Source organism: Gopherus evgoodei, chromosome 2, assembly GCF_007399415.2.
Source record: "Gopherus evgoodei ecotype Sinaloan lineage chromosome 2, rGopEvg1_v1.p, whole genome shotgun sequence".
In the NCBI taxonomy this organism is placed as follows: domain Eukaryota; kingdom Metazoa; phylum Chordata; order Testudines; family Testudinidae; genus Gopherus; species Gopherus evgoodei.
Window position 1 is genome coordinate 186,521,143 of NC_044323.1, and position 576,716 is coordinate 187,097,858.

The 576,716-nt window shown below is 41.9% G+C and overlaps 1 protein-coding gene, 2 long non-coding RNA genes and 1 other non-coding gene across 7 annotated transcripts; 2 read left to right on the top strand and 2 right to left on the bottom strand.

Moving 5' to 3' along the window:
• Positions 1–21,932: 21,932 nt before the first annotated feature.
• On the top strand, positions 21,933–383,160 carry LOC115646562. 4 transcript variants are annotated; one of them, XR_003999063.1, is made up of 9 exons: positions 21,933–22,109; positions 22,223–22,467; positions 26,066–26,344; positions 140,570–140,649; positions 145,199–145,309; positions 226,580–226,709; positions 327,430–327,615; positions 327,858–327,944; positions 382,841–383,160. It is a non-coding gene; the product is annotated as an uncharacterized LOC115646562 (long non-coding RNA). The 4 variants fall into 4 exon arrangements; XR_003999061.1 differs by having other exon boundaries at positions 21,933–22,467; XR_003999064.1 differs by lacking the exons at positions 21,933–22,109; positions 22,223–22,467 and adding an exon at positions 23,500–23,795.
• LOC115647299 lies at positions 198,672–198,773 on the bottom strand. Its single transcript, XR_003999259.1, has one exon. It is a non-coding gene; the product is annotated as a U6 spliceosomal RNA (small nuclear RNA).
• Positions 383,161–449,228: 66,068 nt separating the features above from the next.
• PRL (prolactin) lies at positions 449,229–462,932 on the bottom strand. Its single transcript, XM_030552530.1, has 5 exons — positions 462,896–462,932; positions 458,744–458,925; positions 456,441–456,548; positions 454,694–454,873; positions 449,229–449,420 (listed from the first exon to the last, which is right to left on the bottom strand). Exons 1-5 carry the CDS (start codon positions 462,930–462,932, stop codon positions 449,229–449,231), a joined length of 699 nt encoding a protein of 232 aa, XP_030408390.1.
• Positions 462,933–508,610: 45,678 nt separating this feature from the next.
• LOC115646564 lies at positions 508,611–519,713 on the top strand. Its single transcript, XR_003999065.1, has 3 exons — positions 508,611–508,675; positions 512,505–512,561; positions 519,657–519,713. It is a non-coding gene; the product is annotated as an uncharacterized LOC115646564 (long non-coding RNA).
• The last annotated feature ends 57,003 nt before the right edge of the window (positions 519,714–576,716 follow it).

A 576,716-nucleotide genomic window follows, 5' to 3' on the forward strand; every position in this document is an offset into this window, starting at 1 on the left:
GAGCAGCGCGCTGAATTGCTGCCACTGACGGCGGGCTCAGTCCGTGTGCCCTTAGGGCGGCAGGCGCGTTTCCGTGGTGAGGGCAATTCGGCAGCAGCTTCTATGTTTAGCTGTCTTGGGCGGCTTCAGCTAAACATAGAAGCTGCTGCTGAATTGCCGCTGCCGCGGAAATGCGCCTGCTGCCCTAAGGGCACACGGACTGCACCGCGGGTCGGCGCGCTGCTTGGGGGGGCAAAAACTGTAGAGCTCGCTCTGCTGCTGACTGCAGCCGCTAATTACCATCCCCCTTCTAAAAATAATTCCATGCAAATAAACAACAACAAAATCACAAACTAACACAGACAAGTAATACAACATGCAAATAGAAACTTTGAGGATGGAGGTAATAGTTCTGGATATCTATCAATAACTACTATTTCTGAACCTCAACTGCTCTCTGATCGATATGTTCACTTACTGTTCTCAGAATAGTAACATAAAAACATCTGTGTAAAATATCTTTAAAACATTTTCATTAAAATATACAAAAAACACAGCAAACAAGATGGAATCCAGTGCACATACCAAATTAGAAAAAGACAATATCAGGACACTAATGTTTAGTTTTCAGCTTTTGATTATGGTTGTACATTGTGCATTTTCACAGCTACAGACTGAAATTCCTGGAGATTGCATATCTCATAGCAATATGTGCCTCAGTTTATCATGTGGGTTTAAGCTTTATTCAGCTGAGTTATTGCATGGAAACAATCATTTGTAACAAAACAAATGAGTGACAAAATTGACAAAAAAAGTTGGGTGAGGTGATACCTTTTATCGGACCAACTTCTGTTGGCAAAAGAGACAAGCTTGTACACTATTTTAGTTTTCTTTACAATTCTTGTTCTGAACATAAGGATGAATTTCTTAGCTCCTGTTACTGCTATGTACAAATATTAATATACTTAATCCTGATCCAGAGATATTCCTGCTGATAAAAATGTGAGGTAATATATTCAATGACTAGCAAAATATTTGTGCTGAACTATGATTGTATGAAGGCATTAGTAGTGACACAATAGTTAAAGCTGATCTTAAAGCAGGGAGTTAATCTGTTTGGTGTGTATTAAAAACACAGTGTATCCTCCCAAAAATTACAGTACTTAGTCTTTCAGTAGAAAATGAATTTTCTGAAAATTTACAAGTAAAACTTATGTAGACATACAAATTAATTAAAAGTGTGTCCTTTAAGAAATTTAGCAACCACTGCCAATTTTTTTTTCCTTCCAAAATGTCAGTAACCTCCCATATAGTTAAAACACCGAGGACAGGAGGAACAGGGAACTCCAGCTGTTTTGTGCTGCTCTGGCAAAGCAAAGCCAACTCAAAATGCAGTTAACTAGCCTATAAGCTTTGGCTGCTTTATGATATTCATAAGTGAGGTAAAGTGGTAGTGAATCTGACCATAAAAGTTAAAACAAATATAGATAGGTAGATTTAAGATTGATGCTTCATATTTTCAAATCATATGAAATATCAATGCACATTGCACAGCACCATCAGTGGGCATTGCGCCACACCATCACTTTTCCAGGGTTCTGGAGGAGGGTGTTGGAACAGTTGGCTCTGAAGTAGGGCTTTCTGTTTCTACTTCTCACTGGGGCCAGGAGAAGGTAGGATGAGTTGGGGTACACATTGATTTTTAAGTATCTGTTGAAGGTGGAAGGAAAAACCTTATGGAGTGCGTGATTGACAGAATTGTAGGTGATAAGAAGGTGGCAACGAATAAAAGACTTTTTACTGTAATTTATTTCAGTGCTTTCAAAGTGCAGGGTTGGTGGGGTGTGTCCTGATGCAACCTTAAGAGTCACCAAACAAAGTTTTTGTTTCTTTTTTAGATATTTATAATCAAAGTAAAAATATAAATCTGAATATTCAGAAGAATCAAAATATAAACATTGTTAATACTGGTCTCAGGGCTCTAAATTACATATATTACAAGTGAGTTATCATTTGGAATAATGTCAAAAATGGAATTGGAGTATTCACCAAAGAAGGAAGGATTTATGCACTCAACAAAAATATTTAGAGCCTGATTCTCCACTGCCTTGGAGCTTTTGTCAAAATTTTATATGGGTATAAATTATATAATTGACAATGGGGGGGAAAACGATGAAAATAAATCCTTTATTGTCAGTTGGGTGGCTTAGGAGACTTGTAATAGGATGATGGTTTCCACTCCAGGTTACTGAGCTAAATCCAGGTTACAAGTAGCCAAAAGTCATTAACATCTGATGGTGGGTGAATGACCTAGGAACTGAATTGGAGGCATCAGGCAGAATGCATCTCTGAACTTCCTGAAATGCAAAGGAGTGAATTTGGTAGTGTGCCCTTTTATGGGTTGCAGCTATCTAAACCTTGTGTGTCAGCCTCAATCTGCAGGCATAGTGGAGGGGAGGGAGGCATGGCCTCACCTATTACCGATCCCATTTGTGGCACTTTGCAAATGGGGATGGAGCAGTGTCTGCATTCCACTGAGCACAAGAAATGCAATTCTACCTTGCCCTTACCTGGGCTGCATAAAGGAAGCAAGGCTCCTAGTGCTCCTCACCCCTTTCACTGTATAGTCATTAAGGACCAGGAAGAATAAGGCCTTTTCTGATGATGTGGTGGTAAACTTCAAGCAGCAGATGTCCAGAATGGATGTGGGTACTTATTGCATCAAGATATAACAAAACTAATGAAACAAATAGCACATTACCTTCAGTTATGGAAACCACAGACTTTCTCTCAGATCCTTAACCTCATAAAATTGGAATTTCAGCCATCTTTTCTTAAGAAGTATCTGTGTTCTCACTGGCCGGCCATTATTGAACTCAGATTTTCCTAAATTATACTCCCGGTAGCTGACCTTTTGAATCTGGAGAGAGAACTAGCTGCTGTCCTAAGGTAGTTATTTTGCCTCACTCTGACCTTCACCTGGTAAATATTTACCTCTTTTTACTATTAAAATTATTTCTCCTGGCTTTGTCTCTCATCACTGAGGAATTCACAGTCTCATAGACTCATAGGTCAGAAGGGACCAATCTGATCATCTAGTCTGACCTCCTGCACAAGGCAGGCCACAGAACCCCACCCAGCCAATTTTATAACAACCCCTATCCCAGGACCGAGTTATTGAAATCCTCAAAAATGGTTTGAAGACCTCAAGCTGCAGAGAAACCACCAGCAAGCGACCCGTGCCCCACGCTGCAGGGGAAGGCGAAAAACCTCCAGGGCACCTGCCAATCCGCCCTGGAGGAAAATTCCTTCCCGACCCCAAATATGGCGATCAGCTAAACCCTGAGCATGTGGGCAAGAGTCACCAGCCAGCACCCAAGAAGGAATTCTCTGCAGCAACTCAGTACCCATCGCATCCAACATCTCCCCGCAGACCATTGAGCAGACCTGTCTGGTGGTAATTCAAGATCAATTGCCCAAATTAACGATCCTATCATAACATCCCCTCCATATACTTATCAAGCTTTGTCTTAAAGCCAGGAAAGTCTTTTGCCCCTACTACTTCCCTTGGAAGGCTATTCCAGAACTTCACTCCCCTAACGGTCAGAAACCTTCGTCTAATTTCAAGTCTAAACTTCCTAATATCCAGTTTATACCCATTCGTCCTCGTGTCTACATTAGTACTAAACTTAAATAATTCCTCTCCCTCCCTAACGTTAACCCCCTTGATATATTTATATAGAGCGAGCATATCCCCCCTCAGCCTTCTTTTGGCCAGGCTAAACAAGCCAAGCTCTTTGAGTCTCCTTTCATAAGGCAGTTTTTCCATTCCTCGGATCATCCTTGTAGCCCGTCTCTGAACCTGTTCCAGTTTGAATTCATCCTTCTTGAACATGGGACACCAGAACTGCACACAGTATTCCAGATGGGGTCTCACCAACGCCTTATATAACGGTACTAACACATCCTTATCCTTGCAGGAAATACCCCACCTGATGCATCCCAAAATCGCATTTGCTTTTTTAACAGCCGTATCACATTGGCGACTCATAGTCATCCTGCTATCAACCAGTACCCCAAGGTCCTTCTCCTCCTCCGTCGCTTCCAACTGATGCACCCCCAACGTATATCCAAAATTCTTATTATTAATTCCTAAATGCATGACCTTGCACTTTTCACTATTGTATTTCATCCTATTTCTATTACTCCAGTTTACAAGGTGGTTCAGATCTTCCTGAATAGTATCCCTGTCCTTCTCCGTGTTAGCAATACCCCCCAGCTTCGTGTCATCCGCAAACTTTATTAGCACATTACCGCTCTTTGTGCCAAGGTCAGTAATAAAAAGGTTAAATAAGATCGGTCCCAAAACCGATCCTTGAGGGACTCCACTGGTGACCTCCTTCCAGCCTGACAGTTCACCTTTCAATACGACCCTCTGGAGTCTCCCCTTTAACCAGCTCCTTATCCACCTTGCAACTTTCATATTCACTCCCATCTTTTCCAATTTAACTAACAGCTCCCCGTGCGGAACCGTGTCGAACGCCTTACTGAAATCTAGGTAAATTATATCTACCGCATTTCCTTTATCTAAGTAATCCGTCACCTTCTCAAAGAAGGAGATCAGATTGGTTTGGCACGATCTACCTTTAGTAAATCCGTGTTGCAATTCGTCACAATTACCATTGACCTCTATGTCCTTAACTACTTTCTCCCTTAAAATTTTTTCCAAGACCTTACATACTACAGACGTCAAGCTAACAGGCCTATAATTACCCGGATCACTCTTATTCCCTTTCTTAAAAATAGGAACTACATTAGCAATCCTCCAGTTATAGGGCACAACCCCCGAGTTTATCGATTGCTTAAAAATTCTCGCTAACGGGCTCGCAATTTCACGCGCCAGTTCCTTTAATATCCTCGGATGGAGATTGTCCGGGCCCTCCGACTTCGTCCCATCGAGCTGTTCAAGTACGGCCTCTACCTCAGTTGCGGTAATATCCACTTCCACATCCACATTCCCGTTTATCATCCCTCCATCATCGCAAGGTTCCTCACTAGTCTTATTAAAAACTGAGGCAAAGTACTTGTTTAGATGTTGGGCCATGCCTAGGTTATCCTTAACCTCCATTCCATCCTCAGTGTATAGCGGCCCCACTTCTTCTTTCTTTGTTTTCTTCTTATTTATGTGGCTGTAGAACCTTTTAGTATTGGTTTTGATTCCCTTTGCAAGTTCCAGTTCAATGTGGCTTTTAGCCTTCCTCACTTTATCCCTACATGTCCTGACCTCAGCAAGATAGCTTTCCTTACTGATCCTGCCTTCCTTCTACTCCCTGTAAGCTTTCTGCTTTTGTCTAATCCCCTCTCTGAGTTGCTTGCTCATCCAGTTTGGCCTACAACTCCTGCCCATGGTTTTTTTTCCCCTTTCTCGGGATGCAGGCTTCCGACAGTCTCCGCAGCTGTGACTTAAAGTAATTCCAGGCCTCCTCCACATTTAAATCCACTAATTCCTCCGTCCAATCCACTTCCCTAACTAATTTCCTTAACTCTTCAAAATTAGCCCTCGAGAAGTCAAAAACCCTAATCCCAGATCTACATTTGTTTATCCTTCCATCTAGTTTGAACTGAATCAGCTCATGATCACTCGAACCAAGGTTGTCCCCTACCACCATTTCTTCTATGAGGTCCTCACTGCTCACCAACACCAAATCTAAAATGGCATCCCCTCTTGTAGGTGCTTCAACTACTTGATGAAGAAATCCATCCGCTATCACATCCAGGAAAATCTGACCCCTATTATTCTTGCAAGTACTCGTCCTCCAGTCTATATCCGGGAAGTTGAAGTCCCCCATAATCACACAATTCCCCTTTGTGTTTACTTCATTAAAGACATTAAAGAGGTCTCTATCCATATCCCAGTCCGATCCCGGCGGTCTGTAGCACACCCCAAGCACTATCTCAGGGGAAGCTCTAGTTGCTTTTTTACCCAGTGTGATTTTTGCCCAGACAGACTCTGTCTTATCCATTCCATCGCTTCTTATTTCGCTACATTTAATTTCATCATTGATGTACAAGGCTACTCCACCACCTTTGCCTTTCTTCCTGTCTTTTCTAAACAGCACATAGACTTCAATACCCGTGCTCCAGTCATGAGTACTATTCCACCAGGTTTCGGTAATCCCTATAATATATAAAATATATGCAAGAAGAATCATTGCTGGATGTGTAGGAAATTTAAAAAAAATACCTAAATAGCAACCAGAGGAAATACTAAGGGTTTTACTACTGTTTAATGTTGTCATCTTTTGCACAATTAGCTTAACTTTATAAGAAAACGAGTATCCACATATTCTCTAACACACAGTGAAAATATTTATTATCTGTGCTACTTCTGTTTTATATTGGAATCTAATATAATACAATTGCTGATTGACAGACCAAATTAACATCTTGGTTTCTGCTGGTCTAGAAATCTTGAAATTTGGTATACTCATTTATAATGGCTACAGAAAACAAGACCAAATTTGAAAGTTGACCTTTCAGGCAGTGGTTATTGAAAGATAATCAATTTATTTAGCAAAGTTTCAACCCCTTACCTATTAAGGATAAGAATTTTCAAAAATTGTATTAATCTGTTCTAGGATCCATTTTTGTTGAGCACAAAGCATCACACTTGGAGAAAAGGAGGTCACTGGAGTTCTAGTTATTGGATTTTTGTCAAGAACATTTCCATAAAAATATTTATCAGGCAGGTAAACCTTTAAATTTGAATGTTACTTGCTCTTGTTCCCAACTCCTCCTACCTTCTCCTGGCTCCAGTGAGCAATAGAAACTGAAAACCCTGACATTGGAAACATTTATTCATTTGCTTATCTTTACTCCTTTGAAGTCAGTAGAACTACTTATGTGCATAAAGCTACTTGCATGTGTATTTGCAGGGTTGGATTCTAAAAGTGTATGTATTTGGTCATGGGTAACTGCATATTGTACTAGGACTTATTCAGTTATGACTGATATCAATCTTTAGTCTTGCTCTACTGACGTAAGTCAGAATCTTTCAGTTACTTCAGTGGGAGTTAGACTAAGCCCTTGGTACAAAGAAAATGACTAAATCCCATATGCTATCCATGTAGCATTTCCACAATTTCTAAAGGGGTAGAAGCAATATGTTCTTGTGATTATTAATATAACTTGTCTTAGTTTTACTGCATTTAAAGGTACACTGAAATGAATTCAATTTTTAGCAAAGTAGGATTATTACTTGTATTCTGATAGTGCCAAGAGGCCCCAGTCAGAATTGGGGCCCCTTTGTACTGGGTGCTGTATAAACACATATTAAGACACTCCTAAATTACAACTATACATGTAAATAAAAATAAAGACATTCATAAGAAGCTGAACATCTGTATTTTTATGACTAAGGGACAGATGATTATGATAAAAGCATCCTGTATTGATCACAGGCATCCCTTCTGACAAAAATAATAAAACTAAATAATGTCACAACATTTAAAGTCAGTCACTGATGTAATCTGAGAACACCAGAGGTGCTGACACCAATAATCATATAAGCCCAAAGGGTTGACTGCTATCAACTACTATATAATACAGGTTATAAACCAGACAACTAGTTCATCCTTTATATCTCTCTCTATATAGCTCTACATCTTTGCTAGAGCTGGATTTACCAGACTTGGTACATTGCAATTGTAATAAAAATGCCAGGATGAGAAACTTCTATATTTACAATGGCGTTGATCTTCCTTGAGATGCGTGTAATACCGCATCACATCTATTTTCACAAAGAAAAGCGGGTCCCTTTTTATTGTTTGGTTTTACGATCACAGATACATGTTATTAATTCTTGCAAATTTGACTTTTCTTCATATGAAAATAAGGGTCTTAGCAGCAATTCAATATTCATATAGGCCCAGAATCTAAAAAGCAGCATCATGGCTCAGTTGCCAGATCTGTTGCTGGGAAGATGCATTGGGTAGAGGGAGAGGAATCCGCATTTGCAGTCTGCAGAGTGACTGCAGAATAGCTCCACTGAGACTCCTCCAGCTTAATGTCTGGAGTAGGCTCTAGAGTGTGTAACGTGGCCCTTATGGGCTGCTGCTGCACAGAGTTGTGTAATCCCTGTATGCCCATCCAGTTGTTCCCAGTTCCAGTGAATGGGGAGGCTCCCTGGAGGTAGGGGATGGATTTAGATAAATGGAATAGTTCTATCTAAGGATTCATTCCACTTAATACAGTGATATCTGAGAGACTAACCAGCTAACTTTTATTAAATATGAGGGCTTTAAAATTGAAAACCTTATTCAGGTCTTCTCCCTGTCTTAAGTAAGTACTTCAAAGACTGACAAATCAGAAATGTACTCAGATTCTCAGCTGTGTTCATTATGTGCTGTACACATATGAGGGAATTGAGGCATCTGCAAAGGATGTGTTTGTGGCTCATCAGAACTGGAGGGTGGGGTCTACTGGCCTGGTCCCAGGAATGAAGGTGGCTGTGGCTGCAGTCATAAAAAGTTCTTACACCAGCTGCGGATCACTGAAGTGAATAGCACTCAGGACCTTTTGCCTGGCACTGTTCCCTACATGTCTTCGACACTGGGGAATGCCAGAGAATAAGGATTGTGTAGATCTCTACACTATTTGGGATTCCTTTATGCTGGGGGAATCCCCAACTCTCTGGTTAAGCCAGATTTATGGCTTGTTTGTGCTACTCTCAAAGGGGTGACATTGGGGCTAGGATTCTGGACCAGTACTTTGTGGATATGTTAGGGGTGATCTCTTAAAATAAGATGTTATCATAGTAATGTTAGTCCCTTGTACAAGTTTCATGTGGCAATCTCTTATGCTACTGGGCTTCTAGACTTGGATAAACCTATAAAAAATCACCCCATGCTCATTATTAAATTCTTTAAGGATAGCCTAAGTCATTTTGATGTGTTTTGTATTGTGCTAATGATTATAAAGAGACAAGGTAGGCAAGATAATATTTTATTGGGCCAACTTCTGTTGGTGAGAGAGAGAAGCTTTTGAGATACACAGAGCTCTTCTTCAGCTTATCTCTCTCACCAACTGAAGTTGCTCCAATACAAGATATTACCTCACCCACTTAGTCTTTGTAATATCCTGGGACCAACACAGCTACAACACTGCATACAATTAATGATCATAATTATGTCTGAAGTGAACTGAAACAAATTCACAATTGGGAGAAAACAACTGTCCTTCTCTGCCTATTTTTTTAAATAAAACAATCTTGTTTTAACTCCCAATAGCTCTTTCAGTCATCACAATGAATGCTTTCCCTACATCAGATCAGCAACTGAAATTCACTGTATGCATACATAAATTATAATTCCCAGACAAATTCAAATAAAGGGTCTGATGCAACAATATATGTATAGGAATACATTGATGAATCAACCCCCCTACAGAAGTTTGTCTGGGAATGATTATGTATATGTTTAATTACCAATTTCTACAGTATCTACTAGATGGTCCCTAGTATACTGGATGAAATAGTTAAAATAATTGAAATAGAATTGAATTTATGGCACTGAGTTTACAACTAGATTGCCAAAAGGAAGAAAATAGAAAACAAAAAGGAAAACAAAAAAGAATGGGCGAAAAACGGGGGTCAGCATGGTCTAAGGTGACAAGGGGACTCTGGCAGGCATATTCATGGAGAAGGTTGGATTAACTGAGTTCCAGACCTTTCCCCTGGCCTAATCAAGTGGACCTTGGAATAAAGAGCATACACAATTTAGCTAATCTCATTTGACTTCAGAGAAGATATGGAAAAAGTCATTTGCTCAAGAATTGATTGCAAATCCTTTTCCTCTATATTTTTGAGGCCGTGAAAAACCTCTAGGTGGGTTAAAAGAATGCTGATCTATAAAGCTTGTGTTGCTCTTGGAATAACACTGTTTTTTTTTAATATGAAAGTTTCCAGTACTCGCGTTTCCAAAATAAACAGACCATAAATTTGCTGAGTATGTGTCTCCAGATAAGAACATATTCAAGCCAAAACAGCTCTTTCATTTTCAGACTCATCTGTCTTGATCATTACATCTGCAGGAGTAGATTGAACCTAATGATTTAACTCATGCTTCCAAACAAAAAAAATATTGTTAATTGCAGAAGCATCTTCCGTAAAAGGAAGAAGCTGCTGGTAGGAAGCAGGGAATGGAAAGCAGTGAACTGCTTGGTCAGCAAAAGCAAAGGACATCTAGAGAGCTAAGATAGTGTGAGTTGGCAGTTAAAGGAGAACAACCATTGCCCATCTCCTACTATAAGAGAACTATGGGGAGAAAGATTCAATTGCCTAGTCTAGGAAAAACAATGGGACCTTAATATTTGAGTGTAAATAGGCCTGGGGACAGAAACAACTTGTAAGAATAGCCTCTGTAGGAAGCCTGATTAGGAGACAGGGCTTCCCTGATTAAGGGGCCTATAACGGCACAGGAGCCAGCAAGGAGAGTTGAAAATGGGAATTTGAGTAGGAGTTTGTAGGAGAGCTTAGGGGAGGGACTGTGTGGTGTTCTGGTTCTATTTTGGTGTGTGTTTGTTTATTTTCTCTGACTGGAGGTTAGGCAGGAAGGCTATGACAGATGCAGAGGCGGCAGTGGAAGTGACCCAAGGAATGGAAGAGACAATTAAGATGATTGGATGTGGAAGCTGCAACATGTAAATTTCCTGGAGTGGGTACCCAAAAAGGCCTTGTTCGTATGAAGTGATGCCTGATGGAGCTGATGAAAGAGAAGATCTGAGATTTGGAGATGCAAGTGGTAAGTATGGTTGAGTTTCAATGGGGATTTGAACTGATGATGGAGGGAAGGCAAGAGGAGGCTGAAGGGAGAACTCAAGCCTCGCAGAGGCAGGGACTGGAGAATGGTGAAGATAGACTGCTGGGTGAGGAAAGTGGCCAGTGGAGGCATGTGACTGTGAGAACCAGGCAGAGGAAAAGGTCAGGTAATGAAGGAGAAACAGAGTTCAGGAACAGGTTTGCTGAGCTGGAAAATGAAGGTCACAACAGGCAATGAAAGAAGGTGGTAGGGCAAAGAAGAAGAGAAGAGCAGCTAGTCCTAAAAGAAGAGGGCAAGGGTCAATGGAATAGCCAGAGTTTGGAGTCGGGGGGGCAGGGGCTGTGAGGGGGCTGCAGCAGTCAGGGAGGGCAGGTAGCTGGGGGTTTGTGAGGGAGTGCAGGAGTCATGGCTGGGAGTGTGTGAGGGGGTGCAGGAGTCATGGTTGTGGGTGTGTGAGGGGGATGTAGGAGTCAGGAAGGGCAGGGGGCTCAGGGTGGGAGTGGGGATGTGTGTGGGGGGGTGAAAGAGCCAGGGCATGGAGTGTGGGGGGTGGGGTATGTGGGGGGGTGCAGGAGTCAAGACAGGGGCTGGGTTGTGGGGGTGTTCCCAGCCCCCTGCCCTGAGCAGCTTGCAGCAGGAGGATGAGGGGGTAGGGGGAGTGCGGAGGCCCCAGTTTTGCTCCGCCCTGCCCCGATTCCACCCACTTCCTCAAGGCCCCAACCCCACCTCTTCTCTGCCTCCTCCCCGAGCGTGCTGCAGCCCCTCTCCTTCCCCTCCCTCCCGGAGCAACCTGAGCTCTGGCAAACAGCTGTTTGGTGGCAGGGGAAGCACTGGGAGGGCGGGGGAGGGCCGGGAACATGGCATGCTCCGGACAGGAGGCAGGGAACAGGCTGCTGGTGTGCTTGGCTGCTGGTGGGTGCGGAGCCTGCAGCAGGAGCCCCAGGAGCTGGCAGGACCAAGCTTCTGACCCTGCAGCTGCCCAGTCCTGGGCCCCTCTGTTGTTGGGGGACCTCATGCCAGGGCACCCCGTGTTTTACTGTAAATCTGCCTCTGCCAAAAGTGAAACAGAGTTGGACCTTGCAAGGGAAATTAAAACCAATAGTAAAATGTTCTGTAGCCATGTAAATAAAAAGGAAACAAGGAAAGAAGTGAAACCACTAAACACTGAGGATTGGGTGGAGATTAAAGATAATCTAGGCCTGGCCCCAAACCTAAACAAATGCTTTACCTCGGTTTTTAATAAGGGTAATGAGGTGCGTAGGGGTAGTGACATGGTGGCTAATGGAAATGAGGATATGGAAATAGAAATGACCACATCCGAGGAAGTCAAATTCAAACATTTGACCTGGATTAAATGGGGAGCCCGAATAATCTCCAAGAATATTAAAGTAACTGGAACATAAAATTGCAACTCCAATAACAAGGATTTTTAATAAATTTGTTAATTTGGGGGCCATACCCTATGAGTGAAGGATTGCAAATATACTACCTGTTTTTAAAAAAAAGTAATCCGGGAAATTACAGTCCTGTTAGTTTAACCTCAATTGTATGCAAGGTTTTAGAATAAATTCTGAAAGAGAAAATAGTTAGACATGGAGGGAAATGGTAACTGGGATAAAATATAACATGGTTTTACAAAAGAGAGATTGTGCTAGACCAAACTGATCTCTTTCTTTCAGAAGATAATTGATGTTTTAGACAAAGGAAATCAAGTAGATTTAAAATACCTGCATTTGATACAGTTCCACTGTGAAATTATTAAACTGGAGAAGATAGGGGTTAATATGAAAATTGAAAAGTGAATAATGAACTAGTTAAAAGGGAAACTACAAAAGGTAATACTGAAAGGTGAACTGTGAGGCTGGTGGGAGGTTACTAGTGCAGTTCCACAAGGATCGGCTTTGGGACCAATCTTACTTAACGTTTCAAGGTCATTAATAAAATTAAGAAGTGGGATTGCAGATGGCACAAAGTTGGGAGGATTGGAGTATCGTACAAGAAGATCTGGATGACCTTGAAAACTGGAGTGATGGAAATGGGATGAAATGTAATGGGAAAGTTCAAGGTCATGCACTTAGGGACTAACAACAAGATTTTTTGGTATAAGATGGGGACTTGACAATTGGTAGTGACAGAGGAGGAGAAATACCTGGGTTTGATGGTTGATCACAGGATAATTATGAACTGCCAATGATGGTGCATCTGTGAAAAAAGTTAATGTGATCCTAGCATGCATCAGTTGAGGTAGAGACAAGGAAGTGTTAGTACCATTATACAATGCATGGGTGAGATGTCATCTGGAACACTGCGCAATTCTGGTCTCCCATGTTTAAGAAAGATGCATTCAAACTGGAACAGGTGCAATGAAGGGCTATTAAGATTATCAGAGGAATGGAAAACCTACCTTATGAGAGGAGAGTCAAAGAGATTGGCTTGTTTAGCCTAACTAAACGAAGACTGAGGGGAGATATGATTGCTCTCTATAAATACATCAGAGGGATAAATATCAGGGAGGGAGAGGAATTATTTAAGCTTAGTACCAATGTGGAAACAAGAACAAATGGATATAAACTGGCCATCAACAAGTTTAGGCTTGAAATTAGACAAAGGTTTCTAACCATCAGGGGAGTGAAGCTCTGGAACGGCCTTCCAAGGGGAATTGAGGGGGAGGGAGGAGAAACCTAACTGGCTTCAAGACTGAACTAGGTAAGTTTATGGAGGGGATGGCATGATGAGACTGCCTACAATGGCATGTAGCTAATCTGTGATTGCTAGTAGCAAATATCCCCAATGACCTGTGATGGGACATTAGATGGGAAAGGCTCTGAGTTAGTTCAGAGAATTCTTTCCTAGTGTCTGGCTCTTGGATCTTGCCAAAATGCTCAGGGTCCAACTGACCACCATATTTGGGGTCGGGAAGGAATTTTCCCACAGGTCAGATGGGCTGAGCGTGAGATCCTGTTGTGTGTGTGTGTTTGTTTTTCCCCTGCCTTCCTCTGCAGGATGAGGCTTTGGTCACTTGCAGGTTTGAACTAATATAAATGGTAGATTCTGTGTAACTTAAAGTCTTTAAATCATGATTTGAGGATTTCAGAACCTCAGCCAGAGGTTATCGACCTATTACAGGAGGGGTGGATGAGGTCTGTGACCTGTCATATGCAGCAGGTCAGACTAGATGATCATGATGGTCCCTTCTGGTCTTAAAAGTCTAGGCGTTTATGAGCTTTTCTGGCCAGTGCAGAACACAAGCCCTGATTCCAACCCCTGGTTATAGAGGGTGCTTTGGAGATGAGCCAAGTGCAGGTAAATCTAATTTATCAGACAAAGGTACAATATAAACTAGTGGTTGGAAGTTAAGTCAGAAAAATTCAAACTAGAAATAAGGTACACATTTTAACATTGAGGGTGATGAGCCATTGAATCAAACTTTCAAGGGAAGTGGTTGATCCTACATCTCTTGATGACTTCTGATCAAGATTTGATGTATTCCTGGAAGATATGTTTTGGACACGCATAAGCTATTGGGTCCAATACAGGAATAAATGGATAAATTTATATGGCCTATGTTATACTAGAGGTCAGACTAAGTGATCTAATGGCCTTTCTGGCATTAAAATTTATAAATCTCTGGCTAGAGTGTACTACTCTGGAGTTGTTCTCTGCTTCCCAGATCCCATAAGGGCCCTGGAAAGCAGAATATGAGTTAGAGCAGCCCCCAAGGCTAAAAGACTTAAACAATAACTTCTTTGTACAGTAGGTGATGAAGATTCTAAAACTAAATCAAAGGAAATAAATGTTAGGTGAGTGCAGCCATCTGACCCCATTATTTAGGAGCTCAGAGATGACAGTATTGCACCTTCCTCCAAACCAGACTAAACCATCTATGCCTGTCATTGGAAAACGGTTTTATTTGAAAGTGGAGGATAAAGTTCTATTCAGACCCCTCTTACAGCAACTATGAAATCAAGGTCTAAATATAGAGGAAAAGCGAAAGAAAGGGCCACATTGGATGAGAGTTAGTCAAGTGAGAATATGAGGTGGAAGAGGAAGGCATGGAGATCCAGCACAGCAAGGTGGAACGTACATCTGGGGTGGGTTTTATGTTTCAGTGAAATATGGCAGCAGCAGGAAACCTTAAGTTTTGCAAATACATACGTTTATAGAGTTGAAGGTCAGAAGGGACCATTAGAATGTCTAGTCTGACCTCCTGTATATCACAGGCCATTAAATTTCACCCAGTTACATCTGAACTGAGCCCAATAAGTTGCATTTGACTAAAACATATGTACTAGAAAGTACTGATTTGAAACTATCAAGAAGTGGAGAACCTACCACATCACTTGGTAATTTGTTCCAGGGCTAATCACCCTCATTGCTCCAAATGTGTGCCTAATTTCTAATTTGAATTTGTTTGGCTTCTGCTTCCAGTCATTGGTTCTTGTTATGGTTTTCTCACCAAGATTACAGAGCACTTTAGTATTTTCTCCCTGCAAAGATACTTATACACTGTAATGAAATCACATCTTAATCTTCTTTATGTAAGGTAAACAGATTGAGCTCTTTAAGTTTCTTGCTACAAGGCACTTTCTCCAGTCTTGGAATCATTTTGGTGGCTCTTTTCTGCACACTCTCAAATTTTTCTGTATCCTTTTTAAAATGTGAATAATGGAGCTGTATGCAGTATTCCATTATTGATCTCATCAATGCTATATACAGAAATAAAATCACAACCCTACTCCTAATTAGTATTAGAATAGTATCCCTGAAAATATCATGGCAAACCCGGTGGCTGAACTTTGTGACTTTGTCCTCACTGACAACTATTTCACATTTGGGGATAATATATACCTTCAAATCAGCGGCACTGCTATGGGTACCCGCATGGCCCCATAGTATACCAACATTTTTATGGTTGACTTAGAACAACGCTTCCTTAGCTTTCGTCCCCTAACACCCCTACTCTACTTGTGCTACATTGATGACATCTTCATCATCTGGACCCATGGAAAAGAAGCTTTAGAAGAATTCCACCGTGATTTTAACAATTTCCATCCCGCCGTAAGCCTCATCCTAGATCAATCTACACAAACGGTCCATTTCCTAGACACTACTGTGATGATGGTCACATAAACACTACCCTATATTGGAAACCTGCTGACCGCTATACTTACCTACATGCCTCCAGCTTCCATCCAGGACACACCACATGATCCATTGTCTACAGCCAAGCTCTAAGATACAATCGAATTTGCTCCAATCCCTCAGACAGAGACAAACACCTACAAGATCTCTACCAAGCATTCTTAAAACTACAATACCCACCTGTTGAAGTGAAAAACAGATTGACAGAGCCAGAGGAGTACTCAGAAGTCACCTACTACAGGACAGGCCCAACAAAGAAAATAATAGAACGCCACTAGCCATCACCTTCAGCTAGGGTGACGAGACAACAAATGTGAAAAATCGGGAAGGGGGTGGGGGGTAATAGGAGCCTATATAAGAAAAAGACCCAAAAATCAGGACTGTCCCTATAAAATTGGGATATCTGGTCACCCTACCGTCAGCCTCCAACTAAAACCTCTCCAGCACATCATCAAAGATCTACAACCTATCCTGAAAGATGATCCCTCACTCTTACAGATCTTGGGAGATAGGCCAGTCCTTGCTTACAGATAGTCCCCCAACCTGAAGCAAATACTCACCAGCAACCACACACCACAGAACAAAAACACTAACCCAGGAACCTATCCTTGCAGCAAAGCCCGAAGCCAACTCTGTCCACGTATCTATTCAAGTGACACCATCATAAAACCTAATCACATCAGCCACATCATTAGGGACTTGTTCACCTGCACATCTGCCAACATGATAGATGCCATCATGTGCCAGGAATGCCCCTCTGCCATATATATTGGCCAAACTGGACAGTCTCTATGCAAAAGAATAAGTGGACACAAATCTGACATCAGGAATTGTTACATGCAAAAACCAGTGGGAGAACACTTCAACCTCTCTAACCACTCAGTGACAGACTTGAAGGTGGCAATTTTACAATAAAAAAACTTCGAAAACAGACTTCAAAGAGAGACTGCTGAACTTGAATATGCAAATTAGATACAATTAACTTAGGTTTGAACAGAGACTGGGAATGGTTGACCCATTACACTAACTGCATCTATTTCCCCATGTTAAGTATCCTCACACCTTCTATGGGTCATCTCGATTATCACTTCAAAACAATTTTTTTTTCTCCTGCTGATGATAGCTTACCTCAATAGATTGGCTTCTTACAGTTGATATGGCTACTTCCACATTTTCATGTTCTCCGTATGTATAAATATCTTCTTGCTGTTTATTCCAGTCTATGCATCCGATGAAGTGGGCTGTAGCCCACAAAAGCTTATGCTCAAATAAATTTGTTAGTCTCTAAGGTGCCACAAGTACTCTTGTTCTTTTTGTGCATACAGACTAACATGGCTGCTACTCTGAAACCTACTCCTAATTATTACTCCTCTGCTAATTCAAGGATTGCATTAGTCCTTTTTGCCACAGCATCCTGATGGGAGCTCATATTCAGTTGCTTGTCCACTGTGGCCCCTAAATCATTTTCAGATACACTCCTCCATTCTGTAGGTATGGCCTGCATTCTTTGCTCCTAGATGTGTAACTGTGCACTTCTGTATTAAGAAACGTTTTAATGGTCCCAGGTTACCAAACAATCTTGATCATTCTATGTGACTGCAATGTCCTCATAAATATTTACCACTCAGCCAATCTTTTTGTCATCTGTAAATTTGATCAGCGGTGATTTTATATTTACATCCAGATCACTGATTAAAAAAATGTTGCATAACGTCAGGTCTAGTATCAATCTCCGTGGAAGTCCACTAGCAACCTCCCATTTGATGATGATTCCCCACTGACAACTACTATTTGACATCTGCCAGTTCTTAATCCATTTAACATGGATTCCATTGATATTGCATAGTGCCATTTTTTAAAAATCAGAATGTCAAGTGCTATTAAGTCAAATGCTTTACAAAGATCTATTACATCTATACATGTTTGGTTGATAAAGGTAACAATCTCAGTAAAGAACAATTAGGTTTGTTAGACAAACCTATTATCTGTAAAGCCATGTTGACTGGTGTTAATTATATTCAATATTATCATCATCATCAAGGCATATGTCAGAGGGACATAGCTTCTTTGCTGCTGGAATTTCACCCAGATTGAGATTGATCTCTAGTTACAGCCTTAATACAGACTGGCTGGATGTTCAATCTATGTCCAAAAGTGGAGAATTTATTGCCATTACAGCTTTTGGCAATTATGTTATCACTGATCATGTAGTGGCATTCTCGGTAACCAAGTTTTGTAATTGATTATATTCCTATCCTTTAATTCTTTATCAATTGAATCCCATATCAGGTTTTCTGTTTCACCTGAGACTGTTGTCAATATAACTCGTCAATTGTTACTTGGATCATCCTGCTTTCCCTTTTTTGAATATTGGTACATTATCACCTCTATTCTAGTCTTCTGGAATTTCCTTGCTGTTCCAAGATTTATTAAAATTAACACCAGTGGGTCAGAGAGCTCCTCAGCCACCTCTTTTAGGATTCTTGGGTATAGGTTATCTGGGTCTGGTGATTTAAAAATGTTTATCCCTTGTAACATTGTAACATCCTCCTGTTACTAGTGGATTGGAAAGTATTTCACAAGCCTAATATAATGTGACACCATCATCCTGCTTCTTTCCAAATACAGAACAGAAGTATTTATTAAACATTTCTTCCTTTTCTGCATCGACAATTTTACCATCTCCATCTAGTAATAGACATACACAATTGCTAGGATTTCTTTTGTCCCTAGTATACTTTAAAAACACCCATTATCCTTAGTCTGTATTTTTCCCTGCAGTCTTTTGCTTCCCTTTTCAATTTTCTGTACTTTGTAACTTCCAGGGTATATCTATTTCTATCTGTTTCCCCCTTTCTCTGCTTGTTATATGTTGCTTCTCCCACACCCATCCCCGATTGCTGCCTTAATTTTGCCACTTTAACCAGGATGGACTTTAGCCAAAGTTGTCATCTTTCTTGATTGTGAATTATGGATTTTTGGCCATCTAATAAACTCTTAATCCCCAATTTTCATTCTTTTTTTTGCCTATTTTTCCCCCTCACAGTTAGTTTAATTCATAATCTCCCTCAGCTTTGGGAAATTAGGCACAGACCCTCAAAGGAGGTAAGCACCTAAATACCTTTGAGGATATTGGCCATAGCCTTTTTGAGAGAGAGAGAGAGAGAGAGAGAGAGAGAGAGAGAGAGTGTGTGTGTGTGTGTGTGTGTGTGTGTGTGTAAATAAATAAAATTAAATAAAATCTGGTTGGGACTGTTTTTTATTTTCTTTTATTAAATGTAACCAGGTCATGATCACTGGTCCCTATGCAACCATCAACTTCCAGTCCAATGATTAATTCATCTTTATCCATCACAATGAAGTCCAAAATAGTTACCCTTGTGTTGAGTGCAATACTTTTTGTTAAAAAAATTATCTATAATTTTTGGAAACTCTAACTATTCTCTGAATGAGATGTGTGGCATATGTCTCTCAAATTGAAGTCCCCCCATGCATGACAGGAACAGTTTTTTGTTAAGGATTTGTAGGACATGGAAATATCTATAGGGTGGCTACTGTACCATTTATGGGCACTGCAAGATTCCTTGTTGCCACAATACATCTGGCTACTGCTAACAAACTGTTGGTGGGGTTGTTGCAACTTCAATCCAGATTGCAGTCAGCACAGGGAGCAGGTGTGAAGCTGGGATTCCAGCTACTAATTCAGATATCGGAGACAGAGTATGAGTCCCAATGCACATGTTCTCTGCAGAGTTTCTTTCTACTGCCTCTGCTCTTCCAGCACCAGCAGTAATGCGAAATAGGAGTTTCTCAGCTGGGGAGATGTTTTGAAGTAGGAGGTAAGGGGGGGAGCAAGACAAGGTTTCTGAACCTTATAGTGTCATAGAGTGGTTGCCAAGGGTGGCAAAAATATAAACAAATTTACTAAATAACCTCACTTATCTCTATTTCTCCTCAAAAATGCATTTCTTCCTTTGCCTTCCTACACATTTTACTGTTATTACTAATATATCTGTAGGGTGGGGGGCACAGGTGATACTGCTAACCCAGACCCCAGGCAATGGGGGCAAGTCACAGTTAGTGCTTCTTTTTGGGCATACATTGCAAAAAAATGGGGCTGCAGGTGTTTCACACTTCTAAAAATCACTCGCAAGTTGTTTTGGATCAGGTACCTAAAAACTGAAGAATCTGAAATTAGTGGTTACTTTTGAAAATGTGGCTGTTGGCCTTTTCCCAGAACAGAGTGATATGGAAGACATGCTGGCAGGATAAGGACCATAAAAAAGGTCTATTATTTCTGTCTATTCTCACCACGAGATTCCAGTCCATATATTCTACTGGGTTATGGAACAGGATTAAGCGAGAATTTATAATTGTGATTAAGGCAGCAGTGTGCACGAGGAGGAATGTATATGTGACAGGTAGGGAGAAAGTAGGGATGTATTGAGGGCATAAATTAAAAAGGGAAGGGGTGGAGGAGAGACTGAGGGATGTGGATGGGGAGAAAATAAATAAGAGAAGGGTGGATGGAGAGATGATGAGAGAACAAAACCCAGAATTAGAAAAAGAGGAATAAGTGAGGAAAAGAGGAAACAATTATTATACACTACAGGAGAATAAGTTTAAGAATATGAGAGAAATAAAAAATGATGTGTGTGGTGGGGGGAAGGGATGACAAAGGAAAGAAAAAGCAGAGTTAACACAACACAGACCTGGTGGGTACTTAATATAAAACTGCTTTAATGCCAGAATGTTAGATTGGGTAGCAATAAAAAGTAAAATATAGGATGGGATAAAAAAGAGAGACTGGGAAGGGGGGCAGTGCACAGAGTATAGTTTAGAGGTCCCAAATGTGGTGCCTGCAGGCACCATGGCGCCCGCTGGGGCATTTATGTGTGCCCGCCTAGTGTCCAGCAGAGGAGAGAAGCCGGGGCCCCATGCCTGCTGGGAACAGAGAACTTGGGGGCTGCAGGTGCTGGTGTTCTCTGTCCTCTCAGCTTCTCTCTGGATTCATCTATTATGTAATATTAAATATGATTTTCATATTTAATGTACAAATACAAAATAAGCCTTGACAAATTGTTGTTGCTTGTCACACTCTTCTGAAACATGAATGTGCTGCTGGCCACAAAAAGGTTGGGGACCATGGTAGTTTATCTAATGCAGCAAAATGCCCACAGCAGGTGGCAGGCCCCAGGAATGAGTGTGAGCAGGGTCTAGTTGAAACAGGAGAGATTTTGAGCCAGGGTGGAGGACCATTTGGGAAGAGAAGGGTTCAGAGCTGTGTGCAGGCTGGATAGAAGAAAGGATTTTGTTGGTGTGGGAAAGAGGATGGATCCTAGAAGGAGGGGAATGGTTTTGAGCTGATGGAGGGGAAGGAAGTCTGAGCCTGGTAGGTTCAGGTAGCAGTGAATAGGTGTGAGCCTAGAACTGGTAGGTGAGAGGGACAAACAATAGAGGATATTGCTGGGTAAGGACAATAAGGCCCTACAGGGTCTTGGAAATAAATATTAGCTCCTAATGGGTCACAGAGAGCTACTGTTTTTTTCTCTCTCCTGCACTTATTTTAAGAGTAGTGTGCAGGGGGGTTCTTTCCCCTCCACTTTCCCTTTGACTCCCCCTCTCTGTTTCGGTTCACTTTGAACAACGGTCTCTCCTTGTGGGCCCGGGGAGGGGTAGCGGGGGGGAGGCGGGAGCCTCCTACCTGCAGCCCCATCATATATTTTGGACCCCGCCAGGAGTAATTAAAACCCGAACGTGTCGAGCTCCGGACCTGACAGCCCGGCAGCGGGGTGCTGCTGAAAGCGAAGCTCCTTGCGTGGAAGAGAGGAGGAGGGCGAGCCCAGCGCTGCCGTTTCATGCTCGGGGTGGCCGCTTCCCTTGCTGATGGCTGGGCCGTGCCTGTGGTGGGGACTGGAGGGCGGGATCCCAGAGCTCAACAACAAGGCGCGGCCAGAGCCTCTCCTCTCACACGTGCACACAAAGGGACCCGGAGCAGCCGCCACCGCCGCAGCTTCTTCCCATCGGACTAATAACTCCTCTCCCCCTCCCCCTGTCATCCTCCTCCAAAACAAAACCGCGCGCAGCACACACACAAACCGTGTAGGGGAGTCAGCAGCACCTCGCTTAGGCGTAGGGCTGGTTCCTGCAACTTCTAGCCCCGTCTCAGATGTGAGTCAGAGTGAGGTGCCCTTTCGGGGGGGTGGGAGTGTGGCATTTGCTTATTAGCGAGGGGTGCAGTGGTTGCAGCTCAGGGCTGATTTGATTTCTTCCCCCCCCCCAAGGCACTCCCTTTGAATGGGGCTGGAAAGTTGCGAAGCGGGCTGGGCGGCATGAGAAAGTTTAAACGCTAAGCGAGGAGAGATCCTTTGTTCTGCTAGGGGGGACCTTTGGAGAGGGTGGCTGAGCCAGACACGTCCAGGTCAGAAGCGATCGACAGCAATTAGCCTTTCCCGTCAAACGCCTCCCTCCACCCAAAGGAGCCAGGCGCTGGGAGGAGGAAAGCGGAAGGTGTATCAATCACACCAAGGTGAGTTGCGATTTACTCTGCTTTCCTTTTGTCTTGTTGCGAAGCTAACACGCCGTCCATCCTACTGCACCCGGTTTCCTTTCCAAGACAGTGAAACTTAATCAGAAAGTTAGTCGTCATGGGCAAGCAACCTTGTGCGCTATCTGCTCTATCGCAGATGAAACGGAGAGAGAACGAGAGCAGGTCCTAGAGCCAGAAATGACCTTTCTTTTCCCTGGGGTGGAAGGGGCTGTCTAATTTTCCTGGCTAAATCGTCGGCATCAAGGAGCAAGTGAAAGGGGTTAAAGCTCTAAGCGTGGTGTGATTTATCTGTGCAGATAATGAATGGGATGGGCCCGGGGCAGGGCTTCTGGAAATCCCCCGTCTTCCTGGCTGAAGAGTAGATTTGGGGCTCTTATCTGTTGTTACCTTTTCCTCCTCTTCTGGTTTTATTTGGAGAGGGGCTGAGTAGATGGTCTAGTGGCTGGGGGACAGGTGAAGGAGCAGTGTGGTTTGTGTACTTTTGTGTGTATGTGTGTGGTTTGCCAGGGGATGCTGCTGGCCCCATCTCTTTGCGCAACAGGTAGAGATGCCAAAGACTGGAAATATCTTTTGTTGTTGGTCTTGTGGCCCGGATTAAGGATCCGACGGCTGGATGTCTCCACAAGTGAAAGGGACAAAGTCTTGCCAAATCCACTAGTGTGCGTGCGTGTGCCCCTGTAAATGGACCCTTCCCCCTCCGTTTTTATATTTTCCTTGAATCTACATTTGTCCTACAGACTGTAGAAGATCAAACTGACCGAAACCAGATACCAAGGGGATTGGTCTCAGTGATTGTCAAAGGAATCCAAACAAAGAGGTGCATCTACCGGAAATAATTATTTGAGAGATGTTTCTCTCTCTGTCTCTGCCCCCTGGATTGAAATGGTTTATCTGGGAGGCTCAGTTAGCAGGAAGTTTGGACTTGGAGTCTGCTAGAGATGGGAATGACTAACAATTGCAGTGTTAATTGAATGGAGGAAGAAGAAGAGGGGAAGGGCAGTGTTGGACCTGAGTTGCTCCTTTGGATACGCAAGGACTGGGGGAGGGAAAAGGGGGGGAGAGGCAGAGAGGAACCTGCTGCCGCTTGCTGGCTCTTTGTCTGCTCAGGGAACTTGAACAAAAGGAGAAACTCGGATGAACTCTCCATCTCTCTCTTCTTCTGGGTTATCTAATCTTCGGGAACTTTATCCAGAGAGAATTACCCAACTTCCTTCAAGCTCTCTCATTAGTTACAAAACAAACGGCCCCACCGTGGCCTCATGAGGAATTCCCTCGATTTCGTTTTCAGAGTTTAAAGAAGAGAGAAGGTGAGTTTTTGTCCTATGGTTTATTTGTTCTTTTCTCCCCTCCCCCGTTTCAGGCTTCAGAGTGAGTTGAAAACGTGAAGTGAGGGTGCTCTAGAGGGAAGTCACAGGCTAGAAGAATCTTTTTTTCTTTCTTTTGTACTTGTAACAGCGCATGGAAGTATTGTTTTATGACGGCAACTCAGCTATTCTGTATCTGCTTACGTAAAATAGATTGGTGGACGCTAGTCAGTCCTGCCTCGGTTCAGGCTTTCTTTAGGATATAGAGAACTTTAGGAGTCTGGGTGTATTTTTTCCTGGGAGGAGGAAGGATCCCGAACAGGAAAACTTCCCAGGATTATGGGAATAATCGGGACGAAAAATGTTCAGAAATGCTGGCAGCAAAATCTGTCGGGGTGAAGGGGGGAGCGAGGGGCATTTTAGTGGTAAGGGGAGAGCCCAGCAACGGGAGGGTGGGGGATGTGTAGTGCATTTGTGGAAATGTGGGTGAGATGCTGGGAAGTGCCCGGTATTTAGACACTGCTGGTCTGGGATTTACTCTACCTTCCCATGAAAGGTGTGCAGGAGGGCCTCGGTGCAACCACATACAACCAGTTTGCGGAGCGGAGTAGAGACTAGGAAGGGGAATTTTGTTCAGTTTACTATGGTGAATTTAGGATGGCCAGACCAGACTGGTCCCAAGTGAAATTCCCTTCACCCCCACATTTTTTTTTATCCAATGGCCTCAAAACAAAACAGAAAACCAAACCTTAATGGTTATTTATTGTAGTGTTTTAGCATTTGTGCTTTCTATTAAATACTCTGCAACTTTGGAAAACGTATTCTGTCTTCCTCGTATTTCTTCTTCATTTTTTTCTGTATATCTTAGCTACTGTGTTTTCCCATTTCCGCTCACTTTTTCTACATCGTGTAATAACTGCTCCTTCTCTTCCCTTCATCCCACTCCGCCACTGCCCCCCCCTTTTTTCCCCTGTGCTGTTCTTTTTCTACTCTGGGCATCCCTCTCCCCACCCCCACTACCTCTCTGTCCTTCTTTTTACTTCCCCTTGCCAATGTTCCTGTACTTTTCCAGTCTCCAGCTATGGTCACACATTCTTCTCTCTCCCTTCACTTGCCTGCCTCACGTACCAAAAATCCCTCCTCACGTGCGGCGGTCTCTCCCAAACCAGGCACAAGAGCGGGCGCACACATCCACTCAAAGGTGCAGGCTCCTTCCCTACTCCTCCCCCACCCTCCACATAACTTTCTCTTTCACTCTGACACATATGTAGGCTCCCTCTTTACATACACAGGACTCATTACACAAACTCCCCCACACACATAGACTTCCCCCCACCAAGCCTCCTCTCCCCTACACTGGTGCAGTCTCCCATCTTCCTCTCTATAGGCATGCCTCATCCTCTCCACAAAGGGTTTCACTATTTCTCCCCCTCCCTCTGCTATATAGAAGTTCTCTCTCTCTCTCTCTCTCTCTCTCTCCTTCCTGCCCATCCATCCCTGGCAGTACAAAAATAGGTTCCCTTACACCCCCACAATCAATACACACAACCCTCATCTTCACAAGCATTCCCCTCCCCTATAAAATTTCCCATTGCTGCTACCACTGAAGGAGCCACACCAGAGGCAGGAGTAGTGGGAACACTAGTGTAGACAAGCTGCTGCTTTTAACTGCCAGCACCTTGTCTACACTAGCACTCCCACTGGTGGAGATGCAATACTGGGAAATCTTAGCAGGGAAAGGCTACTGTGGACAAGGCTGTAGGTTCTTCCCTGGCCCGCCCCCTGCCCCAGTTTTGCAAGTGTTTCTGAGCATGTGCACTCCCTTACTTGTCACACTCTCCCAGATACTTTCTTACTTCCCATATCTTCCTAACTTCAGGCTTTTGAAATATTTTTGAGACCTTTTGAAGATCCTCTATGTCACTTTTCCCCTTAATGCTTTAGGGTTTTCTAAGATGTAAGAGTACTCATTGTGTAAAGAAATACCTATGCCTGTTTCAGAGGGTATTGAAAGTACTAAATAATAATATCCAACTGGATTCTTTTTTAGTATTCCAACATGATGAAGTTTTCCAAGTTTAAACAATCAGCAAATTTAAATTTAGAATATGAACAAATTGTCTGTTAAATAAAACAGCTGAAGTTATTCAAACGTTAGACCGTAACTTTTTGATATTTATACTTGAGCCTGGAATGGTTCTGCAGAATTACTATATAGTATTATTGCTCATGTGTTTGTAACTAACACTCAGTCATTAATTTTATCTGAATAGGTAAAGTGTGATTGTCAGAGAAGCTTGATGGCTGCCAAAACACCTTACAGCAATAGGTGCCATATTGCATTTGCTCTTCAAATGGTGGAATACAGCTGTGGATGCTTTAGTTGGGAGTAACAGAGTACAAACTAAAGACATCAAACATCGTCATTTGGATTTATACATCTATTAACAAACTGATGGTAGTGGCTCTTGAAGAAATCAGAAAATATGGAAGGTGCTGTTGAAAATGGTCTGGAGGTTGCTTTGACAATGATATTCTACAATTAAAATAAGGTATGTTTGTTCTCTTGTCATTGCAAAAAATATATTTTTATCCATTGAAATATTAAGATTATGTTTTCATTGCAGACAAACTTGTATTCTTTCCATTTTCTTTTATAGCTATCAATACCATTATGTGGTGTAACTGAGAGGAAGGTCTCTAATTTTGCATGCAACATACATTTCATGAATTTAGACAGAATACAGTAAGTTATTTATTTATGGACTGATTTTTTTCAGAGGTATTGAATACCCACAAATCCCTTCGAAGTCAGTGGGAATTAGAAATGCTGGGAATCCCTAAAATCAATCCACTAACTTTTAAGAAAAGAAAGATTAAGAACTGTATAAACACATCATTACTGTAGGAAATGTACCAATGCTGTTTAAAGGGTCAATCCTGCATTGAATTCAGTCTAAAATCAGTGTGTTCTCTTTAAAATATATCAATTAAAAATACCACCCTCAAAAGAAACATTTTTACAGAAGTTAGGATCAATAGAATTTTTCATTAACAAAAATAAAATGAAAAGTTCTTTTCTTTTATTTATTTTTTTAGTTTGGATTTAAACATTCTTGTTCTACTATATTTATTTATTTGCAATTCAGATCTTATAGCATTGTGGGAGTTGATGAGATCTGGGCAGTTGAACCTGACCCCATTTTCTTTTCATCGTTCAAACTGAGAGACAAGCAAAAATAAAGGTTTATGGAGAAAAAGTAAACTATTAAACATGGAATAACATCATGAATCGAAGATGTTAATGACATAGTTGGGGAACTCTATGCTCTCTAAATGAATTATGAAGTTTGGAAAGAGAATCATGCGTTTTCAGTGGAAAAAGACATGATATCAGTTTGATACCTGTTTTGTATGGAATGTATTTGCAGTATAGTATGAACAATATTAAAATAGTTGCTTTAGTTGTATCCGTTCCCTCTCTGGCCTATACAAGATGTAAGGCAGACAAGTGTACATCATTTTAAGAAAAGTGTTGAGCTGGTTGGCCTAGTTTAGAGCAAAATTAGAAATCTGTACAAATAATCATTGTTATCCTTTCCAGCTATGAAGAGAGACTTATAGTCTTCATGCTGATGGTAGGTGTTTTTTTGGTAAAGTAATATGGATATACTTTTTTATTTCTGTTGCTTATTGAGGCTATGATCTTGCAAACTACTGAATGTCCTTAATTTAGTTCTAGATTTTTACCCTTAAAATTTGTTTTCTGTGGACATTTTTTCTGCAACTTGGGACATCTTAAATCAGCAGTATGGAAGTCTTTGTCTTCAAGTCTCACCACAAAGAAAGTACTGAGCTGTTTGTAAAAAGATCTGTGCTGCGTGAAACTTTTGCCATTTAGCGTCAACTCACAGCAAAAGCTCAATCATTAAGTTATAAAATTTTTAAAAAACTTATTTTAAATGAAGATAAATTCTCTTCCTCATCAGTTGCTTACCCCTTACCTATCTACAGCTCTTTGCCTTTGTTCAAAGTTAATTTTGCTAGTTTTTCTAATAAATGGAAAATGTGATTTATTTTTTACATCTATTTTTGAAATCTGTTAATTTGATAACTGGAGCAAAATTTATATAAATCTTTAAGAAGGGATGACTACTGTGCTTTACAGTTATTTGAGTCTTTGGTATTATTCAGGTTTCTTGCTGTCATGGTTTTCAGGACTTACAAAACAAATTACTATATTTTTTTTGTAATACTTTGATTTGCATTTGCATTACATTTCTTTTGTTAATATCTTAAGGACTGAAATAAGATTTAAGGATAAAAAAATACAATTTATGTTGTCTCATATTACTTTGGACCACTTCCAGGAAAAATGAAAAGCAGGATTCAAAGAGAGAGAAGGAAAAAAAATACAATGGTTAGAGAATGCTTTTGAGTTACTTTATTAAGTGAAATAAGGTCTCACATTACAACTGAATAAAGTCTGGGAGAAAACTTTATGCTATAATGTTGTCTTCAGATCCACCTCAGGTCTCATTATTCAGTGAGAACAGGTTGAATAATGAGAACATCGTAAGAAAAGCTTTTGACCCCACAAGCTTTGGTTGTAAGAAATACTTTTTCTATATTCTTTTTATTTCTTATTGACGTGAAAATGACCATGGGAATGACACAGAGCAACAGTTAGAGGTGGAAGTTAGAGAAGAGAATATAACAAGTATGCAAAGTGATTTCACAGTCTGTCATGGATGGTTAAATTGTAATATTGAGCTTGATCCCTGGGAAGAAAGGAAGGAAGAAACAGAGATTGTTGTAACTTATGTTCTGTAGGTACTTAAAGGTGTGGTGCAGTTGGATGTTATGGTGAATAGTGGCCATGCAGAGGAAGGGGAGAGATTGCCCTCTTCTGTAGGAAAAACCTGCAGATTGGGGCTGCACGGAAAGGAAAACTCAGTGAGGTTCTGCTCCCTTCCCCTTCATTTCACTTCCTCCTTGAGCCGTTCTCCCTATCCCCCAAAAGAATGAGTTCTCCAATTCTTGCAGAAGAAAGGACCTGAGTTCTGCACAAATTCTCAGTGACTATTTGTCAGAAGGCCCTGTACCTTGTGCTAGCTCTGTGGGGCCTTTCTCATTTTCAGCAGCACAGCTTCAGTGGACTAAAGGTGCATGAGCCTCCTTCACTAGTAGCTGCCCCCAACATAGCATTTGGGAAACAGTGAGAGTTTCCATGTTTAGGCTGAGGGCAACTTAATGCAACTTTGAGATTGAGATTCCTGGCCTTAAGGAGGGGTCTTTAGTAGCCCAGAGACTGGGTATTTAGGGAAGATAGTGCCTCTGAGGTGGTTGACCCCATATTTTACACTAGGAAGGTGGGGAGAAAGATGTATGGAAGGGCTCCTCTGCATGCAGATGCACAGAATGTAGTCTGGTTTATTGTCTCTAATTGTACAGATTTTTACATTTAACTTTGGTGCTAAAAAAAAAAGGCATCAATCCATTCTTTTTGTCTCTTATTTTGCTCAGTGCTGATTCATATTGACATCTGTTATAGTTCATAATTAACTAAAATACAGTATTCTCTTCTTCCATTCAGAATCACCTCACTGGTTTATCAATATATCTAGCATTCTTAAACTGAATTATTAGAATTTCATAGGATCAGTATAAATACTGGGCCTTGATCTTTGTGAAAAATTTATATTGACTTCATAAAGAGGATGGTTTGTGGCCCAGTAAATGCTGAACAGTGTTAGAAGGGAAGAGTTACTGTACCTGAATTATGTAGCCATGTTTTTTTAAAAAAGTAATACCTCTATATTAGAGCTCTGGCTCAGAAATATTGAGGGGCAGCATATTGCACAAGCAAAGCTTAGGCACCAGCATGCAAGTCACTTGCTTTAAAATGGTAAGTTATAGGTCAGGATGGAGGTGAATAGTTATTGGAATACATTTATTTTCATCTTGCTCAATTTTTCATCTCAATTGTATTTATTTTTATATAACTGGGTGGTGTTTCCAACCCACCAGCAGACTCTATTCTGATCTTTTGTACTTAAATGGACGTAATTTGAAATTTGCTGCGGACCTGTGAAGCCTGAGCTGTATGCTATTGTGCTTGGTATCTTTCCCTTTTGTTTGATTAAAATGCATAGACATGTTTAGGTTTCTAGGGGGGACTGAGAACTCTGCCTTTTAACAAGGAATCAGATATAGCCACAGAGGGAGGAACTTCCCCTGTATGGTTACAATGAGGCCGCAAGTGCAGATTCTACGTGTACAACTGTAAACATTGTAGAGCACGTTGCTAGGAAAATACCGTATTTACTTACTGTACAGAAATAGAACACTTCAATAATTTGCCTTAAATCAGGATGATCTTGTTGAAGGTCTCACATGCAACTTTTCAAAATAGGTGAAATTATATATAATTACAGTAAATATTTACATGTTGTGTGTATTTCATATGATTCAAAATGTTGTCATCTCTTCTATTCATTTTATTGTCTGTCTTACAACATTATGTAATATTTGTAAAGATCTTGGTAGATGAAAGCACTATACAAGTGCTGAATGGTAGCATGATAGTAATATTATTGTTTTGGATATAAACATGGGTATTTTCCATTGTGGAAATAATGAATCAGCACTTTAGTATACCTAAGCAACTAGACACAAGAGTGTGAATTTTGCTAAATATCTTTACACCTAAATGCAGTGTTGGAAACTAAGCCATGTGCTACAGTCATGCAAGCTATTTATTTAGCTAGAAGCACACTTCTGAATATCTAATTCGGGTTATGTTAAATGTCTCCAAATAAAAGATATTGTTAATATTGGTAATATATTTAACATGCAAAAAATATTCAAACTATCAACCAAGCAGAAATGAAGAATTTTTTTTTAACTCTTAATTTCTTTCTGTTCTGCAAAGTTGCCTTAGTCATCACAAGTATAAAACTTGTAGCAGTCATAGATAGGTAATGCTGGTTATAAGATGGCACTTGAAGAGTTGATCTTCTATGGCTGTGTGCTCACACTTTTTCGCTGTATCTTCCTTTTTCTGTAGGAAGCATTCATTTAGCCTTTGAAGGATTAAAACAAGAAGCACGGAGGAATGCCTAGTGCCAATACAAAAATATAATTTTTTTAAAAATAGATTTTTGGGTAAGTTTTCAGAAGTGACAGTGACTTAGAGAGATAAAGTGGACCAACTTTTGTTGGTGAGAGAGACAAGCTTTTGAGCTGATACAGAGCTGAAGAAGATCTGTGTAAACTCAAAAGATTCTTTCTCACAAACAGAACTTGGTCTAATAGAAGATATTACCTCTCTTGTGTCTCTAATATCCTGGGACTAACATGGTTACAACAACACTTCATATTAGTTACTTAGTCTCCTGAGTCCCATTTTCTAAAGTGACTTGGTCTCATAGGTGCTTTGAATGAAATTTTACCCACAGAGACTTAAAATACCCCATGTTGTAGGAAAAATGTTTAAACTTGTAGTTTAACTAGTATGCCAAGGGTGGAAAAATAGTACCAATGTATCTATACACAGACAGGGAAACTGAAGCCCTCAGTTTTATTGGATCTCTTGTGACCCACCTTTCTTGACCTTTGATTGCAAAGGGATGGAGAAGATAACTCAAGAGGTTCTCTTTAACTTTATCTCTGAGTATTTTATTAAAGATCTAAACAGGAAGCTACTCAATATTACTGCTAGTGTATTAATAATTTATGAAAATATGCTGTCTGACAAGCACTGATATGTTCAGTGCTGCAAAGACAAGCCATCCTGAGTAGATTTATAGTATGTGAATTGCTTAGTTTTGGTAGAGCTCTATTTGCATAATTTTAAGTGAACTTGTTTGAGTTTTCAAACCCATTAGTTCGTGGGACACTGTTTTTTTTTTGCCATCCTACAAGCTGAGCACTTCTGTTATCTTGTGGGACTTCTTTTGGGGGAAAAGATATGGCTGATATGAAAGTAGGCATACTTATACCTCTGTGATCATTCAGGTGGATGTTTAAATGCAAATACCAAGAGGTGGGGTCATATAACTTTCTAAATATATTAATTCTAGTTCAGGCCACAGCTATTCTTGATGTCGCTGGAAACCACACTCTCTTTATGGGAGAACCTGCTGTCTCATGGACATTATGCTCCATTCAGTCACTCAAGGATATATCCTGCTATACATCCAGGTCTCTCAGTTCAACCTTCTGGGATGAAAATCCCCTATAGAGGTCCTCCCTCCAACCATCTTCTGTCACTTGATTAAAAAATAAATTAGGGTTTCTTTTTGACAAGGCATATAACAAAATTCATATCCTCCTTCAATATCTCAGACGTACAAAGTGTATTGGCTGGTCCTGGATTTTCCTTTTCTTCTTCTGGGTTATTTCCACTTTAGGAAGTGTCCAGATACTGGGGGAGTTTTTCCTTCTTGCTGTTCTACCTATAGGTAGGGGGGGGAAAAAAGAAAAAGAATTTAGTTCATTTAAGTGCTACTTCTGTGTAGTTTAAACAAGAGCACTTTAAACAAGTTTCTTTAGTTAACTGTGAAATCTCGAGAGATGCAGAGTGAATACTATGATATTGGAATGGGGAGAGAATTAAGCCTGTTTGCAATAAATTGTGTATCTCAAAATTGTGCCATGAGAGTGCTTCAAATGGGAAAAGTTAGTGAAGTTCTTAAATAGCCATGATATGGGGTATAGCTATTTTGGGGATCAGTGGGATTGATCCCCATATAGTGAATGAGAAAACTGTCATACAATTCTCTGAAAAAGGGAAAGTTCTTTTTCTTTTTTTTTTTAAAGCACTGTATGTTCTGAATGAAATTTGTTCTCTGAAATAACTCTGCTATCCTCAGCGAGGTTACACATGGGATAAAATTAGCCTCCTCTGTTTAATTTTGCAATACTATGTAGTGTAAGAAGGCCTTTAGATGAATGATAACATTTCTCCTTCAGAAAATTCAATAATTTAATACTTTGGATATGTGCCACTGTTGGGCTTATAATCAATTTTTCCACTGTAAACAAGTACTAGCTTTAACACAGTGAAATTTGCTAAATTCATACATGCTGTAGGCAAGGATTTGTGTGGTCATTCACTGAGCAATTTTCAGAATTTGCTAATCTACTTTTGGTCAGAGTCCCTGGGTCAGAACGTACATATTCCCAATAACACAATTGATGATAGATTCAGAATAACTAAATTAAGAGATGTTGAAACATCACTGCTTATTGTGTGTTTGGCTTCAATCTAAAGAGTCTGCAAAAGTGTAGTAAAAGAGATTTTGTGTGTGTGAAGTTCATAAGTTTGAAAATGGGGCCTGATAAATAATTCATATCCTCACTGATGCAAACTAAATTTGCAAAGAAAAAAATTAGACATGTTTTTCTGGTGATTAGCACTTTGCATGACAACACAATTTGGCACTATAATATAGACAGTAGCTCCCTTCATTAGAAGCTCAGCACTCAGAACTGGGAGTGATGGTCAGAAATGAGGTGCTTTGAGAGATCCATGTTTGGAGAATTTTGAGCGTTCCTGCTTGGCTGTACTTGATATTCTCAATATCTCACTTTGTTGATCACTGAAATTCATTAAGATCACAAAACAGCTAGTGAAATACACTCATTTCTAAATTAAAAGTATGCTTCTTATCATGTAGGTGTGCTGCAGCTTCATGAAACACGTGTGATTTTTATGGTCAGTCTTAATTCTAATCCATGCATTCTAGAGGTTATCAGTTTAAAGCTTCTCTTCTGTGCATGTTTAAAGATTATGTTCACATCTACTTAGTTTATCTGGATGAACTGACATTTCTTTCGTACATTCTTTTTATCAATATCAAAACCTGATATTAGAATACTGTCATTCAACTTTATATGTACCGGATGCATGAGAATTATTTTTGGTCTGTTCACTATCTGATTGTACAGCAAAAAACTTTTGTTGAAATCAAAATGAAGCTTTCGAACATTAGAATCTCTTGGTTTTGGTCATCCGAGTGAAATTTAGGAAGTTCTGAAATATATAAATTTTCTGTATGCATTTCATTATTATGTAAACCCTGTGACCATCAGGTACTGTACATTATGTTGTATGTGATGGATTGATCACATTGCTTTTTAAAGGTATAAAATGTTTCAATGAAAACAAAACCAGTGAAAATTTAAACCAGCTATCTTTATAACAAGCTGCAGTACCAACTCAAATTATAATCCTATGCAATTTTTCATGCACATGCTACTTGAGATAATTTTTAAAAGTTTTGAATTTATAATTCAAAGTTGATCAGTTAAACTGACTTTAAAATTATCTGCACATGTTGTTTTAGACACTTTTTCCCTTTAAAAAAAAAAAGTTTTTGTGGTTTAGGGCAATTCAGCATAGCTGCCAGAAATGGAAGGAGATTTCATCTGTTCTGGAATAGTCCAATTTCTTGAGGAAACACCAGAGTTGGAGAACTAATACTATATGTCACTGCAAAGCTGGAATTTTCAGTTTTACATTGGTGTGTGGTATGACTTTTACTTCTAGTTCTAGCAGACTGCAAGACACCAGATATCCATGTCATTCTGATTACCATCTTTCTTGAAATTCCAACATTTTATCAGCAGTATCTCAAGAAGAGCTATAGCAGAAATTGAAGCACTATACCTTCTTCTGAAAACATGAGATGTAAGTGTTTGGATGATGAAGACAGTGATAACTTGTCTCGCAGTTTGGAATATACTGGCTGTTGGTGTAGCAATGCAGTTGCATGTCATTTTCACCTGCAACATTTAAAGTCCAAAATTATTTTAGAGCTAGTAATGCTTAAAAAGGCTAACAGATATGTGAACAGAAAGGAGAAAAGGTTGACTTATTATGGGGTATCTCCTGTTTGTTTGTTTGTTTTTGTTTGTTTCTAATTTCCTATGTTTTGTCTTTCTACTACTTTCAAAATGTAAACGTAATTGTGACCTTGCCTCACACTGTGTGTCTATGAGGCTGCCCACAGTTCCCTTGTGAACATCAGACATAAGTTATAGCTGGAAACAGTTGGTGATTCTACCTTCCAAAGGACTATGGTCACTTTGGTTTTTATGGTGGTCAGAGACCAGGTCTTGTGCACACTTTCTTTTCATGGCAGCAGATCAAGTTTTCCCAATAATGTGTTCATATAGGAAATGTAATATATTAAAACCAACAAAAACAAAACACTTCTTTCCTGCCCCTCATAATAACAATTTGTGTTTAGTTCTTGTTCACACAGCTATTGGATCCAGTCGCAATATAAATACAATATAAATGCCTAAACATTCAGGATTAACTAGAAATTCTCTATTAATTTTTTCCATTCAAATACCTCCTTTAAAATTCATGTTAACTCACCTAATTCGTAAGAGCTTTTCCACACTCAGAAATTAAAACCAGTAACTGCAATGTTCCATTCAATTTCGTTTGGTCAAAGAGTTCAAACTTAGGTGGCTATATTTCGCTATACAGTGCCAAACACCTGTAATTGCCATTGACTTCACTAGTGACATGGGTCCTCAGCGCCTTTGGAAAAATAGGCTACTTAAGTGCTTAAAGTTAGGCATCGATGCAGGGTCATTTTAATCATTGATACTAATCATGATTTAAATCAGCAAACTAGACCCTTGATTTAAATAATCAATTCTAATCATATTTAGCATTTGTACTTTTTAGTTATTTTTCCTAAAGAAAGGTTGAGTGTCACTGTTTGGTAATCATTTAAACTATGTTGATTTGCAGCTAAATATAGTGTGTACACTAAATATCTTTTTGATAACCAGGAGCATACATTACTTCTATATGCATTTATTTAAGTGATTAAATAGCTTAATTTACATATATTTAAAGTCTTTAATTTTTACTTATACTTTTAAAAATGGTGCATTTCTTACGTACTAGATTATGGAGTTTTTTTACTTGTGACTTGTGTAAAGCTCTAATTGAATTCAAATCTCCATCCAAATTAAATACAACAAAGACAGCATTTTTATTAGTAACATAAAACTACCTTAAGTGTGCTGGATATAGAAGGAAAAATAAGTTTTACATTTAAAGTTTGCCATGGATCCACAGGTTCTGTGCTACACCTCAGCTTTTAAACAGTCTTTTGGAGGAACCCTTTCAGTGTGCCAGACCCCCAAAGGGTCTCACCCTTCCTTCAGGGTAGGCCATGCAGCTTCACAGCCTCTTAGACAGAGCCTTTGAGCTTCAGAGTCCAGCAGGTCCAAATGAGCTAGACCAGGGGTCGGCAACCTTTCAGAAGTGGTGTGCCGAGTCTTCATTTATTCACTCTGATTTAAGGTTTCGCGTGCCGGTAATACATTTTAATGTTTTTTAGAAGGTCTCTCTCTACAAGTCTATATATTATATAACTAAACTATTGTTGTATTGTAAAATAAACAAGGTTTTCAAAATGTTTAAGAAGCTTCATTTAAAATGTTGATCTTATGCTACCGGCCCGCTCAGCCTGCTGCTGGTCTGGGGTTCTGTTCACCTAGGCCGGCAGTGGGCTGAGTGGGGCCTGTGGCCGGGACCCCAGCTGGGAAGGGTCTGGCAGACAGAACCCCAGACCACGCTCAGCCCACTGCTGCTCAGGGGTTCCATCTGCTGGCTCCTGCCAGCCGGGATCCCGGCTGCCGGACCCGCTCAGCCCACTGCCTGTCTGGGGTCCCAGCCCTGCCCATATACAGTGGGTACCTACTGGCCCATTCTCTTCCTCTCTCTGCACTGAGCTGAGGGTGGGAGTGGACCGAACACAGGGATTGGGGTGAAGGGTCTGGCCAGGAGCTAAAATGAGGGAGGGGGCTCAGGGTTGGAGCAGGAGGTTTGGGTGTAAGGGCACTTACCTGGGCAGCTCCCATTTGGTGTGAGGGGTGCAGGTGGGAATGTGAGTAAGGGTACAGGAGTTCCCATTTGGTGCTCAGGGTAGGGGTGGGGATGTGCGGGGTGCATGGGATGTGGGGGGGCTGGGGATGTGGGGGTGCAGGTGTCAGGGTAGGGGGACTGGGTATATGTGGGGGTGCCAGAGTCAGGGTTGGGGTCATGGGTGGGGGGTGAAGGAGTCAACAGAGGGCTGGGTGGTACAGGGCTCAGGGCAGGGGCCTGAGGTGTGTGTGGCGGGGTGCAGGGCTCAGGGCAGAGGACTGGGTGTGTGTGTGTGGGGCGGTCAGGGCAGAAGGCTGCCCCCCCAGAATCCCCAACCCTCCCCCGCTCCTTGTCCCGACTACCTCCTCCTGGGACCACACCCCCTATCTAAGCCTCCCTGCCCGTTGTTCCCTGATTGCCCCCCTAGGACCCTACTCCCTACCTGTCCCCTGACTACCCCAACCCTTACCCACACCCTCGCACCCAGATAGAACCCCCTGGACTCTCATGTCCCATCCAACTGCTCCCTGCCCCCTGACAGGACCGCCCCCGAACTCTGGACCCATCCAACCCCTCCTGCTCCCTGCCTGCCCCAACCCCTCTCCACACCCCTGCCTACTGACAGCCCCCCCAGAACTCCTGACTCATCCAGCCTCCCCAGTTCCTTCTCTCCTGACCACACCCTCCAGAGACCCCCCACCCTAACTGCCCCCTCGACCCTCCTTGCTCCCTCTCCACCCCCCCACCCCCTAACAGACCCTGGGACTCCCATGCCCATTCCAATCCCCACCTCGCTCCCAGCCTCCCCCCTCCAGAGACGCCCACCCCTAACCACCCCCCTGGGATCCCACTCCCCCATCCAACCCACCCTGCTCCCTGTCCCCTGACTGCACCCACCCCTTACCCAACCCCCGGCCCTCTTACCATGAGACTCCCCGCTCATCTGGAGCCCTGCCTCCACGTGCGCGCACACGCAGCTCTGCTGCGCCCCTCTGCACTGCGCGCGTGGCAGCAGGGCTCCGGATGAGCGGGGAGCGTCTCCATCCCCACGGAGCCAAACGCTGCCCCACGGAAGCACACAGCTTCAGCCCCCAGAGCACTGCACGCGCGGCGGCAGGGCTCCAGGGGAAGGCGGAGGAGGGGCCGGCAGCTTGCTGCGCTCAGCCGGATGCTCCGGCTGGGGAGCGGAGACCCTGCAGCTTGCCGCGTCGGCAGGATTTTTAATGACACGCGGAGTCCCAGCAGGTAGTCGCATGCCATTAAAAACGGCTTGCGTGCCATCTTTGGCACGCGTGCAATAGGTTGCCAACCCCTGAGCTAGACTCTGGGTCAGGGTGTATTGGATTTAAATCATGATTTAAATCACTAGTCAGGAAGACTCGATTTAATCATGGATTTCTACATAAAAGTGCATTCTTTGTTGTTTGTTATAACCTTAATACATATTCTTGACAACTCAGAGAGAGATGTAAGTTTCATTTTTAAAAGGTACATATTACACATTTTTAAAGTGATTTATTTTGAAAACTTTTCAGATTAGTTTTACAGCTATATCAGAAAACGAATGATTGTTTGGTTATTACATTTACCAAAGGTAATTGAAGCAGATATTTATGAAGTTATTGGGAGGTGAACTATCTCCAGTTCAATAAGTTAATCATTAATATTTGGAGGATTTTCTTGCCATGCTGTATTAGGAGGAGAACATCACCAGACAGACATTTTATTTAACTAAAACAACAATGTTATGTATCCTGGATTTTTTTTAACAGCAAACAGAATATTTTAACAAAACAAGCATATGAATTTTTGAATTTAGTTAAACATTCAAGTGTTTTACAATCAGGTTTGTTTTTGTTAAAATTGGTTTTAACTAAATTAGTTAAATGAAATTTTTTTTTAAATAAACAAAAATTAAACCTACTATGTCAGCCAGGTTGACATGAGAAACTTAAAATATTGGCTTCTGCAGCTAACTCAGTTGTGTTCACCTTCATTTTCTTGTTTGTTCATAATCTGGAAAAGAAAAACAAGCTTTCCTGCTTTTTTTCAGATCCCAAATGATTTCTCAATTTTGGAATGAATTAGTCCAAAGGAAGAAAATATTCTTTCTATACTGGCAGAAGAAGCTATTGCTGCTAAAAGTGAGATTATTGCTTCAACAGTCTCTGAGTCCAAGTGCTTAAGTGACTTCCATCAGTTCACTGATGTGACTTTCTTTAAAACATCATCATCAAACATATTTCTTGAATGGTTCACCCTTAGGTCTGAAGTTTACTATAGTTGGCATTATGGAGGGATGATTGCTGGATGTCCATGTCATAGCCAACTCCTCTTCTTCAGCAGTTAAGGTTTGACCCTGGTACCGAGTATTGAGAATATTTTCAAGAAAATGAGCTGTCCCATTTGGTTTTTTTAATGCTTGTAGTTTAACTCTGTCATTGCATATTTCTCTTTTTAAGATCTCACTCAGTTCCTTCTACATTTCAACAGCGTTGTCTGTTACAGCTACCCTCCTATTCCATTTTGTTTCTTACAGCTAGTCCCTATACTCCATTTTGTTTTTGTTCTCCTCCTGTGGCCGCCCTTCCCTGGCTGTTAAGTTGTTTTACCAGGGCCACTGCCCTTCTCAAAGGGAGGGCCCCTTAAGTTGTTTAACAAGAGCCATTGCCCTTCTCAAAGGGATGGCCACTTGTGCTGCGTGCTAAATGGGACCACTGCCCTGTTCAAAGGGTTAGTCCTGTTATCACCTCGTTGAACCTGGGCTCAGTGTAGGGCAGGCAATGTCCAGAGCTGCAAGACCTATTGTGTTTTTAAGATCCTGGGCATGAGTCAGAGGCCTCATGTGCTTTTGAGTCACCTATTGCACAGGACTCTGACCAGACATGTTTCTGTGCTCACCTGCAGTTTTTCCCTGTGCTTCCTCCCCTGTGACAGAGGGAGCCTATCAGGATTACTGGCGGGAAACTGCCTGAGTTTGCCTTTAAAAACAGACATTTTTGAAACAAACATCGGAAAGGTTCCTGCATTCCTGCCTGGTCTGATCAGCCAGGGGTTTTGGGGGGTCCTTTCTCCGCTCTCATTTTATTTTTGAGTGTACCCCCGGTTTTTTACCCCCCCCCGAAGAACGAATTGCTTCCTGAGAGATCTCCTGATTATTGAGACTGTACCGAGCCCTCCTTGCTTCTTCTGATGTTGCTGCTCCTTCTGCCTTTGCTGCTGCCTTGGGGACTGGTAAGAATCCCTCTGTGAAACTTTCCCTACTTTTATTTTATTATTTTAGCTGCTGGCTCTGTTTCCCCAGCACACAGACTCAAGCTAAACCTTGGTCTGTGTCTTAAAACCTCTCTTAAACTCCGTGGCACTTTGCTGCTAAAAATAAGTTTGTGCCGCTGCTAAGCTCTGCTCCTGTGGGCTTTGCCTCGGGACTCCCTGCTTTCAGCTGTATCCATTGCTGCAGCCACCATCCCTTGGCTTCCTTGGGAGCTGGATCCTGGGCACATACCACTCTGCCCTCTGTGACTTCCCCATAGCATAAGGTGCACCAAAGGTTTTGTTTTTTTAGTTTAATAAGTCATAGTTTGTTAAGATAGTAGAGCTTGTAAGTTCACCTGCCTTGTTATAGTTTACTGTTTTGTTGCTCCGTATAGTTGCTTCTTATAGTTTTGCTTAGAATTGTGATACTTGTTGTTTTGCCTAGTCGCTGGTTAAGATAGATAAGGTTTTTGCTGCTTAAATTCATCTTCCCGCTGTCCCGATCTCTCCCTGAACTTTCCCGTGTCTGTTTTTCCCCCGCTCCAATCTCCCCCTCTGTGTACTTCTCCGTGTCTCCCTGTTATAACCCTTTGCTGCTTTTTCCCCTGCATCTGCACTCCCTCCGAACTTCCCAACTCCTTGCTGCTCCCCCCCCCCCCGCGTCTGCATCACCATCTGAACTTCCCAGACCCCTTGCTGCTTCTCCCCCTGTGAAACTTCCCAAACCCTTTGCCGCTTTTTTCTTTTGTTTTTGGTGTCCGCTTGTTGCTTAAACCTCTCTCTAGCCCTTCTTTACACTTTTCTGCTGCCCCTCCCCTACCGAAGATCACCATCACACTGCTCCGTTGTCCTTACCCTGCAGGGCTTCAGAGTCTCTCGCTGCTTCCAGCTGCACTCTCCTCTCATCAGTTGCCACTAATCATTCACTCCCCTCCCCCCTCCTGTTCCTTGACCCAGCCTTTAGGTACACTCTTGCAGATTATCTGCTATCCTAGCCTCACAAATTAAGTCATTACTTTTCTTTTATACCGTTACATTGCATAATTTCACTTATCATCCATATTGTATTATTGCACTGTGATTCACATTTTACTTGTAATTATAATACCCCATTGGTTGCTTCCACTTTTCTGATATACTTTGTATTTGCATTGATACCATTGTGTTACATTGTGTATAAGGCCACTAACCACTTAATACATTCTGTCTAAGATTGTTGACCATTTTATATAGAAGCTACCATTTTATTTTGCATTTCTTTTGATACGCTTATTGACTATACTGTATCCCATTGTGCTGAACCCCACTTACTGTACCCCACTGTTAGAACTCCCTACACGGTTCAATAAGAAGAACCCCCCCCATCGTTGTCTATTGTAAACACCCTATACACCCCATCCCATCGTATTTCAGTGTTAAATTCCCACCACTTCCTTTTTCCTTTAATAAAGAAATTAATTGGCACCCCACCTGTGTGGTAATTGCTCCTCAAGATCCCATATACCTGCAGGCAGGGACAAGCATCACAATAAAACAGCTATTTCCCTGCTTTTTGTTCAAGGCTACAGAAATGGGCTTCAGGCTACTCGGCATGTGTTCAACATTTTCTTAAGCCCAATGTTGAGAACTTTGGCTGTGACAGTGCCATCTATTTTTTCACAATTCTGTTCACAAACTGTCATCAGAATAGGCCAGTTCTTGATATAGTGCTCAAAAGAGTCCACTACTGAGTTCCATCGCATGTCTTGTGGGAAGAGTTAGCTTGGTTCCTCCCACTTTTTTCAGAGCAGCTGCTGCAAAGTGGTTGTTATGGAAGTATTTTGTAATTTCAACATTAGCCTTTATTTCTGGGAAAATTGAAGTCTTTGGCTAGGAGGTGCATCAAATGAGCACTGCAACCATATGTTATTAGCTTGGGACTCTCTTCTAAATAATTTCTTCTCATCTTGGATACATTTGCAGCATTATCTGTGACCAAGCTGCATACTAGACATTTTAATTATTTTTCACAGTTTGTTATAGCTTTCACTGCTACTTCTTGTAAGTATTCTGCATATGCATTTCCTGATGTATCAGTTGTTTCTGTAAGGAAGACAATCCCTTCTTTTGTTGTCAAACAAGCACATGCAATGTCCACAATGATCCTGTTGTTCCAACCATCAAGAGTCAGGTTAACAATTTCACCCTCTATACCTTTTGCACACTGCTCAATTTCTCTTCCACGCACTTTATCCAGGAATTTGCCTGTGACATCTGCTCTGTCGGTTGGACTGTATCTTGGTCTTAATGACTGAACCACATTAATGAAATGTAGGTTAATAATATAATAATAATAATAATAATGGGTTCTGAATCATACGGAAAGGAGAGTTTGTTGCATAAACAACCCAGGTAATTTTTTCATCAATTACCTTTTCTTGTAATCTGCTGGTTCTTATCACAAACTTATCTAAGGTTGTTTCTGGATGATAGAGGGATTTTTTATTTTATTTTTATTTTTATTTTTGCTACAGGTGATATACTGTGGCACAGTGACATACATGATGTACCATAGAGTAACAACTATATTTTTTGCTCAAACGTGAGAATTCAAGAGTAGTCCAGAAGGAAGACGTATGAAATAAAAAAGTTTACTGACCTGAAGATCCTGCATGTTCAGACGTTGCTTTCATCATCTTGAATGCAGCTTCCTCCTGAGAAGGATCACTTCTCATTTATGATGTTTCACTCGGGTAACCAGGCCTTGCATTTCTTTGTTGCACTGTTTGCGTTTTCCACGCATGCCTGTTTTACCCACAGATAGAGGAACTTAACTGAAATATTCCCAAACTGGGTATCTTTTATGGCCTGCTGCCATTATAGGTCTTCCCTTCTAGTGAGAGAATGGTATGGTAGATCTCAAATCAATGAAGACTATACTCAGAAAGACCTCAAGACTTCTGGGATATACTACTCAGACAGTTTCCCTTTTGTTTCTACTGCCTGTCCCTCCCTTTTCACATTTATCTCCAGACTTCTTTTCCTTGTCCAGATCTAGTCCACCTCCAACAATCTTCTATTCATTGAACTTTTTGAAACTTTGCATTTTTAGAGAGAGGTTAGGGATTGACTCTATGTACACAAATTTGCAGAGGGACAGTAGGGTTGAGGTCTGTGGTTTCTCACCCCATATATTATATTATTTATTTAAAAAACACATTTTTGCTGTTAAAAATCATATCTCTGGGGAGAGAAATTCAGTTTTAGAACTGTGAAACTAAGCATCTCTGATGGTATCTTCTAGATCATGTACTGAGTCCCATTGGGTAGATAGAAAGATTAACCTAAATCTATACAGAAGCCCCTGGAAACCCATAAGATTGGGTCCCTAATCCATGAACTATTGGAACTCATTTACAAAACTTTTCTTAAACGTTACATGAATATTTTGTCTCATACTATAGACTTAGAATTTATAATCCCTATTCCGTGATGATATCTTTGAGCTATAATGTATCTTAATTAAAATGATCTTTTAGATAAGATTTTTTTCCTCAAAAAGCATTATATCAAAAAAATCCAATTTAAATAAAAAAATCAAATTTTTTTTAAATTGTTGATTTGTATCCACCCTGCTCTGGGTAGAGACTTTTACATTCCCTAGTCAGTATTTGCAGTGACACCCCAAACAGCAGAGTGAATTGATTAGTCAACTAGAACTCAGCATTGGAAGACCTTAGGTTAGCACAGATAAACAAAAGCTAAAGCATAGACCATTCTGGTCAAACCACAGTTCAACAGTAGTGAACTCAATTTTTCTGGCTGTCTCCCTCTGACTTTCTTTCTGAGGCCTCGTCTACACTACAGCGGAAATTCAGTCTAACTACGCAATTTGAGTTACATGAATAGCGTAATTCAAATCGACGTATCTTAGATCTACTTACTGTTGTTTCCACACTACATGATGTCAACAGGAGACACTCTCCCGTCTACTCCCCCCTACTCTTCTCGATCCAGTAGAGTACAGGAGTTGATGGGAGAGCGATCTGCGGTTGATTTAACGGGTCTTCACTAGGCCTGCTGAACTGACCACCGATGCATTGATCGCTGCTCGTTGATCCCCTGGTAAGTGTAGACGAGCCCTGAGTCAGTTCCCGGATGAGAGAGCCAGCTTCTTCCAGAGTTCAGACTTGTTCTCTGCTGGACACCTCTGTCCTTTGTTCTCCAGGCTAGGCCCATGTTGAGTTCACAATCCCCTTGGCTGGTGTGTCCAGCTGTTGAGCATTGATTCCTGAGTCATTGGAACTTGCATTGTCTCTATGGACTCTTTGTTGATCTGGGTCAGTTTCAGCCAGTTCCTTAATGACTCTATTTATTCCAGACAGGGTGGTGACATGCCTGTGTCTCTGAGTCTGCCCTGAGAGGAAGTAATCCTTTTCCTCTGACTGGGTAGCAATGCAAAGAATAAGGGAAAACTGAGGCAGACATAGAACTCATGAAAATACTGCAGAAAATTCCCACTTTGTCTCAAAACTAACAAAGGAAAGTATTGTCAATAGTTAATGAATTGAACTGATTGTTTCTGGTTGCTATGTATTTCAAGATTTTAGAGCTATTAGATTTCATTTTTATTTATAGGTTGAAAGAGGAAACAAGATTTCCTGCTTTACCAAATCCCATCTGGTTTCTTAACTTTGAATTACGATACAGTGATTTGAATAAACTGAAATGAACAAAATATTTTCTTTGCACTGCAGAAGAGGCTACTGGTTTAGCACTTCAACAAACTGTGGTTCCACATGCTTAGCCAGTGTCTGCCACCAGCTCTTTGTGTTTTGTTGTCATGTTTCTCAGTCATGGTGTTTTAATATATTTTTATTTAATTTAAATGATTTGAATAGATTATAGTAAGCTTAGGTTTTAACATAGGTTGGTTGTCATTTCAAATTTAATTTTAAATAGGTTTACTTTTAAAAATCTGTATTTAAAAAAACAAATGTAACTAAAAATATGTTGTGTTTTTTGTTTATTTTTTTAAAATCATGGATTATCTACCTTGCACCAAATATTGAAAATGATCATCTTAAGTTACAAGTGTCATGGAGTAAAGACTTTCTTCCACTGTGTTTTGTATAGCACCCAGTGCACTATCAGTGCTTAATAAATTTCTTCCATTTTGCCTCAGAGAACGCTGATAAGTGTTCTGTTTTGACCCTGTCAAATGAGTCAACTTCTCCAGAAAACCCACAAACCAACACCTGAATAAGTATATTGCCTATTTTTCTCAGAAAAGACTCTCCTATCCTGCAAAAAATATAGTAGAAAGGGATAGTCATTGTATTTAGTCGTGATCAGGGACATATGGAAAGAATACTGTCATAATCAACTGTTAAATATTTAATCTCAGTTCCTAGGTACATGACTAATTCTTCACTGCCACCCCTCTCCAAACATCAACAACAAAAAAATAAGGCACATCGGAAGCATAGCTGTGACAAGTTTTATGAAATTAGTTAAGTTTTGCACCTGGTATTTATAGCCAAATTAAAAAAAAATAATTTCCTGTGGTGGTTTTGATGGAGTTCTGGACCCCATCCAATGGCACAAATAGAATTTTCATAAAGAGAGGGCCCAGAGCTCTCCACCTGTCACTTCCCCCCAATCCAGTCCTGAGCACTCTCACACTCCCTTTTGCACCCAGACCCATAACCCCATCCCACCCCCCACACCCAGCTCCATACACCCTCTCCTCCTGCTGCCCCGCCCCCAGTTCTGACTCAGAGAGACTGTCAGGCTGAAGAGCACCATCGCCACCAGGGACCAGGCCATTCTGGGAGCCCCAGTTACCATCCTCTTCCTGTGTCTCCACTTCTCCAGGAAGCACAAGAAGCCCTAAACCAATCCTCTTGGGGACTGGAGCTTTCTGGTGCCCCATGTTCTGCTTTTCCCCAGGGTAGCGCTGTCAATTTTGGGGGTACATATTCCTGGAGGTTTCATCACAGGACATAATCTTTAATTAAAGATTAATCTTTAATTTCTGGAGGGTTGCCAACCTACCCTGGGGGCTGGGGTGCCTGGTGCCCATGGGTGCCAGAAGGACTGTGAAAGGTATGGAAGCCAGGCAGGCAACTGGGGTCACAATGCCACTCAAATTTGGCCTAGCCATGCCTCCATGATGCCAATAGGGAAGGGGCTCCACTTTTATGTCACCCAGCTTTGATATGGTCCAAAGGGGGTGGGGACTGGGCCCCCTACATGCCCCCAAGTTGCACCCCTGTCCCATCATATTTAATAGTGCACTGTGTGGTATTTTGAGTACTCAGAGGAGAGGTTCTGATGTGTGTAGTGTTAAGTGTTATGGATTACAGACAGTATGGGTAGTGCATGTGTCTGAGACATGGGTAGTACATGTGTCAGATGATACAAAGCAAAAACAGAAGCATTCATGGACTCATTTCAGAACATTTTACAGAAAGCTAGGAATTAGTGTCTAACTGCTCAGTTCCTCAACGCTGCAATGCAGCTCATTTGGAATAATCCCTGCTTTGCATTCCGGAGCAAAGGACACTATAGCCAAGAAGAGGAATATGGGGGAAGAGGCCACTTGCTGATGGAAGTGGCCAACTTCCCCTCCAAGTGATTAAGCAGCCACCAGTCAACATGTAGAGATGAAAGCCTGTACCTTCTGTGCAAAGTTTGTGGGTGTAATGGATCATAGTTGTGTAAAGAAGATCTGATGGAAGCTAATCCAAATATCTGATATACATTTTTAAAGAGAAAAGATGATGGCATCTGGACATATGGGCACTGAGTTGTCTGTGTGATCAGGGAATAACTAGAAGGATCATATGACTGAGTACTCTGATGTGTTGCTTTCACATAGCAAAAATGGTTTATCAGATGTAACTGGTAAACTAATGGAGGCTGCTGGGTACCTGGTGTGGGTACAACTGTGGGGCAGGAGAGAGTCTGAGAGGGGTGCAGAGGATCATTGATGGGGATGAGAGAAGGGGGTAGAATAATGGCATCCTCTGGGTGTAGTGGTGGATAAGGAGAGTCCAGGGAGGGAGACAACAAGTTGGGGAGGTATATTGCTGATCTGGGGAAGGTGAGAACCCCAGGAGGCAGTGAGATGGGGAGAGGGAGTCAAGACAATAATAGGAAATGTATGGTAGTAATAGTAATTTGCCTTTCTTAGGGGCTAGGAGCGAGGGTAAGTGGAGTCTCCTGAGCAGCCAGAGAGAGGCTTGCATTTTTGTGTGAAATGAAAGGCTGACTTTTCAGACTGAAATTATCTCTCACAAATAGCCGCGAGAGGAGTGTTTTAAAAAAAAAAAATCAAGGGACAGACTAAAAAACATGGTTTGATTTTAAAATCTCATGATTTGTGGGGCCAGTCTCATGATTTTTGATCTCTTGAGGCTGGCAATATTGAGCAGGGTGTCTGATGCTTGTACATGCCTACTCTGTAACCCTGTCCAAGGTGGATTGATTTAAATCAAAGTTCATTAAATCACCAATTTTAATCAAGAGTTAAATCAGAAAACAGGAAATCCTGATTTAAATAGTCAATTTTAATCATGTTTTGCTTTTTAGTTATTTTTCTCCTTGGTTGTTAACCATTAAAACTTGTTGCTTTGCAACTAAATATAGCCTTTACACTAATTTGCTGCTTTTAAAAACATTTTTTTTTGCTAACAAGGAGTATATTTATACACATTTTAAGCAATTATACAGTTTAATTTATAGTTAGATCTTTAATTTTTACTTTTTTTAATTAGAAATTGATGAATCATGCATTTCTTATTTACTAGATGAGGATTTTTTTTAAACTTGTGATTTATGTCAAGCTCTCTTTGGATGAAAATTAAATTAAAATGCACAAAAATAGTATTTAATTTTTTGTATTATATAATCCTACCTTAAAGGTGCTGGATACATAAGAAAAAAAGTTTATCAAATATGTTTTTGTATTTAAAACTAACTGATTTACTAAACAAATGAAGTAGTATCTGTATTTACTGTATTGAATGGATTGGTTCTGGTCACCATGTCTGAAGAATTTTAGAACTAGTTCATCTCATCCTCATACCTAGTTTTCATTCATAGATTGGGAAAGGGAAAAAAAATATTTGTTTTTTCATCTCCCAACTGGTTTCTTAATTTGAATGAACTAGTAATTGAACTAAACTCATTGAATATGCTGAAGAAAATATTCTCTCTGCACTTGCATAAGAGACCACTGATGTCAAAAACTGGTTTAGCACTTCAATAAACTCTAGTTCCAGGTGTTTCAAACCACTGACATCACTGGTTACTTTCTTTAAAACTTGGCATCAAACAAGTACTGCTTAATATTTTTTTTTAAATTTAATTTAAATGATTTTAAGAGATGTTTGTCTTAACATAGGCGTTCAATTTCAAATTTAATTTTAAATACATTTACTTAAACCCCCCGTATTTAATTAAATAACAATTTAAATAAAACTACTTTTTTGAAATTTTTTTTATCCACCCTGCTGTTCATATAGGCAAGAGCACTCTTTTTTCTGAATATAGATATTGGGGTAACTGTGTGGTGAATGGGACAAAGTAGTTACTTGTCAGGAAACATGCTGGAAGTAGTTCTGCTTTCAAGAGCTACATGGGTATTTTGTGCATCTCTGTATTGAATTAGGCTCTCTGTCTCTAAATAAAGTTTCAGTGTTCTCATTTACAGTTATCATATCTATTATGCACTTAAAATATTTGATGTATCTGTTTCACTGAAGTCTGATCTAATACCTTTCCTTTTTGATCTTAAAAAAACAGCACATTGAGAACATTGATGTGAGGAGTTGGGTGTCTGAACTTCCTCACTGGTGTCTAGCTCTCCACTTTCAGTTTATCAGTAATTATGGACCTGGCAGAGGAAGTAGGTGGATAAGCCTAACAGCTAATTATTTAGTTTTTCTTAAATAAATAAATAAAAACGGTATGGATAATGGCTGCTGTTAAAATTATTACCAAAAGTGTACGCTGCAGACCTTGCATAGGGAAAACTTCTCTATGCTCCATTATTTTGTGAAACTTAAAATCAATGAAAGTTTTTTGCAAGGCAGTTTTACCGAGTAAGAGGTCTTTACGGGAGTAAAACCCTGAAATTCACGTAAGAAGGAAACAGTACAAAAATGCCAGGCAAATGACTATGTTTACTGAAAATGATGTTCTGTTTAATGCTTCACATCTCTGAATCTCTCTCTTTAGGAGAACTTGCACAGTGTAGAAAGCCAGCTATATTTAAGTGAAACTCTGTCCCTAAATTATGTCTGGTTCTTCTGCCAGGTTAATGCTAATTAGTTTAATACACCACTCATAAAAGATGTTATAGTTGAGTCAATGAGTAGGTAACAAATTGGGCACCGACTTGCAATGAAGAAATATTATGTCTATTAAAAACCCACATTCAACCTAGGAGGTCAGTATACAACCATGATTTTTGTTACTATTCAGGTAATACAAAAGAAAACATTGAAAAAGTTAGCTTGCAAACAAGGTAAAGCTTTCAAGAGAGTATACTGTACTAAGCGAAAAACCAAGCAGGAATATTTGGTTTAAACTGGAATCAAGGCTGAAAATACCTATAACCGCTTTAAGTTTTAAAAACCTTATTAGAACATGTGTTACCTTAACACAAAACCATGCCCACAGCATAAAAAAATCAGGGAATATAGAATTAAGGTTAAATTTAACAGACAGCCAAACATTTGGAAGTATATACACTCAAAATTAAAGTAGCTAAGCAACCACAACCATCTCTGCCTCTGGAGAAACATTAAATAGTGGCTATATTGGAAAGCAAGTCTTGATCATAACTATGGCATGGTTATTGCCACTCTGTAATCTTAGTTAAAACTACTACTATAGTGCTATAGTACTATAGCTCTACAGTAGAGTAGAGGTCCCCAAACTGTGGGGCATGGAGGAATGTTTGGGGGGATGCAGCTGGGGCCTGGGCTAGCCCCCACGTGGGGCAGAGAGGGAATGCCACCCAGCTCCGCTTCTGGCCCCAGCCCTGTACCCAGGGCCCTGGCTGCCAGCCCCAGCCCCAGCCTCAGCCTTCTTACTCCTGTCCATGTCTCCCTCCCCCTCCCGCACTTCTCCGAGCCACAGCCCCACTCTAGGCCTCAGTTGCGGGGGAGGCACAGACGAGGTAAGGGGGAGGTGCAACCTTGAAAAGTTTGGGGACTACTGCATTAGAGGATGAACATTCTAGAGAACTAATGTAGACATGAGTTTGTTGTGATACTGCTTTTTATCTTACTAGTTCAAATGCTATACTTGAATATTAACAATATCCCATGAAAATGACATGCAGCAGGACAAGCAAATTAATAGTCAGTAGCTTGACATCTTAATTATCCACTGAACTCTTTGCTATCTGCCAGTATCTGAATGGTAACAAACATTCATTAATCGTCTGAGATTTCTAGAGTAAATGTAACCTGTTTTCTCCTGTGACATTTAAAAGTAGAATAATTCTGAAGTGAATTGAGGATGTGTTTGCAATAGTTTTGCTTGACAAAACAACATTTATTTACAAATGTTCTGGTTGTAGACACTTAGAGCATAAACAATATAAGAACAATTACAAAAATTTTAACTGAATTACATTCATAATGTAGTCTCCCTTGCCCTAACCACATCGTAGTACCTACCTTTGCACACTTCTACACCATTTCAACTCTCTCTCTTCTTGAAGCTTGAAGGCAGGAGGGACTATTATGGTCACCTAGTCTGACCTCCTGTATATCCTAGGCCATAGAAACTTCTTCAGAATACTTCCTAGAACATATCTTTTAGAAAAACATCCAATTTTGATTTAAAAATTGTCAGTGATGGAGAATCTACCATTACCATGGGTAAATTGTTCCAATGGTTCGTTCTCTGTCACTGTTAAAAATGTATGCCTTATTTGCAGTCTGAATTTGTTTAGCTTCAACTTCCAGCCATTGGACTGTGTTCTACTTCTCCGTTAGATTTTAAGAGCCAATTATAAAGTATTTGTTCCCCCTGTAGGTACTTATAGACTGTAATCAAGTCACCGCTTGACCTTCTCTTTGTTTTAGCTAATGGATTGATCTCCTTGAGTCTATCACTATAAGGCATTTTTTCGAATCCTTTTAATCATTCTTGTGTCTCTTCTCTGCACTGTCTCCAATTTATCAATATCCTTCTTGAAATCGTGGGCAACAAAATTGGACACGGTATCCAGCAGTGGTAAAATAACCTCTCACTCCTACTTGAGATTCCCCTGTTTATCCATCCCCAGGATCACATTAGCTCTTTTGGCCACACTGTCGCGCTGGGAGCTCATGTTCAACTGATCATCCACCACAACCCCCAATATTTTTCAGAGTCACTCCTTCCCCAAGATAACGTCCCTTATCCTGCAAGTATTCTTTGTTCTTAGATGCTTACGTTTAGCTATTTTAGACATACATTGTTTGTTAGGTAGACTGGGTGCAAGCAACCTAGATCCCTTTGAATCAGTGACCTGTCCCCCACATTATTTACTGCTCCCCCAGATTTTGTGTCATCTGCAAACTTTATCAGTGATGATTTTAGGTTTTCTTTCAGGTCATTGATAAAGATGTTAAATAGCATAGGACCAAGAATTGATCCCTGCAGGATCCCATTGGAAACAGACCCGCTTGATAACAATTCCCAGTTTAGTTACATTTTGAGACCTATCAGTTAGCCAGTTTTTAATCCATTTAATGTGTGCTATGTTAATTTTATATCGTTCTATTTTTTTAATCAAAATGTCATGTGGTACAAATTTAAGAGCCTTACAGAAGTCTATTATGACAATACTATTACCTTTATCAATCAAACTTGTAATCTGATAAAAAAAAATCATATTAATTTGATAGGCTCTGTCTTCCGTTAACCCACGTTGATTTGCAATAATTACAGTACCCGTTAGTTCTTCATTAATCGAGTCCTAATATACCCACTCCTTTATCTTGCAGTGTGAGACTGACAAGCTTATAATTATCCAGGTAATCCAATTTACCTATTTTAAAAATTGGCACATTAGCTTTCTTCCAATCTTCTGGAACTTCCTCAGTGCTCTAATACTTACTGAAAATCAATGGCCTAGCGAGCTCCTGGGCAGCTCTTGTAAAACTCTTGGATGCAACTTAGCAACTAAGCAACTAAGATCTGCTGATTTTAAAAATGTCTAACTTCAGTACACTTAAATTAATTAATATCAACTTCCCCTTTCTCCATTCATTATACAGTATTATTTTTAATTTGTAAAGATGCTCTAAACTAGGTTATTTTTTAAAAAAAACAGTACAACCTTCTTTCTCTGTTTTTGAGCACCTAGTAAGGTGTTCTTAAATGATCCCAATTATCATTCACTTTTTCTGATTAATTCTTTTCACAACTGCGTTGGCTCATAATTGTTTTCAGGTTTATGAAATTGGCCCTATTAAAGTACCAAGTATATATAATTCTGGTTGGGACTTTATTTTGCTTGCACATTAAAAAATGTGATGAAGTCATGATCACCTGTGCCTAAGCTACTGTTAAATTTTAGTTCTGTGATCAATTCTTCTTTGTCTTTTAGGACAACGTCTAATATAGAATTCCCCAGTGTTAATTCCAACATTTTTTGAATTCAGAAACTGTGATCGGTTAGGTTTAGGAATTCCAAAAATGTTTTTAGTTCTGGCAGCATGAGACCTCCATCATATGTCACTCAAATGGACATCCCCTATGAGTGTGCAACTTTTTTTCCTATACGTCAAAAGGTGTGTAAGAAAGCTGTCGTCCTCTTTCCTCGTGTGATTAGGTGGTCTGTAGCTGACACCAACTAGTACCCCATGTTGTGATTTATCTGTTAGGATATTGATTCCTAAGCATTCAAGATCATTGTCTTCAGTGTTAGCAGTGACTTGGAAACATGCAATGCCATTTTTGACATACAGTGCCACTCTCCTGCCCTTTTGCCTTCTTCATTCTTCCTAAATAGGTTATAACCTTTTATTTTAACATTCCAGAATCATCCCACCAGGTTTCAGTAATACTTAGCTAGATTTAATAAATATGTAAGTAAATGAGCAATTCCAATTCCTCTTGTTTATTACCTAGGCTCCTAGTCTTGAAGGACAAGAGACTCTTGACTTCGAAGAAGAGTGGAAAAGTCAGTTCAAGAATCAAGAGCCTTCAGTTGAAATATCCTGCTGAAAGCTGCCTTGCATTTAAATCAATGGTCTGTTAGTTCAAAATCCTAAGCTGATTTCAGATATCTCTATCACCACAAGCAGAAAGGAGGTTTCCCAGGTCATCAAATCTTTGCAAAATATACCAGCTAAATAGATAGGATGCCACATTCTGCATCAGTTGAAGTTTGTGAGTCATCTTCAGGTGCAGTTACATATAGAGCATGTATTACAGTAACCTAACCTCAAGCTGACCAATGTAAATGTAATGAGGTGAGCCTCCAAAAGAAGGAAAGATTGCAACCTTCTTGTCAAGAGTGAATGAGGAAAAAGCATGCTTTGTCATTGCTGCTACCTGGATTTCAAAGGCAGCTAGGGAAACCAATAAGCTCCAATCCTTTCTTCCAACTCCAGGATTTCAAAACTGAGAAGTGAGAGCCTTGCAAAAGATTAACCCAGGAAGGCACCAGAGTCCGACAATACTACTTGGAGAGATGCTAGAATCTTGCTTCCTTGAAGGGCACATACAAACATAAAGGGCCCACCAGCCTATTCTGTACATCTGTTACATACTAATGGAAGCTGGCAAGGTCAGTGATTGCTTCTCTTGTTTGAGAATTCAGGTCCTAGAAAGTTTAGGCCATACGTTAACTTATCTTGACACCTGCTCCATATTGTAGTTCTTGCATTACCACAAATGCATTTGTGGATCTTTACAGTGTGTCTCAAAATAACTTGGGATTTAGTTAAATATTTACAGTAGTGAGGCAGCTATAATCATTAAAAAAAAAAAAAATCACCGCTGCAATCGTCACTGTAACAGCCCAAGTATCTAACAACTGTTGGGGAAGTTTATTTTAAGGCTTAACAATATTGACTATGTCCTCATTTAATGAGACACTTGCTAGTCAGTCTCTCTCTCTCTCTCTCTCTAGTGTAGTGGCTCCATGAATTGAACTCCCGTTGGTTCAAATGGGTTTTTCTGTTCATAGAAGGGCTGCAGAATAGCTCTCAGTTAGGATATGTTTTATTTACTTGAGTTCTGTTTGCTATTTAGCTTTTTATTCATTTGCAATTATAGTTGGTTACCAAAATAATTGAAAAACCATAGAACAAATGAGCAGTGTCTTTCTGAATTTGCTTGTCCCCTGGGACTGATGATGATCTTCTTCCAGAGACTTTTTTTTTAAATTTTACCTAAAAATTCAGATATAGTAACATAATTTTATTAAGATCAAAGTGCTCTACACTGTTTTAATGTAATTTTGAAAGTGTATAAAGGACTGGTTTTAGGATTCTGAAATTCCTAACAGACGTTCAGTCATGTTTTCAACAGTTTAGCTTAAAGAATAAAGGAATTATATGTCTGTAAACCTTTTTCTTTCTGTTTGTATAATTAATTACTTTCATTTAAATAGGACAGAGGTTTAAAGTTCCGAATGGGGTAGATAAGCAGGAAAAAGGGCAGACAAAGATACATATTTGGTGCATGCAGAGTGTGGTAATTCACTTATTGATAACGCTTTAACGTTGCCAGTGAAGACGTGCGCTTAGTGTGTGAACACAGTAACTTTGCAATGGTCATATTTTAATTGTCCTGTGTTCACTTCTTCTTAAATTTTTAATAAAGCAGGCTTGAGGAAGTGAAGGATTACAGTACTTTTGTTCTTAGAGAGAAGTGTGCAATAGACAGCTTGAGTGTGCATGTGTGTAAATATGGGATCTGGTACCTGCCTCTGTTTTACTTTGATTTAGGAGAAAGCAATGCAAGAGGCTATTGCTGGTGATTTGAATAATGCTCTGTGTCAAATCCAGCAGATCACCATATGAGCAGCTTTCATGCGGCCAAACATGAGGTGTTTTCGAGTGATATAGCATATACTTGAGTTCTGGAAATAAAAACATGACTGGTTTAAACTTTAGCTACATAAGCAGTATCTATTACGGATTACATTGAAATAAAATAAACTTAGTTATGTTTACATGGCATTTTAAAAGTATGTATTGTATAATACATTTTCTGTTTGATTTTCATCCTTTGAGAAACTAGTGTTGAAGTTTGTCATATTGTAGTAGAAGCTCACTAATTTTCATGTCGCTAATGTGCAGTCCCACAAAAGCACTGTTGGTCTTTCCCATTTCTCAGCAAAGATTATTAGCAGAAAACTAGTGAAGTTTCCCATTATTAAGTTGTCATTTTATTTTATATAAATATACTACAGTGCATTGACTAAGAAGTAAATATAACAACTTAAATTTGTTAACATAAATGAACGACGTGTATTTTCTAATCCACTGTCCATGACTTCTTAAAATCTTGTTTGTTTAATAATTGGTAAAAAATTATCTGCCATGTGGTGTTCAATATGATCTCAACACTGCAGTATGCAGATACCTGTTTTTTCATAATATGTATTGTTTATTTACAGTGAACGGCAAAGTTAGGCTTGTTCATAATAAAATATATTGGGTATCAGAGCTCATCCAAAGAGGTTTTTCATTCATTCGTGTGGTGGGTTTTTTTTATTATTCATCCATCTGGGGAGGGCTGGGGAGCAGAACCTGTCTGATGGTGGAGCAAAGCATGTCTCCTGATAGCTCTTGACATGGTTTGTTAGTCAGTGGTGTAGGAAGCTTGGAAAAACCTTTCCATTTGGTGCTTGACATTTTAAAATAATAGTTTAGCTATATTTGTTTTACTGTTTTTCTTTGACAATGTTGAAATAGAAGAATTGATCATGGCTTCATGCTACTTCTCAGCCCTAATGCTCAGCTCCCAGCATAACTTGTGTACTCCAAGACTAATATCTCCATGTTGCAGGCCTTTGTAAAGGCAATGGATGTGTTCAGAATTTTCATTGGAGAGCGTGATGGATTGCATTGCAGCAAGCTACTCTTTCCTCTGTAGAAGTGATCCTGTAAAGGAGAGGGTTTCTGAGAATTTGACAGCTCTTGATAGCTGTATAGAAACTCTGCATATTAGACCACTGGAGTGGTGCTGAAAGTGAAAGGAAAATCTTGAGCAATGTATGAAAGGTTCTTAGCACTGGTAGGTAGGATCAACTGTTTGAAGAACAAGAGCCAATCCAACAATGTGAGATTGCTGGAGTGGGATTCTGAAAAAATACTAGCCTTCATAGTGAACTTATTACTTCTTAAGTGAATATTAAAATGTTGAAAATCATCGATGTTCTATTGTTAATAGTCTTTTAGAATCCAAGGATTTTGTGCCCATATATTGAAACGTTGTGCTTACTAAGAGAGACAGTTGGAAGAATAACATTTTCTAGTCTGAATCCTATGAGGATGTCAACTGAACTTAAGAAATTCTTTATTACAGGAGTTGTGACTTCAGTTCTCTACCCAGTTAAGCTGAAAGTCCAGGGCAGGAAATTGCTTTTTAGAAATGTGATCCAGCGGTGTACTTCCGAAAAAGCTTAAACCATAAGTCTCTCTATGGCTCTGATAATGATGGCATGGTTACCTGACTGGTACTCTATTCAAGTTTTATATTACATGTATCACTATGGTATCTTAGTAAGTATTGTTACTTGCAACACTAGCCAGTGGTTTTTGGACTCGTATATTGCACAGAGCTAACCATCGCCCAGCTGGAGCCCGAACCTGCACTCCAACCACCTGCCCCAGGCTCAGCCCGGAGCCCCCTCCCACACTCTGAACTCTTTGGCCCTAGCCCCATGTCCCAGCCTGGTGAAAGTGAGTGAGGGTGTGGGAGAGCGAACGATGGAGGGAGGGGGGCTGGAGTGAGAAAGGTAGGGCTTGGAGAAGAGTTGGGGAAGGGGCAGGACATGGGGCAGGGCAAGGGTGTTTGGGTTTGTGCATTAGACAGTTAGTAATCCTAATTCAGGATAGTGCACACTGAAGCACATAAACTCATAGACTTTCAGGTCAGAAGGGACTGTCATGATCATCTAGTTTAATGCTTAAGCACTGCCCTGGATAGGGATGCTTTGTTGAATTGGGACCTCAAATATAGTGCTGAATCAAGCCTAACACATTAATATGTCCTTTGCCCAAGGAATTAAACAATGAACATGGAGATTATACAAACAGCCTCATGTAGATTCTGATACCCTCTCTACTTCCTAGAATGGAGTAGACAAGTAGCATAGAGAGAAATGTGCACACACACAAGATGGTTTATAGTAATTTTAGACTCATTGGTCTTCACAGTATGTTGCTGGTTCTGCTGTGATTCAGTATGAAATTTTTAGATGAATATTTTTGTAAAATTAAAATGTTTAACAAATTGAGTATGTGTCAAATCAGAGGACTACTCCTGAAGGTCTTCTTCCTAACATTACCTCTGGCAGTGATAGCCAAAATGCTGCACACAGATGTAATAAAAGTGCATGAGGTTCTATAAAGGAATACACTATTGCTCTCATCTCCAGTATGAAGTTGCAGCCTGGGATGACTACAGGTTCTATCTTAATTAGAGCAGCGTATCTGCTGCGGCCTGTAATTTCTTTATGGGAGACTCTTTCTCTGTATTAAAAATGACAATGAGTGCATTTATACTTATTAGATATGGTCTTTGGACTCCTGGCAAAGTGTCAATGTAGCCCTTGGTTGGTTGGATGATCCTGTTTACAATGAAATTTCCTGGCATTTTTTACACATGTGGTTGGCTCCAGCAGAAGAATGTGTTTTTGTGTGGTCTTCAAATAGAATTTCTGTAGGAGTATCTATTGTAATCAATATCTAAACATATATGACTTACCAAAAATAAGTGCTTAATTTGTTAAAATGAAGAAAGCGCTGTAAACATATCGGATATATATAAAAAAAATCAAAATTAGGTTGCATTTTTTTTGTTTTTTGTTTCTTTTGAGGAAGAATAAAAATTATTTGTAAAGTCTTGGCCAGAGTACTTTATTACTGATATTACAGTTAATCATGAAACAGATCACGGTACTTATTTTTATTCCAAATTTAAGTAAATGTTTTTCTCAGTTATCTTGATTTACATTACAAACTCTAATCACACTATTCTAAAATCAGTGACATTTTATGCAGTCTATCTTACAATGTAAAAATTGTGTGCGACTATAAAGGTATTTTAAAAAAATACATTTGCAAATAACTGTAATTACTGTGTGAGGCAGAATTCACATTATTATTACACTCTCTGAATGTGTGAACCTGCAAGTACTTACGGTTAATTACGGAGCTTGACATTTCTAGGCCTAAATAAGAATGATATCTGGTTATGAATCATATCTTGCCATGCTGAAATGCCAAATCTATGTTTTATTACACTGAAGTTTAAGTCTACTAGAGTGGTAGTTTTTATCAGTGTCAGTATATTTGCTGCCATCAAACTGCTGATACAGCATTTGTTTAACACAAATGGACCTTTGCACCTTTTTCAAGTGCCTTAAATCTAGAAAAATTTATTTCTTATCAAAAGGTTAATCCTGACAAATCACTGTAAATTATTTCTTGTGTCTGATCCAGGTATCATGAAATGAATTCTCTGCTGTATGTGTATATATTCGAAAATAGCTGTACATTTTCAAAAGGAATAGCAACATTTTAAGCACCAGGATTCTTGAATAAAATAGTTCTGTGGATGCACTTGCAGCATTCTTTTGTTGGGTGAAACCTTCAGTAGCAAAGTTACAAGTGAAGCAATGAGCTTCACTTCTGCAGCCCAGTATTTTGTGTGGCCTTGATTCAGCAAAACCACATGCTTAAATCCCATTGAAGTTATAGTTAACGATGTGTCTTGGTGAATCTGGGCCTTAGCTTTTTCATTAGGAAATCATTCTCTTACTGTCCTGAGTGCTTCATTTTCTGCATTTTCAGGGTTGCTTCATTTTTATTAAAGACACCATGATGGTGTGTAACCTCCACCAGTCCAATAACTCCAGTTTAAGGAGCTTGTAAGTGCTGTGAGCTCTGCCAGCTCAATAGCTCAGGTTTAAGGAGTTTATAAGCTTAATTTAATTTCTCCCCCTCCTTTTTTTAAAAAAACAAAAACAAAAGAAACCCTAGGAAATCTAAATGCAGAAAGCTGTTGATACAACATTAAATGCATAGCTACAATCACAGTGTTGGGTAATGCACCTAGTTAAGGTTGTCACAGCATAATTATGTGGCTTCATTACTGTAGGCTATTCTATTTTTATTTCAGTAGGTAGACTAAAATATGATTTGTTAAATGTATATAAAAGCATATATGATGTTCAGTGAGGCAATATTAACTTTTGAAATTCTTGACTTTGTAATTTTAGCTGCACAGTCTTAATATGGAATGATTGATTTTTTTGTATGTGTGCATTTAATAGGGCACGTGCGCACACACGCACAGAGCAATATCAGTCTTTAAGCTGCTGCATAATCCATGAGAGACGAAGCAGATAATCTGTACATCTGGCTTGGTCACTGGTTTAGGACTGGAACTTGTATTTTTCATATTTGCATCATGAAAATATCCCTTCTTCCAGAAAATAAAAACAAACAAAATAGTATTTGTGTAGTATTTCTTTTTTATTTATGAGTTTTAAAAGTGAGAGACAAACAAACATACTATATGGGAGAAATGCAGATGCTCACCATAAGAGAGCTTACTTTAAAGCAAAGAAAAATGTAAGAAATTTTAGAACTTTTTTAATGCCTCTTTTTTTTTAAGCTTTATTTTAACTCTTTATAGTTTAAAGCACCAGAATTTTCAGAGTGTTTTGTTTAGACTTTAAAAAGTCAAAATTTGTAGGTAATTAACTTGTAGCCTTACCCCTGGTCTACACTGGGGGTGGGGAGGGGAGGGATCGATCTGATGAATAATGTAGTTGAAGTCGACGTACTTAGACCTACTCACGTGGTGTCTTTGCTGTGGTGAGTCGCCTGCTGCCTGCGCCTCTCGTGGTGGAGTACAGGAGTGCACAGGAGAGTGCTCGGGGGTTGATTTATCGCATCTAGACTAGACGCGATAAATCAACCCACGATGGATCAATCGTTGCCCGCCGATCTGATGGGTAGTGTAGACATACCCTTAGTTGAAACCGACAAGAGTCCCAGCCTCTTTCAGCATGCAAGAGTTGTTATCTGTTTTTCTTTCCAAGGAAACAGACATTGATTTAGAAAAATTGGAGGTCTGGGGGCTTTTTATAAACCCTGGTTATTTAAAAAAAAATATCCAAAACAGCCCTTTTTGGTGACGAGAAACTTTGAAAAATTTGCTCTTCTTTCTTCCTCTGACCAATCCAGTTCATGTCTTCTCTCTTCCTCTTTACAACATCCTTCCTTTTTCCTGATTGCTAGTTTCCTATTTTCAACCTCCAACTGTATGTACCCAATTCCACACATTCTTCCTTATCACCAAATTCCTATTCCCTTATCTAAAAAAGACCCTTCGCCTTATCCTTTGAGGGGGACTTTTTTGTCTGTCTCTAGACAGCTGTTCCATTCCAGTACCCTCCTTTCAGACTTCGTTTTATTGTTATAGTCACCCCAAAATTCATTGCCTCCCTCTTAACAGTGGTAAACACTAGAAGAAAGTTGAATAGAGAATTAGAATTTGTGAAGAGAAATTTGAGTGTAACTTAATAAAGAAAACGGAGGTTTAATGTAATTACCTAAATGGATGAGGTTTTTTGCTAACAGTTGTTTCAAAGTTAACACAATGGTCATGTAACCCCTTAAAACATCTTTTAGAAAGCATTATAACTATTAGCTATTAAAGAAATGTCCACAAATGGATAAAAATATCCACCTCTTAAGATACTTAATGGAAGGTAATAAGTATTTTCTTTTATTTTTAGATATATATTTTTTCAAATGGCTCACTTTCAGATGATGCAAGGAAGCATGAAATTAAAGGAAATATTCTATGTTTAGGATTCAGTGCAGGAAGGGTGTTGAGTAGATTGTATGATAGTCTGGACTTAGAAAACTATGTGACAATTCATTTGTTAGTGCAAACACCACAGTTTATTAGTTCTTGTTCACACATGGAGTTAATCAGAGATTATTCAATGTGTAGACAAGCCCTTAGTTTTGGTTATCCATTTCTGGTAAGGTGGTTTTTGTCCCCCCTCCCACCCCCAGAGAAATGCTTCAAAGCTATTAGTCTTATTTTTTCCCCCAGCAGATCAATTTTTGTCTATAAGAACATATAGATCATTGTCAACATTTGTTTGGGGATTTAGAAATAGAGTGTGGTCAGAGCTTGAATAAATTCCTAGTATAGCATGATGCAGTGAAATTTGATATTTTTAAACAGTTGTGATCAACTTATTTCAGACAGAAGTATCATTTTTATTTTGCCTATTGTTTCCACGTGGTAGAACTGTTGTTTTTCTCTAATTATTTTCAGTTTGGTTACTTTGTGCATTCGTGTATTTTAGTTTCACTTTTTTCCTTCACACAGTCATTCTTATCCTCTGTGTGTGTCTTTCAGGGCAAGTGAAACTACTTTTTTTTTTTTAATTTTACTGTACTTCAGGTCTGCTGTATCCTTTTTTAATAAATAATGCTTTTGCAATGGATTAGATATAGAGATAAGGCTGCCATTTTGTTGTTGCTGCTGTTGTACATATACATCTTCACTGTGCTACCTTAGCAGTGTGGTATGACTTGTAGATTGTGTTATCCTTCAAGTATGGTAAAGGTACATTGGTGGGCTCTGGCTCCGTAATGGATGCTGCAGTTGTGTAGTTTGCAGAAGCTCCTTGAGTTTCCCTGTGTGCAGTTGCAGAGATTGCTCCATGTTCTGATGGAGCACTTCTCTCTTGGGTGCTGATGCCCACACTAAACCCTAAATATATGCCTGAGGGTACGTCTTCACTACCCGCCGTATCGGCGGGTAGCAATCGATTGCTCGGGGATTGATATATCACGTCTCATCTAGACGCGATATCGATCCCTGAATGCGCTTATATCGATTCCGTAACTCCACCAACCTGAACGGAGTTGCGGAATCGACAGGGGGAGCCGCGGACATCGATCCCGCGCCGTAAGGACGGTGAGTAATTCGATCTTAGATACTTCGACTTCAGCTACATTATTCACGTAGCTGAAGTTGCGTATCTAAGATCGATTTTTCCCCCATAGTGTAGACCAGCCCTTAGTATGATGGATTATGTCTCTGAAGGAGCCATTATGTTGTATTGTTTCAACAATTTGAGTAATGAATGCAGAATCTGTGGACAAAAGGTTGCCTAACTAGGCCTTTGACAAAACAGACCACAATGGCTGCATTGTTAGGACAGTAATATGCATATGAAAGAATCCTTAAATAAGCTTTTCCATTAGCCCTTAGTCTGTTGTGTCACTGATTCATGTAATGAGGAATCCCTAGATAGTCATTAACATGTGTTGTCTCATAAACATATCTTGCATAGCTTTTACTATTTCAGTGAAATGACTGTAATACAACTGAATCCAGTGTACATTTAAAAACAAGTGCTTACTCAGTAGAAAAGACCTAAAATCTATACAGTGAGAGCAAAATATTCATTGTAAAATTATAAATACTCAAAATTAGCCCCTTTTCTTCTTAGTTTTTGGAGATCCAGCAAAGTTCTTACATCAGAGGAGCACCAAAGGCCAGATTTTACACGGTGTGGAGCACCTGCAATTCTCACTTGCTTCAGTTGGATTTGCGGGTATTCAGCATTTCTGCAAATCAAGTTCTACATATCTCTTTAGTATCTGTATGTTAGAAAAGCAGCATAAACTGTTGCATTTAAATTTTTGTTAAGTTTTGAACTGCTTTTATGCTTAGTTTTTCTGTGGTAATATTGGTGTTTGAATTGTTATATGTATAGTCCAAGAAACGGGGCAAGAATTACTTACTGAAAAGGATATTATTCCAGTTTTGGAATCTGAGTTGAGAAGGAGATAATTGTCAAGCGTGAAATACTTCATATTGCTATCAGATGCAAATTCAAATGGAGGACCACCCTAGTGTTTTACCATCTCCGTTTTATGCAGCTTGGACAGCAGCTTTATTCAGCTGTTCCTTCTATACATAAAAATATTCATTGTATGGTGCGAGTGGCCACCCATTTTGTTTCTCATTAATTTTATATAGTCTGCATAGGGCCCTGTCTGTAATGCAAGTAAATAACACACTATTAACTGGATAATTCTTCCTTTTTTTATTCAAGATGCAACATATCACTATGTTATGATAGACACAAAAATGAGAATTTCCTGACATCTCCATTTTTCTTGACTTTTCCCTGTCCTGGTAATGCTCTGTATTTTCTTCTGCAAGGGGTAGGTCAGTGGGTCTCTGATAATAAGTAATAAAGAGAGTCTCCCGAGATGCAGATGAGCAGCACTGGACCTCTGCAGCAAGAACAGTTTCCCAACTGGGCTTACCTTTAGAAAGAGGGAGGGGATTGCCCTGTTGGGGTAAGGTGAGAAGAGGCATTATGCAGCTCTTAAATTATTCTGCCCTTGCTGTGCTTCAGTCCTTGAGAGGATGGGGCCCACTGGGTGAATGGAGCAATTAAGTCTATATTATTTCAGCCACTTTCACAAGTCTCAAGTACTTTTCCAAAACACATCAAAGTTTTTAGGACCTACCAGTACTTAGTTCAAACCAAAGTATTCTGGAACTCCACAGGAGAGGAAGGCAACTCCCTTCTCTTTCAAGTACTACAATGGCCACCATTCACCCAGTGGGGTCCATCCTCTCAAGAGTTGAAGCACAGCAAGAGCAGAATAATTTAAGAGCTGCATAATGCCTCTTCTCACCTTATCAATGTCTGGGTTAAGGTCATATGCAAAACACATGAAGTGCAAATTTGAAAAAATAAAAGAAACATTTCTAGGTTTCTTTTTCAGTCATAGTAAAAGTTAGATGTTACTTATAACAATAACAGACAAGGAATTTTCAGACCAAAGAAAATCACACCATGGTAACTTTAACATTAAGGTGGTGGGGTAAAAGTTGCAAAAGCAGTAGGTGTACACATTTAGGCCCCAGTCTTGCAAGGAGGACCACCCAGGCAGAGCTCCTTGAAGGCGTGTGGTCTTAGTAACTAATGTTACTAATGTTAGTCTTCTGCTCCATGGTATGTTTAGGCAGCAAATGTTTTCCTAGTCACTGTCATTCTCCTGTTTTGTGAATATCAAACATAACTATATCATATTTTTGTACCATTCTTAATAGTCTGAATAAATGACACAATCTGTGAAAACTGTATGGTCAGTTTTGTTTCCATGAGTAACATATTATTGGTAATGGGGTAAATAGATGTCTGCTTGTGAAAATATAGCACTCGATGAACTTGAAAAGATCTTTCTCATGTCTCTCTTCTCTAATTCTGTGATGGTGAGTGGCTGAAGTGCAAATCAGTCCATTAAAAATATCAAATGTAATTTTGGAAGAAATATTTTAAAACTATACATGTATAGAAATGGCACCCTCTGAGCTGCTGTAAGGGTGACACATTAATTGTCACACATATAAGGGACTAGATTCCATTCACAGCTCAGGATTTCACCACTCATTATTTGTTAATTTGATCACTGAGCAGAGGGAACAGATATGCTATTCTCACTTCATTTTAAAGGATGATCTCATCTAACACAAAAATCATATCTTGTACTGTAATTTTCTGAAAACTATTAATTCCTTAATATTACTTATAAAAAGGTACATTCATTTGTCTTCTGGTAATTCCACATGCTATTATTTTTACAACAGTGTTTTATGATAAATATTTATTTTATTTTAGGATGTATTGAAATGCAGACAGTTAAACTGGTGGTTCTTATAGAGTTCCTAATAAATAATCTCTTGTCTAAATTTTTCCTTTGTCCTTTCAGTTTATTTGATTTTAGCTATGTAGGTAATCCGCTTACTGCTGCTGTAACAATGTTGTGGCAAGTACTTTTCCCCTCAGTATTTATACTGGCTCCACTCATTACCCTACCAGTAGTTATTGCTATGTGCTGTCTTCCGTCTTTGTCCTATTTTTTTATTTACTCTTTGTGCTCTAAATTTGAATAGATGCACATGAGTGTTTATTGCTTTTTAGCAGAGAAACTTCACTCCTGCCCATGATGATGACCCTTACTCATTGTTTGAATTATGAAAGGGAAATAGTGTCATGCAGGGAGCAAAAACGAACCATTCTTTCCTGTGACCATTCTGTTGAAATCTACACTAATGACAGCTTGGGCATTTATTATTCTAGTGCTAGAAGCCACAGTCATGGACCAGGATGCCATTGTCCTAGGTCGGGGTGGGTAAACTTCTTGGCCTGAAGGCCACATCGGACTTGCACAACTGTATGAATGGCCGGGTAGGGAAGGCTGTGCCTCCCCAAACAGCCTGGTCTCCTCTCCCAATACACCCCCGCCCTCTGACTGGCCCCCTCAGAACCTCCAACCCACCCTGCTCCTTGTCCCCTGATCACCCCCTCCCGTGATCCCGGCCCCCATCCAACTCCCTTGCTCCCTGTCCCCTGACTGCCCCGACCCCTATCCACACCCAGGCCCCTGACAGCCCCCCCGGGACGCCCATCCCCTATCTAACCGCCCTCTGCTCCTAATCCCCTGACCACCTCTTCCCAGGACCCCCCACCCCAACTGCCCTCCGGGATCCCGCCCCCTTATCCAAACCCCCTGCTCCCTGTCCCCTGACTGACCTCCCAATCCCTATCCACATCCCCACCCCCTGACAGGCCCCCCCGGGACTCCCACTCCCAACCCTCCCTATTCCCCATCCCCTGACTGCCCCCCCAGAACCTCTGCTCCGTCCAACTGCCCCCCTGCTCCCTTACCCCCCCCCACTCTCTGCCCCCTTACCAGCAGCGGGAGCTTGGAGCCGCGACACCTAGCTAGAGCCAGCTGCACTCTCCAAGCTGCCTAGCGGGAGCCGTGGGCCAGATCGTGGCGTGGCTGTGCGGGAGGGGGGTAGCGGGGGAGGGGCTGGGGGCTAGGCTCCCCAGCCATGAGCTATGGGGCTGGGCAGCAGGGGTGGCTCCAGGCACCAGCGCAGCAAGCACGTGCCTGGGGCAGCAAGCTGCGGGGGGCAGCCTGCTGGTCGCTGTGAGGGCAGCAGTCAAGAAGCCTTCGGCGGTATTTCTGCGGGAGGTCTGCTGGTCCCACGGCTTTGATGGCAATTCGGCGGCGGGTATGCTGAAGGCGCTGGACTGGCAGATCACCTGCAGAACCGCCGCCGAATCCGCGTGGCCGCGGACCTCCCGCAGAAACACCGCTGAAGGCTGCCTGACTGCCGTGCTTGGGGCGGCAGAAAACAGAGAGCTGCCCCTGCTGGGCAGAATGGTCCTGCAGGCTGGATGTGGCCTGTGGGCTGTAGTTTGCCCATATCTGTCCTAGGTGTTATACAAACAGGAATAAAAGATAGATTGTAAGTTCTTTGGGGCAGGGACTAAGTATGACAAGACACAATACATGGTGGAAATACAAAGACAAAATTAGACAATTGAGTATACCACGGTATGTTTATAAATATCACATGGATTTAAATCATTACAGCAAAATAAAACAAGAATATGAAACTGTATCCGCACTTGTGACATCACTCACAGTGCTGCTTTTCCAACTACAATTCCAAAGTGTTTTTAGTTTATTGCAGTAAGTTCTTCTCTGATAATGTGCTAAACCAGAGTTAGATTTTTTTCCGTATAAAAATATTTGAACCACAGATCTTTTCAATTCTTTACATTAGTTTATTTTCCCACATCCCTCAGCCTAAGAAAATCCATCAAGATTTTTGATTGTTTGTCAGTAGTAACTGATCTTTGAGAGAATGGCATACAATACAGTCTTTGCTATTCTTGAAGGTATTGAAAAACTGCATCTGAAATAAAATCAATACTTGATGCAGTAGGTTATTTACATCTGAAAATATTGAAAGGCAAGGCAATTTGTCAGTTACAGAAAGTGGGACAAAATACAATCGTGGTATTTGACAAAAATCTTTAATTGTGAATTAAGTAGAAGAGGGTAATTTCTGTATAGTGCTTGTTTGATTTATATTTGTAAACACTTATACTTAGCATTCATTTCTTACCTTCTTAAAGTTAAAGACAATGCCCTGGTTTGTAGATGCTTAATATTGTGTGTTAACAAGTACAGAAGATTGTGTCTCCATGGGCCCGATTGTGGTTAAATCTCACATGGCTGGTGAGGCATGTAAGGGGAATAAAAACATGTGAGCATGTATACATATCCTCTCTGGACCTTACCCCTTGGTAGAAAGGAGGAACTGGGGCTGTGACTACACTACTATTCCCCTTCCTTCCTGAATGGGTGAGCTGTGAGGGTTGAGGAGTAGATGAAGCCTTGACTGGTTAATGCATCTGTCAAAAAAGTTGATGTGGTGGGGTGAGAAATCTGTGTCTGTTGAAGGACTGTTACAGATTACTAAGGGCATGGCTACACTTGCAGATGTAGAGCGCTTTGAGTTAACCAGCCTTTGTAGAGTGCAGTAGGGAAAGTGCTGCAGTCTGTCCACATTGTCCACTGACAGCTGCAAGCGCACTGGTGTGGCCCCATTTGCAGCACTTGCAGTGGCATTGGGAGTGGTGCATTATGGGCGGCTATCCAACAGAGCACCTCTTCTCATTTTGGTGCTGTGGCTTGGGGGAAGGGGCAGGGGCTGCAGGGCATTCTGGGTCCTGTCCCAACGTCCCATGATGCATTGCTTTGCATCTCAGCAATCCCTGTGGTTCTGTCCACATTTGGCGCCATTTTTCAACATTTTTTGTACTGTGCGCCCTGTCTTCCCTTTCGGTCTGCGGGAATGGAGGCTGAACTGCTGCAGAATGTGCTGATGACTCTCGCCAGCACGTCACGTTTGGCAGTTGAGTTACTCCTTAAGATCCAAACTGACAGTGAGGACTCCGACGATGATATTGACTTGAGTAACGCATATGACATGAGATTGCTTGTGGCATTCATGAACATGCTTGCCACTGTGGAACGCTGCTTTTGGGCTCAGGAAACAAGCACTAAGTGGTGGGATCACATCCTTCAGGTCTGGGATGACGAGTAGTGGCTGCAGAACTTTTGGATGAGAAAAGCCACTTTCATGGGACTGTGTGAGGAGCTCGCCCCCATCCTGCGGTGCAACAACACGAGATTGAGAGCGGGTGAGAAGCGGGTTGCTATTGAAATCTGGAAGCTCGCAACTCCAGACAGCTACCGATCGGTCACTGACCAGTTTGGAGTGCGAAAGTTGACCCTTGGAATTGTGTTGATGCAAGTTTTCAGGGCCATTAATTGCATCCTGCTCAGAAGAACCGTGACTCTGGGTAATGTACATGACATTGTGGCTGCCTTTGCACAGATGGGTGTCCCTAACTGTAGAAGAATGATAAATGGGACGCATATTCCATTTCTGGCCCTGCCCACCTGGCCACAGAGTACATTAATCGGAAGGGGTATTTCTCTATGGTTCTCCAGGCGCTTGTGGATCACTGTGGGCGTTTAATTGACCTTAACACCGGGTGGCCTGGAAAGGTGCATGACGCACACGTCTTTTGGAACACTGACCTGTTCAGGAAGCTGCAAGCCGGGACTTTTTTCTCAGATGAGAAGATCACCGTAGGGGAAATCGAAATGCCCATTGTGATCCTGGGAGACCCCACTTACCCTTTAATGCTGTGACTCATGTGAAACCCTACACAGAGAGCCTTGACAGCAGCAAGGAGCGGTTCAACAACAAGGAGCTGGCGCAGAATGACTGTAGAGTGTGCTTTTGGCTGTTTAAAGGGCTGCTGGCACTCTCTGTAAGGGAAGCTGGACCTGGCCAATGATGACATCTCCATGGTTATATCCGCGTGCTGTACTCGCATGAAGGGAAGGATAAAAGACGCTCTCAGGCATGGAACTCTGAGGTTCAACACCTGGAGGCTGAATTTGAACAGCCAGAGAGCAGAGCTATTAGAGGGGCCCAGTGTGGGGCTGTAAGAATTAGGGATGCCTTGAGGGAGCAATTTGAGGCTGAAAGCCACCAGTAATGTCTGGTGCCCTGCATGGGATTGAAGTGCAGTGGTTCCAATGTTAGTAGGAATCTGTGTTTGCTACGCTGACTTACTTTAGCCCAGGAAAGCAACAGGCATGGCATCTTTTACTTTAGGCAATAATAAGGAATGTTTTCAAAGCCAAAAATCCATTTATTGAAAAGAAACACAACTGCTTGGGAAACAGAAAGGGCAGGGGGATGTGGTAGGGAATGGTACAATCACAGATTTGCATATGTCCTGTTATCATACTCAGCCTTCCTGTCTGGAGTGCTGTGCAATGAGTGCTGCACTTCAGGATGGCTATGCTGATGGGGTGATGAGGGTTGAGTGCAGTGGGTAAGGGTCCTAGTTTTCAGGGCTGGGTGGTGAAGCTACAAGTGTTGGAGGCAGCTGGTGGCGATAAGAACCTGGATATTGGGGAGAGTGGATTGGAGATGACATGGGGGCACAAGGGAAAGAGTTTTGGGACAAGGACTGCGGGGTGTGTGTGTGTGTCACAGTAGTGCTCCACCTGTGTGGCTACAAGCTCCTGGATAGAGTCCACTTGGCGCTCCATGATGCTTATCAGCTGATCTGTGCTTTGCTGCCGGAGCTCTGTGCTTGTGTGCCGGCACTCCTCATTCTGCTGGCGGATCCTCTTTTCAGTCTCCTTCCACTTCTGCGCTTTTAGATTCTCGTTAAGGGACTACTGCATTACTTCATGCAGCATGTCTTCTTTGCTTCTGTGTGGCCTCTTCCTAATTTTTTGCAGTCTTTCGGCCGGTGATAACATGGACGGCTGAGATCTCAAGGCAAAATGCAACACTTAACAGAGGCAGCACTGTTCATACCAGACAGAGCAATGATTCCCCCATACTTAAGTGCAAGCACAGTCTACACAATAGCATAATTTGCCTGGCCCAAAGCGAGCACACATAACCCACGGGAGCCCCAAAATGGTGAGTAAGCACAGGGTCAAGGGGAACTGATTGTTTCACGGCCGTACTGTCCTCTGGGTTTCTGTGCGTTGGGGACAGCCAACAGCTTCAGGGGGGCCCTACACTGAACACTGTCCCCACATTTTCCATGGGAGTTCGTCCTGGAAGATATCTCGCTGCTGAGGGTGACCTGGGAAGCAAGGGAGGGTCTTCTGCCGCAATGTGGGTTCTGCTTTGGCCCATACGCAGCTTGCCTGCGTGCAGCAATGGTTCCCACGCCCCTCACGGCGCAATGGTGCGGACATGTTAGCCTAACTGGGACAAGGACCGCAGTGGCTCTCCCAAGAAACCTGCACAAGCGCATTGGCCAACTCCTTGATGAGACATTTGAAGAGATCACTGAGGCCGATTACTGTGATATGAGAGAGCACATCAAGACCCTATTCTGCATCTAGGCACGCATGCAGCCCTAGCTCTCCTCGCCCCAAGAACCTGCACCGAATAACTTCCTTCCCAAAATAAAAGCCGCTTACCAGGAACATCTTCTGGTGTTTGTCCTTTCCCAAGCACCAGCCACCGCAACTGGCTACCTTTCTCCTGGCTTGAGAACAGCTCCTGGCTGCATGCATCTAGGGATTCTGGGGTGTCTTCCTCCTCTTCAGCACCCTCGCTCCCGCTTTCTTCCTCCTCTTTCTCCTCCTGTCTTGTTGAACTGGGCTCTGAAGTGTCCCTGGTGGTACTCGGAGTAGAGGTGGGGTCACGCCCAAGTATCACATCCAGCTCTATGTAGAAATGGCAGGTCTCGGGGGCACCACCAGAGCGGCGGTGTGCTTTGCAGGCTTTGCGGTAGGCATTCCACAGCTCCTTCACTTTAACCCTGCACTGCAGTGCGTCCCAGTCATGGCCCCTTTCCATCATGTCCCTTGATATCTGCCTGAAGGTATCGTAATTCCTATGGCTGGAGCGCAGCTGGGACTGGACAGCTTCCTCCTTGCAAACACTGATGAGGTCCAGCACCTCACCATTGCTCCATACTGGGGATTGCCTGGCATGTGGACACATGGTGACCTGGAAGGATGCGCTGAGAGCATTCCATGCCTGGCTGAGCAAACAAGAAGGGGATGTTCAAAATTCCCAGAGAATTTAAAGGGCGGGTCTGACGGTTGGTCACCTGAGGGCAGGGCAGTAGAGTTCAAAGTGATGACCAGAGTGGCTAGAACAGGCATTGTGGGACACTTCTGGAGGCCGATCAGAGCGCATTAACAGACCAGGGCGTCTACACTGGCACTGCAGCGCTCCAGCAGGGGTGCATCAAACGTTATTCCACTCGCTGAGGTGGATTACCAGGAGCGCTTTAGCCATGGAGTTCGGGTACTCTGCGTGCCTTGCCAGTGTGGACGCATGAGTTAGAGCGCACGGGGTTGCTTCAATGCACGCTAACTCACAAGTGTAGCCATGCCCTTACTCCCTGGTGCAAGGTGGGACTCATGGAAGGAATTGTGGGACCTCTTTACACAAGTCATTGATCAAAGGCTCAATCTGGCTTTATAGCTTTCTTTAGAAAATGGATATACAAATTTGATAATGGCATGGAGAAAAGTGTGATAATGACAGAGGACTGTTTAGATTTGAAGTTTGTAGTATATTCACTGTTTTTTTCTACTTGAGATAATTTATACCAGTTCTTTTACACTTTTTATTATTATCTTAAAATAGTGCTTGCTACGTGGTATTGGAACATAGAAAAAAGCATGGTCCCCGCCACAAAACACTTGTGTTATTTACTTCTTCCTTCAAATGTTTCACCACTTCTATTAGTGTTGAAGAAGGGAAAGTAGGAATTTAGGACCAACTTCTGATTTTCAGATCTGAATCTGTTTTCTAGAGTCTGTCACAGTTCAGGGTACAAAGTTTCCCTATGTACTCTGGTAAGGGTACCCACTCTACATTCCCAGTTCCTCTGCTGTCACTTCTCTTGGGCAGAGACCTACATCTCACCCTCCTGACTGGGGTTTTTCCAGGCTTCACAGTTCTCTGCCTGCACTGTGAGTTCCCCAGCAAATCAGACTGCCTCAGCAGGCCTGCTTTGCGTTCTTCTCAGAGCCTATGAGCAGCAAAATTGCTCACAGTTATAAGTTACCGCACAGCTCTATCTGAGCAAGCATGTTTATTGTTAAGGTGAAATCCTTACAGAGAAAACATTTAAACAATAGAAGAACCTATACACATACTAATATGCTTACCAGCACCCCCATTCCATTAAGGACTCTGGCAGGTGATTGATCCTTCAAACCCCACCAAGGGTTTTGTCCCTGGTTACAAGTTTGTAACAGCTGCTAGATCAGAACAAGCACGTCCGTGAAGCTGTGAATCCCTCCTTTATACAGTCTGGGCCTTTGATCTTGGGACCCTGGAACCAGATATTCAGCAGGCATTCATCCTCGCCTGTTACCAGATTTGCCCTTTACTTTGTAATTCTATTACTGTACTGCTTGTGTCACTTGTGTTTTCATATGGAGCTCTACTTCTCCCTTCTGCAAGTCCCCTCCCAGTGGAGCTATCTTACAGCACCTGTGTTCCCTAGGGCTGGGTTCCCCAGTCCCAGAACCAGATGAACACCCACCCACCCACACATACATTGACAGAGCAAGTCTGAGTGGACCGGGTCAATCAGCACTATCAAATTGACCCCTTATATGTCTCTGGACTCACTGGGCTGGAGGAAGCAGCACTTTCAAGCTGACTCTCCTTATATGCCCCTGGGCTCCATGGACTGGGTCAAGCAGCACTTTCAAGCTGTTACCCTTGTGTGTCCCAGATTTAGCACGTCTCTATCCCCACTCTCACAACACAATTGTACTGGCAGTAACCTGCTTGATGAGCCAACCCCACAGTATTCTGGGCACTGCAGGGATCTTTAGCTTAGGTAAAAGAAGCGTTGCTGTAGAGTGAATGGGGGAAGCTAAAACCACAAAAGAGTAAAGTTCAGCGAGAGAGAGAGAAGCAACCAACTTAACTATAAAAGTTATTTATTGAATAATAGTGATAACTACACAAGGAGGGCTACCAACATAACATACATTATTAAAGGTTAATACCTAAGGTAGAAAGGACAACAGAGAGAGAGAGAAAGAGGGGGGATCTCACTCACTCCATGAGGCTTGAACTGGTCGGGGTTCCCAGGTGGTGATGGTAGCAGAGGGTCCTGAATGCTAGAGACAGGGAGAGCCCCCAGCATGATCAGTCAGGAGAAAATGGAGTTCCAGTGGAACTGATGCATAGTTTGGATCTAAGCATCAGAACCCTGACTAGAGGGTGTGTGGGGATTTTTGTAGAGAAAATACAATAGTTCACGGGAGAACACTAGATTTGTTTATAGGTAAGCTGATGACTCAAGGGTTTTCTTTAGACTAGACAATAGGAGCTAATCGCTCTTGGCTATGGGTGGTGGTTTCTTCCAGGGAGCTCACAATGCAACTAGGCTGCTTCACTATTTGGATATCCGTTAAGGATTCATTACTAGAATTGGTCTGATAATTGCTGAGCTGGGTGTGTGCAGACATTGGTTCATTAGCACCTGGAGTAGAGATTCCCATGATGCAGTGCTTCCCTGCTTTTTCTGGTCCCAGAATTCAGTGTGGTTCTCTGTTCTCCATTCTGTATGTAAATTGAGATGTCTTCCTGTCCCATCTTTCATGCAGATGAGGCTAGGAGAGTTGTCTCTGCTCGCCATTCTGTATGCTAATGGAGATGTCTTAATCTTGTCACCTTTGTCAGGAGGGGTCTAGGTGTGTCTTCCAATGCTCTCTGCAAGTTTTTTTCTCTGATGGGTTTTGGTTTAAGCAAAGGCTGGGAGGGGGGTGTCTTTCATGAGTCAGGCTGGATACTGCACCCTGGTTCCCCAAGAACACAGAGGTGTCTGGTATCACACCTCAGTTCGGGTACTCTGCTTTAAAGGGCTGGGTGGTGTGGGGGAAGCGGAAGGTGGGGGTGGGGGGAAATTTGCATTCACCTCTCCCTAGAAATCCTCTTCCCAAAAGTTCGTTCTTGTCTGCCACATTGTTCAATCTAGTCCTTTGATCATCCCAGCCCACAATAATACATAACCTTTGGATTTAATGCAATGGACTCTGTAGATACTTAAACTTACTTCAGTAAGGTCTCCCAAAGGTATTGCAGATAATTGCCATATCTCTCTTAATCTTTGACTCTAGCCTATTACTAGCTCCTATGGCTTATGAACATTTTTGGTTCATGTATGTTTGATGTTTCTTTTTTCTGGGCCTTCTTACCCATTAGAATATTGCCTCTTTTCAGGAAAGCACTAAAAATATTTTAATTTTAAATAGAGAAAAAATATTCAACCGGAAGTCCTAACACGTTTGAACATTTTTAGCCTGGATATAAATAAATGTAAGTAGTGTTATGAATACAATACCTGAAGACACAAACTTGTTTCATTTTCACTATGGTGTGTAAATATTTCTAACCAGTAATAAGACAACAAAACTAGTAGATGTTTTTAATGGAAATACATATTTATGTTTCTCATATTAACACTGTGAAACAGCAAACAGAATGTTTTCTACTCAACTGTGTTACAGTCTAAGAAAACAGTGAGGACAGTCAGTAACTTTATGTAATACAGTTATGAAATTCACCACTGTAGTTTTTTTAAAAAAGTAGATAATTGAGAGTGAAATTTAGATGTGTTGCTTATGTTTGACTGTTAAGTCATAAAAAGAACAGGAGTACTTGTGGCACCTTAGAGACTAACAAATTTATTTCAGCAGGAGCTCATGCTGAAATAAATAAATTTGTTAGTCTCTAAGGTGCCACAAGTACTCCTGTTCTTTTTGCGGATACAGACTAACACGGCTGCTACTCTGAAACCTGTTAAGTCATAGTGACTCATTTTAATTTCTCCATTGCTTTGGTGGTTCAAGAGCTTTTAGGTTTAATTTTACTGTATTTTCATCCTTTTTCTCCAAAGAATCTCTTCTTTCTAGTTGGTAATGGTTGCTTACTCATTTAATATTATTTCAACTTAAAGACTTTCTAAAAAGTTGTGACATTCTTCTGTGTATTTCAAATGCCTTTTAAAAATAAGCATATATCCTGAATTTTATTAAAACTTCCTCTGTGATTCCCACCTTATTTCTGCTCTTCAGTTTAGTTTTGCTTTTACAGATCTAGTATTCTTCATGCAAAATAAAACAACTGCTGCTTATTGAAATGCTATTGTATACTAGTGGACAGAGAGAGATGATCATGCTTTTTACTTTCTGCCCCACGAAGTTTATCAGGGATATTGTACAGAGTTTTAAAAAAACCAATCTTTTAAGCTACTATGTGTAAATGACACAGGGGACTTAGGAGTTATGTGCATTTACAACTTTATCTTGGTTTTGCTGTCTTGCTTTCCCCAGGATTTCATAACAGAGTATTTTGAATGTTGTTGCTATAGTAAATTTTTGCTGTAAGCAAATCAGAAATGATTAATTGTTACAGACTTTGTCACAGCATAAGTGCAGAAAATACTGAGACCACATTTAATGCAGTGAATTGTGATCAGTTGGCATTCACTTAGTGAATGTAATACAATTTGCTTTTTTTAAATAAAACTGCTCTAAAATCCACAATATCAGTTTGTTAAACCAGATTGGATCATATTGACAGCAGAGAGAAAAGGCAAGATCAGACCATTTCATACAGTGACTTCACATCTACCAGAACAGATAGAAGTAAAATTTAAAAAAGATGATGAACAAGGAATGTACAATTGACGGACACATGAAATGTGTGCACTCATAAAATTGAGAAAAATAAGATTTAATATTCCTTCCCTCCAAGCAAATACAGTAAAGATGATGCTTATAGCCAAAAAGGCTATATTCTTTTCTTCATAAATGAATAATTTATATCAGTCAGCCACCTTTCATCCATACCGTGCTGTTTGTGAGACTATCGTTAAGAACCATGCTAACTGGTTGGCAGTTTCTCTTGTCTTTATTTTATTTTAACAATATTAGTTCACAAAATACAAAACTTCAGCATAAGCAAACATTTAAACTCTGTAACAAAATGCTTGCACTGCCCCATATCAGCTAAGAAGTGAAGAGCTTTTACATGTGCATGAGTGTTTGTTTTTTTGAATAGGGTTCTTTATGCAGTATATGAGAGGTAAATTTAAAATGAAGCTATGTAAATAATATACAAGCACAAAAATGGAGCACTTTAATGGTTTAAGAATTTGCCTTTTATGTATTGTACTCTGACCTTTCCAATATATATCGGTACGTATTGTGGTTCTAAGTGTAAATACATATAAGAGAGATCCTGGCAAATGCTGATTCTCCATCGTGCTCTTGCGGCTTGTCGTGAGATCCAAGATTTTCCTGATTTTATGGAAGGCAGAAGCCAATAGCCTTTCATATGTTCCCAGAAGAGATTCTGTAGTGCAAACTTGCTATGGCTCTGATTGTGCAAACACTTACATGCATGCTTAACATTGCCAGGGGCATGCATAGGAATAAAAAATTGATGGCTTTTGAAGATGCACATTGTGTCCCCACCCTAACCTTGGGGCAGGAGGAGTCCTCTGCCCTCCTGCTGATTATTGGGCAGGCCCATGCCCCTGCTTGCCCCCACTTGTGCACGCCCCTGACTTTGACTGTGAGTATTAATTTCAGTGGGACTATTCAAGGTAGTAAAGTTAAGTACCTATGTAAGTGTATGCAGAATCAAGGCATATGCAGAGCATTGCTGGCGCTTGTACAACTGTTTACTAGCTTCTCCACAGAAACAGCATATTGTGAGTGTGTGCACAGCTGTTTCTTGTGCACTCCAGCCTTACTGGTACAGTGTCATGCATTTCTCAGACAGTCCAATGTTACTGCAGAAAAGTTTCTCAGGTCTTGGATGGAATTTAGAGAGACAGACCGGACCCTGCCATTCCCCCCCACCCCCCGACTCCCGTGCACAGAATTCCCTTTCTTCCTTTACTGGTAATGAGAGTGCACAGAATTCCTTAAGTGGTAATGAGAGCAATAAAACTATGTCATCTAGGAACATATAGCATGCTTTACCAAAATTTAGTATATATTTTTATAACACTTCATTGTGTAGTCTCTTTTGTATGTTTAAATTTTTAAATACTGTGACTAAAAATATACAATTGAAAAACTGAGCAGTGGTTTTCTGTTATCTAAAATTACTACTTTTTTGCCATGGCAAAGCAGTGATTATTTTTTCCCACTTTGTTTCTATAAGAAACAACTAGTTTTAATCATGACTGTCAATTGTAGTAAATACATGGGGCCATATTTGTGTAACACAGAGATCAAGAGAAGTCAAAAGCCCACTGAATGGGATGCTACATCAACAGGATGGAACAAAGGCACTGCTTAAGTGATAAACATAAAAAATGTGAGAAGAGAAGTTTAATTAGATATGACTTTATGATTACTATGGTCTTAAATCTGATCCTTCTTCATGAAATGCAAACAATGTATAAACAAGACACCAACTTCATATTTATTTTGGAAAGGTAAAGGGGGTAGAAATGTAGTTATATGAAACACAGCATTTATTTCCAGTGCTGACTAGTTGCAAAATATTGGATCTTTCAAACTCATGTTATTATGATTACCGCCTTACTTTCCCTGCCACTCACAAATGAATTTGACATTATTTTATCGTCTGTATCTCAAAAACAAGAGCTAGAAACCAGAGCTTTACTACTTTTGAAAGTCTGAAATCCAAGCTTTCAGATGTTCTAAAATGTTGTTCTGTTTCTAGTATTTTTGTGAGAGATTACATGCTAAAGTGACTGAAGTCAGGTGGAAGTGGAGGAGTGCAGAAATGAAAAAAACAAGGTGCGACATGAATTGAAGGTGCTAAATCATTGAGCTAGAAGTGCTTCACTGTCTGATACAAATGCTTGCAGGACCAATAAATTTATCTAAATCATGGATTGAGGGGGAAATTTAGTCCTTAGGGAGGGTTTACTGGGGTCTTATAAAATTATATATAATATATCACCTGGTATAATGGGGATCTTTTCTCACAGTGAGCAGGGCTGGATAGGATTTCTGCTAGATTTTCTGCTAGATCTGGAAGGAATAGTTCAAGAGTGACATAAGTTGTTGACTCCTCCTCCCATAGAGCCTGAGCACACCCTGTCTCCATGATGGTCCCATTTCTTGCTAGGCCTCTCAGTGAGGGGACAAAGTTTTGATCTGAACATAGTCACTTGGATGGCAACAGTACCAGACATGCTCAACATTCTTTTAGGTATGGCAACATTTTAGTATGTTTATTTCTGACCCATTGCATTTTGAGTTTTGGATTAAGTTCCAGTGTAAACACTTGAGCAATCTGGATTACTTATAAATTCTGCATTAATTTCCCATCTAATGTCTCCCTTTTCAATGTGTTTCCTGAGCAAAGCCAACCAATCTAAACCTACTTTGTTATTTTATCATTTATAAGCAAGACCTCATGACCATTTGCAGCAAGCTTGTCTGCAACAAGTCCTCCTGGAGTCATTGACACTCCAGAGTAGCAAGCTGGAATTTTTGTGATAGTTCTGCTTGATTTATTTGTAAATGGAGCTATTGCTGTTAATAAAACTATTAGAGCAGCCCCTGTGACATTTATTTTTAAATTAAAATTAATCTTTTTTTTATGCTGGTCCTGTATTTTCAGTGTGCTGCAGTCTTTCATCTTGACAACAGATAGTGTATTACTGTATTATAGAAGCTGTTAGGATAAAGCTGGAGGTTTTGGCAGCTCAGGAGAAGGCAGTTGTGGTTTTTGCTAGTTGAAAAGTGTCAATAACCTTAGTCCCAGATTTGGACCTTAGCGTCCAAAATATGGGGGTTAGCATGAAAACCTCCAAGCTTAGTCACCAGCTTGGACCTGGTACTTGCTGCCACCACCCAAAAAATTAGTGTTTTGGGGCACTCTGGTCCCCCTGAAAAACCTTCCCTGGGGACCCCAAGACCCAAATCCCTGGAGTCTCACAACAAAGGGAAATAATCCTTTCCCTTCCCCCCGCCAGGTGCTCCTGGAGAGATACACAGACACAAGCTCTGTGAATCCAAACAGAGGGACTCCCCCTCTCCGTTCCCGGTCCTGGAAACAAAAAGGACTTTCCTATTCCCCCAGAGGGAATGCAAAATCAGGCTAGCCAATTTAACACACACCGATCTCCCCTGATTTCTTCCTCCCACCAATTCCCTGGTGAGTACAGACTCAATTTCCCTGAAGTAAAGAAAAACTCCAACAGGTCTTAAAAGAAAGCTTTATATAAAAAAGAAAGAAAAAATACAAATGGTCTCTCTGTATTAAGATGATACAATACAGGGTCAATTGCTTAAAAGAATATTGAATAAACAGCCTTATTCAAAGAGAATACAAATCAAAGCACTCCAGCACTTATATTCATGCAAATACCAAAGAAAAGAAACCATATAACTTACTATCTGATCTCTTTGTCCTTACACTTAGAAACAAAAGATTAGAAAACAGAACTACTTCTCCAAAGCTCAGAGAAAACAGGCAGCCAGAAAACAAAGACCTCAGACACACAATTCCCTCCACCCAAAGTTGAAAAAATCCGGTTTCCTGATTGGTCCTCTGGTCAGGTGCTCCAGGTGAAAGAGACATTAACCCTTAGCTATCTGTTTATGACACGCCCCCCAAATTGCAGACAGTGGGGAAGCTCACTGGCGGCGATTTCCTTCTAGAACTTGAAAATAAACAGATTAATACAACACATGCACCTTTACATATACTACTAAGTATATAACTAACAGACTTTTACATTTTAAGAACACTTTTTAACTACTGGATTCTGGGAAACTCTCACGGGAGAGTGCATCAGCAACTTTGTTAGAAGCTCCTGTGATGTGTTGAATTTCAAAATCAAAATCTTGGAGAGCTAAACTCCAACGAAGAAGTTTCTTGTTGTTCCCCTTGGCAGTATGAAGCCACTTTAGTGCAGCATGGTCAGTTTGTAGTTGGAACCGCCGTCCCCAAACATATGGGCGTAGTTTTTCCAGGGCGTACACAATGGCATAGCATTCCTTTTCACTGACTGACCAGTGACTTTCCCTCTCAGACAGTTTCTTGCTGAGAAACACGACAGGATGGAAGTTGTGATCTGTTGCTTCCTGCATGAGCACTGCTCCTATACCACGCTCAGATGCATCTGTGGTTACTAGGAATGGCTTGTCAAAGTTCGGGGCCCTGAGCACAGGGTCAGACATGAGCGTTGCCTTAAGCTGGATAAAGGCTTTTTGACACTCATCAGTCCACTTAACGGCATTTGGCTGGGTCTTTTTGGTTAGGTCGGTCAATGGGGCAGCGATTTGGCTGTAGTGTGGTACAAATCGCCTGTAGTATCCGGCCAAGCCTAAGAAGGATTGGACCTGTTTCTTTGACCTTGGGACAGGCCACTTTTGGATAGCATCCACCTTGGCCTGTAGGGGGTTTATGGTTCCTCGACCCACCTGGTGCCCCAGGTAAGTCACTCTGTTTTGGCCTATTTGACACTTTTTGGCCTTAACAGTTAGTCCTGCCTGCCTGATGCGCTCAAAGACCTTTTTCAGGTGTAGTAGGTGTTCGGGCCAGGAGTCTGAAAAAATGGCCACATCATCGAGGTAGGCAACTGCAAATTCTCCCAGTCCAGCTAGTAGACCATCTACCAGCCTCTGGAAGGTGGCGGGTGCATTTTGAAGGCCGAAAGGAAGGACATTGAATTCATACACCCCCGCATGGGTGACGAATGCTGACCTCTCCTTGGCAGGTTCATCTAGCGGTACTTGCCAGTACCCCTTGGTTAAGTCTATTGTAGAGATGAACTGGGCACGTCCCAACTTCTCCAATAGCTCATCAGTGCGTGGCATTGGATAGTTGTCCGGACGAGTTACTGCATTTAGCTTACGGTAGTCCACGCAAAAGCGTATTTCCCCATCTGGTTTGGGTACCAGAACCACTGGAGATGCCCATGCACTGGTAGATGAGCGGATTATACCCATCTGTAGCATGTTCTGGATCTCCCGTTCTATAGCAGCTTGGGCATGAGGAGACACCCGGTAGGGTGGGGTTCTGATTGGGTGAGCATTACCTGTATCAATGGAGTGGTATGCCCGTTCAGTCCGTCCTGGGGTGGCTGAGAACAATGGGGCGAAGCTAGTGCACAGCTCCTTGATTTGTTGCCGCTGCAGACGTTCCAGGGTGGTTGAGAGGTTCACCTCTTCCACGCCACCGTCTTTTTTCCCGTCGTAGTAGACACCGGCAGGCCACTCAGCCTCATCTCCCTGGACTGTAAACTGACAAACCTGTAAGTCTCTGGAATAGAAAGGCTTGAGAGAATTAACATGGTACACTTTAGGCTTTAGTGAGGAATTGGGAAATGCTATGAGGTAGTTTACAGCTCCCAGGCGCTCTTGGACCGTGAATGGCCCTTCCCATGATGCTTCCATCTTATGGGCCTGTTGCGCCTTCAAGACCATAACCTGGTCTCCTACCCTGAAAGAACGTTCTCTGGCATGTCTGTCATACCAGGCCTTTTGCTCTTCCTGAGCATTCTTTAGGTTCTCTCTAGCAAGGGCTAAAGAGTGTCGGAGGGTGCTTTGTAGGTTGCTTACAAAGTCCAGAATGTTAGTTCCGGGAGAAGGCGTAAACCCCTCCCATTGCTGCTTCACCAACTGTAATGGCCCCTTAACCTCGTGACCATACACAAGTTCAAACGGTGAAAACCCTAAACTGGGATGTGGTACAGCCCTGTAGGCAAACAGCAACTGCTGCAACACTAGGTCCCAATTATTGGAGAATTCATTGATGAATTTTCGTATCATGGCCCCCAAAGTTCCATTGAACCTTTCCACCAGGCCATTGGTTTGATGGTGGTACGGGGTGGCAACCAAGTGATTCACCCCATGAGTTTCCCACAGTTTTTCCATGGTTCCTGCCAGGAAATTAGACCCTGAATCTGTAAGGATGTCAGAGGGCCAACCTACTCTGGCAAAGGTGTCTGTTAGGGCCAGGCACACAATGTTAGCTCTGGTGTTGCCTAGAGCTACTGTTTCTGGCCATCGGGTAGCAAAGTCCACTAAAGTCAGTACGTACTGCTTTCCTCTGGGCGTCTTTTTTGGGAAAGGGCCCAGAATATCCACAGCTACTCGCTGAAATGGGACCTTAATTATGGGGAGTGGCTGGAGAGGGGCCTTGACCTGGTCTTGAGGCTTACCCACTCTTTGGCATACCTCACAAGACCGGACATACTTGGCAACATCCTTGCCCATCCCCTCCCAGTGGAAGGACTTCCCCAACCGGTCCTTGGTTCTGTTCACCCCAGCATGGCCACTGGGATGATCATGGGCTAAGCTTAAGAGCTTCCCCCGGTACTTAGTTGGAACCACCAACTGTTTTTGCGGCTGCCATTCTTCCCGGTGTCCACCAGAAAGAATTTCCTTGTATAAAAGTCCTTGGTCTATAACAAACCGGGATCGATTAGAAGAGCTGAGAGGCGGTGGGGTGCTTCGTGCCGCCGCCCAAGCTTTCTGAAGGCTGCCATCCGCTTCCTGCTCAGCCTGGAACTGTTCCCTTGAGGCTGGGGTCACCAGTTCTTCCTCAGACTGTGGACTTGGGCTTGGTCCCTCTGGAAGCGATGTAAGTGATGGGGTTGTTTCCGTTGCTGGTGAACCACTCTCCGCTGGTGCACCTGAGGGTATTTCAGGCTCTGGCTGAGCCTTTTGGGTATGGCTGTCTTTTGCTTCGGCCAGTTCTGGCTCGCTGGCGCCCTCTGGCGTTGAGGTTGAAGATGTGGTTGCACTTGCTGGTGCTGGTTGCTGTTCCAGTTCCGGGCCTGGGACTGGAGATGCTGTGGCTGTTTCAGTGGTAGGCATGGAATCCGGGTCCACTACCTCTGTCTGGGTCTCTGGTAACACAGACGGGGCCTCTGTGGACGGCTCAGGAACAGGAATGGGTCTGGAAGCTTGCCTGGTTTGGCTACGTGTAACCATTCCCACTCTCTTGGCCCGCCTCACCTGGTTGGCCAAGTCTTCCCCCAGTAGCATGGGGATAGGATAATTGTCATAGACTGCAAAAGTCCACACTCCTGACCAGCCTTTGTACTGGACAGGCAGTTGAGCTGTAGGCAAGTCTACAGCTTGTGACATGAAGGGGTAAATTGTAACTTTGGCCTTTGGGTTGATGAATTTGGGGTCTACGAAGGATTGGTGGATAGCTGACACTTGTGCCCCCGTGTCTCTCCACGCAGTAACCTTCTTTCCGCCCACTCTCAAATTTTCCCTTCGCTCCAAGGGTATTTGAGAGGCATCCGGGCCTGGGGATCTTTGGTGTGATGGTGGTGTAATGAATTGCACTCGCATGGTGTTCTTGGGACAGTTGGCCTTGATATGTCCCAGTTCATTACACTTAAAGCATCTTCCATCTGATGGGTCACTGGGCCGAGGTGAGTTACTGGAGACTGGTGAGGTTGAAGGGTAGGGTATCTGTGGCTTTACTTGGGTGGTATGTGGGGTCTTTGGCTGTCCTCGGTTGTAGGGTTTATGGTCTGTGTGCCCCCTGTGGTAATCGTTCCCCTTGACAGTAGCTTTCTTGCTTTCTGCCAGTTCCATCCATTTGGCTCCAATCTCCCCCGCCTCAGCGATATCTTTGGGATTTCCATCTTGTATGTACCGTGTGATGTCTTCAGGAACACCATCCAAGAACTGCTCCATTTGTATGAGGAGGTACAGTTCTTCCAAGGTTTGAATGTTTCCTGTTATCCAGGCCTCATAGTTTTTTGCAATGTAGTAGGCGTGTTTGGGAAATGACACCTCTGGTTTCCACTTTTGGGTTCTGAAGCGCCGACGGGCATGATCTGGGGTTATCCCCATTCTGTATCTGGCCTTGGTTTGAAAAAGTTTATAGTCATTCATTTGCTGCTTAGGCATTTCAGCTGCCACCTCTGCTAAAGGTCCACTGAGTTGTGGCCTTAATTCTACCATGTACTGGTCTTCGGGGATGCTGTACCCAAGACAGGCTCTTTCAAAATTTTCCAAGAAGGCCTCGGTGTCATCACCTGCCTTGTAGGTGGGAAATTTTCTGTGCTGTGGAGCAATAATTGGCGCCGGGTTGTTAGGGTTGGCTGGCACATGCAGCCCAGCTTTTGCCAACTCCAGTTCATGTTTTCTCTGTTTTTCCTTCTCTTCATTCTCTTTTTGGTGTTTTTCCATTTCTTTTTGGTGTTTTTCCATGTCTCGGCGGTGGGCCAACTCTTCTTCTGCTTGTTTCCTTCGGTAGGCCACCTCTTCTTCTTCTAGTTTTCTTTTGTGTGCTGCCTCTTGGGCTGCCTGTTCTCTTTGGAAGGCTGCCAGTTTGATGCTTTCTTCCTTTTCTTTTATCTCCATCTCTTTTTGTTTTATTTCCAGTTGTCGCCTGTGTTCAGCTTCTCTGAATTGGTCTTCGGCCTCAATTTTTGCCTTGGTAGACATGGTTCCTGTTTTCTTGTGTTGGGGTGCCCTCCGGTGTTTCTCTTCTGAACTGCAGGCTCTCTGTTGCCTCCTGAAGTCTGCCTAGCAACAGTGCCTTTAGCTAATCTTCAATGTTAAGTAAACCTGAAAAACCACTTTATTTGCATTTATATAGTGCTGGGATGACTCTCAATGGGAGTGCTATTGTGTGACAAAAGACTCTTAATAGTCTGGTAATGGCTTCTTGCTTAACATGCAAGCCACAAACTGCCAGAGAGAGCAGAAAAAAAAAATTCTCTCTGGGTCCCTTTTAAAACCAACTGTTTCTCTCTGCTAAAAAGCCCTTAGCAGAGAAAAGAAAAATATAATATTCCTACTGGCTTCTGGATTCTGTCTAGATCCCACCCACTGCCACCATGTCAATAACCTTAGTCCCAGATTTGGACCTTAGCGTCCAAAATATGGGGGTTAGCATGAAAACCTCCAAGCTTAGTCACCAGCTTGGACCTGGTACTTGCTGCCACCACCCAAAGAATTAGAGTGTTTTGGGGCACTCTGGTCCCACTGAAAAACCTTCCCTGGGGACCCCAAGACCCAAATCCCTGGAGTCTCACAACAAAGGGAAATAATCCTTTCCCTTCCCCCCCCCAGGTGCTCTTGGAGAGATACACAGACACAAGCTCTGTGAATCCAAACAGAGGGACTCCCCCTCTCCGTTCCCGGTCCTGGAAACAAAAAGGACTTTCCTATTCCCCCAGAGGGAATGCAAAATCAGGCTAGCCAATTCAACACACACCGATCTCCCCTGATTTCTTCCTCCCACCAATTCCCTGGTGAGTACAGACTCAATTTCCCTGAAGTAAAGAAAAACTCCAACAGGTCTTAAAAGAAAGCTTTATATAAAAAAGAAAGAAAAAATACAAATGGTCTCTCTGTATTAAGATGATACAATACAGGGTCAATTGCTTAAAAGAATATTGAATAAACAGCCTTATTCAAAGAGAATACAAATCAAAGCACTCCAGCACTTATATTCATGCAAATACCAAAGAAAAGAAACCATATAACTTACTATCTGATCTCTTTGTCCTTACACTTAGAAACAAAAGATTAGAAAACAGAACTACTTCTCCAAAGCTCAGAGAAAGCAGGCAGCCAGAAAACAAAGACCTCAGACACACAATTCCCTCCACCCAAAGTTGAAAAAATCCGGTTTCCTGATTGGTCCTCTGGTCAGGTGCTCCAGGTGAAAGAGACATTAACCCTTAGCAATCTGTTTATGACAAAAGCCTTGCAAGGCAATTTAGGATTGTGATGAATTTTGGTGATTGAGATGAATGAAGCAATTGAGATCTCTTAGGATGGTGGTTTCGGGCTGTCTGCAATCTCGGAAAGAGATCGCTGTATCAGTTTACAGTTACTTCTGACTTTAAGGGTCATCTTCACAATCAGGAGGGCTTGCACTATGAAGGGCCAATTTTTTTGCAAAAGTAAAGAGGTAGAACTCAGGTGTATACGCTAATGCCAAAGACGTTTAATTATTAAGAGCAAAAGCAACTCAATTGAATGAAACCTCAGACTGAATCCATAATTTAACCAATCAAAAATGATATCAATGGAAGACTTGTATTGAACCAGAAGGGACGAGCTCTGTAGGATCTGCATAAAGAATTAAATAGGATTGATCCATCTAACAAGAAAATTAGGGCTATGACCATTCTGCATATTAATATACAACATTGTCAATATAAAGCTTGTATTTTCTGTACTTTGTGAGGAAAATACCATTCATGAATTTTCAGTGTTGTCATACCTGCATGTGTCTGTCCATGCTTGAGATGCTAAGTGAAGGAGCTTGCTCCTTCTATGCTAAAAGAAATTCTTCATTCTTTTTGTCTTCAACTGTTCACTAATGTCCTTTTGGATCAGAGCTATTTAGCTGCCTACACGCTTGTCCAGGTGCTTGTCAGCTCTCCAGTTGGAAAATGTTAGTAGAATTTGAGAATTAAGAATAACCTGGGTGGAGGTTTGAACACATCTGCTTTACTGGAGTTCTGAAAGTTGGTTATATGTCTTTGCAAGTTGTGCTGCTACTGTTTTGTCCACTCTTGTCCAGATAAACCACCCTTTAGAAAAGCATGTCCTGAATTTAGCCTATCATTCCTTACTCTCCTGCTGCACACATGGCTACCTGCTTACCAGAATCTGCAGCAGAAGCAGCATCAAGATAAAGCTTCAAAACTCCTCCTTGGAACAATAGAGGCGTTCCAGAGAGTGAAACACCTCCCCAGCACCTTGCAAGCCTCAGTTGCTCCTCAGTATTTACTGGGATCCAGAAAATGCCCCTCCAGGGCTCCCATTGCACTCTAACTCAATGCAGGGGTCTGGGAAGTGAAGTCTTGGATCGTTTTGAGTTTCTCCTGTCTCCCAGTAGTGATCTCAGGAAAAGATGGCACTCGCATGGTCTCAGATTTAGGCTCTGAGCTCTTTGGGGAAGGGATTGTCTCTTCTTTTATTATATTTATGTACAGCACCTACCACCATGAAAGCTTGATCTGAGTTGGGGCCTCCAAGTGCTACTGTAATAGAGATACAAAGAAAATACCCACTAACAATAATGATGACTCTACTGCTTTTTGTTACCAGCCTGCCCGTCAGCTTTATTTAGAACAATGCTGGTGCCTGAGAATGGAAGAGCAATTGATCATCCACAGAGCAGTGAACTTGACTACAGTGCTGTCACATGCCAAAGTAAAACTGAAGAAGATAGTAAAAACAATTATTTCTCTAACTTGCTTCAGTTTTAGTAATCATGGATGTTTACAAGTAATTGATGTGATTTTCCCCCTCTTCCCATGGATGGTGTTGTTAATAAACATTTTATTCACTTTAAATATATTTCTTACAAAATATCAAAATCCATTAGCACTAATGGCATACAAACATTCAAGTTTTCTTTAAAAAAAAGTTAAAAATCGGTTTTGGGGTTTTTTTTTTTGTTTTTTTTTTGTAGTAAGCAAAAACTTGGTCTAAAACTCGGGGAAAAACACTGTTTAGTCCAGTTTAGCCAAAGGAAGCTAGAGTGATTTCTTTCAGATATTTGTAAAAACATCGTCTTGGGAACTTGTGCCAAATTTCAGCCTGGCCGGAATTGTTTTCACGATGCTATAAATTCCTGAAGTATGTAGAGATTTATAATGGAAACACTGGTGCAATAGCAACCTTAGCGTCAAAAATGCCATGTTGATTTTTGGGGTTCTGCTCTAAAGAAGGAACTTTCAAGCTTTTATTATTATAACATGTCATTTCCTACAGCTTTAAAAATGAATACGGCTCTGTTTGGTCTGCAGTCAGAAGTACAGTAACTCCATTCTATATGCAGTTATGCCAAATGTGTTCAGATTCCCAGTTTCTCAGTTAATTTAATGTTTTATTGAAACAATTTTGTTGTTTTTATGGAAAGCTGGGCAGAAATTTATTTTAGATTTAAGCACCAATAGTTGATAAATAAGTTACTGGAACATTCTGGCAAATGGTAATATGCATTAACGTTTCTTTAATTTTCTATTTAGATGGACAAACGCTAGGTTTAGCTAGAGAAGAGGGGTACAGGGCCTGTCTGTATTTGGTTGACATAATTAAAGAAGGTGGCAATGGATGCCTCTGACACTGTGCAGAGACAATGTGCCATGCATCAGGCATCCTGAAATACAAAGAGGATGACAGCCATTCTTTACATGGAATTGGACGGGCTAGTTATGGGCAATGATCTCCAACACCCACCTGTCCAGTGTCATGGCAGACCACACCTGATAGAATGGGGCACGGTGGCCTTTTAAGGTGGGTCTGAAGAGCCTCATGACAATCCTGTCAAATCTGTTGACATGTCTGGAGTGGGGTGTACTCGTCCCCTTCACCATCTGTCTTCAGGGATCTTTCTCATGCGGGCCTATTACAAAGAGAAGTGACCTTGTTGTTTATGTAGAACAGAATAAGTTCCAACAGAGTTGATATGAAGAGACTTCTCCTTCCAGTATTTCCTTATTCCAAAGAAGAAACTAGGTTCTTCATTCTATACTTGACCTGAGAAGACTCAACAAATATGTACATTATCTCAGATTCAGGATGGTAATGCTTGCTTCCATTATTTTATCTTTGAAACCTCATGACTGGTTTGTGGCTCTTGATTTGCAGCATGAATATTTTCATAGAGCCATCCATCTGGCACACAGGAAGTATATAAATTCACAGTAGGGTCCAACTAGGGTGATCAGATGTCCCGATTTTATAGGGACAGTCCCAATTTTGGGTCCTTTGCTTATATAGGCTCCTATTACCTCCCAACCCGTCCCGATTTTTCACACTTGCTGTCTGGTCACTCTAGGTCCAACCATCACCAGTACAGGCTTCTGTCCTTTCAACTCTCCACAGCACTGAAAGTATTTACCAAATCCCTGGCAGGGATGGTAGTGCATAGTGTATTTAAGGAGACAGGAAATTCATCTCTCTCAGACCTGGATGACTGATCCAGGCAGATCCCAACAGGGGACTGCAACAGCTTTAGACTATGTCCGTTCCCTGTTCTGTCAGGTAGGACTCCTTGTGAATGATGAAAATCATTGCTCACACCTCACAGATAACAGAGTTCATAGGGACTCTGATAGATACCTGATGAACAAGAACCTGGCTCCCAGATGACAGGATCCAGTCTCTTCAATTGTTGGCAAATGACCTCAGATCAGATTCCACAATGTTGTGAATGTGCCTGGGACTCTTGTTGGTCACAAGGCCTCCGATATACCTTTCCACTCACTCCCCTGATCCCAAGGATAATGTCCAAGATCAGATGGGAGAAGGCTGCAGTCATCCTGATAGCTCCTTACTGGCAGAGGTAGTTTTGCCTGTCAGATCTACTGCAGCCTCTGCCTTTGAATGCCAAGATGCATTCCACCAAGGCAGAGTTAGAATCTTCCAACTGAGTTAGAATCTGCTTCAGGAGTTTGCCAGCATCTGAGATCTGCAAGGCTGAAAAGTGGAGTAACCCACTGATTTTTGTTAAACATTATGCCCTTGACAGGGCAGCCAGATCAGATACTAATTTCAGGAGAGTAGTATTGCAATCACTATTTGATGGAGACAGCTGACACGCTTCACTTCCAACTTTCAGGAATGAGTCTGCTTGCCAGCAACTACAGTGGGATCCATATTGACACAGGGTGCGTCTACACTACGGAATTATTCCGATTTTACATAAACCGGTTTTATAAAACAGATTGTATAAAGTCGAGTGCACGCGGCCACACTAAGCACATTAATTCGGCGGTGTGCGTCCGTGGTCTGAGGCTAGCACTGTGGGTAGCTATTCCGTAGCTATCCCATAGCTCCCGCAGTCTCCCCCGCCCCTTAGTATTCTGGGCTGAGAGCCCAGTGGCTGATGGGGCAAAAGTCATTGTCGTGGGTGGTTCTGGGTAAATGTCGTCAGTCATTCCTTCCTCCGGGAAAGCAACGGCAGACAGTCATTTCACGCCCTTTTTCCCTGGATTGCCCTGGCAGACGCCATAGCACGGCAACCATAGAGCCCGTTCAGCTTTTTTTTTTTTTTTTTTTTTACAGTCACTGTCTGTGTACTGGATGCCGCGGACAGACATACTCCAGTGCTACACAGCAGCATTCATTTGCTTTTGCATGATAGCAGAGACGGTTATCAGTCGTTCTGTACCGTCTGCTGCCAGTGTAAATTGGCAATGAGATGACGGTTATCTGTCCTTCTGTACTGACTGCTGCTATCATGGGTGCCCCTGGATGAGATCGGCCGGGGGCGCAAAGGCAAAACTGGGAATGACTCCCCGAGTCAATCCCTCCTTTATGGTTTCTAAAAATAGAGTCAGTCCTGCCTAGAATACGGGGCAAGTGTACTAGAGAACCAGTGTATCAGAGAGCACAGCTGCTCTGTGTCAGATCCTGCAGAAATGATGAGCTACATGCCATTCACGGGGGGTGCCCCTGCAACAACCCCACCTATTGCTTCCCTCCTCCCCCAGCCTTCCTGGGCTACCATGGCAGTGTCCCCCCCATTTGTGTCATGTAGTTATAAAGAATGCAGGAATAAGAAACAGTGACTTGTTAGTGAGATAAAATGAGGGGGAGGCAGCCTCCCGGTGCTATGACAGTCCAGGCAGGACATTAAGCGGTGCGGGGGAGAGAAGCCCAGCATCCCACTGCTATGACAGTCCAGGCAGGACAGAATCTTTTCTTTACACAGGAAAGGGAGGAGGCTGATGGAGCTCAACCCCCAGTTGCTATGATGAGGACGATTACCAGCTGTTCTGTACCATCTACTGGGAATGACCGAGAATCATTCCTATTTTCACTCAGGCTCCCCCGGCCAGCCTCACCTCAAGCCAGCCAGGAGCACTCACGGGTTGATAACAAGGACGGCTACCAGTCCTACTGCACCGTCTGCCACCGAGCAGGGAAGAGGAGTGGATACTGCTCTTCATTGCTGCAGCATCGCATCTACCAGCAGCATTCAGTAGACATAGGGTAACATTGAAAGAAGTCAAGAAACGATTTATTTCCCTTTTCTTTCACGTGGGGGCGGGGGGAGAGTAATTTGACGAGCTATTCCCTGAACCACGCTGGACAATGTGTTTGAACTACAGGCATGGGAGCTCAGCCAAGAATGCAAATACTTTTCGGAGACTGCTGGGGACTGTGGGATAGCTGGAGTCCTCAGTACCGCCTCCCTCCCTCCATGAGCATCTATTTGAGTTGCTGGCTTCCCGTTACGCTTGTCACGCAGCGCTGTGTAGCCTGTAGATTTTTGTTTCAAAAGCTTTGGCATTTCGTCTTCTGTAACGGAGCTGTGATAGAACAGATTTGTCTCCCCATACAGCGATCAGATCCAGTATCTCCCGTACGGTCCATGCTGGAGCTCTTTTTGGATTTGGGACTGCATTGCCACCCGTGCTGATCAGAGCTCCACGCTGGGCAAACAGGAAATGAAAATCAAAATTTCGCGGGGCTTTTCCTGTTTACCTGGCCACTGCATCTGAGTTCAGATTGCTGTCCAGAGCAGTCACAGTGGTACACTGTGGGATACCGCCCAGAGGCCAATACAATCGATTTGTGGCCACACTAACCCTAATCCGATATGGTAATACCAATTTTAGCGCTACTCCTCTCGTCGGGGAGGAGTACAGAAACCGATTTAAAGAGCCCTTTATATCGATATAAAGAGCCTCGTAGTGTGGACGGGTACAGTGTTAAATCGGTTTAACGCTGCTAAAATCGGTTTAAACGCGTAGTGTAGATAGACCAGGCCACATACTCGAAGAAGAAAGAGCAGTTATTTACCCTCCATAATAGCTATGGTTCTTCAAGATATTGTAGTCAATGTGAATCCAGTGACCTGTCCTCCATCCCTGCTTTCGGAGCCCTAAGCTAATGCAAGTTTTGCCTTGCAAGTGAACTGAGATAGGGTTGTGGTTGCCCCACTCTGTATGCCCTTGTGCAGGAGCATGAGGAAGCACAGGGTGCATGCATGGCTGCAATGGATGCTGCCACTCAAAAAATTTCTGGTCTTGTGTGTGAGGCACATACGTGCCTACAGTGAGGATCCATGCTGACTACAACATCTTGAAGAACCACAGTTACTATAGGGAAGTAACTGTTCTTTACAGACATTTAAATTCAGAGTCTAGAGATTTCCCCTTAACCGCTCCAAATATATCAAGTTTATGGGACTCTGGAGTAGTTAAAATGTCTCCTAGGAAAAATATTGGCACTTAAGGGTATGCTGTCTCAAGTGCTATTGAACAATATGTAGAGTTCAATATATGGGACAAGGCGTGCTATTTAGTGTACATCTTTATAGTGATTGAACCTTTACTCTGAGCCTCTTGTTTATTCTGTCCTGCCTTTGAATTTAAACATATTGTAATTCAAATTTGAACTTTTGTTTGTGAGGCTGCCTTTGAAAGCCTCTAATTTTAACAAATAATAGTGAAAGTGATTAGGAGACAATTGCAGACTTGGAGCAGAAAAGCCTCATTGTGATTGTTTACTTTATGATGTAATCCAGTTATAATTTTTGTGTATATATTAATGTACATTAGCTTCAGACTATGTCCTATGCTTCTGACTAATGTTGGAAGAGAGAAAAATGCTAAGCTATGGTATTCACCTGATTTGTTATACTCTGACTTTATGAATAAATGTGTCCATCATAAATTCAAAAGTATAGTTTTGGTTTATATATTCTTTTACTAAAACAGAACAATAACTGGCTAAGTAAATATTCTTTCCCAGCTTGGCAAAGGACTCTCAGTCTTCCTAAGACTTTAAGGCTTGGTGGTAAATAAGCTTTCATCTCAGACACTGCCATCTTTGGAGACCACCTTGGTGGAAGCAGCTTCTTAATGGAACTCCCATCACTTCCTGAACTGTAATTGAGCTGCTCGTGGTGGGAAACCTGAAATACCTTTCTGACAGGAAGCTAAATACAAACTGTGGTGGATTAGTGGATTGTGCCAAAATGGAATTGTTTTGTTTCTTTTGTGAATGACTATAAAGACTATAGCTTTGACACACTCCAGTGAAATGCAGTGTTGAATGGAAACCATGTAGTGTGTATTGTCATTAGCTATCGATGAAACGTTGATAGCCTTATTTTACAGACCATTAATACATATTGACCAAACATGCAACTATCATTTCCCAAGTTTTTCTTCACACCTAAAGTTGCAGATAATAGTGTCCTCCCCCCCTCACTCCCCAATTTCTTTAGTTATTGGCTGAATGCCTTGCTATTCTGCTTTGTAAAGAAACTGCATTCTTCATATAAGAAATCATAGCCTTTTCAAAGTAATGCACTATCTGTCATATTTGCAGACCACAAAGTAAAATGGTTAACAGGGATTCTGAGTAGATAGTAGGGACTGTAAGATTCATAATTTTGGTAAGTGAATTTATAGAGCATTATGCTAATCTGATCTCACAATGGAAATTTCTGCTCTACAAATCTATTTAAACAGACAGTGTTTTCTTAAAGGTTTTAAGAGCTCCCTGGGTCCTCCAGTTTATTCACACAGGGCTTCCAGAGTGGGTAAACATAAACTTTAATGGTTTTGTAGTCTCTGGGGAATGGCTGGCGTAGAACGTCATCAAAACACGTACTGCTAATAGCATGGCAAAATACTTGATTATGGCTCCTTTCATTCAGAACGTAGAAGAAAGTGTCAAAATGAATTTTACCTGAGGCTATAATTACAATTTAGACAGTTCAGTTCATGGATAGAGGTAATGGTATTTATTACAAATTCTCCCTATGAATTAGGGGTGTGTGTATGTGTCAGTGTTCTGTGGTAAATACCTATGGTGAAAGAAAAAGGCAGAACTGAAACAACTTTTTATCCTGAATTTTTGTTTTTAATATGCTAGTTAAAGATAATTTATCTGTAGAATCTGCAAACATATTTCATCTGTCACCCTTGTATGCCTTTCATGGCAGAGTGTTGAAATAGGATGAAAAAATTACTTTGAAGGCTTAAAGTTCACATTCTGACATCTGAGAGCAATTAATTTCTTAATACCAAAAAATCAAGCTTGTGGCATTTAATTAATTTTGATAATGGTACATTCTTGCTCTAAATCATTTTATTGATTGTTGTTAAACTAAAGGTCTGACAGAAGTTGAGAAACAGACCAGTCAGGCCCTATGTAAGTTTTTCCCATTGATCTTCTGTAGCTACTCTGGCAAAGTAAGCGCAGAATCCATAGCCTGTCCATAGACGCTAACATTTTCAAACAAAATGTATGCAAGCTATAAATTTTTTTGCTCACAGGACTTAGGGGAAAACTCCAAAGTATAGGTTCTAAATTTCTGGGATCAACTTCTTCCCTTTGTTCTGAAAACATGTAATGTTGCTAGGGTATGCTAATAGAAGCGTCTCTTTAGGGGAATTGTATCTAGTGCTATAGTGATGGGTTCCTAGAATCTGAACATTAAATATAATAAATAAGCTGTGCATAAAGTTGTCCATAGTGAACCCTGCACTTCACCAGTCCTAGGTTTGGCAGTTTTGATTACTGTTTCTTATTTTCTCTTGCACTCTCTTGTTGCTGTAATTCCTTTTCTTCAGTTATTGTGAGGAGGGCAGTGTTAACTGTATTGGTTATTGTCATCCTGAGTGACAGTAGCTGCATTATCCTAGAGAAACACAGCTCTCTTTGAGTTATGACTGGGAAGGTATTGTGATAGGGTGTCTACCCCACTCAGAGCAGGTTGTTAGATTAATTAACTTTATATGTTGCACCTGGGAGGAGAGCCAGGGCTTAATAAAGTCTAATGAGAGGTGAAGTTCAGCTGGTAAGGACCAGGTTTGTCCTGAATAAAGGGATGAAGCTGAGAACAGAAAGTGAAGTAGTCTGCAGTCACTCCCAGGGAGAATGGGAGTTTTGTTTGGCAAGGAATCAAAGTGGGGAAGTACTCTACAGGTACTGCCTGGAAGGAGGTTGTTTGGGACAGTAAACGTGGGTAGGGGCAGAAAATAAAGGAAACAGAAAGGAGTCCAGGGAAATAGTGATGGGGTCTGGGAGCAAGCAGACTGTAGTTGCTGGATATAGGGTCCCTGAGCGGGAATTCAGAATAGTGGGTGGGGTGGGGTTCTTCTACCAGCTGCTGGGAACGTGACACAGGACTTGTCCCTGGGCTGGAAGACTCTCTGGAGTGGCATGAGGACAGCTGATCCAGTGGGACTTTGATACACCAGAATGGGAGGACTGTACAGTGTCCTGTCTGAAGGGCTGAGTTGTGAAGTGGAGCACCCTGAGTCCCAGAGAGAGTGGGGTCACAGTGCAAGGAAGGGGGTGTTAGATCTGAATGAAAGCTAATCTCCAGACACAGCTATAAGGCTGTGAATGAACTCTGACCTTGCATGAATCTGGGAAAATGGTGGTGTGTATGGAGCGCTCATGTGATGTGTTCTTGATAGTTCTTCTTACTAAAAATGTGGATTGCTGTATTATGCACAAGCTGGAATTTGTTACCTCTGCATTCAGCTTCAGGTACAGTGATTTACAATAGTCCAAACAGCATCTATGGCCATTGCCAGAGCCTCTCCCAAGGCATAGTTTCCTGAAAAGCTAGATGTAGAAGGAATTACTCACCACTGTTGCTGTCTGGGTGTTCAGGCTTAGTAATAGGAGGAGAGATAGTTCAGTGATTTGAGTATTGGCCTGCTAAACCCAGGGTTGTGAGTTCAGTCCTTGAGGGGGCCACTTAAGGATCTGGGGCAAAATCAATACTCGGTCCTGCTAGTGAAGGTAGGGGGCTGGACTCAATGACCTTTCAAGGTCCCTTCCAGTTCTATGAGAGAGGTATATCTTCATATAATGACTCCAATAGGGCACCAAAGTTTCATGTTAACTTGTTGAATGACGTGCAGGTGGCTTAGATGGAGGTTGGTCACTGGGCTAGCTTCTCTGAATGTTGCCTCCTTTTCTATCACCATCACCTCAATCTTATGCTAGCTTCTCTCCCTGTATATGAGATCTCTTGTTGTGTTATTGACATCTTTGTGATGGGTTGGTTGTGTTTGCTGTGAAGGGGAGTTAAAACTGGGGGTTGTCAGGATATTGTTGGCAGTGGAAATGTGACTTCAAGCAACCTTATCCCAGTGTGTAAGAATTAGGGTGACCAGACAGCAAGTTTGAAAAATCAAGACATGGGTAGGAGGTAATAGGAGTCTATATAAGAAAAAGACTCTAAAATCGGGACATCTGGTTACCTTAGTAAGAATATGAGGGTGGGACAAAACAGGAAAGACTTCTGCCCCTCACTGGCTGCCCCTCAAAATGGTGGTTGGGTAGTGGAGTGCTTGGTTTTCTCTCCAAGGTGTTGAGTCTGTGTGTTTGGGGACCCCCCCCCCCCCACCGTCCCATCTTTCTGATCAGCCTCTGGCTAGCAGGTGTTTGGTAAATTTTTCAAACCTTGATTTCATCCACTTTCTACTCTGGTCATGCTTATTTTTAGGACTGTTGTATAGTGTTCTGTGATATTTATTCTTTTAAAGACTAATTTTCTTGAGGCTGTGACTGATTCTTAGTAGCTGAGATGGCTACAGTTCTGGTAGGGAACTTCATAGGCAGGAGGACAGTTATGTTGGCAAGGCCTGCAGGAACTGAAGCTTCAATTAACAGAGGCTCTTATTTGGTAGTGCTGTGGATTTGGAAGTGTCACCCACAGCCAGATGCATAAACAGCATTTTCAAAAAGGAGTCTTCAAACCAGGGCTTTCAGGTTTTCAGCACTTTTTTTTTTTTACACTTTTTTTTTTTTAAATAAAAGGGCATGGATCAAATTTAATCTCTCTCCTGAAATTGGCTCATTGCTCAAGGAGTTTTCATGATGTTTATAATCGGAGTTGTACAGACAGCCAATAAGGCAGTATCCCATCTGCTTGAGACCTGTAAGCCACAGAATTTAAGCTGCTTAATGTGCTTTCCTTGATGGGTAAAACAACATGCTCTTGGTAATGCTGCTACAAGTATGCAATGTGACATTATTTAAATGCACAAAAAAAGAAAATTCTTCCTGTTGATGGATATCTCTGACAGTTTAGGTAGCAAAAACACTATCTGCTTTGTAATACTTTGTATCACTGAACTTACTATTTTTGTTTTTAATAATAGGAGGGGGAACAGCCTACAAATTTTAAATGTCCATAGAATATCTTGTGCCAGTGATACTGAATAAAGTGTTTCAAGTATTCAAGTTTCTGCCATGTAGAGTAGGCCTAGATATGACAGGTCCATTGTACCATTCAGCCAGCCATAGCAATGTCAGTCTGCTTCAAGGTATTAATTCCAGGCAGACCTCCAACTGTATATTATATTTCAAAATTAAACAACTATGTTAAGGTGGAGATAAGGTTGGGATTGTGTATCAGTAACTTGAAGGTGAAAAAACATTTCAGGCATGTTGTAATTATCCCCAAACCAAACATTATAAATCCAGGACATTCAAAATTAATTTTATGCTTACTTAAAAAGAAATTCAAAGTGTGTTATGATTGTATATGTAACTGTTTATTTGTTTCCGATATCTTTACTCGCTGTCACTTGAATCTACTTGGTTAAATAAATGTTCACTTGTTTTCACTATAAACGTACTCCACCTGACACACAGCACTAAGGTAATTGGTAAGCAGGGTTGTACTGCTTCTTTGGAAGCAATGGATCTCTAAATATCTGTAGAGAGCGAGATAGTGCAGCCTATGTTGGCTAGAGGGAAATGCTTATGTTGCCTATGGGTGGAGTTGAGGAGCTGATCTGCAGACAAGGCTTCCACATGTTAAGGGCAGGTGGTAGCAAGGTGCCTCACAACCCTAGGTACCTCTGGCAGGGTCACAGAAGTGGTGATGGCAGTTCAGCAGGTGGCACACTATGACTCTCAAAAGCATTGATTGAAAGTCCCAGCATGGTGCTAGGGTGGGGTAAATGCTGTACCACTTCAGTTGCATTCATTCTCATATACAAAACTGAGGTCCTGAAAGTTTAAAAATGATATCCTGTGAAACTATTGTCATAAAAGATCCTGTAAAACTGTTTGCAGCAATAGGTGTGTTGGCCCCCAGTGTTCTGGCCAGGTTTACTATGTTCTGACTACCTACAACTTCTCTACTGTTTCAGCTAGATACTATATTCTTCTCACTTTCTGTCCTAAGCCGTTCTGTGGTATTGCGATACATTATTAAATAGCTACTGTGTTCCATCACAAAATTTGCTGCATTTTGGTGATGGGTGAAATTTTTCCTTGTGTGTACTTTGTAAAATGTTTTGAGATTCTTTATGACGAAAAGCATTACATAAATGTGAAATAATGCTGTATGTATCTGTGCTACATCTTATTTTGCATGGGTGCCGAGAGTGCTGCTATGAGGATGCTGGGGGTAACCCTATAAAAGTTCTAAAATGTTCACTAAGAGCTGCTGCCTTCTAAATATGTATTTACATGACAAGAATTTTTTTAGGCTATAACTGCTGCTTATTTAGGGACATTAATAAAGCTTATTTTTTGACTGTATAGATGTCAAGAGTTTGAAGGAGCTGTTACGGGCTGCTGCGTCAATGAGGAATTAGGGATTTCTTAAACCTCAGGATTATGCTATTGCTGTGCATGCATACTGTCTGCATTCTAAAATTCATTTTAAATTCTAATTAAGAGGAGCTTTACTTTTAATTGCTTTGCTTCTGGTCCCTTTCACCAGCATATGTTATGATTCCACTATTGTCAATGCAATGTTAAGAGTATCTGCTATGTTTGGCAATGCTGAATGGGTTAACACAATTTTAAGTGTTTCTTTTATTATAGTTTTGGAAAACCTTTTGAAGGGGGGTGTGTGTGTGTGGTTTGTTTTTGGTTTTAAACTATGCTTTAGTTGGCATGACTGCAGCTTTGAGAAGCTTTTAGTTATACGTGGCTGGTGCCTTCTTTTATCTGACATCTCAAAACTCATGAATGATGTTTCCTGGTTTTAAATTTTATAATAGGAAGAGAGTACATGGCAGCCACAACGTTCCTATTTCTAAGAGTGCCTGAAGCAGGAAAAATGGTGTATTAGTGACACGCCTCAGGAGGGAGAAATTGGCTATCTGGAGAAAGGAATTAGTAAAGGTCATTGTTCAACATGCCTCAGCATTGTGTATCTTTTTTTAGCATAGCTTTGACACTGCATATAAAAGGATTAAATTAATAGGATCTTCACATTGCATGTTTGTATCATCTTGTCAAACATACACATTCACTGTTACTACATAGTGATATTTAAGTCTTCAAAATATTTGACTGGACTTCAGTAAGTCTTTTGTTTTTAGGAAACGATTCTGTAATTGGCTTATGAGTTGTCACTATTAAATAATGAAATCATGAAAGAGATATTCTGAATATACTGGACATTTTGTACAATGATATGCTAAGAGCATATTCAAGGCTAAATTCTGTTCTCTAGTTAGAAACCCCAGTGAAGTCCATACAGTAACTGTGAGAACGGATGTTTAGTGCAAAGAGCATTTAATCTTGTAATTCACGTTTTTATCTTTGGCTCACCTCAATTAGAGGGGTAATTCTAGATTTTTATTTATTTATTTATTTATTTATTTAAATTGGTGTAAGATCTTCTTAATGTTTGTCTGGGGTCTGCCGTCTACCTCCTTTCAAACTGTCATGGCTAGAAACAGTTTGAGTAAAACTGTCAGTTAGCTATGTGATCATTTGACTTTTATCTTTTCCTTTCTTTTTAGAGGCACTGATGATTAGTTTCCAGAAACAGGTTGTACAGCTTTCCAAATACATTGTGATTTAGTCAATGTACTTAAATCCTGGCACCATGCTGACAATTTTTAGTTGTCGGTTGTGTGGTGATTTTTGTCTGCTAAATCAGAGTTAAAAACATGTAGCTCATCTCTTTTGTGACCTATACCACATTTGAAACCTTATCTTTATAAGAGAAAAGAATGATTTACAGCAACTCTTACTAATTTACCTCCACCTTCAACCTTCTTTTTTTTTCTTATTGAAAATGTGGGCTAGCAGGGAAAAAAACTGTCAGCAGCATTACTGCTAATTAGGCTGGAAATAGACTTTACTTTGAAGAATTTGCAACCCAGTGGAGTGAAAAGTGGAACCTTTAGAAATAAACTAACACTTTGAAAAATTCTTTTCATGTTTTCTTCCTTTTAAGCTCATTGACACATGTCCTGCAAATTCATCACAACTTCATTTAATTTACATAACTTGCTAATTTTGTCACTCTGGGTGTCAGCCTGTGTGTAGGCAATGCTCCTAAAATATGCATGGAAATAGACCAAAAAGGTCTATATTTTTGTCTTTAACACAGATTACATAATTGCCAAGGGAAGATGCCCCAAAAAAGGAGTATATTGGCACTACTGAAAAGCTTGCCACAGCAGAAACATTGATATGTGGTCCCCAAAGTAGAATTTATCCACTAGATCTACACAGTAGAATTATTGACTTTTCCTGTTTGGTGGGTTTTTTGTGTTTGTGGTGTTTTGTTTTGTTTTTTCTCCCCCCCCCCTTCTTGCACTAAACTATTTTTTTATGTATAGCATATATAACTAGGATCTCTCTCCAAAGTTCCATAATTTTAAAACATGCTTACTTCATTTTTCTCCTCCAAAGAGTTTCTCTCTCATTTGAGTTGAAATAGCTTTATTTCTTAATGTATTTTTTCTTATTTGCAAGAAAAGAAAGAAAACAATAAATATACTGCAATGAATAAATCATTATAGCATCAGGACATAAGAATGTGAGCACTTGGCATCCAAATTTGAAAATTTGGATGCCTAACTTTAGGCACCAAAATCTGTATTTAGGGACTTTAAATAAGCTGTCTGAGTTTCAAAGGTGGAGTCAGAAATAGCTCAGTTGATTTAGATTTGAGCTGCAGGATTTTATTCTCTCTGAAAATCCAGGTACTTATTAGGTTCTTAAGTTTGAAAACTTTAGCAATAAATATGTTTAGAATCTTGCAAAGATAATGAATTAGATGCATTTCTAGTGTTCCGTTATATTTCTTCTGAGACTAATCCTCAGTGAATGAGATGTAACTCAGCTGCTACTTAAATTCTAACTTCTGAATCAATGGGTATGACAAACAATTTCTATGAATTTTCTACAAGTTGCGGTTACTACCAAACCTCTTAACTAAGTCCTTGAGAGAAAATTATTTTCTTAGGATTTGCATTTACTTTAGTATATTCTAAGCTTTATAACCAAGGTGGAAATAATTGTCATAAGCCCATTACTTGCTGTTTCTGTATTAAAGGGAATAGTAGACTCCTCTGAGATGAGCATACCTCTCGGGGCATATGCAATAGTGGGAGATCTATGGGATGGAGGGAACAAAGAGCACTTTCACCATAAAGAGAGAGCATTGGTCAGACAAGATTGATATGTCATTTGTGGCTCTCAGATGGTTTTGGAGTATGCAGTTGGGGAGTGGCAAGTGGGTGGAATATGGTTATAATATGTGGGTGTGGGAAATAAGACTGGTGGGGGAAAGGGAGAGGAGGAACCATGTGATAGCTGGGCATGTTATAATTTCTGCCCTAGCCTTATGGCTTTCATTTGTGACGATCTCCACTCTTGCTGCCTTTCCCCTGGAACTCCCTTCCTGCCTCCTAAATGACATCTGAAGATGCACCCAGGAGCTGCTTTTAACTTGCTTGGTATGTCATGTACTAGGCCTTATATACCCTAGTAAGGATTTGCTGGTATAGCTATACTGGCATTTGACCAAGGGCGGCTGTAGCTTTTTTGCCACCCCAAGCACGGCAGTCAGGCGCGCCGTCAAAGGCTGCCTGTGGGAGGTCCACCAGGTGCTGCAGCTTTGGCATACTTGCCACTGAATTGCCGCTGAATCCGCAGGACCGGCGGACCTCCCGCAGGCGAGCCACCGAAGGCTGCCTGACTGCCGCCCTCTCAGGGACTGGCAGGGCGCCTGCTGCGGCTTGGCGCCCCAGGCACATGCTTGAAGTGCTGGTGCCTGGAGCTGCTGCTGCATTTGACAGTTGCTACTTGCTCAGTAACCCATCAGATCGGGTTAATACTGAGCTGACTGTAATTTAGGGTTAGTAGCTGCTTGATGGTAAAGATTTATCTGGATTTATAACTGGACCTGGGATGCTGCTGCCTGACCAGACTGCCATCGGCTGCAGCAATTCACCAGACTGAGCTAACAAAGCAATATGATTGGTGTATTTGAGGTCTTAAAGCAAAATGATCAGATTGGTGCCACCACCATCTGCCTCCTCAAGCTTATCTCATCAATGCTGATATTGAACAATGATGGTGACAGGATGTAGTATTGCCAAACTCTCGTGGAAACTGGAAACCGTGCTGTTTATCTACCCTGAACTCCAACACTGCTTTCCACTCCATTATAGACCTCCATTTATCAATAACAATATCTTCCTAGGAACCATGAGTAACAACATTGGTTTCTACAGGATTGCTTGATGCAATGAATCAAAGGCCTGAAAGAAGTCTTTTTAAAAGTTACTCATAGCTTATTAAATTCAGTGATCTTCTCGGAAGGCTGTGTCAAGGTAAATATCTGGCTGATGATGGAACAACTTAGTCTGAAGCTGCACTAAGTATCCTGGCCTTTCCCACAGAGCATATCAGAAGCGTACGGGAAGCATCATAGTACTGGAGGATGTTTAAAAGATGTGGATGCTTATATAGCAGCAGCTGCTGCCATGTTCTGGGCCATGCAGTAGCTTCTGAGATGTCGTGACATAAAGTTTTCTACAAAGCTGCAGATCTATGGAAGCATGGTTATACCAGCTTTCTTGTACACCACTGAAATGTGGGCACTGAGGAAGGTTGAAGAGCAGCAGACTGATGTTTGATTCTCATCATCTTCATCAGTTGCCCCTTATTTAGTAGCAGAATAAGATCAGCAATGAGGATTTAGCTAGTTGAGTCCAGCAACTGCATCCACTAGCATTGGTTCAGTTTTGGTGTCTTTCTTGCTACAGCCATATTATTAGGGTTGACAAACTAATTATGAAGTATATTCACCAAAGAATGTTGCTAACCGGCCAGCGGTCACATGGTGTCCAAAAGCTTTTGGAGACATAAAATTGCCAGTGATGGACATAGACTGAATATCCAGCCAAACTGTCTGAAGGCCCTAGCTTAGAGATCAATCTGGATGGTGCTCAATCTGCAAAGAGGCTATGTCCCTTTGGGATTTGTCTTTTTGAGAGTGATATACTAGTATAGCTACACTGGCAAACACGTCTAATGAAGACGCAGCTTATGCTGGCAAAAAAGTCCATCTGTTGGTATAGCTTATCAGTTCTTCAAATGGACTAAGCTGTACCTTGAGAAGGACTTCTGTCTGTGGAACAGTGTCCATTCTAAGGCTTTTGCAACGTAGCCGTCACTTGAAGGGGTTCAGACTCTTCCCACACACTTAACTAACAAAGCTATGCTGGCAAAACTTTTAAGTGTAGACCAGGCCCTAGTCTGCTTCTGTTGTTGTCGTCCCCCCCCCCCCCGCCGCCTCTTGTGTGAATTTGCCATATTTACATGAGTGGCGTCTGAGAGACAGGCTAAAATATGGTAGGCCTGAAGAATCAGAGGAGATGGTTGTTGTGACAGTCTACTATTATAGTCACTACTTTTACAAGACTGATAAATCCTGTATAGAGTATGCCTTGTATCATTTGAAAACTCATAATCTGCTGAATATTATCCCATTAAGTGTTTAGCAACACTATATGTGAAGTTGAGATTCTATTGTATGATTCTTACTGAAATGTGTTGTAATTCAGGGTAACTAGTTTGTCAGAGACAAAGACACACTGACATTGCATCACAGGAACATTTTAATCCTGATGTCCATGAGGAGGTAGCCAAACTTACTGACCTGCTGAGCCACATATGACAATCGTCAGAAGTTTGAGAGCTGGGGTGCACCTGCCATGGATCAGGGGTTCAGCCCCACAGAGGAGCCCGATTCCTGCTTCAGCCCCAGACCACCCCGCCGCCCCCACTGGGCTGAAGCCAGAAGCAATGTGTGAGGGGGACGTGTGGGGTCACATGCCCTCCCCCAGATTTTTGTCAGGGTTTGCTGGCTCACTCAGTAACATGGTGAGCCATGCTGGGCCCTTTCCCTGCATGGCAGCTGCTGGAGCCAGAAATCTGGGAGCTGAGGCTGTGGGGAGAGGCAGCAGCAGACAGCTGGGAGAACAGCTGCCTTTGCTGCTGACTCCATTCTACCTTCCTGCATCTCCCAGCTGTTAGCTCCACATGGAGACAGCAGCAAACATCTGGGCACTGCTGGGAGGGGCTGCTGAGGGCAAAGGGAGAGTGTGACGGGGGGGTATGACTCGGGGTGAGGGAGCAAACCTTTTAAATTTGTGCTCCCCACTCTCAGCATTCACCAGTTATCTCTGGCAGAAGCCCCCCCTGCTGCAGAGCAGAAGCCCCGAGTTCTCTCCCCCCAGTGTAGGGTGGAGGGCTCCGAGAGCTGCACTTTAATAGTAAATGAGCCACATGTGGCTCAGCCACCCCTGGACTATGTGTTGCCTGCACCCTGGTGAGGGGTAATCCTCAAAGAGAAGAGGGTGGTATAAGAGAGAAAAATACATAGTAGGCCCCATTTCACCTCTACTCCTCCTCCTGTTTCTCTGCTCATGACAACAATCAAAGAACTAAGGGGTAGTGGTCCTAGGCTGGAAGGAGACCCAGCATATAGGTGTTGAGAATTTCATGGTGAGACCAAATCTTTGCTTTTAAGTTCACTTTGCGTGGTAAGTGAGGTATTAGTTTGGATATTACTTTTATTTTCTTTATGCATAAATCAGGACTGGTTACAAATCACTTAAAATCCTTTTTTTTCTGTAGTTATAAACTTTACCTTATCTTAACCAGTGTGTGTTTGGATTGAAGCATGTGTGAAAACTCCATTTGGGATAAGGTTGGTGCGTTATAATTTTCCTTTGAAGTGATGCACCCACTATGAGCTTGTACTGTCCAGGAGGGTACTGTGCAGTACAAGATGCACATTTCTGGTGGAAAGTCTGGCACTAAGAATTTGCAGGTGTCACCCTGTGTGTAATTCCTGAGTGACTGGTCAGAATGCTCATTTATTTAACTGGGTGTGAATTTACATGCTGAAGGCCGTGTCTGAACGGCAGCAGGAGAGGTGGTTGTTCCCCAGCAAAGCAATATAAGAGGCCTCCCAGAGTGAAATTTTTAAGGAGACACTAACAGTCCAGCTTGTACTCTGGGGAATGTAACAGTGGTAAAGGTGGTGGGAGGGCCTAGCACAGTGGCAGCTGCTAAGTTTGATTAAGAGAGGAAGTGGGAAAGGAACCAGATAGGGAAGAGTTGGAATGTTACAGTGGGAGAAAGAGCCACAAAGATAAGAGAAAGGAGACAGACAGAGATGGCTGCATATTACCCTGACTGGTTCTCCTAAAATGATGACTAAACACTGATTTCAGTAGAAACTGGCACATTTGCTTATCCTAAATGTATATCAGGTGTATGAATTAGGGATTTGCACTGAGAATCCTTGTAGAAAGGAAAAACTACTCTGCTTTCTGTTTAACAAGTCTGTTTGTTCTGCCTGTATTTTTAACTTCCCTCTTAAGTCAAGGACCCATACGACTTTTTTGGCAATAGAGATTTCTGTGTATATGTTGGTTCACAGAACTGTTGAACTGTGGGACTTGGGAGCACTTCTTTTCTAAATCTATTTTTTGCCATTGATAACATCTTATTGGCATGGTGGCCTTCATAAATATGTAGAGGGGTGGTTTTGAATTTTGTGTGGCTTTTTTTTGTTCTCCTTAACTGGCTGTCAGTTATATAAATGAAGGTCACCACGCCAATAAGATATTATCTATAGAATTATGTGAATGTATAATAGAAGACTGATACAGACCTGAACTACTGAGTGTTGTTTTAAAGTCATATTTGTGTATCTGAGTTATGTATTTTATGTTGCTACCATGTTTACTATATATAAGCAAAAATACTCCTTCAATAAGCTATTGTTTCTGTGCCCCAGACGTCGTGTATCATCTGACATACTTGACATGGTCCTGCCCTTTCCAGGAGAAATTTTCGAAAGCAATTGAGAAAAGCCTGAGCAAGGTATCTGATGCTCCTATAGATTTATCCCCCAATATCTACCTACTTTGAAAGTAAAGTACATCAAACGTGCAAAAGAATACATTCACATAGCTTTATCAGCCAAAAGGAACAAAATAATGGCCATCCTGGGTGAGACCAATGGTCCATCTAATCCCAGTATCCTGTTTTTCAGACACTCGCTGGTGCCAGATGCTTCAGAAGTTATGAACAGAATAGGGCAATGATCAGGTGATCCCTCCCCAGTCATCTATGACTGTCAGAAGATGGGACTAGGTTAAGGAACACGAAGAGCATGAGGTGGCATCTGTGACCATCTTGGTTAATACATAGTGATGGCCTATCCCCCCCAGAATGTATCTAATTTTTTTTTTGAACCCAGTTATACTCTTGGCCATCACAACATCCCCAAGAAATGAATTTTTGTTGCTCTTCTCTGTACTTTTTTGAGTTTTTTGTGTTGGGGTTACCTGAACTGCACACAGTATTCAGGGTCTGGGTGTACTGTGAATTAATATGAAGGCATTATTAACAGTAACATTACTAGACCTTGGAATTTCTACAAATCTCTCACCAACCTTTATAAATTAGTGCACTGGAAAAACTGTAGCCAAACTGGTATATTAATGTGCACAGTGTTTTCAGCATGAACTGTCGGCTGTTTGTGCTCCTTCATTGTCTTTTTATGATCTCATAACTTCATTGTAATAACGATAGGAGTTAATGTTTATAATCTTATTATTGGACTTGTGTGATACACTTGATACAAATACATTCAAACAATATATGTAGATGTGGGCAGGGCCGGTGCAACCATTTAGGTGACCTAGGCGGTCGCCTAGTGCGTTGGCATTTGAGGGGCGCCATTTTCTTTGGCGGTGGCCGGATCTGCGGCTGCCCCTGTTGCCACTAGCATTTAGTTAAGCAGCCACAGCGTGCTCGGGGAGGAGGCGGGGCAGGGGTGAGCTGCTTCACTTCTCCCGCCTCCCAGGCTTGCGGCGCCAATCAGCTTAGATGCTGCAAGCCTGGAAGGCGGGAGAAGTGAAGCAGTGACAGCGTGCTCGGGATGCTTGTGCTCGGAGCAGGGGTGAGCTGGGGTGGGGGGAGTGCCTCAGGGTGGGGGTGGGGAGCTGCCGTGGGGGGTGGCACTTCAGGGCGGGAATGTGGGGGGGGAGGGCGCAAGGTGTAAGGCTGGTAGCGCAAAACAAGATGGAAACAAAGTGGAAGGCACGAAACATCCTTGCACCGGCCCTGGATGTGGGCACTGGATGCCTTAGTTAATTGTTGATGAGATGTAAAGCCTATATGATTTCTCCCTTAAATCAAGTCCAGGCATGTAGTGACCAAGTAATTACCTATCTGTTATACTTTTAGGACCTCATTACCAAAATGAGTGCCTTCACAATATTTAATATAATTATACTCCTAATACCCCTCTGAGGAGGAGAAGTACTATTAAGTAGTGAGGCGTGCTCTGGGTCACACAGGAAGTCCTGTGGTGAAGCAGGCATATGAATTTGGCTCTCCTGAGACCCAGGCTAGTACCTTAGTCACTACACCAGCCTTCCACTTGGATTGCGTATCTTAATGGAAGTGCACAAATCGTGCTACAGACACAGGAAAATACAGTTCAGTCTGTGAAGAGAAACAGATAAAAGGTAGCGGACAGGGATGCAACATATGAGCCAAATGATCATGGTGAAAATTGGCATACATCATGTTAGTTCCATTTTATATGAACAATCTTTATCTGTACATCTGCCAGACCACTGATGATACTGTATTGCCAACTCTTGGTTACTTTTATGAGTATTGCAATATTAAGCTCTCTGTGTGGGTGTATGGGCTAAAGCTGCTCACGATTCTAGGAATAGCAGGACTTCACTTATGAATTTTTGGCCTTAACTAAAAATAGCAACATGTCCCATTCCTTTTTAGTGGGGCTGATTTCTGTTTCTCATTCTAGCATTTGGAAACTTCGTAACCAGGAGTTATTACTAAGGGAAGGATGTTGGACTAGTGATTAAGGCACTGGACTGGGACCTCCAGAGATCTGGTTTCATTTCTCAGCTCTGTGTCAGACTTCCTGCATAACCCTGAGCCAGTCACTTAATCTCTATGGTGCTTCGTTCACTTTTATGATGATGATCCTTCCATGCCCCACAAGGATACAGTGAAGACACATTCATCAGTGTTTGTGAGATTCTCACAACAAAGAGAGAAGCCAATCAGTATTAATGATGTGCAAAATGTCCCAACAGTACAAAAAAAAGCAGTCAAAATTCATCTAGTTTCAGGTTCCATTACAATTTTCATATTCAATCCAGGTTATTCAAAATGTTCAGTAAAGATTTTGTGAACTTTTGTATGGCACATAGTTGATATATAACTTTGTTGAAGCCCTGTTTAAAGGATTGATTTGTGTTTTGCTTTGCTTTTTTTTTCTTTAGTGTTATTTGAAAAAATGAACCAAAACACAAGGGGAAGGACTGCGAATCCAAGTGATTTTAAAACTAAATAAAATGTTCACTTAAACCCTCTGAGTGTTTAAGGGCTCTCGTTATTACCATCCTAAGTAAATAAATAGAGGGAGAGAGCAAAGAAGAGAGGGTGATGATTAAAAATAGGAACCCAGAAAAAGCAATGAGCTGAAAAGGGAGTGGGTGGGGAGAGAGGGAGAAGCAAGAATCTGCTGGATTCCCAGGTAAGTGAGCAGATGCTCTAACTTGATTCTTATTACTCCTGGGGAAATTCTGCACCACTGCTCATGTACAGCATTCATATTCCCAGCAGATTTCTTTGCTTCCCTGCAGAAAAATGACTTTCTGATGGGGAAGCAAATGGAGGCCACGAGCAGTCATGTGACCCTCCCCAGCAGCATGTTTCTGGTGCCCAAGGCAGCAGGCAGAGAGATAAATCACTGTGAAGTAGAAGATGGGATTAGGGGAAGACTCGGCTGGGTGGCTGCACCAGGCCCAGCTGCTACTTCCAGCTGGGCTGGGAAGGACAGGACTTCCACTTCCCCTGCATAGCATCCAGGGCCAGGTCAGACCCACCTCCAGATTTCTCCCCAGCTGTAGGAAGCTCTGCAAACTTCCCTCATCCTTGTGCTTCCTGCACCCATTTCTCCTCAGCCACAGGGGAAGGGATTACTGTACAGGGAGCTGCTCCCCCATTCACCCAACTCCCGTGCTTCCTCATACTCAAATCCTCCCGCTGAGCCCCACTCCCCCTGCACGTGGACCACCTCGACAAGCCACCTGAACTGAGATCCCCAGCCTGCTGAGCCCCAAACAGCTGCACCTGGATTCCCACCCCACTGAGTCTGACTCCCCCAGCATCTGCACCCCCACATCCAGCCCCCCTTGCTAAGCCCCAACCACCTTCACAAGGACCTCCCTGCATAGTCCTCTTACCATTGTACCTGGAACCCCCCAACAAGCCTATATGCATCAAGATCTCCCCCCTCGTACACCCAGATTGCCCCACACAGAACCCTCTCAACCCACAATAAGTTCTTCCACACTTGGGTCCTGCCTTGCTGAGCCTGCCTGCCCACACCTGGTGTACCTGGCACAGAGTGGCAGGGCTCTGGGATGTTTCTGGGGCAGGCCCGGTCCTTGCGCTGGGTAAGGGTTGGGTGCAACCTTTCCGCTGGGTCCATATCCTGGGCGGGGAGAGAGGGTGCTGCACAGTGATCTCCCACCTCTGTGCAGCCAGTGCTCTGTGCTCCCCAATACCATGCTGGAGCCCTCTACATTTATTTGACAAATAAAATTTGCAGAAACTTGTAGATCTTATATATATTGTGCGTGGAATTTTAATTTTTTTGGTGCAGAATTTTTAATTTTTTTGACACAGAATTCCCTTTAGGAGTATCCTTTATATTTTTTCTACTTACCTCCCACACAGGGCCGTCCTTAGGCATAGGCAGAATAGGCAGCCGCGTAGGGCCTCACTCTGCCTGGGGGCACCGCTCTGCAGGCAGCCCAGACAGTGTAGAAGCAGGGCTGCTGGGTCCTAGAGAGAGCCGAATGCAGCCCAGTCTGAGGAATGGGATTGGCTGCTGGGGTCTCTGGGAAGGGGAGGGGGTAGGGTTGGGAAAGGAGCTCACCTGTGAGTGTGACTCTTTTCCCCCGGCTGAGGTGAGGTGAGGCAGGCTCTGTGGCTCTGGAACCAGTATCCTTTGTCTCCCATAACATCCATTCTTCTCCCCTCTGCCCCACGGAGCACCCCCTCCTTTCTCCCTCTTCCCCAGGAGCACCCCTCTCTCTCTCCTCCCTCCCCTCCATCAGGGCTGGGTTGGGTGAGGTGCTGGTGGATAGGTGGGAGGGAGGAGGCTGGCTGGCTGCCTGCTGAGGAATGAAAGTGAAAGTAACTCACTTCCTCGGCAGGCAGCCAGAATTGGAATGTCACACAGGGCTTGGCTGGGGTTAGCCAGATGTGTGAAAAATCAGGATAGGGGATTGGGGTAGGGTGAGCAGATATCCCTATTTTATAGGGACAGTCCCAATTTTGGGGTCTTTTTCTTATATAGTCTCCTTTTACCCCCTCACCCCTACCCATCCCTGTCCTGACTTTACACACTTTCTGTCTGGTCACTCGAGGTGGGGGTAACTGGTGCCTATATAAGACAAAGCCCCAAATATCGGGACTGGCCCTATAAAATCAGGACATCTGGATCTATCACCCTAGCTGGGGAGCATCTCTCACCCGGGCTGGCAGCTGCCAGCAATCCATCTGATCCGGGGGGAGCTGCACAGGGCAGGATGAGCTGCTGTGGCTCCGTGGGTGTCCCGTCCCTGAGATCAGATGCTGTGCTAACTTCACCATGGTCTGTTGGGCTGGCGGCGGTGCCCATTGGCGTGTGATTGGACCTGAGGGTTTGCTGCTGCTGTTGGCACTCTGCACCCCAAGAGGTGGATTTTGGGGTCCTGCAGTTTTCCATCTATCTCCTCCTCTATTGCAGCTGTTGGACCAGCAGGCTAGGGGGTGAGCCAAGCATGAAAGCAGTACTGTGTTGCCATTTAGATTGTCATTTAAAACTTTGTTTGCCAAAAATTCTTGCTAACAATCCTGAATCCAATTTCAATATTTTTTTTTTAAAAATCAATATCTTAGCCAAAAACTGAAAATTAAGTTGTTGACAATTATTAGTGACAGGTTTGGTTTGAGGCAGGGAGTGGGTCAGTTTTCATCAGAGAAACAAAAAATGTTGACTGACTTTCCTATAGCCTGTTACTCCTGATAAGAGCCCTCCAACAACTGTAATATGCTCATCTCCTCACTACTGTATAAAGCAGGGTTCGGCAACCTACGGCACACGTGTCAAAGGTGGCAGATGAGCTGATTTTTGATGGTATGCAGCAGCAGGCTGAGCAGCTCAGCCCATCACTGCTCTGGGGTTCTGGCTGCTGCCCTATTGCCAGCTGGGATACCAGCCATCGGCCCCACTCAGCACCTGCTGCTGGCCTGGGGACCCCCAAGGAATCCCAGGCTGGCAGTGGGCTGAGCAGGCCAGTTGAACCACTCAACCTGCTGTCAGCCTGGGGTTCCATTCACTCAGCCGGCAGTGGGTGAGCGGGCTGGTGGCGGGCTGAGCAGGCTGGTGGGGGGTTGAGTGGCTCAGTCTGCTGCCAGTCTGGGGTGCCAGCAGCACTCAGCCTACTGCTACTCTGGGGTTCCAGCTGCCGGCCCCTTGCCAGTCAGGAGCTCAGCCACCAGCCCCACTCTGCCTCCTGCCAGCCTGGGTGAGCAGAATCCTGGGCTGGGGGGGGGTTGGCGGCCGGGATCCTGGCTGGCAGGAGTTGGTGGTCAGAACCCCAGACCAGCAGCAGGCTGAGCAGAGCCTGGGATCCTTGTCTAGGGTTCCAGCTACCAGCTCGCTGCCAGTTTGGGGTTTCATTTACTCAGCTGGCAGTGGCCTGAGCAGGACTGGTGGCCAAGACTCAGATAATAACAATAGTTTATTTATATAATATAGACATAGAGAGAAACCTTCTACAAACATTAAAATGTATCACTGGCACGAGAAACCTTAAATTACAGTGAACTTGGCACACCACTTCTGAAAGGTTGCCGACCCCTGGTATAGAGTGACCATATGTTGTACTAAGATTCTCCTGCATTTTTTTTCCTTGTGAGTCAGTATAACTTTTGCCAGCCCAGAAGTTGGGCAGCCAATGTTTTATGTTTTCACAATGTTTTCTCCAGCTTTCATAAAGTAAATACGTAGTTAATATGAGTTAAAAAGGCCAGGGACACTTCTTTGTGAAGAATCTGTACAGCAGGTCATGCCCATAGATGATCCAGAAAATAAATTTGAGGTTGAATTTTTTAATGTTGTGATGGATAAAGCAGTATCTGCTGTTGATGAAAGGTTTAATACCTTGCAAGTACACCATGAACAGTTTGGATTTTTGTATGACATAACTAAATTCAACAAAATAGGAAAACAAGAGCAACTAATGACAAAGTGCAAGAATCTAGAGAGCCTCCTGAAGCACGGTGATAGTTTTGATTTAAATGGACTTGAACTGTACGAAGAATTGAGTACACTGTCATCAATGTTGCCACATGCAAAATCGGTGATGGACATTGTACAGTTTATTCATACCCGCAAACTTGTTGACAGATATCCTAATGTGTACATTGCCACTCGTATTCTACTGACAATTCCTGTAACAGTAGCATCAAGAGAACGGAGTTTCTCAAAACTAAAGCTCATTAAAAACTATCTCCGCTCTACAATGAGTCAGGAATGCTTAACTGGTCTTGCTGTTCTTGCGATCGAACAAGACACGACTTTGTCTTTGTCATATGATGACATTATTACTGATTTTGCAGCCAAAAAAGCCAGAAAGATTGCTTTTAATTAAAAACAAATCTTTGTTTCAATACCTCTTCATATAAATTTCCAATAAAATGTAGATAAATTAAAAAATATATATTATTTGCATCATTCTGTCATATCAGAATTTTTTCTATAGTGCTGCTTCTTTAGTGCTAGTCCATCAGCATTACAGTGTGCTTAATTAAGTTAAACTGGTTTTAATAACGTGAATGTGGCAAGTTTTCCAATACTGTAAGCTTATGTTTGTGTTGCTAAGAGCAGATCAGGCACATGGGCACCAGTTTAATAATCTCGCCTAGGGCAGCATAAATCTTAAGGCCGGCCCTGCTCCCACACTATTTCTTTCCCCTCTCTGCTACTAATCTGTCTTGTCTTTCTACATTTACCTTCACTGCAGCCCTTACACAGTCATTACCCCTCCCCCCACGCTTTGCTCTTGTGTTGCCCTCCCCTGCTGTGCCTCTCTGCTGAGTTCAGTGTGCTGGCAGTCAAGTGAAATACATGGAAAATTTGGAGCTCTGAAGTGCTGTCTCAGCACTCCAGGGATTAAGATTTTTAGTAAATTTCACTTTGCTGCTTGGAGAGGACAGGTAGTAAGCTCCCAAATCCATGGGATTTATGGAAAGTCTGTGGCCGCTAAATGTATTTATTGTGTTTCTTTCCTTGAGATTGCTGTGCTCTTGACATTTAGGGGCTGAGAACTGCTATAGAGTCAGCAAATATTCTTTTTTTAAATTGTTGCAATAGGTTAGAATTACTTGGATCTGGCAGTGTACTGCCATCTGTTTTGTTTTAGACCTACTTCAGTATTTTCAACACACAAATCTGAAGTCCCCAGATTTCTTTAACCCCTCTCAATCTGATTTCAGGCCTGGGTATGGTAGAGGCTGTGCAAGCATAGGCGTCGACTCCATAGGTGCTCTGGAGATGGAGCACCTATAGGGAAAAAACGGTGAGTGCTCAGCCCCCTATCAGCCTCCCCTTCCTCATTGCTTCCCACCTGCCACGATCAGCTGTATCGCGCGGTGTGCAGGAGGCTTTGGGGGGAGGAGCGAGAGTGCGGTCAGGGGAGGGGATGGAGGTGGGAAGAGGCAGAGTGGGGACTTGGGGGAAGGAGTAGAGTGGGGCGGGGCCAGGAGTCGAGCACCCCCTGGTACATTGGAAAGTTGGCGCCTTGTTAGCTGAGTAATTGCTTCTAGCACTGGCCAACAATCAAGTGTTGACCATAGCAGAAAGGCTGATGTTATGTTTGATCCCGAGGGGAGAACTAACTTAAAAGGTCTTTTTGTGTGCATTATTACAGGGCTCTATTTTGCCATCCTGCCTGCCCATTTTAATTTCATTTGTTTTTTGGATCCATAAACCTATCACTCATTCTAGGTGCTGTGCAATACAGTAAACAAAACTAAGAATAATTCCAAGCTGCCATTGAACACCAACAGACAAATTGTGCATCCAGAATTTCCAAATAACAATTGCACAAGAAAAGAATAATAAATATAATCCCATTATCTTTCAGAGGTCCAGTAAAAAACCTGGGAATCAAGATAAGACAAGATGTGCTTGGAAGGTTAACACATCCAGGCTCTAATGGACTGAGGCAGGAAAACAGCTTCAGAATCAAATGCCTCTCATATGGTAAAGGCTGTACCAACACCTCTGCCACACATCAGCCATCTACTGAGGCTGTTCCAGCTGGATCCCTTCTGCTAATTGTGACACTATATAACATGGGATATTCCAGGGGGAAATTTTGCACACAATATTTTAAAATCTTCATATTTTGTCAAAATAACACTATATATATAGTCACGCCAGTTTCAATTATTTCAGTAATTTATTTCAAAATACCTGTCAGCAAGTATGTCTGTAAAAATACAGACACACAAAAATCCCTCAGGAGTAGAGAGTTAAGGAAATCCCTATGACAACCCATTTCCAGTTCTCTGACCCCCTTCTTCCCCAGAGCCCAGGGATCCAGAGGGAGAAACAGCCTGATGCTGGGTTCCAGGCTTGGATGGACTTTCTTGAATGCCACCTCTTTCCTTCAGGGCATGCTGAGAACTGCTGCTGCCAGGAACCTTCTAGCTCCCTACCCTTGCTCCATGCAGTGTCTTCTATTTGGGAGATGGACTCTGCTGGGTCCAACGGCCCATAGTGGCAGCCAGCAGCTCTGCAGCCTTTTTTTGGGGGGGGGGGGTGGCGGGGGGGGGGGGAGAAGGAAATTCTGCACACACAACATTAATTTCTGCACAAATTCTGCATTGCGCAGTGGTGCAGAGTTTCTTCAGGAGTAATGGTGATAGTCGGTGGTCTCCTAGAGACCAAGGTCCCAAGTCATGTAGAACTTTATTGATCAAAACCTACACTTTTTAACTTCCAAGTGGTGTTCAGTAGACAAGCAGTATAAGTCAATGTGTATGTGAAACTGGTAGGGGTACTAGCCCTGCATCTTAAATTGCCTCAACATAACTATGTTGGTGATGCAGCTGTTCAACTTTCCTGCTGCCTGGATGAGACTAGGGTTGGATTAGAGTCAGCTGGGCGAATCTCTTTTTGGATCAGACCAAAGGTGATACTGGTTGTCTGATGGGGAATAACCCAAGGAGATAGCTGTCACTGACCAGGAGAGAGTGCCTATTTTTTCTTCAATGCCTATTGAAGTTTGCAGTCGAGGAGTCCTAGTAGTTTCTTTGCCACATCTTGATAATCTGGTGGCTGAGAATGCTTTTTTTCAAACACTGTGTGCCAAGGAGGTTGCAGCCTTTTTGCTTATATGCTTTTTTTTTTTTCCTTTGTATTTCAATGCACTGGGGCTACCTGTGAAGTTCCTTCAATCTTCAAACTTCAGCTAGTGAAGAATCTTCTGTCTACTTACAGGTGTTTCATAGATGGAATATATTAGTTTTTCTTCTCAGACTCCTGTGGGTTTTTTTTCCTGGGGTGCAATTGAAGATATTTTTAAAATCTGTAGAAGTCATTAGAAGCTTGGGTTCTGTGTATCTCGGACTACTTTTTTTTTTGTATCTAGCCACTCATTTGGGACATGGTAGGGAAAAGAACGTTCTCTGTGCAGAAACTCCTACTCTGGAATTCTTTCTCCTCTGTTGGAGACAGCCTAAAATAGTTGACTTCCATGGCATGTTACAAAGCCCATTTCCTGTGCAGGGAGCTTTGAGGGGTGGGAATGTTAGTTATATTGATTCAACTGATGTACAGATGTTTGTTTTTTGTAGTAATTTTTATGTATGTGCCTTAAGGCCACAGGAGGCACATTTTTGTACATTGAAGTAATATAGCAGTGGAAATGAATATTCTCAAATGTCTTTGATTAACTGATTATCAAATAGTGTAGTATTTTAGAAAATGTCAGATCCCAAATGGAATCCCTAAAATGAGGTATACTTTGCAGGATTGTATAACCCACTAACCCACAGCAATGTTAGACCCTAATTAATCCCATTTTTTTATATTGTTAATTTAAAGCATTACAAAAAAATACATTAACCAGACAGATGAGACAGGAAATTGCAAGAGTCTTGTATTATTCACATATTTGTTGGGTGGGCCTGATTGATACAGATCTATATTAGAAATGTTTCAAGTAGCTCTGCATTAATGATGGGCAAACTTGTCCTTTATCTGAGGGCCTGTCAAACTGATCAAATAAGCAGCAAAGAGTGACGAAGTGGGTATTCACCCACGAAAGCTCATGCTCCAATACCTCTGTTAGTCTATAAGGTGCCACAGGACTCTGCTGCTTTTACAGATCTAGACTAACACAGTTACCCCTCTGATACTTGATCAGATAAGGACACCTACATGTATTTGTTTATTGATAGAGGCAAGTTGTTATCCCTTCCAAAACTGGGGTATCCTATACTAACTCCCACCAGTTAGAGTTCAGACTTTTGTCACACTATCTGCATCAGGTTGCCTTGAATAAAGATTAGATTAGTGGTTTGATGTTCATCCTAAACTTTCAGACTTGTATGCCAGTTCAACAGAAGATTGGGCAATTAAAATTACTCAAATCTCCTATTTCATTCCTACATCACGAGACTAAAGCTTTTTTAAAGCATGAAGTAGGCAAATCACTGTTCCGTCATCTTCAGTCAGGGCGGCCCACAACAGTTTGGCACCTGAAGCGGGGACCTCAAGTGACATCCCCATGCCCACTTGCTTGGGCCAAAACTTTGAAAGGTCTCAATTCTGTCATCTTCCAGTTCTTCTTCTTCTTCTCGTGGTACTGCTCTGCTACCTACCCCAATAAAGGAGAACTAACAACTTAAAATTTCTTGTTCAAAAATGTTAAGTAACACTTAACTTTCAAATGCCTGAACAGCAAATATAACTTTCCTTGTCTGCATAGTGAACACTGCCATTTTTATCTGTTTGAATAATCAAAGTGGTGCTTTCCCTGCCTTCTTGGTTGCAAAGATTTGAACTGCTTCCTGCTGACGGTCCACAGTCTGGGCCAGCTCATGCTCTATTGAGATGGTTGCAAGGCTGACCAGCCTCTCCTGTGTCATTATGGAGTATAGATGTGTTAACTTCAGCTTGGAGAAGCTGCGTTCTCCACTGGCAACTGTTACAGGAAGTGTTAAAAGTATGCACAGAGCAACAGAGGCATTTGGAAAGAGGATGGTCATCTTATTTGTGCACATATATTCCAGAACAGCCTTTGGAGTTGAACTGAAAGCCCTTTCAAAATACATTTCAACAGGATCATCACCTAAATCACTCGCATCAAGATCATGCATGTCATCATGTGTCAACACTGTCTCTAGTGCCCTACGTTGCTGGTGTAGGCTTTCCTCAGGTATAGTGAGGAGTTTTGGAATATCATACAACATCCCAGATATACTGCTGTGTTCCTTGAGCTGCATGAAACATTCAGCTGACTATTGCACAGTTGAGCACCTGGCTAAAGAATTCAATTTTGAATTGTTGTTTGGGGTCTTTTATGGGATTATCCCATGCCTCATAATCAAAATGTCATCTTCTTCGGTGACTCTTGTATTCTTGAATGGGTGGGGGAAATAGCTTCAGTGTGAAGTTCCTCTGTCAACTTCTTCTGTGCACTCTTCAGAATGTTTTGAAATTCCTCATCTGACCGGTAAGACTGTAGATATGACTTTGCTTTGTCCAGTTGTTTCATTGTTCCAGATATATCAAGGTCAAAATCTTGGAGTCTCTTGCTTACAACATTTATTTCAAACAGTATGTCATGCCACAACACTAAGCCACACAGAAATTTGAAGTTATGTATGTTTCTGGTGATTCCATTTCCCTCTGGCACTACTTTCCTACGAACAGTTCCTGTCATGCCATTATGGAGGATAATGCTAACTGTGAATCATCCATCTTCCCAATTTGGTGTTTGATAGGCTTTATCACCTCCACTTGACTTTCCCATCATGTGGCACTCAGTGGTTACAATGTCAGAGGATGTTCCCAGATGTTGCTTCAAAATTTGCCATCAATGAGTTGATGCAGAGAAAAATACTTAGATGCTTTGAATTACATTTAAAAAATTGCTGCATAGGACAAAAAAAGTGCAAAGTGATGCTGCATCACTGACCACCAAGTTCAATGAATGAGAACTGCATAGGACAAAAAAAGCTCAAGGGTTTAACTCTTGAATCTGTGTCTGCACTCATCTGTTCTTTCCTCTCATGTTTGCACCATTATCGTAGCCCCAACCTCAAGTATCAGCTATCGCAATTCCCATATCTTCCAGCTTTTTAAGAAGCACATTTGTCATACCAGCTCCTGTAGTATCATCAATGTCAATAAATTCTAGAAAATACTTGAACAGTCACCATTGCAGGGACATTTTCAATAGTTTGTTTTTAAAAAATGCACCATTAAAGTCATCTGTTCCATATGGCTGATGTCAGGTGTGCAGTCCAGAATAATGGAGTAATATCTTGTTGACTTCAGTTCTGCCACAATCTTCTGTTTGACTTTTCTTGCCAGTAACTGCATGATCTCATTTTGTATTGTTTTTCCAAGGTAGTGGTGTGTACCTTTCTTGAGTGGTGTGTACCTTTCTTAAATGCTCCTGGAGTACAGCATCAAACTCAGCCATCAGCTCCCCAATTTTAAGGAAGTTTCAATTGTTTGGCACGTACAGCTGATCTGAAGTGCCACACAGTGCTAGGTTTTGGGTAGCAAGCATTCTCACAATGTCAGTGAGCCTTTTCAGAACATTTTGTCAGTAAAGAGACTCTGATGCAATCTTCTCATGATGCTGATCAGCTCTGGTGGCCTTTACCTTAGTCTCATCTCAAGCTCTTTTCACCTATGGAATGTTCTCTGGTGATTTGCTGCTTTCTCATGGCATGCCAGATTTCTAGCAGATTCTTCCAGTTCTTTTGTTCCTGTAGAACCCAGTGTGGCTGGAACATTAGACTGGAAGAGTTTGCAACAAAAACAGTATGCAGCATTCTGGGTTTTTGAGTACATAAACCATGGCCTCTCCACTTTGTCACCATTGGGGATTTCACACCAGTAATGTGTTGGATGGAAACTTCTATTTTCATTTGCCTTTGGGGAACATGAAGTTTTTCACTTGCTGTGGCCCATGCAGTTCAACGAAGTCCCTCAGTCTACTGCTCAAGTGGGTCCACAGTCCTGGAACATCTAGACTTAAGGAACTAAACTCAGCAGCAGCTGTTTCTTGTGCCTCCATCACTGTCTTTTCTGATCTACACTTTTCCTCAGCAATGTGCATGGTTACATCCATTTGAGATGGAGATATGGATGCTGCAGTACCTGCCAGGTCACCTGCACTCTGACTAACTGGAAGATCAGGTATCTTCTTACCACTCACATCCTCTCTGGAGCTGGAAGGCTCACCATGAACATTTGTGTCTGTGTATCTCAGGAGAGCTCCTTCCTGCTTAGATAGAAAAGCTTCCTTTGCTTGCTTTCTTTTTTCTGAATGCTGTCCCTGAGGGGCGTTTTTTCTTCTTTCACTCATGACTGCTGCTCTGTGCCAGCTATAATGGCTCTCAACACTCAGTTGAAGGAGACAAATAAGCAGGGTGGTAGCAGGGCCTGAATGAGAGAAGATATCAGCACCTTAAGGGCCTAACTGACTCCTACTACCTCAGCTGACTGCCTCTTCTCAAGCAGGTTCAGGGAAGCAGCAGGAAACAGGAAGCTCCCTGAGAAGCTGGTGTTAATCAGTCCAGGCTCTTGGGGGTGCTAGAGAGGTTCCTCCTCTACCCCACAGCAGTTCCTGCTGCTTTCTGTTGTTCTCTCTCGCCTTTTCTCCTGTCTGCCTGTTTTGTCTTTTGTGCCCTTCCTCCTCCAGCACAGCACTCCACCATCTCTGTGCATCTAGAGCAGAGAGAATACATGTGCAACAGCAGCAGACACAATTTTCTACACTCTGGGTCCTAGTGGCTCCCCTCCCACAGTCTGGCACCTAGGCGGCCATCTCAGTTTGCCTCATGGTAAGGCCAGTCCTGTGCTTTGTTTCAGAATCAATAGACTAACATGACTAAGCAACTATTTCTTCCTACCAAAAACTGAACTGACGTACTAAATAAAATGTATGGAAAAACTGGATTTTCTTAAGGTGGGGGGAAAACACGAAATGAACATGCTACCAAACTAGAATTTGCTTTATTTACACAAACCAAAACCATAATTTTTGTTTGTGGTGCGCACAACAATAGAAGTGAAGTACTGAGTAATTCCTTCGGATATTGCAGTAATAATCAAATTCACTAGATCAGTAGAAGAAACAATTGGCAAAGAGACTGCCTGCACATTTTTGTTTCTATTTGTTTTATAGCATTTTGAGAAGAATAAGGTTAGGTTTGCATTTATGGACACATTTTCCTCCAGCTCAGTGGAGGGGACAGGTAGATCAGAAATCAGAATCCCCTGATCATTTCCCTATGCCCCCCCGCACCCTGCCTTCCCCAACATGCGGGAAAACAAGGGCTGAGGATTCATTCTATGCTGCTCTGTGGCTATGGAGTAGCTCAATTCCTTTCTGCAGTCCTTAGTGTGGGGGAGGAGGGAAGGTGGAAAGTGAGGGAGGGGAAAGATTAGTCAGGCAGATTGAGGACAGAATATTTGAAGTTGGTGTGGAAGGTGAGAAAAGAAGGATTTGCTCCACTATCGATGCACTTTGTGTATATCTTCCTTGTAGGCCTGTCTTTTTCTTTGAGCAGATAGAACTTTTTTTTCCAAACATTAGCTTTTTCTGATGAGTAATTGATGTCGTCTTTATTTTTTTGTATATTTTTATGGCTAAGCTCTGCCCACTGAAACCAGTGGAAATCAGGCATTTGTCTGACAAAGAATTCAGCTCTTGGTCTCCCACAGTAGGTTGCTAATCGTATACTGGAGAAACGTATACCTATAAAGCCAAATTTTTCAAAAGCAGTATCTATTCTTATGTGCTCAGATTTGCTTCCTGTTCTTGTGTGAGTAGTCTTTGCTTGCCGAGAATGTGGATTTGTAGATGCAAATTGTGTACTCACGGAAGTGCACAAAATTAAGCATTCAAATATCTGTAGGAGCAGTAACTTGGGGGTACAAATTTGGATGCACAAATCTGGATAGCTTGAAGGCATTTTGAAAATTTGGCTCAAATATGCGTCATAAATGTCTCCATACACATCTCTTGGGAAAGAGAAGATTATGTGAACTTCCCCTTCCCTCCTTACATTTCATTTTTTCAGTAACTGAAAGAAATCCAAGTTCTCATGGCTTTAAAATGGACCAAGTCCAGGGGGATCAGTGCTCTCTTTTCATTATTAATCTAAAGAGCTACATACTTTACAACATATAACTGCTGTTAAGAGGAAAGAGGGGGTGGGGGTGCCCACTTTAGGAAAAAAAGGCCCTTTTCTTGCTGAGATGCCTGTGATGCTAAGCATCTCTTTAACAATGATTTCATGGTGAATTTGGAGTGGGATAGTGTAAAGTCAGGCAAGCCCACACTGTTCTCATGGACCAAGTGACTAAATGTAGGAGGGAAAAGAGGAGGCTGGCTGCAACCCCAGTTATGATCTGGCTCTGTAGCAGAATCAGTCTGCTAAACTCATTGCATTTTTATGCAATTTAGTCTGAGAGAAAGGAGATCACTGAACCTTGACCCATCTGTGAGATTGGAATAATAACTAGAGAGACTTAGAGCTACCAGCATTTGAGTCACACAGCATTTAAATTAAAATAAATATTTAGTGTGTGTTTTTTCTTTAGGATCATCTCATGCAAGATTTATTAAATGCCAGTGTTTAACTCAAGTGCAAATGTAGCTTTAATTAGAAAGGATATTTTTACTTAATGCTGCACAGCATCTTTAAATGGTATTTGTAACTGAGAGTTATGAGCAGCTATGTCTAATGATCTGGATCAGACATTCCCAAACTGTGATCCATGGATCACTTGTGGTCTGTGGTGAGTTGGCTGGCCACGTAGTGGTGGCTATCATTCTTGTTTCCAGCCAATAAATTGCATTAAAAGAAGCTAAAACACCATTACTTTTCTAATGTTACTCTTCCAAGTAAGCTAGTGCTATATTTGTCAGCGCTATTATGTATTTGTGAATGGGAGTGGGGAGTGATCCAGGGTGGAGTGGTGGTCCATATGATATTGCATTAATGATGAGGCCCTAACTATGAAAAGTTTAAGAACCTCTGACCCAGATAAGTCAAATGACGACCTGTTTTTTAAATTTGTATTACAAATTGACCAGTTTGAAAATATTTTGGTATTTGTCCTACACTTAATACACAAGACCTGCTGCAGGAATGATTACATTAACATACATGTATCTTGATTAGATTCACATCATCTTTAGGCCCAATCCCAACAGTAGTACCTCTGTGATTTGTTTTAGAAATAAAATTTATGATGATTTTCTAAGGGTGCAGCAGATATCTGGGTATTCTGGTTTTCTTTTTTAAAAAATCCATGTGCGGAGAGGGGAATATGGGTGGATAGACTACTTATTTGTGGATCCAAGATGGGATAATTTTTTTCTTTCAGTCTCACAAGGTAATGAAATAGAAAACAGTCCACAAAACACAAAGATCCAGCCAACTTCTGTTTTCATGTAGGTTTCTTTAGAAATTCCAAAGAGACAGCACTCACCTTTTAAAGAGCTGTGTGCATTTCATCCATATTCATTTTGTTTGGTGTTTTCTGAATTCTTTGTATTATGTTGTCAGTCTCTAAAGCTGGAGGATTTTTCTCCTGCAATAGAATCCTAGAAATGTAGGGCTCGAAGGGACCTTGAGAGGTCATCAAGTCCAGCTACCTGCATTGTGGCAGGACCAAGTAAACTTAGGCTATCCCTGAGAGGTTTGTCCAGCTCATTTCTAAAAGCTTCAATGATGGGGACTCCATGACTTCCTATTCCAGAGTTTAGAAATATCTAACCTGAATCTCCCTTGCTGCAGATTAAGCCCATTACTTCTTGTCCTCCCTTCAGTGGACATGGAGAATCAATTGATCATCAGCCTCTTTATAACAGCCTTACACATATTGGAAGACTATCAGGTTTCCCTATCAGTCTTCTTTTCTCTAGACTAAACAGACCCGGTTTTTTAAAACCTTTTATCATTTTTGTTGCTCTCCTCGGACTCTTTCCAATTTGTTCACATCTTTCCTAAAGTGTGGTGCCCACAGTTGGACACCTTTCTCCAGCTGGAGTCTCCCCAGTGCTGAACAGAGCAGGACCATTACCTCTCATGTCTTACATACAACACTCCTCCTAATAAACCCCAGAATCTTATTAGCCTTTTTTGCAGTTGCAGCATGTTGACAACTCATATCCCATTTGTGGTGCCCTATAACTCCCAGATCCTTTTCAGCAGTACTATCACCTAGACAGTTATTCCCCACTTTGTAGTTGTGCATTTTATTTTTCTGTCCTAAGTGAAGTACTGTGCACTTGGCTTCACTGAATTTCATCTTGTTGACTTCAGACCAAGCCTCCAATTTATCAAGATCATTTTGAATTCTAGTCCTGCCCTCCAAAGTGCTTGAAACTCCTCTCAACTTAGTGTCCCTGCAAACTTTATAAGCACACTTTCTACTCTATTAACCAAGTGTTAATGAAAATATTGAATAGTATTGGACTCAGGACTGACCCCTGCACAATCCCACTAGATAGGCCCTCCCAATTTGACAGCAAACCATTGGTAACTTTATGTTTTGAGTGTGATCTTTCATCCAGTTGTGCACCCACTTAACAGTACGTTCATATAGACCACACTTCCCTAGTTTGCTTATGAAACTGTGGTATGGAACTGCATCAGAAGCCTTACTAAACCCAAGGTACATCATGTCTACTGCTTCTCCTTTATCCACTAGATCACTAATCCTATCAAAGAAGGAAATTAAGTTGGTTTGGCATGATTTTTTTTTCTTGATAAATCTGTGCTGGCTATTCCTTATAACCTTGTTGTTTTCCAGATGCTTGCAGATTGTTTAATAAATTGCTCCAGTATCTTTCCAAAGGTATGCAAGTTAAGCTGACTGGTCTATAATTCCCCAGGTCCTCCTTGTTCCCTCTTTTTAGAGATAGATACTATGTTTGCCTTTCTCCAGTTTTCTGGGACCTCTTCTGTCCTCCAGAAGTTCTCAAAGATTGCTTTGACTGGTTCCTTAAGTACCCTTGGATGAATTTCATCAGGTACTGCTGACTTGAATATCTCTAATTTATCTGAATATTCTTTAACTTGTTTTTTTCCTATTTTGCCTAGTGTTTCTTCCCCCCTGGTTGTTAATATTGTGTTGAGTATCTGGTTCTACTTTTTAGTGTAGACAAGCAAAATAGGCATTAAGCACCTCAGCTTTCTTGATGTCATCAATTATTAGCTCTCCTTCCTTGCTAAGTAAAGGACCTACACTAGGAGCAAGAGAGAGACAAAGGTAAGTGTATTTAAAGAACATCTTACTGCCTTTTGTTTCTTGCAAGGTGTAACAAGTTTTGTGCCTTCGCCTTTCTGATTTTGTCCCTACATACATGTGCTGTTTTGTACTCCTCCTTATCCATTTGACACGGTTTTTACTTTTTGTAGCATTCTCCTTTGATTTTCACATTATTAAAGAGCTCCTGATGGAGCCATACTGGCCTCTTACTATTCTTCCTTTTTCCTTTGAATCAGAATAGTTGACAGTTATGCCTTTAATATTGTCTCCTTGAAGAACTGTCAGCTCCCCTGAACTCCTTTTTCCCGTTGGCTTTTCTCCCGATGGGACCTTATCTACCAGTTCCGTTTTAGTCTTCTTTTTTTTTTTTGTGAAGTTCATTATCCTTATTCTGCTGCTCTCACTCCTTCCTTTCCTTAGAATCATGAAATCTGTCATTGCATGACTATCACCCAAATTGCCTGGAGTGTGAAAGGTTAACTCGCTTCTGTTAGCTGAGAAGAATGAAGACTCTTTCAAATTGTGAAGCTGATTATTTTTATTCTGATTTACAAGGATGTTTTATGAAACAAAGGTATTTTCTAGGATAGCAGCTGGTTTCAGCCTTCAGGTTCTGTCTAAGTGTTTTCACTCTCATCTGCTTACAAGCAGCTGGAAGGGTATGTAACCTGGGTGCTTATTTAAGATGCTGATGTGCCTTCTATGGAGCACACAGAACTGGTTTCACTGAAAGGAATATATTAAGATTGTCAGTGATTCTTTTCAATAGGTTGAGCCTACACCAATTCCTTTTGTTGAGAAAATGCTTTATCCTGAAAGTCTCTCTGATCTTCTGTACAACAGAAAATACTGTGTTCTGCCATTACCAGAATGGCTTTGTAAATGGGGGTTTGGTGTGGGTTTTTGTTTTTGTTTCCCCCCCCCCCAGACTACATTAATTCCAAGTGTATGTGCTGACAAAAAGAAAAACGTTCATTGGAAAATTATTTTTGTTACACTAATTTATAAATAGAGGAATCCCTTTTGAGTTGTCAAAACCTTACTGGAGTCGTTGTCCCACTTTTGTGATGTGCATAATATAATTTTTCCACCTGGGTAGACAGGAGCTAGCAACTGAATACATCAATAACAGGAGAAACAAAATTCAATTTCAAGCCACACCATAAAATATTTTCAGTAACATGAGACTTTATAAGGTGTAACGTTCAGTTGACTTATTATTTAAAGGAATATATATAATTGGGTAAGACTGTCTATTTTCTCTTAGTTGCCCACACTGAGGAGGAAAGATGCAGAAGGGCTGAGGTTAGAACTTCTAGGCACAGGCAAGCAAATTTGAGGTTCAGCTGTGAAAAATGGACCTTTTCGGCTGTAAGTTTCCCCATTCCTGTGCATTTCAACAGTTTCTGGTTATAACAAGGAGAAACTCTGTCTCTAGGATTGGTATCATTTATAAATGTTGGCACTTTGCTTCATGGTTAAAATATATTTATTCAAGATATTTCCTTTAGGAATAATTCCGAGTGGAAAGGAGTCAGAGGGTGGGATATTGTGTGTCTAACATTGGTTTTAGTAAGAGCCATTGTCAAGGTGGTAAGAACAGCAACAGAGGGGGAAAAAATGGTAGCATTCACCTGATGTTTTGAGGATGCACATCACATTAGGTGTTACTGGAGGAAAAAAATGCAAATAACAAATGTTGTATGCAACAATGTTTTGTGTATATAAAAATGTATTAATTCCCTTTTCCACAAATGAGGCTAAAATGCATGGAATTTTAAATATGTAAAGGTATGATTATGATTACAATTTATTTGCAATAATTAGCATGTCTGCAGCGATGTTGCATATTTATAATTTTTAAAAATATTTTCTGAATAAACCTAGTGTCTGTGTGGGCTTTATTATTCATTCCTATGGATAACTGATGTGGAGCTGCCTGCTGAGCGAAGTGTTAATTCAGGATGCAAAAATCCTTAACTGTGTATCTTGAATTTCGCCAGAAGTTTAAATGTACCCTACAGAGGTTTGCTCACATGGACGATATATATTGAAACCTCAACTGAGCCTCAAGGACATGATCTCTCATGTTTTATTAGAGGCCGGTTAACACTGCACTATTGTGTGCTAGCCCTTCGAGGCAAATGTTCTGTTAACTATCATCAGTGGGTTTTCAGGTGTGGATTGTGATGGTATTAACTGCTAGGGTCGCGATGCTGTGGTACACACCCTTTATTTGCAATTTTATATATTCAGCCTATTTCATTTCAGTAATCACAGTGCCACAACCAATTTTTCGTCACTTCAGTTCTCAAGTAACAGTGGTCCTGGAGCATATTTTTGTTCTTGCTTGCTAAGTGGGTTTACACACAGTTCAATTCCTCCTTTTTGGCTGCATTCTGCCATTATATCTTCTAGACGCTAGACATGGATCTGCTCAGGCTCCTCACAGCGACAGACACCTGCTGCTTTTAAATTTGTGTGTGAATTTATTGCAAGATGTAGTGCTGGCAAGTGGCCTTTCTCAACAGGCTGCTATTCTTGTGACATGTAGAGGACAAACACAGCACATGCCTGTAGTATATAAAATCCTTTAATCTAGGACCTGGGTGCCTTAAAGGAATTTTTGCATGTGTCCCATGAGCAGAATTTCTCATTATCCTGAGATTTAATCTGGATCCAGATGAGGGTCGGAAGAGGAGAGGCTTCTAAGAAGGTCTGAAGCTATGGTGCTCCTCACCTAAGGTCATCCATCTTTTGCTTTCTTGAAACTTTTAAGTCCTCCTTATTTGGGTCATTGTATCAATGATGGTTTAGCTTCCTATTTTTGTTCATATTTGTGTCACAGATTGCAGGCTACAGTTGGACCATTTGACCCTGTATATGATTATTTATTGAAGTTTTTATTTTTTGTATAGTGCCAGACACCTTTTGGCACTTTACATAAATAAAGTAAAAGTTGCCATCAGCTAAGAGATGGTGGGTAGTTCAATTAAGATTGTGGATTTGAGTGCAGGTCAGTGCTCAACCTCCACTTATACCTGTCTCTAGTTTGTAGGAATTCCATGCCCTAGTCTGACCATTATCTCAGCAGCACCATGTCTGCTCTGCAAACAGCACTCTAATTCTTATTTTCAAGAATGCCAAATTAACTTAAAAATTGTGTTGTTAATAATTTAAAAACATTCTAAAAGGTTGACATTTTTATCATGTTAGCGTGCCTTTGAATTCATTTATTTTTAAAACTTTCTCTTAAATGCTCCCTAAAATTATTACAATAAAACGTCTTATAAGTAGGGGCAACTAAGTCTGAACTTTTTTTGAATTTCTTACAAGCTTCAAGTTGCATTAATAAAATACTTATTTGTCAATAAAATGGAATTAAACAGCCTTCTAACTATCAATACAAAACAAATTATATCTTTTGAGACCTTTCATCCTGAAGGATCCCAAAGTACTTTGCAAACTAGATAGTACCACTGAAATATTGTCACTGCCAGGACTGAAAATGTGTATAGTTGAAGGGGAGCATATTTTTGGCGAAGGATGAAGAAGCAAACACCTGATAAGTAAAGTACTTTAGGGATCTCTAACATTGTTACAGACCAAGTTTCACACATGGCCTCACAAGAATGACCAGTTGAATTCATCATACCAAGATTTGAATCTGTAGTTTCAGGAATTCGAGGGACAGGTCTACATTACAGCTGGGATCGAAGCTCTGAGATCAATCCATCGGCAGTCGATTTAGCGAGTCTAGTAAAGACCCTCCAAATCGACTGCAGATTGCTCTCCGGTCAATCCCTGTACTCTACCCCTGATGAGAAGAGTAAGGTAAGTTAATGGGAGATTTTCCCCCATCAGCCCCCCGCAGTGTAGACCCCGTGGTAATTCAACCTAAGGTACATCAACTCCAGCTACGTTATTCACATAGCTGGAGTTGCGTAGCGTAGGTCGATTTACCATGTTAGTATAGACATAGCCTCAGTATTTTGCACCCTAATGCGTAGTCCATTCAGTCAGTATACCTTGGGCATAAACCTATCTCTCCCTATATACACCATGCTGTTTGGGTTGCTTTGATTATGTAATTCCCGGAAGTTGCTGGCTGGAAAGCTGCTACATCGGCCAGTAGTCACTATCTCTTTTTAAGAAGTACTGTTTCTGGAAGTGGCATCAAAAAATAGGGTAATGCCTGCTGCTGTTCTGAAAAGTGACACTAACAAAATTTCTGCCTGTTTCTGAAAAAGGGTCTTCTACATGGCCCTGCAATAAATCTTGTTCTTATCCTGTTCAATCAATGAACATTACCAGACTCTTCAAAACTTAATTAAAATCTTAGCATACTGTTTAGATTATGGCAATGTTATATTTCACTAGACAAATATTATTATATAATGGTTACATTTGGACTTTGTCATCTTTATTTTCCCCAGTAGCATCCTACGGTGGCCTTTAAAAGAAGGTATCCTGTTAGAGTCTCTGTGGGTGGTCAGAAAACAGAAGACTGAGTTACAAAGGCTCTTGTTTGTTTTGGGTGAAGGCTTCAAAGGCTCACAGACTTCCTTACAGGATGATGCAGTCAGGAAATACAATAGGAGGTGAGAGGGGAAGAATTTGCTGAAGCTGTTTTATATAAAATGGAACTTACAGATGCTATCCTCCTTGTGTTTGAGCTGCAAGCTAATATGGTCACGGATTTTTCTTTGGTCTAGGTGTCTTTGATGTTTGCATCAATTGCCCTCAATAAAGATTCCAGGGTTTTTGTACACATTCACTTTGGAAGTGTAAAATACAATGATGCATTCATAAGTCAAACTGTAAATAGTGTATCAAAGCTGAGTGATTTAATGTACATATTTGAGGTGCTTGATGCTGGGACACATTCCAGTCCATATGTTCTGCAGATTCCTATTAGTAAAACTCTCCAGCTGCAGTTTGTGACAAAAGTGTGGGTTAGGGCTTTAAGCTGTAGCTTTTTTTTTTTTTTTTGTACAATTTAAGGAATTACCTCATCAGGTCCTTCCAGTTCTCAGAATTACTCACTCATGTAGCTTGCCCAGGATGCTCTGTCTGTAGAGCTTGTGATTTTGGTGTACATCGTCTGTTAGTCATTTTATTACATAAAGTTAAGATACATTTCTTAAAGTTAATCATTTTCATTTGGTACTGCACTTCTACAGACAACTTTAGGAACATAGGTCTTCATATTAAAAACTATTCAGAAAGGAATAGCAAATATAATAATGCCACTATATAAAGGCATGGTGCACCCACACCTTGAATACTGTGTCTAAGTCTGGTAGCCCCAGCTCAACAAGAATATAGTGGAACTGGAACAAGGTCAGAGGAGGACAACAAATATGATCGAGTGTATGGATTGGCTTCTATACGAGAAGAGACTAAAAGGATTAGGGCTGCTCAGTTTAGAAAAGAGACTATTAAGGGGGAATATGATAGAGGTTTATAAATTCTTGAATGGTGTAGAGCAAGTGAATAGAGAAGTGTTGTTTGTTTACTCTTTCACATAATGCAAAACCGAGGGGTCACCCAATGAAAATAATAGGCAGAGGTTTAGAGCAGGTTTCACACAATTACTCTATGGAACTCATTGCCATAGGATGTTGTGATTGCCAAAAGTATAACTGGGTTTAAAAAAAACTAGATATTTTCTTGGAGGACAAGACTATCACTGGATATAATCCAAGATGGCTAAGGAGCAACCCCACGCTTCGGGGTGATCCTAAACCTATGACTGCCAGAAGCTGGGAGGGCAAGATGGATAGATCTCTCCAAATGACTCCATTCTGTACACTTCCCCGTGAGGCTCTGGTACTGAAATTAGACAAAGGTTTCTCACAATCAGAGGAGTGTAGCTCTGCAACAGCCTTCCAAGGGACTAGTGGGGGGCAAAAAACCCAACTGGCTTCAAGACTGAGCTTGATAAGTTTATGGAAGAGACTGCCTACAATGGCATGTGGCCCAGCTGCAGCTACTAATAGCAAACATTCCCATTGATGGGGACACTAGATGGAGAGGGCTCTGAGAATTCTTTCCCAGGTGTCTGGCTACTGAGTTTAACCAATATGCTCAGGGTCTGATTGATCACCATATTAGGGGTCGGGAGGGAATTTTCCCGAGTCAGATTAGCAGAGACCTTGGGATTGTTTCACCTTCTGCATCATGAGGCATGGTCACTTGCAGGTTTACACTAGAGTAAATGGTTGATTCTCTGTAACTTGAACTCTTTAAATTTATGATTTGAGGACTTCAGTAACTCAATCAGATGTTATGGGTCTATCACAGGAGTGGATGGGTAAGGTTCTGTGGCCTGCAATGTGCAGGTCAGACTAGATGATCATGATGGTCCTGCTGGTCTTAAAGTCTGTAAGCCCTAAGCAAAACTATGGATCCCTGGTTCTCAGGCCCAGCTCCACCATAGCCTGCACCCTCATGTCCCTTCTCCCCCCTCTACCCCAATCTTCCCTGCCCTAAGCAGAGTTCTGGTGCAGGAGAGAATCATTTAGTTTTCATAGTCTCATCACAAGGATTAACTTCATCACCATGTGTGCTAAAAAATGTAAAAAAAAAAAATATGAAAGCTTAGTTTGAGGAGCACAAGATGGCATCATTCAGGAAACGTAGCCTTGCCCAGCTGCTGTGAATTGTCCCTGTTCAGTCCAACTGTATTTTCAAAGTGAAGAAATGGTCTTTATGAAATTATTTAAACCATAAGAAATTTTCTGGTATATACTTGTGCTTGTAATAATGAAATGAAGGACATTGCCTGCAAATGACTTATTTTTTTTTAACCCTCTTATGCCTGGATTCAAAGCTATACTATATGACCCACTAATATAACACAGCAAGATCTCCAGACTCAGGTTCAGAGAATTCATTCTACAAAATAGAAGCCAACCTCTGTAAAGTTTATATTTTTCCTGTATGCCTCAAGAGCAACCTCAGCTGTGAGGTGAAGAGACCACCTTTCATGGAGAGAGAATGGACAAAATCAGTCATTCCTGGACCCCTGCTAAGCAAACATTGCAAATAAAGCCAAGATCTAGCTGCTGGGCTCAGTTTATGAAATAACAAAAGGAACAACTTGAAATCATCTAATATATTTCTCTTGGGACCTTATTTGCATGAGTTTTCCTAGAAGTGAATGATCTGAGCTAGAGCTACAAAAGCACCTAAATCGCACCAGTTTATATGTAGAATGGCTTGAAACTGAAACATACAACCAAGCCCTCATCAAAAGAAAATGGCAAAGCCTTATATGAAGAGAGTTTTTCATGGCCTATTAAGTTCATTTAAAATAATTATATCTTTATTACACATCTGTCAAACCCACAAAGCAAAGATTTCAGAGCTAAAGTTGAAAATCTGGACTCAAGCTCTGGGCCAAATTCATCCCTGATGTAAGCCTATTAAAGAGAGAAGTTAAGTTTGGAATTAATTTGGGGTTTTCTGCTTAATGCAATCCAGTTCTCTCCTGCCCTGTACCTTGCATAGTCATTTATGTATTTGCAAAGTTAGTACAAAGTCACTAGCAGCAAGTCACTATTAAATCAGAATTCCCCATTCATTTAAACCTGTGATAGAATTTTATACTCACTTTTCACATGTGTAAATAACTACACAAGGTATAAGGGAGCAGAGAATCAGGACTACTGAAGTGCCATACTTGAGTTTTGCACAATTTGTTTTTAAAAAGGTACATTTAAAAATGGGTACGCTGAAAAGGTACATTTAAAAATGGTAAATCTGAAACAAAGCAGTGGTGAATCACGCACTGTATGTATGAAAGATCACTCAATAGCCTGAATCACATGAATTTATAAGAGCAAGTTAAAGCATGAGTCACTAACGATACTCAGTCTAAACTGTGGCTCTTCTAGTTTTTATGGACTTAAGTCAAAGACTTCAAAAACTATTTTTGAATTTGTATAGATTAATTTCCATAGGTATCTTTCATTAGTATTTAAAAAAGAAAAATCCTCAAAGAGTGCTCCAACATAACTAACCTCTTAAAAACTCCTTAGATAAATATTTACTTGATGATTCAGGTTAATGTCTTTTGGCAAAGTATGTAGAGACTTTTAAAGCTTGCATTATTAACTAGATCACGTTTGTATGTATTCAGGGGCTTTTCAATAAAGTATTTATTTGACCCATCAGTCTGATTAGTAATATAAAAATGCACACCCACAAAAATGTACACCCACTTATTTTTAGATTATATTCAAATGTGTAGTTCTGTTTCTTTCATCACTGAACATCACTGCCACTTTTCAGACCTTAATGTCTTTTCAATTCATTGTTTCTCTAACTTAGGATCTGTCCTTTTGATACCTAATTAAATGCAAAAATTGAAGGGAGTGTGTTGAAAGGGGGATTTGAGCACAGAGAACTTCTGAAGTCATGAAACTTCTAGTTCCTGCCCTTCTAACAACTTTTAAAATGCTTACATTTTAAGAAAAAGAATGAGATTCACTACTGAATTATAAATACAATTGTAAGTTTCGCATTAGAGCACAGTACAGCTAAATTAGAGCCCCCTTGGGGGAAAAAAAAAAAGTTTCCTAAGGGAAGCTCTGACAAACCTTTAACTGTACCAGCATGAATAGGGCACTACTAAAACTGTAGAATCCATACCAGTCTCAAAATAGATGGATTTGGGTAATCCATGATCTTTAGTGTCAAAATGATGCCACAAATAGCAATTAAACTAATTCCATTTAGATCTAACATTGAATTAAATGTATTTTCATTTCAGAAGGATAACAATGATAAGCATTCTCCCTCTGCCATTTTAGTACTCATTTATTGAACCCTTTTAGCTCAACCAGAATATGGGGGAGGTCATTTGACTGGGATGGTTATTTCTGTTGCCAGCTCACTCTCCCTCTCTCCACATACCTATAAAGGACATGTTGCCCTAAATGAGGTTAATTATTTCTGCATAGTTGCTCTCAGCACTGTGTTCCCAAAGAAAGACTCAACTTTGAGAGATTCTGGCCAGTATCACAGCTAAACCTGACTGGAGAGGCATAACGGATAGAGCACTGGACTGGAATTCAGCTGGTTAATATCACTCCCTCACACAAAGAAATCCATATGCAATAGTGGGGAAATCCTGTTCAGTCTCTGTGGGTTCCCCTTTTGCTATTCTGCTGTACGAATAGGGGGAGGTTTTCATAGAGAAGGCCAACGGTTACATACTTCCTTTGTTGCAATGGACAGGGTGCACAGGGACAGAGGTTCTGTAGCTACACAGATATTTTTATTCACCCCTACAACTAAATTGCTTGTAAGGGCTGTCTTATAAATATCTTTTTTAAAATCTGAGAGAAAAGTAGTATTGTACACATTAGATGGGCATTTTTACATGCATCTCCATTATCATCAGAAAAAGACAAATGGTGCAGTATCTGCTTCAATATTTCTCTTGTGCAAAATAAATTTACATGAAGTTTTTCCAAAAAAACTAATTCCCTCAGAGTGAACAAATACCCAAAAGAGGGACCCAACAATAAACCAACACAGGTACTTAGTCTTCAGAGACTATTATAAAACAAACTAGTAAAATTATCCCTTTTCTCCATAGCTATTACCTAGAGATGGGCACTTTGCATGTTAAAAAATAGTTAGTTTTAAAAGAAGAAAAATAAATGGACTTCATTAGAGTTGACAGAGTGGCACCCTTTGGAACAAAGTACTTTACGACGACAGATTTTATCTGCACAAATCTAACAAAAAAAATATTTTGTGCAGAACTGATCAAATGTGAAGATTACTAAATTTTCCCTGGAGCCAAGGCTACAGCCATTTCTGGCTTGGCAAAAAAGGACCTGAAACTCAAGCAAGTCCCTCACCAAATTCTTCAGATTCCTGACACTGTATTCCCAATTCTGAAAGGTCACAATGGTCATCTCTACTTCTTCCCCTTGCTGTCATGAAGACAATCACTTCCACACATGCCAAAGGCAGTATGCGAGCCGGTTTTCAGTGGCACTCACACTGCTGGCTGCGTTCACGTTTTTTGATAAGACTTTGTATGGAACATATCAGGAATGGTATAAATAGCAGGTCCATGGCCAAAAGCAGCTGATCACTTTGAAAATACCTCACAATTAAGGCCCATATACCCATGCTGGGCTATTTGTGCAGGTAGGTGGGTTTTGGTCAGGCTGAGTTTAGGACACATGAGTTTAAACAGCCTGGTTCACTATGGGATTGCATTTAGGAGGAAGGGCAAATGGTCATGTGTTAATAAACTAGTGACTTTCATCCGCAATGGCAGCAACACAATAGAAACTGACTCAAATGAAGCTATGTTGAGATCAACGCTGAAACAAGCCTAGCCAGCATCTCACAAATTAAGAAGTTGTACATGGACATGGAGCATAATCTGTCCCAGCATGACTGTAACAACTAGTACTATGACAAATTTGTCTTGGATATGGGCTACTTAAAATGTAGGTATTTCCTTCTAAATCCTTTCTTCTATTTCAATTCTAAAAATCTTTTACATATTTTATCCTGCCAATATTCTTTAAAAGGAACACTGGCAAAAATTTGACCTTCAGCCCCAATACCATGGACTGCAATTCCTGATGTGCCTGAATTCCACAAAATGTCAGATGCAACCAAGTCTTACCACCTACATGACAAATCGCAGGAGTTATTAATCTCATTGAGAATGACCTTCACATTTTTAAAAGAAGTCCTCCACCTTGATACAGCTGCAAATGGAAAACAACAGATAGGGAAAGAAATATTATTTGCAAGCTTCCAAACAAGTACTGCAAACAAGTGAAAATAAATAAGATGTCAAATATTAATTTTTTAAACAGATGCATGTGTCCTTTTGACCTACCACTCACAAAAATAAGGCTTCAAGTATCAGTACAGAATACGGAAATAAATATTTTGATTAGAAAAATCTGTTTTTATAGTCTGTTATCATTAAGATTAAATGCACTTTAAATGTGTTTAATATAAAGTAAATGGCTTGAATTGTAAGAACATAAGTATGTTAATAGACTGAAGGTAATTAATTGTAAGTATATTTGATGCTAAAATCATGGTAAACTTGAATATGGGCCTAAGATTACATGCAAGAGTTTAACTATTGTTTAAAATGTAGTATTTTGTAGGATGCATCTTAGTAATAAATGATTAATTTATTTTTGCAATTTAAAAGGCCTAGCTTAGCTGTTCATCAGAAACATGAATACATTTGTTTCAGGAATGCTGTTTCTAAAATTTTAGAAATGCAACAATATACTGTATATAACTATAAGCTGGCGTGGAACTTTTATTCTTATTACATTAAAGGCCTTTAAATTGCCAGAGCACCATAAAGTGCGTTTCATGCAAATGAGACTCAAGCCCTATATTCTTTAGAGACATATTGTGGGTTTTTTTTTGTTTTTTTGTTTTTTTTTAAGTAATAAGATATTATGCACCTTAAACTACCACATTCTCGAGTGTCGCTGATTTCTGCTAGTATAATGGGTATCGGCTATTTGTAACGTTCTTATTTATGAATGTGTTACACCAAAGTTCATTTAATAACTGGCAGAATGACCCAAGTCTGAAAGCCTGACAGAAATTAAAGGCATTTGATTTCCTGCACTGATTTGATCCTGTTTTCTACATAATAGAAATCAAGTTGGGTTTTATTTCTGCTGTGACATCCACTATCAGAGCAGAAGTTCCACGACAAAAGAATTGCTACGGTGAAGCATGTACCCCTGCCTTTAGCGAAAAACTTACATATTATTTTCTTTAAAATCAAATCTGTTTTCATGTGCAGTATTCCAGAAAAAAAGAAAAATTTAAAAAACCCTCAGAGAATATAACAATCAGACCTTCCCAAATGCAACTGTAATTTACCTCTGTCTGATCTTTCATATTATTTCTTTGATCAAAGACCATGTTATTCTTAGTAAGTTACAGAATTTTTGAAGAGCTAACTTAAGAGTCAGTGCTGCATTGTGCTGAGCTTTGGGAAGCTGATGTGAGGACATGTAAAACAATCTCCAGTTACATTTAAGAGAACCCCAGGTCCTCTTGAAATGGAAAATGGGTAACTATTCCCCAAAAAATTAACTGTACTTGACTTTTCCTATATAATTAGATTACTGAAACGCAAACCAGCCAATTTAGCCTGACTTGCACTAAAATTTTGGGAAATTTAAGTAGCAAAGTGACAACAACTGTCAAAGCTGAATACATTTAAAATATGTTTCCTAGAATGGTCTGCTTCCATCAGAATCTGCTTTGGCCAAGGACAGGACTGAGGCGCAGGAACATAGTGTGGATAAAAAGAGCTTTTTTTTTAAAATCAGCTTTTTGCTTAAAATGGATTTTTTATTTTTTAAAATAAACCTATTTAAAAATCAAATTTGAAATTGTAACAACCTGTATTAAGCCCTAACCTACTATAATCTATTACATTTTTATTTTAATTTAAATGATTTTAAACAGTATAGGTTTACTATCAAGTTTTAAAGAAAGTGAAACCACTAAGCTGGTAGAAGTCACTGGCTAAGCACCTGGAACTAGAGTTTGTTGAAGTGCTAAACTAGCTTTCACTAGCGTTAGCCTCTTCTGCAGGTACAGAGAAAATATATTCATTTCAGTTTATTTAACTAGTTTAGTTCAATGATTAGTTTATTCAAAGTTAAGAAACCACTTTGGAGTTGAAAAAGAGCTTGTTTACCTCTTCCGGTCTATGAATAAAAATGAGGATGAGAGGTACTAGTTCTTAAAAATTTAAAGGACATGGTGACCTATAAACTATCAGTTCAATTCACTAAATTGTTTAATTAATAAGTTAGTTATCAAAACATGTTTTGCATATAAAACTATGAGAGAGTGGGTCAGACCAATGGTCCATCTAGCCCAGTACCCTGTCTTCCAACAGTGCCAAGTAGCCACCCACCCACACACACATATAAACAAACTTACAATGCAAAGGCTCAGGCCTGTATAATTTTTACCTTAGCCAGACTATGCCATAGGCTTTAAAATGCTTGACATGAGTGGGTGACGTAGGAATAACCTTATGGCAGTAAGGTCACAAGGTCGCCTGTTGGCACATTGTTTTACAGTAATGTTATGGAAAACTAGATAGCAATAAACTGAAATTTATTGTCCAAGACCACAAGACACCTGACAGTGACATCATGGAATGTCCTTCCTGACCACAGAGTACATGTTGTGCATAGATGCTAATGAGAACCCAAGGAACTAAGAAACAACCTATGAAAAAGGGGGCAACCCAATATTCGTACCCTGTGGAAGTACAAATAAGAAAAAGAGGGTTGAAACCCTCATGCATATGTGTTGGGTGAGGTGAGAAGAACAAAATATAAAAGAGGTTCCCTGGTTGGGTAAAAGTCAAGACCTGCAAGACCCCACAGGAAACCCCAGCAGGAACCATCCCTCTACTGATGATCATCTGAGAGATCCATCAGAATCTAGAATATCTTCTGAAGGTGTGAATAAGGCTACAGTTAGTCATTGCATGGGTTTTTATAGGATTTCTGTACGAATGGGTAATTGTAATATTACTTACTGTTTTAATAAAACTTGTAATACAGAAAAAGTTTGTACTTGGGATTATGTCTGTGGTCACTATCCTTGGACTTCATGTGTTCTTGGAGTCTCCAAATTTGGAACAAGCACCAGAGGTGATTTTTCACGCTGTTTAGCTTGAAACTGTAGCAAGATAACAAGCTGCTGGCTGCCAGTGCCTGGACAAGCCGCTGGCCCACCAAGCGCCAGGCTGGTCCCTCGAGTTGCCAGCCCTTCCTGACCCTGAAGGCTGCCCCTGCCAGGGCTGAGCCGCTAGCACCCCAAGTGCCAGCTTCTTCCACCCCTGAAGGCCCCCTTCCCTGCCAAGCTGTCAGCCCCAGAGCGCCTGGCCAAGCCTACTCACTCCCCCGGCCGCTGGCTCTCCCTGTTCCAAGGAGGAGGGTCGTGGTGAGCAGTGGGGACCTTCGGGGAGGAAGGGGATAGAGTGGAGGAGGAGGTGGGGGTCTCAGAAGGGGTGGGGCCACCACAACCCAGGTGTCCTGAGTCGGGTTGGCAGCAGTGCCAGGGGAAGGCTAAGCCTTCCCTGGTGTGTTATGCCCACTGCCCATAATGCCTGTTAAGAATAGTTACAACTCTAAACGTTCTTGTTTTGGTCAGAGGGAGTTAAAACCTCAACCTTAAATGAAAATATTCTTAAGAGTGCTGGTATCAGAGGTGTTATTGTAAACTTTATAAAAGAGAGTCAGATATTTGTGAGTGGATTTCATATGCTTCATTTCTTACTAATACAGAAATAAAATTGAGAGCAATGCAGCTACATCCCTGAGATTGTACATGGAATGATGCTTTGCTTTCTCTGTTTAGGGTGAGACTGACAACTGAGGTAGCTGTATTACAGTGACAGAACACTCCTCCATGTGTTACAGATTGCTAGGAAATTGGATTGGACCTCCTGTGAGAAATTGTCTCTCACCTTAGTCCAGGATAATTCTGTGATATACATAAGGGGGGGAAATGTGTGATATGGGTTTTATTTAAAATAAAATGTGTAGTGGTGTTCATAAAATCAGTCTCCCAAGTATATTATGCAGTAGTACCTTTTCAGTGCCCTAGGAAGCATGATTTGCCCACCAGGTTTAAGGAGACATGCTAGCAAATATGGAAGAGGATTGCATTGCATTGAATCTGCAAGATTAATTTAATAGCTTACTGTATGCTTACTCTGTCTAGTAATCAAGGAGATGTATCTAACATTAACACAGTAGAATCTGAGTAGTTTTACCAATTTAATACTTAATACTTGATTTTTCTGTTGTGTTGTCACTTTTTTCTGAGTTGCAGAAGCTTGTCTTATTTGTGTGATAATATTATAGCCAGAATATAAATCTGGAGAACGTTGTGTCCAAAATTCAAAAATATTGTTTATACGAAGACAGTTTAGGAAGATAGAGCTTTCCAACTGAAATTAAAAATAGAACAAAGCTTTGAGAAAAACCATATGTTTCACATTCAGAATAAACAAGTCATTCTTTCTGTAAAATATAACCATTTGCAAACCATTCTTCCTTTTCCTATGAGAACTGTAAAGCTGCTTTTTCTGCTTTCAGTGTAAATGAACAAGAACAAGCATCTCTGTGGATATAGCATAGGAGACAGATCTTTAAACTTAAATGGCTTTTATTTTTATTCCATTTCATAGCAGACATATCTGGTGAATCATTGCTGGTTTCTGCTTTAATTATTATTTATCATTATGATTTGTTTTTCATTTGTTTTGCCCTGATATTTCTATCCAAAATGAAGTCATCCTGATCTCATTAATACACCACAATTCTGTCTGAATTTGTGGAATAAAACATTTAATTAGCTATACAACACAGAGCCATCCCAAAAGAATAATTTCAGTGGAAACATATGAACCAGTTTTAGAAAATCTTTATTTTTCTGTATCAGTTTATTGGTGTCCTATTGAAAGTTAGTTTTGTGGTTTTGCATAATTTGACATGCCTATGTTTCTCTTTTAAATATACAGGGAATTGGCCATATCTCTTTCTTTTGCCCGGTTGCTGAAGCATTGTCACAGGACAGCAAGGATTGATGAATATTCTTCAGGTAGGAAACTGGCTATATGCTTTTTAGTGTGGTGGTTCATTAATTTTTCCCACAACTTTGTCTTCCATATTCCAATAGTAGTTGTATTTATGTTACAGCAACAAAATGCCAGTGAAAATATCAAAAAGTTCCAACTCTTGCTCTTTACATATGTCTCTATTTAAATCTGTGAGAATTTTTTAAAAAATGTGGTGACTCTGACAACATATGATACAGCAAATTAATAACTGAAGGATTTACCAGTTAGTCTGTTTTATCTTCTTTTGTTAGCCCACCTGTCCAAATGGAATCTAGTTGCTTCAGGATCTGCTGCAGAAAGCTCTGCTTTGCTGACCCAGTCTGGGTGTGCACAGAAATGTAGTGGAATTTGTCCCTTTACTGAATATTTTTCCAGTTCTTTCTTATAGGATGTTGGGGTCATAAACACCAGTCCTTCAGCTGAAAGATCAAGATAAGTGGCTGTATTTTTTTTGAAAATGCTAGTGCAGCTGCATGGATGAACTGACTTGGGGGCACTACAGTTTATTTAGTGCCTCCCTCTCTGCAGGGACGGCTCCAGGCACCAGTGAAGGAAGCAGGTACTTGGGGTGGCCAATGGAAAGGGGCGGCACATCCGGGTCTTCGGCAGCAAGTCCCTCAGTCCCTCTCCTCCTCTTTGAGCTGCCGCTGAAGTGCCGCCGAAGAGGAAGAGAGGGAGTGAAGGACCCGCTGCCGAATTGCTGCAGAAGAATGAAGCGGCATGATTGAACTGCCGCCGAAGTGCTGCTGATCGGCTTTCTCTCTCTCTTTTTTTTTTTTTTTTTCCTGCTTCACTGCTTGTGGCGGCAAAAAAACTGGAGCTGGCCCTGCCTCTCTGGACACACAATCCTATCACCTCAGAAAGAAACTGTATGGTTTTGGCCACTGTTGTCATGTGTGGATTTCTGAAGGTGTTGAACAATTCACTGTCATCTGAGATCTCTTAAGTGTGACTAATGTTCGCATACAAGAAACGTATTCTTCTAAAGACATTTATGTCTATAAAAGGTTTGCTTAAGAGTATTCCTATATATTCATGATGTTTCTTTGCACAGAATAGCAAAAGGCAGATATGCCTTTGAAACCTTAAAGTTGATCTGGAGAAGCAGAAACCTGGCCTTCCAAAGTCAGCTTTGAATATTTAGCACCATTGTAAAATCTGTCTTAATATATGGTGCTGAATTTGGAGACTTATCAAGACCTTACTATCTAAAGTTCAAGGTTTTATAAACAAAAGCCGTAGAAAAATTCTGAACATTAGATAGCCAGAAAAATATCTGAAATGAATTGCTCTGGAGGAGGATGAAACAAACTGATAGGACAGGAAATTATGGAACAAAAGTGGGTGGGTAGGATGCACATGGAAGAAATAACCAAACAGCCTAACAAGACACATGTTGGACTGGAATCCCCAGGCCAAGAGATGACAGGATAGACTAAGGACAACTTGGAAATACACAGCAGAAGCAGAACTGAGAGCTATCAAATTGACATGGGAAGAAGCCAAGACTGCAGCAAGAGACTGCCAAAGATAGAAGGCAGTGGTGAAAGCCCTATATTTTGTATGGAAGAAAGAGGCATAAATTAGCCTCTCTGCATGAATAAATGTATTTAAACCCAATTCTGTCACATGCACAAATGCTCTTATGTTGTTTAATCATAAGATTATCAGTAATACATGTTTGTGTAGAATGCTGGATGCAAATGGAGCTTTGTGATTGGTTGTCATACCTGTGCAATAGTGCCTATTCAGTGTATAAAGGGGACAATTTTTGCCTCCTATTTATTGCTGAACTATATTTCAGATTAGCCAGGAGAAACTCTAGACCTTGAACTTCAGTGTGATTTTTGGTGCTGCTTGGGTGGTTAAAGTAACTCAGCTTTTGGCCTTGTTGCTATAAATACCTCTAGAGGATATAATTACCAAAACATGCACTGCCTGTTGGGTCTCATTGCTTATGAGCATGATCCAGCACAAACCCCAGAAGGCCACAGAAGCTGGCACCTTAGAAGGCTAACCTACTCAGCAGAAAGGATAACTTGTTGCTCATATTCCAAAACAAATGTTTTAAAACTCAGCATTGTGGTAGCAGGGAGTTGCAGAGCTAGCCTAGGGCAAGGAGACTAAGCATTCAAACGAATGAGTTTCCTTGCTCCCACACTTCATGACTCCCAGCAGTCTCACAGCCTGCCGAAATTACTTCCATCTCAGACAAGTGTAGGGTGTTGGACAGGCATTGGGCTTGGCCTACCAGACAGGTTTAAAATAAACAAAACTTTCTAGAAGTGAAATGAGAGTCATGGGCATCCTTGACTCACTGACTGCTAGAATTCAGCAGAGAGGATGAGCCAGTCTAATCTTCTCCCGATTATCCCTCCCTTTTTTCCATGTACAGGGATAGTTTTGGGGCTGCATGGCCCTTCCTATTCTGTTTAACACAGCTCCTTTCTGGAGCTCTTTCAGAGAGAGCATGATACTATTGGGCTGCAATGCAGCTCTTTTAAAATTCTTCCTTGGCTGACAGACTGTGAGTGTGGTCGGAGCGCCAGCGCTGGGAGAGAGCTCTCCCAGCGCTGCACGTAAACCACATCCCTTACGGGTGTAGCTTGCAGTGCTGGGAGCTGTGCCCCCAGCGCTGCGGCACTGATTACACTGAGGCTTTACAGCGCTGTATCTTGCAGCGCTCAGGGTGTGTTTTTTCACACCCCTGAGCACGAAAGTTGCTGCGCTGTAAAGTGCCAGTGTAGCCAAGCCCTAAGAGTCCTCAACTCCCAGCCACCACATTGTACCATAGGCCTTATTGCCAGCAAAAGGGCCTATCTATGTGTAGCACTAAAGCCCTGTTTTTTCTCTCTCTAACTTTTTATCTTAATTTTTTTCTTCTAATGCATAACAATGAGGTTCACAAAAATGTTGGGTAGGTGAAAGATTTAAAAAAAAAAAACTTTTACAAATCCCATCCACTGAATGAGTACACATGTAACATGTTGAAGGTACAGCAGCCAATGGGAACCCTTCACATGTCTAGTAGACTAGATTGGCTGCTGCATCAGAAGAGTAGACTGATTTAAGGGTAAATCAGTATTAATCTTAACCATCATGCCAGAAATAGCCAAGATGAAAAAGGCTATTATCATTCTTGTGGATGAGCCTCTTTAATATTGCAAGATTCGACTCTGAGAAATTAGGTGTTAACTATTTGGATAGATTCTCTAACTAGAATAGGGAGCCAGATTTGCCAAAAAGCAGAGCTGGCTGGTGGCAGAGGGAAATAATTCAGTGTCGTGTTGATCCTACAAGGTTGGCAAAGACCATTTGGGCAACGGAACTGAGATAGCTGGATAATGGAGGTGTTGGGCCTCTAATCTGATCCTGAACACCGAGCCCAGTTATTGCTTGTAGCACTTCATTTTGAGCACATCTATCCTTGTTTGCCATTATCCCTGCCTACACGCTGATCAGAAAACTTTAAGGCAGTTCTTATTCTTATTCAGCTCTTCAAAGCTCTGGGCCTTCTCTAGGCTAAGCTGGTGAAGTGAGTCATCATAGGTGGGTTGAGAGTGGGATGTGACATTCACGGAAGTCCTTCCTCTTTGAAAAAATGATTTGAAGTTTGACTTTTCTGATGGCTCATATGGGAGCTCATAGTACATTGCAGGACTCTCAGTTAGAGAAGTTTTGGGTCACTTGCTCCTTAAGTGTGCTGAGGCAAGATAGCTTGTTCCTCTGCCTTCTATCTCTTTGGAAATCAGGACATTGCTGTTAAAATATGTCTGCACTAGAATGAGGGGATGGGATTGGATCTTTAGTAGAGTACAAGAGGGTGAAAAGCCTGAATAAAAAGTCCTTGACCCTATTAGGATCGTGCATGTGTGGTTTGTTTGTTTGAGGTTTTTTGTTTGTTTGTTTGAGTCAGCCACCAGAAGAGGAGGAAAAGTTCTGCTGTTCCATTCTGCTGAGCAGGAATGGATGATCGAGGGATGGTATATGTTGTGCAGGGGCATGCACATGAATTAAAATTTCACTGCTTTTGGAGGGGCATATTCTGTGCCCCCGCCATGACTCTGGGGCCCGAGGAGCTCGTTCTCCTCACTGCATCCCTGGGGTTGGAGGAGCTGTCAGCTCCTGCCAGGGCTGGAGGAGTTTTGTGCCCCTGCTTGCTCCCCCTTTGTGCACACTCCTGATGATGCAAATGTTTGGCACTAGAGAAAGTGAGTTGGCCAGTTTGATTAGGCTACAGTGAAACAAGACTTATCCCCTATCATGGATGTATGTATATGAATGTAAAGAGCTGGATTGGTTCTTGCCAGAGATTTAATAAAATTAGAAAAACAGAACAAATTTTCTGTGGCAGGATATAACTAGACTGCAAACTTTGGCAGGATTTTAACATTTTAATACTGTTTGAAACTCTGACAATATTTATATTCAGCTGTGAATCTGAAGTTGGAATAAATGAGAAGTAAAAAATTTTTTATATTCTTCCTGATGCTAATGTGAGGTAACATTAAGTTTTTTTTGTTTGTTCAGTATAGGTTCAAAGCAAGAAATTTGAGAATCTAGAGGAGCCAAACAAAGATAAATAGTGAGCTGATTTTCCAAACTGGCATTGACATACTAGGATTTGGAAGAAGTACGCTTGTAAGCTTCCTTTATTATTATAACCTCTTGAACAGAATAATTCAGTCCAAATAGGTATAAATGCTTTCCAATGGAGAAGTTTATGACCCTAGTTTCTGACTGAAATGCTCACAGTGTAAAAAATGTGGTGTGAAGGAGCTAAATGGAGAAGACGCTGGTGGGCTAAAGCTTGGTGTAGATCAGGAACTTTGAGTTAGAAATGTTGTATGTTTGGGAGCTTCTGTCCTTTGCAAATACTTACTAGTAGATTCAAGTGGCTAAATTCACTTTGGAAACTGGTTTTCAAGTAGGACTTTAACAGAAGCCTCTCAGATCTTTAATAGAGGGATGCTAAGGAAAAATAAAATTCTAGTAGATCCCTAAGAGTTACATGATGCCTTTCTATAGACCGTACCCTTCTGAAGCTAATAGAGCAGCACAACACATACAATGTATGCTGAAGATGTTTATAATAAGATATCTGTTCTAGAGAAAGATGAACAAGATCAGAGTATAGAAGAACTGGCCCAAATGCCTCAACTGCAGCTCATGTAAAGATCCCCTTCTTCCTCAGTATGATCCTGCAGTAGGTGCCTGGTAATCTCCCATAGCGTTAGAGCAAACAGTTGTTATTTGTTGGCAGCTGGGCAACAAGCAAGGATTTTTTTAATGAAGGGGGTAGGTATCATGTGGATCTGGCTAGAGGGCCTGCCTGAGGGCTGAGAGTTCAGAGAAATGGAGCCACCATTCTCTTTCTCTGTATGCACCTCAACTGCCTAGCCACATGTCTTTTCTCAGTCCAGAGCTTCAGCCTGTGTCAGTCAATGTAGCTCCTTTTTACACCAGGTGTGGTTCCTGCTTTTGCTTTCTACTCCTGCAAGTAAAAAGTGATCTTATTTTACCATTCATGTTTCATGTGGTGATGAATTTTGAATTATGTTGAGGTAAACTAAATTATAGCTAGAATATGTAACAATAGCTGTAGTTAAGGTTTCTTAAGTGTTTGCATTTTATTTTTTTTCCATTTGCTTGTAACTTTTTGAAACTTTTATCTTATAATTTAAGTTTTCCAGGCCTGGCCTCTGCTCTTAAATTATAAGATAAAAGTTTCAAAAAGTTACAAGCAAATGGAAAAAAAATAAAATGCAAACATTTTCCAGGCCTGGCCTCTGCTGAGAGTGATTTTTTGGAAAGTATTGAGTGAATAGGGTTTAGGCCTTTCTTTCTTTCTTTCTTTCTTTCTTTCTTTCTTTCTTTCTTTCTTTCTTTCTTTCTTTCTTTCTTTCTTTCTTTCTTTCTTTCTTTCTTTCTTAATATGAGAAGAGGGGGAATATAATTCTCTCATTATTTAAAAAAAAAAAAATCTTCTGACATATGAACCACCCAGGTGCTATATTGTCTGAGGGAATAAAGGTGAAATTTGGCAGAAGTGTCTTTTGGTATCTTAATGAACAATTGGGAACATTCTAGTGCTATTGTCTTAATACATCTCAACTTTATCTCTGGCCCCTTGTTCATATGTGTTATGCTACAGTGCATTTATCCTATCACATGCTGTTATTTTTCCATTATCCACAAATCATTCAGTACATGTGTTGGATGGTGTGCAGTGAATGATGCAGGGCTATTGGGGATCCATTTTTCATTGGCTGCTTCTACCATAGCAAAATTTTAACTTACAGAAATTCTGTATTGGAGCATCTCCACCGGTATAGTATGTAATGTAAGCAGAGTGCAGACATTTTTACCTGAAGCCCACGGCACAGCAGAGCCCAAAGGCAAGAAATAAGATCTACTAACAGAGCTGGTTGTTTTTCCTAAAATGTTTTAAATTATTCCCCCCCAATTCCATTGTAAAGTCCCATCCTTCCAGCTTGGGGAGGATTGAAGGAATTTCCTTTAGAGGCTGCCATAATCCTTCTTTTGATCAATTTGAAGTACTGCTCCTTCCTCCAGGGCCTGAGAGCATTGTGTCAAAGGCACTCCAACCACCTGTAGCCTGGGAGAATGAGACAGAGGCTGAGAATTGAACCCAGGTCTATATATCAGTGCAGAATACTCGCCTCTAAGCAAATGGCACAGCATTCCTTATTTTTAATTTCCCTTTAGCCTTATTTTTGCTTTCTGCTTGTGTATCTCCTTCTTGCACATCTCTTTGTCATACCCTGTCATTATTTGTTTGATCCCCTTTTCTCTTTCCACCTTCAATGAGATGACCTTTGAATTACTTTGAGGATGACTCATCATGTGCCAGGAACAGAGAATTGCCATTAAAGTTAATAGTGCTTCCCGGGGACCACATTTGTAGTAATAAGACTTGCAACTAGGCATATGCAATTTTAATTTGGAATACAATATTTTAATTGTCTGAAGAGATGACTGTTAAAATATAGTATGGCAAATTTAAATTCACTTGTGAACTGCTGCAGATTTTCTTTCCCAAAAAAATGGCCCTTGGAAAGGCCTATTTTCTTTAATGGTGAGTCGCTGCTACTGGGTCAGCAGTTTAGTCAAATTGTTTTTGGCAGTGCTGAAGGTGGCTCTGAGTTACATGTCTTCTAGACAGTCCAAGTCATCTTCTGTCTGCTTTGGCAGATACTGCTGGTAATTGTCTGAAGCACAGATAAGTTAATGTGTTGAACGCTGCAGCAGTTGGTTCCTGGAATTCTTCAGTTCGTAACTTATACCGAAGTACCTAAAGAAAGGGATCTTTCTGGCCTGAAAGCCTGTGTTATAAATTGCTGCTTGTTCCAGTTGAAAGTATTTCATTATCTATCTTGTGTAGAGTTTCCTGGGGATTAATTATGGTACAAAGACTCTTGCAGCCCGACCTCAGATGATAGGTGATGTGGAAGGGCTGGCTGCATTTTTAAGTAGTCACAAAGAGCCTTGAGCTTCAGGAACCCATTCTAGGAGAGCAGGCAGGGGAAGGGTCCTTCATTTCATGTCTTGCCCAGAAGACCTCATGCTACCAGTGCTTAATAATAATGGTGGCATGTGATTTTTTTTTTCCTCCAGGTTTAGACATGTGGGAGGTGGGGTGGAGGAGACTTGCCATCTAAACCTCTTCACCTGGAAAATTTATCCACACATGTCTAATACACCTTAACGGAAAAAGCAGGAAAAATGCACTATTGTTAAAGGCATGTAGTCGGTTTGAAAAATCACACTTCTCTGAAATTTGTTACCTAGTATTATTACAAGAAACACTTAGGATCATGGGCAGCTGGTGACCTGGCCGTTGCGGGAGGCTAGACCCCGGCCCCTCCCCCTTGTGCCCATGGCCTGCCCCTCCAGATCTGCTCCCCTTCTGCACCTCCCCCCTGCAGGAGACCAGAGCACCCCCACCGCGGCTCCCAATGCCAGGTGCCCAGCCATGCAGAGCCCTCTGAGAACCACAGAGGGGGCCTGGCCTGGGGGTAGAGTGTGGGCGGGACTACGCTAGACTGTTTGGGAAGGCAAAGCCTACCCTTACCTAAGATACCTGCCACTAGGGTGACCAGACAGCAAGTGTGAAAAAGCAGGACTGGGGGTGGGGGATAATAGGAGCCTATATAAGAGAGAGACCCAAAAATTGGGACTGTCCCTATAAAATTGGGACATCTAGTCACCCTACCTGCCACTCATGCTTAGGATGCTATAACTGAAAGAGATTAGGAACTTTTTCTCTATTGTTTGTTCTGTGAATTTGATAGCACTCTGTGGGTAAAATCAGTTAAGCCTTATTTCTACAGACACTTACACATGTGCTGAACTTTAAGCACATGACTAATCCCATTGAAGCCAAAACTATGAAACAAAGTTACAGAAACTAATAGCACTGCTGTTGTGTATAAAGTTCAATGTGAGCATGTTTGTAGGACTGGGGACCTAGTCATTTCCCCTTGTCCTCTGTGTGTTTTTCACATAGCAGCAGGATAGAGACACTCATTCTGAAAATAGGAAAATGTGATTGTAAATCCACAAAAATAGGTGGGGTGGAGTCGGAATAATGAGCAGGGGCAGGTTTAGAACCTGAAATTACTTTCAGCTTTTTTCAGTTGTCAAGATTTCAGGTTGACTGCCCCATTAACAAGTTTAGTTTTCATAAAAATATCCAGTTTAGTGGCATATAGTCACTGAACCCATTCTGGATCAGAAAAGTCACAAGTATACCATTAAAATAGAACTTTTGGTCCAAATGGTTCTAAGATAACACTCTTTAGTAATTACAGTACAGGACCATGGTAATCTTGCTGATTCGAGACTGTACAAAACTTCTGATCTCTAACCACTCCATTGACTATACAATACAGTTTGATGCAGTTTTTTTAAATCTAGTACAAAAATAATTAACATTGTTTTTCTAAATGTTTAAATTTTTCCAGGGCTAGTGTAGATACTGTTACCCTTGTATGGATCCCTCTAATACAGAGTAGTGTGCTTTGAAGGCAGAGTCACATTCTACTGTGTTCCCTCTCCTTTTGGTATATTATAGGTTGGAGAAATCAGTCAAGGAAATGCTAACTGAACTGCATTTCTAGGTATACAAAAGAAATGTACTGACACGCATTCAGGAATGCCAAACTACAATTATGTTGAACTATAACCAATAAACATCTCTAACTAAAACCATAAGCTAGGTTTGTCTATGCTCTGTGTCTGTCTTGAGAATTGAACAAGTTGTTCCTTTGAAGTCTCTGCAATCAGCCTTGCAGCCTGACTTGCTATTCACTCCCTTAGAGGAACAACTGAGCCAAGTGGTTAAGCTAAACTTGGAATCTTTTTGTGCACGCATTGGATGAGGATCTAACTTCAGATCCACCGCAAGCAAGCCTGCCACCCAGAATTTCTTAGCTGACTCCCCTTCTCAGGGAAAATTCAAGAATCTGCATTCTGTGAGCTTCCTTGGCAACTGGCATGTGGCCCACATAAAATTGCCTGGCACGGGCCTAATATATCTGACTTGCACCAGTATTTTTATTAGGCCTGTCAATTAATCACAGTTAATGCCTGCAATTAACTGAGAGCAGAATTAACACATTTAACATGTTAGTCCCATACCTCTGGGTGGGGAGGGAGGCTGAACCTGCAGCTCCGCAGGCAGACGGGAGGGGGACAGATTGAAGCACAGAGCCCAGAGCTCCATGGGTGACAGGTAGGGTTGCCAACCCTCCAGGATTGGGCTGGACTCTCTAGGAATTAAAGATTAATGTTTAATTAAAGATTTTGTCTCCTGAAGAAACCTCCAGGAATACATCCAACCAAAACTGGCAACCCCAGTGGCTGGAGGAGCCGGGGCGGAGAGGACTGGAGCCTTGAGCCACCCAGGGCTAAAGATAGAGGGAGTAACAATTTTTTTTTTAAGTCCAAATGGGTTCCCCTGCACATAAAGTTTGAGAAACACGGCCATAGAGAACAGGGACCTGGCAAGGTCAGCCTCCCTGCACTAGTCTCTCCTCCCCTGCTGCATCCTCCCTTGCAAACAAGGGCTCACTCAGCTGAAGGGAGTTATGTTAAAATAATAATTCTACATTTGTAAATTCAACTTTCATGATATAGATTGCACTACAGTACTTCTATGAGATAAACAGAAGAAATAGTATTTTTCAATTTATCTTTACAGTGCAAATATTTGTAATCAAAATAATATAAAGTGAGCACTGTGTATTCTGTGGTGTAATTGAAATAAATATATTTGAAAATATAGAAAACATCAAAAATATTTAAATAAATGGTATTATGTTTAACAGTGAGATTAAAATAACAATCACAATGAATTTTTTTAATCCCTTGACAGCCTTAATTTTTATTTCTACTCTTACAGAAAGGCTTGCTTGTCCTAATACATACAAATAATTCACAATAAGATCAGCTTTTGTTGGTTCTTGTTGCAATGCTTGCTGTTGTGAATGCTATAGGAACATAAGAATCAAGGCTAGGGTTGCCAGTGCTGTATTTCAGAAACAAGTGACTGTTTTCTTAGTACCCTGGCCCCACTCCTCCTCCCTGATATTTATTTATTTATTTTATTAATAGGTAGTACTCGCCTGCATTCAGCAGGGGTATTACTTCCTGCTTTTTGCAGCACTAAGCAACTCCCAATCTTCTTGTACAGAGATTTAAAAAAATAAGGGATTTCTGGCAACCATACAATCAATATATTGGTAGTTTTGTGTAAATCAAAGTTGGCAGAATCTCTTTGGAGAGGCCAGAGTCTCCTTTTTTGTACTGTGTCACTAGAGTCCATGTTTGAACTGAGAATCATATCTCTGCCTTTCAGTATCTGAGTACACAATTCTTAAAATATAACGTAGGTCAAGATTTTCAAAGATACGCCCCGAAGTCCATCTTGGGCACCAAACTAAGTGGCCTGACTTTCTTTCAGAAGTGCAAAGCACCCAGCAGCTCCCACTGGAATTTTGAAAATCTTCACCTCATGGTCTAAATTTTGCTCTCGGAGCATGTGTGCGTGCATGCACTTGTGCACTCAAACAGCATTAAAGTTTAAACCTAGTCATTTTGTTAGCTGAAAAATGACCTCCCATTTTTTAAGATACCTTAGCAATAGGCACTCAGAGCAAATTTTATCACCTTAGTTTTATTATTGCAGTTATGCATAATTATTGCAGGTCTATATGTAGCAATTTTTACATTACATGTCACAGAACTAGTCAAGCGATCCCTCTTGGCCACTCGCCAAACCAATGGATCCTATGTGGTTTAAGCCTCTGGGGTCTGAACAGGGTCCAGGTATGGCAGCATACACTCGGGGAGCAGACCCTCTGTCCAGCAGCACTCCCTCAGAGCTGAGACCATGTGGTCAAACTGTACAGCACTTGAGACCAGTGCTGGCCCCTCAGACTTCTCCCATATCTTAAGCACGCCCTCTCCCAGAACTCCAGCCGTGTGGGTGCTTTGGGTCCACAAGTTCAGGGCCGGCCTTAGGATTTATGGTGCCCTAGGCGAGATTATTAAACTGGTGCCCCTGTGCCTGATCTGCTCTTAGCAACACAAACATAAGCTTACAGTATTGGAAAACTTGCCACATTCACGTTATTAAAACCAGTTTAACTTAATTAAGCACACTGTAATGCTGATGGACTAGCACTAAAGAAGCAGCACTATAGAAAAAATTCTGATATGACAGAATGATGCAAATAATATATTTTTTTTAATTTATCAAAATTTTATTGGAAATTTATATGAAGAGGTATTGAAACAAAGATTTGTTTTTAATTAAAAGCAATCTTTCTGGCTTTTTTGGCTGCAAAATCAGTAATAATGTCATCGTATGACAAAGACAAAGTTGTGTCTTGTTCGATTGCAAGAACAGCAAGACCAGTTAAGCATTCCTGACTCATTGTAGAGCGGAGATAGTTTTTAATGAGCTTTAGTTTTGAGAAACTCCGTTCTCCTGATGCTCCTGTTACAGGAATTGTCAGTAGAATACGAGTGGCAATGCACACATTTATATGTCAACAAGTTTGCGGGTATGAATAAACTGTACAATGTCCTTCACCGATTTTGCATGTGGCAACATTCTTGACAGTGTACTCAATTCTTCATACAGTTCAAGTCCATTTAAATCAAAACCATCACTGTGCTTCAGAAGGCTCTCTAGGTTCTTGTACTTTGTCATTAGTTGCTCTTGTTTTCCTATTTTGTTGAATTTAGTTATGTCATACAAAAATCCAAACTGTTCATGGTGTACTTGCAAGGTATTAAACCTTTCATCAACAGCAGATACTGCTTTATCCATCACAACATTAAAAAATTCAACCTCAAATTTCTTTTCTGGATCGTCTATGAGCTCATCTGCTCCTTCATATTCCATTTGTCGTTTTTTCCTTGAAACTTGTCACATTCGCACATGGAAATTTTGGTTCTACACCGAGTGCCTGTGCAAGCTCTCTTGCTGTAACCTGTGCTTCTTTGAATCCATGTTCTCTGTATTTGTGTTGTTTAGTAACATAAGTGTTGAATCAAGCTGCATCATTGGACTCTGCATTATTTTGCTTACACTTGAGATTTTAACAAGAATGTCATACCAGATTACGACAGATGTTAGAAACTTGAAGCTGGATATTTCAGAGGCCAATAACTGTGCTTCACTTTTAGCTTTTGGATCTCTGGCTTCTTCCGAAATAGCAACCAATGCTTCATAAATGTCCTCAGATTGATATCTCAACGTTTTTACACTTTCTACTCTGCTTTCTCAGCGTGTCTCAGATAGAGGCTTAACGGTAATACCATTGACATGTGCTTTGAATATTTGCCATCGTTGAGTGGAAGCTGACAAGAGCACGTAAATGCGTTGTAGCAAACCAAAAAAAGATATAGCTTCTACAGAAGACTTGGCCATATCACACAATATCAAATTAAGGCTGTGGCATGCACATGGAACAAAAAAGGCTCGTGGATTTTCTCTCAGCAATCTAGCTTGCACACCAGAAATGCATCCTTTCATATTGGTGCCATTATCATAGGCTTGTCCTCGAATGTTCATTATGGACAATCTCATTTGTTTTAGTTCATCAAGGAGAGTTTGAAGAAGTCCAAAACCTATAGTGTCTTGTACTTCTAAAAATGTGATAAACAATTCCTTAACTGTAATCTGTGCTGAATCACTAATGTCGACAAATCTCACTATTAATGACATCTGTTCTTGATGACTTGTGTCCGGAGTGCAATCTAGAATTACGGCAAAATATTTTGCCAAAGTAACCAGTGAAACAATTTTGTGTCTCACTTTATTACTCATTAGCATGATCAGTTCATTTTGAATTCTTGGTCCCAAATAGTGGTCATGTATTTCATTTTCAGTTACTCTTCGGAGATGTTCACTCATCACTGTGTCAAATTTTCCCAGCAGTTGTACAAGGCCCCAAAAATTTCCACTTTGGGGCTGGAATAATTTCTGAACGCTTCCTCTAAAAGCAAGGTTGGTTGTTGATAGATATTCAACAATAGATAATAGACGTTCAAGAACACGACGCCAATGCTGCTTTTCTGACTCCAGCAATCTTTGATTTTGGGCATCAAGAGTTGTCTGATTTTTTTAACCTTACACTCAGCTCACACCATTTGTGCATACTTTCAATGTGGTATTGTGCCTTTTCATGTTGTGGTAATATGTGACTAAGATTTTTCCAATCATTAATACCCATGGTTGCTATCTTAAAATTGCAACTATTGAAAAACTTGCATGGGAAACAAAATACAGCATCCTTGCATTTAGAGTACACAAGCCACCATCTGTTGACAATTTCACCATTAGAAAGTCTTTTGTAGTAATTGTTCTTTGTGAATTTCCTACCTCTAATGTCTTTAGGATATACAAGACCTTTTATTCTCACAGGGCCTTTCTCAAGTATAATGGCACGGTATTCGTTGTTTAAAGATTGCGGCCATGTGCCAATGTCGTCTATATCCCATGCTAGTACAGTTTCAACTGTTTTAATTTCTTGTTTTGTGTCTGCATCTGTTTCAAATGATTGTTCTGTGTGTTCTTGCGTTTCTTGAGCTTCATCTGCATAAAAATTTTCTTGGGAAGTTACATGATGATCTTGATCAACTTCGTTGTTTTCATGATGTACAAACTAAGTATAGAACCCTTCTGTGCTTCTACAGCTAATCCTATTTCATTTTTCCGTTTTCTTTTTTGTGACCCAGAAGGTTGTTTTCGATAGGACATCATTTATAAGGGTGTTTTTTAAAGAAATAACTGTTTAAATTATTGTTATTATCAGAAATATTATTTAAAATAGCTAATATAGGATAGCCGTGAGCCTGTGAACTTGAGCTAGTGCGAAGACAGACACAATAGAGTTGGAAACCCATGTCATTTTTACAAAGCCACTTTTTAGTTTTAAATGTATAATGGGCATCAGTCTTAACGTTAGTTACAACTCTATATCAACTTTACACTGTAAATAGATCAATGGCATTATCCAGTTTAATAAGCTGGGTTTCCAAACAGTGGGAAAATATAACCCTAGTTTTACTCCTAGGTAAAGCACAAAGTGACCAAAATGAAGTCAGCACAGAATCATCTCATCTAGATTAAGGTAGCACAGAAATGTTACAGAAGTCCTGTTGTGCCTTATTTTTGTTTGGAAAGACATTAGCAATAGCAGCACATTCACATTATAAAATACATGATCAATCACTGCCTCTAAAGTTCCATCAAAAACTGACATTTTCATAGCTCTAGCATGATCTGCTGTACAGATTCTTCACAAAGAAGTGTCCCTGGCCTTTTTAACTCATATTAACTATGTATTTACTTTATGAAAGTTGGAGAAAACATTGTGAAAACGTAAAACATTGGCTGCCCAACTTCTGGGCTGGCAAAATTATACTGACTCACAGGGAAAAAAAAAAAAGCAGGAGAATCTTAGTACAACATATGGTCACTCTATACCAGGGGTCAGCAACCTTTCAGAAGTGGTGTGCCAAGTTCACTGTAATTTAAGGTTTCTCGTGCCAGTAATATATTTTAATGTTTGTAGAAGGTTTCTCTCTATGTCTATATTATATAAATAAACTATTGTTATTATCTGAGGTCTTGGCCACCGGTCCTGCTCAGGCCACTGCCAGCTGAGTAAATGAAAGCCCAAACCGGCAGCGGGCTAAGCGGGGCTGGTGGCTGGAACCCTAGATAAGGATCCCAGGCCCTGCTCAGCCCGCTGCTGGTCTGGGGTTCTGACCACCAACTCCTGCCAGCCAGGATCCCGGCCACCAACCCCCCCTCAGCCCGCTACCAGCCTGGGATTCTGCTCACCCAGGCTGCCAGGAGGCAGAGTGGGGCTGGTGGCTGAGCTCCTGACTGGAAAGGGGCTGGCAGCCGGAACCCCGGAGTAGCAGTAGGCTGAGTGCTGCTGGCACCCCAGACTGGCAGCAGACTGAGCCACTCAACCCCCCACCAGCCCTGCTCAGCCCACCACCAGCTCACTCAGCCTGCTGCCAGCTGAGTGAATGGAACCCCAGGCTGACAGCAGGTTGAGTGGTTCAGCTGGCCTGCTCAGCCCACTGCCAGCCTGGGGTTCCTTGGGGGTCCCCAGGCCAGCAGCAGGTGCTGAGTGGGGCCGATGGCTGGTATCCCAGCTGGCAATAGGGCAGCAGCCGGAACCCCAGAGCAGTGATGGGCTGAGCTGCTCAGCCTGCTGATGCATACCATCAAAAATCAGCTCCCCTGCCACCTTTGACACGTGTGCCGTAGATTGCCGACCCCTGCTTTATACACTAGTAAGGAGATGAGCATATTACAGTTGTTGGAGGGCTCTTATCAGGAGTAACAGGATATAGGAAAGTCAGTCAACTTTTTTTGTTTCTCTGATGAAATCTGGCCCACTCCCTGCCTCAAACCAAACCTGTCACTAATAATTGTCAACAACTTAATTTTCTGTTTTTGGCTAAGATATTGATTTAAAAAAATATTGAAATTGGATTCAGGATTGTTAGCAAGAATTTTTGGCAAACAAAGTTGTTAAATGACAATCTAAATGGCAACACAGTACTGCTTTCATGCTTGGCTCACCCCCCAGCCTGCTGGTCCAACAGCTGCAGTAGAGGAGGAGATAGGTAGAAAACTGCAGGACCCCAAAATCCACCTCTTGGGGTGCAGAGTGGCAACAGCAGCAGCAAACCCTCAGGTCCAATCACACGCCAATGGGCACCACCACCAGCCTTACGGACCATGGTGAAGTTAGCACAGCATCTGATCTCAGGGACGGGACACCCACGGAGCCACAGCAGGTCATCCTGCCCTGTGCAGCTCCCCCCGGATGAGATGGATTGCTGGCAGCTGCCAGCCCAGGGGAGAGGCGCTCCCCAGCTAGGGTGGCCAGATCCAGATGTCCTGATTTTATAGGGCCAGTCCCGATATTTGAGGCTTTGTCTTATATAGGCACCAATTACCCCCTAGAGTGACCAGACAGAAAGTGTGAAAAATCAGGACAGGGATGGGTAGGGGTGAGGGGGTAAAAGGAGACTATATAAGAAAAAGACCCCAAAATTGGGACTGTCCCTATAAAATAGGGATATCTGCTCACCCTACCCCAATCCCCTATCCTGATTTTTCACACATCTGGCTAACCCCAACCAAGCCCTGTGTGACATTTCAATCCTGGCTGCCTGCCGAGGATGTGAGTTACTTTCACTTTCATTCCTCAGCAGGCAGCCAGCCAGCCCTCCCCCCACCTATCCCCCAGCACCTCACCCAACCCAGCCCTGATGGAGGGGAGGGAGGAGAGAGAGAGGGGTGCTCCTGGGGAGGAGGGAGAAAGGAGGGGGTGCTCCGTGGGGTGGGGGGGAGAAGAATGGATGTTATGGGGGACAACAAAGGATTCTGGTTCCAGAGCCACAGAGCCTGCCTCACCTCACCTCAGCCGGGGGGAAAGAGTCACACTCACAGGTGAGCTCCTTTCCCAACCCCTACCTCTTCCCCTTCCCAGAGACCCCAGCAGCCAATCCCATTCCTCAGACTGGGCTGCATTCGGCTCTCTCTAGGACACAGCAGCCCTGCTTCTACACTGTCTGGGCTGCCTGCAGAGTGAGGCGCTACGTGGCTGCCTATTCTGTCTATGCCTAAGGACGGCTCTGCACAGGTTAATCGTTCAAGAGCATGAGATAGGTGTAGCATGTAAAATACAGGTAGACTTGGCACAGGATTCTAAATCACCATTGTTCTTTACCCAATAAATAAAGCACAGAGTGCAGCTCAGGTAGAAAACAACCACCCTTCTCAAGGCTGTGCCCCTCACTCTAGCTCTCTCTTCCCTTGGTAGCCCTTGAGGGGACAAGCGGAGTTCAAGTGTGGAGGATTCCCTCTGCCTCATCAGATTCCTGCCACAGCTACTGTCTGCTTGAGCTCGTAGAAGTGGCTGAAGGTCCCAAACAGAGTAGCTCCTTCCAGTCTCCTTTGCCAGGTGACTCTCTGTTAAACTCCTCAACAGATCAGACCCCTACTAGGTAACTTAATGGGGAGATGACCTCTCCCCCAACAAACCAGTTTTCCTAAGCGGGAGCTAGCATATTGTATAGGATGTTTTGTATTTGTAAAGAGGACTGTCCTGATTTAATGACATTGTTTTCAGCCCTTTATCACTACTGCTTGAAATCTCAGTCCAACATGGAGGTAAAGAGACAACAGAGATGGCAACTAGTTCTCACATTCAGATTGGAGTTTGCAGTCTGATAAAGATACATACAGAGTTCATGATCTTAAACAGCATTCATAAGTTGTACAGAGTCTCCAAGTTTCCATATTTGGGCTTATAGTTTTGGATAACAAAAAAAGAGCACAAGTATTCTGCCATTCAGAATGGACTTTTATGCTAGGACAATTCAATAAACAAAGATCTTTCTGTCTTGGTATATTTCAGAACTGAAGAGTCACCCTTTAGCTTTGTAGGTCAAGTTTAAATTACGATTGCTCTTTTCCACTCAGTTCCTAGTAGACTTCTCCTGGTTGTTTTTATTATTGGAAGTCTCGGATTTTAGGTTTTTTGATGATGACTGCATTAGAAATGCACAGATAGATTAAACCCATGAAATATATATTACAAAATCTATTTAAACTCTCTCTCCTTTTCTGCATCCATCACCCCTATCTTACCTGTATATTATATTTGTCAATAAAAGCAACACCAAGCAGAAAACCAAACTCCCACAGACTAAACTTATCGCTGACTGAAAGCCATTGCTGTTTTGTTCAGGAAAAAATTAGAATGCCACATTTTGTGTGTCCAGATAATTATGTGAACCTATCATGGAACCAAATGACCTTTTCCCCTCTAGATAAGTAAGAATAGTCATAGTCATCCTATTTTCTCCACAACAAAAACACATCAGCTTTTAACCCCCCCATGTCACCTCTTACTGATGAGCATTACTAAGAAAATGGTGACCCAAAAATGGCATATTAATTGGGTCAATTACCAAATCCTAATTATTGCTGAAAAGGCTTGGAAATGAGTTAGCATTATTGCATTATATTACTATGTCAGTAAGGGTGGTCCTTTCCTTTGTTGTTGGAATCAGGGCAGGGGAAACCAGCATTGCAGGTGCCGGTGTGATATTTCTGGACTTCAGTTACAGTTACTGACAGATTTTTGTGGTTTATAGAATGACTCCTATCCCAATCCAAAATTAAACATTAAAGGGTAATTATGCTGGTATAGATCCCTATAGCTGAGACAGTTTCAAATTCTTTTTATGAATTACTATGTATTTTTGTTGCAAACAGAGAAACTGACAGTGTACCCCATAAGGCTTTATGATATAGCTGGAATAGAGTTTTGCTACATATGCCATGTAACATATCTATGTAAAAGTTATGATCTACTGGTTGTGTTCATCTTAGTTGTATGCAGGCACCATTTGTGTGTTCAAAGTTATGAACATTGGCTGTATAATTGCTTGATTTCTAGGTAGCCTTAGGGTATGGCTACACTTGCACTTCAAAGTGCTGCCGCGGCAGCGCTTTGAAGTTCTGAGTGTGGTCGCAGCGCCAGCGCTGGGAGAGAGCTCTCCCAGCGCTGCACGTAAACCACATCCTCTACGGGTGTAGCTTGCAGCGCTGGGCACTGATTACACTGAGGCTTTACAGCGCTGTATCTTGCAGCACTCAGGGGAGTGTTTTTTTCACACCCCTGAGCGCGAAAGTTGCAGCACTGTAAAGCTCCAGTGTAGCCATGGCCTTAGTTAGAACATTTGGTCACTTCTTGGAAAAGAAATGTGCTCAGGGCTTGTCTACATCACAAAGTTGCAGCGCTGGTGAGGGGGTTACAGCGCTGCAACTTAGGAGGTGTACACATCTGCAGGGCATCACCAGCGCTGCAACTCCCTGTTTGCAGCGCTGGCCGTACTCCCGTTTTGTCTCGGGTGTAGAGGATCCAGCGCTGGTGATCCAGCGCTGGTAATCAAGTGTAGACACTTACCAGTGCTTTTCTTGACCTCCGTGGAATAAGCAGGTATCCCAGCATACCTGAGGAAGCCTCTCTGGTAATCAAGCAGGTCTCCTTCCCCGCGGTTTGCTCCGGTGTTCTCCGAATCCCCCCCCAAGCGGGTCTCCTTCCCAGCGGTTTGCAGGGGGGTTCGGGGAACGCGAGAGCAAACCGCGGGGAAGGAGATCTGCTTGCTCGGGGGTTCGGGGAACGCGAGAGCAAACCGCGGGGAAGGAGACCTGCTTGCTCGGGGGTTCGGGGAACGCGAGAGCAAACCGCGAGGAAGGAGACCTGCTTGCTCGGGGGTTCGGGGAACGCGAGAGCAAACCGCGAGGAAGGAGATCTGCTTGCTCGGGGGTTCGGGGAACACTGGAGCAAAACCGGGGAAGGAGACCTGCTTTCCCGCGGTTTGCTCTCGCGTTCCCCGAACCCCCCTTGAAGCCGCCCAACAGCGCTGCAGTGTGGCCACATCTAACACCACTTGCAGCGCTGGTTGCTGTAAGTGTGGCCACTCTGCAGTGCTGGCCCTATACAGCTGTACTAATACAGCTGTAACAACCAGCGCTACAAAATTGTAGATGTAGACATACCCTCAGTCAAGAAGCATTTAACAGACAAAAAAGCTTGGAAGACACCAATCCACATAAGAAGTCTACCTGAGGACATTCAAGGTAGCATGTGGGTAATGACTGCTGCCTGCAAGTCCTGAGTCATGCATGGGCATGTGACTTGCCTATGTGATTCCGAATCTACATTTTGTGACTGGATTCTACACAGAGTGAGGAGGGGATCTCCACCCACAAGAAAGTCTATTTAAACCCCTGGGAGACCCCTCCATGGTGGTCTTCAGCTGGCTAAAGAAGAAGCCTCTTCCTCCCTCTCCCCTGCCCCCGTCCCAGGATACTTAAAGGAAACTAGAACAAAGGACAGTAACTACAGGGGGTGTGAGTGATTGCAGGACCCAGGCTAAAAGGAGATTAGCCTGTAAAAGATGCATTCTGGAACTGGTGAGGATCTTATCTGTATTTAGTTTGATTAGACATAGATTTGTGCATTTTATTTTATTTTGCTTGGTAACTTACTTTGTTCTGTCTGTTACTATTTGGAACCACTTAGATCCTATTTTCTGTATTTAATAAAATCACTTTTTACTTATTAATTAACTCAGAGTATGTATTAATACCTGGGGGAGCAAACAACTGTGCATATTTCTCTATCAGTGAAACTATCAGAGGGCGAACAATTTGAGTTTACCCTGCATAAGCTTTATACAGGATAAAACGGATTTATTTGAGTTTAGACCCCATTGGGAGTTGGGCATCTGGGTGCTAAAGAGAAGCACACTTCCGTGAGCTGTTTTCAGGTAAACTTGCAGCTTTGGGGCAGGTAATTCAGACTCTGGATCTTTGTTGAAGTAGACAAGTGTCTGGCTCAGCAAGACAGGGTGCTGAAGTCCTGAGCTGGCAGAGAAAACAGGGATAGAAGTAGACTAGGTGCATCGGTTGGCAGCTCCCGGGGGGATTCTGTGATCTAACCAGTCACAGAAACATCTGCATATTGTGAAGAAGCAGAGGGATAGAAGTAGACTAGGCGCATCGGTTGGCAGCTCCCAGGGGGGATTCTGTGATCTAACCAGTCACAGAAACATCTGCATATTGTGAAGAAACAGAGGAAGATTAGTTTATCTGAGAAGATCCAGCAGGGCACTATCACAAAAACGAAAAAGGAAAAAACATACTGTTACATATGACTGCCTTGATATGGACTGATCAGGAAAGCGGAGGCCACAGTGCGCGCACCAGTACTGATTAGTGTTGTGCTTCACTGATATGGGGAGTGACCTGAATTGGAAAACATTTGGATTTTCCATGAAAAATAATATCCAGTCTTTTAAAATGAGTAGAAAGAGGCTGTACTGTATAGACTGGAATCTGATGCAGAGGTGAGCTAGCTACAAGGCAGAACCAGGAAAATCTATAGTTACGGACAGGCTCATGTTTGCTTTCCAAAGAAAGCAAAGCCAAGTGGGAGTGTTTGTTTTGTCTCTGGGGATTTGCACTGCCATTGTTGGATGGAAGGGGGGATGCCTACTCACCTCACAGTGGTAGTTCTGTATAATGGCAGTCCCACGTTTCCATTGCATTCAGTGCAAAGAGAACAAATATGATAGTTCTGTCATGAGAAGGTATCTGTGAGTAAGAAATTTCAGTGTGAGATAGGATGTGGAATTCAGTCTTGCTGGATGGACCACCCTGGGATAGACAGATTGCAGACAGTTGAGACAGTGTTAGTGGCAATGCTGACTCTCCGCTCTGTTTGTAAATTCAGATATGCCTGAGATTAGGCCTGTTTCAAGCTGTTTCTTTCATGGCCATACCCATTCCTCTGATCCCAATCATTAAGAGATTAGGTTTCTTGAAATATCAGCATTGTCGCCCCCGGGCTGAAGCAAACCACTTAGCCTACAGATACAGGAATGCTTGAATAGCTTTTCAGTGCTAAAGAAGTGCTGAGTTTCTAAGATGTACAATTTATACTGCAGAACAGTCTTTCACCTGCAGAGTGCTGGTAAATGCTTTTTTGTACTATGGTCAAGGGCATGCACTGATAAGTTGGTAAAAAAGGAACCTTGACAGTGTTGTGTTTTTTTTTTTCCAGTCAGTGAATACAATACAATTAGGAATATGCATCACAGAATTATAATGCAGATTTCTCAGGCTTTCAGCAATGAACTGGTTTGTTCATTCTTTTGGCAGGGCTGAAGATTGAGGCATTTCTATTTTTTCATCTAGGCTTTTGTTGTTGTTGTTGTTTATTATGGCTTACACTTTTTGCAGTGAGAATACTGTTGTTTCCCATTTCTAAGGTTGCTGTCACTCACCAGATGAGACAAGGAGCAGATCCTGAAGAAACCTGAATGTGATTTGAATACAAAGAACACTTGTCCAATGCTTACTGCGCCAGGATAAATTAAAAATACCTGATGCATTAGGGATAGGGGGGAGAGGAGGGGAAGAGGAGGAGGGAAAGGGAGATCTCTTGTAGGGTGTGATTTGATGATGTCGACACTGCACCTTTCTGAAAGAGCAGCAAAGGATCCTGTGGCACCTTATAGACTAACAGACGTTTTGGAGCATGAGCTTTTGTGGGTGAATACCCACTTCCTCAGATGCATGCATCTGAGGAAGTGGGAATTCACCCACGAAAGCTCATGCTCCAAAACGTCTATTGGTCTATAAGGTGCCACAGGATCCTTTGCTGCTTTTACAGATCCAGACTAACACGGCTACCCCTCTGATACTTTCTGAAAGGAGTACTTGTGTAAGTAACACACACACACTGGCACCCACGAGGTGAGGTTAGTGATGTAGTAAATGGGGTTGGGCCAATGGTCTGGGTAGAAATGGAAACAAGCTGGACCATCTGCTTTTGTTCACTGGACCCAAAGATTGCTAATTTAGTTTTGCAAGCTTTGTGGCCCAATTCCTGGACCACGGGAGAGGATTGGCATGCCAGACATTTCTTCATGCAGTTGGTCTAGGGCTCCTTGCTAATGAAGCTTGGTTTAGATTCACCACCTTTTATGGCCAAAAGAGAACATTTTTGCATCCAAGCAACAAATATTCATAACTAATCCTTCCTGTAGGCCAACAAAATTTGTGCAACTGATTTCTGTCACATAGAAACAATGTGTAGTAATTTTTTTCAAATTGTACAGTCTGTTTGCTAATGTATGTCTGGTTACACTTGTGTGGGGGTGGGGATTGTAATATCTTGCTGATTTTTAATGAAGAACAGTAATATGAACAAATGCTTGTAATGCTTGTCTTTTTTGTAGATCTTGCTCATGAGCAAAATTGTAACGTACTCTGAATGGGAATACACACACCTACTTGTTTTATCTTCAGGATCTATACTAATCTAAAAGAGAACCTAAGAATATTCTTTGCTCTGAGGAAATTATAACCTAACCCAGGGTATATCTGTCTCTTTTGAATCTCATTTCAATGCTTCTGGGGGTTCCTATGTAAATAAAGATAGAAAGTGTGCAAAGATAATTATCCTTTTTTTTTCTGGTGTTTTTATTTTCACCTTTTTATTTTTACTTTTTCTGGGAGTGGTGAGTAAAAATTGTAGGCCTGAGCTCTTCTCCTTTTACACGTATTTGAATTTGAAGCAACTCTATTAGTTTCATTGTAATTATCCCAGATTTGAAAGTTTGCAACTGATGGCATGTCTGCACACATGAGCACTTACTCCACTGCAAACTGGTGTATAATTCTACAACGGGGACCCTGTTGCTGCAAACTAAAAGTTCATTAGTGCACTTCAATGTCCTGCAATTTCAAACAGCTGAATGTCAAAGCTTGCTGTAGAACCTTAAGTGTACATTAGCAGGATCCCCACAGACAGACAGCGTGTGGAGTGCTGTAGATTTATTTACATGCCAGCTTGCTGCTCAGTAAGTGCTCATGTAAATTGTGGCCCATAGTCTTGCAAAATTATGGTGAAGATTAAAGAGAAAAGGATTAGATAAATTTACCTTCTGCTAAAATATCTCAAACTTTCAATACTTGAGAATTTACTGTTGAAAAAATTTCCTTTTCAGCTGTAGATCCTCCAGCATAATTTAGTTTAGTAAGTTTTAAGGCAGCTGTGATTGCCTTCCTTTCCCTGTAGATGTTCACTTTTTCTTTACAGGAGAGTTATAATTGGACTGGCTGAAGCAGTTGGTCTAGACATTGTTAGTTTAATTCAAGGGAAATCTGAACGCTGATCTTTCAGTTTAACCATAGACATATGCATGTATGTATTTGATAGAAGCATTTATAAGGTGCTCTCATGTGGTATCCTGTATATAACCAAATAAGAAAACGATTGGTTTTGCAGAGAGATTGCTCCAAACACAATTATCTAAAATTCCAGCTCCATAAATAGTTTGCTTCCTGCTGTTCTTGGAGGCCACTCAGCAGCTGAACCGAGCACTGTATGAACCAGATCAAAGTAGCTTACATTTTTGCACTTTAAAAAACACTATTTAATTTTACAAGTAGACTGAAAGTTAAGCAGGCACTAGAACTAATTATTTCCAAACCTTATAGTCTAATCTGAATCCTTAAATCAAGGAATAATTTTTCAGTTCTCTGAACCATCTCATAAATTAGGAGGATATGCCTTTGCACATTATTATTAGGGGCCATTGATTTGAGTTGTCTCTGGACTCGATTGTAATAAGGACTTGGTCACTCTTCAAATGTTTACGTTGCATGTGTGTGCATGCACATGGAAAAAAATCACAAAACAAACCAAGCTAACTTGGGGAAAAAATGAGGATAAAATTTAGTAAATGTGGTGTTAACATTACTGCCATGCTTACTTAAGATTATGTATTGGTGTATGTGTATAATACAATGGCCTGAATATCATGCCAATGTAAATTAAGAATCAGCAGGAGAGTTACTCCTAATTTGCCGTACTGTAATTGAAATCTGACTGTGTGTGTGTGTGTGTTAGGGTTGCCAACTTTCTAATCACACAAAACTGAACACCCTTGCCCCGCCTCTTGTTCAAGGCCTTACTCCCCACTCACTCCATCCCCCCTCCTTCCGTTGCCTGCTCTCCCCTACTTTCACTCGCTTTAATTGGGCTGGGGCAGAGGGTTGGGGTACAGGAGAGGGTGAAGGCTCTGGCTTGGTGTGCAGGCTCTGGGCTGGGCCAGAAATGAGGGGTTCAGAGTGCGAGAGGGGTCTCTGAGATGGAAGTGAGGGGTTTGGAGTGCAGGAGCAGAATCAGGGCTGGGGCAGGGGGTTGGGGTGTGGGCAGGGGTGCGGGGTCTGGAGCGGGGCAGATGAGGGGTTTGGGATATGGGAGGGGGCTCAGGGTTAGGGTGCAGGCTGTGGGAGGGAGTTAAGGCGTGGGAGGGGATGAGGGGTGGAGGCTCACCTCAGCCCTGCTGCACTGCCGACTGGGAGCTGCCTAAGGCAGGCTCCTAGTGGCTCCCAGAAGCAGCTGGCTTGTCTGGCTCCTAGGGGCAAGGGCAGCCAGATGGTTCTGCATGGTGGGTGCCCACAAGCTCTGCCCCCGCTGCTTCCATTGTCCGCGGTTCCTGTCGAATGAGAGCTATGGAGCCGGCGCTGGGGGGTGGTGGGCAGTACGTGCAGCTTCCCTGACTGTCCCTATGCTTAGGGGCCACAGAGACTTGCCAGCTGCTTCCAGGAGCCAGGGCAGGCAGGGAGCCTGCCTTAGCCACGCTGTACCGCTGACTGGACTTATACCAGCCTGGTCAGCTCTGTGTGTGTATTGACAATATATAAAATAATGCACTTCAGAAGAATTTGCATGCCTCTGGTACTTTGCTAGTAACACCCAAATAATTTGAAACTACATTGGCCTTAATAACTTCTCCATAGAGTATTGATTGTTCAAGTGTATAATGGATACTTTCAACTGGAACATTAAAGTATATATCATGATTAAAACACAGACCGGTAGAATGAGCCAAATTTGGCAGAAGTGCCTGAGATAAATGGCTGCTATAGCTATTGGTATAAACTTAGCACTAGCCAAAATTATTTTCAAGGGCCCTAATTACATCTCGTTTAATTTAAGATGTAAAATGCAGGATTCTTTTTTATATATACATTTAATTTATGGTTAATCTACTGATTGCAGTATCTTTCCAGTAGGAACAATGTAGTTAGGGCAGGATAATTGGAAACTTCCTCTTAGATTTTGCAGCCATGCTGTCCACAATTATATGTTTAAATATACATGCTGCACTACAAATATACCTATAAGTGTTAGTGGTTCTACATAAAAAGTTTTATTTAGGAGCTATTTTATAGAATCTACATTAACACTACAATAACTCACTCATTTTAAATGTGTAAACGAGCAATCACAGCTTAATATTTTTCTGCACAAATTTTTTAGTATTTTTTCTGAAATACAAACAATTTTTAAGTAGCTTGTTACTAGAAATGCTATATAGTAGGGTCAGGAATGTGTAAGGAGGGAGATTTGAGCTACTCAAATGCTTTTGAAGGTAATCTGCAACAAGCAAAATAAGGAAAAGAAACTTTGTGAACAATGCACACCTTGGGTCTGATTCTCCATTGTCTTGCATCTTATACAGTAAGTTATACCTGTGCAAAGTGAACGCAGAGCAGGTATAACATTCTACCAAATCAAAATGCAAGGTGCAGTAGAGGATATAGCCATTTATAAAAAGCACACAAGAGTAGAGTTTGAAAAATTAGACACTATATCAATCAGCAGGCTCAAATTATATAGATCCCAGCGCTTTTAGAAAATTTAGCTAATGATTTTACCATACCACTGACCACTATATCTAAAAAGTTGTGGAATACTAGGCACTACGAGATGATTGTGCTGAAAAAAGCAAATCCGGTCCTAATTTTAACAAAAATCTGACCGTTTTCTTTTTCTCACTTTGAATCAGTAATATTAAAAGACAAAAAATCTTGTCTGAATATAGATAACAGAATGATGAGCAATAAACAGCATAGATGTTATAAGGACCACATCATGCCAGACAAACTGGTTTGCCATTTTGATGGAATTGCAAAATAGCTGAATGGAATTCAGTCAATGTAATAACTTGATTTTTGTAAAGTATTTGATATTTTGTCTCATGAAATCTCATTCATATTGGTTTGTATATGAGAACTGGCACATTGAGTTAAATTTGAAAACTGGCATTGGGAGCAGCAACAAAAGTAATAGATAAGAGCAGCCTATTGAGGTAGGGAAAAGTGTCAGTGGATTATTGTTAAGCTTGGTCTTATGATTTATTAGTGTAGAAAAGAGATTACCCATTTATTTGTGTTCAAATAAATATTTTCCGTGTAATTATCTGTTTTCATCTGTACCCTGTAGTAAATACATCAGATTGACAATATCAAGAGTTTAAATCTGCTGAGAATGAACATGAGATTTTTCATAAAACTAGAGATTTTTTTCCTCATCTTTTAGATCAAACCAGATGAGCATTGCAAAGAAATTGTTTCCACACTGAATTTCATGCATTCCAGTTGCAAAGTCTGGCAAACTATTGAAAGACTGAGCAGAGAATCTGGTCTGAGCAAAAGGAAATACATAGTTACAGTAAATTCCAATGCATTCCAGCTGGTGGCCAATGGCAGAGCTCCTAACGGAGACAAAGTTTTCAGCCATGCTGTTAAAAGGGTGGATGCTGAGAGATTGCAGGCTCTGGGTGTAGACTTGAACCTGATGGCTACTTTCGCTGATCAAGAGCTCAACCTGGCTATGTATCAACTGCAACTCTGTGTTTAGATAACATGGCTATACATCAGCAAGGGTCCTGGTCTGGTTAACATTCACAATGAGTTTCTCAGACAAATCACCAAAAGCTAGCTGCTTTGATTTCTGAATTGTTTTATCCAAGACTGCACCATCCCAAAAGCTTGATGCTGAGCAAATGTGGTAGCTGTCCTAAGCTAGGAAACCACTGATAGACCCAAACAGCTACCAAATGATTGCTGTGCCAACTTGAAGGCTTGCTTGTATTCAGGGAAGAATTAGGGTGACGGGCCAATGGGAGCACTGTGGGGGGGAGGGGTGGCGGTGCCTGCAGGCAAGAGCAGTATGTGGAGCCTCCTCTCTCCCTTTCTGCCCCCCCCGCCAGGACCTGGACCTGCTGGTTGCTTTCGGGGTGCGCACAGCGTGGTGCCAGGACATGCAGGTAGCCTGCCTTAGCCCTGCTGTACTGCTCACCAGGAGCCTCCCAACGTAAGTCCACAGCCCAACCCCCTTACCCAGCCCTGAGCCCCCCACAAATCTGGAGCAATCTCCTCCACCTCAAACCCCTCATCCCCAACCCCACCCCAGAGCCTGCACCCCCAGCCCAGAGCTCTCACCCCCTCTGCACACCAATCCTCTGCCCCTGTCCAGAGCCCCCTCCCACACCATGAACCTCTCATCCCCGGCCCTGCACCCCAACCTCCTATGTCAACCCGTAGCCCACACCCACACTCCAAATTCCTCACCCCCAGACTGGAGACCCCTCCTGCACTCCAAATGCCTCATCCCTGGCCTAACCCCCAGAGTCAGCGCCTCCACCCAAAGCCCTCACCCCCTCCCACAGCCTAACCCCCTGCCTCAACCTGTAGCCCCCTCCCGCACTGCCAATCCCTTGGCTCTATCTCCCAGCCTGGAGGCCGCACCCCTAACTGGAACCTGCATCCCCTTCTGCACCCCAACTCCCTGCCCCAGCTTGGAGCCCACTCCCACACCTGAACCCCTCATTTCTGGCCCCATTCTGGAGCCCACACCCCTGCCCTAGCCCAGTGAAAGGGAGTGAGGGTCAGGGAGAGAGCAAGACACAAAGGGAAGGGGAATGTAGTGGATTGGGGCGGGGCCTTGGGGGAAGAGGCGGGGCTAGGGTGTTCAGTTTTGTGCGACTAGAACGCTGGCAACCCTGGGAAGAATCCCACTCCTGTGGGCTTGGGTGTGACATCATGACTAATTCTTCAACACCCCTTTCCTATGGCAGCCGCTGCACGCTTGGATGAGGGCACTGCTGGCCCTTTACCATACATTAGTGCCACCAGTGAGCCGAAAATCGCATCCTTATAGAGTGGAAGCATTAATGGGGAAAGAGTCTAATGCACTAAATAAATTCAGGAGCCTGCCCTGCACCCACCTCCTTTTTCACTTGGATCAGGCTCAACGAGCTACTCTCTGGCATGACCAGATTTGTCACAGCCATGTATTGGTGTGGTCTGGCATTGCAGATGTTAACTCACGGAACAGTGCCCAACCCAACATTTGGAGGGCTGTCTACAGTGCCTAGTACAGAGGCTGTTCTCTGGTTATAGAACCTGGGCTTTGAGCTCAGATATCTGCATATGAGAGAAAGGCTGGGATAAATCACAGTGTTCCTCACTCCACTCTGTAGGGATTATATTCTGATGGCTAAAGTGGGGATTTGTGGAGGGGAGTAGCTGCATCAGCCATTCCACTTGTCCCACGTAAGGGGGAGTGGAGGAGGAATATAGCAGCCATGGAAACTAAGGTAGCCTCTGGGGAGGATTTCTTTTACACCTCAGATGTTGAATTAAACTCTTTAGTGCTTTGAGGCCTGATCCTGCACCATTAAAATGAGAGCTTTAATTTGATTTCAGTAGAGGCAGGATTAAGCTCTTGAGGAGAGTTTGGCCTGTTTTGTGGGTATAAATTAGTTGAAAATATTATGCTTTGTCTTTAAACTCATCTGTTTGTTTTACTGCTAAGCCTAAGTTTTACTAATGGAAAGCCAGATCAGCATTGGAAGAGTGAACTTTATTTCATTTGCTTTCATGCATCATGAGCAAAACCATCAGCTAAATTCTGATACAAGTGATCTACTCTCAAAGATCTTTTTGTTACTGCAGAGTCTGGCAGGTACCACTTCGAGTATTACCAACCTCAAATATTCAAAATCCTAAAACAGGCCCCCCAAAATCATGATTGATTTAAAAACCACAAGATTTTAAAAAGTAATAAATGTGAGGTCTTTTTATTTGCCTTTTTATGTTTGAGATTTTGGGACTTACTTTTTCCATGTTTTCTCCACAGCCATGAGAGCTAAAACTTAATTTTTTAAATAAAAGCTGAGAGTCTAATGTAAGCATATTACATGACTCCTAGAAGTGGGACTTTAAGAAAAACACTAAATAACATGAGACTCATAATAAAATCAAGAGAGTTGGCAACATTGCTCCATGACTGATTTAATGGGGAGACATTTCTTTCTTAATGTGGCATTAAAAATGGAAGCTGACCAGATCAGATACTGAACATAGGCTTTTATTTTTTTGCTGTTTGTAGTAACTCTTGGAGATCTGGAGCATTGGAGGTTTGTTCCATTTTGGGAAAAGTTTTTTGGGAATGTCGGGGCCAGTGATGATGGAGAATGGAATTAGAATCATTTGTCCAAGTGACTGCAACTCTCTTAAATCCTTGATTTAAAACCAAAGAATTCCTAAAAGTAGCCTGTCCCAGCAGCAATGAAGGGGGGGGAGGGGCAGCAACAGCCACCTCAGGCTGTCACTGGCCTTTTCTTCGTCTGATACACAAATCCAGAGCAAATCCACTTCAACCAAAAGTTGTACTAGTACTAAAGCATATTAAGGCCATAGGGCTGTGAAGATTACTGCATAAGTCAATATGAGAATCTCATGAGAGCTCAGGCATCCCTGTCAATTCAGACCCTTCTTGAACATAAGGAAGGCTGATGCCTAATTTGTGGGAAAAGTGAGACATTGCCCCAACTCTTGACCTCTGCAGGAATGATATTCCCTGTTAATGCTATCCCCTCCGAAATAAATGTAATACTTGCTACTGGGACCAGCCTCCTGAAGTTGCAAGTCCATGAATTTAACATAATTCAAGTGCATCACAAAATGAAGATTATTGTCCAATAGGCTGAGTCCATGCAATGCAAATCTGTACAAAATTTAGATGTATTCTCACCTTGGCTGTTAAACTGTGACTCCCTGACCTGACAGCACACAACCCTGTGCAGGCAGTGACAATAAATTGACACTGTATAGCCAATAATCTAAAGGAGAGGGGAAATTGGGATTTTGAAGTGATGGGTGGAGCTGGAAGAGACCATCTTCTGCCCTGTACCACCTTTTATGGGCATCTGGCCAGTCTTGGTGCCTGTCAGAAGCTCTGGGATGGACCAGAGCTGCAACTCTGTTAAGTGACCAGCAGAAGCCATGCTGCTGCTTTAGAGCTATGATCTCCCTGCAGGCTCCCACCTGCCAATCTGGAGCCAGTTGTGATGGTCATCTCCCCTTATGGTGCTAGATCTGGAGTTTGGTTAAGGTCTGTGTGTGTGTTTCATGCAAAGGTTGAGAGGTTATGAACTGTGTGTGTAGAAAATCCTTAATATTTCTCCTTCCACTGAGTTAGCCAGACCTGCCCTCTGTATGTGTATTGTCATCTTTCTCCTGTGCACTTGTTCAGAATGGGATGGAAGGTGCTTTTTCATAACATTTTACTTTCAAATAACTTAAAGCTAAGTAACCTGAACTGTTTAGATGACATTCTGTTAGCTTTTTGCTTCAAGTGTAAATGTTGCAGAATGATTGCCTCCCTATAAAGACCATTTTAAAGCCGTTTAGTCTCCTCTTCCCAGTAAAAAAGTATTCCACTCACCTACAATGCATCATCCAGTCCCACACTCCAAAGAAAATGCTCAAATGCTCCTTAGTGTTGGGATTGTGTGCTGGGGTATGTGTGTGGAGAGTGACACTGAGTACTGGCAGGGCTATGAAGAATGATGAGCACTGTCATCCATTGCACTCTGTGGTCAGTTCCAGGTAAGGTTCAAATTGGAGCCGTATTACTTTTAGTCATGGAGTCTCCTCATGTAGTTTTTTTTCCTCTCAATTCCCTCCTATCATGGGTTTTTAACCATAGAAGAGGGTGATATGGCCCAAGATCTAACATTGTTTCCAAACAAGCTGTGTTTAGCTAAATATATTTAAATGCACCAATAATAAATTACAAAACAACTCCCCCCAACATAATGTTATCTGTATTGCCCAGTAGTGTGCAGGGCAGTGATTCCCAAACTTTTTTGCTCCGGCCCACCCGGGAGCGGGGCTACAGTAGGAGCTGGAGCCAGAGCCATAGCTGGAAGTGGGGCCATGGTCGGGGCCGGGGTCAGGAGTGGAGCTGGTGGCAGAGCAGGGCTGGGTAGGACTCCCTCCCTTCCCCTGTAGGGGTGGCCCAGACTGTGCTGAGTGCCCTCCCCAGACTGTTTCTCCATGCCCCCCTTGGGGGGGGGTACCCCACAGTTTAGTGACCACTGGTTTAGGCATATGGTAAAAACACAGTCCCTGACCAAAAGTTTCACATTCTAATTGTCAGATGCAGGAGTTCGCTGAATGACTTACTGAACTGTTTTTTGGTGGTATGCTATGATTTTGCTGCATGTTTCCTCATTCAAGATTATTATTGGATTTTTTGGAACTTAAAAAATATTTGTTATTGCCTGCATGTTTCAGTGGGGCATATTTAGAAAAGATTAATACTGGTGCAGGGATACAGGAAGAAGCAGCTGTTGTTTTGCTTGTTCCCATTTTAGTGATGAATCTATAAAGCGCAACCTGCTGTGACACTGGAATATTCTGTGGGAGGTCATTTTTGTATTTTGTTATGGGCTCATCTTGATTTATCTTGCTCTGCATCCGGTGATGTTATAGCTTCTTACTTAGAGATACCAAACAGGGTTTTCTAGAAAAAGAGCAGATAAGTGTTTTTACTTTGTTAATTTCTTTTTGGAGCTATTCTGTAATCTAGTAAAATTTTCAATATTTTGATGTAATATTTTAATAATATTAAAATGTTTTGTGGTTAAAAATGAGAACCATTTCAAAATTCCATATAAATAGTAGAACACTAATTGGTCAGAATATTTTTTTTATATATATATGAGGGTCTTGTGGTACTCTGTCTCAAATTTCGACAGCTGCCTGTGCTGAAGACGGCTTGTTGATATTAATGATCTTCTGGAATATGGAATGTAAACAGAGTGATTAGCAATAAAAATATTCTAACTGCATAATATCAAAAATAGCCAATGTCCAATGATATTAATATGAAAAGGTTTCTATGCAGAAGCCTTTGTGGTAATGTTACTGCGTGCCGGTGCTTTACTGTGATGTTTCTATATTTTGTGTGACTTATTTAACCCATGTTGGTGCTGAGATTTTAATTGACAAGTCTGCAACAGTGAAAGGCTACTCCTTTAATCTACTGCAGCGGTTACCCTTCATCTCTTGTTTCTGCTTAATATCACACTTTGCTGATCCTGTCCCATTTCCTCTGCATCTGATATTGCCTTACACAAAACAGAGCAAAGTGGCCTCAGCTTCAGCTATCAGGGTTGCTAGAGGGTTATGAATAATAATAATAATTAAAAAGAGAGAGAGAAAGGGAAGTTCTGGATCTGAACTACGCTGAGGGTGATCAGATATAGGTTTGGTTGGGAATTTTTCTAATTTTTATTTTTCCCTCTTGAAAACACAAATTTGTCAAAACTGAAATCTTTTCTGGAAAATGTTTCTGTTTTGACAAAGTTCTGCAAAACACAGGTAGGGTTTGATGGAACTGTGGCAAGGGTTCTCAGTGTCTCAGTTTCAGGTTCTAGAGCAGGGAGCACCAGTGAATCTTGCCTTTCACTGCTTCTAGGCTTCCCACTCTTTGTCTGGAGACTCCTCAGGCAACTTCTGGAGTCAGGGCAGCCAGCTGCTCTCTTCCTTTTTGGAAAATCAAACCGAAATATATAGATATTTTGGAAACTTTTCTTCTTTGCAGGAAGTTCTGAAATAAAAGCTTCCATTTTGAAGTGGCCAGTTTTGATCAGCACTACTCAGATATAGTGTTGATGGGGCTGGTCTAGAGTTCAGATTCAGTTTTCAGGTTTTGGCTACCTATCTTTGTTTGTCTTGGACAGAATAACTGTGTATAACAGCATGGTTAGCCTGGTTCTTGATATCACGTTTCCTTCTGTGCATTATTAGTTTGCTTCAGTGGTGCCCAACCTTATTACAAGAGGGCCACATAAACCTAAGGACAACCGTGTGTGGGCCAAACAAATTCTACATATTTTAAAGTCACCTGTATTGATTTATATTTTAAGTTCAGCTTCTTTCGTACATATTTAGGTTGTTTCTATGTACAGTATTGTCTACTTGTGTAAGCTAAAATGATGTAAACCTGATGACAAAATGCTCATATATCAGCCGTTATTATATTGTGTTGAAGCAGGCTGTGGGCCTTATGAAACATTCTGGTGGGCTGTCTGTCAGTGGTGCAGCCTGGTCATGTTGAGTCATGTTGTGTTATTGCAATGTGACTCAATATCTCATTGTGAGCATGCAGTGCCTTTGGAGTTCACTAGTTGCTCTGTAAACGTGTAGGATTTAAGAAAAATGGTTAAAGGCCATAACTGTCCTGCACATTTTGGGGAATCCTGAAAATGCAAGCACTCTGGTTTTAGTATTTATTTACAGGGTGCTGATTATTTTTTGAAGGCTTGAAAATGGCTTTCCTACACATGTTCTCTTCCTCCCATTTACTGTCCTTTTGAAAATAATCTTAAATGGAACTGATATTAGGGACAAGGGAACAGCTTTGACTCAGAGGTCTGAGCCAGCCCTTTTCACATTCCGTGACTTGAACCTGAACAGACTTGAGGTTTTAAAATGCTTTTTTCATTTCTCTTGTGCATTTTTGGCATTTTCTAGTTCCTACTGGAAGTAGAAGTACTAAATGTTTTGATCTCAGTCTGTTCTCTCAAGATTTCCAACCCAATTTTTCAGACAATTAGGTTTGCACAGTTGTACAAACTCTCGGGTGTTCATCTAAAATAAATGTTGTAAACTTTGAGATTCTTTGATGTTTTTTAGAAGAAATACCTAAATAGGTCACAAAAGCCAAACAACTTATTATACCTAAAGTACAAAGAGCATTTCATATTCACCGATAAAACACAAATATTGCTCAGTGACCAACAGAAGCAAAATGGTAGGAAGTATTTACTAACCAGTCAAAATAACATCCAACAAATGAAGCATATCTGTTTTAGTTTTAGGTGAAGATGAGAGAGCAAAGGCATAATTCCATAATGTAGAGTCTTTGGACTAATGCAGCAGGGATTTATACTTCCGGTGCAAGATTTATTACTTAAATTTTTGTTTTTTTGTTTTTATAGGTGCATTTTGTTAGTACTTTCCTAAACCTATCTGACCAGTCTTCAAAGTATGGGGTAGAACCTTGAACAAATGTTAGATTTATTATAAAATCATCCTCTCCACTTTTCTAATCACATTCAGAATTTTTCATACGTTTGGTCCCTCTGGCACTGAATAGTATAGGTAAGACATGCTGCAACATTTACTTGCAGCAGCTATGTCAGTTCAGCCTGCTTATTGCATATATCTGTTCCTTTCGTCTGTAGAAGCTCATTAATCCATCAGCATGACAGTCCTCCCAATGAGGTTGTGCCAAATGTTACAGTAGCACTCCAGCATAGTTTAGAAATCTGCATGCTGTTTATTTTTCCAGAGATTAAATAGGATCACTTTCCTATTATCTAGTATTTATGCCCTAGGGCAGTCAAAATGGACTTCCACTAATATTTTTTTCTTTAAGGAAAATAAGTGCAGTAATTAAGGGACATTGAATATGTTGCTGAAACTTTTTATATATTGTATGAACCACTAGTCTGTAATGCTTAAATATAAACCAGAAGAGTAACGGTGGGTAGGATGGGCTGAACAGGGATGAGTGGGGGAGAAGCTCGGTATAGGACTCAGTGACATTTAAGGCTGAGCATTGGAGCTGTTGGAGAGTTATTGCTGCTTATGACTGTTTGGCCTGGCTGCATATCAGAGCCATTAACCTCTGAATAACATAGCCCTAAAGAGAATGTACTCTTTTAGAAAACTCCTCATTAATTAAATTTATGGAAGGGAAAAAAGCTTAGGCCTTGGAGCATGGGCTTCTACAGGTCCTGAAGATGCATAAAAATAGCCAGGAATGTTGGGCTTCATGCAGAAACTAAACACTCTAGCTTTCCCTGTTGGGAGTTTCAGAGGCTTGCAACACTGGGGATGGAATTTGCTCAGTGCTGGCCTTTGCATCCAACTCTCCAATGTGGGGCTAAGTCTGAATGCCTTCAACTCCAGTTAATTGTGTCTTTCCAGCATAATGACGACTCCGTTTGTCTGTAGACTTTTCTGCAATAAGTGGAAGTGTTTTAAAAAAGCGTATGCTTACCTGCGAACTTAAATCTCATACACTGTACATTTTTGCTAGCATACATTCAGAAAATGACACATGCAGAGCTTTTAATTTTTTATAAGCGAAGTCTTGATTTGAGAACATCAGTGTAAATGTTTACACTTGGTTGGTGGTTTTTCAGACAGCAGGGTATGAAATACAGGGGAAAATATTACCTGTCGCTGCAGCGTGTAATTCTGAAAACTACCTGCCTCATTAACCTAGGGACTTTCCCAACAGTAAGCAGCAATTTGGCTCAAGTCCCTTCAGCATCAACATTTTGCCATCACCTCCTTTCCCACATTTACAGAGCTATGGAAGACTTTGCCTGAGAAGTACAGTACAATGAAATGTACAAAGGATACAATGAAAAAATCACTAATCTTTAATATTGTGGCTCTGATTCTGCAAATTAATGAACGTTTTGCCTGCACAAAGTCTGAAGGATTAGGCCTTGTCTGAGTTACATTTAAAAAAAAATCATTTTCTTTGTTTCCTTCACTCTCTCCTAGTTTCTGTTTTTCCTCTCTCTATCCTTTATCTGCTCTGTTTTCTTCTTCCTTTATTTTCTCATGCTGAAGTTTTCCTGTTATCTTCATTAACATAGATTTTCATAATCAGCTTCCTGTTCTGTACTGTATTGAATTCCAGTTTTGTCTCTTGTGAGCCCTCTTTCTCCTCTGTTTTTTCTCCCTGCTTCTGTTCTCTTTAAGTTTATTCTTCGTTTCTTCCTCTCCCTCCCAGCCAGAATGTCTGAAATGACTACATTTGGAATTTCAAAGCGCTGCCCCGGCAGCGCTTTGAAGTGTGAGTGTAGTCAGAGCGGCAGCGCTGGGAGAGAGCTCTCCCAGCACTGCATGTAAACCACATCCCTTACGGGTGTAGCGTGCAGCGCTGGGAACCGCGCTCCCAGCGCTGCTGCCCTGATTACACTGACGCTTTACAGCGCTGTATCTTGCAGCGCTCAGGGGGGTGTTTTTTCACACCCCAGTTGCAGCGCTGTAAAGTGTAATGAGGAACTTCAGGTTCTTGATAGAGAGGGAATGATTAAGGATATAGACTTTGTATTTTGACTTCTAACTCCAGTGAATACAATTACAGGTAACCCCTCTTTTTAATGTATGCTATAAATGCACAAAATCCTAGGCTCCAAGGAATATCTACACACAGGCGAATCAATATATTAGAGCAGTGTAATTTGCACTATAATTATTATTGTATTATTTCCAGTGTAGACCCCTGCTTTTGAAGGTTTATAACCGTACTATTAAAATTCATTGCAGACTGAAATTTGGCACACAAGGTATGAGAGCCCAGAGCAAATTTTTAGTTTTTGTTTACAATATTTTTTAAGCTAAAGGAATTTAATAAAAACCATTAGGCTGGTGATGATAAATACTTTTATGTGTTACTACAATACAAAAAATACTTAATTTATTTTAAAATTCTGCATGGTGTTAGTCCATAATGGCTTCAGGTATTCTGGAACAGAACAGTGAACATAACACTTACTTTATTAAGGAAAAACACTTAGGTGATCACACATTCTCAATATCTCCTAAAATCTGATTTTAGTAGGATCTTTAGCACGCTACTGTACCATAATGGAATAAAGTGAAAACAAACAAACTCATTAAGCTTCACCACCACTAAGTGTGACCATTGAAAAGATGTTGGATGTTTTCAAAACAAGAATGGGCTTTTAAACAATTAAAATAAAATAACCAAAATGCTCTGCATGTGTCATTTTCTGAATGTATATTCATAAAGATGTATGGTAAATATCAGATTTAAATTGCAGTTATTTGCAGATAAAGAAACTTTAAAAAAACGCTTCTACTTATATACTGAATATTTCCGGCCACTGGGTATGGGACATAGAACTATTCAGCCCAGCCTAGTCCAGTAGTGACTTAATGTGGTACCATAGGATGGCAGTTGGATGACCTATATGTATAGTAGTAATATATACAATCAGTTGATTCCATTACTTATTTGACCTTCAGACTCCTTGTCTTATAATTAAGAGGCAATTTCCCTGATTCACCAGTTTGGTGACTTGCATGACAGGCTGGTCAGACAAGCAAATACACATTCCTTTGTCTAGGTAAGACTGTGCTTATATATCGTTTGCTGAACACATTTTAGGAACATAATTCTGCCACATACTTATAAATCTTTGTAAATACTCTATACAGACATCATGCAAGAATTTGAATGATCAGTAAGTTATTAGTTTTCTGATGATATATGATGATATGCCATCTTTTGGGAATAATCCTTGAGGGGGTCATTTAGGGATTTGGGGATTGGTCCTGCTTTGAGCAGGGGGTTGGACTAGATGATCTCCTGAGGTCCCTTCCAACCCTAATAATCTATGATTCTGTGATTTCATGACAACAGTGTGTTAGGTGTAGTGAGTATGTCAGGTCTCACAAAAGTTGCTGAGTAGTGAAACACCAGTGGGTCTCTGTGTTGCAGAGGGACATATCAAACTGGCAGACTGTGTGCCTCCTACAAATGACTACTTCCACAACAAAGTGGAATAAAAGATTTCGACAGGGTTGTCTCTAGGTCTGCTTGAGTCAGTCAACAGAGATAGAAAGAATGAAAAGAGAAGAATTTTCATAGAGTTATCACTTGGAGCGAAGAAGGAATTTTAGGCCATGGCTACACTGGCACTTTACAGCGCTGTAACTTTCTCACTCAGGGGTGTGAAAAAACACCCCCCTGAGCGCTGCAAGATACAGCGCTGTAAAGCCTCAGTGTAATCAGTGCTGCAGCTACACCCGTAAGGCTGGCGCTCTGACTACACTCACAGTTCAAAGCGCTGCCGCGGCAGCGCTCCTGCAACACTGCCGCGGCAGCGCTTTGAAATTTCAAGTGTAGCTATACCCTTACTCTGTAGGAGTCCATGGAGAGTGGATAGTGTTTCTAGGTCTGCAGCACTCAGCCATTAAGCTTCGTGAAGACTTGCTCTGTCACCAAGCACTCCTTCTCATAGGTCTCTACTACATCTGATCTGGATAGGCAGACCAGGACTTTCATTGGGAATGTATATTATCACATTCTGGTGCAAAAGTGCCAGAATTTAGGCATGTTATTGAACCTGCAGTGTAGTGGCGAGTTTCTGATTTTGTCATATTTAAGTGAGGATTTGTCACCCATTGTGTGATAGCTGCCATTCAGGGAGTAATTATGAGTAAACAGCTGGATACATTTCCTTCCTTTACTTCTGAATTTTTATATCACAAGATGTGCTCAAATGGCACAGTTAGAATTAGAAAATCATTGAGTGGAAGGAAGAGAAGATTAATTGGTGCTTTTAAAAAGACTTTAAACAAGTTGTGTAAGAATGGGAATTAAAGTCTTTCCTGTTCACGAATGGCTTTTGTTTTATAGCAGGTGTTCAAGGTATAATGCAGAACTTGTACTGTAGTATGAGCCAGGCCCATCTTCCTCCTCTGACATAAAAATGCTAGTGAAATTCTAAACATTATCTTTGCCGGCACGATGGTGTCTTTGGTGTATGGGCATATATGTGTATCTGAGAGAGCAAGCTCTTGCTGACAGGAGATCCTATTTTTACATGTAACTTGAATTAAATTATTTCAAATGCAGACCATGCGGAATAAATATTTACAGGAGCTGGTTTAGATCATTATAAACAGTAAAATTGAAATCTTCCTCTAGTAGAGTGGAACATATTAAAATAAAAAATTGAATATGACTCCTCATGCTATCGTATGTCAAAGACAACTCCTGCCCTTCTGGCTCAGGCTTCCTGCCTTTTTTGAGAGGTTCTTCAGGAAATGACAAAGAGGACAAGAGGGATCTTTGACAATGAATTACATTCTTATTGTGCAGTTGAAATATAGCTATTTAGAACTTCCTTGCTTGAGACCTCATATTTTATGTCATAGAAAGTTAAATGCAAGCAAAGAAACTTGCTACATTTTACCAGAACTGCCAAGCAAATGCTGTAACATCATGTGTTAAACCAAACAACCAACGCTGTAACTTTCTTTGCCCAGTCCAGTGTACACAGGAAGAAGAAGAGGCCTATGAGAATGATAGAATTGTAGGGCTGGAAGGGAGTTTGAAAGGTCATCAAGTCCAGCTCCCTGCACTGAGGCAGGATGAAGGGAACCCAGACCATCCCTGACCTGCGTTTGTCCAGTCTATTCTTAAAAACCTCCAGTGATGGGGATTCTACAACCTTCCTTGGAAGCCTATTCCAGAACCTAAATACCCTCATAGTTAGAATAGGAATCCAATGGCATCTAGAGGTGCTTAAAGATTACCATACATATGTAGCCCTTGCAGACCACAGCCGTAGATGATGTCAAGAAAACATTTTGTGTCATCAAACTTCACAAGATCCTTTAGCTCTGATGTATGGGAGGGTTTATTTGTGGGTGTACAAAACCAGAAAAACCCCTGACTCTGGAGGTGTGGTCTTGGAGTGGGAAGTTTAGAATATGGAAGACTTTGCCAAGAAGTTTAATGCATAAGCTACATCATCATCTGTACATTTTGCGGTGTTTCTCTGGCTTTTGAGGGCTTTAGGGTTAAGAGTTCAAGAAGATATTGCTCTTTTTGCAGGAAGTTGTTCTGCCTAGTGTACTTATAAATTCCAAGGCCAGAGAGGTCCAGTGTGATCACTAAGTCCGACCACCTGTATAACAGGCCATAGAACTTCCCCAGAATAAATCCTAGAGCATATATTTTAGAAAAACATCCAGTCTTGATTTAACAATTGTCAATGATGAAGAATTTACTATGATTCTTGGTAAATTGTTCCAATAGTTAATTACTGACAGTTAAAAATATATGCCTCATTTCCATTCTGAATTTGTCCACCTCCAACTTCCAGCCATTGGATTGTGTTGTATCTTTTTCTGCTGTATTGAAGAGCCCATAATTAAATATTTCATCTCCGTGTAGATTCTTGTAGACTGTAATAGCTTAATGGCCATTTTAGGTATTGACCCAGTTACTCTAGATCTTTTCCTAGTTCTGGTCTGACTAATCTATAGTCCTGACTAATTTCACTGTAAGTGCACATTATGCACTTTTCCAACAGGCCAGATTGAGAAGAGCTGCAAGTTTTGGGAATCCGAGAAAGTGTAGTTAGGAGAAAGATGTTGAGGGGAAAAACTTGCAGAACCTGCTTAGTCTTGCACGAAACCGTCTTGGCTGCTGAGGGTGTGAGCTTGGCCCCCACGGTGTTCAGGTATTTGGAATGATGAAGAGGTTGCCATTCTGTCTCCATTTTGGAAAAAGAGTGTATGTTTCTTTATGGATTGATGGGGAGGAGCTCTAGTGACTTCAAAAATTTAGTCAGTATTAAAGGTTATATGGTTTATAGGCTTATAATTGGTTGTCACCAACAAAAATGATTACTTTTCAGTAAGAAGTCTGTCTTTCAGTGTTAGGCCAAGAAATGACAATTGCAATTAAGTTTAGATTGTTTTGGGGGTGATAACCATTATCTACTGGATATCTTTGAACTGATGATTTGTAACAGCTCCAACAGGTGGTGGGTAAGGAGACATAATTTAGAGGTTAAACAACAAGATTGGGAGGAGATCTGGAGTCTGATTATGGGTCTGCATTTGGACTTGCTTATTTGGACATTTATGGACATTCTCCTTCTCTGGAAGTTGGCAAGAAGGTAGGGGAAAATACACCCATTCTCCCTTTTTTTCTAAGGCCCAAGCTTTGTCCAGTTCCATATTAGAACTGAAAATACAATTTTCTTGAAGTGATATTAATACTTAAAGATAGTGCTATGTACTCTCAGCCTTAAAGTGTTTTTCTTTTTTCTGGGTGTGGACATAATTATACTTCCTACATAATGGGTACTGTGAAGCCTCATTCACTAATCTTTCTAAGACACTATAAAAGTACAAATAATTATATATTCATGAGAAAAATAATTTTCTATTGGGTTCAGAACCTCTGCAAAGTTTAGTCCAAAGTGCTTTTTGAATAGTATTCTGACCACTGAAAGTGTTTTTCTTTTTGAATTAAGATAGTGGTCATAGTGGCCATTATTAAGTAAAATTTTGGCAGGATTTCATATGACTTATAATGGCATTGATTATACTAGCTGCTCTCAGATTGAAGCAATTCATCCTTTTTTGCCTGTGTGTTGAATTTTCCTTACACTGCTTCAGTTTCCATGTCTGTTTCTCTTCCTTTTCTTAATTTGTCTTGGTTTTGGATTTTTAGACATTCACAATGGCAACACCCAGTGTAGTCACTTGATTGTGCCAAAAAAAATCAAACAAGACAAAACTCAAAAAGATGTTCTCTTCAGTCTTCTAATCCAGTCTGGACTCTCTAGTTCTTCCCAACCAGCAAATGGAGAGGCGTTTACTGGTCTTTTGCTGATGACATGGGTCCATGTATAATATAGCCATCTCTTAGCCTTAATTTAAATATGTGAAAAGTAGAGCCCAGGAAAGCAAATAGACTTGCATCATATTTCAATGAACAATTAAAATATTTCAGAAAGCATGAATTTTATGTTAGATAGTACACTTTTTAGGAAAGTACACTGGGCTGGTGCAAAAAACTTGGAGAAAGAAAATTAATTTTCTATGGGAAAAAAACACAAAAAAACCCCTCCCTTCTTCAGTCTTCTGTACCAGTCTAGACCCTTGGAATCTCCCAAAAGCAGTTTACTTTGATAAATACTATAGGTGGGGGCTAGCACCTGACAGCTTTCACCTTTCTAAGACTGCATATCTAAAGATACGCATATGTGTTCCATAATATTTCAAAAAGATGTTTGGTGATGCCTAGGGAATAGACTTGCAAATCTTCAAGAATGATGTTTCTTGCCTCTCTCTTTCTCTCCCCCTTCTCCCCCACCCCCAAGAAGAAATGTGTAGCGTGAGCTTTGAGGAAGTTGGAATTTCCTTTCCTGCAGAACTAGGTGTTTGTAATGAGCTATAACGCAAATGTCTGGACTGGTATAGAAGATTTTGAAGAAAGGAAAAAATAACCGGTTCCTTTTTTGGTAGTAAACTGTATCTTAAAATTATCAAATGACACTTTTTTGGTAATGGTTTAGGCGACCTTGCTCTCTAGGACATATTGTAAAGGCAGGGAAGAAGACGTATGTGATTATATCTAGTAAACAGCAGAAGACAGGGCACCATGCTTCAGCTCTCAGCGATACAATGCAAGTAAAATGAGCTGTTCGTGACTAAATGACATAGGGATTCAGTATTGGCCAGTAAAGCCTACGTTCACATCACACAGTCCATCTTTTAAGTCTGTTTTATTAGCTTTATATTGTCCCCTGCACTTTTTGAGCCACATTAATTATACGGAGTGCATACCATGGTCAGAATGTTTATATGTGAATTTGCACAAGCAAGAGAACATGAATATCTCACAAGGAACTTTGAAGCCAGGGCCTCAAAGTTTGTTGTGGCCAGCTTGGGTAATTTTATTCCTCTCCCCCCCTCCTCCGTAAAATTTGCTAAATCCAAGAATGAGAATAGACAGGGCTGGTGCTACCATTTAGGCAGCCTAGGCAATCGCCTAGGGCGCCAGAATAATTGGTGGGCGTCATTTTGCCGGAGGGGGCGGCAGGCAGCTCCGGTGGAGCTGCCGCAATGGTGCCTGCGGATGGTCAGCTCCTCGCGCGACTCCGGTGGACCTCCCACAGGCACGACTACGGCAGCTCCACCGGAGCCGCGGAGCACCGGACCCTCTGCAGGCACCACTGCGGCAGCTCCACCGGAGCTGCGGGACTAACGCGTGGGGTGCCGAAATTGCTGGCTGCCTAGGGCGCTCAAACCCCTAGCGCCGGTCCTGAGAATAGAACATTAGTTTGAGAGTTGTCAGTATGGCTTAAAGCCAGCATGTTGAACTCTTTGCTGCTGGCCAAGATCTCAACAGCATGTTGTTAGTTCTATTAGTTCTATTTCATGGTGCAGCATCCAGCGAGCCTGCTATTACTGTAATGTCTAAAGGCTGAAAAAGGAGAATGTGTTTAGGCTTTTTTTGAAAAACTCTTGAGAATGGGTTTGTGGGGCAGCAGAAGGCTCGTGGAAATGTCACGATGATGTGAACTTTTTTCCTTTGCCCTGTCTAAAATCTTCCTTTGAAAATCTACTGCTACTGATAGTAATAAGTTCAGCTGTCAGAAAAGCTCAGTAACATCCCTGCAGCAATGATTTTTTTTGCTGCTGCAGCAGAATGCTAAGGCCACAATCTTTGTGAATAATATAAGGACAGATGGAGAAGAATATGACAACTACAGATGTGTAAGTTCCTTGACCTTTGCTCCCCACTCCTCTCAGGCCAGCTGCAAAAGCTTGGTGTCTCTGACTGAATGGCCACTACTTTAATGCTCTGATTGACCTGTTCACACTGCACCTGACTAGGATTATGTATCACGTAAGTAAGTGATAGGCCTTAAAAAGGCTTTTACCAAAAAAATCAGAGGAGATGGTGGTGAAGGAAGCAGCTAAGTGCTTAATTTACAGACAGTTTAAAGTATCTAGATGGAAATAACAATTGTGTTCATTTGTTCAATAATAACAAAAGCCTTGACCTAGTGTTGACCTGTTGTGCTTCTTTCCCTTGTTTCTGTATTCCATAGCCAAGCAAGACATGATCTGAAGCTCTGTGCTGCTTACAGGTTTGCAGGAAACAGTGACATGTAGTTCCAGCCATTCTCCCCCGCTTTCCACTTATTGTTTCAGGATTTGTCAGAGAATGTGTTGAGATGAAAGGCTGCATATTGAACGGAAGAAGTTGTGTGTGGTGTTTGTTTTTTTCTTTTCTTTCTTTAAAGAAGTAGGTAGGGAGGAAACACACAGCTTAGGGTTAACACTCTCCTGGTGTTTACTCATAAATATAAAATGATGTAAGAACACCAGACACACATGGCACTTTCTGATTGGTTGCTGATGATGTCACGTACATGTCACTCTGGCCAGTAAATTTGCGGCTCTGTTTTCCTTATTTGTATGTATAAATTCCGTTTCACAATAGCACCCTTTCCAGGGGATTATTGCACTTTTCAGGTGGTGGAAATCGTTTAGGCCTTCACTTGAGCCTGGCAATAACCTGCTGTGTCATATATAAATGTACACGTGTGCAAAAACACTTGGATGGTAGCAACTGACCTCTCCCTGCATTAAATGCTAATATAATAGGTGGGAGTTCTGAGCCTTTCAGCCTCACAGGGCATCACTACAGGCCTTGAGAATGGGAGGCTGGGTGGAGAAGACTAACTGGATTAGAAAAATGCGGTTTTGTAGAAATGGTCTAGTTCCACCTTAAATTCAGGCTAGAGCATGAGCTCTGTAATGTTTTCCACCCAGTGCAGGCACATTAGCTGTGTGGTTACAGTAACCGTCTAACAACATACACTGGTGTGCATGTCTACTCCCTTCATTTGAAACCTTGCAGTATTCCTAACAGTGGGATGTGGAGCTCCTCTGAGGAAAGCTAGATTGTCCACTGACATTTGGATTAGTTTTGGACCTCCGAGTCTGGGATGGATTGGAGCTTTCCCCCTTAATCCTTTCACTCTTATCTAGCAAGAATGTTGTTTTATCACTGAAAATTAGGAACTTGTATGGAAATTGTATGGAAAAAGCTATATTTTAAGTAGATAAAAATTGCCTTTATGAGCAAAGAACATTGGTAGAAGGTGGTTGGAACATTTTTCTTCCATTTCTGTTAAACAAAACTATAATCAGTTATCAGTTAACTAGAGACACTTATTAAACAAGGATTCAGGAGTCCCTTTTGTACTTTCAGTGGGGTGCATTCTCCAAGGGACTGCAGAGTCACTGCTCTGATCAGTTATGTGATTTAGGAATATTTTGATTGCTATCATTTCATCAATTTATTGGGATTAGAAAAATTCCAAGAAATCAGGTGAGTTTATGTTGTTTAGAAATGTGTCTATATTTTGGTCTTATCTACTCAGGCATCTCTCAATTTCAGATAATCTGTAGTCCATAGAATGAGCAATTTGCTGGGTCAAAAGAAAAAAGCTTCACATTCAGCATTATAAAATGGTAATGGGCTCAAAGGAGATATTTTGTGTTCCAGGTTAGATCCATGCCTCTGACAGGCTGCAATTATGTGCGAGCTGAAACCAGAACTGATCTAAACATGCATAAGAATTTCAGATACAGCTTTCTTCAGGTGGTGACTTGGACAAGGTTAGCTACCTAAATCAATATTATTGCTTATTCTGTCCGTGAGGGAAGGCACTGCTCTGCTGTGCCCTCTCTGCTGCTTTTTCCTCCCCCTCCTCCTCCTGCTTGGTCTTGTGAAAGCTGTTTGAGACTGAGCGAGAAAGGCTATCACTCACTAACAGGATACTTAATCCCACGCAGGTGCAGTTTTGAGTAACTATACAGGGCCTCAAGGTCATGTTGGCTGCAAAGTCGGACAGACCCAAGCTTTTGCAGATGGCCTGAGTGGGAGGAGCGAGATTCAATAATGTTTTCCATCTGTAGCTTCCATGTTCTTCTTTCCCATTCCTTCTCCTCCTCCTCTTTCTTTTCATCCTTTCACAAAGCTTTAATACAGCACCACAGCAACTTTGGAAATAGAAGTAAATATTACTTTAAATCCAAGCACTTAAGAGTTGTTTATACTTTTCATATAAAAATGTAGTTGGCTGAAAGGAAATCATAGACAGGTAGGCAAATTTTCTTTCATTTACGTTGGTGGTCTAAATTTGAAGCCAGTTCTTTTATTTGCTTCCTCCCTCTATGGTCTGATTTAAGCCTGCTTATAAAAAATAACAAAAGCAGGATGTTGCCACTAGCCGCTTCTCTGCTCCAAACAGAGCACTTCATCCTCCTAAAGTGTAGTATGCCAGACCCCTCTGTCTCATTCAAGTCCAAACAGGAGTAGTCCAGTCCCTTCACTAAAAGCATAATTTTCACAATTTCAGATGTCATTTTATTTTTGTTTGTTGTTCTGTCAATAGTGATGTTGCCGTTTTGGAATTATTTTGCCAAGGAATCTACAGGCTTTTAAGTTGCCATGTCCCCTTTTCCCCCTTAAACAAAGTGGGGAAAAATCCTTGTAAGAATTGTATATTGTAGAAAGAACTGCTTAAGACAAGGAGAAATTATGAAGTATTGAGCTGCGATTAGAGTGAATCTGAGCAATGGAGCCCCTTTATTTAGTGGTTAATATCATTAACCAAGAAAGCTGTATTATGTTGGGGGGGGGGGGAACATTTCTATCCTCGCATTACTAATAAGAGTTACTTGTGGGTTTGCTGGCTGGAAGCATGGAATTCCACAATTGTAGTCTGAACATGAGTACAGTCCTATATGTGTGATACAACACTTTGTGGTAAACAGTTATATATGGCATAACATGAGTCATTCTTATGAACTAAGAATACACGTTATATCTCAATTTGTCTTTGACTGAAGTCATGCTTAGGAGTGAAGTGCTTAAATATAGCTTGATTCCTCCCTTCATGGTCTGTACAACAGGCCAGATGCTGCCTGCACATCAAAGTCTGAGAAGAATTCAGAAAATTTTCTTTATAGTAGTTAGGACTTTTTTTTTAGAAAAAAAAATTACAACAAAAAACCCTCAGAAAATTACTCCAGATTATAATTGACAGATTATAGCTAGATTCTTCCTCACAGTAAAGGGGAAAAATAAATTGTGAGACAGGGCACAGTGGTTGTCATTTGTGCAGTTCTGTGTGGGATTGGGAAGAGGTACTCTGCTTGCCAATTTTCTTCTCTCACCATATGAAGAATATCAGAAGAGTGTAAATAAAGGGAATCATGATTTTTTTGTTTTGTTTTAAAAGGAAAATAAATCAGCATTTTCCACTTCAATAGGGCTTTGGCCAGCAATCTTGGGAATCATGTAAAATTTAATGGAGAAATTCTAATTAGCCCAGCCGCAAGGAAAGTAGTCATTCTGCTGTCTAAATTGCAAGTTTGGTATCCTTTGTGAATGAAAACATTAAAGATAAGCTGGCTGGAGAGCAGCTGCTCTCACATTCATGTGCATGTGTGCGCACAGAGCAACCCTTGAGTTTCCTGTATCAATGCCCTGCCGTAGTACCACAGTGAGAAAGAAAGGGACAAGCCTTATGAGATTCTGGGCACTGTCTTGTTTGTCTTCACTAGCACTTAGTGCCTCATAAGGTTTGGCTTCTGGTGACCAATATTAAGCAGGAAAAAACTAGTCATTCATTGGACTTACTCCAGTATTGGGCTTTGCTTTTCACAATCATAATTGTGTCTGTCCTCAGTTAAATTAAAGAAAAACATATGTGATCAGGAGTGTGAAAGAGGGACCCTAACCTGGGACTTGGGAGACCTAGGTTCAATTCCCAGCTCAAAGACAAATTTCCTGTATGACACTGGGAATGCTTTTTCGTCTCTCAGTTCTGCATCTGTCAAATGGGGTTAATAGTAGTACTTCCCTAACAGGAGTGTTGTGAAGTGGTCAAATATTACAATTATTGAGGTATACAGATACTTAAGAGATCTAAATAGATAGATAAAAGGAAAAGGCCAGGATATGAATTATTGTCATAAAAATAATGTATAATATTTCTCAACAATTGAATTTACGTAATGATCCCACATTACGTATACTGATTCATAATTGTAAAGATGTAAATGGAAACTGCTCCCTTATTTTTCCAGCTACTGTCCTGAGGGGAAGTTCCCTTCAGTAACGTAGAGAACAAGCTCTATTTGCAGAATATTTATAGGATATCAATTTATTTCTTTTTCCTGCTTTAAAGCATTTGCATTTGAATTCAGCACAGTGAAATAATTGAATCTGAATTCCTTCCTATTTGAAAATGTTAGGAATAAAAAAAGGAGAAAAATATTCTGTTGATGTTCTTCATTCTTTCAGAGCTGCAGCCAGCAGCTTCTTTCCATCTTGATCACCTTTCAAGAGAAAGTTGTAGACTAAATAACCAAGAACTTTCCAAAATGAAGCCAGATTACAGTGAGGATTTTTTTAACTCTGTACTGCAAACCAATTTGCCTCTTCTTTGAATCGCTTGTCCCTGTGATAAGAACATTGTTGTACAGCTTCTCTGAATTTTTATGTAAGCTCATTCCATGATCAACGCTGGGGAATGGGCTTTGGTTCTGCCAGTCAATCCTGTCCCATTTCTTATTTTTTTAAAAACTATCTATTAACGGATTTAGGCCAGGCATGGTTCTTATGTCCTAAGCCATTTTGGCCTGACCCAGTATGGCCGTTCTTATTTTATCATTTATCTTATTTAGGAGCAGGGTCTGGGAATTTTTTTTCCCTCCAGCAGTACCAGATTTTAAAAAATAATAAGAAAAAAAAGGTTTCTTGATGGTATACTCCAGTAGAAATTGTGGGCCGGTTAGGCAAGAAACAAAATAAAATAAAGGAAACTATACATGTTTTTGTTTCTATGTATATAGTTTCTTTTATTCCATTTTGTTTCTTTCCTAACCTGTCACCAGTAAAAATTGCGGGGTGTGTGTGTGTGTGTGTGTGTGTGTGTGTTTATATTTTATTTATCTTAAAAGAAAGCAGAAAGAAAAGAAAACATTGCAAATCTAATTGGACTGCTTTACCTTAAATGCTCGCTTCATTATACCCCAGGCCTTTTGTGCTTGTTCTCTTATTCAGATTCATGCTGCAACTTTACAAGAAGTTTCTCCACATTTCTTGCTTCTTTAAGCACAGGTTTAGCTAACAATTCAGATACTTCTGGAGACTCTTGTTTTTTGCAATTCCCTTCCCATCAATTTACTGCAGTGCCAAGTTATTTGCAGACATCCTAGCATGTCCCACTTTATTCATTTCTTCCACATTCAGCTGTACTCAGATTCACAGTGAGATGAAAATACCAAACTGCAGTCAATTTTTGGCAGTGAATCTTATTATTTAAAGTATTCCCATATTTCCGGTAGAGAGTCCACTTGCTGATTACGTTTCTAAATTGTGGGCAACCCATTCCATAATACCTGATTTGGAGAAACTTGCTGTAATTACACAGTTATGTAGAAAAATAAACATGTTCCAGCCGTATTAGCCTTCAGTTATGTATTAGCCTTCAGCTGCAACACAAGAAGTCTTTCCAAGGCTTTGCAATGAAATAACATCCTGAATTCAAGAGCTGCTTAGTCACAGTCAGGATGCATTGTGGTGTGCTACAGTTAGATAATTAAAATCAAAATACCCATGGTACAGAACAGGACCAGTATATTATCTAAGATTCATTTGTACTTAAACATTATAGTTCTTGGAAGATTGGGTTCCAACAGAGTTGGCGTGGCATAGCTTTGGAAGCCTGTGATAGTCACTTATATTTTCCTGTGAATCTTTGATAATGAAAGTTGTCTGTATTGCTAGATCTTGGCTTAAAAAACAAAACAGAAAAAACAAACCCTGTCCATCCCAAACCATTGGTTGCTATGTTTTTAGCTGCCAGAAAGCAATCCATGCTTGAACCCTTTTTTTATTTTTTTAATTTATTTTTTTTACATGAGATGTTTCTCTTCCAAGATGAAGGAATAAATATGATAGACTATAACAGATTTTTGAATCTTCAACCATAATATTTTGGGGGATGTGATAGAATAACAGAGAGAATTAATTACGCAGGGTTTTTTTCCCTAACACCTGGAGCTCATGCTGTTGCTGCTTCTGCTGGCTAGCTGTTGTTTTTCATAAATCACCCTGTATGGCGGTGGGGGTGGGGAGGGGAATACATTGAAATATGGAAAAAAGTAGTCATGGCTAGGATGGAAGGAAAACAATATCTGAATATTTCACTACCACCCAATAAGCATGGAATCTCCAGGAATTTCCATTTTCCTTGGCTTGTTTCCTTGGCTTTCAGCTTGGAAAAGAAACTTGCCTAGATGGCTGTATTTAAAATAATTTCAGCTTGGATATTTTAAAAAAGTAATAAAGAACTAAACAAGAAATGTCTCCAGTCTCGTGGCTTATGGTTCCATCTGAGGTCTCAATGAAGGCTTTTCATCCACACAAAGGACTTCTACAAATCTGGCCATTCAGACAGATCTGTGTTAGGGATATTTTCTTTCAACTGTATTTTAATTATGCCAGCTCTGATATGACATTTGGTTTGCACAAGTAACTTTACAAGTTTTGTAGGCCTATTGTTTCTAGCATGCTATTAAACAGTGACAGGGGGATTGGGAGGGGAGGGAAGAGTCATAACTCCCACATAAATAGATGCCTCTTCAGCAAAATTCAGTACATGTACAATAACATTTCAGTACCATTTCATGTAATTTTCCCAAATGACACAGGCCACACAGTTTCTGAGAATATTTCAGGAACGCTGTAAGCCCTCTTCTTCAGCCTTTACTTGCAAATGTTATTCAGAGCGAGTAATCTTATATATTATTCAAGAGATGTAAGGGTTGCAGAATCAGACACATAGAAAGTAGAGACTGGACTTGTTACCACATTTTTAAAATTTCCCCCTCTTAAGTTTGCAGTGCTTGTTATTTTTTAACTTTTGTGTCTTAGTGGTGGTGTTGCTAAAACATTATTTACTCAAACTTGCCTGGGTGATGGTTCTTGTTTTCAAATTTCTTTTAAGGTGGATAAAAGTAGACTTCAGAGACTGCCATGGTTTCCTCAGGGGACCCTGTGTTTTTGTTACCGCAAGCCTTATTTTGAGAGAAAATGCACTTAAAAACCAAAACAAACAAACAAAAAAACAAAAACCCCAACCAAAACAAATAGCAACCAAACGTTCTTTCCAAAATTTGTTTGTTTGGTTTAAACCCCACCCCACACCACCCCCCGGCTGAAATGTAGACATAAGATCTTGAGTTGCCAGGTGCACTGAACTGTACTTGGGAGAATATCAGCATAAATTCAGTAAATAACTTCTGTTTGTGAATCAAGATTCAATTTGGCATGAGTATAGAAAATGGCACCTGAATTGTTTTAACAGTGGAGCATGAACCTTTGTTTTTTAATTTGTTATGCCTGAAAGTAAGTAGAGGAATATTATGATTAGTCACTCCCTGCTGTTATAATAAACACCTGTTTTCATCATAGCATTCATTCTAAGCAGTGGGAGTAGTTTGTCTACTAAAACTGTTCTCTTGCTCATACCCTATCAATGAATGATGTAGCTCCATCTTGTGTATAGGTAGCACCCTTCCTTTCCACTGCGTGGGGTTGAGTTGAGAAAAGAATGCCCTATGCTTCACCTCCAAATTCCTGGGTAGGGATTATGCTGTGATCATGTCTACTGAGTCAGAAAAACAAATTTCTCTTGTTCCATTATGCATGGAGGACTGAGTCCCCGATGACTACATTTTGGATTGAACTGCAATCTTTTGTCAAACTGTAAAATTCTTCACATTGGTGTAAAACAGAGCTTTCCCCTGTTTCTTTGGCTTTGTTGTTTGAGGCTAGATATTTCATGAAGTCATCTTTGAAGAAAAGGATGACAAAGGGAGAGTTAGCTACGATAAATTCCTTTTCATGAAGTCATGGTCAGGATTAAAGTAAATCTTGGGCTTTAGATATTATGAAACACAGTCAAAGCAATTTCACTGTGTGTGGGTGTTGTTTTTTTTTTGTTTTTTTGTTTTGGTTCTGGTAAATTATGTATTGCACCAGAATTTATTTTTTTTTAAATTATACATGCTTCAGCTGTACGTGTTCCTACTTTTTCACACATGCAGCATCACGCTGTAGAGAGAATGAAACAGTGGCAGGCACAGCAGGTTGGTATCGATCTAGCCACCAGGAGAAAATCAGTAACAGCTTGTTTTCTACATAAATTTTGGGTATTGGGGTGGGAGGAGCAGGGAAAGTTAGTTGGGAAACACCTAGCTGAGCACAATGTAATATGAAACCGTTTTGGTTATTTGTCGGGGGGGAAGAGAGAAAAGTATAAGTATTTGAACAGCTAGTTAGGTGAACAATTTTCTGGCTTTTTATAAAGCTATAAATGGTAGATATTAATGGTACTAGTAATCCCTACATCATGTTACTCAACAGCAATCCTTCCGTATGCTTACAGTGTAGTGTTGTAGTTCAAAGAGCATCAAGGTTGGCTTTTGTGGGGAAGAAGAATGGTGACTGTAAGATGATTGGTGGGGCTTATTAGCAATTAAAAATCTGACAAATACCCAAAAGGCCAAGTTCAAGTACATGAAGGACCCATGGCACATCACCCTGAAAAATCCGCTTCTGCATTCATGGGTTTCAGTCATTTTCTTTGTTGTGGAATTAGGTTATGAGGGAGGAGAAAATGCAGACTGACCCTCCCAGAGAGTTTCAAGGTGTGTCTATCAGGAAGGAAATAAGAATCATTGTCCTCATGTGTTCATTATGGATTTGGTCCAAAGCCCTTGGAGATCAGAGGGAGACTTTCCATTGATTTCAGTGGACTTTGGACCAGCTCTACATTACATCTAATTACTTACTTAAAAAGTAGCAAGGATGAATCATAGAAGATTAGGATTGAAAGAGACCTCAGGAGATCATCTAGTCCAATCCCCAGCTTAAAGAACCTCTAAGGATGGAGATTCCACCACGTCTCTAGGTAACCCATTCCAGTGTTTCACCACCCTCCTAGTGAAATAGTGTTTCCTAATATCCAAGATAGACCTCTCTGTGATGGTACCTCCCATAGGACTTTATGGAAATATGTTTAGAATGTGTTCTATGCTACATGTGCCATATAACATGTATCTGTAAAGGTTATGATCTACTGACTCTATTAATCCTATTTCTATTCATGTATCATTTTTGTATTCAAAGTTATGAATATTGGCTGTGTACTGGCTTGATTTCTAAATAACCTTAATAGAGCATTTGGTTAGTTCCTGGAGAAAGGAATGTTGACGTTAAGTACCTAATCAAGAAACACTTAAAGGACAATGAATCTTGGAATGCTCCAATTCACATAAGAAGTCTACTTGAGGATGTTCAAGGTAGCATGTGACCCATGGCTGCTACCTGATAAGAAACTGTGAGTCATGCATGGACATGTGACTTGCCCAGGTGACTCCTAAACTCCATCGTGGAGCTGGACTTTGCATAGGAGTGAGGAGGGGGTCTCCATCCACAAGAGAGTCTATTTTAACCCCTGTGAGACTCCTCCATTTTGTCTTCAGCTGGCTAAAGAGAGAGCCTCTCCAGACCCCAGGAGACCGGAAAGAAGCTGGAACAAAGGACAGTGACTGCAAGGGGTGTGAGTAATTGCTGAACCCAGGCTAAAAAGAGATTAGTCTGTAAAAGGGAGCATTCTGGAACTGGTGAGGATCTTATCTGTATTCAGTTTGATTAGACATAGATTTGCGTGTTTTATTTTATTTTGCTTGGTGACTTACTTTGTTCTATCTGTTACTACTTGGAACCACTTAAATCCTACTTTCTGTATTTAATAAAATCACTTATTAATTAACCCAGAGTATGTATTAATACCTGGGGGGAGGCAAACAGCTGTGCATATCTCTGTGTTATAGAGGGCGAACAATTTATGAGTTTACTCTGTATAAGCCTTATACAGGGGAAAATGAATTTATGGGGTTTAGCCCCATTGGGAGTTGGGTACGAACACTTTTGTTAGCTGCTTTCAGGTAAGCCTGCAGCTTTGAGGCAAGTAATTCAGACCCTGGGTCTTTGTTGGAGCAAATGGGCATGTCTGGCTCAGCAAGACAGGGTTCTGGGGTCCCGAGCTGGCAGGGAAAGCAGGAGCAGAGGTAGTCTTGGCACATCGGGGACAGCTCCCACGGAGGGTTCTGTGATCCAACCCGACACACTCCCCCACTGCAATTTGAGACCATTGCTTCTAGTTCTGTCATCTGCCACCACTGAGAACGGCCAAGCTCCATCCTCTTTGGACCCCCCCCCTTCAGTTAGTTGAAGGCTGCTCACTCTTCTCTTCTTCAGACTAAACAAGCCCAGTTCCCTAAGCCGCTCCTCATAAGTCATGTGCCCTAGCCCCCTGATCATTTTCATTGCCCTCTGCTGGACTCTCTCCAATTTGTCCACATCCTTTCTCTAGCGGGGGGCCCAAAACTGGAGGCAGTACTCCAGATGTGGCCTCACCAGTGCCAAATAGAGGGGAATAGTCACTTCCCTTGACCTGTTGGCAGTGTTCCTACTAATGCAGCCCAATATGCCGTTAATCTTCTTGGCTACAAAGGTACACTGCTAACTCATATTCAGCTTCTCATCCACTATAATCCTCAGGTCCTTTTCTGCAGAACTGCTGCTTAGCCAGTTGGCCCCCAGCCTGTAGTGGTGCATGGGATTCTTCCATCCTAAGTGCAGGACTGTGCACTTGTCCTTGTTGAACTTCATCAGATTTATTTTGGCCCAATCCTCCAGTTTGTCCAGCTCACTCTGGACCCTATCACTACCCTCCAGCATATCTACCTCTACCCCCAGCTTAGTATCATCTGCGAACCTGCTGAGGGTGCAATCCATCTCTATCATCCAGATCATTAATAAAGATGTTGAACAAAACTGGCCTAAGGACTGACCCATGGGGCACTCCACTTGATACTGGCTGCCAACTAGACATCGAGCAGTTGATCACTACCCATTGAGCCCAACAATCTAGGCAGCTTTCTCTCCACTCCATACTTTTTCAACTTGCTGGCAAGAATATTGTGGGAAACTATCAAAAGCTTTGCTAAAGTCAAGATATGTCACGTCCACTGCTTTTCTCATATCCACAGAGCCAGTTATCTCATCATAGAAGGCAATAATCAAAATAAGTTAACTTCACTGACATTTTCTGGTCAGGTTAAAAATTTTTCTTCATTCCTAGATTGGTACTGAATCACTGAAGAACGCTCATTCTGAATACCTCTGTTTTTTACTAGAGAACACACAGGCACAAATGACTCAAATAGGAATAAAAAGAGAATACAAATAGAAAATGAGAAGCCTCTAAATGTTTGAATTGTACGATCATGAGAGAAGCAAAATAACATCTACAGAAAATGAAAATATAAACCTCTTTTTAAATGAGATTTCACCTTTTTTTCTGGGGATTTGTTTGGAGTTGGAACCACTTACTGTAAGACGTGGGCAGGGATTCCACTTTTTTTCCGTTAAGGGTGAAGATGGTTGTGTTTGACTCAGTCTGTCTGCATCTTTCATATGCATAAAAAAGAGCAGTCCTTTGCTGTGTTCTGAACTGAGAGAGAGAAGGAACCTCTCTTACCTCTCACATGGAGTTGGTCAGACTCTTGCTACAATTATGTACACAGGAAGGACATTTGGGATTAAATTCACCCTTATGTGCCACAGGGGCTGAACCCTTTTAGGGCTCAAAATAAGGCTTAGATGGGATTTACATTGTGCATAGGTCATTTCTAGCCCTCTGCACCAGGATTTCCAGATGTCCGGTTTTCAACCGTAATGTCTGGTCGAAAAGAGTATCTGTCAGTGTCTGGTCAGCACAGATGACAAGACATTAAAAATCTGGTTAACTGCAGTAACCGGCCTACACCATTGGGAGATGGGGGTGGGAAAGAGCAGCAGCTGTGGCTGGAGCCACATGGAGGAAGTACTCTCTGTTCAGCTGCTGATGCCTGACAGAACAGTGGGTAGCTTCTGGACTGGGCTCTAAGAGGTAGGTGCCACCTCATTGGGGGCATCATATCTACCCCTCCTTCTGCCCCGCTGTGCCCTAATTGCCCTGGCCTCTCGTTATGGAGACCAGCCCCTTGCTCTGGGGACCAACCCCCTCCTCCACCCTGCTGTGCCCCCATTGGGCAGGCAGGTATAGTGCCCATCAGCTCTTCCCAACCTGGCTCTGCAGGAAGCAGGTGAGTCCTGGGCAGGGGTGAAAGTAAGGCGTTATGGGCTGGTACAGTGTACCGGTAAAAAGTAGCCGCCAGTACCGGCCTGTACTGCTGACTTTAAAGTGCTGCTGCAGTGGCAGCACTTCAACATCACTGCTCCTTTTGCCCCCCCCCCCCCGCCCGGCCACCAATGGGGGCGGGCACAAAAGAAGTAGCTGTCCTAGGGCTGTGATTTAAAAGGGTGGCGGCAGTGGACAGAGCCCTGGGCCCTTTAAATTGGCGCTGGGGCCCTGGGCAACATGGGCCAGGCAGTACAGATGGGCTGGTTGGGAGACCCTGACCCCAGCGCCACCCCTTCTGCCCAAGGCCCTGCCCCTTCTGCAGTGGGGAGGGGGAGACAGCGCTGGCCCCATATGGGTAAGAGATCAATTTTACTTTCACCTCTGGTCCTGGGAGAGGGAGGATCGGAAAGTGAGCAATGGAGGAAGGGGAGAGAGGAGTGAGCAGAGACAGGGCTTCAGGGGAAGAGTTGGGGCATGGGTGGAGCCTTGAGGGAAGAGGTGGGTCAGGGGTGTTTGGTTTTCAGCAGTTAGAAAGTTGGCAACCCTACTCTGCACAAGAGAAATTCACTCTTAATGCGTTAAATCTAAGGGTTTGCCTACACTGGCACTTTAAATACTTCAAGTTTCTCACTCGGGGTGTGAAAAAACACCTCCCTGAGCGCAGCAAGTTTGGCACTTTACAGCGCTGAGTGTAAACAGTGCACCAGCACTGGGAGCTGCGCCCCTCGTGTAGGTGATTTTTTTTAGCTCATTGGGAGAGCTGTCTGCCATGACCGTGCTTCACGAATTTACATGTCATCCTTGCACAGGGGCCATGCTAATCTTCTCTGTATCATTCCAGTTTTCGTATATGTGCTGCCGAAGCGAACACAAGGCACGTTAAAGAACTGCTGTGAGAAAGTTGCAGCGCTGTAAAGTGCCAGTGTGGACAACGCCTTAGTGTTACACAAATATAGTAGGAATTTCTCAGGATGTAATCCTGATGTTTTAGTCTCCCTTGTTTATAGCTGCACCTCCACTGCAGCAATAAATGGAATATTATACTAAACAGAAAAGTGAATGTTTTTAATAGGTCAAATAAAAGCTAAAATTAGCATTTGTATTAAATATAGCCCCTTAGTGAAAAAATTCACTGAATACAATGAGTTTGAGGCTCAATATATTACAATAGAAACTATAATAAAAATATTTCCTATGTCAAATACATGATGTGGCCACGTTATGGCTGCAGCTTGAATCTCAGCTTCTAAATTTTCTGTATTGTTCCATCTCTGCTTTTTCCTCTCTTTCCTGGTTTCATCTAAACCCATATATTTCCTCACTTTTCTATACCTCTTAATTCTTCAGTCCCTCCTTTAGAGTTTATATTAAGCTTGTCAATAAGCATGTTAAGATACATTTTGTATGCAAGGTACTGTATAAAATATGAGTGTATTGAACAGGATCATTCCTGTCAACTTTTCAAAAGAGAAGTGTGAGGATGAGAGACAGTTGTCAAAGGCTTTGGGACTGTGCAGGGGTAGTAAGAAAGACTTTTCTTCTTCTTCTTTATTCTACTGCTAACCGTTTCAATCTGGAAAATATTTAATGAGAATTTTCACAAGAAATTTGTCCCATTTTAGATGAAAAATGTGGACATTCAAAATGTAAGTATGGACAAAAAGTTTGTGAAAATTTCAACCAGCTCTTCTTGTGTGCAACAGTCAGAGCAGCAGCATTGCTCTGAGCGATGAAGCGGAAATAGAATTTTTTCTTTCATTTGCAGAGCATCAGAACACTATCATACTTAGAATGAAATATACACCAATCTGATCAGTTTAATTCCTGCTTCCAATACATGGGGCCGCCTTGAACATAAGAATCTTGCAAACTTCGCTTTGCACCTGCAGCCACAGTAGTGTAGGTCTTCACTAATCCCCCTCTCCCCCACACCCGCAAAAGTGTTTTTACTGTGGGATAAATAATATGTTAACTATGCTGCTTTAAAAACATAGTGGAGACAAGGGACTTTAGTTTTACTATGAGGTAAACTAAGTAAGGTTAACCGCAGGCAGGGGCTATAGTATTGATCTTGCCAAACTATCTCGCGGTAAATGCTACATGTGCTTGGTCTCCATTTAGGATTTTAGAGTGAAATAACTATTGTGCATTTGTTATCTTGAGATTAGCCCCCTGCACCCCCGTCGCCCCCCTCCCCCCCCCCCCAAAAAAAATCCAACCCCCTCCCCACCTTTTGTGTCAGTAAAGACCAAAGCCAGGGAATTAACTGCTTGCTACTGGAGAGAGTACATTTTTCATGCTATGCATTCAGCTGGCAGAAACTTGGAATTTTCATTCCATGGGAAGTGACTAGATTTTAAAATTTCCTTTTCCCCAAATTGGAATGAAAAGTTGAAATTTCCTGCATAACAAACATTCTGAAAAAAATAATTTTGGAAATACAGAGATGACCTTTTCAAACTATTTCTTTCTGATAAGGTTGAAATGCTTCATTTTGACGTACATATCATCATCTATATAGCACATATGTTGAAACATTTTGACAATGATGTATAATAAATGATAGTCAAAATGAAGCATTTTGATTTTTTGTGTAAAAAAAAATTGACAATCTATCATTTCTCTTAAAACATTTTGATTGAGTCAAATCAGCTTTTTCTGACAGAAAACTGTTCTGCTGCAAGATATCTGACCAGCTCTATTTTGTATAATGTAGTGTTTTTGGTAGTGGAAGTGTCCCACCACTAAACAAAGATTCTTCCTTCCCTCGTACTTATCCAGGACCAATGTCAACCTTTCCTCCCTATAAGCAGGGAGCCTACACTGCAGTTTATAGCCATCAATGTTCTCTATCTCTAGTGTGTGCATTCAAAAGCAGTTTTAACCCCCCCACACCCATGTCCTCTTTCATTTCTAGATGTCACAAAGCTACTTCTAGATAAGCAAGCATCCTAAATTACAATCGCTTGCTTGGTACCTCAAAGTGCCTAATGAAATTTAGGTCAAAAACAGGACTTTGTATAGAAAATGGAAATTTTGGGGAAAAAAATAGTTCAAAGCCTGCACCCAGTGTACAATTGTAACTTCCTATATGATAACAGGCCCTTAAGAAGGTCCTCATTAGAACTGGTGGATTCAAGTCCTATAAATTCAGAGCTTGGATTTTTTTTTTAAAAGTCTCCATGTCATTTCAAATGATTGTGTCTCACCATTTCAGTGCCACAGCATGGCTTTCGTTTCAGTAAAAAAGACTAATAGATTACAATATTCAGGATTCTGAACTTGTTTCACTGAGCAAGGCAGTGAGAATTACAATGTGATCTCTTAACACAATCATGCAGAAGGTGGCTCTATATGTGGAAGTGGTGTTAAATGTCAGAATAAAAGCCAATGGTTTTTACTTTGGTTTTATCACCCATCAGCAGCTATTCAAATGCAGTCTATGTAATTAGACCCAAAGGAGAGATGTCCCAGGTCGTCATGAAGGTAGTTTTAGCAATATATGTGGATGCTAATAGCACATAAGGGAAGAGAAAGTACAGTGTTTCATTAAGGTTCATTAGATCAGCTTTAAGTAATGACTTTCATAATTTCACCAGCATTTTATCATGAGCTGGGATGTTTTGTCGTGTCCTTACATTGTCATTCCTTATATCAACACCCGAGGTGATGAAGTAGGAGTTGCTGATTTGCAAACGTCTTGTGTATTTAAAAGACTCTTCCTAGAGTTTGCATTTCAGTGTCTGTGGGTTTTTTCGTTCTTGCTGCAAGCCAAAGCTGGAGCACTAAAAGTATCTGAATAAGAAGTCGCAGTTTAATATTCATAGGTAGTAATTTGGAGTTGATGAGATGTTATTAAAGAAAAATATTGCTAGATGTCCTATGGTAACAAATTAGCAAAGTATGATGATAATGAATACTCCCCACTAGTTCCCGTTTTGAGATCTGGGGTTTCCTGGTGCCTCAATAATTGTAGACTCCAATTCTCTGGTGTCCTTGTTAAATTTGATTTTACGCACTCAAGTATGTGCTGTTGCTTCCATACCAAGGGTTCCTTTCCCTTACTTCACATACTACAGGTGCTTAAAGGCTGAGCCCACGTTTGTCAGGTGAAGGTTTAGCAGCTTATGGGTAAATAATAAAGAAGCCTTTGTCTAGATTTTTATCTTGGCCAACAGATGGTGAGAAATGAAGGCTAATGCTTGGGTGGTCTTTGTCAGATGCTGCAGTGAGCTTGTGTTCGCATTTAGGGGAAAGGACAACAACCTGAGGGGAGAGAAGAAATCCTAAGAGTTTAACTAAGTGCCTAATCACTCAGTCTGGCCATGTGAGAGGCCCACCAGTGTTTGAGAAGTCCCACAAGGAACTTTTTGGTATTGTTTATCTTAGGAGCAGATAACAGTAATGAAATCTGGAATACCTTATTCAATGTGTAGAAATCCCATGATGCATTAGTAAAGGCCTGATGGAAATCAACCCTCAGCACTCTTTATGCTGCTATATATTTATTTGTTTTTAACAATCCAGGTGTATAGTGGGATGCTGAGACACAGCATTCCACTGATATGGAACAGTTTATAAAAAAATGCATTAAATGAGCTGGTCTGAAGTGATTTCATAGCTTGTTTTTAGATAAGCGCTCATTAATGGAAGGACGGGTGTTGTGCGTGGGGGGGTGGGGAGGTTTGCTTGAAGTTGGGTTAAGATGAGGTTATCTGCTTTTGCTTCAAGCTTGGCAGAGTTGGCAGAAAAGTTTACTAAACCCTGTGAACCCCTACAAGCCTAGCCCTGAAAATATGCACAAGTCCTTGAAAGATCTGAGCCTTCCACTTCCAACTCCTTAACATGCGTTACCCCAGTTCTTTCCAACACAAGCTGGGAGGTTTCTAAATATCTAGCTTAACGCCTCCTCCCTATTGCTCTCCCTTCACTTTCATTCGAACCATTCCATGTGTTGCTTTGTGCTGCATGGAAATAGGAATAAGGTTTTCTCTTGTTTTTTTAACCAAATGCAAGTTTAGTTTTAAATCATCCTAGCCTGATACAAACCTCATAATAATTGGGCCCAGTCTGGCACTTTTTACTCCAGGCAAAAGTTCTATTAAAGTCTTTGGGAATTTTGCTTAAGGATTTAGTGAAGACTGCAGAATTTGGATGGGTTTCAGTTCTTCAGGTTTAACAAAAAAAGTGATGTGAGAAGAGGACTAAAATAATTTCCGCCCCCCTTCTTTTCCCCATATCTGGGCTAAGAGTCCCCTGCTACTTCTACCCTTTTGCTGTCTCATGTTTGATGACAAAACCTGAAAGAAGAGGTGCATTTCTTCTCCTCTTCTTCTTTAAGAATACCCTTGGCCGCTTCAGACAGGGCTATATAACAAGCTGAACCAATATTCTTTCAAAGGGAAAAGTTAAGATAGCTGGGCTATCAGGTAGAACTGGTTATGTGCAAGTGATATGATGAAAGTACCAGACAGGTTGATTCTCTGTCTTTACAACGTGAATAAAATACTTCAGGAATAATAATAATAATAATAATTATAATAATATAATAAAAAAGTGGCTTGGAAAAAAATGTGGTGGTTAATATGGATGGATTAGCCAATATCAGTATATTTGTATAATGTTGATGTGACTTCACTGATGCGTGCAAAATAGTGTATTGCTTTAAACAAACTGACCTGCCACTGCTGAGAGATGTTAATTGTAGGGGTGGCATTGATGTCTCAGCTTGGATTTGGATTTGGGCAGGTAAGATTCTCTTTTATAAATAAGTACTGTGTTCCCCGGAAAAGTAGTGTCCAAGAGAAAATGTTGTCCACAGAGCTCCGGGATCTTAATAGTAGAAATATAAAACTTTAGTGTTTGATGGAAGAGAACTGAAGAGAAACATATTGCTTGTAAGTAGAGTGAGATATTCATGAATGCCAACTTAGCACACACCTTCCTAACTATGAGGATGTGCTTTAGGCAGGGCAGTAGTTTTGTATTCAAAAGAAATACGTTTTACTTTTCTATCCCTGATACAAGGAAGTGAGGCTATCATTTAGGAACAGATATGGAAGCTCTTCCTTAGCAGATGGACAGTCATTTCAGACCTGTGTGTCACGTTATGGGCAAGTTTAATGATTGCAAGAAATGCTACGTAAGTGCTTTATTCTTTTAACTACTGCTTTTTCTTGCTTGCTAATCTGTAGTATCCAGACATCTTTGTTACAAAAACTTCTTAAATTATGGTGGGGAGCTGCAATGCTGGTTTCTGCTATACTTTTCTTCCATATGGGATGAAGTATAGGATTCAGCATCTGTGTGGGAAACTTCTCTTAAACCAGGCTTGACTTAGGTTCTGTCTACACTTTGAGCTAGGGGTGTGATTCCCAGCTCTAGGACACATTACCCCACTAGCTTTCATTGAGCTAGTGCTCTACAAATACAGTGTAGCCTGAGTGATGGGAGAGGCCAGCCACCCTGAGTGCATGCCTATCAGAGACACTGGCTATGTACTGGGGGGCTACCCCCTCCTGCTGCTCATGCTGTTGTGACCACATTCGATTTTTAACGCACTAGCTCTGGTTGCTAGCATAGGATGTCTCTTCAAGCGGGGACTCACTCCCAGCTTGACATGTAGACATACCCTGAGATGTGAATCTGCTATGCTTGTCCGACAGTTTGGATTTATGCTGCTTGGTTGGGGGGCAGGACACTACTTGCAGTTTAACTGAAGTTTGTGCTATGAAGGGATTATTAAATTCATATACACTGCCATTTACTGTATTCTAGCCTGAGTCTTGCTTCAGAAGAGTTGAAGTGTGTAGACTGAATGATATGGCGTGTACATCTTTGTACTGTAGTAGCAGTGCACTACTAAACATTTCTTGTACTGGATGTGACAACTAGCATTTTTCGATATCTGTTTGACCACAGTGTTTCCCACATTACTAGTGGTTTTGTGATTTACTACTTTTCAATTTGTTTAATTGCTTGCAGTCTATGTGGGAAACTGAGAAGCACAAAGCTTTTTTCCAGTGAGAATTTTGCTTTTAAATTTCAATTTCAAAACATAAGCTACATTTGGGTCTGTCTTAAAATTTTATGGAGAAATTTTCAAAAGCTGTCTTTAAAATCATTCTTCTCAAGTTCATTAAATACAAAATGGGTATTTAATATCTACCTATGTAATTTACATATGGAAATTCAGTTTGTGTGTGCAAACAAATTGAGTGGAAAAAATGGACATACAAAAAAATTGTGCCGTCAAGTTGAGGTCCCTTCGAAAAATGTGACACTAGGTGACAGATTTTTTTATGTTAAATGATTACTATATTTCATACAGATTAAAGTGAGAATAACGCACCATCACTTGAATATTCCAAAGCAATGTATCCAAAAAGAAATAGATTCCAAATCTTTCAAGTTCATTAGAAAGAAATCACAAAGCTGAGTCAATTTATTTGTGTAGGGGTTCCTGGGATACACACAGATATGATGGGCACAGAGTTTAACAATCAGGTGTGATTAATAATGATATAGGGGCATCTCCTGTGTAGGTCTTATACCAGTGTCCAAGTTTATGGCTTCTTAAAAATGATTTAGACCATCCATCAATGTGGGGAACTGTACCTTTAAGAGGCTCATGTTATGTAACTGAGGCAGTTAGAACTGTAACACTGGATGAAGCAGATCTTTGTCAAGCACCTTGTCTCTAAGTGATTATTGAACATCACAATCCATCTATCTTAATGTTTTACTTTTCCTTGGTAGCATATAGAAGGCAATGTTTTATACACAGATAATGGAAAAAAGTTTTTCATGGTAAATGATATGATTATTCTGCTTCTGCTGAATACAGTCTAGACCAGGGGTCGGCAACCTATGGCACATGAGCCAACTTTGAGTGGCACGCAGCTGCCTGCTGCGGTCCCGGCCCCCAGCCCCACTCAGCCCCCCCCCCCCGCCCACTGCTCTCCCCTGCGGGGGCAGAAGCTTGGTTCTGTGGCAGCCAAGCTTCCCCCTCTCCTGCTTCTTCCCCCAGCTTTCTTGTCTTGCCCCCTCTCCTTCCCTGCGCCAATCAGCTGATGGCCCTAGCAAGGGGGAAGGGGAAGAGCGGCAGCCTGCACACAGCTCATAGAGGACGCAGAGAGAGGTAGGGAGGGGGCATTGGGGAAGGGGGTGGAACAGGGCATATCTCTTCCAGCCCCCTGACCCGAGTGGCTCAGGGCAGGGGGTGGAAGCACCCCTACGAGCCAAGCACCCCAGCCCTCTGCACTGACCCCCCCGCACTCAGCATTCTGCCCTGCACCCCCTATACGCCTCAGCCCTGACCCCTCACATACACACAGCCTTCTGCACTGCAACCCCCATACCCCCAGCCCTCTGCCCTGACCCTTGAACCCCCCCCACACCCAGCCTTCTGCCCTGCACCCTCCACACCCCAGCACACACCCAACCTTCTGCCCTGCATCCCCACAGCCCCATCCCTCTGTCCTGACCCTCCCCCACACTCAGCCTTCTGCCCTGAGGCCCCCCCCACGCCCAGCCCTCTGCCCTGACCCTTGGACCCCCCCCCCAGTCTTCTGCCCTACACCCCCCCCCACACACCCCAGCCCTCTGCCCTGATCCCTGAACTGCCTCCATCCCAGCCTTCTGCCCTGAACCCCCTCCCCCAGCTCTCTGCCCTGACCCCTGAAACTCCCCCCTCACCCCCAGGTCTGGGGTCGTGGTCACAGGCCCTGCTCAGCCCGCTGCCGGCCTAGGTGAACAGAACTCCAGGCTGGCAGCGAGCTGAGCGGACTGACGGCGTAAGATCAGCATTTTAATTTAATTTTAAATGACACTTCTTACACATTTTGAAAACCTTGTTTACTTTGCATACAATAGTTTAGTTATATAAAATAGACTTATAGAAAGAGACCTAAAAACGTTAAAATGTATTACCGGCACACGAAACGTTAAATTAGAGTGAATAAATGAAGACTCGGCACACCACTTCTGAAAGGTTGCCGACCCCTGGTCCACTAAGTGACAGACCTTTATTTGCGAAAACAAGGAAGTCTGAATGGAAGATTTTTTTTAAAAAACATTTAAGGTTAAGTCAGAATAGTGAGAGTTCTTTTCATCAAAAAGAGTTCTTATATGCCAAACTGGACTGGAGAATTTAGACTGTCAGATAGAAATACCTCCGAAGAGAAAGTGGTACCACACACAACCACTGTGACAATACAAGGCTTACATTTACTAACTGATTTTGTGAGGGGGGAGGAGGAGGGTAAAAGATGAACACTGAATCCAAGAATAAAACCCGGTCAAAAGGCCACATCAGTCCAGCTTGGCAGGCTGGCATAGTGGCTTCTGTAATTATGCTGGTGCCTTGTATATATGTGTCTTTTCCACTGAGTTTAAAAAGGGCTATCCTCTAACTATCGGGTCTTCCACCAGACAAACCACTTTTGTACTCATTGTTTTTTTCCTGTGGAGTCCTTGATGAGTCTTTGCTCTGTGCTTGTGTTTGCTGACTCCACTAATGCTCTTGGCACTGCTGTCTTGTCTCTGTCTGCTCAGTGAGATCACAGCAGACTTCTGAGGACACACACTATCTGGAACAACTCACACAGTAACTACACTTCTGTATGGCTAGATTAGCATTCATGCTTACTGATTAAGTTTTTCAGCTTTGGTTCGTAATGGTTCCTTGACTGAAATTACCAGAGCTCATACTGAGAGCATATTTGATTTTAGGTAGAAACTGGTTTGAATGGTGTATTGTTCTTTGCATCACCTCTGGCCAGAACTGAATCTCCTCTCCTCTTCACTTCCAAACACCTCCTCCATATCTTTAATTTGATAACATTCAAAAGAAAGAAAGAAATCTGGAATAACAGTGTGGCAATACAGGCAAGGCAATTAAAAAAGGATGAATAAACTATGGACAACTCAAAATGAGGCTTTAAGTTTAGTATTAAAATTCTACAAAATAAATTTTAGGTCTAGTTCTCTTTTTCTCTCTGACTAATATGAATGTACAGGTTTAATTTTCCAACTTACAGTAGGGTGACCAGATGTCCCCATAAAATTGGGACTGTCCCGATATTTAAACCTTTGTCCTGCATCCTGATCAATGTACAATCGGGACACCATTTGTCCCGATATTAAGGTAAGGATGCGAGTGGGAGGGAGATGCTGACCCCATGGGTGCTCCGGGACTGGAGAACTCATGGGGAAAAATTGCAGCCAAGCTCCCCCCTCCTTGTCTCCTTCTCCCCCCAATGCGCTGTGTCCCCACTCATTCCCCTCCCTTCCAGTGCTTCCTGCTGCCTAACAGCTGTTTAGCGGCGCTTAGCACTTTCCAGGAGTGAGGGTTAAGGAGCGGGGATGCAGCGCGCTCAGGGGAGGAGGTGGTGGAGAAGAGGCAGGGCAGAGGCGGGGACTTGGGGGAAGGGGTGGAGTGGGGCGGGGCGAGGGTAGTGCAGGGGCAGGAAGAGACGGTGGGTGGGCGAGGACCTACCCAGCAGAGGGGAAGTTGGTCCATAGGGGTGAGTGGCGGGTGGGAATGTGAGTGTGTGAAGAGGCAAGTGGCAGGCTGGTGAGCGAGCGGGTGGGGAGGCGAACGGTGGGTAGGGGACTGAAGGGGGACACAGCAAGCCAATGGCAGCCGGGGGATGAGGAAGGGCACAGTGGAGGGGGAAGCAACGAGGAGGGGGGGTGACCTGGGGCAGAGTGGGGGCGGAGCCTGGGAGGAGCGGGGCTGGATTGTGTGTGGGACTGATGGCATCCCAATGTGTCCCGATATTTTAGTTTGGTGATCTGGTCAGCCTAATTTATAGAGAAAATTATAATTTCCTCCACCAATATTTTAAACTCACTAACAAAGGCAACATCCTCTTTGATTTGCAATGGATAACTTGGTTGCATATCCTGCAGTTGTTTCTTGTGTGGAATGTTCATTGATGGTAGCAGGAGTTCCATGCATGGAATGGGTGCAGAATATGTAGACGAGAGTTGCACTGTAGATTGGAGAGTTTTATTCTAATAGAAAAATTGGCTGGCTAGAAAAATGCATGTCAGCAAATATTTCTTCATATCTTGCTTACAGCCTCTCCAATGTTTTTGTTAATAGAAGTTTGTCTTTTAATCTTTAAAAGCTAAGGAACCTTTTAAACTAGACATCATCTAGAAAACCAACAAGCCAACAGGTTTTTTTCCCAGGTATTTCTATGTGAGTCGAGACTCTGTGTTTTTGTGAAACAGTGATCTCTGCATCTTTTGGAATCTAATCCGTGCCAGGATTTCAGTTTGTGGTTTAATCTAGTCATTTCATCCCACTGTACTTTCCACCCCCCATCCTGTTCTATGTTTTGTTTCACACATATGCTATTTTTCCTCTTTTCCGAGCCCAAAATTAACCAGCAAATAAAAAACCCCATGCTTAAATTCTGGTTACCAGATTTTCTCTGTTTGGATGCAAACCTAATGTGTTGGACCTGTGGTTTAGCTTCTGCTATTCAACTCTGCTTTATGACATTGATATTTACAGTGTAAATTCTATAACAATTAACATTCTTTCAGACTGAGAATAGCACTAATGGAGAGCCTGTCTGTGATCTCAGAGAACAGGAGCAATGGTGTGGGAATAGGGGTGGGAGGGCTTAACATGGGATTGAACATCTTAAATTAGAAGAAAAAGTGAGTAGAAATAACAGAACAATAAATATAAGCCTTCAGAAGGAATTAGAACATGAATGGTCTATTTTTGCCATCAGATCTGTACTTTAGGTACAAATAAATTCCATCTATTTTAACGTCAGTTTTTGGACATTTGGATTTGTCTCTCAAATCCAAAATTTATATAGATATCTAGTTAGATTACGTGAAACCCTGACTGTTCAAAAGTTTCAGATGTTCCTAGGAAGAGTTGAAGTAATATGGGGTTTAGTTGTACTTTTAGTTTTTGCTGGTTGTTTTTCTGCTTATCTTCTGACTCAGCAAAACTCTGCTTCTCCTACATAGTTACTTCAGGCCTCCAGTCATCGACAAAAAACCCCATCATAGGTGGATCTGCTCCATAGTGGCATCTACAGGCCAAGTGTGGTGCTGTATGCACTCCCTGCCTTTGTCCATTGTTATGGCCACGTAGTAGGAGCAGCACGCTGTGTGCCGTAAACTCTGTTAGTCTAATACTTCTGAGGGCCAAAAAATTAAAGAAGAATGTATTGTGTGTTAAAAATGAAAATAAAGCAAAAATCGGAGCATTTTGGTTAGAATGAAGACAAAGTGTAGTGAGAAAAATATTTACAGCTATTGCTAAGTGGTGTGAGCATGATGGGAGAAGATTAAAAACAAAGAAGAAAAGGTTTTGGTATTTGAAAAATGATCAGTACACCTGTTCTACCTATGGTAACTTTATATTTTTCTTGTGAGAGTGTAAACAAGAAGCTCCTTTTAAAATTTAAGTTGTCATATTTTTGTCTTGTGTGTTCATGTGCAAATATTTTTCCATTTTGCACGGATACATATTTTCTTGTCTTGTTATGTGTAATGATAATGAGAAATGAGAAAACAGCTTCATAGGTGATAAAGGACATTACAAATGTCATGCTGTGAGTTAACTGTAAACTAAATTGTGTTCAAATCATCAGCCTTGGGGACTGTTCTCCTGCTGTTTTATCCTTACTTCTTCCTTTATCTGTTTTCTGATAGGCTTTGCAGTCTAGTCCCTGCCAAGAAAACATACAGCATTGGAAGAAAAACAGGAGTTGATTTATTGTTTATTTAACAAGTTTGAAAAAAAAAAGATGGTTTCAAAGTGGATAGCTGGTGTCATTCTATATACTCTGACTTCTGAGCTCCTTTTTAAAATATTACAAAAAACCTCCTTCATAAATATTAGTATGCTTAGTGAAATACCATAAATTGGTATTGTTGAAATTAATTGATGTGATCTAGTGTGATCTCCTGTATAGCACAGGGCACAGAACTTCCTCAGAATAATTCCTGTTTGAGCTAAGACATACCTCTGAAAAATAAATCCATTCTTGATTTAAAAATTTCCAATGATTAAGGCTACATTTTGGTCATGGGTATTTTTAGTAAAAGTCATGGACAGGTCATGGGCAGTAAACAAAAATTCATGGCCCATGACCTGTCCATAACCTGTACTATATACCCCTAACTAAAATTTGGGCCAGGGGCTGCCGGTAATCTGAGGGGAGGGGTGGTGGGATGGTGGGGTGCCACAGATGCTGGAGGGGGCAGTGGTGGCGTGCGGCCCAGGACCCAGGCTGGGGGGAAGTGAGGGGTGGCGGCACATGGCCTGGGACCCCCGCTGGAGCTGGAGGGGAAGGGTTGGTGGGGCTGGCTGTCTCCCTACCCGGCTCTGTATGTCCCTGCAGCCCCTAGGGAGAGGGAAGGCCAGGGCTCCCCTTGCTGCCCCCACCATGAGCTCCTGCTCCACAGCTCACATTGGCTGGGAACTGCAGACAATGGAAGCTGTAGGGGGTGGTGCCTGCGAGCATGGGCAGTGTGCAAAGACTTTTGGCCCCTAGGAACTGCAGGGACATGTCGGCTGCATCCGGGGAGCCCCCCAAGATATGGGCCACTCCGCACTCCAACCCCCTGCCGCACCTCTGAGCCCCCTCCTGCACTCAAACTGCCTCAGTAGTGGCTGGTGCTGCTGGCCCGGGGACTGCCTGGCAGTCCCTGAACCAGTTGCACCAGCCACTGCAGAAGTCACGGAAGTCACAGAAAGTCATGGAATCCGTGACCTCCATAACAGACACACAGTCTTACCCATGATGGATTCTTATTGATGTTCTCTGTCAAATTGGCTTCAGTGGAACGTTATAGGCAACAATGAATTTGGCCCACTCTTCTCAATCAGACTGTGTCTTCTTAAGATGGAGCTATTTTAATGATTCAAACATAATTACATTTAGAAAAGAGGATATTTGAAAACAGGCCAAAGTGAATAAGTTCACTTTCCCTCCTCTATATGGTCATGTTTAAAATGACCAATTATTTAGCCCAATTCTGAGAAGCTACTGCTGATGGTTGTTTTTTTTTCCTATTCAAGACCATACCTAAAGCCAAGAGAGTTTTGTAAAGAAACATTTCACATTTGAGTGTTGGCACAAAGGTGCCAATGTTTAGATATGTTCCCTATCCCTATCGCCCCACCCCATGGGTCGATTAAGCAAAAAATTGGACTAGGTGGAAGCTATTGCCATTTAGAAAACAATGTGAAGCCTCTACTGGAGTGTGAAAAACTGGTGCCATGGATTTGCCTCATTTTTAAAGTGGTTTCCTTTCTTGGTGCATGTAACCTTACTTGAGGAGAAAAGATGCAGAATATAAATAGAATGGGATTTGTCTTTTCATAATTTATTTAGTCTCCTTTGTGACATTTTGTATTTAAAATGTATTTTAAAAAATAAACATGTAAATTAGAAACAAAGCTGCTCTTTGGCTAGCTTGAAGCAAAATTTTCTCCTGCCTGCCTTAATTACAGAGTCACAGATTAACTAGTACTGTGCTAGATGTAGGCAAAGCCAAAGAAGTAGTAATCTTGAGACAGGTTTTCTAGTTAGATATGCAGTGGGGGATCTCGGAGTGCGGGGACCGCCATGCTTGTTGTAATATTGAATTTCTCTTTTGCTGATAGTGGTTCCTATGTTATTTATCTTCTGCATGGCTGCTGGACACTGAAAATATAAGATGTACCTAAAAAGACTTATGAAGGAAGACCTGCGTAGTTGTTATTCACTGGCAAACGGAGAGAGGGTTGTGTAAACAAAACTGAATGCAGCTTTTAATTTGGGAGGAATAAGTCAATTTCAATTCTAAGACCCCTATTTGAAATATTTTATGCCCTGCAACATATGAACTTGTCACATAAAGAGGTACAAAAAGGGTTTGGTAATGCAAATCTGTTTGGTAAATTAAATGAAATATGTATTCCATGCAAATTTTTTCTCAGTTAATTTTCTGAGAGTCGGGTGTGTTGAGACTGTGGTAAAAGAAACTGAAAGAATTGGTATATATCAAAAAAAGGATGAAGTAAAAAGAAAATAAGTCACTCTTTTTTTTATTTTGAATTAATTCTACTGCAGAACTAATTAATGCAAAGTTTCTGTGTCTTAACGGGTCGGCTGTGTAAATCAGGGCTCCAACCAGCAATTAAGTGGCAGATAACCCAAGATATGCTTTGTGTGTATCAGCATAATAGATCAATTTTAAAATAATGAACTCTTCAGGAATAATTTCTTCAACATATTGAGCACACCACAGAGATTGTTTTTGACATTAAAAAAGACTGAAAATATCTCATGTGGCAGCCAAGGAAAAGCAAAAACTCATCTGGACAAATGGAATTTAATAAATTAGACCTCGAACTAAGATGAGTCCCATGCCTGTGCAAGGGTTCATCTATGTGGAGATTACTATAGGACTGGAGCCTTATTCCTCACATGACTAGTTGCTGAGCTGCAGTTAAAAGCCTTGGATGGATGGACTAACTCGCACATCTGGACTCCTGCCTCTGTTTCCTAAATGCCTGTGATCCACAGAAGAAATGAATGACTTAATTTGTCCGTAGGGCCAGATTAGGCTATAGGCACTACTGGCCCATATTAGAGCCCCAGCTTCTGGAATTGTGATTGCATCCGATTATTGTTCCATTAAAACCCACCCAAAAACCCAAGTGAGTTTGTAGCTCTACAGTTGAGAAGAAAATATTTAAAATGTGACCCAAGCTATGCGTAGCTGGCTCTATGACAGAATCATGGAAATGTAGAGTTGAAGGGGGACCTCAAGAGTTCATCAAGTCCAGCTCCATGTGCTAAGGCAGGGCCAAGTAAACCTAGACCATCCCTGGCAGTTGTTTATCCAACCTGTTCTTAATCTCCATTGATGGGGATCCTGCAATCTCCCTGGAAAGCATATGCCAGAGTTAACTATCCTTATACTTAGAAAGCTTTTCTTGATATCTAACCTAAATCTCCCTTGCAGCTGGCAAGTAAGCCTTTTATTTCTTGTCCTATCTTCAGTGGACAGGGAGAACAATTGATCACAGTCATCTATGTAGTAGCCCTTAACACAAGGGTTGGCAGCCTTTCAGAAGTAGGGTGCCAAGTCTTCATTTATTCACCCTAATTTAAGGTCTCACATGCCAGTAATACATTTTAACATTTTTAGAAGGGCTCTTTCTACAAGTCTCTAAAATATAACTAAACTATTGTTGTATGTAAAGTAAATAAGGTTTTAAAAATGTTTAAGAAGCTTCATTTAAAATTAAATTAAAATGCAGAGCTCCCTGGTCTGGTGGCCAGGACCCAGGCAATGTGAGTGCTGCTGAAAATCAGCTTGCGTGCTGCCTTCGGCACACATGCCGTAGGTTGCCTACCCCTGCTTTAACATATTGGAAGATTGTTATCAGGTCCCCTCTCAGTCTGCTTTTTTCAAGACTATAAATATGCCCATTTTTTTTAACCATTCCAAGTAGATCAAATTTTCTAAACCTTTTATCATTTTTGTTGCTCGCCTCTGGACTGTCTTCAATTTGTCCTCATCTTTCTTAGTGTGAGACTCAGTACTCCAGCTGAGGCCTCACCATTGCTGAGTAGAGTGGAATAATTACCTCACATGTTTCAGATACGTCACTTATCCTTTTTCTTAGTTGCCTCATGTTGTTAGCTCTCATTCAATTCATGATCCTCTGTAACACCCAGATCTTTTTCAGCAGTACTACTGCCTAGCCAATTATTCCCTCTTCTGTATTTGTGCATTTGATATTTCCTTCTTAAGTGAAGTACCATATATACTTGTTCATAAGCCGAATATTTTTGGTAAAAAAAAAAGCTGCCACTTCCCACAGCTCTCATTGGCTGGGAATGGCAAACGGCGGCCACTGGGAGCTGAGGGGCTCCATGCCTGTGAATGCTCCAGGTAAACAAAACGTCCAGGCCCGCTAGAGGCTTACCCTAAGGGGCCAGGAGCCAAAGTTTGCCAATCCCTGAAATATAGGGTCAGCTTATGAAAGGGTCATACAGTTTTTGCTATTTTTACTGGTTTTACCTAACCATCTTGGGGGGGTCAGCTTATAAACGAACGGGCTAATGAATGAGTATATACGGCACTTTGCACTTATTTTTACTGAATATCATCTTGCTTACTTCAGAACAATTCTCCAATTTGTCAAGGTCATTTTCAATTCTAATCCTGTCCTTCAAAGTGCTGGCAACCCCTCCCAGCTTGGTGTCATCTGCAAATTCTATAAGCATACTCTCCTCTCTATTATCTAAGGGTATGTCTACATCTACAATTTCGCAGCGCTGGTTGTTACAGCTGTATTAGTACAGCTGTATAGGGCCAGCGCTGCAGAGTGGCCACACTTACAGCAACCAGCGCTGCAAGTGGTGTTAGATGTGGCCACACTGCAGCGCTGTTGGGCGGCTTCAAGGGGGGTTCGGGGAACGCGAGAGCAAACCGCGGGGAAGCTGGTCTCCTTCCCCGGTTTGCTCTCGCGTTCCCCGAACCCCCGTGCAAGCAGGTCTCCTTCCCCGTGGTTTGCTCTCGCGTTCCCCGAACCCCTGAGCAAGCAGGTCTCCTTCCCCGCGGTTTGCTCTCGCGTTCCCCGAACCCCCCTGCAAACTGCGGGGAAGGAGACCTGCTTGCACGGGGGTTCGGGGAACGCGAGAGCACACCGCGGGGAAGGAGACCTGCTTGCACGGGGGTTCGGGGAACGCGAGAGCACACCGCGGAGAAGGAGACCTGCTTGCACGGGGGTTCAGGGAACGCGAGAGCAAACCGCGGGGAAGGAGACCTGCTTGCTCGGGGGTTCGGAGAATGCGAGAGCACACCGCGGGGAAGGAGACCTGCTTGCACGGGGGTTCGGGGAATACTGGAGCAAACCGGGGAAGGAGATCTGCTTCCCCGCGGTTTGCTCTCGCGTTCCCCGAATCCCCCTGCAAACCGCGGGGAAGGAGACCCGCTTGGGGGGGGGATTCGGAGAACACCGGAGCAAACCGCGGGGAAGGAGACCTGCTTGATTACCAGAGAGGCTTCCTTAGGTATGCTGGGATACCTGCTTATTCCACGGAGGTCAAGAAAAACACTGGTAAGTGTCTACACTTGATTACCAGCGCTGGATCACCAGCGCTGGATCCTCTACACCCGAGACAAAATGGGAGTACGGCCAGTGCTGCAAACAGGGAGTTGCAGCGCTGGTGATGCCCTGCAGATGTGTACACCTCCTAAGTTGCAGCGCTGTAACCCCCTCACGAGCGCTGCAACTTTGTGATGTAGACAAGCCCTAAGTTGGGGTAGGTAGGCAACCTATGGCGCGCGTGCCAAAGGTGACACGCGAGCAGATTTTTCAGTGGCACTCACACTGACCGGGTCCTGGCCACTGGTCTGGGGGGCTCTGCATTTTAATTCAGTTTTAAATGAAGCTTCTTAAACATTTTAAAAACCTTATTTACTGTACAAAGAACAATAGTTTAGTTATATATTATAGACTTATAGAAAGACCTTCTAAAAAGGTTAAAATGTACTACTGGGACGCAAAACCTTAAATTAGAGTGAATAAATGAAGACTAGGCACACCACTTCTGAGAGGTTGCTGACCCCTGATCTAAGTCATTAATGGAAAATATTACATAGTACCAGATCTAGGACAGACCCCTGCAGGACTCCATTAGATAACATCCTCCCAGTTTTGACAGCGAACCATTGATAACTACTCTTTGCCAGGGCTGGTTTTAGGCCAATTCGCCTGATTCCCTGAATTGGGCCCTGCACCTTAGGCGCCTTTTAAATTTTTTTTTTTTTTTTTTTTTTTACTTATCCGGCGGCATTTCGGCAGCAGGGGAGTCCAGTGGTATTTCAGCAGTGGGGGATCCGCTCCGGGGGTCTTTGGTGGCATTCTGGCGGCAGGGGTCCTTCGATGCTGTGGAAGACCTGGAGCGGACTCCCTGCTGCTGAATCCCCGGACTGCTGCCGGGTATTCGAATTGGGCCATGCCCTTCATAAAGCCAGCCCTGCTCTTTGCTTATGGTTTTTCAACAAGTTATGCACCCATTTTAGAATAATTTTATCTAGACCACATTTCCCTAGTTTGTTTATGGGAATGTCATATGTGACTGTGCAAAAAGCTTACTAAAATCAAGAAAAATCACATCAATTGCTTCCCCCATCCACTAAGCCAGTAACTCTGTCAAAACGGGATATTAGATTGGTTTGGCATGATTTGTTTATGACACATTCATGTTGGCTATTCCTTAAAACCCTATTATCCTCTAGATGCTTGCAAACTGATTATTTGATTATTTGTTCCAGTATCTTTCCTGGTTAGGTTGACTGGTCTACAATTCACTGGGTCCTCTTTGTTTTCTTTTTTTTAAAGAGGTACTATGTTTAACCTTCTCAAGTCCTCAGGGACCTCGTGCATCCTCTGAGTTCTCAAAGATAATTGCAGATAGTTCTGAGGTTGCTTCAATTAGTTTCTTATGTAATGTAGGGTGAATTTTGTCAGGCCCTGCTAATTCGAATACATCTAACTTGTCTAAATATCCTTTAACTTGTTCTTTTCCTATTCTGAGTTATATTCCTTCTCCCTTGTTGTTAATATAAATTGTATTAAGCATCTAGTTACAATTAGTTCTGTGATGTCTACCTGAGTCTACAATCAGCCTAAAACAATAGTTGTCTGAGGGTATGTCTACGCTGCAATTAAAAACCTGTGTCTGTTCCATGCCAGCTGACTGGGGCTTGGGCTAAAGGGGTGTTTAATTGTGGTGTAGATATTCAGTTGGGCTGCAGCTCGAGCCTGAACGTCTACACTGTAATTAAACAGCCCCTTAGCCTGAGCCCCGTGATTCTGAGTCAGCTGGCACGGGCCATCTGTGGGTGTCCAATTGCAGTGCTGATGTCCTGAAGGGCATACTGCTCTATTCTGGTAGTGGGATACTAACTCTAAGACCCAATCTCTGGATCGACCTGCCAAACACAACCTAGCAAAAGACTGTTAGTGGCAGGAGGAGAAGGGTTTAGCAGGCCCAGACCACCCACCTGAGCTTATAAGTACTGGAGGACCCCACTGCTGTCATCCTGGCTCTTGGGTTCAGTGGAGGTAATTTCGGTACTGTCCCTGCTACTTCTCCTGGAAGGTAGAAGGGTGTTCATGCTGCTGCCCCAATTTCTCTGGGAAGGAAGGGGGTGCCCACTTTCCACAGCCGTTCCAGGTGGTTTTGGACCTTAGCATAGGAACAGGATTGTGGGGCTGGGGCCATGTCAGGCTGTACTTAGGTCCTAGATTTGCCTTAAATCAGCCATGCATATTTTGCATCCCACTTTGCTAAGTTCCTCCTCTGAGGCCTGGTCTACACTATAGAGTTAGATCGACATTACATTGACGTAGCTATGTCGTTGTACACTCTACAATCTTGTTCCCACTGATGTGTCCCCTACTACACCAACATAATTCCCCCTCTCTGAGAGGCACAAGGCTTATGTAGGTGTAGTTAAGGCAACACGGTGTCCGTGTAGACACTGCAGGTTACTTACATCGGCTGTTGGCTGTCATTCTTGTCAATTTCTGGGGTCAAGACTGAAGCTGTAAAATTGACAAGAAAGTTACTCACAGCTTGGTCTGTTGCTCCTGGCTCCGCACTCCTTGCTGGGAGCACTGCTGCACCAAGGCTTCTTGCTTCCCACCAGGAAGCCAGCTACACTGAGCGTCCCTGCTCTCCTCCGGGAGCCCATCAGTCACCCAGCTCTGGCCGTGAAGCTTCCTGCCAGGAGTGTGAGGGGCAGCCATGCTTGGAGCGGGGAGCTGAGAGCCTGGGGAGCAGTCAGGCTCCTGATGGGTAGCAGAGAGCTGAGGCCCCTTTTGGTTGCCAGGTTCCCAGAGGGGAGCCGAGAGCCTGGGCAACAGCTGGACTCCTGTCAGGGAGCTGTATGTGGAGCTGTCAGCCCTCCACAGTGCCCCTCTTAAGTCTGTGGAAGTGCTTCTGGAGAGGACGCATGCCACCGGCAGAAGGAAGGTATTGTCAACATGCACCGCCTCAGTAATTACTGCAGTGGCTGTAAATCAGCCTGACATAGGTCGAGTTAAGTATGTAATGTAGAGATGCTCCGAGTCCTCTCAATCAGTCCCTGTTCTATCCACATTTTAAGAAGAGTGCACATGACTAACAATACAGTAGTACTGTTATGTTCACGGCATACCAACAGAGAAATTGGATAAAATTGTAATATACTCTTTCTGGAAGGTTACAGTGTAACACTACTTTTTCTTAAAATCCAGAATCTTAATGCATGAGAACCAAAAAGAGAGAGCAGGATGCTTTGTAAGACAGAGATACACAACTCACCCCATCTTGTTCTAAGCTGACTCTTTACAGACTCTCTGCAGGTAAACCAAGATCACATGCTTCCCCACAGAACCCCTTGTCTGCAAGCAGGACCAGGAAAACTCCTGGAATTTAAAATGGTAGCTTCCAATTTTAACACAGTTTTCAACACACCATATCCTTCAAAATACACCAAAGGGTGCAGCTGCTTTTTAATAGTGTTTAAACAGACACAGAGGAAAAAGGTCATTTTTGTTTGAAGATTCTATTTTATTCTGGTTCTTAAATTGCCCTTGTTACCATAATATCTGAGCACCTTTCAGAAGTGAATGGAGTGATGTGACTAGCATTTGTCAGATGTGGTTTGTTTGTTCTTTCTCTCTCTTCCTTGAGGAAATAGTGCCAGTAATGTGGCACATGGTTTCACATTTGTGTATGCCATCCGTCAGTCAGTATAGCTCGGATTTTTAAGTGTAAGTTGGATCAGATAAGCAGCCTGTTCATATCATGTCTTTTTACTTGTGCTACAAAAAAATGACATCCATTTTTTTATTTTTGTTTTTCTTTTGTTAAAGAACAACATTGGTAATCTGTGTTGTCCTTAGAAAATGATCATGGTTTTAAAAATAAATAAAAATAAATAATATTGTGAACAGATCCTTGGCATGTAATTAAAATATTTTTTAAAAAATCATTGTGTTCAATTCTCTGAAACTCGCAATGTCTATTTCATGTTTGGCTTTCTTTGCCATTTTACAGTATCCCATGGTGGTGTTAGAGGACCAGATTGTCGCTCATGTCTTGTCGATTTTGTGGGGTTTCCCTTCAAGACTTCAGTGCTATAGAGCAACTGGCATTTAATGACCTTCTGCATCAGTAGTTCCTTCTTCTGGGCATTAACATTGATTTTATGTGTCTTGGCATGTGAAGCTTTAGAGCATGCCCCCTGACCCACCACCAAAGAGCATATATCGGCTCCAGCTGCCAAGGAGGCGAAGGCAGCAGAATGTCAAGCATTAGAAAATAGCAACCATGGGAGATTCTGTAGGGGCAGCTTGAGTAAGGGTATGAATGGGTTCTCAGTGTGATTTAGGGGGGAAAAAAGGAAAAAGGAGGCATTCCATCTGCTCAGTATATGAAATCTGTGTTCAATTATGTGATCAACCAAACTCAGCCCAGATGCTGGTGTGTACATCTTAAATGCAGTTTTCATTGAACATCTTAAAGCCAACTCACTTCTCTTACTGCAAAAGAGTGCGTGCATGCATGTGCATGTGGAAAGAGACATACACATGTTAATTATTTGGGAATAAAGAGCAATAAGATGAAAAGAGGCTTTGCCGTAGGTTTGAATTGATGGGAATGGCTTTTTATGTGTAAATGAGAATGAAGTTGTTTAAACTGTATCTTGTAATGAATTAGAGAACAAGGTAGGTTTGACTTGCTCTGAAGAAATGCACTGTGTGGTTTTATACAGGCTATCAGATTTGAGAGTTCAGCCCTGAATCTGAGTAGCTCAAGTTAAAATCCAGAAGCACATACTTGAGAAAATTAAAAGTAAACCTGTTATAAGTGCTTTTAAGAAAAACAGTCTGTTTCCCTGAGCTGTTGGTGGATGAAACCATTTCATAACTATATTCACCGACAAATAGTAAATCCACACAAGTGGAGGGAAAAATGGAATTCAAATGATGTCTGCTTCTCTTTTGCCCACCAATCCCTGCCCTCATCTCTCCTGTCAAATAAGTATTCTTATACAAAATAACTTATGTTGCATATTCTAGCTGAGGATTTCCAACAACTTCAAACATATTAATTAATGAGTCTTTATACTCCTGTTGGGTAAATAAACTATTACTCCCAGATTATAGATAGGGAACTAAACGCCAGAGGGATTAATTTTTCACCAATCATAATGATAGTCTATTACAGTTTTGGGAATAGATCCTTATTCTGGGGTTCCCTGTCTTTTGACTTAATCCCAATATAATTATTTTATCTATCTATCTATCTATCTATCTATCTATCTATCTATCTATCTATCTATCTATCTATCTATCTATCTATCTATCTATCTATCTAATAAAGCAAGGCTCACCCTTCTTTAGTTCAGTACCAAGGTTCTCTTTCACTCTTAACCTCCTTTCCAGGCCACTTTCCCTTTTAGTATTGTCCCCCCCCCGGATATGTCTCCTCCCATTATCTATACCTGTTATCTCCTCATCTTCCTCTCTCTTTCCTTTCCTATTTATTCCTCATTCTAGTTTCCATCTTCCTATCTCCAGTCCTGTGTTGCCAGCTTCTTAGTTCTGATTAACTGATCCTGCCGGTAGTTTCCCCATTTCACTCCCTGTTTTTGATCCTCAGATTCCTAACCATTCCTTTTTATCATAGGGTATATCTTCACTGGAGCTGGAGGTGTAACATCCAGCTCAATACCCACACTAGTTCTGATCGAGCTAACAGCTGTGGAACCACAGTAGCACAAGTGAGCCGCCTTGAGTATATACCTCAGGTTTCAGATGGGATCATGTGGGAGAGGCTAGCCTATTCCACCAGTCACACTGCTGTAGCTATATTTCTGTTTTTAGGATACTAGCTTGTCGAGAGTTAGCATGGATGTGTCTACCCAATCTGGAAATTACACCTCCAGTTCCAGTGTAGACATACCCTGAGAGTGAGACACTGTACCTGTCACAATGCCCATGTGATGCTAAACCAGGAAGAGGGGTATGAATTGTGCACCCATCGTGTCAGTATTTGAAGACTGGGCTAGGGGAAACTGACCTATGTTTTTTTTTTTTGTTGTTGTTGGGTTTTTTTTGTTTTTTTTTTTGGTTTTTTTTTAATGGTCCTAAAATTGACAACCAAGCAGCTGATACTTTGTGTATCTCCTTTTGGTATATACTGACGATAAACAAACACATGTAATATAGGTGACTGTATTGAGCGTCTCAAAAGGAGGCTTGGGCCTAGCTGACTTGTTTTCTTGTGATTTTTTTTCTTTCTTCTGTCTGCTTTGTTTTAAATAAAGTATTAAAGGCTGTTAAGTGATTATGGCCTACTAGATGGTAAAGCTTGTGCAGAAAGAAGGAAATTCACCTTCCAAGTCAAGACTATACCTTGATTTTATTATTCCGTTAAATGGATGTTACAAGAAACTTGGGCATGTTGGGTAGGTAAAAGGTTAAGTGAACAGAAGTTTACATCTCTCTCCCCTTTTTACATTGTCACTGACTTGGGTTTTATATAAAGATGTCAGCGCTATGAATACGTTCAACAGAGACTTTATAAATAATGAAATTTACTTTTCTTTTTCTCAGTGATGATCTTAAATCTTAATGCCAGCTAGTCTGCTTTGCCCAAAGGCTAGCTTAAATTAGACTTCCCAAGACCAGGAAAACTTTCAGGGCCAAATTTTCAAATTGTGGCCTCTAATTGTGCAGTATATTTCACTTAAATAGTGAAATTTACCAGCATGAACCCTAACATTTGAGTCCACAAATGAAAGCATGTAAAAAAAAAATTGCATACACAGGTGATTCGCATGTTCAGATTTTCATGCACACTAATGGATGCCTTAGAATATTTATAGACAAATCCTAAAGTCTAAATTTCTGTTGATTTTGGTTGGAGCTGAGCGTGCACAAGGATCTCAGGATTTGGCCCTTAGCCTAGTCACAACTGTGTGGCAGGTGAAGAATATGTCCCAAGTGATTCTTCCAGCACCAGCTGAGAGACTTCTGGCTTATTTTTGTTCACATCAGCCACTAACACATTTTAAGGTGTGCTTCTCTGCATACCGTATTTGAAGAATCTATCTCAGATACAGGTGGCAGCTGGGCTTTGAAATTTTCTTGGCAGTCACCTCAAAGTGTATGGGGAGTGGGCCTTTATGATAATTTTCAGAGTGAACTCTCTTCAAGTGGTAATAGTGATCCCTTCCATCTGAGGCTTACAGAACTACAGAACATGCCCTTGGTCCATAAGCAGAGCACCGATAATTAAATTCAAGGATCCAAGGAATACTTTTATGATTAATAAGATTAATGTTGATTGCGTCTACGTACTAGCTAGCTGCAATCTTTGTTGTGACTGCCAAAAAAGTCCAACCCCTTATGACTGTCTCATAAACTTGTGTGTGGTATTTTTCTTCTTGCAGGTTCAGTTGTTACAAATAGAAATATGTTGTTTTGCATTTGAAGACAGGGCAGTCTGACTGGAACTTTAATGATCTTTTATTTATCCACTGCTGATTTAATGTGCAGTGCATTCCTCAGCAAGATCATTAAACACAGCATTTTATGTTCCGTCACACAAAATCAGATAAGTTTATAGTAGGAGGAAATCTTTATCTGTTAAGTGCTCTAACTGCTTCAGGTGCAAACTGAACTAAAAGAAGTAGGCAACGGCAAAGCATGCAGACTCCTACACAGTTATTGTGACCATGATTTCAGTATATCAGGAGAGCATTACACTATATGCATCATTTATATAAAAACTCATAGCAAGTTACCAAACCACTCTATTTACATAAAACTCAAGCTTCCAGACTGTCATGACAGTGACCTCATATGTAACCCTTACACCACTGTATCTGTGCAGGATGGGATCTTTCTCATATACCACAGTGGTAAAAATGTTGTGGCTACCACTTTTTGCGGGTGTTGCTTAGTTTGTGTAGTCAGACTCACTCTCTATAATTTGGCAACCTTTAGTATCTAGATTGTTTGAGACCCCTTGTATAATACAGTCTATTTTCCTGCAGTCCCTCTTATTTGCTTAGTTCATGTTTTTTTGTTTGTTTGTTTTAGTATGAAAGCTTGTAATTCAGTTTCGTTTCACTCCCAGCCTTTTAATTTTGGGCAGAGCTCATGACAATGCTATACAGGAGGCTAAATAGACCTCTTTGACCTTAACTAATCATGACATTTTAATAATCATATATAAAAATATGTATATTTCTTGTCCTTAGATAGGACTAATGAAAGATTTCTCACAGTAGAAAACATTTTTCCCCTGGCATTTTTGGCATAAGTGTTTTCAGCAAAAGTATCTTCTCTTTGACTTTACTATCATTAAGTGGGACTGGAATGTGATTCAAGGGTATGTTGCTGAGGTGTAATCTTTGGACACTTCATATCTGACAGGCTTTAGCGTCTGCGGTTTAGACTGTATTGTTCAAAGAGCTAAAAGAAATGTGCTCAACGCTCTGGTGATCTCAGAGAAGAATGTTTACTTAAGTTTATTTTCTTACACTTCTTACTGCGTGTGTTCTTTCAGGTGAAAGTGTGTGTGTGCGGGTGCGCGTAAAGAAAAATAGCATCTGTCAATAATATCTGTAACATCAGGTTTTCGTGTACCCCCCCAACTCTCTGCCTGTAACACACAATGATTTAGTCTCCTGTCTAATTTCAGTGGTTGGGTTAGTGCAGGGGTAGGCAACCTATGGCATGTGTGCCGAAGGTGGCATGCAAGCAGATTTTCAGTGGCACTCACAGTGCCCGGGTCTTGGCCTCTGGTCCGGGGGGCTCTGCATTTTAATTCAATTTTAAATGAAGTTTCTTAAATATTTTAAAAACCTTATTTACTTTACATACAACAATAGTTTAGTTATATATTATAGACTTATAAAAGAGACCTTCTAAAAACGTTAAAATGTATGACTGGCACGCAAAACCTTAAATCAGAGTGAATAAATGAAGACTCGACACACCACTGCTGAAAGGCTGCTGACCGCTGGGTTAGTGTGTGAGTAACTGGATGTCGTTGGTGGCTTATGTATACAGGTCAGACTAGATAATCTGGTGGCCCCTTCTGGCCCTAAATTCTTATATTAACATTGATCTTACTTGTATCATATGTACATTAGTGTTGATAAATGTACTATTTTATTTAAATAGTCCGGGCCAAATTCTGTCCTCAAATATATATATTTGCAATTCCCGCTTGCATCCATAAGAGTTGTGTGTGAACGTGCATCTCTAAGCACAATTTGACTTTAAATTAAGAATGAAAAACTTAATGTTTAAAAAAAAATGTAAAAAGGAAACAGCCAGTACAGTTCAGGAAATATGGATACACATTAACACGTAAAAATTCATTCTGCTGGGGAAACATGGCATAGTTTTTGTTCTGTTGTTGATTTGTTACAAAATTTGATTGTTGGCAGGCAGTTGAGATGGTAGTACTTGGTAATGGTGCAAACTCAATAACAATTACAAAAATGTTCAGGAAAGTGCTCTATAAGTAAATAATGTTGGTTTTGCTACCGGTTTTCAAGATAATAGTCACTAAAATATGGTCGGAATTGCAGGTAGGGGAAGTACAATGGTATTCAGAATTACATGAATTTTTTCAGGTAACTGGTTGGGCTGGAAAATACTGTTATACATCATTGGGAAGTTGGAGTTCCCAGATTTCCAACAATGTATATTTAAAAAAAAAAAAAGCCAGAGAACTTAGAACAATCACAGATCTGGTGTCTCAGCTCAGGAAACCATATGTAGGCTACTTACCAGACAGGCCAGGATGCTTTGTGGGTCAGCTCTCTGTTGTGCTAATGCATTCTGTATTTTATTTATTTTATTAGTGTTTACTTTGGTATAAGTCTTGCTGAACACTCCAGACTGTTAATTCTGCTACTGACGACACAATTTGGCTTGCAAGTATTTGTACCCTTCACAAATAGTGAAAGTGTACCTTCTCTTGTGGAAGAAATGCATGGAAATTGGCTAATGTTATGAGACATGTTATTCTATTTGTCTTTCGGCACATCCAAAACGATTAAAGGATGGCCACTTCTGTCTGTCTATAGCACATTGGTCCTGTTTTTATGGAGCTGATGCAGTAAAATAAATAAAAATTATTAAAAGCAAACTACAAAAGAGTGCAGAAACCATGAAAAACACCCATTGTAAGGGTGTATTTGTGTTGCATAGACATATTTTGGCTTCCTTCTGCAGTGTGGAAATAGGACATATATTTTATTTTTAAGGTCCTGTCTTAAGGTCCCTGTTAGGTTTCTGCTCTTGAAAGTTTTTGTAAAAAGGGGATCCTAACAAAGACTTTGCACTAGTTCTATTGAGCAATGTCCAGACTGCAATATGTAACAGGACATTCTATTTTAGCTGAATTTAGCTTTAAATATGTAGATTTTTTTTATAATTGTGTGTTTCTCAAGGGCTGTTGAAACTTAATTACAGCAATGCATTTGACTTCAGTATCTGCTTGAGAAAATAATGGGGACTTGGCTAATTACTTTAAAATTTAATATTTTTAACTTTTCCATTGATATAAGGTTACTAAGAGCTTGTGTCCTGTTCTCTCTTCATTACAGGTATGAGTCATGTCAGTACAGTGAAAGAGGAGGATTTATATTTTTGAAGGGGGATTGTGTATGTGATCAAAGGATTTACATGCAGCTCTCTGTGCTGTAGTTCCTTCCTGCTCCAGGAAGGACACCTGGGGTGAGTAATGGGATAATTTATAATTAACTCAGACCTTTCTTCGGGAGGCCTGTCATCAAAACAGGAAGATATAACTCTCATGGTTTCAAATAGGAATAGAAGAAACTTTAGATATTGCAGAAACACCCTTTAATTATAAGCACCACCCTTCAAAGTTTACTTTTCCTCTTTAGTAACAAGAGAGTTTCTATAAAGAGTGGCATGAGGTTTTGATAAATCTCATGTGTTTGAGCTTTCCAACACCCTTCAATGCAGCACTCTTTGTAATTTGGGTAGCTTTTATTTGCTAAGCAATCAAAGAAGTTGAACTGACCATTAAAATTGTCATAAGAGAAAACTAATTACAGTAGAGCTCAGGGTGAAGCCTAGGAGGTACAGTTCAATCAAACTTTTGCATATGCTTATGAGTGTATCAGAAAGCTTAACATTGTTCAGGGATCTATCTGTATTGCAGCTGAGCTACATGTGTGTGTTTTCAACTAGTTCCTGATGCTGTTTCCAAAAACGATCACCTTAATCTGTTTTGGTCTCTCTTGTTCCGGCCTTCCTCATAGACAAGGTTGTGGGTACTCCTCCAACAACCATATCAGCTGCACTGCTTTAAATTTAACACTGGTTATTCTCACCTCAATCATGCACTTTGGCTAAATATGTCATTAAAAATTAAACTAAACTGTTCAAAGAGGGGTAGATATGGGCTTGTGCTAAAGTTTTGGACTCAAACTTCCCAAATTCAGATATGTTCAGTTTGGCTCATTTTGGTTTGGAGCTACATGCTGAATATTGTGGGGTTATGATTGGTTAGGAAAGGATGGTGTAAGGATAGCTGATAATTATGGACTAGTAAAACTAAGGCCCAGCAACCCGCTGGCAGCATTTGTATATGAACTTAAACGTTTTTAATGCTTATATTTATTTTGTCTTTCCTCGTTCCTCTGAAGTGCTGTTAACCATTCAGGACAGATTTTGTGTTTCTTTATCTCTTTGGACAAGTCTTTCCCATGTACGCATTAGTACAGCCATCACCAGAAAACCTTAGGTTCAGCGAAGGCGTTTTCAACCACTGAGGGGTCAGTTTTACTTCACAGATAGGCAGAGCAAGATGCTGCTGCTTGTGTAGTATTGGCAGAAGGGAAATGACCCATCAAAAAGTATGTAAGAAAGTAAAAGAGGTGGCAGTGGTGGTATAGGTGGGGCAAGAGATGTTTGTGGAGTGATATTGTGGAGGAAGTCTATGAGGAGGTCCCTGGAACCAAGTGGGGGAAGGAAACTGAGTGAGGGAGCAGCCGATGGTGTGTTAGGGAAAATCAGTGGTGGAAGGGAAGCAAGCTCTGAGAAGGAGCAGGTTACAGTGTAGGAAAGGAGTATCTATGGAACTGGGTGAGGGGACAGGACATGGCAACAGAAGGAAATGGGTGGTGATGTTGTGTTTGTGCCTCTGGATTTGAGTGGGTGCAGGAAAGGGGAGTGGGTGGCCAGCATATATAGATTCTCTAGAAACAGGTAAGAGATGGAAGGATGCAATAGTAGAGAATAGAGAGGGTGGGGAAATTTTCTGTTGGACTGTGTTTTGATAATAAGTGACAACCATTTTTGTAAAATATTTTTTCTGATGGCTGTAACTGAGAGTTTCAATGAAGGTGCTTCTAGAGCTGGTGGTGGAGGGAATATAGGAGGTAGAGGAGAAGATCTAGAGATAAATGTTTCTGCACAGGGAGGAGAGAACAGAAGGATAGCAGTACTTAGGATGTAGTGGGAGAGGAGGTTTTGCACTAGGGAAGCCTGTTAGGTAACGGGAAAGCATGGATCTGTACCAAAGGAGGTGTGAAGATGTAGGATTCTGTGTGTCTGATTTCCGCCCACCACTATATTATGAATGGCAGAAACCACTGCACGGTGGAGAATACAATTTGATTAATATAGTTTGTCACGTGTGCATTTAGATACCTTTGCTTCCCAACTAGACAGTGAGAAAATCAAAATATTTTTCTATTGTACCCACAGGTACAAAATATATCTTAATTTAGATGTAGTTAAGGCAATGGGAACTATAGTACTTTCTATATTTTGTGTACGTTTTCAAGAGAGACACCATATAATACCACTCAGGTACCCGATCACGACCTATGAAGCTACATACCCAACTTTGAGTGATCTGAGATATTATTTGAAAATTGAGATTTGTGTGGAGCCTTGTTTGATGTTTTGTACATTTGGTGACTTTCAAAAGACATTACAAGAATACTTAAAATTTTTTTTGGTAACATACAGTAAATTCCTTTACTGTTCTGCTTGTTCGTGGTTTTTTTTTTTTTTTTTTTTTAGGGGAGGGGATAAGATTTAGATGATTTAAACGTGGTTTTACAGGATACATAGTTCAGGTTTTTTTTTAAGTAACGTTATTGTATTTGTTCTTTCTCCTGTTTTAGTCAATGGGGAAACTACCACTGAATTAAATGGGACCAAGACCGAGCCCACTGATTCATGACAGGATTTTTGTTACATTATTTTAACTGGTTAACGAGTGCAATTATATCTGATATGCTCATATTTGGAACTTTTTGGTCCACTGCTCATTTAATAATGACCACTTTGTGGGCATTCTGTATAGGCAGAATAGCTATCGGTGAGGTATGGTATTAAGGGTATCATTGGCATGAGATTGGGGTAGCCATGGTGGATCATTTATAATAAATGCAAGCAAAATCTTTACATTACACCACACCATCATGTGCCACATGTTTACTTGTTCTAGGAATGTTTTAGTGAGTGCTTGAAATTTTTCAGTGGAACTATTACTAGTATGCCTCCAGCTGTAAAGCCAGATTCTTTAGGTGCTATAAATGCAGATTATACAAGGCTTAGAGGAGAACGAGAAGCAGTGGTCTCAAATTGCAGTGGGGGAGGCCTGGGTTGGATATTAGGAAACACTATTTCACTAGGAGGGTGGTGAAGCACTGGAATGGGTTACCTAGGGAGGTGGTGTAATCTCTACCCTTAGAGGTTTTTAAGGCCCGGCTTGACAAAGCCCTGGCTGGGATGATTTAGTTGGTGTTGTTCCTGCTTTTAGCAGGGGATTGCACTAGATGACCTCCTGAGATTCTATGATTCTATGAGGAAAAAAACAAACCCTGCTTTTTTTTAATAACAATTACCTAATTTTTTCATCCATAAAAATGCAATTAAAGTCAATATTTTGGAGTCTTCCAGAGCTAGAAGCAAATGGCCCTTTGGGAAGCTGGGACTCTTTCTACTCTGGATGTTTCTATTTCTAGTCCTCCTACTCCATAAGGATTGGATGCCCTTGTTGTTGGGTTTTAATTGCTAACCTCATAGTTCAGTCTTTAATTTTCTGGGGTTTAAACTCTTCATAAAAAAGGTAGGTAGGTAATTCTATTGAATCTGTAAAGATGCTAACCTGGTATCAGATGGAAGAGTATGATGAGTGATAAATGTTTCAAGCCTCTGGCCTCTTATCTCTGGTCTTGGTTTTTTTTAATCCTTTTCAAACTAAAGTGATTGAAAAGCTTTCCAGATCTGATAATTGAAAAAATTTCAAGTGAAACTTTTGGCTCTTACAGCAGCATGAGATCATATAATGTGATAGTAGCTGAATTGTTACCAGAGTTTGAAATGAAAACGAAAACATATTACTATTAGTGCCTCTCAGCTATTTTTCAGGGCTGTGGGTAAAATACTGGCTTGCTGGTCAACTGCTGTACATTATGACTCCATAATTTAGAAGTGTAGAGTTTCTTTAGTATGTGTGAAGTGTGTGTATTTCTGTTTGCAATTAGTATGTTTAATTTACATCTACTCTGATAACAAATGTTTTAGGTTTGGAAACTTTTAAAACTTAGGGCAACTAAAGAAAATCACCACAAGAGAGGTTTTACTGAAGCTGTGTGTATTCTTAAGAGTTTCTTACAAATGCAATACAGCACTGGGGACACAATCTTTTCTTTAAACTTGCTATTAGTCTCAGGGTCTTGCTCCTTGTTACTGCTCTAATTAACATTTATGCATGTGCACGAGTGTACACGTGTGCGTATAATATGTACTAATGTATGGTATACACACATACAGGTGTATGTTTTATCTTTCTCATTAGAAATGTAAGTTACGTAATGCCTACGTTACAGATAAAAAAAAATTACATTAAAGGAACTTTAATGTTGTAAAGTCAAGCACTCAAAAGTGCCAGAACTGAAATTGCCTAAGCAAACTTAATTCAGCCCCTTGTATATATGCATTATCATAGTCTTTTAATCACATGATCACAAGCTCCTATTTCATTCATTGCACAGAATTGATAGGGCTTATTGGATGGGTAGCTATTTGATATTTTGTTTTTTCATTCATTGTGTGGCCCTATGCCTTATTTGCTGCACACTCTTCAGACCCTGCACTGAATGCAGAATGATGATTAATTTCCTCATGGAGTTTTTATGGCGCTGATCACTGTAGTATGTGAATGCGTCACAGATAGGAATGAATTTGTCTTTACAATTCCCCTCCCCCCCCTTCATTCCTATGAGTTAAGGTTGTTATCCCATTTTTACAGACGGCATCTGAGGCACAGCGAGAGTAATGTCAAAAGCATCTGCTGATCTTAGTGCCCAAACTGAGATGCTTTGGGTCTGATTTTTTTTTTAAGCGTACTTTGTAAAGTATAGCAGTTTATATATTCAGAACAGACCTCCCATTGACTTCAGCTGACCATGAAACCACGCTTCCTCTTCCTACAGTACATTGCCTCATTCAATACACACTTTCTGACTTTGCAACAGATGAGATGGGGTCCCTGCAGATAACTGCTTTATTCACTACACGTTTCTAACTTATTTTTTGGGCACTGTCCACCTGTGCCATGAATGAGGTGGGGGTCCTATGGAAAATACTATGTTATCATGTTGTTAAAAATTGTATCATTATGCATACATACAAGGGGCTGAATTAAGTTTGCATAGACAACCTTAATTCTGGCATTTCCTAACTTTTGAGTTGATTTGCAACCTTAATGTTCTTTTTAATGTATTTTTTGTATGTAATTTCCTAGTTTTTTTTTTAAAGTACAATGACAAAACAAATTCCCTCATATTGACCCCCAAACTGGATCGTCATCAGGATTGGACCTCTGCCACTTGAGGTAACAGAGTAACTGGTAGCAGTAGTAAACTGATATTACTCAAGTGGATGTGCCACTCAAGTGGGATGAGACACACACTTTGCTAGTGCATGTCACAGATCTTTGCTAATAGCAAAGAAATATTGAGACTCAGAATCGTAGATTCAGCTCCAAGTTCTAGAGAAGAGTGTGCTCTCCATTTAATCCTGTCCGTCCCACAAGTCTGATCCCTTCTAATCTTCTCTTCTTCAGCCTGTGCCTGCCTTAGCCTCCCCCTGCTTCTCGCTGTCTCCTCGCATCACCGCATGAACCACTTTGTACAAGGTGTGGACAGATCTAACATTGGCATAGCCATCGATCACTAGGGAGAGACTGACCACTGGAGCAACTAATGCATTTTCTAAGCTGTACTCAGACTGCCAAGAAACAGGGATAACTGAGGCATTTAAGTGCTCTGAGAGTTGGACACAAACTTGTCAATAATTGATCAGGAAAGAAAGATTAAATCTCAGATGATATTTGGCCATATTGTTATCAATTGATGTTTTTCTGAGGAATCGGCCTGCCACAGTTTCATTTATAGCAGCTTGGGATATTGTCCTCCCCAAGGGAGACACTGACAGTTTCCACCAGCTGTAGACCCAGTTCTTTCCTGTTGGCTTTCAGAAGTAGGTAGTACAGTAGGTAGCACGGGTTGTGTCATGAGGTATCTCTAGAACTTTAGTGAGCAACACTGGCCTAAACACAACCAGGGAAGGCTTACTATTTGTATCCTCCTGTCATGGTATAATCACCCACTCTGAACCTTAGCGTCCAAAAGATGGGATACCAGCATGAATTCCTCTAAACTCAATTACCAGCTTAGTACTTGTAGCGCTACCACCAACCAGGAATTCCAGTGCCTGGTACACTCTGGTCCCCCCCAAAACCTTGCCCAGGGACCCTCTGGATCTTAACACAAGGAAAGTAAACCCTTTCCCTCACCGTTGCCTCTCCCAGACTTCCCCTCCCTGGGTTACCCTGGAAGATCACTGTGATTCAAACTCCTTGAATCTTAAAACAGAGAGGAAAATTCACCTCCCCCCCCTTCTTCTCCCTCCCTCTCCCAGACTCTCCCTGAGGGAGAAAGTAATCCTAACGCAGAGAGAAATTAACTTTTCTCTCCCCCTTCCCACCTTTCTCCCCACCAATTCCCTGGTGAATCCAGAACCCGTCCCCTGGGGTCTCACCAGAATAAAAAAACAATCAGGTTCTTAAACAAAAAAAGCTTTTAATTAAAGAAAGAAAAAACAGTAAAAATTATCTTTGTAAATTTAAGATGGAATATGTTACAGGGTCTTTCAGCTATAGACACTGGGAATACCCTCCCAGTCTAAGTATACAAGTACAAATTAAAATCCTTTCAGCAAAATACAAATTTATACTGCTTCCAGCCAAATACACATTTGCAAATAAAGAAAACAAACATAAGCCTAACTCTCCTTATCACCTAGTACTTACTATTTTGAATCTATAAGAACCTGTATCAGGGAGATTGGAGAGAAACCTGGTTGCACGTCTGGTCACTCTCAGAACCCAGAGAGAACAACAACCAAACACTAACAGCACACACAGAAACTTCCCTCCCTCAAGATTTGAAAGTATCCTGTCCCCTGATTGGTCCTCTGGTCAGGTGACAGCCAGGCTCACTGAACTTGTTAACCCTTTACAGGCAAAAGAGATATGAAGTACTTCTGTTCTATTAACTCTTACTTATCTGTTTATGACACCTCCAGAAATGGCTATGTCACCGTGGAAACATTCTTAAGTAACAGTTTAACTTTTATGAGCTAAGAACTTGAGGACATGACTTGAGAAGGATTGCTACAGTGAAAGGAGTAGGGGCACTCAACCTTGTATGTTGTACCTCTTCTACCCCTTTCTCTGGTTTTTGTCTTACAGAATGTAAACTCTTCGCTGGGACCATGTCTTCCCATGCAACATCTCAAGCACTACTTTAATATAAACAATGGTATACGAGGGCATAATATATCAAGCAATATAATTGAATTCACTATCTGTGACCTCCCAGGTCACACTGTAGCGTTAAAGACCTTGCAAGAACCAGCTCTGCCAAAAACAACTGCTGAACAATCAGTGTCTTTCAGACAGAAATGAACCTTTTCAAAAAAAATGCACTTTTGTGGAGCCTTTCAAATATGGCCCCATTTTAAATACCCTTTAGATTTGTGAACTGAAAGAATTTACTATTGATTTTTTGTTATTAATTGCTATAGATGGGCCACATCCTGCAACCCTTAATCACATGATTGCAGCTGGACTTCTTGCATGAGTGAGGATTACTTGTGTGAGGGAAGATTAAGGGACTGACTTCTGTTGTATTAAGCAACCCTTGTTTCTCCCTGAGTGGTACCAGCTTACCCTAAACTGCCTGCCAGATGAACAGAGATTGGGGCAAAGCATGCATCTCAGTGGAAACTGTCAGGCTTTAGTATAAATGCAGTGTAATCCTTTAAAGGGTATGTCTACACTACAGGATTATTCCGATTTTACATAAACCGGTTTTGTAAACAGATTGTATAAAGTCGAGTGCACGCGGCCACACAAAGCACAGTAATTCGGTGGTCTGCGTCCATATACCGAGGCTAGCGTCGATTTCCAGAGCATTGCACTGTGGGTAGCTATCCCGTAGCTATCCCATAGTTCCCGCAGTCGCTCCCACCCATTGGAATTCTGGGTTGAGATCCCAATGCATGATGGTGCAAAAACAATGTCGCGAGTGATTCTGAGTAAATGTCGTCACTCATTCCTTCCTCCGTGAAAGCAACAGCAGACAATCATTTCCCGCCCTTTTTTCCCTGGATTGCACTGGCAGACGCCATAGCATGGCACCCATGGAGCCCGTTTGGTCTTTTGTCACTGTCACCGTATGTGTTCTGGATGCCGCTGACAGAGGCGGTACTGCAGCACTACACAGCAGCATTCATTTGCCTTTGCAGGGTAGCAGAGACGGTTACCAGTCGTTCTGTACCGTCTGCTGTGCCATTGTAAATTGGTGATGAGATGACGGTTATCAGTTGTTCTGTACCGTCTGCTGCTGTCATGGGTGCTCCTGGCTGACCTTCGCTGAGGTTGGCCAGGGGGCGCAAAGACAAAAATGGGAATGACCCCCCGGGTCATTCCCTCCTTTATGTTGTATCTAAAAATATAGTCAGTCCTTCCTAGAATATGGGGCAAGTGTACTAGAGAAGCAGTGTACCAGAGAACCAGAGAGCACAGCTGCTCCGTGTCAGATCCCACAGAAATGATGAGCTGCATGCCATTCTAGGGGATGTCCCTGCAACAATCCCACCCGTTGCTTCCCTCCTCCCCCAACCCTTCTGGGCTACCATTGCAGGGTCCCCCCATTTGTGTGATGAAGTAATAAAGAATGCAGGAATAAGAAACACTGAGTTTTTAGTGAGATAAAGTGAGGGGGAGGCAGCCTCCAGCTGCTATGATAGTCCAGGCAGGACATTAAACGGTAGAGGGGCGAGGAGCCCAGCATCCCACTGCTATGATAGTCCAGGCAGTAAAGAATCTTTTCTTTAGAAATGAAAAGTCGGGGGCTGATGGAGTTCAGCCCCCAGTTGCTATGATGAGGACAGTTACCAGCCGTTCTGTACCATCTGCCAGGTATAACCGAGAGTCATTCTTATTTTTACCCAGGCGCCCCTGGCTGACCTCACCTGAGGCCAGCCAGGAGCACTCACGAACTGATGACGAGGACGGCTACCAGTCCTACTGCACTATACTGTCTGCCACCGGGGAAGGGAGGGCAGAGGATGCTGCTGTTCATTGCCCCAGCACCATGTCTACCAGCCGCATGCAGTAGACATACAGTGACATTGAAAAAAGGGGAGAAATGATTTTTTTCCCTTTGCTTTCACAGGGTGGGAAGGGGGGAGTAAATTGATGAGATACACCCTGACCCATCCCGGACAATGTGTTTGACCTACAGGCACTGGGAGCTCAGCCAAATATTTTTCGGAGACTGCAGGGACTGTGGAATAGCTGGAGTCCTCGGTCCCCCCTCCCTTCCTCCATGAGCGTCCATTTGATTCTTTGGCTGTCCGTTATGCTTGTCACACAGCACTGTGCTGTGGACTCTGTATCATAGCCTGGAGATTTTTTTCAAATGCTTTGAAATTTCATCTTCTGTAACGGAGCTCTGATAGAACAGATTTGTCTCCCCATACAGCGATCAGATCCAGTATCTCCTGTACGATCCATGCTGGAGCTCTTTTTGGATTTGGGACTGCATCGCCACCACGCTGGGCAAACAGAAAATGCAATTCAAAAGTTTGCGGGGCTTTTCCTGTCTACCTGGCCAGTGCATCCGAGTTCAGATTGCTTTCCAGAGCGGTCACAGTGGTGCACGTGGGATAGCTCCCGGAGGCCAATACCGTCGATTTGCAGCCACACTAACCCTAATCCGATATGGTAATACTGATTTCAGCACTACTCCTCTCGTTGGGGAGGAGTACAGAAACCGGTTTAAAGAGCCCTTTATATCGATATAAAGGGCCTCGTTGTGTGGACGGGTGCAGCGTTAAATCGGTTTAACGCTGCTAAAATCAGTATAAATGCGTAGTGTAGACCAGGCCAAAGTCTACCTTGGAATTAATTCACTTGCAAACAGAACAGGAAAAATATCAATTAAAATGGCTTTTCCCATTTGTGTTTCTGGTTTCCCTGCCATAAACTAAATTTTATTCTGTAAAATATCCACACAGTGTTTTCTTTTAGTAGAATCTCTGACTGTAGAATCTTATATACATTTACAAAATAGGCTGCCAGTTTTATCTGAGCAATAAGGCACTCTGGAGTTTGAAGTCTTAACCAGAGGTATTCTGTGAGCCTCAGGCCTGACCAAGTACAGTACCTGAGACACGTGTTACTACTAATCTATGCCATAGTTACTATACGCATGCAGCTACAGGTATATGCACGTATGGCTTTTCTATTGTGAGCTTTCAGATGATTTGCTAGTGCACGCCAATACTCACATCAGCCGTTGTCTCTTTGATCTTAATAGATCACCACAAACCAGGTTATAAACTGGCATACAAGGTTCAACAGCAGGGCTCTGTAAATACTTTGCTTTTATCAGTGAACATCAGCTCCACCATTTGCAAAGTTGTGATGATGATGTGTTTAGTTGCAAAGTTGTGATGCCTGCTCCCTGCCTGTCCTTGGGGACAGAGGTGTGTGTGGCCTATACTCTTCTCACTCAGTCCTAAAACCAGGAGCTTGCTGCTGTGGTCTTTTGTGGGATGCTGGATTACATACTACATCTTCACTACCCAACCTGTTTGTTGTACATATCTAAGGTGGTGAAGGAGAAAGAGGACTACTTGCTATCAGACACTACCTCCCTGACTGTAAAAGGGGGTGATCTTTCCTCATAAACAGGAAAGCAGACGTGAAGAAAGAGCCAGAGTGGTGCTCTAGTGAGCTCAGGGATAGATACCCATAATTCCTTGAAACTAGAATGTAAAGAAAAGGAGCCCTAGGACTCTTTGCCTTGATCATTCCGTAGCAGCCATGTTAAGGATTACAGGGTATCTGTGGTACTGAGCCCCGTCTGGAAGGTGGCTGACAACTACAGTGCTTCCCTGCTATATAGTGAGAAGCAAGTGGGCAAGGTGTACTGACTCCAAAGACCCTTGAAAGGTTTGGGAGAGACAGCGTTCCATACCAGGCAACTCTCCTGCTGGGAATAGCACCATCTGGGTTCTGTTTGAGGACCCAAGGTATAGCAGGGAGGACCACGTGTCCCCAGGATGGAACAGGTGGTCAGGATTCCCTCCTCAAGCCACACTCAGGACATCAAAAGTAAAGTCTGACATAGCCAATGTCTTCAGGGCTAGGAGGGGTGATGGGATGTGGTTCTTGGATGTTACACTAGAAGTTTCCTTCCCACAGCAACTCGTGTGTTGAGTTTGTGTGAAATGACCCCTGCATGCACATTTCTTACAGTCCTGTTCAATAATAGCATCTGACTGGTGGTGGAAAAGCCCACTGGCTGAAGATATGGGTGCATTAAAACACCCCAAAACTAAAATTTACTTCTTACAAAAGCCTTTACATTAAATTAAGTGTCTGTAATTTTATTATACTGTTTTGGTGGCCTAATTGTGACTGGTTAGGCTCTTAATAAACCTCATGATAAAAAGAATAGACACACTAGTCAGTTTGAACCCCTTTATATTGCTGCTCATGTTCCAATTATTTTGCTGTGATTCTTCTTTTTAAAGTAGAGTACAACAGAGTATGATGAGCCCTAATTTAGAAGCAGGAGCTGGTTCACCCTAATAAAAGGGTCAGCCAAGCCTCCCTGGCTCTTTATTAGGCTCCGGTACCCACTGTGTTTTATCTTCTATGAATATTACTCTTCTATTATGCTCACTATCATCTCTATGCAGATGATAGTTTAATACTTGCAAATGAGCAAAATATAATGAGCGGTGAGCTATAAAAACATTGAAAACTTACTCATATGAGGAAACAAGGGCAGTGCTGGCAAACTAATGTTAATTGTTTTTCTTAGAATAAGTGTAAATGTGTTGGATGTAAAAGGCATATTTTAGGATCTACTTTTCCATTGCTACGTGAGTGCAACTCCTGTTCCTGCTGGGACTCTGCTTTACATACTTCAGGTAGAGCAGAGACACCCATTTCCCCTCCCCTCCCGCATTCTTGCCTATAGTGTAATCAGCAGTGGCTCCAGGAACCAGGGCTCCAAGCGTGTACTTGGGGCGGCAAGCCGCGGGGGGCGCCCTGCCATTCCCTGCGAGGGCAGCAGTCAGGCAGCCTTCGGTGGCTTGCCTGTGGGAAGTCTGCCAGTCCTGTGGATTCGGCAATGGGTACGCCAAATCTGCGGGACCGGGGACCTCCTGCAGGCAAGCTGCCGAATCCATGGGACCAGGGATCTCCCACAGGTGCGCTGCCAAAGGCAGCCTGCCCGCTGTGCTTGGGGCGGCAAAAAAGCTAGAGCTGCCCCTGGGTGTAATCCAGTCACTTAAGGTTTGCAATTAGCATTGGCTCATTATTACTGTTATAACTGTTGGGCATGTTAAAACATCCCAGTGATTACTCAGGGGCAAGTCATAAGCAAGGCATGTGGCACGAGTCCCATGTAGTTTTGCTACAGAATCCCAAACCTGGTCTTTCATCATTTGTTATGAGGTCAATCCTGTACTTATGACACTTTTATGGTAAAAATTACTTTTTCATTAAATTGCATAAAAATATATGTAATACTATATACTGTATAGCAGAGTAACTAAAGTCTTTCTTGGAATAAGAAAGATCTGTCAGGTCCTGCTTTTTGCTACAGCTGCAGAATTTCTACATACGTGGAAAGAAGAAGACAGACATGCTTGGTGAGGCCCTACCATCAGCAGATAAAAGAAGCACCACCAGTAATTGAGGTCTGACTTTTTTTTCCTTCTTGTTCCTGTGAAAGTAGAATGAATTATATTGTGAAAATAGAAAGGATTAAAGAAATGCTGTCTGTACCTTTAAGCAAAATTGTTGGAATGCTGCAATCCAGGTGTCAGTAATACAGACATTAACATAGAACAATTGCACCGTTTAAGGGCAATTGGTGAAGTATTAGCCTTAGACCGATAAGAGTTAGTAAGGAAGTAGGATATGCATGCTGTGCCCCAGGTGAATTTTACTGTTTTGCTTTCTTTGACCCCTTTGTCTAATTCCCGCTCTTTTATCTGTATAAATAGGACTGTTTGGGTCTTGCATGGCCACTCACATTATCTGGGTGTTGTTGGCGGAGCACTGCGCTAATAAAACAGAGTGGTCTGACAAATTGTGAGTCCTGATTCTAACTTTGACATTCCTTTCCCCCAAAATGATGATTTTGAACTGGTTGAGCTATTAGGGTGGAAAACCTCAAAACTATTTTTTTTTTTTATAAAACTGTTTTTCAGAAATAGAGAAGTAGAAACTTGGAAAAAGAATAGTTTTCTGAATGGGTCACCATTTTTTCTCAGGAATCACTATTTAGTTGCTTGGATATCTTAAAAATGCTGGCCAAATTATCAGCCAGTTTCATGTTATGATACACTACTGCAGGGGTCAGCAACCTTTTAGAAGTGGTGTGCCGAGTCATTTTTCACTCTGATTTAAGGTTTCGCGTGCCAGTAATACATTTTAAGGTTTTTAGATGGTCTCTTTCTGTAAGTCTATAATATATAACTAAACTATTGTTGTATGTAAAGTAAATAAGGTTTTTAAAATGTTTAAGAAGCTTCATTTAAAATTAAATTAAAATGCAGAGCCCCCGGACTGGTGGCCAGGACCTGGGCAGTGTGAATGCCACTGAAAATCAGCTTGCAGGCTGCCTTCGGCACGCGTGCCATAGGTTGCCTACCCCTGTACTACTGTCTGTCTCTATAAGCTGGGTGGCTGAAAACAGTTTCCTGCCTTTCAGTTGTCCATTTGATATCCTGCCCTATCCTGTTGATATGGCAATATAGAAACTGCAGGGGAATATTGATTTTAATATAATCTTTGGGATTGTTAGGAATTTTTAATACAGGAGCAGTCATGAGAGTGCACTTTGGCATATAATTTGTTTTCTTCATGAAATGGCATAATCTTTTGAAAAGGCTATGCTGCTAAGATGTATCGTCCAGATATGCTCTTTCCACTGGATATCTCTCAGTACTCCACACTGGGAAAAAACAGCAGTAAGTTCATGGGGTCATGCTTGTATTAAGTCTCGTGCTTCCAGTCACACTGTATTTGACCTGGATTGAGCAGCTGATATGACATCATTGTGGGTGTTGCCAGCACATTCTTCTTTTTATATTAAATCTGCAAAAATATTTTCTTTTTGAAGACCCCTTCCAACCCTCCTTACCACTGCCTCCCCCCCCGCAAAAAAAAAAAAAAAAGAAAAAGAAAAGAGAGGTCTCATCTAGCTTTGTATACTCTATAGGTATGTCTGGTGGGTTTTGATGAGTGAGGTATTGTCCTGCTGTTTACCTCTCTCAAAGGAAGTGTCTGTTGACACAGTCTGCATTTCAAGCATCTTTATTATACAACAGTCTGGGAAGCCTTCAGGGCAAGCCAAGTAGGCCCTAAAAAGCAGCTTCTTAGTCACAAAGGGAGACAAAGCTAACCAGACACCAGCAGTTCATATTTCGTTATTTATAGAGATCTGTGTAATGATAATGTCAGACCTCACAGAAGACTAAGGCTGCTTATTTAGAACTGTATGTGAGGTGAGGCAGGAAGGCCTCCCAGCTGCTGTTTTTACTTGCCACAGTAGGTTAGTGGCAATAGCCTTTTTAAGAGTGTGCAGTAGAGCAGAACAGCACTGCTTTAATCCTTAAGGGACTGACTCTGCCACCCTTACTCATGCCGAGTAGTGACTTACTCCACAGAATTACCTACAGAGTATCCAGACCCTCAGTAAGTCTGTCTTTTTTTGGCCTTGGCTATGCTACAGATTTTCTGAAATTGCTCTACCACCAGTGCCAGGAACAGTGGGTGCACTGGATTGATGAAAGAGAATTAAAAATAATCCTCAGGGTAGATATAGTCTCTCTCTGTACCACCGCACTCTTAATTAAGAACTTCCATAGAGTGACCACTATTTAATTTTCATCGTGGCATAATTTTTTATCTACACATTTTTTAAATTTAATTATATGAAAGTATGTGCAAAGAGAGCCATATGGCCAAAACTTATATAAAATATACTTTTATTTGGATAACTGGTCCTCATGGTACTTTTGATATCTGGTGGCACTATGGATCGGGCATAGACTGGTCAGCCTAACTTCAATATCTGAAAAGATACTGGAAAAATTATTACACAATCAATTTGTAAGCACTTGGAGGATCATAGGGTTATAAGGAATGGCCAGCATTGATTTGTAAAGAACAAATTATGCCAAACCAACCTAATTTCCTCCTTTGATAGGATTACTAACCTAGTGGATGGGGGGAAGCAGTAGACATGATATACCTTGATTTTTAGTAAGGCTTTTGATACAGTTCCATATTACGTTCTCATAAGCAAACTACGGAAATGTGCTCTAGATGAAATTACTATTAAGATGGGTACACAACTGTTTGAAATGTCATACTCAGAAAGTAGTTATCAATGGTTTCCTATAAAATTGGGAGGGTGCATCTAGTGGGGTTGTGCAGGGATCGGTCCTGAATCCGATACTACTTAATATTTTCATTAATGACTTGGATAATGGAGTAGAGAGTGTGCATATAAAATTTGCAGGTGACACCAAGTTGAGAGGAGTTCCAAGCACTTTGGAGGGCGGGGTTAGAACTCAAAATGATCTTAACGAATTGGTCTGAAGCCAACAAGATGTAATTCAGTAAAGACAAGTGCAAAGTACTTCACTTAGGAAAAATCAAATGCACAACCACAAAAGGGAGAATAACTGTCTTAGCTGGTAATACTACTGAGAAGGATCTGAGACTTACAGTGGATCACAGATGGAGTATGAGTCGTCAGTGTGTTGAAGTTGTAAAAAGGGCTAATAAGATTCTGGGGTATATTAATAAGGGTTTTGTATGTAAGACATGGGAGGTAATGGTCCTGCTCTGCTCAACACAGGTGAGGCCCCAGCTGGAGAACTGTGTCCAGTTCTGAGCACTATAGTTTAGGAAAGATGTGGACAAATTGGAACGAGTCCAGAGGAGAGCAACAAAAATGATAAAAGGTTTAGAAAACCTGACCTATGCGGAAAGGTTAAAAAAACTGGGTATGTTTAGTCGTGAGAAAAGACGACTTGGGGGGGGGCGGATAGTCTTCCAGTATATGAATAGCTGTTGTAAAGAGGCCGATGATCCAATATGTGAAGGGCTAAAGGCAGGACAAGAAGTAATGGGCTTAATCTACCACAAGGGAGATTTAAGGTAGATATTGGGGGAAAAAAACCATTCTAACTATAAGGATAGTTAAGCTTTGGAATAAGTTTCCAAGGGAGATCATGAGTTCCCATGATTGGAAGCTTTTAAAAACAAATTGGACAAACACCTGTCAAGGATGGCCTAGGTTTACTTGGTCCTGCCACAGGGCAGGGGGCTGGTCTTGATGACTTCTCGAGGTCTCTTTCAGCCCTACATCTCTATGATTCTTTGTTACCAAGGCAGTCTATTAATATTTGCAAAAGAAGAGAGTTTACTTCAGATTAAATTTGAGAGTCAGGACCAAACTTTGTCAGTAAGCAAACTTTGGAAGAGATGCATGATATTATGACTGTTCAAATTTTTTTATGTACTGTTGCAAGCCTGTGGAATATGCAGCCTTAGCTTTAATTTGTACATGTACCATTTTTTTCTTTTAGTGCTTAAAAAATAAACCCTAAAATACCTATCTGGGCATATCACTGGAGAATTAATAGAAATCTTGTTATTTGAAGAACATCCTAGTCTTTGACTTACATGACCCATTGATAGTACTACAAACTTGACCAGCAGTGTTATTAAACCAAGCCTTGTTTCTCCAGTTCAGTGTATCTTCCCGACAGCTCCAAATACGTTGAACTCACCCGCACTGACTGATCCTATGACTTTTCAAATCAAGAGTTGGTTTACATTGTGTTATAGGAGGAGACCAATATAAACCTGGCCCTGCCAAGATACCTGCAATCCCAGCACTGAGCTTTATGTTGGCTTCAGTAGTTGCTACTTTAAGGCGATCACTTTCTTCATTAAAAACGAAAAGATAGCCAAGAAAACTGCAAGTAATTAAGAAAAGGCTAGGGTAAGAGTGAACCAATTCTCAAGTGTCTGTCATTCCTTGTGTTGCTTAGGCAGGTGCCTAATGGTTAATTATTTTAATTGCTATTAGATAACTGTTCAGAGTCATGCATTAATAGTGGAAGCAGCCTATGCCTTGATAGTAGGCACAGACACCAAGGGTCAAATTCAACGTAGGTGTAAATAGTGGTGCAAGTTATATCTTGGAGCCTAGTTGTCTCCTTGTAAGATATGAGTAATTCTCTTTTAAATTACTGCAAGTTATTAGTATCCTGTGGGGAAGAACTGAATCCCAAGTGTAGCTGATCTGAAAATAGTAAAATAGTTGTAAATAGTAAAATAGTGTAATCGGCATTGATTTAGTATTTACTATCTGTACAAATCAACAACTGTAATTTACATAGAGAGGAGTGTTGACACCAGGCCAAGTACTCCTGTCACTTACACCAGTGACCCCAACTGAGCTGCACCATTGTAACTTAGAGCTTAGCACACCATTTGTAATTTATATTAGTGCTTGCACTACTATGGAATTTGGCCCAGTGACTTCAATAAGAATTGACACCAGTCTGAATTTGGCCCTATGTCTGTAGGCAAAAACAAAGTGATAAAAATAAGATTAGATTCATAGAAGGTAGAAATTAAATCCCTTTGGTTTGCCTTTGTGCCCTGCCACTGAAAATGTCTTTTAAAATCCAGACGTTATTAGCACTTAGCACCTTAACATCTTTATTAGATGATGACTTGTGAATTTGTACTCCTTCGGATTCTGTGTAACAAAACAAATAAGAAAATCAAATCCAAGCTTAAACAAACATTTATATAAATGTGAGGTTTTGATTTCAATACTATTTAGTGTTATGATTGGCAAAAGCATGCTTTTTCACAGAGCCTCTGCTGTGGCCAACTGGCATGAAATGTGTTGTTTCTCTTAAAGCCCCTGCTTCTGGAGGCAAGTGATTGCCTTCCAGCTTTCACTTAAGAAGTTTCTAGCCCTAGTGATTGTAGAGAAAGGCATGAACCCAGTGCTAGGAAACCAGAAAGCAAATAAAATTTAAAAAATAATTTTGAGTTCTTTTTATTTTTAAGTCAATCTCAAGTTTTTTAGGGTCTGACTCATGGTTTTCAATGCTTGAGATTGGCAATAGTGAGCCTGACGAGGCCACTGCTATTCACGTTTAATAGTCCCTTGCTCAACAAAGAGTCCCACTGATATAATGCAAAGTCACTGTAGAACTGATTTCATTGGGACTGTTCACAGAGTAAAGTACTGCTCATTGTAAGGATAGCAAAATTTGGCTGTTTGGTAGAGGCACCCTGATTTGGTTAGACTGGGGAAACACTAAACCAAACTCATCCCTTCCTCACACTGAACCACTCTTCAGATAGCTTCCCTCTTCCCTTCCTCGGAGAAGAGTGGGGCTGGGTGGGGAAATAAAACAGCATTTTCTTGCCCTCTTGCTTGTGGGCAGTGGGGCTAAATAGGACATTCTCTCCCTTGCGGGCAGGTGGTACCTTATTAGGTGTGTTTGCTCAGTTCCTGGTCCTCCAGATTCAGTGGGGAGCACTCCTGAGAAAGCAGATTGAGTGGAGCACATGTTGGCACTCAGACAGTGGCCTTATTTCACCTACCGGTGTGAGTGCTGTTCTGCAATGCTGTGGTGACCGGCTATAAAGAACACAGTGATACTACCAAAAACGCTAGAGAAAATCCTTTGGAATATCTCTCTAATCAGACATTTTGATGATTCTTTTTGCTTTACATGCTGACTAATACTGTCTGTCTGCTTCGGTGCATCTCAGGCTAACCCTCCTTGTGTAAACATGTATGTTCCTTCACTGTCTGTCTCGTTCTATAGCCTAAGATGAACTTGTGTGAAAGAATCATGTAGCTATAAATTGTCCTATATTGACTAATTTTATTTTGTGTTTCCGTTTGGAAAAATTAAAAGGAACAAGATAAACTACACATGCATTACATCACAAAAACGTGTACCTCCTATCCATTTAATGGTGAACTAGTCCACCATGTGTTCCCTCGCATTTTTGTTAAAGGTTAACAAAACTGTTTAGACAACTCTAATGGCCCTACATCAATCTGCTGTATCTTGCTGATTAATGTGACTGATTTCTGTAGTGAATTCCTTTAACCACTTCTTATTTACAAAGTGAGATGATCTTGTTTAAAGCAGCCACATGGAATGTTCATCCATTTTGGAAGCGCATTTCTTGACTGAAATAAATTTAGGAAACAAATCTAGTAAATTTCTGAAAAACAAATATTCAGCCAAGGGTTCGTGTGCAATTGTAATTATGGATTTTGCTATAGTAGAGTTCACCTCTCCCTTTCCCCCAAAACCAAACACAAATTAATAAAAAATTTCTCATTTCTGCTGAGAAGTTTGTTATAACCTCAGACAAAATGTGAGACCAAATGCCTTTTAGCCTAAGAGGAAGTGCTTTGAGCTGGGAGCAAGATCTGATCTCATCTCATCTCTGTTACTGAGCAGTTTACATACAAATGTTATTTCTTACCTACACCTCGTAAGCCTACCCTAAGGGTAAACATAATTGACTCCCTTATGGGAATAAGGTAAATGAAAAATTATACGGGGTCACTTCAGGCAGAGTTGGGTACAGAACCATTTCCAATTTATCAACACCCTCAAAAATTGTATTGTGGGCACCAGAACTGGACACAGTAGTCCATAAGTGGTTACACCAGTGCCAAATATAGAGCTCAAATGATAATTTATCACTTATGTCCTGAGACATCCAGTCCCCCAATACCTAATGACTACAAAGCTTTTCACCTCTATGCCACCAGTTTTAATCCAGCCAGCTCAGTAGAGACTGAAAGTTGTTCTCAATATAGTGAATATTTGGTAGTCTCCAAAAAAAATGAGTTTGGTGCATCCCAGTACAAATCCATTCCTGTGGTTTGCACTAATTGGCAGATTCAGCAGAGAAGCCAAGATACTACCCATAGAAAGAGTGTAAAATGAGAAGAGCAGAGTGTCAAGGACAGAGGCTTTAAAAACTCCCAAAGTAACTGGGGGCTGAATCTAGCTGATTAATGTGACTGATTTCTGTAATCACTACCCATGAGCGATATAGTTAAGCTGACTTAAGTCCCCATGTAGACACTGCTAGATTGATGGAAAAATTCTATTGATCTAGCTACTGCCTCTCAGGAAGGTGGATTTACTACAGTGATGGGAGAATCACTTGCATTGCTATAGTGAGTACCTATACTGAAGTGATACAGTGGTACAGCGGCAGTGCTTTAAGTGTAGACGGAGAGCACTCCACCAACAGAGATAATAAAAGAATGGGCAGAGAGGTAGGAGGAGAACTGGCCATGTGTCTCCAAAGCCCAGAGAGGATTAGGAAGAGAGGATTTTCAAGAGTATTAAAAGCAGCAGAGAGGCCAAGAATGTTGAAGATTGAGTAGAGTTGCCTGACTTGGCCAGGAAGAGGTCATGAGAGACCCTAGTGAGAGTGGTTTCAGTAGAGTAGAAAAAATAGAAGTCAGATTGGAAGAGATCAAGACATTGTTTGTTGGAGGAGAGAAAGTGAATGCATGGGCTGTAGACTGCACATACAATGAGTTTACAGATGAAAGGGGGGAATGAGATGGGCAATAGCTGGAATGGCAAGTGAAGTTGAGATTTTTGAGGATAGTGGACGGGGAAGGAGCCAGAAGACAGTGAGGGGTAGAGATTTGCCGGGAGAGGGGCTGGTAAGTACATAGGAAGAGATGGGATCACTTGGAAAAGTAGAAGGGTTAGAGTCGGAAAGAAAGCAGGAGACATATCTCGTTCATATTTAACAGGTTACCACATAATGATGCTTTTGTTGGAATACATAGGAACAGCATGATAACATACATTTTCTTTGTGGAAAATATCATACAATGAGCAAAGAAAGAGACATTTATGTGCCTAAAAGAGCAAATGTTGCTTGTGTGTTTTGTGATTTTTGATGATGCAAAAATAAATACGTAAATCGGCCAAATCAGCCTATTTCAATAATTTTTTAACTGAACTGGAAAAGCAGCACAATCCTGTGATCCCCCTCCACTTCTTTGGTGACATAAGCCGTCCCTTTGCTTTCCTCCGCCCACTCACACTACTGCTACCACAGGAGACAGCTGGGCAGCAGGCTGATCTGTGTTGGTTCCTGTGGGCCCGGTGGAGTTCATTTAGCATTGGAAAGAGACTGACACATCAAGACTTCAGGAGCAGAACTACCTAATTATCTGGCTCCAATCCAGCTGCAGATTGACCCAGCAAACTCTAAAGAATCTGGATTCCTGCAGTCTGATTTGCTTCCTCTTTCTGTTATGTGCTCCTTTCAGTCCAGGAAGAGTTGAAACCTGAGTGCTGGTTTTGACAAAGGGGGGAGGGTAGGGAGAAAGGAGGGAAAGAAAGGGCAGATAACAGCAGAATGTAATCAGCATTTTATTACCATCCTTAGGAAGTGGGAATTTTTTATTTTTTTTTTAAAGGAAAGTTTGAGCACGGAAAGTTAATTATAGTGAGGTTATTTGACAGGAAATTACAAAATACAAACAGACAAAAGAAACACGTTTTAAAACAGGGTAGGAACTCTCAAGTTACTTTACTGTGTATATTCAGAAACCCCAAAGCAGAGGCTGAAAATAACAGTTTGAACAAAAGCTATCTTATCTGATAAAGACATTTCAAGTACAAAGGGAAATTTATATATTGGGTTGACAGTCTTAAAATAAGCTCATTTTCTTGATAACACTGTAGATTTAATTATGGGAAAAAATTGGGTTCGTTTGAATGACCTACCGACATAGTAAGTTTGCATGTATAAATGGACTGCATTTTATCTATCCTTTTACATTTCTAGTCTTCTAAACCGTGTTTATCAATGTTTTCAAGAAATTGGAAAGGTATATTTATGAATGTAGGACAAGACTGATAAATATGTGCATATTTTAGAGGTGACTGCACAGAGCAGATCCAGTTTATTTCCCATACAACTGTATGTAGACCTAGCAGTGTTTCCCATATTGGGAAAGAAATGAACAGAAAAGAAGTGCTTTGGGGCTGAGTGTAGAATTTCTAGTAATAGTGGTGCTCTTCAGGTTTATTATTAAATTCCTTTTACTGTTAGCATGATTTTGTCGACCTCTTGGATTTTTGGCATGTTTTGTTCCCCTTCCTTTGGTTATCTTTCCTGAAACAGTAACGCAAGGACAGCAGAACTTGCTCCTTACTATTTTGTGGTTCTTTGGAGCCCTGCCATAGGTACCAAAGCTGCAGAGGATATCAACAAGGACCTTTTCTGATACCTGGTCTCTTCTAGCTTTCCATCAAAGACAACATTCTCCTCAAAGAAAGGTGCTGATTTTCTTTGAAGGGTTAAGATTGTTTGCTTTGAAGGACACTTCTTATTATACTTCCTTAACGATTACTTGCTAAGATACTGAATAAGCATTGAATTCCATGTAGTTATGTGTCCACACAGTACTATATAGGGTATATACAATAGCTGTATTGTATTGGACAGTGGGAGGGATCCCTGTGTTGCCCAAATTATGTATTAGTTTAGCTTTTATCAGAACACATTTGATAATAGATTTTATAATACCAAGTGGTGGAACAAAATCTTGATTGCTTTGATGAAACTGAAATAATAGTAATGAAGTAGAAGCACTAGGTGGTTTGTAGGTAGAAGTTATGTAACTGTTACTGGTGCCGACATGGTTTCATTGCCAAAGTGTTTTTTCCCCCTCTCCAAAGGCTGCATGGCTGTGTGTTGTTTATCATCCTCACTGACAACTGTTCAACACATACAGATCAGGGGAAATAATACCCAGGATAAAGGCTTGTGCAGAGAATCCTGCTCACACAGCAGAAGTGGTTCAGGTCATGTGACAAGTTGCTGGCTTTGAGACTGTGGGATTAAGGCACAGAGGATTACAAAGTGAGTGCTACTACAGTAATATTATAAATGAACCAAACATATCCGTGATTCAGCAGTGCATCATTGTGCTGCCATGGTCCCCTGAGAGATGTAAGATGATATTTTCTGATAAATGGTCTTCTTTGCCTGTAATCTGCCCTCCTCTCCATATTGTGGAGCTTTCATCATTAATAGATGCAACAGAGAAGGAGATCTGTAAGGAGTGTTGGATGCCCATTTATGTCTTATAAAAAGTTAGTGATACGATGCATTTTGTGTACTGGGCTGAGATGCAAGTTAGCAGCCATATGATTACATTGGTTAAGTGACTCTTTTCCCTTGTATAAAGGGGTAGGATGTTGAGTAAATGTTGGAAATCTTTTGCAGTGGGTGATGTGAATGTATAATTCTCTGGGAATGTCTAAGTAAGCTCTAGAAGTATTACTTAAATATGGGAATGATGAGTACACATCTGCTTGCATTCATAAACACAACACTAGGAGGCCTGGTTTTAAATTACTATTGCAAAACCTCCCTAGTAATCCTATAAAGCTGTCGGACACCGAGGAGTCCGTGAGGGTTATGGCAATATTCAACACCCAAGTATCAAATGTCAAAAGACCGTGAGGATTGGGTTGCAACATAAATATTCTGAACTTGATTTTACTGTTTTTTCTCACTGGGGGGAGCAAATGGCACCTGCACAAGAAAGATCTTTAGCTGCGACACTTCCCATTTATGTCTGATTTAAATTTTCTGCTTGATTTTATTATTTTTTTTCCCCTTATTTGTTTTTAAAGCAATTGGCACCTTCACAAGAAAGGACGTGGCCTGACACGCTTTTCATTTATATCTCATTTAAATGTCGTCCTATTTAAAAAGAGTTTTGTAACTTCCACCTGAGGGAAAAAGTTCATATAGTTGTAGGGAAAAATAACTCCCTTCTTGAAATAGGAGAGTATTGATGTCGATGTGGATTGTTATTACTAAGCTCCCACCGTTTTGAAGAGCATCATTAATATTTATACAGTGTATAAATTTCAAATATCTTAACAGACACAAGCTAATACATTAAACTTAACTGCAGCCCTGTCCTGTACACTAGGTAAATGTATCTCCACTTTACAGATAGGTAAAATGAGGCATAGCGTTTATTTGCCAGAGTTCACACAGTCTGTCAAATAGAATAGAATCAAGTCATCCTAACTTCTGGTTTCCTGCTCAAACCCTCTAAAATTCTTCCCTGCTGTACCTGTAAAAGAAAGTCAGGTGCTGGTATAGCAAAAGGAAAAAAGGCGTTGATACAACTTGTCATGTAGTCAGTACTCAGGTTACCATGATAGCAATGGGGGTGTTTTGCTTTTCCCTTCCTACTGTCCTTATAAGAACGGTCTGTCTATATGTTCTTCACAATTATAACTCAGGTCTAGGAATTTCCTTCTCACGGGTTAGGGCCCATTTCAAAATTAGTATATTTCAGAGATTGCAGTAGTTTATTGGAAATTAGATAAATGTTATCCAGTATCTCTTATGATCTGTGTTTTTTTCTTTTTTCTTTCAGGAAGAACCTAGTATGAATGGCCCTTAGGTAGATATTCTAACTTGGAGTCAAATAATATGGTTCATGAAAGATTAAAATGCAATAAACTATTTTACATTGTAGTTGATATTTAAAATACAGTTAAATCAGGAAATTCAGTTATGGTTCTCATTGGAACTGTTAACTCAGACCCCACTCTGTGAACATGTATTGCTTTATGTTTACTCAATATGGATTCGGATAGCTTTAATTCCTTAGCTGTAGTTGGGAGAAATATTAACCATGAAAGTGTTTTTTAGTGAAATTTGACAGTTTTCAAGTTTACTGCAATTTGAATAATGTTACAAAATGTTGGCATTTTTTGATGTCATATGAAATAATATTTGTAAAAATTAGAGAAAAATTTGTTTACTAGAAAATTTACACTTGTGAATTTTGAAGAGTCTAGAGTTTGAGCTGAAAATCCACTAGGGGATTAGCTGCAGTGCTAGATCCAGGAAGTCCAGAGTTATAATTCTGCCTCCTGATAATGACCAGCCTCAGTAAAATGTTGCCATTATGTTGCACTTCACAAACACTGTTTAGTTAAATAAGTAAATACCATCATTCCCATTTTACAGATTGGAAAACTGAGGCCTAGTGAGTGAAAGTGACTTAACTGAAGTAAATCTTGCTGAGAACCTGTATTAAATACCAAGTCTCTTGACAACTATGTACAGGCCTAGTCCATTACACTGTAAAGGTGTTTCTTAATGGCAGCATTAGTGAAGTCAAAGAGAACCATCAGTTGAATTTTATGATTTTAGTCCATTACTCCGTTCAGATTTTAAAAACATGGCTCATTTATTTAACTTTTATCTTTGCATCTTCAAAACTCCATTGTGGGTAAAGTTTAAACAAATTAACCATTAACAGATGTAAACCTCATTCATATCCAAACCACATGTTATCCTAGTAGTTTATCTGTTGTTGCTTCCTTTGAAAACAGCAGAGTCTCAATGTATACTTTGTACGTATATATGGTATGAGTTTTGCAACATTTTTTTATTATTATTCCCGAACACAGACAATAGTGCAGTTTGTTTCAAGGTGTTTTGAATAGAATGGCACACTTGCAAAGTTTTTATCAGTCACTAGGTAACCCCCTGCTTCTCATGTTGTCACGTGAAATGATTTTTTATTTGTGTTGTGGAAGTACCTAGTGAGGTTCCATTCTAGAATCGACTCCACCTCATGTTGGGTACTGTATCACTGTGTTGCCAACTCTTGTGATGTTTTGTTTTACTTAAAGACCCAGCTCCTGGAAAAAAGTGATTTATGTGAGAATCTCAGCTGTCATTTATCATTCTGAGATGTTCTTTTCCAGTTTTTGTTCCCTCCTCTTTTCCCTTTTGTTCCCACTGCTCTGATGGCCCTGCAGTTGTCATTGATTTCTCTCATCAGATTAGGTAGGTTCTTCCATAGCTCCTTTGTGCTGCTCGGGGAGCCAGCCTGAGGGAATCATTAGAGAGATTAGACAGGTGTAATGGCAGAGGGAAAGTCTAAAAGGCTGCATCAGTGCAGCTGTGCCACTGTATCACTCAAATGAAAATGCTCTAAGCCAATGGGAGAGAGCACTCCCATGGGCATAGTTAATCCACTATCTATGTTGGCGGGAGATGCTCTCCCGCCGACATAGCGCTGTCTATACCGGAGGTGGGCGGTTAAGTCAGTATAAGTCTGTTGCTCAGGGGCGTGGATTTTTTTTTTTTTTACATGAGATAAACACTCCTATCAGGATGAATGGACATTAAGTAATTGATTTTCTAACACTGAATACTAGTGCACAGTAGAACAATGAGGTATCTTCAATATTTACAGAGCAGTGAATTATCACAGCATACCTGATTTTTTTTATTTCTTTTAAACTATCCCTCCTTTTATGCACAATTGTTCCAAAGTTGTAGGCATAAAATAATGGCAAATACAGAATTTAGCATTCATATATACAGATCTTACATGGCTGATAGCCGTTTAATGCCTGTGCTTCAGGTTTTATGGATGAATATGCTAGAACAAAAATACTAAAAGCTTTAGTGTTCATACACAACTACAATGGTACTGGTATTTACTAACATTCTTTTTGTCATGCCATGATTTGTTCCAGTTAAAACTAGCTTTAGCAGCCCCTGTTTTATCAGCTGGCCTTCTCCGTCAAGAGCTGCTTCACCTCACCCCTCCTCTCCCAAACCCTGGCAGCGCCTCAGCCTTCATGATTTTAATGCTTTTGTTCAGACTTGCCATATCCCTTTCTCACTTTGCTACCTTAGTTATTACACTGCTCCTCTGGATGGTAAATCCTCAGATTTGGGTTTCTCCACTTTGATTGCTTGCAGATGCCAGCCATATCAGTTTCATTATATTTGCGGTATTTCAGAATGAAAAGAACAAATAGCTTTGCGAGACCTCTCTGCTGTCTACTTTAAAAGCTTTAGGGGGTCAAATTTACAAAATATGCTAAAATCTTAAAGCTGAATTATGAGCTATTAGAATTTCCCAAGATATATGTGTCTTTGACCATTGTTCTAGCAAAGCCAAAAATGTTAGCTTTCCCAGTGTTCTGTGTATGAGGAGAAACAATATAGGACAGTCTTGTATAAAAGTAAATATGAGAGCAGAGCTACTTTGACCTGTGAGTGACTTAGGAGATATTAAAATTGACTCGAAGACATAAACAGAAAGGAACATGGATGAGGATGTTTGCCTCAGGAAAGCCATTCTTCAGTAATTTTATTGAGTATTAATGTAACTGAATGCTGGCCTGCAAGCACAGATGCGGTTGTTCTGTTATAGGGATGTAGCCTCTTAGGCCACGTCCAGACTAGGGTATTAACATCGATTTTAGATACGCAACTTCAGCTACGTGAATAACGTAGCTGAAGTCGAATTTCTAAAATCGAGGTACTCACCCGTCCAGACGGCGCGGCATCAATGTCCGCGGCTCTCCATGTCGATTCCGGAACTCCGTTCGGGTTGATGGAATTCCGGAATCGATGTAAGCGCGTTCGGGGATCGATACATCGCATCCAGACTAGACGCGATATATCGATCCCCGAGCAATCGATTTTAACCCGCCGATGCCGCGGGTTAGTCTGGACGTGGGCTTAGAGTGATCTCCCCAGCCTGAGATCAACAGTCAACAGATTAACACTTGGTCTTGCAATAACATGCTAAAAATAGTAGTCTTGGGCTCCCAAGATTAGGGCGTTGGGTGGTCCAGCCCGAGCCACAACACCCACACTGCTATTTTTAGCCCCACTAGCACAAGTCTGTAGTTCTGGGTTGGGAAGCTTGCTCCTAGTTGCAGTGTACACAAAGCCTTTGAGACCAGGAATTTTTGGGAGGAGTTGTTTTCAGATGGAACACATGTGGAAGAGCGGTCTGATGACTGTCTCTTGTGATTGTCTTCTGGAGGCTATATAAAGAATGCTCTTGACACAATCTGGTGAAGGGATCAGGGATGAGCCAAGACCTGGAGCAGAGGCTCTTCATAGAAGCCAGGCAGAAGACCTGGGAAAACAACCTGTGAGGTCAATTAGGAAGTATCTGTGAGGACTGGTGAACAGGCATGGAAAAAATAGTAGTTGGTTGTTTCACTTACTAGGGCTTGGGAGTCCAGGGAAAAGAGGGAGGGACCAAGCTTCCCAGTACCATTGCTGCGAAGGATTAACTGCAGTCTTTAGAAGAAGGGCTAGAGAGAACCCTGTGCCATGGCTGAAAGAACAGCTAGACCTAGGGATAGGACCAATGCCCAGAATGGTTTCTTCTGCTGCCTCTAGGAAGAGGACTGCAGAGACCCTTATTGCAGTGCTGTATGTATAGACAGGCCCTGAGAGGGGCAAAGTGAAACACTGTAGCCCAAGGTGGGCAGAGGGACTGCTGCTGTTTAGATCTTTTGCCTAAATTGTATGTTTGAAGAATGAAACTGTGCCCAGAAAGAGACTTGAGAAGGTTGGGAGATCCATCCTCAGTGACGGAAAAATGAGGCAAGGGCTAGCCTGACAGACCAGTAAGGCAGTGCTGCTGCACTGTATGGCTTTAGAATGGCAGATGGTCTCTTGATATTAATTGGTCTAAATGGAAGCCAAAGGAAGTGGAAGGTTAAACATCTTTCCTACTTGCACCAGCTTTGAAGAAAGTTGTTTTTGGTAATCTCTGGGATTGGAGCAGCTTGTTCCTAAAGTCAACTTTGTGACTTTCTTTTAGATGATGGCTCTGAATGTTTAGATTTTGTGAATGAAAAAGAAACCATGCAAAGATATTTGAAGCCACAATACACAAAAATGTGTCAATAATTCAGCCTGACTGATAACTCCACCTGTAATCAAAGTCACCAGCAATTTTTTATAGTCCTGTAGCATAAGCCATCCTGAACATACTCTCTCCCTACCTCCGTGAGCAGAATCTTTAAAAATCAATTCAATCAATCTAAAATACTGGAGACCATTAAACCACAATTCTTGCATTTCAGTTCACTGCTAGGAAAAAAGAGCTATTTACAGTGCAATATTAAAGGTCTGTCAGCATTTCCATTAAAGCATTTATTTTCTGAAGTTTATAATTGGGCCGTAAAAAGTTTCTTCTGACTGAGACTTTTTACCATTTTTATTTATTTTTAAAGATATTTGGTTCAGTTATTTTCAAATTTACACTTTAACTGAAAACCAAAAATAAAAATATTTCTAGGTTTTGGAGATTTTTTTGAGTTTTTGTGCTTTGTATTTTAAAATGTAGGGCTTGATCGAGGAACCTTTCCACTGGTTTCAACAAGAGTGGGCTTAGGGACTTTAGTTTGCATGTCATTCATCTGTAGTATGAAATAATACATCCGATGTATAAAACCACACAAAATGCCAGGTGGCTTTATAATTTAGAGAAAGTGGCTATTGTGTATATCTGCTCTTGTCCCAATAAAAAATGTTGCTAAAGGTTTTGAATACAGATTTAATGAATACTGAATGTTCATTAGATACATTCACTCATTAAAACTGTAACAGCTCCAGAACATGAGCGAATGGTCCTATTGTATGGTCCAAAGAGTGGAGAACATAGATATACTTGGAGATGATACTCCACCACAACTGTGAAAGAGTGATTAAGGTCTAGCTTTTCAGAAATAGTCAAGTCCCTTAGTATGTAGCGATCATGCAATAATGTCTATGTGGGTCACACAAATATCCTGATATAAGGAGCCTCTTAAGTTCTCATTGTCAGGAGGTCTTTCACATGCTTACATTGAGCCCAGAGGTGAAACTCCCATTGCTACCCCTAAAGAAAATATGTCCTTTTCACACTTTCACTCAGATTTTTATTTATTTTGATTTGTGTGTTTTTAATCTGCTTTCTTATCATTGTTTGATGAATATAATCCAAATCAGGGTTCTCACAACAATTTTTTTGGTGGCCTCAGAATGTGGCCACCAGCTCTTGCTCTGACAGTTTTTCCTAGAATACTTAATTAATTTTAGGAAAAACACATAAATATGCACATATACATATCCAAATCATTGTAATGTATTTGTCGTTTTTTTTTGAAGACTCCATAATAAAAGTAATGTACGGTTGTCTCTATTCTTTACTGGACTTAAACAGAATAGAAACACAAATAAGTTGCTTTGCATGTTTTCCTTTTTTTGGTTGATTTTTTTTTTTTAGATCTGTCAAAAGTGATATTTGTATATTTGTTAATATCACTTTTCACAGCAGACTTAGTCAGCCCCAGCAAGCTTGTGGACAAATTAACCCCTAGGTAGGGAGGGAGGCAGGGAGGGCCAGGGGTCATGTGGGGGGTGAGTCAAGGGCTGGAACCTGAAGCCCTGTGGCTGGAGGATGGAGTCCACTGCCACATGGCCAAAGCCTGCTGCCCACCACCCCAGGGCTGAAGTCCAACCCCATCACGCCCAGGAAGGTGGGGAGCTCACACTGGTCACCTGTCTCCTTCTGGAACCACAAACTGTAGGAGCAAGGACCACCTGCTGGTGGTTCTAGGGCGGGCTGGCTGCTTTGCCCCTCCCCCCATCACCATCCTGTGGTCATAAGAAAAGCCCCTGGTGGCCACATTTGAGAAACACTGATCTAAACCACATGCACATTAGGCATAAATAAGAATGGCAGTGCACCAATCTGCATGTAAACATCATTTAAGAACATTGTTTAACCATGTACAAACACACAAAAGATATGCCCCTTGCCCTGAAAAACTTACAATCTACGTGTAAGACAAGGCAACACTTACAATCTTAGTGTAAATCAGTTCAACGGGTATATGTAACAGATGGACAGAGCACAAGAAAACAATGGGATAATACTAAACAGCACACCAGTACCCAAATCCAAAACAAATAATTTTTAAAATGCAGATGATTCTCATTGGCTCTCTTGGAACAAATCCACAAAATCTGAGGGCTTCCAAATTCTGGGACATGTTCAGGTGAGAAACCCTACAGAACAACTGAATGATTAGACACAGAAAAATCTTAATGCAATGCGATAGTGGGGGAATATAAACCTTGCATACAATAACAAGATGAGCATTTTAATGAAAGAAAATACTTTCTCCTAGATTCCACAGGTAAGGAAGAATTGTAAACATACTAATAAGGTTTTTGCATTCTGCTACTCTGAAATATATCAAATATGGATCACAATTAATGTTTAGACAGAATTATAAGAATGGCTCACACCCTGTATCCTTAAAAGGGGATTGAGCTATTGTAGCATCAGTTTGACACTTCCAAGACTGACTCACCATGACCTCAGTGGACTTCCACAAAAATGGGAGAGTGGATATGAGGCAATAGCTAGATTTTCAGGATTAAGAGATGGTGTCTTGAACACTGACCCAGAAATGGCAACTTTAAGCATTAGACATTTGGCTCCCTCTGAAACCTAGGGAAATTCTGACAGTTTTGATCCATAAATCCATAGATTCTAAGGCCAGAACAAACCAATTAATGCAATGAACCCAGTACTTCATTAGACATAAAGTCTCATAGACTCATAGACTTTAAGGTCAGAAGGGACCATTATGATCATCTAGTCTGACTTCCTGCACAAGTCAGGAGTCCAACTTTCAGGTTGGAGTGTGAAGTCCTAGCAATAGCACCTCCATGGTCTCAGTGTCACCAAATGGAGAGGATGTGATGCTTGTCACTTTGAGACTTTGTGTTTCCATCCAGTAGATGACTCAGCCCGAATACAAACAATTTTGCCTGGCAGGAAGGGCAGCTAAAACCTATTTTCTGCAACCAAAGGGCACTGACTGATGATCCCTCTCCCATAGTGGATGTCATTTGCAGCCATATTTGGGCCCTAGTCTGTCTGATCAATGCCTTGGAAACACCTTACAACTATAGATGAGAACCAGGTTCAAGGAGCATACAGTGAAAAGTGGCAGATTCAAAAACACCAGAGTGGTTGCTGGTGCTCCTTTCCTCCAGGGCCGCCCAGAGGATTCAGGGGGCCTGGGGTGAATTGTTGCCGAAGACCCAGCACTTTGGTGGCAGGTCCCAGGGTGGAAGGACCCCCTGCCATAGGTCTTGGGCACTTCGGCGGTAGGTCCCAGAGCGGAAGGACCCTCTGCCGCTGAAGACCCGGAATGGAAGAAGCTCCGGTGGCCCAGTCCCCGTGAGAGTTTTCTGAGACCCTTAGAGCGAGTGAAGAACACCACTCCAGGGGCCCCGAAAAACTCTCGTGGGGGTCTGGGGAAAATTGCCCCGCTTTCCCCCCCCCGGGCGGCCCTGCTTTCCTCTGTGACATAAATCAGGGCCTAAGTTGGCAAATAATAATATTATAGTGCTTTGCACTTTCATTCAAGAATATCTGTGTATGTTACAACCAATTCATTAATCATGACAACAACCCATGTGAGATATGTAAGTATTTATTGTCCCTCTTTTTATGCACAGGTAGATAGAAACCCAAAGTGGGTTTGGCTTGCCGGCATTCTCATGATATTTTTGTGGCAGAGTCAGGAATATGACTCAGAAATCTGGACTACCAGTCTTGCCCTGTGATTGCTAGTCTCAGAGTTTGTTAGTTTACCAAGCCTGAAACTGGAGAGTGAGAAATGTACCCATCACTAGACCTCTAAATGCCATAAAAAGCAGAAGCCAGAGCTGGCAATAGCAAAAACATTGCTTCCAATACAAAGTCTGAATCTTTATATGGGAATGTTATCGCCAGTAAATAGGTAGCAGCCTCCCAAGAGGGTGCATTTCATATCTCACTATTACAAAGCAAAAAGTCTTCCAAGTAAGAGTCATCTATGGTCATATCTTTCCTCTCATGGAAACTACCTCCTTCTTGTTTTAATCCACAAACATAAGTCTGTGAGGGCAAGAGAAAACATTTCTGTGACTTTCAAAGTAAAAGCTGAGTCTAGCAGGATAGAACAGTACAAAACTTCATTCCAGTACATTTTATTGTTACTGTAAACACAGGATGGATATTTAAGGGAAAAAGAATATTCTCAGTCCTAAAAATACTAAGTTGCCATCAGCTTTAGACTTTTTTTGTGCATTTCTTGCAAAAGGACTAGATAGGGTGCTGTCTTATTTGACTCTGTCAGGGAATGCTACCTGTAGCCACTTGTTTTAAAGGGAAATTAGGATAGTTTATCAGAAACATCTTCACAATCCATTGGAAAAGAAAAATCCAGACTGCCCTACTTCCATTCCCTCAGGAAACTCCATCAACCTGACATTCTTTCATCCGAGTTACTCTCAAGGTCATAAATGTAATTTTTCAAACCTTGCAGCCCTTAGTATTCTCATAGATAATTGCATCAGGCCCATGAGTCATTATCTCCAAGTCCTCAATTTTCTTTTTGGCTTCCTGCAATTGCTCTCCGATTGTCCACTAATATTCTTCACGTTCTTTTATAATAAATTAAATAGCACTTCCTGTGTTGGCTCTGGACTTAATAAAAACTAAACATGCAGCATCAGGACTTTAAAATAACACATTTTAATACAAAGATGTGAGATGTCTTTTGAAATCTGTGCTGGATGTTTGTTTCCTGCTGGGCTTCATTTCAGAATGTGGTGCTAACATAAAACCAAGGGAAAAAATGTTTGCTCTTTCATCTGTGTGCCACATCCCACCAATTCCCATCCAAAATCACAAACAGTTCCCTTTCTGTAAATGTATGAAAGCCTGTTGGATATATGAGCCATCCAAAGCCTTTAAAAAAATGTTTCTGAGCCCTGTTTTGGAGTCTGGGCTTCAGCGCATGATCAGCTTTAGTTTGAGAGAGTCGTAAGTGTTTGGATCTGGTTTCATTTGGTTTAATATTGGTGAAACTTCTCCTTTTTCCTAAATAAATTTCTATCACACTCAGTCTGAAATTCAGGTTTTTAATCAATAAAATAAAACAAGCAGAAACATAGCAGCTAGAAGGGGTGGCCATCATTATGAGATTGGGTTCACTTCTAATTTGAATACTTAAAATAGAAATACCGTCAAATGATTTGTGTGAAACCTAACACACGTTTTATGTAAATCAACTCAGTTCAGTTTAGGGTGTATTTCAAAGAATTCTCTCTCTTATGCTCTCACTCTCCAAAAAGATTACTATGTCTTGCTCTGCATATACACCTCTACTCTGTTAGAACGTCACCCAATATAACACGAATTCGGATATAATGTGATAAAGCAGTGCTCTGGCAGATCAAATCAAGTTTGATATAACGTGGTTTCACCTATAACACGGTAAGATTTTTTTGGCTCCCGAGGACAGCGTTATATCGAAGTAGAGGAGTAGTTGTGTTATTGAAAGTTACATTTGCGGGAGCAGATGCAGAGAAAAGTTGTTTCTCTGAGAGTGTTTTGATCAGTTGCTGTACTAGAATATAGTGGAACAGGAAAAATTCTGTTAAACAACAAATGAAGACGTGGGCTAAAAAAACTCCACTAGATTACAGTGGCGCAGCACCTTCCAAACTTGCTTTATTGATATTCATACTGATCCATTATATTCACTGTTCATGTGCACATGTGATTTCTCATTATGACACTAAGTCTGCATGCAGGCAACATTCACTCATCCAGCAAATGAGGTAGAAAGATAAGCATTTTAAAGACACAGCTTTCCAGAAAAGCAGCTATGCAAGAACCTATTCTCTTTCCCTCTCATCAAAGAAGTAAATTGTAGCAGGTCTGACTTATTATGTTGAGTTACCATTAGTCTGTTATCACCCGTAGAAGAGCTTGTAGTTGATCAGCTTTACAATCATCAGTAGGATGAAGTCTGAGGACGGTGTCAGGGAGATACACAGGACAGCTTAAAACCACACAAGCAATGTTTATTTAGAAGAACAAGAAGAAGTTAAAAAAAAACAAACCCACAACAACCTGTAATTGTTACTGTGGTGAACCTGGTTTTTGTTAAACCAAAATATCTTTTCAGTTGTCTGCATAGGAGGATATGCTAGAAAGCAGATTTTAGTGTTAGGGTAAATTTTCAAAAGTGCCTACATGACTTTCAACGAGACTTTAGAGCTGAGATCACTTTCAAAAATGGGGTTTGGGCTCCTAAATCACTGAGGTGATTTCAATAGAGAAAACTAAAACTTTCCTCATTGTGATGGTGCAAATTTTTAGGGTGACATTCTGGTATAATTCTAAAAATGGGAACAATGGGTGATGTTGTCAGCTACACAGGTGGGTGTCTTCAGCTGTGTTTCAGGGTAGAAAATGAGGGATATAGGTATAGGGAAAGCAAGAGATTGGAATTAAATATATAAAATCAAAGAATATAAAAATCTTAAAGTTAACCTTACTTGGATCCTAGCTTTTGTTCATAAGGATTTCCACAATATATAACCTACAAATACAGTTACATAGATAATGATGGGAAAAAAAATTAAAATATCTGAAAATAATACAAGAAGAATTTCAAGTAGTGATATGTAAACACTACATAAGATACAGAAGAACAACTGCTGGCAACTTCATTTTGGCCTTGTTTGATTTTATATCAAAGACTTAAATGCATGTGTCCCACTCCTGACTTCGATAAGAGCTGTAGAGGAAATGTGGTCTTAAAATAGAATAGAAGTGCTGTGACAACAGGTATAGATAGACAACAGTGATGTAAACATCTATTTTTTTTTTAAATTGTGCCTACTGTAGGGTAACTAAAACTACATGCTAATTGATTCACTTGTAACCTACATTATGGCTGGTAAATAGTATCCAGGTAGAGTTGAAACATGTAACACATATTGCATGACTATTTCTGGATTAGGACTCTGCAAACAAGTTTTCCAGCTTTTAGTCATGTACCCTTTTAGGCACGTGAGTTAAGCTCATGTTTCCTCACTAATACAATATTTAGTTCATTCCACTGAGTTTATATGAAATTGTTTTACAGTTCATGTGTATAAATTGTCCCTGTAGCCTCATGATACTCCATGGTTGGTTAGATGTAGCTTTGTGTTCAATTGATACCCAAATTGATAGAATTAAGTGAGGAAATCTGTAGCATGAATGCTGACTCTCTTGCATGCATGCCGGTAAAATGCATTGCAGAACACAGGTCTTCATAGACTTTCAAGGAAATCTCACAGCAAGACCAGCCCATGTGAAGAGTACAATTTTCAGCACTGTTGTTAAGGTCAGGGCTCCTGTTATGATGAGCAAGGACTCAGCATGCCAGAAGACAGAGGTTACTTTTGAGGGCTTCTGCTCTATGGCAAATGGGGAAGCTGGAAGAAGGATGTAGGGGTAACTTTGTGAACTTAATCCATCCTCTCAGAAGAGCTCTTCTGAGGAGTGGGGGTGTTCTGACATTTGTGAGTGTGTTACCTGACCACAACATTGTTCCTCCCCTCCCACACTGTTTTGCTGGAGGCATTAGTGCAACAGAATCTGAACTTTAGTGCAGACAAATGGGGCATTGAACATACTTTTCCTCAAATAAAAAAAATTCATCAGTAAAAAAAGACAACCGTGGAGGTCAAAAACTGTATTGTATCCTGCTGTAACTGGCTGAGCCCTTTTAGTAATACATATATGAAATACATATGTAGTGATACACACTCACACACATTTTACCTGTGCGTGTCTGTAATTTACAGTTGCTTTTCAACAAGATGACGTTACATACATTGAAATATGAGACTTGGGCTAGGGGTATGGACTTGGGCCACCCCCCGTGACATAAGTTACACTGACTGAAACGCCAGTGTGGGCAGATTGGCCTGCCGACATAGCTATGGCTGCTCGTTAAGTTGACAGGAGAGCTTTCTCTTGTCTGCTTAGCGCAGTCACGCTAGAGCGTGTAGCACCTCGGCTGCACTGACGGAGCTGCGCTGCTGTAAGCTCTCTAGTGTAGCCATAGCTGTTGAGTTTCCAGGCAGCATGGTGTCTCTGATATCTAAAAATGAGGTGATCTCTAGGAAGTGAGCACATTTTTTGTTGGTAAGATAATGAAGAATGTGTGACTCCTTTACTGCCCTGTACAAGCAGTACAAATCAGAAAAGTTTCTTTTTATCTATCACTATTGAGGCCAGTCTTCTTAACTACCACTTTATTTGATTGAGCTCCTCCTTTCCTTTCCTGCATTAATTTGACGTTTAATTTGCTCTGAATTTTGGCCTTCCAGCATCAGAAAAACATGTGTAGCATTAAGTAAATAACTTATTAAAATCAATTTGAATCTATAGCTTTTAGCAGTTTTGGTCCATTTAAAAAAAAAAGTGTTCCTGATTTTAATCTTTCTCTGTAAATATTTGAGGTCTGATTTTAGGAGGATGAACTGAGGAGTTCAGATTCATGGCCAAACCTTTAAGAAAGAGCCATACAAATAATTCTAGATAAGTGATTTAATGATTGGACTTTATGCTAAAAAATAAAGATTAGCCAACTGTTTTGATACCTTTGATTTCTAGAGCTAAGTAGAAATGAACACAGGGCATCACAGAGTTAACAATAAAAAGAAATGAAGTGCATTGATTTTGAGTCCCTTTTGCACGTTTTTTACTGGTCCTTTTTTGAAGCTTTTACTGAATCCTTTTAAAATGAAGAAATTTGTATGGATATTTTATTTTAGGATTATCTGCTTTAATGTAACTTTAAATATGCGTGTTTTCATTGTAATACATTTACATTTCCTGGATGTCCGAAGCATGGGTTCATCCTTCCTATTTGGGCTTTTTCACAGAGGTAAAAAAAGACAGAATGATAGTCTCAGGGTATGGCTACACTCGAAACTTCAAAGTGCTGCCGCAGGAGCGCTTTGAAGTGTGAGTGTAGTCGCAGCACCAGCGCTCCCAGTGCTGCAGCATTGTTTATACTGGCGCTTTACAGCGCTGTATCTTGCAGCGCTCGGGGGTGGTTTTTTTCACACCCCTGAGTGAGAAAGTTGCAGCGGTGTAAAGCGCCAGTATAGCCAAGGCCTCAGAAAAGATGTGACAAACCTATAAAACATGAACTAACTGTAGAAGAATCAAAACACTTTGCTACTTATCTATTTAAAAAGCAGCACGCTAATAATAAGAATAAAAAAAAACCTATACCCACCAGCAACACATTGTTTAATTGGTATGAGTCAGATGAGTTAATATTTTGGTTCAGTGTCATTAAACATTTTCCTTAAATGGGGATGTGGTTTGGAATGGCTGTTTATAAATATGCAGATGTACTTAAACCAAATAACTGTCAAGCATTTGCATGTTAATGAACTGTTACTGTGCTTTGCAGCGGATGGTGAGCAAATACTGCAGAGACTGGATTTATTTTGAGGATGCTGCTGTATAATCCAGATTGAAGATACAGCTGATATTGACTTGCATGGACCTTATTCATTATTGACACTTATTTTCTTTCATTCTACCACACTGACAGGAAAAGTAAGTTTTTGCTGTCTCCAAACATTCTGGCTTTTTAGCCAAAGTAAGTTAACCTACGAACACAAATGAATACTCTTCTTTCTCAGATAGATAGCAAAACTCATAAGGGAATAATTACAAATCTAATTCAGCTCTTTTAATAATATCAGTGGAACAGCTCTAATAGTCAAAACTTTGCATGATTTTATAGCCTTTTTAAAAAAAAACCCTCTAAGCTTGTGGATCTAAAAAAGATGGGAAGAGGGGTTGTTTGAAGTTCATGGGGAATTATTGCAATATTATTTAACTGTATGTGATTTTATTTGTCTGTTCTCCCAAATGTACTTAGTCTGTAGGTATGCGTGTGAGTATGCGCGTGTGCTGGATGAGATGAGGGTGAATGTACTGGTATATTTCTGTCTGTGTGGGAATTGTCTCTAAAGATGATGAAAATGTCCCAAATATCTGTCACCCACATATATGTTGACCTGAAGATTCTGCAGTGAGACTTTACATGGTGATCCTGATGTTAACTAATTGGTTGCATTACGAAAGGGTTAGTTTGTATTAACATGAATTTTATCTTGGTGAACATGGATGGGCTTTGTACATGGGAGAGTTGCATAATTTAAATATTTTTTTATTTGTGAATGCTTTGTAGCTTCACTTTTGGAAAGGGAATGAGGTGTATAACTCTACTTCATGTAACACTGCTCTACAGCCAAAATGCTTCTGAAATAAATGTAGTCTAACTTTACTAATTCTGGGTCACTGAGAACGAAAATGATGCTTAAAATTATTGATTGGCTCTAGTTTTCAAGATATGCTATTGGGTCAGTATGTACGACCCTTAACTTGGGAATGGCGGAGGATAAGTGAGTTATAAAGGGAAGGGATCTCAATTTAAACCATAAATGACTAAAATACATCTTTGACTGGATCTATGAATAAATCTATGACTGGGTTTGGACAGTACTTGCTTTTGAGGCAAAACAATGAATGATGCAATCTGAAGCTGGTATTGCATCATACATGATATGAATTGCATCATGTTATTCCTAGAAGTTATGGATGATGCAATCATAACGAAGCTTACATCACTCTGCTGAACAAATTGCCCTATATCAGCTCTAGAAATCATACAGTGTCGTGCTCTCTTCTTTGTCAGTGTTTGATTTTGCAAAGGGACGCATTTCTGTTTAGCCAAAGTAAGCAGAGATGCCTCGTACTTGTGTGAACACTGCAGATAACTTCTGCTATGTTTGTGGTGAAATGACTTTTGCATCACAAAAGCGCAGTATAACCACAAAGCCTATCACCTTTATTTTGGCTGCAAAATTGGAGATCAGGACAAGAGGTGGGCCCCACACATATGCTGCAACACTTGTGCAACAAATCTTGGCCAGTGGTTGAACAGGAAAAGGAAATCTATGCCTTTTGCAGTGCCAATGATTTGGAGAGAGCCAACAGATCAAACCAGCAATTGTTACTTCTGCATGGTGTCTGCAGTTGGGAAAGGTGTGTCAAAGAAGAAAAAGTGGACTGTGCATTATCCAAACATTCCATCAGCTATACGTCCAGTACCCCACGGAGAAGGACTGCCAGTTCCTGATGCACCAGAATCATTCTCACTTGAGTCAGACGAGGAAGAGGATGAAACCTCTGGTCCTGAACCATCAACGTCACAGGACCCACATTTTCTCCCATCCTCCTCCTCTGAACCACACCTCATAACACAAGGTGAACTGAATGACCTTGTCAGGGATTTGGAACTACCCAAGAGTAAGGCAGAGCTGTTGGGCTCCAGACTACAGCAATGGAATCTCCTGGCAGGCTATCAGGGCAAATGGAGCCCATCAATGCTTGCAGACTATTGCTGGACAGTAATAAGAGATACTCCATTTAATGAATACAAGAGACAAGCCAAGAAGCGCCGAGTAGACACTGAATAGGACTAAACTATGTACATAATAGTTTTTTGCCTTTTGTTTCATAATAAATTTTATTTATATAACCCTTTTGCTGATTTTTAAAGTGTTACATTAACATGACAGGTGAAATATTATCATGTAAAGCAACCATAAACACATGAAAAGACATAGGTTTACAATTTATGATTAAAACTCTACTATCTACACAATAGACATCAACATAAAATGTAAAAACTTAAATATCTTAGAAACAGTAGCCAATCAGTTGTTTTAATTGTCATATTTGAATTCAGCACATCAAAATACATAATAAATATCACATTTTATCTCTGAAGCAGACGACTTCTCAAAAATTGTAGACCAGTGTAATCAAACAATCGAGTTGCTAGCATGAAGTACTGTTTGCAACTCTGAAGTTGCACAGACACTCTTGTCATCTTTTCCACCTTTCCTACACCCAGGATTCAATGATATTTAATGGCATGTGTGACAGCAATTTTTAAGAATGGCAAGGAAAATAAAACAAGGCAAATATGATAAAAATCTAGGACAGGCTTCTGCATTTGTTGCTATCTAAGCTTTATATATATTTCAATTATTTGAATAACTGAGGTATTGCTACTGTACTTGAAAAATTAGAGCAGGGATCGGCAACCTTTGGCATGTGGCCTGGCGGGGTGCTTACCCTGGCGGGCTGGGCTGGTTTCTTTACCTGCTGCATCCACAGGTTCAGCAGATTGGAGCTCCCTCTGGCCGCAGTTCGCTGCTCCAGGCCCATGGGGGCGGCTGGAATCTGTGGCCAGCATATCCCTCGGCCCACGCTGCTTCCCGCAGCCTCCATTGGCCTGGAGCGGCGAACTGCGGCCAGAGGGAGCCGCAATCTGCTGAACCTGCAGATGCGGCAGATAAAGAAACTGGCCTGGCCGCCAGGGTGCTTACCCTGGTGGGCCGCGTGCCAAAGGTTGCCGATCCCTGAATTAGAGTGTTTTGGAATTATGCACGCATTGGGGGAAAGTATAGTAAGTGACTCAAGGTTGATAAAAGTATTTGAACAGCCTCTTTCAGAATTTTTCTCATGATGACCATCTTGGATTGTTAAACAAATATTAGGTGGATGGCATTTTTTTCCCCAGTTGGCACAAAATTTTAAATAACATCCTTGTTGTTTGCTTGAACATTTAAACTCTAATCCTGACAGAAATGTGAATGTTAATGTGTAATAATACCCTACATTCATAAGATACTGTTTATAGATTGACCCTTTCTCAAAAGAGACAACCATTGAACCACTGATTGTTCTCAATATAAGAATGGATATCCAGTGTAACTGCACAGTCATGGACTCAGTAGCTAATTGCTGTCTTGGAAATTTATAGCCAAATCCTTGGCTATGGTTGACTTGCATGCAGCATGAGGCAGTGTGGGAGAAGGCAAAGGAATGGTTGGTTCTTTTGCACTGAGGTAGAACAGACTGAGGACTAGTCTGACTTATACCATCTGTAAATGGCTACAGGGGGTTGAAAATGCAGCTGAGAATTGGCCCAGCTCAGGTGTGTCCTTAATCCATTTTTCCTGCTGCACTGACAGCAAAGGGGGAGAATGGTGTAAGAATGGCTATTACCCTGGGATGATTTTTCCTGGGCTGATTTAGCCCAGCTTTACGTCCAGGTTCTGTTGGTAGTGTAGGACAAAATGGTTTCTCCACACTGAGGATCTGGCTCTGATACTGCATATGAGGAAAGGAAAGAGGGCAACTATGAGGGACAATGTCTCAAATCTTCTTTATTATTTTTAGATTTAACTACATATTCTAAATTTAAATCATGTTCAGACCTCAGACTGCTTGTTCAAACTGTCATCTAGATATCCTGGCTCATTGTCAATAGTGGAGTTCTGCAAGGAAGCAGGCTCTTGCTCAAGTGCTGGCTTCCAACTGCCTTTCTGATCCTGTTTCCATAGAAGCGGGGTATTGGATCACTAAAAGTAATGCATATGGCAGGGGGGGAGGGTGGCGAGGCGGAAGCACACGCAGAGGTATGCTACTTTGGTGATTGAAAGCAGTCAGCCTTTAGCCTTATGCCATATACTTCACCCAAGTCATGCATGTTTCCACTACACCTTGTTATTGCTTGCAAAGGGCTAAAGGATGCCATTAAAATATAGACCATGGCAGGGGTGGTGCAAATGGTGGGAGATGCTTTCTGCCCTTCCTGAAGTGGTTAGCACCAATATAAGATATTAGTCTTATGTTGTTTCTGTGCTCCCTGAGTGCAAGGACAGCCATTGCATCTGGCATATACACAGGGCTGACGAGGCGAGAGCAGGCACCATGCAGGACAGGGCCCAAGCCAGTGGGCTTGTCTATGTTCAGAAAATGACCTGCTAACAATAGGCAAAGGAACAACTGAGCTGGTGTTGAATGCAGTTTAGCTTAGTGTAGGGAAAGAAAAATTATGTTCAGCATACTTTCAGAATCCAAGGTTAAAGCCTGTTCAGCAGTTGGTCATTTTTCTAGTGTAAGACCAGGCCTAAGTTTGGAGCTCTGACATGTATTACTGCTTACTAAACCTTACTGTTAATGTTTCTATGCATGTTGTGTTTAACACACTGCCAGCTGGACTGTACTAGAACTGGTGGATTTATTTGCTCCAAGTATAAGGGGGACTCAGCTCAACTGTCCTATTTATTTTTCATTAAAAAAATGCAAGTTTGGAAGATAGTTACAATAAGAAAACTCCATGCCTAGCCATCTTTTTGTTTTATATATCCCCAGATGCTATTGTGTGCTATAGTTTAATTAAATGATAACTAGAAAGGAACGTACACTTGCAGGTAGATGTGTGAAAATACATTTTACATCTGACAAAATGAACATAATGTTATGTCTATCAAACAGAAGCAAGAATGAAATCCTGAAGTGCCAGACAAAGCCATTCCTTTGCCCCCTCCAAGTCTTATTAGGATGTCTCTCCAGGGCATAGTGTCTGTTTCCTTGCACAAAACTCCCCTTCACACTCTCCCGATCCTGAGGCCATGGTATGCAGGGCTAGTCCTCCAACGTATATTAGAGAGCCTTTCATTGTCTTTAATTGATGTTGGCTGAAAATAAGTCCCAACGAGCCAAAACTGCAGCCAGGTATTGGCATGGCTTGCAAGTACTTGGCCATGCCTCCTTTCCTTGTGGGTAAACGTAAGGGAAAGGGGAGTGTCAAAGAAGCCTCTATGCTAATTCTACACCACCGCAGGATTTCCCCTTGCCCTGGGAGATCTCTCCAGGACCATATATCCAGACTCTGTGGGCAGAATCTCCCAGCAGTGTAGCACGCAAGGCTGCACTACGTTGGAGGATCTGGTCTTTGATATTTGGAGAGGGCAGGATGAAGAGAGGATGGTGGTGGCAAATGAGGTGGGCATTAGAGATAATGTGACAGAATGCACACACATCTGTCGACTATACTCAAAGGCCTGTGTAGCAACTTTCTCTCTCTCTTTTAATTTCAGAATATTATTCTAATTCGTTTTTCAGTCAGCAAATTTACTGCTAAAGCCCCCAAAAGTAGATTTTTCATTGAACTTCCTGGACAGTAAGAAAATAGGTACTTGTTACTGTGAAAGTCTCCTGAAAATATCAGTGTTTTTGTCTTTTTTTGAGAATTTTTTAGCTAAAGAAAACATGTGTGACTTGTAAAATAACACTGTGTAGAAAATTAAGCCTCTGTACATACTTCAATTCATCTCTGCACTTGCCAACTCCCCTACTCTAGCTTTGTTTAGAGTACTAGTAATGCCTTGAAAATGTCTTCTATAGCCGGAGCTCTTCTCCAGTGTAGCCAGAGAAGAATGCATTGATTTTTAATGTGTAGTTTGGAAAAATCTTTTCCTGTCTGTTACTGTTGATTGTCCATTATAATCATGTCCCTTAACTGCAGGAAAATGTATCTATACTTCAAAAACTGGCTTTGTGTCAAAAGTTGGAATAATCTTCCCCTCTCCCCACTATTATGCTGATGCTTCTTGGCAATTCTGAACAGAATAGGAAGTTAATACAAGCCAAGAATTAGTTTTTAACTAATGTTTACACAATTTCATAATGTAAATAGTGATTTTTTTTTTTTACATCAGAGAACTATTGTGTGTAACACCTATACCCGCCCATCCTTTCCCTCACACACTAAATAGCATTGAGGGAGATGATGGTTCTTGTTGCTGCTCTCGAATGGTTCAAACAACTGTCAGAGTGAATGAGTCATTAAATAATAAATAACTGGCAGAGTTAGAAACATTTCAGTAGCATGCCAGAAAGTGATCTCACTATTCACCACCAATTATTAAGGGAGTACAGCAGCCTTGAGGTCAAGCTGGATTCCTTCATTGCTCCAGGGAATACAGATATCAAGAAGTGGTGAGGAACACTTTTTTCCATTACAGCCTAGCTAAGAGACTGCTTCCTCCTCTTCTCTGACAAGCATCTTGCCACTGTGAGATGTCCCTTCCAAGCTAGTTATCATTTCAGGGAATTGTCACTTTCATGTTAGTTCATTGGTACTCTGTGCAGAAATAAACACCATGTGAAGCCACTACAGGTTGTCTGCTGAGCAGAATTGGCTGACCTGAACTCACCACATATGGGTGCTTTGCAAGCTCCATTGGCTGTTTGTTCATATCTGAGTCAGTCCAAATTTACAAGACCTTTGATTAGGACTGGGCTATCTCAGAGACTGCCTATCCCTCCATCACCTGCCAGGGCATCTAGTCTCTAGGTGTGCTACAACTAGTCTAGGCCATAGATCAGACTCATGAGCTCAAGTAGGCTGCCATTCTCAGTGGCAGGACTCCAGATATGGAACACTTAATCAGTGTAGATTAAATTGATTCAGCGTTTGACTGTGTTCAGGTCTAAATACAAGACCTGTTGCAAAGGCCTGACAGCACCATCTCCCCCTCACCAGAGAACCAATTTCAGGTGAGAAGATTAAGATGGGAATAACAGGCAAACACCAAGGAAGAGGAGGAAGTAGAAACACAAATGGGAATGGGGAGGGTGGAGAGAAGAGATCTGCTTTTGGACAAACTCAGTTTGCCATTAACAGTTATCCAACATTTAAGTGTGATGGTGACAGGAGCCCTTGAAACACCTGATATAAATTATATTTGCATAAGTGTTGTTCTTTCACTCTTGCCTGGGAAGACTAACACGGGAGTATTCTGACTTTTGTTTTTTACAATGATATTTCTAAGGTCTTTAGGCCCTAAATTCTCTTACTGCTTGTTGCTCACCTAGGCTCACATTCAGTTACAAAAAAAAAAAAGGCAGAATGGTGTGGATGCATTGCAGGGCAGCTCATATTGCTAAGCCTTCATGTTTGGTTGGCTACTTTATGAGAAAATATTGAACACATGTTGTGGTGCTGTTTGAAGGCTCTGTGAGAGGCAGGAGTTGATTGAAAGCTCTCAGTTCTGCTGAAGTGGGTGGCCTAAGTACTGGAATTGAACAGCTGCTATAAACCTGCTGCACTTTGTCATTTGTAGGTTGTTTTGTATGCCATCTGGAACAAGAATGGTGCCACAGTTAATGGAAGCTATTCCTGAGGCTCACATCCAGTCAGTGCATTTAAAAATTTTTTTTTTAAATTATTCTCAACTTTTAAAAGGCTTCTTTGCCTCAATGGCTTAAAGGCAGTTTCTAAGAATGTAGGTTTTTTAATATCAGGAGGTAGCCAGGTTAGTCTGTATGCACAAAAACAACAAGGAGTCTGGTGGCACCTTAAAGACTAACAGATTTATTTGGGCATAAGCTTTCATGGGTAAAAAAACCTCACTTCTTCTCCATGCATCTGAAGTGAGGTTTTTTTACCCACGAAAGCTTACGCCCAAATAAATCTGTTAGTCTTTAAGGTGCCACCAGACTTCTTGTGTTGTTTTTTTTTTTTTAAATTATTAACTGAAATGCTTTGCCTGCTTTTTCTGTTCTTGCAAATATTTTGTCTAATTTATTTCTGGGTCCCTCCACCATCAAGTCCTTAAAAGCATCAATGAGGCTTCCTGCTTGATTGCACTGGGAGAGAAGATTACTTTTGTGAGTGGATCTACCCTTCGCCAAGCAGCAGGGGGATGCTGTGGCCTCATAATATCATTTCCCTTGGAGAACCCTTTGTAGGAGGAAACCTCTATGAAAGGTTTCTCTGTAAGCAGGCGTGATCCAAGTATCACTCTGGCTATCATATTTTTCCTTTGTAAACAATTAGGAACATAAACTAAATAGTCAAGCATTATTGCTATTTGATACATATTTGGTTGGGAAATAAGGACATCTCACTTATTTGCTTTCAGTGAGAAGGCTCAAAGCAGTGTTTCTGGTCATGTAATGTGTGTGTAGAATAGTCAAGAAACTTCCCATGGGAGAGGTTATTAATGGCAAATTTTAGTTATTTTGGCACATTGGGGGAATGACCCATTAGTGTGCTGGCAGTATTTAAGTTAAGTGCATTGCAGTAACACCAATACTTCTTACAGAGGGACAGGTGGTGCAGACAGGTGGAATTAATTGAATTGTAGTTATTGATAGGGTAGTGCCAATGATGGCTGATGTTCATCACACGGAAGTGGTTTTTGTCATAATCCGGTGCTCAGTCCTTGCTAGGAGGGCACTTCTTTGTGCTCATTGTTGAAGTAGGTAGAGGACTGATCTGATTGTTAAACTGAAACAGTTGGCTCTCTCTAGTAACCACTAATAAAGAGGGCTTTATGGTCTATTGCTTTGTAATGTTGAAGAGACAGCTCTCAGATACCACTCTGTGCCTCTTTTGTTCAGCTCTATGTACAGAAATTAAATACAACCCTCCATACATGGAATACACCATAGTGGCTCTTTCAGAGATTAATAGCGTTTGTTCTGTGAGTGCATAGTAACTGTAGTATGGTTCTGATTATTATAACTTCCTAATATGGAATATGTAGTAAAAAGCCCATGAAATGGTTGCACATGCAATGTAGCTGCTTTTCAAACTTGCATTTACATTTTTGTTCTTCTTCCCCAAATGACTCTCCCGTTCGTGTTATAGATTTATAATCTGCACAGTATATAAAATAGAAACAGGTAATTTTAAAAGTTTTGTACGCAAGCCGCAGGTAATGGGTGCATTCTTTTCTATTTACTCTGGTAAACTTTAAAATAACAAAGGTTTGAATAAATGAATCTGCTTTAAAAAGGAATATTTGCCTCTGGATTCTTCCAAGAGCAAATTTTTCTCCCCATAAATCCATCCTCGTAGGTGGTATAATAGAAATCCCTGACAGACCCTTAACTATGACAACACTAGCGGGTGCCTCTCAGAAAAAGAGTTTGATGAGTTCAGTGTCTTAGAGTTGGAAACTGAACGTTCTAAAGCTGATTTAAAGGCATTCACCAGTGAAAAAAATATGCCTTTATCAATAGCTAGTCAGAAGTGAAGACTTAACTGTAATTATTTACAGATCAATTAATGGACCTTTTCTCTAACACCCTATCAGTCAAAGACTGGTTAAGAGTAGAGCATCGATAAGAATACACGATGAAACGAAATCAACTATCTTTTGTCATTCTGACAGAAAGAGCCATATATGTGGGTTAACCCAGAATGCAATGGAAAAATGTCCACAGGCTGGAAGATAACCTAATTTTGTAAAATCAAAGTTGTCATAGGAATCTTCCATAACTGATGACAAGATTTCGAATTTATCTAGCGACCCAATGGTGAGGATCAAATCAGTCGCTGATGCAGCATTATAACTATTTAAACTAGATTAGATTCTGCAACTCAGAAATCTCCTCTTGGTGTCTGTTAATATAGAGGTTCACATGTGCCCTACATTTTTAAAGTTGCATGGAAATGAGCCACACATTATTCACAGTGATTGTTTTGAGCAACTATGTACCTAACAAGTAATGCTTTGAAAATAGGGACATTTGCAGTGAGGAAAGAGAACAAAATTAAGAGGAGTCCAAATTAATTTCTAGAAAGAAGAGATCCTGGAATTAAATGCATCTCACTGATGACACATTGACTAAACCAATCTGAATAAAATCAAAATCGCAATACTACACAAATAATACTGGTAATAGCTTGTTGGCTCTAGCCTGATACCCAGCACAAGGTAATGACAGCAATCAAAACCTACTCTAAAATGCCTTCCGAAGTGACTGAAAACATCTGAATAGCTACTATGATTACCAGTGAAGTCCAAATATGCTATCTTGGCAATGTTGAAGTACATTTATTAGCACATATAAAATTAACAGTTGCAACAAGTTGTAGTCCTTTGCCTAGCTATATGATAAATATTCAAGGAATTTTCAGTCTATCTAGTGTTTTTTCTCTCCACACTGAAATCAATTACAGCAGTTCTCTGACCCCTGCGTCCAGCAGTGCAGTACATATTTTATAGCCTTATGATTAGCATAACTTCATTCCACTAAAACATTCCTCATCAGCATGTGCCTGCTTCAGTTCCATGTCTAGAGGACTAATCTAAGAGAGAGATTCCACAAGTTTCCTTTTGATAGTAATTTTGGAAAATCCTAAAAAAAAGATGACTTAAAAATAAAGTATAAGCTACAAAGTTTCCTGCGTTCACGCTAAACACATCTTTCTTCAATTCTGCGGATCGAATTTACTGTATAAATAACATAGGAGGAGCAGAAATTTCCCTGTTCATTTGTTGTACTTGTTTTTGAATCTGTGAAAGATACAAATTTCCAGTAGGGTTTCTCCTTCTAAAAACAGGATCTTTTATCAAATAGTACTGCCGATAACATGAGTACCTAGGAATACTTTCAAATGTAAGAGGCTAAACAACTCTCATTGAAATGAATATTACCAATTGTTTTGTGTGGAAGAATAAGGGTCAGCATAAAGACCTGTCAGTAATATTTGATGCAGTCATGCAGAAGACCTGAGTTTTGTTCCCAGGCTTGGCCTGGTATTTCCTGGGTGGTTTATTCAGCCTCCATATGGGGAAGGCTTTACACTGGGCCTGACATTGCTCAGTGATTTGAAGAATGACCTTACAGACTCAAGTGAGTCCCACCCACCCAGTCAGAAGTTTGGCTCCTGTAATGAGAATTTAAAGGAGAGCAAATTATTGTAGCTTTTCAAATGGCTGGAGCACTGACATGAATGAAAAAATAAAGATACAGTGTTAGCTTTGAAATGGAACTCTCATGAATCATAAGAGTATGAGAACAGATAAAATTATGCATAGTAAAGGTGTGATGACTATTTTGTGCCCATATTATAGTACATAAACTATCTCAAAGCACACCTGTGCATAGTTACAATGAGTTCTTAGGTGATTTGCTTGTCATTTTAGAGATACTTAAGCTAATGAGCTTCTAAATCTAAAAGAATATTCAGGGCAAAAAAAAATTAGTTAAAATAACAGAAGTTGGGAAGCAGTAAAGAATCCTGTGGCACCTTATAGACTAACAGACGTTTTGGAGCATGAGCTTTCGTGGGTGAATACCCACTTCGTCAGATGCATGTAGTTGGGAAGGCTAGGATTTCCTCAGTGGCTGTAACTAATGGATCAATGAAATCTGAGAGAGTTTGCCTGAGTAAGAAACTTGGGGTTTGTCCAATTTCCTAATTTCCCTTTGGTTGTTCAGTATTAAGGTTTTTTTATTTGTGTCCTTTGCATCTTTTCCACTCTTCTTCCTGTCCACTGTAATTTTTTGCCTTTCACACTCTTTTTATTTTACTGTCTAGTTCTTTGAGTACAATCATTTTTGTCTGGTGCGGTAAAATGAAAGTGACAGATTGCAAGTCACAAAATTAAAGTCAATATTGAAACAGGATCTTTACTGGAGTAAATGTTTTCTAGGAAAATACTGTCTCCCTTTTCTGCAAGAACCGAAAGTCTTCATCTAAACTTAATGTAATTCTCATGTATTGAAATGACACAATGATGTGACAAGGATGTAGACAAGTAGTAACATGAGAGAACTAAAAGAAGTGGCATTTTCAGCCCATTTTGACATGAGCTAATTGTTTTACATCGGGAACTGCTTATTTGACTTTTGTATATGTTTCCTGAAATGTACCATAACGTTGGCATTAGTTCAGGAGCATGAATGTGAGATGGGGTTGAGATGCCTTTTTTTCCCCTTTCTTTTTCCGATTTCGCTTATGCTCATGGACTGGTTTATCTTTTTTGGTAAAGGAATTGTATAGTATGTGAGTTAGAAATGGACCAATCTGTTTGGGGGAAAACTGGAGTTTATTTGAACACAAGAGAGTTTGGAGCCAAAAAGGTATGCTAAGTTTTCTGACTCCCCAATCTCTTTGCAAATTTCTGCCTGCCACCTTCTTGAACTATGTCATCTTGTTATCCCTGAAAGGCACTTCTGAAAGTGACATCACAGCAGTGGTCAAATGTAATTATCCGGCACAGTTGAGTCCTCATCAGAATCACTCCACTTTCAGATGTTGTTTTCTCTAGCAATAAGAAAACATAGAAACCCCTTGTTATTTGGTAAACCTTATTAATAGAGGGAGTGTTGTCTTTTGCTTTTTATACAACAATAAACATTATGAAGAATCCAAATGGGCACAGCTGAGTTGCAGTTAACCATATTTACTAAATCTGTACAAACATGCCAGGCCTAGCTGCATACCTACAGCTGCTCTGACTAGTTTCCAAAACCTAAGACAGAAAGCATCGCTAGAGGTGCTCACAAATTATTTAAGGAGATAGTACCCTATCCTCCAGCGGTTGGAAAAGGCAGAGTGGTTTGGTTATGTCCCATCCCTGGTCAGAGTCTCATAATGCTGAGTTAGGGAGTCTCTGCTGATTTCCTTCATACAGATAGTGTAGGTGCATGCTCTTTTCTAATTAAAATCCTTTAGTAACAAACAGCCTGCTCTCCCCTTTCCCTTCACACTCATGTAAAAGTGATTTAATATCTATAATGGTTACGGTCAGGCTTTGACATACGAGTATGAAATTATGTAAGTTTCTTGGGGGCGGGGTGGTTAAGGGAATTTTTAAGGTGGGTGAATGTTGGGCACTGCAAAGTTAAACTCTTGGTTACACAAGAGGGTAACTGCAGGAGCTCAGCTGCAATCCTGAGAAGACACAAAGGACCAGACCAGTGGACTTTCAGTAGGAGTTTTCATTACTCAGGTTTGCAGGGCTATTCCGTTGGGTGGCTCGAGGTTTCTTTTTTTATTTAGGATTTTAAAAAACAAAACGAAATGTGAAGAGCAGTTACAAAAGTAGATTGCTGACTCCAAAACCCAGCCAGGATTTTTGATAATTTTGCTGCAACTTCTCTATGACTATTTGCAGAATTTACCCTTCTACAGGCTTCCAGCCCAGAACATTACACAGCAAGCCAGAGACTGTAACTGTGCGTGTGTGCGTGCGGAGGGATGCCCATCTCTTTCCAGTGCATCTGATTGGATAGAGTAAAAGGAGCCAGCAATAGTAGGACAAAGTTGTTGTTCAAAATCATAATCATTGTGACCTAAAACCTACCATGTAAGGTCAAAGCCCCAGCTACAACACACTGAATTGTGCTTTGAACAATTAAGTTACGCACCTCATTCCGTAGTTGTGTGTCTAAATAAAAATATTTGGGTGTCTTGATATGGATTTAAGTAACTAAATTAGGGTAGATGCATTTTAAAAATTCAGCTTCTCATGTATAAGCTACTAGAAATCCAGAAATTATTATTCATCAGTATGGTTTACTATTTATGCAGCTGGTCACTCTTCTGTGATAAATATTTAGGTTTCAGGTTTGTTCTCAGATCTGTGATTGCTTAATGCCAGTTATTTATTGAAAATATAAATGTAATATACATTACAGAATTTTACATGGAAAATCACTTGAGATCCAGCATCTTGCTTTCAGGTCCCAGGATTGGGGTAATGTTGGCAGCAAACCAAAAAATAAAATATAAATTAAATCTTAAATGAAATACAATTGCAAACAATTTTAAAGTGATATAACAGTTTTCCAGTAAAATAAGCCAGGGAGGAAAGATATTTAATATCTCACGATTAAACAAAATGACACACATGATCAAGAACAGCTAATTTTCTATAAAATGTCTTTAAAACAGTGGTGTAAATAACATCTCCGTAATTGCTTAAAAGCACAATCACTTGCAGGGCAACCTTTTACTCACAGGAAACAGGCTACTTTTTCTTACTGACAAGCCTTGCTAATTTCATGTGAACTCTAATTAGTGTTGCCCAGGGCCGGCTCCAGGCCACAGCGCGCCAAGCGCATGCTTGGGGCGGCATGCTGCAGGGGGTGCTCTGCTGGTTTCTGGGAGGGCGGCAGGCGGCTGTGGGAGGTCCACCGGGGCTGCAGGACCCGCGAGCGGCAGAGCGCCCCCCACAGCGTTCCGCCGTGCTTCGGGCGGCGAAATTGCTAGAGCCGGCCCTGGTGTTGCCACAAAGAATATAAAAATTGTTTTGCCTAATTTCAGCTCACTCAGACAATATCCATTCTAAATTTTGACTCCAACTTGAAGGTTTGTAGAACACAAATACAGCTTATGAAACTCAATGTATAAAAGGACCAAAGTGAAGGACACAAAGCATGAAAAATGGAGTAGAGAATGAGCAGAATGAAAAAGAGAAGTAGGAAGGAGAAAATGGAGAGACCAAATTCTAAATTAAAAATTGTAATAAAAAACATATATGGTGCATTCAAACCACTAGTGTCAGCTTGTCTTTTGGGAAGGTAGAGGTAGGAAGAGGGAGTTAAGTCCTGTCTTTGTGTGCTCGAATTTTTACTTTTAGTGTTCCAATGAATCCTTTCATTTCTATGAGTGAGTATTGTAGTAACCTTCCTCTACAAATACAATTTTATAAAAATTGAATCATATTGGGAAAGAATCAATGCTATATTCAAAAAATTAGTGTTTGAGCTTAAATGTATTTAGTAAGTCTAAAACATAGCTTAGAGAATACAAAACCTTAAATTCCCCAAGGTTTGCCCATCACAACGTTTATGGGACAATCACAACTTTCATTTGTTTCTCCTCATCTTCTACTTAGAGAGAGCTCCGGATTTTGTAATGGGTGTTTGACTCAGCATCAAAAAGCGAAGATGGTATGTTTTCACTGTGTGGTGTTGTCTGTATGTGATGATGTTGGACCCGCTCTTCAGATGTGCTTAGCACTGGCAGTTCTCAGTGAAGTCAATGTGATGTCTTATTTATTATGCAAAATCATTTAAGCAAATTGTAAGCTAGAAAGATGCAAACATAGCAATCTTCTTTCATAGAGTAGCGAAATGGTTTTGGACCTTAGGATAAATATTAACACCTGGAAGTACATGAATGTTAAAATAAGGTAAAAGTAACTAGACATGAAGCAATACCAGGTATGGAATTTGAACCTCCTTACCTTTACTGTTGCTGATATACTAACATTTCATACTTTATATAGCTTAATGCATTATGTATTTTATACACAATTTTGAATTAGAACTGTATTTCAGATCATTTTAATTTGATAAAGGCAGACTATTGTGTTAACTTTTAGCATGCTTGGGGTCAATTTTATCTTTTTTTTTAAATGTGCAATTTACAGTAGGTTGTTTATACAAAATAAAAAATCACTTGTTTTGCGCTTTGAGACTTTTTGGATCTGACTTTTTAAACTTGCCTGAACCTAGCTTCTCTTTCTGTGCCCACAAATAACTGTGTGATCATTTATTTGTAGGCACAAATGACAGCATGCCAACATCTACTTAACTGATCTGAGACTACAGCGGGTATTTAGATGTCTACATGCTCTCATTTGTGCTTGCAAAATTGCTTCTGTGGTTACTTGTGGGAGCAAAATATAGATTAAAAGATAGGAAGCTGGGTTTTAAAGGCCATACCAGTTATGTTTTTCTTTATTCTCTACATTAGCACTACTCCAAAATTCTAAAAATTAATCTCTGCATTAAAAAATTGATTGAGGTTTGGCAAGTCTGTATTCACAATTGTCGCATTTAAAAGATTGTCCAATTTTACCTTGGACAACTATATTAAAACTATTAAAAAAACACGAAGGGGTGAATTTTAAAAGCATGACCTGAGGGAATTAGGGTGTAAATCTCTTTCATAGTGATAGGAGTGATGTGTTTTTTACCCTGCCCTATGTTGAATATGCACACGTGTATCAGATCTGAAGGCAAACAAAAACTGTCTTAGGGTGGCCAGTGTGCCCCTCAGGAGGCATTTGCAGTCTTCAGCATATGGCCTATATTTTCTCTGCCTCAGACGTGAACTTCACCTGTTTGCCTACAGGTTTTTATTGCTGGTGAACTGAGGTTACAAGAACTATCTGATATTATCATAGAATCATAGAATATCAGGGTTGGAAGGGATCTCAGAAGGTCATCTAGTCCAACCACCTGCTCAAAGCAGGACTATTATGATGGTTTGAGTTTATTTTTTAATATAACAATTCATGTCAATATATATGCAAGCTAGCTATGGCTCTAGGGTTTCTGTCGAATTGCCAGTGCAGTCTTCCGTGCTGAAAAGGTTGGGCAGTTCTGGGTTAAAAGCTGTGTTCTTAGACTTGTGCATAACATTTAGAAGATCTACTTACGCTGTGTGGCAATAGGGCTAGGTGTTATCTAGGCACATTAATGTGATTTGGTGGGGTTTTGGATGCTGTGAAAGCAGTATAAAAATGAATCCTTCAGAGCCCTTATGAACTGTTTTTGCCACAGGATTGCTCTTAAATTATCACTCTGGCAGCCATATGTAATGTCTTTCAGCCAGCTGTATTAACTATTCCTTTTGATGTAGGAGTCCCATGCAAGTCTGTCAGCACTTTCCGACATCAGTGAGCTCTTTTGGTAGTCTTTGACTTATTAAGAATGATGATTGCTACTGACTCTTTTCATTCATTCTGTTTAAAACAGAGCTATTATAATGCAGGTGCTCTATAAGCTATCTGTTGTGAAAGACTGACGTGCATGCTTAACAGCAGCCAAGGATCCTGACCCCATATTAACAGAAAAAAGGGCAAAACTGGAACTACTTTCAAATTCCTATAAACCTTATAAGTCAAAGGCTTCTGCTTAGGAAAACTCTCAATATAGTGAAGAACCCCTGGTGAGCAGTGGTAGCTGATGAGATAAAAATTTCAACTCTATTTGACTACTCTTAGCCTGTGATTGGATTGCCTCAAACATCTCATGTACAATGCAGTTGCATGGCAATGTACCTAGCAGAGTTGGCCATGCAGCTACTCTGCCTTCTAGTCTCTTATGCAATAAACTGATTTGACTTTAGTATATGTGGGGTATATGGTGATGTATGATGTGACAAGGTCAAATAGACACGTGGTTTCTGACTGCAGGAATGCTTTGTTCTCTTCCTCATAGATAAAAACCTTGCCTGAGATTTCTTTTGAGCTCCAGGAGTGTACAGTGAAATTTGGGGAAATTCAGGCAGTTTGGGGTGGTTGGGAGGAGAGGTTGTAGGTTTGCAAATGTGTCCTCATTATGGAATGACTGTTGGCTGGGCTGCTCAATCTGCTCTACATTACGCTAGCTGCCAATGATACTGCATCCAGGCATTGCTGGGGTTCAGGGAAGCCCTGGCCATATGTCCTCTTCCCCTGCTGCCGCCCCATATTCCTTACACTGGATGCAGAGATAGGGAATGGCACAGGAGGCAATACAAATCTGGCTGTACAGCAATGGAGGAGACCCTACACTGGAATGACCCTTCTTGGGATGGCTGTGCCAGCTTAAGACCCGTATTGTGCTAGTGGCAAGGTGCAAAACAGCTCTACTCCAGGTGAAAATTATCCACAGCGTGATGAAATTGCTGTGAGAATTGAGCCTCCAACACACGCTAACAGAAAAGCCCTATTGCTTCAATGAGATGTTATAATAAGGTCTTATCTAATCTATATTTTAAAATGCCAGTCATTATGGTATCTGTCTCTGTCTTAAGTGGTAGTTTATATTGCATGGCGTCTTAAATGGAGGAAAGGAACACTGGATGCTCAGCTATATTCCCTCTCTCAACAGGATCTAGACCACATGGTAGCTTTTGCTGAGACCAGAATAGAACCTTCTGCCTATAATATAACTGTAGTACCAAAATACTTAATTCAGCCTCTTCTGTTTCTAAAGCAGATGAATGGAACATTGCTGTGTGATCATTTGATACTTGGTTTCCATGCCAATGTAACATATATGTTGCAATACATACTTGTATATGGGTACTGCTAAAATAAAATGTGAATTAAAAAAAAAAGCCTTCAACTCTGCATTCAGAAGCATAAGTTTTTTGTACTTATCTGTTGAAATTAGTTTGTAGAGAATCATAGTTTTAACAGGGATGTTGAAATGTTCTTGAATAGACAAATAAAAGGTTGTCCAAGTACCTGTATATAGATTCTTGTGTAAATCAGAGTGTGTTTTTGGAGATTGCATTCTTCAAAGCTGATGTTCACAATAGCTTGTCTTTCCTGTTATACAAGATCTTTTGAAAGCAAGTCAAGATACCAAACTTTCTATTTGCTGCAAAATGTTCTATTTCAGATGGGAGTGTCACTTCTTTGCACCTACCCTCTTTGTTCTTGGAGAAAGAATCATTGTCTCTCTTTTTTTCCCTCTAAAGAGTTAGGTATCAGTCTAGATGCTCTCCAAAATAAAGAAAATGAAGTTTTCTACACTGTTTGAGTATCTGTTTTCTTTTTAAAAACGGGGGGTTGGGGGGAAGAGATGGTGAAGTTGAGAGAGGAATTTCTAGTAGGCTTCTGTCATAACATTTTTTCCCAGATCTGGACCTTAGCGTCCAAAATATGGGTGTTAGCATGAAAACCTCCAAGCTTAGTCACCAGCTTGGACCTGGTAATTGCTGCCACCAGCCAGGAATTATACAGTGCCTAGCTCACTGTGGTCTCCCCAGAACCTTCCCTGGGGGACCCCAAGACTCAGATTCCTTGAGTCTCACAACAAAGGGGAATAAACCATTTCCCTTCCCCCTCCTCCCCTCCAGGTGTTCCCTCCCTGGGTTCCTGGAGAGATATACAGAAGCAAGCTCCGTGAATCTAAACAAAGAGATTCCACCCTCCCTGCTTCAAGTTCTTGAAACACAAGCACCGAGAGATTTAACTGCTCTCCCCCCTCACCCAGAGGGTATGCAAAGTCAGGCTTAGTAGATCTAACACAAAGAGATTTTTCCCCCTGACTTCTTCCTCCCACCAATCCCCTGGTGAGCTGCAGACTTAATTCCCTGGAGTCCCCACTAAAGAAAAACTCCAACAGGTCTTAAAAAGAAAGCTTTATATAAAAAGAATGAAAAAAAGACATAAAATGGTCTCTGTATTAAGGTGACAATATACAGGGTCAATTGCTTAAAGGAAAAAAATGAATAAACAGCCTTATCCAAAAAGAATACAATTTAACACATTCCAGCAACTACACACATGTAAATACAAAAAAAACCAATATAAACCTATTGTCTTACTATCCTTGTACTTACAACTTGGAAACAGAAGATTAGAAAACCTGGAGATAGAAAAATCACTCTCAGAGCTGAGAGGACACAGACCCAAGACAAAGAACAAAGAACTCACACCCAAAACTTCCCTCCACCCAGATTTGAAAAAATCTTGTTTCCTGATTGGTTCTCTGGTCAGGTGTTTGGTTCCCTGTGTTAACCCTTTACAGGTAAAAGAACATTAACCCTTAGCTATCTGTTTATGACAGCTTCATTACATGTTTAGATAAAATCACTTTTACACACGTGTGCATCTCTCTCCTTTTATTACCAGCCCTCCACAAGATGTAGAGATTAGCACTAGTCATGCGGAAGTGTTTAAAAATTCAAGCAGTGACAATAGGAAGTGTCAGACAGTAATGGAATAAGTACTGCAAAATTACAAAGACGGCAGCTATTCATTAATAAATTAGAACCTTGTGAATTTCTTTTTAACTGAAGGGTTCTAACTTGCAAATGATATTGTTCTGGAAGTAACTTTTATAATTTACCTTTCACCCCCTTTTAAAAAAAATCCCCTCTTAATCACTGACTGAGTCATGTACTTTTATATGCAGAAGTAAATTTGAATACATGGAATTAGAGGTGCACTAGTCTCCAATTGACAGGTGAAATGCGAGGTGCAGCTATGGACACGGTGCTTAAAGATGGTGCCAGGAAGACAGATGAAATCTTTGCTGCAGTAATGGCATTGAAAAGCTATGGCATTTGTCATTCATTTTGTACTGAATTTGATAACATTTAATCAAGTAGCACTAATTACACTGTAAAAACAGTCCATGCAAAGGAGACTAAATAGTGGGGGTAGTTTTCATGCTCTTACAGGGACCTATAGGGCACAATTTCCTTTACTACTTTCATTGCTGATCATCATGAGTGTGCAGTGCAGTGGCATAAGGTACTCCAATAAAATTAACTTGGGCTTTGCACAGGATTCCTTAACACCCGGTAGATGATTCAGAGAGGCTGGCAGGAATGAACCCCCCTGTTCCTTTTTAATCTTTCTGTTCTGTTCAGAGTACCACTCCAGATCTCTGCAATCATGTTTTCAATTTAAAACTGTTTAGAGCTGCTGAAATGAAGGGCCACCCAGTGCTTTGGATGTGCAGCTGCAGTATTAGGCCTCTGATTGGTCAGAGCAGAGCATGTTCTTACTTATCTGCACTAAACATGGGTGGCCACAGATCCCTCAGCATAATGCAGTCTCTCAATGTCTCGAGGTGGCAACTGTTGTCTCCCACTCCAGCGTCGTTTTTTGAAATAGTTTTGTTCTGCTTCCTGTTTCTGCTGAATCACACACATTTGGTTAGTGGTCTTGAAACAGCACATGGGATGAGACCTTTAGAGTCTGCAGTTCTGGTACAGAGGGACCAGCTTAATGAGTTACAAAATCTCAGTCACTTTGCAGTCCCATACTCCTCCTCCTCTCCATTTCCTTCCAACTGAGGAGTGCAGGTTACTTGTGTTTCTAATATGTTTTTCTGATCTGCTGGCTGAAGGCTTCTGTCCTTTACTTTCCAGTATAAAAATGCAATTTGCGATTAAATTTTTATGAACTGAGCTTATTAACTTGCCTTTTTCATTTTATGTAAATTGTAATTAAAATGTATGAAGAACTCAGAGCGTGTGCTTTTAGGCTTCTTGTTGGGTGTCTGTTTTAGCCATGTGCACTGAGAGCACACTAGTGCTTGATGGATTTTAAAGAATCAAGAATCAAGCTCTTTCACAGGAGGCAAATGGAGTCTTTGAATTGAGAACCTGGGAATGCCTTCTCCTTTCTGCAAGAGTACCAGTATGGAACTCCAGGCTGGAAATGTGAAAAATGAGCATCGCTCCCCATCTCTCTTAACAGTGTCAGCAAATTCCAAGTTTCAGAAGAACAGTTTTACTTGATGATCTGGGTTTTTTTTTTCTCCTTTTCTCTTTTGTCTGGGGTATAGGGAGAAGACAGTGAGGGGTATGTTATTGGAAGCATTAGTAGAGCAAATATTTAAAGTATTTTGTTTTTGTTTAATAAAAACAAAAGTAATCTTGCTCACGGATGTGACAAGCTGTAGTAGTTGCAGAGAACTGGGAGAATCGTGGAAGAGTCCAGGTTACTGGTGGTTTGTTACTCATAGCTTGTGTGCCAAAATTGTGCTCTTTAATTTGGAAATTTACCTCTATATTTTGAACATTCCTTCCTATGTATCTGAAGTCCATGTGGACATTGTAATGTGTATAGATGCTTTCAGACATATCTATGCCAAAAGCTATATTCTGTCCTTGTGTGTCTTGGTGGCTCCTGCTGTCTCCAGTGGGAACCCTGTGTACATGTGAAGGTAGCACTAAAAAGATATCTCCCCACTGTGTAGTTCATGTGTCAGTATGTAACACATTTCAGGAGATGCTGTCGTCAGTCCCTCTTCCCAACCCTCCCTTTCTTTTTAATTTATTTCATGCAGGAAAGGTATAGATAATCATGAGTGGGTGGAAATGAAATATTTTGCAACGTGAATTGTCTTTTGGGGAAAATCTCCTCCTCTCTTTTTTTTTTTTAATGGCAGCAGGGGCAGTTTCCAAAATTTCAGTTGAATGGTTCTGAGAGTTTCTTTTGCCTACTGAACCAATTAATTCAAGTGTGGTCTTCACCTTTGTTAATCTCGCGGAGTCTACTTTTCACAACCCAGGATGAGTAAGCATTGCTTAGACAGCCCATTTTTCCCCTTTTCCTCTAAGTGTTAAAAACGGTGCTGTTTTATTGTGTGCTTGTTAACTGGTTGAAAGTGATAACAGCCAGCAAAGCTTTATGTGCAAGAAGCATACTGAAATATCATTTAACAAAACATGTGCTGCATGGACTCAACCACAACCAGTCAATAATGGGAACAATGTTAACCTATTCACTTATTTTTTTCTGTTTCTATTTTTACTTGGGTTTCTATCCCCTGCTATTTTGGGGCTGTTCTTTACTTTCCTATCTTTTCTATGTCCTCCTGCTGCTGCTGCTGCTGCAGTTTATGGCACTTCTCCATACAGAAGAATGAAATTGACAACATTGCGAGGCAGAGCTGTAACTAGGCATTTTAGCACCCGGAGAGAGCAAGCAACCATATTTGAACCCTCCCCCCCACGACTTTTCCCATACTTTTTCTGCTCCATTTTTCTATCTATCTCTCTGCCCCTCCCCCTCCCCCAACACACTTTGTGCCCTGGGCAGCTGCTCTGTTCACCCCACCCTGGTTACGATCTGGTTGTGAGAGGTGGGGCTGGAAAAAGAGGAGAGATCAATAGTTTGTCTCATCTTTCCCATGCAGAATTCCTCAAGCCATAGCACAGAATCAATGTTATCCCTTTTGCACCACACATAACTCATCTCTAACAGCAGCAAAATTATCTGATTTATCTGTTTCACCCTTCTGATGATCAGGAAGCGCTAGGCACTGCAGCCGCAGAGGCCCTGGCTCCCATCTCCCCCATGGTATTTACTCAGAGTGGAATTTAAAAGTTGCAGAGAGGCTGAATGAGGTGGAGAGTGGAGACAGAAAATTATGGGACTCGTACAGAATGTAAACCTCTGGTATTGCATTAATGGTCTTTCTGTTGACTGAATCTATTGAGTAAAGAATTTCTTCCACAGTGCTGGAGTAAGCCAAGTTTAGTATAGAGGCTATGTGGCCTTCAGTTTGTTAGTTGTGAACAAGTAGCATGATCTCTGAGTCGAGCTAATTCCAATGACATAAGATGAATTGGATTGGATTCCATAGTAACAGAATACCCCTTTCTCTTACACATGAAAAGTCACTTTCTAAAGCCACCCATGCTTAACTTGGAGTGATTTTTTTTTACGCTGCTTTTGCTTTCCTGTGAATATTGTATAGGATTAGCAAAATATAAAAACCATAACAAACTCATAGATGGAGCGTACAGGGTTTATTTTAAAGAGGAGAGTACTATTTATGGAAAGCGTGTGAGATTTATTTTTTCCCCCAAAGTGGGAATGTTTCTTAGTGTTTTTGTTATGTTCTTTTATACATTATGTGGAAGGATGAGAAAACACTTTTGGGTAACTGTGCACACACCTTTTGAAAGTTGTTACAGCATCAAATTTCATATTTTAATTTAGTTTCACATGTTTATATAGTATATTCAGACTCCTCTTTTCTTTCATTTATAGTCAAGTCATGTATTTTCTCTCTTTTCATTAGTGATAGCTTGCCAAGCTGAATTAGTTGTAAATTATCAGCATGCACTGATTACTAGCAATAAGAAAACAGACCATCACACATCTTTTATGGCGAGTAGCAAATAATTTTTAGTATTGATTTTTTTCTTCTTGATATTACACATGCTGACTTGTAAAAGCATTTACTAAACTGTAAACATTAAATTTCATTTAAGGATATTTGTGAAGTTGGGAGAGAGAGCATCTTTCCACATTGCTAAAATGGATCATATGGCGTCATTTGAGATACTTCATTGCCATCCTGTTAGTTATGGCTCATCAGATTGTTACTATTTGATGCAAGAAGTTTACGTGGAGAAGATACTGCTTTCTTGAGCAGTTATACTCTGCTAAATATTTATTGGTTGCACAGTTGAGCAAGTTGCTCTATTCCAGGTGCTTATCAGCAGTACATATTGTTATAGGCTCCTCTACACTTATTAGTAGCTTGGGGCAAAATCAGTCAATTTTTTTCATGAGTTGTAAATTTTTTCACCAATTTATTTCACATGACGTTGCACAGCCTGAGATTTCTATTTAAGGAAAAATTGTCAGTTTTTTTGCTCAAAAATGTACGTGGAAATCTCAAAGAGCTAATACTTTCACCCACCTCCGCAGCTTAGGACAGTGGCTCTCAAACTTTTGTACTGGTGACCCCTTCCACGTAGCAAGCCTCTGAGTGCGACCCCCCTCTTATGAATTAAAAACACTTTTTTATATATTTAGCACAATTATAAATGCTGGAGGCAAAGCGGGTTTTGGGGTGGAGGTTGACAGCTCACAACCCCCCATGTAATAACCTCACAACCCCCTGAGGGGTCCCAACCCCCCAGTTTGAAAACCCCTGGCTTAGGAGAAATCACGCATCTCTTGCCTAGCTGCATTTATTCTTCTCCTTCTCATCAGTACTGCTCATGTCTACTAGAAATGTGCAGAGCAAGGAACAGAACTGTCCATCTGAGGCAGTGGATCATCATTGCTCCTGAATCGTGGAGGTTGGTGACTAGATAAGAGGCTGAAGACAGGAAAATGATTTAACGGAAGGGTGTCCTGAAATGCTGTTTTCAGGCTGTTTAAAAAGAATTTGGATGTGGGACAGTTCACAAATGGTGAAAGTTTTAAACCCTTAGATATAAATCTACCTGTTAAACAGTTAATGTAATGAAAGGAAATCCCTTTCTCTGAAAAATGGGAAAAGACAAAAACAAACACTAAACTAAATCAACTGACTTTTCAAAATTTAATTTTTATTTAAAAGCCTTCAGGGTACCCAGTGATTAGCTTTTAAAGTTTGGAATTTTTAAAAATTGGTCTATAAAAACATGCAGGGTTTCTGTAGTGTGCCTTGTTGAGTGCCTTTTTTTTTATTGGGCTTTAGAAACAGGTCAGGAATTACCGCTCACTGCTTTATAGTCCACAGTAAAACTCAAGAAATGTCCTCAACAGAAGAAGTTAAAGGGGGCCATTAGATGTACTGCTTGACTATAAATAATGGATCACTTTCTCTGCCTCCTATATATAAGCATTCTTCTTGATAGCTATTTCCTTCCATCACAGACTCCCTTAGAAAAATGCCTCTTTCATTTATCCAAAAAAGGACAGGTTATTTAAAAAGGAAAAGAAAAGTAAGGAAGAGAACAATATTGAAAAGAGCCCTTTAGTTATATCTGCAGAGATCTGTGGTGATAGGAACTATTTATGTGTCATCTTAAGCATAGCTCTATTGTTTCTTGTACCACCACTAAAAAACTATGCAATTTCTCTGCTTGCTGTGTAGTCACATTACCATGGAAACCAGCATGCAACAAACCTGATTCACATATCATGCCTGGCTAAGTACAGACAGAGGTCACATGCTGGCATTTGCCCCATGTTCTCCTTTTGTATTTTGCAAGCATTCCTAAACTGGCGACAGGGAGAAGTGGATGGTGGGTTAGAGAAGAGGGAAGAACGCAAAGAGGAGCACAAGATTTGAGTGGCAGAGTTGTGGGGAATGGCCTGTAAACTGTGAATGGAAAATGATGTGGTTCAAACATTTTATCTAAGGAAATCTTGTTGCTGCTGTTCTGTAATGTCTATGAAAACCACTTGCTGGATCTCGGAATGAGAGAGGAAATGAGTATAACAGGTACAGAAGATTGTAGCTCTTTGGATGTTTTCTTATTCCTTGCACCATATTTCAGTGAACCCACTCAAAGAAATTTTGTGTGAACAAAGCCATAACTAAGAAGGTGTGTTTAAAAAACAAAAACAAAAACAAAACCACAAACCCTCCCCCCATAGACCTTAGAGATACACAGAGTGGAGGTCTGTAATACAGGAATAAACCTGTACATTGCTTTCTTTCGCTGTTTTAATAAGGAATTTTTAAATTGACTTTTACCTTTGCTCTGCTACTTTATCCTATTCTTATTCTTCCCTTCTTCACCATCCTCTTGTCTAGCTGGATTCTCTCTCTCTCTCTCGTGTGTGTGCGTGTGTGTGTGTGTGCGTGTGCGTGTGTGTGTGTGTGTATGTGTTTATAGAGGAGGATAGGAGGGCAGAGGGAGACCAGGGTCAGAGAGGAGATTTTTTTTTTTTCCAAAACACACATTTTTCCTTCCTTTGGCAGAAGCAACTTCTTCCAGCTTGCTTCAGGTCCCTTATTTACTATCCTGCAGCTGAGTTCATAACATTGTGGCCTTTAGCCATCCTAAAATATTAATTTTCAGTCATGCTGTGTAGGCTGGACACCTTCATGGTGCGGACACAAGCTGTTCATTCCTTGTGAATGGTTTACAGTGAGAGAACTCTCCCTCTCCTCCAGTGTGCACACCCATGCACACTAAAAAGGCATTCATTGCATGGCGTGCGCTGTGGACTGAGCACAGTGGGGGGTGCCATGTAGCCTTTGTGTACTGCCTTCCAGCAGCCATACCCGCAGAAGAAAGAAATAACATTTAGAGCGTCTGTAAAAAAGGCCAGTTTTTTTGTTGTGAATGTTGCTAATTTTGTTTTGTTGGCTATGGTGTAAGGATGGCTGAAGGGCTTGTACTCGAAGTAAGAGAGAAAGCATGAGTAATATGCCAAATTCATGCATTAAAAAAAATTTCTTCCTCTTGCTCTGTCTATCTCCTTCAGATTGCTGAGTTTGATTAATAAGGGGTAACAGTGTGTGTGGGCTGGAAACCAAAGCAGCTGGGCAATAGTATGCACATACTAGTAAATAGTTTGTCAGACGCCTACCCCTCCTTTCTTCCTCCCTCCTTCCTTCCACCTATGGGGGCTGTGGACAATGTGCCATAACGTCAAATAGTTTTAAGTTTGGGGCAACTTTTTACTGTGGCTGACCCTGAAGCATGCCAGTATTTATCAAATGCTTGATATGTGGTAGGTATATAATCTCAGTGCACAATACATTTAAGATTAATTTAGCTTTCTATAAATACTCTGAAATACTAGACCTTCATTTATGAAATATGCAACAATTAAATTAGACTGGGCCCCTGAGAGGTTATTTTAGCCAAACATTTGTTATTTTAAAATTTGCTGTGGGGGAATTTAATGAAAGGTGCCGGAGACTGAAACTCTCAATTCACAAAAGAGCTGAACTGGTGTTGCCCCATGCTGTATTTTTCCTCACACCACCCACCTTGTGCCTCACCACTATCCTTGTAGGGGCTACTTTGTGGACAGATGCCAGCAGGATGTGGGAAAATTTATACTTGTGCTGCTGCTGCTGCTTGTCATATTGTTTCTCTTCTGTGAAGCATGTTCACAAATTTTAGCCTTCAGTAAATGGGAAGGGAATAGCTGAGATTTATGGGAGAAGAGTCATTATTGATGTTCCAATTGGGATATTAGTTGTGGAGTGAGAAAACGACAACCATTCAGACTTGGTTTAAGTTCAGTCTCCCAAAATTTGCTTGACTTTGAAAGTAGAAATCTAAATGTTGTGGTAACAAAAATGCAGAACCTCTTTACATTCTTAAATGTAATTTATGGGACAATGCACAATGGTCAAAGAACCAGAAAGCCACATGATTTCTCTAAAATGTAATATGATGCTACAATACATTAGCAGAACAGTGAATGTGATTTAAAAGGTGGACTAAAGTGATGCTGAAAAGTGGTTTGAAAATGACCATTCATGGTTATACGCAGAAACAGGAATCTATATGCATCTCAATGACCCTCAGTGAGACTACTCACATGAGAATGGGAAGGGTTTACAGAATGAGGCCCTAATATGCCTCCAGCAATGCCATTTTTTATCCTGTTTTAATTTATTCCTTCTGTTTCCATTGCTTGCCATCTTACGAGTTAGTAAATGTAACTAGCTCACATGAGTTGAGAGTTCTACAGGACCTTTTATTCACATACACGTGCCAGTGCTGACTACAATTACAGCATAGCCACGTGATCTCATTCAGCAGGATGAGATCATTATCATGAAGTCACTGAGCTACACTTCTGTGTGGGCCCCACTACAGCATATTCAAAACATATGTACACTGATAAAGCCATTGCCACATACAGTGTAATGGTTGTGACTTGATATGGTGACACATTAGAAATGAGTCTGTCATTTTGTTTTTGATTATTCCCTCTTAAATGAATGGAAAAGATTTCCTGCACTGTCCCTTCAGGGGGAATGTCTTAATTTGTTTTGTTGCTGGATATTTTTCTTTCTGTGATATCAATTTACTTTGTGTACAGGTCCTGGAAAGAAGTCATAGGCTTATAAAGATTAAATAGTCACTCTCTGGATGTTTTCAGCCCCACATTTTACTCTTTTTAATTCCATCTTTTAAAATAAAGCCCTGTTTTATTTCCTAGTCTTTTGTTGTATCTTTAAATTGTTACTGCCAAGAGAGCTTGCCATTGGGGTCTGTACAGCCCTTGAAAATGTAAAGGAGAATCTCTGCTTTCATTTACAATAATAATAATAAAAAACCTAGCCCTATTCCTTAGAAAGGCACAAAAGCTGTGAAAATGTCAACCAATAAAGACCAGTATAAGTAGAAACCAGCAGCATTGTTCCTCGGCAGTAGGAGACTAGGTACGCATAAATATATCTTCCCCATACCTGTTATGTAAACTGAGTGGGTTAAATTTAGGATGTAACTCAAACAACCTTCTCACCAGTCCTTTCCCAAATCCTTGGTCATCCCTCTGCATCAGAATGGTATGACAGGAATAAATTGGCACAATACAAATAATATTATGGTATTGCCAACCTCAAATGATCAGTCAATCATGAGACTGGCTTAAAAATTATGAAATTCTTACATAAGCATTTGTCTCCGGGAGCTGGGGCTTCAAGTTACACATCAAACATAATGAGATTTGCATTAAAATTGAGAGTTGGCAACACTATAATAAAACAATGAGTGGGGGAGGAAGGACAATTGCTTTGCAAGCCCAATGCTATGTCCAGTTCTGCTTTCTGGTATTATTACCACCATATGTTTGTGACCTATGGGGACATATTCCCATGCACTGACTTAGATGGACTTGTGTTCATAGTCAAAACTTAAGCCTGTGGATTCCTCATGAAAGAAACTAGTCTGTAAAAATGAATAAAGCAGATAGTGTCTGTGTGGCCAGTTCCTTGCAATCAAGGGAGAAAAAAGTCTTCCACTTTGAACACACCTTTGTCATGATGCGAAGTGGGGGAGAGAAGAAACCCCTCTAAAAGGTGGAGAGGAAGAGAAGAGTCAGCCACTTCCAAATGTGCTAGAAAAATTGTGATTCATGAGAATGAATGTCGCATGCACAGTTTTTTAGAAAGTTGCAGGGAATGTGGAAAATTGTAATGGAGAGCTAGTTTCAATATAAACTCCAGAGCAACCAGTATCACTTCATAATGAACTACTTTCACATTGCCTGATCGATTTTTACTGTTCCCAAGCCCTGAATATTTTGTACCTTTGCAGTTCTTTTTAAAAAGCAATAATTTACTTAATACTAGCTGAAAGTGTGTGTGAAAACATAGGCCTTTCCATAGTAACTTAAAAAAGAAGAAGAAAAATCTTTTGTGGTTAAATAATTGCAGTCATTGTGTAGGAATACTGTGGGAGGTGTAGGTTTAAAGGACAGAGGTTATGCTGATTAGCTATGCAGGATGCAGCTTTTTGCTTTGAAGCAACAATTTGTTCACAGAAACGCAAGTAAATGGGAAGGGAATAGCTGAGATTTATGGGAGAAGAGTCATTATTGATGTTCCAGTTGGGATATTAGTTGTGGAGTGAGAAAACAACAACCATTCAGACTTGGTTTAAGTTCAGTCTCCCAAAATTTGCTTGACTTTGAAAGTAGAAATCTAAATGTTGTGGTAACAAAAATGCAGAACCTCTTTACATTTTTAAATGTAATTTATGGGACGATGCACAATGGTCAAAGAACCAGAAAGCCACATGATTTCTCTAAAATGTAATATGATGCTACAACACATTAGCAGAACAGTGAACGTGATTTAAAAGATGGACTAAAGTGATGCTGACAAGTGGTTTCATCCCAAATTTTAGCTGTCTCCAGATAGTTATAATGTGGTCATGATGAATGTCCCCAGGATACTAAATATCCACTACTTACTTAAAAACTAACCCTTTCTCCAAAAAGACAAAATTCTCTGTCATCTTAGTGTTTTGATGTCTCATGTCAACTATGATTTCCTATATGTCATTGCTTTTCATTTTGTGGCTACTTTATTTTAAATTGGAGATGCTGTGAAATAACCCAAGAGAGTGTATTCTTGTAGTGTTTTCAACCTATAGTCTGCATTCCTTCATTTTATCTAAATGGCTATAATCCAGCATTGTATGACAAGAGAAGAATTTCAACCAGTCGCAGCCTAGAAGAGTCTTATCACTCTCTTCAAAAATTGCATTGAAGTACTTATTACCAGACTAATTTTTTTCCTCAGTAGGCATCTAACTTACTGTCCACAGTGTAACATTTACATGCATGAAATTGGGTAATTGAATATTCAGTACTAAGTTCACATCCAGTGTACATGGGTGCAACTTCTTTGAAGTCAGATGATTTGCACATGCTTGCACCGTGTCAGAAACTGATCTGTTAACTTTTCAAAGGACATATGTTGCAGGAAATATTTAGGCTCCTATTTTGGGAAATTTAGTCTCCAGTCGAGTTTTTCCACTTAGGACACTCTTTTGCTCAATTATTTACTCACTTGACATCAAACAGATTTTCACTTTTAAAACCTAGCCTTGCTTGATTACTTACTTACCCAAGCCACAAATCATCCATCTCAGCATTGGCAGAAAGTCAGAAGGATGTGATGGTTCCAAACAGAATCCATGCAACTCCAAAAACTGAAACAACAAGAAGGAAACAGTGAGGATGTCTATATTTTTCTAATCCTGTTGTGTTATGAGAATGTTAGAAGTAAGAGGATGTTAGAATATCCTCACTCAAAACTGTTTTTACAGTTATCAAAGGCCTCAGCTTTGCTTCTGTGTTTAACAAGCTGTAAGACATTTATTGCCTCATATATTCTTCCACCGTAAACCTTATCTCTTAAGTAAATCATTTTAGTATAAGTTTATAGACAACTGTAAAATGAAGGTTTTTTAAAATTTGTTTTGCTTAATAGCCAGATATATATAAACTAGTACATTAAGAGAAGGCAGGAACCTGAATTGCAGGATTTGTTTTTTCCCAATGAAGAGCTGGTCACCAGCAGGCATGGCCTTTTATGAACTCAGATGCGAGACTTAAGATTTTTGCAGTCAACAAACAATTTTGGCTGATTCGTGGATATTTGTTCTTTCAAAGGCCCCTTTACCTGCCTCTTTAAAACTCTGATTCAACAAAACACTTAAGCATCTGTTTAAAGTTAAGCACTTGCTTAAATTCTTTGCACAGTAGAGACGGGATTACTACTAATGTGCTTGAAGTTAGGCATGAATCTAAGTGCTTTGCTGAATAAGGACATTGAAGTATTAAAGGTCTTTAGAAGCTTTAGAGAAGTTGCTTTTCCTGAAATGCCACTTTCCAAGCTCAGTGTAACCTGGAATTCCATTAAACTTGTAGAGTTTCCCAGGAGAAATAGAAACTTTTTGTGCTGTCTATTTATTGTATGTTATCCTTTTTGCTTGAGTCTCAAATACAACTGCTGTTCAATCAATGTTGGAAGAGGTGAACCAATCCCTCTTGTGTAAAAACATAACCTACCAAACAGAGTAATGTCCCATATCATTGTGAGGCATTCTGTAAAGTCTTCTAAACTCAAGGTCTCATGCATCATCAGCGTTGGGTTTCTCAAAGAAACTCTAGTGGCTCATTTAGATTTGGGTTTGTACTGTTGATGGTCAGTGTATTTGAAATGAAATGAAATATTTGTTAATAAAGTGTTCTTATAAAAGTGTAACTTATTTGTGAGAAAGAGAGCAGAAGAAAGAATCGTGGCCGCAAAAAATATCTCTTGATTTTAAGGGTATGTCTACACTACAGTTAGACCCTGTGGCTGGCCCATGCCAGCTGACCCAGGCTAACGGGCTGTTTAATTGCGATGTAGAGGTTCTGACTCGGGTTGCAGCTTGAACTCTGAGACTCTCCCACCTTGCAGGGTCCAAGCTGCAGCTGGATCCTGAATGTCTGCACTGCAGTTAAGCATCCTAGCAGCCCAAGCCCTGTGAACCTGAGTCAGCTGGTACAGGTCAGCCACGGGTTTTTAATTGCAGCATAGATACACTTTAATACACCTAACTATACAAAGATGTGTTTTATTGATTGCTTCTCGTGACAATATAAACAAAGAGTTGGTATTTTAAAGAACCAAAGGCTGAATTTTAATTTTAACATTTTTATTCGAGAGTATATTTAATTTCCTTGCCCGTATTTCCTAATGTATAATATCAATTAACACATTAAAATGTCTCCATCTATTTTACTGATAAAACATTACATTTTGTTACTCTGAAAATGTTTTTCTTTGGTGCAGCAATTGAATTAAAAGTAGGGCTGTCGCTTAATCGCAGTTAACTCACGTGATTAACTCAAAAAATTAATCACGATTTTAAAAGTTAATTGCGATTAATTGCAGTTTTAATCACACTGTTAAACAATAGAATATCAATAGAAATGTATTGAATATTTTTGGATGTTTTCTACATTTTCAAATACATTGATTTCAGTGACAACACAGAATACAAAGTGTACAGTGCTCACTTATTATTTTTATTACAAATATTTGCACTGCAAAAATGATGAAAGAAATGGTATTTTTCAGTTCATCTCATACAAGTACTAAAGTGCAGTCTCTTCATCATGAAAGTGTAACTTACAAATGTAGATTTTTTTTTGTTACATAACTGCACTAAAAAACAATACAATGTAAAACTTTAGTGCCTACAAGTCCACTCAGTCCTACTTCTTGTTCAGCCAATTGCTAATAAAACAAATTGGTTTACATTCACGGGAGATATGCTGCCCGCTTCTTATTTACAATGTCACCTGAAAGTGAGAACAGGTGTTCGCTTGGTATTTTTGTAGCCAGCATTGCAATATATTTACATGCCAGATATGCTAAACGTTCATATGCCCCTTCATGATTCGGCCACCATTCCAGAGGACATGCTTCCATGCTGATGACACTCGTTAAAAAATGTTAAATAATTTGTGAGTGAACACCTTTTGGGAGAATCATATGTCTCCTCCTCTATTTTACCCACGTTCTGCCATATATTTCATGTTATAGCAGTCTCAGATGATGACCCAGCACATGTTGTTCATTTAGAATGCTTTCATTGCAGATTTGACAAAACACAAAGAAGATACCAATGTGAGATTTCTAAAGATAGCCACAGCACTCGACCCAAGGCTTACGAATCTGAAGTGCCTTCCAGAATCTGAGAGGGACAAGGTGCGGAACTGCTTTCAGAAGTCTTAAAAGAGAACACTATGATGCGGAAACTACAGAACCCGAACCACTAAAAAAGAAAATCAAAATTCTGTTGGTGGCATCTGACTCAGATGATGAAAATGAACATGCATCGGTCTGCACTGTTTTGGATTGTTATTGAGCAGAACTCGTCATCAGCCTGGACGCATGTCCCCTGGAATGTTGGTTGAAGCATGAAGGGACATATGAATCTTTAGCGCATCTGGCATGTAAATATCTTGTGACACTGGCTACAGCAGTGCCATGAGAACGCCTGTTTTCACTTTCAGGTGACATTGTAAAAAAGAAGCAGGCAGAATTATCTCCTGCAAATACAAACAAGTTTGTTTACCTGAGCAATTGGCTGAACAAGAAGTAGGACTGAGTGGACTTGCAGGCTCTAAAATTTTACATTGTTTTATTAATGCAGTTATTTTGTACATAATTCTACATTTGTAAGTTCTCTTTTCATGATAAAGAGATTGCACTACAAGTACTTATATTAGATGAATTGAAAAATACTATTTCTTTTGTTTTTTACGGTGTAAATATTTGTAATAAAAATAAATATAAAGTGAGCACTGTACACTTTGTATTCTGTTGTAATTGAAATCATGATATTTGAAAATGTAGAAAACATTCACAAATATTTAAATAAATGGTATTTGATTATTTAACAGCATGATTAATCACACGGTTAATTGGGATATATTTTTAAATCGTGCAATTAATCATGATAAATTTTTTTTAATCGCACAAGAGCCCTAATTAAAAGAAAACAAACAAACATTTAAATATCTGCTCTTTCAGTAATCCATATACACAGAACCACTATATAGCTTGCATGCTGGGGGCTAAGCACCTTGCTGTGAATGCTAAACATAACATTTTCATGTATCTTCTCTTCTACAATGATAGACTCTTGGTCTTCTCTTGCTCCCACTGAAGTCAGTGCAAAATTCCAGTTTGCTGCAATAAAGGCAGACTCAAGTCCTAAATAATTTAACGTTATTTTCTATAAATGTTATTAATTAATTGTTCGTAAAGAGCTGAGTAAGAACTGAATGTTTTAGTCTTACTCTTATTTACTTGTGTTAGAGATGAGAGTGAAACAAAAACACCTGAACTTCGCAGAAGTTGGGACCCAGATCTGAATGTTGCCACTGGCCAAAGTTTAATGATCCAGCTCAGACACCTACATCTAGGGTAACCAGATGTCCCATTTTTAAAGGGACAGTCCCATTTCTTGAGACTTTTTCTTATATAGGTGCCTATTACCCTCACCTCATCCTGTTTTTTCACAGTTGCTATCTGGTCACCCTACCTACATCTGAACACATGCTGAGCTTTAAAGAAGATTGGATCTGGATCAGAACTTTGCAGCTCTAAATGTTTTGCTAGTAACATCAGAATGTATGTGAGCTATAAAAACTTGCTGTGTGCAAGGTTATATTCCATGCTCATGTATAGAACATAAATAGCTCCTATTTTTATAAATTTTAAAAATGTCACCTGAATGTTATCAGTGTGTATGTTGGCAGTAGGGACTTAGGTAGTTTGATCTAATTTTTTAGTATATGCACAGTGATCTTTTGCCTGTTTTACTCCAGTCAATAGTGCAGAACTATTTTTGGACCCATGATATAGTTAGTCAAAGTTGTGTATTGGGGTGGGGGGGATAAGTTATGCATAATATATAATGAAACTATTTAAATTACTTATGATTATTCCCGTGTACAGCAGCAACAGATGTACATGTCTTGATATGCTGTCACATCTATTTTCTGCTTTTGGCATATGATATATTATATAAATAGGTAAAAGCTAAAAACAAAAACATTTTAACCTGATATATATACATATATATATATATTTTTAGAACCGCTAACATGGAACAGTGTAATCTAAGGAAAGGATTCAAGCTCCGTTTTCATAGTTTGTCACCAGGATCCCTTTGTGTTCTACACAGGCTTTCTTTTTAAAATCTTTTTTGCTTAGTATTCAGTACTCCTTCAGTTTTAGCAGCTCCATCACCCATAGAGATGACTCATCTTCACTGTCTCATACTGAGTGAGCAGGGGGCAGAGAATCTGTTTTTCCCCCCACCCCTATAGTTAAACCGCCTGTGGAAATAGACTCATTTTGATAAAGCAAGTTAGCCATTTTCTGTCAGCTTCCCTCCTTGGGTAAGTGTTCTTCAAATGGCTGAAAAAAGTGCCACCTGATGCTGACTAGGATGAAACTGAAGTGTTTACTGCTGCAGCAGTCTGTCGTCTAAGACTTTGAGGGTGTGGGATAGAGACAAACCACAGTCTAGAAGAAAGTGGTGTCTCTAGGGGTGTTCAATGACCATTGCTTTAATTTTTTATAAATGATGGCTTCAAACATGGTAAAGGGCCTTTATCCGCAAGCTGGCATTAAGATACCGTCATTGGTCTCTGCAGCAGCAGCATCAGATACCACTGTGACGGGCAACCTTGAAATACCAAGAGCGGCAAGCAGCAGACCACATCTTCATTTTTAGCTCTTTCCCATTCTCTGCTCTGTGAGTACAGTATTCCAGTGTTCTGCCTGCCAGCCGGATTTCCCAAATTGCTTAATTAGGTGTTATGTATTAGGGTAGTACAGCGTACATATCTAAATAACTTGATACTTCAGGGAAGCATATTTGCCATTTGAAATGACATCAAACAGTTTCTAGTTGTATGAAACTTCGCAGATGGCTAAGATAAGCAAGAAGGCTACTTTTATGTTTTTTGATTTACTAGTCCCCGCAGTAATGGTATATGAAATTCAGCAGAATTTTCTGTGATCATTAGGGAAATCAGTATTTTTCCTACAGAAAAATCACAGGTATGCTGTAAACAACATGAGGCCAGAATTGACAGGTAGCACCTGATAAATGGAATTCACTATTTTGCCATTCTGACTAACAAGAAAGTTAGCACATGCATTATTTACTTTGCAAATATATTCCTTAAGACTTGTGATAGGCTTAGAGGTGTCTCCAAATGTTAAAGATAGAGGGGTGTGTCTAGTTTAAATGATTTTATATATGCAGGTGTAGTTTCTAGCTTTAAGTAAAAAATAACTGTGGCCTATTTGCATGTACTTGTGCTGAATCACTTCTTGGGAAGGATTTAGCTAATCAGCTATTTCTGGTCTGTTGAAGGGAAAAGTGAGTGAGTGACTGTCATTATCTTGATGCTGATTACCGGAATTGACCAACTTCATAGCAATTTGCTAACCTTGTTTACAAAACTGGCCTCCCAAACCTGACTTTGTGATTTAGAAGGGAAGAGAGCCAGGCCACTTGTAGTGTTTTCAGTACTGACACCTTATCATCTACATGATGTTCTGATTTAGGGAAAGGAGATGATGATGCAGAGGTATTATCATCAATCCCATCTCTAGTCCAGAGAAATTTGCATAAGAAGGGAAAATATCATTTTTGGCACTTAGTCAATAAAAAATGTTTTGTTTTGTTTGTTTATTTTTCTTTCTTAATTTGGAACTTAAGGAAACTGGGCTGTAGCCCAGTGCAACCTCAGGATAAGAAATGTGCTATATTAGCTGGCATTTGCAACAGTTCTCCCTATGATTTCTTGAATGATGTGCTGCCAGATTTTCTCTCACTAGCACACACAGCTAAGAAATATGCTATTGGCTAAAAGCACAAGGCTAAGGGTATTGCAAAATTAGTACTGGTTTATTTTTTTATTTTTTGTTAAGGGAGGGGCTCGAAAGGTGAGAGACCAGTCATGTATATTAATTTGCTTCCCAGTAAGAAAAAAACCTCTCCTAGACCTAGGGCCTTGGTTGAACTTTGACTCTGAGTACTCATCCCACAGCACTGCTGCTTCCTAGGCCTGCATTTGTTTTCCCGTATGAAAAATATCACAGTGCCAGCTACCTCTATGTCCATAAAGGGAGCTCAAGGTATTAAATATGAAAATGATCAAGATCTTCACAAACTGTGTACTCCCTTCACCTCCTCCACCCCCCCCAAAAACCCTAATTAAAAAAAATTAAAATGAAAGCAAACACAGAAAACATGTTTTCTGCCTAAACATAAAAATAAACAGTAAATAAAACAGGAGTTTGAGAGGATCAATTACTCTCTACAAATTAATTAAATTTAAATACTCATTCTCCTCGTCTCTCAATTGGGTCCAAAACTCCTGTCAATATGCTTCACTACCTGCTTTGACTCTCAAATTCTTCTGACGTTATCCTAAATCTCTTGGGGCCACATCAATTCGCTTTCTGCTCTCCACTAGGCCCCTCTAGATTTCCTGGTTTCCAGGGCTGCTTTTCCCTCATTCTTTTGTCTTTGCTGCTGCTCCAAGCTTGCTGTTTGCATTGGAACACACTTTCAACCTGTGCTGCATTTTTAAACACCAGTTGTGCTACTGTCTCAAGCCACTCCAGGCCCCTCTTTTCCTTTTGTGCCCTTGTTTTAATTCTTTCTAGGCCTCAGTGCAACTCTCAAGATGTTCTCTGTGGCCTCTCCCACATCTTCACTCATCTGGCCCCTCTGTGCTTCTCTTAAAATTCATCTAATTTCATCTGATTAATTGTTTCAAGTTTCCTGCTATTCTGATCCTATCTGACAACTGCTTGGTGTCATCATGTCTTTATTCTTTATCACATCTTTAGCTGTTGGGTATTCATCAGTAATATTGCCTTCAAATGCATTGAATTTGCTGGCACCTTGTTTACGTTTTCTCCATGACCTGCACGGTTCTAGACATTCACTTCTGGTGTTGCCTTCTTTGTAGTGATGTAAAGACAAATGAGTCTGATATTATAGCCAGACTGCCTGCCTGCCACCTGTTCTGTCTTTCTACCTCTTTCCTTTTCCACTTTGACTATATTAGATGCTTCCACAATCCCTGTCCTAGATTCCATTCTAACTTCCTAGTCTTTTCATTCTCCCTGTCTTTCCTCCCCTCTCCCTGGTTGATGCTTCATCAGTGTTTGGGCTGCCCAAGCACTCTTTAAACCCGCATATAATTCTGTTTTGAGCTTGGAAACTCTGCCCAATGGTCCTTTCAGTTCTCCACCTTCTTTTTGTTTTCTGTCTTAAATGACTTGAAATAGACATGGAAGGGGAAGGGCTCAGTCTAGACTTACAAAGCAATTTCCCCTTCCCGAAAGGGCAGAGCACATTTCCTTCCAAAACAACCTGGCTGGGAAGTCACAGATTTCTTGTCAGTGCTGCTTTTTTTCCTCCCTGAAAGCTGTTGAGTCAAAACGTAACTGTCAAGGCTGACCCAAAGGAACGTGAGTGTGGGTATGAGAGTGTTTCCCTTCATTCTTCCTTAAAACCAACAGAATGGGGGAAAGAGAGATCTGGGGGAGCATTCATATATGTGAAGGTTAAAAGGTAATGGGAAAGCATATAATCTTGGTACCCCTCCACAGAGAGACTGGCTCACAGATTGATCTTGCACTCAAAGTGCCTTGCAGGGGTTTATTCTGACCAGATAGTATAAATATTAGAATGACTGTAAGGAGAGGGAAAGCATAACAAATAGGAAGCTAGTAAGCATGCAGGCAAGGCTGATTAGTTGCAAAGACTTTTCCTTAGCAGGAAAGAGTTAGTTTGTGGTTTTTACTTTAACCTCTCTGATGTTACTCTCACTCAAGGATAAGATACGTTTTTTTATTGCTTCTCTAAATGCAGTTGTGTTTGTTAACTTACTTACTTGTAGTGTTGTGTCCTGTCATGGATTTTAATTTCAAGGCATCCACTCTTACTTTGCTTCTTCCCTGCTCTGGGTATCACCTTTGTTAAAAAGATCACTTTATACATGAAAAATAAAGAGTCATAACATCGAAGTTACTGAGTGTCTCCCCTCAAAATATTTTAGAGATCCTCTCTGCTTAGATTTTCAAAGATATTAAAGTCAATCTGAGTGGAAGGAGAGAGAGGTTTAAAAAAGAAAAAAATGTGGTTGAGTTCTTAGTTCATCTAATATGTCTACTTAGATGCCCCCCTTCATCATTTAGGTTTGCTATTTCAGTGGTGAAATTTCTGGCTTGGTCAGAACTTTGCAGGACTGAGTGGGGAGATGAACTGGAGTGTGACTGGATGCTGGCTTACTATTACATTTTGAGATAACTGCTGATTCACAGATTCACATTTTGCATTCACTGGAAAAATGAGGGTGTCTGGATCTGTTGGCCTGAAACCAGTAATTAGAGTGGAGTATCTGAATAGTTGGTTACCATCTCTGAGCCTGAAGCAACCTGTATCTGTGTGTGGTGCATAATTGAAATATCACCATAACCTACAGCAATAGTTCATGACTACTATAGGTACTCAAGGTGCTTTACAAATATTAATTAAGCTCACAACACCCCTGTGAGTTAGGTAAGCATCATCCCTATTTAGTAGAAGAATAAACAAAAGGTCCACCCTTTTGTTTTATTCCAGCAGTGACAGGTCACCAGTCCCAAAGGCAATGGGGTTGCCTGTTTTCCAGACCCTTTGATTAGAATTCCAAACTACAGATATTTTTATTATGAGATGCTACACAGGCTTGCAATGTATATAATTGTTTAGCATGCATTCCCTTTGAGCTCTTTCAGTTGCATCTTCTGCTGCTATTGCAGTGTTTGGTTATTTCATATGAGACAAGGATCAAAGTCAAATGTTCTTATGTGTTTAGCAGACTAGGCGTTGGACTAGTAGTGAGTATGTGGTCTCGCTTGTTTCCAAGAAGGCTAAAGAGCTCAGCAGTTTTGAGCAAATTATTGCAAATGGGGCTGATCCTAATACAGCTCCATGGTTGTGTTGAAGCTTTTGATGCGCCAAGGTGATATTTATGCATTTTGACAATGACTAGTAACTACCTCAGAGGGTTTCTGTTAGTCACCATTGGGGATACCAGCCCATGAAAAAAATAAGTTAGCGTTTTAATTTTTCAAGTGGGTGAGCATCATTCTTCTTATCTTGTCTGATGATACATTTACAGTGTTATGATGCAAAAAAATATTATTTACTTGGCACGAATTTTAATTTGGGACTTTTTTGCACCCTAGGGTCTGATGTTGCAGGAGGCAGGACAAATCCACAAAACAGTTGAAGTGTCCCTTTAAAGACAAGATGAGAGGCAATGCAACAGTGAATTTCTGTTGCTCAAATCTGTACATTGCTAGTAATAGTTACTGGATTAATCAGAAAAACCCAAATGGATGGCAATATAGGGGTGATTGTTTTTAACTAATAAGCTATTTTTGCTCTCTGTGATCTAGCAGGTAGGACAGTGCAGTTACAGTTAATAACCCTGGGTCATATTTACAGCTTTGCTAATAACCTGCTATATGACTTTTGACAAATACCTTTATCTCCCTATTTCTCAGTTTCCCCATCTGTTAAATTGAGATGATACTTAATCTCTGCTTATTATCATAGTTGTTAAACAGTTGTTACTATTATTATTATTGTTATTTTCTCTAACATTGAACTTCACTTCCCTTTTCTCCTTCACCTATCCATTCATGGGCATTTCACACCAATGCCGATCATTATTCAACAGAGATGGATTCAAGATCATGGATAATATGAGGCATGCAAAGCCAATTATTTTCATTACTTCACCCAGAAAAGTTTAGTCCAGATGCAGCCTCTGGTTTGAAGTTTTAGAATCCTTTGCTTTGCTACTGACATTTAAAATCAATACATCTGTTAGTCAATACGGTGCCACAGGACTCTTTGTCACTTTTTACAGATCCAGACCAACACGGCTACCACTCTGATATTTAAAATCATTGTTACCTTTCATATATCTTCTCTCATATATCTTGCTATGTTAATTCCTTTATGGATAGACTATGGTACATAATGTTTTCTAGCAATAGTCTTTTGAAGACAAGGTATTTCACCAGGAATTAAATATAGTAGTTTCCCACTAACATTCAACAAACCAAAGTAATCATTAAAAAGTAGCCAGCATTTGCTGTTTCTTTTTGAAGTTCTGTCGTACTTTACAAAACAAGACTTGTGGATGTTACACTACATCCAAACCCTCATCTTAGGTCAGTATGTTTTATGCCTAACTGAAGTCAGCATGAGGAAAAATAGATGGAAAGCCCTACATTTTTTAGCTTCACAACTGCATCTACAATACCCTGCAACTAACCTGCCTCATAACCCCTGCCAAATATTTACTGGCAGACTGCTGATGCAAGTGAAAGTTAAATAATTCTGTTTCTTCCAGGTGTATTAGTGTAGGTAAATGTGGTTCAGGATTTTAAGTCTCTGCACAGCAAATACTTCATGTGGCTAAGATTTAAAAAAGAAAAGAAAAGAAAGACTTTGAATGCCACACATTGTTGGGTGCACAACTTGCTACACCAACTTGTTTCAAAAATGGTGAGCAACTATCCCCCAATAATCAGGTCCCTTTGAACTACCTCATGTGGGACAGCCAAAATTACCGGTCACTTTATCAAATCTTGATATATATTTCTAGCTATAGTTCCAAGAAAATTCCCCGAATTAAGAAAAATTACAAGAATCTTATAATTCCATACACAAGGATTCTATAGTCCTTTAATATACTTGGAAAGTCTATTATACACACATTATTATTATTTAGGACCAGATTGTGTAGTTTGTACACAGAACTGTGCTAAAGATATAGGGAGCTAGGGTAAAAATTGTTGCTAGCAATGGGGGGAGCATCCTTTTCAGATTGTGTGGCTTGCCTCCTCTGTCAAGCGAAGCCAGTTCTGTGGCTGGGCATGGAGGACTGAGGCCTATTATAGCATGAGTACTCGGATCTTGAAAGCCCCCTTGTATCAATGCTGGTGTGACCCGCTGGCAGCCGCTGAGGAGCGGCAGGTGTGTTCCTGCTTCAGTTTCCCCTTATGGGCTATTAATAAGTTCAGTGAGGCTTGTATATAGTGAACAATGCCACTTTAGTGGTCTGGTTTATTTAATCAAAGGCTGAACAGACATGCAAACAAATGTTCACCCGTAGTGTCCGTTAACATTAGTCTGTCTTCCTCACCTGAATCCAGCTGTCTCTTCCATCCAGGCTCTTCACCAGTAATGCCCTTTGACTTGAAACACTCTTCTGGAGTCTGGCCTCCTGCAGTTACCTGGGGAAGGGTTCCCTCTCTGGATTCAGGGACCCTGCAGAGGGTTTTCTCTGGAGTGATGTGTAGTTCCCCAATGACCTGGACCTCTTGCCACTGTCAGGTGCGGTCCTTCTGCTGGGACAGGGCCTTCCTAGGGCTTTGCCACTCATAGCCCTTTTGGAACCATCTGCCTCCAGTAGCTCCTTTCAGAGGTCGCCTTTTCTGGTGAACTCGCTAACCAATTCTTCCTCGCTGTGTTCTGGGGCTTCCTGTCTGAGCCCTCATAACCCTTTATAAGGCCTAGATGTTCCTTAACTAATTAACTCCCATCCAGCCACCTAGGTAATTAACTGTTCACAGTTGGATCTGGCTTGTCTTGTTCTCCTTAGTGGAGCCAGTCACAGGTTGGCTGGTCCCTGACTTCCCTGAAAGGGCCTGCCCCCAGGACAAGGACATAGCACCAAGCACTCTTACATCTCCTGCCTCCATTTCCCTTTCCCTTTGTGTGATTTGCAGCCCAGGGATAATAGAAAGTAGCCGTGGCTGTGTACCTCTCTTGTATGTGGTTCTGGCACAGTGGGTGCAGTTGGAGTATGATTGGATCTGGAGTGAGAGTTCAGGTCTATCTCTGTTCTGCTCACATCTCTCTCTTTCAGGCTTCTCTTTCACAATTACACGTGCTCAAAGTTTCAGCACATTTCTGTGTGTGAATTCCAAAGTTTCTGGGAGACTTCTATCCACAGCCTTCTATGAACAGCCTTTGTTCACACCCTTCACCTCAGCTGCAAACTGCTGTATTGACTCAGTTTCTTCCAGTACTGTAACTTTATTAATAAAAGGAACCAGACTCCATTGGATAACTATGTAGCTATGTACAACATGGATAGAGTTGGGAGTTAAGTGGCTTACTTAATTTTGGGCAGCTCAATCATTTTCTTTTATACAAGTGTAATGAATAATTTGCCTTCACAAAACTGGGTTTGGAGTAGACGGAACAACACATGGTGTGGCAAGGACAGAAGGTGTTTCTGGAGGTGAAAGAAGGCTTACGCAGGAGGAAATCTTTCTTTCTGAAGTTTCCAAAGCCTACCTTTTAAAATAATAAACAGAGTTTTCCCAAGGTATTTAAGTGTAATTTACTGGAAACGTTTCAGGTGAGCATGGTGACATTCATTAGCCCTTGAACAGGAGACCATACAGATGTTCTTGCCTTTTAAAAGAGAGAGAGTGTGTGTATAGTATTGGACTGTTGAATGGTCTGCTGCCTTTTGGGATATGAGTGAACCAATTATTTTGTAAAATCAGACTAGCTTGAGAGCTTCCTTTTGGATGTATAGCCAAACAGACCTTTGGAAACTTTAGAAGTTTACTCACCTCTAGTTTCCAGATGCTCCCCCACAGCACTAGCCCAGACATAAGCACACATTTTTGTTGTTGTTTGTTCAGGATTGTTGTTGTATATTTGCTTTCTCTGATAGCATGGACTCAAATTAAATAGCCAGCTTAAATTAATAATATTTTGAGCAAAGCACTAGCTGTAGTGGATGCTAACATGTATTGTAAAGATAATGGGCCAGCCTCATCCCTAATGTAAATCAATTTACATCAGTGGTGTTCCACTAGGAATGGAGTTAGCTCTTTGTTGTTTTTATGCCCATGATGTTTTCATCTATGATTTATTTGCTTCACTTGTGAGAAAGATGCTTCCTCCTTTTTGCTTGTTTCCTGACTTTTAAGGTCATGTATTTTTATATCTGTCTGTTTGTCTGTGTGGGTGGGCATGTGAGAGTCTCCGTCTCTCTTCTCCTTATGTAATGTCAGATGGAAGTTTAGAACAGTGCACTGCAGAAAGCCAACCCACATCCTTCACCCACACAGCCTGCGAAGCAGTTACACCGACATCAATCAGGGAAAACCCTCAGACTACATGCACCGTTGGAGCAGGTGCATGAGGGTTCATGGCTTCATCATGTGACTGTCATACTGCAGTGTATCACCTACTGTTGTCTGTCACTTTATCTATACGCAACAGGCCTATTTACCTACATAACAAATGAAATATATGATCTAAAACTTGCAGACACTCTTGAGTTCAAATTATGCTATCCCTTCCTTCACATATTTGGAACAATGTTCTTTCAGTTTGTTGCTGTGGAAGCATCAAGAAAAAAAGCTGCATAGCACCATTGCCTTAAAAGCAAGTTTTGCAGCGGGAAAAAGCAAAACCTAAACTACATAAAGGGGGCAGAGGGCAAATGTTACAGACTGAGGAAAGCCATATGCAAAACTAAGCCAAGAGTCTGAGAGATACAAAGAGCAGATATTTATACTGGGGAGAAAAGATTGTACAAATGATGTTATACCAATGACAGTAAAAAGTGAGTAATACTTTCTGGAATCATTCAAAGAGTTTCTAAATTTAATTCTTTGCGTACTAGAATTTCTGCCACAGAATGGATATGAATGGCTTTTTTAATTATTGTGCATAATATAGACTGACTACTGCTGCTGTGTTAGTTTACATTCAGCCTTTTCTATTTAAAGCTGATAATGCACTCTGTTCTTTTTCCTTTTAATGGCCAAAGTAAATTACTGCCCCGAGCTCTGGGTCTGATCAGCCAGTGTGAGAAAATATTTAGCAGAGCAAGATTTCTAAAACGATGCTTGAATGAATGTGGAGCAGTGACATGCTCTCAGTGCTATGTCAGGAAACTTCCCTTTGTAAACTGGAATGAAGAGACCAGGAATAATTCTAAATCACAAAATAAGAAGAATCCAGAATGAACGTATTTTTGTGATTTGGCATTTGTGACATACGAACACTAAACTGTGTAAAAATCAACTTAATGAAATAAATATACATTCTCCCTCACAAAATGGATCAACTGGCTTTCCCAATTCTACCTGCTCTGGAATACGTTGTGCTGAAGACTGTGAGTCCAACTTTTGTTCAGTTACGCTCAAGTAAATCTGGAGTAATTCCATTGACTTCATTTGGCTCTATGGAAGTCAGTGGAGTTCCTCTGTACTTACATGAGTATGTATGAGAGAAGAATTTCGCTCTGTATCTGTTGCTATAATTTTATGTGGGATATTAATATAGAATCATCTTTCCAAATACATATAAGGGGTAAACATTGGAACAAATTGTGCCTGGCACATGTTCAGGTGTGCAGCGAGGAGGAAAATCCAAGGAACCTTTAGGCACTGGATCCCTGGAGTGGAAGATGTGTTCCAGACTAGTGTTGCTAGTGATTCTGGGTAGATATCTATCACAGTGTGGGGCCAGAGCCATGGCTTTGTCACCCCTCTCCATACTGGCTGGGCTTGGAAGGGGGCACATGCTGCACTCTCTGAAAGGATGGCGCAGCAGCAGCCGTCCACAGGAGCTGTGGGAGGCATTGTGCCTGCCAGTAGCATGCTGCCTTCCAGTGCTCCTGGGACAGGATGCATCTGTGCCACCTTTCAAGGTGCACTTAAGCCCTTTCCTTTTTGGTCGGTCCCTAGTTGCTGTGACTGGCTGCGATTGCTGCTGCTGCTGCTTTGCAAAACAGAGCTGAAGGAGTAAAGGGCATGTGTTAGGCAAATAAGAGAAAACGTTCTTTTAAAAAAGAAGTACAACATCCAGTGATTTTCTTGCATTTAAGCTGGAGGGTGCGAGTTGTAAAATAGTGGCCAGGTAGGGTACATCAATAATCGCTGCATAAACTTTGACTAGAAGAAAGATGACAAATTCCAGTCCCTTAAAAATAAATAAATGTAAGATACCATTTAGTATCCCAAATTGGTGTATAGATGGAGATGTAAAAATTGACAGTGTGCATTTTTAAACAGAGTAGTTGAAAAACAGTTTGCCTTTAATTGACCTGCCACGGTATTCTTGGTTCTGTGTTTTGCTTGTTACAGGCGGTAAAGTATCAAGAGCCTAGAGCAGAGTGAGGAAAGCAGCTTGTGCTCTACTTTGTGTGTTTCTTATAGTATGTTTTCAGCTGCAGAAGAGAAACTCAAGGCCCTGAACTTTGAAAACGTTGAAATTAAAGTTTTTCATGTTTAAGGCCACTCATGCAGGATATTCTGCTAACGATCACTTTTTCTGAAGTGTCTGGAACTGGCCACTCTTGAAGATACAATGCCAGACTAGTTGAACCACTGGTCTGATTCAGTTTGGCAATGCCTATGTTTTTATGTTTGTGAGTAGCTCAGTGTCTTCACTTTTCATACGCCAAAGCCACATTCATTGCAGTGACCATGTTGAAAGAGCAGAAGGTGATTTCCAAATGTTTATGATAACTTTGCCCAAGTGCTGTTCTCTGGGTTCAAGCAGTTCTCAACATAGGAGAATAGCCATGTGATGGTCACACAGGGTCACAATGTGATTGGCTTTAACAGGTCTGTTTTGCTACTTCATCGTACAACTTAGGTATGTCTCCTAATCAGGTTTTCCATACAACTAGGGTGGAGCTGGCTGGTTCAGATGGCAGGAAGAGCTAAAAAGAGAATAGAATATTTGTTAGGATTGATAGTGTTAATGAAAATATGAAAGGAAAGAAGGAAAGCCACATTTGGAGAGGAAAGTGTGACCTGACAAATATGAGGCCCTGGATTTCTGACTTTGAAATCAAAGCTGGCTTTAATGTGCACCAGGTGTCAACAGGGTGTTTTGATTCCCTTCAAGCAAGGGAATGAGCCTTACAGTTTCAGCATCTGCGCATCTGTGAATATCAGTGACAGGGTGTATTCTTGTTTAGCTCATAGCCCATGAGGTTCATAGGGCACGAACAATTTAATAATTAGATGCACTGGAGATTGGCAACCACAAAACTGTGCTCTGCTGTGCACAGACTGTGATCTGTTCATTCCCTCCCCCGCCCCTTTCCAGTGCCCATCCTTTGCATTGACATGCTTAATCCCATCTTAATTGTCTCAGTAGCCAGACAGAACAACAGGAAAGCCAGGAAGATGGCAGCAAAGCCAGAGTTTAAAATTGTGTAGCAAAAAACTAAAAATGGATATTATCAAAAACATTCATTGTTGATATTAAAACAGTATGTTTAAAACACATGTTGTGATAAAACTAGGTATTCTGTAAATGTAGATTACAGTTAAATCCTGTGGAAGGACAAGATGCCATTTTAAGATGAATGGTTCTTTGACGCCTATCTTGAGGTTGGCAATCTTGCCATTTGTCGCTCTGTTTCTAACCTTTTCTTTTTGCTGCAGGTTGGGAAGACTGTGGCAAGGTGGCTCTGATATCATCTAGAGACCTCCAGATTTCCTTGGTTTCTCTCACTCTTGCTTTCAGCCTGGGTCTTGCATGAGACTGCACTGTTTTTTTTTTTGGTGATTGAGCTTGTCCTGTGAAAGAAAGATCAGGTGTGCTTGTACTTTTGGTTCTGTCAAAAGACTTAGTTGTTGTTGATCAAAAGGGTTTTGACCTGTTTGTGGATCTGTTTCCTTATTTTCTTTCTCTGAGCCCAGGCTGATGGCGGAAATAGTGTGATGAATTAGTGAGATCATTATGTAGAAAACATGCATCTGTTTCTCTTTATCGTATCAAATTCTGACAGAGATCTTTGCTTTCAAAGAACTTGGCCTAAATCATAGATTAGATGAGACCAAGTTAGCCTAGAGTCCTGCCTAGATAAGATATAAGTGATGTTTGTAAGTTGAAACTATGGCAGGGTGGCCCCCTGTAACAAGGTGCTGGTCATTTGGGGGAGGGGAGGACATTTGCAGACCAGGATGTCTGTTATAGGGACATAGTCCCCTTAAGGCAGGAGTTTTTTAAAATTTCAGTCATCAGCTGGAGCATATGATTGATGGTTCAGGAGACTAGGAACATGACTCTGAGTGGACAATATAAGAAGTAGCTGGAGCTCAGCATGGAGGAAATTAGGTTTGTCAAACTAGCTGGGCTGAGTTCTCCAGACAGGAAGCCTGGAGCGTAGCTGAAAGAGGACCTGGAGAAGTGTCCAGTCTGGGAAAGTCTGTAAAGAAGCCTAGAGCTGAATAGGCCATGAAGGAATTAATGCAGGGAAAAGGTGATGCAATCATGTCAAGTGAATTGGGCAGTTGCTGAATATATAGGGTCCCAGGACCAGAACCCAGAAGAGGAGCGGGCGTAAGTTTCTATGTAGTGACATCTGGAAGTGGTGGGCATAAAGCTCTAAATTCAAAGGAAGAAAACTAATTGAGCCCTAAAAGAGAGACTACAGAGTTGGAGAGCCTAAAGAAGGCTGGGAAAGAACTTTCTAGAGCCCAGATTGGGGGCTAAAGATTGGAGCCTAAAGAGACTAAAGCCCATGGGAAGATCTATACAGAAAAAGGCTGGGAGGAAGATTGTTTAGTTGTTTTTCTCATTGGATCTACAGCAACCTATATAACATAGATCAGGGGTTGGCAACCTTTCAGAAATGGTGTGCCAGTAATATATTTTAACATTGTTAGAAGGTCTCTTCCTATAAGTCTATAATATATAACGTAACTATTGTTGTATGTAAAGTAAATAAGGTTTTTAATTTTAAATGAAGTTTCTTAAATATTTTAAATTAAAATGCAGAGCCCCTCGGACCAGTGGCCAGGACCCAGTAAAGTAGCTCTGAAAAATTGTCATGAAAACTTATCAACCCAGATACAACATCTGTTCATCTGCACTTTCCTATAATGAGAGTTGATCATGGAAAAGAACTAGAGTGGTATTTTAATTGACCATCAAAATATGATTTGTGGAGGGTGAGGGGTGTGTGGGACTTGGCAAGGCTACAGGAAGGTATCTAATCACTGTGGATTCTGTGGCTGATCATCCAGTCATTACTGATGTTGATCACATGTTGATTGAAAAGTAGAATCTCAAAAAGCCTTTCAAATCAGTCGTTAAAGTACAAAAGAATGGCAGGATTGAGGGATTTGAATTCATTCAAGTTTTGCTAGTGAAGAAATTGGATTCAGGCTTGGATTGCTGGCATATGGTTACATTTCATGAAATACTATCATTAAATGGGATTGAAGGGAGCCTTGAACTTGAGCCTGTATTATGGTATACCTCATGTTGTCTAGTTTGATAGCTTGCCTTTAGACTGAGTTTAGAGTCCTTGTTAGAATAAACAGGCTTCAACTTCCTGTAAAATGTAGATCTTGTTCATTGAACTGAATTATTTTAAAGATCTGACAATTGTTAGAGGTAGTTTAGTAGACTGGATAATAAAGCCTGGAGTGTGTATGTGTATGTAAGTTTGTTTGAATGGATGAGAGCAACTGGTCTCTCCTGCAAATACTATTGGAATGACTTTTTTCATTTAAGTCACTTTTCATGCATTTGGTAAGCAGTAAGTAATATCCTAATAATACTAAAAGACTCCGCAGGCTGTCTTCAGCAGCAATTTTTGAGACGTTCATGAGCCATTGCAGGGATAATGGAAGAGAAGGAATTTTGGGTAAGGATGTTTCAATATGCAAGACTAAAAGGGCTTTCTGCTACATTCCCTATTTTTAACCATCAGCTTCACTTCTTAATAACATACAATTCTGAATGTTTCATTTAAAGAAAAATATTTCCCAGAGACATTTCAGGCTAGAAGAAATAATCGTTCTTAATTTTTTGCACTAGTTTATTATCTATTACCATTACCTGTGCTATTCAAAATAAACAAATATTTTGAAATTTTACCCTCTGGCCACGGCTATCTAATATACCAATCTGATTGAGGAGTGAAATGAGTGAATCCTCTGTGTTTGAATGAATGAATATAGGTGTGATTATATTTACAAGTATCATAGTTGGCATTCTGTGCATATTTTGCTTTTGATTCTTGGATTCTACTGTCCTTGAAAATCACTATATAGTTGCAAATTAACCCATAAGATGATAGACATTAATATATGGCACTGAGTTCATAAATTAAAGTATGGTGCCAGTAGATTTCCATATACATTTTCCCAGTTGGCAGAGTTAGTAAGAATACCACACGTGCTATCCCAGGTTATATTTGCATAATAAGTTATTTACTGTACTACATTTTAAAAGTCTGATCATTTTCTGTTCACATTTCAAATAGCTGGTGTAAAAGCAAACACCACAATGCTATCCCACTGTAGTGAGGTGGCGTGGCCTCCCTCAGAGGTGGATGCAGAGGGAACTCTGCAAGTCACCTGGTGGGTGGAACCAGGAGGGCCATGCGCCGCATGCCAGAAGCAGAGGAGTGGGACAGGAAGAGGAAGTCTAAAAGACTGGCCAAGCAGCTCTGTCAAGAGGGAGCTGCTGAAGGAGACAGATTCTTCTTCCCCGCTGCTGGAGTGGGACGCCAAGGAGAACTGCTGCTGCCTAGATGACCAGCCTGAGCTTCCAGAGAGCCCTGCCACTCATGATGCTGAGGAGCTGCTACCGCTGCTGTTGGCAGAGTATCCCGGGGAGACTGAGGATGACCCCTGTATGCAAGTACATCCGAGGGGAAGAATAGGAAGCAGCCCAGGGGAGTGAGACTACTGTCTGGCTGTGGTGCCGCCGGTCAGCGTCTTGCAGGTGGAATCCCAGCTGACCCAGAGGCAGACCACTTTGCCACTGTTTAGGACCCTGGGCTGGGCCATAGTGGAGTTGAGCAGGCCCGCATCCCCCCCTGCCAGCCCACCCCTGGGGTGGCAGTACTCTCCCTCCTTAGGGCAGGAGGCCTGTGCTTCTCGGGCATCCCTGCTGGAGCCTCAGCAATGTTGCTTGGCGCTCGCCCCTGTTGGAGCCCCTAGACTGGGCGGATAAACTGCTCCAGTTCTGCCTACCTGCAGGCCAGAGCCTTGACTGCTTGTTCTTCTTCGAGTGATTGCTCACATCCATTCCAGTTAGGTGTACGCGCCGCGCGTGCACGTTCGTCGGAAACTTTTTTACCCTAGCAACTCCAGTGGGCCGGCAGGTCGCCCCCTAGAGTGGCGCCGCCATGGCGCTCTATATATACCCCTGCCGGCCCGCCCGCTCCTCAGTTCCTTCTTACCGCCGTGTCGGTCGTTGGAACTGTGGAGCGCGGCTTAGCTGTCCTCCACGTCCCTAGCTCTCCTAGTTCTCTATCGCTTGTCTATCGTTTATCTCTAGTTCCATATAGTTGTTAATTAGTTTGTTAAGTAGATAGTTTAGTTAAATAGTTGTTAAGTAGTTCTTCGCCGGGGGCTTAGCCCTTCCCGGCACCCGGCGCCAGGCTCATGCCTGTTTCGCCGGGCTTCAAGCAGTGTGCGGCCTGCAAGAAGCCCATGCCTACCAGCGATCCCCACGAAGCGTGCCTGAAGTGCCTCGGGGAATCGCACAGATCTGACAAGTGCCGCATCTGTAAGGCTTTTAAGCCGAGGACAAAAAAGGAGAGGGATCAGAGGCTCCGAACTCTCCTAATGGAGGCGGCACTTGACCCGTCGGCTTGGCAGGCCGTGGTATCGGCACCGGCACCGGATCGCTCCGGCACCGAGAAGACTCCCCGGCACCGACCTTCTCCGGCACCGGAATCAGAGCCAAGGCCGTCGAAGTCTGATACTCCGGCCAGGCAGACCCGGCTTGAGCGCCCGGCCTTGACATCGGCCGCGGCGCCGCCGGCACCGTCAGCACCGTTGACTCCGGGCCCGGCGGGTCCGTTGAGTCCGGTGCCGCCGAGCTCCCCCATGAGATCTGGGGTTGAGATAGTGGTCCCATCCACACCGGAGACCTTCGCCTCGGCTCGGGACCTTATTGCCCTGACTGAGCCCACTCGGCTGCCACCCCCGGTACCTCCGGTGCGGGTTGTGTCCAGAGGCAAGCCCATGCTGTCGGCGCCGCCCAGAGACAGTTGTTCGCCATCCAGGTCCCGACGTCTTGGGCGCTCCAGATCCCGACGCCGCTCGCAGTCCCGGCACCGCTCCCCTCAGCGGTACCGGTCGCACTCGCGGCAACGGTCGGCATCGAGACGGTCGCGGTCAGGCTCCAGTCGGCGACACCGGCACCGCGACTCCAGGAGCAGGTCCCGACGCTACTCGCCGCACCGGTCGACCTCCCGGCACCGAGCTGGTGGCAGGTCCCGGTCTCGGTCGACCTCCCGGCGCCGAGCTGGTGGTAGGTCCCGGTCTCGGTCGACCTCCCGGCACCGAGCTGGTGGCAGGTCCCGGTCGACCTCCCGGCACCGAGCTGGTGGCAGGTCCCGGTACTGAAGCGGCACCCGGTACCGATCAGGATCCCGGCACCGTGATAGATCCCGGTCCCGATCCCGGTCCCGGCACCGATATGACTCCCGGCACCGGTCCCCGGCACCGAGACGATCCTCCGTGCCGGCACGCGCAGACCCTTACCATCCGGGGTCGGCCCCGCCGTGGCCCTCGAGACAGCCGTCCGTATCTTCCCAGACGGACAGTGGGTATGCGCTGGGCACCGACCGGCAGGCGGCGCTGTTCGGGGATCCGCCGCTGCAAGACCAAGGCCCACAACAGTGGGGATTCTGGACACCCTGGGCATACCATCAGGCCCAGGGCCCCCAGCAGCTCCCTGCTAGACCGGCGACTGCGGAGCGTAGGGCCCCTGAAGCCTCCTTGTCTCGCCCCCCTCCCTCCCCGGAAGGGGAGGAAGGGTCCAACCAGCAGGACTCCGCTGTGGCTCCGGAGGCAGAGGCGAGGGCTGAGGAAGACCCTCAGTTGGACACTATCGTGCCTGGGGTCTCATCATCCTCCTCCCCGGATGAGGCGGTGGCGGGTACCTCCTCCAACAGTCCCCCCCCGCTGGATCTCAGGGCGCACCAGGACCTCCTCAGGCGATTGGCTCAAAACCTGAGTCTGCAGGCAGAGGAGGTCTCGGAGATAGAGGACCCAATTGTCACCATCCTCTCTTCTGATGCTCCCACCAGGGTCGCCCTGCCCTTCATACGGACCATCCAGGCCAACGCCAATACTATCTGGCAGTCCCCGGCCTCCATCCCTCCGACAGCGAAAGGAGTCGAGAGAAAGTACATGGCCCCTTCTAGGGGCTATGAATATCTACATGTTCACCCGACTCCCGGTTCACTGGTAGTGCAATCGGTGAACGATAGGGAGCGTCACGGCCAGGAGGCTCCGGCCCCCAAGTCCAGAGAGGCCAGGCGGATGGACCACCTTGGCCGTAAGGTGTATTCGGCTGGGGCGCTGCAGCTCAGGGTCTCTAACCAGCAGGCCCTGCTGAGCAGATACGCCTTTAACTCCTGGGTGGCAGTGGACAAATTTAAGGAGCTGCTGCCACAGGATGCTCGCCAAGAGTTTACGGCCATCTTGGACGAAGGCAAGAAGGTCGCACGCACGGCCTTACAAGCCTCTTTGGACGCTGCGGACTCGGCTGCCCGCACCCTCGCGTCAGGAGTTACGATGCGTCGCATCTCCTGGCTGCAGGTTTCCGGCCTTCCGCCGGAGCTCCAGCACACTATACAGGACCTTCCTTTCGAAGGCCAGGGCCTGTTTTCCGATAAGACAGACCCCAGACTCAAGAGTCTAAAAGACAACAGGGTCATCATGCGGTCCCTCGGGATGCACACCCCCGTGACGCAGCGTAGACCCTTTAGGTCGCAACAACAGCAACAACGTAGGCCGTTTTCCCAGTTCCGCCAGCGGCAGGACCTTTACAGGCGCCGCGGCAGGAACGGCAGGCGCAGGCAGTCTGGGAACCAAGGGGGGCAGAACCAAGGCTCCTCAAAACCCCCGCCTGGTCCTAAGCCTTCATTTTGAAGGTGCGCCCGAGGGCGCGGTAACAGTTTCCCCTATGGATCCTCTCCCCCCGTTTTCAAACCGCCTTTCGTTTTTCCTCCCGGCGTGGTCCCAAATAACATCGGACCGCTGGGTCTTAAGCCTGGTGCAGACGGGATACCGCCTGCAGTTTGTTTCGTTTCCTCCTTCCCGCCCTCCTTCCTCGTCCCTCTTCAGGGACCCCTCTCACGAGCAATTCCTTCGGCAGGAGGTGCAGACGCTCCTCAGCAAAGGAGCTATAGAGGCGGTTCCGGAAAACGAGAAAGGCAAGGGGTTTTATTCCCGCTACTTTCTGATCCCCAAGGCCAAGGGGGGCCTCAGGCCTATCCTCGACCTGCGAGAACTCAACAAATACCTCGTGAAGTTGAAGTTCCGCATGGTATCCCTGGGGACCATTATTCCATCCCTGGATCCGGGAGACTGGTACGCCGCCCTTGACATGCAGGACGCGTATTTCCACATTGCCATTTGGCCGCGCCACAGACGCTTTCTCCGCTTCGTTGTGGGGGCTCTTCATTATCAGTTTGCAGTCCTCCCATTCGGCCTGTCCACGGCCCCGAGGGTGTTTACAAAATGCATGGCAGTTGTCGTGGCGCATCTTCGGCGCAACCGTGTCCACGTGTTCCCTTATCTGGACGACTGGTTGATTCGGGGCACGTCGGAACAGCAGGTCAACAGCCATGTCCGCATGATCACCGCCATATTTGCAAGTCTGGGCCTCTTGATAAACACAGACAAGTCCACTCTGAGGCCCACGCAGAAGGTGGAATTTATCGGGGCCGTCTTGGATGCCACTGTGGGCAGGGCCTCGCTGCCTCTGCAACGGTTCCAGACCATGGCGGCGATCGTTCAACGTTTGCGGTCAGCCCCATTGACGTCAGTGAGGACATGTCTAACCCTGTTAGGCCACATGGCGGCGTGCACTTTTGTGACCGGCTACGCTCGGCTCCACATGAGGCCTCTCCAGCTGTGGCTTATCAGTCGTTACAGGCCGCAAAGGCAACCTTTAGACATGTTAGTCACAATCCCCCAGAAGGTCTTAGATTCTCTCGGCTGGTGGTTAGACCAGTCCGTATTATGTGCGGGTCTTCCCTTTCACCCCTCTCAGCCATCGGTATCCCTGACAACGGATGCCTCAGATCTAGGCTGGGGGGCCAACCTAGGGACCCTGCGGACACAGGGCCTGTGGTCCCAGGAGGAGGTGGGGCTCCACATCAACATACGGGAGTTGAGAGCGGTCCGCCTTGCTTGTCAAGCGTTTTGTCATCAGCTTCAGGGTCGTTGTGTCGCCGTGTTCACGGACAACACGACGACCATGTACTATATCAACAAGCAGGGCGGCACCAGGTCCTCCCCCCTGTGTCACGAGGCGATGCGACTCTGGGACTTTTGTGTAGCCCACTCCTTTCACCTCACGGCTTCCTTCCTCCCCGGAGTACGGAACACGCTGGCGGATCGATTGAGCAGATCCTTCCTGTCACACGAGTGGTCCCTTCGCCCGGACGTCGCTCTCTCCATTTTCCGGAGGTGGGGTTATCCCCAGGTGGACCTCTTCGCGTCCAAGGGGAACAGGAAGTGCCAAGCGTTCTGCTCCTTTCAGGGCAGGGAGCCGGGGTCGATAGCGGATGCCTTCCTCATCCAGTGGTCGACCCACCTGTACTATGCATTTCCCCCGTTCCCTCTGGTCCACAAGGTCCTCCTGAAGGTGCGCAGGGACAGGGCTCTCGTGATCATGGTGGCCCCGGCGTGGCCCAGGCAGCACTGGTACACCATGCTGCTGGACTTGGCCATAGCCGACCCAGTTCCCCTGCCCCTTCATCCGGACCTGATTACCCAGGACCACGGGACCCTCTGTCACCCAGACCTGCAGTCGCTGCACCTAGCGGCGTGGCTCCTGCGTGGCTGACTGGTTCAGAGCTGCGCTGCTCTACGCCTGTGAGAGAGGTGCTCTTGAGCAGCAGGAAACCGTCCACAAGAGCCACATATTCAGCGAAATGGAAGCGCTTCTCCTGTTGGTGCGTAGAGAGAAATCTCCGCCCTATGGAAGTTTCGGTTTCCGAAATCTTAGACTACGTTTTGTCCCTCAAAGGGCAAGGTCTGGCCTTATCGTCGTTGCGAGTCCACCTAGCAGCTATCTCCACCTTTCACCCGGGTGCGGACGGTCGCTCCGTTTTTTCTCACCCGACGGTGTCGAGATTCCTTAAAGGGCTGGGACGTTTATTCCCTAACGTCCGTCCCCCTGCTCCAACCTGGGATCTTAACCTGGTGTTGTCCCGGCTCATGGGACCCCCCTTTGAGCCGCTAGCTACTTGCTCCCTGCTCTACCTCTCTTGGAAAGCTGCCTTTCTAGTGGCTATCACCTCAGCTAGACGGGTGTCGGAGCTCCGAGCTCTGGTGGTAGACCCCCCATATACGGTCTTCCACAAGGATAAGGTGCAGCTGAGGCCACACCCTGCTTTTCTGCCCAAGGTGGTCTCAGCCTTTCATATCAACCAAGAGATTTTCCTTCCGGTTTTTTTCCCAAAACCTCACTCCTCAGGCAGGGAGCAGCAGCTCCACTCGCTGGATGTCCGTAGGGCTCTCGCGTTCTACATAGAGAGGACTAAGCCCTTCCGAAAATCCCCCCAACTTTTCGTGGCGGTAGCAGATCGTATGAAAGGTCTTCCTATCTCCTCCCAGAGGATATCCTCTTGGGTTACGTCCTGTATCAGGACTTGTTATGACTTGGCCCATGTCCCTACGGGCCGTGTGACTGCGCATTCTACCAGGGCGCAGGCGTCGTCGCTGGCTTTCCTAGCCCGTGTGCCCATCCAGGAAATCTGTCGGGCAGCGACCTGGTCATCGGTCCACACCTTTGCTTCCCACTACGCCCTGGTCCAGCAGTCGAGGGAGGATGCGGCCTTCGGAACTGCAGTGCTCCGTGCCGCGACTTCTCACTCCGACCCCACCGCCTAGGTATGGCTTGGGAGTCACCTAACTGGAATGGATGTGAGCAATCACTCGAAGAAGAAAAGACGGTTACTCACCTTTGTAACTGTTGTTCTTCGAGATGTGTTGCTCACATCCATTCCACACCCGCCCTCCTTCCCCACTGTCGGAGTAGCCGGCAAGAAGGAACTGAGGAGCGGGCGGGCCGGCAGGGGTATATATAGAGCGCCATGGCGGCGCCACTCTAGGGGGCGACCTGCCGGCCCACTGGAGTTGCTAGGGTAAAAAAGTTTCCGACGAACGTGCACGCGCGGCGCGTACACCTAACTGGAATGGATGTGAGCAACACATCTCGAAGAACAACAGTTACAAAGGTGAGTAACCGTCTTTTTCCCTGCCATGCTTGAAGGCTGGGGCCCATTGAGAACGGCTAATTTCCTCCTTTGTTTTTTCTTCATTTGGGAGAATACTCTAGCAGACCAAACTGCGAGGAGGCATGGCCTCTCTTGGAGGTGGAGGGACAGCCATGCCAGCTTACACCCACCAACCAGGAATGAAATTTAAAATGCATGGGAGTGTTAATTATTTTTGTAAATTTAATGTGTAGCATTAACAGGTGTTATCCAGTGCTCATTCAGACACTTGTTCATGTCCCCACACACAAGTGCCAAGAATCTATTTCATGAATGCCGATACCACTCAAACATGAAAAAGAAAATATTGGGCTATCCTGTCCTTAAACTCTTAAAGCTTTAACATGTGTTTATTCTGGTATAGCTGCCTATGGCAATTCCTTTCAAATCAATGTAATCTTAGGACATAATGTAATGGGGACGTGTTGGATGGGCTCCTTCACAAGAGAAGGCTGGTAAAGCACTCAGTGCTGAATTGGTAAGTGCACAGATAACTGACACAGTAGACGAGAAAGCGGATCTGTGCTAGAGTTAATATGTTTAAAATGTAGAAACATCTTAAATGCTTACAACTACTTTTGACCATTCCAAAAAACTTAAAGGCTTAGCCTGGAGTGAATTTTTATAATTAAGTTATCAATGTGTGAGTTCTTACAGTGAAGTAACAATCAAATACTGAAATGCTGGCATAGCAGCACTAGTGGATGAAGCAATAATAATGTTTTAATACGCTGTATGAAAAGAGGATGTAGAGTGGATGGGTACATCTGTTGACAATCTTTCTTTTTAATTTGAAGCCACCTGAAGGCTCTAACTAGCTGAATAATAACCCAATCCCCATATGGTTTCCGTTCTTTCAGAGTAATAGCATGCAGAAAAAAGTCTACTTTTAGCTCTGGCTTCTGTTTGCTTCTTTGTGAGTCTGAGAACGCTTCCTGTCTGCTTGGTGATAGGAACTGTAACCAAAACAGACTTAGATGAGTGACATTTCTCATGCCTGGCTTTCCACTTTGGTAACTTGTGTAAACGGGTACAAAGAACCCATTTGTACAAGCTGCTGCATGCATGCAGATAGAGATGGTGTCTTCAGGATGATTTGCAGCTCCTTTTTAACTAAAATTTGTATCTTGTTAGTGCCTCAGTATTTATACAGTAGAAATTATGAACTATTTTTCCCATTTATAATTCCTCTTATACTCTAATCTCTCAACAGTTCTGTACTGTCACTTTTCAGTTGAATATAGGTTTGTGACTAAAGCAATTGAAAGGCACATTATTTTTAAATAAATGCAATTACATTTTAAAGCTACTTTTGCTTTAGTTAGAAAACTACACATGGAAAACAACTTTTCTCTTCTGCTTATATCTCTTAATTTTTCTTACATTCCCTTGCATGTCCCCTCAATTTCCTTCCTGCCCATATTTCCCATGCTCTCTCATGGTTTCCTGTTCATTATGGATACCAGTAGGTAATCATTTGCACTAAGAGCAGCCCTGTTTCATCCTAACTGGGGGGAGGGGAGGGAAATGGAGAGATGGTAACCATTTTGAGTAAGGTTGAAAGTTTCAGGGATGCTGACAAACATCAGGAGACCATGGGAAGTGTGATTTTTAAGAAGCCCAAAACAACAGCAAACAGCCCCCAACATCCTACAATCATGAGATTCTGATAATGTGAGAACTGTCGACTCCAGATTTTGTGAGAAGGACCTTGCTCCACAATTTTAGTGCCCCCCACTCATCCAGTCACATAGGATTTGAAATGCTAATTCTCACTTCTAAAGAAGTGCCTTGTATTGAATGTCAATACCACAGTAAAATAAGATGATTACATTAGAGGAAGAGGAGAAAAGAGACACACACCGAAGACTGTGGGGCAGTTTGTTTGGTATTAATGCTGCTGAATCACTGTGCAAAATGAGTGGACTGGCAAGCTGATGGTCTGTATCATTACCAACCTCTGTAGCTGTATCAGTCATCTTATTTAAATAGTTTATTAAATATGTTAATGTATAGGAAATAGCATCCCTTCATCTTCGCCATTGTGGAACCCCAGACTTATATGGAGACGTGTGATTCTGTTGAATGTTGTTTAGGAGCTGGCCCCATGGCGTACTCTGATGGAGCAACACAACTTGTGCCATTTTTACTTATTCAGAGGCACATTTCCACAACATACCTATGCCAGGGAGTATGAGATGTAAGGATTCCAAGGAGTTGTGCTGCCCCAAGCACGTGCTCGCTTTGCTGGTGCCTAGAGCTGGCCCTGCCCTTCTGTGAGCAATGGGGCAGCTTATTTGTTAAGCATGGAAAATATACAAATCAAAATTTTCATGTTTAGAGCACCCCTGTATCACTTTCTGTGCTTTGGTTTGGAACTCAGATTTGCTTTGCTGTCTTGCTCAATAAAGGAAGAAATATTAGCTCATGAGAATTTCAGCTTCTCTGGGTTCGTGTATCATCAGTTAAAAAAAACACCCCACACAATATGTAATGGATTCTAGAAACCTGAATCTATCCCACATGCAGTACAGAATCCAACCCTATGAACAGTGGCTTGGGTCCTTAAAAAAAAGCAAAACAAAACAAAAAAATTGCTTTCAGTCTCAGCAGAGGTTAATTATCTCTTTCCAGATGTGCTCAAGCAAGAGGTGTTCTACCTACAGATTCTTGTTAGAAGCTCCTCTATTGCTGTATATGCTAAACTATTTCTTTTGTGTGAATGGGCATGTACGTGTTTTTTTCTTTAACCATTTTAATGTTTGTTAAGGTCTTTTATTGTGTAGAGTTGGATATTTTACTGGTAACCTCTTTGTATTGCATTCTTCATACTCTTTACCTTCAGGGCGATTGTTGCTGTCATGTTTCACCTTGAGCTGGGAATGCTGCATAGGGGAATGCATTGGATTAATATTTTAGTTCTTGATGCATTGTCCACCCACGTGCACCTGGCAAGGCAATAAGATGCAGTTGAGTCATAGTTTAATTATTTTGCTTGATGTGGAAAGCGGCAAGGTGCTAGATAGTGATTTTGATATTATGATGCAGCAGAAGCTGCACTGTGGTTAAGGATGCATTAGAGAGTTTCAATCTAACAGTAGAAGGAATGGTGAATTTCTGATGTCAGTGAGTTTTAATACAATAAAAAATTACATCATATGCTTTTTATATCAATTCTGTCAACAGATCAGTACATCAGATTGTCACACATTCCAGGCATATGGAATGTTATTTTGCCTTAACACTGCTGAGGTCACTGTTAAGGTTTTTCATTAAAGTATGAATTTGTTGAAGCTGGGATAGCTTCAGGACATCATGCCTTGAGTCAGTAGGCGATTTGAGCTTTTGCTCCCTCTTAAAATTCATGTAATTTCTTCTCTCCCCATTAAAAAAAAAAACCCTCAAAGCTTATTTTTCGAGGTGTTCTTAAATTACTATCACTGTTGTTGTTTCATTGCCTTGTTTTTATTCTTTTTGTTTACCCATGTTGTCTGTAATTTTATGGAGGTTGGGGTGTTTTTGTTAACGAGGATTTTTTTTATTGTTCAGCACACAGGTCCTTTTTTAGTGGCGGGGTACTGTGTAAATAAACTTGTTGTTCTAGTGTTATTTCTGCTTTGGATTATCTGTTGGAGATGGAAGCAAAAGTCTTGTGGGACATTGCAGTGTATTGCAGTTGTACTCAATAGGAAGGTGAAAAGGCGTGCACATGTCTTTCCCTTTAACTTTTTATTTCCCTGCTTTTAAGGTTTTGGATGGGTGGGGTATGCCTTGCTGCAAGCTTATCTGTCATTAAATGTAGTGTTGCTAATGTATATAGTGTATTTCATGTGTGTGCTCAATATAAATACATGCATTTCCCATTTGTAGGAGAAGGTCTGTACTATCTGTATAATTCATGTTGCTTGGATGGTATTAAGTGATAGTGACAGATCACGTGGGTATCAAGGGTTTGACACAGCGGGAGGCGGCACATATGTATCTTCAGCATTAACGCAATGGACATCCATTCAGCAGAAGGGTGGCCAGGTCTTTCCCTAGGAAACATATGCCAAAACTATTATCAAAGACTACGTCATGGCCTGCAGCAAACTGGACAGGATGATAATGAGGCGGGATTTGTACAAGAGAGAATATGCAAGCATCCTATTTTATTGCAACAGAATGCCAAATAAACAGATTATTTCTATGACTAGTATAGTATTTGCTTGGTCAGCAACAATGGCATTTTGGTTTTTATCAGGTTTATACTACCGTTGTTTTACTTTTTGTTTACTTTGACTGCTGTTTTTTTAAATGAAAAAATAAACAAAGGGAAACATCTGAGATGCTGTAAAAAGTGCTGTGGACCCAGGACAGCTCATTATTTCTCCTTGAGGGGGAAATCTGTGGTTCACTCTGTGATGTCTGTGACAATGTGTAATGAGGCACTCCACTATGTCAAACCCATAGTCATAATTCTGTCTTATCTGCTGCGATAATAAGACTTTTTGAACTACTGAACTCAACAGAAGTTATAGATGGAAAGGAAATGGATTGTGTTTTGCCACCTACTTCAAGTAGTCAGAGGCAGAGACCAGGTAATTCAAATCAGTTAACCTTTTCAGACTATATATCCCAAATCTAATTTGGAAATCACATTGCTTGAATGTTGCCGAAGTTGCCTAATCCTCATTTTTCAGCAGTTTTCTCCATAGTGTTTGTTCTGGAGCCTCTCTCTCTCTCTGGCTGATCTTCTCGTGTGTTTTTTGTTTTCTAAAGGTTTCCCTGGATAGGAACGAGGCCCAAAAGTCAAGCCAGTCTTCCTGAGTGAGAGACCTGCTCAGAAACTGCTCACTGAAGGACAGTAGGTCTTGCCTGTCACTCTTGCTGTTATGGCAGGAGGTATTACAATGGTGACCAAGCTATGTCCAGGTTATGCCTTTCTTCAGATACTAAGGACTGCAGGTGAGAACCAGTGCTCCCAAATTCATATTTCATTTTACTTTTTTTAAAATCTCTCATAAACAAGCTAGCAATGCCAGAAATAGTATTTGCTTTAAATTTATTTGCACTTATATTTCCCCCACTCATTTTATTCTGTCTTCATTTTTCTTAGTAATTGTCTATGAATGTGGACTTCTGAATTCCAACAAGAGGTGATAGGAATTCCTTATGTGATTTATGATCTTCACTATTTTGTATCCTAGGAACTCATTTATCGTTAAATTTGAAATAGGCATTGGTCTGATGTGCATCTTGGGTGATACTACAACATGCTCCTGGCATATTGGCAGGTCAGGTTTACATTATTATTTTTACATTTCAACTGGGTCATGTCATTGCATATTAATGCAATTTTACAGTTAAAGATGAATATTTCAGAAACTACACTCTATGGGATTTTAAATGTTGTAAATTGATTGCTGTTTAAGCATTTTCAGATGGGGAATTGAGTAGGAAGAGGAGGAAGGAGACTTGTCATATTTGAAAAAGCCCCTGAATTTTGAATTAATTTAGTTTTACATCTGTTAAAAATATTTAGATGGATCTCTTCAAAGTTGTCCATGTGAAAATGCTAATTGTTGCTATTCCATCTAGAGCAGTGGAAAAACGTTGTTATGCCCACAAATATTTCATTCAATTTACTCTTCTTTTATGTGGATGGGACAACTACCTTTCTCTGGAAAAGATATTCTTATCTTTTAGAGGAAAGAAAAACAGACTTTTCTTCAGCTGTTAACTTCCAGTAGTTTTCTTTCACATCTGGATTTTTTTCTGAATAACAAGTAAAGATTGGTTATGAACATCATCAGTTTTTGCAGTTTTTCCTTTAATTCATGTTAGTGCTCATGAAAGTTGACAATTCCTGAATACACTTTTAGAGGAGGTTACAAATGCATCATCTAGTGTTAATTTGATGACATTGGAGACTTATGCCTTCTGTTTATGGACAGAATAGGTTGAACCAGTGTCAGGGCTGTTTTGACTTTTCAGTCCCCTTGATAGCTTTGTCTTCACTAGGAAACAATGTGTGTTCTTACTACCTGCCAGCTAATATGCAGTAACTACAATGAGATAAAAATCTAGTTGCATTTTTAACATGCTAGCAGTTTGATCTTACCAGGATCTGCTAAAGCATGTGAAAATGACAAACAGCCTTGTTGTCACTATCTGCCATTTTTGTATGCAGTGTTGTTGTAGCTGTGTTGGTCCAGGATATTAGAGAGACAAGGAGGGTGAAGTAAAATCTTTTATTGGGCCAACTTCTGCTGGTGAGAGAGACAAGCTTTTGAGCTTATACAGAAGAAGAGCTCGAAAGCTTGTCTCTCTCACCAACAGAAGTTGGCCCAATAAAAGATATTACCTCACCCACCTTAACTTCAGTAGAATTTTACTACGTTAGGTGTATTCCTACCATATGTGAACTTTTTGCCTAATGTGGATGCACCCAAAATCTCCCCATCCTGACCTGGAGATGTATATCCTTTAGGGATTCAAAGATAGTGTAGTCCCCATGCTTGTTCTAACATTTGTCTGTTAGCCGTGGTGTCAGTCTGTGATGAGGACACCTGTCCACCATAAATGAGGCACAGCTCATTTTTCACAGTCCACCAAACTACTGTCTGGCTCTGACTTCATTCATCCTCCACTTGAGCTTGATCTGATTCTGTGACTGATAGGTGAAAGGTTTTATATTCAAATACGTATTTCCTAAGCCATCCAGTTTTGTTATGTTTTTTTTAATCTTTATCACAAGAAAAATTACTGTTGAGTACAGGGATTCCAGGGTGGGAAAAATCTGGTTGCAATTCATTTTGTCAAACTATAGAAAAACATGTGTCACTGGGCCCTATGCTTCTGTCAGAGATGGTGAACAGTGACAAGTACCATGCAGGTGTGTGGGATTTCTAAAAAGGTGTGAAAATTATGAAATAGGCTTGGCTTTCTTGGATGGAGCAACTTGCATCATGGAAACTTGACCCCTTGCTTCCAGCCGTCCCTGCGTGACTTGTGTGTGCCCTGCCATGCATTGTGAAAATTTACAAAAAGGAATTGTGATGGAGGGTGGCACATGACTCACTGGGATACCTATCTATAGTGAACTGCACTTTGCATCAACACAAGCACTCCTTGTGAGTATGTACAGCACTAACACAAACAGTCAAGTATAACTGCACATGCGCGATCTACTAACTGCTGTGGTCTTAATGCTGATGTATTTGGCACACATAGGCGGCAAGTTATATGGGCTTGAGGTGCCTGGGCTCCAAGAATATTCAGGGCCGGGTGCCCTGCTCCAGCAATATTTGGAGCTGGGTCTCTCCCCGGGTCCTGCCTGGATCGGGCCCCGGCCCCGGCCCCCACGGGTCTCCCCCCACCACCCTGCCCCACCGTGTCCCTGCCTGGAGCAGGTCCCGGCCTCCGCCTAACACCCTTCCCCCTGCGTCCCCCCTCTACCGCGTCCTTGCCTGCTCGCAGATCGGCTCCCAGCAGAACTGCTGTCTGCTTCCCCAGGGTCCAAGCGCCTGCCATCCGCTAATGGCAAGGCAGGCTGCCCTTACCCTGCTCTTCTGCCCTAGCCCTGAGCCTCTCCAATGCCGCAAACCCTCATCCTGAGACCCAACCCTCATCCCCCTGCACCCTAATCCTCATCCCCAGCCAGAGCCCTCATCCCCCTGCACCCAAATCCTCAGCCCCAGCCAGAGCCCTCATCCCCCTGCACCCGAATCCTCTGCCTTAGCCAGAGCCCTCATCCCCCGCATCCTGAGCCTCTGCCCTAGCTCTGAGCCCCCCCGCATCATGAACCCCTCATCCTCAGCCCCAACCCCCTGCAGCCTGATCCTCTGCCCCAGCGTGCACCACCTCCCCCTTCCTACACCTCCACCCGAGCCTGCACCCAAACTCTGTCCCAAAGCCTGCACCCCTCACCCCCTCCTGCACACCCACCCCCTGCCCTAGCCCAGAGCCTGCACCCAGCACCCAAACTCCCTCCCAGATCCTGCACCCCTCACCCCTTTCTACACCCCCACCACCAGCCCAGAGCCTGCACCTAAACTCCATCCCAAAGCCTGTAGCCCTCATCTCCTCCTGCACACCCACCCCCTGCCCTAGCCCAGAGCCTGCACCCAGCACCCAAACTCCCTCCCAAAGCCTACACCCCTCACCCCTTTCTACACCCCCACCACTAGCCCAGAACCTGCACCCCTCATTCCTTCCTACACCCCCACCACCAGCCCAGAGCCTGCACCTAAACTCCATCCCAAAGCCTGCAGCCCTCACCCCCTCCTGCACACCCACCCCGTGCCCCAGCCCGGAGCCTGCTCCCAGCACCTAAACTCCTTCCCAAAGCCTGCACCCCTCCTGCACCCTAATCCCCAGCCCAGGACCTGCACCCCAGACCTCCCCCATGAAACCGTGCCCAGAGCCTTAGGCAGGTGGAGGCGGAGTTTGAGGGGGCGGAGTTGGGGGGGGCAGAATGGGGGGAGGCGGGTTCTGGGCACAACCAAAATTTCTACAAACTTGCCTCCCATGTTGGCACAGACCAAAACTTGTAGTGTAGACATGGCCTAACTGTAGTGGATTCAAATTCTTTAGTGAGTGTAACACAATAAGCCTCTTGGAGGAGGGATGCAATTGCTTTATGAGACTGAAAGAAAATAAAGATCTTAGAATTCTGCCTTTATCATTAGAAGTCTGTTCTCCGATGAGCTAAGTGTCACTAAGGTAGAAACTAAGGAACAAAAGGGACAATTATGCTTCTGGATAGAAGACCCTAGCTGAAATTTGAAATTATAAGAAATATCTTTGTATGTTGTGTTTTGAGTCTACTACTTTTTCTGCATTGTAGGCATTGAAGGCCTGCACTAATATGCATGGAAATTAATGGGAGTCTTTTCATTTACTTTGATTAGGTCAGGTCCTAAGTAGAAGTAGTAGTTCATTCTGACTTGTAAGCCTGCAAGAAACAGCTATGCTAAATTTAGAAAGAAATATAGCAAAAGTAAATCTTCATTACAGTACAGCTGAATATACAGCATGCTTAACCCCTGTCGTTATGTATGAAGTTGTCAAATACTAACAATAATGCAACATTAAATAGAATGATTTTGCACTACAGCAAACATGAGCAATTGTTTTTGTTTTCCTCAGTGTATATACAGAGAGATATTTTAATTGTTGGTATATTATCAGAAACCGGGATCCAGAACTTGAAATAGTGCAAAATAATACCAATGCTACAAGCTGAAAACCAAAGCCTGTCAGGTATTATCACATCACCCCCTTTTCCACTTTATTAGACCCAGAAGGAAATTCTTTCAAATGTTTGCTAACCTTCACTGAACAAGAATAGTGACTTAATAAACATGAATTTCCCTTGGGGAATTCTACTGCATGGTATTGGTTCCCCTCTCCACTCCCTCAACATCTTGCCCACCTTGTTTTGAGTGTCTTTCAAGGAACAAAACTATAACACTGCTTCTTGATATTACAAAATTATCTCAAGGAGACAAGTTGCACTGTTGTTTTCCCAGAAAAATCTTATATTTACTTACTTAAAAATTAGACTAAATGCCACTTTGTTAAGCCCACAAGGAAATTATATTTCTACTGTGAAGAATTCCCATTTGGAAATCTCAGACAGTTTAAATACTGATTCCATTTAACAGCACAGGAAAAATGAAAAATTGTGAACTAGTAGATATCTGTCAAACTGGAAGTTTTTAATTTTTTGCCAGCACATCCTACTAGTAGACTTGCACTGACTGTATCCCACCTTTATAAAACGAATGACAGGAGGAATGGATAAAGGTTATTTACAGAAAGGAAGTCAACTTACAACTCTTTTTTCTCCTTTTAATCCTAGTGTGAGATATATTCTCGGCAGTTGCTTAGCTTCAGTCAGTGAAACCCCTTAATAGTAAGAACAGGAAATTGTTAATAATGTTTGGTTCATCTATCTTTCTTGTGAAATCCATGCTCAGTCATAGACTGAATACATGCCAGTTTTCACTGATTTCCCTCTCATGATGAATGCCCATCAGCCAGTGTACATAATATTTTGAAATAATACATATGACCTACCTCTTCTAGAATGCCATTTCATTTCATTTCTTTTCTCCTAGCCTCTGAATGTGAAAGATTGGTTGTACTAGTTTGTTTACTGTGTCAGAGCTAAATAGCATGTTAGTTTCCCTTGGCTAACTCATACTGCAGAGAAAAATTCTCCTCTTTATAGATCTTTTCTGTTTCTTAATTGGTCCACCACTGCCTGAATCACTGTAAATAAACCTCTCGTTCCAATTGTATATACTGGAAAACTATGATGGTTAAGAATGAGTGCAACTGATGACTTATTTAATAGACTTGCAGGTTCTGTGTAAATAAACACAGCTGCATAAATTAAAACTGTGAAAATTCACTGGATGTCTAAGGATGTATTGGACAGTGTGACAATGGAAGTTCTACTGTGTTTAAAGACAGCATCATGGTATTTAGGTGTCTAAGTAATATAACAGATTCACTCCTTCTGGCTGGTTGATAGTTGTAGGTTAATAATCTATAGAGAATAGCAGTAATGAACTCAAAGCTATTATTTGTCAAATCATTTTAGCATCAGCTTTCTATCATGCTCACATTTAACCCTACTGTGCATTGTTGTATTCATACAACAGCTTTGTGCTCATTCCTGCTTAATTATCAAATAAGTGGTGCTCATTCTTGCATCCTTATTTTACCACGGGTAAAATCATGGTAGTATTCTGAGTGCCGAAAAGGAAATATTATAGGTATTAAACTCCAGCATTTTCCCTGGTCTCCTTGAATAATTCCATAACATCTTATAAGGATCTTATTTCATTCAACTTTAAAAATGCAAAAGTTAATAACGGAAATAAATAAATGTAGTGAAAAAGTCAATGTTATATAAGTAGGCTAGTTTCACAAAGAATATTAATTTTTCAATTATTACACAGCAGATTGATGAAGGAGACTATCCTTGATAATGAACACGTTTTTCTTCACTTGTCTTAAAGTGTACTATGAAAAGTGACTTAAATATGAGATTGTGGTATGTTGATTGTTTCTGGAAGTGACTGGACTCATAGACTCATAGACTCTAGGACTGGAAGGGACCTCGAGAGGTCATCGAGTCCAGTACCCTGCCCTCATGGCAGGACCAAATACCGTCTAGAACATCCCTGATAGACATTTATCTAACCTACTCTTAAATATCTCCAGTGATGGAGATTCCACAACTTCCCTAGGCAAGCTATTCCAGTGTTTAACTACCCTGACAGTTAGGAACTTTTTCCTAATGTCCAACCTAAATCTCCCTTGCTGCAGTTTAAGCCCATTGCTTCTTGTTCTATCATTGGAGGCTAAGGTGAACAAGTTTTCTCCCTCCTCCTGATGACACCCTTTTAGATACCTGAAAACTGCTATCATGTCCCCTCTCAGTCTTCTCTTTTCCAAACTAAACAAACCCAATTCCTTCAGCCTTCCTTCATAGGTCATGTTCTCAAGACCTTTAATCATTCTTGTTGCTCTTCTTTGGACCCTCTCCAGTTTCTCCACATCTTTCTTGAAATGCGGTGCCCAGAACTGGACACAATACTCCAGTTGAGGCCTAACCAGCGCAGAGTAAAGCGGAAGAATGACTTCTCATGTCTTGTTTACAACACACCTGTTAATGCATCCCAGAATCACGTTTGCTTTTTTTGCAACAGTATCACACTGTTGACTCATATTAAGCTTGTGGTCCACTATGACCCCTAGATCTCTTTCTGCCATACTCCTTCCTAGACAGTCTCTTCCCATTCTGTATGTGTGAAACTGATTGTTCCTTCCTAAGTGGAGCACTTTGCATTTCTCTTTATTGAACTTCATCCTGTTTACCTCAGACCATTTCTCCAATTTGTCCAGATCATTTTGAATTTTGACCCTGTCCTCCAGAGCAGTTGCAATCCCTCCCAGTTTGGTATCGTCCGCAAACTTAATAAGCGTACTTTCTATGCCAACATCTAAATCGTTGATGAAGATACTGAACAGAACCGGTCCCAAAACAGACCCCTGCGGAACCCCACTTGTTATACCTTTCCAGCAGGATTGGGAGCCATTAACAACTACTCTCTGAGTACGGTTATCCAGCCAGTTATGCACCTACCTTATAGTAGCCCCATCTAAATTGTACTTTCCTAGCTTATCTATAAGAATATCATGCGAAACTGTATCAAATGCCTTACTAAAGTCTAGGTATATCACATCCACTGCTTCTCCCTTATCCACAAGGCTCGTTATCCTATCAAAGAACGCTATCAGATTAGTTTGACACGATTTGTTCTTTACAAATCCATGCTGGCTATTCCCTATCACCTTACCACCTTCCAAGTGTTTGCAGATGATTTCTTTGATTACCTGCTCCATTATCTTCCCTGGCACAGGGAAGATAATGGTCTGTAGTTTCCTGGGTTGTTTTTATTTCCCTTTTTATAGATGGGCACTATATTTGCCCCCTTCCAGTCTTCTGGAATCTCCCCCGTCTCCCATGATTTCCCAAAGATAATAGCTAGAGGCTCAGATACCTCTTCTATTAACTCCTTGAGTATTCTAGGATGCATTTCATCAGGCCCTGGTGACTTGCAGGCATCTAACTTTTCTAAGTGATTTTTTTACTTGCTCTTTCCTTATTTTCTCTTCTAAACCTACCCTCTTCCCGTAAGCATTCACTATACTAGACATTCCTTCAGACTTCTCAGTGAAGACCGAAACAAAGAAGTCATTAAGCATCTCTGCCATTTCCAAGTCTCCCGTTACTGTTACCCCCTCCTCACTGAGCAGTGGGCCTACCCTGTCCTTAATCTTCCTCTTGCTTCTAATGTATTGATAAAAAGTCTTCTTGTTTCCCTTTATTCCCATAGCTAGTTTGAGTTCATTTTGTGCCTTTGCTTTTCTAATCTTGCCTCTGCATTCCTGTGTTATTTGCCTATATTCATCCTTCGTAATCTGACCTAGTTTCCATTTTTTATATGATGCCTTTTTATTTTGTAGGTCACGCAAAATCTCAAGGGTAAGCCAAGGTGGTCTTTTGCCACATTTTCTATCTTTCCTAACCATCGGAATAACTTGCTTTTGGGCCCTTAATAGCGTCCCTTTGAAAAACTGCCAACTTTCCTCAGTTGTTTTTCCCCTCAGTCTTAATTCCCATGGGACCTTGCCTATCAGCTCTCTGAGCTTACCAAAATCCGCCTTCCTGAAATCCATTGTTTCTACTCTGCTGTACTCCCTTCTACCTTTCCTTAGAATTGCAAATTCTATGATTTCATGATCACTTTCACCCAAGCTTCCTTCCACTTTCAAATTCTCAACAAGTTCCTCCCTATTGGTTAAAATCAAGTCTAGAACAGCTTCCCCCCTAGTAGCTTTTTCAACTTTCTGAAATAAAAAGTTGTCTGCAATGCAGTCCAGGAACTTATTGGATAGTCTGTGCCCCGCGGTGTTATTTTCCCAACATATATCTGGATAGTTGAAGTCCCCCATCACCACCAAATCTTGGGCTTTGGATGATTTTGTTAGTTGTTTGAAAAAAGCCTCATCCACCTCTTCCGCCTGATTAGGTGGCCTGTAGTAGACTCCCAGCACGACATCACCTGTGTTTTTTAGCCCTTTTAGCCTAACCCAGAGACTCTCCACCCTTCCGTCTCCTATGTCCATCTCCACCTCAGTCCAAGTGTGTACATTTTTAATATATAAGGCAACACCTCCTCCCTTTTTCCCCTGTCTGTCTAAAGTTTGTAGCCATATTGTAACTCAAATTAACAAGCCCTGGGATAAACAACACAATTCTGTGTCTTGAAGCATCTAGGGGGCAGGGATTGGCAACCTCTGGCACGCGGCTCACCAGAGCAAGCACCCTGGTGGGCTGGGCCAGTTTGTTTACCTGCCTTGTCAGCAGGTTCGGCGGACCATTGCTCCCACTGGCCGCGGTTCACCGTCCCAGGCCAATGGGGGCGCCGGGAAGTGGTGCGGGCCGAGGGATGTGCTGGCCGCGGCTTCCCACCATCCCCATTGGCCTGGGATGGCGAATCGCAGCCAGTGGGAGCAGCAATCAGCCGAACCTGCTGACGCAGCAGGTAAACAAACTGGCCCAGCCCACCAGGGTGCTTACCCTGGCGAGCTGCGTGCCAGAGGTTGCTAACCCCCTGACTAGGGGTATGTTTACACTGCGTTTTAAAACCATGGCAGCAAGTCTCAGAGCCCAGGTCTACAGACTTAAGCTCATACTATATTGCTAAAAACAGCAGTGTAAACATTGTGCCTTCTCCTGGAGCTTGGGCTCTGAAATCCAGTCTCTTCTGAGGCATCAGAACTTGAGCTACAGCACCTGCTCAGCTGTTTCTAGTGCTGTAGTGCTGGCCCCGCGAGCTTGAGTCTGTAGACCTAGGTTCTGATACTCACCGCTGCAGCTTTTAAAGTGTGTTTTAAACATACCTTTAATGGACAGTTGCAAAGGCGTTAGCTAACTCTAAGATAAATGGCAAAGAAGAATTACCTTGAGTTACAGTAGGGCCACAAACTCTAGTCTAAGGCCACGTCCAGACTAGGAATTAAAATCGATTTTAGATACGCAACTTCAGCTACGAGAATAACGTAGCTGAAGTCGAATTTCTAAAATCGAGGTACTCACCAGTCTGGACGGCGCTGCATCGATGTCCGCGGCTCTCCGTGTCGATTCCGGAACTCCGTTCGGATTGATGGAGTTCCGGAATCGATGTAAGCGCGCTCGGGGATCGATACACCGCGTCCAGACTAGACGCGATATATCGATCCCCGAGCAATCGATTTTAACCCGCCGATGCCGCGGGTTAGTCTGGACGAGGGCTAAGAGTATGTCTACATCTACAATTTTGCAGCGCTGGTTGTTACAGCTGTATTAGTACAGCTGTATAGGGCCAGCGCTGCAGAGTGGTCACACTTACAGCAACCAGCGCTGCAAGTGGTGTTAGATGTGGCCACACTGCAGCGCTGTTGGGCGGCTTCAAGGGGGGTTAGGGGAACGCGAGAGCAAACTGCGGGGAAGCAGGTCTCCTTCCCTGCGGTTTGCTGTCGCGTTCCCCGAACCCCCGTGCAAGCAGGTCTCCTTCCCAGCGGTTTGCTCCGGTGTTTTTTGAACCCCCGTGCAAGCAGATCTCCTTCCCCACGGTGTGCTGTCGCGTTCCCCGAACCCTCGTGCAAGCAGGTCTCCTTCCCAGCGGTTTGCTCTGGTGTTTTTTGAACCCCCCTGCAAGCAGATCTCCTTCCCCGCGGTGTGCTGTCGCGTTCCCCGAACCACCCTGCAAACCGCGGGGAAGGAGATCTGCTTGCACGGGGGTTAGGGGAACGCGAGAGCAAACCGCGGGGAAGGAGACCTGCTTCCCCGCGGTTTGCTCTTGCGTTCCCCGAACCCCCCTGCAAACCGCGGGGAAGGAGACCTGCTTGATTACCAGAGAGGCTTCCTCTGGTATGCTGGGATACCTGTTTATTTCACGGAGGTCAAGAAAAACGCTGGTGAGTGTTTACACCTGATGACCAGCGCTGGATCCTCTACACCCGAGTTTCAACGGGTGTACGGCCAGCGCTGCAAACAGGGAGTTGCAGCGCTGGTGATGCCCTGCAGATGTGTACACCTCCTAAGTTGCAGCGCTATAACTCCCTCACCAGCGCTGCAACTTTGTGGTGTAGACAAGGCCTAAATGTATTTTCAGTAGTCTATTTAGACAAGGATTTAAAGGCGTCATGTTAGAAAATATTAAGTCAAGTGTACATAAGGCAGTGTATATCTAAACATGTGCTAAACTGGGTAAGTAAAAGCCTTGGTTCCCCTCAGGCTTTAATTGGATGAGTTTACCATTTGTTAAAGTATACATTGCATTATCCAGATTAGACTTTTAAAATGTGTTTTAGTGTGTGTTAGCTAACATGTTAACAACATGCTTTTAAATCTTAATCTGCACAAAAAGAATGACTCCATTACACATTTGCTCAGTGTGTAAGTAAAAGGATGGTTGTGGGAGGTGTTGTTTTTTTGTTTGTTTGTTTTTAAACTATCAGTCATGTACATTCTGCCTGGTTTCTGAAAGTCACGCTGTGATCTTTATGGTTCATAATTTATTGAACAATCTTGTTCAAGATGTGCAAAATAGAAAAGACTCAACGTCATTCTTTTGGAACTCTGGTGGCTCTTCAGTGCTAATAGGTGTAAAGTAGTATAACTGCTTTTACACTGGTAAAGTCAGCAGCTACGACTGACTGTGCACGCAAAGTTCTAGTGAGCAAGAAGGTGGTATTTGGACATTGTCCTAGGGCAGTGGTTCTCAAACTTCTGTACCGGTGACCCCTTTCACATAGCAAGCCTCTGAGTGTGACCACCCCCCTCCCCTTTATGTATTTAAAACACTTTTTAATATATTTAACACCATTATAAATTCTAGAGGCAAAGCTGGGTGTGGGGTGGAGGCTGACAGTTTGTGACCCCTTGAGGGGTCCTGACCCCCAATTTGAGAACCCCTGTCCCAGTGTCTTATGCTCTACTGCTTTGCAATTTTTGTAATAATTTATTCTGGTGCAAAAGCTTTAAAGTGGTACCCATTCAGTAATGTTTCACATCCACTTTGCACAGGGTAAATGATTATACAAGTTGCAAGGCCGTGGAGAATCAGGCCTGTTGTTACTAAAACCAGCCTTCAGAGAAAAGTAAATACTGTTCTGTGTAAAATACATATTTCTTTTAGAAATGTAAATGTACAGAACAATATTTAAAGCAAAAATATTTTGTCTACTTGCGAAAGATACTATTGCAAAGTTTTCCCAGGACAATGTTCTGAACTCATGGTACATTAATTACTGTATTATTCTTAGTACACACAGTGTATTCATGCAATATACATTAACAATCTTATGAATTATACTTGTGCAATATCAAATTAAATCTGTATTGTGTACACTCTGTTTAGACTAACAAGACTGAAAGAAGAATGATATGTATTAATATTGTCCAATTATTTTTCAGTTGGTGCACATATTTTATACCTACTGACAGGTGCAAATTAAACACATGTACTGATATTTGCACCTGCAATTCATTTTTTGTATGTGCTGTGTGTCCCCACAGATATTGAAAATTTAGTCCTCTACATTTATGGGGGGATTCAAACTATCTATGAAAAATAACTAAGCAGAAAAAGTAATTGGCTTACACCATGGTCTCACCCCTGTCAGAGCTGGATCTTGGCAATAAAATACCTTAAACCTTGAATGTTTTGTTGTTGCTGCTGTTGAATTATGTTACTTTGCTGGCCTGTAAACATAACAATATAGAGTGACCAGATGTCCCAAGTTTATAGGGACAGTCCCAATTTTGGGTTTTTTTTCTTATATAGGCTCCTATTATCCCCCACCCCCGTCTCGATTTTTCACACTTGCTTTCTGGTCATCCTGTATGACTGGCTGTAGGCCTATACTATCTGAATTGAGATATTTAAAAGTGTAGTAAAGAGGAAAAAGATTATTATTGCATGGCAGCAATGGACATAATCAAAATAAAAAATCACCTTCCCAAAAAACATGCATTAGGAATATAACTACTGGTCACTGGGCAATATTTACATGACAGTTTTTTTTTATTGTGCTAATCATTCTTTGCTCTATTCTGGAGAAAGACATAGTTTTAATAACTAGATTCCCCAAGTTTCAGACCAAAAGTTCCAAACCTGCAAGAAACCATTAATATTTAGTAGTTTTGAGTTAGCCAACTTATGTTTTGGGGTTTGTTTGTTTTTCTTGAAGAAGAGTTACTGTAGAACAAAATGAGTTGTTGAAGCAGAGAGGAGAACATATGATTATTAAGGTGTTTTAGTCTATGAAGGTCAGTAATAATTGCCTCTTGCTGTTCCATCATGCTGATCACTTAGTATTGAGAGAATTGATAACCATTTCAGATATGAAGATAAAGTGCAAACTGAAAGAAGCATTTACAGTCATTTCTTGCAGTACGCTGGATTGATGCAGAATATGTTTCTATTTTTGTCTGCAATGATTGGAGTATATTGCGGAAACAGTGAAGTGGGAGCAGCCAGGTCTGTTCTAGAGAACAATACACTTACAATCCTATATGGAACAAAAACAAAGGATATATGGATCAGTGATAAAGCATATGGTTACCCATATGTTTGAGATACCCTCCTGACCCTGGATAATATCCAGTAATTTGAGGAGAGTCCTGTTAAATAGCACATAATAATACATTTTAGAGTGTCTGGTTGCTGGTTTCAGAAAACTAACACATGAGGCATGTGGGTGTGTGGATGTATTTAAAGTTTATGAATAAGAAAAGTAATGTACTAAAGTTGTTTGGACACTTATAAAACTGTTACCATTCAGATAAGCATTGCATCAAATTCTTGTAGCTAAATCTTGTTAGCTGTAACTAGGGCTGAACTATGATTGTTAAACTGCAGAGGCAGAGTTGAAGAATACATTTCTGTTTACTTACACGTTGTGAAATATGAATATGATAAAAGTAAATAAAATATTATACAAAACAATCTAGTTTGCACTTTAGGAATGCCAGAAAACATACCACTACCGCCCCCTTTTTTTTTCTGGTTCGCCCGTTTAAACGTATCTTGCAACTCCTTTATTTTCCATCAGTGAGCCTGATTGAAAAATCTTTCGGCAGCACAAACTGTAGAAGACTGCAGATGATGGGATTAAAACAAGTCAACCTGTCTGACCTTACAAGAAGCAAAATAAAATCAGCTGTTTGTTCAGGGGTGCTTTGAGAGTGACCTCTCCCCACTTTCCTCATATGTCTGTCCATCCAGTCCATGGTGGGGTCACTCAGCTAATGAGTCACTAGAATCCTAAAGCTGGAATGATCGTTCTTCACTGTTGTTTGTGAGGAGAGGGAGGACTCTGGGCCTGATCAAATGGCATGAATGTATAAATATACAAATAACCCAAATTTACTTGTGGTTGGAGGAAGAGAAGAAATTCTGCTAATCCTCATTGCTGAAACTTGTTTTTTGTTAGGCGGGAGCGTCCTTTTCTTGACAGGTCTTGTGCTCACCAGAACCTTCCATGGACACCCTCAATCCCACTTTGTGATTTTACGACCTTTTGATTTTTCTTCCTGACTCACTCTTCAAATATAATTATAAGTCATAGAGAGCCTGAAACCTTTGGGTCACAGATTATTTAAAATTGGCTTCTGAGAAAAAGTAGCCCCGCTGCCCCTCATATTAGAGAATCCTGTACTAACCTGAGAATCATCTCAATATTATTTCCCTGACTCCAGTTCAGCAAAGTTAACACATGCTTGACTTCAGTGGTGTTTAAGCATGTGCTTAAGTGCTTGCTTCAGTAGGATGGATTTAAGCACATGTTGAAGTATTTTGCCAAATTTCCCATAACACTGCTCTACAGCCAAAATGCTTCTGAAATAAATGTAGTCCAACTTTACTAATTCTGGGTCACTGAGAATGAAAATGATGCTTAAAATTGTTGATAGGCTCTAGTTTTCAAGGTATGCTATTGGGTCAGTATATACGACCCTTGACTTGGGAATGGCGGAGGATAAGTGAGTTATAAAGGGAAGGGATCTCAATTTAAACCAGAAATGACTAAAATACATCTTTGACTGGATCTATGAATAAATCTATGACTGGGTTTGGACAGTACTTGATTTTTAGGCAAAACAATGAATGATGCAATCTGAAGCTGGTATTGCGTCATACATGATATGAATTGCATCATGTTATTCCTAGAAGTCATGGATGATGCAATCATAATGAAGCTTACATCACTCTGCTGAACAAATTGCCCTATATCAGCTCTAGAAATCATACAGTGTTGTGCTCTCTTCTTTGTCAGTGTTTGATTTTGCAAAGGGACACATTTCTGTTTAGCCAAAGTGAGCAGAGATGCCTCGTACTTGTGTGAACAGTGCAGATAACTTCTGCTATGTTTGTGGTGAAGTGACTTTTGCATCACAAAAGCGCACTATAACCACTATGGTTAAGAAAGCCTATCACCTTTATTTTGGCTGCAAAATTGGAGATCAGGACAAGAGGTGGGCCCCACACATATGCTGCAACACTTGTGCAACAAATCTTGGCCAATGGTTGAACAGGAAAAGGAAATCTGTGCCTTTTGCAGTGCCAATGATTTGGAGAGAGCCAACAGATCATACCAGCAATTGTTACTTCTGCATGGTGCCTGCAGTTGGGAAAGGTGTGTCAAAGAAGAAAAAGTGGACTGTGCGTTATCCAAACATTCCATCAGCTATACGCCCAGTACCCCACGGAGAAGGACTGCCGGTTCCTGATGCACCAGAATCATTCTCACTTGAGTCAGACAAGGAAGAGGAAGAGGATGAAACTTCTGGTCCTGAACCATCCATGTCACAGGACCCACATTTTCTCCCATCCTCCTCCTCTGAACCACACCTCATAACACAAGGTGAACTGAATGACCTTGTCAGGGATTTGGAACTACCCAAGAGTAAGGCAGAGCTGTTGGGCTCCAGATTACAGCAATGGAATCTCCTGGCAGGCTATCAGGGCAAATGGAGCCCATCAATGCTTGCAGACTATTGCTGGACAGTGACAAGAGATGCTCCATTTAATGAATAGAGGAGACAAGCCAAGAAGTGCCAAGTAGACACTGAATAGGACTAAACTATGTACGTAATAGTTTTTTGCCTTTTGTTTCATAATAAATTTTATTTATATAACCCTTTTGCTGATTTTTAAAGTGTTACATAAACAGGACAGGTGAAATATTATCATGTAAAGCAACCATAAACACATGAAAAGACCTAGGTCTACAATTTATGATTAAAACTCTACTATCTACACAATATACATAGACATAAAATGTAAAAACTTAAATATCTTAGAAACAGTAGCCAATCAGTTGTTTTAACTGTCATATTTGAATTCAGCACATCAAAATACATAATAAATATCACATTTTATCTCTGAAGCAGACGACTTCTCAAAAATTGTAGACCAGTGTAATTTGAAGTGCGCCATGTGCCCAGTGAGTAAAATAAGCTTTTAACAGTTTAGGAGAAAACTGCTTGTAGAATATGAAATTTATTAACAATTTTGAATAGAGTATTGCAAGATAAAACAGTGTTAACTTTTAAGTGATCTTAAACCTGGATGTGGTGCCCATATATGTGCAGCTATTTAACCGTAAAGTGAAGTACCTAATCAACTTATTTGATCTAAGCTTACACGGACAGTCAGAAGTACTCCCTTGCCCTTTTCACAGAGCCCATGTGGTCTTGAACAATGTTTCTCAACTGGTGGCCCTTAATCGTTGAGGGGGTCATGAGCTCCATTTAGATACAGGAAAACTGCAGTTCAGATCCACTAAGTGGCTTGTCCAAGATCATATGCAAGTGTGAGAGTCAGGGAACTGGATTCTAACTGCAGCTTGACAAGCACCTGTTCAGGACCATGTTAGAGTCTTTCAAGTGAAAAAAAACAACCCAAACCATAGGTGACCTACCATAGGGACCTTCCATCCCAAATAGAGACATTTTATTAATGTTTTTTCTTTGTTTGTGAACAGTAAAACAGACTTTGCAAAAGCTACTGCTATCCTTCTCAGAGGCAGGAGCCTCTTATTCTTTGTATTAACACCTTAATTGGCATCTCCAGTTTCATTCTGTGAGGTTTCTTTTAGACTTCCTAAAACGTTAGTAGAAGGGACTCTGTTGCTCTGTTGGCACCCCTTACAGCCCGGATAATAACATATAACATGATACTTAGAAAATTCAGGGCATGATGCTCTTTGTTGCACAGCATTTTACAATGGACTAGATTCTTTTGTGCACCCTTCAAGTCAATTAGGTCTCTTTTTGCATTTTGTAGTTACTCACAGTAATCAAATAAAGTGGATGAGAGACAGTGTTGCGAGATTGCTTTTCCCTATTGCACTTACTCCTAAATTTCAGCCAGAGTTTTGCATTAACTTTAAAGGAGAGTTATAAAGGCTAAAGGTAACATTTTCTTAAGTGAGTAAATGACGTAGCCTAGAGTCTCAATGAAAGGTAGTGGGACCAAGTCAGTTTTGAAAATGACACTTCAGGCTTGTAAGTAAGTCACTTGAAAAATTTTACCTTGAATTTCAGTGCAAGTGTAAAAATCTTAAATTCACTGATGCACTATTCAGACTTGGTTTTATATATACTTATTTAACTTAATCCACTTACACTGGAGATGTTTATATCCTGGCTTTACCTGGGGCGATGATCTGCACAGAAGTGATTAAGTTTCAGCAGTGAACAGGCAGTATGGGATGTAGTTCTGTTTATATGTCCCCTGTCCCCTCTGTGTTCTCAGTCCTGTGGGTAATGCATTAGCAGACTCATTCCAGTTTCCTGTTTATACAGGGTATAGCTTTGATGCGAGTACAACAGGCTAACCAGCAGAAGCAGAGTTCCTGTTTTAGCAATTTCTCATAAAGATATGTAAAACTCCAATGGCCTGTGATGACAACAATTAAAATGTCAAGCCACTGAACAGATACTTTTCATAAATCTCAATGATTTAAAGACATACAAGCTGCTCAGTAGGCACTTCACTTAATCCAAGGTTAGGAACCAAATCTTAGAATGAAATGCTTCTTTTTCCACAGCTAGCCTGATGGCTAAATTCATAGATATTAAAAGCAGAAGGAACTATTCTGATTTTCTAGTCTGTCTTCCTACACAGGACAGGCCATAGAATACGATCCAATAATTGTTAAATTAAACCCAATAACTTGTGTTTGATCTGAAGCATATTGTTTGTGCACTCAATCATGATTTAAAGATTTCAAGCGATGGAGAGTCCTCCATATCCTTTGATAAGGTATTCCAATGGTTAGTTACCCATAATGTTAAATATTTGCACCTTATTTAAAGTTTCAGCTTATCTTCAGCCTCTGCGTATTGGTTCTTGTTATGCCTTTGATCTGCTGGATTAAAGAGCCCTCTGCTCTTAGATATCTTCTTCCCATGTAGGTATTTATAGACTAAAATCAAGTTAACTTTTAACCTTACTATTTTCATATGCTTAATGCTCTTTTGCAACCCATATTTTTTGTTTCATTACGAGTATCTGATCATTTCATATAGAGCGGCCATGTTCTTTCAACATGTCCTCTTATATAATGCTGCACCTCAACCATGATGGTTTCCACTGACGGCTGTATTTTGGTAGCGGTTTTGACAACTTATTGGTAGACTGCTGCAACATGCATAGAGGAAGTTCAAACCTCTGCCTCTCCCCCATTATGTGAAAGTGTTTTTGTATTATCCGATACAAATAGCTGAACTGATATCCTAGCCCATCCCATGATGTCCATATTATGACAGGACAAGTGAACTGATCCAGGGTGAACTTGTGATGATCCTCTACAAGAAGTTCCAGCAACTTGGTGGTCAGGTTGAGCACAGTTTCTTCCTTTGCCTGATAGGGGTTTCTCTTGAAACAGCTGAGATGGTATATTCCACACTCTTCTGCTGAGTTAACTCCTCAAGCTGACCAGCAGTACCAAAGTATATGTATGTGTGTATATATAGTGAGAAATTGTCAGCAATAAACATCTGTCCAGGATAACCCTGCAACACTACCTCAATCCCTTTCCCCAGCAACAATCGCTGCACAAATCAGAGAACAATACAAGGTGCTTAGGATATTGTTTCCTTACCATGCTTGGTGCCAAATTAATGTTGTTCCCCACAGGTTGGAGGTCTTTTGTTTTAATATAGTTGGTATGTTAACTTACTGCCGTTTTATCTTTATGAATGGTCCATGGATTATACCTCCTTATTTTTATTTTTGGTTTTATCTTCTTTGGGGTTTTGCAGGTGGGGGAGGAGAGGAATGTGTCTCTGTGTATGAATATAATACATATAATTCCAAACTAGTAGCAGTAGCAAGGGTATCAGAACAAAAAGTTAATGTCATAGATGCTCTGAATAATCCCTTCCCCATTCCTATATATTTGAAATACGTAGAGGCAGTCAGTTTACTTTCACTTACTTTGGTTATCTGTGCTCACCCAAACTCTGGCATTATTCCTCTCTACTACTTGATTTTATATGTCAAACTGTACATAGATATGCATTTGTGTATGTAGGTGGTGATCCCAAACTTTTAGAAAACAGAAAAGGAATATTCTGTTATCTAAAATCTGATATCTACTAGAACATCTCTGTTGGAAAAGGGTTAGCTTTTTAATCATCAAGCTAAGTATGATCCTCTTGGGCCTCATTTTCTTCGTAAATATGCAGGGACATATATCTGTTAAAGTTCATAAACATATACATGGGAGCTTTGAATTCAGGACTGGTTCAGATTAGTCCGAAGTTAGCTGTGAAGTTATTTGCTCTTGAAAACAAGGACTTAGAATGAAAGTCAATTATCAAACACAATTGTCCTATCTTTATTACAGTGCCACAATATAATGTAGATTATATTGTGAAATTATGAATTAGTTTTTTATGAAAAAAAAATCTTTTTTTCAAGGCAGATTGGATTTCTCTCTAACCCAAGTCTAAAACATGGGAAGAAGTTGTCAGATTTATAGCCCGCACTGGAAGAACACACACTTGACCTTACATTTTCATGGTGCAATTCTGAGTTGTTATTTTTGTATATGTAATTAGAGAACACAGCTCACAGTGAAAGATTAGTCTGAAATGATGTATCCATCAAAGTAATATATGCTGCCAAGTTAATATGCATTATATCCAATCTTTGCCAGCATGTCAGATTGCTTAATGCCTGACATAGTATTCACTTATGAAAGCTGAGAAAAATATTAGCCAGTCAGACACCAGTTTATTCTTAAAAGTTTATTGGCCAGAATTTTCCTAGTTGGCCGGCCCCAAAATGAGATGATATATGTAGGGAATTTATGCAGTGCCTGTTCCAAGTGCAAGGTTTCTGTGTCCTTGGGGAGAAGTCACACATCTTCTGGGCAGTGTAGAGATGTCCATTGGATGAGGCACCCTACAGGAATCTTTAAACTGTGCTAGGAACCATAATAGGATTTAAATACTTCAAGGTTAGTTAGAACATTTCAGGGCTCACCTAGATGGATAGGTGCTGGACCATATCCCTTCTCAGGCCCAAGACAGTGCTACGAGAGGTTGCCTGTGTACACCTACAAAAGATGCCTATTTAATGAGAAAAGAGAGTTAGTCTAAAGTCTCAGGCAAAGGTATGTTATTACAAAGTGATTATCTTCTGAAAGCATAAGGATAAGAGAACAAAAAGTCATTCCAAGACCTGGTAAACTTTTTCCAAAATTAGATTAAAGCTTATTTTTTTAGCTTGCCTTTCTGGTCACAGTAGTATGCAAGAATGGATTTTTTCCTAGCTGACAACCATAGCTGCCCATGAAAAGGAAGGCAATAGCTCTTCTGGGTCATTTGAGTTAATAGTCTCACCACATTGCATGTAAAATTTGCTTTTCTTTTCTGGGGTGGGTCTAGCAAGCTGTCTGCCTTGGAACCATTGCCTGAAACAGGTGCCAATATCATGCTCACTGGATGCATTAGGTGCTCCCATCAACAGGCTGCTTTTAAAAGTCATGAAAATGTCACTAGCATATGTCAATAACTCATTATAATATGTAAATAACAAAATGTAAATGACACAATGAGTCAGAACCACATCTATGTCTGATAAGACTAGCAAAGTAGTTTCTTTACTTTTGAAAATCCCATTGTTATCTGAGAATGAAAAATACCCTGTGGCCAGGACCGGCGCTAGGGGTTTTAGCGCCCTAGGTGCACGGCAATTTCATCACCCCGTGCGCTGGTCCCGCTGCTCTGGTGGAGCTGCCGCAGTCGTGCCTGCGGGAGGTCCACCGGAGCTGCGAGAGCAGCCGACCAACCGCAGCCACGACTGTGGCAGCTCCACCAGAGCCGCGGCAGCAGCCGACCGTCCGCAGCCACAACTGTGGTAGCTCCACCAGTGCCGCCTGTCGCCCCCTCCAGCAAAACGCCGCCCACCAATAATCCTGGCTCCCTAGGCGATTGCCTAGGCCGCCTAAATACAAGCACTTGCCCTGCCTGTGGCTTAATACACAATGCCCTCTATGCTCCTCATCACCCAATGTCAGCTCATCACCCACTGTCTTCCCTTATGGACTGTCCACAGCAGCTGTTATGGGTGGGCATTGCCTGCACAATAGCAGTATGTATTTGGAAGCATATTTCAGTGAGCGCTTAAAAATTTACCAATGCCCGTGATTAATTGTGCTAGTTTATATCAATATGCATGATCAGTGTATCCTCCACAGGTTCCCTATCCCTGGTTGTGAAATATCCCTGATCCCTACACCTGCATTCCTACTCCCTCTTTGGAGCATTAACTACTTCTAAAGCAAGTTGCTTTTAAAGACAACTGATTCACATCCTGTATCCTACAAGTATGTGTTGAATTCAAGTCATCCAAAAAATGTAGGCTTGCCAAACTGGGCCTGTGCCAGGATTTCTTTGGCACAAATTCAGGATGAACTGTTAGAGGTGGCATCAACAGACAGAGCAGCTGAAATGGTAAATATGTATCCCATATTGTTTACTCAGTCAGTGTGTATAGAGAGTATATATGTGAACCAGTTTGCTTCAGTACTCTACCCACCATTGACAGGAATTTTCTTCAGCAGAACTTGGGGACCCTTGTCCCAGTCCTTCCCCTAGTCCTAAGTCCGGCATGGCTCTGGTCCAACATGTCCCAAAATCTTGGTGCACATACTTTGTCCAGGATCGCTGCCAGCTTTTTTGGCGCCCTAGGTGGCGGAAGGTCCTGCCCCCGAAATGGCTCCCCACAGAGGCGATGGACGGTCCAGCCCCCAAAATACCGCCAACGACCGGGGCGGCGGCTGCCCCCCAAATGTTAGTGCCCTAGGCGACCGCCTAGGTTGCCTAATGGGTTGCACCTGCCCTGACTTTGTCTCTTTAGATTGTAATTGGTATATCATAAATCACCACACGGATTGGGAGTTGGGAAACCCAGAGAAGTTCAATTTTGAGCTTGAATACAAACTACTCTATTCAATGGGAAAAACTATATTAATTCAGAGTTAACTTTGCATGGTGGTATGTTGTCCCCTTGCAGAATGCTGAGCTGAGCAAACTTCAAACTTCTGAAAATAGAGAGTTAAGCCCTCTTTCAGCAATACCCCAATACATTCCATTAACACACATACCTTTACTGTGCCAACCACACAGTTGCTGAAATGTACTAGCTCTTCATCTCCTTTTACAGCCCATTTCTTTCTCCCCCACAGGATTTCATCTAACACTATTAAAGGACAAAAAGTCATTAATCCAGCCATTAGTTACCTCTCAGTTTACCAGTACAAGGCAGCTGAGGGAAACCTATTTTGGGGGGACGCTGTAACTCAGGAATCCCTCAGTCAAAGGACTCCAGATTTGGATCACGAATAGTACCCTATGCTCACATGAGGCACACCAAATTTCACAGCAAGCCAAATAACTGTTTTTGGATTTTTGAGCATGTACAAATGTCAGCTTTAAAGCACACATGATGGTGGGAATAGAAACACTCTAGCCATTTTTCTGCATTGGTGCATATGCACTGTAAAAAATATAAATTTTCTTAAATATTGTTCTCAATTTAAGTTTCCTAAAAATGTAGCGGGTGGCATGCTCTACCTTGGATAAAACTGGACAGGTGGAGACCAAAAGAACCTCCACCTGGAAAGTTTTGAAAAATTACTATTTATTTCAGGGTTTATCTCTCTCCAGTCCCTAGCTCAAATGAACCCAAAATTTGGGTCACAAACCCTACCCTCACCCACCTGAATTTCACACTAAATTTCATAGGAATCTGACTAACCATGTTGATTTTAGAGGACTTAGCAAGGTCAACCTTCAAATAGAAATCATGACAAAACCTTAACTATAGTGGCACTAGACAATCTGTCCCAAAGAGCTTACAGTCTCAGTGAATTGATGGATGTGCAGAGTGTGCACTAGGGATTTGGGACATATTACCAGAGCTGGTGGGTGCACTCACACTGAGAAATATATACTTTTTCTTAAATACTGTTCTCAGTGTGGGTCCTGCAGAGATACAGTGGATTCCATGCATGACCTTGGGTAAAATTAGATAGCATTGAGATCATTTTAACTTGTATCACATCAATAATTTGATCTCTAAATTCTGCGCAGTCCCTCCTTCTCTCCTCCCCCTTCCCTCACCTAGAAACCTTCTGAAAAACATCCGTTTTTCCTCAGGGCTTATATCTCCACAATCCTTAGCTCATGTGACCTCAACTTGGGGTCACTAACCCTACACTATACCCTCCTGAGGCTAAGCATGTTGATTTTAGAGGACTTAGGTCAACCTTTAAGCAGAAGTTGTGATGGAACCTAAAAATCGTGGTGCTGCTGTGCCACTATAATACGCCACCGATGGCTTTTGGAAATGCAGGATGTTCAGTTCAGTTGAATGTAGAAATAATACCTTGTTGTCTCCTCATGTGCTCTAAAGTTCAGGATCTCAAAGCAGAGCTTTTCTAGGAGGGTCTCATCAGGGAGCAAGTGCCCACTCCTCTACAGTATGATGTGATGTTTATGCCACAATACAAAACCTCCATGTAGTAACACAAATGTCTGCTGAACTGAAGTCATGATGTCCAGCTCTTGTTCTTTACTCTATCTTGTCAAATAACATAAGACTCAACATTTGTTCCATATCTCTGATGTCTTCACGTGGTTGCCCAGGGAGAACGTGAGATTCTCCAGACTGATCAACACCATGTGGATGACATTCAACTGTTTCTTTCTCCAGTGACTCACCCTTCTTCCAGGAGTTGGCTATCCTGGCGATGGCAGTGACTCACCCTCTGCCATCGCCAGGATAGCCAACTCCTGGAAGAATTCAACAGGTGGATGAAGAATTTGTTGGCTTGGGCTCAAGCCAGGAAAGAGACACATGATAATGATGATGGTAGGAAATCTGAGAAACTTGCCACTATGCTAACATCACCAGCAATCAAGGTCATCAGACTGTAGATCATCAGGGTGGTGACCTCACTTGATACCTAACCACACCTGGAACAGATTGCCGCTATGGCAAGAAATCCTTTATTTCACATGTGCTTCTTCAGGAACCTTTACCCACTCCTCTCAACTGAGCCCTGAGCCATGGTGATCCACACTTTCATTGCTCTGGGATGGACTGTTGTAACAGTCCTCGATTACAGACAGCCCCCCAACCTGAAGCAAATACTCACCAGCAACCACACACCACACACCAAAAACACTAACCCAGGAACCTATCCTTGCAACAAAGCCCGATGCCAACTCTGTCCACATATTTATTCAAATGACACCATCATAGGACCTAATCACATTGGCCAGGCCATCAGGGGCTCGTTCACCTGCACATCTACCACTGTGATATATGCCACCATGTGCCAGCAATGCCCCTCTGCCATATACATTTGCCAAACCAGACAGTCTTTATGCAAAATAATAAATGGACACAAATCTGACATCAGGAATCATAACATTCAAAAACCAGTAGAACACTTCAACCTCTCTGGTCACTCAGTAACAGACTTAAAGATGGCAATTTTGCAACAGAAAAGCTTCAAAAACAGACTCCAACGAGAAACTGCTGAGCTTGAATTAATATGCAAACTAGATACCATTAACTTGAGTTTGAATAGAGACTTGGAGCTATAGCATCTAATGTATTCTTGAAAGTTTTAGACATTAATACATTGTACATCTCTTAAATAACTCTTCAGAATCAGATTATAGATTCCCTCAAGTCAGACACATAAGGAGCCTAGAGCTTTTTAACTTCTCTACATGGACCTGATCCTAAATCCATCAAGTAAACAGCAAGGCATGCATATACTCCAGTGGTACAGGATTAGCCCCTTTAGGCCTCTGTGTAGTGGCCAGTTGAAATCAACTGTTGTACTTCCTGAGAGAAAGGATTGCTCAAAGCTAGCATAGCTTGTCTGCATAGTATCTCTGAAGGTAAAGGTGAGGACAGGCCCACCATGCACCAGCCAGCAGAGCTGAGCATTCTGAACTGTTTCAGGTAGGGTTGCCAATTTTGGTTGGATGTATTCCTGGAGGTTTCATCACATGACATAATCTTTAATTAAAGATTTATTTTCAATTCCTGGAGACTCCAGGACAGTCCTGGAGGATTGGCAACCATAGTTTCAGGCCGCTCCACTTTGTGTTCATGTAGCCTGGTGAACACTCACTGCCATGGTGTCTCCTGATGGTCATCCGTGAACTAGCTCATTTCCAGCCTCGGGGTGTCTCCTCCTGGCTGGTGTCATCCTAATGGTACATGGCCCTTCCCCTCAAAATCCCATGCTTTTGCCCAGTGAAGTCCGAGGATGTCCCTCCGGGCATGTTCGCCTCAGCCAGCTGCTTACGCAGACATTCCTGTTAGTCTGTGGCTGCCTCCCATTCCGTGGCCATGTCCCTGGCATTCGCCTCTGCCTTGTGGCAGGCCTGCTCTGCTGCCTCCAGCCATGCACATATGCCAGCATCCCCCGGATCCTCTACCTTCAGCGTCTGGGTCCCGATTGCAACCTGCTCCTCAACAGCTTGGATCCTGGCCTCTTGCTGGGATCACTCTGTCCCAGTCCCCTTTTCAGCCATCTCTCTCGGATGGCTCCCTGGCAGGTCTACCGCCATCACCGCAGCATCGACCCTGCCAGCCTTTGACCCCCCCTGGGTCCTTAGGCACCTCCTCCCTCACCCCTTGTCCCTTGAGGGGGCAGTGCCTCTTAATATGACCTTGCTCATGGGAGCCAAAGCAGGCTTCCCGCCTCCTCTCTGCTTTGGGCCTTCGCCTTGTGCCTGGGCACTCCCTCTGTAGGTGTCCTTGTTGCCCACAGGCCCAACATGTCTGCTGTTCCCTGGGTTTGCTCACCCAGTGGGTCTTCGCAGGGCCTTGTCCCTTCCCCTGCTCTGGATGATGCTCCTTGCCCCCATCCCAGTAGGGACAATCCTTCCTTAAATGTTCATGCCTCCTGCAGGCTTAACATGCCCAGTACTTGGCCACTGGCCTCCTGGCCCTGGCGTGGGGCTTTTCCCACCACTCTTGACAGCTCTTTGTAAACTCCCTTCTCAGGAGTCTTACTAGGGCCTGTTGCTCCCTCGCCAGCTGCCTCACCTGATGTTAGAGGGCCCATTGCACCTTCCATAGTCCCTCTTGGGTTTCCTGGATCCCTTGCAGCAGGGACTTCTCTCTCCCTTGTGGGTCATCTGCCCCATTCTGCCGGGGCACTGATGCCAGGACCCAAGCAGGGATGGCATAAGCACCTTCCACAAAGGAAACCTCTGTGTAGGCAGGATCCATCATCCCCTCAATAGTGGCACAACTTGCCCAGTCCCCACAGTTCCCCTTGTGTCAGGGGTGGACTGCAGATGCCCACATTCGCCACCATGTGTAGCACAACGGGCACTCATCATCACAGCATCTCCTGCTGGTTGCCCGTAACTTAGCTCATTTCTAACCTCGGAGCGCCTCCTGCTGGCTGGTGTCTTCCTACTGCTTCCTCCTGATCTCCACAACTTATAGCACCTCAGGCCCTGCGTCTCTCCCAGACCCCAGTGCCTCTTACCTTGGGGTGCTGCCCCACAGCAGTGCCCCCACACTCTGGGTCTCCCCTCCCGGGGGAACCCCAGTCCCCTAAACCCACCTCATCTCAATAACCCACTGCCAGTTCTCATCTAGCCCCTTCCCTCGGGGCAAACTGCAGTCTGAAGTGGCCACTCATCATTGGCAAGGGGGTTGGACCTGCTGCCTTTCTAGCTCCCTCCCTGCAGCACTAGTACCTCCCCAGGCCTTTAGCAAGGCCTCAGCTTGGGGACTCACCAGGCTAGAGCTCCTCAGCTCTTCCTGCCTTTCCCCAGCCTTGCTCTGCCTCAGGTACCTTGCTAGCTCTCCCAGGCAGCCTGGTCCTCTCTGCTCCTGAGCAAGAGTCTTTTCTCTCACTCCCTCAGCCTGCCCTTTTATCAGGGCCAGCCGTGCCGTAATTGGGCACAACCACCTTTGGCTGTTTACCCAATGAGCCTCCCCTAGCTGCTTTTATCCCCTTCCTAACTGGAGCGGGGTGACTGCCCCGCTACACTTCCCCAGAGGCAAAGGAAGAATCCTAGATGAGTCTTTCAAAGTTCTTCCAAGGGCCCTGGCTGTAGTGCAGCTTATTTATTGCTTATGAACTTCCTTGTAATGTCATTAAATTAGGATATCTCTGTTCATAAAATACCTTTCATGTTCATATGTTGCAAGTTATGGCCTACCTACATTTTCAAAGACCTTCCTTTTGTACATAATCCTTATGTCCGCCCTTTGAAAGGTGAAAGAACATGCACAGAGGTTTGCACATGCATCTCTGCCTGAGCAGGCATTCAGCATTTGCACTGGTCAAAACGTGTGTGTGTGTGTGTGTATGTGTGCACGTGCATGTGTGCAGAGGCGTGCAGAAGCTAGAATTTTACAGCACTTACATAAGAGTTTGCATCTGCTATTATAGGCACAAGGGTGCATACTGGCAATTTTCCATGTGCGTGCAGAAATGCTGAGTAGAAGCCCATATGGAAAGTTACCATCTCTTCCATTTCAAACTGAAGTGTAAATTATACCTTTTTACTTCTTTTTGCACGTGATGATAAATGGCACAGGTATTTTGAGTTAATAAAATATCTTTAGCCCATATATTATTCAAAGAAAACGTATCTTATTCAGCGTCCTATTTGAATATTTTATTAAATGTGGATATAAGCTTTTAAATAACAATGACAGCTGCTGTACTTGAGTATTGTCTATGGCTATGTACATCTGAACATTGTAATAAAAGTATGTGTGTATAATATCAAACTGTGTTAAACTCTGCCCTTTCACTAGTGATTCCATTGTAGTTAGGCACATTCAGGATGTGGTATGCCCTTGACAATGTCATGCAGAAGTGCCTTGATTAATGTTGTTGTTCTAAGATTATATAATTAAAAATATATTCCAGTGGAGCAAGAATATTATTGTTTCAATAAAAACATTGAAATGAACATGCTTTTTGTACTTCCTTCATTGCACAGAGACTGCAAAGTAGAAAGGGCTGTTCTTTATTCCAAGTTGCTCTGCACATTTTGTCATTATGATGCAGAGCTGTTTCGATTGCTGTCTCCTGGTTATGATTTTCAAATCTCAGCTGATGATTAATACCATTGGCTCAGACAATTGTAAAGGGCCTTTACTCTAGCTGCATAAATTTTCATGTAGCATTAGTAGTAATGGCATGCATCACCATGTGGCATAAAGCTGGGAGTGGATTATGATGGAGAAAGGGGGAGAGAGGAGAAATGTGTCGTTCAGGAGAAAAATCTTGCAAATATTTCTCATTCATCAGGTCAGTGATTGGAAAGATTCAAATACAAAGCATGTTATTCTAATAATATCTTTCATCCAGAAGTATTCCAATGCACTTTGTTTTCAGATTTCCTTCCCGGTTTCCTGTTCAGCCTTTCTATTCACTGAGCCCTCGTCCAGACTAACCCGCGGCATCGGCGGGTTAAAATCGATTGCTCGGGGATCGATATATCGCGTCTAGTCTGGACGCGGTGTATCGATCCCCGAGCGCGCTTACATCGATTCCGGAACTCCATCAATCCGAACGGAGTTCCGGAATCGACACGGAGAGCCGCGGACATCGATGCGGCGCCGTCCAGACTGGTGAGTACCTCGATTTTAGAAATTCGACTTCAGCTACGTTATTCTCGTAGCTGAAGTTGCGTATCTAAAATCGATTTTAATTCCTAGTCTGGACGTGGCCTTAGTCCCTTTGTCTTTTCTCTTCTTTCCCTCAATGCCTCCAAAGGATCTTTGGCAGCCTAAGCCCCTCTCTTAAGTGAATTGAATCCAACTGTTTGTGGAGTAGTCCAGTGGTGTGCTACTGAGGTTGGTCTCCACACTCATTCCAAGCTGCCAACTATTCTCATTTGGCATTAATGGTAGGGAAGTACCTTTGTCACAGAACTCATAGGTATCAGATCACATCATTTTCTCCTCCCTTTCTTTCTAAGACCTCCTCAGTGTTTGATGTGTCACTGCAAAGGAGAGATGCCTCCATGTGTTCTGCAAAGGTGATGAAGATTCCACTGCTGCCAAGTGCCCTTTGAGAGCTGTTGTGGGGAGGTATAAAAATTCTGCCTTCACCCTCATCGGGGCAGAACTGACCTGCTGAAGGGAAAGTGCTTCAGCATCCTCTGCATCTCCCCAGCGGGGGGCCGAAGCAGGAAGTAATAATGGTTCAGAGCCTGGCTGGGGCTCTTACTAGTGGTGAGGCGGCTGAATTGGATGTTGTAACAAAACTGTACAACTGTTATATATGAATACTGTATAAATAACTTATGTTTTTATAGTGGATTTTCAAGGTCACAATTTGTTAATGTACTAATGCGAAAACAGCTCCTTTCCTATATTGCAGCCAACTCGTCTAACAGTTTTTTATAGAACACCATGTCTTTTCTACATGAGGGATTTGGAAGAAGTGCCTAAGCTGTGAACATTTCACCACTGCCTGCCGCTCCTAGGTGATTGTGAACGTGCTAGTGACTAGGAGCCTGAACTCTAAAACAGAAGCTTGGGCAGTAGTCCATGAATGTCCTGTGATGTTTTAGATGTCTCCATGATGTATTTCAAACCAAGTATGTTGAATATTTGTGTGAATGTGTGACAGGAGCTAGGCAGGAACACATGAGCCAGCCCTCTGTCATGCCAGCTCCAATTAAGGGAGGTAAATTGGAGCTAGCTAGAAAAACTCTCCCTAATTGGCAAAGGGGAAACAGCTGCCAGGCTAATTAGCCTGGGGCTGCATAAAAGCCTCAGAGGAAGGAAGCCAGAGAGTGGAAGGAGCGTGGTAGCCCTTTCTTCCTGGCTGCAGAGACTGAGAAGCCCTTAAGGCTGGACCCCCCAAAACTGTATATGGTGAGAAGGTAGTGGGATTGCACCTTGTAAATAAACTGCACCAGTGATTGCTGAGCCAGAAGGTCTCTGAGTGGTTTTTGGAGCAGAGCAGAGGCAAGACCAAAGGGGACCCTACTACGCCCTGTTACAGAGTAACAATTTTTGCTTATTGTATATTAAACAGAAACTTAGATTACAACAATGACTAAGTTAACTAAAATAAATAAGAGTTCTGCTGTGACATGATGTATTCAGCTGGATAGCTGATAAATCTAAGATTAAGCACCAAGCCTTCCTAAAACTACTCAAAGTCGCTAGTTCTCAACAAGAAAAAACACAATAAATTGAGAGACTGAGACCATAATGACTGAGTCTATACATTGGCTCTATATGCATGCATATGACAAATAGATATTAACCAGGGTTGTCAAGCAATTAAAAAAATAATCGTGCGATTAAACAATAATCAAATGCCATTTATTTAAATATTTTTTGATATTTTGTACATTTTCAAATATATTTATTCAATTACAACATAGAATACAAAGTGTACAGTGCTCACTTTATATTTATTTTTAGTACAAATATTTGCACTGTAAAAACCAAAAGAAATAGTATTTTTCAGTTCACCTCATACAAGTGCTGGAGTGCAATCTCTTTATTGTGAAAGTGCAACTTACAAATGTAGGGTTTTTTTGGTTACATTACTGCACTCAGAAACAAAACAATGTAAAACTTTAGAGCCTACAAGTCCACTCAGTCCTACTTTTTGTTCAGCCAATCGCTAAGAGAAACAAGTTTGTTTACATTTATCGGAGATAATGCTGTCCATTCTTAATTACAATGTCACCTGAAAGTGAGAACAGGCTTTTGCATGGCACTGTTTTAGCCAGTGTCGCAAATTATTTACATGCCAGATGTGCTAAAGGTTCATATGTCCCTTGATGCTTCAATGACCTTTCCAGAGGACATGTGTCCGTACTGAAGATGGGTTCTGCTCGATAACGATCCAAAGCAGTGCAGACCAGCCATGTTCATTTTCATTACCTGAGTCAGATGCCACCAGCATAAAGTTTATTTTCTTTTTTGGTGGTTTGGATTCTGTGGTTTCTGCATCAGAGTGTTGCTCTTTTAAGACTTGTGAAAGCATGCTCCTCATCCCTCTCAGATTTTGGAAGGCACTTCAGATTCTTTAAACATTGGGTCAAGTGCTGTAGCTGTCTTTAGAAATTTCACATTGGTATCTTCTTTGCATTTTGTCAAATTTGCAGTGACAGCGTTCTTAAAACAAACAAAGGTGCTGGGTCATCATCCGAGACTGCTAAACATGAAATATATGCAGAATGTGGGTAAAACAGAGCAGGAGACATACAATTCTCCCCCAAGGAGTTTAGTCACAATTTTAATTAACACATTTTTTTAACAAGTGTCATGAGTATGGAAGCATGTCCTCTGGAACAATGTCTTAAGCATGAAGAGGCATATGAACCTTTAGTGCATCTGGTACATAAATATCTTGCAACGCCAGTTACAACAGTGCCATGCGAATGTCTGTTCTCACTTCAGGTGACGTTATAATTAAGAATGGACAGCATTGTCTCCCGTAAATGTAAACAAACTTGTTTCTTTTAGTGATTGGCTGAACAGAAAGTAGGACTGAGTGGACTTGTAGACTCTGAAGTTTTACATTGTTTTGTTTTTGAGTGCAGTTATGTAACCAAAAAAACCCTACATTTGTAAATTGCACTTTCACGATAAAGAGATTGCACTAAAGTACTTCTGTGAGGTGAACTGAAAAATACTATTTGTTTATCATTTTTACAGTGCAAATATTTGTAATAAAAATAATATAAAGTGAGCACTGTACATTTTGTATTCTGTGTTGTAACTGAAATTGATGTATTTGAAAATGTAGAAAAACATCCAAAAATATTTTAATAAATTTCAATTGTAAAAGCAGCAAAGAGTCCTGTGGCACCTTATAGACTAACAGACGTTTTGGAGCATGAGCTTTCGTGGGTGAATACCCACTTTGTCAGATGCATGAAAATTTCAATTGTTCTATTGTTTACAGTGTAATATATATTATGGGCCAGATTTTTAAAAGTGCATGCAAACTTTTGTACACACATCAGCTCATACAAAAACTCATGCATTCTTTTAAAAAACAGGCTTCATATTTGTATGTAGAGTACTGTACACATACATGATCCCAAGCTGTTTGTATTCTTTGTAATGTAAATTCCTCTACAAGGGGAAAATGCAATGTCAGGCTTTTTGGATCTCAACATTGAGAGAGCTGGTATTTAACAATACCGCAGAATCCTTGTCTTTTGTCACCAAGGATATGTGCACAGATTTGAGTATTGTTTGGATTTTGTTTTGGCAAAAGCAAAATGCTCAGACCAGGAAGTGACTGTATCCTGATGTGTATCATTTCCCCTTCAGGCAACTCTTGTTTACTCCAAGCTGTTTTGTTACAGACACATAGCTGTTTTTGATAAGGCTGACCCCATCCCTGACTCATACATAGTAAACTTTTTGTGGCTGTCTGTTTTTCGCAAATGATAAGGTCAATAGCAAAAAGAATGTCATGGGATCTTTTGCAATCTTCTGTACTCAGACTACTGTACAACGTGTTCGCACTGAGTCAATAAAAGAAAAAGAATGATGACGGGGGGAAACTTCAAGTAGACTGAAAGTAGCTAGTCAGTGTCCTAGGAGGCACAAGTGCTTATTCAGCATGATGCACAGGAGATCCTTTCGGAGGGTTGGACTTGTTTGCTGCCAGGTTATGCATGCGTTCCTTAGAATGTCACTTGGAAATATTTTCCTCTAAAAGCTTTCATTATGTTTTGTCATTTGATACGAGAGATTGTGTTTTAATGCAGTGGAACCTCAAATATAGTTTAGTTTAAGCTTTCTGCTCCTTTTAGAGGGCTCCACTGTATTTGAAAATGAATTCAAGTGTCTGAAAGTTTTGACAGTTTCATTAGGGAAGGATAGTCCAATTCAAATTACTGTAACTCACTTAAAATTGAAGTTAAATGTTTTAAGGGGAGTGATCTGATAAATATTGGCTTAAACTAATTGGATTTTCAATAGACAAATTACTGCAGTTTTCTCATTACTTAGTCTTCTCTAAGGCTATGATGTTGTAATGGAGAGTATTCTTCCCTGTAACACAAAGCCGAGAAGCCAGATTGAAGCTGTTCACTGTTTTTGAGCCCTATCCACCTTAAGTATTTGAGAGCCTTGGATGAAAGTCGCTATGTTGTTGCAAAGTGGTTATAATTTTTGTTGAAAGTATACAGTGTATTTGCACAGGTTTTCTCTTCCTTTTCCTCATTGCATTGGTGAAGCAATTGGCATGCTGCCACTCACCCATCTCTTCAGAGAAGCCAGCCATCTAGATAAGCATAGGGAAAAATAAACCAAAAATCACCCACCACACACACACTCCCTAAGACCTCAGATTTTATACAGATGGCAGATTTTTTTAATGAAAATCTGTGTGATGCTCTTTCCAAATGAGAGGGAAAAAATGCATGTGGTTTCAGAGTCAGTTTTTGTGTGAAGATCATCTGTTAATTGTATCTAAATGGGACTAAATGACCATAAGGGTTATTCATTGTAAATAACAGCATTTTAAATAACTTCGTCTATAATAAGAAGTGGCACTAATCCAGTCCATTGTAAGATTCATTAAAAACCCTTGTCCTGTGGGCAGCAGTGCAGGCACCATCATTTCAATTCGTAAAAATTAGTAATGTGTGTTTGGTTCCCAGCACTAGTTTAAGAAGCTACTATTCATGAATGTCAAGTTTGCAGGCACTGCTGAAAAGTAACTTCTCCTCAATAACATATTCATTAAGGTACAATACCATATGGGCCTGAGGGGTGGCAGAGATGCTGAACAGGTTCTTGTTCATTAATACTGAAATATTTATATGAGCAGCAATAATAACAGCATCTGTGTGGTATGAAATTGAATGTTGATGCAATTAGATAATATTGACAGTCACAATTGTAATTATGTAAATAACACCAAGATATTCTTTCCTCTAACTTCGTACATGTGGAGAAAGAGAGAGGAAATTGAGTAGACTGGTACAGAATTACTGAACTATTTATTTTTCTGACAGAATACCTTGAAGCAAAGATTACTTGTGGGTTATTTGTTGGTCCAATTTAGGAGAGTTCAGTAAGTTGTAGGAATGAGGTATGTAGGTGTGTGTATTGTTGAGGGGAGATTGGATATCTGTTATGCATGCAAGTTTGTCCATCCCTAACTCAAACACTTTTAGTCAATGCATTGCATTCCATTTAATTATGCTGCTGCTTTTTTGTTACCTTTTGAATAGATAATTTTAAATGGCTCTCGTGTAGGGATGTTCGTTGTGTCTATCTGCCTATCAATCTTTCTGTTTGAATGCAGAAGTATTTGATTAGTGTATTTAAAGTAATAAAGATGTCCACAGTAGTGTCACACTGATTGATTGTAATTATAAGTCTTTAATGATTCCTCCAGTTTGGCCACTCTGCTTGCAGATTGTGATTTTATGGTTAAAATAATGCCTTGCTGTCCGCAGACTCAGTCATAAATTTTGGTCTATCTTTCTTTAATGACTCTGCATGCAGTGGAGTAATCCCAATAACATACATTATCTTAGCTAAAGAAGGCAGTGACTTTCATAGAGGTGATTAATGGATTTATAAGGGCTAGCTAAAAGACTGGCTGGGATCACACCAGAGGTTATCTTGGTTATGCTTCTTGTGCATTACAATAAGCAGAAACATTAGGCAGGCAGTCTTAAATAACTGATGGTTTTCATTCAGTCCCTCTTTTGCATATCCATGTGGTAAATAAGAACTGATGAATTTTGTGGGAATCAGACTATTATGGCAAAAGGCTAAGGATTTGGCAAAATCCAAGAAATCCTTCAGTATGAGATTGCTAGATCTACAAAACCAAAACCAATTCAAATTCTCTGAGCATTTTCTTTTTAAAGAACAGACAATACGTTAAATGCATTTGGCATAACCGGTTTTAAAGTATGTCAGCGGACATACGTTCTCCACTGGGTTTTCAGTGCCAGTTTGGCCTGATAACGATTGCTGCTGCTCATCTGAATTTACTTTTCTAATATATCTGGTTACAGAGGGAGCATTCACAGATAAAGTTGTGTCGTACTATTTCTGAAAAGTGTTTAATATTTTGCCAGTGACCATAAATTAAATTTCAGAGGCAATAATGTAGAGATCGGAGGGCCACACGCACACAAGTGTCGAGCTCCATATACATGTATATGCTTTAAAAAAATCTGATTAAAATAATAATAAGGCAACACTGTATTATTATTATTTATTATTTTATTTGTTAATGAATTTGTAGATAGCACCTGGAGGCTCCAGTCAAGGATCAGGGCCCCATTGAACTAGGCACTGTACACACACATGACTTAAGCATGGTCTCTGCCTGATAAGTAGCAGAATTGTTTTAAAAAGAGAAATTCCTGTCTGAAATGAGCTCTTCACAGATGCCACTTCAGAAATGAGCATTATTTCTGAAAAGATGCAGGTATACAAAACGATTGTGTTGGGAACAGGCACAGTAATCCCCTGTAGCTTTACTTCGCTCTTTGTGTATATGTGGAGTTTGATCCTGCAACAGTGAAGTCAAAGGAAATTATCCCTTTACATCAGTGGGGACAGCATAGGATTTAGAGATTATTTTGAAATATAACCCAGACAATAGTAAACAATGTCACAAATATTAGAAACATTTGCGCCCCACAGCAAACTGCCACTTCCAATATCACATCCTGTTAGCAGGCATGAATCACAACTGCAATCCCTGTTTAGCTAATGATGGGACAAAGCTGACTAATGTTTAATATTAAACAAAGAAGGTTCGCTAGCATTTCACAGGACAAAATATGCAATATACAAAAGTATCTTTATCCCTAATAAATGTAATGCTTATTTTCGGGGGGGGGGGGCGGAAGCGCAAAGTAGAGTTATATAAAGAGCGCCTGGACACTTGCTAACCAGCTTGTATTGCCATTCTTCTACTTGGGCAAAACAACAGCATTTGTTTCCCCTGCTGGGAAGCATATGCTTCCAGAAGTAGCAACATTCGGTTCCTTGACCAGCTCGCCCAGGCCCTAAAATTACCTTGAATTCTATCATCAAATCCTGTTGATGATGCTGTCTGGACTGCCTTGCCTTCTTGAATATTATTTTCTTTTGGCTACCCTTTAATTCAGCAGTTTTTCCGTCCATTTATGCATGGGTTCTGGAGTATATCCATCATGAGGCTTTTGTGCAGGATTTTTATATTACAAATATGTCTTCTGTTCCAGCCTATATGCGTGCTAATCCCACCCATAGCCAAGTGCATGGCTTATTTGCTTTACTGAGATTTCTTTGTGAATTAAGATTAAAATGCAGTATTACTGACTACACATTTCATGCATATATATGTGCACATACTCCCACTTTCATGGACAGAGAGCCCTCAAATTGTATTGCTTGTGTGTGAATGTGCACATGCTTATTGAATCTAGATCTACCAACAGAAAGCCATACTGCGTGACCAGAGAAGGTAACAGCAGTGTTATTTCTGCTGTCACAATTTGATTATTTTGCTTTGCTGTTTTTGATAAATTAACACATGCTCATGTGTTCTACATGATATTTTTTTTAAAAGCCTGAAGGCTTCTGTTTAAAAATGCAGGTTAATCCTTAGAGTCTTTCAAAAGCATTTCTGTAGCATGCTACTAATTAAGATAAGTTATCATTTTTAAGTTATACCGGGAATGCAATTAGCGCTTCTACTAAGAACTGGAGCAATCAATTTTATACAAATTATTCAGATACAGTAAGGTAGAATGCAGTTTTAATAGGACAAGAGACCATACTGTGGTTTTATTAAATATAATGTAGATTCAAATTATGACTGAACACAGAATATACAACCTATTATGTACCAAGAGTCTATGTATCCATATTTAAAATATTTTCTTAGATTGGATTAATTCAGGCATCTTCCTTTTTTATCTCTCATTTATTCAACGACCAGTATAATTTTTTATCTTTAAAAGTGTATTTTTTTAAAAACTGGCCAAAATGAATATTTAAAACATAGAAAACAAATCTGCAGAACACACAGTGCAAAGGATACATATAAAGATCAGATTATATGTTTATATTTTCTGTAGCTACAGAAGACAGTAGATCAAATTCATCCCTTGTGTATGTAGGAATAACTTGCTTGAAACTAATAGAGTTGCACCTGCTTACATTAAGGCTTTATTTGGCCCAACCCCTATACAGTAGTTTAGGCAATATAATCACTTTTGTAATCCTGGCCAAACTTTATAAGCTGGAACATGTGCTGGATAAGGAACTAATATTTTAGTTACTTACTAACTCTCATGTTTGTTTATTTATTCATTAAGAGATATCAATTTCCCAGGCATAGGGAGCAGTAGGAATACAAACTACAAGTGTATGAAACTGTGGAGGAATTTCACAGTCTTATTATACAGTGTTGTATTTCTTATCTCTACGTTGTGCCCTTCTGGCTTTATCTTGCAAGCAGCGAATGTTTGCTCTTTTTGGTTTTTCCAGAGCAGTCTGATTTACTACAGTCATATTTTGCTCAAGTGCTGGTTGCTCCTCTATTTTGTATCAATTAATGTTATTGATTATTAACTACGGTAAACTGTGTAAAACAATTAAAACCATTGTAATTATCCTCCATATAAACATTATGATATCAGGAATTCAGAATTAGATTACATTTATAAGAAATCTAAACATGTTAATGTCTGGAAATGCACAATTATGGCCCCCAAACAACGTTAACTCCTGCATGTAATGACTGCATGATTAGTGATGAACAGTATTTGTAATCCCAGGTTGAATGAAGCTGACTTCTAAAGACAGATACTTTGGGTACGTCTACAGTATGAAATTAATTCGAACTTATTCTATTCAAATTTTCGGAAGCGATTTTATAGATTCAGTATTGTGTGTCCCCACCAAAGCGTGTGAATTTGACGGAGTGCGTCCGCAGTACTGAGGCTAGCATCGAATGTCGAGCGGTGCACTGTGGGAAGCTTAGAAAAGTTAGATGCTTGCAAGTCACCAGGGCCTGATGAAATGCATCCTAGAATACTCAAGGAGTTAATAGAAGAGGTATCTGAGCCTCTAGCTATTATCTTTGGGAAATCATGGGAGACGGGGGAGATTCCAGAAGACTGGAAGGGGGCAAATATAGTGCCCATCTATAAAAAGGGAAATAAAAACAACCCAGGAAACTACAGACCAGTTAGTTTAACTTCTGTGCCAGGGAAGATAATGGAGCAGGTAATCAAAGAAATTATCTGCAAACACTTGGAAGGTGGTAAGGGGATAGGGAATAGCCAGCATGGATTTGTAAAGAACAAATCGTGTCAAACTAATCTGATAGCGTTCTTTGATAGGATAATGAGCCTTGTGGATAAGGGAGAAGCGGTGGATGTGATATACCTAGACTTTAGTAAGGCATTTGATACGGTCTCGCATGATATTCTGATAGATAAACTAGGAAAGTACAATTTAGATGGGGCTACTATAAGGTGGGTGCATAACTGGCTTGATAACCGTACACTGGAATAGATTGCCTAGGGAAGTTGTGGAATCTCCATCTCTGGAGATATTTAAGAGTAGGTTAGATAAATGTCTATTAGGGATGGTTTAGACAGTATTTGGTCCTGCCATGAGGGCAGGGGACTGGACTCGATGACCTCTCGAGGTCCCTTCCAGTCCTAGAGTCTATAAGTCTATAATTCCCGCAGTCCCCGCTGCCCATTGGAATTGTGGGTTAATCTCCCAGTGCATGGTGGAGCAAAAACATTGTCGCGGGTGTTTCCGTGTGTGCGCCGTCACTCACTCCTCTCTCCATGAAAGCTACGACATACGCCATACTACCAGCAAATGGTACTTTGAATCTACCTTGCATGTCCTCTCGTCTTTCTTTCTACTCTTTTATGTAACCATTTCCTGCCTTTTTTCGGCTGCTGTGAACCAAGCAGCACAGCTTCCGCCGCTAACTCTGCTCTCCTGCTCTTGCATCACTAGCTAAGTTTTCCACGTTGTCTGTCCTGGGCTTGTGTGCAAGCTACAGAAGGCAACAATTCCCCACTGTTTTTCGGCCATCGTGAACTGAACCGCACAGCTTCTGTCGCTTTTTCCATGTTGTCTGTCCTGGGCTCCCATGCAAGCCACAGAAGGCAACAATTCCCTGCCATTTTTCAGCCATCATGAACTGCATCACACAACTTCCACTGCAAACTCTACTCATGCTTCTGCCGCAAACTCTGCTCTCCCACTCTTGCAGCTCTAGCGAGTTTCCCGACTCCGTGAAGACAACCATTTACTGCCTTTTATCTGCCATCTTGAACCGAACAGCTCTCCTACATTTTGTGCCCTTTTTCCAGGATTACCCGTGCAGGTGACATAGCACGGCAAGCATGGAGCCCACTCAGATCTCCAGTGCAGTTTTGACCATTGTAAATACCTCGCGCATTATCCAGCAGTATGTGCAGTGCCTGCAAAACTAGGCGAGGAAGTGACAACAGTGCGATTACTATACTGATGAGGACATGGACAGAGATGTTCCTAAAAGCACAGCATGTGGCGATTGAGAGATCATGGTGGCATTGGGCTAGGTTCATGCCCTGGAATGCCAATTCTGGGCCCGGGAAACAAGCACAGACTGGTGGGATTGCATAGTGTTGCCAGTCTGGGATGATTCCCAGTGGCTGCAAAACTTTTGCATGCGTAGGGCCACTTTCATGAAACTTTGTGACTTGCTGTTCCGTGCCCTGAAGCGCGAAGATACCAGAATGAGAGCAGCCCTTGCAGTTGAGAAGCAAGTGGCCATAGCACTGTGGAAGCTTGCAATGTCCGACAACTACCAGGTCAGTCGGGAATCAGTTTGGAGTGGGCAAATCTACTGTAGGGACTGCTGTGCTTCAAGTAGCCAATACGATCATTGACCAGCTGCTATCGAGGGTAGTGGCTTGGGAAATGTGCAGACCACTGTGGAAGGCTTTAATGCTCTGGGGTTCCCTACCTGAGGCGGGTTGATAGATGGAACGAATATCCCTATCTTGGCCCCGGCACACTGGGGTGGCCAGTACGTAAACGCAAGGGGTGTTTTTCCGTGGTGCTGCAAGCACTGGTGGATCACAAGGGACGTTTCACCTACATCAACGTGGGATGGCTGGGAAAGGTCCATGATGCTCACATCTGCAGGAAGTCTGGTCTGTTTGAACAGCTGCAGGAACGGACTTACTTCCCAGACCAGAAGATTACTGTTGGGGATGTTGAAATGCCTATAGTTATCCTCGGGGACCCAGCCTACCCCTTAATGCCATGGCTTATGAAGCCGTACACAGGCACCCTGGACAGTAGTCAGGAGCAGTTCAACTATAGGCTGAACAGGTGCAGAATGGTTGTTTACTGACTCGGTTAGATCTCAGCACAACCAATATTCTGACTGTAATTGCTGCTTGTTGTGTGCTTCACAGTATCTGTGAGAGTAAGGGGGAGACGTTTATGGCAGGATGGGAGGTTGAGGCAACTCACCTGGCGGCCAATTTCACACAGCCAGAAAACAGGGCGATTAGATGAGCACAGCAGGGCGCACTGCGCGTCAGAGAAGCTTTGAAAGCCAGTTTCATGACTGGCCAGGGTACGGTGTGACAGTTGTGTTTGTTTCTCTTGAAGTTACCCGCCCCCTATATATATGAAAGGAAATAAAGTGAAAATTGTTTAAAAACGGTTCTTTATTATTTGTTGCACAACACATCGAGAGAAATCTGAAGGTAGATCGGAGAAGGGTGGATATTGGGTTAGGGGGGTGGAGGAGGAGGGAAGGACAAGTCCAGAAACCAACCAAAAGTTCGCAAATGCCAGCTTTCTGCTGCTTGGGCGATCCTCTGGGGTTGAGTGTGTGGGTCCCCATAGCATCCCCCCTCGTGTTCTTGGGTGTCTGAGTGAGGAGGCTATGGAACTTGGAGAGGAGGGAGGGCAGTTATACAGGGACTGCAGTGGCAGTCTGTGTTCTTGCTGCCTTTCCTGCATTAGATCCACCATACAGTAGAGCACATCAGTTTGCTCCCCCATGAGCTTGACCATAGCGTCCTGCTTGCTCTCATCATGCGTGTCCCTCCTCTCTTCGTGTTCCTATAATGCTTTACGGGACCCCGCAATTGTTTGCCTCCATGCATTCAGCTGGGCCCTATCAGTGCAGGAGGACTGCATGAGCTTGGCAAACATGTCTTCCCAAGTTTGTTTTTTCTGCCTTCTGGACCAGCCTCTGGGACAGAGTAGTTAGGGGCCGTGTTGAAACATTTTCATCTGTGGGAGGAAAAAAAAATGTATTTTAAAAGATACATTTCAGAGAACAAAGGGGACACTTGGGTGTGAGTAAGTCATCACACACATGGCCGGGCAACAGAATTCAGCTTGCAGGCAACCCAGGGGCATGCAGGTTCTGCTGCTTCTACATTCATTTCAATGCTTTCAGACTGCTGGGTCCCCTTTCCCATAGCAAGCAATGCCTGGTGGATTTGCCATATAAAAGGAGGGCCTGCGGGCTCTCTGAGATGATCACTTCACACAACCCCGCCTTTTCCCCCCCGCACCCACCACATGGCTCCAATGAGGCTCTTGAGCAGGGATGAGCCCAGAGCAGCTAGGTGCCCCCTCAACCCCCACCACGTGGCTCCGATCAGGCTCTCGCTCACCAGAAGTACCTTCTCCAGGGTCATGGTCTGGGAACCCGCCTTGGGAGTGGGGGGAGGCTATTGGATCCATCATGGAGAGGAAAACGGATTCCCCACTTGCCGTCTGTGCACTGTCCTCCTCCTCTTTGTCCTCCAATGACTCTTCCTCCTTGCTCCGTGCCACTCCCCCCTTGCAGCTATCCACGGACAGTGATGGGGTGGTAGTGGCATCACCCCCCATAATTGCATGGAGCTCGCGGTAAAAGCGGAATGTATGGGGCTGTAACCCAGAGCGCCCGTTCGCCTCCCTGGCTTTTTGGAACGCTTGCCTGAGCGCCTTGATTTTTGTATGACACTGCTCTGTGTCCCTGGAGTAGTCTCTTTCCATCATGGCCCTGGAGACTTTAGCATACATATTTGCGTTCCTTTTTTTGGAACATAGTTCTGCCATAACAGACTTGTCTCCCCAACATGTGATGAGATCCAGTAACTCCCGTTCAGACCATGCTGGAGCTCATCTGCAAATCTGGGACTGCTTGATCTCTCATGGTGGTGGACTCTGCATGGTCACCTGTGTTGGTGGACTGTGCTGATGTTCACCTGTGCTGATGGTGACTAAACAGGAAATGAAATTCAAAAGTTCCTGGGGCTTTTCCTGCCCACCTGGCTACTGCATCAGAGTTGAGAGTGTTGTCCAGAGCGGTCACAAGGGAGCATTCTGAGATAGCTCCAGGAGGCCAATAACATCGAATTGCGTCCACAATATCTTTAACCCGGGATTGCAATCTCAATTTAAGCGCTACTCCACTTGCCGAGGTGGAGTACAGAAATCGGATTAAAGAGCCCTTTAAATCGAAAAAACTGGTTTGGTCGTTCGGATGGAATTTTTTTTTTTTTCTGAATTAACTCGGCTAATTCTGAAATAACAGGCTAGTGAGGACCAGGCCTTTTTCACTTTTTTCTCTCAGGGCAGAGTTAAGGTTATTTGGGTGCCTAACCCCATCTCGAATTCAACATATTTTTTATCTGACAATGTTTTTCAGTGGCACAACTGCTCCTAAATCACTTAGGTTCTTTTGAAAATCCCACTTTGTGACTTGCTCAAGGTCACACAGGAATTCTTTGTCAGGGTCAGAAATTCAAGCCACATCTCCCAGGTCGTAGTCCAATATTTTACACAAAATTATCCTTCATCTCTATATAATAGTAAATAATGAACTCCTTTGGAATAATTTACAATGTCTAAGATAATTAGAAACACTATTATGTAATTAGGATAGGATAATCGAGACTGCACTTTCCCAAAACAATTTCTTTTAGAATGCATCTCTGATCTGGAGAAACAATTTTATTAATATTTAATCAGGAGCACAGTTATTAAACTTTTGGGAGTTGTACCACAGGATTTACTGATACAACTGTATAGCCATATGTGACTGCAGTTAATTTCATTTTTGGCATGTGATTTCAAGGTGGAAATATTGCACTTTTTTGTGGCCACAAGCCATCACTTTATCAGCCATAGAAGTTTGTGGCTGAGAATAGTTTTTGCAATATTCCTATTGATCTCATGATAAATAACCTGTGCCTTCAGTGTATTAGCACAAAGAAGCTCAGAAAGGAAATAGAGATCTTTTGAACTGAAAGGTTCTCTGTACTTGATTAATTTAGAAGCACCAAAGCAAGATATGTAGACATCCATATAATCTGAATATGATGATATACACACAATATGGCATTTAGTCTGTTGACATTCACTTTAAGACTCTCAGTATTTGATAATCCCAATCTTTAATTTGTTATTCTGACAAGGAATAGAATGTATAGTCTTTAATTCAGTTTCACCTCCAGTGTCAAACAGGCACTTTCGGCAAGAATTCTGAAAGAAAACCTTTTCCCCTTGAAATGAACACATGCTACTTTATTAGCCAAGAGCCAGATTGGTTTCTTTCTTAGGTAGTTTTAACAATAATATGTTTGGGTTCACTGCAACAATTGCTCCACTATATAGAGCCATTAGTAAGAATACAGCTGTACTGCATATGCTCAAAAGCTTTAGGCACCAAAAGTGAAATCCTGGCCCATTGAAGTCAATGGGAATTTTGTGTCAATGGGAATCCCGAGGCAGTGAGTGCCTTACACATGCTCTGTTGAATAAAGAACATGGCTGCACTATTTTTATATACTTTTCATGTAGCCTGATGTGAGGAGCTGATGAAAAAGGTTGTGTCAAGAATTCAGGGATGATCTACCTCTAGAAAACCTGGATCTAGGGCAGATTCACTCTCTGCACTGTTGGTTCTATAGATATGTGGATATAGATCTAGATGGCTATAGATAGCAATAATTATTTAATTGCTAAAACTCATATTTTAAGCTATCAATACTGTATAAACTTGTCTGTGTGTATGTATGTATCCAGTATGGCCCCAAGTGAAGCACTGCATGTGTCCTCATTCTAAATTATATGATCATTATGTAACTTTAATGTGGCTTAAACAAAACAGCTGCAATGAGGGAGAGTCTGTGGGCTGGTCCACACTATGAGGGGGAAATCGATCTTAGATACGCAACTTCAGCTACGTGAATAACGTAGCTGAAGTCGAATATCTAAGATCGGATTACTCACCCGTCCACACCGCGCGGGATCGATGTTCACGGCTCTCCCTGTCGATTCCGGAACTCCGTTGGGGTTGATGGAGTTCCGGAATCGATATAAGCGTGCTCAGGGATTGATATATCGCGTCTAGATTAGACGTGATATATCGATCCCCAAGCAATCGATTTTAACCCGCCGATACGGCGGGTAGTCTGGACATGGCCTGAAGGAAAACAGCTAGACATGATACTCATTTAGGTGCAAGTGACCAGGTCAGTCCACTGTGGAGCAGCAGCTGTAATTAGATGAAGCCGGGCTGCCAGATGTAGTGTGTGAATGTTGAAAACTCTCCCACTCCACATCTGTTCATTCAGGTATTCTGTCGTTCTGGAAGGCACATTCAGAACTTTGCAAGGAAGCTTTCAGAACTGGAGGTTGAAGATTTTCATTACCACCACCATATGTTTACAGATGAAGTTTATTTCATCAAATACATGACTGAAGAGAAATTGTTGTTGTGGAAAAAATTTATGTGCACTAAACTTAAAGGGACTGATAAAAATGTGCACATACTGCCAGCACCGGTGTCAGTTTCATTTAGTTCATTTGAACATGCAATAAATATATAGCTCAGTTAAAATATTTCAATAGTTACTTGCGGATTAATAAATCTCTGTTGAAACAGACATTAAATATTTGGTGCAAGTATATAACCGCCTTACATTCTAGGATTAAATCTCTCAATATACGGCAGAAATACTTGAAGTGAAGTCCTGGCCGCACTGAAGTCAATAGGGTCAGGATTTCACCCTTGGAGTGTCAGAATTATCGCTGTATAAGGTGAAACCAGCTCAACCCCATTGCTGAACCAGAGCATTTTATCTAGTTAAGATCTATATGAGCCAATGGAAACCACATTGGCTATCGGACTATTCCTGAAAGGGCTTTATCATGTCCTGGAGTTGTACCCTCAATATCACTGGTGGAATAAGGCTGTCATACCAGTACTGAGATCTGTTCATTGTCTTGGAAATTGGATAAATAGCAAATCTTGTACTTTAGCTCATGAGATGGTGAGCTACAGTCTCACATCACACAATTCAGCATGAATGCCAGTTTGAAGCTTTTGTTCTGTGATTTAAAAATATATATAAAACATATGCATGAGTTAATGACAATATAATACAAACGCTGGGAATCAACATCCAGTTATGAATTTCAGATTTGGAGAAATTGAATTTGCTTCTAAATGTCAATGAAAAGGGGAAAACATCTGCAAATGACTTCTTGCTGTAAGATGAGACCAGGAAACATTGATCTTGTTGTCAATAGTTAGTCTTAGAGCTCTTCAGAGTTTCTCACAATTGCTTACAAGTAAACATATCTGTACTTCACAAGCTAACAACATGTGGCTCTTGCCTCCATACTGTCCTGCTAGAGCAACATCCATTTTCTGGCTGCTATGGTCCTGATTCAATAAATCATCCTTATTCATGAAGAACACTTAAGTATATACTTAAGACCTGTTGAAGACAGTGGGACTTAAGCACATGCTTAAAGTTAAGCAAGTGCTGAAGTGCTTTCTTCAGTCAGGACATATCTCTAGTTTGAGGCTTTTAGGGTAGTCTGTGAGTTGGTGCTTTTTCTTCCTAATTTTTGTATGAAGGTTACAAAGTTAAGCACACAAACGCAAGGAGGTTTCAGAATTAAGTTTGCTTGCCGACTTCTGCATGTGCATTATGATTCATGCTTTAATTATATGATCACATACTTTTTTTCCCCACAAGACAGCTGCCTTGTTGTGCACAGGATGGATTACTCTCACTTAGTGAGCAGCTATTTAATACTTTGGTTTATTCTCCATTTTTCAGTGTGTGGCTCCTTGCCCTGTTTACTGCACACTATTCAAAACCAGATCTGAAGACGGCATTATTAATTTCCTCATCACCTTTTTTTATGGTGCACTACATTAGACCCTTTTTTCAGTTGCTCATAATTATGCCAAACAAACTATTTTGGCTGAAACTTTTCAAAAAAAATTCAGGCTCATGCAGACAACCAGCATGGAAAATTTTAACCTAAACAGTGTGTTTGACAAAGTTATAAGCAACTGAACAAAAAAGAGCCTATATAATCTTGTATGTATTATATAATGAATCCCATGTTTGTCATGTTGCCCAACTAACCAGAGTAGTGAGAAGAGTAAGCAAAGTTTGGTACTCTGGTGGTTCTCGCTTCAATTTCTGGAGGCAGTCTTCGACTTTCTTGCTGTTTGGTCCCTCACTTTCTGTAACTCTTGGATGCTTGCCTTGCTATCTTTGTTTACAGTAATAACTGTGGAAAAGTTACTTCCTTACAGTGCTGCTGAAGTCTAAGGTGAAAATATTCACAGATGAAAAAACATAGCTCTTCTACTTTGCACTTGGAATGTGTTCCATGTAAAATCCCAGTCTAAAACTGAGTAGTTAACAAAGGGAAAGCCCCTTCTTGCCCAAGACTAAATATTAATCACTTTGTCAGCAATTTCACTAAGAAGCTGGTCATAGTGTGTTTCAGTGCAGTTTTCACTTTGGAGAATGCAATTTGTAATCCTAAAACAGATATCAATTGGTCATTTAATTTGTATTCCTATGCAGTGTGAAGTCACCAGGCAACTAAAGGCAATTGTTCTCACCATGAACTCCTAATTATTGTGCACACAGATCTTCAGTCTCCATGGGGCATCTCCTTTACAATGATTTCTTCTGGATTGTAAAATATGTACTGGAATCTGTGAGCTTGTTTGTATAAGGAATTCATACTTCACACTATATTATTTTTATGGCATCTTCATACCATCTAGAACACATTGTGTTCAGAAACATTTTGTGATACAGGTACTACAAGCAACAAGGCATCCAAGGAAGAACTGATATTTATCGCAGATCTTAACTCTGGTGCTTTTATACTAAATTCTTGAAGAGTGGGACCACCACTGAATGGCTGTACTGTAATCCAAGACTTAGGGCCCAATTCTGTCCAGTGGTTCAAGTCCCTTTGACTTCAGGCAGAGTTATGTCCATGTAACTGAAAGCAGAATTTTGGCCCTAGAGTCAAAATCAAAGCTATGTGTGAAGCGGATGCAAATTCTGATGGAAATCTTTGGGTCAAATGTAGTGGTGATGTTATTGGTGGCATAAGTTATATATTTGGATGTGGTTTGATCAAAAAATGAGCACAGAGGCTAAGTAGTATAACTAGCACCAATTTAATATTCAGCTTTTGTGCTCAATAAATAAAATGTACTCTGAGGAAATAAAGAGGGAAACATAGCAGTATGCACACCCACTGTATATCAAAATTAGTGCCAGTCACAGTACTTCAACACCAGCTTACACCCAATATGTATCTTACACTAACATTTACATTGCTGCTGAATTTGTAACTCAGAGAAGAATTTAGCTCCGGATCTTATACAGTGATTGGTTACAGAAAACAACTCAGAGTAAGTCTGAATAATAATGGCAATTTGAACCCTAAGAAGCTTCTATCAATGTGAAGTTGGTATTTTTCATCAAGGGTGGAGGCTGCTCTCTTGGCTACATTTACCTCATTCATGGTGCCATATCTTTCCCCAGTGAAACTCTAAATCACTACTGTCCTCCAGCACAATAGGTGACGTTTCACTTCAGACTCAGACAATTTACCCATGCTTCAGTCACACAGCACTGAAGAATCATAGACTCAGGTCTTTAAGGTGTTCAGATGCAGCAACAGAAACACAGATTCTTATTTAAATCTTTTCAACTATGTGATTATGAGAACTGAGTGAATACTGAAGGGAAAAAAATAATCATCATTGGAGTTTTTAAACACATTTATTTTATCTTTGTCCCAGACCCATTTTGTGTTTTCTGTCCACAAATGTTCTAGGGATTGAGTTTACTGGCAGGAAGGAAGTGTTTATGGAACAGTAAATTTTAAGGAAATACTGTAGAATATTCATGGTAGATGAATTTCAGTGTCCTAATAGCAAATATTCACATTGGAAACCTAATTCTAAGTGTTACAATCAATCAGGGAATAAAAATATCCCATGTGACCTATCCTTTCAGTCAAAACAGATCAGATTTTGAATAATTGCAACACGCTGTTCACAGCTGAACTGCAGACCAAGAATTATTGAGAAAATTGTCTAGAAAGTAATTTTGAATAACATAAATTCAAGTAAATTATGATCTGTTACTGATAAATTTCAAAAAGAGAGAAGATTCACTGAATAATAGTTATATATTATTTGCCTATCCCTATTGATAATCGTCTCCCATTCTTTTCTCTTACTGAAAGTGTGGAACTTATATTGACCATAAATTATACATTCTCAATAACATATTCTAGAAAAAATCAAATTTTCTGTGTATTCTAGCAGTATGGCGCTCAGGCACAGCTACTGAATCATTACAGATAGGAGGGCCCTGAGTTTCCATCTGAAGAGATGGACAACCAAAGCGATATCTTCCAGATGAGACCGTTGTCACTAAGCATCCCATGGCATTCTATGCAAAGGGTACGTGCCCTAATATTTTGGCCAACATCCTGCCTGGCTCTTTACTAGCGCCATGTGTAGCATTGAGGTTTTGTTCACTTGTGGCTGAACAAGTGTGTGTTTTGGTTTCATTCCACAGAGTTCACCTACTTTAGTTTCACTTTGAGGTTTCAGGTTCAGTGACAAACCCCAAGTTTTGCCTGGCTGTTGTGTTGAAACCTCAAGCATAACCATAAATCTCTCTCCAAAGCTTGTATGGAGGGAGACAGTTGACTGAAAACACCTTAGGGCTTGTCTACATCACAAAGTTGCAGCGCTGGTGAGGGGGTTACAGCGCTGCAACTTAGGAGGTGTACACATCTGCAGGGCATCACCAGCGCTGCAACTCCCTGTTTGCAGCGCTGGCCGTACTCCCGTTTTGTCTCGGGTGTAGAGGATCCAGCGCTGGTGATCCAGCGCTGGTAATCAAGTGTAGACACTTACCAGCGCTTTTCTTGACCTCCGTGGAATAAGTAGGTATCCCAGCATACCTGAGGAAGCCTCTGGTAATCAAGCTGGTCTCCTTCCCCGGTTTGCTCTCGCGTTCCCCGAACCCCGAGCAAGCAGGTCTCCTTCCCTGCGGTTTGCAGGGTGGTTCGGGGAACGCGAGAGCAAACCGCGGCAAAGCTGGTCTCCTTCCCCGGTTTGCTCTCGCGTTCCCCGAACCTCCGTGCAAGCAGGTCTCCTTCCCTGCGGTTTGCAGGGGGGTTCGGGGAACGCGAGAGCAAACCGCGGCGAAGCTGGTCTCCTTCCCCGGTTTGCTCTCGCGTTCCCCGAACCTCCGTGCAAGCAGGTCTCCTTCCCTGCGGTTTGCAGGGGGGTTCGGGGAACGCGAGAGCAAACCGCGGCGAAGCTGGTCTCCTTCCCCGGTTTGCTCTCGCGTTCCCCGAACCCCCCTTGAAGCCGCCCAACAGCGCTGCAGTATGGCCACATCTAACACCACTTGCAGCGCTGGTTGCTGTAAGTGTGGCCACTCTGCAGCGCTGGCCCTATACAGCTGTACTAATACAGCTGTAACAACCAGCGCTGCAAAATTTTAGATGTAGACATACCCTTAGATTCACTCAGATTTGTGACCCATGAAGGCAATCTGGGCTGAATTTTTAGTGAACTCTTCCTTACAGGCTCAAGGAGTGCTTTAGAAATGTTGGCCAAGTATTGGATTTGTAATAAAACTAGTAACCAGAAAGTTCATCTGATTTGCACATGTCCATTAGTGATATTCTGATTCCTGGGGAATTTAGAATTTCTCTCAGTTTCAGTAGGATGTTTATTCCTCACTTCCTGCCACAGGCAGTGCTGCTGTGTGGTGTTAAAAAGAAGTTACCTTCCACCCCACTGTAACAGCATTCCATTGGTGAATGAAATAACTCCTGTATTTACTGCATATACACTTGTAGTTCATAAAGAGTATAAAACTTTTCATGCTGAAACATGCTAAACAAATGTAAGCCATGTTCCCATAGTGAGATTTAAAAGAAATCAACATTTCAAGAATGTCCTACCTACATTTTACATGGCATACTACACAGATGTTGACTTACATGAGCAGAATGGTGTATGTCCAGTAGTGATGAAAAGATACAGAAAATCCAGTTGTTTTTTACATGTTAATTTTAACACCTTTAAGCCAAGTCAATATATGAAATCACATTTCATGTGGCAGGCATCTAGTCAAATGTGATTGCTCAGACTTCAAGGGGGAAGCCCACTTGAGTGCAATAGGGCATCAGTGTTTGGCTATGCCTTTGGGAGCGACTTCCTGAAGCAGTCAGTAAAAGCAGAACTTTGCAGTGGTTAAGCAATAGGGTTGTCATGATCAAGGCTTAACAATAGTGGAAATAACAAAACATAATGAGGTAGGGTCAACTGCTCTGCACTAATTTAATGTTTTGTTTATTACATTGGCCTGCTTATAGAATAGCTTTCTGGGCTTAATTGCTTTTTCTGTCACAGGAACTGTAACAAAGGTGGTGGTCTTTCACACTTGATTTGTACAGTACTTGTAAATACTCAATGTGATATTGCAATTTCTTATTGCTGTACTTCCTTTTTGACTTTCCACAGAGATCCCCATTATTGTTTCAGTACCAGTTCTCTTGGGCATTCTATTTTTTTCTCTTTATTCGTTAGGGAAGTATATCAGTGTCACAATAGGCTGAGTTTTTAAAACCCTCTGGTCTGTATTTTGCTTTTGCTTACACTATTATAAATCAAGAATAATTCCACTGAATTCAAGGGAAGCTACAACTGTAAAATCATGGTGAGATGAGAATCTGGTCTCCAATTATTAAAATCCTGCAGTTAGCCCTCAGATCAAAAAGATGTACATTAGCACACTAGCTTAATAAACTGATCTATTTTGAACATGGTTGGTCATATAAAGGAGACCATCAAGACCCACAAGGACCACTCAACATACCTCAGGATACTGCGGTACTTTTCACTCTCTTTGCAAAGGTCCTTTTCATTTTCTTGAACTTGGGGCCATCTAGATGTTGGTCTAGTCTTTGACATAAATTAAAGCAACCTGAAGGGGTCTGAATTGGCCCCTCTTCACAGAGATAATCTTCCTGTGGTCAGGTACACCAACTTTGCATTGCTAGAGTGGTGCAAAACTGCCCTAACACAGAGCAGGATCTGGGCAGGAGCAGTGCCAGAGTTTCTGGCGCCCTAGGCGGAATTCGGGGGGCGGCATTTTGTGCGCTGCGCACGGGAGCTTCTGATTCCACTCCCATCGCGCCGCTGAAGAAGGACCCTCCGCCGAAATGCTGCGGGCAACAGCAGCAGTCATTGATCTGGTCAACTGGCTGCCAATGTTTTCTGCGGCACGTCGGCAGAAGGTCCTTCTTCGGCGGCACAACGGGAGCAGAACTGGAAGCTCCTGTGCGCTCCTTGGGGAGCGCACAAAATGCCGCCTCCTGAATCCTGGCACCCTAGGCGACCGCCTAGGGTTGCCTAATGGAAGTGCCGGCCCTGGATCTGGGATCAAATATTTGGGGACAACTCTTCATACTTTGGCACCTTATGTTGCATCTGGAAATTATTATTATTTTATTTATTAATTTACATTGTGGTAGTATCCAAAATGTGTTAAGTGCTTTCCAGGCATTGTACAATCTAAAAGTCTGCATTGGAGCACAAAAGCTAATATGCCATCCAGAGGTGCCTATTTGCCCCCTAAATTACCTGTGTTGTGTGCACAGCTGCCTATTTCATTGCTCAGTGCTTGAGTGGACTAATGTTGCAGATTGCAACTTCGGTGCTGGGCTTGAACAGAGAAATAGTGATTTTTTCAGACAGATGGTTCCAGAACCTGAATCTGAGTTCAGGAGTTAACGTATTATAGATAAAATCATAGTATCCAACAATAACCTGAGACTGAAATATTGAAATCAAGGATCTCTGTGTTGCTCCTGTTTCTCCCTAGCAAGGTTTGGAAATGCAAATGACAGGACTTCCCGGTTGCATCTGCAGATATGGCTGGGCACAATTTCTGAGGCCCATTAAAATGTATCTTACGGTGTTCATGAAAGACATTTGATTAGCAGCCTAAAGAGATTGAAGTCCTCTATCCACCGAACAGATTCAGTCCAGGCAACAGTAGTGAAATCTTTCCCACACTCTGCCCCATCAGTGTGTCCAACTCTGGCTTGCAGTGACTAGCTTTAGTGTGAGTTGAGTAATTCAGGTTCTGTGCTCATTCAGTCCTTGATGTTTCCACTGAGATGGCCAGTTTTGTGTTGTGGGCTAGGATCTGAAGTGAAATCTCTGGACCATTTTACATAGCCATTAGATGGTGACAACTTTCAGACACAACTGACCTGAGTTGGATTCAGTTAGGTGACCAACAGGAGAAAAGTTTCACGTTCCATTACCAGTCATTGAAGTCACTGCACCTCTTCCATGTGAGTGTGTAATATATAAATATATATAATATGTATAAAATACACTGTAATTATGCATGGCCAGAACAGAGAAATGACCTAATGGATAAAACAGGAAAAGGTCATCAACTCACAGAGGCAAGGATTATGTATTAGAAACGAATAATAAAGGAAGATGAGTGCAAAAGGAACTGCTAACCTTTCTGTCTGACTGTTAAATGAGCTCTAAGGGTACCTTTGCTAGGATAATGAAGATAAGACTTCTCTCCACCCAAGACAGCTACTTTAGTCTTGTTTGCCAAAATTTTGTAGGGACTTCGAATATATCTCCTCCTGGTGCACACCATCCCCTGCCACTACTAGTCAATAATGCTTCCCACTTATCTTGTGGAAATCTTGTTTTGAAGTCTTCATCATCCAGATTAAACCAACACTGCAACTGGAATACAAGTGGCTAATTTTAATTATGCACTGGCCACAGGCCTGAGTTTGTGTGCTGATGTCAACACAGTGATGGAAAAAGTGATCTAAGTGTAACTGGTTGTGCCATGTATAAAAATGCCTTTTGATAGTTATGTAATGTTCCTGTGATGTCTGTATGTAAGACACTAGTCCTCAGAGTTCTCTGCACAGACTTACTTTGCATTTAGATAATGTTGCGTGTGGACCTTGGCTCCTCATAGGTGCAGCCCTTTGAAAAAAACCTTTCTGTCAGGAACCAATGAAAATGGATACTAACTGCCTTGTGCAAATTCTTGTAATGTGCCATTGCGTGAGCAGTTGGGAAGGTTGAAAGCACACAAAAGAGAATTCTTTCATGCTTTTACTCCCCCTTCATGCCTGAATGCTATACATATCTTTCTTTTGGGGAATTCTGTGCTTGAGTGCTGTGATATAAAATTCACAGCTTGCAGTGAGATCTCGTGGAAAACAGCTGTGTGTACTCATGGCACTATCCTTGTACATTGTCCTGACATCGTTTACAGTTTCAGTATAAAGAGCCAGGGAGTATGGCATTGCAAAGTGATGCCCTGCTTTTGCAAACAAACAAGATGGGAGACTGTGTGCCACCTGCTCTGTCATTTTCACAAACGATAGAGTAAAACAAGCTTCAAACTGCTAACTGTGTTTGTTGGATGATAACCTTATGCCAGGAGTGATTCCATCAATCATCCAGATCAGCTTGCCCCCTACCCTAGCTAACCACTCCCTCAGTTCTATGCTCCTATAGGCTTGATGGTAAAGCAAGGAAGAATGTTAACCTCTTGGAGACCTGACAGCAAACAGCATTGTGAGGTTCCAGGGCCTTAGTTGGGCATTGCAAGGCCTGCTGACATGCTAGTAAGTTAAACACTATGGCAGAGCACCTCTGGAGGAACTAGCTGGCCAGAGAGATCGCCTGTTTTGTCATTGCTGAGAAATCTAATCCTCAGTTTTTATCGGAAACTCTCATCACAGCAATGTTAGAAAAAAATAATGCAACTGTTTACAAACACAATTTGCCCCACTGTAAACAAGAGCTGTATCACATTCAATAAAGCAGGAGACACCTTTTGCTTGTTTTTCCTGACTATTTGTGGGACAGGTTGTTTAGTAAATCCACCATTTATGACAATGATGAATTCAGTCTCTTGTTTCCATGTTGCACTGGGGCAGGCTTCCCCACCTTAGTAAATCTAGCCTGTGGTGCTAACTGGGAAAGGAGCAGTCTTGGCAAACATCTTATTAGTCTAAAATAAATTATTCAGAATGCAGGTTTGGATACAGATTGCAGGGAATGATAATGGAATTGGTTTTCTGAGCCTGTTCAGGCTGTAAAGACATGGAGTATGCTTTTCAGGAATTCACTTAAGTGGAATCAGTTTTGTGTAATGCAGCCTAGAAGTAATATTGCTGCCATCCAGCTAGTGTCTGTGGAACAGCATCCTCGTAGCACTTGAAGTATCAGTAGTTTATGTAGAGATAGATATCTAATTTTTTTGTGTGATTGTTAAAAAAGGAAATTCTAGCCGCTAGAGAGGGGCATGCCTTGTTCAGCATATTTTTTGTTGTTCATTGAAATAGTTGACCACATCAGCATCCAATTCGGGTGTGTCATGTGGTTTCTCATGTGATGCTGAGCCCCCTGCGCTTTGGATAGTGAGCCTTTGTGACTCGGCACTCCTGGACAGTAACATTCAGCAACACGAGACTTTGGGGGAGGAGGGGAAAGAGCCCCTGCAAAAGCCCAGAACAATAGAAATAAAGTTGAATCAATTTATTATTATTATATATATATTAAATTCTTAACTCTTTGGCTTTTATTTTTCATTTTGGGTCTTCCCGTTCCTCCGTTCCTGCAGGCTTCGAGTTGCGCTGTTTGGAAGAAGCAACGTCGTCTTCTCTCACAGCTACGACGCGGCACCGCTCTCAGCATATCCTGCTTTTTTCCCCCATTTACCTGGGCGGCTTCTGCTGTTTCTGTTGCTGCTGCTGGGGCTGCTGCAGTTTTGCTGCCTGTGCTTCACCCTGGCATGTCTGAGTCGGGAATCACTCGTCTGCACGCTGCTAAGGAAGAGCAGCGATGGAACTCTGGCCACATTTTATTTTTCTGGAAGAGAGGGGTTGTGATGTGGGGTGGGGGTTTTTTTTGGAAGGGTGGGGACATTAATCCAAAGTGAGGTGGGAGAAAGTTTAAAGAAATATTACGCAAAATAATCCAGCACACGACAAGGGCATCAGCAGCAAGAATCCAGCCTCTGCTGCTCGAAAGGATTAACATGGGAAAAGCCACAGTGGTGCAGTAGTGTTTCACATCAGCATTGTGCTGGAGATGGATAAATAAGGTATCTGATATGTCCGCTTGTAAAGGCAAAGCTATGGGAGGAAGAGAGCGAGAGAGCAAATGAAAAGGAAGAAGAAACACTGTATTCTGTTTGTCTGATTCTGTGCATTCTTGTTCTAGAGATGGTTGCATAATTTACCAAACAATGTATGGACGGAGGGACTGTAAATTGTAGTCTGAACACTCGCGACGCTGTCAAGGAGGGAACTGATGGGCTAGGTGACTGCACTGACATCCCCAGGGAAAACAGCCGTCATGCAGTATATATTTATATATGTATGTGTATCTCTTGTGTGTCCACGTGTAGACATGAAAAAAGGCATTTCTGACCAATTTACACAGGAAGTTTGTCACTTTGCTAGATCAGACTTGATTACAGCTTATATTTTCAGCTACAACTCTACACCCATTTCCTGAATCAGAAGGTGCTTTGTGAAAACAGACGTATGCAGAATTCTTTTAAGAAATGTGAAAGCAGCTCCTTTTTATTTAACACCTTGAAGCACTGAATCTTCTGCACTGTGCTGAGAGGAACTGTGTGGGTTTTGTTTTCTTCATCTTAAAATCTTTATAAACACAGCTGTATTCAGTATGGTGAAAAATTCTATATTGTAAATAGAAATGCGATCAATCTAATCAAAATAAATGTATCCCAGATGACTGCTAGACCAGCTGGCTACCACAGTCTTCAGATGGCTAAATGCTCAACTGAGATGGATTCAGCATTATATTTACTACTACTTTTTTTAATTTCAAAATCAGCCTGTAATTAAAAAAAGGTTCTTGGTCCGGTTAAAGGAGGCAATGCTCCACTACTGGCAGTGCATCATTCTGAAATGGACACTGGTATTTTTCATTTCTGGATGTGCCTTTGGAAGATTGTGTTTTAGAACAGATGGACTTGTCATCATACAGACATACTTAGTATGGTGAAAACTAGTGGACAGCTCAGGTTGGCCATATCCATGTAATGTGCAAAATGAAGTTAAGGGAAACAAATGCTGCACTCAAGTAGTGGAGACTTGGTAGGATTTTTAGCAACTACCTACTGTCAGAGTTTTGGGGTTTTTTTAAACACGAATCCAAAACCCATAAAGTCATCTTAAAATTTGTATGAGGGGATTTCCCAATAGTCATGGTGAGCTATCCTGCAAGACGCCTGCCTGGGCCTTCCACTATGTGTTACCATGTCTACAAAGGCAGCCCTGTATGTTGGATTATATTTAGCCAGCTGTTGGATAACATTCCTGTGTTGTGGGCGGAGGAGTCTTATTACTTCCAAACTGTAGTTATCTGTTTAAAGGAAAAATAGTTTTGGAAAATACATTGAGCTCAGCTGAGGATTTGCAGCTCTCCTATACCTTTCTCAAATGCTGTGTTTCCAACCCAGCCACTTTAAAACAAAACTGGGAGGAGGAAGAGAGACTTTAACTCAGAGCTTCAAAGCCGCAGAGACAAGCAAAATGTCAGCAGCTTGTAATTAGCTGCTCATGGTTACGTCAGTGACTGTATCTCTCCAAGAGTAACTGTGATGTGTGCCACAAAGTAAGGAAGATAGTCATAACCTAGTTATCAAGCCTGGTTCAAACAAGAGCAAATGGATTAATGAATCTGCCGTGTTCATAAATCAAATATGGATGGATTACACGTATAAGACTTACTGAATTCTGTATAACTGAAGAGTGAATTAGGAATTTGCCAGAGGGTACGTTCACTAAATAAAAGTGTGAATCCTTTTAAAAATGCAGATGAACTATCCCTGAAAATGTCTTTAAGGGCTCCATCTAGTACAAGCAACTGTGAGACACTGACGCATGCTACAAAGGAAAAAACCAAGAGACACACGGAGGTGCTTAAAAGAAAGGGAGTAATAAAACACAAAGCATGCTGAAATTCTGTTTTGGCATTACAGATTTGATATTAAAATAGCACCCCAGAGAAGACTTATTGTGGTCTGATGTGGTTTACATTGACTCCTCTGTTTCAGTGCAAAAAGAGAAAAAAAATTTTGTGAGGCTCAGTGCTATATCTTGGAGCCAAGCAGAAAACCATCAGTACTGCAGAGGACCAGGAATGCTTGCTTTTAAAGGGACAAGATCAATCCATGCTAGGATCCTTCTGTACTCTGCAATTATTTTAGTTCTATCCTGGCAATTCAGCAACATTTAAACAGTGAGATTGTGTGGGGTACTTAATCTGCTCTGATTGGCCTTTTTCCACATTGTTGCTGTAAAATGTTTACATGGCTTTTATGCATAGACCTTACAACATTCAATTTGCATTTCTGTTTGTGTTCATGCTGCACAATTGCTACAGGCAGTCCTGGTTTGTTTCCATATTCCCACCAGAAGTCAGTTTCAGTTCAGCTATGTTTATTTAGCTCCTTAATACACCTAGATAGATAGATAGATAGATTGTATTTTGCAAACACAGATTTTTTTTTTTTTTACTGTGAACACAAATTTGTAGGAGGAGATGATTGTACATTAAACCAATACCTCTTTGAAATGCATGTAATATAATTTAAATATACTTAATTTAATTAATAGAAGGTTACAAAAGCTGGCATTATCTGAGACTGTTTAATTTACATCTTAGACTTAGTCAATGAGCATAACCTGCCTGATCGGAATAGTGTATTCTGTGCGCCCAACAGGGTGGAAGACATTATTTTGTTTGTGTTAGTTCAAACAGCTGGTCATTAATGCAGGACCCATCTCCAGAGTGAAGTGCTAGTAGACATGAATGGCTCCCTGATTAATGCTGCCCCTCGAAGGGTCCTTCATCCAGCAGCGATGCTTGCAGCAGAATAATGTAGCATGATTTGATTGCGCTCTAGCAGGGTAGTATGTCATTGTGTCACCAGGCAATTGAGGTTATTATGGAGCAGGGCAGACAGACGGGACAGTGGGGTTACTAGACCGTGGCATTTTTAGAAATACAGGCCTGACCTACTTAGAGTTATTCTTGCCGGCTGGCAGCTTCATGGTGCATGGAGTGTCCTGATAGGCCGAGGCTGTTGCTAGGGGGAATTAGCATGAATTTTTCCACATACAGGCTAGGTGATTGAATGATAAAAGCTGACTGGAATTAAAGAGATTCGGTTCAGTATTATGCAGATTTATCTCCCTCATTTTTCTCTTTCCAATGCAGAAAAAGGAGCAAAAGACAGTTTGTTTCCATTTATTCTTTGACCTATTTTTTGCAGAGGAGAGCAAAAGAGTTATGAAATGTTAATCATTTACTGTTTTAATGTCTAAAATGGTGCTGCCTAGGGTAAGATATTTAAGTTCATAGACTGCTTGGAACAGGTAACAGATTAGGGTTTTTTTCTCTCTCTCTCCTGTGCACTGCACTATTTTGAGGCATGCATCTTTCATGTACTGTATATTTGAACTCTGTGCCCTTTAGAAGAGAATGAAACACATATATAAATTTTGTTCTATCCAAACAACTGGCTTGTTTAAAAGAAGCTATGTAGGATTCCCAGTTTGGAAAGGAAAATATAATCCAGCTTTTATTGCATAACATAATTCTTGACTCCTTTTTAGCTATTCTTGCTTCACAAAATTAGTCTGTTTATGTTCCTGGATGAAAGTCTCTGTCTCCCATATGCACAGACACACCCAAGATTTCCTACAGAGAACAGTGTTGTGTGTAGTGTTTATCTGGAAAACTGTTTGCATACTGATGACATATCTGTACAGTAGATACTTATAGCTGGCCTGTGATCAGTTTGATAAGATAACCTCTTCTGGATTTCCAAATAGCTTTCTGTGTTCAGTTTCGAACTGGATTTTCTCAGTAGCTCTTTTTTTATACCCATCCCCTTAAATCAGTGTGGCTGTGTTTTTTTTTTAACAGAATTCTAACCTCCCTTCAAGAGGCAAATAAAAGCAATAGTCAATCAAGACTTCTTTGATGTAATTGTGAATATTTCCTTTGTTGTTATCATTAATTATAGAAAATCTGTGTTTATATCACAATTCTCCTCCGTTATCCTTCTCCATTCAAAGAAGTAACAATCTTGTGCTTGCAATTTTAAATTAATTTCCATGAATACATGTTATGATCTCACAAGCAAAGAATTATAACTTCTTGAAATAGAGGGAAGAGATGGAATGTGGGAAAGAGAAACAAAAATATTTATTTGTAAAATAAGAGTGTGACTGTATGATCAAAGGCAAGTTGATTTGTGCTTGAAATGTTTCATTTAAAATTTCTTTTAAATGCTTTTTAGAGTGATGTAAACCGTGTTCACAACTGTCTAGACACCCAGAATTCCCAGTGAATGCAAAGTTTTCTGGCCCCTCTACCTTGCCCCCCTTCAGATTCTTGGACAGGTATGAAGATGAAGCAATTGAAAACTGAGACATACATTCTTATGTCTTAATCTCTCGCCCCCCACCCCCAAAAGTCTTTAAGTCTTCCAGTCACTACTCACATACAGATTTAAATTTCTGCCATCTCTTCTCCACCTTTGATTCTCTCCTCAAACACAGACCACCTCCTTACCTCTTCCTCAGTCCAAGGGATTGGCTGTGTTTTTTAAGGAAAACTGACACTATCTAATGCAACTGGCTGACTTCTTAAAGATAAACTCAGTATGGGATGCTTGAGGTATCCTTCTCACTCTCTGGTTCTGACCTCTCAACCTATTCCCTTGACCTCATCCATACTTTTCTTCTGATTGGTGTCCCCCTTAGCTCCGTCTTTGGCTGCCACTTCTGCATGAAATCTTTGGGTGGTCTTAACTGATCTCATGGCTTCAACTACCCTCTCTATGCCGACAACTCACAAATCTACCTCTACACCCTGATCTCTTCCTAGTTCAGACTTGTATCTACAAATCTCTCTCTGACATCTCTAACTGTATCAGCTCAAACGACATGCCTCCCAGAGCTCCCAAGTCTTCAGGGAGTATATGCCCATGGCTATATCTTGTAAGGGGATACATTCTTACTACTTTGATTTACCCGCTCTACTGGTAGATGAAGAAGAGGGTTGGTCTAAGGCCACGCTCGACCTCTTCCTGTCCCTTTTGGGTGTGCATTTGGGAGCATGCCTCCCAGCTCGGGTTCACAGAATTGTGCTAGTGGGGTTCACACTAGCATGCTAAAAATAGCTGTGTACATGTTGCTTTGACGTTGTGACTTGGGCTGGAGCTTGGGCTCTCAAGTCTCCCTCCCTTCCCCTAGGCTTGAGAGCTGCAATGTCTACCCAGTTATTTTAAACCTCCTAGTGTGAGCTGTGGACCCAGGCTAGGAAGCTTGCTCTCCTATGCAGTGTAGACACATCCTTTTAGGGTGGCTTGTGCTCGAGGCTAGCAGGTGGTCAGCCTCTGTGCTAAGGAAAGGAAGGAATTGGGATTGTGGCTAGCTCCTGGCGGAGGAGAAGCCTGGTTTTGCCCTCCTCCCAGCATGCCTCTTCCCCGGCCAACCACAATCCAGATTTGGAATCTTTCAAAGGGCTTTTAACAGCCCCCAGAAATGAGATCTCTTGTCCACAGAACTGAAACATCGGTCAGTAAAGATGAATATGCAATAAGATATGTGTATATAAGAGAGGGAAATATGCTTGCAACCTTTCTTCTAGGAAAAATGAACGATTAGGTGTCCTGAAATTCTAGCACAGCACTGGATGCAAAAGATAGGAGGAAGGATTCTAAAGGAAAGCAATAAATAATATGGAAGCTTTCCCAAACAAGCATTGTCTACATATTCTTTGATGTTTGGGGATTTCAGTGCAGAACATGTCTCTTCCCAAAGAGAGAATGTTTTCTTATCACAAGCTGCAAAGTCAGTTGGTTTAATAAACCATTGCATTTTTCTGTGCATCTAATAAGCCACTCAATGTCCCATAAATTATATTTGACAATAGGTTACTTTTCTAAAATACTTTTTAAAGTGACTCCAAAAAAAAAAAAAGAAATATCCAGTCTGGTTTCCTTTGCAATACCTTAAGTTCAAAGGCATAATGAACTGACAACCTGTACTTGGGAGAAGAGGGACAAAAGAAGACTCATGTAATAAACCTGTTTACCCACATTCTTGTCTTGATGTTGATGGAAACTATAAGTGGCAGAAACATAGGCTTAATTAACCCAAAAGAGCAAGAAAAATGCTTTTACTGAACCTCACAAAAAAGCAGCATGTCCTGGAAGATTTTGAAAGAAACCTCTACATTAAAAATATTGTAAATTCTCTGCATTCATTTAAAAACATGTTTATGGTAATCTTTCCTGATTGCCTTCCAATGACCTCCTTTGAGACTCCTGTTGCTGCAGCAGCTCCTGCTTTTTAATTAAATGTCACTTGTCTGCAATGACAATTCTAGTAGGCTGCCTACCATCATCAGATTTGCTCAAGTGTGTGTCATAAACCCTAGCATTGCTGCAACTAAAGATGATTCACCTTTAACAAAAGTGGCTGTGTGATTTTGGTCCTATCTCCACTTGGAACTATGAAGTCCTAAAAGTGTCCATGTTGTTTGGTATAGCATTAACAGTGAAGTCTTGGGTGGCTATGGATTTGTCAGACATTTTGTACTGTAACCACACAACCTTCCAATTTGCTGAAAATGACCATATGATATAGCATAAAAATATGGCAATGCAGGTCAGCATTTTCTTGCCATCAAGACAGTAGAGCTGTGAGGAGCTTGCTTAAGAAAATAAAGTCACTATCATTTAAAAATCATGTATTCATTAAGTCATTATAAAAAGAAGGAGTGAACTGACAAAGTAGCCCGGGTGTGGTTTGGGAGGAGGATAGGAGGGAAGGAAAAGGCCACTAAAAAAATTTCAAAATAATGGCAGCCTTTTGGTTGGGCTGTCCACGGGGGTGGAGTGGGCGGGTGCAGGGAACCTCCCCCCACGCATTCTTACACGTCTGGGTGAGGAAGACATGGAACATGGTGAGTGGTGAGGGTGGTTACACAGGGGCTGCAGCGGCACTCTGTGATCCTGCTGCTGTTCTTGAAGCTCACCAGATGCCAGAGCATGTCAGTTTGATCACGGAGCAGCCCCAGATTTGCATCCCGCCACAGCTGATCTTCCTGCCTACATCTCTGATCTTCTTGCCGCCACCTCTCATATCGAGTGTCCCTCCTGTCCTCACCTTCACTGGCATCTTTCCTGTAATTTGATACCACATCCTTCCACTCATTCAGATGAGCTCTTTCATTGCAGGTCATTTCCATGATTTCCGAGAACATTTTGTCTCGCATCTTTTTTTTTCCGCTGCCTTATCTGAGCTAGCCTTCGGGATGGAGTAGGGAGGCTTGAAAAATTTGCAGTTGCATGAGGGAGGGAAAAAAGAGACGCATTTAAAAAGATACATTTTACAGAACAATGCTTATACTCTTTCAAGGTGAACAACACTATTCACATTACATAGCACATGTGATTTCACTACAAGGTCGCATTTTGCATCTTAATATTGAGTGCCTGCGGCTCTGGTGTTAGAGATCTCACAGAGGCAGGTCCGTGCATCAGAATTCAGCTTGCATGCGGCCATGGTAAGCCATTGTCTTTCGGCTTCTGCAGCCTTCATATATTCAGCGCCCTCCTTACCAAATAGCAAGCAAAGCCTATTCAGTGCTGCTGCTTTCCTGTTAACATGCAGCAGCAGAAACCACGCCCCCATCCAATTCTCTGGGATGATCGTTTTACCCCTCCCCCCACCGCATGGCTGGTATCATGGAAGATCACTGCTAAACACCCCCTCGCCCCCGCCCACCGCGTGGCTGGTAGCAGGGAAGATCCCTGCTAGCCAAACACGAAAAAGCTCAGCGTCAATCATCCCCTCCCCCCTTCCCACTGCTTGGCTACCTGCGAGGAAGGATTTCTTTTAAGCAACAGGCAAACAGCCCAGTAGGAATGGCCATCACTGTCCCCTTAATTAAATTCCTGAATTTCAACCAGGTTTCCATGAACGATATCACTCTCCTGAGGATAACACAGCGAGATAAAGAACGGATGTTGCTTGAATGCCAGCAAACACTGGGACCATACGCAGCTAGGCTTTGTCATGCAGTGATACCAGATTACTTGGTACGTGCATGGCATGGTCAAGTGTCCTACCATGGTGGATGGAATAAGGCTGCCCTGGCCAGAAACCTTCTGCAAAGGCTTTTGGAGGACCTCCAGGAGAGCTTCATGGAGATGTCCCTGGAGGATTTCTGCTCCATCCCCAGACATGTTAACAGACTTTTCCAGTAACTGTACTGGCCGCGAATGCATCCCAAGTCCTTGGGGCAAATTAATCATTAAAAAACACTTGCTTTTAAACCATGTTTTATATTTTCAAAGGTACACTCACCAGAGGTCCCTTCCATGGCTTCATTGTGTGGGATAGTGGCTTGGGAGGACTAGGAGGGTAATTCCGTCTGGGTGAGAAAAATCTCCTGGCTGTTGGGGAGAATGGAGTGCTGTGTGCTCTCTGCAAGCTCGTCCTCCTCTTCCTCCTCCTCATCTTCCCCGTTCGCAGAATCCTCAGCCATGGCTGAGATTAGGACCCTCACCTCGGAATCCACAGACGGGTGGTTGTGGACCCCCCTAGAATTGCATGCAGCTCAGCGTAGAAGCGGCATGTTTTCGGCCCTGCCCTGGACCTTCCGTTTTCTTCTTTGGTTTTCTGGTAGGCTTGTCTGAGCTCCTTAACTTTCACACGGCACTGTACTGAGTCCCTGGTGTGGCCTCTCTGCCTTGAAAATTTTTTCAAATGTTTTTTCATTTTGTCTTTTGGAACGGAGTTCTGTTAGTACAGAATCCTCTCCCCATACAGCGATTAGATCCAGTACCTCGTGTGCAGTCCATACTGGAGCTCTTTTTCGATTCTCAGGAGACTGCATTGTTACCTGTGCTGATGAGCTCTCCACGCTGGCCAAACAGGAAATGAAATTCAAAAGTTCGCGGTGCTTTTCCTGTCTACCTGGCCAGTGCATCCGAGTTCAGATGGCTTTCCAGAGCGGTCACAATCGTGCATTGTGGGATACCGCCTGGAGGCCAATACCGCCAAATTGCGGCCACACTAACCCTAATCCGACATGGCAATACCGATTTCAGCGCTACTCCCCTCGTCGGGGAAGAGTACAGAAATTGATTTAAAGAGCCCTTTATATCGATATAAAGGGCCTCGTAGTGTGGATGGGTGCAGGGTTAAATCGGTTTAACGTTGCTAAATTCGGTATAAACGCATAGTGTAGACCAGGCCTGTAACGAGAAGCATCACACCTTCTGGATGGAATTCTGGAGGAGAGGTGAGTTTAAGTACTAGAGAGTTTGAGGGGTCACCGGTGTGCCCAGAAGGGCTAGGCAGCTGGCCAGTCAGTGCCCTGAGAGTGTGCCTGGAGACCCCGGGATCCAGGCCGTGGCTGGGCTCTGTTTGTCTCCAGGGGCTAAAATATACTGGAGATCAAGAACATAGTGTCCTGGATTCCCGTCACAGTGGTCCTGGTGAGTGACCAGGAGGGGGCATTCCCCAAGAACTGTGACAGCCTCTGTCTGTATTGCTCTGAAAATTAGCTGGCAGCACTAAATTAATGAACTGTGTGCCTGAGTGTGCTCATGACTATAGGAAAGAATGTGGGGAAGTTTTACCTCAATCTTGGATGCGTAAGGAATGTGGTGATGCTCTCTGCTTTGTTTTTTCATACACAAAGGGAAGCCATATACTTTCAACCTAAGATGTCTTCTATTTTAAATAAAGTAAAACAATAACAAGAAAGAACACAAGTAAAGTCTCCATGAGAGTACACTGTCTCCTCTGTAACAGACTATAGAACTTCTGAGAATAAGATTGTTGCTGTCACACAGAGCAGTGCTCCTAGATATAAAGAAGCCATACACAATAATAAAACATTAAGCATTGTAGTGGGTTTCTGTATTTCATCCCTGTTTTGGTATCTCTGACTGTCTACAGCACAGTTGTTCATGCAAGTTTTAAGTCATTATGCAGTACATCTTTCTCTTTTAGTTTGCCACAGATTTTTCTTTGTATTTTGACTCCTAGTGCTTGTTTTTCTACAGAAATAATTACTACAGCCCATTCCAAGGTCATGGTGTTTCAAATACTTCAAAGGTATTTGAAATAACTCTGCTTTTTAGAGGAGGAGGGTGATAGTGGTATTTCTTTGTATTACATTAGGGCTCAGAGGCTCAATCATCATGGTGGGAGTGGTGTGGGGGGCACATTGTGATGGGAGCTTGTTTTCTGGGAAATTTTTTAAACAAGTGTTTAGTGAATCTTAATGAGACTTTTTAATAATGCAGATATTGCTATATCTCCTAGCTGTATTCATGTTTACGTAGGTAACACATACCCCTTTATTTCTCAGTGGAATATGTTGAAAATAGTAATGATATATATGCAATAATACTACAATTTCCATGTTATTCTTTTCATTCTCTTTTGAATCTCAAACATAGGTAGTTACACATGGGGCATCCACTTCTTTCATATGACTTGTTTACATATATAGGTTAGCCATTGCAATAAGGACTGTTTCAATTTTTTTTTTAACATTTGACAAGATTATGCCCCATTCCTTGTAGTGCTGTGTGATATCTGTTGCTGAATTCCATTCAGAGTTCTGTGGATGATTCCTCTCCTTAGCGCAGTAGAAACTACATCATTATGCCCTCCACTTACTGTCACAGTCAGTTGGTGTAATTTCCATCAAGCAGTTTTATTAGTAAAACATGGAGTAACGCACTTGTCTTTACAGATTTCATAGCCTTTGCATTAGACACTATTCCTACTATTTTCAGTGGCATAAAATATATATTTTAAAATAGAATTCAGATAGTTTGATGATTTTATTTGTAGATGCAGTTCTCTCTTGGATGACAAATTAGCCTGAAATGAAAAAGGAATGGAAGACATGTAAATTAAGCATCGCCTTCCAAACTATTTTTCTTCTGTTTTAAGACAGTAATCTGATTTCCTGTAGGCCAGTTTATGGCAGACCAAGGAGTCCAAGCAGCCAGATGACGTGATTTCATAGAACAGATATTCTTCCTGCAGAATAATGAGAAGTAGTACAGAGAGGTAGTCACATATGGTTCCAATTCACTGTTTGTATTTTCTTCGTGAAAAGCTAAAATTAATAATTTGCAATTAATACTGCAGTAATAATACAACATTATATAGTGTAAGTTATATTTGTACTTATTGGACTATTCTAGTGATTTGTCTAGACTCCGGATTCCAGTACAGATTTAGAGAACTCTTAAAAAGAACTGTCCAAAATGTTAAGTGCTGTCCACTCATGTGTCATAACAGTTGACAGGCCATCCAATCCTGCATTGTTTGCTCAACGAAACCTGCATTTGCTTCAGTAGGCATAAGTGCTGAAACCAGGGGGTTCTACTGCATCCCCTAACTTGAAGTGGTTTCCATTATATACAGGGTTTACAGTTTGCTTCAATGGCTCCCAGCACCCCCACTATAAAAATTGTTCTGGCCTTGTGTGAGTTTTGGGTATGGAAGGAATACACAATCAGGCTCTGGGTTTGGAGCAACAGTGTCTGTTACCTCATATTTCTTGATGGTCTTTCATGCCAGAGAGACACTAATTGTGAAACAGACTGGAAAAATTGAAGGCAGGAAAGCTGCAATAAAATTTTCACCATACTCCAGTGCTACATAATGAGAGAGACCAATAAACTTGGTTATACTGTAGCATTGAAACAGTAACTTGCTTGCAAGCCTGCAAATCACATTAGACAGAAGAAAAAATCAAGAACACCAGCCGTCTTTTTTAAGGAAAAGAAAAATCTCTCATAGAAATGGAGTTTTATGGATTTTATTTTGCCCTTGATGATTCAGCTGGAACCCAAAGCGCTCATGTATTTTTATGATGGATGCAATGAGAAATCAGTATGTATTTTTCTGTCTTTTATTTGAATGTTTTTAAATTGAGTATATTTAGTGAAAAACCTGCATTTTACAGTAGAACTGAAGTTGCTCATCTTTGTAGGCTGGAAAGTGGATCTAGGAGATCAGAGTGCTGATCGTGTGGTATTTTCTGGAAAACGTTTAAGGCATAATGCTGGCATATCTCCACACTTTTTTTGTGTTTTCTTTAAAGATACTGGCAAATCCCAGAAGCTTTTGGAGAGAAGAAACATCTTCAGACCCTACTGAAAGAAGGACTGATTTACTGCTGGAAAGAAGTGATTGCAATCTATGACTGATTAATTTTTTTTTTCAGTGATTGGGGTAGATAAAAAAGATTGATCATATTGCAAATGGAAGATTACAGTAATAAATATTGCAGTAAAGAAGGGAAATATTTCTTTTAGCAAAATAAAAATAGCAAAGTAACTTTTTCAAATTTTAATTCTGTTTTTGTTTGTAAACTTAACTTAGGGTAGATATACTTTATTAGAATGCATTATATTGTTGCCCATTTGGCCGAAATTCAGGAACTTGTAGGGTTGTTTCCATTTGGATGAAAACTTGGTGATACAAGTCATTTATATTTTTGCTGTAATTTTGTTTATTCACAAAAAAATGCATGCAAAGGTCTGTTTCCCTGAACACAGTAGAAACAAACAGCAGGCAGTCTCCTTATTTAGAAATCCCCTAGTCTGCCCCTTCAGTGAGCTTGGTGCCCAAGAAGCTCTCTCTGATTCCTTTCAGAATCATGCTCACAACTTCTTCTGCTGCCTTTCTTCCTTCAGCATACCTACAGTCTGAAACTAATATCATAGCCCTTATGTTTGCAACCAGTGAACCCCTATTAATCCGCCAGGTTTTAGCTGTGCCCTGGCCATGTGATTTGGTCCTTGAGTGGTCATCCTTATTGTCTACAAAAGTTTTTACTGTATAAAAAGGGCTTGATTGCAACTTCTTTTGAACCGAAAATAGAATAGTTCGCATACCCATTTGCTTTAATGAGGTCTCTGATAGTCTCTGGATCCAAGACTCATAGACTTTAAGGTCAGAAGGGGCCATCATGATCATCTAGTCTGACCTCCTGCACATTGCAGGCCACAGAGCCTCACTCACCCACTCCTGTCGTAGGCCCCTAACCTCTGGCTGAGTTACTAGAATCCTCAAATCGTGTGTACAGACTTCAAGTTACAGAGACTTCACTATTTACATAGTTTAAACCAGCATGGAGCCTGCAAGTGACCCAGGCTCCATGCTGCTAAGGAAGGCAAAACCCCCTCTGCCAATCTGACCTAGGGGAAAAGTCTTTCCAGACCCCAAATATGGTGAACAGTTACACCCTGAGCTTGTGAGCAAGACCCACAAGGCACATACCTGGACAAGAATTCTCGGTAGTAACTCAGAGCCCTCCCTATCTAGTGTCCCATCCCCAGCCATTGGGGATATTTGCTACTGGCAGTCACTCATGGGCCACATGCCATCGTAGACAGTCCCATCATATCATCCCCTCCATAAACTTATCAAACTCAGTCTTGAAGCCAGTTAGGTTTTCTGCCCACACTGCTCCCCTTGGGAGGCTGTTTCAGAACTTCACTCCTCTGATGGTTAGAAACCTTAGCCTGATTTCGAGCCTAAACTTGTTGGCGTCCAGTTTATAGCCATTTGTTCTTGTGTCCACATTGGTACTAAGCTTAAATAATTCCTCTCCCTCCTTGGTATTTATCCCTTTGATGTATTTATAGAGAGCAATCATATCTCCCCTCAGCCTTCTTTTGGTTTTGCTAAACAAGCCAAGCTCTTTGAATCATTCTCATAAGGTAGGTTTTTCCATTCCTCGGATCATCGTAGTAGCCCTTCTCTGCACCTGTTCCAGCTTGAATTCATCTTTCTTAAATATGCAAGACCAGAATTGCACACAGTGTTCCAGATGAGGTTTCACCAGTGCCTTGTATAATGGTACTAACACTTCCCTGTCTCTGCTGGAAAAACACCCCCACCCCTTCCAAGGCAACCTTTAGCACTTTTCAGCACAACAATATATATACATTTTTTAACATTGAAATTCATAGGGATGAAAGGAACCACTCTTCATACCTTAATCCCCTTCCAATGGGTAGGAGCATGCAGCATTTTAATATGGACATCAGAAAGGTTTTCCTTCTTTCTCTGGTTCCCAGAAACCCTGCTTTGAAATAGTCTCTGAAGAGATGAAAAAGAGAGAGCTGCACTTTAAAACTATGAATGTTATACCGATGTAAATGGATTTTCTCTTTTTATTCCAGAGCCCAGTTTGACATACCACATAAAGGTGAAAAAAAATATGGACATCTTCCATTTTTTTTCTGCCACTTTATTTTTTACATTTTTGGGATTAAAATGGGAAGAAAAGCATAGGAAAACCCAAATGAAAACAACCCAAAGTATATTGATGTGTGAAATTTCTCATTGTTATGATCCAGAAACCCAGACATTTGATAGGGTTGATGTAAAAAAATGCACACTAGAAAACACACAACTATAAAGGAAAAAGACCTTGACTCTAGAGTGTATTCGTACAAAGTGAAGAATGCTACAACTTTGAAAGCATTAAACCTGATCCAGAAAAATGTGAAATGCCCCAGCTACTTAGATGTGGATCTCTTTAATCCACACAAGTATTAGAAAAATCCAAAATATGTGAAAGTTCAAAAGCTATAAAACCATGAAATTACTTCTCATTCATTTCTCGAATATTGGAACTTTTTCTAGTGTGTTAAATACTTTTTTCCTTTTTATGCCGTAAACAGACTGCAGTCACTTAACAATATATCATTGAATATTACAAAGCTGAAAGTAATTTCCATCCAATAAGATCTATTTGTCTGTTTATCCTTAGCTTAAAGTAGGGTACTTTACAATTACATAATGTTTAAATAGTAGGTGATGTGCACAATTTCAATAGCTGATGTTAGGAGAAGGAAGGTGACAAGATTTTTTTTTAAATGATGCTAATTAAACCACATTTTATAGTAGATTTGAGCCATTTTAATCATTATCTATGTTTTTAGATGGTGCTTTATTCACAGATGCAGGTTAAAAAAAAACCAGCCAACCAACAGACAAAAGCTACATTTTTGCAGTTTCCCTGCACAGTTCTAAAATACTCAAAAGCCACCCGTAATTGAAAAAGGAAATAATTGTAGAGTAGTCGATATTTACAGATGTAGGAATCCGAGTAGTTACTAAAATTTCCAGCCCTAAGGGCTGCTCTAACTTATATCCATGTATCAATGGCCACTTTGAGGATTTGGAGCAGCACATAACAGCGTCTACCCACTCCTGTCCTCAGATTTCCCCCTCCTTCCTATGTACTAGCCTGAAACACCACCAGCTGCTGAACTTTCTGTGGTGGGGCACAGAGCTGGAGCTCTGAACCAAGAAATCTTATGCTTTTTCTGCAGCCCCATTGTGCTGACCTAGCTGGTGTAAAATGTCTGCAGGGCAATGATGAATTGGGGCCTGTGTGTATGTGGGAACATATTGACCTCTGTGGGCTGGCTGCAGTTAAGAAAGACCAGGTATGTTTTTCTAGTGCTGAAAGCCAACAGAGATCATCCTTTAGCTCAAGTGGAAGAGGCCTATGCTTTTGGGGCTGAAGAAGCAGATTTTCACTCTCAGTTCAGTAAGCATGCGTGATTTACTATAAAGAGGGGGTAGCTAAGTTTGTAACTACAGTTTAATTGTAAAGCTAATTTTTATACCCTTGCCCCTAGGTAACTGAAACAATATAATGATCCTCAGGCTTTCAAATGTTTAGGGTTGTTTCATTGGGAATGGAGCATGCTTTTGACATTTTGATTAAATTAAGTACTTTTAAAGATTAAAATACTTTAGAATAGCTTTTTTGGAAGTTGTTGCAAAATATCTAATGTTTTTGTTCTTTGATTTTCTCAGTTAAATGACATCACATGACAACATTTGAAGCAAAGGTAGATTTCAACATAGGTTTATGCAAGAGGCAGTTTAAGGGCAGAAGAGTAAAATGTTTAAGAAAAAGTGCTTATTTTAAAAAGAGCCATGATTTCTTGTCAATGAAACTGATACAGGAGAGAAAAGAGCGACAAAAATATTTTCATTATTGATGTCTAAAGCAGTCCCAGCTGCTTTTCCAAAATGACAAGCAGTTGCAGGATTTGATAAAGGGCTTGTCAGTATACTTGCAATGTGAATTAAGCTACACTGAATCAAGGCCACTTTCTTTCTGACTGAGTGTGTGCAGGAGTTTAAGGCAGTTTAACTGATCTACTTTTAATTCATACTTGTAGTTAACTTGGATAAGCTTTCCTGACTGTCCTTAAGTAGACAAGCCCAGAGACTTCTCCCCTGTGTTTCCCACTAAAATGCCTCCCTCACTTGTGGGAATGCACACAGGTCTATTTTCCAGAGGACCAGAGTTTAATTGATTTGCCAAAACTTACACAGAAAGTTTGTGAAAGAGCTGGGGCAAAATCCTGATTTCTGAAGTAGTAAAATAGGAAAAGAAAGTGAGTTCTAGTACTAGTTCTCTGAGCTACATAGCAGGTGAAACAGATATAAAACCGAGAAAAGGGGAAGTCATTTAAAAACTATTAAGATCTTTCTGAGGAAAACAGATTTTCAAGTAAAGTTGATGATGTAGCAGTAATGAAGAACTCTGCCAAGAAGCAAAGAGACTGGAGTTTGGATTTGACCATTAGATTAAGATTAGCTCTGGAAGGTTTTTTTAATAATATTATTTTGCCAAGGGAGAAATGGAACAACAAAGGCAGTTGATCCAGAAGGTCATTTAGAAGAGATGATGTTTGAAAAGAATGGAATTACCAAGGATGAGAAAAGTGTAAAGATAGTAACCCAAATGTGAGTGGAGTTCTGGACATCAAGCATTCAAGATTGAGGGTCTTATGTTTGTGTATACAGGTAGAGCACATGTCTATAATTCCCTTGATGTATAGGATGATATGGAAGCAATATATGATGCTCCTCCATGACTCTCAGAAGCTGAAATGATCGGTAGTTATATGTATTCCTCTAAGTAAAATCGGAAATGTAGTTTCAAAAGGCACAATATGGTATTTTATGTCATTTTTCCTAAGGTATATTGCTGTTCACAACCACATGATAATGTCCAATGGCCACTACTCAAATATTACTCTGGCAGACAAACCTTCACTCAATAGCAGCAGCTGTTATGGAGATGATGCAAACATGCCGTTATCATGATTATCTTGACTGAAACCCTCTCTCTCTGATGGCCCGAAAAGCCTCTCGGTGCATTAATCTATCTGCTTTTTAGATGGCCATATAAAGAGGGGATACTTAATGCATTCTGCATGGGAACTTCAGATTATCAGCCTTTCCTACCCTCAAAAGATAAATAAAGGATAATTGCATTCGGAAAACTGCTGTAAAAGGATTCTAAAATACAGTGACTCCAGAGACATTCACAGATGATAATCTGGTATGTAGTTGTGGGGAAGGAGAACAAGTGTTGCCTGTGAATGACAAGTGCCAATCTCATAATGTCATATTACCATTATTTATGAATAAAGAAAAAGGCCAATTATGTACTATTTAACTAGATGAAATGTAACAAAGAAATACACTGTGTTGTTATGGAGAGGAAAGGATGGATCTGTTGTTTAAAGGACTGGCCTAGAACTCAGGAGACATGGATTCAAGAGATTTCCTATCTGATCTTGGGCAAATCACTTACAGACAAATGTTCAAAGCACCAACAGTTGAAACCAGGTTCTCAAAAGAGCTAAATTCCCATTTAGACACCCTTAATGTCTCAATGGGAGCTGTGGGGCCCTTTTTGAAAGTCTGACCCCATTTGTTAAGGATACGATTTGGTCATGGAGGAATGGATTCTGGGACTTTAACAGATCTTCACGATGACTTCAGCTTCAGCCCTGCTCAGGCTTCAGCTGTCAGTCCCACCAGAGGCAGGGGTTGGGCTTCCATGATTTATTGTTTCTTGCCCATATCCTGTCCCTGACTTTTAGTAAAAAATACCTGTGACAAAATCTTCGCCTTACCAATTGTGAATGCTGAGCACTTGGAAATCTGAATCTCTTTTTTCCTTGGTTCACTATCTGAAAAAAGCAATAATAATTCCTTTATCCCACTCCCTCTGCCTGCTTATCTAGTTAAATTGTAAGCTGTTTGGGGTACGGCTGTGTGTGTGTGTACAGGGCCCTGATCTTGTTTGGTAAATGATAAACAGTACAGGGATTAATAATTGATACTGAAATTGATATCTTTGAATTAGAGGTGGGTTCAGGTCAGTTCAGGAATTTTGGATGTGGGATCTTGATTCAGCACTTTATATAGGGAGAGGTCAATTTGTAAAGTTTGGGTCTGGATCAAAACTGCTCTGAGCTTTTGGGGGTGTTCAGGTCCACAATTTGACTGTGTGCTTAACGCCAGTTAGAGTGAAATCACAGTGTGTATTAAAGTATGTTTTCAATTATACACTTTAGAAAATGATGCTTAAATTTGTCTTGAGTTGTCACACTGCTTCAAAGCAGGACCTTTCTCTCTCTCCAAGGCCTTGAATAAATGCAGGAAGTGTAGAGGCAAAACTGTTTCCAATTAGGCTGGTACATACTATACTTGAATTAGCCTTGAAATCCTTAAACATTAAAAGAAATGTCCTGTAGCCTGGTTTCAAAATGATGATGCATAGAAAGCTGCCTGGACATCAGAATTGTTTGCCTGAATTACTGTCTCTGCACACTCTGGGCCAGCTTCTCAGATGATGCAAATCAACATAGCTCTGTGATCTTCAGTGGTGCTATGCTGATTTATACTAGTGGAGAGAATGGCCCTTAATTGTTTGTTTGTTTGTTTGTTTGTTTGTTTGTTTGTTTGTTTGTTTGTTTGTTTGTTTGTTTGTTTGTTTGTTTGTTTGTTTTAGGGCAAGAGAAAATTCATTTTTTTTTAAGCCTAGCATAGCAGTATGATGCCTTTTCTCTCTTGATAGCTAATGGAGACTCTTAAAGCGTTTCTTGACTTTGAGAGAGAAAAGGCATTCCAACGAGTCTCTCCCTTGTTTTTATACAGAGGAAGCAATTCTATTTTCTTTCCTTTACTGAAGAATCATTATCCATCACCAATAGTTTTTTGTGTGGAGTGCTGGCCTGAAAACTGTCATCCCAAAGAATGGAAAAGGATTACAGGTGAGTGATGGGTTCCTCTGGTAAATGTATGTACGCACACAGTGCATTAATTGTTAAGGTTCAGTTTGCCTGCTCAAGACAAATACCTGCATGGTTATGTTTGATTCTTTTATTTGTCAAATCCTGAAACTGCTGCTGCTGTTGTGAACCCTGAGCAAATTGCCTTAGCTCTCTTCTGTAGCCTCTCCCTCCTCTCATGCTTAGGCTAACATGCTTCCCTGCTAAATGGCCTCTGAAGTCAGTGAAGTTACTCTATGGCTTAAATCTGACCCATTGCTAGCAGTGTTTTGAAATGCCTGTTCAACTTTCATTTCCTACAGGGGTGAAGCTAAGACTACTCACAACACGTACTTTGAGTTGGTTTTGGCAAAAGTAAATTGTGTTTTGAACTAACAATAAAAATTAGTCCCTGTTTGTTTGTTTTTCATGATACCAAACTAGGCCTCTCCCCTTCCCCCCCCCCGCAAGAAAGTAATCTGGAACTAAATGTCCAGTTTCTCTGTTAGGTCGTGAGCTCTGTGCAGATGGATTCCCACACTCACATGGGGCCCCCTTGACTTCAGTGGGGCACCATGCAGAGCTCTTTCTGCAGGGGGATCATTGCCTAGTGGTTTTTTCCTTGTAATGGAGAAGAAAAGGGTAACTTTTCCCTTTAAAAATATCATTCAGGTCTACACTGCAGACTTATATCGGTATAACTATGTCATTCTGAGATTTGAAAAATCCACACCCCAATCCAATCTTGGGGAGGTGGATTAACTATTCCAACAGGAGAGACTCTCCCAGCGCACGCTGCATTGGTGCAGCTGCACCATTAGTTCTATAGAAGATGATGTGTGAGGAAGAGGAGCTGTTGGATTAATCTTCCTAGCATTGTTCACTTAGTTTGAAGGACTGAGTGTCCACTTAGAGCTGAGCTAACCATCCTAAGGCAACCATCAGGAGAAACCTAGGTATTTTCATAAATTGCCGAGCTTCTCTGATGAAGATTAGAGTGTTGCCATTAGTTCTGCTTCAGGGGATTCACTTTAAAAGAATCAGATCCATGGGATCCTGAAGTCTTCTCACCATTAATCTTACCTGTTAGCTATGCTGTACGTATCCCAGGGGTTCTCAAACGGGGGGTCGGGACCCCTCAGGGGGTTGCGAGGTTATTACGTGGGGCTGTCAGCCTCCACCCTAAACCCCGCTTTGCATCCAGCATTTATAATGGTGTTAAATATACAAAAAAGTGTTTTTGATGTATAAGGGGGGTCACACTCAGAGGCGTGCTGTGTGAAAGGGGTCACCAGTACAAAAGTTTGAGAACCACTGATGTATACTCTAGTCTGTGTGTGGGACTAAATGGAGACTCTGGCTGTGAGAAGAGAAAAGCTTGCATTTCAACCTGCCTCTGGGTTTTGTGGTGTTAATTACTTTCACTTTCGATTTAGGACATTTAGGTACTTAATCAATATACAAAAACCTGTAGGAGAATACTTCAATCTCCCTGGACACAGTAGCAGATTTAAAGGTAGCCATCTTGCAACAAAAAAACTTCAGGACCAGACTTCAAAGAGAAACTTCAGAGCTTCAGTTCATTTGCAAATTTGACACCATCAGCACAGGGTTAAACAAAGAGTGTGAATCGCTAGCCAACTACAAAAGCAGTTTCTCCTCCCTTGGTGTTCACATCTCAACTGCTAGAAGAGGGCCTCATCCTCCCTGATTGAACTAACCTCATTATCTCTAGACTGATTCTTGCCTGCATGTTTATACCTGCCTCTGGAAATTTCCACTACATGCATCTGACGAAGGGAGTATTCACCCACAAAAGCTTATGCTCCAATATGTACGTTAATCTATAAGGTGCCACAGGACTCTTTGTCCCTTTTTAAGTATCTAAGTATGCCTTTAACTTGTCCTAAACTGTGGGCACAATTATTTGAGCTGGCGGTTATTAGCCCTCAAAATTTTCAGCTGCAAAGTGACTTCAAAACCTGGCCTCTAAGACGTGCAAAAACTGTTTAAAAGTATTCAATTAAAAAAAAAAAAAGAAAAGCTAAATACACTATCTTGAATTATAGTATGGTTTTATTTACGTTTTTATTGAAGATTCAGGTCTGGTCCATCTTTCAGTTAAACTGGTTTTCCCATCCTTAATCATAAGCTGTTTTAAATAAACTTCTTGGACACAGAGGCTGTTAAAATTTTTAGTTATTTTGACATATGCACCACAGGATAATTGTTCCTCCACTTCAGCATGATATTTGGATATATTATCCATGACAAGTGTGGTACATCCTTTGCCTGCATTTATAGTCTCAGAAGTCTGTTCTCTTTGTAGACATGTATCACTTCTCTTAATTTATATATCAGCAATTCAGGGATAACTGAAGAGTAAATTGCCCCACTCGAGTTGGGCATCTTTTAATAAAAATTCGTAGGATGTTGATTTAGCTTTGGGAAAAAAAGTGAATTTTTAGAGGCAATTTAGATAAATTCTGGAATGGTGGACTCTAACTGGTTTCTGCATAACAGGGTGCAGATTTTATATGCCCTGTAGAATTGCACCCTGGTCTCCACCTTTGAATTGATTATTGACTGAGTGAGTGACTCTTGTCCACTTTGTGAGCTGTAGCAGAGTAATATTTCACAGGGTTGTCAAGCTGTCACAATTTGAACGAGGGGGATTTTTTTTAAAAAGAGAATTTTTAAAATGTTTCATTGAACCACAGCAAAATTCTTTATCATAAATGGGAAGATGCTTTTAAAAATAATCAGAATGAAGAAATATCCCTCCAAATGAGTGCATGTAGACAGCTCTTAGTGTCATCTATGTATGCAAGGGTTTAATACACACACACACACAGAGTCATGTATAGTGATAGTGTTTTCTGAAATGTTACTGGACAGTTTGCTTTTGTGAATGTTCCACTTGTTCCCGCCTGACCTCGACAGCTACAACAAACTAGCTATGCAATTGTTAGGTAATAATGCAAGTCCTCACTCACCTCTCCAGCACCCGAGTTCGTGCGGAGTTGGTATGGGCACACAATTCTGTCAGAGACCAGACACCAATGCATTGATCAACGGGCTCACACTATCCCAAAAGCTTTAGAATAAGTATGGCGCCATTATTAGGGGTGAGCATCAATATTTATACACAGAAGTAAACAAAGTGATTAACAAAAGATAATGGTCATGCATAATCAATCAAGATTTTACAGGAAAAGCAAGTTTAACAAGTAAATGCATAGAGATAAAGGCTAATGGCTACTTGAGAAAGGGGGGGTCATGAGTAGTTTGCAGGTCAGTGCTTTGTTCGATAAAGGGTTCAGAAAGGATTATGCAGAGACGGCCAGTCTGGGTGTGTTTTGGCTCCCAAAAGTTCACCAAAAGTTTAGACCCAACATTCCTCCATTTGTAGCTTTGAGATAACTATTAATCAAAAAGCTACACCCTATTTCAAGATCTCAAGGGCCGCTTGGCAATTTCAGCCTGGGCCAATTCGAAGAGAGTAAGGCTTTTAGCTGAAGTGGGAAAAGAATAAACTGATTTACATGAGTTTATGAGGGAGGGGACACACTGAATACAGCAACACAGTATTATAAGGACTACTATGGCCCCAACAACACCCACCAACAGGGTTTTAACCCACCCAAGTCCGGGCAGCCAATTCCATAAGGCTCCCCACCAATCATAAGGTGGCTGGCCAGAGGAGTAGTTTTTAGCCATTTCCCTTAGGTGTTTGGTACGTTGAAAAGTGTCAGAGTAGGTGTCATTTACAAAAGCACAGCATTCTTCATTTATGAGGGCGCAAGTTCCTCCCTGGGCTGCTAACATCATATCTAAAGCCATTCTGTTTTGCAAAGCTAACTGGCGCAGCTGGGACATTTCCCCGGCCTGATTTTCAAATAGGGTTGCAGTTTCATTGGTCAAAGATTCTAATAGTCCCTGTAGACGGATGATAGCACCCTTTAAGCTAGTGTGACCAGCCCACCGCTGCCAGGACAAACCATCACGGAGATTAATATCTCTGTCAGTTTCACGGATGTTACGAACGTGGGGAAAATGAGGGGGAGTGAGGGAGATGCGAGAAGGCGGTGCTAGCCATGCCAAATAACATGACCCTGCCCAATCAGGGGAGAGAAAATAATAAGCCTTGGGCCCGCACACCCAGTATGTTCCATATAATGTGTTTTGGGTATTCCATTTCTCAAAGTAGGAGGTAACCCACCACCCGTTGTACCACTGTTCCCCTGGTAACGCAGAGGGGTCGTTGTGTGAACTGCAGAGGCACAATTTGGTAGTGTTGTCCTCAAAGGGCAGTGTAGTACTGCTTGAGCAGTTGTAGAAGGCAATTGTGTATCCTTTAACAATTAGTTGGACACCCTCGAGATCTGAGCAGGGCTTTTTAAAAACTGACTCTGAAAACCTGCCCCTCCATGAAAAAGTTGAAAAGGTTGGATCGGGGTGAGGGATCCACATATGGGATAAGTGGGATGTGCAAGGCTTGAAGCCAAGATTTTTACTAAAGGCGGTGCCATTAAAATATATGTTGCATTTACTTGTTCCCACAAAAGCTGACCCTTTTTCTTTAACAAAACACAGTGATCCTGTTTGATTGGTTACCCTGAGATATTTGTTAATTGGCACTCCTGTTTTGTCCCATGTAAGATTGGGTTGGACTGGATCTTTTATTCTAGTCGGAGGCATCCAAGTCATATTAGCAGTGGTTAGGGGAATGGGTGTGAAGGGGAGTCCCTGTGCTGCATTTACTGGAAATTGAGTACATACCCAGCAATCACTTCTATTTCCTAAAATACGAGTTTTAACCTCGTGGGAATATCTAATAAAAGCATTATCTTCATAAGCAGAAAATAAACTAAAAAAGCATTAAAAAAAAACATACAGTTGTCAGAATAACGGGTCCTCGCATTTTTTTCGAGTCAATTTAAGTCTAATGTCTGAGAGAGGTAAGCTGGTCCACTGGTCGAAGGCAGTGTCCCCAGTGGTGACAAGAGCTGCTGGTCCGTCACTGTGGTCCACTACGGCTGGCTTGACGTGGGAGTGGTGGATCCAAGATTTGCGTCCTTCCAGGAACACTGCAGTCTGGGTTGTCAAAAGAACCTGGTGGGGTCCAGTAAACCTTGGCTGGAGGGTGTCGTCACGAACGAACTTTTTGGCCCAGACGAAGTCCCCTGGTTGGAACGGGTGGATTTGTTCCTCCAGCGGCACGGTCTGGGAAAACTGCGAGGCTTTCCAAAGGGTACGGAGGCGAGCCTGTAGGGAGAGAAACTGACACGCGGTCATATGATCCCCTCCCAACAGTGAAACATCAGCACGTGGTAGCGCCCCGCCTTTGAAAGGAGCAGTTCAAAGGGGGATAATCCCAATGCGCGGGTTGGACGAGTACGAAGGTGAAACAGGACCAAGGGAAGTACCTGAGGCCACTTTAATCCTGTTTCCTGACAGTATTTAGCCAATGTAAACTTAAGTTCCCTATTCATACGCTCAACTTTCCCGCTAGACTGGGCGTGGTAGGGTGTATGAAAGGAGTGTGAAATGCCCAGTCCTTGTTCTAAACGGCCAAGGACATGACCAGTAAAGTGAGGTCCGCGATCTGAGTCGAGCACAAGAGGGATGCCAAAACGGGGTACAATGTCTCTAAGGAGAATCTTCGCCACTGTGGCAGCAGTACAATTAGCAGTAGGAAAAGCTTCGACCCAGGAAGTCAGAGGGCAAACCAAAACAAGGAGGTGCTTTTTCCCAAAAGCCTTTGGCATATCTGCAAAGTCAATTTGAAGATGTTGAAATTGAGCAGCAGGCGGAGGTCTTCCACCCTTAATTTTGTTAAGAGGCGGAGCAGGTCCATTACGCTGACATGTGCTGCATGCTTTCACTATTGATAGGCAATAGGGTTGAATGCCTGGAGCATACCAAAAGCAAGCGATAGTGTCCACGAGGGCGTGCGTGCCGTAGTGACCCCCTTTATCATGGTGCCAGCGAACTGCCACGGGGTATGTGGAGTGAGGGAGGCAGGCTCGGCCATCTGGCATTAGCCAGGTCCTTTTGACCAGAGTGGCCCCGAGGCTCTCCCACGATTGTAGTTCAGCAGCGGGTACTGGTACGGGGTGCGGTGGAGTAAAGGAGGAGGTTGCAATAGTCAATGTGGGCATGGCTAAAGGTAAGGTGGCAGCCTTCTTGGCGGAGGCGTCAGCCAGGGCATTCCCACGGGTAACGGGGCTACTATCTTTAGTATGGGCCCGGCAGTGAACTACAGCCAGGACAGAGGGTTTTTGGAGGGCGTCCAAAAGCTTGTGGATGAGGGGGAGGTGCTGAATGGGTTTACCGGCAGCTGTCTGGAAACCTCGAAACTTCCAGAGGTGGATATGACAATGCACAACTCCAAAAGCATATTTGCTATCAGTAAAAATGGTAACGGTCTTACCAGCGGCCAACTGGCAAGCTCGGGCCAGGGCATAGAGTTCAGCGGCTTGGGCTCCCCAGTTGCCTGGCAGTGAGGCGGCCTCTTGAATGTCCCATTCAGAGGTGACAGCATAACCTGTGAAACGCTTGCCATCAACATAGAAGGAGCTTCCGTCCGAGAAGAGGATGCAATCGGGATTGTCCAGTGGCACGTCAAACAGGTTGTCCCTTATCTGTAAGATGCTGGAAACTACTTCCACACAGTCGTGCTGATCCTGGAGGACTGGCAGGTCAGGAAGCAAGGTAGCTGGATTAAGGGGTCCACACCTTTCAAAAATTAGGTTAGTGTCTTCTAAGAGTTCGGCCTCTAGCTGTTGCTGACGATGGGCCGAAAAGACTTGGGTTGTGCCCCTACGCAGAAGGGCTGACAAGGCATGAGAGGTCCAAACCGTGGTAAAATGACTCAGGGTTAGGCTCTTTGCCTTTGTGATCAGCAGGGCAGCTGCTGCCAGAGTCCGGGTGCAGGATGGGGTTCCCTGAGCGACAGGGTCGATTTGCTGAGAGTAAAAAGCAAGTGGGAAATGGTGGAGCCTGCTCAGCTGGATAAGGACACCACTAGCAATTCCGCCCCTCTCGTGGACAAAAAGGTGAAAGGGTTTGCTGTAATTGGGGGGGCGGAGAGACATGGAGGAGGCCACACTGTCCTTGAGTAACTGAAAGGCTTTAATAGTGTCCGGGGACCACTGCAAAGGGTCAGGAGCAAGGTTAGCAGTGAGTCGGTGGAGCGGTTTGCTTAACTCCCCGCAGGATGGCAACCAGGGGCGACAGAAGCCAATTAATCCTAAGAAACCTCGAAGTTGTTTCTTGGTGTTCGGTAGAGGGCAGTTTTGAATAGTCTTTATGCGGGCTGGGTCCATCTGTCTTCCCTCTGGGGTTAACAGGAAGCCCAGATATCGGACCTTCTGTGAGACCCACTGAATCTTTTTAGGGTCTACCTTGTGGCCTCTGGTGTGTAGGTATAATAAAAGTGCCTTACCATCGATGCGGAGGGCAGCTTCTTCGCGATTACCTAATAGGATGTCATCTACGTATAGGACCAATGTGGATCCCTGCGGACTGGTGAAACCTTCCAAGTCGTGGCGGAGGCACTGGCTGAAAATCGTGGGGCTGTCTCTGTAGCCTTGAGGAAATCGTTGCCAGACATAACTTTGTCCCTCCTAGGTGAAACCAAAGAGATACTGAGAGTCTGGGTGCACAGGAATGCTGAAAAAAGCTGATTTTAAGTCAATAACAGTGAACCACTCAGCATCCCAGGGGATTTGGCTGATGATAGTAGCTGGCTCAGGAACTACTGCATGAAGAGGGACCACATACTGATTAACAACTCGTAGATCCTGTACAAAGCGCCAACGAACAGGGTCTCCGTCCTTTTTAGGAGGCTTTTTGACAGGCAGTATAGGGGTGTTACAGGGAGTGCGCTGAGGGCGGACTAGCTTTTGTGCAATGAATCCCTCGATAATGGGGCGGATGCCCTCCCGGGCTTCCAGCAACAGGGGGTATTGAGGGACTGACGGGGGGGTTAAGGAAGGCTTCACCTGAATCCTTACGGGTTCTGCCGAAAGGAGCAGGCCAACATCAGTGTCAGAAATTCCCCAGAGGGTTGAAGGCAAGTCAGTGAGGTCAGGGGAGAGAGAGGGGGGTGTTTCCCAATTACCCTGAGTAGGGGCCGAATCTCCTAACACTGTCATCAATAATCCTACCCCTTCAGGAGTGCAGGTTAAAGTAGCCTCAAGCTTACAGAGTAAATCCCGGCCCATCAAAGGGATCGGACAAGCTGGGGAAAAAAGAAAACGGTGAGGAAAACATTTATCAGCATAAACAACATTCAAAGGCAAAGTGAGTTCCAGAGACTGTGGGTTGCCCTCCACCCCAGTCGCAGTTTTAACCTCAGAGGATAGCCAGGGAGAGGGGGCATGATTTAAAAGAGAGAAAGTAGCCCCAGTATCAATGAGGAAAGAGACAGGCAGTCCCTGGACTGAAAGGGTTAAACGAGGCTCTTTGCTGGGAGCGGAGAAAGTGAGAAAGGAGCCGGCTAAAGACATTAAGGAAATAAGACCATCACATTGTTTGCCTTCGCCCCCGGGGTACCGTCATTGAGGAGGCTGAGTTTGCTGCGGCTGCTGCTGTTTCCCGTAGTTGATCCAGGCCTGGGGAATGGGCTGAGCTGGTGGTGCAGGGGTGTATTCCTCACTTGTGTAAGCATCTGCGGATGCAACCAGACCCTCTGGGCGTCCCCAGGGGCATTCACGTTTAAAGTGACCAGGCTGTCCGCACTGAAAACAATTTCCTGATGGCTGGGGTCGCCAGGACCCTCTTCCCCGAGCACCCTGGAATCCCCTGCCACAGCCACGGCCTTTGCCTCGAACACCGCCGTGAAAAGCTAAAGCCATCAGCTTATATTCTTCCTTTTTCTCTTTCTTTTTACTACTTTCCCTTTCTTTCTCCCAGGCAAAATCAGCTATGTCCAACACTGAAGTGACTGACTCACCTCCACAACCAGGGCGAAACTTTAAGAAGTAATCCCTTACAGGGGGCACCGACTGATTCACAAAAAATGAAATAAGAGTAGGGTGGTCTGCTTCTCTCTCAGGATCCATTTGAGTGAACATTCGGGCCCCCTCCAATAGCCTCGACCAGAACTTTCTGGGCGGCTCATCAGATTCCTGCCAAATCTGCATGAACTTAGCCTGATTAGGCGAGCGGCGAGCCATTTCCTTGAGTCTCTCTAATAATCGCTCTCTATCTGCTCGCAGCTGAGTCAGCCTTGGCTGAGTCCAGTCTAGGGGATTCCAGCCAGCGGCCAGATCCCGCCTATCCATCCAAGTAAGATTAACTGCATTGCTATCTCCCCATGTCCTTTCTGCCATTCACAATCTACTACGTTCCTCTCCGGTCAAAACTCTACTTAACAACTGATCCACATCCGTATAAGTAGGATTATAACTTAAAAACAATCTTTCTAGAAGTTCTATGATCTTTCGGGGATTTTCCCCAAAAGACCCTGACAACTGTCCCCACTCTTTCAAGTCCCATTCTAGCCATCCTTTATATTCCACAATAGTAGCATGTTGTAACTATCCATCATTGCCCATATAAGGTTGATTGTGCACCTGTAAAGGCATCTCTCTAACTATACATTTATTACTCGCAAGAGATTTGACGGAGACATCCTCTGGGCTATCCTCAGGGGGGGGGGGCATGCACCCTGCCGTACCTGCTTGGACATTAGCCTAGTAACTACTCCTCCCGAGGTTTGCCCCTCCATTTCCTCCTCATCCTTCTGCAGAAATTCCAATCTGGTATCCTGCAGATTCCCCTCTGCTACAAGGAGAGAGTCCCCCTGCGGAGGAATAGGGGCAGATGCAGAGGGGACCAGCTGACGAGTCAAAACACGCCGTGGTCTACACCCTTCATCGAAATAACCTGGAGGGGGTTCACTCTCGGGAGAGTACCTGACTGCCATAATTTTTAAAGATTTCCACAGCTCTGCTGCTGTGTCCCAACAAAACCAGTAACATAACTGTCCCGGATGGTCTTTTTCTATCTGGCTCTTTACTCCTCTTAAGGCAGCCTGTTCGAAAGAGCCATACGAAGGCCACCTCATCTCCGGGTCGGCCAATACCGCGGTATACCCAGTCCAATTCCTTACACATAGTGTGTACAATTTCTTCCTAGACATTCCTGTCTGTACTGGGAGTTTCCCTTCGTTCCATAACTTATTTACAATCCCCAACGGACTCTCAAGAGGCACGCTAGTCCCTTGACCCATGGTGTCTGACAGGAGCCCTCCAACTGGCGTTTACCCTGCTGTCCAATACACGACCCCTCAATATTGAATTGGCTGGGAGAAATCTCCTGTGGCGCCTTGCCAATTCATATATGAGTGGTCTGACCACTGGACAGAGGAACCGCACCAGAAGGAATCTCGGACGAGCCCCCAAATTGTTAGGTAATAATGCAAGTCCTCACTCACCTCTCCAGCACCCGAGTTCGTGCGGAGTTGGTATGGGCACACAATTCTGTCAGAGACCAGACACCAATGCGTTGATCAACGGGCTCACACTATCCCAAAAGCTTTAGAATAAGTGTGGCGCCTTTATTAGGGGTGAGCATCAATATTTATACACAGAAGTAAACAAAGTGATTAACAAAAGATAATGGTCATGCATAATCAATCAAGATTTTACAGGAAAAGCAAGTTTAACAAGTAAATGCATAGAGATAAAGGCTAATGGCTACTTGAGAAAGGGGGTGTCATGAGTAGTTTGCAGGTCAGTGCTTTGTTCGATAAAGGGTTCAGAAAGGATTATGCAGAGACGGCCAGTCTGGGTGTGTTTTGGCTCCCAAAAGTTCACCAAAAGTTTAGACCCAACACATGGTGGTGGAGTTAAAAAATCCATTTTTCTATTTTTGGAAAGATGCAAAGTACTTTAGATCATCTTGCTCTCCCCAAACCTCTTGAGAACTCACCACAAGAAAAACCACAGTTGCTGATGTTCAAAGAGCGTCTGTGCCCATGTGACATGTAATGTGACTTAGCCTTACATCAATGACCTGTATCTATGAGTTATATCTGAGACAGTTACATGGCATATAAATGAAAGTATAGGTAACTCTTTTATACAGCAACAAAATGACCCCTAGTAGTTGGAACCATTAAGCTGTATTGACACATAGTTTGAGAGAGACAGTTTAAATATTACCAATGGTTTTCAAGCTCTGAATAGGTGGTGCATATCAGTAAAAAGTAAATGTGTCAGACGCAGATAATTTATGGATTGTGTCAGGACTTAACTTTAAATGAGATTGTTTTCCAGAGACAGTGATACAGAAACCAATTTTAAAAAACCCACATTATTATAAATTAGAAGATATGGGGACACTGGATGGTTTAGGAGACTGGTAATGGATCAACTTTTACCTCTAGAATCTTATTTTGAATTCACCCCAAGTTAATGGGGACTAAAAGTTATTCCCCACCAAGTGATTGCTGTTAGCTGACATTAATTTGATACCAAACCAATTTCTACTGAAAAAGTGTCCATGTTCAATATCTCTACTGCAGTTACCATTAATTGGCAAGCTTATTAGCTGTATCAGAAGAGAGCCCAGGGCTGAATAGTCATCATGGAGACTAAGGCCCTGATTCAGCACAGCACTTAAGCATATGTGTGGCTTCCTTGGGCTACTTGAGTTCTTAGCTATGCGTGTGCTTAAGTGCTTTGCTGGACCAGGGGCTAAATTGCCCTCTTACCTCTAGAGGACTCCCATTGACTTCAGTGGGCATTGGATTAGGCCCTAAATCAGGATTCAGACATGATGCTAGGAATATGCTGGCATGGCACTGCCAATCCCTATTCTATAGTTATGTGTTAATGTTGGTACTTACTGAATATTTTTAGGGTGACTTCAGTTGGAGGTGCACATGTGTCTCTCAGATCAGAATATTGCATATTATATGCAAACAGAAAGAAAATGTCTAAACTCATACCATTATGATTTTTTTATAGTACAGATTCAATATTGTTTAGAATGTTAGGCTTAAATGGCCCTGATCTTAGCATATTTTGACAAATAACTATTATTAGAGTGAATCAGAATGTTCAACTTTTGGTTGACCTAGGACCTAATTCAAAACCCATTGAAGTTAATGGAAAGGCACTCAGTGATGTCACTGGGCTTTTAATCAGGCCGTTAAGTGCTTTGGACAAGCTCATACTTGATTATGATTGGCTGGGCTTACTTAGTATTGGGAAAGAGAAGCCTTGACAGAATTAACAGCAAAATCCTCAGTATGCTCTGGGGCAGATCTGTTGGCTCTGCCAGCTGGCCCAGATTACAGAGGGAAAGACAGCTCAGACAGTAGTTCAGCATCAGTGGGGGAAAAAAACCCGGAGAAAATTAGCTGCTCTTTCAGGGATAATAGATTTGCACTAGCAGAATTTCAAACCTACTTATGAACATTGTTGGATTTCACAGAAGGAAAGGTGTTTTTGTTTTGTCATCAACATAATGTACTTGGGAGGCTTGAAGGGGTTTTAGCTGTTTTAATGTTTACTTCTCAGTGGACATACACATATACGTGTTTTTAAGGGACAAATTCTGTTGTCTTTAACCAGGCAAAACTCTCACTGAGTCAATAAGACACCTCACATACTCAGAGCTATGTACCAGGCGGCCTTGGTATCAACAGAACTTCTCTCCAAGGAACTCCACTGATGTGTTCCACGTCAACAACCTTCCTCCTACCATATATCAAACCACCTCCTTCTTTTTAGTCAGGGCTTGAAAGGCCCACAAGAATTACTTCACTGTTTAATAATAATAATAATAATAATAATTAATAATAATTCAAAAACAATCAAAATGCTGCTACTTTCTTCTCAGGAATTTTAGTCCGTCCCATTTTCTGTCTGTTTACCTTTTAGCCTGTAAGCCATTTGAGACAGGGGCTGTCTTTATTTTTGTTTCTGGTACAGTGCCCAAAGTATACCTTTAGTGCCAAATAAAGGAGTCCGGTTACACCTTTTATTCTTCCAGAGCCAGTTAGAATGTGTCTCATACTTTCTCTTAGCCTCCAACATCTGTAGATAATAATTCAGTTTAATATCCTCTTTGATTGCTCCTTTCCACTCCTCTATGCATAGTCATTAGGGTTAATGATCCTTCAATCCTATTTTTGAGATTGGCCACTAACAATTCCCCACACACCTTTGGTTATAAGTTGGGGCACTTTAGTTAGGTAAGGCTTTGCTCCAAAATTGCCAATGTAAGCACCTCCTCCCTCTTACTTAGAAAAGTTGAGACAGTAAACATTAAAACAGCTAAAACCCCTTCAAGCCTCCCAAGTACATTATGTTGATGACAAAACAAAAACACCTTTACTTCTGTGAAATCCAACAATGTTCATAAGTATGTTGGTCTCTTGAGGTTCCACCCAGCTCTCAGTGTCCAAAAAAACTGAATATCTTGGAAAATATAGAAGATACATTGGGACTGAAGTTCAAATTAGTCCCACCAGGGAAAACCTTCTGGCTTTCTCATGAGCGATCCTTGGCTGTTGTCTTAAAATTACTCCAGCTGTTGTTACTGGCTTTGGAAAGTATCTACCAAGATGGGATAGGTCTAACTAGTGAGGCTGGTGGATTACTTTTGCTACTACATTCAGAGAAGACTATTGCCATTCTCTCTCTTGTAAGGCTACTGTTGAAACCACTTAGGTCATTAAACAATGTCATCCAGGCATCTGCTACAATTGTAGTAGATCTTTGTCCAGCAATAAAAGCTACATTTGGCTCAATCAGAGAGTTATCCATTGAAAAAGTACTGGATGAAGCAAAGACTTCAGTCCGGAAGTTGACTAATGAAGGCATTTATATTGAATCTTTAAGTGAAGAGGACAAGTATTTAAGACGACTTAAAAAGTACACAGACTTGATAATGAAAAATCTACAACAGTAACTTCTAGATTCTACTCAGCCTCTGCGTAGCTTTTACAGTTCTCTGTCCTATAAACACTGACAGCTGAGTGGAGTGAGGCACTACCAGCAATGGGGCTGCCATGTGCTCAGGACAGAATAGAGAATTTGAACGTAGAGTGGAATGTCATATGACGAATGAATGAAGATTTGACTTCAACGTCTTTTTTTTCATCACTAGTGGCTCGACCCAATCTTTATGCTATGTTTCCTGGGATGAAAGAAGTAGGAGTTCATCTCTTGCTACTCCCAGTCACAACAGCTACAGCTGAGCATTCTTTTTCATCATTGAATAGAATTTTGTGTTCTGAAAGAAGTCACCTTCTGCCTGTTCATGTGAATGAACTAATGAGCATATCAGTTGAAGGAATGGAACTTCCAGACACACGAGAAGCCACTGAAGATGAATGCATTGCATTCAAGAAGTTCATTAACAGAGTTGTGCAAAATTATAACAAGAAACCAATAAGGATGTAGATGCAGTGCTTCATAGAAGGTTTGAGTAGCCAACTTTAATTTGTGCGATGATTTTAAAACATGAATTAAGTCTAATAAAATGGTCATGAAACATTTTTCAGTTTTTACTATGGTGTCATACAGCCCAGCGTCACCCTCAAGGTCTCACCCTATATCAGCCCTGACCCTCCCACTCCTCCGCCACCCCGTAAATTCAAACTCCCTCCCCTAATTTCAATTCCTGGGGAAAATACTGCCTGTGTAAATTGGTATTTTTAGTATGCTGGCTCAGGCAGAGTTAGTGTTTGTCTAGCCACGCTAGGAAGCATGCGCCCAGCTGCAATGTAAACATTTCCTTAGATACTATGCGATAGAGAGTCCCTCCTTCCCTTTTCAACTGTCACCAATTCAGCTTAGTAGCTTCCTCCTTTATCTAATGGCAGCACCAGCCTTTCACTTCTGTTTTCATTCTAACAAATTCCATTCTCATTTCCACTTCTGCCTCTTATTCTTCTGCAGAATCAGTCCTCCCCACACATGCCATTTCCTTTATATCTGCTCTCTCTTCTTCCACCTGATGAGTTCAGTCCTACTGTGCCTTCATCAGCTCCCATGCTGACTTCCATTCCGTATTTCCCCTAGAACTTCTCCTGCTCCATCTCTGAGAAACTTACCTTAGTCCATGATTGCTTATTCCACTATTCTCTCCATGTCCCCTCCTCAGAGAAAGCTGGCTCTCTCCATTTCATTTGATAGCATTTCCCTTTACCTTTACTGCAATGGTGGTAATAGTGAGTTCTTGTTCTAAGCCATCTGTTGCTTCCAGATCCTCCTCTTCCCTCTCATAGTCTATGGTTTATCTTTTAAGAACATAAGAATGGCCATATTGGGTCAGACCAAAGATCCATCTAGCCCAGTATCCTGTCTTTTGACAATGGCCATAAGAATGGCCATACCGGGTCAGACCAAAGGTCCATCTAGCCCAGTATCTGTCTACTGACAGTGGCCAATGCCAGGTGCCCTAGAGGGAGTGAACCTAACGGGCAATGATCAAGTGATCACTCTCCTGCCATCCATCTCCATCCTCTGACAAACAGAGGCTAGGGACGCCATTCCTCACCCATCCTGGCTAATAGCCATTTATGGACTTAACCACCATGAATTTACCCAGTTCTCTTTTAAACGCTGTTATAGTCCTAGCCTTCAGAGAACTGTCCATGATGACTCCAAGATCTTTTTCCTGACTTCTTGTAGCTAAATTAGCCCCAGCATATTGTGTGGTTGGGGTTATTATGTATAGTTGAGGTTATTTTTTCCAATGTGCATTACTTTACATTTATCCACATTAAATTTCATTTGCTATTTTGTTGCCCAATCACTTAGTTTTGTGAGATGTTTTTGAAGTTCTTCACAGTCTGCTTTGGTCTTAACTATCTTGATAGGTGCTTCACAGGGAATGAACAGAACAGGTAATCATCATGTGATCCTATTTCATACTTGTTTCTTCCTGTTCCCTTCTTTTAATCCCCTATTTGGCAAGTACAGCTTCCACCTTCATGGCTGTTCAACTTCCCCCAAGCAGTCTTGCATCTGCTAAAATTATCTCCTCTCCCAGTGCTCTGTCACTCTTCTTGAAAGGTAACCAGTGAAGGGATTCACTTTTTAGTCTTAAGGCCATTCATAACTCTGCCTCTTTCTCAATTTCTTCTGCTCCCCCTTCTATTGCATATGTGTTTTCCAACTAAAGTCCCTTTTTACACACTTCTCCTCCATGATTATGCTATTTTTAATGTACTCTTTATGCTTGGAACAGTCTCTGTTTCTATATCAAGCAGCCTCTCTCTTTTTATTCAAATCCCTCTTTAAGACACCTATGGCAGAGTGGACTAGGTCCGGGGGTCTTGTGGTCCTGCATCACCCTGCCTCAGAACAGAGCAGTGAGAAGTCCCCCAGGTAGCCTAGAGTGGCTGCAAAAGAGCGACCAATCAGAGGGGTTGCAGGAGTGACCAATAAGGGGCCAGAAGGGCCAGATAAAAGGCAAGCAGCAGAGCAGAGCCTTCAGTTGCTATGTGGAGCTTGATGAAGGTGGACTGGGTGCCTGGCTGGCTAGACAAGCAGTAGGCCACAGGCAGCTCACTGCAGAGAGCTCATCAGGCAGAACTGAGCCCAGGGAAGACTGCCAAAGATCAGGTGCCTGTCTGGCTGCATAGAGTAGCAGCAGGACCACGAAAAGGTCAATGTGGGCAGACTGAGCCCAGGACCTGGCCAGACCAGACAAGGGTACCGCAATGGGCCCTGCCTGGGTGGTTGAAGAAGGCAGTGCCTCAGAGAAGAAGACTTAGAGCAAGAGCCCCATATCAGGGCCAAGATATAAACTTGGGACTGTATACCCTTGTAGTGGGGACAGTGTGTGCAGCTTGGCTGGAGGCTGAGCTGCTGAAGACCAGCCGAAAGAGCCAGCGGCCAGGGGGGTGCTTGCGGCAGGCAGGTGCCACCCTGATGTAAGATCAAAAAAAAAAAAAGGCAGGCTCACACCTAACCGAGAGAAAGGGGGCATGCATGAGAGGTGAGTGCCCTCCGCATCCGAGAAAGAACTGTGTTTTCAGGCACTATTGGCCAGAGAAAGGCGGGTCCCGACCCTGTTACAACATCCCTTTGTGTAGTCCGACAGCGATGTGTTAAAAGAATTCTCTCCCTCAAGGTTAATCCTTCATCTGGAGTATTGTATATCTGATATGTATTGCCAGTGTATTGCCAGTATCTGATTCAGGGCAGTGGTAACGTCTACCTTTGTTTGTGCAGAATGGAGGGAATAAATAATTATAACATGAAACACTGGGGAAAATTGGATGTTGGGACTGTTCCTGCAAGGTGAGAAGTAGATTGCATTCTCAGAGAGCTCCATCTTGATCAGCTAGGATTTGCTTCTAATATAGGGCTTTTTGCCTGTCTGGGCTCAGACTGAGATGAGGATTTGTTTTGCTGTAGACTGGAATTACTTTTCACCTGGTTGCTTTTTTCAAATTCTGTGCTTCATTCTTTGGTGTTGGAGTCATATCTGCAGTTTTGGTCAGAAGTCAATTGGTTGGATGGAAGTTGAACCTCTCATCCTGAAAAATATATTGATCAAATCCCAAGCTTTTAATACCTGCCTAGTTGCGTAGCTGGAGAACAGTGTCTCAAGAGTAGAAAGGGTCAGGCAGTCTTTCATCAGCAAGCTCAAAGACTTGGGAGGTGGGAGTCTGCAGCCTAGAAAATGCTTTGTGTTTATCAGTTATAAAAGCCAATAAAGTGTTCCGCCAACCAGGGAGTAGATGATTGCTGGAGCGTGAAAGGAGAGTAGTGAGCCTTTAAGTGAGAATACTTTAAATAAATGAATCTAGGGATCTTAATATTAACTAAACATTAATTAAGAAATGTTTGCATCGTGCTTAAAACATGGAAAGCGCTATGTATGTGTAAAGTATTATTATTATTTTAATATTGTGAATAATCCTGAATGTTACTTTTCTTGATGGCTTGTGAGATTGTTCAAATAAGTGGGTCCTTTAGAACCCTTTAGCTGGCAAAAACACTTCAGCATCATCATAAAATAATGTTTTGGTTGGCACTTCTGAGGCTTGGTATGTAAGGCTGTCCTTAGAGCTAAGTGGAAGACAGCAAAACTTGGTATCCCATCATTTGAACATTGCCGAGTTTCCTGACTAGAAGAAGAGAAAACATTTTCAAAAATGTTGCAGTGAAATCTGGTGTTGAAATTTGCCCTCAAATACATAACGTGGAATAATGTCAAATGGAATTTGAGGGACAAATGTTTCTGATGTTTCTTTATTTCGCTATTGTATCATCTTTACCACTCACTAGGCAAAATTGTGCTCATAACAATAAGAGTTGTGGAAAATGAGCCAGTCATGTATCTGCTCCAGCAGCCATCCTTCCAGCAGAGAGCAGCATGGCTCATGGAGTTGTGGGGAGGAGTCACGGATCACTTATTGCCGCTACCACTCTTAAAAGAAGCAGCGTTCAACTGTGGCTAGCAGATGTTGCACATTGTAGTAGGCACCCAAGCCTGCTGGGAGATTGCCCTCTTGTTCCTGTGTAAAGCATCAGCAAAGCCTGATAGCCCTGCTCCCTTGAACACTAGATAAGAATCCCGATGTTCTGTTGCCTGAGTGCGTTAGAGAGAGAGAAGCTCATGGCCTTCTCTCCCCAAATGCACACGTTCAACAGCACTCGCCCAAGACTATTCAGGCTTCTGGTCCGTGTTCCTGACCTTGATGCTCATTCTTAATGATGGGTCCTGGATTGCTTGACGATAGCAAATGATCCCTAATATAACAGGTTTTAGACCCTGCTTGCAAGGTTTTTAGCCCTTGAACAGAAGCTTACTGGCAGTAACAGAAACAAGGGAAATGAGAGAAAGCAGGAGGAGGTATTTCCAGCAAAGATAAGAAGGTGTTAGTACCTTTATATAAGGCACTGGTGAGACCCCATCTGGAATACTGTGTACTGTTCTGGTCTCCCATGTTTAAGAAGGATGAATTCAAACTGGAACAGGTTCAGAGACGGGCTACTAGGATGATCCAAGGAATGGAAAACCTGTCATATGAAAGGAGACTCAAAGAGCTTGGCTTGTTTAGTCTAGCCAAAAGAAGGCTGAGGTGGGATATGCTTGCTCTTTATAAATATATCAGAGGGATTAATATTAGGGAGGGAGAGGAATTATTTAAGCTTAGTACCAATGTAGATAGAAGAACAAATGGGTATAAACTGGACACTAGGAAGTTTAGACTTGAAATTAGACGAAGGTTTCTAACCATTAGAGGAGTGAAGTTCTGGAACAGCCTTCCAAGGGGAGTAGTGGGGGCAAAAGACATATCTGGCTTTGAGACTAAGCTTGATAAGTTTATGGAAGGGATGGTATGATGGGATAGCCTAATTTTGGCAATTGATCTTTGATTATCAGCAGATAAGTATGCCCAGTGGTCGGTGATGGGATGTTGGATGGGATGGGATCTGAGTTACTGCAGAGAATTCTTTTCTGAGTTCTGGCTGGTGAGTCTTGCCCACATGCTCAGGGTTTAGCTGATCGCCATATTTGGGGTCAGGAGGGAATTTTCCTCCGGGGCCGATTGGCAGAGGCCCTGGAGGTTTTTCGCCTTCCTCTGCAGCGTGGGGCGTGGGTCACTTGCTGGTGGATTCTCTGCAGCTTGAGGTCTTCAAAGCACAATTTGAAGACTTCAGTAACTCGGACATATGTTAGGGGTTTGTTATAGAAGTGGATGGGTAGGGTTCTGTGGCCTGCTTTGTGCAGGGGCTCAGACTAGATGATCACATTGGTCCCTTCTGACCCTAGAATCTATCTATGAGTCTAAGAAGCAAAACCAAATTGGTGTCTGAATCATAGGAAGTCAAAACTAGAGTCCATTAGTATCCCTTTAACATTGCATTTGGCTGCCCCAGTACTAGTAATTTATGCAAGGATACTTTACAAATAGTTTTAGATCAATAGATACTTCTCTAATATTTTAATTTGCTTTCATATTCTTGGCACAATCTCACATGCAGAGAGATTGGGAGGATATAGATGCCAAAGACAACCAGATAGCAAGACAAATTATTCTCCACCATTTCTAAATCTCAGCTTGTTTTGCCTGACTTCGCACTCCTTCTTAGTTCACTTTTTTCCAAACACCTTGGCATTCTATTTAAGGTGATACTGCTCTGTTTGCAGCAATCATCATTTATTAAGACTGACCCAGTAGCAGCCTTTGGGCTAAAAGTATAGTCCTAATGGGTTCTGGAGATAAAGAGCAGATGTCAATGATTGTGCCTCATTTTGGAAAGCTTGTATTATAGGTAAGCCATGGCTCCTTAGTAAATGAAAGCCCACCCAAGATTTGGGAAATCTGATGTCACTGAAAAGCTACTATATAAATTGTTTGCTGGCACTAATAGCTATAACGATTTTGAACCAGGCCTGAAACAAAACCCCACATCTGAACACCATTGTATTTTGTGGAGGGAAAATGTTCCAAAACCTATATTTGAATTTTGCTGCTCAGGTTAATTTCTAATAAGGATGCTATTAATAGTATCAGCTACACAAGAGTCCTGTAGTAACACAGTCTCAGTGCTTGAAATCTTACTGAAAATCTGTTCTTTTGCCTCCTCATTCCCTAAGTATCTGTGGCTTTCCTGCTAATCCCCGTGCTTGGGTTTTTAATCACCTCACAACATGCAGGGCTGGATGTGGGTAGGGGGTCTAGAAAATTCCTCTTCCCCACAGGCATTTTTCACTGTGCAGCTGCTGATCATGTGAACATATTCATGTTTCCTTCACAGCTGACACTCTGCAAATGTCTAGAGTGATTGGGAATGGTAAATGTGTGCTCGGAGGGAAAGGGGCTTTTTGTGTATAGGGTCTGCATGTAAATTTCCCTGAGGGGTTAGGGGATTCTTTAGTGGCATTAAGACAAGCAGCATGTAAAATTCAGTGCCATCACCAAATAACAAAAAAAAAAATAAAACAACAACCAACAAAAAAAAACCCCAAAACTGATCCTCTTGGGACGATACATTAGATGAGCCATGGAATCCAGACACAGTAAAAATAAACACTTTTCTTTATTCTTTTTCCTTGAAAGGAAAATGTTGCCTTGCAGAGAAATTGAATTCTCATTTCTAAACTGGATTTGGGAATTTATACCATAATCACTTATTTTTTGTGGTTTTTTGTTTGTTTGTTTTAAGATCTCGATTTACATTTTTCTCTTTCTCTATAACCCCACAATTCACAAACAGGACTAAAACATAATGTTGCCCTTAAATAGTCATTTGCAACTCCCAGTGATGATCTGTAATTCTCTGATCTGACCAAATACATTCTTTAAGGTAGGATAGTTTTTTCCTTTATGCCTTATGAGTGTCTGAATTTTCCTTTTTCTACAATGCCAACAACAGTGCTAATTTTTTGTCAAGAGTAGAGTGTGCAGGCTGGTTGGGGACCAACATTCTCTTCTGTCACTTCTAAAACTTTGATCGTAACACATTCTCTTTTATTTTATTTCTAGTTCTTTTTCTTGTTTGAAATGAAGTTAAGTTTTGTTTTTTACTGTTCTAGAAAAACTCTCACCATATTCTATTCTATTTAGTTTCATATACCCCATTATCATGATTTCGCATAAACTCGCATCTGGTGAGCAAAATCAAACCCAAACTACAGTAAATCCAGAAAACCTCAATATAAGTGCAATTATATTTTTGACAAGAGTCTAAAATGTTTACAGAAGAATCTCTAAAACATGAACTTCTATCTGCACTTGTCTTTTCAGTAAAACATGGCTCGTGCTCCTATACCAGGACTGAATAATCAAGACACCTAATTAACTATACATACTGTCATATTTTACAGCCCTTTTATTTGAAAGCACATGATGGTTTCCCTCTGTAACCTGGTGAGCCTAATATAAGGCAGTGAATTGTTATTTGAGCTAATCTAACCATATTCTTTTCTCTATTTAAGGAAATAATAAGGCTACAAAGACACATTTATTGCATTCCAAACTATTCAGGTCTTTTGTACACAGTGAAGCTCAGTTTAACAAAATTCTGATATGCAACCATGGGGGTGCTTAAAAACAAATGGAAGTGGGGGAGAAGAAGAAAGTTTATTGGGCGTAGATGACATATCTAATTCTAATATTAATGGACTTAGCACCAGTAGATAGACATGCACACCTCTGTATTTTCTGGTGCATGAATCACCTGATTAAGTATCTTACTCTTGTATGCCAGCAAAGTGCACAAATATGCTGTTAACCCTTCAACAATTTACAATAATTTCCTTCCGTCAACATGTGCCCCACAACTAGAGCTTGTTGGAAATTTTTTGACTAAATGGTTTTCATGAGAAAATGCCGATTCATTGAAAGCTGAAATTTTCAGGAAATTTTTTAACTAAACTTTCTTGGTCCAGGATGGAATTTCAGAGAAGGGGGAATGGTAGAGAGAGGGAGACCCCACAATTGCCAATGGCCCTATGGATTAGGTTAGGGCACTCACTTGGGATGTGAGAGACCCGCATCAAGCAGACCTGAATCTGGGTTACGATATCCCAGACCACATGGACTGCTCTCACCAGCAGGCAATGGGCTATTCTGGGGTCTCTCTTTCTTTCTCCTCTTTTTTGCGAAGCATATCTAAAGGTCTCATTTTTATTCCAGAGCAGAACAAAAACAAATGTTGATACCTTTAAATTGTTAGTGAACCAGAATTCTTGTTTTCTGGCCAGCGTTACCCATGAGTCTCCCTGAACCATTGATCCTTTCCTTTCCTCTGCTCCTCAAAAGCAAGTGATCCAATCCACACATGCCTTGCACCTGTCCACAACCTTGCTGAAACTCATCCCCTTGCTACACAAATGCCAGTTCTCTCCAGCTGCTCCCCACCCAGGCAATGGTGTTCCCCAGCCCCTGCAATTACATGACCTACTTCCCTGACTACTGAAGATTTGACCAACCTCCCAGCTGCTGAATCCTGTCCTTTTCCAAATGGGAAACAACAGCAATGAAGCAGACTCTCATAGCTTGTGGGATTTGGGGGTTTTCTGAGGGCCAGGGATTAGATGATGTCTCTCTCCAGTTGAGTCCTATCCTTAGTACCAACTACCTGGGAAACTCTCCTCAGTCTCTGGATTAGCTACTCCATCTCCATCTTTTCCCCAAATCGTAGGTATATCCAGTTTCCAGATGTCAGCCAGCTGCAAATTGGTCAGTATTTGAATGGTTAAACTCTACTGTAGCCATTAAAATGGTGTAAGTTATTCCCATTGCTAATGCAAGTTCACATTTTTATGAAGTGCAAAAAACCAAACCAAACAGCAAAAAACAAAACAAAAAAATTCTCCCCCAAACCTCCTGAAATATTTTCAGTTCTTGAAGGTTTTTGTGCTCTCTCTGTCTGAATAAAAATCTTTTCTCATTTTCCCATGTGAAAGCTCTCCAAGAGGAAAAATGGTTTATTTTCATAGGCAAGGATGGAATTGCAAGGTCCATAATTACTTTCCATTAAGGAAAGATAAATTTGGCAAAAGTAATGTGTTGGGTGCTTTTTAAATTGATTTTAATTGTTTTTCAGTTCTCAAATTTTAAGAATGTACAGGTTGTTAGAAGAAAGAAATTAATTTATTAGTTTATGGTAATAAATGTTAATGTCTTAGGGACTGATCCTGCAAAGACTTTCTGCTGGGTAAACTGTTAATGAACTACTTATTGTAGTAAGAACTATGCCTGATAGTAACTGTTTGCAGCATTTTCTTTTCAGTATTTTCATCTAGGACACATTTAGATACCCTCACAAACACATTTAAAAGCATAGGGTCTGCTCTTGTAAATGCTTACGTTTGTGAATTGGCTCTACTTTTTGAGTAATCTTATTAAATTAAGGAGATTACTCAGATGATTTATTATCAAATAAACAGTTCGGCCAAATGAATTCAAGCGGAAGGACAAAAACAAATACAATATAAATTAATAAACCCTCACCCATCCACCAGCACAACATACAATAATTACACAGTATAGTGACTGGAGTATACAGTTGTGCCCCTGCTGACATACAGCAAGGTGTTATTTTTGCCCTGCATTCTGTCTCTGAACATTCATTTGACAACATTATGGATCAAGGAAAATAACCGTTCTTTCACTACATTGCCGTGGCACAATCATCTAAGTTTTGTTTTTAATATTAAAATTATTTTGCAATTTTTTTTCATGTCTCTACCTTGCATTATATTGTGTATTTGTAAGGAAAGAATCCTTTATTTAAAAGGTTACAGGATAATTAGGAAAAGGCCTTTTTTATATTTTTGTTTTTTGCTTGGGACTTTTAGTGCTCACAGTAAAAGGACCTCCAGGCATGTGTTACTGTGAGATAAAACACATTTTGCATCATTGTTTTCACCTTTGCATCTTGGGTTGCTGTCTTCACCTCCTTGCTATAACTGGCCCTGAGGCATGCATTATCTTGTATCAACATGCATTCTGACATGTCTTGTCCCCCGAATGAATAAAGAACTTGTTTAGCAAATAGGGAAATATTGGGACAGATTGAACCCTGTAGATCTACCTGGAGGAGGCCTGCTGAATGTAGATCTACCCTTTCCCACATGCTGGAGATAGTAGGGAACACCAGCTTGATGGCTCCATCTTCCCATTCTTGGAACTATAAAGGGTTTGGTGCAAATCTGTGGATCTACATCTTGTTTGTCCTGATCCACGTACTTAAGCACGTGCTTAGCTTTAAGCACGAGTAGTCCTGTTGGACAACTTATGCTTGAAGCTTAAAGCACATGCTTAAGTGCTTTTCTGTATGGCTGCCCAAGAAAGGTTATAGTGGGGCGTGCTACCTGGGAAGCAGTGAGGGGATACACTGTCTCTGCCAGCGCGCGTGTGGCATCCACTTGGATTAATACAACATGAGGCTGTAGTAGCACAGAATTAGAGTGCAGCTGAATTTTCATTCTAGGGGAAAGGAAGGAAGGTTCCATCTGTAGTTCTTGGCACAGGAAGCCCTGTTAGCATGGCTTTACCAGAGAAGAACAGAAGGATGCCTTGAGGCAGCGTGGACAGTCCTTTGCCTCCAGCAAGATACAGCTCTAAGCTGATGTGTGGGGCTTGGGTTCTTAACTACCAGCTGGAGGTGGTGACAAGACACTCTCCTGCTCTATGGAAGAAACTCAGTGAGGAGGAATCTCACAGTGCTTTCCTCCCACCTATCCCTTGCCCACAAGAGGACATGATCCAGGCCTTAATGATTCTCACTTATTAAAATGATCATATTAATAGCTGTTTATCTTTATTGTCACCACAGAGAGATTCCTTTAACAGATGCTATTGCTATATGAGTTATTGAACAGGAATTCCCTTAAATATCAAGTGGCAACCATATACTAAGATTAGGACCAGGAGACACATTCTCTGAACTTATTGGGTGACATTTATCTTAATACAGAGGGCCCATGCAGGGACATACACATTACTTACACCCAATTTAAAATCATAGAACCTGATCACGTAAACCATTTTCCCTTCTTTAATTTCAGTGGATATCTTTGTACTACTCTGTACTACCTATTAGCTGTTTTCATCATTATGCCCTAAAAATAGTGTCCCATAGTAAGCTACTCCAATTGCATAATAGCCAGAAGATGTCATACAAGAAGGAAGGGGGGATGATCACATTACCATTTATTTGGGGATTAGCATTGAGCCTAACCCTGACATGGACCCCTGATATTGACAAGTTTGCCCAACCTCTGGTGCAAAATACACACACACATGGCTCAGTTATGGTTTTGCCATGAGCCCTGAGCCAGGGAGACAATTTATTGTTGCCTTACCCTGGAGTAGACTGGAAGGCAGATTGTAACTCTGAGTTACACTCTCTCAGTTGCCGTTGCTGTGCAGAGGAAGTATGCTACACCAGAGTAGCTACTCTAGACATAGCTCTACCCACAAACCAAATCACCACCTCCTAAGTAGTGTGGTGAGGGCGTAGCAGCCAATTAAGTACAATCCAGGTAGCTGGTGCAAGACAATAAGGGGGCATCTTATACCCACATACTTATTTGTGCTGACATGCAAACTTGGCCAAGATCTGGCTCATAATATTATATCTACATTCTTTATTACACATTTACAATCTATGTTGACACTCCTTAGGGATTAAAAATCTAATTCAACAAAATTGATCATTCACTCCTTAGTCTTCTGAGTAGTCTCATTAAGTCAATGTGAATATTCACATGAATAAGGGATACAGGGTAAAGCTTTTAATTCCTATAGCATTCTTCTTTAACTGAATCAAAATATTACTCTGTATTTGGATTAGGTTCAGTTGCAGATGAGAGACTGTTGTTTGTCTTTTGGGTTCCATTCACATGACTCTACACATAACCCATATATGGTAATTTGTATGACATGCTCTCAAGAATATGTCATGGGAAAAATAATATTTAAATAGCCAGATATCTGATGCAAAATGTATATGGTTAACCCTTGTACCTCTCTAGGAAACCTCTCCCAAGTTCCTCATATCTTTGCCTTTCACTGTTCGGGCTGGTTTGCATAGTAAATACAATGGCAGATCTTTGGCCTGCATTCTTGTGCAAAATGAGGATGAGAACAATCTGCATGAGAGTCACGTTCCTAACATAACCAAATCTAACCAAATCTTCAAAATTCAGTATCTTCCACATTCCATGTGTGCATTCGAGCTAGCAGGGCATGCATTTGCATGTGCAGCTGGTTAGTTGTATTTGTGAAAAACCATGTTTTGAGCATGTCTCATGGGCACATTCCTATTTTGCAGGAGTAATCTAGGTAGCAAGTTGTGAAAACCTGGCCTAGTGAGCAAAAATATTAAACTAAGATTGATTCACTAATGCAGCCGATAAAAACAAAGAAATATAAAGCTTAGGCTGTCATCTTATTCTTTCTTCTCCCTTTTTATGCCAATTATTGCAGAGTTCTAAGTGCCATTAGTGAACCTACTCTGTGTGCAGCATTTCCTAGCCCATCTAGGGACACACACACCCTTTTTTTTTTTTTTTTTTTTTTTACTTTTCCATTGGAACCTACAGTCACTGGGGAAATGCCATGTAGCTAAGAATGTGGGTAAGTGATTTGGAATAGTTAGATGCTTCTTTTAATATTGCAGCTCTGCACTGCTCAAAAATATTTGACTATTGCACTTCCATCTGAGTAAGTTTATGGCACCATTTTTAATGCTATTACAGGAAATACTTGTTGCTTCAAGGAAATACCTCTGGGAATGCACTGTACTATGTTAATTGTCCTATGCAGTAATATCACTCTTGGAAGAAATGATACTTCCTGATTGAGTAGAAATTGTTCTGTATCTTTAATGTGTCAATAATTGCTGGCTATCAGATATTTACAGTGATCTAAATTCTGTTCTTGGATACATGTGAAAGTATCTCTCTTATTGAAGTGAATGGGCGCCCCATGGTTATTTGTATACTAGGGTAGAGTTTTGTCCCCAAAAATGTTTCACAGGGATAACTGGAAAGAGATTGATTCACTTCATGTAAATGTTAGAGAGATGTATTGGCCACTGTGCAGTCCAGGAAATAAGGAATCTGAAATTTCTGAATATTTTTCGCTATAGAATTATGGATGCAATGTGCATTTTGACCTCTTTGTGTATATCTGTGACACTGATAGTTCTGGAACAGGGGAGTAGTGGGGGCAAAACCCTAACTTGTTTCAAGACTGGACTCGATACGTTTATGGAGGGGATTGTATGATGGCATATGGACCATCACCAACTGCCGGAGATGGGACACTAGATGTGGAGGGTTCTGATTTATTAAAGAGAAGTCTTTCCCAGGTGTCTGGCTGGTGAGTCTTGTCCAAATGTTCAGGGTTTAACTGATCACCATATTTGGGGTCCGGGAAGAATCTGCCCCCTCCCTCCCCTCCCCTCCCCTGGTCAGATTGTCAGAGGTCCTGGGCATGGGTTTCTGTTTGTTTGTTTTTTTGTTTTGTTTTTAATGCAGCATGAGGCATGGGTCTCTGGCTGGTTTGAACTAGAGTAATGGTGGAGTCTTTGTAACCTGAAGTCTTTAGGTCCATGCAGTGTGCAGCGGCAGTCAGAAAAGCAAACAATGTTAGGAATCATTAAAAAGGGATAGAGAATAAGATGGAGAATATCTTATTGCCCTTATATAAATCCATCGTACGCCCACATCTTGAATACTGCCTGCAGATGTGGTCTCCTCATCTCAAAAAAGATATAGTCACATCAGAAAAGATTCAGAGAAGGGCAATTAAAATGATTTGGAACTGGTCCCATATGAGGAGAGATTAAAGAGGCTAGGACTTTTCAGCTTGGAAAAGTGGAGACTAAGGAGGGATATGATAGAGGAATATAAAATCATGAGTGGTGTGAACAAAGTGAATAAGGAAAAGTTATTTACTTGTTCCCTTAATATAAGAACTAGAGGCCACCAAATGAAATTAACAGGCAGCAGGTTTAAAACAAATAAAAGGAAGTTCTTCACGCAGTGCACTGTTAACCTGTAGAACGCCTTGTCTGAGGAGGTTGTGAAGGCTAGGACTATAACAGGGTTTAAAAGAGAACTAGATAAATTCATGGATGTTAAGTTCATTAATGGCTATTAGCCAGGATGAGTAAGGAATGGTGTCCCTAGCCTCTGTTTGTCAGAGGGTGGAGATGGATGGCAGGAGAGAGATCACTTGATCATTGCCTGTTAGGTTCAGTCCCTCTGGGGCACCTGGCATTGGCCACTGTCGGTAGACAGATACTGGGCTGGATGGACCTTTAGTCTGACCCAATATGGCCATTCTTATGTACATCAAGATTTGAGGACTTCAGTAACTCAGCCAGAGGGATATGAGTCTGTTACAGGAATGGGTAGGTGAGGTTCTGTGGCTGTGATGTGCAGCTCACACTAGATCATAATGGTCTCTTCTGGCCTTAAAGGGTATGCCTACAATTGCAATTAAAAATCAGCAGCTGGCCTGTGTCAGCTGATTTGCACTCACAGGGCTGTTTAATTGAGGGTGTAGAAATTCAAGCTTGGGCTGCAACCCAGGCTCTAGGAGGCTGCAAGGTGGGAGGGTCCCAGAGCTTGGGCCAGAGCCCAAACCTGAATGTCCACACTGCAGTTAAACAGCTCCTTAGTCCAAGACCTGCCAGCCTGAGTCAGCTGGCACGGACCAGTTGTGGGTTTTTAATTGCAGTGTAAACATATCCTAAGTCTGAGGCTCAACAGGCTGATCCTTTCCTGGAGAAGGAGAGGAATGTGGTTCAGAATAATATCCTGGCTGGGGAAAGCCAGGATGGATTTTCTTTAGAAGGAGGCTTCTTGTACAAGAAGGCTCTCATAGGGAAAAAAAAAATACTCTGATGAGGTTTGCCAGCAGGTGCTTGTGCCTGATAAGTATAGGACAGAGTTGCTGCAGGTAGTTCATGATTGTCCCTTTGCCGAACATTTAGGAGTGGAGAGAACCTGTGATAGGCTTGAACAGAATTTTTATTGGCCTCGTGTTTGAGACAGTAAAAAATTACTGTAAGAGTTGTGTTTTATGTCAAAAGCATAAGAGGTTAAAGAGACTCTGCAAGGCACCTTTGCAGTCATTGCCCATCATTAAGGAGGTGTTTGCCAGAGTGTCTGTAGATGTCATGGGATCCCTACCTAGACCTTCCAGAAATGGAAAGTAAATTAATACTAGTTGTAGATTTTGCCACCAGGTACCCTGAAATCACAGCTTTTTCTAATATAGAAGCTGAAACCATGGCCACTGCCCTAATTACTATTTTTAGCAGAGTAGGTTTCCCCAGGGAAATCATGTCAGACCATGGTGAAAATTTCATGTCTGTAGTTTTCAAAAAGTTATGGGAGTTGTTTAGAGTGATGCATGTATAGGCCGCCCCATATCATCCAGAAACTAACAGTCGGGTAGAAAGATTCAGTGGGATGATGAAGTCTACGTGGAGGATGTATGTTATCTGGTGAGAGAGTGAAGGGATGTGTTGTTTTTTGTTATTCACATACAGTAGTGAACCCCAAGAGTCTACGGGTTTACTCCCTTTGCTCTCCTTTACAGGAGAAAGGTGAGGACACTCCTAGACTTAATTCGAGGGTCATGGGAGGGTAGAACAGAAAAGTCAGGACAGCCTGTAGGGGAGTACGTTGTTCATTTTAAAGAGAATTTAAAGACTATGATGGGCTTAGTGCATCAGGATCCTGAAATGAGTCAGGTGTCTCAGAAAACATGCTATGAAAGGCATGCTGGAGAAAGATATTTTAATATAGGTGACTTGGTGCCAGGTTTAACTAACAAAATAGTGCATTCCATTGAAACTGTAGGGCCAGGCCCTGCTCCTAGCAGAGCAGACTGTGCTGAAGGAGAACTGCAAAGACAAATTCAAGAGGAGGTGGAGAGCGTGCTAGCCATGGGAGTGATTACTAAATCAAAAAACCTCTGGATGGTTCGTAGTATAATAGTATCTAAAAATGATAAATCCATGAGGTTTTGTGTAGATCAGTGGTTCTCAAAGCCGGTCCACCTCTTGTTCAAGGAAAGTCCCTGGTGGGCCGGGCCGGTTTGTTTACCTGCCACCTCCGCAGGTTCGGCTGGTCGCGGCTCCCACTTCGCCGCTCCAGGCCAATGGGAGTGGCGGGAAGCGGTACGGGCGGAGGGATGTGCTGGCCGCCCTTCACACAGCCCTCACTGGCCTGGAGCGGCGAATCGTGGCCAGTGGGAGCACCAGCCGAACCTGCGGACATGGCAGGTAGACAAACCAGCTCGGCTCACCAGGGGCTTTCCCTGAACAAGCGGCAGACCGGCTTTGAGAACCACTGATATAGATTTTAGAAGGGTATATGCCGTCACTGAACTTAATCTTTACTCCACACCTTGGATAGAGGACTATTGGATCTATTGGGGGGCTGCAAAATTCATAAATTCTCTAGATTTAACTCAAGGGAAAAGAAAATATAGTGGCAGATATCTTATTGAGACCAGAGCAGTGGTGGGTAACCCGCAGGCCGCACACAGCCCATCAGGGTAATCCACTGGTGGGCCGCAAGACAGTTTGTTTACATTGACTGTTCGCAGGCACAGTCATCCGCAGCTCCCAGTGGCTGCGGTTCACCGTTCCCAACCACTGGGAGCTGCGGTAAGTGGTAGCCAGCACATCGCTGCGGCCCAGGCTGCTTCCCGCAGCTTCCATTGGCTGGAAACAGCGAACTGTGGCCACTGGGAGCTGCGGGCGGCCGTGCCTGCAGAAGTTCAATGTAAACCAACTGTCTCACGGCTTGCCAGCGGATTACCCTGATGGGGCGCGTGCAGCATGGGGCCGCAGGTTGCCCACCACTGGACTACAGGAAGCCTAATGCATATTCAGGAGCATCAGTGACACCTCTTCCTGTACTATATTTGTGTTGGTGGTATGACGCTGGAAGATCAGGTGCCATTTCATGCCAAAGTCCCCATTTCTCGACTGAGCATTGATGAATACATAGCTGGAGTCAGTCTGTTTTACCTGTGTGCTACTATTGTAAAAATAGGTATTAGAATTATAAGAATGTGGTTTAGTGTTTAGACTTCATTGAATGCTTATGACTTGCTGCATGAATTAATCTCACTTACACCTTCTGTATCCTATATTGTAAGGTAATATTTGAACAGTTGTATTGTGAACCTCTGTGGCTGTGTAAAGCACAGAAGAGAGAGACTAATTAGTGTGAAGGCTGATATTCAACACAAGGTCTTATGCCCTTCCCAGAAGGAAAGGTCCATTGATACCAGACAGACTATTGTGGCAAATTACAACTGGAATTTCACTACATACTGTCGACAGGAGGACAAAAGACTTTTTTTGTTCTGTGCTTCTGTGAAGATAAATCATACAAGTGGATTCCTCTCATCAGCTGAATTTGCAGCTCAGAGCACATAGCAGGAAGGTGATAAAAAAAACCCAAAGGAACATGGTATCGCTATGCTACTTAGTCTCTCGGGTGCAAAGATTTTCTAGGCATAAGCAAGAGAACTCCAGTTGCTTAGCCTGGGTTAGCCGTAAAACACATATAGAGCTTGCTGATTATGGAAACTTCTATTATCTTTTGGAAATTAAGATTGTAACCCATTTGGGTGTATGTGATTACCTGCATCAACCTTGTAAATAGCCTTCATTTCCTTTTCCTATTTAATAAATTTTTCTACAGTTTACTATAGGATTAGGGTGACCAGATGTCCTGATTTTATAAAAACAGTCCCGATATTTGGGGCTTTCCCTTATATAGGTGCCTATTACCCCCCATCCCCTGTCCTGATTTTTCACACTTGCTGTCTGGTCACCCTATATAGGATTGACCACAAGCATAGTCTCTGGTTTGAGATCTAATGTACGATTGACCTTGGGTAAGTGACTGGTCCTTTGGGACTGAGAGTTACTTGAATATTGGTTGATTCTTGGTATAAGGGAGCCTTCTATTACAAAGGTTTGCTCACCTGGTGGCAAGATAGATTGGAGTATCCAAGAGAACTGACTGTGACTCCGTGGGAGGGATGTTATAGTGCTGAGGAGTTTACACCAGATAATTGGTTGGTGACATCAAAGTATATAACTCACAGACAATTTGGGGTTTGTGCCCTGCTTCCTAACCGTCTGCTTCAAGGTTGATACTCAGGCTCTTAAGTCACTGCAGGCAGTGTTATGGTATCTTTGAATAAAATAACATAAAGCTTAGAATGATTTGTCCAAGTAAGAAGCTTATTTGTATTGTTAGTCACCTCAGGAAATCTTTTGAATATTGAAAGAAAATATTTTAAAATGTAAAATATGTGGTAATTTGTCTTTACTATTCCTAAATTATTATTTCCTATAATCTCTGGCAAGTTGTAGAAAGATCAAAGCTCCCAGAAGACAAGCACAAGGACCTAAGAGCCAAAACTCTAGGAATCTTATTTGCGAATACAGCTGTGAATGTTAGAATGCAGGGATATTTTTTCCTCTTGATGGCTACACATACAGTATAAGTGACAACAGAGCTGCCCCAAGTCTCTGCTGAAATTCACTATCATCTGTAGGAGTCTGATTGAATTTGGCAGGTGTCTGACTTTATCAGCTAGCATGTAATATCACATACTCACCGGAAGTTGTGGACTTGAGAAACCTGGAAGAATTTGAGTTTTGTCTGCTATTTTCAGGTCTTTGAGACAGTATAAAAATACTGTCTTCTTATCTAGGGTTCTAAATGTGTCTTATGGTAAAGTGGTTCCCCTCCACTGGCTCAGTATACACGCCAGCCTGGTTTGAGTTTGAAAACTCAGCCATGCCACTTGGTTTTTTTTCTTCTTTTATATGCCTTAAGAGGCTACCCACATCCATGAGGAAAAATCCAATCTTTGCATCTACATGGAGCAATGTGTTGGGATAATTACAGCATCAGATCTTACTAATTCTCTCCCTATACTGCTATGGGATAACCTGCGCCCCAGGATCAAGGCCAACTCCATGATTAAGACAATTTGGATTCAAAAATTAAAGATATAATAAAAGATGATAGGCTGGCCTCCTTTGATTACATGTGTAACAAATATTAACCTCAGGGCGGTAACACAGGGGCTATGCTTCTTTCAGGGGCTATGTTCAATGGTTCAGGCCTGGATAGGGGACAATTGCTCCATTTCAAATCTCTCATCTCTAGAAGAACATGTTGAGAAATAAGGAAACAAAACTCACTTGGTAGGAATTAACTATGGGTGGCTTAATACTTTGCATTACTCACTCAGGCTCGAAGAAAAATGGGGAAAAGAACTTGGCCTTACTATCTCAACAGAAACCTAGGAGGATACCCGGCTTAACGGGAAAGAAATTTAAATTTTTTTTATCCTTGTGATTCTTCCAGAACACAACATTAAACAGGTACTACTGGACTCCAGAATATCTGTTTAAGGCTAGATTGACAGCACACAGTGAATGTTGGAGATTCAAACAATCACATGCCAACCTTTCACACATCACCTATACCTGTCCAAAATGCATGTATTCTGGAACACCATATTCAGTGCTCACTCAAAAACTTTAAGTGTCACTATCTTTCCTTCTCAAATCTTGTATATTTTAGTGGTGCTGGATGAGCTGGCATCACCAATTAACATTAAAAAATTGATTGCAGTAACTTTTAGTGGCCAAGACAGTTATTTTGTGAAAATGGAATCTGCAATTCCTCTGTCATACACAGACTGGTATAGTGAGTTCTTTACTACTGCATTAATGGAAAAAATACAAGGATGTCTGGTCATACATGAAGCTATTGCATATTTTTGAAGTTTAATATTTATTAGTTCATGATACTCACAGGTTATGTTCTCACTTATATATTTATTTAGTTACTTTAATTGATGCACTGACCTCTATGGGTTCAGGGTTTTTGTTTGTTTTTGTGTTTTTCCAGGTTTTGCAAATAATTAATTTTATTTGTATACCATTTCAAATTTGTGTGTGTGTTTATATACATTTTGGTTGGTTACGTGTTTATTTTTATTATTTTAATATAAAAGACAAAGTTTTTAAAAATGCTATGTTGGATGCCCAATAATGGGAAGGCTCAGGAAAGTGGAAGAATTCTTTGGACATGAAACATGCAAACTAGGAGAAGTTGAATGATGATGACCCTCAACAAAATTGACCCAAATGGACAAGACACTTCAAAATGACTTCACAGAGGTCCCAAAATGGCTCCAAGTCATTCCTTGATTCCTGGTTGTTGTTATGCTACCAAAAAGGCTGAATATTAATTTTTAGGAAGACCTACTACTGTATATCATTCAAAGTAAGGAGCACATACAGTTCTCCACTCATGTCACAACTTCTAGTACTTATCCTCTGAATACTACTCTCTCACATCTGAATCTCTAGCATTTCTATGTTTGTTGACAATACGCATGATTAACATGGTTTTTCATATTTCAGTGCAGTTGAGGCCCCTTAAAGCAGAGGGCTGCGAGTGCGAAAAAGCGATATGTTGTTCCCTAATGGCTTATTACCATCACATTTGCAATTCAGATCACTTCTAAATTGACTGAATTTTTTAAACACATAGCAGGCAGTTTAAACTAATGATTGTCTGGAGGTTCACATCTGACATGAACTAAGCTTCTGTTCAAAACAAATTGCAAATAATTCCTCCCTTAGAGTCAAAATGTCACTTTTTAAACTGTGCATTGTTGCCAGATTTTGTCAGTTACATTTAAAAAAAAAACCAAAAACTCCCATACAGTGAATGCTTTATAGTTGAATGTACTGACTCACACCGTTCGTTTTTATTTTTTTGCTTTATTTAAAAGAATATATATTCACATCTCGATAGTCTGATTAAAAATCCTTTTCCTGCCCCCCCCCCCTCAAAAATCCTAATTGTAAAGTAAAAGGCCCTTGGGGCAGTGGTAGGCCTGAGTTGCTTAGCAACCCTCAGCAGGTAGTAGAGATTCAGCTGCAGCTGTCCTGATTCTTTCTTAAGAATCTCCTTATTACTGTTTGTGTTAATCTTTAACCAGGCTTTTAAGCCATGGTCTTTTTCTTTGGTCCCTTGTTGTTAGATTGCAGAGGCCTACTCAAATGTTGTCCCAAAGGTAATGTGTTAAGGATGACTATTGAATGTTTGAAGAATGATAAGCTCTGAAAGGATTAGAATTGCATGTTCTAACTAACCTTATTTTACATGCCATGCTAAATATCATGAAAATTGTACCCGAATAGGAACAATGGTCAGTGCTGACACATAGCTTTAAACCTGCTTTTTCTTCCAGCCGTAAGGCTTCCTCTGCATAATTGCTTCTTTTAGCATTCTCCTGCAATGATCACTCAAGTAATTCAGAAGGATTTCAAAGTCCTTCAAAGTAGAGGCAAAAAACCTCCCCTACCATGCACCTTTAAAATATCTAGAGGGGTTTGTGGGGATATGTGAGTAAGAATTGAGACAGGATTTTCCTTGAAAGAAATACTCCTGCTGGTACTCATTGGAGAATCTTGATAATCCCACTGCTTGGTAGTTGTGGATGGGAAGGTTGTTGCTAATTTCTAAAGGAAATAAATTATTGTAGAGAAAAAATCAGGTCAATTACCTCTGATACCACCCTTTTTTGCTCCTTTTAAGCGCTATAGCTTGGTATTAGGGGTCCAATTTTTAGCAGACCATCAGCCCAGCCTCACTTTTTTTCATTCACTGATACGGGAGCAAATAAATGCAGGCACAATTGATGCTGTTCACATATGCGTCTTACTTGATCTCAGTCATTTGTGTGCACAAAAAAGGCCTATAATGTACTTCTCCTCTGAGAACGTTTTTTACTTTCAGGGCTTGTCTACACTATGACATTGACAAAACTTTTGTCTGTGACGAGTACTTAAAAAAGCCCCCACTGCGAAAGACAAAAGTTTTGCCGATGCAAATGGCAGTGTGAATGTGGCTTTGTCGGCAGGAGTACTCTCCTGCTGACAGGTAGATAAGTCCCAAGTTATTAGTCACATTTTTTCTTGATTTTGTAGATTGATATGATGTGATCGACATCACATTACATGTTTCCAAACCCTATATATGATGCATTATGATATCATTTGTGTTTCCTCTCTGGGTAACCACTGTGGGGAAGTTGTAACACATAAGAAAATGGAAATCGGGTAATTTATGGAGGAAGACCAGGAGTCTAGTTCTGATATCTTGTGTGGCCATTTAAATCATCTGGTTACTTTGTCCCCCTTCCTCATCCCTCCCCTCTGCCAGATGCTTCTAAACACTCATCTAAATTATAGAGCTGGCTGGAATTTTGCATGAGGAAAATTTTCCCACCAAAAATATTTAGTCAAAACTTTTTTTGTGTGTGTGAGGGGAAAATGTCAATTCCAATGGAAAAAAAAATCAGAGTTTTTCCCACAGGACATTTTGAAACAATTTTCATTTTGCATTAACATTTTTAACCAAAACAAAAATTTAAATTTCATTTTGACTTAAAATGTGGCTTGGTTTGTTTTCTTGAACAGTGTTAATTCAAAATGAACAGTGACCTTTTGTTCAAAATGAAAACTTTTCTGGCACATTTGATTTTATATAAAATTTCTCTCCACTCCCCCCCCTTTTTTTTAACAGAACACCAAAACGTGGGGCTTTTGATAACATTTTTAGTTTGAGTTTTTCATTGTAAAGAAACAGAACTTTTCTGTGAACCTTTTTGAAAAAACATCATTTATTTAGGAAATTTTGGCTGAAAATAGTTACCTTTGTATAGTCAGCTCTAGTTAAGACACAGGTATCAGCTATGTTTTCCTGATGCTTTGAACACAGATAAGTGAGAGTGGGATATTTTCCCCTTAAAAGAGAAAATTCCTCATTTCCCAGTTGTTTTTTAATAGAAATTAATTCTAAAGATATTTCATTGCATGGGTGCAGCAAATAAAATAATTTGTAAGGTCTCAGCTACATTATGTAAATCTAGCATTTTACAGGACTGTTTCAACACTGTAAGACCATGACACAGTTAAAGGTTATGTGCTCCTGTAGCTTACGCAGCAGTGAACCTAGTTTTAACTTTGATCCCATACAGTGCTGTACCATTGGCAGTGGTGCAAGTAAAAATCATTTCTTGCTGGTACACTGCACTCAAGAGAGGGACACAAAGGGGGGGGCATGTGGCCTATCCCTACGTGACTTCTCCCTACCCCCAGCCCAGGGCCCCCATGCTCTCCCCGTCCCCTCCCCATGATCCACATCCATCCTATGTAATGGGGGGGGGGATGAAAAGGGGGAGCTCTGTCATCCTCCTGCTGCGCTGGAGACTTCTGCTATATAGACCCCAGGCAGGAGGACTCAGGAGGCAGCTGCATGGAAGGGCTGGGGGCGGGCTCCTCCTGTGTCTTTCCAGTATGCCGTACCAGTAAGATATTTATAGCCAGTATGGCGTACTGGAAAGACACAGGAGGAGCCCACCCCCAGCCCTTCCATGCAGCTATCTCCTGAGTCCTCCTGCCTGGGGTCTATATAGCAGAAGTCTCTGGCACAGCAGGATGACGACAGAGCTCCCTCCTCCCCCCGGTACCGGCTATAAATATCTTACTGGTACGGCATACTGGACCATACTACTGTACTTGCACCACTGGCTGTTGGGCTTTGCAGGGCTGTGGTACAATTTAGGAACACAATTCTATCTTACCTATGCTGCAAGAATGAATTGTGTTTTAAATGTCTGGCACTTTTAAGTTGTACTAGGTCAAGTAGTAGATTACCATTTTAAATGAGGACTCAGAAACAATTTTATTAGTGCTGCAAATAAAATCAAATGGGTAACCTCCCTTCATTTTTATCTAATACACAAGAAAAATATGGCAGATGCATGCTTCACTGAAAAAAGAACATGCACATGCATTGAAAATCCTTACATCGGTGAGTTATGGGGAGGGGTTGCATTAGTAATTAGTGGGTTGAGCAGATGGTGCAAGCTTAGTTTATAGTGATGTGTCCATGGAAATAATCTCAGGGGTTTGCTCAGGGGTTTGAGCGTTGGCCTACTAAACCCAGGGTTGTGAGTTCAATCCCTGAGGGGGCTATTAAGGGAACTGGGGTAAAAATCTGGGGATTGGTCCTGCTTGGAGCAGGGGGTTGGACTAGATGACCTCCTGAGGTCCCTTCCAACCCTAATAGTCTATGATTCTATGATTGTAATAGAGTTTTTCTTTATTTAAATGCATTTGAACCAAATACTCACCTTCTCAGAGGACTTCCTATGAAAAAAAGCCATGGCAGCATTAAAACAGCTGGAGGAAACACACTGCTTTCATCTAGGTACTGAAAAACTCTGCTCGGTATTTGTTTAGTGGATACAAAATATAGATTTAATACGCTTATCAGTGATAGAGCCTGAGAGAGAGGCTAAGAATCCAATCCCTCAGATTTTGGGTCATTTTAATTAATCTCTGTGGACTATGCTCAATTCAGGAGGTAGTGCATGGTATGAATAAATTCTTTATTTTACATAGATTCAAAAGAGCAAGTGGCTGCTTATTTGTAAGATTATTGCCATCATCAAAAACATCCTCTTTCAACTTGATTACAGGGAAGTGCGTATCTGTTGTTTACGGACTCATTCCCTGATAAGTGTGGTGTATATTCGAGAGACTCAGGCACGGTCTTAAACTTCCTAATATGACTCTAACTTCCTCCCTGTGGTCCTGAGCAGACATATGTAGTAGTCATAGGGGTCTCTGACCTCCTAACATGTGCCAAGCCAATATCCACAGTCACAACCCCTTCTTCAAAGGTACAAGATATATAGTGCTAAAATATCAAGGTGATGAGCATTGTATAAATTCCTAGACAGAAATTAAGCAGAGGTAGTAGGATTTTCACTGTACCCTTCACTTTTCACTGGTTATTTTGGCACTTCTTTCTTCTCCCATGGAACAGCAGTAAACCTTCTTTGTTGATGGTATATTGACACAAACTGGAGTCATTGTCCCAGAGACAGAAAGGATCACCTCCAGGATAATGCAGTTATCTACCATCTTAAAACAATGCTTTAGATTTTTTTCATCAGGTTCTTTTCATATCGTATGTTCATCTAGATTGATTCGCTAGTGAAAATAAAAAGAAATAGATTCCCCTAAAACATCTTGCAAATACTTATTTAGGCTTTTGCTGTACATTTGTTATGGTACCTTCCATCAAAAGCTAATCTCCCAATAAACTCAGACTGTATGTTACACTTTCTTCATTCATATGACCCTTGAGAGAGGAGAGAGAGCTTTATAGGAGTGATAAAAATATTGTCTTTTTCCAGATCTTAAAGATCTGGATCTTACTGTTTTTATTTTGTCACTTTGATGCAAAAGCGACACACAAGGAATGGATTCACCTCAAATAGCCCTAGAGCTGCTTTAAAGACTTGCCCTGTTGGTTTATTGCAGTAGCCTTATCGCAGGGGACCACAGTTTCTATTGCAGTGCACTGATTCTCCCACAGGTATTATGTCAAGGCACATTAATTTAAGCAGCTTTTGACATATAAGGTTACAGTACAGGCTCTATGGGTTCAGAATGATGGATGTGCCTCAGCAAGGTTCAGAGGTTTGTTTTGGGTTGGATAAGCACTTAGCTCAGATAAGTATCTAAACTTTTATCTGAACCTTTCTTTGCCAACAAAATTGGGCTGGAAACCTTCTGAAGAATGGGTTCCTTGTAAGCTTATCAGTGCTACTTCCTTCTGGAAATAAGGCATACATTTTGAATGGTGATAGTAATTAACCATTGGAACAATTTACTATAATGATGGATTCTTCATCACTGACAATTTTTAAATCAAGATTGGCTGTTTTCTAGCAGATCTGCCCTAGGAATTAGTTTGGGAAAGTTCTATGGCCTGTAATATAGAGGTGTCGAACTAGATGATCACAGCGGTTTCTTCTGGCCTTGGAATCTATGAATCTATGAAAAAAGAAAGAACCCATCATCATGGCTGTTTATAGGCCTGATCATGCAAACGGTGCATGATTCTTGTCATGAGCACAATCATAGTATGTGACTGTTGCAGGATGTATCCCTATGTTAGCAATAATAAGAAATAAGTTATCAAGAGGCAGACTATGATCTAGACTAGGCTTTGTAAACTGTTTCATCTCATGTAGCTTGTAAGCTCTTTAGGGCAAAGACTGTCTTTTAGTTCTGAGTTTGTACAGTGTCTGTAATGGGGTACTGGGCCATAGCTGGGGCTCCCAAGCACAAATAATAAATAGTATTCAGCAATAACTTTCTTACAATAATGAGAAATTTGTAAATGAAGTTACTAGGTCAAGGACAGAGAGCTTGATACTGAACTATGTCGGTAGATAGGAAATTTTCTGGATATGTGGGTCATATAGCACCCAACACAATTCACAGGATATAAATGCACATCAGATATTTCATATTCTACGTTCTCCCTTGTTCCACATGCAATGTATGGAATATCAACATGAGTTTTAAAGCTGCTTTGATGTACCCGCTTGAGTGATCTTAGCATTTTTGATGACTTACACTGTATAAATGAACTCTATCATTTATTAAAAAAAGAAGAGTGCTTACATAATAAGTGTTGTGATGTTTGACAGGAAAAGAGAATTTTTGTGGAACTATTGCTATTAAATAGTGTCGGTAAATATGTTTGTAAAGTATTTCCTGCTGGCAGATTGGATAAAAATGCACAGAAATGTCTGCTGTATTGTTTTTCTTAAACATTATGGAATTTTGTCTAGTATCTATATCATAATTTTCCAAGTTGACATGAATGTAGCAATTTCCAGCAAAAGGCTCTGCCTAAGACTTTGGTCTCCAGTAATTGTTTTTGTTTGTTTTTAAATGAAAACAGTGTAAATAAAACTCCCAAGACATTATGACTCTCTACAGGTCACTGACTTTTGTGCAAGTCAACAAGTATTTCAGTGACCCCAAAAGTGCTAGTCTTTCTGTATACTCACTTACTCTGTTTCCACTAATAAGATTACAGTGTGCCTATGAAGTGAATGGGGAAGATGGTGATGGTTTGAGTTACTTCTGATGACAGAATGCAACCATTCAGCAAATTATATGAATGCTGCTCAAAGGGCAGGAGTGGTGCCTGCGGACAGGACAGGGCGCAAACCTGCCTGGCTGTGCCTCCATGTAGGAAACAGAGGGGGGACATGCTGCTGCTTCTGGGAGCAGCTTGATGCAAATGGCCCCTGGATCCTGTATCCCTGAACCCCTCCCACACCCCAACCCCCTTCCCCACCCCTGATCACCCTCCAACCCTCCGAACCCCTCGGTCCCATCCCGGAGCGTACTCTTGCACCCCCAACCCCTCATCCTCAGCCCCACCCCAGAGCCTACACCCCAGCCTGAGCCCCCCCACTCTAACCACCTGCCCCATCCCAGAGCCCCCTCCTGCATCCTGAGCTCCTAATTCCTAGTCCCACCTCAGAGTCCCCAGCCAGAGCCCTTCCCCCTCCCACACCCCAGCCCCCAATTTCATGAGCATTCATGGCCCGCCATACAATTTCCATACCCAGATGTGACCCTCGGGCCAAAAAGTTTGCCCATCCCGTCCTAGGAGATAGAGAAATGCATGGTAAAATTATTTACCAGTTGGTAGCCAGCCTATAGCTCATGTGGTAAAATGCCATTGTATTTCTTTTGCATTCCATAGAATTAGCCTCTGGGGACCTGAAAAATTAGAATAAAGAAAATGGGAGCAGGAAATGTGTCCCCTTTACCTAATGTAAAGATAGTTCATGTTGCTAGCCCCTGCCAGAAATAGATGTAGTTTGCAGTACATCAGGCACCATTGCTCATATTTTTTTCATTTCCTTTTCCCAGCTGAATAAATGAAAGGAAATGAAAAAATCACTACCATAAAAATGTATATTTTTCTGTATTTTCAGTTATGGAGGGATGTCTCTAAGCACAGACCTAAAGCTCCAAGGAAGGTAGATATTGCTGAAATGTTGTCTGATAGTCATTTTAACTTTCAGATAAGACTTGCTTAAAAATAATGAGATATGAGTCAGTGTTTTGTTTTTACTTGTGACTATGTTAAGCCAGTTTCTTTACATCTCTTTAAATAAATTTGTGGGGAGTGTGATCTCCGGATACAATTCCCACTGGTTTCAAGAGTTGGTGTTTATTTGAACGCAAACGCATGCCTGAATGTGGATTTTCCAAATACCAGATGATGGCAGTTAAGAAATTCTGAATACTCTAACATATTTTTTTTAATATTAACAACATTTTGTGGATATTCAGTCCTGGCCTTGGGTTTAATTGAACGTTGAGGGAAAATTTCAGTCATCTAATCTGTGCCTACAAAATTTGAAACTATTAATTAAATCTCTGATCTTGCAAACACTTGCGTGAGAGTAACTTTACAGACATGAGTAGTCCCAATTAGTTCAGTACGAGTAAGTATGTCTGTAAAGTTATTTATATGCCTATGTGTTCATAATATTGGGGTCTAAATGTATGCAAATGTATAGATAAGCATGAAATTATCCAGTTTGTATTTGGGCATTACTGTGGCTATTTGTGTCTATGCTGTCTTTCATTCATAATGCAAGTACTTATCTTTGGCAATATGCCCTAAATGATTGGGGAAATCCTTAACTTTCTGAAATTGAATGTAAACTTCAAAAAGGTGTGTCCTGGTCCCCGGCCACAATCCTTAGTAAAGTTAGTAAAGATGAGTTCCATTTGGAACTATTTTTGTGAAAGTAATCTTTATTGGAGAATTACCAAGTGCTGGAATACTGACAGTTAAAGAGAGAGTGTCTGATAGACATCCCTGACAGCTAGTAAAGTATTATTCTCATTTTATAGATAGGAAAAGGGAGGCACAGAGTAGTTAAGGGACTCAATCTTGTAAAGTCCAGAGTATTTCTGGCATGCACCACCCTCAACTCTCATTACTGGCACAAAACTAGGTAGCAGACAAAGTCCCTTTGGTACCTACATTTCGGCCATGGGGCAGGTGCACAACTGCCTAGACTGTGAAGCCACCACGCTGCTTGGCGCCTAGCTCAATCTAGGCATTCCCTGGCTTAGCCCTCCAATGGCACCTGAACCAGTAGGTGTTCTCACAGCATAACTAACCTGCAGTAAAGATAGCGAGGAGATGAGGGTGCCTACCCCTGTCCATACCCAATAGCCCAGTGGTTAGAGCGCTCATCATGTTCAAATCATCATTCTGCCTGCTTTGAAGCAGGGACTTGAACCCCCAGGTGAGTGTCCTAACTGCTGGACTATAGGGAATCTGGAGTAAAGGTTTCTGTTGAAGCTGTTTCACTTTGTATGGCATACTTAAATAGTTATTGGAGCAGGGACTAGATCCCATATTTGCCCCTTCCCGGGTGAGTACCTTAACCATCTGGCTATAGGGTCAGACACTCTCTCTGTGGCCCAACAACTATTTAAGTAGTCCATGCAACAGCGTTCCCCAAACTTTTGTGGGTCACGCCCCGCCTTATCCCTGTCCACGCCTCCTGCTCCTCTGGAACCAAGCTGGGAGTGGGGCTGTAGCTCTAGGAGGTGGAGAGGGGAAACGTGGACAGGGGTAAGGGAGCTGAGGCTGGGGGTCAGGAGCAGGACTGCAGCCAGGGGCAGAGAGTGGGAGCAGAGCCTCAGTCGGGGTGTGGTGGGGGCTGGTAGCTAGGTCCATGGCCAGATGCTGCTCCACTCGCAGCCGTACCCCGGGCCGGGAACAGAGCTGCTGCTAGCAGCCAAGGTTGGGGGCTGATACAGGGCCGGGAATGGAGCTAAGCTGAGGCTGGGGATGAGGCTGATGGTGGGATTGGAGAAGAGCTGGGGGCGAGGAAGGACTGGGTGGCACTCCTTCCCGATCCCTGTGGGGGCTGGCCCCAGGCTCTGCCGTGACCCCCTGAATGTTCCTCTGTGCCCGTCTAGGGGGCATGCCTCACACTTTGGGTACCTCCGCCATACAAAGTGGAACAGCTTCCTCCCATGAAATGTTCAGGTTTAGTTATTAGGAGTCCTTTTAAAGTTGTAAGAATTTTGAATTTTCACCTAAACCATTTAATATAACCTTCTAACAAAAGCTCTTAAAAACTAAAATTGACCTTTCCCTGAGCATCTGATTTTTGCTTCTAATATCAGGGGTGAAATCCTGACTCCATTGAATTCAGTGGGAGCTTTGTTATTGACTCACCTCACATATCTGCAGCCAATGACTTCCTCATTTTTACTGGTTGGTTCTTTCTCCATTAACTTTAGGTAGCCATGTTGTAGAGATGGCCTGAAGACCTGGAGAGTAAAAACTACATCCTACAGGCACTGTCTGTGCCAGGACATGGGAAGAACAGGTCTAATTTTGACTATGGTTGTGGGATTGTGAATCTCTCTCTGACAGCTGTGATGACTCAGTAAGTTAACCAGATGTGTTTCAAATGTCCCCTTAGCTAAACAGCTGCAAATCCAGTCTGCTTTTCAGTTGTTAAAATCCATTTTTGCTCACTTTCCCTTGCTTCTCCACAAATTGAAAAGCTCCCAAAACCCAAAATCATACTAAACCAAGCTGCAATAAATCAGATGTTTGTGCTTTTTAAAAAATAAGTTATCCTTTACAACGGCAATTGTTTGAGGGAAGCTGAGAAGCTGCACTTTTGAAGCTGCTGACTTCTCCTTTTGGATGGCTACATCAGATCTCACTTAGTTTTTTGTAGAGTGAAGAAAGTTACCGTATTATTTTAGCTCTATTCATATAACAGTCTAGAATTAGACATGTCTACTCTTTTTAGGCTAATTTCTACTGAATTCAAAGTTTGTGTGTGTCAGTAGCCATGCTACTTTGGGCTTTGATCTCAAATTACAAGTTAGTTATCATGGAGACATCTCAACACATAGATAGGAGCTCTTGAGTTGGTGGTGATTCAATAGGTCATGCTCTTCCTCCTGAGCGTACTGAAAGTGCGACTAGAGATGTGCTGTCTTTTTTTTTAATGAGATCTCAAATTGAAGTTCTAAGCATTTGTGATCAGTAAAGAACTTGTGGCATTGTTTTTACGACAAAAGGGATGTTACTTCCACTATCCAGATGAAATTCCATTTTGAGCAACTACCTTCTGCCTACCCAGTTTTACCCATTTGCTACCTGTCCTTAACCGTTGTGTTGCTATAGCTGTAGACTGTTAAAACAGCTGCTGCACCCAACCGTAGTTTGCTGTATTTCAGTGGTGGATAAAGTGATGCTGCTTATAGCAGTTGTCAGTAGTAACTGACTAGGAAGAAGTTTGGTTTGTTCTGCTTCTCATTAAGTAGCTGTAAAATGGGGATAATTATATAGCGTACAAATGAAATATGAAGTTATAAAGGATTTAAAATATCCAGATATGTATACGGTACATGCAGTTTAGATAGGCGACTATCATTACACCCACTGGAGAGATGGTTAAAGTGAGACATGGAGAAATTAATTGACTTGTCTAGCAAGGCATTGTATTCTAATCAAATAAGTATGTGCCTAGTAACTATGACCCCAGGTTCCAAACCTGGTTCTCAAGTTGATTTGCTGTGTGATCTTAGGCCCAAATTTTCCAAAATGCCTATTAATTTTAGGTGACTCAGTTTTTGGATGCTCAACCTCAACATGTCAAGTTGGGTGCCCAAAAATGGAAGCACCCAAAATTAGTGAAGACAATTTGTCCCTTAACTTTTCTTAGCTTCTGCTTGCCTTCTTGTACAATCCAGGTAAATGCATGCTACTTAGCGCTGTTGTGAGGACTTAGTAATGTTTGGAAACTGGGAGAATTAGGATTGGAATGGAGGACCATCTTGCTTTCCAGTGCTGAGGTTAATCCTCTAGATTACATCCCTTTAATTTTAGGGGTAGGATGTGAGAGGAGGGAATTAGGACAGCCTATGTTGTGCATCAATAACTGGAGATGGAGACCCAAAAGGAGAAGCTCCAGTTGCTAAAGATTTAAAGGCGTAGCAACCATTTTTTTCTGCACTGATTCAACTCACATATTTATGCATTTTGGTTTTAGTAATATTTTTATTTGTATTTGTGTGATTTGGTTATCACTGAGATGCCAGTAGCTGAGATAAGTAAACAGTACAGTGTATTACTACAGTACAAGGGATTTATGAGTTTTTAAACATTGAGATAAACAACATTATTGGAAATAATGCAAACATGCACAAACGTTACTGGTGATCTTTATACAGCACAATGTAATTTCTCAAAAGGTTTGCAACAAAAAATGGCAAAGCAACAAGGTCTCTTTGAACGATTTAGTGATATCATTTCAGAGAGAGATGGGCCTAGTGAATACTTAACAGTTGCTATCATGGATAAGACGACATTTTAACAGCTTCAGGTAGTTGTCAATTTTGTGGGAATCCCTACGCAGGCAGTGCAGCAGACTGTAAAAGGCGAAGAGACGGGAGTCCTCATCTGCCATTTGCAGGGATGGGAGACCTGACCACCTAGAGTAGACTTCGTTTTCTATTTCACCAGGATGAACCTAATCAAAAGGAAACAAAGTGATAGTGTTTCACTGAGAGCACTACTGGGCTAAGCTATAGAAGCTAGGGAATCAGACAGGAGAGCTCTAGGTAAAGCACCAAAGAGCCAAGTAATGCTTGCCTTGGGTATGCTGTCTAACTGATTAAAGCTTGTAAAACTCTGGTTTACATTATGGTCCCAAAGATCTTGCGGGCATGACACGTCCTAATGTATGAAACATTAAATCTGTACCTCAAAATAATGCTACATTATTGTAGCAGAGTGGGTCTCTGCTCCGGCCCGGAAGGGGTTAAAACAGCCATGGATAAGGGCTGGGGCTGGAGAAAGCAGCCTTTTAGGCTGGGCTGATTGGGGAAATGGCAGCAGCTGGGGCCATGCCCCAAACTGAGCAACAGGCCCTTATATAAGGGCAGAGAAGCCAGTAGCCCAGACAGTCTCTCTCTGCATTCAGAGAGAGAAGGGCCTGGCTGCAGGGAACCAAATAAAGGTACCTAGGGTGAAGCAGGGCTGGGGAAAGGCAGAGGAGCTGGGGAGCTCCTGCCTGGAAAGCCCCAGGCTGCAGCCTAGTAGACGGCTAAGAGGTACTGGGGGTTGCAGAGTGCAACCCAGGGGTAGGCCAAGGCAGCGGATCCAACCCCCTTTGCCGATGATGAGAGGCTAATACTGCAGTCTGCCCCAGGGCGTGGGGCTAGCTAATGACTGGACAGTTGCCAAGACACTGAGGCAAAGTGGGGATAGAGGGTGGGGGGGTTCCCAAGGTGGGGAAACCCCTAAGAAAGAGGAAGGGGTTACTGCCAGGGGGCAGAACCCCACATAAAAGGGGGACCGGGGTCCAGGGAGGGACACGGGCCAGTAGCCGAAAGGCGGATCACCGGCCTACAAAGGGCGCTCCGAGCTGGAATTTGAGCTAATTCCCGAGGGCGACCGGTAGGAGGCGCCGCAGGGGTGAGTCCACCCAGTTACAATTATATTTCTGTGTGTCTCTTTATTTCACTGAAAGTTTGCTCTTAAGCAGTATATACAGTGCTTACCTGCTCTAATGCCTGATGGAATCTGGTTTAATAACAAAGCCATTCCTTCCATTATGTGCAGCTCTGCCAGTGGCATTGCCTATTGGTTCAATCTGCCTTTAAGTTTTCCTGGGCAGGTGGATGGATCTGCTCTTGAGATTTCTTTACATGTACCCCCCACCTAGCTTTGTCTCAGCCGTTCTCTGAGACAAAGACTCTTGTTTGGACAGCCTCAGGAGTATGTTAAAGACAGAGACCGACATCAAGAGTGCTTCTTCATATAAATATCCACGGCTACAAAGCAAATACTGGGGTCCAGTACAATAAGAGGGGAAAACCGTAAGTGATACAGTGAAATCTGATAGAAGATTGAGTAAAAACTCATGTAGTGAGTGAGCATCTAAAATAAAGATTGGTTAAACTCTCCTCATTTGGAAGAGGCTTTCATCCATTTTCTCTTCTCGAGAAAAACTATACCTAATAGCAGGAAGATCACCTGTTCCTATCACCACTTGTGAAGCTGATTCATCCCTCCTGTGAAAACCAGCGGGGAACAAATACAAACCAAGACTGCCTATGGCTGTCTCTGGACAAGCGATTGGCCACACTGCAATAGTCTTGCCAGTGGACAAGAAACCATGACTTGACACTACTGATCTTTCCAACCTGATCTCTAAATCTGTTCCTAGAATGAGAACATGTAAGAAGACAATTCTGGCAGCACCTGATTTCCACTGTTACCTTGGACCCAGGTTTTGCACATGGATGTGGATGGAGATGTCTTGGCTTTAATTGGTAGATGCAGTAGTGGTCATGAACAAAGTCAGGTTGCTGTCTAAACAGACTCCAAACTGAGAGAATAAGACTATGTTTTGTGTGTGCTCTAGTAGAAGTTGGTGAATACCGTGAGCACTTCTTAAGGGTGTCCAGCTGTTTAGAACTTGACCAAAGTCAGTGACGTCTGAAACTTTGTAAAGTCCAGTTCAGCTACTGATTGATTTATGGGATCTGTCAGAGGCACCATTAAACATAAACAAACTTGAGCTGTTTTTAGTCAGGAAAGCTTTCAATCAGTTACTCATAACTCAAAAAAAGTTCTGTCCGACAACAGCTATGTTGTCTAGCCTTACCAAATTAGGGGGGGAGGGACTTTCTCATAATGCTCAGGAACCAGATCCAAGACAGAGAGGAGGACACCTCCGCAATGAAAAATTCCATGTTTATTGTCAGGGAATTCTTGCAAAATGCAAGACTTCAAGAACAGACTCTTAAACACCTCTTTTCCTGTTTGGAGAATTGTAAGCAATACTATATAGATTACTTACAAAATATCTATATTTTTAAAATATTATTAAGGTTGCAAAGTCAAGCACTCCAAAGTAAGGAAATGCCAGAATTAAAGGTCCCTTCTTGTGTGTGTGGATTATGATACAGTCTTTAATTACAGGATCATAAATTACTTTTTCCACAAAGTACCTGCCTCATTCAGTGCACAGGATGGACAGCACTCAGTGAACCACTATTCAATATTTTATTTTTTCCTCATTGCTCCAATGTGTGACGTAGGCCTTATTTACTGCACACTATTCAAATGCTGCTGTGAAGAATGAAATATTATTTCCTCATGGTATCTGAATGTTTCACAAACATTAATGCATTTATTTAATATTTATTTTGTTAATATCCCACTTTACGGGTAGGGAACTGAGGAACAGAGAGATTAAAGTAAAAAGTATCCACTAAATGTGGGTGCTAATCCTCCAGTTCAAAAGAAAATATATTCTATGGCTGTGTTATACAAGAGGTCAGACTGGATGATCACAATGGTTCTTTCAGGCCTTGGAATCTGTGAATGTGTGAGACCTCTAGGACCTGATTTCTCAGAGTAAATAAGCAGGGACCCCTTCAGACAACAGCCTCTTTGTTTATCCAACCCTGATTCATCCCAAGAACAAGTCCAATGTGTGCACAGGGGCTGAATTGAGGTTGCACTGACTACCTTCATCGGTCATTTCCTAACTTCTGAGAGCTTGACTTTTCAACCTTAATAATGTCCTTTTAATCCAGTTTTTGTGAGTGTAATTTCCTAGGTTTTTAAAAAATAAACTGAAAAAACAGAAATTCCCTCATGCGACATCATATTGACACCTGCACAGGACATTTGCAGAGTTGGACTCTTTAGATTCCCTACAGAGACCCCTGCCACTTGAGCCAATGGAGTAAATGATGGCAGTAGTAGGTTGTCATCTCTATGTGAACCAGTACTATAAGGGGATGAAACTCTCTGCCAGAGGATTTCACAGATATTTGCTCTCAGGAGAGGAATGGTTAGATTCAGGGATCTTGAATTCCTTTCCAGGCTTTGGAGAGATGTGTTCTTTAGTGGCCACAGTCTTCTACCTGTTTTCCCCAAGCTTGACTCCTTCTGCTCTTTCCTCTCTAGCCTGTTGGAGTCTCATTTCTCCTCATGTAGCCAGTCCTAATGTCCCTTACTCAGGCTTCTCATTCCAGTCCCAGTTCCCCACTCTTGGCTTCTCATCCAATTTATCTCTCTTCCTCCAAGGTTTCCAGTCAGCCCCACACATCCTGTCCACTCTGGCTACCTGTCAGTTTCCTCTGGCTCTTCATCCAATCTCAGCATCCACCCTCTCATTTCCCAGTGCTGGTGTTCTTGCCCAGCCAATCCCAGTCTGTTCCCAAAACTCCCAGTCCCAGTTCTCTTCCCTATGTCAACTCTCCCAGGCTCCTTGTCTCAATCTACTCCCCCCAGCCCCACCAGTTCTGGATTTTGTCCTCTCTACATTTGATTAAAGCACCTTCTTCTTCTATTTTGCCTGGGGCAAGCATGAGGAGCACTGAGTGCACAAGAAAGACAGACTCACTGCTCTCAGTCCTGGTGCCTGGATCCAGACTCATCACAGCCTGGAGCAGCCAAGAACATCAGTTGCAGGGAAAGTCCTTCTCGGACCCCTGAAGCCCCAGGCTGGAGCACACTCAGTTCAGATGGAATGTTTGGGGAATTAAGCTGTAAAGCTGTAACAACTCTCTACTGAGCATGTGTGAACTGCAAATTTTCAAAGGCTTATCTCTTGGATCAATTTGAGTGAATCTTCAGGTGGAAGCAAAGGCCACCCACCTGTCAAATTTCAAGTTGCTACTCCAAAGTATGAGGCCACCTAGAATATTTTTCCCTAGCTTTGTTCTTGGAAATGACTTAGCCTTTTTGGCTGAAATTTTCCAAATAATTCAGCCTGAAGCAGACACCCAGCATGGGAAATTTCAGCCCAAATATGTAGTTTGGCAAAGTTATAAGCAACTGGAAACAGGGTCTTATAATGGGAAATGTTGGGTACCTTAATACTAGTCGGTGCTATCATCTCTAGTGCATATATGGTCTCTGCATTTCTGCATCACAATCATTCCATTACTAGAGTAAAGCCTCTTGCATAGTGGAAACTTTTGCCAGGAGGCATTGTTAGGGGTTGCATAATCTTAAAGATACAAGTGAATACCTATTTGTGGAGGAAAAAAAGTTCTCCTTACCCTCTAATAAACAGAATGATTTGTTCTTAAAATTAAAAATAATCTGACCTTCTAGCCTCTTTAGAGAAATATAAAGATAATTAAAAATTAGGCAAAGGATATTAACACAGCATCCACAAACCATCTCACAAGGTTAAGACAGCACACATTTCAAAGATTAATCATTGAGTCTGAAAGGAAGCATGCTAGCATTTAGTTATAATAGTTCTGCTTGTCAGTGTCATAGCATATGTTGGACGTAGCGGGATCTTTTTGTGTCAACTGTTCGTTTATAAAAGGTGATCCCTTCTTTCTGTCTAAACATAGACACCAAAACTGTAGTGCAATAAAAGCATATAGTTTCTTAGTGGCCAAAAGGGAAGGAATTAAGGCGTTGCTTCTTTAATGGGCAACATTGTGGGCCAGATTCTCAGTTACAATTCAGCCTCTCATGTATTGCCTCTTTTGTGATGCAACACCAGCAGACCCAGGTCCTGCTCCAGCTGCACCCGACCCTGGTGTAGGGATGTGTTCAGGAAGGATGGATTCCATGCCAGTCTTCAGGTGGCATAAGGTCCCTTTAGGAACAGCACATGTTTAGAATCGGAGCAGATGAGTCCAGAGAATCCCTCCCCCTCCATCTCCATCACTTTCCTGCTCTGAACAGAATGAGCCTACTCCTGTATGTGGCTTCCAGGGAGCTTTGAACTAGGATATCAAGGCCCTAATGCTCACGTACCTGTCCAACTATTTTCTCCATTCCTTCTAGAAGGCGCTTGTTTTGTTCCTCAATCTCTACAGCCTTCCAGAGGATGGTATCTGGAGCTTCTTTGATACTTTGCACTTCAGAGACCAGATGGAGCAGGGGATCATTCCAGGCGCGCAGTACTCTGAGCACTAAATTCAGTAGGTCTTCATGCTATTCATTAACATTAAGAAGATGCAGTTAAAGCAAGAAGACTGTATGAAGGTAGCATGAGGAGGCAGTGCTGTATTCAGGTTAGAGCAGTGGTCTATGACCGAGGGAACATAGATTTTATTTCTGTCACTGATTTGCAGTGTACCCTTCGGCACGTCACTTGTCTTATCCATATATTTCAGTTCACCCCTCTGCAAATGGTGTATTCATGTACATACAATCAGTTATTATTAACAATGTGTTAAAAGAGAATTGGATGAATGGTGATAAAACACTGTAAATACAAAATATCACCAAAATTGTCTCCACAGTATATTGTATAGTGAGAGAGACTAGTTTAGCCTCTGTGAATGGAATTGCATTTAACTTGATAATTAGCCAATTTTTAATGAGACAGATTTAGAAGTCTGGTGGGATCTGAAAAAATATCTCAGCACCGAATGGAAGATGCACTCTGGGGTTGGCCACTTAATGCCTTTTATAAAGGATTTCTACTGTCTACAGAGCATAGTAAACATACCCTGCCATCTTCCTCATCCCCTTTGAAGAGTTTTGCTTCCAGGGAAAGTTCTTCTCTTTAGAAACTTTCACTGCTTCGGGTTAGGTGGAATCTCAAAAAGCTTTTGCTCTTTTGAGGGTGCTCCTAACCATTCTGCAGCACTAGAAACCTTTTAAAGTTGACACATGGGACTTACATTCTGCATCTGCTCCTGTGCTAAAAGAAAGAGAATTTGTAACCCTATTGCATAATAGTCTAAAAGGAGGATCTTGGGACTGCAAAACTCGGACTGGAGTGCAACTGGGAAAACATCAAACTCTGGCATAACTGTTCGGTGACTAAGCTTGAACACTGTCCTTTCCAAAGCATTTCCAAGGGCTAAGAGAAGGTGGACATACACATCTCTGTTTACGGCTGCCATCGTAAAATGGAGAATACAGACTTTAATGTGGCAATATCCAACATTGTTTGATTGTTACAATTACATTGTGTTGTTAAAGTATCTGTATCTGAGTGATGATGTGGCCACTTCTTATCTGGTGGCTATTGCATGGTTATCTATTGAGAGTCTGTCAACTGCTGCAGTAACTATAGAGCCAATAGCATAGTGCATACTGTATTTATGCATCTCTTTGACTACTGATGCCCCCTTTGCTCCTTCCCGTACCTTTTATTATTATCATGCTTAATTATTATCTAGTTGTATTAAAGTAATGCCCAAAGGCTCCAATGAGAGTGCTATACAGATATAAAGAAAGACTTGGCCTCTGCTCCAGAGAGTTTATAATGTAATTTGAAACAGTAAGCAGTAACTGAATGTAACATGCAAAGAGAGGGAGACTGAGAGCAACAGGAATAAGATAGTTTCTTTTATAGTACAAATATTGAAACTGAATATCTGTAAGAATTTTCATCAGTATTTGACATTTTCTACTTTTCTTTTCCTTGCGTTTGATTTTGAATCAACTGTTTCATCTCTTTCAGCTACCTGTGACCTATCCATCTCTAAATTCACCATTGCCTCTTTCTCCTCCTTTCATTCTGAAATAGGTTAAAAATGAGACTCACGTGAATCTGCTGAGCTTGCTCCTTGTCTTCAGGAGTGGTTAGGGAGGAAGTGTGGCAGCCATTAATGGCCTTTGTAATAAATCCCCGGCCTTGAGCGTAGCGCTCATCCTGTGGATCAACAACAACATGCATTTATGAAATAAATAGATGTCATGGCTCAGATATCCTAAAGGAAATTAAGTAGGTATTGTTCCTTTGGTTTCATCTCTGCATGTGCTGTGTTTGTCCAGCCACTATATAGAGAAGTCGTTGGGAAAGAAAATACTTTCTGGGATTAGATTCCTGCGCAGAATCTGTTTAGAAGGGATAGTTCCTATATTTTAGCATAGTGGTTCTTACAACTCTTCCTGGTGGTCTGAAAAATTAAATCATTTCGAGAATCAAGTAGTCGGGGATTTGGAGATCTAGGGGGTAAGATGTGTGTGAGGAGAATCTTTCTTATAAAGTGGTCCACAGAATGAACTATGTGGATATCTTTTTTTTTAACCTTACAATTTAAAGTTGTTTAAATATATTGTAATAGGAATGTCAGTTTTCTCAAATATTCCAGATGTAACTGGCTTATGGCTTGCTTATGGCTCTTTATAACTGTAGAGCTATATCCTTCCAAAAGAATAATCTTGTTCAGTGTCTTTCACTGGAGATAATGTGTCTACTTCCTCCTCTTCCTCCCTAACAGCCTTATTAATAATTTTCAAATATTGGCACCTATACAACTGCCATCAAATTTTATATCAAGCATGTATAAACTCAGCAGTCAGCGACTGAAAGCCTGCAAATCACTGAGCCTAGAAGGAATAGAGTAACTTGATGTCTTTGATATCTGAGTTTGTATTGAGTCAGTCCAGATCCAATCTTTCTGAAAAAAGGGCCAGTTTAATGAGACCTGTTACAGTTTGCTTATGTCCTAGGAAAATGTTTAATATTGTTTGTAGAAAACTAAAGGTTCAGTCCTATGGAAAAAAAAGTATGTGATCGTGTAAAATTAAAGACTGCATCATAATAAGGCTTGGCAGAATTTGATTTTTCTTTTTTTATAATTTCAATGGATAATATCTATGGCTATTTTGAAACATTTTATTAGCTATCTAATAGTTGTGGGAAATGAATAGATCAGATGATGAGGGGAGTCAGACAATAATTGTTTAATGACAGTAGATGCTGAGATTCAAGAGGTTAAAGCTTTATAATTGTTAAAACACCAATTGTCAGCACCACATATCAAAAATAGAAACTAAATATCCTTAAACCAAACTCTAAGTTCTCAAGCAACATGTTTCTTACTTTGCCTATCTGTACCATTTTGATTATTATCGATGGAAATGTTGGTTGGTTTCTGTGTATGGTGAAATCCACAACGTACTGACATTTACCAATCCTTCCAAACCCAATCCTCATGTGTATGATAAGGGTGATGAATTAAGTTGAAACGGCAACCTTCGTTCAGTATTTCAAAACTTTTGAGTGCTCGAGTTTTCAACCTTAATGTTTCTTTAATGTAGTTTATTGCACAATTTCGTAGGTCTTTTTGAAAAGCAAACTGGAAGAACAGAAATTCCTCCACGTGGCACCTTATTGACACCCACTTGATTCATCAGCAGGGTCAGAACCTTTAGCTCCACCAAGGAGCGACACCAGACTTTCTGGCGCCCTAGGCAGAATTCGAGGGGCGGCATGGGGCACGCGGGAGCTTCTAATTCCGCTCCCATCACGCCACCGAAGAAGGACCCTCTGCCGAAATGCCACAGACGACAGCGGCAGTCATTGAGCTGCTCAATTGCCTGCCGCTGTTTTCTGTGGAAGGTCGGCAGAAGGTCCTTCTTCGGCGGCACGACGGGAGTGGAACCGGAAGCTCCCGTGTGCCCCATGAGGAGCACACAAAATGCCGCCCCCCGAATCCCGGTGCCCTAGGCGGCCACCTAGAGACGCCTAATGGAAGCGCCGGCTCTGGCTCCACCACGCAGACCTCTGCCATTGGACCTAATGGAGTAACTCACAGCAGTTGTAGGTTGTTGTTTCTGTGTGGACCAGTGCTGGAGGGGAATGACAGACATTGCCAGTGGGTTTCACAAATATTTGCTGACCGCAGAGGTGTGATGAGACTCAGGAATCTTAAGTTCCATTCCAGACTCTGGAGGGAAGCGTGCTGTTGTGGACACAGATACTACTAACCCTGTTTCCCCAAGCCTGAACTATTTCATATTGCTAAGCTCCACTTGTGTGGTTTTTTTTTTTTTTTTTTTTTTTTAAGTATTGTATTGCAGTTCCTGTCAAGTCTCACTCATAAAAGGCTGAGTACTTACAAATTCGTTGAACATTTCTGAGGAGAGGGAATGGATGTAGTGTGAGAGTTTAACTGCACGGTCAAAAAGATTCCCAAGGGAGACCTGACAACCAACAGACCCACTGGGACAGATTGGCAATGAGGTCACACCTTTCTTTGACAGGAACATGTTAGATACCAGCAGAACCACCAGCAGCACACCTGTTCAGGTTTAAAACAAAATGCAGATTTAGAAGGCGTCGTATAGCAAAAACTATCACAATTTTTTAGGAAACGGTTCCCTCTGTTACAATATACTGCATTCTCTCCTGTCTCTTACCACTGTACCTGCCTTGGTTATGCAGCAATAAGTGGGAAAAAAAATCAGCCTTCCCCACTTTGTAAATATAAATACATAATTATATTTTCATAGATACATAGTTGGAAAACTAGGTTGCTCCCTTTTATTTTTCACCCAGCCCTCCACAAATGTGCTTTTCTTCTTTGCAAATGTTTGCAGTTTTTAAATTAATTTTGAAGGAGGGCAGTTATGTCACTCTCTAAAGATTCTGATTGTCCTAGGAATTCCCTCAAAAGATTTCCAGCAGCTGTGCTGTTTAGCAATTTGAGTTTAACCTTAAAGTGCCTCCTGATAACAAAACACATAGTGTACTTCAGGGTATGTCTACACGACAGATTTATTCCGATTTTACAGAAACCAGTTTTTTAAAACAGATTTTATAAAGTTGAGTGCATGCGGCCACACTAAGCACATTAATTCGGCGGTGTGCGTCCATTTACCGAGGCTAGCGTTGATTTCCAGAGTGTTGCACTGTGGGTAGCTATCCTGTAGCTATCCCATAGTTCCTGAAGTCTCCCCCACCCATTGGAATTCTGGGTTGAGATCCCAATGCATGATGGGGCAAAAACAGTGTCGCGAGTGATTCTGGGTAAATGTCATAACTCAATCCTTCCTCCGTGAAAGCAACGGCAGACAATCATTTCACGCCCTTTTTCCCTGGATTGTCCTGGCAGATGCCATAGCATGGCAACCATGGAGCCTGTTTTGCTTTTTGTCACTGTCACCGTATGTGTACTGGATGCTGCTGACAGAGGTGGTATTGCAGTGCTACATAGCAGCATTCATTTGCCTTTGCAAGGTAGCAGAGACGATTATCATCCCTATTGCACCATCTGCCATTGTAAATTGGCGATGAGATGATGGTTATCAGTCATTTTGAACCATTTGCATTTGGAAATTGGCGATGACGGTTATCAATCCTTTTGTACCATCTGCTGCTGTCATGAGTGTTCTGGCTGGCCTCGCTGAGGTCAGCCGGGGGCGCATGGACAAAAATGGGAATGACTCCCTTCTTTATGTTTTGACTAAAAATAGAGTCAGTCCTGCCTAGAATATGGGGCAAGTGTACTAAAGAACCAGAGAGCACAGCCGCTCCATTTCAGAGCCCCGGAGATCCCGCAGGAATGATGAGCTGCATGCTATTCTAGGGAGTGCCCCTGCAACAACCACACCCATTGCTTCCCTTCTCCCCCATCCCTCCTGGGCTACTGTGGCAGTGTCCCCCCATTTGTGTGATGAAGTAATAAAGAATGCAGGAATAAGAAACACTGACTTTTAATGAGATAAAATGAGGGAGAGGCAGCCTCCAGCTGCTATGATAGTCCAGGCAGTACAGAATCTTTTCTTTAGACATGAAAGGGGGGGCTGATGGAGCTCAGCCTCCAGCTGCTATGATGAGGACGGTTACCCAGCCTTTTGTACCATCTGCCAGGAATGACAAGGAGTCATTCTCATTTTTACCCAGCCGACCTCACCAAGGCCAGCCAGGAGCACTCATGTGCTGCTGCTGATGATAGATACCAGTCATTTTGCACCATCTGCCACTGGGAAGGGGATGCTGGTGTTCAGCGCTGTAGCACCTCATCTACCAGTGGCATGCAGTAGACATAGGGTGACATTGAAAAAAGGGGAGAAACGATTTTTTCCCTTTTCTTTCAGGGGCGGGGGAAGGATGTAAATTGATGACATACACCCTGAAACACCCGGGGAAAATGGCATTGGGCACTCAGCCAAGAATACAAATGCTTTTCGGAGACTGCGGGGACTGTGGGATAGCTGGAGTCCTCAGTACCCCCTCCCTCCCTCCATGAGCATCCATTTGATTCTTTGGCTTTCTGTTATGCTTGTCAGGCAGCACTGTACTGAGTCCCTGCTGTGGCCTCCATCTATCATAGCCTGGAGATTTTTTCAAAGGCTTTGTCATTTCGTCTTCTGTAATGGAGCTCAGATAGAACAGATTTGTCTCCCCATACAGCGATCAGATCCAGTATCTCCTGTACAGTCGATGCTGGAGCTCTTTTTGGATTTGGAACTGCATCGCCACCTGTGCTGATCAGAGCTCCACGCTGGGCAAACAGGAAATGAAATTCAAAAGTTCGCAGGGCTTTTCCTGAATACCTGGCCAGTGCATCTGAGTTCAGATTGCTTTCCAGAGTGGTCACAATGATGCACTGTGGGATACCGCCCGGAGGCCAATACTGTCAATTTGCGGCCACACTAACCCTAATCTGACATGGCAATATCGATTTCACGCTACTCCTCTTGTCGGGGAGGAGTTCAGAAATTGGTTTTAAGAGCCCTTTATATCGATATAAAGGGCTTTGTTGTGTGGACGGGTGCAGGGTTAATTCAGTTTAACGCTGCTAAATTCAGTTGAAACGCGTAGTGTAGACCAGGCCTCAGTCCCTTTCTGATCTTTTGAAGCTTTTATAAAGGACTTCTGAATGCAGGGTTAATTCAGTTTAACGCTGCTAAATTCGGTTTAAACGCGTAGTGTAGACCAGGCCTCAGTCCCTTTCTGATCTTTTGAAGCTTTTATAAAGGACTTCTGAATGTCTTACAGACAAAACAGATCTGGTAAAACTTTTAATATGAACTTGATAGAATTAGTTTTCTAGTGAAATAAAATATGCGCAGAAGTACAGTGAAATTTTTAAAAAGGAATACCTGATAAATGAATACATTGGTTCAAATATTAGTATCCCATGCAGCTAGAGGTAGAATACACCACAAAAATGACTTGATAAATATACTGTTTTATCAAATGTATTCATTTTATGTGTGCCAAACTAAAATATACCCAATAAAACAGAAGAACCCCCTTTATATCATCTATTAAAGCAATAGCATGTAGTTCAGCAAGTTTCTCTCTGGCGCTGAACTAAAAAAAAAAAATCATTTTATCTACATAACCATTGGGGGGGGTGTAGGGATAGCTCAGTGGTTTAAGCACTGGCCTGCTAAATCCAGGGTTGTTGTGAGTTCAATCCTTGAAGGGACCATTTAGGGATCTGGAGCACAAAACAAAACAAAACCAACAACCTGTCAGGGACAGTACTTGGTCCTGCTAGTGAAGGCAGGGGACTGGACTTGATGACCTTTCAAGGTCCCTTCCAGCTCTGTGAGATAGGTATATCTCCATAATGCACAAACCCCATAAACAATATGCACTCAATATGCTGCAGAAAGAGGAGTGTGCTAGGAAAGAATTAGATGGTGAAGGAAAATTAAGAGATTGGGATTAGGTTACAGGGCATGCACTTGTAAATCCCTAGTTTGATTCTGGACAATGTAGGTAACAACTGAAAGTCATTGCTTTCTGACAGCTATTCAGTGGCTTTTGTGAAATAAATAGGCAATTTGGGTGTGCCAGTGTCACATCCTAGATCAATTATAATTGACATTAATCAGTACTCCTGTTAGTCTAAGGCCAGTACAGTCCTATATTGGTATAATTACATTGTTCAGGGATGTGAGAAATCCAACTCTCAAGAAGGTGGATTAACTATGCCAACGGGAGAAGCTCTCCTGTCAGTATACTCACTAAGGCCATCTACACTGCCACTACCTTCTCACTCCTAGGAATAGACTCTCCACATAGAGCTGGAGGAAACTTGGACTGATGCTGCCTGTACTGTATCTGTTGTATGGCTAAAGAGAGGACTTCAGTCTACAGACCTGTTACTCCAACACCTTTCTTCATTCCATACCAAATTCACTCTAACTTAAAGAAAGCGCGCTCGCTCGCGCACAAACACAAACACACACACACACACACACACACACACACACACACACAAAATATCAAAAAGCCAATGGCAAGAGACTTACCTTTCAGTGAAGCCCCCTTGCTCATGGTAGTGAGCATGTGTGACAACTTTCTTCACCAGAAAGAAGCGTGAAGTTCTTATTCTCATCTTCTGTGGGTGCCAGTTTTATACACCCTCCAGGGGCTATGATGAATATATTCAGCAGGTTGTTTCCCATGCTTCCTCATCATTGAGTTTACATTCTTAATTACAAACATCAAAATGCTCCTCCATTTCATATTCATATTCAGCGTGACTTTGTGGCTTGGGGGAGGGAATTTGATAAGTTTGGCTGTGAGATCTTAGAGTGGACTGGAGTAGTACACTGATGGTCAGAATGAGAGAGTAGACATATTCTGCTCTTAGGTGCAAATCCCACTGATCTCTGTGGGAGTCTAGTTTAGGCCAGAGTGTTCTAGTTAGCAAGTTGGGAAAGATATTCTCAACTTTTACTGTCTTATTGATGGCTTCCTCTTTACATCAGCAGGACACATTATTTTCATTAATTATAATTATGGGTAACTGTGTAAGGGAAACAGTATCTTGCAACGTCAGCATTACAGACCTTGAGAGAGAAGTGACACAAATTGCACTGAAATCTGCCAAAAGAGAGGAAATAGAGGCTCCTCCAAATAAGATGCTTCATCTATAAAACTAGTATGTTGAAGACTCAGCATGATAGGAATGCAGCTCAGTTCAGGAAAGAGAAAGACTAGGGAGCTTGAATTTGAATCCAAAGGATTAGATCTTTAAATAGTAACCAAGAAGTATTGTTTTGTCCTGAATCTGAAAGGTGCTGAGAGTGAAGAGTGCAATTCTTTTAAGCATATTTAAATAATAATAATAATAATAATAATAATAAAACAGTATAAAACATATGTTTGCTGCTTACTTAAGTATTATCTATTAATGTAAACCTGATAAAAGATGAGATTTTTTTGTATAGATGAAAGTTATGTATTTAAAAAATCTACATATTCACTTTATGGAAAGTGGTGGTTGTTCTAATCAACAGGATGTATAATTTGTTTCTAGGTCTGACATTTCTCTGGTAATCTACAAGCTACCCAGCTGGTCAGCTCTAGTAGGCCCCATGTTATTGTGTGAGGCCCATCTGTATGAATGTATTAGCGAGTGCTTAATCTCTCATCTGTTCCTCAGATCTATTTACCTATGAAAAAAACTTTCCAAATTAAATGATTATTATGAATAAGGAATTAATTTTTAATGAATATCTTACCTTCAGATAACCCATTCCATACCCATGTAATGGGCATATATGGAACCCTGAATTCTTTGTTTTGTAACTGTGGATGTAAAGGGTGAAAATTAAAAACATGGGAGAGGAGAGTTATAGAGGGTAAACTATGAGATGCAGGGGTCAAGAAACAGTATCCAATTAGAAATGCATCAGAAACAGGCTGTAATTACCAACAGGATGTTGCTCAGGCTTGGGTCAATTATTAGAATAGTATCTGCTTAAACTCATAAGGGAATCAAATCAAGACTAGGCTTGGTTTGAGATCTGAGGCACAGGAAAGCAAGTCAGAAGAACTGGCCTCTTCCCTCAGCCCTTTGTTCCACAGACTTCTGGTTGGATCTTGGGCAAGTCATGTGTTAACCTCTGTGTGTCAGTCTGATATACTTACCTACCTAATGGGTATTTTTGATGTCTAGTTCATAATATTTGGAATCCTCAGATGCAAACCACCAAAGAAGCACAAAATAATCTTCACATTTTGTTGACATATGCATTAGGAATTACTGAGGGCTTGTCTTCACTACCGGGGAGATAGACACTGCTGCAATCGATGTGGTGGGTGTTAGTTTAGCGTGTCTTCACTAGACCCGCTAAATCGACAGCAGAGTGCTCTGTGGTTGACTCTGGTACTCCACCAGAATGAGAAGAGTTTAGGTAAGTAAACGGGAGAGCATCTCCCGTCAATGCAGCGCAGTGAAGACACCGCAGTAAGTTGACCTAAGCAACATCGATACGAGTTACGTTATTCACATAGCTGGAGTAGTGTAACTTAGGTCGACTTAGCCCCGTAGTGTAGACAAGGCCTTAGAACTAGGACTGAGGATACTGTGCTTTTCTATTGTTCCTTCCTCCCAAGATCTCCAAGTGAGTTACAAACACAAATGGATTAAACTTCAAAACAATCTGAATAGGCAAAGGAAGAGAAGAAACGCACCTATCAGAGAGGTAAATGTAAAGGTGAAATCCCCTTTAACAGATGTAACTGTTGATAGAGAGAGAGAGCTGTTACGTGGCTTGTCCTAGGTCCCACAGGAAGTCTGTGGCACAGCTGAGAGAGAACCAAGACCTCTTGATTCCCAGACCTCTGCCTTAAGTAAAGACTTCTTCACTGACCTTATCATAAATCCAAAAGAAGGAGGAGATATAATAATGAGGTAAAGACAAAGAAAGAAAAGAAATAAGTCAATGGGGTAATATTCTTTAAAGCTATAACAATTTGTATTAAAAACAGTGAGAATCAAATATTATGTATAGCTGTATATTATGTTTATGTTAGCAGAAAAAAGGAAAGGCATGACTGGCAAGACGGTCATACAATACAATGCTATATTCATTATAGTGTCATTTTTTTACTTAAGATAAATATGTCAGAGCTAAAAAGTAGGATTTTTCTCAGAGATAAGAATGATTCTACCTCTACAAGTTCACACCATTCTATGCCTTTCTTAGGCTCTCTGAAATGTGAAAAGTATGTTGCATAGTTGATATATACCTGAAATAGGGCTTTTCATAAGAAAGAAAATAGGTTATTACCCTGTAGCTATCTCTGTTGGATACACACTTTTAACAATCTGAACTGAAGACTGGATAATGTATCTTGATTTTGCTATACAGGGAGCTGGAAATGCATTTATCTGGTAGAAAAGAACACAACTGATACAGAAGTTTGAAAAAGACAGTTTGGGCCACATTTTAAAAAGCTGGGTCCTAAACTATACATGCAAATCTCACATTTGAGCGTGTGAATAAAGTACACATGAAATAATCATTTGTATACTCCAGGGGTTCTCAAACTGGGGGTTGAGACCGCTCAGGGGGACACCAGATTATTACATGGGGGGTCACGAGCTATCAACTTCCACCCCAAACCCCGCTTTGCCTCCAGCATTTATAATGGTGTTAAATATATAGACAAGTGTTTTTAATTTATAAGTGGGGGGGGGGTCACACTCAGAGGCTTGCTGTGTGAAAGGGGTCACCAGTACAAAAGTTTGAGAACCACTGGTATACTCGGCTACCTGTACCATAATGTTTTGCAGTTATAATTTAGGTATAGAATATTGAAAATATAACTATTTGTGTCTTTGGTTCATATGTAGTTTACACACTTTTCCAATTACTGCATTTATCAGTTAGATATGGAAAGATACAAAACAATTTGGTCTCGAGAAAGAACAGGAGCTTGCACCAAAAGTGATCAACACAAAAAACCCCAAAAACAATTATAGACTTTCTTTATCTAAAATGATTCTCGACTTTTTTTTTCTATTCTGTTTACGCCCTACAATCTCTAAGATCTGGGACTTTCATGCAAAAATAAAAGGGAGAGACTGATATTCTGGGATTCTGTAAATCAAGTGGCTTTTATTGCTTGACAATTGAAAAATATGCTTTCAAAATGTTTGCCACAGACGGAACAGAAAAATGGAGAATAAATATTTCTGTAGTGAGATTTCTATATGCAGGCCTGTGAAAAACAGATAAGAACGTAAGGGACAATGATTTCATATGGGGGAAAAATAAAAAACAAATGGAAATCGTTGGGAAATTTTCTGTTGACTTTTAATGTCAATTTAAATACCTATGTGGTTTCATACTCTCTATTAGAAGCAGACATGGCAGAACATGTTTAAAAAATAGTTTATTATCATTTGCACTGTGATGACACATACTCAAGTTGCACCATAAAAAATTAAGTGTGAATCCCAGGTAGCGTTCCAGCTGATGCAAGCCAAACAGTTGAACTCACAAAGAGTGAAACAAAAGCTAGAAAATACATACTGATACTGTGATATTTCAGGTTGCTCTGAAAGTAAAAACAAATAAGTGCCTATTTTAAGTCTGAATGTCTGTGTGGATTCCTCTGAGCATATCTGAGTAGCCGAGGAATTCAACAGTTGTGTGTAACTACTTGCATGTAAAGGCCTAGCGCTGTAAAGACTTTCTACCAGGCATAGTGCTTGCCATAGGCTAGTACTCTCAGTGATGTCAATGAGCTGAATTGTGAGCCTGCCTGCACGCCTGCAGATGCAGGCCCACCTCCAGTCTTCATGTGCTGAAGAGCATAGCTGCCAGCCGGCTGCTATTCACAATTCTACTCAGGTGCGTAGGGAGTGGGCAGAACCTAGTCTCTGCCTTCCCTCAATGTGCTGGCCAGCATAGCTGAGTTGGTGCAACAGGTGAAGCAGGATCAAACTGTGACTCTCAGTCACTCTTTGGTCCCTGCCCTGGTCCTGTTGCAGCAGAATTATGCACTGCCTCTTACTTGGGTGGATCAGAAGGTGCAATCCAGTCCAAAGGGAGTATTCGCAATAGTAAATACAACACACAATAGTAAGCTTTTACAGAGTGAGTCCCTAAATGAAAAAAAAATTGTTATTCAAACATTACTGAATGCTGCCTATCATCTCTCATATCTACAGGAAGAAGTGCACTTGATTCTGAAGCATGATGAATGTAACAGCTGTAGAAGTAGAAAGTTTAATGATTTAAATGGTCTACATAATATGCTTCTATTTTCTTATGTTTGCTTTAATCTCTTAACTCATTTTCCATGACCATTTCTGCTGCAATCAGTAAGTCATTCCCCATAAAATCCTCATTTTACTTCATTGCTTTTCATTATATCTCTAAGTGGAATGAGCCTCCAGGAATTTACCTATGCATAGCAAAACAGAAATTACCAATTGGCAAATGAAGGTAAAACCATATATTAATTCAATGACATGTCAACTGAGTATCTTATGAAAGTGCTGTCTTCCATACATTATACAAGTTGATCAGTATTGATAAGAGGGTTTGTTTTGTGGGGGAACCACTCTCTGAACAAAAAATATTTCAATTGTTGTTATAATTGTAGAAATATAATAGGAATGTTTAAAAAAAGTAAAATTTACTTTTCATTGGAAGGTGCCATTTTCCTGAAATTAATCAGATGACAACTCAAGTCAGTAAAACACTTAAGTATGTGATTAACTTTAAACATACGCTTATGTCCATTGATAAATAGAGATGAGCTTACCCATGTGCTTGGAATTAAGCATTTGCTTAAGTGCTTTGTAGAATTGGGGCCTACAAAAACAAGAGGCTGATTTAACATTGAAATCCTGTGGAAAAAGCACTGAAATCTGGATAAACATTTTCGAAAAGTTTGAATAGAGACACATTTTTTCAAATATTTGAGGTAAATATATAGCTTTGTTTTAGCCTCTCATCCTTTATTTTACTAACTGATGGTGTTCAGTCATGTCAGATAAAGAATGAAACCTGTGCCCCTTATGTCAGAGAGAATGCATCCCTGAAATGCTTCCCCAGCTCAGTACTTTCCAATTAGACTGTTCCTTTTGAGTGTAGATGAGGACCTGATGCAGAGAACAGGGCGAGTGGAAAGATGGCCTTGGGGAAGTGGTGTAGGTTGAAAGTACTGGGCTGAGGAAGCAGCAGAGGTTGTCAGAGGTCGGGGGTGAGAGTCTGTGCTACACCAAGGTATGTCTACACTGCAGAGATGTGACTGCAGCACATACTGGACCTACCTTTGATGTAGCTAGCTTGAATAACAATAGCAGTGAAGCCACGGCAGCACGGGCAGCAGCATGGGTCGTACAAACCCAGATGGGACCCTGGGTATATACTCAAGCGTCTAGCCCATGCTGCTCCCTATAGTTGATTTCAATGGGAATACTCAAGTAAAATTATGCACATGCTTAAGTGCTTGCAGATTCAGGGCTTAAGTACATCATTGATGGTGTTTTCCTTCTTCTTTGAAGGTTCAGAAGTAGGATAAATTATGTGGTTGCTTTATATATCTCCATAGTACCAATTCATCCAGTGCAAATAGAAACTGTGGAATCAACACCTGACTCAAAGGACTAGCACTTAGTCAGGTAGCCTGTGATGACCATTCAGAGGATTATAGTACAGGGTAAGCATATGTATTCTGAAACTTTTATTTTACATCTTAAAAAAACCCCTCAGAGTAAACACCAATAATAATGAATGATCAATAATTAAAAATGAAGGGAAATAGTTAATACAATTAATAAACTTCAAAACTTGATGTAAACATTTCTGAAACGAGAGAGAGGAGAAATAATACAAAAGAAAATTTCTTGATAGTAAGGGCATTACCCCATTGCTGACCACTGTTTAAAAGGTCAATTACATTAGAATAGCACACCTGCTGCACATTTGTGTCTTTAAAAATTCATTAAAATGGAAGGTGTCTTCCTATTTAGCATCTGCTCTAATAAATGTATTTGCATCTAATTGCAGCAACTCACCTTTAGAGCTTCCTTGCTCATTTCCTATGGCCTCAGCCTGAACCTTGAACATCTAATGGTTTGCAAAGTGAAGGCTGAGTCATCGTGTAAATTGAATGGCTTTGCCATTGTCAAAAATACTGACTGTCATAAGTCTCCTATGTGGTATCCTTTTTTCTTTCATCCAGAAAAAGTGTCACAAGTCTAATTATCTGACTTATATTATGAAAATCTTTATGTTCATTCTCTTTTTAGAAGACACTTTTAATTTTTGTTCCTTAAAGTGCAATTATAAAATTACAGTTTGGTTTGCTTTAAATGGAGAGCTTCCCAAGGACTGAGGGCTCCTTACAATGAGCCAGATCTGAGGGAAACCAGTAGGGAGAGTAAGTGGAAGACAATCTTCACAACTATTTCTTTTCACAGGATTTCCTCCTGAAATCTGATATTTGGGTTTGGAGTTTGCCTCCTGTATGGAACAGGCATTAAGAAATATTTGAGCCCCCATCTTTGACAAAGATCCATGTTCATCGCAGCTGGTGGAAACCAGCAAAAGTTACCTGTGACCACTGTGAATGGAAATAATAGTGTGCTCTTTAGAGGAGGGAACTGCCAACTGGAAAAATCTGAAAATATAGAAATTTAAAAATTCATCAAAATTTCTTTCAAAAATTTTTTTTTCAAAAAACTTCCATGAAAAAAAAAGTCCCTTTTCAACCTGCTTTTGAAAGGGCCAATATTTTTCAAAATTTCAACAAAAAGTTTTCAGAAAAACTTTTAACAAGTGTTATGAAAAGTATTCTGCAGTTTTTGACCAGCTGTCCTGCCAACTTTTCTGAAAATGCAAACGTCACATATATTAATCCAATATATGACTCAGAATCAGAATCTCCAAAAACCCGCAGTCAGTGCAGACAACCTCTTTAACTATCACCTCATCTACAACTCATCAATCTTCGAGCGATGGTCTTTGTATGTATTCCAAATGTGAGTGCACATGCACGTCATGCGTCTGAGCTGGAAGATTTCTGTAGCAGTGTCTGTGGGCCAGCATGTGCACTGTATGTAGCCTCATGGTGCAGGCGAGATTATATGAGGCTGTGCGGAATGACGCCTCCTCAGTTCCCTCTTACCACTGCATGGTCGGAGTTGGAATCCTTGTTCCTCCATGCTCATAGGTTGCCTGCGAGAACGATTTGTCTGTTTTAATTAAATGTTTCTCTTTTCTTATATTTTTAGTGTTGTTAGCGTCATTAGTTTCACCCTTGCTTTGTCTGGGGCTGGGCTCCCTGCCCCGCTTCTCTGGAGGACTGTGCCCCATATTCCAGGATTCAAGAACTGAGTCAATGCCCTCGCTCATTCTCAACGAGCAGCACCCTTGCTTCTACTGCCTCAGGGAGGCCCATCTAGCTGCTCGCTTCCTATTCATAGGCAAAATCACTGAGAGATGACAAGTAAGCTCAAACAATATGACATCTGTCAACATTCTGGCATCTAGTTGCATCTAATTGGCCTGTAGACTATGGTGTAACATGGAGACAGCCCTGATAGCACACATCTATATCTGTAGATCGAAGAAACACCTTCTACTTATCACACATCAGTCACAGACCATCTTTCTGTTCAGCGTGAAACCCACTAACATCTCCTGTTACCCATAAATGCTGCTCTGAAACAAAGCCCCTTTCTTTTTAGTAGTTCACTACAAGTCTGAGAATCCAATCGGCTTCTTCCACATTCTTTAGGCAAACTAGAAAGCCCACTGTATTTGTCTCATTCATCATCCTCATATGGCAGTTAAGACTAAAAACAGGCCTGATAAGTACCTGATTAGAAATCACAATGACTTCATAGTTAAGGTTGTAACTAGTTTTTTGTTACACCCCTGGAAAACTGATGGAAGATGCTGGAGTACTTCAGTCACCAAAGCATTTTTATACACATGATATTTTCATTTGTTATCCTTTATGCAGTCATAATGACAAAGGTAATGCTAGTCTAGTACTTAATATACAAGTTTCCCAAATAGGTGTACAGAGGATGAGGATACAGAGATAGCATTAAGGTTGTTTGTGGAACATTAACTCTGAGCTTTCTGATTTTCTTTTCTTTTCTTTTTTTATTCTGGAGCAAAGCCAGTATTGAATACTACCGGGCATAATTTACAGGAAGAAGTAATGTGTGTGGTTCTGAAGCATGTTGCATAGAACAACTCTTGATTTGGGCCCTGATTCTGCAATTGGTTCCATGTAGGTGCTTTTAGTATCAATGCTTTAAATGTTCAAAGAAAGATAGGAAACAAATAACAATTTCCTTCTGTTTTCACAGCATTTTGTTTTTTAAAAATAAATCTGCTAATTTAGCCTTCAAGGTCCTTTTCACATATAATCAGCAAGTTATTCTCCTTAGAATCTCCATTTTACTCACTTGGTTAGATGGTTGCCAGGGAGTCATGTCTGTTCCCAAATCTCCATGTCATTTTAAACAGCCTAAGTGGAAAGAAACTGATTTCTTTGTTGGAGATACAGAAGATCACAGAAAGAATGGAAAGATACAGTAGGTGGTGGTTCATTTATGCCAGACACTGAGCCTCCTCCTACCATGTGTAGACAAGTGTAGAGGTTCTATAGCTACGTGAGCAATAATGGAAACTGCAGATATTTTGTTTAATAAAGACTTCATTATTCTCATAAAACCTCAGTGTGAGGCAATGCTGCTATAACCATTCTCATTAAGCAGAATGTGAAGATCCTTCAAAGCTTGTAAACTCGCCAGTAGCAATCGGTGATTCTTGCCCATTACCTCCAGCCACTTTTCACTGCACATAAGTATTTTTTTAATTTAGGCTTTTCACTTCAGTGAAGAGTTTTTCTCTTTTTTTTCTTTCTATGCTTTTTTTTGGAGGCGGGAGGAGGGGTGGTGTCTCTATTCCCTTCGTTTCAGAGCATAAATCTTGGAGGTTGAGGTGCGGGGGGGAACCTTGACATCTGGAGAGAATTTCAAGTTGCCCTTCACCCTATGAAATGAAATCTGCAAGTTTTTTAAAAGAAGAGTAGAGGGATCAATCAGCAAGAGACACAATTAACTTTTATCTGACAGGCTCGTGACAGTGTTCAGGACTCTCCATGAAGACTTTGTGGAGGCCTTGATTTGTTTGAAAGGTTCGTCCTCACAACTGTAGGTCAGAGAGGCCTTGTTGGCCTATGAATAAAAGCAGATACAATTACTCTGATGTTGTCTGGTGCCATATTTGACACACACATACATTAAAATGTGTAATGGAAAAAAATGTCCATAGTTGTTAGAAATCCTGTCTGGAGATTCTGCTGCTGCTGTTTCTATTTATGTTGTTTGTGTTGGAAGAGAGGCTTTAGTCACAGTGTGTATGTTTTGTGATAGATCTAAAGGCTTATAGAACTGGATTTTAGAGGTTTTTGATAAAGTCAAGAGTGCATATGTTGCTGTTTCTGTAAGAACAGTTTAAATGCAGTTTTTAATTTTGTATCCATGTGTATCTTTTGAAAATTGGGATATTTGAATATTCTGAACAGAATATTTTTTCTTTATGCAGAAGCAGACACATTCCATACATGTATCACATGTGCATAAATTCCACATACAAAACATGCACATTTGTCACACACATCCCTTATAAATCCTAGAAAATCGCACACAAATCATACATAACAGCCTCTACTCCACTTGTACCTTCTCCTTCTTTTGTTTCTCACACATCCATATGCATTTATTCATGCTGAATACTTATGGAGGCACCCCCTGTACATGTACCATTTTCATGTCTGGTACAAATATCACATACAAATTCATTAGATTAGACTGTCACCTGTGACTGCTTCATGCAAACAAAACACTTACATACAGTACCACACACTTTTGCACACAGCCCAGGTACGTCCTTTACACATACGCATATTGCATAGATATGTTACACACACACACACATGTACAGAGAACACAGTATGTGGTATACCAACAGAAACTTAGAACATACACATACAGGCACGTAAGCTTGGTCAGAGCCTCACTCCACGTGCCTACTGTCAGTTTCAGTTCTAGGTGCAGTACTAATGAGAAGCCCATTCAACGTTGATGTATAGTGTTTTTGACAGGATAAGGGTCTACCCACACACAAATAATTATATAACCCACCCCCCACCTCTCACTCCCTGCGCCTGTTCTATTCTCTGTTTCTTGTTTCTGTTATACGAGATTTGGTGCCATTAGCCAATAGAAAGACAGAAACTCTTACAGCTTCATGGACATATCACCGAAGTAAATTGAAATCACTTTTCCATTAAGCAACAAGATAATATGATTAGAAAGCAGATCATAAAAGTAGTTCCAGAATAATGAAATAATGCCATGGTATTGCTGGAATCTAGAAATGATACTACATTAGCCTACTCTGTGGGATGTCATTTAGTATTTTAAGATACATCCCTCTAGGCATTAAAACAGAAACAACTTTCAGACCCTTTCTTTGACATGGAAATAAAATTGACTGTTTCAAACAATACTGACATGGTTTGGCAAAGAAACGATGAAGGGAATTATTAGGAGATAAGTACTTCGCTGACTGCCAGGTTTGTAGTCTCTCTGATGTGCCAAGAAGAATAACCTGTATGAATATTGCAGGATTACACTGGAAATTCGTTTCCTGTTGCGTTAATCCATTACTATGGGACCTGAAACAAATATATGTTTGTTTCCTTGGCAAAGGCTTCTGAATTCATCTGCTATTAATATTTTAATGTACTATTTGAGGTATTACAGTGCCTTATTCTCAAGTTAAACTCTGACAAAGTCAATGCAGGGAACAAACAAAAGTGAGAGAGTCTGACCTATTCAAATGCTAATCATCCTGAAAGGTACTGCCAATCAAACCTACTGCATAGGAGTACTGTGATGATAAACTATTAAATGTTCGAAAGGTACTATATAGTTGCTGTACTAAATGTGACCAGAGCATACCACAAACCCATCCAGCTGGGGCTGGTGACTTAACCTCCAGACCCATGGCATATTTAAACACTTGTCCCTTACAAAACTTACTGTATAGTTGCTAGAGAACCATGCACATTATTCCTGGGGGAATTCTGTGCCACTGCAAATGTGCAGAATTTATGTCCCCTGCAGATTTCTTTGCTTCCCTGCAGAAAAATATCAGAGGGGTAGCCGTGTTAGTCTGGATCTGTAAAAGCAGCAAAGAATCCTGTGGCACCTTATAGACTAACACGTTTTGGAGCATGAGCTTTTGTGGGTGAATACCCACTTCCTCAGATGCATGTAGTGGAAATTCCACTACATGCATCAGAAGCCTTTGCCAGGGAAACAAACATATATCTGTTTCAGGTCCCATAGTAATGGATTAAAGCAACAGGAAATGAATTTCCAGTGTAATCCTGCAATATTCATACAGGTTATTCTTCTTGGCACATCAGAGAGACTACAAACCTGGCAGTCAGTGAAGTACTTATCTCCTAATAATTCCTTTCATCGTTTCTTTGCCAAACCATGTCAGTATTGTTTGAAACAGTCAATTTCAACGGACTTAATGGAAAAGTGATTTCAATTTACTTCGGTGATATGTCCATGAAGCTGTAAGATTTTCTGTCTTTCTATTGGCTAATGGCACCAAATCTCGTATAACAGAAACAAGAAACAGAGAATAGAACAGGCGCAGGGAGTGAGAGGTGGGGGGTGGGTTATATAATTATTTCCACTACATGCATCTGAGGAAGTGGGTATTCACCCACGAAAGCTCATGCTCCAAAACGTCTGTTAGTCTATAAGGTGCCACAGGATTCTTTGCTGCAGAAAAATGACTTTCTGATGGGGAAGCAAAGGGAAGCCACAAGAGCGGTGATGTGACCCTCACCAGCAGTATTTTTTGGGTGCCTAAGGCAGCCAGTAGAGAAATATACAATTGTGGGGCAGGGGCCAGGACTGGGGAAGACTCGGCTGGTTGCTCCTACTCTGCACTGGGCTCAGTTGTTAGTCCCAGCTGGTCTGGCAAGGATGGGACTTCCTCAACAAGCTCCTCTGCATCCAGATCTTCCCTGCATCCAGATCCCCCACTGAGCTGCCTGCACCCAGATTGCCCCATACAGAACCTTCTCAACCCACATCTGGCTCTCCCCACATTAAGCCCCTCCACGCTTGGATCTTGTCATGCTGAGCCTGCCCACACAGTGGGGCAGGGCTCTGGAGTATTTCTGGGGCAGGCTGGGTCTTTGCATTGTGTAAGGCTTGGATGCAGCCTCATCGCTGAGTCCGTGTCCAGGGTGGGGACCTACACAGTGATCTCCCACCTCTGTGCAGCCAGTGCTCTGTGCTCCCCAATGCCGTGCTGGAGCCTTCACATTTATTTGACAAATAACATTTTCACAATTTTGCAAAATTTTAAAATATTGTGCACAGAATTTTAGATTTTAAGGTGCAGAATGCCCTCAGGAGTAGCACATATTTCAGTACCAGCTGCTGGTTCCACTTCTCCTGCACTTGGAGGCTGATAATGACCTGATGATAACCAGGTTACTACTTATATAAAGTATGTCAGTCAACTTGGAGAGTGCTCCAAGTTACTATCTTGGTAATCTTTCCCCTCCTATCCTTAGGCTGGACACACCTTTAGTGGAGTGATCACAGCTGGAGCAGAATACAAGGTGGTGGTGGTGAAGTGAGACATGAAACATAGTTTTCACAGGCCCTACCAGAAAGTTAAATCTGGTTTTAGAAAGGCAGAACTACTTCAACAACACTCACAGTAGGAGTGAAACAGATTCTAGTTCTGAACACCCCAAACTTTGAGGAAGTTGAGATCCGGTTCTGAATACAAACAAGCTCTTAACTGGCAATGATTTTTGTAATGTGGGAACTCAAACATTCCTGTATATAGGATCTGCGTCCAAAATTTGTCGTCTTTGCTCATCTGAGGTAATGTCAGTCGTATTTGATAGCTGGTCAGATAAACTCCCTCAAAATGAAATTTGAAGAAAAGCAGAAAAATCTATGATCTCCTTTTCCAGCCCCTCTGCCCTCTTTTCTGACCAGCTGTATTCATCTAGTCAATTTCAGAAGATGAAGTTTGTATGTGTGTATTCACTGCAGAGTATAGTCTAAAAAACAGAAGGTTATTCTCTTTTTTTAAATAATAGAGGAATCATCTTTCTGAGGCCCAGCCAGAAGGGAGAATGGATACACTGAGGCCCTGAATGTTTGAACTCTTACCACTGTTTTGAGCTATGAGACAGGCAGCGTTTAAAAATAGAAACTATGGTTCTTCTGGCTGTGCAGCCTTTTCCCCAATGATTCGTTCTGAAGAATGAAGTCATGCTTGGAGCCTGCTGTTGACTGGGTAGGCTGTTTCCAACAGAGTGAGCAGAAGCTGGTACTGCAAGCTTAAAAGGCTGTTAGAGATTTGCAGGTCATACACCCAAAGGCAAAAAAAAAAAAAAAGGCCAAAAAACAACAATAGCACCCACCCACCCACCCACACAGTTACAATTTTTGAAATTAGAAACATTAAAGGAAGATTTATGAGCCTCTGGTTTTAAGAAACCATTTGGTACTTTGGAGTTTGCAAGCAGTTTACTTTGAGATTGAGTTTTGTGATTTTTTTCCTTTTTTTAAAGTTTTAAATAGTTTAATTCAGCATGTGCACTGATCTTTTTATACTGAAGTTCTCTAAATTTGCTGTGCTACTTGTAAAAATCAGAAAGAGTTAGGGGAAAATACCTGTTATTTTTTAACAGCAGCATTACTGTTTGTTACATGCATTAAGGAGTCCTGCTTGTGAACTCTGACTTTACTGTCTGCTCAGTTTCCTCACAGGAGCACTGTGTAATTTTGTTGTGTTTTGACAGTTGGTGACCTATGACCCTCATTCCATAAAATGTTTAGGCTGAGGAAGGCTGAAAAGAGCTTTCAGACGTGATGGTTCAGGGTTCTTTTGAGACAGGCCAATCATCTTTTCTACCAGCCGAGTCCATATATAGTGCTTACTTTTAGTCTATATAATGCTCTTGTGGAACAAATCAGACCAAAGGATTTAACATGTTTGAAAAATGCACATCCGCATTGCGGAGATGAAGCACGTTATGGAAATCCATAATATCGCATTCAGGCAGCTTCCACAACTTTTATTTCAAAGTGACTCCATGTTCTCAATTTCAAAAGAAAAGAGGGAAAAATGAGAACAGGGTGCACAGGTCCTCCCTGCCTAATTCTATTTGTAAGACAGCTAAGTTCCAGAATGTTTCTTTACTGGTTTTTAAAGGGTCCTCACTGAGCCCCCTCTCAGGGTGCGCTGCTTATTAATTGTCTGCACCTGTAATTATCTCCCACATTGGAGGCTGTATAAGTTGCAGACTGCCTGCCTTCCTGTTTTTGGAATGCAAATAACTCTCACTTTTATGGGAGTGGAGAGAACAGTGAATAAATGCATAAAGAACAGCCTTCAGAAAATAACATCACTGTTTGGGTCCTGTTCACAATACGATGTGCTGAAAAAATCCATGTTCAAACATAGTTCTTGCTTGTGTGGGCCTAATATTGGTTCCTTGACCAATATGGACAGAATTCTTTTTTCTTTTTCCTGAGAGCCATGTCAGTTATTCTGCACTATAGACTACAATAACAATACTTTGCATTTCTGTAGCACCTCTGAGCCTCCCAGTGTTTTACATACATTAATTAAGCCTTATAAAACATCTATAGAGAAGAATTATTATTAGAGCTGGATGAATAATTCACAATGAAAATTTCATTGAGTACATATTGATGTTTTGTCTTCTGAAATTGTCCATTAAAATTGTAATATTCTTACATTTATTAATTCAAAATTAGTTGTCAGTTTTTTCAGAGAATAATTCTGGGTCTGTAGATCATTATAAAACAGTTCATTTGAGAATATTCACAATTTTCTCTATGATGGTTAGTTGCAAAATCACCTGGTCTAATTTCTGTTCCCTAATTGGGTAACATATATCTAAGCAACAATAATACAAATTTAGACTTGCATGTTTGAATGCAAAAACCACAAGCTGGAATTCACACTGTTAAGAGTTAATTATGTACTTTAAAATTTGCTTTTGACAAATATTCAATCATTTGAGTTTACAATTTTCTCTTTCTGAGTTGTCACATTAGGAAAGCTCATTTGCTATGATATTCATGAAAAGTGAAGAAAATAGGCCTGTGAATAGAGGTGGAGTAGATTCATTTACAAATTCAAACTAATATTTCCAGATATTTTTGGAATTCATACTTTAGTTATCTCCATTTTACAGATAGGAAAATATAGTGTGAAGCAGTTACCCACTATCAAACAGAAAGTTCATTTAAAGCCTCTCTCTTCTGACTCCAGGACCTGATTTTTAACCCTTTGTAGACTTTCTTCCAATGCAATCTATAGCAAGGTTTAGCCAGCACAGTTCTTAGAAAACTGAGCAGGGATGGAGATGACCTTGACAGAGTCTCATAGACTCATAGATTCTAGGGTCAGAAGGGACCATTATAATCATCTAGTCCAACCCCCTGCACAAAGCAGGCCACAGAACCCCACCCATCCACTTCTATAACAAACCCCTAATCTATGTCCGAGTTATTGAAGTCTTCAAATTGTGGTTTGAAGAGCTCAAGCTGCAGAGAATCCACCAGCAAGTGACCCATGCCCCACGCAGCAGAGGAAGGCGAAAAACCTCCAGGGCCTCTGCCAGTCTGCCCCAGAGGAAAATTCCTTCCCAACCCCAAATATGGCGATCAGCTAAACCCTGAGCATGTGGGCAAGACTCACCAGCCAGCACTCAGAAAAGAATTCTCTGCAGTAACTCAGATCCCTGCCCATCCAACATCCCATCACCGACCACTGGGCATACTTATCTGCTGATAATCAAAGATCAATTGTCAAAATTAGGCTATCCCATGATACCATCCCTTCCATAAACTTATCAAGCTTAGTCTTAAAGCCAGATATATCTTTTGCCTCCACTACTCCCCTTGGAAGGCTGTTCCAGAACTTCACTCCTCTAATGGTTAGAAACCTTCGTCTCTGCACTTCCGATTCCCCCTCTACAAAAATGAGTAAAGTAATATCTAATTTGTCACTTGTCCAAATAATAAATCCTATCCTATTATGAGAGGCAGCAAGTCTTGTCAAACAGGGCACTGGAGAATTGCTGGGTGAAATGTTTCAGCTGAATTTTTTTTTTCCAGTGGTCAGCGCAGGCTTGGCAACATTGAAATGTTACAAAGATGTATCAGTTTCAATGAATTGTTCATGTCAAAAACACAATGAAACAATATTGTGAGACTGTCACAAGATTGTTTTGACATTTCTGAAATGACGTTTTGATTTTTCAATGTGAAATGACTTTGTTTTGAAATTTCCTTCCATTTTATTTTTAAAAAAACTTTAAATACTTGAAATCTAAACAAAATATCTTGTTAGATCCAAAATTATTTTTTTGATTCTCTGAAAATTTTGAAAAAAAAATTGTATTTTGGGTAAACCTGAGATGATTTTTCAGAATTGCCAGTGAATTGACAAATGGGTTATTTGTACAGCTCCATGCAGGAGAGTTGGGTGCTAGTTCCAGCTCTGCCAATGGGCACATCACTTCACCTCCCTGTACCTCATTCACCCTTCTCTACCTTTTGTCTGTGCTGTCTGTTTAAAGTATAAGCTCTTCAAGGCAGGGGCCATCTCTTACTGGGTTTGTACAGTACTTGGCAGAATGTGGCCCTGACCTTGGTTGAAGTCTGTAGGTTATACTGTATTATTTATAATAAATGATAAAAATATCTGACACTACCTAGGGGTGCATCCACACTAGGAAGTTATGGTAAATATTTATCACCATTGCTAGCTCTGGTGCAGTTCTACTGGTGATAGTGACAGCAAGAGCACCAATACAGGGTGACCACTGGCATATTAAGCACCATATCATCTGGACCTATTCAGGTTTTCATGACGTATTGCTTAAAATGTTGGTGGCTGCTGATGCTCCCACTGGCTAATGTTGGTGAAGCCCAGCTGTGTTAAAACTCATAGGAAATTTTAAGAGAGAGACTACTATAGACACAGCCTGAGCTCCTATGTCCGCTGTGTCTGAGAGTTTAGCACAATTCAGGGACACAGCTAAATCATGATTAGGTCCCATTATGCTACAAGACACTACTATGTTTCAGTAGACAGAAGTGTTAACTCTCCTTTAACATGGTTAGATTTTGTAATGTAGACTAGATCATATTTGGATGAGAGTCTGTTTTAAGGGCTTGCACCTTTTTTTGTGTTTGAGGAGGCTGAAGTAATCATTTATTCTCCAGAAAATTCTGCGACTTTCCTGTCTTTGGGCTTCATTCTTGATGTGGTGGCAGAGAGGTTTAAAAATGGATGTAGTGATGTGTAGCCCCGTGGCTCAGGCTGCAAAGAGAAGGCAGTAGTGAGGGATTAGAATCAGAGCAACCATCAGTTTCCAGGCTTTGCCTCATCACTCCTGATATTCTGCCAAAGGTCAGACATGGACCTGACCTGTTATTCCATTTCTCTGCTTAGTTTGAATTTGGCTAATTTGGAATCTTTTCTTACCCTAGCCTCAACATACCAAGGCCCATATGAGGGGAGAAAATAAAATAGCTAGTGCAAGAAGCTTTACGCCACATGGAGTTAATTTAGTTAGTCCAAGTGGTAGCACAGACTGCTAGTACACTCATTCTGCATTTCTGGTCTACAGGCTGCAGTTTACAGCTCTAAAAGTGACAGAGTGCAATGAGCCTCATCCTGATTCTGTTGGTGTAAATGGGAGTTTTGCTGTTAGAGGCAGCTTCAGGCCCAGTGTATGAGTGAGAGAGAAAGAGGTGAAAGCTGGTTCCTGGTAACAAGGTCTGTGGTTAAGGCACTGGCCTGGCATTCTGGAGATCTGGGCTTAATTCTCATCTCTACCACAGACTTCCTGTGTGTCCTTAGGCTAGTCACTTAGTATGTCTGTGCTGCAGTTCCCCATCTTAAAAAATGGGAATAATACTCCTTTCTCTCAGCCTTTGTCTTGTCTGTTTAGATAGTAAAGGCTTCAGCTCATGCATTATCTTTTACTGTGCACAGTGATCTCGTTTGGGGCCTCTAAAGCCTTCTGTGATATGACAAATAGTGAGAAAATGTTGCAGAGGTTTTATTTCCTTATTGATCTGAAAACTACAGTAATAATAGTAAGCACTTATAAACTGCCTTTCTTCTGAAGCTTTCACAGTACTCTCCATGCACTAATTTGTCTTCCCAATAACCCTATGAGGTAGGTACTCTTATTCCCATTTGTCTGATGGGGAAACTGAGGAGAAGAGAGGACAAGCACTCTGCTAACACTCACACTGAAAGATGTTGGTGAAGGTAGGAAGAGAACCCAAGATTTATCCACTCCCAGTCCCTTGATTTAACCCAGCTAATCAGGATTGCTTCTTAACAGCGGCATCCTCTCAGAAGGTTACAGTGGGTGAATATTTCCTTTGGCATATGAGTAAATGACTATCCCTTTTCATGTGCTATTCCAAAGGGGGATTGGGTGTTCCAGTGATTTAACATGATGCAAGCAGACTGTTACTCCATATGCTATCAAAATTGTTTGTTTGTTTGATTGATTGATTTTGAAGCTAGGTGCTGCAGGAAGAAAACACTTTGACTATCTCCAGTGCAAAGTTCCCGGAGAACCTAACAGAACAATACACTGAAAGTGATTAAAATAAAAAATGAATTAACAAGCTTTGGTGGAAATGCTCTCCCTCACTCCTCCATTCTATCAGTCTAAAGTGAAATCTCTGGGTGAAACCCTGGATCCACTGAAGTTAATGGAAGGTTAGTGATGGACTTTAATGTGTCCAGGATTTCACCCTCTGTTTGTTCAGTCTTTCCCAGCTCAGTCTTCTCCTTGTGGCAAGACTAGGAGCTGACCACTGAAACAAATCTCCCAGCTGCTGGAGCTATTAAATGATCAAGACTGTAATCAACAGGCTGAGGCCCCTTTGACTTTTAAGCTGAGGTCTGCATGATTGGTGCAAAGGATACTTGCCCCTTGTGGGTAATTTAAAAAGAAACAAAATGAAAGAGAACCCCAAGGCAAGTTGTGATTTATTTCTTTTGTTAAATGGCAGGTCACAAAAGCATAAGGATACACACAAGGCAGTAGCCCGATTATGGAACATATTGTAGTTACATTCTCATCTATGCTATAGATTGCAGCCATGTTGCAACAGGGTCAGGTCACTGCAGTGTAACCACATATGAAAAGTTGTGGGAGGGGAGGACTGGAGTGAAAAATATGTCAGTTCTACAGCAATACAGAGGGGACATGTTCCCATTTTCTCACCTTCTCTCTCATGCTGTTCCTACGTCAAGAGACAACCATGTAAAAAAGGCCCCCTGACCTGATTGTATTTGATGTGTAGATGGTTGTAATATGGTTTCAGATCTGCCCCATTGGCAGTAAAGGATGTACCATATTGCTCTAATACAGTGGTTCTCAACCAGGGGTGTGTGTACCCCTTGGGGGTATGTAGAGGTCTTCCAGGGGGTACATCAGTTCATCTAGATATTTACCTAGTTTTACAACAGGCTACATAAAAAGCGCTAGCGAAGTCCGTACAAACTAAAACTTCATACAAACAATGACTTGTTTATACTGGTCTGTATACTATACACTGAAATGTAAGTACAATATTTATATTACAATTGATTTATTTTATAATGATATGGTAAAAATTAGAAAGTCGGCAATTTTCCCATAATAGTGTGCGGTGACTCTTTTGTATTTTTATAAATGATTTTGTAAGCAAGTAGTTCTTAAATGAGGTAAAACTTGGGGGTAGGCAAGACAAATCAGACCCCTGAAAGGGGTACAGTAGTCTGGAAAGGCTGACAGCCAGTGATCTAATATATTAAAGGACAAATGCAGCAAGGAAACAAATGAAAGAAACAATGGATTTTTCTATTTTTTTTCTTAATCATTTCTATACTCTTCTATTAATTTCTCCACTTTGCTTGTAAAAGCACATGGATGTTGGAAAGCAGAGCTGACAGTGCAATTCAGGCTTATAAGTAGTGTTATGTAGCAATTTGGGTTTATAAAACCAGGATGCTGTATATGAATGCATGTCCATATGTCAAAGAGCTTTGGAAATTTCACCATAAAGTTGTATAGTAAAATTCTGGCCTTTGAAGTAAGAAAAAGAAAATGACCCACAATATTAAAAGTGATATGTTTTGGAAGACAACTAACCCAGTTTTCATAGTCTCTGGGTATAAGACAAACAGGGGAGAATGATGTCCCAAGAACACTGAACCATGGGCTTGACAAATTATGATGGATATCTAGCAAAATTTCTCCATTGATTCTTATCATTTTCACACAGCTATCCTGATAGCCATCTGTTTGTCTGAATTATTTGTTTTATTTGCCTTTTAAAATTATTTTCATTGAGGTTCAGATTTCCCCTCCCTCTCCCTCCCTTCAGTATGTGACACTGCAAGAGTCATTTAGTAGGCTCTCTCAGTTCCACAAACACATTGGATGTGACCTTGAGAAATACTAACTCTCTCGTCTATCCCCAACACTGAAATCTGCCAGAATGTCTGGGTTTCAGTTTCAATGATTTGCATGCATCATGGTGTCTGTGTGTTTTTGAGGCACATTTGCACATACATGTACAAGTCTGTGTATGTATGTGTGTGTGTGTGTGTGTGTGTATATACATATACACGCGCGCGCACGCACACGCGCACACACACACACTATATTTATGCATAGCTGCCCAGAGAGGAGGATGGGTTTGGCTGTAATGGAGGGTGCAACAGATTGTAATTTAAAAAATCATTTCTTTTTCTCTTTTAATGTCACTACCGTGAAGAGATGGTCCATTTTGTTACTCTCTCAACTCATAACTTATTGCGATCAGTTAGAGCATCTTGTTTGGCTCAACATCATGATAGAAGCATAATAAACTCTGAGGCAGGTTCTTCTCTGAGATAAGCAAATGAAACTCCTGCTCAAGTCAATTGAGTTTTGTGCTCCTAGGGCAAAATTTGACCCTTTGATCTGGAAAAGAATAGAAAGACTTTGTACTCTGATTCTCCAAATTAAGCAAAAAACTTCTTTTTCTATAATGAGTTTGTCTGGAATGCCATTGGAAGATTTTATAAAGAACAATTGTATCTATGAACAGATGATATTTAGAGGGATGTTCTCCTTTTGGTGCATGACGATTTATGCACATAACTCCCTGCACCACAAGAAACTGATGATATATGTCGTAATATTATTGAGTCCTTCATTAGAGTGTCCATGTAACATATATATATATATATATATAATTCTCCCTTTGATTTGTGCATGTAACATTATTATTGGGAACTACAATTACGTATCAGTGGAGAATATGGTCTTTTTGATGGCTTCTTCTTTTGGTCACATCAAACAGTTTTACTTAGTACAGATTTCTGACATGATTTTTTCATACATCTATAATAAAATATGAAATAAAACTCTAACAGAGACTGGCAGAAATAAAGGAATTATATTATATCCTATAAACTTGACAGAAGTCATGTTAAATACATGCTTTAACCTGTGTTCTTGTTTAATCCAGTAAGTAGGAGAGAAGGTCTCAGACTATGGCTCATTGCCTATCTGGCCACATCATACTGGGTCCTGTTTTGTTTTCTACTGACAAAATCAGAAACTATGGGAGAGGGAGATGAAGGAAAGGACAAAAGTAGGCAGCATGTTTAACTCCTTTCAAAAAGGACAAAAACACTTGCTACAATAAAGATTGCAAAAGATGCACAAATGCTTTACCATTCTCACTTTTCCATGTAATTGTTGTAACTTGACAAAGGGATGCAGTGTGATTATCAATAAGAGGGAGATAGTCCTTGAGATTTTGAATGTAACAAGGAGAGAGGGGTGATATGATTGAGAATAGCATTGAGGTGTCCACAAAGCATTCTCTGTAGAAGGATGTGGTCCACCCCATGAACAACTTTGAACCCTCTAAATGAGTGGATTAACAATTTCACAGTGTATACTCTTAACTAAAATGGAGTCTAAGTTCTAGTTATTTATCTTCAAATGTCTTTTGAGTAGAAGGTGCCGGGAACATCCCAAAGATGGCACATTGTTTCAATTAATGGTCTGGCTTTCACTCAGTCCAAGTTAAGTTTGCATGCACAGCACCCCCTACACACTGTTGAGATATATGCTGGCTGCTGCTAAATTGGCAGGCCAAAGTCTGAAGCTGTGGTTGTATAACAACCAGGGAACTGTCCTTCCTATTGTTCAAGACAAGGAATTTTTCTCATCTTCAGGATAACAATCAGGTTTTCCTTATGTCACTATAGTAGAAAATACATTACATCATGTAATGATGCAAGTCTTCTATAATCACTAGTGAAATGGGGAAGATCCTGTTTCCTCTCTGAATCTGCACGCCTTACCACTCTTGTAACCTTTGTTGGTAGTCCATCCCTGACGACGATGACAATATTGTTGCAATTCTCATTTATGGCCATGCATATGCCTCTGAAGTCTGAACCCTGATGCACAGAGTCGGCCACACTGAGGGCAGGGGAAGTCTCTGTCTATGATATTTGATGATGCAGCTCTAGGGCACCTTTCACATGCAGCCTGGAGATGATTTAGTCGATCCTGCTCAAACCTGTTACATATTGATCTTGTCAGAGACCCGCCAGTGAGTCCTGTTCTGAGCCATTTGCTCAAGTTCTTTGCGATTGATGCCAGCCCATTGGAGACTGCTCTTCAGATTATCTTTGAACCACTTACATGGGCGACCCTTCTTTCTTTTTCCCTGACTTATCTCCCCATATGAGATCTGTGTTTGGGGACGGTGGACTTCCATTCTGAAGACATGTCTGGTCCACGTAAGTTGTGCTCTCAGTGTCATTTCCTCAATGGTTGTGTTTGCTCTTTCAAGGGCCTTTAATATATCCGTCAGTTTGTCCTGGCAGTGAATCCTCATTATTGCATGGAAGGAGCTCATGTGAAATTGTTCAAGCTGTTTAATGTGCTGTCTGTAAATAGAGTGTGTATTAGGAAGGAGTAGTATCTCTGTTCGAGGAACATGTCATGCTCCTTATGGAGTAGTTCATCTGCTTTGGTCCCCACCTATACCCAGCTCTCACCAGTGGCTCTAAGTTGCTGTTTGCAAGCGACAGTGGACACACTCCAGTCAGCCGCTTCAGTGAGTGGGCTAAAGTCGGTGAGGGTAGCCGATGAGTCTTGTACTCTTGGTGAGATGGGGAAATTGCCTTTCTCTAACCTGCGAAGACTGTTCTGGTGGTCGGGGTGGAGGAAATCAGTTTGTGATTTAACAACCGTGAAGGTGGTTCAGTAGCATGCTGTGGGGCACGGAGAGCATAAGAAGGCATTAAAGATGTCCTGGTCATGCACTGCAGCTAAGGAAGTCCCATGCTGTAATGATCCTGCATGCCATCGGAATCAGGCTTCTGCGGGTGAGGGAGTTGTAACCATTACCTATGTAAAGTCAGCTATGCCAATGCAGTTCTATGGTCCTTGAACAGATTGTACTTCAAAATAGCAAGGATTAATCTGAGAGATCCTACCATATCTATCTATATGAATATAGGTAATCATCTGATGAACATATTGCTTTGTTCTCCATGCTCTTTCTTCTCCAATATCCTCCCAATTACTGCCTCCTTTGGGAAACTTTTGTAGTTAGCTGCACTGTTTTTTAATTATTGTAGGCAAAGCTTAAAGAATTCCTACCTTCCATTTAACATGCACCACCTCTGGAGCCTTTATGCAAACGTGCTCCTCTGAAACTCACTTTATTATAGCGTTGCCTCTGTTTATTTTCAAACTGAATACAAATTCTTGACTAAATACTGCTTCTGTGGCTTAAAAGCAACAAAATCCATCTAATCTATCACATAATTCCTTTTTTTCTAATTTCATAAAGCCTGCTCTAAAAATTCGACTTTAAATCGGAGGATTAACTGAAAAATATTTACTTATGCATATGTAACAGGCAGGAGAAAAAGGGCAGCCTGAGTCATGTAATGGGCCTTGTTTATCTCAGTAAAAGAAAGAGAGAGAAAAATAATTTAGTGTATGCAATTTAGCCTGCAAAAGGTCAAACTGTTGCATGCCTGCAGGGAGTTAATCTGAAGAACGCTATAATTCCCAGGCCAAACAGTGATAAGCAATAGAAATGTAAATGCTGGCCCTTGCTCTGCAAGGCTGATATCTGCTGATATTCATAAACACTTTTCGTTTTTGTCATGAGTAATTTACATGATACAAATAGCTTTAATTAAAGAAGTGGGTCGTTCCCCCCACCCCTTTCTTCCTTTCTCTTTATTGGGGCTGGAGAGGTGTGTGCATTAGAGGAAAAGCGTGTGGGAGTGGGGGGAGAGCAGGGTGCCTCTCATGGATTTAAGTTTGTTTTAACTGGTTCTTAACTTACAAAAGAGATTGACACTTGGCATGTGCTGTTTGGCAATCAGCAAAATGCTTCAGATCAATGCCAGTTAAGTTCAAAGAAAGACTGCTTGATCAGCTGAAAACAGCTTTCTCAGTTATTGTGAAGGCATGAAATGTGGTAGCTGCTGGCTGGTCTTTTGCTATATAACAGTATTGAAATCCTGGTGGAACTGATTCTCCCCTTCATTTTCTCTCCCATCCTCCACTTTATTTTCTATCTGCTATCACTTTAAAGTTACACTCAATACTTCCAACCCTGCACTGACAGTAGCCAAGTAATATAGGATCTGAATTCATTATTGTGACTGGTTTCTGTTTTCTAGACTAGTAACCTGGGAAACATATTGCTTTGTTTTCCTTACATAGTGAACATCTTTTAGTTCTTTTCAATTTCCCAGATGTAAGGTGCAATTAGCCAAAAGATACCATTCTTTTCTCCCCATGTTTTTTCTTTTCTGAATATACACTGGGTAGCTTTTATTCATAAGATCTCATAGGAAAACTACTTTCTTTCCAGCTCTGATATATATCTGTCTTAGTCTCTCTCTCTCTCTCTCTCTCTGATACTCATTTTTACCCTATTTAAAACAATAAACCCTAATCCTAAAAGAAGGTAGTCTCAAATCAAGTATTGATCTGTTACATCTTAAATCTGATCTGGACACTACATATGGCAAGTTTAGAAATCATATTTCCCTCCAGCTGTCAAGTGGTGGTGTCTGCTTGCAAAGAAACCAAAAATCTTAGACTTTGTTGTATGAATGCAGCTGCTTGCTTATTTAGTGGAGCCAGCCAAGGAAGCATATTACTTACTCCTGTTTTCCAAACTCTGCAATGGCTTCCAGTTTGCTTCAGGGATCAGTCAAGGTGTTGATTTTGATCTATAAAACCATATGGTCCTGCCTGACTATTGGCCTGATTCTGTCAAATGCTGAGAGCCACTTGTGAGGGGCAGAGCACCTTCAACTCACATGGAAGTCAATGCAAGTATAGGATGCATAGCACGAGGCGGCATCAAGGCCTTAAGAAGTGGCCTCCCTCTCTGAGACATCTCAGTGATACTTGGGTTCTGCTAGGGTAGACTTGGCCACTGAACTGGGCAGTGCTTATTCACCACAATGCAGTCACAGACTGATGCAAGGTTCATTGATTTTCACAGTCTGAGGGCAGTAGATAGTGAATGGTTTTAATTATCTAGGGGAGAGAGGAGAAGCTACTCCATGCTTACACTAATCAGCTTATTTGGTTTTTTTTAAAGTATTGAAAAATCGCCCAGACATGCTCAGACCCCTTCTCTGGTCCACCTCATTGCTGTCTTCCTCACTGACCCTGATGGGCCAGCTCAGAGACCCTCCCACAGGGATGTGCAGACATACTTGAGTCTGCTTTGCTGGAAACTCCAGAGCAAGACTTGGGGCATGCGAAACCTTGGCATTAGCTCTCTACACCAGAATGAATTTCCTCTTAAGTGCACTGTGCAATCCAATATGGAATTCTAGGGCCTGAGGCAAAGCCTGTAGTAAGGGATGCTCTGCAGTGATCCAGGGAGAGCCAACTGTGAGATGCAATTTTCTACTCTGTGTAGCTGGTTAGCTCCGCTAGCTAGTGTATAGAGTGGGTAGAGCCCCAGCCTTTCCTGCCTTTTGGGACATATTCCTCCATTGAGAATAAGACGCAGCCAATTTCAAATAAAGAAGAGTGAGAGAAACAGATGGAGGGTCAAATCCTGCTTTCCTTCAACCTGGTAGAAAGTTACAGTGAACCCACTTAATGGGAGCCACACAATCTATGGGATTATTCCAATTTTACAGAAACTTTTTTTAAAACAGATTGTATAAAGTGAATGCATGCGGCCACACTAAGCCCATTAATTCGGTGGTGTGGTGTCCATGTACCGTGGCTAGCGTAGATTTCCAGAGAGTTGCATTGTGAGTAGCAATCCCATAGCTATCCCATAGTTCCCGCTGTCGCCCCCGCCCATTGGAATTCTGGGTTGAGATCCCAATGCCTGATGGGGCAAAAACAGTGCGCGGGTGATTCTGGGTAAATGTCGTCACTCATTCCTTCCTCCATGAAAGCAATGGCAGACAATCATTTTGCGCCCTTTTTCTCTGGATTGCCCTGGCAGACGCCATAGCATTGTAACCAGGGAGCCTGTTTCCCTTTTTTCACTATCACCGTATGTGTACTGAATGCTGCTGACACACGCGGTACTGCAGTGCTACACAGCAGCATTCATTTGCCTTTGCGAGGTAGCAAAGACAGTTACCAGCCCTATTGCATCGTCTGCTGCTTTAGAAATTGGTGATGACGGTTACCAGTCATATTGTACTGTCTGCTGCTGTCATGGGTGCTCCTGGCTGGCCTCGCTGAGGTCGACCGGGGGCGCATGGACAAAAATGGGAATGACTCCCCAGGTCATTCCCTTCTTTATGTTTTGTCTAAAAATAGAGTCAGTCCTGCCTAGAATATGGAGCAAGTGTACTAGAGAACCAGAGAGCACAGCCACTCCGAGTCAGAGCCCTAGATATCCCGCAGAAATGATGAGCTGCATGCCATTCTAGGGGGTGCCCCTGCAACAACCCCACCCATTGCTTCCCTCCTCCCACACCCCTCCTGGGCTACTGTGGCAGTTATCCCCCCATTTGTGTGATGAAGTAATAAAGAATGCAGGAATAAGAAACACTGAGTTTTTAGTGAGATAAAATGAGGGAGAGGCAGCCTCCAGCTGCTATGATATTCCCGGCAGGACATCTCCATTACTCATTAAAGGGTGTCGAGGGAGAGGAGCACAGCGTCCTGCTGCTATGATAGTCCAGAATCTCCATTAGACATGAAAGGGGGGCTGGGAGAGGAGCTCAGCCTCGAACTGCTATGATGAGGATGGTTACCAGCCCTATTGCACCATCTGCCAGGACTGAATCTCCAGGACACAAAGCTTAAAGAAGGGAATGACCAGGGATCATTCCCATTTTTGCTCAGGCGCCCCCAGCCGACCTCACCGAGGCCAGCCAGGAGCACTCACAGGATGATGATGAGGACAGCTATCAGTCATATTGTACCGTACCATCTGCCACCGTGGAGGGGAGGGGAGAGGATGCTGCTGTTTAGCACTGCAGCACCCTGTCTACCAGCAGCATCCAGTAGACATACGGCGACATTGAAAAGAGGCGAGAAATTATTTTTTTCCCTTTGAGGAGGGGGAAGTGGGGTAAATTGATGACATATTCCCTGAACCACTGGTGACAATGTTTTTGACTCTTCAGGCATTGGGAGCTCAGCCAAGAATGCAAATGCTTTTCGGAGACTGCAGGAACTGTGGGATAGCTCGCGTCCTCAGTACCCCTTCCCTCCCTCCATGAGCATCCATTTGATTCTTTGGCTTTCCGTTACGGTTGTCACACAGCACTGTGTTGAGTCCCTGCTGTGGCCTCTGTCTATCATAGCCTGGAGATTTTTTCAAATGCTTTGTCATTTCGTCTTCTGGAACAAAGCTCTGATAGAACAGATTTGTCTCCCCATACAGCGATCAGATCCAGTATCTCCCGTACGGTCCAGGCTGCAGCTCTTTTTGGATTTGGGACTGCATTGCCACCCGTGCTGATCAGCGCTCCAGGCTGGGCAAGCAGGAAATGAAATTCAAAAGTTTGCGGGGCTTTTCCTGTCTACCTGGCCAGTGCATCTGAGTTCAGATTGCTTTCCAGAGCGGTCACAATGGTGCACTGTGGGATACCGCCCGGAGGCCAATACTGTCGAATTGCGGCCACACTAACCCTAATCCGACATGGCGATACCAATTTCAGCGCTACTCCCCTCGTTGGGGAGGAGTACAGAAATTGGTTTTAAGAGCCCTTTATATCGATATAAAGGGCTTCGTTGTGTGGACGGGTGCAGGGTTAAATCGGTTTAGTGCTGCTAAATTCGGTATAAACGCATAGTGTAGACCAGGCCTAACTGATAACTGACTTTTTTTTTTTTTTGCACACTGCTTAGTTAGGTTTATTTGCTTAATTTAAACTAAACTCATCAGCTGTACTGTTGATGGCATAATCATCATTTTAGTACCTAGAACCTCATAAACAAATACAAACATTTCCCTGCATCCAGTCCAAATTTAACATAACACAACAATTGAGAGTCTTAAACAGAGGAAGGGAGAGAAATGAAAGAAGAAAAAGGCAACAATAATGAGTTCATGGAGTTACTCTATAAGGCCCTGGCCCAGCAAACAGTTATTTATGCGTTCAAATTAACCACATGAGCAGCTCCATTGACTTAAATTAATAGCGGTCCCTCTAAGGCAGTGGTCCCAAAACTTTTTTGTCCATACTCCCCTGCCCCTTGCCTGGTCCATCTCCCCTCCCCCTGACCCTCCCAGGAGCCACGGTTGGGAGAAGGGCCGCAATCAGGGCTGGGAGCCAGGGGCCATGGCTGGGAGTGGGTCTGGAGTTGGGAATGGAGTCGGGAGTCAGTAGCTGCAGCTGGGGCTTGGGGTGGGGCCAGAGTGGAATTGGGGGCAGAGTGGGGCTGGGTGGCTCTCCCTCCCTGCTCACTGTGGGAGCTGGGCCAGGGTACGCCCCAGTTTGGGGACCACGGCTCTAAGGGTATGTCTACGCTTCAATCGGGAGATGTGAGTGCAGCACAAGTAAACATACTTGAGATAGCTTTGATTGAGCTAACTTGCTAAAAATAGCAGTGAAGTCACTGCAGTGCAGGGAGCAGCGTGGGCTAGCTGCCTGAATTCAAGCCCACCCAGGACCCTGGGTTGGTGCTGTAGCTGCTAGCCCAGAGGTTGGCAACCTTTCAGAAGTGGGATGCTGAGTTTTCATTTATTCACTCTAATTTAAGGTTTCACGTGCCAGTAATACATTTTAACCTTTTTAGAAGTTCTCTTTCTATGTCTATAATATATAACTAAACTATTGTTGTATGTAAAGTAAATAAGGTTTTTAAAATGTTTAAGAAGCTTCATTTAAAATTAAATTAAAATGCAGTGGCGGTGGCCAGGACCCGGGCAGTGTGAGTGCCACTGAAAATCAGCTCACATGCCGCCTTCGGCACACGTGCCATAGATTGCCTACTCTTGTGCTAGCCTATGCTGCTGCGACTACCTTGCTATTATTGTTCAAGCTAGCTCAGATATATCTTCACAAGTTGCAGTCACACCACTGATTGCAGTGAAGATATATCCTTATCCATATTTGTAAAATTATGCACTTGTGTAATTCTTTGCAGAATCAAGGTCATAATTGGTTATTATTTTCCGTCCCCATCACTTCTCGCAGGCTTTGAGAACAACAGAAGAAAAAGAAAACTTTATACAATGTTCTTCTATTTCGCCCCTTTTATACTGCAAATTTTGTAAAGGATGGTTGAGTGTGAAAAGTCATGCCAGTGAAAGAAGATTTCAGAGCCAAATCTTCCCAGAAAGGTCCTGTTGTATCCCGATGATCATGGCACTCATAATGAGTTGTCATCACTCTGACTAAAAAAGAAAATATAATCATGCCTCAATTTGATGTAGATCCTGATGCTGTGAACTGCTCAATGCCTCCAGTAAACCACTCGACACTCCCAGCTCCCATAGCTGACAATGGGAATTGAGGCATCCTGCATCTTCCAGGATCTACTCCCTAAAAACCCAAACCCAAACCACAATGAGAGGTATGAGAGGACATATCAGAGGATCAAAAAGATTCATTTATTTAAAAAAAAATCTTTTCAACAAGCATTTTTCTTGTAGTATTTCCTGTCCTCATTGCCTCAGCTGCAATGTGACTGCCTGAGATAGTGGGTTGTGATTTTCATACAAAGCAAGAAGAGCCTCTTTTTTTTTTTTCTTTCTGATATTGTTCAACATTTTTCACAATGCTAAAAGGCAAAGACAAAACAAAAAACAAGCCAATAAAATCCCAGTGCTGTAATCTTCCTGCTAGTAGCTCCTCAGCTAAGGCCTGATAAATTTTATACAAGAAAGTGTAGTTTGCTCTTAAATTGGTCTCCAGTTGAGATTTTCATGGCTGACTCACAGGGTGAGGCTGTACTTTTTCAGACCAAATCTGTAGGCAATACAGGCTAAGAAGCCAGGCTGAGCACTGAATAGATATGCTGTGGGGACATTCCCCTCCAGCTGCTCTATGAAGGCTGCTTTAGTCCAGGGGCGGCTGTAGCATACACCAAATTCAATCCTCTCCTGGATTTATTTTTTGGGTGGAGGGGATGCAAAGTCCCATGTAGTTGTGAATCCTTTAGCCTCACACCTTTCCGGTCAACCAATGTCCTGCCTCCTCCGATACAGCCTCAGATTTAGCTCCCTCAGTTCTGTTGCCTAAGGAATTTCTACAGACTGAGAAGGAGTAATAGAGGTGCAACTGGATTGCCCCAAGGGCAAATTCTCTTCTAAAATCTGCTCTGCTTCTATATGTAGGGCCCAGTGATGTCAGTGGAAGTGATGCACATGTAGGCAGACCAGAAGGCCACCTCTGAGTGTTACTGTGTAGTTCTACCAAAAAGAATTTTGCCAGTTACAGAGTCTAAGGGCAGGCCCAAGGAGAATGCTTCCCTAATTGTTACAGACCTGGCTAATAGGCATAGTAAATACCATAAACATTTTATCTTAGTTTTGTGAAACATAATGCATTACTCCATAGTTTGACTGATTGCTTGGAGAGCTGTTTATAAAATAGGCAGCCTGCTTACTGTCATCAGGATTATATTGTCAGGATTTGACCAAATGCCTAGAAGCTTTAGTCATTTGGAGAATGCCATGTGAAATGGTGACTTGATCATATTATTATTATGTAATTATTTTAATATTTTATTTAATGCCATATGTGTGATTGGTGCTTTACAACTTCCATGTCTCCGAAAGTTAATGATCTGAATTACCGTGGGCTGTTGAAATATATAAGTTTTAGTCATTTGACATTAGGGCTGGTTTGACTTCACTGTGGCATATGAACTCAGATATAAAATTGCTGAGCAAAAGGGCAGAGTATTTTTGCTGTTCTTGGGTTTGTTTTTGGTTGGAAAATACTTTGTTGGTAGCAATAATAGAGCACTGTAATAAAATTGGGGTAGATACATAAACCAGTTGGCTAAAGGAGTTTCAGGAAAGGAGCAGATGCCTAAAGTTCCATAAAGCAACACACTGTGGAACAAACAGGATGCTTTCACAACTGCTTGATATAATCAGGACAAACTGTTGACGCTGAGGGAGTTGGGCCCCACGTGCTGCCTGAGTGGTGTATCCTGCTTCTTTTGAAAGTCCCCCTGCTCGCCCTGCCTCCCCAGCTCTATACAGGAAAAAATCATCAGCCCTCTGATAATGCAACACTAATGTCAAGATTTTAGTCACATTCAGGACAGAGAATTCAGAGTTACCATTCCCGCAACAGTCTTAACACTAGCATTTGGTGTAGGTATTATACAGTAACAGATAACACATATTGATTAATATTGGATAATGGGAACTGGGCTGAAAGTGGAAATTTGGACAGTCAGATTGAAACTCCATATATCAATCCATGTATAAGGCTGGATCATATTTGGAACTAGCAGGGGCCTGTTTACTGGTTCTGCTTTGGATGTCATTCAGGATGATGGAAATCAACATTGCTGATGTTGCAAGACTCGCACTGTTTTGAACTGAAATCTCATGAGACTGGCTCCTACAATATTGGCCAACAAGCCCAAATGCAAAACTTAGTCCCGGTTGAGCCTTGAACCTAAATCCTAGCCCAGGGATTGGCAACCTTTGGCATGTGGCCCACCAGGGTAAGTCCTCTGGTGGACCGGGCCAGCTTTTTACCTGTTGCATCTGCAGTTTCAGCCGATCACGGCTCCCACTGGCTGCTGTTCACCGCTCCAGGCCAATGGGGGCTGTGGAAAGCAGCAACCAGCACATCCCTCGGCCCGCACAGCTTCCCGCAGCCCCCATTGGCCTGGAGTGGCAAACCACAGCCAGTGGGAGCCACGATTGGCCAAACCTGCGGACGCAGCAGATAAACAAACCACCTGGCCCACCCGGGGGCTTACTCTGGCGGGCCACAGGCCAAAGGTTGCCAATCCCTGTCCTAGCCTAAGCCTTATCCATCAATAGATCCGCTTGTATTTTTCCGTACATTCAAAACCCCTGTATACCTCAGTCTAAACGACTTATTTCATGCCAATCAAAAAATAAAGAGGAAAGTACAAAAGGAAAGTCTCCATGAAAGAGAGAGACTGAGGAAACATATTATGTGCCAATAGAGTCACACTAGGATAAAGCTGGTGTAATACAGTGGAGGACTAGTCCCAAGATATTCTAATTATTTGTTGTTTAAAAACTCCAGCTGAAGCCAATGGGTGCTTCTCCTGTCCTGTGTAAGGGCTTGAGGGGTCTGGCCTGTAAACATAAACAGTGTGTGAATTAGGAGAAGAGTACAGCCCTACACACAGTAGGTGCAACATTTTTCAAGAGCCCAAGGCACTAATGTGAGCACAAGAAATAAAGAAGTGTCTTTGCTGAACCAAGGTAGAAGTAAGCTGCTCCTAACTAAAAAATAACACTAATAATCCCACAGCAGAATAAACATTTGAATAAAAACCCAGACATCAATTGGATCTTATCCAGTATTAAATGGAAACACATGCTTTATCCTAGGAATTGAGGAGGCGGGGCAGGGGAAAAGCCCTAAACTCCTTTTCACTTCAAGTTTATTCAAACATTGCCATTGCCAAAAATTCCATGGAAAACTGGGCCAATTCAAAGCCATTCAGTTCAAGGCTGCAAGTTTCTACCCTCCTCCCCATTTTGCCCATAAACATGCTTGAGTCAGGTGCTAATTACAAGCACCAATAAAGCCACAAAGCTGCTCAGATTCCCCTAGAGGAAATGACTGGATTCAGCACTTTGCTGTTCTGTTTATTTTACTACTTACTGCACTTAAGTTACCCAGCTGGTTTTCTGTGCTCTGAGAGGGGGAAAGTCCATTCTACAGAAGAGTCCAGGGAGGTGAAAGGGAATCTCTCCTCCAAACTGAAGAGCTTACGTGAGAGCTGCATGCATGTGTGAGGATGGGGTGTTGAAGTGTCCTCTCTGCTGAGACCTGACCTTTCAACTTCTGAGGTGTCTGCTTCTTGCCAGGTCATTCTGAGTCACTTTGTCTTCTGCTGTGCTGTGCTTTGCAGGCAACAAGTATATGTGAGAATATCTTGCCACATAATATTTATTATTATTCATAGTAAGAAGTACTTGCTAAACTCTGACGTGATCGGCACTGAACAAAACATAAACAAACACAGTTCTTGCCCTGAGGAGTTTATAAATTAGTAGACAAATATAGATGAGATAAGATGCTCTTGGAAAACCCTGGAGTGGGTGTTGACTTACTATAAATTGAGAGTGAATTAAATGGGAATGGGATATGCTTTCTCATTAATTCACATTTTGTTTTGAAGAATAGATGTTTGTTTGTTCTCTGACAGGGTAATTCTGTCAGAAAACCATGCAGTTGCTTATTAGGTATAGGAGATAACTCACTGTGTATAATATATACCCCTCTTGAAAATCCAGGGGGCCACATTCTCAGCTGGTCTACCTTTCCATAGCTCCCTAAAAGTCAATGCAGCTGTGGTGATTTACACCAGTTGAGTATCTCACCCCTGGAGAACAGAGATGCATGAAAATTAGAAAAATACAAAGAAGCAAAGTGAATCAAACTGCCTGAAATCACAAAAGGCTGTGTTTGAGTCTGGGGTGGAGGCTTTGGTTAGCTTCTACATTATATCTAGCCTTGTTTGACCATTCTTTGGAATTATTGACTGGAAATCCTAACTTTTATTAGACAGAAGAACCCAGCTCTGAGCATAAGCAGAAATACATGAGATTAAAAAAACCCATAGACAAGTGTAACAGATTGTATTTAAAAATAATGAGCTTTTCTCCACTCTCTTGTTTATACTAGGAATGTGCTCCAATTCCAGCAGTTGGTGACCATGTACAGATGTAGCTGCATCAGTATAAACTCCACCTGTAAACAAGGAAAGCTGTGGTTTGCACTGGAAGCACTTACTCTTGTTTGGAAGCCACTTAGGAGTTGTGCGCTCACAGCTGTATCAGTTGTTGGCCATTACTTTCTGGATTCCCTGTGTAGTTAAGGCTTTGCATTCATCTCTTCAGGTAAAAGCCTACTCTGAAGGGTAACAAATTCAGGCGTTCTTGGGGCCTAATGGAGGGAGTGAACTGAGAATCAAATATCTACCTGAACCATACAGACATTTCAGTGTAGGGACTATTAGCAAGAGTGCTTCAGCAGCTCTCAGTTGCCATAGTGGCACTTAGAGAGAAGGTCTCTCAGCTACTCTGAAATATGAATATTACTTGAAATATGGACACAACCCACAATCCCACTTCTTCTTTCACAATTTTTGAAGGGAATCTCATTGTTCTACTGGAGATTTCATTACCAGCCTAGGTAGAACTAGCAATGATTTGTTTATTATCCTTGGCAGTGGAAGATACGGAAATGAGGCTAAGCACAGACCTGCCAAATCTCACTTAGCTGGAAGGAGATGTTCTCATTGTGGAATAATATTTAGGTCTTTTCAAAGTATCCCTCTCTTATGGTGAAGGATTTCTCGGTGTGTTTCAAGGAGACATTTAAAATTTCTCTTGAGTATTTTTAATGCTTCCTCACACAAACTGCCACTGCTTGACAGTCCTGTAAGCAGCATTTGCCCAGAGCTGGGTTGATTCCTTTCTGCAGTGGGAGTAGCAACATTGATCAATCCACTCAGGTTTCACTTAAGGTCAAAAGCAGCCTAAGATCCTGGGGGCCTTCCACAGTGCTTCCCCTTCCTCCTGCCACTATTACTTTCGCAGCAATATACACAGAATGGCCTTTCAAATTTTATTAAAATCATGTGTCAAAAGAGTGTAATTATCTAAATGTGTGTAATCCATAAGGCAGTTTTTCAACCTTTGGATTTTAATGGCCTTAGGAACCCATATTCAGAAAGTAAGCTTGCCCGTAGGTGCATGTTTCCTGCAAATTGTATAGCTTCATATACAGTTATATGTCTAAGCATGTGTGTTTGAAAAGCCACTCTGCCTTGACTTCCTAAACAATTGTGATTTTATCAAGTTTGTTACAAAAACAAAACCAAAAAACCCCAACCCACCAAACAAAAGAAACCCCATAGGAAATTTTTTTTGAAATATTTGCTTGTCTATTGTGCATATAGAGAAGGGGCGGGCAAATTTTTTGGCCTGAGGGCCACATCGGGTTTCTGAAATTGTATGGAGGGCTGGTTAGGGGAGGCTGTGCCTCCCCAAACAGCCAAGCGTGGCCTATACCTCGCACCCTATCTGATCCCCACCACTACTTGCCCTTGATGGCTCCCCTGGGACTCCTGCCCAGAGGGGCGGCTCCAGGCCCCAGCACGCTAAGCGCGTGCTTGGGGCGGGAAGCCATGGGAGGCGCTCTGCCAGTGCCATGAGGGCGTCAGGCAGGCTGCCCTCGGCGGCTTGCCTGCGGAGGGTCCACTGGTCCCACGGCTTCGGTGGACCTCCCTCAGGCGTGCCTGAGGAGGATCCTCTGGTCCCACGGCTTCAGTGGACTTCCCGCAGGCACGCCTGTGGGAGGTCTGCCAAAGCCGCGGGACCAGCGGACCCTCTCTAGGCAAACCACCAGAGGCAGCCTGCCTGCTGTGCTTGGGATGGCAAAATCCCTAGAGCCGCCCCTGCCTCCCCAATCCACCCCCACATTCCCTGTCCCCTGGGAACCATGCCCCATCCACCCCTTCCTGTCCCCTGACTGCCCCCAGAGCCCTCACCCCTTCTCCCTGACTGCCCCGGAACCCCTGCCCCTGACTTCCCCCCGCTGCCCCATCCAAACCCCCCTCCTTCCTAACTGTCCCCCCCAGCACCCCTGCTCCCATTCAACCCCCCTGTTCCCTGCCCTCTGACCACCCTGCCCCCTATCCACACCACTGCCCCCTGACCACCACTCTGAAATTCTCTGCCCTCTATCCAACCCCCTTCCCCCGGCTCCCTGCCCTCTTACCGCGCTGCCCGGAGCACCGGTGGCTGGCGGCGCTACAGTCGTGCTGTCCAGAGCACCAGGACAGGCATCCATGTCACCCGGTTGGAGCCAGCCCTGCCACTGCACAGCACAGAGCACCGGGTCAGGCCGAGGCTCTGCAGTTGTGCTGCCTGGCAAGAGCTTGCAGCGCCACTGCCCAGAGTATTACACCGGCAGCACAGTGAACTGAGGCTGCGGGGGAGGGTGTTGTACAGACAAAACTACACAAAGTCTTTTCAGGGGCAAGACAAAGATACCACATTTATTATGATAATTTGATTTGTGACCAATTACTAACATCTTAATCCTTATACACACACATTATACCTAATACCTATACACAGACACACACATCCATCAGATGTTCTGCAGCTGCTGCATAGTTACCAGTTCTGAAAATAGCTTGAGTTCGTGGCTTGATTTTGCACCTTGAGTTCGTAGCTTGTGGCAGCTAACTGGCCAGGAAAGCCAGGCACAAGGACGAGCTGGGTCTCTGTTGGGCATGCACCAATGCCCTTCCATGGTGGCAGCAGAAAGTTACCCTCCAAAGTCTTCCAGCCTGGGGGAGGGATAGCTCAGCGCTTTAAGCATTGGCCTGCTAAATCCAGGGTTGTGAGTTCAATCCTTGAGGGGGCCATTTGGGGAACTGGGGTAAAAATCTGGGGATTGGTCCTGCTTTGAGCAGGGGGTTGGACTAGATGACCTCTTGAGGTCTCTTCCAACCATAATATTCCATTCTATAATCTCACCCATCCTCTTTGTAGGCTTTAGTTTGAATCCAGAGTCTACAGGTCTTGCTGTGTCAGACTGCCTTTGGGTTTGGTGATTGATCACCCGTCAATTGTAGGCCTGACTTTCAGCCTGGGACCTGGCTTTGATCTTCCTTCTATTGTACCTTTTCTTTTTAGGGTGGACTCTTCTTACTTTGTTAGGGCTCTTGTCTGCATATTCAGCCAGTGGGGTTTGAACTCTATTTCATCAGGACAGCCTGGGGCTGGAGGTTGATTCCATCATCCATACATACCTCAGTCACACATCTAAACTAAACTAATAAGATTACAGCAGGGTTTGCAAAAATGAAGGTTGGGAGGAAGCTTTACAAATGCATGTGCGTGTTTTAAAATGGGGTTTGAATTACAATATGGCAAACAGTGAACAGAAGTTACAATATAGACAAGTGTAGTGGATGGCAAACAGTGAACAGAAGTTACAATGTAGGCAAGTGTAGTGAAGGGTGAACAGAAGTTACATTAATAAAGTGAACAATTAAAAAGAATTTCATTTATCAGTTCTACAAGGGGAAATAGCAGGGAAAGGGCTAGGGGCTGGATGTGGCCCGCGGGCCATAGTTTTCCCACTGCTGATATATAGAGCATGGGTCCATGTTGGGTGTAGTACAGAGCCATACCACCTCAGGGTGAGTTAGAGAAGGCAGTCTGCATGTGGAGGGATTTCCAAAACTGAAACATAGGCAGGACACTTTGGTTAGCAACTTTACGAATGAGACAATGTGCAATCTTTAAGACATGATCAAAAAAGTGGCTTTACATCTCATCCAAGACACAGAACTACCAGCACTGTGCCCTAATACCTTCTTGGGGCACTGACTTAACGGAGACAGCACTTCTGTTCCAGGATAATTTCTTCCATTCAAGATGTTGGATGTCTCCCATCCAAATACTGACCCAACATAGTTTGTGAGATCTGATGGGCTCTTGGCACATAGGGTATGACTGGTACTGCACATGCAGAAATCTCATCTAAATGAAAATCTGCAAACAAAGCTGGGTGACATTTGAAGGGAATGACTTGGTAGGGGTTTGGCCTTTCTGTGGAGCGCAAGGCTGTGGTAGTTTCTGGTTTGTGGCTTGCTCTCCATTGTACCACCACAAAAGATCATGACAATGCCCTTAAAAAATGAGGAAGTTCAAAGTCCTTCTTTAAAGGACCTTGTTGTGCTTTGGTATGGAGATATCTCAGCATAAGTTAAGGGAAAAACTCTGTTCTCCAGTCTTCATGGTAGATGTCTTATCCAGTGCAGGTCTCAATTGCTCATACTCTGGCCACAAATCTATTACACAACAAACTGGAACTGTACATGTTGTGGTATCTACTAGCGATGGAAGTGACTTCTCTGGGCGGGGTTAGTATACCATTGTCAGTGTTGAGTATGATATGCTGGTTGCAAGGAATGTAGGAGAATGTTGCTGTCATTTGCCTGGTTTTAAGTGTTTGTGTAGGCAGGTTGTGCCTGATTCAAGGGGTTAATCTTTAACAAAGCTTTTGTGTTAGGGAATGCATTAGAAATTGGTTTTAGATAATGTCTATTAGTTATCCTGAAGTTCTTTGCAATAACAAATTAAATATTGTTTGTGCTCTCCGTGATTGATGGAGGCAATCACTGCAACTGTTAGGCACTTGGCTGTAGCTCTTGCATAGCCTTGGACATTAGAACCTGTCACCGTGAGAGGGGAGTTGTTGGCCAAAGTACCAATCTTATCCCCTACTCTTTCTAAAAAGTGCCACAGGCTCTTTAACTTCTACCTAGTTGATTTTAAGTGACAGCTAGAAGGGACCTAAGTTTCAAGTTTCAAGTGTTAATGTCACAAAAATATTGTATCACGAACTCCTTTAGCATCGCAGCAATATGAAGGAATAGTGAATTCAGTAGTTACATGCAAATGGACTGAACACAAAATGGTCCACATTAGTATTTTTAAAAAATGATGAAGTAATATAGTGCAATAATATGAACCTGAAAATATGGTGAATTTATTGAGAGATGCTATTTTTTGGTGTCAGTGGCACAGCTGAGCAAACCTTGGAAATAAGAAACACACAGGGACACTTGTGGTTAAAAATACTTAGGGCTTGTCTACATCAGAAAGTTGCAGCGCTGGTGAGGGGGTTACAGCGCTGCAACTTAGGAGGTGTACACATCTGCAGGGCATCACCAGCGCTGCAACTCCCTGTTTGCAGCGCTGGCCGTACTCCCGTTTTGTCTCGGGTGTAGAGGATCCAGCGCTGGTGATCCAGCGCTGGTAATCAAGTGTAGACACTTACCAGCGCTTTTCTTGACCTCCGTGGAATAAGCAGGTATCCCAGCATACCTGAGGAAGCCTCTGGTAATCAAGCAGGTCTCCTTCCCCGGTTTGCTCTCGCGTTCCCCGAACTCCCAAGCAAGCAGGTCTCCTTCCCTGCGGTTTGCAGGGGGGTTCGGGGAACGCGAGAGCAAACCGCAGCGAAGCTGGTCTCCTTCCCCGGTTTGCTCTCGCGTTCCCCGAATCCCCGAGCAAGCAGGTCTCCTTCCCTGCGGTTTGCTCTCACGTTCCCTGAATCCCCGAGCAAGCAGGTCTCCTTCCCTGCGGTTTTCAGGGGGGTTCGGGGAACGCGAGAGCAAACCGCGGCGAAGCTGGTCTCCTTCCCCGGTTTGCTCTCGCGTTCCCCGAACCCCCGTGCAAGCAGGTCTCCTTCCCTGCGGTTTGCAGGGGGGTTCGGGGAACGCGAGAGCAAACCGCGGGGAAGCTGGTCTCCTTCCCCGGTTTGCTCTCGCGTTCCTCGAACCCCCCTTGAAGCCGCCCAACAGCGCTGCAGTGTGGCCACATCTAACACCACTTGCAGCGCTGGTTGCTGTAAGTGTGGCCACTCTGCAGCACTGGCCCTATACAGCTGTACTAATACAGCTGTAACAACCAGCGCTGCAAAATTGTAGATGTAGACATACCCTGAATGTGAAAGGCACGTTTTGGAAACACTGAACAAATTCTGTTCTCATTTAACCAATGCAACTCTGTTAACTATCTACTGGCAGACTCTGCTTCACACATTCATTTCCCTCTCCTTTTTCAAACTAGGACCCACTTTTTTTTCTCATTATATCACGGAAATCTCCAGAACCAAAAGGGCTTAGACATGCTTTTTGGATTGCTCATTTGAACCAACCCAGTTCTGAATCTTTTGCAGGTTCCCAGTTCATAGATTTGAGAGCCAGACGGGACATTACAGCTCAGGGCCGGCTCCTTGGCTTTTTTTGCCACCCCAAGCACCAAAAAAAAAAAGGGGGGGGGGTCGGGGCCACCGGAAGCAGCAAAGCAGGGGGAAAAAAAAATGACGCGTACTGGAGCAGCAAAGCAGGAGGTTGGGGGGAGAAACAACGGTGCGGCCCGGCAAAGCAGTGGAAAACAAAACAAAAACCACTACAAGGCGGCCAGAGCCAGGGGACTTCCTGTGCTGCAGAGTGCGTGCCAGTTAATGAGCGGGGAAGGGGAGGGGGGAGGGGAGGGGAGGAGAGTAGGAGTGCGGCCAGTGCTTCAGCGGGCCGTCGCCACGTGGCCCGACACCGCGCCACCTGCCGGGAGGGCTCACTCTGCTCCGGTCGGCGGGAAGGGAAGGACATGGCTGCCCTGCTGAGTTTACTGCAGGGCGCTCCCTCCTCCGCGCACGCCACCCTCTAACAAGAACAGTGAACAACAACAAAAAAAAGCTTCCGTACCACCCTAGGTTTGGGCGGAATGCCACCCCCGTAGAATCTGCTGCACCCAAGCAGCAAGCTTGCTCAGCTGGTGGCTGGAGCCGTCCTGATCCAGTCTGAACCTCCTGTAAACCACGGGACACAGAATTTACCCAGTGATTCCTGGCAGCAGGCCCTAACTTGTGGTTAATTAGAAATACCTTTTAGAACTACTACTAAAAAAAAACAGATTGGCTATTTTGTGTGTGAGATGCACGCCATCCCAAGCCAAAGCAGAGACTCACCGTCACTATAACAGATAAGGCGAGTCCCAGGAGAAATCAGAGCTATGTTCCCTCGGACAAAACTAGTGCCTCTCATGTGCCATCTTGTCTTCTAGTCACATTCATTGTCTAAGTTATTAGAGAAGTGCAGCACCTGTTAAAAAATACAGCATACCTTTTGTTTGGTGCTTAAAAACAAATGGATCTTACAGGCTGTGCAATAAGCATCTTTATTGTGCAGCCTCCAGTTGGGAAAGTGGGGTTCAGGAAAAGGTGGTTGTTAAAAGAAGCCCTTGTGGAACTGACCGTGCAAAGGTCCTGTGGACTTCTTTTGCAGTCTAGGGTAAGGGAGCATTTCCTGAGGGCAGTGACATTTAATGGGAGGGAAAGGAACAGGTTGATCACATCTAATGCTGGGCTTTTCTTGTGCTTGGGGTTTTCTAACCCATTGGATTCATTTTCGTTCTTACTAACTCTTGTGGTTACTTTCTACACCCAGAAGTCTCCCTTTGAACTGATGCTCTCTCCTTGTGCTGTTGTATTATATGGGCAGCAGTACAGACTTCTCAGGAAAGTGCTCCTCATTCAAAACATGCCCAAAGTGCCAAGAACCATCATCTACGTTGCCAACAGCAAACTTAAAAGGGAGCCAGTCCGATTACTATAAGCTCTGCAACCTGTGTCTGAGAGTTATCCGCTCCCTTTTCCTACAGTATCTCCCTCTTCCTCTCCCCCCACATTTATTACCACTCTCTTTTTCACTCTTGCTTCCACTTGTTTTGGAAAATTTCGTCTGTAATAGACTAAAACTAATTTCCGAATCACAAGGTTGTAAGCAGGCAGACAAACCCTGCTCCTTTCCCCACACCCGCACACAAAAATATAATATGAAATTATGATATATGGAAAAGGTAAAGGAAGGAAAAAGAAAAGAGGGAAAAAAGTGTGTTGGGTGTGTGAGTGTGTGTGTAGAGTAAGACCCAAAAAATAAAGGAATCAGAACCATGCCATGTAAATTGTTACAGCTGTTACTGTTTTATTGGCTTTTTCTTTTGGATTCATTCTCGGGTCCAGCAACTGCCATTCATGTGAGCAGGAACACATGCAGCATGACATTGCTTTGAGTTGAGAGATCCAGAGGCCAGGGATAGGAGTGGTGGGGAAAGGGACAGGGTGTAGTAATGAGGAGGTTTGTGGGGGACACATCAAAGTACATCCTTGTAATGCTTACAGTACCCAGGAAATTGAATTCGATCATTTAATAAAATCCTAATAGGAACATAGGATTTGTCATACTGTAGCAGACTGTGGTCCACGTAGTCCAGCGGCAGCTGATATGTACTGATGCTTCAAAGGAAAGCGAGTCCCGTCTTCTCAATTCTCTACCACAAATCTAATCTCTTTGATTTAGCTTTCCCTCTGTAAATTCTTCACAGAAACCTAGACACCCAATATCCCCAACACACAAACAAAAACAAATGAGCACAATGTCTCCTATAGCCTGAGAGGAGAAATTGCTGTGATTTGTTTTTGAATAATTCTAAGGTGCTTAGATACAGAAGTAATGGCAACCATATAAGTATATAAATAGAGTGCACCTAGCTATTGAGGCAATTCTGTATATGGGAAAAAAGGGGCAGAGGAGGAGATTATTGTTTTCTCCTGTGGGGAAATATATTACAATTAAAATGAAGTGCTTGCTTCTGGAGACGCAATCTGTGGTAGTGGCTGAGAGCTGGGAAATGGAATCTTGGATCTTAGGTCACTCTGACTAATGAGAGTCTGTAATGGAAATGTGAATTTGCCTTTTCCTGCTCTCTCTTGGGTCTCTTTATAGTTGCATGTCATTTTAATAGGTCTGATTAAATAATCACCTAATGTGAATTGGACAGACCTTGAGATTTGGTGTCTCTTCCTGTAAGCTTCTCAAGCAAAATACAAGGTGCAGTACCAATTATATGAAAATTCACTCTGCACCTGGCACTCACATATTATGCTGATGAGCACCTTAGAAATGCATATTAATTAAACATGTCCAATGTACTTTTTTAATAATTTTTTTTTGTATTTTGCAGACCCATCAAAAGAAAATAAATGATAAAGAAACAAATTAATTCATAAGTACATCTGGTGATGCAATGTTTTAGTGTATTTCATTTGAAAATGAAAACAGGGAGCCTTTAAACAAAAATAAATTCAGTAGACCCTAGGCAAATGAATTTTACACTATTAAATGTTATTTCTTGCTCAGCAAATTGTACTCAGGACCAGCTCCTATCTGTGCCAGGGTTTTCACTGTGTTTGCGGCCAAACTGTATCCCCAATGTTTGTCAGTTTGTCAGTACTCTGGCATAAAGAACAAAACTGGCTTAGAACTAGAATCTTCATTCGGAACTCATTCAAAATCATGTGGTATTTAATTTGAACCTCTGACCTAGTCAAACTACTCTCTACAGCTTTAGCTTCAGATCAGATTCAAAACTGGAAGAGACCGAATTGACAGTTCTGTTTCAGATGTCACTGAAATCAAGAAACTTAACCAGAACCCTAGTCCTGATCTGGCAAAAACCTGTATCTGAAACTAGATTCAGATGTAAAAAGTGCTCCTTAAGCAAGCTCACCTCTAACAGAAGCTGCATTTGAGCATTGATATCAGATAATTGCACACACAATTAGTTGCTAGGGCCCTGATTCAGCATGCTTTTGGCATGTGAATAGTTCCATTGTTTAGACCTAAGTTTTTTTAAAGTAGACATAGTGTTAAGCATCTTGCTGATCTGGGGCTTACATGAAGAACTACATTTTAATGTATATGGCCTGTTTGCATATGCAAATCCGGTAATTGCACACCACACTACGCATCACCACATGCAATTACCCACTTTACCTGTTTATAGGGATGGGCTTACAAATAATGAGCCCCTTTGGAAATTTGGTGCTTTGTGTGTAGCAGAGGTGCATGTGAGACCTCTTGCATCCTTTACTATTCCATCAGAGTGGCCAGAGCAAACTATGTAACATCCATGAAACACAGGTGCTTTTAAAAGTTGAGAACAGAACCTTAGTACAGCCGTGAAAAAGCCTACAATAGTTAGCGCTTTTCATTGTATGAAACAATTACTGGCCCTATTTTTAAGCATGGGAAAACTTAGGTATAATGAGGGTGACATGTCCTGTGTGCAATATATTGAGGCACTGTGTTGGAAATGCAAGCTATATTTTTATAGGGGTGTTCCTGGTCCTACTTGCAGGCTAGGAGGGCTCTGTAGGGAAGCCTGCAATCAGAGTCAGTCTGGAGAAGACAGCTTAGAGCAAGGTTATGCCTCTCTGCTTTAGGGAGCATCCTGCTTTGCTTTTCTCGCGTTTTGGTTACTGTGTTATCATTATGGATATTATGAATTATAGTAGTATTACGTTACAGACTTTCAAGCAAGAGTATTTGATATTTTTATCTAACTTCTCTGTTTGCATGCTGTAAACTTAACACCATGTTACAGAGAAAATTTGTGGCAGACTAAGGAACAGATAATAGGTCTCCTGACCTGTACTTTAGCACTGCTTCTAGTCTAGCACTACTCTGCCTCCAGTTGACGGAGAAATTGGTTGGAAATACTGTGAGGAAGAAAAAGGGTTTCCTGTGAGTTTTCTGATCTTTCTTAATTATGGATAGGTCAGAGATAGAAGAAGAATAGATTTTCTTGTGGTATTTCCACTTCAGGTCCTAACAAAATATGCACAAGTGATTTGGTTATTCCTATTTTCATGAGCAAACAAAATTCTCAACAGATAAAAATGAACCATATTTCTTATGAACTTCAAAAATGATCATTTTGATTTGGATAAAGTTTGAGTCAGCATTACAGTAACTGGATTTGTTCTCTCCATTCCTAGCACCTGCTGACTGCAGGCTCTGGAAATCCCCACATTAATTAGACAGAGAGAAATCCTAGAACGGTGAGTATGTGCTACATAATTATGTGAGAGCACCTTTTTTTTTTTTGGTTCTCAAAGTTCACAAGCTTATCAGGACAAGTTAAATAAAGTGCACCTGATTCCAAACTCTCTACAGATCAACAATTTAAAACTGCCCCCGACACCCAACCACTCTCAATCAAACATGTTGTTTTATATGAGTCAACAAAAGTCTTTCTCTGATTCCTCTTCTTGCCCGGTCTTTGAATAGATGAATGTCCAAAAGAGACACAACATTTAAAAGATCTAGTTTTGTTCCTGTGTTTGAAACATCGTCAAAGGACCAAAACACTTGGTCACTCAGGGTATGTCTACACTACAGGATTATTCCGATTTTACAGAAAACGGTTTTTTAAAACAGATTGTATAAAGTCGAGTACACGCGGCCACACTAAGCACATTAATTCGGCAGTGCGCGTCCATGTACCGAGGGCTATCGTTGATTTCCGGGAGCATTGCACTGTGGGTAGCTATCCCGTAGCTATCTCATAGTTCCCACAGTCTCCCCTGCCCATTGGAATTCTGGGTTGAGATCCCAATGCATGATGGGGCAAACACAGTGTTGCAGGTGATTCTGGGTAAATGTCATCACTCAATCCTTCCTCCGTGAAAGCAACGGCAGACAATCATTTCGCGCCCTTTTTCATCTGGATTGTCCTGGCAGATGCCATAGCATGGCAACCATGGAGCCTGTTTTGCCTTTTGTCACTGTCACCGTATGTGTACTGGATGCTGCTGACAGAGGTGGTACTGCAGCGCTACACAGCAGCATTCATTTGCCTTATTGCACTGTCTGCCATTGTAAATTGGCGATGAGATGATGGTTATCAGTCATTTTGCACCGTTTGCATTTGGAAATTGGCGATGACGGTTATCAATCCTTTTGTACCATCTGCTGCTGTCATGGGTGCTCCTGGCTGGCCTCGCTGAGGTCGGCCAGGGGCGCATGGGCAAAAATGGGAATGACTCCCCGGATCATTCCCTTCTTTATGTTTTGTCTAAAAATAGAGTCAGTCCTGCCTAGAATGTGGGGCAAGTGTACTAGAGAACCAGAGACCACAGCTGCTCCGGGTCAAAGCCCCAGAGATCCTGCAGAAAATGATGAGCTGCATGCCATTCTAGGGAGTTCCCTGCAACAACCCCACCCGTTGCTTCCCTCCTCCCCCAACCCTCCTGGGCTACCGTAGCAGTGTCCCCCCATTTGTGTGATGAAGTAATAAAGAATGCAGGAGTAAGAAACGCTGAGTTTTTAGTGAGATAAAATGAGGGAGAGGCAGCCTCCAGCTGCTATGATAGTCCAGGGAGTACAGAATCTTCTTTGGACATGAGAGGGGGGGGCTGATGGAGCTCAGCCTCCAGCTGCTATGATGAGGATGGTTACCAAGCCTTCTGTACCATCTGCCGGGAATGACCGGGAGTCATTCCCATTTTATCCAGGCACCCCCGAGGCCAGCCAGGAGCACTCACCGGGCTGATGAGGACGATGGATACCAGTCCATTTGACTGTCTGCCATCAGGAAGGGGAATGCTGGTGTTCATGCTGCAGCACCCCGTCTACCAGCATGCAGTAGACATAGGGTGACATTGAAAAAAGGGGAGAAATATTTTTTTTTCCCTTTCTTTCGGAGGGGGGAGGGTGTAAATTGTCGACATACACCCGAACACCCGGGAAAAATGTTTTTGACCCTTCAGGCATTGAGAGCTCAGCCAGAATGCAAATGCTTTTCGGAGACTGTGGGACTGTGGCATAGCTGGAGTCCTCAGTACCCCCCTCCCTCCCTCCATGAGCGTCCATTTGAATTCTTTGGCTTTCCATTACACTTGTCACGGAGCACTGTGCTGAATCCCTGCTGTGGCCTCTGTCTATCATAGCCTGGAGATTTTTTCAAATGCTTTGTCATTTCGTCTTCTGTAACGGAGCTCAGATAGAACAGATTTGTCTCCCATACAGTGATCAGATCCAGTATCTCCCGTACGGTCCATGCTGCAGCTCTTTTTGGATTTGGGACTGCATCGCCACCCGTGCTGATCAGAGCTCCACGCTGGGCAAGCAGGAAATGAAATTCAAAAGTTTGCGGGGCTTTTCCTGTCTACCTGGCCAGTGCATCCGAGTTCAGATTGCTTTCCAGAGTGGTCACAATGGTGCACTGTGGGATACCGCCCGGAGGCCAATGCCGTCGAATTGCGGCCATACTAACCCTAATCCAACATGGCAATACCGATTTCAGAAATCGGTTTAAAGAGCCCTTTGTATCGATATAAAGGGCTTCGTTGCGTGGATGGGTGCAGGGTTAATTCGGTTTAACGCTGCTAAATTCGGTTTAAACGTGTGGTGTAGACCAGGCCTCAGTGATATTGGGTTTTGTTTGTTTGTTTTCTTTCCTACAGAGTTACATTATGCACTGCATCCTCTCCAGTAACTCTCCAATGCTTTCACTTTTTTCTCCCAAGCTACACCAAGAAAATCATTTCTGTCATTTTTATGGTTCCTGGAATTTTAAGCACACTGACAAAGGTTGTTTTTTATTTGCCTTTTTTGTCACTACTACCCCAGAGCTGTTTCACATAGCCTGTAGTATGGAAGATCATTTTATTTCCTTGCCTTCTATTTTATCTCTTTGGTTTTGTTTTAACTTGCAATTAATTGCACATGTTCTCTGACCCCATCGTGACTAAATCATTCTGAATTTTATCGCTATGCTTTTCAGCACTGGCTCTTTCTGGTCATTTCATTTCATGAATAACTATCACTCCATCAATTTACCATATATTCCCAACTCATGTAGGGTCTAGTTCAGCCACCCTTACTCACTGTGAGTAGGAGCTTGGTTCCTGATCCTATAAGCTGCTCCCTGTGCCTTACGGAATGTCACTCACTTTAGTAGAGCTCCATTCAAGAGTCTTCAAGGACCAGATTTTAAAAGGTATTTAAAGGCGTAAAGATGCATGAATGGGAATTAGGCACCAAGACACCTTTGAAAATCTCACTAGGTGCCTATTTGCATCTTTAGGTGCCTAAATACTTCTAAAAATCTCCTCCTAGTACAGAGCAGCTTGCTTGATTAAGGCTTTACTCTGTAAATAATCCCAGTGAAACAAGTGAGACTACTCATAGAGATGGTATTACTTAAAATGGCTCACAAAGCTGACTGAACCTGACCCCTGGTTAATGAACTAGGATCGAATCTTGAAGTTCTCCCGCCCCAAGGTTGAAAGCTTAGCTGGGCCTTTAAGAGGAACTCAGACCCCACCTCCCATCTGTGCCTGGTTTACTTCTCAGATCATGTGATTGCAAGATACAGAAGGGCCTGCTGGGGAAGAGGACAGGACTACATAAGGGTCCTTTCTGCTCAGGTAGAAAACTAAGGAAAATTAATAGCTTGCTGGAGAGAAGGCATGTGACAACAACATGAGCAGTAGTTTCTTGTGGAGAGGAAGGTGTAAGGCAGGAAGCTAGGAGAACAGTACTAAAGAAACAGGAGGGAGCCTGGAAGACACTGTACTAAACAAACTCTGAGAAGAGTCAGGGAGTAGGCCTAAGCAAGGCAGGTGATATAGGAATTGGCCCTGGAAAAAGTGAAGCAGGCAGGTTGGGCTGAGGGCAGACAGCTCTCCCTTACACTGTTAGAGTTCTCTAGGGAGGTGGTGAGGAGATACTTTAGCAGTCCAAGCCATTTTGAGGGAAAGGGGCTGTAGAAAAATAGACTGTAGAAAGCGCTGCAAGGACTGGGATGAATTTAAGGAATTGGAGACATAGCCTACTGAGGGTAAAGCAATGTGTCTTGTTGATTAAGACTCTCCTTTTGTCTAGAGGGCCAAATCATCCAAGCAGCTGGTAGAAGAGGAGCTCCATGCACTTTCTCATGAGGTAGGTAAGTCAACCCCCTTACAGGGAATTTTGTCTCTGTAGAACTTTAGGTTCGTCTTCGAATGCTTGCTCATATCCATTCCAGTTAGGTGCGCGCGCGCCATGTGCACGTTCGTCGGAAGATTTTTAACCTAGCAACACTCGGTGGGTCGGCTGGGCGCCCCCTGGAGTGGCGCCGCTATGGCGCTGGATATATACCCCTGCAGACCCAGCCACCCTTCAGTTCCTTCTTACCGCCCGTGTCGGTCGTTGGAACAGTGGAGCGTGGCTTAGCTGCATAGTTAGTTTAGTAATAGTTATCGGGGTTCAGGGAGTAGCCCCTTCCCCGCACCCAGTGCCAGAGCCCATGCCCGGCTCACCGGGTTTTAAACCGTGCTCGGCCTGCCAGAAGCCGATGCCGACAGGAGATCCGCACGACTCCTGTTTGAAGTGCCTCGGGGAATCACACTTGACAGGTAAGTGCCCCATTTGCAAGGCTTTTTAGCCGAGAACAAAAAGGAGCGGGACTTTCACTTACCCCTCCGCCTTCGGCACCGAGCGCTGGTCAATCAGCGGGCAGAAGCGCCTCCTCGGCACTGGACCCCGCCGGTACTGCCAAGGCCTCTCGGCACCGGCCGTCGCCAGCACCGAAGTCGACTCGGCACCGCTCCCTCTCTCTGAGGTCGAGAGAGCCTACGACTCCTCCTGCCAGTGCCTGCCAGCTCCCCGGCACGCGCCACGGTTGAGTTCCCTGCTCCTGCTGCTTCCGTGCCAACTGCACCGCAGCCAGAGAGCTCATCTAAGTCGGCTCGCCCAGCACCGACACCTGCGGAGGCACTGACGACATCGGCACCATTGATCCCGGTCCCACGAGGGCCATCGAATCCGGTGCTTGACAGCTCCCCGGTACGCGCTGTGGTTGAGCTTACTGTTCCCTCCACTCCGGAGACATTCCCAACGGCGAGGGATCTCATTGCCATGACAGAGTCGATGCTGCCTGAACCCCCAGCACCGCCGGTGCGGGTAATACAGTCTCTTGGCAAGCCTCCCTTGATATGACCATCCTCTGTCAGCACAGCAGAGTGGCACCGTTCATGATCACGCAGACGCTCCAGGTCCCATTGGCACTCCCACTCCCGACACCACTTGCAGTCCTGGTGCTGTTCTCCTCCTCGGTACCGGTCACACTCGCCGCACCGGTCGGTATCCCGTTCACTGACCCGCTACTCTCGGCACCATTCCAGCTCCCGACACCGCTACAGGCACCGTGACTCCCATAGTCACTCCCGACCTCGAGCCTCGAGATCTCGGTCGACCCCCCGGCACCGCTCTAGTCGCAGGTCTGGATCTCGTTCCAGGTACTGGTATGCCTCCCAGTACCGGTCCCCGGTGCTGAGTTGGGCAAGGTCCGATACAGTCAGAGACTCTGCCCATGGTTTTTCAGCACCTCCATGGCCATCCAGACACGCATCAGTGTCATCCCATGCGGACAGCTCTTATGCGCAGGACCGCGATTCTGATGTGCCCACCAACAACCTGAGAGCCCATCAGGACCGTCTAAGGAGGGTAGTACTCAATATGGACCTCCAGGTGGAGGAGGTTCCGGAGGTAGAGGACCTGGTAGTGGACATTCTGTCGGCGGTTGCCCCACTAGAGGAGCCCTACCCACTTATTCGGACCATCCAAGCGAATGCCGATACTATATGGCAGTCCCCAGCCTCTATCCCTCCTGCAGCCAGGGGAGTCGAGCATAAATATATGGTGCCATCTAAGGGGTACGACTACTTGTATGTCCGTCCTCCTCCCTGCTCACTAGTCGTTCAGTCCATTAAAGAGAGAGAACGGCATGGCCAGCAGGCGCCAGACCCGAAATCGAAGGAGGCTAGGCGAATGAACCTACTCGGCCACAAGGTGTACTCTACAGGGGCCTTACAGCTTTGGGTGGCAAATTAACAAGCCTTGCTTAGCCGCTATAATTATAACACCTGGGTGGCGGTGGGTAAGTTTATGGAGCTTCTCCCTCAAGACTCCCGCCAAGAGTTCGCTGCCCTCTTGGAGGAAGGGAAAAAGGTGGCCAGAGCTCCCCTCCAGGCCTCGTTGGATGCAGCAGATTCAGCAGCCAGGACTCTGGCATCAGGTGTTACCATGAGGCGCATTTCATGGCTTCAGGTTTCAAACCTCTGGCCGGAGCTGCAGTATACTATTCAGGACTTACCATTTGATGGTAAAGGCCTCTTCACGGAAAAGACAGCCCCAGGTTGCAGGACAACAGGGTCCTAATGTGCTCTCTCAGCGTTAGTACGCCGGCGACCAAACGCAGGCCTTTCTGTCCCCAGCCACACCACCGTACTCTGTGCCTAGCCAGAGACAGGACTTTGGCAGATGGCGCAGCTGAGGTGGTCGCAGACGACCGTCAGGACCCTTAGAGGGCCAAGATCAAGGTCCCTTGCAATCACCACCGGGACCAAAGAGGAACTTTCGAAGGTGCACCCTAGGGCGGTGTACCAGTTACAGGCCGGGATCCCACTCCTACTTCCTCCTGGCATGGTCTCAGTTAACTTCAGATTTCTGGGTCCTATGCACGGTGGAGTATGAGTACCACCTCCAATTTGTTCCAGCCTTGTCCCCCTTCAAGGACCTCTCTCACGAGCAATTCCTCTTACAAGAGGTGCAGACGCTGATGGATGAAAGGGGCAAGGGGTTTTACTCCCGTTATTCCCTAATCCCCAACTCGAACGAAGGTCTCAGACCTATCCTAGACCTGCGAGGACTCAACCAGTTTATGATAAGGTTGAAGTTCCGCATGGTATCCCTGGGAACAATTATCCCGTCCTTGGATCCTGGAGCCTGGTATGCCGCCCTCGATATGAAGGACGTGTACTTTCACATCGCCATCTTCCCTCCGCACAGGAGATACCTCTGCTTTCTAGCCAACTATCGGTACTTCCAGTTTATGGTCCTGCTGTTTGGCCTTTCTGCAGCCCCACGGGTATTGACCAAGTGTATGGCCGTAGTCGTTGCCTACCTCCGCCGACGTCGGATATGCGTTTTTCCGTATCTAGACGATTGGCTTATCCAAGGAGACTCCGAGACACAAATCACTCAGCATGTGGGCATCGTCAAGGACCTGTTCACATGTCTAGGCCTGATGATTACTATAGAAAAATCCACTCTGGTTCCCACACAGAAGTTAGATTTCCTAGGAGCTATCCTGGACTCTGACCTAGCCGGAGCCTGCTTACCACAGCCGCGGTTTCAGGCGATGGCAACAATCATCCGAGGTCTGCAGACTTTCCCAACGACCTCGGCTCGCACTTGTCTCGGTCTCCTGGGTCCCATGGCTGCCTGCAAGCTTGTAACCAAACATGCCAAGCTCCGTCTCTGTCCTCTCCAAGTTTGGCTCAATGCGGCGTACCGCCCGGACAGGGACCCAATGGTCACGATAGTCACCATTCCCTCAACCACCCTAGGCTCCCTAGAATGGTGGCTAACTCCCTCCCTGGTGTGGGCAGGGATGCCGTTCCATCCGCCCCAGCCCTCACTGTCCCTGATGACGGATGCGTCATCTCTCGGCTCGGGTGCTCACCTCGGTCACCTTCGAGCTTAAGGCCTTTGGTCTTCTCAGGAGCTGGCATTCCACATCAATGTCCAAAAATGAGAGCAGTCCGCCTGGCGTACCAGGGGTTCCAGCAGCAGCTGTGAGGCCGTGGTGTCTCAGTGTTTACAGCCAATGCAACGGCCATGTGCTACATAAACAACCAGGGAGGGACATGGTCCTCCCCCTTTTGTCAGGAGGCCATCCATCTCTGGGACTTTTGCATAGCCCACTCGATAAATATGGTAGCGTCCTTTGGAACGTCTTGGCTCTTCGACTCAGCAGGTCTTTCCTGTCTCACGAGTGGTCGCTCTGCCCCAATGTGATGCATTCTGTTTTCCAGAAGTGGAGACTTTTCCCCACATAGACCTGTTCGCTTACCGCGAGAACAGGAAATGCCAGATGTTCTGCTCCTTCCAAGGTCTCTCGCCGGGATCGATCTCGGACACTTTCCTGATGCCGTGGAAGGGCCAACTCCTTTATGCCTTCCCACCGTTCCCGCTGGTTCATTGGGTCCTGCTGAAGCTCCGCAGGGGCAGAGTGCGCATCATCATGATCACTCCAGCATGGTCCAGGCAGCACTGATACACTATGTTGCTCGACCTGTCAATAGCCAACCCAATTACCCTGCCACTCCACCCAGACCTCATAACTCAGGACCATGGCAGGCTTTGCCACCCAGACCTGCAGTCTCTTCACCTCACAGTGTGGCTGCTGTGTGACTAAACCGGAGTAGCAGGAAGCCTTCCACCTAGTCAAAGTACCTGGCCGAGTGTAAGCGTTTCTCCTACAGGTGCGAAACGCTTGATCTTACTCCTACTGAGGTCTCGATCCCCTCTATTTTGGACTACCTCTGGCCTACAAGAGCAAGGCCTAGCGGTGTCATCGCTGAGGGTACACTTGGCAGCCATCTCTACCTTCCACCCAGGCTAAGGTGGTCGTTCCGTGTTCTCACACTCTATGGTTTTGAGGTTCCTCAAGGGCTTGGAGCGCTTATACCCCCAAGTATGCCGCCCAGCCCCAACCTGGGACCTCAACCTGGTTTTAACCAGACTTATGTCTCCCCCATTCAAGCCATTAGTGACCTGCTCGCTGCTATACCTGTCTTGGAAGACAGCTTTCCTCATAGCCATTACATCAGCCAGACTAGTCTCCGAGCTCAGGGCTCTTACGGTGGTTCCACCGTACACTATGTTTCACAAAGTCAAGGTGCAGTTACGACCACACCCGGCTTTCCTCCCTAAGGTGGTTTCGGCCTTTCATGGTACCCACACTCAACAAAATGGGAGCAACAATTGCACTCCCTGCACGTCTGTAGAGCGCTTGCATTTATATTGAGCGGACAAAACCATTTCGTAAAACGCCCCAACTCTCTGTCGCGGTAGCAGACCGAAGGAAAGGCCTACCTGTTTCCTCTCAGAGGATCTCATCTTGGGTGATGGCGTGCATCCGCACTTGTTATGATTTGGCTCATATTTCCCCAAGCCACATCACCGTGCATTCTACCAGGGCTCATGCTTTATCTGCCGCCTTGCTGGCTCGTGTACCTACCCATGAGATCTGTCGCACAGCTCCATGGTCCTCAGTCCATACCTTTGCTTCTCATTGTGCTCTGGTTCAACACTCAAGGCTGAGGGGGATATGCTTGCTCTTTATAAATATATCAGAGGGATTAATATTAGGGAGGGAGAGGAATTATTTAAGCTTAGTACCAATGTAGATACAAGAACAAATGGGTATAAACTGGACACTAGGAAGTTTAGACTTGAAATTAGACGAAGGTTTCTAACCATTAGAGGAGTGAAGTTCTGGAACAGCCTTCCAAGGGGAGTGGTGGGGGCAAAAGACATATCTGGCTTTAAGACTAAGCTTGATAAGTTTATGGAAGGGATGGTATGATGGGATAGCCTAATTTTGGCAATTGATCTTTGATTATCAGCAGATAAGTATGCCCAGTGGTCGGTGATGGGATGTTGGATGGGATGGGATCTGAGTTACTGCAGAGAATTCTTTTCTGAGTGCTGGCTGGTGAGTCTTGCCCATATGCTCAGGGTTTAGCTGATCGCCATATTTGGGGTCGGGAAGGAATTTTCCTCCGGGGCAGATTGGCAGAGGCCCTGGAGGTTTTTCGCCTTCCTCTGCAGCGTGGGGCATGGGTCACTTGCTGGTGGATTCTCTGCAGCTTGAGGTCTTCAAACCACAATTTGAAGACTTCAGTAACTCAGACATAGATTAGGGGGTTGTTATAGAAGTGTATGGGTAGGGTTCTGTGGCCTGCTTTGTGCAGGGGGTCGGACTAGATGATCACATTGGTCCCTTCTGACCCTAGAATCTATGAGTCTGAGTCAAGAGATGCTGCAGCCTCTGGCTCAGCACTTTTACATTCTGCCACATTTCACTCCGATCCCACCGCCTGTGTAATGCTTGGGAATCACCTAACTGGAATGGATATGAGCAAGCACTCGAAGAAGAAAAGATGGTTACTCACCTTTGTAACTGTTGTTCTTCAAGATGTGTTGCTCATATCCATTCCAAACCCACCCTCCTTTCCCTCTGTCGGAGTAGCCGGCAAGAAGGAACTGAAGGGTGGCTGGGTCGGCAGGGGTATATATCCAGCGCCATAGTGGTGCCAATCCAGGTGGCGCCCAGCTGACCCACTGAGTGTTGCTAGGATAAAAATCTTCTGACGAACGTGCACGCGGCGCGCGCACACCTAACTGGAATGGATAAGAGCAACACATCTCAAAGAACAACAGTTACAAATGTGAGTAACGGTCTTATCAAGCTGGTGATTCTCTAACAATCAGTCTAACAATTGGTTCTCCTTTAATTACTTGGCTCTATTCCAAACTGCTTCCACTCTTAGGCTTAGTTTTTTTGTCACTGTTTTTCCTTCCTCAGTTGCTTTTTACTTTGCATGTGGGGATGAAATGTTACTTAATGCTAAATATATGAATGTTTCTGAATTTGCTCCAGTGTATAAATATCTACAGAAAAAAATGTTGCTATTTTTACAAGAAGACAAAAGTCCCAACTGAAGACACTGCTCATCATTTTCACAAGAACAGGGTGAAAACTGGAGACAAACCACAAATTGTCCTGCATTTACATAAACATGTGAAGCTGCCACTTTTTTGCTGTTTTTACTGGTTGTTGTTATTTTGCACAGTCCTGCTTCTAAGTGTCTGCTGCCTTTGATATAAAAGCATGAATGTCCAGATTTGGGGCGTCAGTCCCCTGACCACTCTGGCTGCTTTGTGTCACTCTAGAATGCAAATCAGTTGCAAATCTGGCTTAACTGGCAGAACATAATGAGCAGTTTGTAGGTTATTCTTCTGTATGGTACCTAGTTTTCCTGGCAATTGGGTTTTGATTGAGTACCATCAACTATTTGGTGAGCAGTTCAAAAATTGTATAGGATTTGTTAGAAGTGGTCACCTTTCTGGTGCTCTATGTTGCAGAGCCTTAATTTAATTTAAAATGTTTCATAAGTTTTTCTTTTTTAAATGATACAGTTGTAGGTGGGGTTGATGAAAGAGAACATCCAAAACCGTAGAAAAATGGATTTCTGAATAATGGCAAGTATTTGTGGAAAAATTGCATTTTGATAAAACTGGAGGAGCAGTGTATATAATGTGTATTAACTGCAAGGGGACATAGCTAAGGCTTTGACCAACCATTGGTTAATCAATAAGGCAGTTGGTGGGGGTGACTAAATTAACTAGAGTTGGGAATAATAGGGTTTCAATATAATTAAATTAGTACCACATGTAATATTCTGAAAAAGGAGGAGGTCATGTGTTCTCTCGAGGTCCTTCTGCCTCTCTAAGTTGTGTTTCTACCCTGCAGTGATTTTTTTTTTATCGCCTTTTAAGTACTGGTCTCCTCTTGAATGTATTCAGTTGCAGCTTCTATTGCTGCCTTTGATAACCGATTCCACAAATTAACCCTTTGTATCATTTCTCTAAAACTCCTTTTGACAGCAGATTTTTTTTCCAGCTAATCTAAGGAATAACATAAAGACTCAAAGCCTCAATGAGATGCTTTTGGACTACAAACGGTGCAAAACTTCTCTCACAAGCCAGGAATGAAAGGTATGTGACACCTCATTTAATGAAGTACATAAGAGAGATCTTGATTTATGTCCCAGTGCTTTTTAAACTGCCATCTCCCAAATAGTTCTAGAATGCGCTATCCAGACTTGTGTACTTTATGATATCACAGCCATTCTGTGATGTGAGGATGAGCTCATTCTGATTTCTTCAGTCCATGCAGAAAAAATAATGAACATTCACCTGTGCATGTTGCTAACTGCATAAAACGTCCACTTGCTCTGAAAAGGCCAGCTACGGGGTTTTGTTTGTTTGTTTGTTGTTTTTTGTTGTTACTTTTTAAGTTGAGCTTTTGACTTGGAGAAGATGAGAGGAACCACAAAGATACCTGTGAACCAGGGCCGACTCCAGGCCAGAGCGCGCAAGCGCATGCTTGGGGCGTCACACCGCGGGGGGCGCTCTGCCGATTGCCGGGAGGGCGGCAGGCAGCTCCGGTGGACCTCCCGCAGGTGGGACCGGCGAGTGGCAGAGCGACCCTCTGCGGCGTGCCGCCATGCTTGGGGCAGCGAAATTGCTAGAGCTGGCCCTGCTGTGAACATGCCAGTAACCAGCTAGTGTAGTGATGAGTGTTCTGTCAATAGAACTTCTCTCTTCTTCAGGTATTGAGAATCTTGAAAGAAACTTGTATTGGCATGAGCGCTAAAGACCAGAGCCATTTTCTGTCCCTCCTTCATTCCCCACACACCATTTTCCCAATTGCGTGGCTGATAAAATGAAGCTTTAAAGGAATAGTCTTGGCCATTAATCGAGACACAAAGTGTGATGTGTTCACTGGTTATTGGGGCTCATTAGCCCAATTCTTTCTCGCTAATTTCGTCATAAATACAAATGTCTAGAAAGACAAAGCTGAGCTAACAGTTTAGTCAGGACTCTGTTCATGTTCTCAGGTTTCAATGCATTTTGTACAGTTTGGAGGGCTGAGCGCCAATATTTTGTACCCTATTGTGTCTCTGTGGGAGGAAAGAGGGCCAAGAAGCCCTCTTTCCCCCTCCCCAGATGCTCCTGTGCAGAAATCATGCAAAAAGGTTGATGCTTGTGCACCTTGGCATGGTGGTGGCACAAGCACCATTATTAGCACTGGACTTTTCAAAGAGGGCAAGGCCACTTCTCGCACAAGCTGAATCTGGTACTGGAAGGAACATGCTGTGTAGAGTGTAGCAGACGCTATCCCTGTGTACCTTCCCCTATCGGCCCCAGAGGCATTCTACTTGCAAGCAAATATTCTCCTCCAACTGCTGTTGCTGCTGCTAGTGAGGCTCAACTCTCCACTCCCTCAGCACCACAGCAGTAGCTACTCACGCCATAATCTGGCCTCAGCTTTGCTGAGGACCAAATGCAATACTATGAATTTCCATATCTGAAAAGAACAGGGTATGAGCATTGAGTATTTGATATTTTTGACATATGTGATGCAATATGCTGACTACCAAATGTATAAACATGCTCTTGTTATGTCATGTCTGGTGTATGGAACACTCTTTACATGAGATTCCAAGATCAGCCATGCCATAACAATCTACATGGTGTTTTATGGACTAGTGTGACTTTTGTGGGTTGTTATTGCTGGCTTAAGCAGCTCACAGTCAATCTCCCCAGTAAGACAGGGGGGCAGCCTTAGTCTCCTATTGTCCATTTTCAAAAGAGCTAGATTTTGTCTGAAAATGCCAGCTGCCACCTGCTTTAGGTTTAACTTTCTGCTAGAGTGAAATATATTATTTGACATATATTTTGCATTTTAACTGGGGCTGCAGTCAGGGTCAAATTCATTTTGGAAACATTTTAAGGTAAAGGTGTTTTGTTGTAAGACTCAAACAGTGAAGACAGGCAATCTTACTACAGAGATGGTCTCATTAAAAAGAGTTCTTTCATGGCATTACACTTATTGAACCTCAGCATATAGCTTACAGCACACCTGGATGATTATTTTGTAGGGACAAAACTCTTTTGTTACTAATTTCCTAATCTCATATTGACAGGTGTTAGCTTTGCCCTCCCCATGTGTAGTCAGTACAATCACATCCAGGTTTGCTATTGAAAAATGATTCCGCTGGTTTGGGAAAGCTCTGCTCTTGTCTATTGTAACTGAATTTCTGTAGCAAATTATAACCCGATGTAGTTGCAGCCGTTTGATAGCATTTTGATAACTAAAGGGCTATCACATTACTTAATCCACTGACATTGTTTCTTTATTGACAATGCTAAAACTAATGCTTTTTCCAAAGGAAAAGTGGACTGAGGTGAATAGTGATGCTTTGTTGCTGAGGATAAGAACAGAAGTATAGGTGTTTCTCAGAGGAGAAAGAGCCACATTTGTTGACATCATGCTTCACTGTCCCAGGGATCTAGCCCATGCAGAGTATGAACAATGATGCAAAATACAGTGCTTAAACATGCATATTAAACTCCTGTCAGCAGCTACAATTATTAAATAACACCAGAATCTCCCCTAATCTTCCTCTGAAACCGTTTGAATTGGATGCCAGCCTAATGTCTGTGGGAAGATTATTTCAATCCCTTGGGAAAAGGAGATCCTTCATAAGAAGTTAATACCCTTGGGACAGTATATTGGAAAGCTGCATTTGATCTCCCCTGACAAATATGACAGCATATCATGTCTGAGAAGGTATTGTCAGTAAAAGGTAGGTTATGCCACCCACAGCATGAAAGACTAAAAGACTCCCCAACTCCAGCTAACTCAAAAGCTGATAGTATTAGCCTGTTGGCAGTACTGTCGCAATCTTGCATTCATTGAATATAGCATCTCCACAAACTCTATTATAGCTGATTGAAATACAAGTGGCACAATGTTGCTACCATGGTGTTACTACTTCTGGAGATTACAGGGAGAAGGGGAAACCTGTCCAAAGATACTGTGCTGCTCAGCCCCTTCCACAATGAATAGAGCCATGGAATTTCACAGAATGGATTCATCTTGACTTGTTAAAGCTCCCCCTAAAAAAATCTCCTCTACATACTAAGCTGCATGGTATAGGGTTTATACACAGTCCCTCAAAGAGATGGGTCCATGAGCTGAGTTTGGAACTTGGGATTGTATGAAGTCCATGGGCCTGATTCTTCTCCACAGTTTTACACTGGTTCAACTCTGGTTTCAATGTAGTTGCTCCTGTTTTATATCTGTATAAGTGACAGAACTCTATCCATTATGTGCTTATTTTACAGAGGAAACAACTATTTTGGATTGTTATTGCTTGTATAGTGCAAAGAGTAGTCTCTTGTGGAGATGTAAGGACCATGGCTGCAGCATAATCTCCTAAACTGAGAGAGACTCTTCTATGACTTGGCTTAGGCCCATCAACACAGACTGCACCAGTTGCATTAGAAGACATTTTAACATGATCTCCAACAAGGTCAACTTCACCTTTTATTGAAGTTGTTCTCTAAACCTGACAGCTTAGTGGTAGAGTGGTCAGAGCTTTAGAGACTAATAGGGAGATTATTTTCAGTGGATAGAGAATGGTTATTGGCCAAGGGAAAGGCTCAGTCAGGACAGCAAAAATGTAGGTCACCTAGAAAAAGGTGCTCCTTCAAAGGTCCTGCTGAATTCTGAAGGAAGGTGATGTACAAAAATGATGCAATCTCCTCTGATCAGTAGACCTGTGCTGAGGAGCTAGTATTGTATAGTAGCTGAGACAAACTGAGATGCAGAGGCAGATGGGGACAATGTGTTGCAAATCCCTGACTACCTTGGACACTTGGTCTTCCTACACAGGGATTTTTCAACAGTTATTTTTTTGTTAGTGAGATTGGATTGTGTACCCATCACAAACCCACACTGGTGTTGTTTCCAATTACAGTGATGAATCTGAAAAAGCCTTCAATAGGACACTAGAGGTGGGAGCTAGTACTGAATGACCACTTCCTGTTTCTATATCAAATGCTGTCTAAATCTGTCATGATATTATAGGCTTTAAACCAGACTGCAAGTCAACAATAACAGTATTTGAAAATCTGTCAATGTGCAAGTTTGTCTGCATTTGTTCCTGATGTGTACTGTACATAAGATACCCGATTCTCCGCTCAAACCATTATTATTCCGGTGCAACTTCATGGACTTCTATTTTAAACCAGTATAAGAGAGTTGGGGCTACTGGACTAGTCCCTCAAAATCTGTGCCAACAATAACCAGCATGGAACCTGGTGCAGAGCTCTTGCCAGCACAAGGTGGGAGCAACACAAGGTATCCAAAGCATCCCCTCTGTGACGGGTTGGATCACAGAAACCGCCCTGGGAGCTGCCAACTGATGTGCCAAGACTACCTCTGTTCCTGCTTTCCCTGCCAGCTCAGGACTCCAGCACCCTGTCTTGCTGAGCCAGACACTCCTGTCTGCTCCAACAAAGACCCAGGGTCTGAATTACTTGCCCCAAAGCTGCAGGTTTACCTGAAAACAGCTCACAGAAGTGTGCTTGTCTTTAACACTCATAGACTCTAGGGTCAGAAGGGACCAATCTGATCATCTAGTCCGACCCCCTGCACAAAGCAGGCCACAGAACCCTACCCATCCACTTCTGTAACAAACCCCTAACCTATGTCTGAGTTACTGAAGTCTTCAAATTGTGGTTTGAAGACCACAAGCTGCAGAGAATCCACCAGCAAGTGACCCATGCCCCACGCTGCAGAGGAAGGCGAAAAACCTCCAGGGCCTCTGCCAATCTGCCCCGGAGGAAAATTCCTTCCCAACCCCAAATATGGCGATCAGCTAAACGCTGAGCATGTGGGCAAGACTCACCAGCCAGCTCAACACCCAGATGCCCAACTCCCAATGGGGTCTGAACCCAAATAAATTCGTTTTATCCTGTATAAAGCTTATGCAGGGTAAACTCATAAATTGTTTGCCCTCTATAACACTGATAGAGAGAGATGCACAATTGTTTGCTCCCCTGGGTATTAATACATACTCTGAGTTAATTAATAAGTAAAAAGTGATTTTATTAAATACATAAAGTAGGATTTGAGTGGTTCCAAGTAGTAACAGAAGGAACAAAGTAAGTCACCAAGCAAAGTAAAATAAACTGTGCAAATCTATGTCTAACCAAACTGAATACAGATAAGATCCTCACCAGTTCCAGAATGCTCCCTTTTACAGACTAATCTCCTTTTTGCCTGGGTCCAGCAATCGCTCACACCCCTTTGTTCCAGTTTCTTCCAAGTATGCTGGAGGGTGAAGAGGCTCCCTCTTTAGCCAGCTGAAGACAAAATGGAGTGGTTTCCCAGGGATTTAAATAGACTTTCTCTTGCGGGTGGAGATCCCCTCCTCACTCCTATGCAAAGTCCAGCTCCAAGATGGAGTTTAGGAGTTACCTGGGAAGTCACATGTCCATGCATGACTCACAGTCTTTACAGGCAGAAGCCATTGTCCACATAGTATCTTGTATGTCTCCAGGAAGACTTTTTATGTGGATTGGAGCATTCCAAGATCCATTGTTCCCCAAGTGTTTCCTGATCGGGTACTTAACCTCGCAAATTTCTTCCGAAAGAAGCTGACCAAATGCCCCATAAAGCTTACTTGATTTCTAAGTAAGTATACAGCTAATATTCTTAACCTCAAGTACAAAATGATATATGTGTACAAATAGGATGAATAGATATAGTAGACCATAACTTTTACAAAGATATGTTACATGACACAGGCAGCACAAAACATATTCCAGTTATGTCATATTCCCATAAAGCATTATGGGTACAGCGTCACACCCTCTGCTTGGGGAAGTGAAGTTAATGTAGCTCGAAAAGTGGGCATTGCTGGTGGTGGATGGTGTAATTTGGGCAGCTGGTGACTGTGCTGATCCTTTCATGAGTCTCTGCTGGTGGGAGTGCCTAGGAAGTCCTCAGCCAACAGAATTTCTCAGCCTAGCTTCTTGCCCTTCCTTAGCTCAAACTCCTTTGCGTGCAGCAGGCTAGGCTTTTCACTTCTCTATTTTGACTTGTCCTGGAGTGTGACAGCACTTCCTGACTGGAGCCAGCCTAGGTTTGGTCTCTTTCAGGATAATTTCTTCAGTCACTGACTACCACCCAAATGATGCAAGATAGGGAAATAGGTATAGGAAGCTAAATTCCACTTGCATTTACAACTGTAAATTTTCCACTAAATAATGGAGTTATTCTAGACATATACCAGTGTAATTTAGCACAATATCTGACTCAGGAGCTTCAGCAAAAATATCCATGTGGGGCTAGCTCATTCAGTTATCTCCTTGAGTGAGAAGTACCAATACCCTCTACACAATGAAATCACTTGGGGCCTATCAATTTAAAAATAACCCCTTCCCCAAACCCTAGGGTACAGTTGTTTCTGTGCATTTGTCAAACCCACTGTGATTCTGTATAGGTCAAGCTCACTGATGTTTCTGTCCTTTTATTCTTGAACATACAAATAAGTTCTGCTGCAGGTTATTGTTCATATGGCTTCAAGAGGACGTGGTATAGCTGGTGTTTGTCACAGAACTGTGCATTGGTAAAGCAAGTCCAGTACTTCCTTGAGTTCTGTGCAGTTCCTTGGTGTGAACCTTTCTTTCATTTCTCTTGCATCAAATGTAAGCCTGCTAGCTTTAAATTCTATTGCAGACCTGTTTTCTATACCGAGGTGATAAATAAGCGAATGCATTCCCCCTTTCTTTCATTTCTCTTGCATCAAATGTAAGCCTGCTAGCTTTAAATTCTATTGCAGACCTGTTTTCTATACTGAGGTGATAAATAAGCGAATGCATTCCCCCTTCAGAGGTGCTAGGTCATAATGTATCCACTGATCTTATGTCCTTATCACTTTATCTGAATGGTGCAGTATGTAGTGGAAACAAACAAACATCTCCCAAGAATATTGTACTGGAGACTTCCTGATTGCAATTCGCTTCAGATTTTGTATTTTACAGACATGTCCAGGCCTCAGACTTGTAATGTAACGCCAGTATAAAACATAGAGAAGAGTGAACACAGGCTACGTGGTAGGGTGTCCTGCTGTTCACCCTTGCCATTGGGCCACAACAGTTTCACATCTAGTGAATTCATTGGTAGAGCTGGCTGGAGGATGACAATTCCATTTCATGATACCTTGTGAGGCTTGACTCATGAATGTAATGGGCCAGTAGATACTCAGCTAAAAGGCAGAATAGAATCACAAAGTATTAGTAGGATACCACTTCTAGTATTTGTAGAGCCTTCAACCTCTTCCAAAGTGAAAGGTGAATTATCTGCGTATAAAACAAAGATCATCTTTGATCAATAAACTGACTGTACCATATGGTACAAATTGTACTGATGTGCTTTTATTTTAGAGACTACAGTCTACTGCTGTCCATGATGAAGTTGAAATAATCTAATTCATTTCTCGCCATTAAAACAGTTTTTAAAAGCACTAAGCTTAACTAGCTGGGGACTGAGGAGGGAAGGGGCCAAATTATGTGCTGATACAAACTGTTGGCAGAACTCCACTGAAGCCAGTGTAGCTGAGCCAAAATCTGGTGTAATTTGGTCCAATGTGTTCCAGGCCTGTGGGTCAGGCATTTACAGTCAATGAGGGAACAAGCTGATCCTTCAAACAAATCAATCTCAAGCAATTGTCTGTTTTTAGAAGTTGGATAGTATTATTTGATGTCAACACTTCCAACAGTTGTTGATAAATCAAATAAAGTGAACATAAAATATTGAAAAGAATGAATAATTTATTAATCCAGCATCCAGCTGTTAAAGCTAGGAATAGTTATTGACCTGGATGCATTGGCAATAATTTCCTGGCACTGCAGTGAAACTTGACTCTGGAATGAGAATAATTTGGTGACTGAGGGGAATTGCAAATGAGCTCACCCTCACTTAATCGGCAAAGGAAAGATCAATATGTAGGGCACACTATCTTACTTGTTGTTGACTGACTTAACATAGGTTTGTATGATACACTCCTCCAGGCAGCTTGTAATGAATAACTTTCTTGCTGCCATATGTATTGGGTATCTTTTTTCTTTTTTACTCATGATAATATAAGGTTAAACAAGTTGAAAGCCATTAAATCTTTCATTTCTATTTGGAGACTACATGAGATGGGTCGAACATTCAGATGCATAACATCTACTGCAAGCTTTATATAAGCGATTGGGTCTCCATAAAAATTTAAATCCTTTTAGTAAGCTATTATTCTGATTACTCTTTATTTCTCCTAGGAAGGAATAGCTTTTAGATTCTTGTATATAAAGAACATGTGTTTCTTTAATTCAAATTAATGTTTTCAATAAAATAAAGGGATACAATTACTTGACTAATACATTAGTTTATGGTCTGTAATATAAACAAACATTGATTCTATCTAAGAATCAGGGAACTTTTTTGGCTTGGTCTATAACTGCATTTAAATGAATTTGAAATAAACCACTCTTTTTGCTTGCCCTTCTGGACTGGCAGTAGTTCTGCTTCTTCTGGTGTAAGAGATGTTGACTGACAAATGGCTTATCCTGACTTGTTCCTTTTTAGGCCTGTGAGGTGATGGCCTGAAAGCAAGAAAGACTGCTGATGTCTGTCTTTGCCATGTTGTTCATTAAAGGCCTGATCCAAAGCCCCCTGAAAAACAGGGAGGGTTTTTTCCCGTTGACTGCAATGAGTTTTGGTTCAGGCCCGAAATTTGAATTGACATTTCGTCACTTGTCCATTCTCATAGACTAGAGATGTACACACTGTTCACATCCATATATTAAAAATTGGTGTTCCCCAGAATTAAACCAAACCAAATCCAGATTGAGGCCAGTAGTGAACATGGAAAAAACACACTCAGCTGCCATGTGTTTTTGAAGTCATATGAAAGTGTAAATATAATCAAAGGAATAAGGTTTAATGGTGCTGGGATTTCACCCTGATTGTTTACCAATGTAGTCTATCCCATACTTCATTTGGTACTTAGGGCAACAATCATCAAAAGATATATACATCTGATGCAGTGGCTTTATTTAACCTACACGAAGGGCACTGCAATTCTATATAATCCTGGGCCAGGACATTTGGATCTAGATCTGAATGTTTAATCCTGACTTTGGGCATATCCAGATCTGGGGTATTGGTTTTGTGTATTGGAGCCATAAAAGCCAATTTTGAAGTTAAATTACAGATGCAGAACTGTATTCAGTGTATACAATGTCACTGTCTGCTAAGCAGTGGTCCTCAAACATCTAGTTAAAAAGGTTTCCTTTCCATAGTTTGCTGCACACACGGTATACAGCATGATAGCCAGGAGTCCAGCCAATACCCTTATCATCCACAGGCAGCAGTTCTGCCAGGGTGAGCTATTGTAAAAGGAAATCTCACAGGTACTGGGGTAAGCTTTTCTCAGCTGGAAGCTGACCCAGCTTTCTGTTGCCAAATGCTGTGTCAGCCAATTCACTTAGACATATCCAATTACACACAAGTTGTTTATATATACAGCATTCAACACTTCCAGTAAGTTTTTCTGTGATTGTGATGCATTTAATGCTTAATGATACAGTGAGACTAATAGGACAAAGAGGCTCACACAGAAATCTGAGTGGTGCAGGCAGCACTAAGTTACAGGCATCATCGTTTTTAAAAGACTTTGAAGAGGAAAACAAGTGTATTTGGATTCATGTTTCTCCCTACACACCCGTGTAACACTTACTAGTTCTAATGAGCAGTCCAAATCAATGCTTCTTTTGTGGGGGGCTTCTGAATCCAAACTAAATTGTGTTCCCAAAATTTGCAGATGGCCTTCTAGCTCAGGGGAAGGGATCTGAACAAAGCATGGTACTTTGAAATTTGGATCTGAATTTCTTGTGTCAGGTCTGTCTCTAATTATTTCCTGTGCAAGTTATATTTCTGTAGTGGAGGGAATGCTAGAACCCCTCCTTGCAACCATGGGAATGATTTTGGGTTGTTTTTTTTGTTTCAAGCATGTGTATGTGTACAAATTTTATGTAATTTTATTGAGGAGACTGCATTCTATGTGTGTCTCATTTAAACTGCATGAAATGCCAAGCCTCTCAGGGTATAAGTTACAAGGGGAAATAGAATATCTTATTTTGCTTTCTGAGAACATAATTTGCCCTAAAATTTAGTTTTATATTGTAAGCACACTCAGATGGAATAGTAACTTGGATTACAGAGATATACTTAACTTTACAGGCTGGAGGAGTATCTTAAATAACATTGTTAAGACGTATGTCAAGTAGAGGATGATTATAGGAAGAAGGGATCTGGGCTGAACAAATTTTAAACTTGCACAAACCTGTCAAAAATGTTTTATTGTCAGATGTATTATACTATTGTGATTAATGTGAAATGGAAATACATTATTGTGTGTGATATGTATGCATGTTGCAGATCCATTAAGAATAGTCATGTAATTTATTTATATGAATGTCATATTAAATGCTAAAAATACACATAACGTTAAAACTGAGGTGCATTCCAATAAAAACGAGGAAATTATGAGGTAGGGCAGCCTTACATCAATTTAGCTCATTCCCAAATGACTAAGGTATTGCAGCACCTACACTGAATGATCTTATGTATAGTAGGCTATATTTTCAAAAGTGCACAGCTGTAGGTGCAGTTTTCCATATGAAAATGTTGTAATATCGTTTTCTGCAGCTACGCATTTGGGAATTATATGCACACACATTTGTATCCAATTCACCTATTTCCATAGCCCAAAATTTAGATGTGGAAGACTGCTCTAAGGATTTGAAAGGCTGGGTTGAGGCCCCTTTAAAATTTGTTCTAATGGGCAGGGCCGGTTCCAGACCCCAGCACGCCAAGCGTGTGCTTGGGGCGACATGCTGTAGGGGACGCTCTGCCGGTTGCCGGGAGGGCGGCAGGCGGCTCCGGTGGACCTCCCGCGGCTCCGGTGGAGCATCCACAGGCATGCCTGCGGGAGGCCCACCGGAGCCGCGGGACCGGCGAGTGGCAGAGCACCCCCAGCGGCGTGCTACTGTGCTTGGGGCGGCAAAATGGCTAGAGCCGGCCCTGCTAATGGGGATACATGCAAAATCATTTGGTATGCAAAATGTACTCTATTTTTCCATACCTAAAAGAGCAGACCACATATTTCATGCAGAAAATGGCCATTTGAGGTAAACAATAAAATGGAGCAAACGTTAGATGCTGTTTGTGAGTACCTGACAAACACCAATGAACTTATTCTTATGCCCCTTTGAGAGGTAGAGAAGTGGTGTTCTCATTTTATATATTATCACAATACATTCCTAAATGGCCCATACTCATTATTTTAGAACTCTGTTTGGATGGCATCTGCCACGTTTGTGCCATGACTGCTTTTGTATAATGATCTCTGGTTCCCTTATTAACGTTCTCCTTGCAGCAGAAAAACAGAACTCTCTAATATGAATTATAGATACAAAATCAAATGTAGTACAGGACTGCTACAAGAATGGTCACAAAGGAGGAAAGCAGGCAATTCAACAAACTGCTAGCTCCTCATGCAGTAAAGACTTCAATACAGTACATGAAAAAGGTCTGTGCTTAAGCCAAAGTGTAAAATCATTACTAAGCACTTTATGAGGGAGCTATACTTTCCAGAGCCATTACTCTATAAGACTTAAAATTTGACAGCAGTTTAACGAGAAACTAAACCAGTAAATCCTCAACCCATAATATTCTGAATCTCACATTGCTATCACTATAGCATGGCCTCTCTGACAGTTGCTGTGTATGATTATAATCAATCGGAATAAACTGATCCTGACAACTGCAACATGTGGCAAATTGCCAGTACTGTTATGCTGGGTCTTGTGCTTTCTCTTCTTTGGGGAAGGTTCAGGGCGCCATTGCTTGCCTCTGAATCGATATTTTAATTACCCCACTAGTGTCCTTAAGGAGGGGAGTGGAGAGGGAGGGACCTCGGCCCACCCTCTTCTCCAGGTCTCAACCCAGGGGCACTGAGCTTTGTGGTGAACCACTTGAACTAGCGGTTCCTTCCCCTGGGCTACTTCCCTCTCCTGCCCTTCAGCTTGTGAAGGGGCTTCTTGCCCTCCTTCTATGTAAGCCAGGTGCCCCTTTCCTAGGGTTTTTTTGGATTTCTCAGCCCACCGCACCACTCCTCCAAACTTTCCTTTTGGTCTCTCTTCAAAACTGTTCTCTGCTCCAACTCCTTCAAACTGCTCTCTGTTCCAACCAAACCTTCCTGCTCCAACTCCCACACTGTCTGACTGAAGCAGGGGTTTTTATCACATGACTGACTGCTGGTGCTCTAATTGGCTTCAGATGCTCTAATTGGCTTCAGGTGCTCTAGTTAATCTATAGCAAACCTTCCTCCCCTTGCAGGGAATAAGGCTCGCTGCTAACACTCTCCTGCTGCCCTCTGGCCATGCTGTATCACATATTCCCTCCCACCCCACCCCGCTCAACACCAAGGGATAGGTCTACTTGGGACAAGAGGCAGTGCCGTCGCTATAGGCCATCACCGTTGCCATGTTGGCTTCCAGCTCTATGCTGGACCCAAAAATGGAAAGGCTGCAGAGAGAGAAACCACCTCGTCTCTTTGGCGTTCCTCTCCTTGTTCCTGTACATCCACTGGAGCGAGGTGTGGTCTGTCACGAGGGTAAACCGCCACCCCAGGAGATAGTAGCGGAGAGTCTCCATAGCCCATTTTATCGCCAGACATTCCTTTTAGACAACAGCGTACTTTTGTTCCCTGGGGAGGAGCTTCCGGCTGAGGTACAAGATGGGGTGCTCCTCCTCCCCTACCATCTGGGAAAGGACAGCACCGAGCCCCACCTCCGAGGCGTCCATTTGTAGGATGAATTCCTTTTCGAAGTTGGGAGCTATGAGTACTGGATGGCAGCATAGGGCTGTCCGTAAATCTGCAAATGCTTCTTCTGTCGCATCAGTCCACTTTACTATCTTGGGGCCCCGAGCTTTTATCAGATCCGTCAATGGCCCTGCTCTTGTGGCAAAATGAAGGATGAATCTCTGATAGTATCCTACTATCCCTAAAAATGCTCTGACCTGCTTTTTGCGGATTGGTCGAGGCCAACTTTGTATTGCCTCCACTTTGTTCCATTGGGATTTTACCAAACCTCTCCCTACTACATGCCCGAGGTATCTGGCCTCAGCTAGTCCTATCACGCACTTAAGAGGGTTAGTAGTGAGACCGGCCTTTCGCAGGGCGTCCAACACTGCTTCTACTTTTTCTAGGTGCGTTTCCCAGACAGGGCTATGTATGACTATGTCGTCTAGATAGGCGGCGGCATACTTGGCATGGGGTCATAGTAACTTATCCATAAGTCTTTGGAATGTTGCAGGGGCCCCATGGAGTCCAAAAGGGAGGACAGTGTATTGAAACAGGCCATCGGGTGTAGAGAAGGCAGTCTTTTCCTTGGCATCCTTGGCCAGGGGAATTTGCCAATATCCTTTGGTCAGATCCAGAGTGGTTAGGTATCGGGCCTTGCCTAACTGATCAACCAGCTCGTCAATGCATGGTATCGGGTAGGCATTGAAGTGGGATACTTCATTCAATTTCCGGAAGTCGTTACAGAACCTCAGGGTGCCATCAGGCTTGGGAACTAAGACGATCGGACTGGACCACTGGCTGTGGGATTCTTCAATGACCCCGAGTTTCAGCATCTTCTCCACTTCCATCCTAATTTCTTCCCTTTTAGCTTCCGGTATTTGGTATGGTCTTATCGTCACCCTTACTCCGGGGCTGGTGACAATATGATGTTGGACTAGTGTCGTTCGGCCCAGTTGTGTACAGAATACGTCCTGGTTCTGGTGGATCATTTCAATGACCTCTGTTGGTTGTTCTGGGGTTAATTCAGGAGATATCTTTACCTGTCCCTGTGGGTCGTCTGTCTGAGGTAGAGCTCCTCGAATGACCAGACACGTCTCTCTGTCATGTCAGGACTTCAGTAAGTTGACGCGGTAGATTTGTTCTGGCTTTCGGCGGTCTGGTTGTCTAACCTTATAGTTCACTTCCCCAATGGCTTCCACTATCTCATATGGTCCGTGCCAGCTGGCTAGAAGTTTGCTTTCTGCTGTTGGTACTAACACCATCACCTGTTCCCCCGGCTGAAATCTCCGTACTTTCGCCTGATGGTTGTAATATGTCCGCTGGGCCTCTTGTGCTTTTTCCAAATGTTCCCATACTATCGGAGTTACTCGAGTTATTCGCTCTCTCATCTGTGTCACGTGCTCAATGACATTCTTTCCTGGGTTGGGTTGTTCCTCCCAATCTTCCTTGGCGATATTTAATATTCCGCATGGGTGGCGTCCATATAATAGTTCAAAGGGAGAAAAACCCGTGGACGCCTGGGGGACTTCCCGTATAGCAAACATTAGGTACGGTAGAAGGGTATCCCAGTCTTTTCCATCCTGTGCTACCACATTCTGGATCATACTTTTAAGGGTACGATTAAATCGCTCGACCAGTCCATCTGTTTGTGGATGGTAGACTGAGGTCCATATGGCCTGGATACGGAGCAGGGCACATAAGTCTTTCATTAGTTTTGACATGAACGGGGTTCCTTGGTCTGTCAGGATCTCCTTAGGGATGCCCACTCTGGCAAAAACCTGTGGTAGTTCTTTTGCTATTGCCTTGGATGTGGGGTTTCTTAAAGGAATGGCCTCTGGATACCGCGTGGCATAGTCAAAGATGACTAGTACGTTTCAGTGGCCCCGTGCCAATTTTTCTAATGGGCCCACTAAGTCCATGGTTATCCTCTCGAAAGGGACGTCAATAATAGGCAAAGGTACTAATGGGGCCCGCAAGTGAGGTCGGGAGCTATGCAACTGGCATTCAGGGTGGGAGGCACAATAACGCTGGACTTCTGCGCGTATCCCTGGCCAATAAAACCTTCTTAGGATTCTATCCAGTGTCTTGTCTACCCCTAGATGTCCCCCAAATAGATGACTGTGAGCTAACTCTAGTACTGCCCTTATGTGTTTCTGTGGGACAAAGAGTTGCTCTACTTCTTCCCCTCATATTTGCTCTATCCTGTATAAAAGATCGCGTCTGAGCACATAATATGGCCTTGGGCCTTTGATCTTTCCTTCCACAGGCACACCATTTACTTCCACTACCTCCTCCCTCACGTTCGCGTATAATGGATCTTTGTCCTGGTCCTGCCCAAAAGTCTCACATGCGGTACCGAACTGACCTAATTCTAGGGGGCCTATTTCTACTGTTCCTCCTGGGGTGCTCCCACTTGGGCTAGGAACTGTCTCTGAGTCTTCCTTGGCCTGAATTATCTCCTGGTCTCCTGAGCGAGTTCGCCTACCCACAAGGGAAGTTTTTTGATTCTCTGCTAGAATCGTGGTCCCTAATCTTTTATCTGCCCTTCATTCTCGCCTAGACTTTCGGGGTTTTCCAGGGGATGAGAATAACTCTGGAGCAAATTCGGCAAACATTGGGGTGAGGCTATCTGTAGTTGCCTCCGTCTTAGCCTGGGGGTTGCTACCCTCCCCGGCTCTATTGGGGTAAGTAAGCTCTCAAACCCGGGGAAGTCTCTCCCAATTAAAACAGGGTAGGGGAGCTTGGGGACCACCCCTGCAGAAACCCTGGTAGTATTCCCCTGGATCTCAATCCGTACCGGAATTGTAGGGTAAAAATTCACGGTGCCATGTACGCACGTTAGCCCTGTGTTTTTGGCCCGGGTTAGTTGGTCTGGTCCCACCAACTTCCCCAAGACCAGCGTGAGAGCACTCCCGGAATCTATTAATGCTATGGTCTTTATACCATTCATTTTTACTGGTCTGGTATATCCATGTGAGGTCATTGTGACCCCTGCCAGGCCGATTAGGCCACATTGCTCCCCGTAATCCCCCAGATTACACTGCATAGGTTCTTCCTTGTTGGGGCATTGGGCTGCTATATGTCCCAATTCCCCACACTCATAACACCGCCCCCTTATTCCGGTTGTCACTCTCTGCCTGGGGCTATTTGGCCGGCCTCCCACCTCTCTCCCCAAACCCCCAGGTCCCTTCCTGGCCTCGAGCCATTCCTCGGTGTCTTTCCTCCTGGTTACAGTACTCCTATAGTTCTCGACAGCCTGAGGCCTTGGGTTTGGGGTTGGCTTCCTGGATTACCATGTCTCTCCGCCTGGGGTCTGGAACAGTTCGCGGGCTGCCAGCTGTCTTTCCACAAGGGAGACCAACTCGTCATAGGTAGAGGGATCATTCTGGCCAACCCAAGACCTGAGACCGTGGTAGCCCTCTCATATACTGGTCCAATACCAGTACCTCCATCATCTTTTCAGAGCTAAGGGCCTCAGGGCGCAGCTATTTCCAGGTCAGGTGAATCAGGTCAAACAATTGTGATCGGGGTGTCTTGTCCTCCGTATACCGCCACTCATGGAACCTCTGGGCTCACAATGCCGTCGTTACTCCGAACCTGCCCAGGATCTCTGCCTTCAGCTGGGAATAATCTGCTGCAGCCTCTGCAGCCATATTGTAGTAGACCTTCTGGGCTTCCCCACACAGGAATGGGGCAAGGATACCAGACCATTGAGCTCAGGGCCAGGCCTCCCACATGGCTGCTCTTTCAAAAGCCAGGAGGTATGTCTCTACATCATCCTCCCGTGTCATTTTCTGTAGGCAATGGCTAGCCCATACGGTCCGGGTCCCTTCACAGTTGCGATTCTGCTCCATAAGGGCCTTCGTCTGGTTCACCAGGTCTTTCAGCAGGGCTCGGTCTTGAGCAGCCTGACTCATCAACAGATGATGGGTCTCCTGCTGCATTCTAGTCGCCTCCTGTTGGGCGGTTGCTTGGACCCAGGTAGCCTCCTGCTGGGCCATGGTGGCTTGTATAAGGGCCTTGACCATGTTATCCATCTTAAGGAAGGGGGGGTTTTGCCTAACCCTGGTCTAAGTCCCCAGCGCACAGATCCCACTTTTGACACCACGTGTGGCAAATTGCCGGTACTGTTATGCTGGGTCTCGCACTTTTTCTTCTTTGGGGAAGGTTCAGGGTGCCATTGCTTGCCTCTGAATTGGTATTTTAATTACTCCACTAGTGTCCTTGAGGAGGGGAGTGGAGAGGGAGGGACCTGGGCCCGCCCTCTTCTCCAGGTCCCAACCCAGGGGCCCTGAGCTTTGTGGTAAACCACTTGAACTAGCGGTTCCTTCCCCTGGGCTACTTCCCTCTCCTGCCCTTCAGCTTGTGAAGGGACTTCTTGCCCTCCTTCTACATAAGCCAGGTGCCCCTTACCTAGGTTTCTTTTGGATTTCTTAGCCCACCGCACCACTCCTCCAAACTTTCCTTTTGGTCTCTCTTCAAAACTGTTCTCTGCTCCAACTCCTTCAAACTGCTCCAACCAAACCTTCCTGCTCCAACTCCCACACTGTCTGACTGAAGCAGGGGTTTTTATCACATGACTGACTGCTGGTGCTCTAATTGGCTTCAGATGCTCTAATTGGCTTCAGGTGCTCTAGTTAATCTATAGCAAACCTTCCTCCCCTTGCAGGGAATAAGGCTCGCTGCTAACACTCTCCTGCTGTCCTCTGGCCATGCTGTATCACAAACATTTTAAAGCTTTTCATGCAGGTCATACAAATTGACAGACTAACTTCTACCATGTACCAAGCATCCAAAACTTTAACTAAATAAATTTTTAACCTATTTCATTATCAGAAAGAGTTAGCTCATTAGTTTTACCACTGTAAAGTGATAGTTAGTAAAATGGGAGACTTGAGAAATGAGATCTACAAGATGAGAGTGTTGCCTGCTCTTATTCTCATTGAAGTGAGAATAATTCAAATAAGCAGTGTATAACAAACATGACTATTGCTAAAATATTTATCTTGAAGAACTGGAAGTCAATCCAAGAATAAACTAAATATTGCTGGGTGGTCTTATGAGATGAATTCATCTGAGAAAGATATTGTTTTGGGTGAGAGGAAAATGCTAACACTTTAAAAAGACTTGATTTGTGTTTTAATTTTGGGTAATTAACTACTGGCACAATTTATCTGGGGACGTGGTGGAGTCTCAATCACTTGACCGTTAAATCAGGATTGGCTGAATTTCTAAAAGAGATACTATTGCTCAAACAAAAGGTGTGGGTTTGATGGAGGAATTGCTAGGTGAGATTCTCTGGCCTCTGTTATGCAGGTGGTCAGACTAGGTTATTGCAGTGATCCCTTCTGGCCTTTAAATCTATGACTGTCTGGGTAAACAGATTGCCAGGGAGACCTAACATACTACGTAGTCAATAGGCGGAGGCCGAGGTCAGCGTGTAAAACATGCACACTTTCCCCTGAATGCTGATTGTGTGCCCAGTGCAACATCACTGAGATCAATGGAGTTGCCAGGATGTAAACTGGAGTAGAACATGACCCTTGAGTGCATGTGCACTTGGCAAGTGCTGCTAGATACTGGATAATTCTGTATGCTAGTAGGTACTTAGACATTCAGGTGCATTTTGTTTTACAGTTTACTTGTGCCAGTGTGGTGATAGCATGTGTAAATGCAGATAAATTATGCATGTATATTCACTCAAGCATGGAATCATTAACCTCCACCTACTGAAAGCTTGCCCCAGTATACGTTTCTGATAGGGCTTATATAACTTTTTTTCAGGGCAGTGGAGCATGAAACGGTATGGTAAAAATTCCATGACTTTCCAAAAACATGGATTCCACCATTTTTTCCTCTCTTGTTTGAGAAGTGAAGATTTTCATGCATTTCTAGAATCAAAGAAATTTCAAATTAAAAGGATGTGCTACAAAGGCAAGCAAAATAAATTTCAGAATTTATTATTTGTCTTTTATTTCCTCCTGGTCCTTTGCCTGTTGCATCTAATTAGGGTGCTGAAACCCTTCCTAAGTATTTCTATACCCAAGCATTCAAAAATCATGAGATTTTTAAGAAATACATGTTATGTTCTTCCTTTTTTGTGTTGGAGCCTTTAGGGTTCATATTTTTCAAGCGATTCTTCACATTCATGTGAACAAGAATTTTTTTTTTAAATAAATGAGATTTATATGACTCCAGGAGCAGGGCCTTCAAGAAAAAAACAAATGCCACAAGAATGACCATTTCCAATGCTTTTATTCATGCAACTATTCTTGCTAATGTCCCCAGGCTACTTAGAATCATAGGAGATTAGAGTGGGAAGAGACCTCAGGAGGTCATCTAGTCCAACCCCCTGCTCAAAAGGGGTTGCATGATTCAGAGTTGCAGGGGTCCTGTCATAAAACTTATGATCAAGATTTTCAAAATCTTTAACACAGCAATAGCTGTAGGCTTATATCTCCAGTTCAGTAATGGCTCATATGAATGTGGTTAGTGAAAGCTATTAGGAGTTTGGCAGCATGGGAAATCAGACCACTTATTTTGGTTCCCTTCAGGATCCTAATTCATGGCCTATATCTGAAAAGTGCCATACACACACAGTGATGGAGAAAATATCAACAAATCCTGCTTGCTTCATTTTGATCAGTTTTATAACATAGGATATTTTGAATCAAGTCTAAACTGCTTCTTCTGTTTATATTTTTTTAAATCTGAGCCAGATTCTCCATTGCACTTCAGAGCTACTGGTTGATTTACAGAGAGGACTGATGCTGGACATAGTTGCCTAGCAGAGAATTCTTCTGGCAGAAGGGGACTCTTTTCTAGCATAAATCCAGCAAAAGGAGCTCCTATGCCAGCTGTCCCAATCCCTAGTCTGGCACAGGGAATGTGCAAAGCAAAGCTCTGCTCTGCCAAACCTCCTCTACAATAAGGTCCCTTAGAGACTTAGTGCCAATGGCATAAATTAGAATAGTTCCTAGGCTGCTCCAGCTGACACTGGACTAGGCTGGTATAGGATCAGGGAACCACAGCCTGCTCCCTGACTAGGATCCCACTCATTCCCCTCACTGAGTAGAGCTGTACCACAGGGGAGAACTGAACTCTCTGTGTGCCTGTTTGGACCCTTAAACTGTTAAAATTAATGTTTGTTTGGCTTATGCTGGCGGTTCTTAACTTGCACATACTGCCTAGAAACACAGAAAGCTTACTGTTTGCAGCAAGGCCACTGGGGAGCTGAGCTTGTCTTCCATCTGGACTGAAACAAGTGAGCTGCTCTGCCCAGATCATATTCTTAAACCAGGAAGCAGGACTGTTTGCTTTTTGAGCTGGTCCTTGAGCCTTCTTTACTGCCCCCCTCCCTCATTCTCGCAAAGTGCAGCAAGGTGTTAACTGATCTGTTTCACCCTGACTGCTGGACCCAGGTGTCCTGCCTCAGGTCACATGTGGGACACAGAGCTTTGGGCACATTTTTAATTCAGTTCCAAAAGCATTCTGTGCCAAATGGAAAATGAAGCTGTTGTCAGTCCAGGGGCAGCACAGCAGAAGGGTAACTGAGCTCCTTCCCACTGCTTCATTCATTTTTAATCTGTAGGCCATTTATGTTCTTTATTACTGTTGAATGTTTCCAAAAGTTGTGAAAACCCTTGTGCAGTGCCTCTTGGCTTTGGAACCTGCATCTAGAAAGGAAACTTTATATTCTTATGTCTGCTTGGCTTGGATTTATTCCTCAGAGGGAGAAGACAGTAATTACTTACTTGGTGGTGATTTCACCTCCACAATTCTTTCTTTCTTTCTTTCTTCTTATTTTTTGCATTCATAGAGCAGCTCTTGCAGAACTCAGTGACACAAGCCTTCAGCTAATGCACTGCTAAACTTGGGATAGCCTGAAAGGACATGTTCAAAGCTGCTTTGGTCTGTCTCACTTCTGCTTTTCTCAAGGCCACAGTGAAATATGCAGTGGTGAACACTAGTCAGACATCAGTTGTATTGCACTTTTTAGTCAGTAGATAAAATAATTATCCCCTAGGAATTCATAACAAATCTAGATCTATAAGAGAAATTATGTTTAAAATCGTTCTTTTTTCTTAATTGAATATACATTCATTACCATTTTTCAGGTTGCAAACCAAGGTGAAACAGTTGGATGATAATACTCTGCATGTTTTCCTATTTAGCCCTGCTCTCTGTTCCACAAGACAGGATGGACAGCTAGTCACTGAAAACCCACAGCCACTTGCTGAGATTCATCTTTCATTTATTTTATTTCCGCATTTACTTCTAGCAGCTTGGGCTAGTGATGGGAGGGCGGATGGGGGAAGGCTGATGGGTCAGTCTATTGTATTGCCTGTGGATCCTATATATTTTCCCTTCCTGAGGCTGTTTACGTTCTGAGTCACTTAATGTGCTGTGCATTCTCTTTAAAACTTTAGCCTTACTTAGCAGTCCTCAGTCACTAGGATCAAACATGCACACAGACCGCAACTGGAGTTCAGTCACGAGGTGGAGGGGAAAACATTCAAAAGAGTTCTACTGTGTCTTCTATGAACTTGACCTCCTCAGCTAAAGTAAATAATGTGGCGATGATGTTCTCTAGGTTGGAAGACTGGCAGTTTCATAAACTTATGAAAATTCTATGGAGAATCCTATGACATTCTAGAGTATGCCAAAGCTTATGGACGGGGTTTGAAAATCAAAGGTGGCTTCAGGCCACTGTTATGCACCCCCAGTCATGGCCTGTCCCCCAGCACTATGCCAAGTCAGTCCTATGGTGCAAGGTATGGCTGCCCTAAATTTCACCTTGCTACCCATAGCACCAAGGGATTGTTCCTACAACTGTGAGATCATGCACTGATGACTGAGGGCTGCAACGCCAGCTGAATGCCACCCGGGGAAAACTCAGGAAGCCCGATTAAACCAGATTTTCAGCTGTTTTTGGAGCACAGCGGTAAATGAGGGCAATTGGGACTCATTCTTTACTAGCATACACCTTGTGTAGTCCTTTCTACCTCTGCTAAGTGGGTATAGAATTCAACAAACCATTACACTCAATTTGTATTACCTTTGCATAGGATGTAACTGACTATCCAAAGCCCATTTGTAAACCAGTCTGACTAGTAAAAGCATCAACTTACATTATTTATTGATCCCAATCTGCATTAAGAACTAATTTGTTTGTATATAATTCGGCTTTGTTTCACTATTGGATGTTCAAGTTAATAAACATGTTTTCATGTAAAAAAAAAATTGCAGTAGGATGCAGGGCAGTGCGTATCACTAGATTCTTCTAAATGTCTGTGTAAGACACCTTCAGATCCTGCCATCATGGGTTTTCTATTGTATTTCCCTTTCTTGGTCTGGTCACGGGTGGAGATATTTTTAATACATATTTTAAAAATTAATTTTGGGTGCACAAAGCAAATACACCGGGGTAGGCAAAAAGCCTGGCCTGATGGACTGAAATCTCAGTGAGGGGGCGTGGAACCCCCAAAGATACCCAATCCCTGAAGAACACTCCAGAGTGGTGAGGAAAATGAGACAGGGAATGGCATATAGGCATGTTACTGTTTGGTTTGGATCTGTACATTGTGCTATCTAAAATAAACAGTGACTGGTTTTGGAAGCCTTTGTCAAGCTTGTGTCTAATTGCTTCCATTATCATGGGCCCTGAAGAAATGAACTGTGCCCATAAGGTTGAACTCTGGGAAAGGGTATGCTAGGGCAGCTGGCACTAGTTACAGGGCCTAGGAAGTTGGATTGTTGGGTCTCAGCTCTGAAAGGGGTGTGCAAGAAAAAAGTGTGCCACGCGATCCAGAGGCAATGCCTGGACTCTGCTTAGGTCTCGGGAAGTTTAGAAGCACATGAGTCCAGCATGTGGGACCCAGACACTGTAGCTTAGTGGATGTCCAGCAGGGGGGCCTTTACCAGGGTTCTCTTTAGTTTTTCATTCCCCCTGTGATATTACACAGGGTACAGTCTAGAGCAGTGGTCCCCAACGTGGTGCCCGCGGGCGCCATGTGCACCCGCATATTGCCCGGCGGATGAGCATCTGCTGAAATGCTGCCAACAAGCAGCATCATTCAGAGGTGTCGCCGCCAATTTTCGGTGGCATTTCGGCGGTGACACCTCTGGATGCTGCTGCTTGTCGACACCTATTGACATTGTCGCTTCTCAGTGGCATTTTGGTGGATGTTTGTCTGCTGGCCATAGTCCGCAGTGGCTCGTCATCTGGTGCCCGCCAGATGAAAAAGGTTGGAGACCACTGATCTAGACTGTTGGACAGCTGTGCCCCCTCAATTCTCCAATCTAGGGTACCTTTTACACTGCTTCACTGGCCACTCCTGGCCTGCTCTCACACAGCCTCCAGCATGTAAATTACTTCCAGCTGTACAGTACAAGCACTATAGCCAGCCACTCTTGAATTACATTGCAGAGCAACACCAGCAAATTCTCATTCCCAGACTTCCTCCAGAAATGTACGTCTTGTACTGCTCAGCCCTCTTCTCTCACAAGCTTGTATAAAGTCTGTCCTTTTATTAATAGAAAATGATGTGTACAAATCCAGTTATCTCAAATGGAGTTTCCCAAACATTTCAATCCAAACACACTGGTTTAGCTAAAACAATAAAACAAGTGTAACTACAGAAAGATAGATTTTTGTAAATGATGACGAGTAATGAGGCATAACAGAATTGGTTACAAAGAATTAAATGTAAAATGCAACTAATAACTAACTTAACAAGCCAAAGTGAATTCAAGTAAAAGGTCTCTCTCTCATCACATGCTTCTTGCTGGCTGAATTCCTTTCACACAGGATCCTTCCCTCAGTCCAAAGCTGTTACTTTGTTTCTCAAGTGTTGTGGCTGCCGTGGATGGAGACAAAGGGAGGAATATTTTGGGGTGTCCTCCAGTCTTGTACCCTTTCCTCTTCTTTGAGAATCATCTCCAGCTAGGATTCAGGAGAGAGTCTGTGGGGATGGGAACCTCCAGCTGTTTCTTTGCCAGATTGCCCTTTTTCCTGCCAAAGAATGGCCACTTAACCAGGTGATGGTCCATTTGATTTCATTGACACCTGGTTGCAGTGTCAGTCAGCCTTTTGTCTCTGAGGAACTGGTTTGTGTCTTCTTCCCCAGATTTGGAATATATCTTACTAACATCATATAGTAGAATCTCATAACTTCACAAGCAACGCTGCCATACATATGTTACCAAGACAATAATGATCAGAAAATCATGTTTTCAGATGATATCTTACAATGCATAGTTTGTATAAAATGTATCATAGTCTTGAAAAAGGGGTGGACATAGGGATATAGACTCACTCTCTGTTACCAAAAGGGGGAAAATAAAGAGAGTGAGAATCCTTAGACATCAATCATTCCATTGCATTCAGCAGCAAAAAAATGTGGGGTGAAGGGACAAAAATCAGAAATCTTTTTATTTTCAAAAACTGAACAGAAATTTCCCATCAAAATTTTGTCAAATAACACTTTCCTTCAAAACAAACAAAAAATTTTTCATAGCTGGCAACGCATTTTTAAGCACGAAGAATTTTGACCAGCTTTAAAAGTGACAAATCAATGAATGCTGATTTAGCGAATAATAGAAATAAACAATTTGTAGATACTAACCTGTAAATTGAAGTTTGTTCATAGAAGGCCTAATCCAGCTCCAATTGAAGTCAATGATCTCCCTGAAGTCCAAGCTCCCATGCACTTCAATGTTGCAAGATTGAACCCATAAACGAATATTTGCAGAACATGCCCCTAGGGCCGTCCCTACCCATATGCAAAGTATGCAGCTGCGTATGGCACCAGGAAATTTGGGGCACCAAATTTCCTGGTGCCCTGCGCAGCTGTGTGCCCCATCTCTTCGCCATGGCCCCAGCCCCTCTTCTTCCCGCCACTGCTCTGCCCCAACCCCAGCCCCACTCCACCCCTTTCCCATAGCTCCCACCCCAGCTCTGTCCCAGCCCTGCCTCTTCTTGCCCTTGCTCCACCCCTTCCCCAAAGCCCCTGCTCCACCCCAACCCCGCCCCTTCCCTGCTCTGCCCCCACTCCCCAGCGGTAGGAAGTGCAACAACCCAGCCACAGCTATACTGCCGGTGAGTGCTGAGCAGCAGTTCCCCTCTGGCCCCATGCAGCCCTCCCCCCCCCCACGGAGGCCTGCCCCCCCAAAGGGGGCTGTGCCTAGGGCCTCAGAATAGCTAGGGATGGCCCTGCATGCCCCCGAAAATTACTAGAAATTAGAGTAGGTTAGTGAATGATTTACAAACAAGGAAAAGGGGCTAAATTCATAACAAGTATCACTTGCCACAAATACTTCCACAAGCTCTAATCGTTGATGATAGGAACCGAACCATTCTGTAGCCTCAACTGCAACATTGTTAGTATAAAAACAGCTGAAAACCATCTTTCTTTCTTTCTTGAATGCAGGATGTGAATGCTACGAATTTGAAATTGTGACTCAAGTTCTTACCTGGCAATAGGCCAATTAACTTTTAAACAAATATGTAAATAGTCTTAAAAAAACTTTGAGGCCTCTACTTCCATTTTTATTTGTTACATTTATTTCCTTTCTATATATGAATGTCCTAAAGCTTAACTCATGAAGGAAATTCTCCTAATGAATTTGTTTCATTTCTGGCTTGTGGAAACTGAGCATTATATCCATGCTTATTTGCATTCTCATAGCCCTTTGAAGGTATTTTTGTCTCTTTCAGAAGTTGCATTAGATGGCAGATCTGGAGTAGTGAAATGCCTGCTACTTGCAGCTCCATGACACAAAACACTCCCCATGGTGCATAATTTGACCTACCAATTCTTAGAAAAGAAACCCACAGTATCTTACAGTGGCAAAAAATGCTGTAGCAACACTATTGTGAAAAGCTCTTCTTTGAGGCCATTACTGTAGAATGCTTTAATTTTAAAATAATGGAAATCTATTAAACAAGAAGCTTGGTGGTTGTCCAGTGCTGTGCAAGAGACAGGGGAAAGATATAACCACTTCCTTATTCATAACTCTGGCACTAGAGTTATGGACCATGCTTAATCATTGTGCTGGTCCTTTCTACTGGGTGAATTTCACCTTGTTATGCCGTCCACACAGGTAGTATCAATATCATATTAGCATATAGCAGGGGAAGCAGGGACTGTAGTTTCTCTCTCCCTTGCATGAAGTAGGGGTGACTCAGGGAAGAGGACAAGGTCCTCTCGCACGCAAGCACCAGATACAATCTGGTTCCATATTTTAAAAAACGTTGTGCAGCTGCATGGTATTAAATCCTCTCAATGCAGTCAAATGTACAGACTTGCACATGTGATGTTGAAAAGGCTTCATTGAAATAGAGGGCAGGGCTGTGTGCACAGGGGGAAGGAGAGAGTGGGTGTTAGCTCTGGAGGCGATCTTAGGCAGTACCACAGGAAACAGCCTCACAGAAACTCCCCCTTTGGCTTCTGAGAGCCCTGAAAAATAGCCAGATTTGAACATTAGCTCTGGACACGTTTTTGTATTATCATTCTTATTGGCTTAGTTTCTAGTGAGCTATGCACTGCCCTGCCGTGATATAACACAGGACACAGGCTAAACAAACATATTTGAGGGGAAAAGAGGTGTGAGCTGCCAAAACCAGAGTTATTTGCAAATAGGCAAATACATTACCTCACAAATCTCCCTGCATTCTGTAGTGGCTGAGCTGTTTTTCAGCTGGTACAGCCTATATGATAAATGAAAGTGTATTGTAAATACCATTATAATCTGGAATATGGGAACCAAGCGATGTCTTATTTGCTTTCCAAATCAGGTTTTAATTTGTGAGAGAAATGTTCAGCTGTATCTTTATTTATTTTTTACATTGCTACTCAAAGTACAGTAAGGGTACAGGCTGTCTGGCTTGTTTCAGGGTCTGTCTCTTTAGCTCTATCATCCGAACAAGTATCTCTTAGGTATCCTTAGCCAAACATCATCGGATGATCCTGTGGCACCTCTGCATTCTGGGAAGAGGAGGGTTAATGCAGTGAGGGAGCCAACTGAAGTCATGCCATTTTTATTATGAGGTAGGGAAAGTTACTTCCTCAGCAGCTGGCAGGAGAGGTGATGAGGCAGTGCCAGCTGTTTCAGTGCTTGCTGCTAGAACTTAAGCCTCCCCTGACACTCCATTGCCCTCTGCTCGAGATATGGAAGCAGTTAGTATTATAGGGGCTGTCATGAAAAACAGTCTGTTAGGCTGAGGATGTGTCAGAAGCTGTAGCAATGCCCGTTTCTCAGCTGCTAGCCCTGTTAATACTTCTCCCCCCCCCACACCTCCTTTTAAAGAGGCTTTGATGTCTTCCTGATCTATGAACCACTGTATGTAGTCTCAGATCCATATGTCTGGATAAGCTTTTGCGTGACACTTGGATGGACCCTGGAAGTATAAGATAATCTCCTTTTAATTTTTTAAGCTCTATATCATCTTCATAAGATACATGCAGGAACTGATTAACTCATGCACTAGCAAAGCAAATGTGGACCCCCCATAAATCTTCTATTTAATTGTAGACAATTAATTATTTATCTGTGGGCTGCATGGCCCAAGCGCCGTGGCTACATCCAGGAATAAAGAGGTAATGCAGAGATACAGAACATTTTTCTATTTAAAAAACAACTTGTTTCATTGTAGCCCACTGATTGATTCTTTGCTCGCTTGGACCCAGGATCCAATGCATTCTCGCATATATTTGAAATATGGCTAGCTGCAGCTGGGTGCATGGGGATACTCATGTAGGATGAGGTCATTATCTTAACTTCCTTAGTGGGTATAGTTTATTAGTGTATGTTTGACAATTACATTGTTGATCTTTCATGAAAGAGGAGTTGCTCATAGAATAATTTAAAACCTTCACAAGTTGATTTGGAGGAGAAATCAGTAAAAAGCTCCTAGTTTAGGGTCATAAATGGGTAGATTTAAGCAGGGAGGTTCTTTGCCTTGGCAAAAGGGCAGATGGACTAAATGGCCATAACAGGTCATTTCAGTCTCTGATTTATGAGTTTGTAATTCAAGAGCTGCTTAGGTTGATAGATTTGTGTTTGCCCTCCTCTCTCTGAAATTCAACTGAAGTGAAATGCAGTCCAGAACAGAGCTTGGAGTGCTTTTCTCCCAATATTTATTTGTAGCTACAGCTAGCTCAGTTTTAAGACCTTTTACAACACCAACCCAATGTCATAAATACTATACCAGCAACTTCTCTATAGGGAGCCGATGGGCCATACAGTTAATGAAAATTCCTAAAGCAGTGATATGGTGAGATTCCTAAGATGAAATTCAGAAACCGCCATGAGTTCAAGACAAGTTCAGTTTGCAAAGTTTGCCTCTGAGTTTCTCCTCCTGCACTCTTACCTCCTCCCCCACTGCTACCCCCACCCCAATCCTGAGCTATCTGATTACAGCAATCCACAGCTGCATGCATATGTCTTAAGAGCTAAATGCATGGATAACACTCTAAAGTTTTACTGTTATAACTCTTTCAGTTAGGGTATGATATTTGTTTCACTGAAATAGTTATCCCAGTGAATGCCCCAGTGTGGATGCAGCTAACTAATACAGAAATGACTTAACCTGGTATAGCTGTTCCCATCTGGAAAGGGGAATTGTTATGTCAGTATAAAGCAGCTGCAGCTCTACTCAGGGGAAAGCACAGCTTTTACTGTATGATATAATTAAAACTGTAGAACTTCCTAATGCAGAAAAAACCAAAGATAGGCTATAGCCACAACATTTAATTGAAATCCCGATTTCACCTCTTGAAATTCGCAGTGCCCTGTGTGGGGTTTTGCCTTGACCCAGAGAAAGGCACTCGTGAGATTTGAAGCCACATAGGGGTTTGAGATCTGAACCCTTTAAAATTCCAGGGGTGTTTATATCTAGTGTTTTGGGTCAGGCCCATCTGTCTATGTGCAAGCGTTTTGCGCCAGTCTATAGCTGAAGGATGGAGTGTCTGCCATCTCTGTGTAAGGTGGGCTGGAAAATAGAGAGCTGTGCACTGAATCTGTTTTAGAAATGAGATTCTAAGTGACATCCAGGTCATGCCCTTGAGATCCGTGTGTAGAAGGAACCTTCTGTATGGGGACCTCCTTCCTGCAAATACCTTGGGATTCACTGGATTCTCGGCGGGGAACCGCAACTCATTCTGGAGGGAAAGTGCGGACGCCAGCTCCTGTGCAATGATTGGGTGCAGAGAGCCTGACTGAATTTTCCTCTCGGCAGACTAGCTCCCACAGGCATTTCTGACAGAAGGGGCTCTCTGGGCCTTTGTGGCTAGACAGATGCATGACCAGATTCAAATGTGAGAAGTGACTGAACAGCTTGGTAACCCCACCTAAAAGCAACTATCCTTTCAGTACATGTCACTGTTGCTCTTCAGATAAACAGAGGTAAAATCCCAAGAGTGGGGAAACTCAGCAATGACTGTATTAAGGTATGGGGAGGACCCAGGCTGAAGAAGTGTTCATTAGACAGAAACCTGGTTTAGAAGCTTCTCAGACATGAGGTCGGATGCATCTCTAGCAGGTGAAATGGATCTGCTAGCTGCAGGGTGTTACAAAATCCTTCTCTGCAATGATGTCTTGGGATCTGTTGAAACTAAACTAATAATAATCATAACTCTTCTATATTGCTTTTCATACCAGATTTCAAAGCACTCTACAAATATTATGGACCAAAATATGCCCTTGGATTTGTTGCATGTGGCTTCCACTGTCTTCAACCTGGTTTAGGCCTCTAACAGAAGAATTGAGACTTATTTAATTGAACCTCAGAACATCTTGGTAAGGGATCACTTCAGTCACTTCTGGGGAAGAGCAGAGAAGCTGTTTAACAGTAATAAAACCTAACAGTTTTGTGTCAGGAACAGAAGAATGCCATTTAATTCCTATTACAAAGGCAGGCTGAATTTAATCCCCATGATTGGAGTGTGTCCAAGTTTCAGCCCTTACTCTTGTTATATATCTTTAAAAAGGCCTGGATTCTTTTATGGCTATGACTGGTGTGCACCTTCTTTTTCTGTCACAGATGAAAGACACCACTACAGAGGAAAGTGTCTGCTATTCAAGTAATTATCTGTCCTGACCTTACTTAACTTGTAAGATTTTATGGAATAGCAGCACCTGTGTTATGTATTATACTCTTCCAGCAGTTTAGGGCAGAGGATGAAGAACAGCATTCTACTTACAGGTGAAACTGCTGGAGGAATTTAGGCAGGCACAATACCCTATGAGTCGCAAATGGAATTCAGCCAGCACGTGGCAGGGAACATATCTATTTCTACAGAAAGTGACTGGGAATTTTAATAACACATAATCAGGAGCTCAGTTTGACCAGGATGGTACTCCTAATGCCATGTTGGGGGTTGAGGGAAGGGTGTCACATACCACATCAGCAACAGCACTTTTTGAATCCTCCCACCTCCCTGGCTTGATCCTACTTAGTCTATGAAATTGGATGATAAGTTGGAATATCGCTTATTTGTTGGGTGGGAAGCGATATCAAATGAATTAAGAATTATTAGATAATTTTTCTCAAAATGTTAAAACAATGTTGAATAGCTTATGCTGGACTAAAATACTATCGTCTTATAAGTGAGCAGTGTAGAATAGCCCAGGCTTCTGCCTGATAATCATTCACTTGATAAAGATGCTTACAAACAGGTTTATTTTCCCTCCTGAGGATTAAAATAAGATGCCACTAATTTCAGTTCCAGTACTAACGTTTAAAACGTGTGTGGCTGCTTCATAATATCCTGTTTAATTTTGAGCAAGGCACTATGCATTCTATGTCACACCGCAAGTCTACACTGCAGACTTAACTCTAGAGTTTTTCTGTTTGAGTTAGCCTAGCTCAACTGAGAACAGCCACACTGTGAAAGAACACTTGAGTTGCCATGTCCTCACTGGTGCTACACTCATTCATGTGTAACACTAAAACTTCGGGGAGCACATCCCATAGTTTTTTGTGCTGCAGTCAATTGAGTTCTTTCCTAGTGAATGGTGTGAAAATGTGTTTGTTCTTTCTGTGCATACAGAGGAAGGAGAGGGTTGTTATTGTTGTGGCATTTGATCAGAGTTAGCTTGCGTCATGTTAGCAGCTGGTGGGTTGTGCTCATGCAGGTTTTAGCTCATACCTCTGACAAGCCAGGGAACTCAAGTTAAAAGGAGCACCACACTCAAGGGTTTTTTTATGTGTGGACAGGGTTTGAGTTCGGGGCAGCCCTTGAGTTAATCTAGCAGTGAAGTCAAGCCCTCTGTGGTGGTGGACCCCATTAGTCCAGAATATCAGCTTTCCTTTACAAACAAAAAAGGAGTGGTTAAAATGTGAACCAAGCAATAATAGGTGCAGTGTCTTCAGAATGAGAGATACCTGAAACAGTAACTGAGAGTGGGAACTGTTCCATTCATCTCGGTCAAGTTTCTGCAACTCCATGCCTGCTGAATTTGGTATTTTGTCAAGATAGCATGGAATTCAGTATTTCTGAATTTATATAGAATTTGCCATTTTGGTGCATTCAGGTCTGATTTATTTATTTGTCTCCCTGACCTGCTTGGACTTGCATGCAGCTGTCCCATTCTTCAGCTTTCCCCACTTCCTACATGGTTCTAGGCAGCTAGAGTTTGCAAACAGATTGCTGGTGGCAGGGCCAGCTCCAGGGTTTCTGCTGCCCCAAGCAGGGGGAAAAAAAAAAAGGCTGCGATCGCAATCAGCTCTACCGCCACCTCTTCAGTCTTAGGCGGCAATTTGGCAGCTGGTCCTTCACTCCAAGAGGGAATGAGGGACCCGCTGCCGAATTGCCACTGAAGAGCCGGACGTGCCGCCCCTCTCCATTGGCGGCCCCAAGCACCTGCTTGCTGGGCTGGTGCCTGAAGCCGGCCCTGCTGGTGGGGAGTGGAGGATCCAGAGACAGCCAAGACCCAGAGAGCCAAGTAGCTAAATAAGGCAAACTGCAAGCTTTCCATTCCCCATCCCATGTGAGAGGAAAGAGTTTCTTAGTGGGGTTACCTGTGCAGCGTTATGGTAGTTAACAACTATGGAGTGAAGCTGGGCTGTCTGGGGAAGAGGGACCTCTTGAAAATAATAATTTGGATGAAAATAATTATCTATGTGTTTGCAACAATGATCCATGGATGTTGGTGTGAGGGGTGCATGGGAAAGGAATGAAAGACATTTTATGGCAATAGAGTACATTAATGTTGCTGCAGAATTTAGAGGTTACTGTTGCACACTATAGAAATTGTTGCTGTAGAATTTAGAAGTTGTTGCTGTGGAATTTGGTCCATTGGTGCCATCACATGCATGGGGCTCTAACTATAAAACCCATCAAACCAATTTGTCTGATCTAATCTTACATACTGAACACAGCCTTTCAGAGAATAGGGTTTTGTGTTTGTTTGGGTGTTATTTTTTTTACTAATACTGACTCTTGTTGTTTTTAAGCTACTGTAGCAAACGGTTTGTTTGGTTCAAGGCCTTTTGTGTGTAACACACTACTAAATTCCCAGAGTTAAGAGCCTTCTCATCTAGAGGCCAGAATTTAATTACAATGTGTTGTTAGTTACTCTTCCAATAAAGTAAAATGCCAATAATCTATACAGACATGGTTACAAGCAGCGTTTACTGAAGAACATAAATATCAACAAATCTAAGTTCTCTCTTGTACCCCACACTAGCAGAATAACAAGATAATATACTACATAACAGTGATTTTGTTTGGACAAGTTGTATATTTTTCCTTCATGCTTATGTGTCAGAAATCTGGTAAATGAAATGATACTTCTGTATTGCATCTGCTTGTTTGACGGACAGCTGACAACTTGAATAAACAGTCTAATCCATATGCACTGTTGCGCAATTGTAGCATACGACAGTTTCCATTTATATAACATCTACAAGACTCTTCTTTTAATCTCATTTTATGTAATAAGTGAAGAATAAAATTCCTTGTTTCCATTTCACAAGTAGTAAACTTGTATCTTTCATTCTGACTTGGTTTCACAGCCAAAGATTACAAATGGCCTGTTTAAGATTTTAATCAACATTATCTGGCAGCAAACTATAAAGGTTCTGGGAGTTTATCAGATGCACATGCATGCTTAAAAGTGACTTTTGGACTCAGGCAAGTAAGTAATGAGGGTTAGAATTTAAAAGAAGACTAAAGGATTTAGATGTCCAACTGTGTTGAAATTCAGTGGGATTTTGGAGCTTTACAGTGTGAGAGTAATGTTATTCCCATAATACTGAAGTGGAAACTGAGACACACAGAAGTTAATTGGCTTCCCCAGTGCAATACAGTTAGTCAGTGGCAGAGCTGGGAATGAAATCACTAATCACTGGACATGATGATCCATGTGATAGATGAGTTGATACAATGGACCAAATTAATTATATAGAAATATAAATGCTGGAATACTGTATTGTAGTGCAGATTGACCGCTCTTTAGAGCTGACCTTTCTTTCTTGGACTAAATGTCTGGTTCAAATTACACTATTTGAATCCATTTCCTTATGATAATTATCCTTACACCTCTTGTCAGCTGTCTGTAATTGACCATCTTGATTATCACTACAAAAGTTTTTTTCCTGCTGATAACAGGTCATCTTAATTAATTAGCCTCTTAGAGCTGGTATGACATCTTCTCTGTATGTATATATATATACTCTTCTATATGTTCCATTCTGTGCATCCGATGAAGTGGGCTGTGGCCCACGAAAGCTTATGCTCAAATAAATTTGTTAGTCTCTAAGGTGCCACAAGTATTCCTGTTCTTTTTACGGATACAGACTAACACGGCTGCTACTCTGAAACCTGGTTCAAATTAGAAAATCCTGTGAGAAGTCAATGCTGCAGATTGTTACATTGGATTGAAAAATCTCCTGAGGAGAGAGGCTTTTCCTTTTAGTGTCTGGACAGGCAGAATGTGCCACCTGAGGTATCAGCCTCTGAGCAGACTGACAGACACAAGGAACTAGGGAGAAAATCAGCAGAATGGCTGAAGCACCGTCATAAACTGTTTTTGCTTTCAATGTTCTATTGTGTTTTCTGTGAATACCACTCTGAAGGGGTCAGTGGCAGGGGAGGTGCTTGTACTTAAGCCTTAACAGTGGCTGGGCATGTCAGTGCAGGAATAGTACATTGGTTCTTTTGGAAGCCAAAGACCTGTCTCTGAAATATCCTCCTTCTAAATGCAAAGCTTTCACTGCAACAAATCCCACCAGCTGACACCGTGTTTGCATCTCCTAAAAATGTACGGTCCAGGCCTCAAATTTCAAATGCAAACGCTTTTGTTTGGACTGCATTTCACAACAAGGATCTAACTTTGTATGTGTATCTGTGTGTACATAGGGGATGTTGCATTACAGAGATTTGAATATCTGTATGTGATTTCAGCCAGGATCAAGGCTGCTTTTTCAAAGTACTGATGTGAAATCTCCAAAACTAGTTGGGTGTAACATGCCGATGTTAAATAAACAGCCCTTGTTAAATCAAAGAGTGTAAAAGCCTCAACTTATAAAAGGAAGAGAGAACCTGGGCTTATTATGTATTATTACGTCTGCTCATAATTAAAATGAGACACACAGGTCTTTAGATATTAATGTTTAATCAGATATCTAAATTTATTGATATTAATTAAATGCTTACTTAGGGTCCCTGTTTAAAACATACCCTACTTTGCTTGTTTAGTGTGTGGTTTTTAATTCCCTTTTGCCAAATTCAGAACATAGTTCAGTACAAGTATATTCTTACTCTTATTCTATACACAAGGTTAATATGAGTAATTTTTTTTAAAAAGTCAAAGTAGAAATTAGACTCTCAAATTAGCATTTCATTGGTTTTACTCAGTATTTGTCTTTTTCTCTTTTCCTTGGAAAACTCCCTGGGAAAATTCCATAATCAACTTTTTGCCATTTCGAATTAAATTTTCTGCCAAAAATGTAGTATTAAATTAGAGCAATTAGAAAGTTAAGGGCCAAGGGTTAATCTTCACATTTCCTGATAATTAGACCATTAAAATATAACATTATTTATTGCTTAATTTCATCATGCATACGTGTTGGAAGTACAAGAATGTGATATCTGATGGCACATCTAGACAGGCATTTGAAATGCGCACTAGTAAACACTAGTGTGAAACGTGTTTTTGTACAATGGAATCCATTTCATTTTACAACTCCTAATCCTCCAGTATGAAACTTCAGAGCACAAACAGTGCTTACAGTGATGGTCAAATTGAGAGTCCGACCCTGGCTCCTGGCATAATTTTTCAATTAGAGATGTGCTGTAATTAGAGATTTGAATCGAATACAGATTTGAATTGGAGATTGCAGTTTAGAGATTGGAGCGCTCTCTCTAATGGGCCTTAATCCTGCCACTGAATCTGTCAACCTGACCTTTGGGAAATTTTTATCCACAGCCTGAATTCCAATTCCTAAGGTTTGGAGTGGTTGGATCTAGGGTTTGTGCTCAGTGTTCAGGGAGAGGCATGCTTAGCAACCAGTGACTATCAAACCATTGACTTTATGGCTGAGCATCTGTGTTAACAGTATGGGTAAAATTTTCAAAAGCTCTGTCTCAGATGTCTAAGTCAAAAGTGACCTCAGCACCCAGGAGCCTAAAGTCTGGTCTATGCTACCGCTTAAGTCAATATAACTTACGTCACTCAGTGGTGTGAAAAAGATGACCCCTCTCCCCAGGACGCAAGTCACAGTGATCTAAGCACTGTCTTGGGAGGTTCCACCTCTTGCAGGGGTGGAGTATTTATGTTGACGGGAGCGCTCTCTCCTCTCGGCATAGCGTGTCTTCACCAGATGTGCTACAGTGGTGCAGCTCCATCAGTGTATTGTTGAATTGCCTTAAGTCTTATTGAAGGTCAGTGGAACTTGGCCCCTCAGTGCTGTAGCCACTTTTGACTTAGACTTCTGAGTCTATTTGATGCTTTTGAAAATTTGCCTTTACAGTTCTTTTAATAGTTCAGGATACAATTATGCAAATCAGGAGAGTCTTCTACATGATACTGAGGGTGCTCAGGGAATGCTATCATACTGCATGATTGGTCCCTGTAGGCTTCTTTCCTAGAACATTTCATTTACTCACATGAATCATCTTTTATGATTTGATGATTGTCACCATTTAGATGCTAATGTTACTGGGTGTTTTCATCTCACAAATGAACATGTATACTTATGTATATTTTTATGAATGTCTTGCTGCATGTGAATCCTACACCAAATTGCTCCTGTGTGCTCAGATGGTGAAATATTCTTTTGCAGAAAGACACTGGCCTTTTTGGTGTTGAAATCTACGTTAAGAGTATCATGGTGCTGTGAAACTGTGTTCTGTAGAAAATGTGATGACTTGTGGATTAATAGCATAACAAGTTCCTTGTTTAGGAGGACAGCACTGATATGTTAGTGAGGTATTTCATTGCCAGATGGGGCTCCTCTGCATTATATTCAGCCTCTCCCCAATTCTGCCTGTTATGTGGGTCACAAATTTAGAGGGGGAGAAGCTACTGAACGCTGAGCACAAACCCTAGATCCAACCACTCCAAACCTTAGGAATTGGAATTCAGGCTGTGGATAAAAATTTCCCAAAGGTCAGGTTGACAGATTCAGTGGCAGGATTAAGGCCCATTAGAGAGAGCGCTCCAATCTCTAAACTGCAATCTCCAACCACATGGATTTTGGACATCATAAGGGTCAGGAACCCTCTTCCTGGATCTACAAAGGCAGGAGCTATCCACTTGTAACACTCCCCACTTACATACTGCCCCATTGTCCCCTCCTCTCTGGTAGTCTGGCTCCTGCATAGGCTGTTCTGCCATTGGCTGTATCCCCCTTCAGCTGCTTGGCAGCCACCACAAAAATGAAGCATGGAAGGGTAATGCTGTTTGGAGCAGCAATAGCTCCCATTAGATTCCCTTCTGGAATGCCCCCTGGGCTGATGGGCAATGGTGTCCTGAGGAATGAATTTTCTAATGTTCTTCTCTTCCTCAGCCCTATGATGAAGTCTCATGGAACCTCTTCTGTGTGTGGCCCCAAGGGAGGAGCATCCACAGGATTCCAGGGAGAAAAGACATTGCTTTGAACTTAGCATTTTTCCTATTTAGCATATCCAGGTGGCAGCACTAACCCCTTCTCCTCCACAAAGGGAATGCTCCAGCCCATTAACAATGGTCAACGGAGGGCAGTGATAAAATACCCACTGACTTAAATGGAAACAGGATTGTGCCCATAAAATCGGTCACACTGCACTGTTACGAAAAACATAGGGAAGCTGCTCTTTTGAACCATGAAAATCTTTCCAATTAATGTCTTCATTGAGTTTGCTAAAAGTCCTCAACACCAGAAGAGACAGAAATCACCATCAGGCATTATTTACCATGATGCATGCAAAACACAAGCAGGTACTCTCTCATACAAGGAAATCCTGGTACTTCAGAATGGAAAAAGAGGTTAAGCTCTCACCTCCTGTGTGGTATGTTTTTTACATTGTACACTAATATTTTTGGCCATATCATGGTTCAGTTCTTTCAAATCTTTCTTCTTTACCGTCTCCCAGGGTGTTTCTTCTTACAGTAATTACATTCCTTACTTTTACCACTTCAAATCCTACATCAATTTTGCTAGACTGAGACTTCCTGCAGACTTTAATAATACTGGGAGGTCTGTGACTAGGTATGTATTTGTGGTGATTTTTGTTAATATTAGTGTAATAGGTGGTGCTGAAACATTGATATTTAGGACACCATTATCCCAAAGGCCAGAATTATAGTAAGTATAAATATATACTGTAGTAGGAACAAGCTTTCCAGTGTTGTTAAAACAATTAGATTAATATAGAACAACTGTAACCTTGATGTGCTGAATGGCGTTGATTCAAAAATGTTGTGGCAGACCTTTGAAGGTTATAAATAATATTCCCTCAATACACACACACAAAGGAATAGGAACAGTTCCAGCCTTTGGAAGATGTGGAGATTTGGTAAAGCAGCACAAGCATATGCTACTGTACTTAGAGTGATCAAAACTCAAAGGATACATAAAACCTTTTGTAGTCTTGGGAACATTTTTAGAAAAAAAATCAGTATTTCAGACTGAAAGCGTATTCAATATTTTCCTTTTAATATCGAGAAATTATTTTTGTAAGTCCTTTCCTCCTCCCCTTCCTAAAGTAAATTCAGTACTCATGCAAGTGCTGGAAGTCTTGGAAACAGAAATTGTTTATGCAACCACAGAACAGGTTCATCACAAACTTCTGTGCCATGTATTACAAAGGATATAAACCCTTGTGCTTCAAGGTATAGACTTTAACTGATGAATGCTGGGAGCAAATGACTTTCCTTATGTATGTACTTGCCTAAAGATCAGAAACATTCAATGGTCATAATGAAACACACCATCAAGTGGAATTGAAATGAAAAGGGGGAAAGTACTAAAATTCACTTTTGTGCTTTTTTTAAATCCTTTTTATTTTACACTTGCCTATACAGAAATAGAGCACGGGGTGGTTCATGTAAGTGGCCAAGGTATTCATACCACCCCACCCTGACTTCCATTTGTGGTTTGTTTAGCTGGGAGAATAGGGTGCGTTAGAAAACGTGTTAGGTAGCAAGGTTTAGCTCACCAATTTAAATGGGGCATTGCATCTAGTGTAGATAGGGTCAGGGCTGGTGCAAGGATGTTTCGCACCCTAGGCAAAACTTCCTCCTTGTGCCCCCCCTTCCCGCGCCTCCGCCCTGAGCCCCCCAGTGGCTGCTACCCCCCTCCACCCTGAGGCACCCACCCCCCACCCCAGCTCACCCCAGCTCCACGCACGAGCACCCTGAGCACACTGTCGCTGCTTCACTTCTCCCGCCTCCCAGGCTTGCGGCACCTAAGCTGATTGGCACTGCAAGTCCGGGAGGTGGGAGAAGTGAAACAGCCATGGCGTGCTCGGGGAGGAGGTGGGGCAGAAGTGAGCTGGGGTGGGAGTTCCCCTGCGTGCCGCCCCCCTCCCACGCCTTACTGCAGGCGGCCCTCCTCGCACTCCTCTGCCCCAGCACCCTCTGCCTAAATGCCGGTGGCGACCAGGGTGGCCGAAGATCTGGCCGCCGCAGTTGCTGCCGAAGAAAATGGCGCCCCCCAAATCCCAGCACCCTAGGCGACCGCCTAGGTCGCCTAAATGGTTGCACCGGCCCTGGATAGGGCTAGTCATATTTTAAAATGTGTTGGTTGTGGTCAACACTAGGGGGTATAGACTTCAGTGAGATTACTCATGTCCTTAAGTTAAGCATGTGTTTAAGTTCTGTATTAAGACTACTGCAGAGAAAAAAATCTTATTCAAGCATCATGGAAACCTTAAGTGGTTTCAAAACAGTATAAATATAAGCTCTGAATACAAAATTGTCTTCTGTAACTTGGAGTCTGTTCCTGTAGCACTGAAATCAATGGGAACTTGGATATTTGCATAAGCTATTGCTGGGGTTGGAGATATAGTATAGGAAGAGAAGTACTGCAGAAACAAAGAAACAAAAATTTATGTGACTATTCTAGTCTTTTAAAATTATATTTATAATTTTGATACTTTTAGAAAAATGACACTGACATTCCATGAAATGTCATAGCTTACAGACAGCCCACCAACCTGAAGCAAATACTCACCAGCAATCACACACCATGCAACAAAAACACTGACCCAGGAACCAATCCTTGCAACAAAGCCCATTGCCAATTCTATCCACATATCTATTCAGGGGACACCATCATAGGACCTAATCACATCAGACACATTATCAGAGGCTCATTCTCCTGCACATCTACCAATGTGATATATGCCATCATGTGCCAGCAGTGCCCCTCTGCCATGTACATTGGCCAAACCGGACAGTCTCTACACAAAAGAATAAATGGACACAAATCAGACGTCAAGAATTATAACATTCAAAAAACAGTCAGAGAACACTTCAACCTCCCTGGTCACTCAATTACAGACCTCAACGTCACAATACTCCAACAAAAAAACTTCAAAAACACACTCCACTGAGAAACTGCACGATTGGAATTAATTTTCACACTGGACACCATTAAATTAGGCTTGAATAAAGATGGGAGTGGATGGGTCATTGCACAAAGTAAAACCTATTTCCCCTACTGTTACTCACACCTTCTTGTCAACTGTTTGAAACAGGCCATCCTGATGATCACTACAAAAGTTTTTTTTCTCCTGATTATAGCCCACCCATAACTGATTACTCTCGTTCGTTAGTACGGCAACACCCATTTTTTCATGCCCTCTGTATGTATATATCTTCCTACTGTATTTTCCACTGCATGCATCTGATGAAGTGGGTTTTAGCCCACGAAAGCTTATGCTCAAATAAATTTGTTAATCTCTAAGGTGCCACAAATACTCCTGTTCTTTTTGCTGATACACACTAACACGGCTACCATTCTGAAACCTATTACTGGATGAAAACTATAATAAATATAAATAAATAAAATCAATAAGGAACTAAACCCACACTGGTTTTTTATATTAATCAAATCATTCAATAGAAGATCCCAGAAAATTATTGATATTATTACAAGTAAATAAAAACACCAATAGAAAAATGAAGTGACTGCTTGGGCACTGAGGAAAAGAATGCTGGTTGCTTACTGCAAGGGGGCTGCTTTGACAGGGCAGTGAGAGCTAAAATTTCTTAGGCCTTAGGGCAACCATATGTCATGTGGTGTCCGGGATGCCAGCTCTGCGTGGGAAGGGGGACTCTGAGTAGCTTGGGCCAGCCCCATGAGGTGGAGGGAGCCCCAACGTGGTGTCCCATTTTCTCTTTGGGAAATATGGTCACTCTATTAGGCCTTGATCCTGCTACCATCTCCACGTGGGCTGATACCTCCATCTGCACAGAGCCCCACTGGAAGCAATGGGTTTTTGCATGAATGCAGGAGTCTGTTTCCCAGAATAATCTACAGGACCAGGGACCTTAGTTTTTAAATCAGTAAGCAAGAGCCTGTTCACTGTTGGTTCAACCTGTGGAGGTGTGAGTTATCCTGCTGCTAGTTGCTGCTGGTGAGTCCTCCAGATCTCTTTCCTACTTAGTCTTAAGATGACCATCCTACCCATAGATTTAGAAATGGTACCTATCGTCTTTTGCCTATCAATATAATTGATTGTGCCCAGGGCCAGTGTAACCACTAGGTGAACTAGGCAGCTGCCTAGGGTGCCAAGATTTGGGGGCGCCAAAAAGTGGTGTCTGGCATCACGGGAGTCAGCTAAGCGGGGCAGGGTGGGGCGTGAGGCCTCCATAACAAACCTGCTCCCGCAAGGAGGGGCGCCGCACAGATGGTCAGTGGGAGCCTGAGGTGGAGCAAGAAGGCGACAGCCAGCCAGGCGCGGTGACCAGAGCGGCTGAGGGATGGAGCAACTAGGGGAGGCAGGAAGTGGTCCTGAGCTCAGGTGAGCTCCGCCCTCCAACGCGCTGCACCTGGGGCTTGGTGCAGCTGCCTCTTGGGGCGAGGGAAAGTGAAACTAAACCCCGCAGCACGACGGAGGGGAAAGGGCTGGCACAGGTGCTGCTTCCAAACACCAACCTGCCTCCTGGTGGCACTGTGCCAATGAGGGGAACTGGCCCTGATCCCCAGGGAGAGCCTCACCTGCTTCCTGGGAGATCCTGGCTCGGCCCTTCTTGCCCCTGGGTCCCCCCCCCCAGAGGTCGAAGTACTCAGAACCTGGGAACTTTTAGACACCCTGCGAGATGAGGTGTCATGGTATAATTCTCCAGTCTGAACCTTAGCGTCCAAAAGCTGGGGTACCAGCATGAATTCCTCTAAGCTCAATTACCAGCTTAGTACTTGTAGCACTGCCACCAACCAGGAATTCCAGTGCCTGGTACACTCTGGTCCCCCCAAAACCTTGCCCGGGGACCCCCAAGACCCAGTCCCTCTGGATCTTACCACAAGGAAAGTAAACCCTTTCCCTCACCATCGCCTCTCCCAGGCTTCCCCTCCCTGGGTTACCCTGGAAGATCACAGTGATTCAAACTCCTTGAATCTCAAAACAGAGAGGAAAATTCACCTTCCCCCCTCCTTCTCTCTCCCCCTCCCAGACTCTCCCTGAGGGAGAAAGTAATCCTAACGCAGAGAGAAATTAACTTTTCTTTCCCCCTTCCCTCCTTTCTCCCCACCAATTCCCTGGTGGATCCAGACTCAGTCCCCTGGGGTCTCACCGGAATAAAAAAAAATCAGGTTCTTAATCAAGAAAAGCTTTTAATTAAAGAAAGAAAAACAGTAAAAATTATCTTTGTAAATTTAAGATGGAAGATGTTACAGGGTCTTTCAGCTATAGACACTGGGAATACCCTCCCAGTCTAAGTATACAAGTACAAATTAAAATCCTTTCAGCAAAATACAAATTTGAACTCCTTCCAGCCAAATACACATTTGCAAATAAAGAAAACAAACATAAGCCTAATTCGCTTTATCTACCTAGTACTCACTATTCTGGACATATAAGAGACTGTATCAAAGAGATTGGAGAGAAACCTGGTTGCACATCTGGTCCCTCTGAGCCCCCAGAATGAACAACCAAAATCTAACAGTACATGCAAAAACTTCCCTCTCTCAAGATTTGGAAGTATCCTGTCCCCTGGTTGGTCCTCTGGTCAGGTGATAGCCAGGCTCACTGAACTTGTTAACCCTTTACAGGCAAAAGAGACATGAAGTACTCCTGTTCTATTAATCCTTAACTATCTGTTTATGACATGGGGGCGTTCTCAGCCTCCTCCTTGCTCATAGGTTCCCCCCGGCCAGAAGGGACTGTTGTGATCATCTCCTCTGACCCCCTTGTATTAATTCTAATGAACAGTGCCACATTATGCAGTATTCATTTTTGAAAGTTTATAATAAGCGATGCTCCAGGCGCATGGTGGAAGTTTTTCGCCTAGGGCACAAAATATCTTTGCACCAGCCCTGACTGTGTCCAAGGAAGTCTGATTTGATCATTGGGGAATGCCAGCAATATTGGTTGCACTTCAGCCTCTGCATGATTTAGCCAGAACCTGTTAGACAACAATGGGGCTGGCCTGCTACGAAGACTCATGGCTTGGTACATCTTGAAATGGAAGAAAGTCTCCTCTTTTACTGATTTCGAAGAAAGATCCTCATTACTCGATATTCTGTTCAAGAACTCATCTATCTGGTTTATAGAAGAGAAGGTTAAGAGTTGACTTGATCACATAAATAGCTACATTAGCCTCTGTGTAGATATCTTTTCCCTGTTTGATGATAGAGGGCTCTTTAATCTAGCAAACACAGTCATAAGATCCAGAGGCTGGAAGCTCAAGTCAGAAACAAATTTCAAAACAAGATACAAATCAGTATGAGTAACGTGCCATTGAAACAGATTACCAAAGGATATGGTAGCGTTGCCATCATTTGAAGTCTTGGGTGTCTTTCAAAAAGATCTAAAGTAAAAATCTATGAATATGGCCTAGTTCAAGGTCAGACCAACTGGATCATAATTGTCTCCTGAGGGCTTACAATCTGATTCTGTAACATCAGAATACTCTGATGTTCACAGCACAGCACCACTCCAGCACAGTAATCATAACCTACCACTATACCCTGTGCAACATGCAGTTCTGTTCCCTTATCTCTGAGTCTGTTGCTCAGAGATGACTATATATAGCACCTTTATTTCATTTTACAGCACTATAGTGCTCAACCAGAGCAGAGGTAGAAAGTGAAGCAGATTTAAGATGGAATGCACTATTATGAAACGTAGTTATAGGACAAGACACTAAACGTTCTTTAATACCTGCATTATGCAATTTTATTACAGAATATAGGTCTATGGATTATATTTAACTCAAGTGTTCTAAAGAGATTACTTTTTGGGCACCGTGACAGGAGAAATAATTTCTCAGGCTGGTTTTAACAATAGGTATAAATAGTAATCTAATTATATTTGGGAGAGATTTATAACTCTAATTACTACTGCTTTAAAATTTCAAAGGGACTGACATGAGCAATCAACACATCCCATACTGTGAATCCATCTTGCTATTGTAAAAACTACCTGCCAATTGCTTGTCAGCAGAATGACATGACATGCTGCACACTATCTGAAGAATTAGCAATACAACAGCTTTAGGTACATAATGTATGTGTTTAGTTCAATGCTGAGGCATAGAACCTAGACATTATTAAATGTGAGAGTTGAGCATTACCATTCTGTAGTTTTTTTGGTTCATCAAATATTTTTATTTTCTCTCTTTCTTGATATAATGTCAACCAATTTGTTATGAAGCCCTTAGAGGTCCTAGATATTCAATATTCACAAAAAGCTACATGAAAAGAATGCAAAGGTTATGAAGTCAAGCACTCAAAAGTAGAAAATGCCAGAATTAAGGTTGCACATTCAGTCCAGCGAGCACTGGGAGGCATGACGCTCAAGCAAGCTCAGTGATGATGTAATCTTCAGAGGTTTTAGCTGTTAAACTAGAGGTTCCCAAACTCTGGGGCGCGCCGCCCTATGGGGAATGAGGAGGAAAATCCAGGGAGAGGGGGCATGGTGCGGCCCAGGCCAGCCTCCACAGGGGAGCAGGGAGGGTGTGCCAGCCAGTCCCTCCCCACCCCCATCTCTTATCTGGTCCTGCCCCCAGCCATGTCTCCGACTCCCATGCCTGGCCCCATTCAGCCCCAGCCTCAGCCCACTGGCCATGGCTCCATTCCCAGCCCAGGGCTGAGGCTGGGGGTGAGGCCGGGAATAGAGCTTGGCTGCAGGCTTGGCTGCTGGCCCTCACACAGCCTGGCTGCACCCCTGCCCCACTTCTTGCCCCTTGGCCACGGCCCCATTCCCATCCCAAGACCCACTTCCAGCTGTGGCCCCAGCTTCGGTCCCCTTACCCCTGGCTGCATCATCCCTCTGACCCCCTTGGAGCCGCAGGCCACTCCCAGTCCTGGCTCCAGGGGGGCAGGGGAGCACAGACAGGGTGTGTGTGTGTGGGAGGGGGTCGACCCTCAAAAGTTTGGGTCCGCTGTCCTAAACTCCAGCAAGTCTCTACTGAGCATGCATAAATTGGAATTCTTCAAAGTCTTATAACTTGGCCAAATTTGAGAAAATTTTCACTAGAATGGCAAAAGGCACATTCCTGACATGAAGGTCACCCTCTGCCAAATGTCAACACCCTGCTCCAAAGCATGTAGTTGCTAGAGTTGTACAAAGTAAAGGTCACTAGATTTTTTTAAATGTGGCAGTACAATATGTTTTCCCCTAGTTTAATTCTTGTAAACTGGTGAACTGTTTTGGCAAAATTTTCAAGAAAAATTCATCCCAAGGCAGAAGCCTGACTTGTAAAATGTCAGCCCCAACAGTTACCATTTCACACAGTTCTAACTAGAAAACATGATTTTCCTGGGAAGTGTTTGGCAACTTTAAATTATCGGTGGTGCTGTTGTCAAACTGGTGCAAATCCTTCTAGTTCAGTTTAAGAGTGGTTTATTTCAGAATAACTTCAATTAATTAGGAGCAGGTGTTCAGCTAAACCAAAATAAATCATTCTGAAACTGGAATAAGAGTGTACCTGTAAGGGTTTGAACTGATTTCATGAAACCAATATGTAGACAAAGCCATAGAAACACATGAATAGTCATATCAGATCTGACTACTGGTGAATCTAACTTGGTATTCTGTCTCTGATGATAGCCTGTGTGTCAGAGAAAATTAATTCCCAAGCAGTAACGCAGCTGGCCAGTTGTGCAGTGCTTTAATTGGGGAAAATTTTCTTTCCTTATCTCTCTTCAAATAATCACTTATTCCATAAACCTTTAAGGACACGTCTACTCTGCAGCTGGGAGTGTGCCTCCCAGTCTGGGCAGACAGACTTGTGAGCATTCTAAGAATAGCAGAGTGAATATTGTGGTACTGACGAAGGCTCAGGCTAGCCACCCCAGCCTGGTCCCAGGATGCTGGGTGAGCCTGAGCTGCTGCTCAAGCTGCTTCGTCTAGCTACTGTTTTTAATTCTCATGAATATGTCTGCCTGGGATGAGAAGCACCATAGACACCGGCTTCTAATTTTCACCAGGGGTGCTCAACCCCAGCTCAGCCTCAGACCCCACTCCAACTCCACCCCTACCTCAACCCCCACTCCTTGCCCACCTTTTCTCATTCTTGTTCCACCCCGGCCCTGTCCCTTGTTTTCCCTCCCCGCCTCTTCCCTGCTCCATTCTGTCCCTTCCCCCTAGCATATCCCATTCCCGCTCCTCCTCATCCCTCCCACTGCCTCCTGCACACCACGGAACAGGAGAGAGGGGTGCTAAGCAGCTGAGCACCCACTAACTTTTTTCTGTGGGTGCTCCAGTCCTAGATAGGGTGACCAGATGTCCCAATTTTATAAGGACATTCCCGATATTTGGGGCTTTGTCTTATATAGGTGCCAATTATCCCCCATCCCCGTCCTGATTTTTCACACTTGCTATCTGGTCACCCTAGCCCTAGAGCAGCCACGGACTCAGCGCCTATAAGAAGCATGCTCCCAACTTCAGTATAGATGTACCCTTAGCATTTAACTAACTACATTTGTTCTGATCATAAAATTACCCAACTCTTCCTTCGTGTCCTCCAGATTAATTTTCGTAAGCTTTCACATTTCTCACATGCTGTGATAGCTTGGGCTATCTGATCGTGAGTACAGGTTATGTGTCGCTATGACTAAGTGAATCACATATAATTTGCCATCGTTTCATCACACAGCCATCCAGAGCACTGAAATTATAATTAATACTAAAGAAGGCTCAGGATTCCAAATGGCGAAAAGAAGCTGGCATGTGTAAATGAAAACCATTTGGTCTGCATGCTGGCTATTGTTAACTCTTTTTCATTCAGCAGGTTCTGATGTTGACTGCATTGCTGGGATGTTTATCTTAGATCACATTTTGGTTCCACTGTTAGTTCTTCATCTGTAAGTTTCAACAGATGTGTTTGCTGAATCATCTTGTATATCAATATCATAAAGTGTAATGTTTTCTTAGGCTGATTTGGTTCCCCTGATCTGAAAATCTGTTGGATTGGTCGTTAATTCACCACTGTAAGCCCCAAAAGTGGCCTGATTCTCTTCACAAACTGCTTTTATACCAGTGTAACTCCACTGACCTCAGGGCTTGTCTACATCAGAAAGTTGCAGCGCTGGTGAGGGAGTTACAGCGCTGCAACTTTGAAGGTGTACACATCTGCAGGGCATCACCAGCGCTGCAACTCCCTGTTTGCAGCGCTGGCCGTACTCCCGTTTTGTCTCGGGTGTAGAGGATCCAGCGCTGGTAATCCAATGTAGACACTTACCAGCGCTTTTCTTGACCTCCGTGGAAGGAGGAAGCCTCTGGTAATCAAGCTGGTCTCCTTCCCCGGCTTGCTCTCGCGTTCCCGGAACCCCGAGCAAGCAGGTCTCCTTCCCTGCGGTTTGCAGGGTGGTTCGGGGAACGCGAGAGCAAACCGCGGCGAAGCTGGTCTCCTTTCCCGGTTTGCTCTCTCGTTCCCGGAACCCCGAGCAAGCAGGTCTCCTTCCCTGCGGTTTGCAGGGTGGTTCGGGGAACACGAGAGCAAACCGCGGCGAAGCTGGTCTCCTTTCCCGGTTTGCTCTCTCGTTCCCGGAACCCCGAGCAAGCAGGTCTCCTTCCCTGCGGTTTGCAGGGTGGTTCGGGGAACGCGAGAGCAAACCGCGGCAAAGCTGGTCTCCTTTCCCGGTTTGCTCTCGCGTTCCCCGAACCCCCCTTGAAGCCGCCCAACAGCGCTGCAGTGTGGCCACATCTAACACCACTTGCAGCGCTGGTTGCTGTAAGTGTGGCCACTCTGCAGCGCTGGCCCTATACAGCTGTACTAATACAGCTGTAACAACCAGCGCTGCAAAATTTTAGATGTAGACATGGCCTCAGTGACTGATTTACCAAGGTGCGAAAGAGAGGAAAACCCCTGCCTTTCTATTTGTCAGATTGGGGTCAAAGAGTGCAACAAGGCAATATATTTGTCGACATGCCTTGAGGATCTTACAGAGGAATCACAGAAAAAGAATTAAGGGCCTGATTGTGCAAGCCATCCATGTGAGGAACTCCCATTGACTTCAATGAAAGTCCTGTATGCAGACAACGTACAGGAAGGGTCCCTTTACTTGATGAATAAGATACACAGATTTTCATTAAAACATGCTAAAAATAATCAAAACCTCAAATCATTATAGTTTAACAAACAAGTTTCCCACATGTGTGTAATATCCACCTTTTTTCTGTTTGGGGAAAAAAAAATCCCTAACTGTTAGTACGCAAAAAGGTAAAAAACAGCATAAAGTCAACCCATTAAAGCAATAAAATACTTGCTCTTTATGAGACAAGGTTTTGGGTTTAACACCTTGTCACTGTTGTATATCAAAGTTCACTGCCAAATTGTCATGTGATAATGGTTCTTCTGTATAGGTGTTAAAGATTACAGATAGCAGATGTTAACGCATTGGGCTTTTGAAACACAGACCTACTGTATTTAAAAGATAAAAGCAGCACATGAAATTTCGTGTTCTAGATAAAATTGTATTCTGGGCTCATTTATTACTCATTTATTCTGCAAGCTTGGGCCTTGATTCAGCACTCTTACATGCCTAATTCAGACACATGCATAACATCAACTTTAAGCATCTGAGTACTCCCACTGGTGAGAATGGGACTAGTCATGTGCCTTTAAGTACTTTGCTGAACTAGGGCATTGTTGTTCTTCCCAAATGAGGAACGGGGCTAATGTGGTGTTAAAAAATTGTCATTCTCTTTACAAAAGAGAAACTATCTGATTTTAAAAAAATATAACTCATGTCATTTGTCAGCCTGTAGTTATTTTAATCTTTACCAGCAAGAGAGATGGCAAATAACTGTAGCCTCTATCTTTAGTTCCTCTTGATACGATGGGCTCCAAGTTCTGACCACATCGTATTTGTGAATGTTTTTCTGAAAAAGCACAAAAATGAGTTGTGCTTTTGCTACCTGTTCTGAGGTCTTATCTCCTTACTGTTTTAAATCTGTCTGCCTCCCACCTTCCCCCAGCCCCTGGGAGCTGTAAAAAATGAATGGGATTTGCAGCTGCTAGCTTCACTTCTTGAAACCAGTGCATTATTACATTGTTGTCTCATAAAGAGAAGTGGTTTGCGGGGAAGAAGTCATTTTCCTACAATAAGAGAGAAGCATTGCTGTTGGTTTCTTGTTGGCAGCTGTGGTCCTGAAGACTTTCCATCTTACTGTAGCTATTACGGCTGTGTAACAGCTGAAATCTCTTCTAGTAATTTGATTCAAAACTTGATCCCACTTTTTTGGGGGATTTCAAATTAGATCAGTTGTAAAAGGCGCCTGTTTTGGCAACTCCCATGAATCAAACAAAGTTCAGCAGGGAAATATATGGCCCAGAGGATGCATTTTCCAAATAATATTGGGCTCTTATACAGCTTTTATTTACCCTTAAGTATCAAAGTAGTTTACAAAGGAAAGAGTCATTATTCCTATTTTACAGGTGGGGTAAGTGACCCATACAAAGGTGAAGTGATTTGTGCAAGGTCACGTAGCAGGTTAGTGGTGAAGCCAGGAACAGAACCCACTGAATTTAATATGTTGAATAATATTGGAGACACTTGTACCATTTGGCTGCCTTCTGTGGAATGGACAGACTCCTGCAGGATTGTCTGCTTTATAGTTTTATCCCACTGACTCCCTCTGTGTCCTTGTGCAAGTCATTTAGAACCTAAGCTAGGTTCTGTTGAAGATCTGTGACAAAACTTCCACAGATTTCACAGGAAGCAGGATTCCATTGTCTGTTTATATTAAAAAAAAAGGAGAGGGGATATAATACCTTCTTCAGAGGTCTGTTGTGGAATTTAATTAATGTTTTATATTGTATATCTTCTTTAGACCTTCCAGCTTTGTTGATCTGGAGACTGTTTACTTCAGAAATGGCACTGCTAGAGTTTTAATGGTCATCATGTTATCCTGGTTTAATACACACTTAACAGGTACTCAAAGAAGTATAAAATTATTTAGAATGTAGAGATTACCTGTGAAATTTGCTTCATATTCTGGATCCAACATGTTTCTTCAAATTTGGGGTAGAAGTTTGCAACATTACTGAGGTTGGTCCAAGCCATAAAGTTTGTTTCTAGCTTGTGCTAATGTCATTAAAATCTTTATAACTATCAAAAGCTCAAATGGACTTTGTTATGAATGTATCAGAGAGCCTTCTGGAGTCCTGCCTGCCTTGTCATCATCTTTGGTCTCAGTTGGTTGGACTTCTTTAGGTTCTTTTTTGTTCATATGGAGGTCAGGCAGGTTTCTCCATCTTGAATGGAGAGACGTCTTTTCAGAACATACTATGTATCAGGGTGTTTATAAGTAGCCTAACATCATTATGACTGTCAGCAGCGACCCCCTAACAGCTAGTAGTTTTATAATAGCTGGCAACCATTAGGGGAAATTGGACATCTCACGGACACAGTAGCCTGAACTTCTGAACTGTCTTCCCTTATCAGTCTTGAGGCAGTTGAAGCTGGTCCAAGTCGGTTTTTGCTGAGCAGATTGCAGAAGTGCAGGGTTTGCTAACCACCAATCAGATGCTAACACGACCGAAGCCTGTGTGTGAGTGTGTATAAAAGGTTCTTGGTTTTTGTATGGAGTAGAGTTTTTTTGTACCAAGGTACAGAACTCTCCTTTCTTCTGCAGAATAAAGCAACCTTTTCCTAATCCCTGTCTGGCTGTCATTGGCTGTCAGCTAGGCGGACCCGACATTTCGGTAACAGTTTCTGGTGACTCCAGATTGGACCTTCTTAGCTTGGACATTGGACTCCGGACGGCTGCGACGAACTAGGAGTGGTGCCACCGGGGTGTTTAGCCCCTCTTCCTCACTTCACCGCGGCCCCTGGGGTTCGTGCGCCGATAAGCTGAGCCCTAAGGAAACACTTCCTCGTTTCTGGTTATATTCTGGTTACCTGGTTACTGTATTTCTGTCTTATACCTTTGGGTGTTAGGTGTGTGAGCTTCTTGTTCGTAATTACTCAGGGTGGAAGCCATAGCGTGCGAGGAAGCCCTGAGGTCGTATTAAGATCCTTCTGTTCCATCCCTTGTAGCAGTCAGTGTAAGCAGAGATTGCTGGCTTGGATTTTTTGGGTTAGACCATTATTCCGTCCTTCTTTCTGTTTAATTCTCTATTTGAGTGCCAGAAAAGGGGATGGGTGGGTCTCAGCGGAAACCCTCTAAGGATAGCCCTTTGGATTACATGTTAAATAAATGGCCTTTACCCGGTGTTCAGAAAGCAATGTCAAAGAGGCATTAATTGCAGCTTTGTATCCAGGATTGGCCAGCCCTGGGTACCGATTGGCCCGAGTTCGGATCTTTTGACATTCGAACTCACTTAACTCCTCTGTGCCTGGTGCTGGAAAACCAGGCACTGGGACAAATGGATTATTGGTTCTTGTGGGACGATGAAGCTCATCATTGCTTAAAGAAAATACAGATTCAAGCCCCTCTATACCCAAAACCTTCTGCCCCTAAAGAGGCTGATTTTTGGGAAGAAAATCCTCCCATATACTGTCCTTGAGCTCAGCCACTGGTAGCAGCAGTGCTACCAAGTGGGACGGGCTCGATACCTTCCTCTGCAGCCGTGGGTTCAGAGATAGCAGCACTACCACAGAAACCCCCGCCCTGGAAAATTGCGGACACTACAGCTCGAGTAGGCGAGCCGGCTACTGGCGGAATGATGAGTAGTGGGTCAGAGTCTTTTAGCCTCTTGGGTAGTCCATCCCACACTAGATTGGGGTCAGTTTATGGGAAGAAACCCATGGGCTGTTTAATTCATGCACCCCTCTGGGTCATCCCAGTTCCAATGACAGAAGGGAATATTGTGGACCATCACAGTCATGTTCCGTTTACCAAAGCGGACCTTATGAATTTGCAAACCACTACACCTCGTCTCAGGGATGACCCGGATGTCATCCATAGGCGATTCTGTACCATTTTCCAGTCTCATAATCCCAATTGGCAAGATGTGGGCCAACTTTTGGATTGTTTGTTACGCACAGAGGAGAAGGAGCGGGTCCTTCGGAGTGCCCGGGCTGCCGCGGAAGCCGGAGGCCATTCCCATGACCTTATAACCCTTGCTAATCCGGCCCAATGGAACCCGAATGATCTGGCCCGCCAGGCGAATTTAAAGAGATTCTGGGACTGCATTTTAATAGGTATCAAACAAGCAGGCGAGAGAACTCTGGATTGGTCAAAAGTTCATAATACTGTGCAAGGGAAAGAGAAGCACCCTTCTGATTTTTATGATAGACTTTGTAAAGCATTTTGTACCTATACTAACCTAGACCCCAAGACCGTGGACACACAGTCCATGGTCCAGCTTATCTTTATTTCTCAGTCAGCCCCGGTCATCAAAAAGCGGTTACAGTGACTTGAGGGTGCTGAAGGGAAATCCCTGGAGGAACTGGTAAGCGTTGCCATCCGTGTATATAACACAAGAGAGAAGGTACAAGAGACAAAGCAGGTGAGAATGCTGGCGGCTCTTGTAAAATCTGGGAATGAAAAACAAGGAGGGTGGAGGGATGCAGCATCAAAAGCAGCCTCCCTACAACCTTATATTACCAACCAAATGGTGCTCGCACCCTCTCCCCCATCAACACCGGTCCCATTTGTCCCTGAACCATCAGAAGTTAGTTGCTGGGAGGATGTAGGGGCTACTAAGACACCAAGGGGGGAGTGGTAGCTGCCTGATGGGAGAAGACCTTGCCCCGGGCTGCTCTGCGGCCTGCCCTATTTAAACTACACCAAGAAACACACGGCGGAGCAGAGGCCATGGCACCTATTGTGAACAGATTTTGGTATGCCCCTGGGGTATTCCAGGAAGCCAAAAGAGTCCTTTCCACATGTGACATATGTGCAAAATTCAATCCAAGGGGGGAACCAAAAGGCCCCCCTGGAACAAGGTTATGGGCATATATGCCCTTTGAACAGCTCCAAATCGACTACTCAGAGATGCCCAAATGCCAAGGCTACAAGTATCTTCTTGTAATTGTATGCCAACTGACTGGCTGGACTGAAGCATTCCCAACTAGACGAGCAACTGCCTTGGAAGTGGGGAAAACCTTATTGAACCATGTCATTCCTAGGTTTGGTCCTCCTAGGTCTATTGACTCTGATCAAGGGACTCATTTCACTGCCCAGGTTATTCAATACATTGCAAAGGCCCTAGGTATCACCTGGCTTCTACATACTCCTTGGAGACCACCATCTTCTGGGCAAGTGGAAAGAATGAACCAAACTTTAAAGCTTAAGCTCTCCAAAATATGTGCACAGACTGGGTTAAAATGGCTTCAGGCTCTGCCTTTGGCCCTCTTGGCAGTTCGAACTGCCCCTAGGGGTTGGCTTGGTCTCTCACCTTTTGAACTTTTATTCGGCAGGCCATACACTAGATTTGCTGACCCAGGACCTGTGACTGATTTAGCCACTTGGGGGGATGAGGAGTTGACCAGATATGTTGTTTCCCTCCAAAATACTCTCATGTCTCTTTACTGGTATGCAACCCAATTTCAGTCCTTACCTGCTGATGTACCTGCTCACCGGATCCAGCCAGGGGATTGGGTCTATGTAAAAGAGTAGAAAATTGAGCCTCTCCAACCCCGGTGGGCTGGCCCTTTTCAAGTCCTCCTTACCTCCCACACTGCAATTCGAGTAAGGGAACGGGATACCTGGATCCACCACACCCGAATCAAGCTAGCCCCTAGCCCGGGGCCAGAAGCAGATGACATCGGACTTCAAGGGAGCACTGCCAGCTCTTCCCACCGCGACCTGGAAGAGCCAGAAGCAGACGATACCTGGAAAACTGAACCTCTCGAGGGACTAAAGCTTTTGTTCTGATGAACAAAATCCTGAGACTTTGTGACTATGGGTTCTCAGATGGTGCTGAGGTGGCTATTATTTCTGAGCCTGCCCCTTGTACAAGCTAACCCGCACCCAGCGGTTAAACCTCTTCAGCGACTGGCCACGTTGGGACACTTGTCTGACTGTTGATTGTGTCACCGAACTCGTTCTAAGGCAGGAATAGGACTGTGGGCTGTACCTTTAAACCTCTCTGAAACTCTCTTCCTGCAAGTGGTTCAGAAAGCTGAGTGCTGGTGGAAAGAATAGCAGTCCGATAAGTATGGGAAAACGTCTGCATTTGCTGCAGAAGTGCTTTAGTTTAAACATAATTTTATAAGATAGAGTTAAAATTGCTTTGATTTTTGTTTACATTGCAAGACAATGATGAGATGTTTTATACATTTGAGTGATGATGATGATGATGATGATTACATGGTTGATTTAGGTAGTGAGAAGTAGATTGCAGGACAGAACTGGAGCTTATGCATGTGCAAGAGGATTCGCACTGTGCTCAGGCTTAGGCAGGAGGATGTGTATCTAAAGGAGAGCAGACATACAGCTTTCAAAGAAGAGGGAACTGGCTGCCCTGCTCATGACCCTTCCCTTTTGGCTGGCTGAGAAGTAAAGGTAGCTTATATTGCCTACCTTCCTAGTTCAAAGGGAATTGGGTGGCAACCAGTAATGGAACAGAAGGGGAGGAAAAACCAGAAGTTAAAAATGCACCCAAATATGCACAGTGTGCTGGTCCTTGCTTTTGGGAACTAGTTTTACTGCATTGGTTAGCCAAATCATGAAGTTGTCTTTATGTATTCCCTCTGAGGCATTCAGACTCTTAAAAATTCTTGGCAGTATTCCAGTTTTTCTACAGAAATCTGTTCCACTCAGCCTCTAGGATTTCACCATGGGATTTGCTGTCAGATTTTTAGGGTCTGATTCATAGCAAATTTTCACATCATTTTTATTGGACTTTTTAAGAATTTACCCAGTGAGAGCCTGGATACATGCTAGATGGAGGTAGAGACAGAAGTTTGCCAGCTTTATTTGGAAGGAGAGGGAATAAGATACTTTCATAAATTCTTTAATGATTTCATGCATGCATTTCTGCTTAACTACTATTCAGTACCTGCACAACTCTTCAGTTTTTCCTATTTGCAATGGTCATGCAGTGCTTTAATTGGCTTGTAAAAGGGAGGAGGGGAAGAAATCCCTGTATAGCTTAAATGAATAAAAGCTTACAGGCATTTTATGTTGTTTTAAAGGAATTGGGCCCCTTAGTGCTGTAATTATTTGCTTCTCTTCGTTCACAAAGAGCTTTTTTCTTAGATAACCCAGCCCTTCATTTCTTTAAACCTCATGTCAAGTTCTGACATGGATGGCATGAACTTGCAGTCAAACATCTGCCAGTCTCGGTCTCAAATATCACAGCTGTATGTTCATCCATCTTGTCAGAGTTCAAAAGAGCACGACTTCTCTCTCTTTCTCTCTCCCCTCTCACTTTAAAACCCCTTTCCTTGTAACCCTGCTTGAATTCTTGCCTCCCTGACACGGTGCCTCAGGACACAGGCAGTACAGTATCTCTCTCTGCTCTGTTTCCCAGAGTAATGGGGAAGAAAAGAAACCTGAAGCTATCAATTTTTTTAAATCTCAAACCAGCTACCATACCTGTCACTTCAGGCATCTGAATTTCATTAATGCTGACAGATGTATGACAAGTCCTAATTGAGGACTTGCACCTGCGGTACTACAGCAACTTCTTTTTTTTGGATCCGGGGTAAGGCCCCTTTCTCAGCCTCTGTTGTTTAGAGGAGCCATGTTCTATTGGAAGCACACAGTGAATTGGGAATTTTAGGAACTTAAGGGATGCGAAAGGAAGATGTTTCTCTTTTATGGTGTGAAAATGTCTCCCAGCATGTAAATCTCGTGCAAAACTGACTAAAGTAGAGAGGTACCCTTGGAACTTCTTAGTATAATATAAAATCATTCATCTATCCTCTTAGAATATGTTCACTATGTGTAAAACACACTTATGACCTCATACATTCTTCACCTTTTAATCTTTTGTAGATACCAGCTTAAATATACGTACAATTACTATTAGCCCAAAATACACACAACACTTTGGATAAATTCTACGGTGGAGATAGGTAAAATGTTATCACACTTCTGATACTCCGACTCCCACTTATGTGCAGCGTGCAGAGTAGTGTATATGGTCCAGTGGTGTCACATTGAATTAGCCCACAAGCTGCTCTGGAGATAACACCTACAGAAATCTAATATCTTATTTTGACTGGAAAATGTAAATGAGTCTGGTGGTTTGTGGGTGGCAATCAATTTGGCTGCGTGGGCAGTGTAAGCCCAGAACATTTTAAGCCTTCCAGTACGTTACAGACCACCAGTGTGCTACTGACGGTTGTTCACCACACTGCTTTTCACCCTCACCACACCGCAAACCACACATCCTATCATGCTTCACGGGCAGAAATGAGGGCATGAGGGTCACTGAAAACTGTTACAGCTTCCATGTACAGTAGTTGCAGAAGCCACACCCATGATATACCAATATGTTCCCAACTTCTACTGTAAAACTTCAATGTTCATAGATCCATTACAATGTAATCTCTTAACATTTAAGAAAAAATCTAAATTAAAATATATTAGAAGTCATATACTATATATTAGTATACTATGTCTTTCACCCTGGAGGTAGTTGTGTTTCATAGGGCCAGATTGTATCTAGCCCTTGTACAGGTGCACAGGGCAGGAAAGTGCAAGGAGCC

Bases quoted from the DNA above. Each gene is read 5' to 3' on its own strand.
- PRL (XM_030552530.1), bottom strand. From the start codon at position 462,932: ATGCTCACTACCATGAGCAAGGGGGCTTCACTGAAAG. The intron at 456,549-458,743 runs GTAAGTACTCAG...GTTGATCCACAG, and splicing joins CAGAAATGTTCAACGAATTT to GATGAGCGCTACGCTCAAGG. The intron at 454,874-456,440 runs GTGAGTCTCATT...GTTAATGAATAG, and splicing joins AGCAAGCTCAGCAGATTCAC to CATGAAGACCTACTGAATTT.